The sequence below is a fragment of the Aethina tumida genome, chromosome 7 (assembly GCF_024364675.1).
Source record: "Aethina tumida isolate Nest 87 chromosome 7, icAetTumi1.1, whole genome shotgun sequence".
In the NCBI taxonomy this organism is placed as follows: Eukaryota; Metazoa; Arthropoda; class Insecta; order Coleoptera; family Nitidulidae; genus Aethina; species Aethina tumida.
In genome coordinates this window covers 4,624,790-5,138,107 of record NC_065441.1, presented here as the reverse complement: position 1 = coordinate 5,138,107, position 513,318 = coordinate 4,624,790, and the positions used below count along the sequence as shown (strand labels likewise).

The window sequence follows — 513,318 nt, the reverse complement described above, 5'->3', positions numbered from 1 at the left end:
TACGTGGTTGAAATTTAATTAAAACGCGTAAATGTCAATTAAAGTACATCGTAACTTTTAAAAAAGATTTAATACAAAAATATCTAATAAGGAGTACAAATAATTGAAAAAGATGTTTGATTATGTTATTAAGGATAATTGTACTTAAAATATTTGTGTGACTAATTGTAAAACAAAATCTAAAACGTTTATGTTTTAAATTAATATTATTATTTAAAAATTCAAAAACTATATACAGTGACGCAATAAAATGATTTTTGGGCAATCGAATATATTCTAACAAATCAATTACCTACTTATTTAAATTTTAATTCCGTTATAAATGACAACGGTATTTTTCATAGTAATGCTACATTCCTTAAAATTATGAATTCGTTACGAATATTTTTAAATATAATATAAATTGTCCATTTTAACAAATTATTTTTATTACGAAATTCATACTAAAATTAAATAAGCCCAAAAATATTTACAATAATTGAACTTTACGGTAATTTTAGTGCTCACATAAATTTAATATTTTCTTATCTATTAACAGTTATGCTAATTACTTAAGAAACTTAATTGAGACCAAGAATTATTCAAGGAAAGTCATTTGCCTTTAAAACTAATAATTCTGTTTTATTTGACACATAAATATAAAGTCAAAAGAGCTTATAATTTATTTTAAAAAGAAAAATGGCTCATTGTTACCATAATAGATTTCAGTAAACTCATTTATTTCAGCCCAGACAATCTATTTATATACAAGACACGAAACTATCGATTTTACAAACAATTAATATTTATGTCATTTTCTGAAGTAACATTTCGTTTTAATTAAATATTTTTTTTTATAGAATTTTCATTCATTTATTACATTAATTAACGTCCACACCTTGGTACGGTCCTGCTCACTTATCGTACACTTAAGCAGCATTAATTTTGTCCTTCGCAATTTTACGACAAAAATAGATCTCAATAACTAAATTAATCTTCAACATAGGCTCTTAATCTAATTATAAAGAGGGCTTAAAACTAATGAGCAATTATATATGGTATCGATTTAAAATCGTGTATTATGTTACATTATATTATTTTCGTTAGAGTTCATTTATTGATCGTATTTTATTCAAGCATAGTTTCCATTTTTTATACAATTTTTACCAATAAACATGTAGTAGAGATATTACTTTAACTTTATCATTACATTCCTATTTTATTTAAGCTTCGATTTTTGTTTCCATAAGTATTATTATTATTATTTCTATTTGATTTGAAAAAAATAAAATAATATCTTAATTATTTACAATAACAATTGCTTTATTAATGAATTGAGTGTTACTAAATTTATTATAATTATCTAAAGACAAACTGAAGTAGACGTATTTATTTTAACTGGAGTAATTACGTATTCATTAATTATTAACAATAACAATTGCTTTATTAATTAATTGAGTTTTACTAAATTTATTATAATTATCTAAAGACAGACTGAAGTTGACGTATTTATTTTAACTGGAGTAATTACGTATTCATTGATTATAAAGCATATCAAAATTATTTTAATTAGTGCAGAAAAGTCAATGGCGAATATGCAAATATTTTACAGAATTCTGAGTAAAAAAACTATTTTAAATTTTAAATTTAGTTTTGGTTTCGAGAAATCTGAACCATCGTGCATTTACAAATACGTCTTGAATATGCATCTTAAATAAAATTTTTCTACGAATTTGTTTATTTTTAGACAATTTATTTTACTAATATTTACTCAAAACTCTTTAAAAATCCAATTTACTAATAAAAATTGCCCAGTTGTATATTTAGACTAAGCACATTATGCACCAGATCCAATTATTCACCAGTTTGTGTTTCCAGAGCGTAAATATTGCGTTGTTTGTTACGAGGAAACCTTCTGCAGGGTTATGTATTCAGGCAAGGCAGAAATGTTGTTTAATTAGGTTAAGAGGTGTGCAAATAAATTCAACTGATATTTTTACATACTAATTTTAATTTATTTTATTTCTTTAACATTCTTAGAAATGGCTCAAAAATTTAATTAAGTAATGTAATTCATTAAATATGAGCTTTTACATTTGTAACAGTATATTAAAAAAATATAGTTTATTTTACTCTACAAATTTAATTTATTAGCATATCCAACTAACATTTTTACATACGAATATAAATTTATATTCGTTATCGCAGAAAATGTTCTATAACTTAATCAATTCATTAAATATAAGCTTTTTCATTTGTAACATTACATTAAATAAATTTTAGAATTCTCTACTGAACAGATTTAATTAATTAACATATTTATATTCTATTTGTACTATAATTATTCCAGAAATTTGGAGGGAAGGAAATTTTATTAATATATTCCACGACTTTTTACTTACTAATTTTAATTTAAGTAATTCTTTTGCAATCTCAAATACACAAATTTTATAAAGTACTGTAATTAATTAAATATGAGCTTTTACTAAACAGATTGGCACATTCTACTGATTGACATATATTTATTATCTTATTTAGCAATCTCAAAAAATCACAATAATGTAATAAATTAATAATATATAATTCCTTAAATATGAGCTTTTCCATTTATTACATGATTTTAAAGAAAATTTTGGTTATTTTAGTAAAGAAATTTAATTATTTAATATATTCCACTGATTTTTTACATACAAAATTAAAATTATTTGCTTGTTTGCAATCTCAAAAATGTAAAATAATTTAATTAAATTATTCATTAAATATGAGTTTTTGCATTTGTAACATTATATTGAAGAAATTTTCGTTTAATTTGCTAAACAAATTTAATTAATTAACATGTTCCACAATTTTAGCTTATTTTATTATCTTACAGTCACAGAAAAAAAATGAGTAATCATTATTATATAATTCATTAAATTCGGGCTTTTATATATATAACACTACAACAATTTTTTGTGTATTTTATAAAACAGATTTAATTAATTAAAATACTAATTACTACTACTGTCCTTTTACTAGCTTAGAAAGTGCACAAAAATTTAATGATTATAATTAATTCGACATGAGCTTTATAAATGAAATTTAATAAATTAAACATTCAAGGCTATAATATAATTTTCCCATAAAATTAATGCAAAAATTCTACCACAAAGCTTCTCCCTTGAATCGTGGTAAAATCGGCCACATCCATAAATTTGCAATTAATCCTGACTATTAATTTAAGGTGACTAATCCATTAACTCCAATTAATGACTCATACAACTCAAGATTCAATTGCACACATGTGTAAAAAATGGCGATCCGTGTTATGCAACTATTCAGGTCAAAATTAAACACGGCTTATTTGTCGAAAACAATTGAACCTTTTTCTTTCGTCGCCGAATGTAGGTGGAAAACTTGTTGGGTGTATGAACGAATTTTTACCGTGAAAGTTATCGAGCTGAGGCAACCCACAATACCGAATTTTAATCAAACACTGATACCTGATTAACAACGGCTTTGATCTGTTAACTGCGACATATGACGTGTAACTTTAATTGGTCATTAACTTTGATGAATTAACGCCAATAATGCAAAGTCAAAGCGGTAATTACCTAACTATGTAACACGTTGTTAACTGAACTCATAACATAGTTCAGGTAAACTGATATTAAATACCACCAGGTTGAATCCCCTCGCATTTTGCCACTGAAAAATTACAGTTATGCTGCATAATATGTAAAATTTATGGAACGTCGGTTTAATTAAAATAGTTTCCTGATAAAAAATATGCGATTCCCTCTATGTGTGTGTAAAAATGTAAATATATTCATTCTACGGTTTAGTTTCGCCAAATTGAAATGCCCTGTTTTTCTCAAACATGTTGTACATTTAATTATCTTCACAATTCACGTTTATAATTACCTAATTTAAATTAGTTTAGTGTTTTTAATTATCCCGCAGTGCTTTATTGTGCTATACAGTTTGAGGTGAATAATATTAAGTTAGGAGCCCACAATTTAATTTAAAACACTGATGTTAATTAGTGGCCCGTTTTTATAAATTAACACTAATAACGTTCAAAAAATATTCTGATATAAAGTGTATTGTTTTCGGTTGGGCATTTAAAGTTAGGCGCCTCATCTAAATTGTTTGTGCTCTAATTTTGGCAACGGTTTCGTTGACTAATCGGTCATGATCATAAAAACAATTAGAACCTAATGCTGATTAGTGTGGGAAGTTCACTTAACCCACTGGAATTATATTATATTAGTTTGGTTCCTTTTTGTATTGGATTAGATTAATTTCAAGTGTGCCTTATTATTTTTCTTTAGACTTTTGGGCTTAGTAGATTCAATACCAGAATAAATTTGAGGCTGTAACTCAAATTTAATAATTATATAAGCTGTGAACAGTTTCTAAATATTTTTATTATAACAAATGATATACAAGAGTTAAACCTTTTAAATTTTAGTGAAATTACATTTTTGATTCTTTCTATTTTAATCCATATTTAAGGAAAAGTTGCATAAACTGCATCTATTTACTAAATATTTTTATGAATTTTATTAAAAGGTGTATAATAAATACAATTTTGAAGTTAAGATTTTTAAATTTTATTATAAGGTTTAGAAATCTTTGTTGAATCCAATAGAAAAAACTGCATTTTTATATTTTAATCCACTTTGCAGAAAAAAATGCACAAACTGTGACTATTTACCAAAAATAATTGACCTATTATATTTATAAATTTTAGTAATAGGTGTATAACAAATACGATTTTGAAGTTAACATTTTTAAATTTTAGTATATTATTTAAAAACATTTGCTGGTTCGACTATTTACCAAATATATTATATATTATTTTTATGAATTTTATTAAAAGATGTAAAACAATTACAATTTGGGAGTTAAGATTTTTAAATTTTAGTATACTCTTTAGAAATCTTTGCTGATTTGAATAGTAAAAGCTCCATTTTTATACCTTAATCCACAAATTGCACAAAATTTCCAACAATTCCAACAATAACTTTCTTCTAATTTCTTTTGATATACTATTTATTTACCTTAACTTAACGTAAAATTAATTTTCTACAGACCTTTGATCTCGCAAGAAGCAGCATCGAAAGAAATCGTCTTTAATGAAGCCGTCTTTCTAATTAACCTACTTCAACAGTTGCAATTACTATCGACATTTGAAAACGTTCCTTTGCGTCTTCGAATAAATTACAAACGGTTAGCAAACACGTTCACAGTACAACGACCAGAAAAATCTGAAAAGTTTTTTCATAACACAGTCATTTTTTAATGGGGCTGCAGAACAAGCCGAAAATACAGCGGAAGATAATTAGAGCACCCCCGCAAACTTATCGGCAAATTGTCCGTATTGGCAATTTATTATGTTTGCGTAAAAACGTATAAAAGATAAGATAAAACCGAGAGGCGAAAAAATTAACGAGACGTGGACGTCTTTACAGTGAAACCATTAGTCGGCGACAATTTTAACAAGATAAATTTTTATGGTGATCTTCAAAATGAAATAAAAACAAACATAAAAGTTTTTCAACATTCAATTTAGATCAAATTGTTACCTTTTCAGCTTGTCAACAAAAACCTCCTGTTCCAAATCCCAATTAAATTGTACCGGTGAAATTAATTAATAATTTCTAAGATTGAATGCAGTAAATAACGATCACGTAGAAATATGAAATTAATTAAATTTGCATTGCAATTAAATCATTCAACGGTAATTGAACCAATTTCGTATCGATATTAGAATGAAACATTGGCTTCCATTTGTGTGTGTGGTTTCCGTTTATTAATGGCGACAGATTTATTATTAAAATGATTTTATTGGAATTCTTGTCCTTAAAGGAATAAAACGGTAAACTTAGTAAACGGTAAACGTTTTAGTGCCAAAAGCAATTTTGTGTACAATGCAGTCATAATTATGTAAAGCTTTATTAGAATAAAAGCAATTTTAAGTAAGAATTAAATATGTAAAAGTTTGTCTTATATTTTAATTTAATACTCTCATATTTAATTAAAATCTTCTTGTTTTTTGTAATTTCCATAAAACTGTTTGAGGTATTAATTAGATTAAAATTTAATCAAAATGTGTTCATCCCTTAATTGATTAATAATCCACATGACATCACACATAAATCGTTTTTCAACGATGTGATTGTTGATTTGTCCTCGTGACATTTCGAATAATTAATTAACTTTATCCCCAGCAACGCAGATTTCAAAAGCAAATCACCACACAACATGCCCAAGGCTTTAAAAGCTTGCGACATAAAAATAGCAGGAAACGGTTTCAATGTACTTTTTTTAAAAAATTCATCCCCCAGCTAGAAGATTACTGGTTTATGTTTGCGTTGATTTTACCGAATGTTTATTTTTACACCTAAAAAATTATAAAAAAGATGGAGAAAAAATTCGATTAAGGAATTTTTAATCAAAACTCTGCAAAAATATCTAATTAACAATTTAAAGAAGGAGAAAACTCTCTTGATATTTCAAAAGCCGATGGAGTAGCACATACAAACACAGAATCGATTTATATTTAAATTAAAGGAAAGAGAAAATGTTTCGTTTTCGAGGGAAATTCGATACCCTTTTGTTGGAGCATAAATGCATTATTCATTGACGGAAGGGAAAGTTCACCTTAGCACGTTTTAACAAGAGTTATTTATTTGAGTTTCGGTGCCAACACAAAGAGATATGTGCAAATATGATCCAGCTCTGTTATTTAATCTTATATTTCAGGCAAATCTTGTAGAAATATTTATTTAGTATCTAAACGGATTTGTTGTGAGCTTCGTTTAGACGAGACTGATACAATAATGGAGCTGAGGTTAAATTTTATTGTGATGTTTAGATATTTTCAATAAATTTACAATAGTAATGAAAACTGAATCTTATTTATCTTAATTTTTAAGTTGTGTATAATAAACTCACAACAAATAAAGTTATAAACAAACTTTTTAAATTCATACCAAATATTTTAATTAAACTTATTGTCAAGAATAAACTGAGATTTATTAAATATATTTCAACTAATATTTTCAAAATCTTGATAGTTTCTTTTGTTTTTAATAAAATCTGAGTAGTTTTTAAATTTTAGTTTTATTTAATTTATTTTCAATTCCATTTTCAAAAATAAAACATTTAACTAATATTATAATTATAATATTATTTTTCATTTATGATTTTAATTTATTTTTTATTAAAAGTTTCTAAATATTTCAAAAATTCATTTATTTAAAATATTTCATAACAAATAAAATGTTAAAATTAACCTTGAACTGAATTGATTAATGCAAACCATTTTTAATATAATAATTAATATTTTAAATAATATTACTTTTAGTTTTAAAGTCTTTTGGGACATTTTTTAAAAATATCTGTTAGTTTTATATAATTTTAGTGGTGGGAGAAAATGATGATTTTGAAAACTTGAAAGATTTTTGGACACTCATTATCATAAATAAAAGAAAATTATGACAATGACAGTTGAAGAATTATTTTTCTAAATTTTATTTAATAATTCCTAATAATTTCAATTTTATATAAAGATTTAGTGTATTTTTTAAAAATATTTATTAGTTAGATTTATTAAAAAAAAAATAAAAATTATGTAATTTCAGTGTTATTTTTTTTATATTACTTTTTTATAGAAATTTTTGGTGATTTGAATAGTGAAAACCCATTATTCAATCTTAAGTGATAGAAAAATTATAGAAACTTTTATCAAATCTATTTATATTTGCGAGACAATTCTTGGACTCTCGTTATCATAAATATATGAAAATTATGACAATGACAATCTTCAAAATTTCTCAAATATATTTCAACTATTATTTTTCCCTGAGTTTTATTTATAATCTTTCAAGAAATTTAATTACAGAGTTAAAATTTCAATGTTTTAATACATCATTCAAAATTTTTAAAAAATAAACTTTAATTTTTAGTATATTGTTTAGAAATTTAGAATAAATTCTGTACAAGTGTAAACCAAAATTCTGATTCATTCTAATCTAAAATTATATTATACCAATATATTTCAAGCACTATTTTCCTATAAATTTAATTAATTTATTTAATAATTCAAACAAATTTCAATGTGAAAAAATAAATAAATAAATTTTTGTATTTTAAATTTTATTGAAAAGTCATTTTTCAATCCTAATATAAAGAAAAATTAATCAAACATTTATCAAATATATTTCAACTAAATATTATTTTTCCATGAGTTTCATTTATAAACTTTCAGTAATTTTAATTACAAAGTTAAAATTTCAATATTTCAGTAAACCACAATTGATAATCTAATCCACTTTCAAGCGAAAATTGCACGACTGTAAATATTGAAGTGTTTACATTTCAACTATAAATCAAATTTTATTTTAAAAACTCAACTCAACTGAACAATTTTAGAGTGATTTATTATTTAAAAATAATAATCAGTTACTTATTAATAATTCTTCACATTTTTTTTAATTTTTAATAGAACTCTTTCCGCCACTTACCTTAAAAATGTTTCAAATCCTGAAAAATTTTTAATGAAACTATTAAATAAAAGTCAAGTTTAGGCCAATTGATGTATTTAGTATTGACAGATTCGTGAATGTTGTACCCTTTCACATAGAAACATAATTTTCATATATATTTATATTTTATTCATAATTACTAACAATCTTAGATATACGAGCCTCTATTGATTCATTTAATCATAGGCAGGTTATGGCATTACAGCTATACATACATACATAATTACAATATATGATATAGATATCTGATAGATTTTTTAAAGTGACAATTGCGGTCGTATTAAGGATGTGGCTGGAGAAACCCTTAATATGAGAGCAGATCACTTCTAGACCCTGCACAAAACAATCCAGGTCGTTAATTCAATGTTGCCATATTCGAAACAATGTAATTGTTTAGTTGTGGTTAATGTTTTGTGCCGGGTCTAATCGAATAAAATGTTATTATCGTTGTCAAACACATTTCTATAAACATTTGGAACTAAATACCAGACGAAAAACATCAAATTAAATAAATTGTAAGATACAAAATAGATTGACTTGATATTTTTGTCGTTTCATCATTTATGTTACGTATTCCAAAATCAGTAAATTTAATCTAAATTCAATGAATTGTATATAATTCGACTTAGTCCGTTTTCACGCCATGTTTCGTCATAAATTTTCGAAATTTTTAAGCAGAAATTCATGGCTGACGTCTGGTGCAGCTTATAAAAATCAGTTCTTTCTCTTGAATGAATTTTCCCATGAATCTTTCCTTAATAATTTCGAAAAATGGTTTTCATCGTATCGAAAGTACTTGCAACAGAACCGTAAAACTGAAAACAATCATGCACGTCGAAGTAACAGAAAAAACCAAAACATGGTATGCCTGTTTACAATAAAGAACTGGATAAAATTGGGAACGGATGAAAACCTAAATTAGTGTCGATGCGTCCGGATCGAAATTAGCCCCATTTCTGGAATAATCCCATCCGCTGACACCTGCAGTTGGAGCCCCACAGGTTGCATCTGCACGAGCTGTTGTAGCAGCAGTCGTTCGGCCTGTGATCGCAGTTGCCACCTCTGCGTATGCAGGCCCGTCTGAAAAGGTAAATTAAGGAAGAACGTCTGGAAAGTAAATTAGAAATGACCTATAACCACGGTGCCATTCAAATTATCTTATATCAATCCAACTAAACGTCTAAACACAGACACTCAACACCGTTCGTGTGTGTATACTACTTTAGGACATTATGTTAGTGTGGAGGTTTATTATTATATTTTTGATTGTTTGGAGTAATCTGTAAAATTGTAAAACAAACTTATACAATATTTATTTCTAATAAGATAATAATAAGAAAAGGTTTCGATGAATTAATAAAATTATTATAAGAATTTTGTTGTACTCTGTTTCACGTTTTTGTTTAAATCAGGGACTAAAAATATTGGAAAATATATAAAAAAATACGTCATATTTTTTCTTTGAGCAAATTAATTGTTTGATTTAAGCATACATTCCTATAGAATTTAAAATGTTTTAAATAATATTAAATTAAATTTGCACCACTTAACTAATTTCGTTTTTATTTAAAGTTGGGAATAAAAATATTTGAAAATATATAAAAAATATTCTATATTTTTTAATTAATTATGAATTTTTTCTTTGTTAAATTTAATTGTTTTATTTAATCATAAAATAATAATGAATATTAAATAAAATTTACCTCACTTAACTTGTAACTTAATTTTTGTTTAAATTTAGGACCGAAATTATTTGAAAATATACCAAAAATATTTCTCATTAACTAGTATTATATTAATTACAAATTTATTTTCCTCAGTTAATTTAATTATTTGATTTAATCAAAAATGTAATATGTATTAAGAATATTAAATAATATTTACTTTAACATACTTTTTTTCATTTTTTTTTTGTTCAAATCTTGGAGTAAACATATTTTAAAATAAGTGTTGTTAACAAAAATGAATATTAAATGAAATTTACTTCACTTAACTTTGGGTTTTTCTTTAAATCTAGTACCGAAAATATTTGAAAATATACCAAAAATATTTCTCATTAATTATTATTTTCTTTAATTAATTTAACAGTACAAGTATTAAAAATATTAAATGATTACTTTACTTTTTTTTTTCGTCTTTGTTCAAATCTGGGATAAAAAATTATTTGAAAATATATTATTGAATTAAAATAAATTATAAATTTTCTTACATTCATTGTAAAAAATGATTCAGTATTTTTATATGAATTTTTAATCACTCTATTATCCCAAAGTGTAGAGCAACAATCAATGAAATCATATCACTGTTTTATGTGTTCTGTTTTCTATAAAATATATTAAAAATTTATTTTAGTTTATTTAAGTTATTTCCATTTATAACTAATATAAATTTTTACCTCTTTATTTAATTGAAAGCATTTAACGGAACCTTATAAAAAATTTCATTATTTCAACATTTTTCCTTGATTAAAAAATATTACAGATATGGATAGAGAAACCCTTAATGCGAAAGCAGATCACTTTTAGACTTTGCACGGAACATTTCAGGATTTCTTTAATTAAACGTTGAAATATTTGAGATGTAATTTTTTGTAATTGTTGAGTCCGGATTAATTTTCTGTGTCACGTCTAGTGGAATAAAATTTTATTATCGTTGTGTAAAGTCTTGAAATGAAATACGAGAAAAAATATTAAATTAGATGAACTTTTAAGGTTTATTCAAATTGATTACACAAAATGTTTATCTCCATTTAATTTAAAGGTAATTTAAAAAAAAATATTAATTTAATTCATTCAAAAAAGGAAGTTGACTTATATATAAATATTTTATATTTACCATGGTTTATAATTATTTCTAATTATTGGGTACTTGTATTATGTAATAAAATGAATTTTATCAATATTTCATTAAAATTTAATTTAATCCAAATTAATAAAAATACATTTTAATATTAAAAATTTTATTTTAATAATTTTTAAAATATGTTAAATATTATTAAAAATAAATTATAAAACTTATTATTTTTGTGAAAATGAACAAAATTCTTATAAACCACCAAAAAATATTTATTTCACAAAATGCTTTTCTTATGTAATTTAAGAGAATATCAAAAATATAACAATAACTTAAATGTCTTGTTTATATTTGTTCATACACAACGTTTCAACACTGTGGTTTTAAGCAATTTCTAAATAATCTCAATGTCTATTCACTACAACAAACTAAGCCACAAAACTACCAGAAAGCAAACTACAAAAAGCAAATAACAACATTACTGAACAACATCAAATAGTCTCTAAAAATTGTCAATTTTGGTCTTTTAAGATAAGCACTTTAAAGCAATTAGTAAAGTCATATCGAATTAAGTGCCCGCAAAAGGTTCAAAGCGAAACTTGTGCCTGATATTATTTTAGTGTTCGAGTTCGCTCAACTATTTGGGTTAAGTTTTGTTACTTTAAAGTTTCTTGGGAAGTTTAAGCACTTCCTTAATTAGACTTTAAATAAATTATTTATTTTTCGCTATTATCGTTGGAATAATGTTAAAAGTTCATCAATTAACATTAAATTAATTAATCAGTTTCATTCAATTTGAAATTAAAAAATGTAATGATTGGTATAAATAATTAAAAACTTAACCTTAAGCACAACTTGAAAACGACCAAAAAAAACAGGTTCTTGAACTTAAAGTTTTAATAGTCCGGGAGCGTGAAAATCCGGAAAAATTACGAGCCTCAAGACTATAAAGTTTAAAATTTAAAGTAGGGGTAAATAATCTTAAACTTCACGAGCTTAAACTTCAGTTATCAATTTAGGTTAATCGTTGTACAAGTCTAGAACAGAAAAATTTTAAATTGACATTCAATTAATTAATTCCTTTTAGATTATTTTTCTAATTTAATTGAACAAAAACTTAATTAGCCCAAAAATATGTTGTAAATAGACAACTTTGCCTACGTATTAAAGGTAAAGTAAACAAAACAAATTAACAAGACACAAAATTCATAATTCCAGACAAACATTATCGTAAACTTGATAAACAGAAGCGACAAAGTTCGCAGCAATTTTCAGACCGAGCGAAGTTATAAAACTGTAGCCACAATTACATTTAACGCCCGGGATTAGATTTCGTTCACAACAGTTTCTATATTCTCACCTGGTTTCAAACAGCGACGCAAAGAAATACGTGGATAAATGAAGAGGACAAAGCAACAACTACTAAACGAAAAAAGTGCTTTTACTCACTTCTGTGTTTGTAGCAGTTTATCGATGGCGTTCTCCGAGTATTCATCCTCGTTCGGGAAACTCTCGTCTGAAACGGATAAGAAAAAGTGCATTAGAGGAAATATTCCTTTCAGGATTTTATTAGATTATTTCCTTGCATATTTGAAAATTTATATTTTACCCAGAAATGTAAAGGAAATAATACGTAACATAATAATGAAAATACATTTTATATATTTTATTTTTTAGATTTTTAAATTTAATTAAAAGTGTTTTTATATTTCTTAAATATGCTAAAATAAGTAATTTAAAGTGTGTGTGTATGAAAAATTAATTAAAACATTCTGTTATAATTTTATATTAAAAATGCGTTTTTTATTCGTTTATTAAATTTTGCATTTATTATATTTATTATAAATTCATCAATTTGAATAATGATAAATGATAATAGAAAATAAATTGATAAAAATATTTTGTATTAGTTTTTTCTCGTGTAAAATTTAGTAAGAAATGTAAAAAAATCTTTTGAATGAAAATAATATTCATTTATTATTAAATTTTAGAGAAAATGAAAAATGAAAATTAAATTGATAAAATTTTAAGTTTTAACTGATTTATCAAGTAAAATTTAACAATATTAAAATAAAAAATGGTTTGAATTTTGAAATTTTATCAAACGTTTAATACATACAAATATCAGTTATCCATTTTTAATACTAAAGGAAGCAATAATTAATAATTTGAAGAAAATAATAATTGAAAAATAAATTAATAAAATATAATTAAAATAGCAATTTTTGTAAAAATATCTTTTATTTATGACTATCAAATTTTAAAAATTAATTTATTATTTATATTTATTTTGAAAATTTATTTTAACTACAATATTTAATTAATATTAAATTTGAAAGAAAACGACAAATGGAAATTAAATCAATAAAAATATAAAATTTAACTGTATTTTTATTTATATTTTATTATTCATATTATAATAATATATAATATATTTTTTGAAAAATAAAATTTTTATGAATTTTAAAAGAAGCAATATTTAACAATTTAAAGAAAATAGTAAATCATTTGATAAAAATATTTTGCTTTAGGATTTTATCATGTATAATCAAAATATTTGTAAAAAAACTTCTGTTTTTGACATTACTTCAATTTCATAATTAATTTATTGAAATTTTATTTTAATGTATAATATTTAATTAATATTAAATTTTAGAGAAATAAAAATAAAATTAATAAAAATATTAAATTTTAACTATTTTATCATCTATAATCAAAATTTATCAATATTTAACGAAATATATTTTTAATACTAAATAAGTAATTTAGAGAAAATGAAAAAAAATTCTTATTCTTACTTTATTTTGTATATAGATGTGTATATTATTTTTTTAATTTTTAAAATGATAAGAAAAAAAATCATTTCGATTTTTAAAAATAATTCCACCTTATCTCTTAGATGTATATTAATAAGTTACACATAGTATTATTTAAGAAACTTACAATTAAAATGTTTTATAAACCTCTCCCATTAATTTGACAACTCCCTGCATAAATTCAATGTCGTCACGTTTAATTAATTATGTTAAAGAAAGCCTTGTCAGACCATTTAAACTTCAAAACCATTTGATACTGACTTAACAACGCCTCAAACGAAACATTTCATTGACAAACTCGCAAAACGGTTGGTTTTAGCATGCACAACAAAGGTTTCCACTGTACCTGTTCAAATCATTTAAGTGGGCACAAACCCCCAACATTGAATTAGTTAATTAAATTAATAATATGAATGATCATTAAATGCTTACAAAACTAAAACAACACATAACCAATTTCCAATTAGATCAATTTATTAATTTAATCCTATTTATTCATTGTATTATTTCCTGTTTTATTTGCATTAAACAAAATGACACACGCAACATAAATAACGTTCGTTGTATTTTTGGTTGTAAAGTCTTTTTAAATATGCAATAAATTATTATTAAAATGAAAAACATGGAACGTATGGCTGAAAATTTATGTACACTAAAAGTAAACTGCACATGAAAAATATGTTTTGGTGAAAATTTTACGGCTTGATATAAAATGAGTAAATAGACGAGAAAATTCGCCTTTGCACTCTCAGTATTGCTCCGAATTCTGTTGTTTTTGATATGGAATCCACAACATTTTGATACAAAAACACCCTCGTAACTTTACACGATCCATTAATGCGGAATTTCCCTCCCCTTTATTTCAATAAAATACCAATTAAGAGTAGATTAGACAAAGAAGCATTCTAAAATTACTTTTAAATACTGATTCGTAAAACGGCATGGATGTTCCCGAAGTTCATTAGCTCCTGGCCCTTTAAACTTTTCCCAATTAATGTCGGATGTTTTTCCTTTAGAAAGTGCGTTGCAATTTAAGAAAAGATAAAACTCAATCTAAAGCTCATTAAAAGAAAAGCATTCGTTTTATTTTTTGTCGTCTTCGTTTTTTGCTGTGATTAAAAATAAAAACTTACCCATTATATATATATATGAATTAATAATGATGGTAGGCAACCCAGATTACTCTAATATATAAAAACGTGATTATTTTGCCATTTATGTATTAATTAATTAATTAATGGCACAGAACAACGGTGCTTTCAAAGACAATATCGATTCGATATAAATATCGTTAAATAAAACTCTAATGCGAATAAAACAAGCAAAAATTTAATTAATGAGCATTTCAGGTAATATTTTTATTTTATCACGCATCACTAATTACTCTCCACTCGGAATAATAGTGATAGAACAAAACAAACACGGGGTTACAAAGGGGAGGTTAGACATGCATTTTATAAATATTTTTTATGCCTCGTAGGGGAACACACACAACTCTTCAAATTAAAATTTGGTTTTCGGTTGTTTGCTGGTGACATCTGGTGTCGTTTTAAAACGTGACGCGGGAACAAATTTGGAAATTATAAAATTTCTAAAAAATTAATTGTTTATGTCAAAAAGGCTGCCATGGTACATGACAATGTTAAACTAGACAGAAATTAATGTGTGCATGGCGGTCGAACAGCTTTTTCTCTTTTACCTTTTGTATTTTCCACGCTACAATCAAATAACGTTGACACTTGTCGTTTATTTTAACACGTTTTAATTACATTTACTTGCTTTTAATAATTTTAGCATCAAAAATTGAATTAGAGTGTATTTATGAATTATTTTAAAAACTAATGGGAAATGATCACATAACTTAATTTCATTTTGAGTCTCAAAGTTATGCTAAATACAGCAAACCGGGGTGCAAATGCAATTAAAGTACACCTGTTCAAAACTCGCTTCAAAGTGGCAACATGACATCGTTTAAACTAACTTAGTTTATATGCCACAGGGCCAAAGGATCAATGATGATCAAAGTAACTTTTCCGATATAAATTTCCATTGTTATGCATTACAAAAGCTTAAATTATTCATACAATTTATTACAATTTTATAAATTACTGCAATCAATCCTTAAAACCTTTAATGTTTCCAATATGGTTTATTAAAATTAAAAAGTTTCTTTGAAAATAAAGCAATTAAGCTCATAATTCCTGAAGTAAGTTGAAATTAATGGGGCTTGTTAATTTTCACTTGTAACACCACTCTTGTATTTTGACTGGCTATTAAATGGGAAACAAATCCGATAACTTCAGGTAGATACAAATTAAGATTTACGACCCACAAACTGCTCTCAATAAAACGACTTTATCTGTTATATAAACTACCACATTAGTTTAATGTTAAAGCTCTCACAAACAACTTTATCTCTTCCCTTTAAATTTTTATTAAACAGAACTTAATGTTTTAAAAATAAGTGTTTTAATTGTGTACTTTATTATTTATTGCCTTTAACTTTTTGATCGACCATAATTTTAAAGGTGTATACATTTCTATTTATTATTTACGTATTTTGAAATTGGGTTCACTTTATGGAATAATTTTACTCGCTCACGGGGGAAATTTGTCGCAGGGAACAAAAATGAGACAGTAAGAAAAAACAGTTTTATAAGAAAATTTGCTTTCATCAACGACAAGATATAACTCATAAAAAAACATTAAAAATACATTAGTCAAATTCATTTCACTTAATTTACTTAATTGTCCATGTTCATATAATAAATACTAAATTTAAAAAATAAAGATATTAATTAACATAACTGAAAATAAAGAGATTAACAATAAGGTATGTTAATATAATTGAATAAAACACTTTGATAATCTAATTTTCTTTAGTTATTTAATTAGTTAAAGACAAAATATGTTTATATCTTTTCACCATTTTACTTGACTGAACATGCTAAACAAAAACTATAAATTTGAAAAATAGTCTTGGAAATAAAAAATATTTTTTTTAAGAAAATTTATCTTTATTATTGACAAGATGTTCAAATGTTTCATAAAAAACATGGAATATTCATAATTCTTCAACTTTTTCATTATTTTACTAATTGTACATGTTAAAATGGAACTATTAAATTTGAAACTTAGACTTATTAATAACACATAACTGAAATGAGCTTTTTAAGAACAAATTGCTTTTATAATTGACAAGACATACATTTCATAAAATATATGGAATATCCATTCTTCTTCAACTTTTTCATCATTTTACTTAATTGAACGTGGTAAAAAAAACTTAAATTTGAAAAATGAACGTTAATATAACTGTAAAAAAAGTTTTTTTAAGAATAATTATGAAAAGATGAAAATTTTGGACTATTTTATTTAATTAAGCAGACTAATGAAAACCAATTATATTTGATAAATAGGCAGTACAAATTGGAAAATTAATAAATATGAAAAATAAACTTTATTATTGAAGTCTAAAATTTGCTTTCATTGACAACGAGATTTGTTTATATAATTCATGAAAAACATTGGAAATCCATTATTCAACTTTTGGATAATTTGAGTTTAATGTTAATGGAAACATGTATTGATTTTGATAAATATACATAATACAATGTGTATACAGAATATAATAAATAATTATTATTAATATTATAGAAATATACTACCATTTATTATGACGTAGAATTCAATGTTTATTTTTATATTGAAGGGTAAAATTATGTAGCTAAAACTCTTGAAAGAATAATGCTAGGAAATCTCAGTATATATTCAAACTTATTTTTTATTAGATTAGTTTATTTATGAGGATCCAGTTAAAACTGGATGATTAGATATATTAACGCAAGTCTGCCTATTACAGATAATTAGCATCTCTTTACGCAACACAAAAGTTAATTAAATAAAATACTGGATAAAACAGTAGATATAAGAGGATTTTCGTTTACATAATGCACTCAATTTTGACCTTCATTATGGCCAAATCTGCTATGTTTCATGCAGTTGTCGTAACAAGAATTAATAAGGTATAGAAAATGACAACGAGGTATTTTTCAAATACATCACTTTCGATTTGTAACACACGCTTTCCCTCCATTAAATTGGTTTAATTTAGTTTCACACTTCGAGATGCCTTAATTTGGTGCGTGAATGCTCCAAGGATGTGAGAATCTTTCAACTTTTCTCGTTCATTTCCAGGGGATTCTTTATTTAATTACAGTATGTTATATAGAAAATTTCCGGGCGATAATTATAAGTTTTTGTCATCAACAGTTTCCATTTGGAGTAGTTCGAATAAAGACGTCTAAGCCACAAACCGACGGTTGTCGAAATTCAGCAGGTGTCCCCACGAATACAATCACGTCTAGCCGATTCTGTAAACGTCAGGACCGATTCGTATTCACGCACAGAGTTAACAACACCTTAGTCATTATCTTTAAGTTTGTTGCACGCATTCGCGTACCCCTTGTCGTTATTTATGGTCGCCGAGATTTTGAAATTGGGTTAATGCCGCCGAATGCTGTGAAAGCAAGCTGAATTTCCACCTTGTTGATTTGGATTGGATTGTGGATTATTATGTGTGAAGCAATTTTGTGGTGGAGTTTTTACGTGGCTGAAATGCTTCTTAAATTTAATTGACTGTGAACTTCAAAAAATCTAATTGAAAATAATGTTCCATCACTATTTAATAATGTTACAACATCGTTTATTTGTTGTCTGAGTATCTGTAAAGATAAAGCTTTCACATAATAACCTGATTAGCCAGGATCCTTGCCAGAATTTCCTGCAGCAATAAATTTCCATCAAATTTGTTCGCTGAGACAAAATCCACCGTGTGAAAATTAGGACGGATAATGGTTTGATTAATGGTTGTATTAAGAGTATTAACTAGCATTTAGCAGGACTAATGTCCTTGATGCACAACATACGAGTAATTTTCTATTATAACTTAACATAAAATCATGTTAAGCAAATAATGTGTATTCAGTAATGATCAAACCTTTTACTTTAAAGTCAAATAACAATACATTAAAAAATTAAGCCTTTCATCATGATTACTTTTTTATATCACACAAAAAAGAAGACAGGAAAGGAATTAATTGTGAGTCAGTTTTTTAATCCAACTCGAAAAGGATACTTGAATTTATGTGGGAATATTTCTTTGTACATTATTGCTGATTCATAAGTGAGCTCTAACCAGGAACGTCAAAAGCTTGATTGCCTTTTTCCCATGAATGAAAGTAATATGTAATAATTGGCACAAAAATGTGTGTGGGTCGAAATTTTCTAAAAATAGAAATAATTGATTAAAAAAAAAAAATAATGATAAAATCTCATTGACAATTAATAAATAATGATAGATACATTTATTTTTGTACAAATACAACATTTTTCTAGCCTAGCTCAGAAATAAGACAAGTTTTCCTGTTCACAACTTAATTTTGTTAAGGTCCGCAAATAAAATTAATGAAGTTGGGTTTTGTTGCCGTTGAAATTGGCCCGAAGAGAAGGTGGAATGTGTTTTGGTTACGAAAGGGGTCGTGATAATCCCACAATTAAATAAATTGTGTACGTTGCAATTTGTTTTACCCAATAACTTCCAGATTTTCATTTAGACTTCCGATTTAACTCAATTTGAACGGTTCTTGAATTACTAGAAGTTTCAAAGTTCTTCAAAGGCAAAACATTTTTTTGATTCTTTTCAATATTTTATTTCATTTTTTTTTATACAAATTTAGGCTTCTAGTGTAACTCAATTCGAAAACTTTGTAAACCACTAAAATTTCCAAAGTTAGTCAAAGGAAAAACATTTTTTTGATGGTTGATTCTTTTCAATACTTATTTCTATTTAACGAATTGAATTGTTATATTTCAAATTGAATAAATTACTTAAAAACTGTTATTCCAATATTTATATAATAACAAATGTTATTTATTTAAAATAAATTCAATATTATACATTATAAATTAAATATTAAATTACAATTTAAATTAAATTATTCCCAACAAATCAAAATAAAACAATGTATATTACACATTAGTAAAATAGAGTATTAAAAGTTATCCAGAGATTTAACAACTCATTTTCACACAATTATTTTGTAATGAATCTGAGGTTTTCACTTCAATGCTAGATTATTATTTCGTTAGAGAGTTTTAAACCTGGATTTGTTGTCTTTTTAAGGTTTATCACGTTTTGTACTTCCAACTCAAATAAATACTCGTTTAAAATTAACCTCATCTAACTGTCAATTAACAAAGGGTTTTAATTACGTACCAAATTTACTTTTATTATATAGAATAAATTTTCAATTTTAATAAAAAGAAAGCGTTGATTTTGAGATTTACGTATTCCAAAGATTATTGACTCACAAAACTTTTTATTAAGCTCCCATAAATTACTTTTAAACTTCGATCCCGTTCACATATTTAATTTCCATCAAGGCACACAGTTAATATACTCGGAAACTCGTTTAACTAGCAATAAAACTTTGGAACAATTGACTAAATTGAGCAGTACGCATTTAATTTGCATGAACATTAAGAGATCTGTCATAATTAAAACGAGATTTTATTATTATTAACTCCGTAACTGTGCGTGTGATTTTAAATTTTTAACATCGAAATCGCCCGTGGGTGTTAAAATCAGATTCAATCGGATGTAAAGCTGTTCTTTTATCTCCAAGTCGATTTTTAATTAATTAATGGGAAATTTAATTAAATGATGGTGCTTAATTTTATTTGAATTATAGATTATTTGAAAGCTTTTTTAAGCTCTTTCTAATTGTTTTTTTTTCTGCATATGAATTATAAATAGTGCTAATTTGCTTTAGAAGAAGATGCTTTAGGTGATGAATAATTTTTAGTGACGAGTCCAGACTTAATTTATAAAAAAATATGGTTCTGATTATGTTAAACATTCTACAGGAACAAAATGTCTATGCGTCTAAATTATAAAACATATAAAACGTTATATTCAATTCAAATAATGGAGTCCACATAAATAATCATTGTTTAGCAAGACATTATCCCCGAATAAAGATTGCAACACACGAATTGGAACAAAAAGGTTTAGGATTAAGTGAACAATGTCCGGATTATTCAGAGGTGATAAGCTTAAAGTTTTTTATCATAAATACCGGATTTATCCCTACAAAAACTTATCGAGATGATGTATGTTTATTTTAGGGCTTTGTTGAAAAAAATCCTATTCGTTCATTCAGCAACACAGTCTACGCCATTTATTATATGCTTTTCTTTTAGTTATTTTTTAATAAGAATAAAATGTTTTAAATTCCCTAATATAATTAAACAAAGTGTGTAAGTGGATATAATCTCTTAATTACTGGTAACTGAAGCTTTTCTGAAGTTATTTTTAATCAATTTACTGTAAATTTCCAATGTTAATTGATGAGGACAAACATTCAATTTGCAGCAAACCATCCGACCCCACATCGACATAAGTACAATGACGATAACACAGTGAATTATCCTTGTCTGATCCAATTACAGCGGCCGAATTCATATGAAGAAAATTGATCCGGCCTCGGTTCGTGTGTTGGTGATTCCCGGATTAATTTCGACGCACAAACATTTCCATAAAGTCGGTTCGCAGCCGGTTCGACAATTGTGTGATTTATTTTTGGATTAATAACGTCGACCTGCTGAGAAATTGATTAAATGATTTGCCTTTATGTCGGATCAATTGCGGAGTGGTGTGTGTGTGTTAATTAGATTTTGTTTATCTCGCGTTTGACTACTGTAATTTGGAAAATTTTCAATTGGTTTTTACGGTTATTGTGGTTTTCATGTTTTCATTTACGTAATACACTTGTTTTAAGAGATTTCATAATTTTTTTAAAATATTATTTTTCTAATAAGATCAAATTTGACATTTAACTTTATAAAATAATATATATTTGTTATTTACATCTTAATTCGCTGACATAATTTGCCTTATTCTTAACGTACTTTGATATAAAAATTAATTTTTAGTTTTCCTGCTGTTAATTTTGAATTTTATTTTTTACCTTTTAATTACCAATATTTAAATTATTTTAAAACAATATTTATCTTTATGTTAACACCTTCATCCCAAAAATATACATTTTATTATTTTGGTATTTCCCCTGCAATTTTTAATATGTTTTTTGTTTTTTATTTTATTTAAATAAATTCTTCTAAAAAATAATATTGTATTTGGTTTTTTAAATCGTTTTAAACTATGTATCCTTCGTAACACCTACATTACAAAAATAGTATTTTTTACTAAATATTTGCCTTAACATAAACAACATAAAATCTTTTTAAAATTTTTAATTTTCTGTTAAAATTAATTTCTGTCATATAATTATAGTAATTTAAATCGTGTTAATATAATATTCATTTTTGTTTTAACAAAATATTTATTTTTATTTAGATACCTTCACTCCCCATTTTTTTTTATATGTAATATGTTTGATAACAAAATTATGTTGATAAAAGAAAATAGTGCGTGTATTTTATTTGGTTTTTTATGTGTGTTATTATACCAAAAACAAACAATTTATGAACTTATTGTGTTAGAGTTTTTATGGTACTTGGGAGTTTGTACTTACGTTCTTTTTATCTAATTTATTTTGTGTACATAAGCAAAATAATATAAATATGTTATTCATAAAATACTTAATATCCAAAAACTTGACTTTATTTAACTCTGTCATAATATACATAATTTGAATATTAATATAATTTTTTGACTAAGTTAAATTAAATTAAAATATGCGAAAATAGAACTATTTATTCAGATAAATTAAGACATTTAATACTTTTGTTTTCTGTAGATTTAGGTTTTCTGTGTTAATATTATTAAAATCTAAATTTATCTATTCAAACAATATAAAAAACAAATTCTGATATAAAAATACTATTTTTAAAATAGGATTTGTTACTGACAGCTTACAATTTTATCTTCCAACGTAAATATTAATTAAACATTATTAATAACTACACAAAAAATAATGTGATATTTAATATTAACTGTTTTTAAATTTTAATAAACATTTTGAACCAATATATGGTTCTAAATTTTAGAAATATTAATATATCAAAATATATGGCTAAATTCTGGAAAGTGAAGTAAGTTGATACTAACTACGAAACTGATAAAAGCCCCAACACCCACATATTAATCCTGAAAACTGGAAGGATCTTGACAGCTTATGCCGGCAATATTTGCGACCCTATAAATATAACCCAATGTTTAAACTGGATCGACCGATATCGGTTTCAAAACATTTCATTATCCCTTGTTTGTGTTTGATCTAGGATGATTAAATGCAAAACGTCCGTCAACTTGCAATTGTATTTTCAACGTTAATTTATATGTAATTTACTCACCCCCGGCCACCATTACCGAAATACTTTGACCCAGTTGAGATGGAAATCAACACGTGGAGCTTATTTACAATACAATTACGGCGAGTCAATCAGCAAATTGGCCAGATCGATTGGACAACTTTCGAGGCTTATAGGAAGTACGGGAAGTTGTATTAAAAAAAATAAACTACATTATTCTAAGTACTTGAGGACCGTATCTTGCTTACTGGAGGAAAGGAGTTGGAAAACTTTATAAAGTAAATATTTAACTTATAATATTGTTAACCTAGATAAATATTTGCGTTTTCAATGTGCGTTTCCTTATTATAATCATAATGTGGAACGATGAAATTATATTTTATTTAATGGAGTTCACATATTAACAAACTTTGTTTTATTCTGTTACAAATCATATTAACATTATTGACTGCACGTATGTGGAACATTTATTTAATCTTGAACATTTAGATTAAACATACAACGTAAATTAAATATTTAATGAAACTTATGAATCCAATTTAATATAATAAAATGAGAGATTATTTGATTATAGGTAATTTAATTAATTTATAAACTGTCTATTAAAATTAAATCAAATTTATCAATTTATTTCTACATTGGATAAATAATAATTTTCTAAAAATTAAATATAGATATAACTTAATTTAAATATTTACTCTTGAATTAATCTGTTTTATATTATTTAAACATGTCACGCATTCTTTGTTTGTATTTCTACTCGGATATTTGCATTTAGTTATAATTTGTATTAAATGTTTTATTTAAACACATTTTTCTTTATAGAATTATTTAATATTTCCTTCATATAGTGAATACATGAAATTAATTATTACTATTTTGTTTATAAAATTATTGTGATTATATAAATATACATATATTATTAAAACATTTTATCTACCTACACAATTATGTCTGCTTAAAACAATAAATAATTAAAATTTTATAAATTCATTCATTAATAAATATGTTTTATTCAAATTGGTTATTATTTATAGGTTTAATTGACGTAATTTTAGATTTAATATTTCATTATAAGCAACAACGTAATATTATTATAATAAGTTTTAATTTATTGGAATAATATGTGTATTTTATTTAATATGTATTTATCAAAGATTTAAACAAACTGTAATACTTTTTAAATCCATTATACTGTTCTTTAGTAAATGAATTATTAAAAATTATAAATTGAAAAAATATAAAAAAAGTAAAAGAAGAAGCAATATTTTCAAAAATATTGGTGCATAAATTAATAATTTTTAAGTTTATAATTCAAATTTTCTAGATATTTCTAAATAAATTTTATAACTTCTAATCAATATTATCAATCTTTTTGTGAGCATTTATCAAGCAAACTTGTTTTTATTAAAAAAATATTTAAACAAATTATAATTCACAGTTTTTTTCATTTAATTATGTTTCTCTAAGTGTATTATTAAATATTATATATTGAAAAAAGAGAGAGAAGAAACAATAATTTCTAAAATATTGATTGGTATATAAATTAATAGTTTTTTAAATATTCTAATTTTTATCAAAATAATTTTGATAAATTATTTATATACAAACTATTTTTTCCTTTCTAAATATATTTTAGACATTTTTTAATTGCAATCTATCAAACAAACTTGCTTTTATTAAAAAAATGTTTAAACAAATTATAATTTTTACAGATTAATTAAACTATAATAATGTTTGTCTAAATATATTGTTAAACATTTTAAATTGAAAATGAAAAAAAAGTAAAAAAAGAAGCAATAATTTCAAAAAGATTGATTGTTAATTAAAAGTTTTTAACATATTTATTTTGTATATAAATTATTTTATATACAAATTTTCTTGATATTTCTAAAGATATTTGATTATTTATAATCAACATTAAATTTTCTTTTATTTGCATTCATCAAATAAACTTGGTTTTATTAAAAAAAATTTAAACAAACAAAACTTAATTTATAAATTTTAACAACTTAATTATGTTTGGCTTAAAGATAGGGAAGAATACAAGTAATTATTTTTAAAATATTAGTACATAAATTTCTAACTTTGATTTTATTTTGTCAAATTAATTTGATATTTCAAAGTATATGTAATCTTTTTAATCAATACTAATAATTATTTTAAAAAAATTATTAATAGTTTTGAAATATTTCAATGATAATTTATTTCTATTTATTTTTGAATTAAAAAAGTTATAAAAATAAATAAAAGTATTAATATTGGTTTTACTCAGATAAAACATCACAGTTTTCAGAAAATAATTATTTTATATTAAATTATTAATTTTCAATTTCGTTACTTAAAAATACCAATTAATTATTAACCGATTAACAATTAATTTAACATAATTATTTTAAATTTTCTTATACTAACTTTTAATTTAATAATATTTCAATTAAATCGTGATTTAAAAATTTTAATATTATTAATTAAATCATAAAAAGGATATAAAAATAATGAGAATTATTATTATAATAATAAATTTTATTTAAATATTTTTTAAAACAATTTTTAATAAACCTAAAAATTATTTTTAATCTTGATAATAAACATATAAATGTAACAATATATAAATTTCAATTTATCCAAAATAAATGACTATTTTTATTTTTTTTGTCTCGTTTAATATTTTTATATACAATAAATTTTGACAAAAGTAAAATAAAATATGAAAGTCACAAAAAAAATCACAGTTTCCACAAATAATTTATATTTTCATTGAATAATTTAATATAATTTTTTTAAGGAGTAATTTAAATTTAAAAACTTTTATTGGAGAAGTCTAGTCGTTTAATCATAAAAACTTGGAAAAATTTTTAATTTACAATACAACCATATGTTGGCTCCACCTACTTTCAACTTCGACCGCGTGGAACCTTGAACCCTTCAAATAATTTTCCCACCAACAATAAAAATTTAAAAAAAAAATAAAAACCAGAAAAAAAATTGCACTTACCGTCTTCAAAATAAGGACCGGCCTCCGAACCGGGCACCAACTCCGCCAGCACCAGCACAACGCAGGCGGCCAGCACCAGCCAAGTGTGTCTCATGTTCGCGAACCCAACGGCCAGTACCCAATGGACAGCTGAACGTCGGCACGTAAATGCGGACCCAAAGTTTACGATGTTCCGGTCTCCGGTCTCCGCTGTTGCTTCCTACGAACAGGTGGCAAGGACGTGGAATGCGAGCGTCGGTGCCGTCGCGACGCGCTTATACCGCAGGCGACGCCTCCCCGTGGTAGAGCATGCGTCCAGGTCCCGCGCCCACGTTGACCCTCTCTTCGCGACGGGCACTCGCCACGTCGCGTCCGCGTCGCACAATGCAACCGGCGTTGGGGGACGTTCGCGTGATCCCCCGGTGTCCTAGGACGGGGCTGTCGTACCTCGACGTGTTCAACAGGTCGAATTTATTCGTGTGACAGCACTAGATAATTTTTTTTAAAATATGCACATATATTTTTTATTTCCTGTTACACTTCTAACTGCACTTCCGGTTTAATCTTGTCTTACGATAAGTAGATACACTAACAGTAACATAACTGTAAACAATATTTTGTCTTAATTTGAGTTTAGATTAAATTTATTTGATAAAATATATATAGAAAAATTTCTAATTTCATATTTGAAATAATTAATAAAATCTTTAAAAATTCCATTACCTTATTAAAAAAAATCCTTTTAGTAAATTTAAATACTTCACAAATGAAATGATGTTTTTACTCTAATTTAATTTTAAGTTTAGAATAGGTTAAGTATAAGTAAGTTAGCTTAGATTAGGTTAGTTGAATTAAGTTAGCTTAGGTTAAATTAGGTTTCTGCGAGATGTGAATCTTAAACTTTTGAAATTATAATTTAAATTTAAGTTTAGAATAGGTTAAGCATAATTAAATTAGCTCAGGTTAGATTAAGTTAGGTTGTGTTAAAGTAAGTTAGCTTTGTTTAAATTAGATTAATGTGAGGTGTGACGCTTAAATTTTTCACCTTTTCAACTTGATTTTACTCTGTTTTTTACAATTGATCAATTAATTAATAATAATTATTATTAATGTTTAAATTATTAAATATTTTCAATGAAAAACGTAATAAAACATTCAATCGTTGAGTGTTTAGAAACTACTAAAGATCATTTAAAACATATCAAAAATTATCACTCGATGAAATTTAAACAATTTGTAACTATTATTTTACTTTAAAATTAGATTTAGGTTTGTTACTTTAAGTGAGAGTAAATCAGCTTAAGTTAAAATAGGTAAATTTTTTTAAACTATAACAATTTTATTTATTTTAATTGATTATTGTGATTTTTCATTTAGATCTTTGAAACTAACATCTTAAAATTTAACCAAATAAAAGTAATAATGATATTTTTTTATTATTTAGACATTAATAATCCAAAATAACTTAGTCATCCTACATAATTTTATATTTCATCTAATTTCATACTGTTTTTTTTTTTTTTTTAATTAAACCAAATATTAAATACTTTTTAATATTTTAAATGAAAAACAAAGGAAAGCACTTAAGAGTTTATTGTTTAGAAACTTTTGAAAGACATTTAAAACTTATTATGGGAAAAACACCTTACCTTAAAAAAATCTAGACAATTGCAGGGAATTTCTCTTCTATTATATTCTATTACCTATTATTACTTCGTAAAGGCACTTTAAGTTAATTTTAAGACGTTTATTTTATTATTTCTTTAAGTTACTTACTTCCATATATTATATTTTAATTTTATTCTTTAAAATTAATTCTTCTATATACTTCACGAATAGTAGTTTCGTTTTTTAAGACTTAGCTTAATTAGGTTAATTCAAATTGTTGTAGATTAGGTTAAATAATTTTAGGTTTGGTTATCTTTCGTTTCAAAGATTTACAAATTTATATTTTAATTTTATTCTTTAAAATTAATTCTTCTTTATTATAATTTATCAAAACATTCATTAAATTAAGTAAACAACTTAAACGTTAAATAAGAATATTGATTAACACTACATCACTATTTATTTACTCTCAAATCATCAATTTTCTAAAGTAACTTAATAATTAACAATTTAATCTAACAATAAACTTATTAAATAAAACAAATTGAAACTCTTATAAAAGATATTTAAAACTAATTAATTATAAATTATGTAAATTGCTTTGATTTACTTAATTATATTTGCTAAGACTGTAATAATTTGAATTTGTGTAGATAATCGAGTACTTTCATCTATATGTAGATTCTGTCGCTTTTGTCTACAGGATAATAATAATTGTGTGAGCTTTACACAAATAAAACAGTCAATTATTCTACAAAGCACTATGAATAATTTAGATCTTTCGAAATAATTAGCAAAAGCTTTTTATATAAAAAGCCTCTGTTTTATATTGAATCAGTTAACGATGTTATTGTTACATATAAAGGAGATCAGCAGATATTTTTCTTTTATTCGCATTTAATTGACATTATTTCGAGAAGACGCTTATCTTTTAGTGGAAAATATATCAACCAATTAGGTGGACTACATACACATCGCACACACGTCGTACAATTCCTTGCTTTAACCTAAATTCAGACTTCACAAAAGGATTTGTCGAACAAAGACAAATAAAATCACCTAGATTTTTTGCGTCTATTAGATTCGCTCGCTATGGCGAAGACTTATTTAACCATTTCATTACATCATTTGTCCATATTCAAGCAAAGACATGTGAATGCGGTGAAATGGAAAATTGGCTTTACAGTTTGTACAATTTTTGCGGTCGTAACAATTACGATTCAATTTCGTTACGAAATCCTTTATGCGTTGCTTGAATAAGATTCCGTTGATAATGAGAATGAAGTTATATTAAAATTGGCCTTTATCACGTTGAGGCTCAATAACATTCATTACGTGCTTCATCAGAAGATAATCATGCAGAAATAATGTAATACATTCCATCTATATGCAGATTTTGTGGCGCTGGTTTAATAACTATTGGTTATGTTCAGTTTATTTAATACAAATAGAGATGTTATTCAAAAATAAACATTGTTTAATTTAAAAGTACAACCATAAAGTATATTTTGCTACTATTTGCATTCGTATCTGGAGATTAAAAAGTAAACATGAGGCTCCAAGGACAAAATTTAACTAAAACCTCGTTTTACTTCAGTGGACGTTCCAAAGTATATACGAGTAGAACTAATTTGTTTGAACGTGATATTTAACAGTTTACAGGAAAAGCATTTTGCAAATTCATCCTTTCGAGGACATAATTTATGATTCCTTTCAGAAACTCCTTCCCAATATGCATACGTTAAAAGGAGAAATTAAACAACTTTGCTGAACTCTAGCAACTTTATTACTATTTGAATATATCAATTTAAACGGAAATTAAGATTGTCAGAATCCACAAATATTTTCTGGGGGCATGTACTGCGAAAATAAATTATAGAACGTTGTTAGAACACAAAATTCTCCACAGCCTGGGATGTTTAACAAAATTGGTTTATCTGTTAGATAATTTTGATAAAAGATCTGCAAAATAAATTTAATCATTGTAGATTGTTTTAAATTCAATATTTAGTTAATTTAGTTTACCTTAAATCCATATTCTCCGTTGATTTTGTGCAGCTCAAACGACACATATGAGCCATAATTCGGGACGACGTCATCAAACACTCCCAGAGTTAAAAGCAAGGAAGCTACATTAATCTCGTGGGCGGAGTACAGGTACAACTTTTTCTTGAATTTGCTTTTGGTGTTTTCAAGAATTTTTGCGATTGAATCTTCAAATATCTTCTTTATGAGGAAACCTACAAACTTGGGTTAACTAACAGCACTTGTAGCAAATTTTAATAGTAGTACCTGCTTGGAACTGCTTTAAGGTTTTGGTAGCAGTTGCTACGTGATAATACTTGACGGCAAGTTGGCTAATTTGGTCGGGCCAAACTTTTTTCAGCCACTTGGGCTGAGATAATCCGTTCTCAACCTGAAATTTAAGGTGTTAATGTTATTACTATAATATTATTTGCCACTTACTTCAGTGGACACTCCAAAGTACATCGCATAAATTTGTTTGAACGTGGTGATATTTAGACCAGAGTGTTCCGAAATATAGTCCATAACATCTTGATATTCTGCATATTCAGCCTGTTGTTGCAAAGAGTTGGAGAATTCCTCGTAGGCTGACTCGTAGTTGGGGCAAAGTCTTCCTGCCAAAACCTGGTCGTTTGGCACTGTAAGATAATAAGTGGGGATGGCCTGCCAGGCAAAGGCGCCATTCCAAACTTGTTCATCCTTTGGAGGAAATAGGCCGGCAAGACAATACAACAAGGAGGCTTTAGTCCTGTTCACATCCGTTGACCTGGCGTCTACCAAAGTAGGATAGACCACATCCCCGAGGAATTCGTTGTAAGTTGCTCTTAATTCACGACCGATGTTAAATTCCCTTAATTTACCAGCATTTGTGAGCTGTCCCATTCCGGTTGGGAAGTAGGTCCTGTTGTAATGAGGATCGGTCGGGTATAGTTCTTCTTGGCTGTCGGCTGTGCGGTTTCCATGTCTGAACAACTGGGGATCAAAATTATTAAAAATACAACTACAACTTATTTAAGGTTACTTACAACATGAACGAGCATGAGTGTGTCTTTGCTAACTCGTTCGATGGCTGCTCCAGATGTTCCGGAGACAAGAACAGACAGAGCCAAGATCGCAATGGTTACCCGACGACCCAACATTATAATATCGGGTTACGCTGAAAGTATACGTTAATTATTTATAGACGAAAACTTCTAGAAATGATCCAGTATTTACCTTTGGTTGCAGAGAATGACACACTAAAAGTGGTAACGAATCGCCACATCCTGTGGCATTTTATACCAAAATTTTTTCACGTGTGTAAATTAAACTAGAAATAGGCAAAATCGTGATCAGTTAATCCCTTTGTTTGGTTTTGGATTTGGTTGATGACGAGGATGTTCTTAACTGATTAAATTTGCCAACTTTTCATCCTACTCTTATCAAATCATGCAACATAACAACAATTTTCTTTTGATGTCAAAGTGGTTTAAGTGCAAATTAATTAAAAATAAATAACGTCAGAGAAAAAGTCCAATGTTCAGGATTTTTATTTATGTTTACTTAATTCTCTGTAAACCAATTAAAAACCTACATGTGTCCGTTTACATCCCAATTAGTTCCTTTTTTCCGAAAATTAAGTAATATTTAATTATAAAATCCCCAGTTTAAATAAAAATTACAGTATAACTTAATCCTGCAGTGTTTTTATCTGTGTGGCTAATTAATACACAAATGTTTATTTAATGTAAATCTCCCTAATCCTTGCAAAAGGTTAAAATATGTTTTTAACGAAACGTTATGATAAGTATTAAGGTTTGTAAATAACACTAATCTAAAGACAAAGTGAGAAATTGTTCCTATTTTCAAAAGAGTGGAGTCGTATCATCTAATAGTTTATTTTTAGATTACAATAGAATGACAAGAGGTCATTAATTAGCCTTAATAAATATCAATCTGAATAAAAAGTGATTTGTTTGTGTCCCAGACTTTTGCAATTTCATAAAGATGTTTAACAATTTTTGAAAAAGTAGTTTATTCTCTGTCTGAGGGGTTGGACATTACTGTACCAGGCCTTTAACAACCACCAAATTGTATTTTAGAGGTTCTTTCGCTACCTTTATTGAGTTTTAGTCGTTTGCACCATAATTGATACACACATGATTGAGGAAGAAGCTTTGAAACATAATCTTATCATTATGTTTTCTTTGTAGGATCACTCCAAAGAAATTTTCTCCAAAAACAAAAGGGACCAATTCTTGAGTAGCTACGTCATCATTCGAGACAGATATCTCATGATGATGTTCTTCCCCGTCATTAACAACCTCCAAATTATGAGTGTTATTTACCACTGTAATTATTTATTACAAATAATAATAATAATAATAACTTATAGTGGTGGGTTACTATTTTGCTCATCAAAAACTACGCTTATTCATTTCTACTTGTAAGAAAGGTGTCTTCTCATTATTTTTTTTTAGTGGACATAATTCTTAGTGCATGACACAAACATCGTTCCATTTAATTCTTTTGTCTTTGATTCAACTGCAATTAATTTTCATTTTGCCTGAGTACAATGAAAGTGTACCAAAACCAGAAATTTAATTCGTATGTTCTAAAAACTTATTTTTAGATTACAACAGAATGACACGAGGTCATTAATCAGTAAGTGAAGCCTTAATAAATTGTCAATCTGATCAAAAAGCGATTTGCTAAAAAAAGTTCCCTAAACGAATGAACGAGATAACTATGTCCCGACCAATAAATGTCAACGAATCCGATGAAACCGTCTTAATATACAGTTGATTATCCACAGTTCTTCAATTAACATCAAGGACCAACTGGAATAATATCAATAACCGACAAGACAGCAAATCAATACGTGCAGTTTTCAGGCCCGAACTAAATAATTTACAGTACTGAAATTTAATGGACCATATTATTAAATTATATAGTTTTGCAATGTACGAAACGAGGTGCTTTTAGCACTCTCGGGTAATAAGATACCATAACACGCATTACCAACACAAATAACTATTAATGTACCATTAACCCAGGTCCATTTATGTTTTTCCTTTATCGCAAAATTTAATTTTTAACTTGTGGTTGTGGCCACTGCACAACGGGAGAAGTTCTGTTTGAAAAACCACATAAAATACACCACTATGTTCCATCTGTCACAGGATTTCATTTCATGCGAAACTTATTGGAGTGGATCCGGAACAAAATAAAGTTTTCTTTGAAATCAGTACAATAAATTAGTGTCCTCATAACACACACGAGGGTTAATGCAGTTGGTTGGCGCGACCATAAAAGGAATGCGAAATAAACCTAATGTGGGATGGTGTGTTTTATGTCAACGGACATAAATCCAAAAGAAAATACGCCAGGACTGCTTTTCTCATAGCGTGAATGATTTCAGGTCATTTTTCCAGACGCTCGTAAAATTACTACGTTCATTGCATTGCACAGCATTTTGATAATGTTCATATTTTACCCCTAGAAACACAAGTGCATCTATTGGATTATGTTATCTAAATTACTTTGTTAATATTAGTGTGGTTTAATACCTAAAATTATCTGTCTAGATTAATTACTTACTATGAAGTTCAAAGTCTGAACATGATTAGGACTCTTAATTGGTGTTGATTGATTACAATGGTTGTTGGTGTTTGAGACATAAAGTTCCACCACTTTGCTGCCCATACTGAATTTAACTAACCGAAAAGAGTTACTGACTGATGAGCCCCAATTTACTCGTTGTCAGTGCAAAAACGCCAAGATAATCAAGGACCGCAGTCGGTAATTGCGTATTCCCTTTGAAATAACATGGAATTAGCATAATAGATACTCGGCGTGAAGATTGAAGTGTGCCCGTCATTATAATAATCATTCTTTTTCTTTCGAACTTCCACAAGGCAAAGTATAATTTTAAAATAAAACGGCAAACTTGTAATTTGCATCGAAATTAAACTTCAGGGTTTATAAAGGAGGCAAAAACGCGTGAACATCAAACAGAAGTGTACCATGCAGTTCACGTTGACGAACCTCACCTCCATGATGTTCTCATTATGTCTGTTAATGAACTGCAGGAACACGAGTTTAACGAGTTCGAAACCAATTAGGGAAACATCTAAGAATCACACGGATGAGGTTGACAATGAGCCGGTGGTGGCGAGGGTGGAGACTAAGGCCACGATAATCAAACCGGAGACGAACGAAACGAAACCAGAACCGGTGAAACTGACTGTGAAACAGGGCATTACGATGAATCAAATTTTAAGTGTGTACGCGTTAAGCGATGCGTCCGATCAACGCTGCAAAAACCACTCGTCCGAGTTTGCAAATGGATTGAGAGCGTTCCGACCGTGGGCACTTAAAAGTAATGACGCTTGAGTGTGTTGTTGGTGTGCCGTCGAACGAAATTGAGCGGCAACGAAAGAGATCCCATCATAACTCTTTTTTGTTCACATGCGACCTTTTCCGTCCATCTAATTTTGTATTGTTTGTTTTATCTGTATTTCAGTGGATTCAGCTCTGTTTATCAACTTCTTGTTGTGTTGTTTTTTGTAATATTTAAGTGGTATTCGTTTCAGTGTTCGACTCTTCTTCGAAGCTTCAGTCCGGCATCCTCCTGGGAAACTTGGTGGAGTATGGAAGCTTCCAACAATGCCTCGAAATATACGAAAACACTGACTCCGGAGTGATACGTGGAAAGCACTGCAATTTAAAAATTGTTCCCAGTCTTAAACTGATCAAAACAATTCTCTCTTACAGAAACATATCAGAACAAGTTATAACTAACACGTACGTCCTCAACCTAACATAGTACATGCTTTCTTTCAGAGATTTAAAAAGGTCTACATTTTTGTGCAAAACTCAACGTTTGACTGGTCTGTTTGTGTGCCAGACTCCTGTGACCACAAAGAAGTTTTAACACATTTTGAAAAAGTTGTTTATTCTTTATCTGAAGGGTTGGACATTACTGTAACACTTGAAGAGGAGGACTGTTACACAATATTTTCAAACAAGCCTCTAACTACCATCGAATGGGCAGTCATGTAATTTTACTTCTATATCTTTGTCTACATTAATTAACATAAGTGTAATTTTAGAGGTTCTTTCGCAGCATTTATTGGAGTTTTAGTCATTTGTACAATAATTGACACGTACATGATCGAGGAAGAAGCTTTGAAACACAATCTTATCATTATATTCTCTTTGTGGAGGAACTCCAAAGAAATTTTCTCCAAAAACAAAGGGGACCAAACATTAGATTGCGTCCATGGTATACGATTCTTGAGTACTAGCTACGTCATCATTGGACACAGATATCTCATGATGATGTTCTTTCCCGTCATTAATAGCCTCCAAATTATGACTGTAAGTTACCACCCTATTAATTGTCACAAATAATAATAATAATAACTTGTAGTGGGTTCTGTACTACAGAAGTACCGTAATCACTGGAGGTACTTTGTGCGTAGACAGCTTTTTTATGATAAGTGGCATGTTGGTCAGCTTGGGTTACTTTAAACTACTGGAAAAGACTGGACGGATGAACTGGGCAATGTTTTACATTTACAGGTATCTGAGGATCACTCCTCCTTTAGCTGTTGTGGTGTTGTGGTACTCCACACTGATTCAGCACTTTGGTTCTGGTCCTTTATGGAACGACATGCTGGATATTATACAAAAACCTTGCCAGGAATATTGGTGGGCTACTATTTTGCACATCCAGAACTACGTTCATCCATTTCCACTTGTAAGAAAGATCTCCTTGGGTTGTTCTTTTGGTGAATATAATTTTTAGTGCATGACTCAAACGTGGTACTTGACCTGCGACATGCAGTACTATTTCCTGTCACCGTTCCTTTTAATTGCTTTATCCAAAGGAACGGTTATTGGAGGAATGGTTTGTTTTGCAGCATTTGTCGGTTCAATCGCAATTAACTTTTATCTAGCCTGGATACACGAGTACAGTGGTGGCGTGCCAGTAACGTAAGTTATCATCTGAGATGTCAGTTAAACTTTAATGAAATTCCAACCTGTAATTACTCGCATCAAGAGTCATTCAATATTTTGTTAATGTTGTGACCCAGTTTCCCATACTTGTCTCAAACGCCGAACATAATTAATGACAAGCAATAACCCTGCTCAAAGTTTCGCATCACACAACAGAAAAACTATTAATTACTCAATCTCGTTTACAAAATGTGATGGACAATTACAACACCAAGTACAATATACGAAGGCATTTGGACAATTCCATTACTTTACCGCATTCCGGCAAGTTTCGGGGATAGCTCAAATTATGACGGTAATACAAAATGAATTTTACGGCCAACATGCACACATGTATGCGAGTGGGGATCGTAATAATCGCGAAGCATGTTGCTTTAATAATTCCTGTTTTAGAACTTTGGGTGTTTAATTGTAGTTATTCGTGAGGAAAATTAGAATATCCGTATATTAACTTTTATTTCAGTAACTCATTGTTTAGCACCAAGTATTTCCAATACCACTACATAACGCCACATACCAGAGCTTCGACTTATATCATTGGACTTGTGCTTGGCTACGTGATCCACAAGACCAGAAACATCAAAGTGGAAATGTCCTATTTAACAGTCATACTGGGGTGGATTTTGTGCGTGGTTGTAATGTTAGCATCACTTGTTGGTTGTCATTCTTTTCACGCAGAAGAAAGCGTTTATAATCGCTTTGAATCCAGCATCTTCTTGTCGTTTTCGAGGTCGGCTTGGACCTTCGGAGTTGTATGGGTCGTCTGGGCCTGCATCAAGGGACACGGAGGTAAAAGAATAACGACTTTAATAGTAGTGAACTTCGTCTTGAGTGGCGTTTAATAATTTTCCAACATGACCACATTCCCCGAGAGATTAGGGGCGATGACACTTAAAAATTTAATTTGACGGATATGAGCGGGCCCATTCGGAAGGGGGATATTTATAAGCCAATATCATGGACCGCCAAGCAGATACCCTTTCCCAGGGGTATTTGCTGTAAATCAGGATTTGTTTTTTGCTCGAAACCCAATATAGATTCAATGGAATTTTATGATTGCAGGTCCCATAAACGTGATTTTATCTCATCACACGTTCCGGGTTCTGGGCAAGATTAGTTACGGGATGTATCTGCTGCACATGCAGATGCAGTACATGATGAGCGGAGCAAGGAAACAGCCAGGATATTTTTCCGACTTCGATGCGGTAATTTGTTTTATACAACAAGCTTATTGAATAATACATTATTGATGGATGTTTTCTAGTTGTACTCTTCGTTTGCTGATTTATTTATAATGGTTATAATCGGATTTATTTTCACCGTATGTTTCGAATCTCCGCTAATTAAACTGCTCTCCATTTTTATATTAGGAGGTGAGTGCCCCATCTGTTATTACAAATTCACGCTGGGGAAGCTTTTAGGAATAATTAGGGGTATTATATGTTTCCTGATTTGAAAATATTTTCTCGTTTACATTTTCCTGCAATTTGTATCATGTATAGGAAGATAAATTTTCCAAATGTATCGAGAAATTGGAGCTTACAGAAATAATTAATGTGGGATGTAATAAATTACCACTTTAATCCGAAATATTTGTTGCCAAATAAATCGTTAAATTGTAGACAACCAAATGTGAATCCCACATTTGTTCAAACCGTAAAACAACAGTAAACATTTACTCCATGCTTAAATATTAATTTTGACGAGGATTACATTCCCTTAGTTTATACAGTAGTGGTCATTATTATTAATTAAAATTAATTTATTCCTATTATTATAAAAAGTACTACATTCTTATTCTATAAAATGTATATATATATATATATATATATATATATATATATATATATTTCTGAATTGAGTAGGAAAAAAAATAGAAATTAACCTAACCTAACCTATTTTTATATTTTTTTCATGATTTCTAATATATATTTTTTAAGTAATCCATTATTAATTTTCAATAATTTACGAAAAATTGTTATTGAAAAAGAAATCAAGTTTTTAATATTCCATTTGAAATAATTTCTATTTTACCATCAATAGATAAAATTAAATTTATTATCGACTGAATTTACTCAAAGTTTTCGAGATATATGTTGGGTTAGTAAGTTTTTCTATTTATATCTAATATTTTTAGAATGTCAGGCGTTGAAAGTTATTAAATTTGTAAAATTACGTTTTTTTTTTGAAAATATTCTATTTTTGATGAACTCCATACATACACTATAAAAAAATTGTTCATAAAAATCTCAAAAATAAGTAATTTTCAAATACATAATTATTAATTATTCTGGTCCAAGACAAGTTCTCCATCATCCATATATATATATATATATCAGATATTCAGTGTATCATGTATATATATATATATATATATATATATATATATATATATATATGAAAAAACATTGATTATCTGATTTTCTATAATTGTTAAATTTTCAAAAATTCATAAAAATTATTATTATTATTAAATTATTTTTGATGAACTTTTTGAAAAAAAAAGTATATAGTAAAAAAAAAAATGTTCATAAAAATTTCAAGCAAAAATCAGCATTTTTTCAAACTTAAAATCAATTTTTCTTTAAGAAATCTTAATTTTTTTATTGTTCGATCAAAACATATTCTTTAATTTGCCAAAGAGAATTGAAGTTTCAAGTAGAATATTTTGAAAAAAATATTGTTTTTTGACAGTCTAATTATCCAGTTATCCATTTTCATTCAAATTTTTCAAACTCAAACAACTTTTTTCGTAGCTACCACTTGACTAGTTCCTCAAAATTTTTTTAAAATACGGCTAACGATTACATTATTTAATCGTAAACACTTCTCTTCATGTTTCTCTCGATCTTGATAAAGCTGAATTATTATTTTTCTTAAAGTTTCACTTTCAATCAATGGTTAAATAACTAGCAATTGATTGCTAGTAAATTAACGATATAAATTCTCAGAGAGCCATAAAAAGACCAAAAAGTAAAAAGTTGTTATAATTTTGTCCACTGAAAAATAAAAAAGTATCCAATTTTTTAAAGAATAAAATTAGTTTCATCAATTGCTTAGTAGACATCCAATTCAAGTAGAACAGTTAATGTTTTTAATGTATTTTAATAAGTTGGTGTAATTATGGCCACCACTGTATGCTATATCCTAATATGTTACATTTTTAGGGGCTGCCAAAAAGAAAATAAATCCCAATGTAAACACAAAAGTTATTGATGTGAAAGAACAACAATTAAAAGAAAAAAATAAAGAGAAACTATTTACTGTAACTTAGTTAACTAAGTAAAATCTGTAGTAAAAAATATTTGTATAGTAATAAAAGGGTTAATTTCGGTTCTGGCCTAAAATTTACTTTAATAAAATTGGAAACATGTTGAATAGTTTCACTGAATCATCATCCTATTTCATATGCATAGAAACTGACATCAGTATAATAATCTCCATCACATATCCCCTAGTGAGTTTTATACTATACTTAAAATTATCAAATTACAGACCAAGATAAAAATACGCTGATTAGATCCCCTGACATTCTATAAATATGAGCAAACCTTTAAAAATGACAGACCCTAGTTCTAAATTGCAGGCTTAAACATCGGGAAAGTCCCCTTTCGTTTTATGTTTGACTTTAAGGAACTTTTACCGAAGGACAAAATAAATTTGTGAATTACCGTTTTTACATAACCGCAATCTGTTTGACAAAAGTGTATAATTACCTTGAAAGGGACCGCCACATTTTAATTATTCCAGACAGGACTGTTTAAATTCACTTTGAAAACTTATCTTGGATGGTTTTTTAAAAAGCCACTTTATTGTGGCACATCAACTTGCTCCTTTGTCGCTTATCGTGTTTTGCCAAGTTGGACGTCTAGTATGAACACATTTCTATACGTCAAGGAAATTATGTGAGGACTTGATAGGTTCAAGTTCTGGGAATGCGGAGGCGAGATAGAATTATACAAGTATAATTAGCATATGTATGGAACGTAATTTAAAGCACTGAAATTATTCCTGGTGTTTATACTGGGAGTCCACATGCTTTGAAATGAAAAGCGGATTGATTTAGGCAATTCTTTATTAATCTATTGCAATTGACATCTGGGTTTATTCTTGTATTTAAGCAGAAACGTGTTTAAGGTTTTGTTATATTGTCTTTTATTTTCTGCTTCGAACTTACTCCTCCACGTCTCGTAATAAGTTTTAACCTTCTTAATACCTGGCCAGTGGACCAGGAAAGCACCATCTAGGATAACTAGCTTATAATCTAAAAGGCACATCTCCAACATCTGAAGCATTTTATCCTGAAGTCCCTCCCATGAAAGGGCTTCACTATACAATGGCTCAAAATGAGACCCAATATAAATGGGTTCCCACCTTTGATATGGTATCTCTCTCCTTGTTGTCATAAAGGGCTAAAACAAATCACGTTAATACTAATAAAACTCCAAATGCAACATCAGCACCGTAACTTGGGATCCGGAATCAGCCTCGATCCATCGTTCGATTCCGGGAAACTTTTGGCAATGGAAGCACATGTATCTATGAAAATATACGGAGTGTTCTGTCTTTAGTAGCGACAGCAGGGCGGCCTTATTTCTAGGAACTTCCACGTAGGACTCTACTTCGAAAACAGGCACTACGAATACTAATTTTGAGTTTGCGCTTATTGATATGCGATACTTGTCCAACATTTCGACGAATCTGCTCGCTAGTTTCTCGCTGGGCAGCAGCTGGATGTCTGCGAAAACATTTTGTTTGTACTACTCTTAAAATTATTGACTTATTGGTACCTGAGACTAAAATATGCTTGGTATCTGCGGAAACTCTGGCGGCATTCCTACAAACGTTAATGGGGTAAGCTATGTCTCGATACTCGGACCTGAAGGTGGTGATCTTTTCAACATCCGGAACGTTACAATTCGCTGGCCTGGAAAAGTCCGAGTTGTGCAAATCCGGCGGCAGGTTTTTCATGAACACCAGATGCAGCGACACTCTTGACATATCTGGAAGACAGTAACATAGTTGGTTGACCACTTGAAGTATGGATCCGGCGTCTGTATGTGGGGCGAAGGCTGCTACACTAATTGGGCCCTCCCACAACCTTAAACAAAATAATTTTTAATTAACTTGGTTAACCTGGCACTTGTTTGAGTACCTGGCAACTTCTGCGATGTAATTGGTGAATTCAGCTGATATATGAGTGGCGTAAGTGACGCCAGGCAAATCACCACCATACTTGCTTTCCACGACGTTGTACAATATTCTGTACTCGCTGTTCTTTCCAATTTCGGGGGTGGCCGTCAAGTCTGTGTCGTTATATTTAAAGTCGTGCGGAAGGCCATAGTTGAACGTGCAATAACTCTCGTTACTAGGATATGGATGTGCGTAGCCGACGAAACTACCTGGATATTTGTAATCAGTCTTATAGTTGAGTTTTTCAAGCAGGCGTTGCTTCAAGTAGAACGGATTCCGGTTGATGTACGAGATTGATAGGAAGATGCACGTGAAGATTACGGTCAGTCGGAAGATCCTCTTGCATTTGTACACGAAAGTGACCATGGCATTAGGTCAGAGTAGCTGATGAAATAATCTTGAAGAATATTAAAAGAATCTTATTACTAATTGTAAGAAATGGAATTATTATATATTATTCATATTTTTTAATACGTAAAGGTTAAACATTTTTATTTTTTAATTTGATACCCAAATTCTAGTTTTCAGTAGAAATAAAATTAATTTAAAAAACAATAAGTAACTAACTGAAGTAAGTAAATAAATGTACAGTAGTGGTCATAATTATAGCAACTTATTAAAATATCCTACAGGGACAAAACTATACAAAAATTTGATATGTCCACAGTGAAACATAGTGACGACTCAATTATGCTATGGGGTTGAACAAAAAACATAAATACAAAATTGTGAATTGGTTAAAAGTCCAAAGCATCGATGTTTTGCCCTTAAAAATTTTACAATTTTAAATGCACAGCAATTCAAGAAACTTGAAGGAATATTAGGGCATTAAACAAAATGTTAATGGTAAATAAAATAATACAGATTTAATCATAAAATATTTATAGAAAAACATTTTATAGAATAATAGTAAATATAATTTAGTATAGTAATTTTATAGAACTATAGTAAATTAATATTATTTTAATAGTCCACATTAAATAAAAAAGATATATGGGCAAAATATTTAATTTTGTGTTACTATAATAATGACCACTACTGTATATTTGTATATTTATTTATTTTTGTTTTATACATTATAAATTATTCGAATAATTCGAATATTCAATTATTTTTTTATTAAAATTCAAATTTATTTATTCTATGATATTAATTTTTTAAATTTAATAGAATTTTTGAACTATTCTGTTAAAAATTATGATGTGCGCCTGAATGTTATGCAACCCATAATACATATCAACAAAATTATTTTCAATTCAAATTCTTCACTATTAATTTGCAGTACTATTTAATATTTTTCAATTATTAACCCAGGTTGGATATAAATATACAAACATTAACACTAATTATGTAATTTTATTATTTTTTATTATAATAAAAAATTTCATTAATTAAAAATAATAATGTTTTACCCATTTATCAATATAAAATTAAGTTAAAACCAACAGAAATAAAAAAAAATGTTTCTAATATTAAAATAATATTTACGACAATTTTAGTTTGTTATTCCCCTAAGTATAAAATATTAAAATCGTGTTTCCCCAATTCCAGACAAGACAGTCACAAATTATGATAAACATTTCTTCATTAATTTAAATTGAACGAATATAATTCAATTGCCCGAAGGTAATTTAATAATATCGGTTCAATATAAATTAAACAGTAATTAAAAAAACAGTCACTCACCAGCATCTAAATCCGCTTATCAGGAAGAACGAGCCGATCCATTTTTCATCACCGGAATAGTTGAAGAGACAATTATATACAAAACAAATAAAACGAAGAGCACATGTTGAAATTACATTGTCGCAAGTTGGGGGTGGTTAGCGCCAACTGGCGGTTGGAGCGCAAGGGAACGATTGCAGAATGCGGAAAATTCACATTCCCAAACGGATCAATACTGGAAATGTTGACGGCAAGATTATGGGAGTAGTCTAACAGAAATTTGGTCGATTGATTAGAAACCGATAAATTAATAAATAAATAATAATTTGTTCAGTACTTGCTTATCAAATATTATCATTCACATCGAAGAACTCCTTCGAAAACTGACTAAAATAGGTCCCATTATTTGATCAATATTATCAGATAAGATATATAAAAATTATTGAGTAACTGTAATTATTATTAGTTATATACGAGAAATTACAGTAAAATTAAGCAAAAGTTCATTTCCTTATTAAATAATTTTACTTAAATTTTGTAATATCCATAAATGTTTATTATGGTGTGTGTAACATTTATTTTTATTATTATAATGTTAATAATTCTTTGAAATTATCACCAGTTGTAACAGGTAATTGTGAAAGGATCGAAATTACTTTACTCACTATGTTAAATATCTTCCTTCTTAAATGCCACACTTTCTATTTAGTTTACTTATTTTGAAGATAAAGTGTTTCATGTCAATTATCATAGAATATTTTGCTATAAAAAACTTTCTGTTGTGATTAATAACTTTATTAAAAAACACCAATTACATCTAAAACGTCGTTAAGAAAAAATAGAACAGTAAATCAGCATAAATATTTATTAGACAAAAAAATAACTACAATAATCCAAGAGGTTTCGGCGAATTCTTCTTGTAGCACAAGAAGGCTTCGTAGGCGGTGACCTCCGGAGTGTCCTTCTTGACCGCACAGCTCTCGTACAACTTTTCGGCGGCCTCCTTGTCGTCCAATATCTTCGTCAGCACTTTCAGTGAGTTTTCCTTTTGGAAGTCGCCCTTGTCGTCCTGGAAGCCGTTCAGTTTGTTGGCGCAGAAGATGTAATCTCTGAATTTGGCGCCGTCCTTGGCATCGCCGGATTCCGCGTTCTTTATCACGTCCTTGTCGATTCCCACTTTCGTCAGGCACTGTTTGTGGTTGTCCACGATTTTCTTGCGGTCCTCATCCGGTAATTCAGCCTGTTAAACAAGTGTTCAATGAAACGACGCCAGTTGACTGATAGTTAAAATTGTACCTGCACACTAACGATGATCAGAAGCGCCACACACAGTTTCTTCATCTCGTACGATCCTCTTCGAGCTCAACTATCATAGTGCATTAAATCGGCGACTGTCATCCAATTTATACTACATGTGTAAAAATGTACCCGTCATTATTGGGTTGAGTCGAACGGCGTGTTTTGATTTTCACTTTCTAACGGTTTATTGTAAGCAAATCAGATGTGCCTACATGTTCATGTAGTTAATTTACAATATGACAGGAGTTAGATGTAAATCAAATATTAATCCGCCATATAAATTACACGATTTTAAAGCCGTATTCGCTCAAAGAAAGCTGACTCACGTATTAGAAAACGGTATTTTAATGGGGGGCATTAGCACTGTCCACAAATTAATTATAACGACTAGATCACATGCAACTCTTTGCAAATTATTCAAATAACAGTCTGTAAAAACTGTTTTTAGCTAACTGTATTTATATATTTATCATGCAGCATCTTATTAAAAATAAATTGAAGTAAATTACTGACCACGTGTACCTTGTTGCGACTTGAAAAATGCATAATTACACCATATTGATAGTTTAATTACAAGTTGCAAAACCCCCAGGTTCGCGAGCAAAACAAGATGAATTTTTAAAAAACAATTAAAATTTGACCTGCTATAAAAGCAGCAAATAAACGATTTGCGACTCACAAACCTCCAACCATGCACGGTTACCACAAGAACTTCTTCGAAACCAACTTTTTGAGTTTCAAAATGTTCGGGATTTGGGTCCCCAACAATTTATCAGTGGTGCAAAGGTCATTGTATGATCTTTACATTGTTACCCTTTTAGCCATTGCTGGGTTATATTTTATCTCCGAAATAATCGTCATCAAAGACACACGCAAGAACTTATTTGATCTGCTCTCCAACATTGGGATGTTGGTCACCCACGTTGTGGGCGTCAGCAAGTTTGCGACCATGTTTTTGAAACGGGAAAAGATCGAGGGGATGATGAAGAAATTGCAAAGCGACAGATTCAAGTACGAGTCAGTCGGTGACTTCAAACCTTGCGAAATTTTTAATGCTAGCAAAGAAGTGTCTTCGAAGCACACTTGGAGCTTGATTTGTGTTTATGGATTCGTCGGGATTTCTGCACACTTTTCTGCGCTTATTAGCATGAGACAGGCCTCTTCTCAAGACTACATTAATTGCAATGATTATGTTCCTTACTACGGTTATGTCCCTTTCACCTTAGATACCATTGGGAAGTGCCATTTCTTGTTTTTCTTTATGGATGTTCCCCTTGTCATCTTTGCCCTTCATATTGCAGGTAAAAATAATTTTATAGGTACCATTTTTGTTTTTCATCTCAAGCACTTCCAGCATTTGATTCTTTGTTTGGAGCTATTTCAAATTGCCTTAAATGCCAACTTTTGATTGTCTCCGAAGCTTTCACTTCTATCAGAATACGTGTTCTGACAAAGTTAAAGCTACCTGAAACCTTTCAAACCTTCAGAGATGAGGAACATCCAAAATTAGAGCAAGCTATGTATGATGAAATGAAACATTGCACTCAACATTTAGAAACCCTTATAAGGTACCAATATTTACAAAATGAATCATCATTCTTTATTTATTTTTTTATTGTAGTGTCCACCAAGATATTGAAGAAATGTTCACGTATGTCATACTAGCCCAATCTCTAGTGTCACTAGTAGTATATGCTACAGGTTTATACGTTGGTTCCTACGTAATAACTAAAACTGTATATTGAATTTAAGGTTCACTTTTTAAAATTTTAGATACCACTTATGTCTCCAGAATTTTTTCCTCGAATGTTGTATTTTTTGGCTATTCTCATGCAGTTTGCGACCTATTGTTGGTATGGCAGTGAAATTATTTATGCTGTAAGTACTTAAAACCAATTTAAATATACAATTACGTGAAAATTTTAAGGGAAGTAATGTGGGCCCATCAATTTTTAACTGTGATTGGACCAGTGCCAGTCAAAGATTCAAGAAGGCAATGATATTGAATATCATAAGAATGAGATATGGGTTATATTTTTCTATTGGAAAATTTACCCCTTTGACTGTTGCAACGTTGATAGCCGTAAATTAACTCGTTGATTAAAATATTGATTAATTATCGCCATGGTTTTAGGTTTTACGAGGATCTTTTTCATACTTTGCTGTATTTAAAAGTATGGAGTAGTTCACGTCATAGATTTTTCAACAATTTGTTCATTAGCAGTCACATTATATACTATCTATTTATGATCAAAGTTACACTTTAGTTAGATTATGATAAATTAATGTAACACCATTTAGTTTAGTGTTTATCTAAAATTTACCATCTGGTTTTTACTCTAATTAACAGATGAAAACATCATAAAAGTGTCCTTGTAAAGAATTTTTGAAAACAGTTGCATTGTAAAGAAGAAATAAATAAATTATGTGTGAATTTCAATCATCTTTAAAACGTGTTCTTTGAATACTTGTTCTAAAAATGAATAAATTCTGATGAAATTGTCTCCATATTGATGGGATAATTGTTGCAAAACTGCCTGTTTAGTAACTAAAACAAGATGAATTTTTAAAAAACAATTAACCAACATTTACAGTACATTAAATAATTAAAATTCGACCTATTATAAAAGCAGCAAATGGATTATTTACTATTCAGAACCTCCAAACATGCACGGTTACCACGCGAACTTTTTCGAAACCATCGTCCTGACTCTGAAATTATTTGGGATATGGGTTCCCAACAATTTATCAAATTTTAAAGAAAAACTGTACCATTTTTACATGTGTACATTTTTGGGTATTGCATGGTTGTACTTCATCTCTGAAATAATTATCATCAAAGACACCCACAAGAGTCTATTCGATCTGATCTCCAACATAGGATTGCTGATAACTCATGTCGTGGGTGTCATCAAGTTTTCTACGTTATTTTTTAGAAGGAAGAAGATTGAAGAAATGATGCAGATTTTGCAAAGTAACCGTTTTAAATACGAATCCGTCGGTGACTTCAAACCGTCCGACATGTTCAACGAAAGCAAGGAAATATCTTCGAAACATACTTGGTGCTTGTTTGTTGTTTACGGACTGGTCGGCATATCCGCACATTTTTCTGGCCTCATTAACATGGGAGGCATATCTTCTGATGAAGTTATCAATTGTAGTGACTATGTGGCTTATTACAGTTACTTTCCTTTTAATATGGATAGTATTGGAAAGTGTCACATATTGTTTTTCTTAATGGATGTTCCCCTTATTATTTTTGCTCTTTATATTGCAGGTGAATTTTATATTATTCCATCTTATTTTTTTTTTTCAAACTTTTAACTTTTAGCTTTCGATTCTTTGTTTGGAACACTTGCAAATTGTCTTAAATGTCAACTTTTGATAGTCTGTAAAGCGTTTACTTCTATCAGAGAAAGAGTTTTAACAAAATTAAACCTACCACAGGATTTTCAAATTTTCAGAGACGAACAACACCCAATGTTAGAACAAGCTTTGTTTGAAGAGATGAAACGCTGTACCGTACATTTAAGTTACTTAATACGGTCTCTATTATACCATCTAGTAAAAAACACTTATTATTTTTATTTTTATTGTAGTGTTCATACAGGTATAGAAGAAATCTTCACATATGTCATCCTAACGCAGTCCATTGTGTCATTAATAGTATTTGCCACATGTTTATACGTGGGTTCTTCAGTAAGTACTAAACTGTTAGCTCTTTGATAGCTCACATTTTAAAATTGCAGGTACCACTTATGTCCCCAGAATTTTTCTCTCACATGGAATATTTTGTGGCAGTTTTCATGCAATTTACCACTTACTGTTGGTACGGCAGTGAAATCATTTTTGCTGTAAGTTGCCCAAAAATAATTGACACAAATAACTTGTAAATTTACAGGGACATAGTGTGGGTCCATCCATTTTCAATTCCGACTGGACCAGCACCAGCGAAAGATTCAAAAAGGCAATGATACTGAACATTATAAGGATGAGAAATGGGTTACATTTTTCCATTGGTAAATTCACACCTCTGACCGTCGCAACTTTAATAACGGTAATTTATATCACCGATTAAAAACTGGATTAATTGTGGCACGTGTTTTAGGTTTTACGAGGCTCCTTTTCATACTTTGCTGTTTTCAAAAGTATGGAATGAGTTCTTGAGTTCAATTTGGCTCATTATTTTGCACCAGGGTCAATTTTTTTCTTACTAATACACTCCTCTCGTCTTATATGTCCTTGTGTTTTTATTAATAACCTAATTATTTATAATATTGAAGACATCCTTGTGCTTGTTTGTTGTTTATGGACTAGTCGGCGTATCTGCACATTTTTCTGGCCTCATTAACATCATCTGAAGAAGTTATCAATTGTAATAGCTATGTGGATTATTACAGTTACGTTCCTTTTAATATGAATAGTATGGAAAGTGTCACATATTGTTTTTCTTAATGGATGTTCCCCTTATTATTTTTGCTTTTTATATTGAATTTTATATTAATTCCACGTCCATACTGAACATTATAAGGATGAGAAATGGATTACATTTTTCTGTTGGCAAATTTACACCTCTTACTATCGCAACTTTAATAACTTAAATAATTTATCTCACAGATTGAAATCTAGATTAATTGCGGGACGTATTTTAGGTTTTAAACTTTGCAGTTTTCAAAAGTATGGAATGAGTTTTGGAGTTCAAATGGGCTCGTTTTTCACAATGTTTTGCACCAGGGTCACATAATAATATTTATTTCTTAAGAATACACCAATAAATTAAAATATTATAAAGAGTAATTTTTTTATTTATAAACTAATTCTGTATAATCAGATTATAAATTTTAATCACATAACTTCTCTACAAACTCCTCCATCAGCTTGATGTCCTGGTGGACAATTAGGACTAACATCAACAATGTTTTTATTTTCAAGTTTAGGTAGAGGTTTACTAGAATCTTGTTTTACGGTTGTGTGTAATATTTCTGGTTGTTCTGTTTTGGCATCAACAAACATCTCGTCTATAAGTTTATCTAAAAATAATAACTAATTTAAACTTAACTGCGTTTAATTATTTTTATGCAGTTATCATATAATTTATGTTGTGTTTAATATTAAGATAATTTTCTTATTACGTACTAAAATGATCTAATAAATTAAATAACTTACCTTTCTTCTCATTTACAATGTCTTTGCAGTTATCCACCTCAATATTTATACGATGAAAACTAACCTTATTAATCACGTCATATGTACCACATTTAACCCTATGAGCAGCATTAAATATTGATTCAACAATTGCATTTGCATCTAAAACACAAACAATCAAACAACAGAACAAAACTAGTTGTGTGTGCTTCATGGTGATCTTGAAACTGCATAATTGTTTGTTTCAAATTAATTTTACTAAATGTATAAACAATTTTATTCATATCAGTAAGAAAGTCTCGACCAAATAACATTGATAACTTTTGAGAAATTTTAGTTATCGCCGTTTATCAACAAACCGTGTATTTATGGTTATTACATCGCGTTTTTTTAATTTATGAATGTTGCGTAGATAATTTTTCCATAATGGCAAAAGAGTGCCGTAACTTTATGGGATCGTAAATTATTTAAAACATTGAAAATGTTAGTTTTCGATTTCCAATTAATAAACAACAATAACCGAAACGTTCATTTGGAAACAGTCCAGATAAATGTTAAGTCGCTACGTGACAATTATTAATGAACGGATACAGAACATCAATTCGTCCGTTCTGGGTGGTGCAACCCCATATTGTATGCTATGGAGACAGCACGCCATGGCAAGGAGTGTCCCCCCATTAGGCCGGACCCAACCCCACGGCAGTTTCCATTAAGTCGCCAAACATCTACCTTCACAAGTTTATGAATGGAACGTGTCCCATTAAGTGCGTGTTCTGGTGCCATCCGTACGCATTCATCTCCTGGATAAGGCTCCTTTAGGCGAGGTAAATTTACCCTCTTTCTCATTGGCCACAAATTAAATTATTCACCTTTCTTGTATTAATGGCCAAATAAGTACTGTTAACTTCTTCATTTTTGATTGAACGTCATTGGAAGGAATTACAGGAACGACTGGTCGATTGTTGTTTTTTTTCTCTGGATTCCAGTACAGGGCGACCGGTCGTGGATGGAGCAGTTGAAACAATCGATTATTCCACCTTGCTCCCCCTTACTTACTTACAGGTATTCGGATCGAATATGTACGAAGCGGTGACCGACCATTGTGGCATTACGATAGCGGGCCGCAACGGTTGCGGAGAGTGCGAAAATTACAAGTTGAGCACCAGCTACGAGGAGGAGGAATCGGTGAGATCAGTTGCGCCGGAAAAACCGCCGAGAAGAAACCGATTGACGAGACAACGGTCCAGACACAATGCTAATGAAGGTGGGTCAACGCACCAGCACTTTACGATCCGATCAATTCACCGCATTCACCGATTTTTACTGCTCAACTTTATGCTAATGAAAATTATGAAAAATTCGTTATGTTAATTAATTTGTATTTTAGATAATTTAATTTATATTTAAATTAAAATCTGGATCATTTAGTCAACGTACCCTCAATTACAGCCAAAGATTTCAAAATTTCTAAAAAATATATTAATTTAAAAATTTAATTATTTTTCTTCAAGTAGCTTTATTTAGAACACATTAGTTAAGAATTAAAATGTTCTAATTTACAAACAATTAATGAAGATGACAGTTCATTGAATATTCATTACTGAATAAATGTTTGTTTTTTAAATTTATTATGGTAGTTTGTAATATAATTTCTTGAATTAGAGCATAATTTTCTCAACATAAATAAATGAAAGCTTCCACAAATGACTTTTAAATGGAACAAAATATATTTATAGATTCAGTTCAGTTAAAAAAAAATTCTAATTTTATTTAAAATTAAATATTCTTTAGAATCTACAAGCACTATTGAATTAATCAATTAATTGACTTCATTCTAATTTTGATTTCATTAAATTATTTATTCAAAATTTCTTAAGCAAATAATCAAAAAATAAATAATGTATTTTCAATAAATTGTTAAAAATTTTCAAATTAAAATTATAAAATTAATTATAAAATGTAAAAAAAGATTTTAATTAATATTAAATGACAGATGACAAAATAATAAAAAACATTCAAAATAATTTTAGTTATACAGAAATTTAATATTTATTCTTCTAATTTAGAAACAGTTTATTCAACATATATTTTTTTCAATTCATTTAGAATAAAATTCAATAATAATTCATAATTTTTGACTTAAAGAAGACAAGTTTGGTTACATTAAAAATTAATATTATTTCTTCAGTTTAGACTTAATTTTTAATTCACTTAGAGTAAAATTCAATTTTTATATTTATTGAGTAATAAAAAATAAATAAATAAAAGTTTTTCCTAGTTTCGTTAACAAAATTGAAACAAAAAGTGCTCAATAAAATTACTTTATAATATATTGAAATTTAAAAATAATATAGAATATACAAAGTGCATTATTGAACTATTATTTATGAGTTTAGTCTATTGAATTGTGTGTTCATTTATTCACAATCTCTTACGTAAATTAGATAACGATTTCCATTCATATTTACTGTCATTATTTAATTTTTTTAAGTGTCAATTTTCTTTCGATTTCATGCCTTTTATCACTGCTGTAATAAACCCTAATTAAATATAATAAATAATGCATTTTTAATAGATTTTCCTAGGAACATTACAACATATATAATTATTTAAACGCTTATTAACAATAATATTAAACAAATACATTGAAAAGCCTGAAGTTCAATTTGAGGAGCTACAGTAAAAAACCTACGCCACTCTTATTACGAAATGAATCTTAATAATTGACATAAAAATTACCAAATTGACGGTAATTATAGAACAATCGTTCATATGATCATTCAAGGTAACTAAGTAACTTCCTGGATCAAACAATTACCGTTCTCTTAGCATTTGAAATTAGTAGAATATCTGAACAAGAGTTATAATTAGCGAAAATGTGAAGCTCATGAAAAAAAAATTTGTGATATATTAATTAAAGCCTGATCGAAATTATGTCAGTTTGATTTATGTCAATTATGGTTGACTAAAACTAATACTTATACAATTTTATGTTATTTATGTTTAATTCAATTAGTGTATTTTTGTTAATACTCATTTGATGAAAAAGTATGCTGAAAACAATTTGATGAATCAAAATAAAAAAAGCCGTGAGTAAATAATTTTATAATGATTGTGACAGTAGTAATTTTTCTCATTTAATTTTATGACAAAGTAGTTTTCAGAAATGCATTTGAATAATTTTTGTAATTTCTCCATTTTTTCTCAATTTTTTACTTACAAGTTGGATTAGAAATGTTCCTTGTCTAAATCAATAATTATATATCAAAAGAAAAAGCAATATTATTACTTGAAAATTGGTATTATTATTTTATTAGGAGTGACTCGTATAAGCTAAAGTACATATGTTGTATTATTCTTACAGAGCTATACAAATTACTATAATTTTAGTTATCAACTTTAATATTTAATTAAGTAACAAACAATAAATTATCAATATATTTTTTATTCTATTTAAATCAAAATATTTCAGATATTTTTATTGTTTCATGTACATAAACAAAATTATTAATTTAGTTTAAGCAATTCAATAAAATCAATTATAAGAAGTTAATTGATATGTTAGTATTAATTATTTGATTAGGTATTAATTACTTTTTTGAACGAACATATTGGGGAAATATAAAATTAAACGAAGATATTATTTATAAGTTCATTAATTTAATCTTCAATAAATATTTATTAAGAGATTAATTAATACAATGTTTATTTTATTAATACCTTACTTATCTCCTTAATAAGACAGTAAGATTAATTTACAAAGTTTAATATATTACTACCTTACTTTTTATTAAGACAAGTAATTCTTTTGATTTAGGATTCTTTAGAAGCACTTTTTTAATTAATCTAGTCTAAAAATTTTCCAACATTAATCCATTTGTTTCGAAGTTACTGTGTACTTAAAAAAGATCTTTTACTGTTTTTATTTTTGAGTAATACTTTCTTAATTAATGAAAAAATAGTAAAAGTATCAAAATATTTTATTGTAATTAAAGATTTTTAGAAAGAAAGAAGAAATTTTTATCCATTCGTGTATACAAAAATTTTATTAATTTAAGTTACATTATGTGATAAAATGTATATAATATGTTATTACTAAAACATTTAATTAAAACATTATTTGATTAGTTATTAATTATTCTCTTGAAAGAACATCTTAAATAAAAAAAAATTAAACGAGGCAATTTTTTACCTTTTTAATAACACAGTAATTACTTTTTTTAATGACACTTTGTGACAAGACAAAAATGATTGAAATAAAACATAATACATATAGTAGTGTCCATAATTATAGCAACTTATTAAAATATATTAAAAATATTACCTGTATCACTTTTTGTTTTTGTCTTATTGTTATTGTTGTAGCAATCTAATTTATTTTATTTTTTTTTAAATTTATTTTTCAATGGACAAAATTATTGAAATTTTTAACATTTTGGTCTTTCATTGCTCTCTGTGAGTTTCTACTAAAAATATGAAACTAATTTTGATTTAGAATCACATTCCACAAAACAATGTGGGTGAGTAATTTTTAGTAACGAGTCTAAAGTTAATAAAATAATGATGGTTCTGCTTACGTTAAATGTCCTACAGACATAAAACTTCATAAGGGTTTGTTATACCCGCCGTGAAACATGGTGGAGGTTCAATTCTGGCGGAGGCCCTTAGACTGATATAATGAACAACAATTTGCTTCCATATATTGAAGAAATGATGCTTTTAATAAAGGTGTTTCAACATGAAAATAATCCCAAACAAATACCAAATTGTTATGGATTGGTTAAAAGACCAATGCATCCATATTTTGTCTTGACCACCACAATCTTCAGACAGGGTTGATGTAGAAATTTTTACAAATTTAAATGACTCATCACAGCAATTCAAGAAGATGAAAGAATATTGACATGTCATATTTTATTTTCCAACAGTTCACATTAATTTAAACATCAATTAATATTTTATTAAGAGGGCAATTAATTCTCATGTTATTAATTAACATTCTTACCTTTTTAAATAAGAGAATAATTACTTTTTTTATTAACACATTGATAAAACAGGAAAGAATCAAATAAAACACCATACAAAAACAATTAATTCCAGACCTTTTATTCAATCAAATTAACAAAACCATGAATACATATCACAAATCCATAACGATTGAACGATTTCACAGAATTACATTTGCAATTTATTTTTCACAAACCCGTACGATTGTTCAATGAACAATCGGCGATGCCACAGACGTGCACGGTAAAAATGACGGACTAATTAGTTTGGAAACACTGTAATTTAGTGGAGCATTATAATCACACGAGGTAATACACACAACAACATTACATAATGCCCGATCCGGTCGTCGTTTAGTCGGACGCTGTTCGTAAAGGCGGCCCCGCATACGGTCAGGTGGCCGAAATGAAAACGCCGCTTTCAGCGTGATTTTTTTTCTGTAAATTACGGGCGTAATTAATTTTTCGGTTCAGCGTCCGCACAAGGTTGACAATGTGTAGTGCAAATTTACATGCGGCACGTCGATTGTGATAAAAAAATTGTGGAAAAATGTCCTTTGTTTTTGTTGTTGTAAGTATGGAAGTTTAATGGAAGTGTTGTAAATCTGTGTAAAACTTTTGTTTCATTTAATGTGTACATGTTGGATCGATCAATCGATGATCTGAGTTAAAATTAGTCCGTTCCAAGGTGAAAATTCATTGTGGCTTACGGATTTATTTATTTTATATAGTTATAGATAAAAACTAATTTAAATTCTTTATTTAACCAAGGTCACATAAATATATTGAATTATAAAATAAAACTTTTAATATTATACTGAAAATGTTAAATTATTCACAATATTGAAATAAATGCACGATAACGAATTTATTATCTGTGAAATTTCAAAGAAAATAAAATTTCAAATACAATTACGTGTTAATTGATTGTTTAATTAATTCATATAGATAATCTGTTTAAATTTAAATATGCAAGGTATTTCTAAAATGATGCTCTTGATTAATTTTGATTAACGCAGTCGTTTTTGAGATATTTAAGTTTTAATGTTTGAGAAAAATTAAAATATACATTAAAAATTATAATAACTCAAAAACGGATGAGTTAATCAAAATTAATCAAAGAATGTAAAAAGTTGATTAGTTTTAAAAAATATTCAGTGGCACAGAAAATAGGGCGAGAAAAGAGGGGAACGCTCAATTTAATTTAATTGTCAAAAAATTAAAAGTTGGATTATTTTAAAGTCTACAAATATATAAAATAAAATATATTAGTGTGTGTAAAGTAAAAAAATACGTTTAATAGGTTCATCATTATTGAAAATTATTATTAACACTTGTCATTAAACATTTTTCACAAAAATATTAAAGCAAATATTTACCATTACCACCGTGCTGGTAATTGTTAAATAAATATACTTAACATCCTTATTAGAAAACAGTCTTTATTATGTCAGTATAGTATTTTATTATAAAAACGTGTCAGGAACATAATGAAAACACTGGAGAATATAAATAGTCCACAAAATCGATTGTACAAAAATATCAATGAAGTATTTTTGACCAAAATTTACTTTATGCATGAATTTCTTTAATTTATTTTAGATATTTTTTAATTAATATATAAAATACACTTTCTCGTCCATATTTTAAACCTGTAACATACAATTAAATACACATTTTTGCTGTTAATTAAGAAATGTATTTCTAAAACGAAGGGGATTGTTATACAATGAAATAAAATAAATTAAATAAGTTACAAAATCAGTATTAATAGAATTAATAATTAATTAAATGGCATTCAAGTTATTTAACTTAACAACTTTTTTACAAGTTACAAAAAAACGTAAAAAAGAAAGATAGCCAGAAGTTACTTATGATTAATTAATTTATGTTAATGTTATAGGGTTATTGATCTTTCTATTTCACCAAAAAACATTATTTGAATAGTAATAATTTATTTTTTTTCCACTGAACTATAAACAAGCATCATGTATGTGTTACATTCTTGTATAAATTATTCCATTAAAATATAATTTTGGCATATCATTGTATTGTGTAAGTTCTTGCTAAACGTTATTCAGCAGTACGATTTCTTATTGTTATTCCAAACAGAGACTGTTTGCAATTCATATGTACACGCAAAACGCTCACAGAAAATTAAACTTTATTAAATTTCCACAAACAAATTAACAATAAAATTGCACAAAACCACATACAGTCGGGCGTTATCGCTTAAATAAACTAATTAAAGTTAAATAAGGAAAGGCCGCAATTAAATATCCGAAGTGAGGAAAAAAATCATTAAAAATTCAATCTATTGTTGCAGTTCAAGTCGATAACCAAACACATTTATTACGACCATTAGCTAACATGCTAACGGCAATTGGATTGCCAACTGCAGTATCAATTAATAACGATAAACCATGCGGAGACCTTGACTCAAAAAATGGGTTTCATAAGACAAAATGCGGAATAAAGGGATTGTAACGAACAATTTTTTTTGCAGTCGTCGCGAAGTTTAGTATGAAAAGTTGCGGCAACGTGGCCGACAGCTGCGTTACCATTGACCAAATCAACCTGGAGAACGGATTCAGCCGCAGCAAACTGGTGGAGCGGTCGGCGCAAACCAGCCACCTCATCCCCTACAGGCTTCGATTTTGGCCCAGGCTCAAGTCGAACGTCAAGCTAGGACCGTCGGAGAGTAGCTGCACGAAACTAAGGCTAATATGCTTGTGCAGGGTGGTGAGTCAGTGGCTACTGTCGCAGGTCGGGCTCACGCTCATACTTTTCATATGGGCTCTGGTCGGGGCTTACGGATTTTTAATTACAGAAGGTAATGTGGGGAAGGACACCTGCCAATAGTTTTGCCCTACAACACTTATTGATTTGTTAGTGGTTTTTCGGTTATATTTGAACGGCTGTCCACGTAACAATGGCATTGTTCGACGAAAATAGACTTGCATACAATATTGGTTCTGTTGTAATTATGAGGCTTTAATGCAAAAAATACTTTTATCAAAATTCCTCGAAAATTATAATGGGTTTTCGCGAATGGGTTAACAATAATTACATATAATAAAATAGTAATATAAAGAATCTCTAAAGCCTACTAACATTATTCTATAATTTTTTTTAAGTTAGATCTTAAAATATTTTGGAGCATAAATATCTCAATTTTAGATTTATTTGGAGCAGTTTTTCTACAATATTTTTTATTATTATATACTCTTAAGCTAAAAAATCTTTAGTATTTTTAAAAACTTTCATAAAGTTTTTAATTTTTAGATAAACATGCATTAATGAATTAAAAATATATTCAAATATCTAAATTTTAGAATAATTTAGAGCAATTGGGTTTTTCTACAACCCTTTTTAATTTCAAAGAATCTTTTAGTTTTTATTTTTGGGTATTATTTTTAATTAAGCTTTTCTGCAGAACTTCTATAAAATACTCCAAAAAATCTCTAAAAAACATTAATATAATTCTATAAAATATTCAAAATGTTTTTTATATAAATTTTTAGAGAAATATTATAAATTTATATATTTAAAAATAAGGTTGATTGTTGAACATTTATGGACTAAAAATATATTGAAATATGTAAATTTTAAGATTATTTAGAGCAACAGTACTTTTTAATTTTCTTTATTCCAAAATATCTCTAAAATCCATTAATAATACTTCACAAAATATTTATTTATCTTTAGAAGTTGAACGCCAAAATAACAAAGTATCTTTTAATTTTTACTTTTGAGTACTATCTTCAATTAAGTTTTCTTGCAGAATCCCTAAAGAATATTAATATAATTCTATAAAATATTAAAGTTACAAAGTATCTTAGTAAGTTTTTTAAATAATATTTTTCATATCCATTTTTAGAGGAATATTCAAAATTTATAAATTTAAAATTAAGATTGATGGATTGAAAATATATTCAAATATCTAAATTTTAGGATTATGTAGAGCAATTATATTTTTCTGCAGCACTTTTTAATTTTTTTTAATCCAAAATATCTTTAAAATCCATTATTATTACTTCAGAAAATATTTATTTATCTTTTGAAGTTGAACTGTAAAAGTACAAAGTATCTTTTAGTTTTTATTTTGAGTACTATTTTTAATTAAGTTTTCCTATAGATTTCTAAAAAATACTCCAAAATATCTTTAAACCACAATCTATGTTATGTATTTTTAAAGGAATACTTAAAATTTATATATTTAAAATTATAGTTGGTTTTGAACCACAGGAATACACAAAATTTATATATTTAAAATTATAGTTGATTGTTGGACTACAATTTTAACAAAAAAATATGTTTTTGTACTGTAGTATATTCTTTAAGAAAAAAAATCAAATATTTTAGTTTCAAATTTATTTATGGTAAATAATAAATAAAAATTATACATTACTGTATAAAATGAACTTCAATATTGCATATTAATCTAAAATACAGTACCTTGGCAATATCAGAGACCTTATGCAATATAAAAATACTTCAACCCCGTTCAGATTAATCGCGGTACATTACTTCCACTTATCAGCAATATTTAAATAGGCCAGCAAAATCCGTATGCACGCATTCGACCTTTTCCTGTATTTTCTTCCAGTAAAGTTCAGTCGATTCGTGTCGGACACTTTGCAGTAACAGTATAACAAATTCACCGCATTGCAGATCGTATCTCGGAAATTGCTTGTTTTGTCATTAGAATAAGTTTATGGCATGAAAGTGGAGGCAAGGACCTGTTTTATAAGTATCGTGCTACCTTTGTAAACGGTTTTATTTTTTTGAAGAAATCTGTAGGATGTAATAAATTTGAATTCGTCGGAAAAATGCGACGTGTATCAATTAACGTGGATTTAATGGTATTCGCAAGTTTTTCTCTTTGATAATGGATGTTTTGTGCAAAAAAAAACTGTTGTTTTGCACTAATTAATCCAGTCACGCAAATATAATGAAGTACTGACGATTATATATTAGTTTTTACACTTTTACTCTATAATTTACGAAGGGGTAAACACTAAAACACCATGGTAACTTATTGTAATTTATTTCTTTTATTCATTTTATTTAGGACCAAGAGAGCAGCAACAATCCGATGACATAATACGAATCCAAGACGAAATAGCATTGGAACTGACTGACCAGCTGGAAAAATCAACGCACACAAACTGGCCTGAGGTAATGCACAAGTACATGGATAAACACAAAAAATTGCTTCTGGAAGCTGTCAGTGCTGGCTACGGCGAAGGCGGTGAGGGAAGAATATGGACCTATCCCGGCTGCATCCTATTTTCCGTCTCTCTACTCACCACTCTGGGTAAAACCCTGAAATTCCTTAGACAGCAACGTAACTTTAAATCATAATATTCAAGGCTTTGGAGCGCCAGTGCCCCGTACACCACAGGGCCGCGGAGCCGCCATACTGTTCGCCGCCGTGGGCATACCCCTTCACTTCCTGCTAATCCTCAACATGGGCAACCTCATGGCCATCAAACTCCAAAAGCTGGCGTTCAAAGGCAACCCCTCCGACCTCCCACAGCCCAACGCGCCGCTGTGGCTGAAGTGGTTCCCGGTGGTGGTCATCACCCTCTACTACTTCCTGGGCGTCATTTTCTTCGGTTTCGTGCGACAGCGTGACGCCATCGATAGCTTCATGTTCCCACTGGATTTCACGGCGGTGGGAGGCGTGGCCAGTGTGGCGGGTCATGTGAGGGTGTTGTACGCCCTATATTTGGAGGTGGCGGTCACACTGGCGGCGATAATAGTCTCCCTGATACAAGCTTCCACCACCAGAGGTATAGTCGACCTCTGTCTGAGGTTGGGCTTACTCACAAACACCTGAACACCATCACCGAGCTGACGTATTGTTAAGGTCAATTGTTTTACGGGTTGTACGCAAGATGTCTTTCTAGAAGTGATACAGTTGTGATTTATGCAAAGTTAATAAAGATTTAACTGTGTTGTATATGTTTATCATTCCTTTTTACTACTTTAGCCAACAACAACTTCAGGCATAAGAATTGAGGGTTATTTAATAAAAGAATAATAACTTTATTCGGTTATTTTATTTGAATTCAGAGAAAAATAAAACAACTCTTATCTACATTTTTTATAACAAATAAAATATAAAAACTAAAACAACTATACAGCAAAATTTGATTAACCAATGGAATTTCTTCAATTTTTCTGTTTCATTTCTGTTTCATGTTCTGTATCACTCATCTCATCATCTTTCTTGCCCTTATTTGCCTTATTGTCTACATTTTTCCTACCTTCCAATACTAGTTTGATTGCCTTTAACAGTTCCCCCTCTGTTATACTTATCTTATTACCTATAAAGAAAAAAAAACAATCAAACTAATAAACAATTTATTCACAATAAGTCTTATAAAAACGTCATGCTAACGTACTTTAGTGCTTAACCAAACAATGCGTTTTTTATTTTAGATAATAGTCCAACTTTTTCCTCAGAATGTTTCGATTGGGCTTTTTCCTCGGAACCCGCGAACGGCATGTCCTCTTTTTGCCCTGCCAAATAACAAATCATGTAACCAAAATAGAAATTTCAAAACCCAGGAGAAACATTCACATTAATCTGGTGCACCAATTAAACTGGCTTTAATTTGTACAACAGTCCGTGATGGAATAAATGAAAAGCATGTGAACGAGACCAGTAATTTTTACTAATAATAAAAAACGGTGCACAATAAAGACGTATATTGAATATACCACATAAAAAATTTCTTGGTTCAACCATTATTCCACTTTTCTTCCAAGGGAGATTTAATTTCTCAAACGTTTCCATTGTTTTCCATCACCCTTACATCACTTAATTATCCGAAATCGTTTGAAAATAAATTTTTTGAACCTACCGTCATTTTTAAGCGTAATTCCTAAAATCGTGCCCGGCGTGTCCTTCTCCAGTTCAGCGTAGGCCTGCGCCAAAGCTTTTTGTTTCTCGTTCAGGTGCTTTGGTATCACTACTTTAAACGTAACGTAATGGTCCCCGTGCCCGTGACCATTTACTTTCTTCATGCCCTTACCACTTAATCTTATCCTTGTGTGAGATGAAGTTCCTGGCATAATCTGTAAATGTGTAACGTTGCATCACCACAAATTGGGGGTGTAAAAATGTTACCTGTAGGGTGTGGTCCTCATAGAGCCCCTGTATCCGGATGGTGCCTCCCAAAAGGGCTTGGGACACGGATATGTCGGCCTCGGTATGTACGTCAGCACCATCACGCTTGAAATAGTCGGACTTGTCGACGCGGAAGGTGACGAACAGTTCCTTGTTGCCCACCGACATCCTAACGGTCTGTCCGTCCTCTATACCCGCTGGCACCGGCACCGAAATCTTTTTTCTTTGCACCGTCTGACCCTTGCCGGCACATTCAGTACACTTGTGCTTTATATACATCCTCGAACCCTGCAGGGAACGTTTACATGTTTCAACTGTATGGTAGGTAGGAGGTGTCTTACCTGACAGTAGCGGCAGGTGGAGCGCATGATGAACGGCCCTCTGGTTACGCTCTCCATTCCGGTGCCGTTGCAGAAGTTGCAACGGGTCGCGTTCGTTCCGGGCTCGCACCGCGAGCCCCTACATTTCGGACAGTTGTCCACCACGTTGATGTTGATGTCTTTATTCGTGCCGCGAGCTGCCTGACTGAATGTCACCCGTAAAACAACCTGAATAAAACAACATTCAATGTATGGAATTCTACAAATTGTTTTGCACAGAAAATTATTGTCAATCATTAATAAGACGTTAGTACAAAGGTACAAAAATTATAAATAAATTATAAGTAAAAAGAATTAAAAATCACAATGGTAATTTATAAAAAATATGTAATAACATAATCAAAGAGGATTTTATAAACTACAAAAAGATATCAAAAAATGTAGAAATAAAAAATTAAACTATTATTGTTAATAAAATGAAATTTGAAATTGTTGAAATTATAAGATTTAAGCAAACAGTGTTTGCATAATGTATTGAAAGTTTACAAAAATATGACTGATTGATTAAATCAATATAATTTAGTAATTAGAATTTCTTACATAATATAAACAACAACCTTTATCAGAATTATTGCAAATAACAAATATTGTGTTACAATATTAATATTTCATTGATAAATATTTACCTCTTGAGCCTCTCCAAACCCATAGTTGGATTCAGAGAAGTCCTCAAATGGAGACTTGTTGCCAAATCCAGCTTCCCCAAAAATCTTCCTGAACAATTCCTCAGGATCAATGGTTGACTGATACTCCCAAGACTGACTGAAGCCCTGCGGTCCGTGGGGCCCAGGACCTGGTCCCGCACCCATTCCGCCCATCTGCTCTGCTGTTGAGCCCCAGGTGTCATATTGTTTGCGTTTGGAGTCATCCCCCAAAATCTATATGTGCAAGAAATGCGTTAGCATAAAGGATTTAGTTTGTATGTATGTGGTATATTACTTCATAGGCTTCTGAGACTTCCTGGAACTTTTTCTGGGCTTCGGGCTCTTTGTTTACATCAGGATGGTACTTTTTGGCTAATTTGTAGTATGCTTTTTTGATGTCGGACGTCGACGAATTTCTGCTGACCCCCAATATGTCGTAGTAATCCTTCCGTGCGGCGTTCACTGCGTTCGTAAAATGGAAACTCCTTTTATCTACGTTGGTGACTTCTGCAAACGAAACATTAAGGTTATGCGCAATAAAATCGATTGTCACCAATCACCGAAACGTTGAACCACCCCGTCAGCTCGCACAACGTACTTTACAACAAGTCGGCACAAAGTACACGTAATTTTTATTGAACATAAATGATGTAACTCAGAACTTACTACTTTGGATGCGGTTAGTTATGTGAACGTTGACGACTCCGATGCTGTTGCACTGAACGCACTGGTGCAGGAATCGGGACGGCGTTTTGCCGACCTGCGATGACACGAACACGTTCAGGTTCTTCGTACTTAACAGTCCAATTAAATTTCTTGCAGTAGCCATTTTTTGCGTGCCGAAAAGGGCCGGTCCCACGTGCGCCAAGTTTGACAGTCACTGGTCACATGTCAAGTCGCTCCATCTGTACAATGTTCTTAAGATTATTCATAAAAATTTAAACAAACTCTTATTTAAATTTATTTATATCAATTTAGCAGTTTTGAAATTTATTCTATTATTTAAACTCTATAGTTTTAGCATATTTGAATAGGCAACATTATTTAATGAAAAAATAGAAGGTTTAATTTATAGTTTAATATTTATTCTTACAATTACAAAAGAGATGAAATGATTTGAAATTCAATTCAATTCTGTCAGTCATAAAGTTATGAACAAAAAGTAAATAATTCTGACTCTCTGACTTCTGACTGAATTTTACTGGTATATATGCAACTCACATTGCATATTTATAATATACTTTTAAATGTATATTAACATCTTATAATTGTACACACAATTAGTTAGTGAATGTACACGTTGACATTGAAACAACGAAACCATTAATAAGTAAAGTTGGAACGAGTTTGAAAACCACTGATTGTTGTTCCGATTGACAGTTCATGTGTTCGTGACTGACTGTCAGTCACAGTTATATTGATAAGTATTAAATAGAAACTGTTTTATTTTGTTTCTTACTCTCTAAAACTTTCGAAGCATACTATTAAATTATTTGTTAAATTATGGCAGCGTAAGTGTTTTCCCACATTTTTCCATAACCCTATTTCGCCAACATATGTTTTTTCCAGGTCTAAAGTTACTTTTAAAATCACACTAACTTCCGACCCGAAATTACCTTTCAAAGTGTAAGTATATTTAGATTTAATTGTGATGATTGTTGGTAGTTACTGTCAATATGACTGATTATTGTTTTTTGTTGGCAGATTGGTGGCATTTTGACGGTAGCTACCAATTGGGAAAATGAATGAAGACAGTGCAGGGGCTTTAAAACAAATCATTTCGACCGTCGACTCATTCATCCTAGTCTATGAGAACAAAGGGTTCCCTAAAAGTGCCTCACTGGAGGATGTTAAAAATGCTTTCAAACTGGGCAATTTCATAGAGAAAACAATTCTCAATTTCAAAGCAAAAAATTCTTTGCCACAATTCATGAACATATTAAACAAGTGTTGGGAAAATAATAATAGAACTAAAATGTACCCTGAAATATTTTTGGAAAAAGCTTGTGATAGTCTGTTAAAAAACTTTTTTCAATATCCTTATTTGCCTGAAAAAAATCTGGACATAGCTATAAGAATATACACAACTTTACACTCTAAAGAAAGATTGCAAAGTCTCATCAGTGAATTAATTTTACATCACAGTTCAGTAAAAGTATTAATGGACAGTTGTGGGGATTCACCTGAAAGAGAATATCATGTCTTGTTGGGCAGACTGTTAAGCTTCTGTGAAAGCAGTAAAGGCAATGAATTAAATGATGAAATAAACAAATTTTTATCAATATCAATGGTGGAGGAATTTCTATATTTATTGCTTGGAATTTTATCATTAACAGATTTAAGTGTAAGTCAAAAACATGTTCAAAAACAAATATTAGAGTGTTTAGTTCAAAAAATGTTAGACAGAAGCATCCTTTCTAAAAGCTTCTGGATTACTTTGTGTAAAATTATAGACAGAAGTGTAATATCAAAAGCTTGTGACAATCATAGAGAATTTTTAAATTCTTTACTAAATTTCCTAATATTTTTGGGCTCCACTATGGATAAAAATGAAGAAAATGTATGGACACCAAACACTACCATGAGTTATTGTCCAGAAATTGGTTTTCACGATATACTGCAAATTTTTAAGTTGATTTGCAAAGAAAATTCAGATTTAAATTATTATGTAGTCAACAGATTGTATGAGGCAAAAGACAACACTGAATGTATATTGTGGGATGAAATTAGGTTACTTTTAACAAACTGAAGATTTTAAGAATCCACTGTTTTATATAACTTTATTCGCATGTTTATTAATTATTTATATTAAGATTATTGAATGATTCCATATTTTATTGTATTATTTTTTTACATTTTATATTAAAACATTATAAGTTATTTGTGTTTCTTTCTATATTTACTGTAGCATAAATAAATATCAATCCCATTTGTTCATAGTTTAAGTGTGCCTGAAGCAACACCGTTTACGGCAGTCTTAAAATTCGCCGCTGAAGAATTCAAAGTACCTCCAGCAACTTCAGCAATTATTACTGATGATGGAATCGGAATTAACCCCCAACAAACAGCAGGTACTTTTTAATTATTTCGTAATTAAAAAGATTTTCTAACTTTTGTTTGTTTTTCAGGAACGGTATTTTTGAAACACGGCTCAGAACTGAGGTTGATACCTAGAGACAGAGTAGGATCAGTTTGATTATTATATTAATTCCATTTAATTTTATTACAATTTATATTAAAACTCATTATTAAAAGTTTATTTCTGTTATCCCCTTACTTACCATAAAAATGTAATTAATTTGTTGGCCTATAATAAAACAACTTTTTAGAAATAATTTAATACATTTTATTATGGTTAATACATATGGCTTACACTATGTCACAACACTAATACAAATAATATAAATACACATATAAAATAAATTATTAAAAAAGTAATACCATTGTCATATAGCACTTAAATGACTAAAAATATATCAAAATACATATTCAGTAAAAACGGATTGTTTTGAGCGATCACTTAAAGTTCTGGATAAAAATGAGCATGATGTTTTGGTCAGCTTGTTTTTGGCACAAAATCAAAAACAAAAATATGGCAAAAAAACACCAACTATAAACTCAAGAAAAAAATGTCATGGAAATGGGCAGTGTTCTAAGAAATTTTGGAATGTTTTGTAAATTATACCAATTCGCTAGAGTATTTAGAGATCACATATCAAGATTATTTATTTAAAGCGATTAAACCTGACTAGACGTCAAAACACAAATGTATACCTATTTTTTAACTAACCGAAAATGTTTTTACTTAATAATGTAAGATATTTTAAGAGCAATGCATCTATGAAACGGGACAAGTGGTAAAAATTTCAATATTGCACGAAACATGTAATTGAACCTACTAGAAATAAAATAAAGCCGCACTATATATTTATTTTTACGCGTCTCTTTCATAGGCGCATTGTTTTAAACATGGCACTCATTCAATACTGCAATTATTATGATGAGATGAATGAGCATGAAACGTTGCAAAACACGTAAAAATTAGGTACAATATCACTGGATAATAATTATGGCTACCTAAAATGCTTTCTCATTAAAAATGGCATCTTATTCCCTAAATGGATAAAAAATGGTGGAAAGTTTATTGATATAAAAATAAATTGATAAAAAGCTTAGAAGAGTATAAATGCATTTTATATGTACTTAACCCTAGTGGTTTTATGAACCGTAGTTAATAAAAAAAATCATAAGTGTATAAGGCGGGTTTTTAAAATTACGGGATGTTATGTTTTTTTTGTTTGTTTCTTCATATTTTGTTACTTAACTTTACCCTAAAGTGTTGCGTTTGCAACTCCCTGATCGACTCTTCAATCGTTCCACTCTTTTTCGTCTACACCTTCCATTTCGTCTTGCTCTAACTTTAAGTTGATTTCTAACTTATTACTGACTGACCTCTGAATCTAGAAGTAAATTAAAAAACGTCTGCAAGTTTCAACAACAGAGAGGAAAAGCAGGAGAAAAGGTACCAACGGAATTTAGCTATTTACAAAGCGAATATGTAAATCGAAACACTCAATTAAACATTAATTAATTAATATGACTAGTATAATAAAATTAATTTACACCCCGATCTTACTAATAACCGGTAAATGGAAGAATTGAGGATTCAATATGTGTATTATATTTAATTAGTTTAAGCACAGACTAGTATAAAAGCTTTAGTGGTATTAATGTATGAGATGAAACAATTTTGGTAAAAAACGCATGATTCAAAATGATATGATGTAAAATTTAGCCCTATCAACTAATTTTAAATTTAGCAGCCACACCACCATGAAGACACAGTGCTTAACTATACATATCCACAAAACATGAATATTTTATTATACTTATATCAACTGGACAGACATGCACAGGATCAATTTTGAAAAAGTGAGGTAATCTATCTCTGTAAGCATTTGTGTATCAAGTTCAGGCGCTTACCTCTTCCTGTTTGCTCTTCGTTTGAGTCGCCAGGTCGGCGTTCCAGCCCAGCCTGTTGTACGGCTGATTTGAACCGATGAACGGGGTCGACGCCGACTTGTTGATGGTTCTTTCGCCGGATCCCGCCTGTCCCTGAGACTCACTCACTGTAAATATAAAAATTTTTATTTATTTTTATATTGGTTGTGTTTTTTACGTACAATTATCCATTCCTTCGGGTTTTAGACTGATTCTCAATGGCAATTTGTCCTTTCCAGCGAACCATTCAGTGCTGGTCATGGTGGGTTGCCATGTCACTCTTGTGGGTGGGAATAAGTCGTCTTGGAATAAATCAGTCTGCAAATAAAACTTGTTAGAAATCTTAATTACTCCATTATTGTGAGTTTTACCTTTATTCTGGGAACGGTGAAGGAAAGCGGTTCAATGGTGTTATTGGTGAGTCTTAACGCCTTGGCGAACTCAACGTTAGACACGTCGCACACGTTTTTGCTGAGGAACGACAAACCCTGATGCAAAGAGTTACATCTGTGATGGCTAAGCGGACAAATGTACGGAGCCTCCTCCGTAATCTCGAAGGCATAGATGGTAGAGTCGCCTTTTCCCGTGACAAACAATGTAGAACTGTCGTCGTCGTAGAACGGTATTAAAATCGCCGGCGAGACGTCCAGTCCGACGGTGTTCAACGAAGACAAGTCACTGGCCTTGTACGCCGTGATCTGTCTCTCGGAAACCTTATCGAAGCCCATCGTGACGATGAAATTGCCGTCCAGAGCCCAAACGATGCGTGCGCCTCTGTTGCCCACGGGGCCCTTGCCCTCTTTTATGGGGGCGTCGCTGGCACGCGGTTTGTAGATACGGATCTTGGTGTCTTTGCTCACAGTGGCGCAGTACTGGCCGCACGGTGACCACGCGAAGCTGAACATCTGATCTGTATGGCCGGTGAGCACGATCTTCTCCGACAAGGTTGCCAGGTCCCAGATCTTTATTGTCATGTCGTACGAACCTATGAATAAAATCAAATATAGTAGGTCTCATTGAGTGTGCTACATCAATTTACCAGTGGCAAATACATCCTTGGCAGTGGGATGGAATTTAACGAAATAAATCTTGTCCGAGTGGGCGCTAATCACACTCTCTGGTTCGTTGGTTGGTTCCATCAAACCATCCTCTGGTATCCTCCAGAGTTTGACGACGCCGTCGTCGCAAGCGACGGCCAGGCGTTCATTGTCGAACGGATCCCAGGCGAAGTCCATTATATTGTTGCCATGAACCAATGCGGGAATTACGCCGTCCGGCAGCTTACCCGTCTTGCTCAGCTCAAAAATAGCAATTTTACCTCCAGGGCCACTTAATGGTACTGCCACCCTTTTAGGGTTAGCTACAAAATTAAAGAAATTATAATTTATCTTAATTAGTTCAGGTTTTTGATGTGTAATTACCATGAAAACCGTCACATTCTCCGGATATTTGGCGACTCAAATTGCGTATGTTCTCGATGTGCTGTGACTTATGAGCCGGAGTGCCCTTTAAGTGACGGAACTTGGAGACACGCCCTGAAAGAAGTTCATGATCAATGTCTTACAAATAATAAACATCACCGTCAACTTACCGAATACTGTAGAGGTTCTCTTGGGGGTAGGAACAGCTTCGCTCTTGCGCATAGCCTGTGGATCCAACGATTGTTGCTTAGGAATCGGCACACTCTTCCTGTTGTTCTCGTCTTTGACCTCCTCAGCGCTCTTCCTGTTTTTCAAGGAATCCTTCCTCCTCAACATAACTGGAGAACTGCCCGGCTTCTCCGGCACAACGCTCGGCGTCTCCTGCACCGACATCGATCTACTCTCGTACATCTTTCGCCTCTCGGCGATGCTGCTGCGCTGCAGCGACGCCCTTTCGAAATTCGTTTGGTCGGTGACGTCGAACGAGTCCTCCGGCTCTTCCTTCGAGCTACCACGCACCTCGAACATTTTTCTGCGTTCGGCAGTGCTCGGCGTTTTCGGAATATAACCCGAGTCGGAGTTTGTCTCCTCCTCGCCCGAGGAACCGGATTTTCCGTTCTCCGCTTCCGCTTTCGCTTCGATGTCGCTGGTGGGGGACTTTTCCTTTTCCTGCGAGTCAAAATCTGGTGACTTTTGTTCGTACACTCCGTTGCTGCCCGGCACTGCGGGGACGGCGAACTTGAAGTCGGTGGTGCCCAAATTGGGAGGCGTGAACGGTTTTGGACCCAAACGTGGCTGTAAAAGATAACATCGAATTACGTCTATTGTTTGTGACTTAGGCATAAAGGCTACCTTTAAAACCTACATAAACGGAACATACATAAAACACAGCAGGTCGAATGTTACGTAAAATCACTACATAAATGACTTATGTAATTGAGTTTTACATCTCCCCTTAACAATTTTAAACAATTTTTCTGAGTAATTTTGCAGTTACCAAATAATTCAAGACGTGCGCATTAAAAAGTCTATTCAACATCAACAGAAAACCTATAAAAATATAAAATCAAAGCAAAATACAAAAACAAAACAGTTTACGTCATCACTGATGATTTTAATCCATTTTTCTGACGTGCACAACAAAAACTACCATAAAATAACCAAAAACACCAACAGAAAACCTATAGGTATATAAAACCAAAGCATAATGTAAAAAAAAAAACGTAAAAACAGTGCTCAATAGTGGTTCACTCAGTAACCTTGTATCCGCCCGCGATGGGCACGTTGGGGTTGACGGAAGTGACAACGGGGGCGCAGCTGTTGGTGCGTGGCCGGGCCACCGGCTTCGGCGCCACGTCCTCCATGGTCTCGCACACTGAACTGGTCCTGGAAGCTCGGGGTAAGGGTTTGGGGGGTACGTTCTGCAAACGACGCAACATAATGTGAACGAGGCCCTTGGTGTGGGTTAAAATCACAAGTGATATTCAAAGAGGAGTGCTGAAAATGGTAAAATTTTAAGAATTAATGTTACCTTTTCGTTTTCCTCCAGGTTTAGTTTGTTGGTTTCGGAGACGAGGTTCTCTGAGCTCTTCTTGTCAAACGTGCACTTCATTTTGTTGTCCTCGTTTTTGTGGTTGTCCTCTGAGGCGTGTTTCTCTTTCTCGATGTCCTTGATTATCGACCTCACCGGATGGAACTCGGGCTTTTCGATTGCCCCGGTTATTTTCGGTGCTGTATCCGATTTTTTCATCGTATTCTTCTCCTGTTCCTCCCTTAGTGCTGCCAAACTTCCCCTGTGAATCTGTTGGAAAGTTTACATAAATTGAATGAATGAATTTTGATTTTGACATTAACTTACAATTATGGGCTCCTTTCCCAGTTCCCTCTTAGACGGATCAAGACTCATTTTAGTTATAGTGGCGTTCTTGCCTTCAATCCACTGCTGAGCAGTCAGCTCTGTTTTATATCCAGGTGTGTCCGGATAAATATCCGCATGGAAATCCCTGTAAGTTTTCCTGGGAACCTGATAAGTGATTGGAATGACAGAACTGCTGGTCAACTGTAAAATTCTGTTGACTTCAGCGTTCATCACATCCAAGGCCCGCTTGGGCACCAAACAGGCACCCTTGGTTTGTTCGCCGGAATGTCGAATACCCTCGATCAGGAACGGCTCCTTGTCGGTCACCTCCATGTAACCAATAGTGGTGTCGCCTTTTCCCGCCAGGAAAAGCATCCCAGTATCCGGATCATACAAGGGAATCAAAATCCCCGTGGAACAGTCGAGCTCCAGCGACTTTTCCGCTTCGGAGAAGTTCCTCAAGTCCCTGATAATCACCTGCCTCAAACGTTGCGAATCGAAACCGGTGGTCAGGATTTTGTTCTGGTCGCCCAGCCAAACGACCCTCGAATCTTTGATGCTCTGGTGACTGTTCGCCGTTTTGGTGCACGCGTTCTCGATCCTCGGATCGAGGATGCGGACCTGTTTGTCTTTGCACGAGGTGGCGACCAGCGTACCATCTCGTTTCCAGCTCACCGACTGGATCACCTCGGTGTGGTCGGCGTTCGAGAACAATTCACGCTCGGAGATCAGGTCCCAGAGGGTGAAGGTAGTGTAGGAGGTGGAGTGCAGAAGGAAGTCGGCGCACGGGTGGAACCCGACCGTTTCGACGCGACGCTGTTTGTGCGAGAACGTGCATTCGGCGTTGCTCAACGATTCCTGTGAGGTTCGAATATTTCACGTAATATAAAAATGTGTATATTTAAAAACAAATTTTAGACTTAATAAAAATTGAATACTTTATTATATTCTTAGTTATCACGTTATTACAATATCAAATGATAATAATCAATAAACATTTAATGTTTATATAAATATTTGTATACATCCGCGACAATTTACTCATAATATTATATAAATATTCCGTTTATCTACAGGATAATTCACCTAATTTATTCATTCGAAGTTTAAAAAGAATGGAGAAAGATATTGATTTCAAATTTGGGAGTATTAATTGGCTCCGTATTGACTTTGGTTAACATGTATGCCAAAAATATAATAATTTTCAGAATCAAAATTGTTGGCTGTAAAGACATTTTAATTAAATTATCAATTTATCAAAATTTTTGGGAAAAAATTAATAACTCAAAACTATTGGATTTAGATTTAGGATATGGTATAGTCATTTTATTTATAATTATATGAAGACTTTAAAAATCTAAAAATATACAGGGTGTCCCATTGAAAATAACAAGGTTAATGTCACTTCCGGCGAAACCGGAAATGAAATTTTGTTAAAAATAAATTAAAAAAATAATATAAATCAAGTTAAAATTTATATAAAAATTTCAAATCATTACCTTTTTCTGTTCTCCATAAACTTCTAATGAATGAGTTAAATGAATCATCCTATATTAATGAGGAATTAGGAAAACCTTGTTTTATCCATTAAAACATTTTAAAAAAATTGCTTGAACAACTAAATAAATATTTATTTGAGATTATGAATTTCAGAGAATTCAATTGAAAGTTCATCTGTTTGTGAGGAATTATCTAATCAAATGTTTCTTATTCTATATTGGAATACAAGTTAAACATTGAGCAGTCAAAGTAATAAAATCAAATAAAAGCTAATTCTACCATATTCTATTAATGTAATACATGCAAAATTATTTTGTTCATGTCAATACTCCAACTCATAAATTATTTACTAAAATACAAGGAACAAATACAATTAAATTAATTATAATAGAGCATTAATCTGATTTAATTGGACACATGTAACTGATGTTTCATTCTATAGTAATTTATGTAATTACATTAACATAATTAATTTTTTTGTTTTTATTTCATTTCTGTAACAGAAATTACAACTAAACAATTTTTAAAAATAAATTATGATCTGTTCAATCATATTCGTTTTTTGGAATAATTAATATGTACACAATATTAGCTCATTTATTGCATGAAATAATAATTCAAAAATACTTTATTAAAACCTCTTTTTGATTATGATATAGAATTTGATTATAGAATAATCATGGAGTCTTATTGATTATAATTTTACTAAATCATTGTACTTATTTTTAAATAAAGAATTTTTTGATTGACATGCATTTGATATATACCAATGATAATAATATTTGATATTTGGATAATCACATATTGATTATTATATATATTTATATATATTTGCTAATATTCAACACTTAATAAATGTGAAATAAATGTATTATATTTGTAATAATTGTTAATATTTAATATTCAAATTAATGAAGCAATAAAAATGATCATATACATGTGATACATAATAAACATTGTTTATACAAAACAAACTGTAATTGTTACACACATACAATAAATTTATCCATAACTGTATTCACTTCCTGTGCCCAATATGAACTTCCTTACCTGCAATCCCTCAGGCGGAATATGCCAGATTTTAACTAAACAATCCTGAGATCCAGTGGCCAACAGCCCATCGTGGAATGGGGAGAACTCCATATCAGTCACAGTGTCCGAATGTGCATGCAACAAAGGCATAAGCTTGCTCTTCCTCCCACAATCATCAATGGGCAGTACTGCCAGGCTCGAACCTGCATGGTCCCAATTGAAGGCCATAAACCTGGCGGAGGCAGTGATGTTATTGCCATAAGTTTGGTACGACCCCACCGTAATATCCCTTATGTACGTCTCCGGTTTCGGGACGATAGGGGTGGCGTTTTTGTACTTCGAGGCTTTGAATCTCCAAGCCATCTTGTATTCGGCGTTTTGTTTACATAAAAGTACCGGTCCGGCCTGTAAATAAATAAACCACCTCACCATACAAACATCACACCCCAACGCAACAAAAGAATTCATTAATTCGTGTACTCACTTAATTGAACTGCTACAGTGCGATGCTGAGGTAAACGGCTGATCTGTTGGCGGTTTGCGACCGTACAGCTGTGCATTTAACGCGGAAACACTTTTAAAATACGCCCACCGCACTAATTTACACCCCTAAGCATCATCGGTGTGACAGCAATCTGAAAACAATCGGGACCGGCACCGAACGTTCCGTAATAAAGCATCCACGGTTTGTGTATAAATAATTGTGCTGGTTTGTAGTTGTTAACAAGAAGGCAAATTAACGGAATTCTAAAAGGATTTATGTGAAAATATATTAAAATACGCTGAGGTCAACGTTTTGTAGTGGTTATTGATTTGCGGAACGTGCTCAAAACAACGCGTGCAAAGTTGGTTGCATAACTGAAGGTAGTTTGATTTGTGATTATTCACAAGTTGATTAGCGCTTAGATACTTCTGCAGTTTGTTTATTAATTTTCATTTATGTGTAGTGTTTTTAGGAGTAAATAAGTATATTAATATTTATATAATAATGAACACCATGTATTTACTAATGTTATATTTAATACATACACATTGTATAACTATAAAATTTCGTAAAAAAGTACAGAAATATTCTGTTTATTATTAATATTTATCTATAAGATAAACCAGTTTATTAAAAATAGTTAACTCATATTAAAAGGCGTTAGTATTCATTTAATATTAAATATTAATATATTAATTAAAGGATTGTTTAACAAAAAATAAGAGTTCAAAAAGGATAAAATAAAACACAATTCACGTATAAAAAAGCGGGTAACACATCTCTTTACTCACATAAACATGTCCCATTCTACTTTGCAGATCGTCAGTCAGAAAATAACAACAAAATTGTACATTGTGTGCCAATTCCTTTAAAGAATTAATCATTACAAAAAGATATGTAGATACAGTGTAACAAAATAAGATACAAATATACAAAAGGTCTAATTTTAATATATACAGTATTTTCAACATTTCCTCATATAAATAAATAATAAATCGCAAAACTTAAAGACTAATTCCCCTCTATACTAAGTGGATCAGGCTTGATCATGTCTTGACTAATCACATTCTAAAAGAAAACAAAATTAATCAAACCTGCATGTAATGATCAATACTCTTGACAAACCTCTAGTACAATTGGTGAACCCATATCATACAATCCTATCGTCCTCTGCTGGACATCTTGCTGGGACTGTTGTTGCTGCTGCTGCCTCTCCATCTCTTCCCGTCTCTTCTTCACCGAACCAGAATGAAACCTTCCACCTTCACCACGTATTCTGTTCATGGCGTGTCGATGGCGGGATTCGTGGAGGTACTTCGGACGTTCCTTGGGTATTTTACCGTCCGCTTCGAGTTTCGCACGAGCTTGTCGGCGTTTCAGAATCCGCCTGTATTGCTTCGCGTTTACGTATAACGGTTCCTCTTCCAAAAATTCAGTACCAGGAATTGGCACTCTTTGGAACTGTGTTGTACTTGTTGTGGGTACCACCTGTAAATATTGTAAAACAGAATATTGATCGAAAGGTACACAATTTTTTATTTAATTATAAGTACAGCTAAAACTAAAATTAAGGTAATGCTTAAATTAGTCGGCACACAGCAATGTGATCACAAAAATCACGTTTTCAAATAAATGATGAAGTTACGTTAGACGTGATTTTTTAATGAGAAATTAGTGGTATTAAAGAAAAACACATACATTACCTATAAACTTGAGTTTCTGAGTACTCATTGAATTAAAACATGTTAATATTTTAATTCAATTGAACAACTAAGAGTGAAGAAACATAATCAACATATTGGTACAAGTTGTTGATGGTATGTTTCTTCGACACCCTTCAGTTTTACGGATAAAAAGTTAATGAATGGGTTACGTACATCGGTTGTGTTTCTCACCATGACTAAGTTTCCGTTAGCCATCGCAAGTTGGTTTGGTGTTGCCGTCGTGATGGTCTGTGGTACGACTGTTTGTGTGGTGGGTGACGAAACGGTCGGCTGGACCGCCGTGGAAGCCGTCGCCGTCGTCGGTGATGCTCCCGTTATTTGTACTAAGTTGCCGTTGATGTTCAAAACTAAAAAAACCAAACGTAAGCACCAAAACAACCAATTTAATGGAGGGTAGTACCTGTTGGTGTTCCCTGTTGGAGTCCCCCTTCAATCGCCACAGGCTGATAGATGAAGGTCTGACCGTCGACCGTCTGTACGATCTGGGCCTGTTGGGGCTGCTGCACAAGGACCTGGCCTTGTTGTAGACTGCTCACTGGCACAACCTGGATCTGTTGGAGGCCCTGGGCACCCGCCGCCGCAGCCACTTGGATCTGTCCGCCCTGTGGTACGGCGTGCACCATGATCTGTTGGCCGTTCGCGCCCTGTATCACCTGCCCGTTCATCTGCATCACCTGGACCTGCTGCGGGGCGACGCCCTGGATCGGCTGGATCACCACCTGGCCGTCGGACGTCGTTATTTGCTCCATTTGTCTTGGCAAAAAACATATTGTTAGAACGATAAATCAAAAAATGAAAAATGTCATATAGTACTATTAACCATTAAATGTACTGTTGTATTTTGTTTGAAGTTTGTTGAAGTGCAGGGCAACTAGATTTTGTATACAAGTATTTGTTTGAACTATAAAATATTAAATACTCTTTTTCCTCCAACTACACTAGTAGAAATATTCATTTTACTGTAAAATTCTATTTAATTTGGTTCTAAAACCTTTAATTTTTAGTTTTATCAAAGTATTACAAATTTGTCAATAACAGAAATAGTCATAATTTCAAAATATGTTGTAATTTGTTATGCAAAGAATACCAGAAAGATAAAATATTGTATTTACATACTATAAACATATTTTGTTGAGTAAATCAATGATAATAATTATGAATATAATCAACAAATATTGTTTAAAATGTTGACTAGAAGTCTCAACAATATTTACTAAAATTACAAATTATATTATACAATAAATATAGGAGAAAACATTTAATTAACCCGGTGTAAACAAACATTGTTTATACAGTAAATTAATAGTTAAGCTCCGTGCGTAACCTAACAAGGAAAACAAGATTTTAACACAGGAAATTGGTTGTGTACTAAGGAATTTTACGAGTAATAAGAACAAGTATTGATAAAAATACACTATAACCTTGAATTAAGTTAAAACGTATGACGTGTTTTGGAATCAAACGCACAAGATAAACATAAAAACGCTAACCATTAAACAAATTCGTCATGAAATAACCGTTGATCAAGACTAAACACCTTTAAATCACAGAAGGACCCAAGCACCGAGTACTATAACCAACAAATTTTATGCAACACGCAAACGGGACGAAGTAAAGTTGGCCCGAGTACTCGGCAACGTGAAAAATGTCGGAACAACAAGGCTCCTTTGTTCGCCATGACCGTGTCCGCACCGCAGAAACGTCGTGCTACGTGCGAAAAACGCCAAAGAAAATTGTATTTTGCCGGGACAAACCCCGACGAATATGTTTGATAATGTGTGAACTTACATTGGATATTTTAGTGAGTACTTTTCCAATGATTGGTCGACGGAATGTAGACCAATGGTCGCGGGCACTAGTCACAAGTCTGAATCTGTATTGGTGGCGTGCAACACCACTCCCTAACGAGCACACCACGGTCGATGTCCCGTCAGCTTATCGACGCCGCGCTAGCGAGAAAGCGCGGGAATCGCGCGGCCAATTACAAATGTAGAAAAGGAAAAGTCGATTATTGCGAACGGTGAACGGCCAACGGTCCGTTTGATTATTTTGGGAACGCGGAACCACGCCGATTTTCGATATGTGTTACATTGTTATCGCTTTCAAATCGTTTTTCATTGAAACTTTCGCTTTTGTTCGACACAAATGGCTATTTTGAAATGCTGAGTGATTTAATAAATATTTTGAAGATTACCAATAACTTTGTGGTAAGTATAATGAATTGGAAACTATTCTGAAACAAGTTTGTGAAGCTTTTTTTACGATTTTTACACTATTTTATAACTTTTTAGATTTGTATTTCGGCCACCTATTGACAAAAATATGAACTAAACTATGTACTTACAGTCTTCTTTGTGTGACCTTGAAGTTTCTTTAAATACAAATGTTATAATATGTATGCCATAGATGTCACTAGTAAGAAATTAACGTAATACTGCTAAATTTGAATTTGAGTTTGTGACATATGATGCTTGAAACAATTACATGAGATAATCTTTCACAAATCTAAGCAACCCATGTATCATTTTTGTATTACCTAATAAATAGGTATATGTATTACCTAACTTATTTATTATGGAGAACTGAAAAATGTATTGATTTAAAATTTGTATACCATTTTTATTTAATTTTTATTTCACTTGAAATACTTTTCTAATTTATTTTGAACAAAATTTAAACTTGTGTCATAAACTTAGTTATTTTTAATGGGAGACCAAAAACTATTGAGTTTAGGTATAAGACATGGTACCTCCATTTTATTTGCAATTACATGTAGAATTTAAAAACCTACAAATATATAGGGTATTCCCCTAAAAAATTATTGGATTTATGTTTAAGATATTAGTCATTTTGTTTGCAATTATATGTAGAATTTAAAAATTCAAAAATATACGGGGTGTTTCACTGAAAATAACAAAGTTGATGTCTCTTCCAGCGAATGTGGAAATTAAATTTTGTTCAAAATAAATTAGAAAAATAATTCTAGTCAAGTTATAATTGTTATATCAATTTCGAATCAAAACCATTTTCCGTTCTCTATAAATTCTAATGATAAAGTTAGATGTATCACCTCGTATACTAATTTATGTATAAAGAAAAACTCTTTGGGTTATTTATATTTATTTGTTATTTAAAATGTGTGTTCAAATAAACCATTAAATTTATACGTTTTTTACTTATCTGTGTATTAAAATTATTGTTTTAAAATTCATATAAATATATTATATATTTATTTAGGTAAATTAAAGGTACTACTTACATCTTTTAAATTAATATAAATATGGAAGTCTGTTTTATTATTTTTAATTTCCCTTTCAATTAATGAAATATTAATAATTATATAATAAATTAAAACTCCACTGATGAAATACAATTATTTAGTCAAAATTTCGTACTTTTGATAAACTGATAAAATATATAAATGGTGAAATCTTAACGCGTAAATTTAACTGTAATTAATTTAATGAATAAATTCATCACGTTATTCGTTATTGAGAGCCACTGGTTTCAATTCGTAAAGTACTTTTGTTACGTATCGCATTAAGTCCATATTGTTTAAGATAATCCCAGGATTTTTTGTTCATTACTATGGACCAAAAAGATTTAATAGTTTTATTGTTCCTTTTGCCCTTTTTCGGTAAGTCCCTCATTGTTCGTACATTACATCCTCGTCTTCTCATTATTCTTATGTAGGTCAGTAAATTAATTACTTTCTTCCGCACGGCTCTAAACTTACCACGTCGCTTTTAACTTTTCCAAAGGCTGACAATAAAAATAATGGAACAAAACTTTTCTGATTAATTACCCCGATTACGTAACACTGAATTAGCGCAACCTTCGCACTTGGAACCACTATTAAAATTTGTTATAACGATAATTTTTAATTTATTTATTAATATATTAATATTCACGATTTATTTAAAAAATTAAACTTATATGTTATGCAACTCAGTCGACACATGTGTAAGTTTATTGCATATCAAATATATGTGTGCTTACTAATCAATTTATTAGTTCACGCTTTCTTCACGATTTTAGTGTTGTTTACTTATTTTTATACAATTTATAAGTAACGTTTGTGAATATTTTTGTAAAGTTTTATCAAGTCCTTAGAAGTCAGGTCCGTACTAGTGAATATACACAATGTATGATTTATAAGGGTCATTACTAGGAAAAGAAACATGTGTATTATATGTCATTAGTTTTTTAAAATAAACATAGAAAAGTAGTTAATTATTTTTAAGCAAATAACTGCTATTTTTGAAATTAGAATAATTATCAAAATTATTCTTTTGGCTTTTACATACTGAAACAAAATATGAACTATATTATATTTAGTCCTTATTTTATAATAAATAATAATAAAATAATTATAACAGGTAACTTTTATACAGTTTTATTTAAAAATATGTTAAGCATCTAATTTAAATAAATGGAAAAATTTATCAAATACCAAATATATATCTTATCTTTAAGTATTATTACTTAAAAATATTTTGTATCCCAACTAATAATTCGATGTTAGTTGGTCAAAATGTTGCATTTTAAAGTTTTTCTTTGTGTCCTATTTATAAGTGAGTGTCACAATAAATTACAAATCATTGGCATTAATTTAAGTATAGAGTTTACTTAAATTTAACATTTCAGTTACTTGTAATTCAGCAATGGCACAAGAGCCTCCTCAAAATCTCACCAAAATCACATGGGTTCATGCAGTTAACGACCAAGCTTATCTAGATTCGGTCTTGCAAGATGATAGTAAGTAATGTTAAATTTATTTAAATAATTAATTTGCACGCCTATAATTTAGATGCAGTCGATATGATAGAAGCGGACGTGGTTTTTGGTCACTTGATAAATCAAACCGAACAAATACCGGTCATGGGACACCCCCCTAACACCGTATCAGATTTATCACTGGAAAGTTTTCTATCGCAAGTGGATGCATTTAATAAAAAAGAAAATGTGACCGTCAAAGGTGTAAAGCTGGACTTTAAAAGCATACAAGCGTTCAAAAGTGCGGTGGAAAACGTCCAGAAATACGATAACGTATTTAATATGGCTTAGTCTCATTTTACGATGTTGTTTCATCGATTTGTTTGTAGGTGACTTATCCTTTGTGGATAAACGCTGATATAGTAAGTGGTCCAGTTCTCTCGCTCACAATACCGGTAGACGCCGACCAGTTTTTGCAAGCCTCCAACACCTTCCCGACTAAAACGGTGTTATCAATCGGCTGGACGACGAACTACGGAACCGGCGGCATCCCACCTAACATGACGTACGCCGCATACGACGAACACCAAATGAACAAAATGCTAGAGAAAATCATCACCAATAACGTGACGCATGAAATAACGTTTCCGGTACGAGCCGGAATTGTCGCCAACAGTCAGAAGCTGATCCAGGAACTGATGGACGTCGTTCCGAAATCAACGTTGACTATTTGGTCGAGCGCCGGCGATTATGTGGATGTGGAGAAGCTGAGACAATTAATTGCTGACGTGGGAGTAGATAAGATTTACGTCGATGTACCTGAGGAGCTTTTGGAGAAGCTTCATCTTGGAGACCTTCCCTAGTTACGTATTTAATTCAAGAGAAATTTGTTTTGTTGATGATGAAAATTGTTTTTTGTTGTTACAAAAATAAACTTATCAAAATGATATGTGGTATTTTATTTCCTTAACTTTGTTTTTTCCCACTTGATAAATCAAAGTGAACAAATACCGGTCATGGGACATCCCTGCATTTAATAAAAAGAAAACGTGACCGGCAAACTTTAAAAGCATACAAGCGTTCAAAAGTGCGGTGGTAAACGTCCATTTTTTTTTTTTTGGAACAAAGGGAACAAGACCAATCTAGGAAGATCGGAGATCTTTTGGAGAAGATTTATCTTGGAGACCTTCCCTAGTTACGTATTTAATTCACAAAGAATTTGTATTGTGTTGTTAAAAAAATAAACTTTCTTATATATAATGTCTCTTAGAACTGATATTAAAGATTTTGATGCCCGGTGAAGTGTGAGTGGACTTTAGATGTTGACCACCTACTAAGAAGCCAAACGATCAATTCAATAAAAATTTTGATAATGTAAGGTAACATGCCGGATTAGAAGCTCAAAGGAAGCTTCCAAATGTTCAAAACGCAATAACAAAGAAGCTTTTTCTCGTGGGATGAATTTATTTATAGAATGTTGACAAAAAATTATTGATTGTAATGTTTATTCCATTTCATTTTTTGTTGAATAAGAGTTGATGCAAAGAGAGTTTTGTTATTCTGTGTTACATTATATTCATCAATATGGTTAACCACCAGAAATTAAACCAATTGCTCTGAACAGAGGGTAAAATCACACTGACTTACACGTACAAATTTCAGAAAGACCTTTCATATTTATCGACAGATGGTAAATTATTGTGAATTAGTACACCCCCACTATTAATAAGGGATAGAATTACTGAACGCCCTTCTTGTAAACATGACACAGATTAGTAAATCAAAGGTACGGGAGCTGGCAAATTCCATACATTCTCCACAACAGTACTTTTACATTATTATACCTTTATTGTTCATTAACAATTATATCATTATTATTGATGGGATGTGGCAAACTAAAATTTTAATCGTTTAAAATTAATTATTATTCCGGAACACGTTTTGTCATATTTTACAGGGTGGTACTGAATATTCAAGTCATTGTTCATGCGTTATACAGCTATTCACAAAATCACGTTTTATTACAATTCGGAATGTTATTCATAAATAATATGCGAACATTAAAATAAGTTGATTTGGTGCATATAAATTGCTTTTAATTAATACCACCATCAACTAAGTATTAGTAGGAAGTATGTTCGGTGAAATATTACACCAATAAAAGTTTTGAGGGTGTCGTGTGAGTTCCGTGACACATTTTGAAATATTTTATGGCAACACACTTTAAACTTGGTACTATTAAACAAAATTATTCAACTTTATTACAGTTGAAAACGTAATATTTCACAATTCACGTCCTATATAATAAATATTACGGCAACAACGTGTAGGGACATTAAACAAAGTTTCAACAGAGACGATCTCCTCCTCGATTAAACATGAAAAACATTAATTAACAAGACAGATAGATATTCTCGGCAGTGTTAACGCAAAATGCAAATTAACGGCGTGTAGTTTTTTCCAGTGCATCGATTTCAATATTAACCTTTCCCAAATAAATGTCAATTAGGTAAACGAAAAGTGCAAACAACAATAAATCAGCGAGGAGCCATACCCAAAAGGTGAATATGGCAGATGCAGAATCGGAACGTGACAGCTTCTGTACGTTCGGTAATTAGTGGTGATTCACTGTTTCGTGAATCAGAGGCGTGCGTAGCGTTAATCCCATGGGAATGATGCAAAATTGTTCGGATTTGGCGCGCTATTGTTTTCAATTTACGGGTTAAATAACTCGGCCTCGACCTAATTTAGAAGTGTGGCTTTTATAGCTTCATTTGTTACAACTTAATCAAATACAAATCACTTTTTTATAAAATTAAAGTTATTTGATCAATAGAAAATGTAGATATAATCAAAATTATTGGTTTGAAAGTTTGTAAAATAGTTGATTCAATTAATATATTTGAAAAATTGATCAAATTATACTTAGTATAAGTCAAGTTATATTTAGTGCATAAATAAAAAAAATTAAAATATAATTATTGAATTCAACAAGTTAAATGTTAAAATTTTTGAGAAAAATGTATATTTTTTTATTCCAAATGTATTCCATAACAATTTTTATCTTGAAGTAATATTTATAGATCCCACTGTGATATGAAAGTATAGTGTAGTGGACCATAATCTTTGTAAAATAGTTTATTCAATATATTAACTTGAAAAATTGGTCAAATTATATTTAGTAAATGAATAAAACACATTTAAAATATAATTATTGGATTCAACAATTTAAATGTCAAAGTTTCTGAGAAAAATATATATTTTTTAGTTCAAATCTATTCCATAACAATTTTCAACTTGAAGTAATATTTATAGATCCTAATGTGACTTGAAACTATAGTATAGTGAATTATAATATTTTTAAAATAGTCGATTCAATATATTAATTTGAAAAATTAGTCAATTTAGTACATGAATAACAAAATTTAAAATATAATTATTGTATTCAACAATTTAAATGTCAAAGTTTTTGAGAAAGATATATATTTTTTAGTTCAAATTTATTCCATAACAATTTTTATTTTAAAGTAATACACTGTGGATTCTAATGTGATTAGAAACTACAGTGTGGTGGATTATAATCTTTGTAAAACAGTAAGATTTTTTATCTTAAAATAATATTTATGATTACATGTAATTTTTAGAATTTTTGGTTAATTACTGATAATTTAATTACAACAGTGTGGGTTAAATTTTAATGTTGTTAACGTTTTATTGAAAGTGATAATATCATTCTATTTATTGTCTAAAATTTAAAACTTAAAAAAAGATCATTATCCTTAATTTCTGGAATTATTTGTAATAAACAGTAATGTTGTTTTCTTTTAATATCATTTTCAATCAATTTTCACATTGAAATTAATTAAAGAAATCCTCATTAATTTAAATTTAATAAGTCAATTGATGTGTAACGAACATTCGAAATGATAGTAAATTTAATTAAGTATCAATTACTGTCGAATAAGATAAAGTTTTAAAAATAGACATTGTTGTAACTAAAGCATGGAATTATTTGTAAATTGGTGTTTAGATTGAACGTTTTAAAAACAATTTTAAATTAATATTTGTTTAATCTTGTAATAATATGGATATAAATAAATGGTATAGTGTTTTTGGTTTTTTACAACTACTTTTACTCACTTTTTTGTAGATCTATTACTCATAAATCATTGAGAAGTGGTTATCACATCTTACCGCAACAAAAGAAGAAATTCACCACAAATATTGGCAAAGTTCATTTTTGAGAATTAATTAACCATAAAAACTTCAACAATAACAATACTTTAGATGTGTAATATGTACTATTTCAAGGAATAGTACTGATAAAATTGTTATTTTTAAAAAAACTCCAACGTGATATGGTCAATCAGAAAACTAACCAACATTAAATTGCTTTACATTTAATTGTAAAACATTTACCAAATCAAGTACCAGTTAGTCTAGATAACTTATTTAACGGCGATATCTTCATTAATTCGAATTAGCACACATTAATTTAATAATATCGTTTCGATTATTTGGGGAATTCACGCGATGCACATCCTGTGAGAAGTGGCGAGCGCGGATGTGAATGGACCAGCTGGATTAAGCTCCGGTGGCTTCTCAGTCTAGTCGACACCGAACGCTGGGTTGGTTGCATTGGAGTGTCGCGTCCGCGGATAACGCATCCGAGACCACGCGGTTTCGGTGTTTCCGCGCCTTGCCAGAAAATTTTTCGATATTTCGGTGGTGGTTGTTGCTGTGAGTGACAGTGGTGGATTCTTGTTGTGGTGGTACCAGTTGATTTTTGTGTCGGGGAAGGTTCGTATATATTTTTACTCTTCTTTCAATTGAAACGGTTTCTGATTGACGTAAGTTAAATTTGCATTAATTATTATTAAAATAAAAGAAAGTTAACGAAAAACAAGGTTTCGTAAAGTTTATGAGCTTTTAAACAACTTTGAAGTCCAAGAAACAAAATACTTTTTACGGCAGAAAACAGAAATATTTCGTTCTAGATAAAAATAGAACAATTTTCTAATAAAACTACGAAAATAAATTGTTACAAAATTTTGTACAGGTGCATTAATTTGAATATAAAGCTTAAGTTGATCACTCACATTAAAACCGTCTTTTAAAAATTGTATTAAAGAAAAATATTTAATCTAAATTTTATTAATTTATTCAATATTAATATGTATTTTATTTTGCCTTATCTAATATCGGACATTTTGATATATTTTCTTGATTGAATTGCTTAACCTTTAATATTTTAAATGGGGCAAAACTTTAATGTGAATTTTCCATTTAAATTTTTTGATTTAATTCAAATATCCTAAGAATTTTTCACACTTGGCCCTGCTATTTAACTGTATAATATAATTTTAATAAGTAATTTTTGAGAAATTAATCTAATAATTTAAGCATATGATATTTTTGGGGACTATATATTTATTTTTAATTTTAGAATTCAGTATCTATTTTATAATTTATACTTAATAAATCTTGCTAGTTACTTTATACATTATTGATTTTTTTTTATTCTTTTTTTTAATTTCTTAAATTTTATTGTTTAATATAAATATTATAAATTCCTGATTTTTATTTTTTAATTTTCTTTAATTTTTTTAAAATTAATTTTATTTAATCTAATTATTTTGTTTTATTTTTTAATTAAGTGTTAATTTCTTAGTTAATTCATTATTTTTGAAATTTGTTATATACAGGGTGACATAACTTATTCATTAGAAGTTTATCAAGAAGGGAAAAAGATGTTGATTTCAAATTTTTATAGCAATTATTATTTAACTTAGATTTTTAAATTCTATATGTAATTGCGAATTAAATGGCTATACTATGTCCTATACCTACACTCAAGAGTTTTTGAGTTATTAATTGTTTTCCAAAAATTTTGACAGATTGAGGGTCCAATTAAAATGTCTGTAAAGTTACCAATTTTGATGCTGAGAATTTCATTTTTGACATACACTTTAATCAAGGATCATTCTATAAGAAGTCACTATTATTACTCCGAAATTTTATACAAGGTATTTGTTACTTACCTTTAATTATGTACATCTTAAAACATAACAATGGAACACCGTGTATGTTTCAGCATAAAAATGAATATTAACAGGCAATTTACTAAAAAAGAAATGTAATGTTGTCAGATATAAAACACCTGTCATTCATTTTACTATACTCTAAGTACAAATAGAAAAATTTGTGTTATTTAACATTTTTGGTAAAATCTACGTTAATATTCATTTTATGTATAGGGAATATTTGTACCAATCGAGAGGTTTACATACATACATGGTGTTTCATTGAAAAAACGAAATTATTGACATTTTAAGATGCACAGAATTAAACGTAAATAACGAAGACCCTGTATAAAATTTGGGAATATTGATAATGTCTTCTTAGAGGAAGGTCTTTATATCCTTAGTATGCCAAAAATAAACTTTCCAGTGTCAAAATTGGTGGTTTGACAGACATTTTAATTGGACCATCAATCTGTCAAAAATTTTATAAAAACATTAATAACTCAAAACCTCTTGAGTTTAGGTATAGGACATGGTATATTAATTTTATTGGCACTTACATGTAGAATTCTAAAATATAAACATATACAGGATGTTCTATTGAAAATAACAAAGTTGATGTCACTTCCGGAAAAACCGGAAATAAAATTCTGAAAACATAAATTAAAAAAGTGGTTCAAGTCAAGTTATAATTGTTATAAAAATTTCAAATCAATATCCGTTTTTGTTTCCCATAAATTTCTTACAAATTTACTAATTTTGTTATTTATTTTTTAAATTTAATATTATACTTGCTGTAACTATTGTTATTTTTAAAATCCATTATGTATTTTATTTATTTTATAAATTCCTGGGTTTTTTATTATTTTTTGGATGGATCTTAATTAATCTAAGTTTAATTTACTATTTTTTTAGGTTTGATATATTTTTTATACGTGTATAATTTTAAAACACAGAAGGAAGATTAAGTTACTCAAATTTTTAAATTCCTTATCCGTTTTTTCTTTGTTTTCTTTAAGTAAAGGCTTAAGTTCCACGCCGCTAATTAATCTCAGAACCTCGTCGCATCGCCTTGGCTTATCCATTTATCTTCGACAAAGAAGATTACGTCCTTGATAAGCACCAACGGCAAACAATCAAAAATTTTTTCTCCATATTTACACACGTTTAATGCACGTCCGTTAATTCAACAAAAAAGACGGGCAACCGAAAAACCGAACTAAATTTAAATTTTCTAGGTCACAACATAAAAATAGAACCCATACATACTGAATTTATTATTACAATTTCTGATTACCCACTTATATTCTAATAACCTTTGTGCGCCGCTGCATAATGGGCTAATCTCTCAAATTGGGCAACGCGTTTTTATTTTTTCGTTTCACAATGTTTAGGTGTGCGATGTGCGTTAAATAAACACAAACAATGATGCTACTTTTATCATTAGTTATATTGAATTAAGATGTTAATCGCTTTAATTTTATAATAATATGCAAATTGCATTTAGGCGTTCCCTAGTACTTTCTTTTTTTTTAATTCACGTCCGTAATTGATGTGTCTGGATGATGGGTTAATTTCAATAAAGAAGTCGTTTCGATTGTGAATTATACAAATTTTATTCTGATCGTTTTTCTGGTATTCGGGAGACAATAGGTTTGTAATTCACACCTGGCAGTTTATTCAACCTAAATTGATGTTTATTATTGATAAATATTTATATAATATGATTTGTTAAGAGATGCGATTTAAATTTCTATACGTTCATAAATTTATTCAGATGTTTATAGAGAATTGACTTGACTATTCACAAATGATTTAAGATTTATACTTTATGTTTCGTTTGTAAAAATGATTTAAATTGAAAATTTCCTGTATTAGTAACAGGATTCTTTAATAAAGGAACAGGCATGTGTGTTACAAACCTTCAAAATAGTGTTGATCATAGATATTGTTTCATCTTGATTACTGACACAATAAAAACCAAAAAACAAATAGACCCTGAGAATTGCTTATTAAATATTATTTTACAGATTTTGACATTAAAAATGTTACATAAATAAAAATATTAAAATTATTAATTATATATGTTTCAATTTTTTAAATTTTAATGTCTTGAATAAAGTCCTTCTACTTTCATAATTTTTTCTTAAATACTAACTAGAATCCAGAATAAATGTATTAATAAAAATAATAATATATACTTCTAAAAAAATCAGAAAGGTTTAACTAAATTGAGGTTAACCTAATCTATCCTGAGCTAACCTAACCTAACCTAACTTAATTTAATCTAACTAAATAACCTAACCTAATCAAACCTAAACTAATTTAATTGAATCTAATCTAACCTAATCAAACTTATCTTAATATAATAATTATGTAGAAAATAACAGAAAGATATTTTATTATCATCTTAGAAATTTCCTAAAATCAATGTTTGTCCGTTATCGAAAATGATGTATTTATTAAGTCACTATAATATTTATTGAATATTTAAAATTAAATGATTAAAAAAACTGAATTAAAAAATTTAAGAGGTTTTACTAATACAGGAAAATAAAATTATTAGTAAATTTAATCTAGTCTAAGCTAACCTAACCTAATCTGTCAAATCTTTACTAACTTAATACTATCTAACCAAACTTAACCTAACCTAACTTAATTTAATCTAACCTAACATAATCTAACCTATTTAAATATATGTTAATATAATAATTATGTTGAAAATGATAGAAATATATTTTACTATCCATCTTAGAAATTTGCTGAAATCAATATTTGTCCATGATTGAAAATGTTGTATTTATTAAATTATTACAATAACTACTGAATATCTAAAAGTAAACGATTTAAAATATCTAAATTAAAAAATTTGAAAGAATACAGGAAAAGAAAATCATTAGTAAATTGGAACTAACCTAACCTAATATATTTTAGTCAAACTAGGACATCTGACCTACCCAAACCTAAACTAATCTAATGTAATCACTTCAAACCTAACCTAATCAAATCTAACTTTTAGTCACAAATGAATTTAGTTATAATTTATTTAAATTTTAAAGTACTTTGATTTTTTCAGTAGATGTGGGTCCAAATTTCATCTCTAACACTTTACTAAACAATTTTTAATTTAGTTTAATTTGTTTTGTGCAATATAATATTCGAGTTTAAATTTTTTTAAACTTATTTTAAGACGATGTTCAGGTTATTTGGTTCAGTTGATATGAAAAAGCCAAATATTTTAAAGTAAATTGATTTTGAAATTCTAAATTCTATCATACCTAATCTAATTTAATTTAACCTAACATAACCTAACCAATTGTATATTAATTTAACATAACCTAATGTAACCTAACCTCACCTAACCTAACATCGCCTAATTCAATGTATCATGTTATTTGTTTGAAAAAAAAACAGAAGAATATTTTACTATAAGAAAAACTATCCATCGTCTCCAAAAACCACATAAACATTTACGACACATCTCCGACAATTTCCCGTTGCAAAATCTCGTTTAATTCCCATCTGCCAGTTTTAAATGTGTTTTTTCTACGTGGAATTTTAATTAAAAATGCGTGTTTGCATTTACAAACAATACAACAGAGACTTTAACGCAATCAGGCAATCCTAATGATGTCATAATTAACACTTTTTAGTATTTGTTACTGTCACTAATTAACAATGTATTAGCATAAAAAGGGATTGAGCAAGTTGTACCACGACATGAGTACACTTGACTTCCGCAATTCCAATTTTAGGTAACCGATTATTCTCATTGATAGTGTGACAATTTTATAAAAATCGTTGTCACTTCATTGCCAAGTGTTATCAAAGTGCTCTCGCTTTTTTTCAACATTTTCTCACACAAACTGTGCATTTAACGATGACTTAATAACACTCATTATCGCTTCCTGCTTTTTCACAATTCCAAAACTGACATTTTGTAAACACACAGTCCAGCAAAACGACCAGACGTTCATAATAACAGTGTGATTTCCTGTTATTATCGTTGTGAATCAATTCACGCGATGTCACTTTCTCGTTCACAAATTCGTCGTTAAACTTGTTTTAAACGCGCTGAAATTCGGCTGAAATCAATATTTTGGCCATGGTCGAAAACGATGTCATGGAATTGATTTTTTATTTTTAATTCGTGATCAGAAACTGGAGTAACAGGAACGATTTTCTTATGTAAAACCAACGTTTGGGTCACGATTTTTTTTGGTTGATATTTATTTAATCTTTATTGTTTCTAAAGTACTTATTTAGTAATAATTATGGTACATTCTCTTGTTTCAAACTTATCTTAAGTCGAGGCTCAGGTCAAACTTGGTTCAGTAGATACAGGAAAGCCAAAATTTCCACTTATTCTCCTTAACAAAACCCTGTTTAATATGTTAGATTAGTTGACATTCTTCGAAACTTGGAGTGCTAGTTAATATTAATAAAAAAATTGTTTCAGAGAACCGCAGAGAAAGCACCGAGGTGGTGCAAATTTCGAGCGTCGTCTCAAAGACTCGAATCAATCGGCGGGTAAAATGTGGCCGGGGTTCAGCCAGTTGGCGGTTTGCTTCTGTTTTTGTGTGGTGGTGGGCAACGGTTACCATCAGAGATACGATTACAAAACGTACATTGTGCAAAAGAGACCGACGACCACGACGACGGCGTCGCCGCCGAAGTATCACAGTGTCGTCAGTGATTACGGCAAACTGAGACACAGTGGCAGCCGATTTACGAAGCTGAATCGCATCAAATCGAAGATCGATGGCGTGATTAGTGATAGTGAGCATAGATTAAGGCATCGGAAATGGGACGAGGACACCACCACGACCACCACGACGACGACGACCACAACTGAGGAGAGCCTCTTCGCCAATTACGGTGACTGGGATGATGATGATGATGAGGACATTGAGTACTCCGATGACGAGGACTTGGACAGTTTGGTAAGTTAATCAATTATTAATAACGCCCATCTGAAACGGATACGTTCCACTGCAAATTGCACACTCAGGGAATGTCAGCGAGTTGAGCAATTTTTTCAGTGCCATTACAGTCGTAACTGGTTTTGCAGCGAATATTATTTGACATTTTTTCCAGCGAGGTATCGTTTGACATAAGCATCTGGAAAGGATTTAATTACTATGAACTCTGCAACATTCAATTTTTGTAATGGACTTGTTGCATTAGGCGCTAAATTGCTTCCGGGTCGGGTGAAAAACACTATAATCAACTTGCTGGACTTTCAGTCCACGTCCACATCTTTAAACTCGGATGGACAGTTTTTCTTAGTATTTATAAAAACCGCAGATGATTTATAATATAATCTAGACAGGGAAAAGATGTTAATCCATGGGATGTCGAAATAACTCATCGAGCCAATAAATCATAAACCCATATTTCCAAACAGTGGGTGTTAAGTCATCAACAGTTTAAAGACACGATTTCATATCAAATAACCACTGCCAATCAATTATAATAATGCATTTTATTTATTAGCTTCTAGGAACACTGATAAGGAAGTAATGCCAGATAAAATGCGGTGGGTCTCCCAGAAACTGAACACAAAAAATCAATTTTATAATTCCGATTGCCTCTTGATTTACTGGCACCTGTCTCATAAATATTGATTTAATTTTGTTTATCGAAAACTCAATTCGACACCAGATGCCAGTTTTAGACAGTGTTACTCATAATTAAACATGACCTATTTCGTTCAGAAATTTAACTAATTCATATTAATGAAAGAATTGGGTGTAATGTACTGTGCACGATGCGGATTATCCATGGTTTAATTATTTGAATAAATGATCCAAGCATGTGTTTCAAGATGGAATAAATGATTTAAAAAGTTGTTTTCGCAATTGTTTATATTATGAGTTTCTAATTGGAAATTAATATTTAAAGTCCAAGATTTGATTGATTTTACCTTATTATTATTTATGTTAATATTGATTTTATTTATTAAAAAATGTTAATAACTCCTTTAAAAGCTGAAAATTAATTACAGGAAAATTAATAAAGGTCTATTTTTATTACTTTTTTACTGGATGGAACTAAATTTGATTTTACCTTATTACTCTGTACATTATTGATTTTATTAATTAACAAATTAATTACTGCTTCAAAAGCTGAAAACTAATTACTAGGAAATTAAATTTGTTTTATTTTTACTACTTTTTTAATTTAGGAAAAACTTAATTTGATTTTACATTATTATTCTCTACACTTCGTTGATTTTATTAATTAAAAACCTGATTTAAAACTAAAAATAAATTTCAGGAAAGTTAAACATTCATTTTTATTTTTACTCCTTTTTGAATAGAGTGAAAACTAAATTTTTCTTATTAATTTATATATTATATTGAGTTTATTAAAAATTAAAAATAATCAATGCTCTGAAAAAGCTGAAAATTATATACAGGAATATTAAAAATGTTCTATTCTAATCACTTTTTTAATTTAATATAATTTTTTTATTATTCTATATACCATGTTGATTTTATTAATTAAAAACTAAATTAAACTGTTTGAAACCTAAAAATTAATTTCAGGAAAATAAAAATTATCGTTTTATTTAATTGTATTTTGAATATATTGAAAACTAAATTTCAGTTCATCTCATTATTCTGTATGCCATATTTATTTTGTTAATAAAAATGTGACTACTTGAAAAACTGAATTTTCTGAATAAAAATGTTTTGTTTTTAATACTTTTTTAATTCAGTGAAAATTACTATTAATACTTTACTGAGTTTATTGATTAAAGAAATAATCTCTGCTCTTCAAAATCTGAAAATTAGTTACAGGGAAATAAAAAATGTTTTATTTTTCATTTTAATAAAAACTAAATTTGATTTTATTTTGTATGCATATTGTATATCATGTTTATTTCATTGATTAAAATATAATTACTTGAAAAGCAGAAAAATAATTTCGGGATAATTAAAAATATAATTTTATTTTTGCTATTTTTTCATTATAGAGTAAACTAAATATCATTTTTATCTTAATAGTCTCCATACTTTGTTGAGCTAATTGATTAAAAAAATAATATCTGCTCTTCAAAAGCTGAAAATTAGTTACAGGGAAATGTTTTATTTTTATAAGTTTTTTAATTCTGTGAAAATTAATGTTGATTTTACATTATTATTTTGTATATCATATTCATTTCGTTAATTGAAATATAACTAGTTGAAAAACTGAAAAATAATTTAAGGAAAATTAAAAATTACATTTTATTTTTATACTTTATCAATATATTGAAATCTAAATTTGATTTTATCTTAATACTTTCCATTTTTTATTGAGTTTAATGAATAAACAAATAATATTTGTTCTTCAAAAGCTGAAAATTTAGTACAGGGAAATTAAAAATGTTTTTTATTTAGTAAAGACTAAATTTGATCTAACATTATTGTGTATATTATGACGATTTCGTTTAATTAAATTAACTACTTAAAAAATTGAACAATAAATTTAGGAAAATTTAAAATTTCATTTTATTTTTACTATTTCTTTCTTTATAGTGAAAGCTAAATTTGATTTATTCTTAATATTCTTCATACTTTATTGAGTTTATTGATTAAAAAAATAATATCTGCTCTTCAAAAGGTGAAAATTGGATACAAGGAAATTAAAAAAGTTTTATTTTCATGTTATTTAATTTAATGAAAACTAAATTTGATTTTACATAGTTACATATATTCGATGAGTTTGTAATTAAAAAATTAATATCTGCCCTTGAAGAGCTAAAAACTGATTACAGGGAAATGTTGAACTGCCTGAAAAACAGAAGACTTTTATTACCATTTCAGTACTCACCTGTTAAAACTAATATATCCAAAAAATCATACTAAGTCAAACACACTATGATTCCCGATTACAGTTACCAAACTAGTAATTTTTACACAATCAGACCGCTGTAAGTAATTTCTCAACACCGAAATCACTTTAATCTCAGCATTATATAATTGCAACCTTCCAATTCACTTGCTTTATAACATAATGTGGGCTTTAATAGCCATTAAGAAATTATTAAATCTCCATGGACCCGGTGCAATTGTCTTTATGTCGTTTTGTGAATTGTGCCGTGTTGGCTTGTTGGAAAATATGTTAACAAGAATCCAGTTATCACACTTTGTAAAACAGGACCTTGAACGTTTCAGTTTTAACCAGTCCAAGTTGATTGCATCAATTTTGTAAAATTATGTTATTTGTACTTGCTTTACTGTTTTTCTTAACGCAATTTGGCAGCAGATTTAATTGATTTAACTTGAAACTTTTGACGTATTTGAGATTAGAATAAGCATATTTGGCAAAATTCTGATGAACTTCCAATAATTCGTGGTTCGGGGAATTACCCGTTAGTGGGTTGCCAAGAAAAATAGACTACTACAATTTACGATAAAGCAACAAAGTAAATAGTTATAAATAAATATGTTTTCGCACATGTAAGTGCTTAAACTGCGACTGTGTTGTTAGACTTTTATTTATTATCTATGTTAAAGTAACCTTCGATGAAAAACAATTATTATAAGAACTGGTGGATTGTTAATGAATGAAATTTCTTGAATGAGATAACAACATAAATAATTATTTATAATTAATGGCCGTATTTTATGCTGTAACTGTAATATAAAATTATATGACTGGAACGTTTTCGCAAGGAGAAAATACTTAAATATTTAACGTTATAGTGTATTTAGAAGCAAGGATGAAGGACGATAAAACCGAAAGGCGGCATCGGAAAATAAACTTGAGAACGTACGGTTTTGATATGAGCGTGGGCATTCCGTATTCCTGCTACTGTTCCCCCGATCGGGGGATCATAAACCGACGTACATAACCTTTCCTTATCCGAGACAATCGTACATGGCCGCGTGGGCAGGAGGTCTACATGGATACATTCGAATAAGACCTACAACTGTTGTAAACACCGGATAAATTTCAAACGTTGTCGTGATGTTTTTTTCAGCAGGAATTTCAGGACCGTCGTTTTCCGATGGCACGTTTGAATTTCTTTCAATTGGACGGCATTGGAGGACTGGCGGTTGAGGTGTTAATTTGTTTAAAGTGACGTCTAGCCACAATTTTATGGTCTTTCTGGCGTGTGGTCCTTTTTAGGTCAGTAGGTTGTTTATATGCTTAGGAACAGTCTCTATTAAAACTGGTTTCCGATTACTAAGTTAATGACTCGTCAAATTTGACAAAATTCGTAAAACTCAAGTGAATTTTGGCTGAAGCGTCTGCCTGTGATGTTCTCGGTAATCCCACATGGTCAGATAAATCATCGTTTTTATTTTCGGTTTGCCGGGCATATTTTTAGATCGCTGTCCGGCCCGGTTTATCTGCAACTTTTAATTATTGATGCATTTCTAACTGAGATGCGGTCATTTATATTTATAATTAATTAAGAAGGCTAATCTGACAGCTGATGGATCCACCGCCAGTTTAGTGGATACTGAGATAAATTAATGATTGTACAAACCATTGTACTGTACAAGAGTTCAATAGTTGCCTTCACATTTTTTACCTACACCTGAAATGGGCCTTTTAATTTAAGTTTAAGTCCATTTAGAAAAAGAAAAACATTTTTGTTTCTTATTTTATTTATACTTAATGTTCCAAGAAATTAATTTTTAGGAGATGTTTAAGGGACCAAAAATTTAGGGAATGTGGAGGGTCTTCTTCTCGAAATTTGGAAGAATTTGGACCAAAATGAAATTTGAACCCAGATTTTGAGTATGAACAGAAGATGTGAAGCCCTCATTTGTAGTAGAGGTGGAAATACCCCATATTAAGTTCAAATTTGTATTTTTTATAAACATCAAATTTTGTTAAATTTAATTATATTTTTTAAAATTTTTTGTAAGTAAAATGTTATTTTTAAATAAATATACAGAGAGATTTTCAGAAAATTTTGATAAAATTAATAAATCTAGTGTGGCAAAACTTGAAAAAATAAATGATGAACATTGCGTGTACAAAACATAGACAGAAACCAATAAGGAAACACAATAATTGTATAATTGAAATGTATATCACAATAACAATTTGTTGTTTCTTGTAACGATTTGTCAATATTACGTGTACACATGCATCAACAACGAGCGTTCGAATATGTAAATTTTATGTGAAAACCTGTAAAATATATTGCATCCTGCATTTCCAACAATGCGCATTCCGTCCGTAGCCTCAATTTGTAAGTTTTAAATTCAATTGGATATCAGGTGGAATTCCCTATTTGGTATGACACATACGAAAACTGCTTTATCGCTTCTTCGTATGGCGTAACTGTTCGGTATGATCTTTATCAAATATTAATAGGATCGTGCATCCTTTGATTTATCGTACCACTTTTGCTTCGCGGCGTGTATTTTATTATTGTACGTTTGTAATTCAATTAAGGAAGTCATTCATGAAAGTGTCCAGGTTTGTTCAGTTTCCTGTTTTATCTCTATCACAACTTTAAGGAAATAATTAATATTATTTCTTGTTTTTTTTATTTGATAAATGTGTTTTTTAAGATAACTAAACATACAGGTTGTGTTATGTTGATTTGGATTACGATATAATAGATTAAATTAGATTAGATACTAATATGAAAGGAACTGCAACAATATTTGTATTAGATATTCAGTTTAATAATAAATTATTTCAGTTAGAAAATTGGTAAAATAAATTTGAAATTCAAAATTTTAAAAAATGATTCAAATATTTCAACATCAAAATTAGATTAGGTTAGGTCGAATTGATTTAAGTTAAGATATTGAAGGTTAATTTTATTCTAATATAAAAAAGTTCAACAAATGCTAAAAAATTCAGAAATAATTTAATGGTGTTTAATATTTCAAAAAATAATTATTTTTGATTTTTCATCATGACTTATTTAATTTGAAACAAAACAATATTGAAAACCAGGATAACACACTTATTCTTTACTTTTTTAATATATAAAGACACATTTGTCATTGGAAAGTTTTCTAAATAAATATTTTAATGAAATCAATTTAAGAAAAATCTTTTTTAATTTCTTTAAAATTACTGAACAGAATAGTTAAGTTAGACTAGATTAAGTTAGGTTGTGTTCCGTTTGGTCAAGTTAGAGAAATTTACGTTAGAATAAAAAAGATTAGGTTATGTTAAATTAGGTTATTCTAACATGATACAAAGTTTTATAAATGTTAAGTATCTCTGAAATTATTAAATTTTTAATTTTTAGGGATAGTAGTTTATATTTTATAAATTTGGAATTCGTCTATTGAAAATAAGAAAAAATACTTTTTATTCTTTCCAAACTTAATAAACCAATTAATATAAAAATCTGAATTTGTTTAATACATATCACTATATATAAAAGTTAAATGTATGTTTATTTATTATCAACTGAAATAACAACTAAATTTGAAATTCAAAATACTAAAATATGGTACAACTTCTTCATTACCTTCTTAATATAAAAAAATAAAACCTTATTAACACCATTTAATGGAAAAATCTGAAAATCTTTAAAATTACTAAACATAAAACTTAAATTAGATTAGATTTAATTAGGTTAGCTTAAGTTCAATTAAATTAGGTTAGATTGGGTTATTCTAATATAAATAGAAATTCTCAAAATTGCTTAGAATGTCTAAAATAGTTTAATCGTATTTAATATCTTTAAATACATTTAATAATAAAAAAGTACCAAAAAATTACTTAATAAATCTTGGAATTCCTAATATTTTGGATTATTTGGTTTGTATAAATAAATCTAATCTAATAAATTTAACAAAATATATTTACGGATAGTCACTCACTCAACTCTCAAACAACGTGATATTTGTTCATTTAAATAGGTACATAATTTATTTAATTTTATACAAAATTATAGAAACCGTAATTCAGTTTTCTCAATTTATCCGAAAATGACACAACCAACAAGTTTTATCATTTTAGTGTAAAAAATTTAATTTAAATATAAATAACATAATATTTAATATAAATTTAACCTTAAATGTTAATATAAAAAGCTAACAGAGTATTTAGGTTATAATAGGTAAGGTTGGGTTAGGTTGGGTTAAGTTGTTTTAGGTAAGGAAGTTGGGTTAGGTTAGGTTAAATCATTCTAATATGAAAAAAGTCTTATATTTGATAAGAGTTTACTTTTTAAAGTGTTTTGTTGCACATTTAATAATAAAAAGTAATGAAAATTAAATTAAATTTCATAATTCTGTAAAGAAACATGTGTTGTTAATTATTTAAATTTACATTCAAAACATTATACACACATTAAAACCTACATACCATGATTCATGTTCATCTATTAAATGAATAATTTACTACTTGTATTGAAATAATAATTCAGTTTATGCATTTCCTATCTAATTCTAAAAAAATGATTAATATAATTAAGAATTCAAAAAGTAATTATCTTTACTTGGATGAGACAAAGATTTAAATGAATGAACACTGGAGGCATTTAAGATAAAACTTTAATTAAACCAAGTGGCAGATAATATCATTCCTGCAAAATGACAGATAGCGATATCAAAAACCCATTAAAAATCTACTGTCACAGTCGAGTTAGTCGAACACGAAAACGAGAAGTCATCTCAAATTCCCGTCCATTTTAATAAACACGGATGAATCCAAAAAAAAAGGAGTAACAAAACCTTTAAAAGATCCTTTTAATGGTGGAACCGCCAAGGCATATATTACCTGACATACCGGTCACGCTGAAAAAATTTTGCGAAATAAAATATCTTGTCGCCCGATATCAATATGACTTCAGATTTGCATAGGGCCATTAGTCAGGCCGCCAATTACCGATACACACAAAGGCATATTTTTCAGTTGTGCTGTTATGACGGTTTTACGTCGGTAATGACTTGGGTTGGTCCACGGTTTTACGATGAGCCGACCGAAATGAATCACGTGTGAGCGAGTGCTAAAAAAGACGATGCGGTTCACACACACACACAATGGATACACACGGTTTAATCGAAATCTTCTAAATACATTTTATCGTGGCCCTAAAAATAGGTCGTTCCAATGTGAATAACAAAGGGTGAATTATTTCCATGTACAAGAATCCAGCGGTTTGTTTGTTCGAGACGTGAAAATAAACTTGGAAACGGTCGCATTTCCGTATTTTGAGCCAGTTCAACATTGTTAGTAAACACTTAGACTAATGAATATTACAAAACGTTCGTTCACACCACGTCTATCCCTGTTTGGTAACATATTTGTCGTGTATGACATAAATTAATTGGGTTAGATGATAAATCTAAACAATTTGTAAGTGAAATTAATTGGAATTTATGTTTAGACTTTATTCCCGATGACAATGTGATAAAATTTCAATATGTTTAATCTTATTGTGTTTATTCAACACTATTGAACCATACACACATAAATTCTTTGGTTTTAGTACCGCAACTTACCTTGAAATTGACTGAAGAATTGTAGTGTGGTGGTATTGGTATTTGCCCGTGTTAATATTTGTAAGCCTTGGAACATTACCGTATGTATAAATATACAAGGCGTTTCTAAGATACGTAATCAAAATTTAGGAGCAGTTGGAACATGTTTAATAATAAAGAAAATCTCATGTTTCTCCTCAAAAAAATACAGACTTCAAATTTAAATTTCAAAAACCCATAAACTGTTTCAAGAAATTTGTGCACCGTACCAATAATAATTGATTATTTTATAAATATTTTCTGAAAACGGGAATAATAAACGTTTACGCTCTTTGTATATTTATTTAAAAATAGGTTTTTATTTATTAATATTACAAAAAATCTGTGTTTTTATAAAAAATAAGAAATTAACAAGATTTAATGTTTTTAAAAAATAAAAATTTGAACTTAATATGAAGTATTTCCACCTCTACTACGAATGACTCCCTCACATCTTCTGTTCATACTCAAAAATCTGGATTCGAATTTCATTTTGGTCCAAACTATCCCAAATTTCAAGTAGTAAGTTTTGTTTAGATTTTCTTCATTGTTTTAAATCATCAAAACTTTATTAATGTAGAATTTAATAGTATATTAAATGAATGAGTTAATGAGTCGAAACATCTTGCAACTAATAATGTTATAGAGCTACATAGTAAGGGTTAACAAACCATTAAAAGTTTTTCATGGCTGTAATTATCGACTGTGCAGTTTTTAACTGACTAATTAATTACTTTATCTATAAAACCTGTTAAAATTAAATTCTATATGACATCATAACTTAAGTAACATTTATGAAAGCGTCGGATAATGAAAATACAAACGTGAAATAACGTCTAAAAATAGTAAAATAGCTAATTAAACAAGCTTTTAGGTCAATGCAGTATATTCACACCAATTTTTCCAAACTGAAGTGCCATTTTAACATGTGACGTTGACCTAAAAGTCCTGCACATTTAAGTGAATCACTAGTTTATAAATAATAAAAGGGATTTTTCTCCGAAGTGATTAAAATCAATACGCCAGTGCTAAAAGCTAATGTAAATTCTTAACGGCCGCAATTAAGATTTTTTTAAAAGTGTTTATTAAGTTTCGTCATTAAATTAATCACGATTAAACGTTTATTCAACATTCCACGGTTTAAGCAGCTTACACTCGGCTGCTGTGGAAGAATTTCATGAAAAAATTTGTCGTAAACTTTTGACGACATTTCGCCCGTGCATTCTTTTAGTTTTAGTCAAACAATAAAACTAGTTTTCAAATGTGTAAATTAGCGTCGCGTCAAAATAGTTTGCAAATTTAAATCGGTCTCAATGAATACGCAAATTTACTTATAAATATCATAAACGCCGTCGCCATTTGCATATTTATTTATAGACGAATTTATTTACTTCATTAATAATGCATTTTGTTGAGTGATTTTATAACATAAAAATAATAATTAGACGCGATAAATACATTGCGAGTTACAAGCGTATAATAAATGTAATTAAATTTGCATATTACACGTTATTACTATTAAAATTCTTGATTGTTCTTACAGAAGCACGAAATTGTGAAACAGTCTATGTGTAGCTTTTATTTTACAAGGTATTTAACCGGTCGTTAAATTAGAACTGACGTACAATTAATTAGTAAATGTATGTTGTAAATTAAATAATGTTGAGGTATTTTTTAAATATAAAATTAGTTAATTAAAAATTTAAATAATTGATTAATATGAAAGTCGTATTTCTATTATTTAGTGAAAAATTATAAGAATTTAATTGTTTATACAGAAATGGTAATATTATTTTCATATGACAAGAAATTCTCGTAATTAATTTTATTTAACAGTATCAGATTAAATGAAATGTATCACAAATTTTAAAAGAAACCTGTATTTTTAATTATTTCAGATCAGATAAAATCTACTTGTTAAAATATAATAAAATTTAAGAAAAAAGTTACTAATTAAGTTGTTGTAGTGGTAGAAAATCAATTTTAACATTTTTACTAAAAACTATATATTTACTAAAAACTTATATATCGAAATTTGTCTTATTTTTTAATTTAATTACAAATTTTTATTAGTTATAAAAGATTTTTACTAAAATTAATTACTGTTATATTGAAAAATGATTTTTACTTTATATAATTATTATTAATAAATAATCAAATTATAGCAGTATAAAATTTACTTAAAAAACTAAAATTTTTATATTTTTTTACAAAAAAAAGTTTGTTCATGGGAATAAAAATTACTTTTAAATAAAGCTCTATAACTCATGTAATTTTTAATTGTAAACACAACAATTTTAGTATTTTACATTTAAAAAAAAAACTTTGTGATCTACAACATATTTAATTATAAACAAATTTACTGTGTTAAATATGAAGTATATATTCTAAAAAAACGTTTAATTATATAATAATTATTAAAAAATTAAATTATAATATAAAAAAGTATTCTATTTTCTTATAAAAGCTTATATTAAAATATTTTTTATTTAATTTAAATTAAATACATTTTAATTTTAATTTAAATTATATATATTATTATTATTTGTTTAAATTTAATTTAAATATATTTATTATTTTTTTTTTAATTTAAATTAATAGTTTTATTTAATTATTATATTTTAAATTAAATATTTTATTTTAAATTTCAATTAAATGTTTCAATTTTTTTAATTTAAATTAAATATATATAAATATTTTTTTAATTTAAGTTTCACTTATTTATTATATTTTAAATTAAATATTTTATTGTTATTTTTTTTAATTTAAAGTAAATATTTTTTTAAATTAAATATTTAAAAATGTTTAAATTTAAATTTAATATATTATTATTTTTTTAAAATATTTTTACTATTATTATTTTAATGTAAATTAAAATTTTAATTTCTTAATTACATTTTAATTTAAATATTTTTTATTTTTTACAGAACAATTACATTATTTTAATTATAAATATTACAATTATAGTAAGTAATTAATTGTGGTCTATATTTTATTTTTATTTTTATATTTAAAGTAAATATTTTATTTATTTTCTTAAATTAAATATATTATTATTTTTTAAATATTATTACTATTATTATTATTTTAAATTAAATTAAAATTTTAACTTCTTTATTATATTTTAATGTAAATATTTTTTTACAGAAAAATTACTTTTTTATTTAATTATAAATACTACAATTACATTAAAAAAATCCATATTTTAACCATACACTTTTTAATTGTAGTCTATTTTTTATTCATATTTTTTTAATTTAAAATAAATATTTTATTTTATTTTTTTTTTTAAATTGAAGTAATTATTTTATATATTTTTTTAAATTAAATATTTATATTATTAATTTTTAAATATTTATATTATTTTAATTTAAATTAAAATTTTAACATCTTTATTATATTTTAATTTAAATATATTTTTTTTATTTTTTACTTTTTTATATAAATAATTATTTAATTAACCCACAATTTTTTTAATTGTAGTCTTTTAAATGTAAAAATAACAAATTTCAAATTGTTTTTCGTTTTAAATTAATTCAATATTTAATAACACATTTTCTTTATAAATTCTTATTTACCTTAACATTAAATATATTTCGAAATAAACAAACAAATTATAGCATTTAGTTTTTTGATGATAATATTACAATTTAATTTCGATTCTATTTTACATTTTTTAAAATAGTATTATTAATAAAAAGAATAAAATATATATTTATTTAAAAAAACACTAATATTATAGGTATTTAGAAAGAAGTTTGAAAAAATAAATTGATTTCATTGAAACGAATAACTGAATAATGAAGCAATTCAAATAATCATGTAAATTCGAATAAACATTCGTGTAAGTCTCCGAGCGCAATTGTAAACATAATCCAGGAAGTATCCGCGAACGAATCGTTCGACACCAACGAGAAAATTAATTGGACCATCAGTCCGAGTCAGATTAAAATTTTTCCGTTCGTACGCCGTCCACAACGGGAGAGGATCCTATAAATTCGAATCTAATCTGATTCAATGCGACGACATTCCACTAAATTCAAAACAGCACATTTCCTATTCAATGCCGCAAACTAAAAAAAAGCACGAAACGTTGTTGCCGTAAAGTTTATACGACTTTTACACTGGACATTTGGTGTATTGGTCGTGAAATATGGCAGTTAAATTTGAACCGTATGCGCCACGTTTAACTACTTTCTTTTATGGGGTATTCGTATTAATGTAATGGATGATCAAAGAGTTACTGCCCAACGCATTTTGGTTCGGGCTATTATTTTGATAATATTTTGTTACACTTTAATTTTATTAATGTTTTATCACTTTGCACTTCTTTGTTGAATGATTGGAGAAGTTCTGAGGCGGGGAAAGCAGCTCTTAGCTCACATTTACTCCTCTATTTTATAACAAGACATTTTCAATTTAATTGAGTGGGTTTTTTTAATAATATTTTGTTACACTTAATGCTATATCATTTACTTTTGTTTGTTGGATATTTGAAAGACTTTTACTCCTGTAAAATCCCTCCCTTATCTTTCAGTTCCTCACCCATTTTAAACTGAAAGCATTTCCAATAAAATCGAGTATATTATTTGGATAATAATTTATTTTTTTTTTAATTTCAACAATGTTTTATCAACTACTCTTTTGTATTGAAAGTTTGGAAGACTTTCAAAGCTAGGGAATCCACCTTTTACTTTATAATTACTCGCACATTTGTCAATGAAGAGATTCCAATAAAATCGTGTCTGTTATTTTGATAAACTTTTGCTCCTACTCAAGCTTTATCATTGACTTTTCCTTCTTGAACGTTTGGAAGTGTTTCTAAAGGGAGGAACTCTCTTAGCACACAGTTACTCATCTCATTTATAACGTAGCCATTCCCAATAAACTCGAGCCTAACTTTATGTTTCAATCAGTCCGCAGTAAGTCAAGTGGTCTTGTGCATACTTGAGATTTCCTACGATATTTCGCGCACAGCTGTTACCCGACAACAATTTGCTACATTGTCCGGACGCAAGAGCGGCACATGCAAAGACGCAATTAAATTTTTTCCTGATTATTTTCGTTTTGTTCTTCGTTTCCGTTAATAGACGGCGAGATTATTTTGGTAGCGCATTCCAATGACACTTCTTACAAGCACAAGTCGGATGGGTTTACATTGTATAGGCTGTCGACGATCCCATCCATTTTCTGGTAAATGGGACCTTTTTAACGCTCATTAATTATACTCCGGTTCCAAATTAACGACCGGATAAATATCTTCTCGTAAACGATATTTATTGCACCGCTTCCAAGTCCGGAATTGCACAAATTCGTGCCACCGTCGAGATAACCAAGAAATTTATTATTTATTTGGAATGAATTGATAAATGTTAATTTTGGTAATTTATTGTAATGTTTGTGACTCACGCGTGATATGAGTATTTCACTGATTTACGAGTAATTAATTGTGTATTTTATTTACTAAAATTGATTTACGTATATGTGATTTTATTTTTTTTTTTTTTTGTAATATAAGTAAACTGTTAATTTTTTACATTTTAATGTCACATTCATAATTATTTTTATGTATTAATAAAAAAATTAATTAATTAAAAAATGTAAATAAAAATTACAGAAATTTTGACAAAACTATCATATCATAATTCAATCAATTCATTAATTAATTACTAATAAAATTATTTTATTTTTAATAAATTTACATATTTTAAAAAAATAAAAAAGTACATATTTTGATGTTTTTGTGTAATATAATAATTTAGTTGTTTTCTTAATTAAATCAAATATTTGATAATGTATTAATTATAATTTTTTATATAATTCAGAAATTTAACAAATATTTAATTATTTTTTAAATCTTAATTTGAAGTATTATTTTATTTATACATTAAATAATAAAAAAATAATTAGTTAATTAAAAATAGTAAATATAAATATACAGAAATTTTGATAGTCCTTTATGATGAAACTAACTGATATCATAAATTAAACAATTATTAAATTATAAATTAATATATGATTTTTGTATAAAATATCAAATGTTGACAATTAATTAATAATTTTTTTAATAAATTTACATATATTAAAGAAATAAAAAAATATATATTTTGATATTTTTATGTAATAATAATTTAATCGTTTTTTAATCATAATTAAATCAAATATTTAATTATTTTTTATTAATTAAAATTAATTAAAATTTTTTGAAGTATTATTTGAATTATATATTAATTAATAAAGAAAATAATTAATTATGACAAAACTAATAGATAACATAATTAATCAATTATTATATTATAGATTAGAATATAGTTTTTGTATGAACATTCAAATATTGATAATTCATTAATTAATAAATAATAAAATTAATTTTTTGATGTAAATTTATACATTTTAAATAAATAAATATAATTATCGTTTTTTAATAATAATTAAATCAAATTTTTGATAATTATTAATTAAATAATTATAATTTTATATAATTATTCACATTTTTATCAATTTTCATGAGTTTTAAATTATTAGAATGTTTTGTTTATTAAATAAAAAACAAAATTAATCTAAACAAAATGAAAATGAGTTTTACAAGATACTATAAAATTATGATAGTTAATTAATTATTTATCGAATAATTCGAAATATTTTATTTAATCTATAAATATTTATATAGCTTATTTGTTATTATATATTATATTATTTTGAAGAATTTTAATGGGAAAATGTTTTTATTGGCAAATACAGAAAAAAATCTGATGTAAATAAAAAAAAACATATTTATATATTTATTTATGTAAAAATCATTCAAATCATTTTTTTTTAAATTTTATATAGACAATTCCTTGTTTATTTTTTATAAAAATTATATATAAATTAAAACATATTTTTCTCAGTTTATTAATTTGGGAAAACATACTTTATGTAAAAAGTAAGGTAATAATTTAATTATTTTTTAATCGTAATTTGAAATATTTAAAATTTTTGTTCATTGTACATTTAGTTAGATTAAATATAAGTATAGTTTCTGAATAATTTTTTTTAATAGAAAACAATTCAAGGAATTTTTTATATAATTTGATGCTTCTAATGATTATTATTGTTAATTCTTTGAAAAATAAATTAAAATGAAACACTTATTACAATTTATTGATTTACTTAAACATTTTTGGGAAATAAAATAATAATTAAATTTATAATTTTTATATAAAAACTAACATAATAATTAATTTTAAGGATTATAATCAAATTATATCTTCATTTTCAAATTCTTTTATTAATTTCAATTTATATTTATCTATTATATTTGATATTATTTACATTAAAAAATTAATAATATAATTTATTGTGTGAATTTTTAGTGAAAAAAAGTTTTTCTTTACATAGTTTATTTTTATTTATTATTATTATTAATCATTATTATTTTTAATAAAATATATGTTTTTAAATTATTAAAATTAATTTTTGCCAAAGTTGAATTGTATTAATAATTATAAAATATTTAATAAATTTTAAAGAATTTTTTTATTTATTTTTTTTCTGTGGCAATTCTTGCCATTTCATCCCAAACTATTACACCATCATTTCCCCATAACTTTCACAACACTCATTAAACTCTGTCTTGATTAGATCCATCATTCACTTCGATAAAGTAATTAATTTTAATTTACATTTTAAAATTAGCTCTTCCTTTCCAGATTAAACGACTGCCATTGCTCAATATCTTTGCACGACTTAGCAATTATCTCTAATGCGTTTCAAATGTTGAAATTCCCGAAATCATCGTGAAATTTGACATTTTCCAAACAGATAAAACCGCCTTCAATTCACCCTAATTACAAAATTATTCAGCAACAAAAATCTAACGCAGGTGAAAGCTTTCCAACCAAAAAACTACTTTAAAATTGTGAACGTTTCGCACTCGTCCGGATCACAATGTCCCGAGATTAAATCAGGTTAATCTTGTTTGAACTCTAATTAGAATGTCAACAAAGCTAAACTGGTTATTATAACACCCCGTCCATTTTTAATTGTAATTTATTATTATTGGCCGTAATTGCGACTATCAATTACCCGAGTTTAAACCGCATACCAGTGAAGAAAAATTTAATTACTTAATTTTCCAAACATGTAAAATATGACTATGGAAGAAGGATTTATTGTTTAGGTGCAAAAAATCCATAATTAAAAGTTCTCGTCTTACTGTGTGTCTTTCAATTACGAGTGCCGTAAATTTCTCCGACTATTTAACACATCATTTAGCTCTCGGTAAACACCGGAGGTAGAAAAGAAACAATCCATCCGTTGTTGTGCAGTTGACATAGATAAAAGTGTGCATCTTGAAAAGAATGATGTACCATAATAACAGATAATCGTTTTGGAGGAAAAGAAACTTAGTCGTGCCTCGTGTTATTTCAGTGGCTATGGTGCGACACACAAAAGACTGAAAATGCCATTATCTCTTCTAGTTGGTTTTTTTATATGCGGCCGGTGGTCTTTTATAATGTGTATAATAAAACGCATGCGGCGATATTTAGCCCTAAGCTGTTCGGTTAATGTTTGCTCTCGGTTATTAACAGTGTCTGTACCACGGCCCGTTTTAATAACCACTGTAATTTTCCACGTTTCGTGGATTAAGATGGACACATTTTATTATTAGCTTTGGAAAGCTAATGTTAGAATGGAAAGCTCGGCGAATTACTAATTACCGACGTCCATAAAGCACCGAACCGAGTTTATGCTTTTATAATTCCATTTCCAATGTTTTAGTGGTGTGTCCAATTTGGACAACGTTAAAAGCATTATTATGTTTACCCGACGCGTCCTTAAGACTGTTATATTATTTCGACCGTTTAAATTGATGGAGATTCCTTAAATTCTCTTTGGTCGAACAAATAGCAAGACGTGTTGAACTGAGCAACAGTGCCCAGACATAGATCCTCATAAAACAAGACACCAAAACCATCTGCGACTGAATTATCTCGGTAACGTCGGTAAATAATTGCGTCTATTTTCACTATCAAGTGATACACAGTAGTGGGCGACTTCCATATCGACCGGTCATGACTATGTGCTCTTGTTGTAGGTGTGCAGAATTAACAGAAAGACTCATAACAATCTTCAACATTTATAAACGTGCTTGAGATTCGTTTCCGTTCGGTCGACTCATTGAATTCCACGGCCCGAAAGCTTTATTGGTATTGGTTAATCGACGGGCAGTTTTTGGAACTCGATCCGCAACTGTGGGATGCGTTTTTAATGTTTTTGAGCCGCACTGCTCAGCTTAGATTCCTCGTGGGAACGATTCGCGTGTACGTCCCACTGAAAAATACGGAATAAAAGATTTATCAGTGCCTGGATAATTGACAGGTATTACGTTTATTTTTTGAAAGAAAAATAAAAAGACACATCACTAATGGGACGCTGCATTGACCTTTCGTGTTGGTGTCCGCGTCTCCCCCGTTGACTGACTGGAAGTCTTTAATTTCCTGACTATTCTAATGTCTCAGTTTGATGGCCGAGGTGTGTAAACTTGGCATTAGCATGTAGGTGCAACATGGAACGCGCTCCATTATCTAATAAATTGCAATTTCGCTTGGGGCGTTGACGAATTGATTTTTTTTTTCGAAGATGCGAAAGGTTAATTGACTTGACACAGCAATTATTGGGGCGTATAGAAAATAAACAATTAATTAAACAAGTCCTCCAATATTTTCATTTTTTATCGAAACTGGTTTATATTGAATTAAGCTAGGCTTGAGTTAGGTTTACTTTGGTTAGGTTACACTTTTCAAATACTTTGATAAATATAAAAATACCTATATTAGAAAAATATTTTAGTGTAAATCTTAAAATACACTATTATTTTTATATTTTCATAAGTAAAATTTACAAATTAATAAATCTACATTAAAATGTTACGTTAGGTTTGGTTAGGTTAGGCTAGATTTAGTTTGATTATATTAGGTTAGGTTTGATGTGGTTAAGTTTAAGTTAAGGTTGTAACGACTGAAAATATAATTTCAGTATAAAATCAAATTTTGATTATAAATCATTATATTTTTTGACATTTTTACAAATTAATTAAACAATAAAATATGTTAGATTGGTTTAAGTTACGTTAAGTTTGGTTGGACTAAATTTAATTTGATTATATCAGGTTAGATTTCATACGGTGAAGTTAGATAAGATAAGGTAAGTTTAAGTTAAAGTTACAAGGGTTGAAAATATCCCATTTGTACAATAGTATCAAATTGTTATTATTAGATAATTATATAATTCCCCAAGAATTTTAAATTTTTTATTAAATTATTAATATTAACCTTTTTTATATTTAAGAAATAATTATATTTTTCTCTATTTTTGTCTAATAAATAATCTAAATTAAACTTAAAAATAAATCCAAAGATACATTTTTTTAAATGTTTGTTTTTTATTTAAAATTAGAAATTAATTTAATAAAATCTCCAATGTTTTCATAAGCCAATTGGTTTATAAAAAATTAAAGAGTGTAACCATGTGAATGTAATTAGATGTTAATAATAATAACGACTGAAAATATATTTATACAAAATAATTAAATCTTAACTTTAATAAATAAAATAAAATTTCTTGAAAATTCTAAAATTTACACTAAATTGTAGTTATTATTTATGTGTTTCACCATAATACTTGCATAAAAAAATTAACACTATTTTATATATAACAAATAATAAATTTTTAGTTATTCATTAATAAATATAAAATTATAAAAAATATAAGTGAATTATAAATTACAAAGAATTCATTTAATTTTTATAAGTAAAATTAACAAAATTAACCATATTTTTAATTATAATTTGATTTATTCCCTGATATGCTATATTTATTCTCATTTTCAAAAAATACATTTTTCTGTATACAAAAAACAATTAATTTTCGATTATTAAAATTTTATTTGATTGAATATTTTTTATAATCTTAAGTTCTTCATTAATAAGTTATGTAACATAAATTACAAAAACGTTAATAATTTTTATAAACTTTTCTGCAGTGATTTATTCAGTTTTCCCAATTATAATTTGATATTTCCTCAGAAATATGTAATACATTTTTTAGGAAAATTCAATTTTACATTATTAAAATGTTTTTTATATAATGCCTAGTATTAAAAATAAATTATATTAAGTTATATTAGGTTATGTTACATTAAGCCAAATTGATTTGCATTGTTTTTGCAACGAACTATGCCTAGCATTTAAAAAAATATTATTAATTAATTATAAAATATCTGAGAATTTAAGTTTTTTATTAATTTAATAAATATTTGTGTTTTACTAGATTGCCTGCATATACAAATTAATATTACCCTTTTTTAGGTATAATAGATAATGAATTTTTAGTTTTTCTTATTATTATCTTAATGTATATTGGCTTAAATTAGGTTGGGTTTGATTAGGTTTGGGTGGAATTAGTTTAAACATATTAGGTTAAGTTTTATATGGTTAAGGTAAGGAGAGTTTAAGTTGAGGTGTTTACGACTGAAAATATTCTTTCTACAAAATAATCAAATATTGATTATTAATTAATTATAAAATCTGAAAATTTAATTTTTTTATTAAATTTAACATTGCTAGATACTATTGTATATAAATATGAATTTCCTTTTTCATATAGGAAATAATGAATTTTTAACTTTCCTTCTAAATAATTAGATATATTAAGTTAGGTTTTATGAGGTTAAATGAGGTAAGGAGACTTTAAATTAAGGTTTTAACAATTGAAAATATTTTATTTGTACAAAATAATCAAATTTTGATATACAATAGCATTAAAAATAGGTTATGTTAAGTTACATTAGGTTGGTTAGGTTAGACAACGTTTAAATTATATTATAATGACTTTAATAAATATACAGGAAGCTGATAATTAGTGTTATGAGAAATTTTAAATGTTAACAGTATAGTATTAGAATTTCTTAAGAAAGTGTTAACTTATTCAACGAAAAAACAATATTTCCCCGTTTTTTCTTATAGTTGTAAAATCCTAAAATCACGAAATCGTGCCTCAAGCATGAAATAAAACAAGTCCATAAAAAGATATTTAGTTTCCTGGTGGATTATTTAATTAAAAAGAACTTAATTACCCATTAAAAACGCCATAAATTTAATACCTAACACAAGATATTTTGCATAATCACTTATTTTTTTGAATTGTACATAAATTATCCCATTCCAATATATATATAACAAGTCACACCCTTTTATTTTAGCCTTAACTGAGTATCCATATAATTTATTCATCATGTTTATTAGTTAAGTTCGTATATGGAACGAATTATTGTCATACGTGCATACATTTGTAATAAGAACGAGTGAAAAGAATTATCGACATGTCTGAACATTAAACTTGTGAGTCAGATATGGATATTAATAAAAGTGAATAATAAATAATAAAGTCATTAATGTCTCGTGATAATTTTACCCGTACAAATCTAAATTCTTATTTTTTTGTTATGAAATTAGTAAAATTAAAATTGTATTCAGTCACATAAATTAATTGACACATCTGTTTACACTTGTTAAATGTTGTAAAAAACAATAGTATTATTGGTTTATTATCTAAAGTTCAAGACCTTTCTATGTTCATATTTATTTAAATAGTGTCGAAGTAAACATGTTATATTTATGTCATACTCTGTATCATTTTTTTATGTCAACACATTTGATTTACGCTCATTATATATTTAGTTAATTTTTTTGTCCTGAAATTTACGTTTCCAGATAACAATTAAAACAGTTTCACAATAGGAAAAGACGTTGACTAATAACGTTTAAAAATAATAATTTATCAGGTTTAACGAGGCTGGGTCTTTTTCGTGGCATTCCCGATGTTAACTGCTAAATACACGGTTATTTATAAGTCGACAAGATAATGCTTAAAGAAATTGTTTGCTTCAACATTGTTTATTTTTAAACGTGCACGTGCTTCAAGTGTCTTCCAACTGGAATTAAGAGAAAGTGATTTTTCTCTATTTTTTTCAAGCAAACACCTGATGCTACACCTGCAGAAAATTCGACGTGGGCCGACGTTACGAAAGATTAAGATTAAGAGCAATAAAGGTTTAAACAATAAAATTTAAATGGCATCCAACACTGATGAAACTTTTTTTGCGTCCACCAACAGCACTCGATTGAAGACAAAGAACGTAATCTCATTCAGCATCTTCAATAGTCAATTGCATAACGCGGAGACACCTTCCTTTCCATTTCGTAAAAGAGTCACCTCCACTTTGTCACCGACCTTGAAACGGGATGCACCGTATTGCACTCTGGACGAAAATGAAAAACTGGTTGTTATTTGAGGACCGTAAACGGACCGTTTTTAATTCCTGCTTAATTTCACGGAGATTTATTGATTTTTGTTTTGGTGGGTTTGGTTCATTGATATTGGCACGACCTGACTGTTAATTCGGACCTGTGAATTTATGAATTGGATTTGGGGGAATGAAGATGACATGTTACTGAGCTGGACTCACAAAAACTCTTTCATATTGTTTTTATAAGATATTCAATGGTGATGATGATGGTGGAATGGAAGTCTTCATACAATACCAAATCAATTCCATTTTTATTTTCTTCAATACTAATGAATTAAAGATTAATTAAATGGAACTTTAATATTGTTCTCTTCCTATTGAGTTTCTTTTGACAATAGACATTTTAGGCTAGGAGAGTTTAAGTTTTAAGGTTTTAACGACTGAAAATATTCTATTTGTACAAAATAATCAATTTTTGTTTATTAATTAATTATAAAATATTCTGATAATAATAATAATAATAATTTTTTGTTAATTTAATAAATATTTGTGTATTACTTAGATTGCCTGCATATAAAAATTAATATTACTCTTTTTGTAGATATAATAAATAATGAATTTTTAGTTTTTCTTATTATTATCTTTATATATGTTGGCTTAAGTTGGGTTAGGTTTGATTAGGTTTGGATGGAATTAGTTTAAACATAATAAGTTTAAGTTAACGACTGAAAATATTCTTTCTACTAAATAATCAAATATTATTTATTGATTATAATATCTTAAATATTAATTAATTAAATTTAATATTATTAGATACTACTGCATTTTTAGTTTTTCTTCTAAATAATTAGATATTAGGTTTTATGTGGTTAAATGACGTAAGGAGAGTTTAAGTTAAGGTTTTAACAATTGAAAATATTGTATTTGTAAAAAATAATCAAATTTTGATATGAATGATGAATTTTTTGTTCTTTTTTAATAAATAACCCAAATTACAAAAATATTTCAGTTTATATAAATTCAACAACTTATTACTCAAATCTAATTTTCGGTTAGTAAAATGTTTTATTTGATTTTTTTATAATCTTAAGTTTTTCATAAATAAGTTATGTAACATAAATTACAAAAACGTTAATAATTTTTATAAACTTTTCTGCAATAATTTATTCAGTTTTTCCAATTATAATTTGATATTTTCTCAGAAATATTTAATCCATTTTTTAGTAAAATTTAATTTTACATTATTAAAATGTTTTTTATACAATAATGCCTAATATTAAAAATAAATTATATTAAGTCATATTAGATTATGTTACATTAAACCAAATTATATTATATTAATATATGTTGGCTTAAATTAGGTTTAGTTGGATTAGGTTTGAATAGAATTAGTTTAAACATATTAGGTTAAGTTTTATGTGGTTAAAGAAAGGAGATTTTAAGATGTTAACGACTGAAAATTATGATTATTAATTAATTATAAAATCTGAAAATTTAATTTTTGTATTAAATTTAATATTACTAGATACTACTGAAATAATGAATTTTTAGTTTTCCTTCTAAATAGGTTTTATGTGGTTAAATGATGTAAGGAGAGTTTAAGTTAAGGTTTTAACACCTGAAAATATTCTATTTGTACAAAATAATCAAATTTTGATATATAAGAAATAATGAATTTTTGTTATTTTTTAATAAATAATAACCCAAATTACAAAAATATTTCAGTTTATATACATTCTTACAACTTATTACTCAAATCTTTTTACATAGACTTAAGTTGCCTTTGAATAGTTTTGATTAGGTTAGATTTGGCTTGATTAGATTAGGTTAAATAAGGACATCTTCATACAAGACCTGGTTAGTTTAACTTGTTGTTGAGTTGTTCTCTTCGTGTTTACTCATAATTTTTGTTAAGATTGATATTTTTTATGTGTTTCATTTGACTATAAATAATTAATTCTATTATTATCTTTGTGAATAAAATGTTAATTAGGCGGAACTTTATTGTTTTCAGATGTAGGAATACATAAATTCAAAACACTATAACATGACATTTGATTTTATTATGTAATACTAATTTGAAACTTCTTAATGGCCCTTAAAAGTCAATATACATTTATGATCGTTAACATATGAAAGATCTGCTTGTGTATGACATTTAAAGAGTTTCTTCCTCAATATGGGCGACAGTTTGAATAACAAATAGGAAGCAGAACACAAACACCATTATGTTGATTTAATAACATACATTAAAATAATCATCGGTAAGTCCAGTATCAATTTCACATACTAGAAAGTAGGAATAGTTTAAAGGTTTCCAATAAATACATTATTTTCATATTTTTATGTCTTTGGATAATTTGTTTGTGTTGGATGAACACATTTAACTTCAACAAGGTAAACCTTAATTACAAAAGAGCACTCAAGGTTTCAATGTCAACAAAATAATTGTTAATTAAATACATCAAAAGGAGATTGATCCTTTGACTCGTACAGACGACAAAGACCACGACCGCAATAAAAAACTCATTTCCGACCCTTTGACAGCAACCCCTTCTTCTTTTAAGAAGACCGACATAAAACCGAAACGTATAATTTTCTAATCCCAATCTAATATTTTCCTCCGCCATCACGTACAACGTAATAAACGACATATTCTTGGAAACCGTACCCCTATACAAGTCAATTAATGAATGCGTGGACATAATGCCATGCCATTATTTCATAAAACCAGAAACCTCTGTACCAAGAAGATCCCAATCTGAGTCCAATATTCCTCCGACTCCGTATCAGCACGTATCTGTGTGTGGATATATCCGCCAATTTATGAGTGCAGTATAAATAATGCTGTCGTATCTGCAATCATCTTTATATCTGGTACGGGATCGCGGGGATTTGAAGACTGGTTTCTAGTCGGTAATAGACTACCATATACAGGACGTCACTAAATCATAATCGACTTCACATCAACGTCAGCCGGACCAGGATTAGAAGCGTCGACGGAGGTTTTTTGTGACCACAGACAGCTTCGTTTAGGTTTTAATTAGCATATATCCATGTCCTCGCAATGTTGGTCAATTCACCCAATTAAATCAAAAGCGCCGTAACGTCCGCGACTAATTTATCGACCATCTGGACAGTTTACAAGTTAACAACTTAAATTTTTTGTTTTAAAAACGGGCAATTAAGATGCAGTCTGGCCAACGGGCATGTTGCGTGACAGGATTTTTTTCGTCGTCTGTGGCCCGAGTATGAAATTCGAGCGATGATTTTATTACGTTTACGGCAGGTATTCCGTGATGGGGCCACGTGGTCGGAATGTCGACAGTCCTTTCGAATTTAATATTGCGCCTCGTGGATATGTTAAAAATTTAATAAAAATCGACTGGTTTGTTTGCAGTCGTACCAGATAGGTCAGTGCTAAATGTGTAAATATACAAGTCCGGCGAGGCGGTGGCAGTCAGGCCAGTCGGTTAAACGCCAAAACAAACAAACATGTCCGCACAACTCATTCAGTCTATTTTCGATTTGTTTGTTTTAAAGATCGGAACAGTGGCGACCTTTAACACAACTATTTATTTAATACTTTTACTAGTGCTTTCACTGGTTTATTGCCCATATTCACATCGATGTTTACGTTGAACGCCACTTATGTTTATGAGGAAATTCGAGATGTGAAGTAATAGTCTAACTATATACATGGACCAACAGACTTAAAGACAGTTCAGTGAGTTATTTTGAAAATAGAGTTTCACAAGTGGAAAACTCACTTACTGTGTACTACTTTTTATGTTTAACAGCTTTAAAATGTACTTTTTTAATGAAAAAGATTTGTATGATAGGAAGTAGGGAAGTTCTGGATTAGCGACGTTCCTGCACCCACTTTTGTTACTGATGTATAATATTCTGATCATGTTCATTGAGATGGTAATCTCAGTGACAAAGAGAGCAGACGAATTTGATAAACATTCTTAGCAAACCATCGTTTATTGCATAAAAATGAGAAAAAAGCAGAAGGTAATAACATTAAGTCTTTATTTAACTTGGTTTCAGTTATAAGTCATAATAAGTAAAATTACTAAATTTATCTTAGACGAGGTTCAAAATGTTTGTAAAAGACTTCTGTACAATTGATTAGACTTTTTTTACTTTTTTCTATATTTAACTTTAGGAAAGATACAATAATATTATTAATTTAAGTAATTAAAGTATAATATAGTAATAATAACAAAGCACAAGTCAAATAACACTACCATAGTTGACCAACTATATTCTAAAAGTTCTTCATATAGTTTTAATTGCTACTTTATCTGATTCACTTGACATGTTGGAATTTATATATTTTTCTCTTCATAAAGGTTTTTTTATGTTGGATCCTGTTAATTATCCTTTGACAACTATCAAGGCATTATTTCCAGCGATACCTGAAAAAATATATTTAGCTCTAAAAACCGAAAATGTCCACAAATTATCAGGATTTTTTCTGTTGAAAACTAATGAAATTGCTCGTGGAATAACATCTCAACAAAATATAAAATCATGATCAAAATAGTCGAGTTAATTTTAATGAAATAGGTTAGTTAGATTTTCCTCTTGTTTTTATATAAAATACTACTTCTGGACATTTCTAAAGTGTATTTTGATGGTAGATAAAATTTATGTTGGATTCTGTTACAATTATCCATTGATAATTATCAATGCATTATTTTCAGCAATCTCTGAAAAAATATATTTAACTCTAAAAACCGAAAATGTTCACAAATTATCAGGATTTTTTTTCAGTTGAAAACTAATGAAATTGCTCGTGGAATAATATCTCAACAAAATATAAAATCATGATTAAAATCGTCGAGTTAATTCGAAATGAAATAGGATACTTACATTTTCCTCTTTATTTTCACTTGATTATGTTTTTTATATAAAATACTACTTCTGGACATTTCTAAAGTGTATTTTGATGGTACATAAAATTTGTTGGATTCTGTCACAATTATCCATTGATAATTATCAAGACATTATTTTCAGCGATCCCTGTAAAAATAAATATAGCTCTAAAAACCGAATATGCTAACAAATTATCAGGATTTTGTTTCAGTTTAAAAATAATGAAATTACTCGTGGAATAACATCTCAACAAAATATAAAATCCTGATTAAAATCGTCGAGTTAATTCGAAATGAAATAGGCTACTTACATTTTCCTCTTTATTTTCACTTGATTTGTTTTTTATATAAAATACTACTTCTGGACATTTCTAAAGTGTAATTTGATGGTACATAAAATTTGTTGGATTCTGTCACAATTAACCATTGATAATTATCAAGGCATTATTTTCAGCGATCCCTGAATAAATATATATATATATATATATATATATATATATATATATATATATATATATATATATATATATATCTCTAAAAACCGAATATGCTACAAATTATCAGGATTTTGTTTCAGTTTAAAAATAATGAAATTACACGTGGAATAACATCTCAACAAAATATAAAATCCTGATTAAAATCGTCGAGTTAATTCGAAATGAAATAGGCTACTTACATTTTCCTCTTTATTTTCACTTGATTTGTTTTTTATATAAAATACCACTTCTGGACATTTCTAAAGTGTATTTTGATGGTACATAAAATTTGTTGGATTCTGTCACAATTAACCATCGATAATTATCAAGGCATTATTTTCAGCGATCCCTGAATAAATATATATATATATCTCTAAAAACCGAATATGCTCACAAATTATCAGGATTTTTTCTGTTGAAAACAAATGAACTTGCTCGTGTAATAATATCTCAACAAAATATAAAATCATGATCAAAATCGTCGAGTTAATTCGAAATGAAATAGGCTACTTACATTTTCCTCTTTATTTTCACTTGATTTGTTTTTTATATAAAATACCACTTCTGGACATTTCTAAAGTGTATTTTGATGGTACATAAAATTTGTTGGATTCTGTCACAATTAACCATCGATAATTATCAAGGCATTATTTTCAGCGATCCCTGAATAAATATATATATATATATATATCTAAAAACCGAATATGCTAACAAATTATCAGGATTTTGTTTCAGTTTAAAAATAATGAAATTACTCGTGGAATAACATCTCAACAAAATATAAAATCCTGATTAAAATCGTCGAGTTAATTCGAAATGAAATAGGCTACTTACATTTTCCTCTTTATTTTCACTTGATTTGTTTTTTATATAAAATACCACTTCTGGACATTTCTAAAGTGTATTTTGATGGTACATAAAATTTGTTGGATTCTGTCACAATTAACCATCGATAATTATCAAGGCATTATTTTCAGCGATCCCTGAATAAATATATATATATATCTCTAAAAACCGAATATGCTCACAAATTATCAGGATTTTTTCTGTTGAAAACAAATGAACTTGCTCGTGTAATAATATCTCAACAAAATATAAAATCATGATCAAAATCGTCGAGTTAATTCGAAATGAAATAGGCTACTTACATTTTCCTCTTTATTTTCACTTGATTTGTTTTTTATATAAAATACCACTTCTGGACATTTCTAAAGTGTATTTTGATGGTACATAAAATTTGTTGGATTCTGTCACAATTAACCATCGATAATTATCAAGGCATTATTTTCAGCGATCCCTGAATAAATATATATATATATATATATCTAAAAACCGAATATGCTAACAAATTATCAGGATTTTGTTTCAGTTTAAAAATAATGAAATTACTCGTGGAATAACATCTCAACAAAATATAAAATCCTGATTAAAATCGTCGAGTTAATTCGAAATGAAATAGGCTACTTACATTTTCCTCTTTATTTTCACTTGATTTGTTTTTTATATAAAATACCACTTCTGGACATTTCTAAAGTGTATTTTGATGGTACATAAAATTTGTTGGATTCTGTCACAATTAACCATCGATAATTATCAAGGCATTATTTTCAGCGATCCCTGAATAAATATATATATATATCTCTAAAAACCGAATATGCTCACAAATTATCAGGATTTTTTCTGTTGAAAACAAATGAACTTGCTCGTGTAATAATATCTCAACAAAATATAAAATCATGATCAAAATCGTCGAGTTAATTCGAAATGAAATAGGCTACTTACATTTTCCTCTTTATTTTCACTTGATTTGTTTTTTATATAAAATACCACTTCTGGACATTTCTAAAGTGTATTTTGATGGTACATAAAATTTGTTGGATTCTGTCACAATTAACCATCGATAATTATCAAGGCATTATTTTCAGCGATCCCTGAATAAATATATATATATATATATATCTAAAAACCGAATATGCTAACAAATTATCAGGATTTTGTTTCAGTTTAAAAATAATGAAATTACTCGTGGAATAACATCTCAACAAAATATAAAATCCTGATTAAAATCGTCGAGTTAATTCGAAATGAAATAGGCTACTTACATTTTCCTCTTTATTTTCACTTGATTTGTTTTTTATATAAAATACTACTTCTGGACATTTCTAAAGTGTAATTTGATGGTACATAAAATTTGTTGGATTCTGTCACAATTAACCATTGATAATTATCAAGGCATTATTTTCAGCGATCCCTGAATAAATATATATATCTCTAAAAACCGAATATGCTACAAATTATCAGGATTTTGTTTCAGTTTAAAAATAATGAAATTACTCGTGGAATAACATCTCAACAAAATATAAAATCATGATCAAAATCGTCCAGTTAATTCGAAATGAAATAGGCTAGTTACATTTTCCTCTTTATTTTCACTTGATTTGTTTTTTATATAAAATACTACTTCTGGACATTTCTAAAGTGTATTTTGATGGTACATAAAATTTGTTGGATTCTGCCACAATTATCCATTGATAATTATCAAGGCATTATTTTCAGCGATCCCTGAATAAATATATATATCTCCAAAAACCGAATATGCTAACAAATTATCAGGATTTTGTTTCAGTTTAAAAATAATGAAATTACTCGTGGAATAACATCTCAACAAAATATAAAATCATGATCAAAATCGTCGAGTTAATTCGAAATGAAATAGGCTACTTACATTTTCCTCTTTATTTTCACTTGATTTATTTTTTATATAAAATACTACTTCTGGACATTTCTAATGTGTATTTTGATGGTACATAAAATTTGTTGGATTCTGTCACAATTAACCATTGATAATTATCAAGGCATTATTTTCAGCGATCCCTGAATAAATATATATATCTCTAAAAACCGAATATGCTACAAATTATCAGGATTTTGTTTCAGTTTAAAAATAATGAAATTACTCGTGGAATAACATCTCAACAAAATATAAAATCATGATCAAAATCGTCCAGTTAATTCGAAATGAAATAGGCTACTTACATTTTCCTCTTTATTTTCACTTGATTTGTTTTTTATATAAAATACTACTTCTGGACATTTCTAAAGTGTATTTTGATGGTACATAAAATTTGTTGGATTCTGTCACAATTAACCATTAATAATTATCAAGGCATTATTTTCAGCGATCCCTGAATAAATATATATATCTCCAAAAACCGAATATGCTAACAAATTATCAGGATTTTGTTTCAGTTTAAAAATAATGAAATTACTCGTGGAATAACATCTCAACAAAATATAAAATCCTGATTAAAATCGTCGAGTTAATTCGAAATGAAATAGGCTACTTACATTTACCTCTTTATTTTCACTTGATTTGTTTTTTATATAAAATACTACTTCTGGACATCTCTAAAGTGTATTTTGATGGTACATAAAATTTGTTGGATTCTGTCACAATTAACCATCGATAATTATCAAGGCATTATTTTCAGCGATCCCTGAATAAATATATATATCTCCAAAAACCGAATATGCTAACAAATTATCAGGATTTTGTTTCAGTTTAAAAATAATGAAATTACTCGTGGAATAACATCTCAACAAAATATAAAATCATGATCAAAATCGTCGAGTTAATTCGAAATGAAATAGGCTACTTACATTTTCCTCTTTATTTTCACTTGATTTATTTTTTATATAAAATACTACTTCTGGACATTTCTAAAGTGTATTTTGATGGTACATAAAATTTGTTGGATTCTGTCACAATTAACCATTGATAATTATCAAGGCATTATTTTCAGCGATCCCTGAATAAATATATATATATCTCTAAAAACCGAATATGCTACAAATTATCAGGATTTTGTTTCAGTTTAAAAATAATGAAATTACTCGTGGAATAACATCTCAACAAAATATAAAATCATGATCAAAATCGTCCAGTTAATTCGAAATGAAATAGGCTAGTTACATTTTCCTCTTTATTTTCACTTGATTTGTTTTTTATATAAAATACTACTTCTGGACATTTCTAAAGTGTATTTTGATGGTACATAAAATTTGTTGGATTCTGCCACAATTATCCATTGATAATTATCAAGGCATTATTTTCAGCGATCCCTGAATAAATATATATATCTCCAAAAACCGAATATGCTAACAAATTATCAGGATTTTGTTTCAGTTTAAAAATAATGAAATTACTCGTGGAATAACATCTCAACAAAATATAAAATCATGATCAAAATCGTCGAGTTAATTCGAAATGAAATAGGCTACTTACATTTTCCTCTTTATTTTCACTTGATTTATTTTTTATATAAAATACTACTTCTGGACATTTCTAAAGTGTATTTTGATGGTACATAAAATTTGTTGGATTCTGTCACAATTAACCATTGATAATTATCAAGGCATTATTTTCAGCGATCCCTGAATAAATATATATATCTCTAAAAACCGAATATGCTACAAATTATCAGGATTTTGTTTCAGTTTAAAAATAATGAAATTACTCGTGGAATAACATCTCAACAAAATATAAAATCATGATCAAAATCGTCCAGTTAATTCGAAATGAAATAGGCTAGTTACATTTTCCTCTTTATTTTCACTTGATTTGTTTTTTATATAAAATACTACTTCTGGACATTTCTAAAGTGTATTTTGATGGTACATAAAATTTGTTGGATTCTGCCACAATTATCCATTGATAATTATCAAGGCATTATTTTCAGCGATCCCTGAATAAATATATATATCTCCAAAAATCGAATATGCTAACAAATTATCAGGATTTTGTTTCAGTTTAAAAATAATGAAATTACTCGTGGAATAACATCTCAACAAAATATAAAATCATGATCAAAATCGTCGAGTTAATTCGAAATGAAATAGGCTACTTACATTTTCCTCTTTATTTTCACTTGATTTATTTTTTATATAAAATACTACTTCTGGACATTTCTAAAGTGTATTTTGATGGTACATAAAATTTGTTGGATTCTGTCACAATTAACCATTGATAATTATCAAGGCATTATTTTCAGCGATCCCTGAATAAATATATATATCTCTAAAAACCGAATATGCTACAAATTATCAGGATTTTGTTTCAGTTTAAAAATAATGAAATTACTCGTGGAATAACATCTCAACAAAATATAAAATCATGATCAAAATCGTCCAGTTAATTCGAAATGAAATAGGCTAGTTACATTTTCCTCTTTATTTTCACTTGATTTGTTTTTTATATAAAATACTACTTCTGGACATTTCTAAAGTGTATTTTGATGGTACATAAAATTTGTTGGATTCTGCCACAATTATCCATTGATAATTATCAAGGCATTATTTTCAGCGATCCCTGAATAAATATATATATCTCCAAAAACCGAATATGCTAACAAATTATCAGGATTTTGTTTCAGTTTAAAAATAATGAAATTACTCGTGGAATAACATCTCAACAAAATATAAAATCATGATCAAAATCGTCCAGTTAATTCGAAATGAAATAGGCTACTTACATTTTCCTCTTTATTTTCACTTGATTTATTTTTTATATAAAATACTACTTCTGGACATTTCTAAAGTGTATTTTGATGGTACATAAAATTTGTTGGATTCTGTCACAATTAACCATTAATAATTATCAAGGCATTATTTTCAGCGATCCCTGAAAAAATATATATACCTCTAAAAACCGAATATGCTAACAAATTATCAGGATTTTGTTTCAGTTTAAAAATAATGAAATTACTCGTGGAATAACATCTCAACAAAATATAAAATCATGATCAAAATCGTCGAGTTAATTCGAAATGAAATAGGCTACTTACATTTTCCTCTTTATTTTCACTTGATTGTGTTTTTTATATAAAATACTACTTCTGGACATTTCTAAAGTGTATTTTGATGGTACATAAAATTTGTTGGATTCTGTCACAATTAACCATTGATAATTATCAAGGCATTATTTTCAGCGATTCCTGAAAAAATATATATATCTTTAAAAACCGAATATGCTAACAAATTATCAGGATTTTGTTTCAGTTTAAAAATAATGAAATTACTCGTGGAATAACATCTCAACAAAATATAAAATCCTGATTAAAATCGTCGAGTTAATTCGAAATGAAATAGGCTACTTACATTTACCACTTTATTTTCACTTGATTTGTTTTTTATATAAAACACTACTTCTGGACATCTCTAAAGTGTATTTTGATGGTACATAAAATTTGTTGGATTCTGTCACAATTAACCATCGATAATTATCAAGGCATTATTTTCAGCGATCCCTGAATAAATATATATATCTCCAAAAACCGAATATGCTAACAAATTATCAGGATTTTGTTTCAGTTTAAAAATAATGAACTTGCTCGTGTAACAATATCTTAACAAAATATAAAATCCTGATTAAAATCGTCGAGTTAATTCGAAATGAAATAGGCTACTTACGTTTTCCTCTTTATTTTCACTTGATTTGTTTTTTATATAAAATACTACTTATGGACATTTCTATAGTGTATTTTAATGGTACATAAAATTTATGTTGGATCCCTGAAAAAATATATTTAGCTCCAAAAATCGAAAATGTCCACAAATTATCAAGAGTTTTTCTGTTGAAAACTAATCAAGGCATTATTTTCTGCGGTTCCTGAAAAAATATATTTAGGTCTAAAAACCGAATATGTTCGCAAATTATCAGGATTTGTTTTTCAGTTCAAAACTAATGAAACTGTTCTTGGAATAACATCTCAACAAAATATAAAATCAAAATCGTCGAGTACATAAAATTTATGTTGGATTCTGCTACAATTAACCATTGATAATTATTTTCAACGATCCCTGAAAAAATAAATTTAGCTCTAAAAACCAAAAATACCCTCAAATTGTCAGGAACTATTGGATATTAATGAAATTAATCAAAGAACACAATATCATGACCAAAATTGTCCAGGTAATTTAAAATGAAATAGGCCAGTTACATTTTCCTACTTTCTTATTTTTATTTTATTTGTTTTTTATATAAAGTACAACTTCTGGTCATTTTTAAAGCATATTTTGATATTATGTAAAATTTATGTTAATTATCAAGGCATTATTTTCAATGATCACTGAAAAAAACTTTAAAAACCAAAAATGCTGACGAGTCAATAGGTTTTTTCAATTCAAAACTATTGAAATTGTGCATGAAACAACATTCCGACAAAAAATAAAATCACGACCAGAATCGACCTGCTATTTGAAATAAAACAGACCAGTTGCATGTTGCTCTCCATTATCAAAATTCTCTACCACACACGTACAAACAGGAGACATTGTTCACCTGATTTGACTAATCCAATGTTTATTGTGGATTAGAACGGCATACGTGACATACGGTTTAATTCAAGAATTTAAACATCGGTATTGTTATTCCGTTCGTCTTGTTCTTTGATGTTTGTCAGGTCGGCGGTTTATATGAAACACCATAAATTGGGCTTTGTGCAGCATTAATTCGATCTGTTACGGATTTTTGACAAACAAAATGATCGGGACGCACGAACATTGTACTGTTTTAACAGTCGTTAAACAATGGCAGCAACGACAAAAGTGCTTTTGTAAGCGGCTTAAAAGACGCTGAAGGGTACGGGCAACTCAATTTAACTTTTACATAAAGCTTACACGCGGCTTTCGTAACGTGTTTTGCATTAAATCCGCACAGTTTCCGAATCCGTCCTGAAATTTTCACGAACGGCACTTTATAATACCATTTTTCGCTTGTTCCAACTTTTCAGATAATCACCTGCATATTTTAAAGTGCATTCCCTGTTCAGTTTAGTGAGGAGTGAAATCGGAGGAGCATGAAAAATGTAGAAAGCTTTAGACGACGACTACGAAATGTTTGCAGTTCCTTCGTCCGACGTCAAAGTCGTACCCTAGGCGAAATGCATTTAAATATTTATAAACCATTGTCGATGTTAGACGTCGTCATTTTTTCAAATCATCAACGACATATAATTTTACCTATTCGTATGGTAATTTCGCATGTAGCCGAACGGTAATAAACGGTGTCAGTGAACCGAATGGTCGATTTGAAATTTGTTGTTCTTTTTAATTGTTTCGCCTAGGTATGATTTACGCACTACAATGTGCACCGTTGTGAAAGGCACTGCTAAAAATAGACGTAGACACTTTGTCTTCTTGGTCTTAATTCCTGCATCCTTACATCATGCATGCTAATTGACATTGTTAAATGTAAATATAGATTATTATTCATTATGAGAACTGCACTTGTGCGGCTGTTTGCGCACTTGTAATAATATCAAAGGGTGTGTGAGAAAATCGGCGATGTTGTAAACAATAAGAGAAACCGTACGAGAATAATTATTTATTTAACACGCGAAAGGCACAATTGTAGTTAAACGTCTGACATGAAACGGGCACCGATCATTTATTATAATTCACGGAGAGAATGTGGAAGAAAGGATTGAATCGTGGCTGTTGGTTAATTAATTAATTAGTGTCGACGATTATGGTTAAATTAACTGTTTTTTAATTGTAATTACTTTGAAACCATTGATTCTGTTGCTTCAGACAGATTTCTGGAATTCCTTAACAATTTATCAAGCAATTATTTTAAATGCGGTAGTTTTTTATACAAAATTAATAATAATTATGGGAATAACTGTAAACGTCGATATTTATTAGGCAATATTTTATATTGTACAATATAACTTTTTGTAATTAATATGCTGATTCATCATTAATTTAATTGACTACTTTTAAATATTGCCACAGTAGGCATTTTTATTTCTAATAATAATTTGAATTGACATTGATATTATTAACGATGTAAACATCGAGATATCAGTTTTAATAAAAATATGAAGTAATAAAAAACTGATTAAATCAAATATGGTTAAATTTCATTTAGCTTCACCATAAAACATTTACGTGATTACTTCGTTTTAATATTTTTCCATTTTAAAATTTATTTAACCTAAATACACATTTATAAATGAAATTAAATTAATATTTAATATAGAAAAGCAATATAAATTTTTTAATTTCAACTTTTATCGTAATTATTTTTTTATTAGATGTAAAGAACTGGATATTTTTATATTTTATACATTTTACATACATATTAGTTTATAAATGATAATACACACTTAAATATTTAATTATTTTTTTTTAATTATACAGATTACCTTCAGATTTATCTCTATCTAAAGAAATATATCAGTTTAAAAGAGTAAATTTCATTATCACATAATTTATTTTCAAATATTTATCATTTTTTGATATATTTTTAGAAAATTTTTATATACAATTTTATTGATAATAAAAAACAATATTTTAAAAATTTTAATATATTTTAACAAAATTTTCATTTATAAGTTTTTAACAATATTAGAATAATTATAATTCTTAATATTTCTTAAAATATATCTATATATAATTTTGTTGGTAATAAAAAATAATATTTTAAACATTTTATTCTCATAAATTTAAGTATTTAAGTATAAAATATTTTAATAAAATTTTCATTTAAAAATTTATTATATGTAGAAAACAAATATTTATCGTTCTTATATATATATTTTTAGAAATATTCCATATAAAAATTTGATTAAATTAAAAAGTAATATTTTAAACAGCTTTTCCACAAATTAAACAATTTATATTGTATTATGTTTTAAACATCTGTTTTCATAAATTAAGCAATTACATATAAAATAATTTAACATTTTCATTTCCAATTTTTAAAATATGTAGAAAACTAATATTTATCGTTCTTTTATATATTTTTAGAAATATTCTATATAAAAATTTGTTTAAATTAAAAAATGTTATAAATAATTTTTCCATAAATTAAACAATTTAAATAAAATTTTTTAACAATATTTTCGAAGTAAATTTTAAAATATTTATCATTTTTTAATATTTCTTAGAAAATGTCTGTATAAAATATTGTTGGTAATTAAAAATAAACATTTTTTTCCATAAATTAAGCAATTACGTATAAAATAATTTAACAAAATTTTATTTCAAATTTTATTATATGTAGAAAACGAATATTTATACTTTTTTATATATATTTTTAGAAATATTATACAAAAAAATTGTGTGAAATAAAAAATAATATTTTAAACAATATTTTCGTATCAAATTTTTTAATATTTATATTTTTTTAATATTTTTTTTTATAAAATTTTCATACAAAATTTTGTCTATTAAAAAATAATGTTTTAAACACTTATCTCATAAATTAAGCAATTGATATTCATAAAATTTTCATTTTAAATTTTATTATTTGAAAAAATATTTATCGTTTTCTAATCTTTTTGTTTTAGAAATTTTCTATATAAATTTTTACCCAGATTAAAAATATTTTAAACATAAAATTTTTCCACCTATTAAACAATTTTTATATAATATTTTAGGACGAAAATTTAAGTGTTTTTCGAGACATTTTGTACAAAAAAGTAAGTAATGTTTTAAACGTTTTTTTTTAATTAACCATTTTCTATTTATAATAAAATCTAGGTCAATTCAATGTATTTTAACCTCAAATTGATTCAAACTTTTATCTCTAACCAATTATTTAAACTATTTGCTCCCTAAAAGAAAAATTGTGATGTACGCACCTACTTAAAGTTATCTCATACACCATCTATAAAATACCTAATGACCCAAAAATGTCTCTTAAACTGTTCGATCGCCGATAAACTCACTCCAAAAAATATTAGATTACCTTTAAAGCCGTCATGTTCCATTAGTCTCGACTTATTAAAAGACAGATAAAAGCCGTATTAATTTCGTTGTTAAAAATTGTCTTGTAAAAAGATTATCCTATCACCACCACAACGATAAAACAAAAAGAAAGTTCACAACACATAAATCTAACGATAAAACAAAAACACGATTGAATTTTCAAACCTAACATCAAAATAATTATCGTTCAAAGAAATTTTTCGAAATGCGAATTCCTGCGAAGCAGGAATGCCATTTGTGCTGCTCGTAAATCCAATTATTCCGCGTGGAAAATCAACAACACGAAAATGATCGAGACTATGTGTAAACAACTGTCGTCGTAAATAAATTTTATGTTAATGTATTATTTGGTGTTATTTCAATTTTCCCACTCGCATCCATGAGGGTTTATGACCCCCATAACGCTTATCTGTCGCACGATTTTTTAATTATTATAAATTGATAGTGGATAAAATGGGGAGTTGTGGGATTAGCGTTGTTAATTGAGATTTTAATGGGCCGACTAATTGAATACTACAAAATTGCAGGAGTTGATTACAGTATAATTTTGAACGAAGTTAATATGGATAATAATTACGTTCAAAATTGTGACATATATTATAAAATGTTTTACTTCATTACAATTTCACAAATTGTACTCGGACAAAATAAATAAAAATTATAAAGACATTAGATGGGATGGGTTAATGTACACCTGAAACATTGATTGCAAAACAATCTTATATAATTATGCTCTCAGCAGTTTTCATTCATCAATCAAAACGGTCGAACAGTTCGCAGTCGATTCATGCAATAATAAAGTGTTGAAAATTAATGAACAATCTTCAAACACACAAATAACATCCATTCACATCGGCGACCGGTTCTCCAAAGTCAGACATTCAATTTTCACCACATGTAACGTGAACCCGTCCATTTTTTCATCTCAATCTTAAATTTAAACAATTTATTTGTCACGGACAAGACGACGAGTGATCGGCGTCAAAACAGCAGTTAAAACGTAAATCCCATGTTCCATATATCACAGATGTAAAACAGTCCGAAAATGTTGTAAAATCCGACTAAATTTAGAACGTGTTATGTAATTTGTCAGGACGTGAATTTATTTATTAATGGATTGTCCGAATTTTGTTTCAACTCGCCGCCACAGATAATGAATCAAAATATTGGCAGTTGGACAGTGTTTTGGCCAGATAATCGGACTGCGGTTTATTTGATATGTCGATTTGTGTAAACTAATGTTTTCGATTAGATATTCATTCACTACCACATTTTGTGGGTTCGTGTTACAAACCTAATTTTATTTTTGACATAAAAATGTCGTAAAATTGTATACAACATTTCACTCTGAGCAGTGGGTTGATACATTTTTAAAACTCTTTTTTGTATCAAATAGCAACATTTGTATAAAATAAAAAAAAATTATGTTTTGTAATATACGAAAAAATGTAATACAGAAAGTAATTAGTGCAAAATAATGAAGCGGAGTCAACTCATAAAATATGTGGGAATAAAACTTTAAAATAAAAATGTTTATTCAGTGATTTTTCACAATATATTATTTAATACATACTGCATTATTGTAAACAATGTTTTGACACATTTTTTAACCTTTTCTGTACCAAACATCTCTTTAGAAATATTATAAAATACTCTTACTATTATTATTATTAGAAAACTATATATATATTATATTTTCAGAAAAAGTTATACTAGTTTCAAATGACAATGAAAATGTAAAACAAGAGGTGATTAGTGCAAAATAATGAGGCGGAATCACCTCATAAAATATATGAGAATAAAACATTAAAATAAAGATGTTTATTCAGTGATTTTTCACAATATATTATTCAATACACACTACATTATTATATAACACATTTTTTAACCTTTTCTGTTCCAAACGTTATTTTTAGAAATCTTATAAAATACTCTTACTATTATTATTAGAAAACACTAAAATTATATTTTCAGAAAAAGTTATACTAGTTTCAAATGACAATGACAATGTAAAACAAGCGGTAATTAGTGCAAAATAATGAGGCGGAATCACCTCATAAAATATATGAGAATAAAACATTAAAATAAAGATGTTTATTCAGTGATTTCTCACAATATATTATTCAATACACACTGCATTATTATAAATAATATTTTAACACATCTTTTAACCTTTTCTGTACCGAACACCTCTTTAGAAATTTTATAAAATACTCTTACTATTATTATTAGAAAACACTAAGATTATATTTTCAGAAAATGTTATACTAGTTTCAAATGACAATGAAAATGTAAAACAAGAGGTAATTAGTGCAAAATAATGAGGCGGAATCACCTCATAAAATATATGAGAATAAAACATTAAAATAAAGATGTTTATTCAGTGATTTCTCACAATATATTATTCAATACACACTGCATTATTATAAACAATATTTTAACACATCTTTTAACCTTTTCTGTACCGAACACCTCTTTAGAAATTTTATAAAATACTCTTACTATTATTATTAGAAAACACTAAGATTATATTTTCAGAAAATGTTATACTAGTTTCAAATGACAATGAAAATGTAAAACAAGAGGTAATTAGTGCAAAATAATGAGGAGGAGTCACCTCATAAAATATTTGAGAACAAAACATTAAAATAAAGATGTTTATTCAGTGATTTTTAACAATATACTATTCAATACACACTGCATTATTATAAACAATATTTTAACACATTTTTTAACCTTTCTGTACCAAACATCTCTTTAGAAATCTTATAAATTATAAAATACTCTTACTATTATTAATAGAAATCACTAATATTATATTTTCAGAAAATGTTATACTAGTTTCAAATGACAACGAAAATGTAAAACAAGAGGTAATTTGTGCAAAATAATGAGGAGGAGTCACTCCATAAAATATTTGAGAACAAAACATTAAAATAAAGATGTTTATTCAGTGATTTTTTACAATATATTCTTCAATACACACTGCATTATTATAAACAATATTTTAACACAATTTTTATCCTTTTCTGTTCCAAACATCTCTTTAGAAATTTTATAAAATACTCTTACTATTATTATTAGAAAACACTAAGATTACATTTTCAAAAAATGTTATACCAGTTTCAAATGACAATGAAAATGTAAAACAAGAGGTAATTAGTTCAAAATAATGAGGTGGAGCCACCTCATAAAATTTATGAGAATAAAACATTAAAATAAATGTTTATTCACTGATTTTTCACAATATATTACTCAATATACACTGCATTATTATAAACAATATTTCAACACATCTTTTATCCTTTTCTGACCCAAACATTACCAGAATTAAACATTGGAATAAAAAAATTATTTGATAAAGTAATTTTTTAAAATATATTATTAATTATACACTGCATTGTTGTAATAAATGTTTAACACATATTTAAAACTATTTTGTTCAATATTTAAGAAAACTAGGTATATTAATATATTTTCAGAATAAGTTACTAATACTTTTAAATGACAACAAAAATGCAAAACATGAGGTAACAGTGCAAAATAAACAGGTGGAGTCACCAGATAAAATATGTGAGAATAAAAGCAGCAACGTTTGTGTAATTTATTTATTTCATATCTTATCGATGGTAAACCGATTAGTTGCGGCAACATTTTCTAAAACACACTTGCATAATTATGAAATAAATCATTTAGCAGAGACATTCAGTTTTATGTTTACATAGAAAATAATAGCCCATAATTTTATTTGTTCTAACAGTTTGTTAACACAAACACATGTTTGTTGTCTGAAAATGTCACTTAGCTAAATAAAACGTTCAATTCCAAACACATGGGATTTAAATCCTTTTATCGTCACCCACTTGGCGTCATTCAAATGGGAATTAAACGGATTTGCCGGGATTAATTTAAATTGACATGAGGGTGACCATTAATCGTTAAATATGTGTCGTCCAATTACTTAAATATGTAATTCACGTCGTTCTTTCAGGAAGACGACGACGACATGCAGGATGACGACATCGAAACGGTGGAGGAAATCTTCTCCAACAACGACGACTTGGATTACGAAGAACCGGAGAAAACCGTTTCGAGACCCGTCTCTCACACCCCACAAAAGAAGCGCAACAGGTTAAGGATTGGCGACAATAACGATTTAGATGAGGAGTACCAAGATGAAGAAGCCACGGAAAAACCGTACGTGAGACCCGTCTCCCAATTCACGTTACAAAAATTTAACTCGTACGGGACGAGGGAACGATTCGAGAAGACCCGACTTGAAGGTGAGTCTCGCCATTTTAATGCGACTTGTTAATAATACGAATGACCTAATAAGAAGTAGTGAACTTTCTTCGGAATTTTTAATATGTCCTTGGTGTCTAACATGCGCAACATTAAATTCAATTACGTACGTTTTAATAAAATGCAACAACAATACGACATTGTTTTTGTTACGTGCCACAATTGTGATAATATTTATGCCGTCTTTAACTAAAAGTTCTTACTCGATTGACAATAATAAGCAACGATACAAGGTGGCACCTAATTGTATAAGTATATTTATGTCAAGTGTCAGTAATTATGTATTGATGTGACTAGAAAAACTAAATAATGCACATAATTATCCATTTTAATTTACATTTGTGGCAGATAAAACGCTTCTAAGAAGTGGAAATGCTTGTATGTAAACAGTGGATCAAAAATGACATATTTTTTATAACATGTAAATGCGCAAATTCCGCCTTTGTTGTACAATTAAGCCCGTAGAAAACAATTTTCCCAAGACGCTAAGTATCCGATGACTGACGTCCAAAGATCAAGAGCGAGGTTTATCCTCGGGATATCTAATTAAAGATTTCCTTGTTGCGAACACAACGTGTAATTTGTCTTTCATCGCTCCTTTGATTATTGTTGGTGAATAATTCGCAAAAATCAATTCGAGTAATTGCTGACATGTGCACAAACAAATAAAATGTGCCATCCTGTTTCTGAAAGAGTTTTATGGTACTCGCCCCATCCATTGCTTCCAACGGTTAACGTTGTCTTCTTTTCGCAGAAATGACCAACCAGGAGAAGGCGCAGAACCACCGAAACAGGATGTACTACGAGGAAGCCTGCAAGATTCCCAAACCGAGGATCGTCTACGTGCAAAACGAATATCCGAACGCTACCAAAATTTATCGGCCCCACTGCACGATTTTGCATCGATGCACCAGCGACACTGGATGCTGCAGGCACAGCTACCTCAAATGCGTCTCCAAGAAACGGGAGCCTGTCCAGTTGTATTTTTTCGTAAGTATTTTCGAGCCAATTTGTCGAATTACTCATGTTTCACTTGGAATAACTGACTGGTGCTTTTAGCCAAACGCATATATTGTGTCGTCACGCGGGCAAAGATAAATAGATTGAAATCTGTTAGATTGCAACTGCTACTGTCCTGTAAATGAGGTTTTCGTCCAATGATCTCCGACAATTTTAGTTTTCCGCGTCTATTTTTGGGGTCACGATTATCATTTCTGAATAAATCTGTTTGGAATGTCAAATTTTCAATTATAAATGATTACACTGGACTCAGTTCACTCATCCCTGCAACTGTATACATCTCTAATGTTTGAGAAATGCTTGAAGAAAATGCTTTTCTATTTTACCAGAAATAAAAATTTGATGTATGAAGAATTATTTTTGTCACAAAATACCTTTAAAATTAGCTAATTTGTACAGTTATCTCTGACAATTATAGTTTGTCGCTTGTATTTATGGATTCCATATTATCATTTCTACATAAATATCTTTAGTATGTCAAATTGTTGATAATAAATTATGGATTTCGAGATCAAATTTCAAATACAAATGGAGAATCACATTCCTGCAACTGTATTCATCTCTAATGTGTGAGAAATATTTGAAGAAAATGCATTTGTACTTTATCAGAAATAAAAACATAATGTGTAAAGAATTATTTCAGTTAATTGATTATTAACTTTTGTATTGTCACAAAATACCTTTAAAATTAGCTAATTTGTACAGTAATATCTGACAATTATAGTTTGTCGTTTGTATTTGTGGATTTCCGATTGTCATTTCTACATAAATATCTTTGGAATGTTAAATTGTTGATAATAAATTATTGATTTCGAGATCAAATTTCAAATACAAATGGAGTGGCACATTCTTGGAACAGTATACATCTCCAATGTTTCAGAAATTCTTGAAGAAAATGCATTTCTATTTTACCACAAAATAAAAATTTGATATATGAAGAATTATTTTTTGTAATAGTCACAAAAAATCTTTAAAATTAGCTTATTTGTGCAGCAATCTCAGACAATTATAGTTTGTAGTTTGTATTTGTAGATTCCCGTTTATCATTCATATATAAATCTCTTTGGAATGTTAAATTGTTGATAATAAATTATCAATTTCAAGATCCAATCTGAAATACAAATGGAGTGTCACATTCCTGCAACTGTATAGATCTCCAATATTTGAGAAATGCTTGAAGAAAATGCATTTCTATTTTATCAGAAATAAAAACATAATGTGTAAAGGATTATTTGAGTTAATTGATTATTAACTTTGTATAATATCACAAAATACCTTTAAAAAAGCTAATTTGTACAATAATCTCTGACAATTATAGTTTGTCGTTTGTATTTATGGATTCTCGATTGTCATTTCTACATAAATATCTTTGGAAAGTAAAATTGTTATTAATAAATTATGGATTTCGAGATCAAATTTAAAATACAAATGGAGTGACACATTCCTGCAACTGTATACATCTCTAATGCTTGAAAAAAATGCATTTCTATTTATTTTAAATGAAAATTTGATGTATGAAGAATTATTTTTTGTATTATGTCACAAAATATTATAATTAACTAATTTGTACAGTAATCTCTGGCAATTATAGTTTGTCGTTTGTATTTGTGGATCTCGATTGTCATTTCTACATAAATCTCTTTGGAATGTCAAATTGTTGATAATAAATATCGATTTCGAGATCCAATTTTAAACACAAATGAAGTGTCACATTCCTGCAACTGTATACACCTCTAATGTGTGAGAAATACTTAAAATAAATGCATTTTTATTTTATCAGAAATAAAACCTTGGTGTATGAAAAAATATTTTAGTTAATTTATGATTAACTTTTGTATTACGTGACAAAATAACATTAAATTTGTCCAATTCATTTAGCGAAATTCCAATTTTAGTTATAAACCTGTATTTTTGAATTTTCTCTTATTATTTCTTCACAAATCCTTCTGGAATGTCAAATTGTTAATAATAAATGAACAATTTCAAGACCCAACTTGAAATATAAATGGAGCGTCATATTCCTGCAACTGTATACATATTTAATGATTGAGATATGGTTGGAGTGGATGCATTTCTATTTTATCGGAAATAGAAACTTTATGTACTTCATTGTTTCAGTTATACGATTATTAACTCTTGCATTAGGCGACAAAATATCATTAAAACTATCTAATAATAGCGATCATACTCATAAATCACCGTCGACTTTAATTTCAGCACCATAAACTCGAAAGATCGTTTCCTAATGGGTCATAACTTCATCATCTGCATTAATATCCTGATTATCTTAAAAGTGCAAGTTTTATGCTGAAAGGAAGTGTATATTTAGCGGTCTTGCACGCCAGAATATGAAAACAATTATGTGTGGTACAATAATACTGTCAGAACTCATAAAGTTGTGACTAAAATTAATTTCACTAATGGCTATCTTCTTCCTCCTCCGTAATTGTTTATTTTTGTCGTTATGTCATGGACTGTTTATTTCTTGTTCTGGTTAAAATATTTATAGGTTTGTGAAATATTTTGGCCGGGTTTAAATTAGCCCCACTTTGCGCTACTATAAATACATGGTTGCACACAATTTCATTTCTCCCCCTGTGCAAAAACTTATTTTTTTATCGGGAAAGCGGAAATAGTTTTTGTATAATAAATCTCCAGGCAAACAAAGTCGTAAAATTCGATGCAAACAAACTGCACAACTTGGACAACGCAAACAGGGGAGAATGAAAGATGACAAGACTAGATAGAAGTTCAACGACTCGATGAAATTTCGTGGATTAAACACATTACGTATAATCAGTGACCCAATTGGATGTATATGCCGTTTGATTGGTAAAAAATATAAATGAAATACGATCTCGCACCTGTAATTTATTAACGTTGCATTCTATCGAAATGCCATTATTTTATTGTCTTCGAAGCTATTGGAGAAGATTAGTTAGTTTTTGCCGGACGTTTTATTGATGAAGTGCCTTGTGTAACTAATAAATCTTTCAGCAACTCGAATTCCCGCCGGAGATTCTTGGAGCGACTCTAAATGATTGTTCACTTTGTACTCTTGGTTTCGCATCGGTATGGCAAAGCTTGATTTGAAAGAAATTATTCAGTTTAATATATTTTCAATCCCTCTTTTTATACAATAATTTATTTCTTAGACAAAGCTTTATTTAAAAGAAATTATTCAGTTTAAATATGTTTTAACTCAATCTTTGTAAACTTTTGTCAGCAATAATTAATTTCTTAAAAAAAGCTTTATTCAAAAGAAATTATTCAGTTCCTAGAAAAAGTTATATTTTTAACCCACTTTTTGTACCTAATTATGTGCCAACAATTGATTATATGTCAATAGTTTATTTATTAGGCAAAGCTTTATTTAAAATAAAGTATTCAGTTTAGTATATTTTAACCACATTTTTTGTAACTAATTACATACCAACAATTAGATTTATTGTACTCTATACCTTAAAAACTATTGTCAATAAAATTTATTTCTTAGGCAAAGCTTTATTTAAAAGAAATTATTCAGTTTAATATACTTTTAACCTCAATTTTTATACCAAATTATGTGCTAATAATTAAGTTTCTTTCTTGTATTATTATTGTTTAAAAACAATTATCAATAATAATTTATTTCTTAGACAAAGCTTTATTCAAAAGAAATTATTCAGTTTAATAATTTTTAACCACACTTTTTGCTCATAATTATTTGCCAATAATTTATTTCTTAGGTAAAGCTTTATTTAAAATAAAATATTCAGTTTAATACATTTTGACCCCACTTTTTGTAACCAATTATATGCCAACAATTAAGTTTATTGTACTCTAATTCCTTAAAACCTGTTGTCAATAACAATTTATTTCTTAGGCAAAGCTTTATTCAAAAGAAATTATTCTGTTTAATATGTTAACTTCAGTTTTTGTACCTAATTATATACCAGTAATTTATTTCTTAGTTAAAGCTTTATTTAAAATATTTTTTTAGTTTTTAACCCCATATTTTGTACCTAATTATGTACTTACAATTAGGTTTCTTGTATTATTATTCTTTAATTACTGTTGTCAACAATAATTTATTTCTTAGCCTAAATAGTATATCTATGAAAATATTTACAGTTGCACAATCGTCATTAATACAAGACAAGATTTACGACAACAGGTAAACCACCTACTTGAACACGTACCATAATTGACTTTGGTTTTATTAGGTACTTTGTAGAGAATTTATACGTTTTTCTTAAATAAAACCGCTGGCAATTTATGAAATTCTATTATTTATGGTTGTGACAACGAAGGGACCGTTTCAAGTATTTTATAAAATTACTATAATGCAACGTTAAATTATGTGGTGATTACTCGTTAATTAATTTCACCAAACGACCAAATACAGAAATTGTGTTTATTCAGCTGTGGATCCAATTTGGGATTGTAAATTTGTCAAATTAATTTCGTCCATTCAATTAAAAGCGTGCAGTGCAGCAAGTTCAACATTAAAACATGACAAATTAGCTAATAAATTGGAAACTACTATTAATTAAATGCATCACTGGATGTGTTTTAATTAAATTTATAATTAATTACTAATCAATTTTTTGTGTTTTGTGCCATATTAGGCTCTAAGTGCGTTAATTTGTTATGATGGAACTCTGAATGACAGTGGAGTGTGATTTTACGAGTGTCACATTCATAAAACCAATTAAATCGTGGATCAATGAAAATAGATGGTCCCCCTAAATTTTTGGATGCACCTAATCCGACCAATAACTGGTTTAATAGGCTGTAAACATCTAAGAACTGACTCATCGTTGGCGATGCTCGCACGAATTCATTAAAATTTTGATGGAGACAGATTATAGTAATTATGACTGGCTGATAGCTAATTAACCGTTTCTAAGTGTAGTTTACACCTTACTTGTCAGACGTTAAGAAAAATGTGTAACGAATTACTTTATCTCAAACCGGCGGCGTCCACTTTTTATCTACAAACATTAAACATGTAATTATTAATAATTTTTGACGACGAGATGATTCACATTAGGACAACAAGTACAAAAAATAACTTGTTGTTTCAACTCTTCCACTTCTCACCTTATATCGTTGACTTTTGTGCACAGTTTTAAGTTATCCGTCGTCAAATCTGAAATAAACCACGGCACGATTTCATTGTTCCCCGCAACTTTGTTTGAACGAAATATGTAGGTTGATAATCTACGTTTCAAAGATGCAAATCATGTAGTTTCCGCACAACAATGAGTGACGTTATAGATCATCTCGGCGCAATGTGGGTGGCAAGTAACGCATCCATCATTGGTTTTACTATTACGGACTCTGCGCTCAACAATTTGATTCACATTAAGCAGTTGGTACGGTTCAGAGCGATAATTCGGACAATTACATTCAATTGTGGAATCAAGCGATTATTAAGGAATCTCCGATTTTTTACCATAAACAATGTTACGATGTTTATTAATTGGTTGTTTCTGTTTAGGCTAAAGAGATGCACGAGAGGACTTTCGGTGTGGAGAAACTGACGTTCTTCAACGACACAGAGTGCGAATGTAGAGATGTGACGAAAAATGAGTTTTCGCTGATCAGACACAACAATGGCATTAAATATAAGTCGGCCAATGATATCGATATTCCCGTACCTCAATCGTTAATCAAGTAAGACGATGCTGTTACACAGAGTTTATATTAATATAATAACCACCATTATTTTGCAGTTGCAGTATTTCTTGGGTCTGCCCCGTGTGGTTCAAAGCCAAAGGCTCGCCGAAGGGGAAATGCGAGTGTGACTGTGATCCGGATGACAATGTGTGTCTTAGGTTTAAGAGAGGAGAGGAACGTTTCAGTCTGGAGACCAAGACGTTAGTTTCCCAGCTAGTTATTCGAAAAACAGGCTAACATTTTTAATTTTTAGGCGCATATCACAGGGTAAATGCGGATACCCGAAGTGTGAGTACGGTACTTACAGAGAGGAAGGCAGATGTCCAACGAGAGAGGATATGGTGGTGTCGTCCCGTACAATCCCGTAGAAATGAATGTGGATGCTATTTGAAAATGTCGCGTATAATTTGTGTAATTAGTACGAATCTAGAAAAAAAAATGTATAGGCGGATGAATAGGTTAGGATGAAGAAGACTAGACAATTAAATTTGATTATGCCAATGATGTTGACTCGAAGAACTTCTACATAGTTTAGAGATGATGTTACATTTTTTTTGAAGACTAAAGCCATTCGCAACTACTATATAATGACGCTTTGGAACGATATTCTTACTTTTTAGACGCTCACCAACTAGTAGTATTTATTAAAAAAATATTTATAAATTGTATAACTGAATTTTATTCTAGATAAATGTATAAAGTTGTTAGTGTTTAGTAAGTTAACATAGACTTAGCTTTAATCAGGAACGTAAACTCTATAAAGCAAAATTGAAATGCGTTCCTGATACCTTATATTCCATTAGCAATTGTGGAAATTTTAGTCAACTTTTCTACTTATGGCCATGAACAATACCATTAAGTACCGTTGTAATATATCTACCATTACTCGAATGTTATTTTTAAGGGCATACACAATGTGATTTATAGTATCTTAAAATAATTTTTTTTCACCAAATAAATATTCGCATTATTTCCTTACGTTTTATTTAAAAAATATACAAAATAATACAAATAATCAACCACACAGATCATCTGTTTCTGGTATGATATCTCGGATGATATAAGTAAAGAGTTCCAAACGACAAAACTCTTCACAGTACTTTATTTTCAATGGTTTGGGTCTTTTTCCCTTGTAGTCCTCGTAGAAAAGCTGCAATTTACTGAGTTAGTGACTAAAAATGGTAATTTAATGAGTATTTACTTTGACACCATACTCTCCACGAACTTTATGGATTTCAACAAGTATATAAGACCCATAAGGAGGAATCTGCGGCTGAAAAACATCCAAGGAAGCCAAAAAGTTGGCAATATTGGACTCATGAGCGGAGTACAAAAATATCTTTCTTGTTTGAGGTACCAGTTTCCCTTCAATTTTATTTTTCGTGTCCAACAACATTTTCTTTAGGAGATATCCTAAAAACACACAATTTATATATGATAAAGGCTGATAATATTAAAAAAAACCTGCGGCAAGTTGTCGTAACCTTGCCGTGCCAGAAGTGATGTAATATTCCCTTATCACTAGATCCTCAAGAGGTTTCGGAAAGACTCTGCGAGTCCACTCAGGAAGTTCAAAACCCCACTCTTTCTAAAATACCACAACAGATTAGTGTGTGGTTAAACAATTCCGTTTTTCATTCATTAGTTGAATTTGAAGGTTGCTTACCTCTGATCTCAATCCCCAGTAAACATAGAAAACATCACCGTAATGTTTAATAGTCCAGCCTGTTTTCTCTGAAAGGTACTCGAACAGTTCTTTGTGTTTATCATATTCCTTCCTGAGTTTGGGTGTTTCCGTAAACTCTTTATATAATTTTAAGTAGTTCTTACAGAAAATGCCCAACAACTCCTAAAATTTATAAGCATAATAATTAACTATATATAATAGTAGTTGATAATATACTTTGTCTTCTTTTCTTGGCACGACATTATACGGGATTGGTTGCCAAAAAAGTCCTGGCTCAAAAATCTGGTCACCAATAGGAGGGAATAATCCGGCAAGTACCAATTCTAAAGACATTTTCGTCCTGTTTACGTCGGTACTTCTGGCATCCAAAAGGTCAGGGGAATAAACCCTGCCTAAAAATCTGTCGTATCTTCTCCTCAACGCCTTACCCAGACGGTACTCCGTCCTTTTTCCTTCCTGTGAAATTTTTATGACTTTAATCAGGCGTTTAATTATTTGTAACAATATCTTACAGCAGTTAGCTGGCCAACTCCATACGGGTAATAGGTTTCATTGATGTAAGGATCCGTTGGGAATAGTGTTGTGGGGTCAACCGTCCTCTCCCCATGTCTAAAGAGCTAAACTCAAGCTTATTAATTGTTAAACAAAACCATAAACTCACTTACGACATGAACCAGAACTAAACCATCGTCCGATTCCTTGGAAAAACTGGAGTCCTTGCTAATATATGTTTGTTCCTGATCCTCAAACTCCTTGTGAGTCTCCCCGAGTACGAGGAGACATAAAAATGCGCACCACCTCAACATCGAAACACTAATGATACGATCAATTTGTGTTCTAAGCAGCGCTAAATCAAACCGCAATAAAAAATGGGGATATGTTGTAAGATAACGAATATATTTGATTTGAATACCGGTTAGTTAATTCACGAGATTTTTAACACTAAATACATAGTGATTCATTTAACCGAAACTAACTGTTTTCGGGTGACACAAATTGTATTTGTGAATGTATAAATTAACCAAAATAAAAAAACAAAAGTCTTGTTTAATTTATTTTAACATAATTGTATAATTATATGTAAAAATGTTAAACCTTTTAAAAAAGTTAATCAATTATTGTTGACTAATGTTTATAACAAAACTGGTTCTCAAGGTTTCCACTAAATTTTTCACATTTTTATAGTAAAATTAATCGAAATTTAATCACTGAATTTACGAGATAATATACCAATTACTTTGCTGACGCTTAAATTATAATTAACAGGTTTTGATTTGTATTATTAGATCAAACCACTTCAAGTTTTAAGAGTGAGCCTCAATTTTGCCAAAAAAAATTACTATTTTTACTTTTAATACTAATGCAGTACGGTTTTTAGCACTATTTTTTAAAATAAATGCAAATTACTACTGATAATGTGTATTACTATCAATGAAAATTTATTTATGATTTGATAAATGACCAACCTTGGTAACCATGTAAGTCATCTTGCAGGTCTATACAATTAAGCCGGCAATCGCAAAGCTAATTAGATAATAAATCTGCACTTTAAAAAAACTACTGTAATATCAACATGATTGCATTAAACTAGAAAATGTTACATTAATAATCAAATGCGTTTTATTAATAATAATAAACCACCTTGAAATTACTGTAAAAGTACAATACAGTTAATAGGGAAACTAACTAGTTTATATATTTGATAGAATAACAGGTAGATTTTAAAATAGTACTAGGAAATTACAGGTATCGTTTGAAAAGGTGAATTGTGTACCATGTCATATATATTAGTCTCGATTTTTGTTTTGTTGGGTACGGTACGTGTCTACGAGCTCAAACCGATGTCTGATCAAGAAGCGAGTACTTTACGTTTAGTACATATTGTAAGTACTGATTTTAATGTTATCAATTGCACATTATTTTTGTTATCTAATTGTTATCACTCATCCACCGATTTGTAATGTAAATTATTAGTAAATAACACTTAAAATGTATTCCTAGTTGTTCCGACATGGAGACAGAACTAACGTGAGTCGCCATTCTTACCCCAATGATCCGTTTAAAAACGAAACCTATCACCCCTTTGGTCCCGGTGAACTGACCAAGGTAAAATCAATGTGAAAAAATCTATAACAATCATACACAAGTAATTTTTAGAAGGGTAAAATTAAGTCACTGAGATTAGGGAAAGCATTACGGGAAAGATACGACAAGTTCCTGGGTAAAGATTGGAATTCTGAGGTGGTTGAAGCTTGGTCTTCTGATACCGGAAGGTCTAAAATGACTTTGCTTCTCGTCCTGGCCAGACTTTTTCCCCCACAAGAAGAGGAGATTCTGGAAGAAGGTTTAAATTGGCAGCCTATTCCTTACAGCCACAAACCCTTATCCAAAGATAACGTAAATATGTAATTTTGTTATATAAAGTTGCATTATAAAATCTTATGTTGTACAGATGTTCTTTGGAATAATCAATCCCAACTTCAAGAAGCTTTACAGTGACTACGAACAGGGTAATGAAGTTCAGACTACGATGAATGATTACAAGGATATTATTGAATTTATCAAGTTGCATGCTGGTTATAAAAACCCCACACTATTTGATATGTTTGCTTTGTATGGAACTCTTTTGACCCAGGTAAGATAAATAAAAATAGCAATTATTAAGGTAAAGGTTAACTTGGAAATCATGGGAAATTTTATTATTTTTCCAAGGTTCTTTTCGTCATTAAATGAGATGTTTGTCAAGAGAACAATTTCGAAATTACTAACAATTTAGTAATTCCAAAATATTATTTTTTAACAGAAAGAGTGGGGGCTTCCATTGCCGGAGTGGACCAAAAAAGTGTTTCCTTACCCACTTCATAACATGGTTTTGGATTTTCTAAAACATTCGACTGGCACTCCTGAGCTCAGGAAGTATGTTTCAGGTTAGTGTTTCAACTTCCTTTTGAAATCAACGTAATGTGGTTTAGTTATGTCATGTTTTTATCTAATGTCAGTGAACTAAAACGTGTATGAAGGTTGTTGGAAGAGAGCATTGACTACCTAAATGAAAGTAACTCTTTTATTTAATTTAAACTTTGTACTATTTGAAACATTACATACACAATATTTATGGCTTATTAACTATAATTAAGTATTAATAGTTATGCATTTATTATTATTCAAGAATGTATAAATGTGTAACAAGGACTTAATTGAAATGTGGAAATGTGATAATTATATTACATTGTTTTTAAAAAATATATGTTCAAGTTTTTGTTGCTTAATAACTTACATTATTGTTAATTTTTTCTTTTTAATATCACATCGTATGATTGAACAGGTTATTTTTTGAAGAAGGTGGTTGATGAATGCAAACTAAAAATTAGTGGGAAAATGAACGAAAATCGTAAAATATATTTATATTCTGGACACGACGTCAACATAGGACATTTATTAAACACCTTAGAAGTTTACAAACCACACATTCCGCCTTACAACGCATACTTCATCTTTGAACTGCATGAAATCGAAGGAGTCTACGGAGTTAAAGTAAAATATTACGAATATCTAATGTTGTAGTTTATATAACTTTATTGTTTGCAGCTATTTTACCAAGATTACAGTAGCAGAGAGCCGCAGTTATTACAATTGCCAGGTTGCGAGGATTTTTGTCCTTTTGACCAGTTCGTCAATGCCATTAAGGAATATTTTCCAGAAAAAAATGAAAATACATGCGTAAAATGAATAGTTTTTTAATAAAAACCATCCTACATGTATAGATATAGATGACACAGACAATTTAAATGTATAAAACTTAATAATAAGACACATTAAAAGCTATCCTCCCTCCATCTCCAACTCTTCCCCGTCTTCTTCTTCACTTTTATCCTTCCCCTCGTCCTCCGCAGTGTCCTCTTGGTTTTCCTCTTCTTCTTCGTCAATACTCTCTTCTTTCTCCATATGTTTAAGAACGTACAAGTAATCCAGCCCAACGCCATAAACATTATGCAACACTGCGTTGAATATGGCACGAATATCCTTGTTAAGCAGCATCCTTTCTGTTGTGCTAATACACACGGTTTTGTCAACGGTCTTCAACGCAGCTTGCTGTTTCCTCTCGATTTTCTGCTGAATTGACAGAGCAATATTCGTAAGCGACTCTGTATGCATTAAATTCTCCACTGGGAAAGTCATGCATATTTTTTCTATAATTCCAACCATCACCTCTTCAACATCGCCTTTTTCTAATAGCATGTCGTCGATTAAGTTCTCTACCTGCTCCCTCGCAATCGCCTGACCACTTCCAGATACCTACCAAAAATCTAGAACGTACCAAGGATGTTTGAATAAAATTACAAAATACCTTGACTAAAATGGCGCTGACTACGGTTCTAATATCTTCTTTGTGATCCTTGGCAAGGGTTTCAGCCAAAGGTAGTACTTCATTCTTAATGCCCTCCACACTGAGCTTGCTGCCAAGTGTGTCAGCTAATTTTTCTATGCACTTCTGGTTTACCAAATGGATGAAGGGCACTTCTTCAACCATACGTGAAATCATCCTAGCCATTACTTCAGACGCGTTGCCCTTCACCAGCATCGTTTCATCGATGATGTTATCCATTATTTCCAGTGCAAACTCTTGCTTCTCTTCTTGGGTCTAAAACAAGTAAATGATAATCATTTCGGCTAGAGTATAAAAACGAGTTACCTCAAGTGCATATTTAATTCTCGGTTTATCATAAACAAATGAAATTTTTTCGGCAATTTCCTCGACCATTTCCAACTGTTCTTCAGTGAGATGAAGTGGCAAACTGTCTACTAATATTTTGACGATTTCGTCGCAACTTATACATTTCATTATTCTTTCAACTATATTTTTAGCCATCCTTTCAGTAGACATTTTTTCAGCCAGTATTTCTGTATCACCGAGAAGCTCTTCTAGTAAGTGGGCCACTAATTCTTCGGCATCCGACATGACACTATAAAACAGTAGATAAGTTATGTAACGTGTATTAATGTTTGTAGATTTACTAAGTATCAGGAAGTATAATCTCAGTAGGTATCCTTTCGGCTTCTTCCTTTAACTCTTTACGAGCTTGTTTGGGTGATTCAATCTTATCAACAATTTGTCTGTCTCTTTTAGGATATGGTGGATATCCTTTGGTCTTTAGCATCTTTATTTCCGCTTTTAGATCCTAAATCACACATACATATAATATATTATAAAAAAACATGGATTTTTACCTCAATCTCTTCTTCTTGTTGCCTGATGACTTGTCGTATCTTTGCCAACTCTTCGTCATCATTTTTATTTTTTACTAACACATATGCAATTTTGCTTTGACGATTGTCCTGACTATCTAAATCGTGATTTAATTCGTTCTTAGTTATCGTCAATAACCTTAACACTTCCGATCTAGCTGTATTCGATCTAAGTAGTTTAATATAATCTAAATGGAGACTTTTAAGTAGAGACTAAAAATAATACTATTGATTATGAACTATAAACTAAAAGTCAGAGAATATTTACCATTAAGGCGGCAATTTTAGGATTATAAATGGATTTCAGATCAACGTCCTGAACAAGCACAGCATGGACCATCTTCTTCATACAAATTTCCGCCATGTCAGTAATGTTAGCTCTCAAATGGCTTTTAATCACGTTACTCTCGATTTCGTTAATGTCTACGAATTTACCAAACTTTGTAAACATTTGATAAGCTATATCTTGCTTGACCAATTTTATTCTTTGTTCCATGTGACCAAAATCACGTTTCATACGAAGTAAATGCTTGATGTACACTCTGAAACAGATACATTTTATAGAATGTCAACTTGCGTGTGAATTACTTACTCGTGTTTATTTTTCTCAATCAAGGTTTCCTTCTGGAGTTCACCTACTCTTCTATACAAAGCACTTATGGTGTCTTTGGACATAATTAAACAATCCTCAATGTTTTCGACAGATGTGTTCGCGTTGTACAGCTGGATTTGATCTCTTCTCAATGCGGCCGTGCGAATAATTTGATTAAGCACTTGTTGTTTCTCACACTATAAAGTCCATATTTATTAAAAATTACTTTTATGAAGATTTTATTACCAAATAGTCTTGTAGCTGTTTTTTGCTTTCAGCCAAAACGGACTCGAGCTGTTTCAAAGTTTTGCTTTGCATATCTAATTCCTTCTTTAGCAATTCCATCTGCCTCTCATCCTCTCTAACCTTCTGCTCAATCGCATATCGTTCACTTCTCAAAGCCACCGTGTAATCGTACATGGACTGTTCGCAACCTTTCGGACAAACATTCAAGTCCAGCTTGATGATGTTGAAATCCCTGGAGTCGATACTGGCGGTATCGTCTTCTTCAGATTCCTCGGAACTGGACGAAGACGATTCGGAGCTGCTGTCTGAAATGCATTCATATTACCTTAAGTTACTACTCCAGTTAATAGTAGTTACCATCATCGGAGCGAACCCTGGGAGGCTTGTACTTCTTCTTAAACACCTTCCTCAGGAAGTCGTAGAACTTGTGGGTGTGTGTTGCCTGTGTGAAGTTGGTAGAAATGCGATCCATCTCCACCTTCGCTTCGTCGATGCTTGCCTTGATTTCCACCATGCGGTTGGTCAAGTTGTCGATCACGTCTTGTCGGTCCATCACAGCTGTGTTGTTTTCACGCAATTTCTTCTCCAACACGAACTCGTTCGCTTCGTATTTGTTCAGAATCGTCAGCTCCTGGTTGAGGAAGAGTATGTGCAGTTCCATCGTGTTCATTCTTCGGAGGACGAAGTGCAGTTCGATGTTCAATTCAGCCACGCTTTTGTCGACGGACGCAATCAGATCGTTTACGTGTTCAACCGATATATTTTGACGGACTAGTAGTCTGGAAATTGTTGTTGGGGTAAAATGAATATACAAACAATTTTAAAACGAGTTTACTTATTTAGAAGCCAGACTCTTATTTCCCTTTCGAATACGGTGTCAACATTTTCCATTTCGGACAGTGTAACGAGATGCTCGAAAGGCATGTCAGGCACACTCGTCAGCCTTTTTACAATATCACCGAGAACAAAGTGATCTTCATATCTTGGTGGATAATCGGCTCGTTTTGGCAAAATCTGCAGCCACAAGTCTATTCCAGTTACCGCCTAAAATAATATAAACTTAGTTTTTAGGCTGTGATTGATTTATGGTACACTTGTACATCCACATAGACATCTACAACCTCCTCTTCCAGTTCAATATCATCAGAAATATTGTCATCAAATTGTACCACAATGTCAAATTTCCTTTCAGGGAATTCAGATTCATCATACTTAACAATTTGAGGGCTAAATTGTTGCAAGTCTTCAGGAATTTGCCCGTGAATTGATTCTAAAATAACTTCTTCCTTCTTAATTTTGTCAATCGTTTTGTATTTAAAATCTCGCAACTTGTATACTTTTTCGGAAAACACGTGGATTTCATCAAATAACTGTAAAAATTAATTTAGTCTAATAATTTATAAATATAAATAAATATCAACCTCTTGTTGACAATTTAACAACTCCCGAAACTTGTTGGTGGTAGTTTGTTTCAAGTGAGGTGGGACACGATAGTTTTCGTCAGTTTTCAAAACGTAGTCGCCGATTGTAGCTTTAGCATATTCGTACGCTGCTTCATCATCCGGATGATTAACTCCTGGCTGGGGTTTTTTAGCATTAAAAACCTCCCACTGAAATATTAATATGATAATAGCAAACAAATTAACTCTTTACTTTCCGATTAATCAAAATAAAGTGTTTAAGATGTTCTTTTAAATTAATGTAAAGGAAAATACTTTATTTAACTTTTTTTACAAAATAGTCTTTCCTTGGTGCCCTATTTATAAAATTTATTTAAATTAATAATTACTTTACACATTATTTAATTGCAATAAATCGGTGTATTTTAATAATATATTACAATGGTGGTCACTGCAACTTTTTAAAATACTGAATATTTTAGACATAATTTTTTTATTTAATATGAACTGTTAAAATAATATTAATTTACTATTATTGTTTTATACAGTTTTATAAAAACTACTATATTCTTATTCTATATAATGTTACATATATTTTTCTTAATTGTGCAGTACATAATAGCAACTTTAATTTTAAAAGGGATTTATTTAATTATTAAATCTGTTTTATTAAATTTAACATTAAAGTTTTTAATAATATCCTTTTTTGTTTTGCTGTGAGGAATTCATTTAAATTTATATATTTATTATTAAGTTGCTATTGCTGCTAATTATAGAAACTCCTTTATCTAAAAGACAAGTGTTTTATACTAATTTCATTTATAAAATCAATGGCGATAATTTCGAATCATGCGCATAATGAACTATATATATTAAATAATGAAAAATGATTTCAATTTAAAAAAAAAGTTAGGCAACCCAGATAACAGAAAATTTTAATTATATAAAGTAATTATAGTAATATAAAACAACCCTAACTATAAAAGTTATGTCAACAATTTCAATAAAATTAAATAATATATTGTATATGTTAAGATGTTATTGAGAAATATCTATGTGCCATACATAACCTCAAACGTCAAGTAATGACACCGCTCTTTATAAACAAACTAATTCGCCTTCTGTAAAGTAACAAATTCCAGTGCACAAAGAAACCGAAAACAACAACAATGTCCAGCCTTTTCGGTTGGGATTTGTTGTACAGTTCCGTGAAGGATGACATCAATTCCAACGAAGATATTTTGGTGTGTTTGACCCATTTGGTGTTGGTCTCGAACGGCTTCAAATGCATCGGAATCGGCGAGTCCAAAGTGATCGACGGCTCTGAAACGAAATCCGAAGCCTTACCGAAAGGCTGGAACGACGATTATACCTTGCGTTACGTTCTCCAGGGTAGATTGTACAACCTTAAGGGCACAATCATCGATGACACCATCATGATCAATTTGTTTCGCGTCGACGAACGCACAGTTTCTATGATCCAGCTGGACAGGAGTGCCGTCCAGCAGAGGAACGGCAACCTCGACGAGATGATACCGGATCAGGAGAACCTGGTGGATCTGATCAAAAAGCAGCTGATCGAAAATGTGACGGTGTCGAAACGGTCGAGGGAATCGTCCAGTCAAACGGAACCGGCGGCCCCGCAGCACCCCCCTTACTTCGTGGAGAGTGTGGATCCGGTTAGGTCCATACTGGTGGACGGCAGGAGGCCGCCGAACTACGGTCGTGCAGACTTGGATCCGTTCAACGGCATGGACCCACTGCGCGGGCCCCCCGGTTTGATACGACCAAACGGCGGCGGCGGCATGTTGTTCCAGCCGCCCCCCGGCTTGCCGTACTTGCCGCCCGGGACGCCGCCGGGTGCCATTCCACCGGGCGCCAGGTACGACCCGTTCCGGCCTCCCAATGTCGGGTTTCCGCCACGCAGGGACCCCAACAGGCCCGACAACGACGAATTTCCCCCGCCTGGCTATGACGATATGTTTATGTAGGGTAGATTTTAGACATTCAAATGTTAATCTGATAAGATTATAATTTTTTTAATAATTATATTTCTGGTTTATTACACAATAAAGGTTGGAAAAGTTGTTTTGTATTAGTTAAGGCACCTTGCAGAGCATTACTCATGTTAGGCAATAAATAATAATCGTATTGGATTATCTGGTAACGTGATACTTACTGAGTTACTTTATTTTTATATGATTTCATTCAAACAATTTCTGTTACTAAAACGATTTCGATGCAATATTTAAAAAATAAGCACCGATTGGAAAATTGACGACATTCTAGAAATTTTGATTAAAAAACTAGAGTCGTCTAACTATAATAGAACCCGAGATTTTTTCAAATAACTTAATATTAAATTTGTTTTGATTGTTGCATAACTTAATTTGTCTTTACCTCTATCGCCCTATACTTCCACTTCATAATTCTCTTCCTGTAAGTAGTGAGCATTCGGTTCAGTCGAGGCCCTAGTTTTGCAATATCGCTCTCGTCCATGCCCAAAAGAAAGTATTCAGGTTCCATTTTAACTTCCCGCTTAATTTCCGTCCCTTTTTGAGCCACCACCGTCCGTTCCGGCGGTCTAGACAAATAATAATGTGGATACTTCGTTCTAAGTATTTTGAGAATGGTTTTTTTGTTCATGAATGTATAATCGTGTTACTTACTTTTCGGGCTCTGTATTTTTTGAATTAGCTGCATGTAACATTTATCAAATATTTGTCATATTTTAATTACGATAGTACATGTTCAACAAAATATGTAATGGTGTTTAAAGTTCACATTCATAAATATTAACCTGCCTTTATCGAATTCCTCCAGCAGTCTTGTTTCAATTTTCTGATGAATGTCTGCGAGATTTGATGGTAATTTATGTTGCCTTAATGAACAGACAGAGTCATTAGATAATATTCCCTTCACTCTGATGGGGAACAAATCTAAAGGATCAATTAAAAACTTCTTAATCTTCTGAAGCCTTATTGTTGATTTTTCCACTTCATAAGCCAGCTTCCTCTTAACCAAGTTTGTTTTGGCCTCCATCTGGGAATTAATATACTCTGTGATTCTGGGGTCGATTTCCAGTTCTTCTTCAGAAATTCTCTGGCTGTATAACAATTTCTCGTTGCGTTCCAAAATATTCATATAATTTTTCTGCATGGTGGCTGTAAATTATCGTCAAAAAATAATAGAGCATCCACACAGCACCACTCACCAATAGTTTGTCTGGTTTTAGTCTTGTGATTATTGGCGACTCGGTTAATTCGATCCTCTTCCGCCTTCACTATGGCCTCCTGAAGATTCAGCAACTCGTGCCCAGCCTGATCGGGCACTTCAGGCACAGGGTCGTCCCTGGGAATCGGCGTTTGGATGGTGTAGTAGTCCTTTTCTTCATAATCGGCAGGTTGAAACAGGAAGGAGAAAATGTTGCCGTCGTGTCCACAGGTGAAGAAGTATTTCTCGTCGTAGCTGAAGCACATCTTCGGCACAAAACCGTTCAGGTTATCGTGCACCGGAAACTGCCAATAATCTGTGAGGTCCGTGTAATCCAACGGGTTCACCCTGTTGATACGTATGCTTCCATCTTGCATTGCAAACACTAAATACTGTCTCTTGTAGCTGAAAATGCACAAACTGTAGGTTGATATAACTTTAGGTGGACAAGTGCACCTGTGAACGAAAGAATATATTTCTATGTCGTCCGCATCCTCAATCATTCTAAATCTTATTGGCTTCGGATCTGGAATTTCAATAAAAAATTCATAGATATAACCTGCGTCATATCTGAAATCACTCTTTGTTACGACTATGAAGTGAAATCTAAGTGATAAAGTTTACCCAGACATTGAGACCCACACGGTGTTATATTCGGTGTACATCAACCACAAAATATCGTTGGGCACTGGAGGGAAGTACAACGGGCCCAGATCCTCTTCACTTTCAGAATCAGCTGAAATTTAACAAAGTAGAATTGAATTCAACGCAAATGATTCAGTTACCCAAAAACACTTCCTCATCAATTATAATTCCTGGATTATCCTTTTTGATTCTTTCCAACTCCTTTTTCTTTCGCTCCAGTTTGGCGAACTTTTTTAATTCCAACTCACGTATTATAATATCCCTTCTGATTTGGGACTTACATGATTGAAACTGTTTTTCCTTCGGTGTAATTCTTAGGAGATACGAGGTTTTGGTGTACGATACTGGTTTTTGGGGCAAGGTTGCCTCAACCATATAACCATGTTTACAACCTAAGAGCACTTCGTAAGCTTGTTCTGGTGTCCATTCACCAACTCCAATTGACCATGTAATGTGGGTAACTATGTCAGGTGTGACCATGTATCCAATTGGTATTAATAATAGGAGTTCGTTGATATTTTGCAATTGGAAAATGAAAATGGTGAAATCTTCTCCAGCGCTTACTAAAATTGTACCTTTCCTGTTTATGGATATTTGTATAACTGGCTTGTTGTGAGGCTTTATGACCTGAAAGTTTATTATTGTATATTGATTGGAAAAGACTGAAAGTGAAACCTTACTTGTACTACTTGAAGGGTAGAATAAAATCCGTTTAGAGTTAATATGCAAACTCTTAACTGTCCATCATCAAATCCCATAATCAACTCATCCCCATATTGATGAAACTACAAGAACTCTTTCAGAACAATAATTGTATATTGTTTAAAGTTATTTACCTCAAGAGGAACCCAAATCATGCATCTTCCGTTCGCCGGAAACTGATACATGAACAATCTCTGTCTCGTCACATAGTTGTAAAGGAAGAACTTCCCCTCCGTCCCCAAACTAACAAAAAATTGATCGTAGGGACAAGCGGCGATGTCAGCGATCGGGCCACCGTGACAGTTGTACAACTGAAGTGGAGGAAGAGGTTCGATTTCCGTGTTAAGATCGATCTTCCACAACCCTCCCAAGCCGTCCTGGGCGATGTACTCGAAGTTGAGAGGATCGGAGGGATTGCGTTTCTCCAGCCACATTATCATCACTCCCGGCGCGTGGAAGTCCAAGTTCGGTTCCACCATTACCACCCTATCGTCGTCCGGCGGGTCGGCATGATCTATGGTCTCGTACCACCAGACTTTGACGTGACCGTCCATGCCCACCGTCCATATTTCTTCGCCGTTGTAGTTTATCTGGACGACCGGTTTGGTGTGGCAGGATTTCCTTTGGGTTCGCATCACTTCCAGTTTGATCAGCCCATCGTCCCAGACTAACATGTTGCCCCACGAACATCCGGATATTACTTTACCGTCCGGCATCTGGCAGATGCCCATTATGTCTGAGTATTCGGTTTTGCCGAAACGTCCCACTTCGCCTTTCAGTTTCAGTCCGGTGAAAGTACGAGCAATCTTCCAGAATTTAATGTGGGCCACACCTAAGATGTGTTTTTTAATTGTGTGTTAACAATTAGTTTAAGTAGTTTATGTACCGCAAGAAGTGAGCAATCCTTGATCATAGGGCGAAAACTTCACACGAAACACGTCGTTCACATATGACTTGCATCTGAGCAAAATCCTGCGCTTTGGCCAATTCCATACAGTAATATTATAATCTGGCTCCCCTCCTTGAGAAACCAGCAACATTCCATTGTCACTGAGGGGTAAAACTCGTGGTTAAAACTGTATAATTCAAAGCTCAATTTGTATTTATAACACCTGTAATCCAAATTAGAGTAACTTCTCTCGGTGCCTCCACGCAATACAGCAAATATGTTCATTTCCGGCCATTCGTATAAAATTATTATAGGCCTGTTACCGCTCTCCGCTATGGCCAAATGGGGGTATTCAGGATTCGGATTTTTCTACAACACACTGTTAACAAATGGCTTAGTGCATTTTAAATCCCATACCTTGAGAGCTCCAATTCCTCCACCCAAAGCGCTCCTCTTGAACCAAATCTCTTTGGATTCGATGTTGTAGAAGTGCACATAATTACCTGAACCCCAAACGGCTGTTTCAACGTCAGCGATGACGAGGTTGCAGTACTTTCTACAGTTGTAGCCATACGAAAAGCTTTATGGGTGTTAAAGAAAGTTACATAGTACTCCATGACTTAAGGCCTACTGGATACTTTCAAATTTTGTTTCCTGATATAAATGAAGGTCGGTTGCTTACAAACAAACAAACAGAAACAAATAAAATGTGTTCCTAACGTGTGCAGTAATGAAAAGGATACTCGAACTCCAAAATGTCTGGCTCAATGGTGCACTTCTTGGAGAAGAATGGTTTAGACGTGTAATCATCTGGATCATACACATCTGACTCCTCCTCCAAGCGATGGGGCGGCGCGCCCTCCTCTTCCTCCCCCCAGTCGCCGATTACCCATCGCAGTCCCTTGGCCAAATCGTCGAGGAAGTCCTGTTGCTGTTGCGGATCGACGTCGCTCTCGAGGCCCGAGAAATCGGTCTCCGTTGCCGGAGTCGCCGTGGAGTCGAACGCATCCTTTGGAATCTCGTCTGCATCGTCCTCAGTTTGCGACATGTTTTGGATTCATGGAGTAAGGTACATTGACACGAGGACGCTTCAATGTGACTTGTCTAATCGATGTTTGTTGTTATGGAGATTTAGGCCAAATTGTTTGGGAACAACCACCCGTTGTTTCCATGAAGACTGTATACCAATTTTTATACACCATATACATATTTATTTCTAATGTATTTATTAAAGCCATCATTAAATTTATAAAACCAATATTTGTTTCTTTACTATACAAAAGGAAATCGGAAATTTTTCTGTAACATCGACGGAAGTTTGATTGTTATCTTCCTCACGTTTGTTTATTTTTAGATAAGTCGTAAAATGTTGTGTCGCACAACCTAATTTATGCGTACAGATGTGACTTTCCCAAGCTATCATCACTGTAGCCACTGTGGAGCGATAAAATTGTAAAAATATCGACAAGCAAATCTTAAGTTGTGCAATATTCTTTCCCACAAACAATCATTTCTTTATTCATGCCCTTTTCTCCATCTGTTCGATTCATAATGTGTGTTGAAAATATTATTGAATGTTAATTAAATGTTAGTCATTAACGACAAATCGACATAGAAACAAATCTTTTACCTCATTGTTGTGATGAGTAATCGTTTGAAATTAGGTGACACAATACCTGTTTTACATTCCTATTCATTCCATATTGACCTTAACTTTTGTTGTTAGGAATTTCCGTCACATATTTGTAAAATGAGTGGCTTCGATGGACAATTTTTGGGACACATTATTCATTGTTTATCATATTTTTTAAACAATTCGTTTTGTACCATTTAAAAATAAAAGTTTTATTAATGTAATATACTAGTTTTAACGGGTTTCTTTCACATAAATTGCACATTTTAATGTTTTTTGATAAATAAACCTTTACAAATAAATTTTTAGTGATCCGGCAATAAAATTTCACCGTGAAACCACAAATAATTTTATTGGGTCGTTTCGAACTCGCCATACCAATAAATGAAAATGGTCTCTTAAAATTCTATTTATAACATCGATCCTAAACAAATAAAGTGACAGACAGGGAACTTGAGGAAGTCATTGTAAGATAAAGTTTTCTTACGACAAACCTTAACAGTTATCCGGTGCAGTGCGATTGTGTGGCTTATTCGGTGCGTTTCCAATTAATTCATGAGTAAGGTGAGTTTTGTGGTTTTGGAATTTGCATTTCGGCTTCCAGAAATTGTTGCATTTAGCCATAAAATTGATAAAATTTTATTTATAATTGAAAAAAATGTTGGAAACGTGCATTTTCTTACTCATTGGACTTTTATTAAACTGTACAAGGTTATTTGTGATTGTGAGTAATAATAATATGTAATAATGAATCATTAACAACTATAATCCGGGCTTTGATATTTTCACTGTTTTTTATTATATTAACGTGACGATGTTTGCAATTCATTCATTCATGGTTTGCGTCTGTAAATTTATGGAACAATTATCGTTCCTGAAAAATAAAAAGTTATTTTAAAGCCTTATCCGTTAATAATATTATTCTAACGTGCATGTTTTTATCGTACGCATAAGTTTGTTTATAGTCAATAAATAAAATCCCCAGTTTTTATAATAATATTTACCATGTGAGATTATGATATATTCATTCAAGTCCAACAAAGTTGTTCACAATTTAATAATTTAGAAAGTAACATTTGTTAGTAATACTTTATTCTACTGAAAACCACACACGATAAATGACTTGAAGTAAGTACCACATCCTTTAAACTTTATTACGACAGTGTCGAAATAGTAACCAATATTGGTTAGCGTTCCGTTTAGATTCTTGGAGAACATTATTTACTAAATAACCTGTAATAATTGGGGAAATATTATTACCGAAGTTTCTGTTTAAAAGAAAAATTGAAATAGTGTACTTTGCTTTCTTAAGATTAAATATTGAATATACCAATATTAACTGGGAATTTTTATTAATAATAATTCTGTAATTACAAAACAAAATCTTAAGCAAATCTTAAATATCTGTCGATTTCTCACAATTGTTTATAAAAAAGATGTTTTATATTAAAGAATGTAACAACAATTTAAGAAACAGTTCAAAAAATATTATTATAATATTAATAATCAGATGTTAGGGAGTACATTTATTGTTCTTTTAGCATCTTCCAGACCAGGGAGAAAAACTTAAGGAACCAGAACTCACAGTCTAACTGATAATTTATTATATTCATATTTTTTAAAACAAAAATTCATATTCACACTAATTCATTATTATTTTACTATTGTTTTAAACAGTAAACTGTTATTCTATAAAATGTTGCATATATTTTTCTGAATTGAGGTGAACATAAATATGACAACTTTTAAAGAAATGATTAAATCTGTATTATTTAATTTAATATTAACAATGTATAATATCCTTTTTATTTTATAATTTATATGACAAGTCTATATTTCTTCAAACTTCTTGAATTGCTATGATGAGTTCGTTTAAATTTGTAAAATTTTTATTTTGTATTTGGTTATAAACGTGGTTCCCCATGTTTTCTATAGGGTTGATGTGAGGAGATTGGGATGGGCAAGACAAAACATCGATGCTTTGGTCTTTTAACCAATTTGTCCAAATTTTGAAATTATATTTTGAATCGTTTTCACATTCAAGCACATTTATAAAGAGCATAATTTCTTCAATATATGGAAGCAAGTTGTTACTTAATATATCCCTGTACATAAATCAATCTAAAAAGGGCAACGCCACCAGAATTGAAGCATAATTGGACAGTCACTATATTTTAGTGTGGATATATCAAACTTTTTGTGTAGTTTTGTCCCTGTAGGGTGTTTAACATAAGCAGAACCATGATTTCTTATAAATTAAATTTAGAATGTAATCTAGTGAATGTAATCCTAAGCAAGTCAAAATTGAACTCTACATTTTTAGGGGAAAACGGGATTTTTCTTGTAGGTTTAGAGTCAAACAATAAATATGTAGAAAAACGCCTTATATCTTAGTTAAAAAAATTAAAATAAAAAAATGCACATGTTGTTTTAAAATTTTAATGAGGTAAGAAGGAAGAAGCTTATATTAAGTAAAAAAGAACGTGTAGAAAGTTTAAACCATTTGTCCAAAATAAATAGATACTTCAGAAACGGTAAAAGAGAGATTTTACTAGTTCTTATAATAATTCTTAAATAATATTTTACATCTTATATCCTCCAGAAAAGATTGACTGTCTGCTAATTTGTATATTATTAATAAATTAGTAATTTTACAATGAAAAAATGCAGTAATTATGTTAGGTAATAGCAATATAAAATGGTTTTTATCATTGTTAAAGTACATTTGTATGATATTAATAAATTAGCTGTTTTACAAGGAAATAAAATAATTAACGATGAATGTTTTCCATAATGGATTATTTTATCGTCATACAATTAAAAAACTAAACAATGATGACAAATTATAGGACACATTAATAATTTTTAAATAATATTTTTTTAATTAAAATTGTAATTACTATCAAAAGTTGACTAATTACAAATGTGTATGTAAAATATTGAAATGAAAACATTTACTATGTGGTGAATACACTAAAAAGTCTTTTTCGAATAATATTTTTAAATTGAAATGTAGTTGGCAATTTCTGAAAATAATAAATCTATCACTTTGTAAACCATTTATAAATTAGCAATTCTCACAATGGAAAAGGAAAACCATAAACTTATTCAAAGTGTTGTTAGTGCTCCTGATTTTCGTTAAGTCATAAAACTGCGACAGGTACACAGAAAATAATTACCATTATTTATTTTACATAATTCATTGTTAGACTTATTTAATCCCTGACCCTAAGAAAAATGCGTCGCGACGTCCCGACCGTGCGCCTTTTGCGCACCTCATGCCAACCCCGAAGCGGGACCGCACTTTCGAATCGAACAGTACGAACGCACAATCGAAAAACAAAAAGCAATTAGTCATTGCCGCCGGACCGCACTACATACGTAACAACCGATCGGATGGGTACAATTCCTGAAAACGAAATGATTAACCATCGAGTGACGCGATGCGGGTTTTCAGTCGGCACATCCTCGAGTTGATCATAGAACGGCGTGCGGAACGGGCACGGTAGCACCGAAGTTTAATGGTTTCAATTAAAATTAATTTTTAACCATCCTGTGTGTGTGTGTCGGCAGTGCGGCTGGCTGGGTATTCTGCCCCCACGTAGGTTTGTGCGGTGTCGACGTTTTAATTCAGTTCGGATAAACAATTCGTTTTGGTTTCGATGAATGGAACTGCAACTGCGATGGACGGGACGAAGCGTTCAGACTTTTCGGAGCTAGTCCGGTATGTATTTTAATATTATTATTTAAACCACACATGCGGTCCATATGAGTTCTTGGCGCGTACTCTTTTGTTTCTTTTAAATTGAATGATGTTGGCTTCTTGGGGAGCGACTGTTGTCGTCGTTATCTATAATTTCACAGTTCATTTGGGTTAATTCTTTAATTAGTTCCATTAGTTTTAATTTGTGGACATATTTTATTAATTGTATGATACATCTGTCTGTCCATTTCAAGTCGTGAACTTACAAAGTTGACACCACTTCTTAATCGATACCTGCACAAATTTCTAGGTAAGAATAATAGAAAACTATTATCTCTAATTGCTGTATAATCTTTATATAATGTTGCCAATATTTATTGCAAAGCAAACAATTCACTTAAGTGCACTTGTTTTTTATATTAAGTTTATGTAATCTTTAGTCACATACAAAAATAATAAAAAAATGAATCGTCTTTATATACGCATTAAAATGAGTTACATAATGATATCATTAAACAAATATTGTTTGGATCTTAAGAATAGATATCCAAAGTTTATTAGCATCTCACTTTAATATGTGACAAACTATTATTTATTAATTTATAGTAAATGAAAACGAAGCAAAATATTGATAATTTTTCTTTTGAATTAAATATTTGAATATTTTTCCATATTATATAAAAAATATTAACCACATCCAGTGAAACATCTACCCATAAATAAGCATGAACACACAAATTATTATTAATGTATTGCATATCTAATTATTGTTATTTGTGGTTTTAAACAGCAACTTCTCCTTGTTAAAATTATAAATGTATGGTTTCTCCAGCACACAACTACGTAACTATACCCGCATATCTCTTTATTAATTTAAATTTGAAAAGGGGTTCCAATAAAATATTGATTATTATTAAATTAAAGCAACACATTAAACACAACTATAGAGTTTTAAACAAATTTTTGTAACTGGCAGATTTATTTCAGCACACAACGTGACCCCTTTAAAACGACAATAAAAATTTGGGTCACCCATATTACAGGTCGTTACCGTAATCAAAAGTTGTTGACGTACCTCCCAAATCAAATTAAAATATTTAGATTAATCAGCATCATTAAACCCAATCAAAATACGCACAACTACTGATAAAATGGAATCCCATTTCGAATTGGTTACCGGAAAACGTTCCAAGATAAATCTGTGACGCCTCTAAGGAAATGTAAAGCACCTAAACCGAACGTGTTGAGATGATCGTGAGTCATAACAAGCGATGATGTTTGTTTATCGCAGTCTATTACAAAGTTAATTGGTTTAAGTTAATTGCAAATCAACGGGCAATTCGTTCTAATTATTTTTCACTTGGTTTTATATCAATTTAGTCTTTCACCTGCATTTTTTATGCGTTATACACATTGTAATGGAAGTGAAAACGGATGATTCATCCGCAAATTTGTAACAATGATGTAAAATAATAGAAATGAATAATCGACCATGTTCACAATAAAAATGTGCAAGCTCAGTTTTTTTGTATTTAGTACTTTTGCTTGGAAATATGACCCGTGTAGTTTTAAGTTGTTGAATAGACTAGAAAATATTTTTTCCTGCAAAAGTAATTTCTTAAAGATATATTAGCCAATTACCTTACTAACACGTAAACAAATAGCGTGACACTCAAATACAAACAAATAAAATATACGGCAATTTCTTACAAACTTGAAGATAAAAAGTGATAAGTTAGGCGATAAGTTCAAGTTCAAAAGCTGTATTGACAAGGGTTCAGTTTGCACTTTAATCATGTCGAATGAGACACATTACTTTTTGCGGAGGTAAAATTGAGAATTTCCTGCATGTTAAAACGTTCCAATAATTTTAATAATTGTTGCAGATTCTCTCCAGTTATGATGACCATAGCTGGAGTGTTCACCATCGTGATAATGATAGTCGGAGTTGTTGGTAACATGCTGACGGTCGCGGCCCTCCTGAGACACTCCAAAATTCGAACCGTTGCAGCAGCATTCATCGCTAGGTAAGTCATCTTCAACTAGTCCAGAATGCGGGAGCTAATTGTTACGTTTCAGCTTGTGCATATCGGATCTGCTCTTCTGCTTCATGGTACTACCCTTCTCCGCCAGTCAGTTCTTCCACGGCACATGGATCCACGGCGACATCCTCTGCACGATCATTCCCGTCCTCCGCTACGCAAGCATCGGAGTTTCCCTGCTGAGCATCGCCATCATCTCCATCAATCGCTACATCTTGATCGCCTGGCCTCATCTCTACTCCAAGATCTACACGAAAACCAAAGTGATATGTTACATAGGCTTCATCTGGCTGTTCAGCTACGGCATCCAAATACCGATACTGATGGGCAAATGGGGTTGCTATGGCTTCGACGAGAAGCTCGGAACTTGCTCCATAAAGAAAGACGAAAACGGAAACAGTGCGAAAACAGCCTTATTCGTCATCGGGTTCGCCTTTCCGTGTATTCTAATCGTCATCTCTTACGCCAACATATTCTACACCGTGCGGAAATCCCATCAGCGATTGCAACAGCACAGCACCGGCTCCAAGTACAAGCGCAGCGAAATGAAGATAACGAAAATGGTGCTGGTGATATTCATATGTTTTTTGGTGTGTTATTTACCCATTACGCTTGTGAAAATATTCGATGACGATGTGAAACATGCACCACTTCACGTGCTCGGGTATTTACTTATTTACATGTCGTCTTGCGTTAATCCAGTTGTGTACGTGACCATGAACAAGCAGTACAGACAAGCGTATTTGGACACGCTGATGTGCAAGATTAACAGTCCGTTGGACTCGCAAAATACGCCTGCGCAGCCCAACAGCAGGAGTCACATGACTGTTACCTATTTGAAGAACATGGTCAGTCCATCGCCCAAAGCGTAATTTAATTGTTTTATTCACCTTTTAGCCATTATAGTAGACTGAGATGTCTGTAAAATAAGGAATACTCCGTATTTATTGTTGTTAGATGAGGTTTTTATAATTAGATACGTCAGTATTGATCATGTACATTTTCATTGGAAGTTATAGACAGTATAATCAAACATTCCAAAGATTTGTTGATTTTGTGATATATATGTGTATGCTATGTAAATATGATTTGTTTTAAAAATTTCTTTGACTGCCAAATGCCATTCTTGCTCAATTGCCATTGAATATTATTTGTTAAAATGGTTAAAAATAGTTTATCGTGTATTGTTATATAAAAAAACTTGTTAACAGGTGCCAAATTAGTGTGCAATCATACCAAAAACTATTGCTTTTAATCAGTATTTAGCGTAGGTTACCTAAGAAGTTTACCAACTTTGTAAAAGTACAAAATTTATTTAGTTTATATCCTTACATTAAGGTATATTTGTATATATTTATATCGTTTTTCTATTAATATACTTTTATAGAAATCTTAAGAGTTTTTGTTACAAAACCTATTAAATAATAACTTATTACCTTTTGTTCCATGTTGATATTAAAATATACAGGGAAATAAAACAACACTTTTTCAGTTTATTTTGGCACATACAAAAAAGTATATTTAATACTTAACATACATAAACATAAATAATAATTTCTCAACAATATAAAACAGTAAATATAATATTTTATTATTGATTAAAAAATAAAATAAACAATTCTGCAATATAAAGAAAATAATACAAAATACCATAATCTTCATTATATTTTGGTATAGATACACAACCATTTTACTTAAAATTAGTTTTAAGGCACGTATTTAAACCCCGATTAACGATCTCTCTCAAGTAAGGACAAATATTGCTTGAGAAAACCTTCCTCCCTCACCAGAGTGAGATCCAAATGATCGTCGTCGACCATTTCCATATCTTCCTTTAATCTATTGTAAGCCTCCCGTTTTTTTTCCTGTTTTCTCTTTATATCCTCCAAGCTCTCAGTTCCAATGTTCAAGGCAGAAATGTCACCTGGTACTATACCATTGTTGGCTATCAGTTCTTCTGCCGCCTTCATAATGTCGCCCTGGTGAGACTGCAGCGCCAATCGAGCCATTCGAGGATCAAATCCGGCCTCCACAAGCTAAAAATAAATGTATGTAACATACTTAAACACTTGTACACGTTCGAACATTACTTCAGGAATTAATTCCTCAAGGTAGGACAGAAACTCCTGACTCTTTGATTCGCTGGGACCCGCAACGGGATTGTCCTGGATGTATTGGATACTATCAGAAATGACGTTGTTGTTCTTTTGCAGCGCCCTCCGGGCAATTTCCCTATTGAACCCCATATTGACAAGCATTTTCACAAAATTCGGATCGACGTACTGCGTACCGTCCTCGCATTTACCCAACTTCTTCCGTTCGTTGTCCAAAATCTGTTCGGCCAGCGCCTTTTTTCTGGCCTCCTTCCTTTTTTCGCGGTTCTCGTTTATGTAATTGGCAGCATGGTTTACGTCACCTCTCGTCACCCTCAGGCCTAATCTCGCTTCCGCTGGAGAGTACCCTAGAAATTTCGATAGTTTTGAGTCAGACTATATAACTGTTTTGTTTTCTTGTATTAGTTACTTATAAACATTTTCAAATATTTTTAACAAACACTTTAATGTTTGTCCCTTTAATGTACTTACCTTGCCTTAAACTGAGAAGCAGAAACCAACAAATCTTTAGTAATTTATTTATTCACTCTATTCAAAAACAATTAAACAGTCACAAAACTAAACAAACAACAATTTACTTGAAATTAATTATTAGTTAACCTACCTAACTCTACAAGACTCATCAGTTTGTTCTCATCAACTTTTAACACCTCCAATTCACTTTCAGCCTGTTTCAACAGTCTCAAAGCCTCAGCTCTCATGTTCTGATGATACAAAACAATTGCCTGGAGAAGGTGAAGCCTCATAAACAATGCAGCTTCATTTCCTGAAAACATTTCCAATGTGTGATCAAGTTGCCTAAAATTTAAACTCACCTGATGACCCTTTAATAGCAACAAGTCTTTCTAAATTACTGCCATAAGTGGAGTGAAACTTTTCCTCACACCTTTTCAGTCTTTCCTCAGCCTCAGGCAAATGAGTGAAACTTTGCAAGCACATGTAACACCATGCTATGTCTAAATTTAGGAGGGCATAATTGTCTACAGACTTTAAAATTTGGGAGTTGCAGTTTCTAGAAATAAACTAGGTTAAATTATTGGTTTCTTGGAAGTGGGGAGGTAATACTTGAATTCTTGCTCGGCTTCAAGGAAGAAAATCAAGGCTTTGGAGTAATCCTCGCGTTTTAGGGCGGATTTTCCTTTCTCATTTAGGGCCATGGCCACAGTCAGTGCTCTTTTCTCATGTTTGGGCATTTTGATGGGATTGCCAAACTGATCCTCAATCTAAAAGTCCAATTAGGTTTATTTTTATCAATGTAGAAAGTGTTGATATACCTCCATGTAACCACTGTCCAAAGCTAAGAGTTTGGTATCATTTTTCACATCTTCCAGAAGCTTCAGTTCTTGTTCTTTTTGCACAACTTCATTTGGATCACCCAGAGAAATTACAAGTAAATTTTGGCCATGGGTTACACCTTGTGCTCCCAATGAATCTCCATCCACAAGCACTTTTCCCCTGCTGATTATTTTAAGCCTGCAATTATACATTGTACAACCAACACACAAATAAAGGTTTGACATGTATACCGGTCACTAGAAATGTTTGTTTCTCTGGATATTAACTCCTTGAAATCCTTGGTGGTGATGCTCAACAATATTTCTTTGTTGAGTATTCTGGGCGGACTATTGGCTTGGGTTACTTTTATTTTAACAGTCGCTTTACCAGATTTTTGATACTCGTTCTTCTGTTTTAAATTTTCAATAGCGTTTTCTTGCAACTGTTGAACGCATTCCTTGCATACCTTTAGCGGTATGTTTAATGTTTTGCTATAGTCCTCAGATAAGCGCTAGAAAATGAGTTTATAAATAACACAACAAAGAAACGAAATAAATACGTACGTCGATGTCCGACGTCGAGGGGGTGCACGACACATCGTTAAAATAAGGGCTCAGCCATAACTTAACACCTTCCTTTCGTAGTTTATCCCTGATTTGGATTAAATAGTCCTCTTTTTCGATAGCTGAACTCATCGTGTACAATCAAGTTTTGAACGTCATTTGAAAATAAACAAATCATTCTGCCAACTTTCACGTTTGAAAACATGCGACCATTGATGTAATGAAAATAGATAGACACGGGATTAAATATTTATGAACAACCATAGAACTCGTTTTTACGTTTAATTTAAATTACTGGACTCATAACAGAGGCAACATCAAATAAGAAATTGGAGTTCACCGAATATTTGATTTGAAAATTGAAATCAAAGACGCTTTTGGAAAAAAAAATTGTAGTTATGGTAATTATTAGATATTGTTTTATAGCTCTGTTTATTTTTGAATACTTTTTGACATAGATCAACTAAATTCCTATTGCACATATTCATTGAAAAATTCGTAAAAAAAATAAATAGTAATGACCATAGAAGCTGAACCACGTGGAAACAATTCAGAATCTCCTATAATAATTGCTTGGAAGAACACCAAGGATAAGACTGGCGGTTATGCAAAAATAACAAAGGAAGATTATTATTCGGTGTTTCGTCTCATCAAGAAAATGTAACATATTCAAATATAACTATATGCTTTATTAATGTTGTTTATTGTTGGGTGACTAAAATTATTTGACTTTTTATTTTAGTTTTACGTTTGTAAAACATTGATGGGAAACTTTACATGACACTCTTACAAAATGTAGTTCCTATAGTAATTAAATAAACAAATTATACTATACATCATTATCAATTGACTATTTTCCCTTACTATGAAAATGTAAAATGGCAAGGGTAAGAAATGTGTATGTAACAAACGTGAACGTGGACTTCTTGTCCAGGCACAAGCTGATTGCCTGGGTGAACAAATATCTGGAAACAGACTACAAAAAGGTAGAAGAATTATGTTCGGGATCAGCTTACTGCCGACTAATGGACATACTGTTCCCTGATTCAGTCCCCATGAACAAAGTGAAGCTCTACACGGACGACAAGAAAGATTACATGCAGAACTTCAAGATTCTGCAGTCGTGTTTCTTGAAGTTGTCAGTCAATAAAACGGTGCCAATCGAACGACTGATAAGCGGAGGCTTCCGCGAGAACCACACGTTTTTGCAGTGGTTCAAGCTGTTCTTCGATCTGAATTATAACGCAATTAACCAGGTTTCCACACCGAAATCCAGTCGGGTTGAAGAAGTCGGTGGTAGATCTAAAGCAAAGTCTGCACGGCCCGCAACGTCTCGGCAAGCCAACAACATCCAAACATTGCACAAGCAAATTTCTAATCAGGAAGAGGTAATTGAAGGACTGACTGTGGAAAGAGACTTTTACTTTGAGAAACTGAAGTCGATTGAAGATTTGTGTCGTCTTAATGAAAAGGTACCTCTCACAAAGGATATTTTTAAGGTGTTGTACGCCTGCAAAGAAGGATTCGCCATTTACGACGACGTTGATAGTTACATGGAAGAAATAAACCCTTGCCGCAAAAATAAAAATGCATCTTGTAAACTGTAATTAACAGATAATTTATACACATATATTTATTAATATATAAATATATAATTAAAAATTGTGCCTTTTATTTTCTAATAAATATCCAATTAACTTTAATGACTTCTTACAAATCGTATTTAGTTGTATTTAAATAAAATCAAATCTAATAAAAATTGTGGATGTGTAATCCAAGTTGCCTACTGAACAACTGTCAAACTTTAAGTGTTTATATAAAATTATTTGAAACAACAGAATTACAATGCTGGAAGATTCATTTAATCTCCTTATTCAAATGTTAAATGCTGGAATAATAGTATTTTGGTCCATATTCCACGTATCCTTTGTAGACAGAAATTTGCATGTAGACCCACCCATTCGAACAACTGTATAACATTTCTTATTTTAACAAAGATAATAACTCTGTCCGATTTTGAATGTGACTACTTGAATGCCCGAGAATGCTGCTCCAGAATGAACTTGTTTGTGAGAATAAAACTGTTTGGGCATATTTTCCCTACTGTGATATTTCTAATAACCGGTCATACTTATTTGTGTCTGATTAACCTGCCTATAACTGTGTTTTTAATCTATGAACTATTAAAATTGCCTAGTGGGAATATGGGACTGTATGATCCCACTGAAATACATAAAAGAGAAGTCATACACAGGCACATGAAAAACAGTATTATATGTGGGGTATTTTATCTAGCAATGTTCTTTATTTATATGTATTGGTAAGTTATAAAAACATTTATGTGGTTCAAAATGATTCATCATGTATTATTGCAGCTTGATACAAATATTACTAGAAGGTGATCCAATACGAAGAAGTGAAGAGGAAGAAATGCTAAGTTAAATGTAACTTTGACTGGTAAAGTTGCAGAATCGGTCACTCTAAGGAACATTATCTAGCGCATGCGTCGTGAGGCGCTGATTTCGCGCTTCTTGAATATTTTGAAGTGCAGTGTTGTCGGTTTGCAACGGTCAAAATATTCGAATCATTTTTTATGGTTGAATTATTGTTGTGTTGTTGTGTATGTATTATACTTTTTATTTTTTTGGTAAGTATAGTATTTCTTCTATTTTGATGATTATTGCTCGTTATTAAAATATTATACTTTACAGATTATATTCTCATGGCGTTTTTAAAAACAATATATTATTCCTATTCTTCTGCTAATTACTTTCTTAATTTATTTGTATGCTCATTTAATATATTTTACTTTATAGATCTTTCTCATTTTTAAAATATTTTACTTTTATTCCTTTAGTAAGATTATTTTTAATTTGTTAGCAGTCATATTTTAAGTTATCTTACTTTATAGATTATTTGTGTGCTGCATTTATTATTTTTTTGTACAATCTTAATTTATTGATACGGGTCGTTAATTAATTAATATATTTTACTATATAGATAATTGTATTGTATTTAATTAAAAATGTTTTTAATTTTTATTATTTTTTAATTTATTCCAATTTATTAATCAATTTATACTATATTTGCATTGAACATTTTGAATTTTTTTCGAGTTACATAGACCATGACTGTTCCTCGGAAGATCTGTTTCCATCGTACCTCCACGAATTCATATGGAGAAATAAATTTAAAAATCATAATATGTTTATGAGCATTTTAAATTGTATCAGGAAGCAATATCCAGTGGAATAGATTTTTTTGTTTTAATTGATTTTGTTTTTTATTATAAAATACATAAATATATCTTTTTTGTTAATTTTATATTAATGTTGTAAATTTACCTAATTATTTAATAAAGAACTTTTAATTAGATAGTTAAACTACCAAAGAAATATAGAGTAAATAAAAAATGAATATACTAATTAATAAAGTGATTTGCCGAATTTTATCTCTTTTCGAATTCAACCACATAAATAATATAAGTCATACATGAAAAACATAATAAATTACATATATATTTTTCTAAAAATCATTTCTCTACATATTTCGTTAAAAATGAAATCTGGCAACTATGCTGTCTAAAATCTCCGAAACAGACGATTTCAAATCCAGTTGACGCATGCGCTACAAATATTCCTTAGAGTGACCGATTCTGCAACTTTACCCTTTGACTTTACAAACTATTCAATTATCAGGGTCTGTATTATCAGTGTATAACCTTAGAGATACAGTCAAATTCTCTAAAAATGTTTCTTGTTTTAAGCTCCTATTTGATAATTAAAATCACTGCCAAAAATTAGGAGAAATTCTGATTATTAACAATAGGCAACAATAAACAATTAATTCTCATAATGATCTGTGTAATGAAGAGTGTAATTTTAAGGAGTTTGTAATAATTTATTAACTGAATAATCTGTGGTAAAATTTTCTAGTCAAACTAATCTTATCATGTAAAACAAATTAGGTATATAATTTTATTTTTGAAAAGACTTGAATAATCATCATGTGACATCCTCAAATCTTCCATAAATCTGTAAATATCTCATTTTTTATAACAAGTGTATGTCGTCAAAGAACGTTTGGATGATTAAAATGAATATTAATAAATACAATTGTGTTATTTCAGATCCAAATAAAACTACATATAATATTTGTAAAATTTATTCTTTATTGAATAAAAGATCAATAACATGTTCTGTGTTATTTATTGAATTAAAAACCTAAGATAATATATTAAAATTGCATATGTATACGCACCTTTCGTAAATCCTGTAATCCTTTCCAGAAATAAAGCACTGTCTTTCTTTTGCAAATCTATAAATAAATAAACAAATAATAAGCAATAATATAATTTAGAACTACATAATCACTTAAATGACGTTATAAATCAACGATAAATAATTTAAAAACCCATTTTTTTTAAATTATAATTTAAGATCAAACAATTAAAATTATAAATAAATTAAAATGCTAATATAAATAAACTGTGAATGTATACTTATCTTACCATAAGATTTTTTGGTCCCTCCAAGGTGTAGATCTATTCAAAGGTTTACTATTAGTTTAAGTGGGAAAATACTTATTTTAAAAAAATGTAGTAAACAAAGAAACATCGTTGTAACACAAAAAATTTAAGTAAAGTTTACCTTAACATATAAACCTAAAATATACTTGCACACGAAGTATATTGGTGGAGTTTTATTATGTCTTGAATGTAAGTCTTTGTTTAATATAAATAACAAAGACTAATTTAAGTAAAAACGCACAAAACTACGCAAAACCGAAATTCGTATGAAATAAATATTAATGGAAATTTAGTGATTACTATTTATAATAGTATACAACAATTCAATATCATGTCAATAAATATACACATCCAGTTTACAATATTTATTGTATCACATAACAATATATTCCTTTATAATAAAAAATAAACAAATTAGAAAAAATTCTCACAAAAAAAAAAAAAACAATAATGCGTTATTCCTAAAGTCTAAGACAAAGTCTACATCCTCTTGTAGCGTGGTCGGTACCCGCACCCGTATGGATTCATCGACGACTGGGGCATCGGATTGAAGGTCTGAAAGGTCCTGGGCGGCGGCCCCCGCTGCGTGTCCCTCACCGGCGGATTGAAAGTGTTCGTCTCCTGTATTTTACCCAGCAGTTGGGCGGGCGTCAGTGCGGCCAGCGACTTCTTCTTCGGCATCAGATCTTCCTCGCACACCTGCGTCTCGACTGACACCATTTTTATAACTGGTTCACCACATTGCACACTGATCGCGTTAAAACTCTTGCGCTTTCTGATTTCACAGTTCTCACAGCGATAGGGGTCGGTTTGCACCATTTTCGGTAGCACGTTTCGGGCGTTGTCGATCGATTTTCTGGCGACAGCCGCCTCTTCTTTTTTTTCTTGCGGTACCGGTTCGAGGGCGACCGCCCTCGTAGACAGGCCGACGCATTGCAATAGACGCTCCATGCTGGAGGAAAACTCTTTGCCTGGCGGCACATTTGCAGGCGGCTTAGTAAATGGGAAGCGAATGCGGCTGGATCGCAGCAAAGGCGATTTGTTCTTGATTGACACTGGGACTGGTGGTTGTTCCTTTGTTGGTTTTACTGACAATCTTCCGATGTACTTCTTGCCGTTGTCCAGGAATTTTATGGCATCATGGCACATTGATATCACTGTGGACCAGCAGTACAGCATGTGAATTTTAAAACTTGCTAAATACTATTGTGACAACTTGTTGCAAACGTTGGATATTTGCTGGAATCATTCAAAATGTGTGCAGAAACCAGAATATCACGACCATATTATATGGAAGTGATCAATAAATTAGTTGGACAGGTTTTTGAAGGAAAAAGGTAGTGGTAGAGGTAATAATTATTATTAATATATTAATATTAAGATATCTTCTAATTGAAGACACAAGTTCCAGCAAACATTCATTACAATTGATTCATAATAATTTAAAAAATCCATGTGCCAGTTTAATACATTAAACTTACCTTGAACTTTTTCCTTAAGAGATTCAGGACTCGTCGATTGTACTATATAGAACAAAAACGTTTTATAATTGATAATAAATGTTATTAAATAATGCATAAACGAAACAAGAACGAAACGTTATAATTTCTAGAAATAACTCCTAGAAAATATGATCTTAGAACTGTAAATAAAATAAGTATTTATTCTTTAATGTTAAAGGTAAAATATTAAATAACACAAAATGCAAACCTTTCGTATTGGACGCCCTAGATAGATACTCTGACAACGAAATTTTCTTCTCTTCAAACAACTGCAAAAAATAACTCAGTATTATTTAAATACACCAGTTTGAACAAACGTACTTTTGCAAGCTGCTCTTGTTCGTCGATTTCTTGTTCTGGTTCGGGCTGTTTGGGCGTTTGGACTTCCTGAGGCACGGTGGGGACGGTCTGCAAATTAGGTACAGGGGGAACAACAGGTTGTTCCATCATATAGGGTTGCGTCATCGGTATGACTGGCGGAGCTTGGAGCACAGTCATTCTAGTCATTGGTTGTACTTGCTGATTAACCGAACCTAATCACAACAATTTTTATATCCACCTATTATTTTCTTATTTACTACAATTACATGGATGTGGACGATAAAAAAATAATTAAAAAAACTGACTTTTATAATTTTTAATACACTTTTTTTGAACTATATATTCAAAAAATTGTAGGCAAAAAAACAAATAAGGGGAGTTTTAAAAAACTTAATAAATTAATTGAAGACTCACATTAAAAAGATATATTTGATATTTGAAGATAATATAAGTTATTGACACATTAAATTTCTGCTTCTTTCAGATTTTCAGGGATGATTTGTTTTATAGTAACTTAACTTTTGTACTTACTTTTAGACGATCCTTTTACCAGTAAACGTGTAAAAAACAGGTTGAATTTGAATAAACCACTTAGAAAGGTTGGGAGACTTACCGGGAACGTGGGAAGTAGCAGGAAGATTCGTGTTGCCGATGAAGAACTGCTGGTCGTACGTCGGCTGGACGACAGGATACATAACAGGGGCGGGAATAGGAGCTTGTACGCCGCCCTGGTACATTGGAGCCATCGGCATCATCGGCCGCGTTTCATTCAGCTTCTCGGCTATCTCCTCCAGGAATGACTTCTCTCCGTACTTCGTCTTGCGACGTTTTGGGCTGCGAGACCTGAACAAATTAGGTGAATTCTTGATGTTTTTTAAAATTAGTTCTTACCTGCTGCGCCGGCTCCTTCGGTCGCGGTAGCCCCTGCGATCACTGCTGCGTGACCGTCGCCTAGGTGACCTAGAGTGGCTCTTCCTGCGTTCGTGACTTCTACGCCCTGACTGGGACGATCGCCCCCTTTTCAGTTCGTCGGGAGACTTGTTCGTGTAGTGGGACGAGTCCCTCCTCATTGGAGACACCCGTCGTCGCAGAGGTGACATTCTACGGTCCGGGCTTGGCCTCACGTTGCCGCGCAGCCGCGTCGGGCTGAAATAGCGTTTGCGCAGAGGGCTGGTCTTGCGCAGCGGACTAACCTTACGCAACGGGCTGGTTTTGCGCAGCGGATTTCTTTTGTGCATCGGGCTGGGATTACGTATCGGGCTATGCTTGCGCACGGGACTTTGTCTGACTTTCCGTCGTTTAGACGGCGGGTCTTCCGTATCGGATTCTGAAATGGCACACACTTAAACCCGAGAATAATAATTAAATTTAAAACTTACTGGATTGTTCCTTTTTGTCTTCCTTGAGGCTGATATTCACATCAGAGTCCACCTCCATTTCCATCCCTGGAGGAACCAGACCTGAGTCCAACCTTTCTGTCAGGAGCTTTCTCTGTTGGTCCTTCATGCATTTCATTTTGTAGTTCTGTATGTCCCTTTTGGTTTTCTCCGGATCACGACGTTTCTCCTCTGAATTTGATTTTGATGACTTGTCTCTTTCCTTGGATTTAGTTTCAGTTTTTTTGGGTGTTGTTTTAGTCTCTTTGCTTTGCTCCTTTGATTCTGTCACTAATCGATTCTTTTCATTCTCTGACACATCATCATCATCAACTATATCCAGACCTTCCATGAAGTCCTGTTTGAGGAAATCATCAAAGAAATCATCTGGCACATCATATTCAACATCTTTTTCACCATCAATTTCTTTTGCTTCACTTATAATATCGGGGTCATTAGAATTCTCTACTTTTAAGATGGAATTGATGCTTTGCTCTGATGTTGTTTTGTTGTCAGATGTGTTAGTATTATTTTTTTGATTAGTTTCCACCTTGGAACTGTCAAATTTGTTACTGTCGCGTTTATTAATCAAATCATCTGATTTTATTTCATTGTTTTGTTTAGTATTTGTCTCATCCTTCTCACACACATTTCTATCACTGTTTTGTTTAGTTTGTGTCACTGATGAGCTGTTTCCTTCTATTTCACTGATTTGCTCACTTTTTGAATTAGTATTGCCGTTATTGTTTTTAATGTTTTCGCCGGCCTGTGACATGGATTCAACAATCTTTTTATCGCACTCCTCGTTAACATTTTCTAAAGCCGGTTTTTCATCCGTTTTGCTATTCAATTCCATTTTAAAAAGAAACTACTTAAAGTGTTTGTCATTAAATAAATCCACTCCACAGAATACCAGTCCTCGGAAATGTCACTGTTGTTAACCAAAAATTATAGACTATATTTATGATCACTACGCTACCTGCCGCCAACCTAAAACGCGGTAAATTCAAATTTTACAAATACGAGGGTTAATTGATAAGTTGAAAGTGTACTTGTATAAATAATATAAGCATTTGGTTGAACTAAATTATTTATTAGTATTGTAGCAAATGCTATTAAAAAGTATAGCACAATGTCACAAATTGACTTGTCTTATCAAACATCAAATTATTGTCAAAGTTAAATTTCCAAGTGAAAAATGTCCACGAAAAAGCCCAGAAAATCGAAGAGGGAAGATGCGGGCGACGAAGGCGAGGAGGAAGAAAGAAAGAACTATCACGAGTTTTGTGTACCGAAGGATTTCGAGTTCAGCACCGAAAAACCGGAATGCTTCTCCAGGTTGGACGTTCTATCCAAACCTAAACGTCATTCGCTAATGATAACGTACCAGACCTACAACTATTTGTTTCCGCCTTGTAAAAACGCAAAAATCCGAACCCAGTTACAGGAAATGTTCGCCTTAAATCCGGAGTGAGTTAATAGTTTCGTGGAATAACTAACACTGATAAGTTTTCTGTAGAGATGCGGAGAAATATTTTCAAGAAATGAGGAGGAACGCCGAAGAGGCGGCACTGAAGCGTAAGGTGCGCGAGATGCTGCGGCTGGCTGCCTGCAAACGCAAAAAGAGGAAACTGGAACAGAAGGCTTACAGAAAAGCGAAGAGATTGATATTCGCGGGTCTGATGTACGCGGTTTACAATGAAACGCAGCCCATACATTCCATACGTTTGCGCCACTTGTCCAACATGATCCTGGAGCAGCTTTGCGATCTCCTGGACATCTCAGTGCCGGATAGAACAGCTTCTGGTACCTAAGTCGGTGCTTAAGTCCTTTCTGTTGTTGTATCATGTTATTTTTTGCAGATAAAATGGCTGTGTTGTTGTTCACTGTTTGCGACTGGATTGCGGAAGAGGTGGAACGAATATTCTTCCCCATGAGGATGCTGAACACGAAGATGTTGAACAAAATGGACTGGGATTACAGAGAGATGGTTATGAATGAGCCAATTGATTTTGATGAACCGATAGCCGCATCTTCAAGAATTGGTGGTCCTAACTATCAATACGGAGAGGATGAGAATGAACTCGAATAGAATTAATGATTAATAAAATGTTTCCGTTTAATTCCCAATTGATTAAATCAATTTTTGTCAAATTAATTAATATTATTGACCTGTTTGTGATAAAAATGTGTGGGCGGTAGCTGAACGATTATTTCACTTAAAGATATTAAGGCAATATTTATATTTACGATACCTGATGCTTTTGCTCGGACTATCGATTTTCCTCATATAATTTCATTAACATGACGCTGTGGGGATTCTTTGGGGCATATTAAATTAGCTCCGCATCAGAATCACAACATGTGAATTGCAGGTAAGTCACCATTTTTTCTGCTCTCAATTTTTTGCATTTTCCTTTATATTTCAATTTGATTAATTGATTTGGTAACGGGTCATTAATTTACAAACTACGCATCTTATTTTTGAATAAGAATAAGTTTCTTCAGAAAATTTTATAGTAAAAATAATTAATGTGTGTTTTAAATGTTGTTAGTTTTGTTGTTAATGTTGTTAATTTTTGTGGTTTTAATCTAAATACTACTATATTTTAATAAATATTTACGATTACTTTTATTTTATAACATTTTATTTTTGTATTAAAACTTTTTAAATATGAAATAATTATAATAATAAAATATATTTGTGTTTATCTTTGTAGATATTCTTCACAACTTGATTTGTAATTCATATTTGATATCAAATTCATGTTCTGAAATTCTATTAAGAATTGCTTTCCGAAAATAACTTCTCCTTAGTTTCTTATCTCTCTTGGGACAATTGCTTTGTGTTACACATTAAAGTTCTTATCAATATATTGATTATTATTCAAAGGTAAAGTGAAGTTTCTTGTGACTGTTTTCTAACATTCTGTTTAATGTTCGACCTATATAAATACAATTCTGTTTATTGAATACTTCAAATACATTGTGCATCTTTTAAATTATTTCAAAAGTAAGAATACAACTGACATTATATTGTAACATGAATTGTATCAAAATACGTTTTAATAAACAAGATCAGATGGCAAAAAATACATTCATCATCCTCCTAACAAAAGGTTGAATACCAGATACATTACAAAGTCATTGAAATACGTTGAAGTCATTAATAAAGTGGATCGTTTCGTATATAGAAACATCATGAAAGATGTAATGGAACCATTTAATTTACTAATTTACCAATTACGTGATTTTTATGCATGATAATCGTACTAAGCTTGCTTCAAAAATTGGTTAAATGATAAAAATGTTGATTCTCGATTGACCATTGTAAAGTCCGGATCTAAATATAATTAAAAACTCGTGGAAATGCATCAAATTAAGATGAATTGCCGATATTTCATAGAATCTTTGCCTCACCATTTATAGGTGGTTATAGCGATCAAAGGATACCCAACAAAGATGTATAAATTATATAACAAATATATATTTTAAGATTTAAGTAGAAATTGCTTTGATTTAGGTACAAAATGAATAATGAGAGAAAGAGAGTAGTGTAATTATTTTAAATAAAATGTAAAATATTTTGACTGATTGCTATTTTTCTGTACTTAATTACATTTTTTTACATTAAATAAAAAAAATATTGTACAATTCGGAGCGTTTATTGTTGGCTCATGGACATTCGACAATGATCTATGTCTACGTCTATCTGTGGTATTTGAATGGTTGAAAATTCGGTCCGACGAGAAAATCGTTATTATCTGACAGCCGCCTGGGACGTCACGGCGACGTCAAACGTAAATAAAGATGAAAATGCACGGCGAAAGTGTGTAAATAAACATATAGCAAGCGAAAATAACCGCACGGTGCCGTTCCACACGACATTCATACGAACGACGATGTGATTTTTCAGTGCGCCCGCACCGTTTTTTAACAGGCCGACATGACGAAGAAATTCGAATTCGACTGGAGAATACCAGTGCCCGAGCCCCTTTTGAAGGGATGCTGCTTCGATAGGTGGTTCGAGGACCGCGACAACGTCGAGCTCGAGAAGAACGCGCTGTTTAAGGTTGACGAGTACGGTTTCTTCATTTACTGGAAAAGCGAGGGACGGGTAAGTTGGCACATCGTGAATTTTTATTTGGAGGTTTTTTTGTTTAATTTTTTAATCTTATGTGGGGTGGATCTTGTTTACATGAATAAAATTGTTATAGAATACCTGGAATGCTTGAACAATTAACGCATGTTGATACTTAACATTAAAGTTTATTGACTAGATAATAATTTCATTGAATTTTATTATTCATTTTAAAATGTTACAAATGTAAATTGATTGTTGAGAAATGTAAACATAAGTAATTTTGATAGGGGAAATGGGAAATCTATTTATAGAGAGCTTTTATATTATTTACATTCACATACAAGAAGAAATATTAAATATTTTAAATGTGTTCATAAATTACACATTTTTGTTTTTATTAATATTAATTTATAGTTAAAGTTATATTTAATTAAATACAATAATCTGTAAACATTTTTAGCATAAATTATTGTTAAAACTTTGTGATTTCCTACCACATTTTTTTGATAACAAAAATCACTTATCTTGTAAGGAAGTTTATTGCATACAATTAACTGAATGTATTATAAAATTAATTATAGTTTTATTAAACTAGATATTTCAGGTATGCTTTACTGTTTACAGTATGCCTAGCTGAGCGTAGCTTGAAATAGATTGTCAGATTCTAATAAGAATATCAGCTTTACATTTTTACTTTAATTCTATAAAATATATATTTTATATTCTTGAATTATGGAAAATATTACCCAGTAATAAAACACACAATTTTATCAAGTTTAATTAGGTTTGGTACTTATTAAATTTTATTTAAGATGATGCATAAAAAATGTTAAAACTGACCATACATTAGATTATTTAAAATGCTTATCTTGTTAGGAAGCTAAATGGATAATAATGCCATTGTAATTTAATATCAATTAATATTTTATTATCTTAGATATTTAAGGTACACATAGGTTGCTTTGGAATAGGTTATCATGTTTTATTGTTGGTATCAATTAATAGCATAAATATTGCATTTGTTTGATTATTAAATCTATTTAAAACTAAATGGAATTTTTTAACATAGACTGATATTAAAACTAGCCAATTTCCTACGACTTGTACAAAGTACATGGTAAAAATTGTGAAGTGAAGAAGATAAAAAGCTCAATAGTTTTAGTTGAAATTTAAATTTCAGGAGCTTTTATATTTTTATTTTTAATTTAATAAAATATGGCAAAAATTGGTTTAAATCAGTTTTGTGGCTAATAAAAATTTAATTATTGAATTTAATTGTTACAGAACTGTAATTAATTAAAATTTTATTGATGATTTGTTAGGAGGGCGACGTGATAGAATTATGCCAGGTGAGCGACATAAGAACAGGCGGCGTGCCCAAGGACTCCAAGACTCTACAAACTCTGACAAAAATACATGGTTCGGAACTGGAAAGCAGATCGTTGACAATATGCAGCGGCACCGACTACATCAACATCAACTACCAACACATCGTGTGTCCCGACGTCGAAACGGCCAAGGTATAATTGTCACCATATTAGACTTTTACTGCATACGTTTTCCAAGTAACATTCAATTAACCGGTTTGATTATTGTCTATTATGGAGGTTTACAGTGATTTTTATTCATTAACTTCCGTTCTTAACCAAAACGTACGATTAGTTGCGGTTGGTCCAGACTTCGATTTTGTCCGCATGTCCGCAATTCGAAAGCTGGACTGTGGCCGTTTTGTTGTCCATTACATCTGTTCGATTTTCGATCGATTTATTATTTTATTGTATTTAAAAAAAACCCACCACTTTCTATACACACTAATTTCGACCTGTATTTAAAGGTTTGGTGCGAAGGGTTAAGAAAAATAACACATAATGTAAAGGCCAACAATGTCTGTCCGATGACATGTTTAAAGAAACAGTAAGTCTTGCATGCATTGCCGGGTTGTACTAAAATTTAGCTTATCGATGGGATCGTGTAACAGTTGCTTTATTTAAAAATAAAAATTGCATGGAAATTGTATGTGCATGTTTAAATGTGTTTCGTTGCATGTTATGTGATGTTTCAGACTTGGCAAAAGTGTTTAAGAACTGTTACTCATAACAATAAAATCAATAACATTTGTCCGAGAAATGCCATGTTAAAACAGTGAGTTGAATTATTGTTAAGGCTTTCCTGCAGCTTGATATAACAAATAATTTATTTATGTACATCTCCTTCCTTATATATCTTATCGTTTTTATATATTATTTATACTTTCATTTAAGTTTCTGCTACTTTTTGACAAAAATTGATAATTATTTAGTTAATTGTCACTTTTTGATATATTACTTTGCTTATTTTAAGAAAATCCTACATAATTAAAGAGGTTTCATTAAAAAAAACTGTAAATATGGAAATATACAAAAATTAACAAAGTCTGTATCAGGTAGTTAAATAAGTAAATTAAGATTTTTCGATGACTCTTCATGGAGTTGTTTCTTGATTAAAAAACAAATTATTAAGTAAAGTAGAAACCTTAACTATATTAATTTTGAACCCTCCTTTAATAAATGATATAAATAAGGATGTTCTTAAAATATTTCTTTTGTGTATAATTCCACATATTGTTTAATGAATTTTTTATGTTTAATTTATGTGTCTTTTAACAATAAACACATTTATTTTGTTAGAATTTATTTGATGAAATACTGGTCAGTTTATTCATTTATTTATTATGTCCTATTTTCAAAATGATATTTTTATTTCTTAACAGTGGGTTTGTAACAAAAACGATTGTTAACAAGTGTTAGGTACTTGTTTTTTACCCAAAACATTTCATTTTTGTTGGTCTTAAACATTTGTTGTTCTCCAACTATTGTCGCTCTTACACGCTAGGAACCTGTATGTATATGGCTAGAATAATGTGCTTTAAATAGAAAATACAGTCTATTTCGTCCGTTCGACTGTACTTTCAACAGTACATACACATAAAATTAATCGTGTCCCTCGAATATCAATAGTTGGATGCGTCTGAACTTCTCGGTGGATCCCCGAGGAAAAATTCCGGTAAAAGTGGTCGCCCGTACGTTCGCCTCCGGTCGCACCGAGAGACTGGTCTATCAGTTCCTATCCGAAATGGAGCTGCCCAGCGGCAAGAACGACTCGATCGAACCCAGCGATTTCACGTTCGACAAGTTTTACATGCTGTATCAAAAGATCTGTCCTAGAAACGACATTGAGGAACTGTTCAGGACCATGTAGGTGACGTTTTGAAATTCAGCTACTTGGGGTACTGATTTGGTGCGTTTCAGAACCGCCGGCAAGGCTGATTACATGAATCTCGAGCAGCTGATCAATTTCTTGAACGAGAAGCAACGGGACCCCCGACTGAACGAGATTTTGTATCCGTTGTACGATGAGAAACGTGGCGCCGAGATCATAGCCACGTACGAGCAGAACGAGGAATTGGTCAAGTTAAATCGGTTGACCAAAGATGGATTCACCAGGTAACATTCAGCTTAATTCCTCTTTAGTTAGTCTTGGCGTTAACACGGTTTTTGTTTTAGATATTTAATGTCAGATGAAAACGCTCCGGTTTTTCTCGATCGTCTGGAGATCTACATGGAAATGGACCAGCCTCTATGCGCTTATTATATAAATTCTAGTCACAACACCTACCTAATTGGCAGACAGTTTGGGGGTAAATCCTCGGTGGAAATGTATCGGCAAGTTTTATTAGCCGGCTGCAGATGTGTTGAGCTCGATTGTTGGGACGGTAAATTGCTCTTGATGTCACCTAATTAATTTAATACACGCTGATTTTTGTACTAGGTCGAGGGGATGACGAAGAACCAATCATAACCCATGGTAGGGCTATGTGTACCGACATCCTGTTCAAAGACGTGATCTATGCGATAAGGGACACTGCTTTCGTGACCTCCGATTATCCTGTGATTCTGTCATTCGAAAACCATTGCTGCAAAAGCCAGCAACACAAGCTTGCGAAATACTGTGATGAAATATTCGGTTAGAAACCACCTAAATATGCAGCACTTTGCATTAATTATTATTTTGTGGTTGCAGGAGATCTACTGTTGAAGGAACCTTTGCCGGATTACCCATTGGAACCAGGTTGTCCTTTGCCATCGCCTAATTTGTTGAAGCGGAAGATTTTGATTAAAAACAAACGTTTGAAACCGGAGGTGGAGAAACAGGAACTGGAACTTTTCAGACAAGGCCAGTTCGTTATCGAGGACGAGGAGAAGGAAGATGCAAATGCTTCGGCGGATCGGCCACTTCCTCCTGATGCCTCCATTGAGGTACACAAACCATAAAACGTTAAAATTGGCCTTATTTACACTAACGTTGTAGGCACCTACTGTGGAAGAGGGGGCGCCTGAGCAGATGGTCACCAACCACGTAGGTTCGACAACGAACGTTCACCCCTGGTTGAGTTCCATGGTTAACTACGCCCAACCCGTGAAATTTGCTGGATTCGACGTGGCCGAACGTAACCAAACCACACATTACCCTCGCCAACCCAAATAAACGAATGTATCGTGTCTTACAGAAAAGAACATCCACCACAACATGTCGAGCTTCTCGGAGCCCAACGGCCTGGGTTGTCTGCGTGCCTCCGCCATCGACTTCGTCAACTACAACAAGCGGCAGATGTCGCGCATCTATCCTAGTGGAGCACGCGCCAACTCCTCCAACTACATGCCGCAGGTGTTCTGGAACGCCGGCTGCCAAATGGTTTCGCTTAACTTCCAGACGTCAGATCTGCCTATGCAACTGAACCAAGGCAAGTTCGAGTACAATGGCAACTGCGGCTACCTGTTGAAGCCCGATTTCATGCGGCGGCACGATCGGACGTTCGATCCTTTCGCTGAATGTCCGGTCGATGGGGTTATTGCCGCCCAGTGTTCCGTGCAGGTTATCGCTGGACAGTTCTTGTCGGATAAGAAGGTACCACATATTTTTAAGAGCCACTTTTGAGTTGATCAGATAGATCATTTACTAAATTATTTACTCAATTCCCCTCCAGGTGGGTACGTATGTGGAAGTCGATATGTATGGATTACCAACGGACACAATCAGAAAAGAGTTCAGAACCAGATTGGTTCCATCCAACGGTTTAAACCCAGTATACAACGAGGAACCGTTTTTGTTCAGAAAAGTTGTACTGCCGGACTTGGCAGTTCTCAGATTCGGAGTCTATGATGAAAATAGTAAGTAAAAACTCTTATGTCAAGTAAATTATGGTAATTTTAATCGTAAAATTGTGCAGACAAACTTCTGGGTCAGCGCATCCTACCGTTGGACGGTCTACAAGCCGGTTATCGACACATTTCGCTCCGCACTGAGGCGAACTTTCCCATGTCGTTGCCCATGTTGTTCTGTAACATCGAATTGAAGATCTATGTGCCGGACGGCTTTGAGGACTTCATGGCGGCCCTTAGTGATCCCCGCGGCTTCATGGGGGCGCAGCAGAAGCAGAACGAGCAAATGTCGTCGATGGGTATTGAAGTTACCGACAACAAGGGTGGGGACAAAAAGGAAAAGAAGGAGGAGAAGAAAGTCGGTGAGTTAATTTTCTTATTTATTTCTTATTAGGGTATTTATTAACTATTTCATTTTGAAGAGCCCATGGTGTTTGAACCAATCACCATTGAGTCAATAAAACAAGACAAGGCGTTCCAGAAAACCACCAAAAAACAACAAAAAGAGTACGACGCCTTGAAGAAGAAACAAGCTAAGGAGAAGCAGGCAGTACAAAAAAGCCAGTGTCTGGCAATAGAGAAGCTCATCAAGGGCAAAAAGTAAATATTCTGCAGCAGCAAAATAACTTCAATAACCAGTAAATTTTTAGTAAAAATGATCTTGCCAACGATCCAGCGGTAAAGAAGTTGGTGGCTGAACAGACGCAAGAATGGAGCGAATTAATGGGTCGCCACAGGAAACAAGAGTGGGAGTTCTTGCGCAACCAGCTGGACGATCAGCGTGATCTTCTCAGGAAGCACATGGAATTGCTGCAGGCGCAGCAAGTGAAACAGCTCGAGGCGAAGCACGACAAGGATATGAAGGAATTGCAGCAGCAACAAGCTAAGATTTCAGTCGAGACCGCCAAAGAAGTAAATCGACTAAGATTAAGTTCATAGTTTTTTGTACTTACTTGTTAATTTTGTAGGTGGCTAATGATAAAACACTAAAGACTAAGAAGGATAAGGATCGCCGTTTGAAAGAAAAGTACCACAACAACACCAAGAAATTTATCGACGAGCACAAGACGGCGACTTTGAGACAGAACCGAGAAAGGGAGAAACTGAAGATCACTCACGACAAACAATTGGAAATGTTGTCGCACGACATCCAAAAGTTGATCGACATGTACAAGAACGAGGAGATGGAGTACGAGCTGAGCGGCAAGAACGAGTTCTACGCTTAAGCTCAACGAGGGACCAAGTTTTCGCGTTGTTGGAGGCTGTTATATTTGGAAACAGTAAGCGCAAGGGATGGGTGGATTTTATTATGACCCATAATTGTAATTTTGGGAGGGGGCGTTTCTCATAGGGTTAGAACAATATTCCTACTGTAATTAAGTTTTTGGGGACAGTTTCCTTTTTTCTCGAATTAGTCAATTTAATGAAACATTTATTTATATCAGTAAAGGGATCAATTACAGTTACTTATTCGAAATAGTTTCAAATTGTTCTAACATAAATGCCAAAAAATTATCAGCCAAATTAGAAGTTATGGGGTGACTTAGCCATAATAAATATATTAAGTATATTCTAGACGTTATATACGCTTAGCGTATTATATATTTTTAACAATTACTAGAATTTAATCGTGACATGTTTTAGGAAAATTTTCCTGATTACAACAAAGCTTTAAAAATTGATACTTTAATGCACGGTTTTACGCTTTTGTTATGTAAAAGAATATTGTTATATTTGTTTTATTTGTACCTGCATAAATTTAATTAATATTAAATTAGGCCAGAAAGGATTTGAATACAAACGTTGTTTTAAAAAGCCTTAAAACTAATTGGAAGTTAGGAAATTTTATTGCTACAATTTCTCAATCTTTAGAAGAACTTAGAAAACGTAAAATGGAATTGATATTTTATACAACAACATTTTATATGAATTTATTAAAGCTCAATTGAATTAAAACTAAATTGGTTAGTATCATAGAAAATCTCAATTGTCTCAGATTTGGCCTAAAAAGCTTGAAATGTAAAATTATTTGAATACATGATTCTGTAATCAATGGTTTTGTTAATTTTTAGATGTAATGGACCAATAATAACGTACCTACCTATATTACTTACATTAAAATGTCAATTCAAAGCTACTTGAATGAAGTTTATAATAAATATTAACTAATTCTGAAAGTGTGTTGACATTACAGAATTGTGGCAGTTCAAGAATTGCTCATTAAGCTTCAATGTCTTGACGAGTTGGTGATATTATTAAGGTTAAAACAAATATTTCTCTAGGGCGTTGAATTAGAGTTTTGCATCATTGTTGATGTAGGAGCAATTATTCTTTGAAAGTTAACGAATTTAGAAACATAAGTTTCATTGTTACTTTTTTCAAATATACAGCTTAATTTAGGCATACATCATTATATTTATTAAAGAGGTACTAAAATATATTTATTATATGTTATATACATATTGATAATTGAGTTTATATATGTTAATAAATGGATGTTATAGTATTCTGTAGCTCTAACTACTGTTTGGCCCAGATGCTAATAATTGATTCAGAGCTTATCTAAGTATTCTATCCATATAGTAGTTCAGAAACTTAAACAATGGTGAATGTTATCACATTTTACTATTTCATGTAGATTCACATAGAAAGTCAATAATAAATATATATGTTAATAAACAACAAACGTCTTTTACTTCAGATTTAAAATATAAAAAAAAACAACAAAACTAAAACAAATAATTTATTTTTATTTAACTGTTAAACAGTGTATTATGTACATTTTTCACGTTAGTTAAAAGATTGCTACTGTCTATTTCTACAAACTCTTTCCCCCCTTTCTTTTTCACCTTGAGTTTGATAATAGCAACGTCCGACTCCTCAGGCCACGTTGCAGATACATGTACTATTGATCCGTTGCCAATTAAGCCTTTTTCGTGGGCGGCGGCCAATTTGTTAACCACTCGTCTTTCAACCTCATATTTTATAGATCGGGCTCCGTAATGTACATCATAACCGTCCGCCAGTGCAGATTCAATACTCCTATCCCATTTTATGTCGATTTTGTGTTTGTCCTTTGCCTGCAATAATTAATTATTGTATGCTGAGATGAGCACTACTGTTATTATTGTACTCACCCTTTTTGCCCAAGTATCCAGTTCTTTGCTGACTAGTTGAATTAATTCATTTCTGGAGAATGGCAGAAAATAAACTATTTCGTTTATCCGTCCGAGAAACTCGTCTCGTTTGAAGTGCCTCTTGAGAATCGGTCGGACGACCTCGTCCTTCCATTTTCTGGATATTGTGATGTTGTCGGAAACGTCCATAAATGTTTTTTCTAAAAATTAACTTCAAATATAAAAGCTTTGGGTGTTAATTTTAATGTTACCGTTGGATAACCGTGATTCCCGTAGCCTGTCGACCTCCCGTCTCAACTCCAAACCATGCTGGGCAATCTCGTCGCTGGCCAAGTTCGAAGTCATGATAAAAATCGCATCTTTACACTCGATAGTCTTGCCCTGACCGTCAGTTAACCGTCCCTCATCGAACAGTTGTAGCAGCACAGTCAGAACGTCCGGATGAGCCTTGTCAACTTCATCGAACAGAACGACGGCCGATGGGCACTTCTTCAATTTTTTGGTCAGTTGGCCGCCGTCGTCGTGTCCTATGTAGCCAGGCGGAGCGCCGATCAGTTTTGCCACCTGCGTGACGACACACATTACACGGTCATCGCTCTAGCCAGCCTAAACTTACTCACTTCGTGCTTTTCTTGATACTCTGACATGTCCATGCGGATGAACGCTTCCTTGTTCTCTTTGTGGATGTAGGCGGCCAGTCGTTTGGCCAGTTCTGTCTTTCCTATACCCGAAGATCCGAGAAACAGGAATACTAACGGGTGATCGTCGTCACCCCAGCCGTTTTCTTTTCTTCTGATTGCTGTGGAATACAAAATAAGAATTATTCAATATATTAAAGTGCGACTTACTATCAGCGACTATTGTTATAGCTCCTTCTTGTCCAACAATGTACTGTTTTAGTCTCTCTTCAAGTGGGAATAGTCGACGTTCCTCCAGCTCCTTCTGTTTCTTTACTACTTCATGCTTGAATTTGTATAAAATTAATACAAACTAACAAACAATTTTATTATAATCAACCTTTTGTGTTTCAGTTTCTAGAAATTTTTCTACAGCCCCATCCTTCAATGCATACTGAATTGGTTTATGACCAGCATCATTTTCAACACAAGGATCAGCCCCATATTTAATCAACAACTTGCACATATCTAAGTTGTTCATCAAAGCTGCATAATGCAAGGCAGTGAACCCAAGAAATGTAGCTTTATTGTTTAAACTACCACTAAATTCTTCCTCTCTTATCATTAGTGCTGCAAGATTATGCAACTATAATAAAATATTGTGCAACATGATTCACTAATTTACTTTCAATAGGATGTAAGCCTTTTTCATTTGCAGTCCTGCTGATATTAACAAAGTTGTCTCCCAAGTTTGGATCAGCCCCATGACTTAAAATCTTTTCGGCAACAGTGTAGTGGCCATTAACCACAGCCAACATTAACACTGTCCATCCAAGTGGATGTCTTTGGTTAGCATCATGTTCTTTTAGTAATCTACAAAGAAAATATAATGATACAGTTTTAAACATTTTATTTGAAACTTACTTATCAATTTCATCAGAAAGGCCATATTGTACAGCCTTAAAAAATTTCTTATCTTTCCCTTTAAGCACTGCATCACAACTGACAACGCCTAAAAAGGTGAAGGCTAAAGACAATGGTAGGGCCGTATTGTGAGTGTAATTGGAGTGCCATTTCCCCCTGTGGTCCCGTCTCCTTGACTGAAATCTTGTTTCTAAAATGTGTTTTGTAGGAAATGCATATTGAATGAATTGTTTTCCTATGGTTTTGTTTAGTTGATACGAATTGATAAATGTGAATGTCTTGCTTAAGTTTATTAATTTTAACATTTCCTACATTTAAATCTTGACAGGTCTTGTTGTTTTATTTTTTAGGTTATGATGGTTGTCAAAATGTTGAAAGATGGAGCCACTCCGTACTTATGGACAGAGGTTCGGTAAAAAAAATCTCTTATTCAAATACAGTATACAATTAAATACAATTGATAAAAGTTATACATTAAAAAAAGAGTTAATAGAAATAGAAAGTTAATATTTTCTGTTTCCGCTTGTTTCTGCATTTCGTGCGTCATCAGATAGGACATAATTCAAAATCAGTTTTTCACAAAACTATAATTTTGAAAATCCTATGACAAGCTACATTTAAAATACAATTCCATTTAGTTACAACTAACTAAATAAAATTGTTGCTTGTCGCCGCATTTACTAGGAAAATTGAATTGAATTACACTTGCAAATATTTAAAATTTTAACCTTTGAAAGTTATCCTTATTGAAATCTAAAATGGTGAGTAAATGCAGCCCTATACTAAGTTACAATTTACTAAAATCTTAATATACTATACTAAAATATACTAAAATCTAAATATACTATGATAAAATTTAATATAATTATAACGAGTCGTTATAATTATTCTAAAATTAAACAATTTTAATTTAATTGATAAATCCCTGAAAACAATTAATGAAACAATGAAATTAATTAAATGAATAAACTGTTTGTGAACATAATTATTGGTCACTATAATAGTTAAAAATAAAATAAACAAGATCTCTTTTATTAAGCTGAAAGAAAATATTAGATTAAATTAACAAATCAACAATTTATTTAATATAAGCTGAAAGAGAAGACAATCCATAAAAACATAATATATTTGTAAATATGTCACAAATTAAATATTTTAAGGTGCAAAAGTTAACCAAATATTTCGTAGTCAATTTAATTCATAAATATGTTTAACCATAGCAGATTAGGAATAAATATGAAGGTTAAAAATGAAACGAACAAAATTCTTTTTTTTTTATTTAAGCTGAAAAGGAATGTCTCATCAAACTTACCCAAACACCTGAAATATGTTTGACAGTTTATTTCTTTTAAGCTGAAATAGTAAATCATTCCTGAAAACATAAAAACATGCTTTAATATATATCAAAAATTAATCAGTTTACTATATAAATATGTATTTAATTTATTCAAACTGAAAGGGAATTACTAATTAGCTTTCCTAAAAACTTAAAATGCGATTGTGAGTTAATTTTAAGCAAAAGATAACCAAATAAATGGCGGGGAGTTAAAAATGATCAAAACGATCAAAACAATTTTTTTATTTATTTTAACTGAAAAAGAACGTTCAATAATATTAATTAATGTTCATATAAAACAAATTTTTCTAAAAATCTGAAATGCGTATTAGAGTTTATTTTTCCTAAAAACATAACATACATTGAGTTACCTTAAGTTAAGTTTTCTTTCATTTATTTCAACTGAAAGAAATTATATATTAATTAAAGAACATATAAAATAAATATTTTTTTAAAAAAACCTGCAACTCACATTAGAGATAATTTTAAACTGAAAGAGATTCCTGAAAACATAATAACATACGTATATTGAGTTACCTCAAATCATTTTATAAATAATTATATTTTATCATAGTGGAACAGGAATAAATGGATGGTTAAAAATAAAACGAACGAAGTTTTCTTTTATTTATTTCAACTGAAAGAGAAGACTCAATGATGTTAATTAAAGATCATATAATATAAATAAATTTTTCTAAAAACCTAAAATGCACATTAGAAATAATTTTAAACTGAAAGAGATTCCTGAAAACATAATAACATACATATATGGAGTTACCTCAAATCATTTTATAAATAATTATATTTTATCATAGTGGAACAGGAATAAATGGATGGTTAAAAATAAAACGAACGAAATTTTCTTTTATTTATTTCAACTGAAAGAGAAGGCTCAATGATATTAATTAATCGTATAAAATAAATAAATTTTTCTAAAAACCTGAAATGCACATTAGAGTGAATTATAAACTGAAAGAGATTCCTAAAAACATAATAACATACGTATATTGAGTTACCTCAAATTGTTTTATAAATAATTATATTTTATCGTAGTGGAACAGGAATAAATGGATGGTTAAAAATCAAAACGATTGAAGTTTGCTTTTATTTATTGTAGCTGAAAGAGAAGTTCTACTAGATAGAATAAAGAGCATACAAAATAATCAAACAATTTCTGAAAACCTTACAAAATAATTTACTTATTCAACAATAGTGGCTAAAGATTTATGTGTTTCCTTCTCCGAATGAATTTAATCATAATTAAAATAAAATGAGATGGAACAGTAAATACCATGTCGTAATTAGTAATCAACTTATATGTGTATTCGATGGAAAATGAACCCCAAGTAATATATTGAAAAACTTACTTTGCGTTGCCAGTTGCCCAGTTAACTAGTCTCGTTCTGGACCTACCTGAAATTATTCAAAAATATTTCATTAATCATTGTTGAAAATAAAATTATTATTCATTATTACCTTTAATGCCCTTTCCCTGTTGACTTATCGTCTCTCCAATGGTTGGTTGGGTCGGTCCAGATGTCCTCACGAAAAATATTTGCTTATCACTTTTAACCATTCATTCAACGACGAAATAAACAATTTTCTCTAAATGTTTTAATGAATGAAAGAACATGTTGCATGTTGTTATGTTGCAAAAATCCACACGATTTTACTTATCCAAGTAAAATATTAATCATATTCGACAATATTGGTGAAGTTACTTTGAAATATTTCTATTCATATTTAAACTATTTAAATAATCTTATGACATATGTATATATATGCCCCAAGTAAACTACTTTTAAGGAAATGTGTTGCTGAGAAATATTCTTGCGACATTACTTATCCAAGTAACGTATTGAATTAATATTTACGAAATTTTACTTAAGTAACATTTTTGTTTATATTTATTATTGTAAAGAATTCTCGCGACATTACTTATCCAAGTAACGTATTAATCCTTTGGTGAATTTATTTTGAAATACTTCTATTTATATTTGTACATTATATAATCTTATGACTTTATTACTCCAAGTAGATTATCTAATACTTTTAAGAAAATCTGTTGATGTAAAATATTCTTGCGTTACTTATCTAAGTAACGTATTGAATCAATTTTTACGAAATTTTACTTTAGTATCATTTTTGTTTACATTTATCATTTAAAGAATTCCCACGACCTTACTTATCCAAGTAAAGTATTAAATACTTAAATTTAAATTTATTTTGAAATATTTTTAATTAGTTTCTTGCGGTAACATTTTGAATTCAAGTAAAAAATACTATTTTTAAGAAATTACTATTCTGTAGTTTTTTTTTTTCAATTGTAAGTACATTTAGAGTAAATTATTTATATATATTCCAAACGACTTCCATACGTTCTGTAATAATAAAATAATATCACAAACTAAGTACCCATGAAAACTATGAATATGTTATTATAAAAAAGTGTTTTTGAACTGTCTCTTCGGTATTTAAATATTGAATAGATTTTAACTGATTTATACTAATTAATACAATTAAATGTTATTATGTAACCCCTTTAAATTTAGATAAAGTAATTTAAAATTCCTCATTTTCCAAATTTGTATTTTTATAATATAACTAGAAAATTAAAAATATTATAAATTAAATTTAATAATTAAATGTTTAAATATCAAATAGATTTTAATTGAATTTATACCAATTAATGCGCCAAAATGTTATTATGTAACCCTTTTAACACAGCGAGTGTAAGTTTAAATAAAATTATTTAAAAATTACTTATTTTCCAAATTTACATGTATATTAAGAAAATTTAAAATATTATAAGTATTTATTTTATTTTAAATTTATAAAGAATAGCAAGAAAATTTAATATATTTCAAATGAGTTTAAATTTGATAATTAAATGTTTAAATATTGATTAGACTTTAATTGAATTTATATTAATTAAGCTGCTTAAATGTTAATGTTGTTAAATTTTTAATATTATTTTCTTTTAACAAATTGATAAATGGAAACAATTAATGAAATTCAAGACTGATCTTAAGTTAAACGAAAAAACAATTTAAAACATCCCATGCAAATGATTTATAATAAAAAGAACCCTACCTTGAAAACCAATGGCATTCCAATAAGTAATAAGCACTAATTAACCGCATACTAAAACGAACCGCACCACCGAATTAATTCAGGGGGGTGAACGCGTACCACCACCTGACGGATCGACTGATCGATACGCGGGTTGATATCGGACTAATCAGATTGTAGCACGGCATAGAGTAGGTAAACTCTGCTCACCCTCGAGATTTATGTAATTACATGTGAATCACGAATATTCTCAACTGAAACGGAATAGTTCAGTTAAAATTTGATATTATATTAATTATTAAATTAATATATTATATTAATTATTAAATATCTAATAAATGTTACATATTATTGAAATTAAATAACTATAGTATATTTTTTATATTTATTACATAGTAACAATTAATTAAACAAATTGTTCCGAATTTTTAACTCTTTATCAAAAAAGTCTGGCTTTTAATTATCTTATTTAAATAATTGGTGTTTCATAAAACAATAAATTGAGATTGGAAAAACAATTATACATTTATTTATTCAATTATTTAAATATGATAATTAAAAATTCAGACTGTTTTGATAGTGAAATATTATAAACAATTTATTTAACAAATAGATGAAGACAAAGTGCATTAGCTTTTGTTTAATAAAGTAGAGACCACAATAGCAGAAAAAACAATAAACATTGTAAGTGTTGGCATTCCAGTAGTACAGCTTATATATTTAATATATTTTTATAAACATTAACCTATGTTATTTTGAGTTTTTTTGTATTCGTTGTAAAAATGTTTAAAAAATTATTATAAAACAGTGTGGAAGATTTAATTAATATATAATGTATTTTCAGAGGAAAAATTACAATCAGCGTTGGCCAATCGGGTGATTCATACAATCATAGCATATCCCCACCCTCCTTGCGCTACCAATTAAACCTTTTTTTTTTTTTTTTGGGACAGAGAGGGGAAAGTGTAAACCCCCCTCCGGGCACCGATCCGGAGATCATAACCAATTGGAAACCATATGTGCTAGCACATATGGGGGAAAGGGCGTGTATATACATACACGGGTGAAGTTGAACCAGAAGACGGGACTGACAAAGATGCCAGCCCCCTGTCAACTGGTTCCCGGAAGAACAAGCCCAATCTGAGGAAGGTCCTAGAACCTCCCTGGGTGAGGATTGGGCTTGCAGTTGATCCGTTGGCTTCCCGCCACCACTGGCTTGTGGAGCGGTACTGCCCGAGAGATAATTAAACCAATTAATGAGTCTATTATTGATCGGCGTATCGATCAGTAGGTTGGTGGGGTGTGTTCCTCACCCTAAACTAAATTAGGTGGTGCGGTTCGGCTTAGTGCAGTGACTCTGTTAATTGATATTAATGCCCTGTTAGATATATTATGAAGTTTAAAGGTAAGTATTTTTTATTGAATTTGGGACGGATTTTTAAATTATTTTATTTTTAAATTAATTTATTTTCCTGCAGACAAAATGTACAAATATTTGTATATTATAAAATTCAAACGTCTTGATAAATTTTGGTCGTAAATGTAAGGATAAAGTTTCAAACCTGTTAATTAAAGGAAATTATGTTTTAATTATAAAAGTTTTGTGACTTCAATCATTTAAAGTTTAAAATTATTCAAATAATTATTACTTGTGCTTTCCACTAAAAGATGGCTCTGTTAACTCAATTAGTACAGTAATCTGTGATAGTATTAAAAAACCGCAATGGAACGAGTATGTTTGTATAACTAGCAGTTTCCTGCATTATCGGAAGTTTTTTGCTGTCCCGTACAATTAATAATGTTTTTATAAATGTCGTTTGTGCTGTTTGCAATAATGTTAAAAAGTGTTTTTTGTGTTTTTGTGCAGTGAAAAAAAAAGGGGAATTCGCGGTGTCCGAACAAACAGTCAGTCATGTGTAAGTCCGTCGTGCCACACAACCTAAATTAACAGCTCGGCCAAGCTCGAACACAATTTTTGTAGGTTAGACGTCAGTGCCAAAATGTTGCAGCTTTTGTTTTACGCAAAAGTGCCAAAATATTTCTTGTTTACACTTCGCACAGATAAATTTTAAATTAACCGACTAATGGATAATAACAATTATTACAGGTCTAACACCCCTTCCATGAACTTCATAAGTTCAGACATACTAGGAAAACGGATAAAGAAAGTGTCTGAAGAGAACATTTGGAATACGTTGGAAATAACGAGAAAGGACACCAATAAACTTATCCCATATTCCCGCACCGATGTGATTTGGGTTCCAAATCCTCTACACAGACTGATCAAAAAAGATATTGTTCAAGAAATGCCAGCTGCAACAATAGGTAAGACTCATTGAATCTGAGAATCTTTTAGTGTGTATTTAGGTAACTATGTGTCGGCAGGCAGTGTCCAGCATCCCAACAATGAGGAGTGTGGTATCAGAGATGTGTGGGCACACAATTTGGAGGAGGAATTCAGAACTATTCGACAGGTACAAATTTTTACCATTCTTTCATTTAATTTAATTTTATCAACCAAAATTAGATTAGTGATATGTTGTCACGTATTTTGTTAATATTCACATGAAATTATCATTGCTTTCTGTTATTATTATGTAATTTATTACATACAGATAGTGCAGAAATACCAGTATGTTGCCATGGACACTGAATTCCCAGGGGTTGTTGCTAGACCAATAGGTGAATTTCGCAGCTCTGCCGATTATCAGTATCAAATGTTGAGGTGCAATGTGGATTTACTAAGAATAATTCAATTGGGGCTCACTTTTTTGGATGATAACGGCAAAACACCCGGTGGGTCTTATACAACTTGGCAGTTCAACTTTAAATTTAACCTACAGTATGTATTAACAACTACACATTTCATGTTGAAAATCTAATTGTGAACATTTAAATTTGTAGAGAAGATATGTATGCTCAAGACAGTATTGACCTACTTACAAATTCGGGGATTCAGTTTAAGAAGCACGAGGACGAGGGTATAGAGCCGCTCGAGTTTGCCGAATTGCTAATGACCTCAGGAATTGTGCTGATGGATAACATAAAATGGCTCTCTTTTCATTCTGGATACGATTTCGGTTATTTGATCAAACTATTGACCGACAATAATCTACCTCAGGATGAAAATGATTTCTTCGAACTGCTCAAACTTTATTTTCCCACGATATACGATGTAAAAGTTAGTGCGGTACATAAACGTTTCTTGGCGGATTTTGATTGATTTGTTTTTAGTATTTGATGAAGTCATGCAAGAATTTGAAAGGAGGCCTCCAGGAAGTCGCAGAGCAGCTTGATTTAGAAAGAATAGGACCCCAACATCAGGCCGGCTCTGATTCTTTACTAACAGGGATGGCCTTCTTCAAAATGAAGGAGGTAAGGTTGTTTTCGGACGATTATAAACCCATATCAATCATTGTTGTATTGCTAAAAAAAATTTTTAAGTTACTTGTTTTAGCATATTGTTATTTCTTCCCCCATTCCGTATTATTTGTAGAGTACGTTCGACGTGTTCAGGGCTAAGGTGAAATAATGTAAATGTTCTGACATTCTGATATTTTCAGTATGCCACACCAGAGACAAAAGATCGGATTGTTATATAAGAGCAGTTCAATATTTGGTCCGTCAGAATTATTAACCAAGTCGCACTCCGATTAAAGACCGATTTTTGGAACTTTTCGTGTGGTCCTGTGTGATTTATGACATTGTCCGTCAATATTTTCATCAATATTGTGTACATGTTTGTCCGTGTTAAAAAGATTTTGACTAAAGTTCTGGCTGTTTTTACACTTTTTTAATTTATCAACTCTGTTGTTGGTCAGAGACTGGACAAGTGATTGAGGAACTCCGAGCTACAACTGAGCTGAAATTGCATTAATTTTAAAATTAAATTAAGAGACCTTCATAAAATACAATAAATGATTTGATTTAATCATGTTATTCTGTGATATAAATGTATTTGTCTTGTTCAACAAATTGATGTAAAACATTTTATTCAAATCAAATAAAATGAATTATTAAGATCTGTTCAATGCATGTTTTCTTATTGGAAAAACGAAAATTGAATATGTTTGGTGTAATATACATTTTAAAACAATGGTTTTACGGATATTCATGTTATGAACGGTGTTTTTTAGATGTTCTTCGAAGACACTATTGATGACTCCAAATTTTCTGGCCATTTATACGGTTTGGGTACGTCGTTTGCTGTTAATGGCACGTCTACCAACTATACGACGGACAACGGTGACACCACGAATTCATCATGAAAGGCATATTTGGAGTGTTTTCAGTACTTATTTGTGTTATTATGAAAGGAGAAACTTTCTACTAAGCGAGAAAATATATTAAGTAAAAGTTTCAACAGGAATGGCAGTATATTTCTTTTGTATAAAACTTTATGTATGTATATATACCATGGAGAGACTACTTGTCATTAATTATACCATGTATATATAACAGTTTGCACATAATAGTTTTCAGTTGTTTTTATCTCTTGGGTACAACCAGCTCTATAAAGTAAATGTGGTGCCACCACTCATAATCTTGTAAAATATTTGTGTATTAATTTTTATTTCGATGATCTTAAAATTAATTGTAAAATTATATGTTGACGTAGTTTTCTAGTTTATTTTATACATTTTCATAAATTGTGAAATTTTTATCTAAATAAAAATAAGTTAAATTGTTTTTTCATTTTCATTGTTCCACGATCCTCAATAACCTGTGTCTTCTGAAAAAATTCCAATGTCGTGCAAATATTTTTCTCTGTTATCTTTCATGGACTGAACTTTTTGGGAGTCGACGTTTAACTTTCCTATCAAGTTTAAGAATTTGGTTGTTTTTGTTTCAGATGGTCTTCACTCTTTTGCTTTCTATCCAGTGTCCATTTAGGGTGGTTTTTAAGTTGTACCGGGACTGGACGTGCACAGTGACCAGCTGTAACAACTCGTAGCCTTTTGATTGAACAAACTGAAATCGTAGTGTGGTATTTTATTGCACAGTTTGGCTAAAACATAAACCCAATGATGGGTAAAAACGTATTTTATGACATGATGAGAAACATCTTTTGGTACTTCGGCTTTCTCAGATCACTGTATAGATTACCCAAGTGTTGAAACAAAACCTGTTTATACAAGTCCAACGTGAATCTTATCGGTATTTGTTCTCATGTGTATAGTCACGTATGCCCAATTATTTTTTATCCCATATATTGAAGGAGTTTGCAGTCTTTTCATGACATTCTGGTAGGATTGGAAAATGGATATTAGGTGACACTTGCCCGTTAATTGGATAAATTGGGCTAAAATTTCTTTCAATGGCTCATACGCTATGTTTCATAGCTTATACTGTGGCAAAACACCAACAACGCTGGTATATTAAGGGACGATATAATTAATTATTTAGATCTGTTCACTGTAGGTTCCTTATTGGAAAAACGCGTACGTAGAATAAAAAAAATTGCTGTATATAAGTTTTAACAGACATGTTTGGAGTTGTACATATGTTAAAGTTACAGTTTCAGTGAAATTAATATTAAAAACGGTGTTTTTTAGATGTTCTTCGAAGATACAATTGATGAATCCAAATTTTCTGGTCATTTGTACGGTTTAGGTACGGCGTTTGCCGTAAATGGTTCGTCGACTAATTATATGATGGACAACGGAGACACATCGAATTCATCATGAAAGGCATAATTGGAGTGTTTTCAGTACTTATCTGTGTTATTACGGAAGGAGGAACTTTCTACTAAGCGAGAAAATATATTAGGTAAAAGTTTCAACAGGAATGGCAGTATATTTCTTTTGTACAAAACTTTATGTATGTGTATTTACCATGAAAAGACTACTTTTTATTAATTATACCATGTATATATAACAGTTTGCAACATAATAGTTTACAGTTATGTTTTTTAACTCTTGTGTACACCAGCTGTATTAAATAAATGGTGCCTGTAAAACATTGTGTATTCATTTTTAATTCGATTATCTTAAAATTAATTGTAAAATTATATGTGGACGTAGTTTTCTAGTTTATTTTATATTTTATAAATTGTAAAATTTTTATCTAAATAAAAATAGTTTTTCATTTTTTTGTCCCACAATCCTCAATAATTCTCCTAGACTACAAATAAGTTTATTTTTGCTTATTACATAATTGATTTGCTGGCTCTATACTTAAGGAACAAACAAAATTGTCTTTCTCTTCTTTATACCTAGCTTTTAATAAGTAGCATCTTGCCAATTCGTTACTAGTAAAAGAGTAACGTAACGCACCGATTTGCGTCTTCTCCAAAAACTCCAACGCCTCGTGTAAACATTGGACTCTGTTATCTTCAATAACGTACAACGGCTTGTAAAAATCATCCAAACATTTGAACGGCCGAGTTTTTTTCCTGAACGTTTTGATTTTCCTGTGCTTTTTCGATTTCTGCGTCTGCACCTTTGGGGGCTCGACGTTCAGCATCCGTATCGAGTTTAAGAATTTCGTTATCACGTTTCCGTTTTGGACGGTCTTCATTTTTTTGCTTCCTAGTGAGTTTAATGACATTGCTGCAACAAGACAAATTGTGTGTGTGTGTGTCAATTTAGGGTGGTTTTTAAGTTGTACTTGGACTGGGGGTGCACAGTGACCAGCTGCAACAACTCCTGGCTTTTTGATTGAACAAACTGAAATCGTAGTTTGGTATTTTGTTGAACAGCTTGGCTAAAACGTCTCCAATGTAGGGTAAAAACGTTGTATTTTGGGACATGATAAAAAACATCTTCTGGTACTTCGGCGTTCTGGGGTCTCTGTACAGGTTACTCAAGTGTTGAAATAGTCTAACAATAAACCTATTGGTTGGATATTCATACAAGTCTAACGAGGGTCTTACTGGTATTTGGTCGCATGTTTTTTCCTAACGTAAGCCCAAGTATTTTTTAATCGATAGATTGAAGGAGTTTGCAGTCCGTTCATTACAGTCTTGCAGGATTGGAAATTGGACATTTGATGGCACTTGTCCGCTAAATTTATAAATCGGGCTATGAGCTTAGCTCGACACTACAATTAAAATGTTATGCACACAAAATTGCAGGATTAAACCAAGCACCTTTTCCAAAGTTTCTTTCAATATCTCGTGCGCTATCAAGCAACTTATCCTGTGGGAAAACACCAACAACGCCGATATATTAGGGGATGATTTCGTGTTGCGCTTCACCAAAACCATCCCCAGTTCTTCCGCAGGAATTTTTAAAAACAATTCCTTGTCTAAAAATCATTAACCTGATAACGGTGCATAAAATTGTAGTTGTTTTACCAATCAGTGTCAATTCTTGAGCCAAAATCGTTGACGTGAAGTCCCACGTCCTTAATTCCATGTCGAGCTTCAAATTTTTCTTCATGTAGTCGGAGAACTTTTCCGGCTTGACTTCCTCTTGTAATTGAATTGACCGGGGCCAGCAACAACTGGCTGCTACTGAATTATTAACGTTGTTGAATTAAAATTGGTTAAATTTACCTGATTCCACATCTTGCGTGGGTCGTCTGGCATGCCTGGACATGGATTTTTTGCAGAGCTTTGGCACTTCGTCGTCACTGTCTTTGGAGTTTTCCTTAGTGTATAACTTTCTTAATATGCTCCTCGATTGTTTACATTTCCCTTAAAAATATAAATTTTTCATTGTTTTAATTGATATTAATTTGATACTTTTATTCGTGCGTTCGAGATATTCAGTGACTGATTGCATATGTTTCCTGACATCCAGATACAACTCCTTGGCAGGTTTTGGCATGTACCAATAGCCGGGGGTCCAAAATAACATCATGGTTTTAGTTTCGGGTGTTTTACTAAGCCCAAACGATAAATCTCATGAGTTATTGCCTGCTTATAATAAAAACACTTACATTTTGTTGCTGTTTATGTTATTAACACACGTATAATGCAAGTCTATGCAAGATGGGGAAGATATCAAATGTTGTCTACTAAATCCAAATTCGTCTGACTCGTGATTTAAATGGATTTCACTTGCGGCCCGTTTTAGTTGTAACATCAGATTTTCTCCACTTTTTACTGATCTATGTCCTAGACCGTTCATAAAATCTGACTGAGGGTTAAAGGCGTATCTTCTTTTATGCTTTACTCTAAAAATAACACTGCAATTAAAGTTTTTATTATGTTATTATAGTACTTGTATCTCATTGAATCATATTTGTTGTGCTCCCAAATGTGAACAACACTGTCCAGATAAAGTGCACAGTTTAAAACTGTGTAAAACTGACCAGCCTCTTCAGGATGTTTCAGTTCAAGTAAGCAAAAGTCAGTTCTGAAACAGACACAAATAAAATTACTATAATTGTATAATAATAGAAAAATTATTTTACTGATTTTTAACGTTTTGTCCTTCCGTCATGCCATTCAAGGGATCACAACAGGTTTTAGCTGAATTAATTGTAAACTTGTTTCTAGAAAATAACACTGAATATAAAACTATTTGTATAATTAATTGTGTATCGCACATTTAAATTTACCTCGACTTGGGGATGCAGACACAGGGTTTTTCACTAACAACATTATTGTAGTCGGGTGGATACATTATGGGCTTGTAATCGTAGGGTTTTTGGGCAAACTTTTCTCCCAAGTACAAGTATTTATCCGTCCATTTATTTACTAGTGCCTAAAATTGATATGTCACAAACTGTTCTAATGCGATTAGAACGTTAGGGGGTACAATAAACAATTTTATACAAGCTCAGTAATCGGATTAGGAAATTTAATCTTAACTTTTTTTGTAAAATTACCGAAGACTGCTGTGCGTTATTACCAAAGACAACGTTGAGGAGATTTTTGTCGATTGATCGGTCGCCGGGACCGAACTTGCACCAAAGTTGCGTCATGCCCTTGTGGTTCACCAGTTTCCTGTCCACCAGATACAAGGTGCTGCAAGTGGTGGACGTGGCCACCGACGTTTCGGACTTCGACGAGACCGTGCCTTCGGGCGAAAGAAACTTGACTTTCTCGCACCACAGGTTCCAGAACATCTAAAACATTTTCTATAACCGGGGTCGTGAAGCCATCAAACTCACCTTTCGTTTCTGGAAACCGCCCAATTCGAAGTAGAGGACTTTGTTGTTGCAGAAGCGGGCTTTCAGTGCTTGTCTGCGTTTCCTGTGGTAGACGCTCAGGTTCACGCAGGTCACCGGATATATGGCGATCAGTTCGAACGTTTCGATTTCCGGATCGATTCCTGGCACGTATGATGTTATGTTCTCGTTTACTGGCGGCAGAACGTCGGTTGCCAATATCAATTTCGACGGGGTCAATCCTTTAAAATCGAATATTTAGCATAATGTGTGTATAATTCTGTATAATCATTGATATAGACTGACATTGACAGTTGCTCATTTATATATGTAATATGATTACAATTAATAATAAATGTCTTGTAGATTTTATTACTTAACAACACTTCTCTTGTTGTGGATGAAATTAATCGACTATTTGTCTAGGTTTTATTTTTTTTTTAGTGAACCTTGATGGTAGAACATACCTAAATGAACTTGTCGAATGCCTGTTCCATCTTTTGTGGTCTGTGCAAACGGACTTTCCAATAAAACCATGTCATCGAAGTCACAGAACTCAGAGAAGAGCAGCTTTTGCACGCGACAGTCAGACATATCGACGGTAATTTATATCCGTACAAAGTAATAAGCATCACTACGTAAATGTAAAAAAAGTCTGTATATTCTGGGGGGCTGTTTGAAGCTTCAAATAATACGACAAAAATAATAATAACGTCAGTAAAAAATACTGATTATGTCATCTGGCATGTCAAAATATAATTGATTGATGAAAGATTTTAAGTAATTAGTTATAATAATAATAATTTAACATAATTTTTTAATTAACAGTTTTTATTATTCTTCAAACGAATATAAAAACAATTTGAAATCAAAAAGGAAGGAATTAAAGAGAGATAAATTAAAATTTAATTCTTTTATATTTAATTAATAAATTTAATTGATAAATGTGTTGTTTCTTTTTTAATTTTATTTCATTATTAATTAATTTTTATGATATAATAGTGTGTATAAAATCTTGTTTGAGATAAAGAGGAAGAAAATAAAACTTAATTCATTTTCTTTTAATTAATTTAATTTATCATTTTGTTATTATTCAATAATTTAATTATTGTATTTTAATTTTTTATATTGAACAACATAAGTCTTCATTGTTTTATAAGTTTTTATTAATTTATGATTTTATTTTAAATTCCTTTATTTTAATAATAGAAGCCTTCATTATTTATTTATCTTATAATAAAACATTTTATTATATTTCAATAATTTGATTAATATATTTTAATTTTTCATAAGAATAAAGAAAAGGAAATAGAACTTAATTCATTTTCTATTCATTTCATTTAAATAATTTAATTATATTTCAATAATTTGATTAATTTATTTTAATTTTTTATATGTAATAACAGAAATCTTTATTATTTTATTATATATTATTAAATTAATTATTTTATTTAAATTTCTTATATTTTAATAATAGAAGCCTCCATTATTTTATTATATTTTATTTAATAATTTTATTAATTAAAAACTTAATTTATCTCCTTTTAATTTTAATTAATAAATATTTTATCTTATTATTTTTCTTAATTTAATTATTTTATTTAATTCTTTATATGTTAATAACAGATTTCGTCATTATTTTATTAATCTTGTTTATTTATTACTGTTTATGTTTTAAAAAAAGTAATTGGTAATTTTAGGGTGGAAGAAATAAGACTTCAAAGACAATAATATACATTTATTTACGTTAAATGACAAAAGTATAAACAGGATCAAAAATATAGTAAAATAATAACTATTAAAAAAATAATAACAATTAAGTCGACATATACAAACAATACATATACATATATCACAAAAAATCGGCACACATATAAATACTTTGTTGGTAAAATTAGTATAATTATAAAAAAATATTGTTTCTAAACAGTATTCAATATGAGGTTACACATTAAATTAATACAGTTAATTCTACCTATTCCTCACGTTATTTGAGCAGATTTTTCCTTTATTAAAGTCGGCCTGAAAACACACATTATTTAATTATACAGTTCATAAACAATATGGTTAAATAAAGTGAGAAGACAGAACAGATACACAAAAGCTAAAATGCCTTACATCTCACCAAATGTGATGCTTTTCTGCTGAGACAAAGGCTTATGTTGAGCATTTGCGATATTTTGTCCCCCATTGACACTATTTTTCAGAATACCATTAGGACTGTCCGTTTTTCTGTTTTCGTTTTGGCTGGCCAACAAATTGTTGATGTTTATCGTCACCCTGTTGTTGGGATTTTTCGCCAGCAACGTTTTCTCGTACACGTTATTGTTGGACAGGTCGTTTGTGGATTTGGCCAGGTTTTTGTTTAGGTTGTTGCTCAACGATATTCGGACGGATCCGTTCGTTTGTGGCGAAATTTCTTCTTTGTTTTGAAGAAGAAGGTTTTCCTAAAACAGCAACAATGAGACAACAATACTTGTTTCGTTTCCAATGAGTTACCACAGATTCAGTGCGTTTTCTCAGGTTCGACCTTTTTAAGGTTTCGGCCAGTTCGTTCGAGAACTGTGTCGACACGGGCTGCTTCGAGTTTTCCTTCACGCCATTCACCCCCAAGAAGTCCAACTTACCGGGTTGTTGTCTTCGCATTGTCGGGTATTCTCCTATTGTCACACTTACCGGCCTCTGTTTTCTCAGTGTGCCTAAAAATATTCAATAAAACCACCGAAATTTAACAATAATTGATTGCCTCACCGTTTATTGAATTGGCAGAAGACCCATTGCTTAATGTTCCACACAAATTTTTCTTGAAGTACGTGTTGGGCGGCTTAGGAACTTCGTTGGTACCATCCAGCCTGAAACTCTCAAGCGACTCCATCTCCACCGAATCGTTGACGTGTCCGGGCCTGAAAGTACTTGTGCTTGTGGTACTAGAGGCGATGCTCAGCGTGTCATAATCAGGCGTCGGACAGTAGTACTCGGGTGTTGAATATATGTTGTTCTTCTCGTTGTTCTGGTACGTTATGTTCTTGTACACCGCCGAATCCAAGGGTTTGGGTTGTGGGGTTGTGTTGTTGGTGTAGGAGAGGGTCGAGTACTTCACCGGGACCGGGGGTGCTTTTCCCTTTGGCTTTGCTTTGGGGCACGGCGGTGGTACCGGGGTGTCGATTAAATTGTGATTTTTGACCGGGCAGTCCGGCTCATCATCAGTTGGCTAAATGAAAATTAATTTGTTAATCACTTTGCTAATTTAATGTTTCTAAGAATTTAATACATATAATACAATTTTTGTTCATTTTTATACATAAGATAATTAGAGAGATTTAAATATGGTTTAAAGATATAATATACTATATAATAAGTTTTTGACATAATAAATAGTTTTCAATTATAGAATATTTGATGTCAAGATTATAGTTCAATTTTTTAAATCATCTTTTGGAACTACACAATTTTGGGTAGAAATGGTTTCAAAATAACATAAAATTAAGGGAATCATTTTCATCAACTCGTAAGTCTGGTGTTGTAGTAAGTAGTTTCTGTTTTATAAGTTTTTGAAGAGGAGATAACATATTAGCTGATGAGATCATCTTCATCACGTCTTAAGTCTTATGTAGTAAGTAATATCAGATTTAGAAGTTTTTGAACAGGAGATAATGTATTAGCTTGTTAAAACGATTAGGGATTACACAATTCTGGGTAGAAATGATTTCAAAATGGCCTAAAACTGAAGAAATCATCTTCATCACGTCTTAAGTCTTATGATGTAATAAGTAATGTCAGTTTTAGAAGTTTTTGAAGAGGAGATACCATATTATCTTGTTAAAACGTTTGGGAATTATACAATTTTGGGTAGAAATGTCTTCAAAATGGCCTAAAACTGATGAAATCATCTTCACCAACTCGTAAGTCTGGTGGTGTAGTAAGTAACTTCAGTTTTATAACTTTTTTTGAAGGGGAGATAACATATTAGCTTGTTAAAACGTTTGGGAGTTACACAATTTTGGATAGAAATGATTTCAAAATGACCTAAAATTGATGAAACCATCTTCATCACGTCATAAATCTTATGACGTAGTAAATAATTTCAATTTTAGAAGTTTGAACAGAAGATACCATATTATTTTGTTAAAACGTTTGGGAATTACACAATTTTGGGTAGAAATGACTTCAAAATGATTTAGAACTGATGAAATCATCTTCATCACGTCACAAATTTTATGATATAGTAAGTAATTTCAGTTTTAGAAGTTTTTGAAGAGGAGATAACATATTAGCTTGTTAAAACGTTTGGGAATTACACAATTTTGAGTAGAAATGATTTTAAAATGGTCTAAAACTGATGGAATCATCATCTGATCTACTGATAGTTTTTGATGAGGAATTAACAGTATTTATAAATAAGAAGGTTACTGTTACCATAACGAAATTGAAATAATTTTCAAATAAGGTATGACTGATAAAAAATAATAGTTATTAAATTACTCATCAAGTTATTAAATTATCCAGATAAAAATATGGAATACAAAAATAAGATGAAAATATTTACCATTGGAGGTGGAGGTGGAGGAACTTTAGCAGGTTCAACGCCATTTTTGGGCTTGTTTAATGTTGCACTCAGAACTTTCTCTGACGCTTTTATTGCAGCCTCTTTATTTGCCAGACGATCCTGAAAACAAAATAAGTCGTTAATCAGTCTATTTGACTTGCATTATTTACACTAAAATGCAGTTTTTTAATCGATGACGACATTTTTGTGTAAACTGGAAATTAACTGTTAGTGACAAAAACAACGTCAGTAAATAAACAACCAAGAATGTACACGTAACTTGCATTAAACAAATATTTTTATCAATCAAGATGTGGAAGTTTTCATTGCCTGAATTCAAATTGTTTGTGTTCTTGCAACACCAACTTTCGTCGACACGAAAACCATTTAGGCGATGCATTTCCTCCCCGATACAACAATATTTGCATAATTTTTTCCAATTTAACAACGTAACATCAGACTTGTTCCACAATTTAATGCACAACCGGCCAAGTAAAGAAAAAAATTGTTTGGCAGGAAACGTTGCACAGATTAGGAAACAGAATTCTGTCTTGTCCAATTACTGTAATTAAGCGTTCTTGTCGTTTTCAATGGGGATTGTCCTTTGTCTTCGATCGATGTTTACAAATCGAAAGGAAGTGGTCGATTGAATGGTGCATGGATTTTTGCACAAGCCATACTCGTGTCATACTTGATCTGTTTCGCTATAAAAGTAAACTGATATTTTCACTCGATTATGGGGTTAATTACCGACAATATTGTTTAAAGAAAATTATACTTTTTGATTTCTATGTTTACTAATAAGTATGCTTTATTTTTTTATTTTATTAACTCTCACAATTTCTTAACGTTTATAATTATTTATATTTCTTTCCACTATAATAACTTCCTTCAGCGTTTTTTTGAATCTCTCAGCAATTTTCAGATAATTTAGATTACTATAAATTGCACTATGTGTGCCTTATTAAAATACCTCAAGTGCAGATTAAATTTAATGGCGATTTATTAGATAAGTCGTGTAAAAAGTCTCATTTAGAGCATTTAACACCAGTTTTTTTAAGGTGCCAGTCCTAAATACGACCAGTTTCAAGTATTTGAAAGTGAGTGAAAATTACAAAAAAATAAAGAACAGTTCCATGTTCACACCAAAACCTAAATGTGTGTTATTTTCGTTTTTCGCACAATTATTTACTAAATGTAAGTGAACTGGGAGCTTCGAGATATGATATGTCGTGTGCGAAAATTATATATTTCGGTTGTATGGGATCTAAACAAACTTTTCTCACGGACTGGTGTACGTTACCGTGTAATTTCTGCGGTTACATAACTATTTTGATGTTACCGACTATTAAAGTCTTTTATTTTTTATTTCGCAGTTGCACAATTAATTATTTATGTCTGCACCAAATTTAATTGCTTGTCAGGTTGTTTTCCATTTTAATGGAGGTTGGAAAACGTCATTGTTGTCGTGTTCTTTTGGCTTAAATTTTCTTCGGCCTTTAATAGAAAGTTTTACTCATTAATTTTGTTATTGTAATATGAACAACACATCGAATTATTGTGTAATATAATATACATTAGTTTTTTAATTACTAACATGCAATTATAACATTGTGTTGGAGTTTATTCAATAATCAATAAAAATTGTGTAACTCAGACTTCTGGTTTAAAAAAAACGTTGATCAATACTTTGTATCTTTGTATTATAATTTTTGAAGTAATTGGGTAATTTTAGTGCGTGTATTTGTTCCGGTTTTAATTTTATAACTATGCAGTTAACATTTATGTAACTAGATGTGTTACAGCTTCGCTTCAATTGCTCCACATTGTGCTAAAAAGATGTTTAAAATTGCACAACCAATTTTTGTAGCATGCAAATTTATTTTCACGTTTAATGAATAGGAGAGTCTTACATAGTTATACCATAATTTTTATGGGTTTGAATGGGAGCAAACCTAAATTATAATTATTATTTGTGGTAAGGAAATGATCTAATAAACAATGCAACAAGTAATTTACTCAATTGGTTCAAATATTAATGACTCATAACTTTTTAAAACTAATTAAAAATATGTGTGTAAATTGGTAGAAACCTAGTTTTAAATTTTATATAATCTGTACAAATTTTTATTGAAATAAAATATTTAAAATAAATATAGATTGTTGTTTGTTTTTTCCTTTTTATAACAGTTTATTAAAATTATTAATAATATGTGATTAACTATGTTCATTATTTTAATGATGAATAGTTTTATTTTTATCTGTTTATGATGTTTTTTAATTTTTTATACAAATATGCTTCTACAGACTTTTAAATTAAAAAACAAAATTTGATAATTAAAATGTTATAGTTAAAATGTAAATTTATTTTAGAATTAGAAAAAGTTTCTGTATGTAACACATTTAGAAAATATCAGTTAAAAAACAAATATTGAAAACATGATTTACAAATTACGAAAGAAACTTATTTTGAAATTTATATATAAATTACTTATAGAAATTTGTTATTATTGATATTAAATTAAAGAAATTAATAATAGTTATAGATTATTTACTAAAATTTTAATATTAATTAATTTAAATAATTGTGTAAACATAAGATTCATTAAATATATAAAATCAAATTTAAAAACTACCAATAAACGAAATAAAAACTTAATTTTGGGAAATTTACCATATAATTTATAACATATTTAATTAAACTGAAAAAAATATATATTAAATTTAATTTAAAAAATTAAAATTCTTAATGAAATTAAATAGAATATGCTTATACATTTTTTAAATGTGTGCTGAAAATATATAAAATATATTTTGTAATTAAAGGAAAACATTTTACCTTTTTATTACTACATTGTATTAAAAAAATAATAATGTATAAATTAGTTTGATAAATTAATAATATTTTATCACACTTAGTATCCTTTCAATTCAATGAATATTAACTATTGAACAAAATCTAATTTATTATAATTATAAAAATTATTGATAATTGTTAATGAAATTAAACGAATTAAGTTTATGGTATATTAGATGTTTTTGATTTATTCTGAAAATTTATTAAATAAATCTTATTTTAATAGATTTTTTTTTTTCATTTAGAAACTGCTTTTAAGAAAAATTAAATGTATAAATTAAAACAAAACAATGAATAAAATGTGTATATAATGATGATATGATGATATTTTACATTAATAATAAAATTGTTTGTGTGTGTTTTCAATGTTAATGAATATTAATTAATCATCGAACAATTAATTAATTTATGTAATTGCGAAAGTATATGATTCATAATTTACTAGATAAATTAAAAAATCAACATTAAAAGAAATAATTATCATAAATAATAACATTTTAATATTATATTATTTTATTAAAATTAAAGAAAAATGAAAAATTTATTATTTATTAAACTTATATTAGATTTTTTTGATTTATTTAATATTAATGTGAATAAAATTTTAATAAATTTTAATAATTCTTAAAAAAATATAAGATTTATAAATTACAAAAAATAGAATATTTTAAATTGAAAAATTTTCAAAAATTAAAAAAAGAATATATTAAAATTAATTATGTATATTAATGATAATTGTTAATTATTTTACATGTTTTCAATGTTAAAAAAGAAAAATTTATTATAATTTCAATTTTTTCAAATTCTTAAAAAAATATATATAAGTGTTATTTATAGATATTTCAAAAAATTAAAAATTTACATGTAAATTAAATTGAAAAATAAAAGAAATATTAAAATTAATTATGTATGTTAAAAATAACCTTAAATTAGAATTTTTTGATTTATTCTCAATATTTATTAAATAAATTTTATTTTAATATCAAGTACTTTTTTCATTTACAGATCACTTGTATCAATAATTTTACATTTTTATTAAAAGTATTAAATTAAAAAAAAAACAAACAAAATCTTTAACGCATATAAAATAATCACTGAACAACATTTTAATTAATTTAAGTAATTATGAAAAATTGAATCACAAATTACTAGTCAAATTTAAAAACTAATAATTAAGAAAATAATATAAAAAATTAAATAAATAAATTTAATTAAATAAAATAAAATAAGAAAATTAATAATAATTGTAATGAAATAAAAAATATTAAGCTTATATTAGAATTTTTTATTTATTCTGAAAATTTATTAAATAAATTTCAGCATATTTTGCCTAATTTAATGTAATTACTCTAATTCTCAGTAAACATACAATTTAAATTACTTTTTTCTTGTCATTCTTATTCATATTAGACAAATAAAAAGTATAAACTCGTTAACAGTTATTAAATTAAATATGTACGGATTAACTAATTAAAAACCAAAATTATCGCCTGATAATAATTCAAATTCTGTCCAAGGTGTTAGTGCACGATGAATAAGTAATAATAAACGGTAATTAATTTAAATTTATTAGGAAATTATGAAATTATTTATTGTACTAACACAAACACAATCAACTTCGAAATCTTATTGTTAATAGTTGAAGGTTTCTTATAAATTTATATAAATTAAATTTAAAAATTCTAGAAATATTTGGAAAGTGTCAAAAATACAATTAATGAAGTTTTTGCAAAACAAAATCACAGTAATCATAAGCATGTGATAAAAATGCAATTGTAATTGCATATTATTTACATATTTGCGGAGTAACGTTAAATAATTTACTTTTTATTCTAACAAGAAACAAAAGTAAACATTAACAAACAATTCTTTTTACTGATAAACGTGTATCCAAGGTATCTACTAACATACAATATCAAATATAATTAGCGTTGCTCATTATTACTGTGTATACCATATATAAATTACAACGAATAAATAATAAACCAACAATCGTGGTCACATGAGATGGACTTACTTCGTAAGTTTGCAGCACGAAAATCGGCTGGGCACTCTTCTTGTCGCACATATCCACAAACAATTGCTTTTCTATAAACAAATTGCGATAAAACAATCGATAAATCTGTCTATGACAGCAAGGATAATCCGCGTATCGATGCGCGGCAATGAACAAAACGAGCGCGACTGAAAAACAAAAAGCCCGCCGGCGAATCGTCGCCGAGATGAATCGTGGAAACGGACGAGGCAGTACTGTACGGGTACTGTCGCGACTGGCGATGGTACGTGTGCACACACGTAACGTTATCGGGGGGGTAATTAGCCGTTGTTATGGTTATTGCTTTAATTATGGATCCAACTTGAACCGTTGCTTTCAAATAATAGAAATCACGGGAATTGTGTTTGGTCGGATTTATTGCGTTTCGGCACGGCTGTTTGTTATTAAGTTATTAAATATGCGTGATGATTGAAATGCCTGTCTAACGTAAAAATAAATTGGCTGGTTTCGTTGTCCATTTACCAGACACCAATAAAAGTAAATTCAGGCACGTTTAAAAGAGTAGTTCAATAAATAAAACTTCTGCATAAATGAAAAATACTCTTTAGTAATTGAAATTTTATAAATTATTAAACAGTCGAACTTCCATAATCTTCATTTTTTGAAAATCTACAGTAAATAAATTATTTATTATTATTTACAGTATACATTTTCATAACAAAAAAATATTTTTAAATTAAACATTATGGAAATTAATAAATAAATTAAAAAAATATGCTGTAACAAATTTTATTTAGATATTCTAGAATATTTTATTATTGTTTTATAATTGTTTAAGAAATTCTCAATAAATTAGACAATTTCTATATTCAAGAATATTTTTTATAAATGGTTTATTCTGTTTTCAAGAAAATTTTAATTAATTTAAATAATTCTCAAAATATAAGATTTACAAATAAAAAAATAGGACATTTAAATAAGAGACAATAAATTTTCAATAAATTAAATTAAATGTTTGTATATTCAAAAATATTTTATTTTAGTTGCTAATTCTATATATATATATATATATTCACTTTTAATAAACATTAATAAATTATTGAACAAAATATTAATTAATTTAATTAATTTTAAAAACATAAGATAAAACAAATTATTTAAAAATAGATCTTTTAAAATAAATGATACTGGAACAAATTTTATTTGGAAAGTTTTCAATAAATTAATAAATTAAATTTAAATAAAATCGAAAAAAAAGAGAAATATTATAATTAATTATGAATATTAATGTTAATGTTTTTATTTATTCTCAAAATTTATTAAACGAATTTTATCTTTTTATTGAATGTATTAAATTAAAAAAGTACAATCCTTCAGTGTTAATGAATATTAATTAATCACTGAAAAAAAATTTAATTAATTTATGAGAACATGATTCAGAAAGTACTAGACGAAATTAAAAACTAATAGTGAATGTTATAATAAATAAAATTAAGGAAATATATTTAATTTAATTGAAAAAATAAAAATAAATAAAAAGCAACATATTTAATTTACATAAGAAAATTATTATTAATATTATATTATTAACTTGTACTAGAACAAATTTTAATTTGAAAATTTTCAATAAATTAAATTAAATATTTATATATTCGAGACTATTTTTTATAATGGTTCTCAGTGTTAAATAAACATTAATATGTAAAAAATTATTTTTAATACTTCTAAAAAAAGCATAAAATTAATTATTAAAAATATTGATGATAATTGTTAATAAAATTTAAAAAATATATAAGGTTATATTTATTAAATAAATTTTATTTTAATAGGAAATTTTGTTCATTTACAGACTACTTTTAAGGACCCATAATTCTTGAATAATTTTATCTTTTTATTAAATGTATTATATTAGAAAAATACAATCCTTCAGTGTTAATGATTACTGAAAAAAAAATTAATTAATTCATGAGAACATGATCAGAAGCTATTAGACAAATTTAAAAATTAATAGTGAGAGAAATAATAATAAAAAGCAACATATTTAATTTAAATAAGGAAATTATTATTAATATTAAATTATTCCAGACTATTGTTTATGCTGGTTTTTAGTGTTAACAAAGATTTATTAAGTACTAAAAATAAATTATGAAAAATAAATTATACTAGAACAAATTTTATTTGGAAAACTTGAATGAATTATTAAATAATATAATAATTACAATAAATTCATCATTATTTTATGTTTTCAGTGTGAATAAAAATCATAGAATAAAATTTTAATTAATTGTAATAGAAGTACTAAAATAAGCTATAACAAATTTTATTTTGAAATTTATCTATTTATTTTTTTTTTAATTTTAAAAATTTCTTTTTTCTTCAAAAGCTGAAAATGAAACAAAATATTATTTAATTTATTTTGTGTATTTGCAATATACAAAATTAATTAAATTCAAAATAAATTATATTAAGAACAAAATATCTTCTTAGAATTAATTATGAAAATTAATGATAATTGATCAATAAATTAAAAAATAATTGTTCAAGATATGTAAATATTAATAAATATTTTAAATTATTGTACAAAATTCTATTTAATTTAGGCGTCTAAAACATTAATAAATTTGTAAACAATTTAATTATGAAAATTAATACTGTACTTGTTAATTTAAATATATATGCTTCCGATGTTATTGATAAATTACTAAACAACTATTGTAAATTAGAATACACATATAAAAATATATTTTATGAAAAAAAAAACAAAATTCTTAATATTTATTAATAAAATTAAAAAAATACATATTATTACACAATTTTAAATACTCTCAATAAGTATTAATACATAATTACACAAAATTTCAATTAATTATTTAATAATAATTATTAAACAATTTAAACTTACTAATAATATACATAATATATATAGAAATCCTAATTTTTGTAAATTTACTATGTACAATAATACTATTTTTTAATCATATAAAAAATTTTTTTGAAATTAATTATGAAAATTGAAAATCATTGATGGTAAAAATTAAAGATATAAATAGATTATTTTATTAATTTGAACTCTGAATTTATAGAGAAGATTGTATTGTGCTAATTTTTGCCCCATGAAAATTTTATACTATTGACGAACAAAATATTTTTCATGGTAAAAAGTGAGATAGAAAGATTTGTGTTTTATTAGTCATTTATAGTTTAATTAAAAAATGTAAGGAATCTGTTTTATTAAAAGAAATATTAGTCATTTGTAGTTATACTCCAACATTAAAATACAAGGAATTTATTTTATTAAAAGTAATGTTTGTTGTTTAATCTTTACATTCTTTAAGCATTATTATTCATTTATTTATTTTGAATGCGTTGAAATATCTTTTTGTCGTTTAGATTTTGTAAATAAAATCATCATTATAAATATTTTTTAATACAATAATCATTGCCTCCTTTTAACGATGACCTAATCGATCCAAATGAAACAAATTCCCAATAAATAATATTTCAATAGTTCTATTGTAGTGTGAGGTGTGTAGATAGACTGCTTAGAAAAATGTGTAACTAATCTTAATGGTTTTTTGCGGTACATTTATTACAAATCTGATTGTTTCACATAATTATTTATTTGAATAATGATACACATTTACCATGTTGATTCATAACTCGAAAACAATAATTTTTATCAGCGTGACGTTCTGTTTGTTTAGTTCGATGTTTGTCACAAAGTTGATCCATATTATAATACGACTAATTCATTTAATATAAACTTACCGATGTTTCTTTGGAGATAATTCCATTTCGATTTTGTAGCATCTCGGAGTCGGAAGCTGTCCGAAACATTTTCTGGTGAGCTTTCTTGAACTCATCCATCAGTTTGGTGTGTTGGAACTGTTTGTCCTGGGAAACACCTTTTAGGATCTTCTTCATCTGCAGCTGCTCATCGATCGACGGTTTCTCCTCTGACTCTGTTGAGGTTGCCTTTTTCTGAAAAAAAAAGAAATAAAATCATCATTAGTTACCATAATTTTTACCATAACTACATAATTGATTTAACGTAGACTTTTTTCTTATAAATATTGTTCAAAAATAATTTTAAATAGTTTAAGATAATGATTTTACTATTTTCGTGGATTATCTGTATTGTTCTAAAGAATACTTTGAAAAGAAAGATGTTTCAAAGGTCTAACATAAACTAAATTATTTATTATAACAAAATCATTATTTTGTCATAAACTTTAACTACTGTTACACATTGGCTTTACCCTTTTTAGTTTTAAATAGTAGAATAATTAAATTAATGCCTAATATCTAATTAATCCCTTTCTTCAAAATATTATTCAAAATAAATAAAATGGTGCAAGATGATGATTCTATACTTCTTGTGTATTAAAATTAAGTAAATTTGTACAAAACATTTTGAAAATGAAGATATTTAACATAAACTCGATTATTTATTATAATTGCAAGATATTGAAAAGTTTTTGATATTTATTAAGTGTTGGTGCTTCATACTTGACTTCTTCGTTGTATTTCCTGACATATTGCACTTGATAGACTACTAGAAGCTGTACTAGATCTACTAGCAATACTTCCAAAACTGCTGACAGAAGCACTCTTCATCAAAATGTTGTGCTGATTATTCTCCACCTTGCTCTTCTCTTCATCACTTCTATGAACCTGAAAACGAAACACTTAGTAACACGTCTGGAGTTAAGTAAAAGTTAACAGACCTCAACAACAACGGTTTTCATTTCTGGCGGTTGAGGTTGATGTGGTTGTTCAGTAAAAGTCTTCATGTCTCTGGTGCTTTCGTAAAACTCCTCCTCAGAACCGTTGTTTTTGATTGTGGTACCGTTCTCCGATAGATTTATTATGGTTGGCTTGAAAAGGGGCTTCTCCTCTTGGTGAATCTCGTCCCATTCTATGGCATCCCATTTTGTACTATTGGACACTGAAACCAACTAATTGAGAAGAATTCAGGCATTAATTTTGTTTGGGAAACATACTTTTCTTAAATCGTTGATCCAACTGCGAGAGTCTGTCTTCTAAATCGAGGCTTTCTTCCTTGACGATGGACAGACGTTTGGAATCACTCCAGGATGGTGATTGGTCTCCCGTTACAGAACTGGCTGAACTGTTATACCCGGAGGACTCACCCGGAAATAGTTCAGAACCGGCCGATTTCCTCACCACCAAGTCCAACTGTCTGGATGTCTTCATCAAGTTTACTGCCTGAAAACCACATTAATTAACAGTTAAACTGGTATAACTTGAAGAGGAGATGTTTGGTTACCTCGTTGAAAGGGATGTCTGAAAAGTCGACGTTGTTACAAATCAAAATCTGGTCGCCAGGCCGTAGACCTGCTTCCCTGGCTATTCCACCATCTTTTGTGAACTGAATGAAGATTCCCGGTTTCCATTCCGGCCCCTTGCATATTCTAGGATAATTTAAGATTGTTTATTGGCATTTTTAACAATTATAATATAATATTTAGTTACCCGCATCCTAACTTTGATCGTGGTGCCACCATAATGCTGATCCTGACGTCGTGGATCTTCTCGTGGAGCTGTGGAGATGATCTTAACGACGAGGTGTCGTTTGTGATGATTTGCCAACTTAAACTGTCGGTTTTTTTGCTGGAAAATGTAAATTTTATTAATGTAACCAACTTGATAACTGGTAATTGTTTACTCACTCCTTTATTGGGATCATTCCAACACCTGAAACAAAATAAAACAAACTCATTAATTTTGTTAAGTTTATTAAATTCTAAATTAAATTTAGAAATGCTGCATTAACTTTACATAAAATTATTAACAACTCAGCTAACACAAGGACAATAATAAACCAATTCACGTTGAACGAATAAAATTTAATTCAAACTCAAAACGACAAGTTTAATTCAGTGCGGTCACAACGTGAGATTATGAATTGATCGTGTACCACAATTTTTCCGTCGTCCAGTTAAAATCCTAACGACACCGATAAATAAACGAGGAGTCCCAACAGAAAACGACGTCATTAACCTTCGTGCAGATTCTGCCCCCCCGTCGTCGTTGTCCCGCCACGACAGTTTATAAAATAAAGCGTTCCCGAGCTTAACTTTACTGGATGCTGCTTAGATAATTTCATACATGCTCTACTGCGTCCGGTGCTCAAGTTACGACGGTTTTTCTTTTTGCCGGATTGTGTGACGACGAATTCTTTTTGTTCGTGCGAAACATACTTAACATTTCTTCGTTTCAGCTTGTTTGAAAGTGTGCAATGGAAATTTGAGACAACGAACAAAAACATTTGTCACATGCTAATGACAATAGTCGTGATTGCACCGATTTTTTTTAGATTGTTAATAAATTATCTATTAAAGATATTTAAAGTTTCTTTGTATTGAAAGCTCCTGATCGACGAATTTCACTTTTAACTGCAGTTTATCGTTGAGGAATTAATTGAGCTGCACCGTTTGACGTGCCCCATATAAATTATATCACGTTCCTCATCCAAATTTTTTAAAAATAATTTCATAAATTCGTGTCTCGGTGCAAATGAACAACTTTCGTTTAATAACGATGTTTTTCATCTGATTTGTGGAAACTTTCTAGAACAATTCATTAATTGTGTGTCGATTGATGTAGTAAACATTATTTATATATTAAAAATTGTGTTATTGTGGTTACCGAATGGATTTTTACTTTCCTAAATGTAAACGTACACGGATGTTTTTAAATCCCGTCGGGCAATTAGAGCGTGGCAACTCCGATCCAATTTCAAACCAGCCTGGTGAACAAAACGTAAAAATGTTACCTTCAAAAGTACAACCTAATAATTTATTCTACAGAAAAATCACCAACGTTTTTTCATTCACTTTAATCTGTACAAACAAGTTCAAACCTAATATTACACGAAGGCAAGTAAAACATGAGTGAGAAAAGTCATAAAGCGGGAAACATTTTAATAGTCCACATCCTGAATGTAGACCAGTAATTTTCTGAGACCTGTATAATACACTTTTCGAAATTGCTGTAAAATTGACGACTGCCCGTTCGGCCTTTTTCAGTTTCGCTCTTCCATTTACAGTTGTCATAATGACAGCACTTTTAAGGGGAATAACCAATCAAATCTGTCACGTTTTCTTTAATTAAAGAATATTATTTGAATTAGTTTCCAATTAATATTTTAATTGTCTTAAATCTTAATAAATAATTATATATAAAAATTTTAATTATACACTTCTAATATAAATTCATTGTAACATTATTTTATTTAATTAAGACTGTTCAAAATAATCTCTTTTGATTGTTTTTTTTCTTATAAAAAATATATGTGTTCTTATATTAATAATATAATTTATTTTTTAATTTCATTCTTATTAACTCCCTTAATTACTTTATTTTGTTGTTTTTTTTTTTTAATTCTGATTTTTATAATTTCCCCGATTTAAAATATTTTTATTAAATTATATGAAATTAATATATCTTTTTATTATTTTTTGTAAATTTTATTGATTCAATTCAACAATTTATTAACAATTATAATATTACATTATATTTGATAATTTTTAATAATTATTTATTTTAATTTAATAATTTAAACTGTATTTAATTTATTTAATATTACTGTTTATTTTGGTCTATCACTTACATTTTTTTCTTTTATTAAATTTAGTATATTATTGATAATATCATTACTATATTCATTAATATTTTTATGATTATATATAAATAATTTTTAAATTTACTATAAAAATTGTCGATAAAAGTTTATATTAATTTAATATAATTTAATTTTTAGTTATAATTAAAAACGAAGAAATATAAAAATATAATTATATTTTTATTTACTTAAAAGATTTTAATTTATTTAATTTAATAAATCAGTTTATTGTTTATTTTTTATATTTTGATTTAATTTTCAGTTTTATTAACTCATTTAATTATTTTAATTTATTCTTTTGTTCATGCAATTTTTTAATTCTCATTAATATTACTTTCTCGATTTGAAATATTTTAATTAAATTATAAAATTAATACACTTTTTTTAGTATTTTTTGTAAATTTTACTGGTAATTCAATTTCACAATTTTTATAATATTCATATAATATTTTGATAATTTTTAATAAATATTTATTTTAATTTAACAATTTAATGTGTGTAATAAATGTAATCACTTAAAATTTTTTCTTTTATTAAATTTTATATATTAATATTATTGACAATATGATTTTTATATAATTATCAATATTTTTGTTATAATATTTTTTTATTTAATTTTAATTTAATATAATTTTATTTTTATTTATTTGAAATATTATTTATTTACTTGATTTATAGTTTATTTTGGTGATTATTTTTTATTTTTACTTGAATATAATTTTTACTACTAAAATTATTAGATATATTTTTTTACTTTTTTGTAATATATGGATAATATGATGATAATTGTAAATTTGTTATTATTTTCATAATCTAATATTATTTATTTTATTTAAAATTAATGTTTATTTTTATTATTTCTTATAAAACATCACATTTGTGTTAATTTTTAATAAATATTTAATTTAATTTTATACATTTTTATCATAATTGAAATGTTTTTTCATAAATTAATTAAAATATTAAATTATTTTATGAAAATGAATATTTTTTAATATTTAATTATATAATTAATATTATTTTATTAGATTAATTTTTATAATTTACTATGAAGTTTGTTTTCTATGTAATTAATTTTATTTTTGGTTGTTCATTCATTCATTATTTTATTATTTAATAACATATTTTTACTTAATTTTTTTATCTTCGTTTATAATTAATTTTGTTATTTTTTAATAATTATTTTTTTTATTCAATATAATATATTTTTTTTTATGTGACATGTTCAAATTTGTATGATTATCTTATTTAGTTGTTTTGTTTATGTAATATTTTTTAAAGTTATTTTTTTCAATTGTTTTTATTTAATATAATTATTTTTTTAATTTATTTTAATGTTATTATTTTTGATAGTTTTACTTGAAATTATTTTATTTACCTATTTATTACTTTTCACGTCAATTTGTTTTATTTTATTTTGATTTTTTTCAATATGTCAATATTAATTTAATATATGTGTTTTCAAACAAATTAAAATTATAATATATTTTTTTAACAAAACTACTAATTTGTTCTATTGAAACGTTTCTTATCTACAAAATTCACAGGTGAACATCTGTTCGTGTTTGTCGATTAAATTAGCAGTGTGACTAATCGAACAAATCGATGTGATTTACCAATAAAAAAAACAAGAAAAATAATTCTCACTCACTTCGCACTTTCAAAGTCAGATGCGTATGGTTCGAGATCAGTTGCAAGACCTCTTTGTGCACCGCGTCTTCGATCGTGAAGCCATTTATCCTGACGATCTGGTCGCCCACCTGAAAAATGCAAATCCAATCAGCACAACTGGTTTTTCACATTATTTAAAAGAACGCACATTGTTTAAATTAACGTTCGAACCTCAATAAACGTGTTACAGTTTATTGGCGTCAATTTCTGTTTATCATTAACTTTCCACATATGTGTTGTTTATGTTTGGCTGCGTAATAGTATGCCGATTTGTCATTTTTTCACGTGTAAATTCCACGTTTTAAAAGGTTACCGATGCGAACAATTGAAAACTTTCTAAACGCGCATATATTCCATATTCCCGACAAATTATTAATTAATGCCGGCCGTGCATAATTACTCGCGGTCTTTTTCTCGGCGTGATGCCTACGCATTTTTTTATTATGTTGATTAATGGTGACACCATTGTAAAACTTTCATTTGTTTCAATCGTTGTTTATTTACTACGTTTTGTAATAGTTTAACTGTTTGGTTACTAAGTTTCATTCATGTAAACATAAATAGACTTTTGGTCACGTTTTGTTTTATTTTTGTGCTTATATAGATTTTATGATATAAAAATAAATTATTAATTATAAATTTTTTAAATTTTACAGATTGTTTTCCTTTTATTTTGAATTCAGTTTTTAAAAATTTAAATTAATAATTTTATTTTAATTTTAAATCTTTTATTAAATAAATTTAAATAGTTAATTTTTTAAATTTTATGGTTAATTTTTTTAAATTCTATAAATTCAAATTAAAGATTTCGTTTGTATACATTCGTTGGAACTATTTCCAACAAACGTAGATGTATTATATTGTTAAAGTAAGTTAATTTTTTGTTTTTTCTTTTCAATAAATATTAATTTTAATTAATTTTATCTAATTAATTAATACCTTAATTAATATTAAATTTTTAATATCATATTTTCAAGAAGCTGTACGCCGCTGGAACGCGTATGCACGTGCCGCCATTGGAAAAAGAGACGTACGTTTAGAGTGGGATAGAAGAGTGGTGGGGAGTAACGCGTCTCCGAAGCAAGCGGTGCAGTTTTGTCGTATGGCGTCCCTTTGTTTTTAGGGTAATATCCGTTTACTAAAGATTTGCCCAATTATCTATGTATGTCAGTAGTTCCACAAGAAAATTACGATCAGTTTGATATAATATTCATTATCAATCATTTAATTAGAATGGTCGTAATTCACATTTTCGAGGCGGCGTCGCAAGTAGTGCAGTTTCATCGCGTGGCGTCGCTTTCGTTTTAAGGTTATATCAAATTATATCTATTATCTTTATTTATTGTTAGTTTATATCAATTGTTAAAGAAGATAATTACGGTCAGTTTGATTAATATTCATTATCTTTAATAAATCATCTAATAAGAATGGTAGTAATTCAGTTTTTACATTTTTAATAGTCGTTATTCAATGGTTTTTCCTAGAATTGTAATGGGAGGGGAGCGTCACAAAATTAGTTTAGGCTATTTAATGTTTGGAATACATTTTAATAAGCTTATAGGGACAATTACTACACGAACCCATTTATTATTTTTTTGTTTAACACAAACCAGTCCGACACATTCAAACAGTTTTTTTATAAAAAGATTTCGTTGTGCCGAATAGTGTGTGAGGAGATTAAAGTTTGTATCCAGAACCTAATGGAGATTTGATAAGGAAATATGGAAGGGCTGTAAATAGGTAGGTCCAGAAAGAGACTAGTTAACCGGGCAACTGGCAACGCAAAGTGAGTTTTTGAACAAATTACTTTCGGGTTCATCGGCGACGGTTGCGGTGTGGTGTTACTGTGTTATTAGTGAAGAATTTTTGAAGTATAAGTTAAGTATATTATATTTTCCAATTTAAGAATTTATTTTATGAATTCAAAATTAATCAGGCTTTTAAGATGTTTCTGCAATTTGCTTCCACAACACAATGGCGATTCTATAAGAAAACGCTGAAAGGGCCTACAAGGTAATACTTATCTAGTTTTTCTTATGGAAAGTTGAGACTAATTGAAGGATTTTGATTTTTATAGGTAGGCCTTGTATGAGAATACTACTAACATAAAGAAAATATTAGGAGAAACATTTCACTTTCATAACCTGGAGATTTGATAAAGAGACATGGAAAAACCATGAAAGGTAACAATTTTTCAGTTTTATGTAATTGAAGATTGACTCTAATTCAGTGATTTTTATTGTTTATTAGAAGGTCCAATATGGTGGTACCACTAAAGACATCTACAGAAAATGTTAAGTGAAACAGTTTGCATCCACAACCTAATGGAGACTTGATAAGGAAATGAGGAAGGGCTGTAAATAGGTAGGTCCAGAAAGAGACTAGTTAACCGGGCAACTGGCAACGCAAAGTGAGTTTCTGAACAAATTATTTTCGGGTTCATTGGCGACGGTTGCGGTATGGTGTTACTGTGTTATTAGTGAAGAATTTTTGAAGTATAAGTTAAGTATATTATATTTTCCAATTTAAGAATTTATTTTATAAATTCAAAATTAATCAGGCTTTTAAGATGTTTCAGCAATTTGCTTCCACAACACAATGGCGATTCTATAAGGAAACGCAGAAGGGACTTTGAAGGTAATACTTATCCAGTTTTTTGTTATTGAAAGTTGAGACTAATTGAAGGATGTTGAATTTTATTGGTAGGTCTTATATGAGACTACTACTAACATAAAGAAAATGTTAGGTGAAACATTTCACTTTCATAACCTGGAGATTTGATAAAGAGACATGGAAAAACCATGAAAGGTAACAATTTTTCAGTTTTTTGTAATTGAAGATTGACTCTAATTCAGTGATTTTTATCGTTTATTAGAAGTACGTACTACCACTAAAGACATTTATAGAAAATGTTAAATGAAACAGTTTGCATCCACAACCTAATGGAGACTTGACAAGGAAATTAGGAAGGGCTGTAAATAGGTAGGTCCAGAAAGAGACTAGTTAAACAGGACAACTGGCAACGTAAAGTGAGTTTTTGAACCATTTACTTTCGGGTTCATCGACGACGGTTGAGGTGTGGTGTTACTGTGTTATTGGTGAAGAATTTGTGAAGTATAAGTTAAGTATATTTATATTTTTCAATTTAAGAATTTATTTTACAAATTCAAAATTAATTCTGGCTTTTAAGATGTTTCAGCAATTTGCTTCCACAACACAATGGCGATTCTATAAGAAAACGCAGAAAGGGCCTTGAAGGTAATACTTATCCAGTTTTTTTTATTAAAAGTTGAGACTAATTGAAGGATTTTTGTTTTTATAGGTACGTCTTGTACGATACTACTACTAACATAAAAAAAATGTGAGGAGAAACATTTTTCTCTCACAACTTAGCGGTGATTTGATAGACAGGGAAACACCATGAAAGGTAATAATTTTTCAGTTTTTTGTAATTGAAGATTGACTCTAATTCAGTGATTTTAATTATTTATTAGAATGTCCAGTCAAACAGTATGCATCCATCACTTAATGGAGACTTGACAAGGAAATAAGAAAGGGCTGTAAATAGGTAGGTCCAGAACGAGACTAGTTAACTAGACAATTGGCAACGCAAAGTGAGTTTTTGAACCATTTTCTTTCGGGTTCATCGACGACGGTTGGGGTGTGGTATTACTGTGTTATTAGTGAAGAATTTGTAAAGTATAAGTTAAGTATATTATATTTTCCAATTTAAGAATATATTTTACATATTCAAAATTAATCAGGCCTTTAAGATGTTTCAGCAATTTGCTTCTACAATACAATGGCGATTTTATAAGAAAACGCTGAAAGGGTCTTGAAGGTAATACTTATCCAGTTTTTTGTTATTGAAAGTTGACACTAATTAAAGGATTTTTATTTTAGCTAGTTCTGTACAATACTACTACTAACCTGAAGAAAATGTTAGGAGAAACATTTCACTTGAGATTTGATAAAGAGATAAGGAAAAACTAAGAAAGGTAATAATTATTCTGTTTTTTTGTAGTTGAAGATTGACTAATTCAATGATTTTAATTATTTATTAAAGGTCTACTACCACTAAACACATTTATAGAAAATGTTAATTGAAACAGTCTGCATCCACAATCTAATGGAGACTTGACAAGGAACTAAGAAAGGGCTGCAAATAGGTAGGTCCAGAAAGAGACTAGTTAACTGGGCAACTGGAAACGCAAAGTGAGTTTTTGAACAAATTACTTTCGGGTACATTGGCAACGGTTGCGGTGTGGTGTTAGTGTGTTATTAGTGTATTATATTTTGTATATTATATTTACCAATTTAATAATTTATTTTATAAATTCAAAATTAATCAGGCTTTTAAGATGTTTCAGCAATTTGCTTCCGCAACACAATGGCCATTCTATAAGAAAACGTTGAAAGGTAATACTTATCTAGTTTTTGTTATGGAAAGTTGAGATTAATTGAAGGATTTTGATTTTTATAGGTAGATCTTGTATGACACTACTACTAACATAAAGAAAAAGTTAGGAGAAACATTTCACTTTCATAACCTGGAGATTTGATAAAGAGACGTGGAAAAACCATGAAAGGTAATAATTTTTCAGTTTTTTGTAATTGAAGATTGACTAATTCAGTGATTTTAATTACTTATTAGAAGGTCCAGTACGGTACTACCACTAAACACATCTATAGAAGACGTTAATTGAACCAGTCTGCATCCACAACCTGATGGAGACTTGATAAGGAAATAAGGAAGGGTTGTAAATAGGTAGGTCCAGAACGAGACTAGTTAATCGGACAACTGGCAACGCAAAGTGAGTTTTTGAACAAATTACTTTCGGGTTCATTGACGACGGTTGTAGTGTGGTGTTACTGTGTTATTAGTGAAGAGTTTGTGAAGTATAAGTTAAGTATATTATATTTTCCAATTTAAGAATTTATTTTATAAATTCAAAATTAATCAGGTTTTTAAGATGTTTCAGCAATTTGCTTCCACAACACAATGGCGATTCTATAAGAATACGCTGAAAGGGCCTTCAAGGTAATACTTATCTAGTTTTTGTTATAGAAAGATGAGACTAATTGAAGAATTTTGATTTTTATAGGTAGGCCTTGTATGAGACTACTACTAACATAAAGAAAATGTTAGGAGAAACATTTCACTTTCATAAGAGACATGGAAAAACCATGAAAGGTAACAATTTTTCAGTTTTTTGTAATTGAAGATTGACTCTAATTCAGTGATTTTTATTGTTTATTAGAAGGTCCAATATGGTGCTACCACAAAAAACATATATAGAAAATGTTAATAGAAACAGTTTGCATCCACAACCTAATGGAGACTTGACAAGGAACTAAGGAAGGGCTGTAAATAGGTAGGTCCAGAATGAGACTAGTTAACTGGGCAACTGGCAACGCAAAGTGAGTTTTTGAACCATTTACTTTCGGGTTCATCGACGATGGTTGCCGTGTGGTGTTAGTGTGTTATTAGAGAAGAATTTGTGAAGTATATGTTAAGTATAATATATTTTCCAATTTAAGAATTTATTTTACAAATTCAAAATTAGTTCAGGACTTTAAGATGTTTCAGCAATTTGCTTCCACAACACAATGGCGATTCTATAACAAAACACAGAAAGCGCTTTGAAGGTAATACTTATCCAGTTTTTTGTTATTTAAAGTTGAGGCTAATTGAAGGATTTTGATTTTATAGGTAGGTCCTGTACGAGACTACTACTAACATAAAGAACATGTGAGGAGAGACTAAACACATCTATAGAAAATGTTAAGTGAAAAAGTTTACATCCACAACATAATGGGGATTTGATAAGGAAGGAAGGGCTGTAAATAGGTAGGTCCAGAACGAGGCTAGTTAACTGGGCAATTGGCAACGCAAAGTGAGTTTGAATCATTTACTTTCGGGTTCATCAACGACGGTTGCGGTGTGGTGTTACTGTGTTATTAGTGAAGAATTTGAACTTTTGAAGTATAAGTTAAGTATATTATATTTTCCAATTTTTTTTTCAAATTCAAAATTAATTCAGGCTTTTGAGATGTTTTAGCAATTTACTTCCACAACTCAATGGCGGATACGTTAAGAAAACGCAAACAGGATCTTAAAGGTAATAATTATACAGTTTTTTTGCTATTGAAAGTTCAAAATAAATGAATGATTTTAATTTTATAGGTAGATCCTGTACGGGTACTACTACTAACATAGAAAATGTTTCACTTTCACAACTAGGAGATTTGATAAGAAATAAGGAAAAACCATGAAAGGTAATAATTATTCAGATTTTTGTTATTGAATATTTACTCTAATTCAGTGATTTTAATTCTTTGTAGTAAGGTCAATTACGGTATTACGAAACTTTCGATTTCTTTAATTAGTTTATTGTTTATTTCGATGTTTTGTTAAAAAGGAAAATGTATAAAAAAGAATAAATGCTAAAAAATCTATTATTTTCAAGACTTTTTCCTTATACGCAATTTAAGTACAATTAAAATTAAAAAAAAATATTTAATAAATATTGATAAATTATTGTTATACCCCGATTTGTCTAGAACTATTAAAGTAAAATAATTAATTAAAATGTTTTACACAAAGAAAAAAATTAAATTATATGTACAATGATAATTGGTAATGTTCTTGGTCACAATTAAAATTGATTGGTACACGTGTTAATTGGAAGTCTTTATTGCTTGTTTCATTTTAGATTGGAAAATAAAAGAATAACTACAACGTCGATTCTAATATGTAAGTACCTTGATTAATGTCATAAATTTAATTAAACTTAAAGATTATAATTAGATAAGGCCTCAACTAGACCAGTTTTGTAATTGATAAAAATTAAGGAAAAAATTAAGATCCACTGACAATTAGTTTAAATGGATAATTGGTTCCAGATTTTGTAATGTAATTTTGCCTCCAAATTAAAAACAGCCGAAATCAATGCCGAATGGTGATTAATTAGAATAAGAAAACAAAAACACAGTCACGACGAATCGATAATTTTCGGAATTCCGTTCTGCAATTGTGGAGATGGGCTTCCCGTTTCGCCAACATGCGAACCTTAAAACAATATTAACATTATTACATGGAAAATTGCATCGCGGCACGTCGAACGTAGCTAAAAGAAATAATTCAAATGCCAGGTGAGGAATTCCGCTTCGGCACAGCCTTGAAACATTTATATTTGCGATCGTGTCTTCTGTTCACTTTGCACGTTAAACCCGCCTCGGGTACCACCACAGTCCGGCTTTTCAACAGGGTCGGATCTAATCGAAACGATTATAATTGCAATTAACCCGAACGATTATTTTAAGTATCGGTTTTAAATTGAAAAGTTTTAATTTATGGAAATTGGACCGTTTCGTGGGATCTTCGCGGCACATCGAAAACCGGTGTGCAATCGGATTTTTTCCTTTTGCGGAACAGGAACAAGGAATGTTTTAGGTGATTGGTTTGTTCTGTTTTGCGTTTGTTTCCGAAGATGGAGTTAATCTTAAATTTCAAGATTTTAATAATATGTGTTGATAATTTTATTACTTTAGTTAATTGCTCATTATCAAATTTATTCATTATAATAAAATAATAGTTTAAATTATTCTATTAGTTTTTAATTTTTATTAATTTTTCTATTATTTATAATTCTAGATTCTAATTTAAAATATTTTGTTATTTTCCAAATTAGTTAATAGTATATATTAATAATTTCAATTATATTAAAAAAGATGACTATTAGTTTATCTTTATTTATTAAATACATATCCATACATAGAAATTTTTATGATTAATTCATTTTTGTAACAATGTCAATTTTTTTTTAATTACATCAGGATATTTTAAATGAATAATAAAAAATAAATTAATTAGATAGTTTTATTTTTTAGTTATTATTTTACTTTACTAATTTTATTAATGTTAATATTTTATTATAATTTTAAGGAATATATTTTTTAATATCTAAAAAAATTAATAACCACCAATATTTTAATATTTTATTAAATTAATATTTAATATTAAAAAAAAAATGAAAAATATGATAATTAATTTTTATAATATAGATTTTAATTAATTAATTTTTGTAACAATGTCAATTTTTTATTTAATTATATCAGTATATTTTAAATGAATAATAAAAAATGAATTAATTAAATAAAGTTTTATTAGTTTAGTTTATTTTACTAATTTTATTAATGTTAATATTCTATAATAATTTTAAGGAATATATTTTTTAATATCTAAAAAAATTAATAATACTTTAATATTTTATAAAATTATTATTTATTATTAATAAAAAAAGAGAAATATAATAATTAATTTTTATAAAATAGATTTTTCTAATTTTTGGTTTATAATTTATTATATTTAATTTTAATAATTTAAGTGATATTAGTTTTTTTAAAATCTTTTATAATAATAATAATAAAAATAATTTTAATATAAATATTTGAATTAATTTATTTTTTAATATTTTATTTATTTATTTATTTTAAAGATTAAATTCTTAAATTTTTTAACAATTTTAATAGTTTTGTTATATATAATACATAAATATTTTAAATTTGAAATAATTTATTATTTTATTATTATTTAATGAAATATCTTTTGTAATTTAAAAAAAATTTAATAGTGTAAAAAAATAATAACAATAATAACATAATTTTTTATATCAATTTTGATTTTATTATAAACATAGATATATTTTAGTCCTTTTGTAAGTTTAATTAATCTTTTGTAGGTTTAATAAACTGTAGGTGATTTTATAATTAATAAAATGATGAGTATGTTTTCATGCTCATACATTATTTTAATAATCGATTAAAAAAATTTATTATTTATTATAAAAACTTGAATTTATAATTTTAATCATTTTAATTCAATAACTTGAATTTCAGACAACACACATTAGCTTAATTATTTTAAACCTCTATTTGTTAATATCATTAAATTTATTATTTTTTTATATTTTTATATAAAATTTATATAAATTTTATATACTTGATTTTTTATAAAAATAAATTAATTATGTTGTAACAGTTTTGCCAATGTAAAGAGTTAGATAAACTCTCTCATTTTAATACATTTGATACAAATTAGTTTCTTTTTTTAATTGGGTGCTCTTGTTTGTGGTTTGTATTATAATTTACTTCCTCTAATAATTTAATAAGTTTTTGATTAGTTCTTGTACTATGGACGAAAAGTAAGACAACGAACTAATAACATCGACAAACAACATTGTGTAAATTTCCATGTAAGATACGCATCAAAAGAAACTTTCTCGTGACATTTGCCTTAAATATTCAGTAGATTTTCCATCGGGAAACACAATAGCCCGTTCATCTTTGACCCCTCGTTAGTTTTATGGGCAAAAATCCGCTGAATATTTATATGTGCCTGATATTGCCTGATAATTTGTAGTCGATAGTAAAATAATTAGCGGTTATTTGTGTTATTGGAAAGCCGTCGTTCGACGGTCGCAATCATAATAAATATCGCGGGACAAGTTCGGTATGTTTAAATCGATAATTGAGTTGTTCGGTTATGATCGTCAATCACGGATGATGCATTGCACCACTAGAATTGCAATAAGTTCAATCCTGATTTATGCCCGCTCGATTGGTTGGTTCGTTTTCGTTTTACTTTTTGTGTGTGGTTTTTTCGTTTGGTGAAGTTGGCGCATTCGCCAAAAGTCCAAGCTAATTACCGACGTTTAAAAACCCGTATTGGAAATATGTATACGTGCGGTTGTTTATTAAATCAAGAATGTAATATAAAACGCGGTAAATGCCGGTCGCGTTTATTTTTATTTTCACGGATGATTTACCGAGAGTTGATGGTAAATTGTGGACGGCAACGGTCTATCCTTATAAATTATTATTATGGCTCATTAATATTGGACTTGGACGTAATTTAAACAAAGGCATTCGTTTCGTTGTGTGATTTATAATAAACTTAACATTTCAAATAGATTGGATCTGCCCACTGGAAGGCTGTAATCATAAAACTTTATTGCAACAATTTAAAAACCAAACAGTTTATCGTTGTGTATGTGATATGAATATGTTGCAATTTTATCATAATTTACGTCTTACGAAGGGTGTGGGATTGTGTGCAATTTAAATATAAAATTTCCAAATAAATTACATGTATTTGAGCGTACATGATAAAAAACATTTGTTCAAACTTAAAATATTAAAGCAATTGTAGTAGTTCTGTACAACAATTATGGAAATAATATTTGATACTAGTTTTCACATACGTACAGGATATTAGGACCAATTTTATATAAATATTACTAATAAAACTAGAATGTTACAGAAAAAAAGAAGAAATTTTCTACAGAACAAATTATTTTAAAAATTTTAATGCTTTCTACTATTTTATTTATTAATTAATTTTTCTACTAATAATAACATTTAACTTGAATAATTATTTACATGTTACGTAATTCTGTATATTTTAATTTTAAAATTTTTGAATAAGTTACTTATTTTAATAAAAAAATTATACTAAACAATTAAAAATTTTAATAAATTTAGGAATCTTAATAATCTAGTTATTCCTTTTAATTTAATATAATTTGTTAATTACCAAAAAATGCAATGTTATTATTTAATATTAATGAAAAAAAGAGAAATATGATAATTAATTTTTATAATATAGATTTTTCTAATTTTTGTTTTATAATTTATTAGATTTAATTAATTTTAATAATTTAAGAAATTTTATTTTTTTAATATCTTTTATAATAATAATAAAAATAATTTTAATATACATAATTAATTTAATTAATTTATTTTTAATATATTATTTATTTATTTAATTATTTTAAAGATTCTTAAGTTTTTTAACAATTTCAATAATATTTTTATATATAATACATAAATATTTTAAATTTGAGATAAATTATTAATATATTATTATTTATTATTTAAAAAAATATCTTTTGTAATCTCTAAAAAATTTAAATATTTAATTAATGTCTACTATTTTTTTATTTATTAATTTTTCTACTAATAATAACATTTAACTTGAATACTTATTTACATGTTGATACGGAATTCTTTTAATTTTCAAATTTACTTATTTTAATATGTTATTATTGAATTAACTATTAATATTTTAATAATTTTCATAATTTTAATAGATTTAAGTTGTAAGATGAATTCATATATTTTATTAATAAAACATAATTTGAGATATTCAATACATAAATTGATTTATAAAATTGTAATTATTTTATATTTTTTTTAATTCAATTTTCTTATTATTCTTAAATTATTTTTATATAATTTTGTAACCATTAATAATTTTAATAAATTTGAGAATTTAGATTAATTTATATATTATATTGATAATTTTATTAATTATGTAACATATTTAATATAATTTTGACAAATTTAAAATATAAATATTATTTTAATAACGAATTATTTCGTATAATTATGAAATTATTATATTATAAACAAATTATTATTATTATAAAAAAATATTTATTTTGTTTATTTATTATATACTGCTAATTTAAGAATCTGAAAACTTAAATCGATCTTTATATTTTTGAATACTTTATAATATATTTTTTTAATTCCTAAAAATAATTTCAATTATTTTAATACTTTATTATTATTCTTCAATTATTTTATTAATTTTGAATTCATGAATAATTTTAATAATTTTATAAATCTTATTCTTATTGTATATTAAAAAAAATATTTATTTTGTTTATTTATTAAATACTTCTGATTTAAGAATCTGAAAACTTAAATCGATCTTTATATTTTCAAATATTTTATAATATATTTTTTTAGTTCCTAAAAATAATTTCAATTATTTTAATATTTTGTTATTATTCTTGAATTATTTTATTAATTTTGGATTCATGAATAATTTTAATAATTTTATAAATCTTGATATATTTTCATACATTTTAATGATAATTTTGTTATTTTAATTGTTAAACATAATGTTGATAAATTAGAAAAATGAATTTTAGTTATTATATAACAACTTTGCAATAAAACTTTATATTTGTTTGTTAATCTTCATAACAGTATAATAGTAATATAAAAATTCATTGTTCATTTTTGTCTGAAATCTTAATTTCCTGTCTGTCGTAATTTTCCAATATCGATGTCAATCAGTTGCCGTTTAAAACGGTATTAAAATATCTATTAAACGTGAAATAAAAGCCAGGCGAAAATTCGAATCATTTGCCGTGAATTAATATCTTGGCTCCCAGCAACCTTTAGATTGCTACTCCAAACCAAACTAAATAGTTAATTTTCTAGTTGACGGAACTCCAATGAGTAGTTGCAAATCCATACACCACCGGTATATTCCACTCGGTTTCTCACATTCCAACCGCCATTTTTACCATTCCTCAATATTAAATAACCCAAGATTAATTATTAATTACACGTGGAAATCGGTTTATTATCTCCTCGTCCCCGAGGCCGCGGTCTTATCCCACGTTAATATCTTTTATTGCCAATCTTGAGCCGGGAGCAATCACTAACGTGATTTTATTATGCTGCATCAAAACACACATTGGTATTTAACCGTTTAACAGCAACAACAACTAAATCGTTGATTATTATTTTAAACGTATTGTCGGTTCAATATTTAATTAAAACAGTGATTTTTGCATCTGGGGCGGAAGCAAGATGAATGCTAATTTACCTTCAATTATTGTGTTGGATGTTGCGTCCTGTGTGGAAAAAATCGTCTGTGCGGGATTCATTACAAAACGGCCGGGCATAATGAATACATAATTTATAATATGACCGAGGAAATAATTGTTCGATCGTGAACGATGCTGGAACAGTTACGATCGCGAACCGTGAATTCAAAACCATAGGTTTATCCGTGTACATAATGATAAATAATAGAATTAATTTATTTCGAGAGGTTTAATTAGATTTAATTTATACAGAGCATGCTCGCTTGTTTTTGTATTTTACTATGTAAATTTGATATGAAAGACGATTTCACCGAATGCTTCAACATCTGATTTCGTAAGGGTTTACTGAATTGAAACAAGTAGAAATAAATATAAAGTTATGTTTATTTAAATTTTTATTGAGAGGAAAGGTTTGTCAATTAATGATGAATTTATAATACAAACATTGATTTATTTTTCTAACTAATACATTTCTATTTTTTAACATAAAAGTGGTGAAATTAAAAAACATTGTGAAATACCTACACTGAATTAAAATTTAAGAATTTTAATTATTTTAGACAAATGACAAAAAATTACTATTATTACTTGAAAAAATAGATTTTGAAATATCGAATATTACATTTTTAATGATTAATGTTATTACATTAATTAAAAACACAAATAATATTAACTTTCAATAAAATTAAAAAAATCTATATATTTTTATTTTTTTAAAAGAAAAGGTTTATTTTGTTAAACTGTATTTTGATGGACTAAACTTTAAATCACAACTAAATAATGGGTATTATTAATAAAAAATATATTTCTAATTTAATATTATAAAATAAATATAAAAACAAAATAGATTAAAACTACAAATATTATTGACTTTCAATAAATTAAAAACAAACAATTATTTAAACAAAAGGATTGTTTTGTTAAAATCTATTTTAATGGCTAAAACTTTAAATTATTATTTAATAATTGGTATAATTAATACAAAATATATTAATAATATTACAAAAATGTATTTTTAAATTAATTAAAAATTCAAATAAAAGGACTTTTATTAAAATCAAAAAAAAAAAAAAAAATATTTATTTAACTTAATTTTCTAAAAAGAAAACATTTATTATGCTAAAATGCATTTTGCTGAAAAAAGTTACCATTCAATAATTGTTACATTTAATACAAAATATATTATTGATATAAATTATAAAATAAAAATAAAAACAATATTACAAAATATGATTTTTTAAATAATTAAAAATATAAATAATACTGATTTTCAATAAAATTAAAAATAAATATTTAATCTTATCTTTTAAAAGAAAATGTTTGTTTTATTAAAATGTGTTTTGATGTCAAATTACTTTTTAATAATTGTTATAATTATTACAAAATGTATTATTAAAAAAATATTGTGAAATAAAAATTTTATTAAATTATATTGATATATGATATGTATGTACTACTTCAATTAAAATTATAAATAATATGGAATTTATTGAAATTTCAAATTAAAAATAAAATATTATTTTATTTAATTTGAATTATATATTTAATTTATTTTAAGTAAAAAAATAAAATTAATATAAAATATAATATCAATAAAGTAAAAATCACAATAAATTGAAATCTTATATTTTCGACGTAAATCGAAAAATATAGAATTAAATTAATAATGAATTAAGAATTTATTTATATATTTCTAATCTGAAAATGCAAACTTTCTTAATAATTATATAATAATACTAATTTTATTAATAAAATAAAAAATGCAACACAGAACATTATTAATGAAAAAATATATGATATTAAAAATTAGAGAGTTTTCGTGTTTTGAATTCATTTAATCTTCGAGTGCAATTTAAGAATTTTAAACTAAAAAATGGCAAATTTTAAGCAATTTACTTTCACTCTTTGCATCCGCAATCGCAATTATTATACAACTGAAATTTAATAATTAATAAAAAAAGAGGCAAACGAGGAAAAACACTTTGGGTGACCTGAAACATTGTACCATTGAACTTAACACGAAAATTAATCGTCACTTTCCATTTGAATTTATGGCACGGCGGTCATTGTTGAAATATTCAAAAGAGCACCGGTGAAAATTTATATATCCATATTAATAACACCGTATGTGGCAATAACTTCGTTGTCTTTAACAATTTGAACCCGGCCATTTTGCTCTTTCCTTTTTTAAACTTGAACCGCGAAGCGGGTTTTTAACCTTTAGAAACGACCTCAGTAATGACCGCGTGTATGAAATGTCTCAATTGGTTTGGGCGACATTCTTTTTACGGAACGTTAACATTTTTGCACAGGCGAAACGTACATTAGATGTCGAAAAACTTGTGTAATTTCTTTTAATTCAGGGCTTTTTTAGTTTGTTTAAATTTTTTGCGATGGAGACAAAATAAATTCTTGAAATTAATAATCAAATTATCAATTGTATTTCATCACTAATCAGTGTTTTGACTTTTTAAAATCAAGAAAAAATGTTAATTTATACAATGTTTTCTAATTAGTTGCTGAAAATTTGTTTATATTTAAAAAATATATTTTGAAGTATAATTAGGTGAAAAGTGTAGTCATTTTTTTAGTAGACATTCAGTCAATAATTATAATGAAGTATTTCAAAGATTTGATTTATATATATTATATTATATTATATTATATTATATTATATTATATTATATTATATTATATTATATTATATTATATTATATTATATTATATTATATTATATTATATTATATTATATTATATTATATTATATTATATTATATTATATTATATTATATTATATTATATTATATTATATTATATTATATTATATTATATTATATTATATTATATTATATTATATTATATTATATTATATTATATTATATTATATTATATTATATTATATTATATTATATTATATTATATTATATTATATTATATTATATTATATTATATTATATTATATTAATTATATTATACTATATTATATTATGTTATATTATATTATATTATATTAATTTTCCTCGTAAAGTTAACTCTTAATTTAACTAATTGTCAATATTTTAAGAAAAATGTTTGATACCAGAATCTATTGTCAAGAAAAAATGTTACTATGTACAATATGTTGTTTTAATTATTATTTTTTTAATATAATTAGATGAAAATTTGATTATTTCTACTGGTTTTGATTCTCAGAATAAGAACAGTTAATATTTTTTATTATCTTTGTTTTCGTTTGATATTTTTAGTTTATTTTTTGTTGTCCAAGTTCAAGTTCAATAAAAAAAGTATGTATAGTATCGTAACTAATCAGTTTTAAGAAGATAATTAGATGAAAAAATGTTTGTTTTTTCCGGTAATCAATCCGAGAACAATAATTATAGGATATTATTTCGAAGATCCTAAAGAGCTTGTCGTCAGATCCTTTATTCGACTTTAATAAAATTATTAACAGTTAGATAACAATGATTCCTAGTAATTTAATAGTTTTTGTTCCGAGAACAACAGAATTTCGCCTTTTGTCTATGCCGAATAAGACGCGTAATTTCCTGTCCAATTAAGCGAACGTTGATGTTGACGATTTCGTGAAATTTTTTCCGCATCTCATCCCGTCCATTGAATCGCGTCCAATGTTAATATTAAAACCGAGTCGGCAATAAAAGGAAGAAGAAACACGCCGTGTACTTCTGTCACGGTTCCGTAAAAGTGAGGTTTCAATGACCCTGAAACGAGCATTAAAACGATATCAGAAAGTGTTTTGCAGATAAACAACAAAGATCACGAGGAAACAACGGTAAACTACAAACTAAACGCTCGCCATTTTAGCTCTTAAACGAACTTGATGATCACGTTTCCGCAGCCCATGCCAATCTGTTCTGATCCGGGGACTTTTACTCATTTTCGATTCGTTAATGCGAGACTTATGCAATTTGTTTTGTGTCGATTGTATGAATTTTCTCGCTGAAGATAAATTGAATGAGCAATCAAATTAACATAATACTTTGTTTGTGTTTTATTAAATTGGTTCAGAATTTGTTTTAATCACATATTGTTTAATCTGATGGAAAGTTTATTGTTGAAAGAGGCACAAATTGTTTTTAATTGTTATACAATAAATTGTGTTCTTGTGTTTAAATTTAATTGCAAGAAACTGAAAGTTTAGCAGATTTTTTAATTAACGAACAAAAAGAAATGTGAAGACAAAGAAACTAGATGTACGAAATTATAAAATTAACAATAAAATAAATAATATAGTACAACAAAATCAACAGTGTAAAACAAAGTAAACTATTATATTTTTAAATCACAAAAATTAAAAAAATATATAAGATCCTTTGAATATGATTAGAAAAGATTTCTAAAGTAAAAAACATCAGTAGCTCTAAAAAAGACAAAATATAAACAAATTTAAACAGACGATATTTTCTCTCAGTCAATAAAACACAAATAATAATACGTCCATCTTGATAACAAATAAATTGTGGATGTTTCCGCATTATTTACGAATGGAAACAGGTCCGGGCACAATGCAAACAAATTATTTATGGGGCTCGCGGTGCGATATATTTTCTGCATTGGCGTTTCGAGTTCGTGAGTGCCACTTAACGGTTAAGTATATTTTCGTGTTATCTAATGCGGAGATGGGGGCGTAGCGCACCTGTCCGTTTCATACTCGCACTCGTATTCGGTCAACGGATGATGATTTTCGCATTTGCGATTTTAATAAACGACGAAGTGGACTGTTGAGATTTTAAGCAGGATGTGGGTTGTTAATTCTTTTTATTTTTTGTTGATGGTCCGGATGGGATAATTGGTTATTAGTAATCCGGATTTGTCGTCGTAAAGTATTAACAGGTTTTGAGAGAAGCTTCAACAAATATTAGTGCCGTTAATTATTATTTAATTGTCGATATTCAAGATTTTTTTTGTTTTATTTTTAGACTTCTTGTGTTTAGATGTGTTCAGTAGTGTCTACCTGGTTTAACTAAGATTTTATTTGTTTAACGTTTTGTAATATTTTGCTAATAATAATATGTGAAATTCTGTTAAATTTTGGTTTTAACTATCAATAAATGATCATTTAAAGTTTTCTGTTACTTTTATTAAAAAATATTCCAATTTTTCATTTATAATACAATTATTTTATTTTTTGTTATAATTTTGCTGAAAAATATTTCAGATTTTTCAAATTATCCATTTCTTTAGATTCTTTTGATTCTTTCTATTCCTTAGATTCTTTAGATCCTTTAAATTCTTTAGATTCTTTAAATACTTTAGATTCTTTAGATTCTTTAGGTTATTTAGATTCTTTATATGTTCTGTTACATATGTTGAAAAATATTCCTATTTTTTAAAATCATTTGTTTGCCATACATTCAAATTTTTTATATTTAAAAAAATTCTTACAGTAAATTTATTATTAATTTACATATTTAGAATTTTGTGTAGATTCTTTAGATTCTTTAGACTCTTTAGATTCTTTAGATTAATTAGATATTTTAGATTCTTTAGACTCTTTGGACTCTTTAGACTCTTTAGATTCTTTAGATTCTTTTCTTCAAATTCTTCAGATTCTTGAGATTCTTTAGATTCTTTAGATTCTTTAGATTCTTTAGATTCTTTAGATTCTTTAGATTCTTTAGATTCTTTAGATTCTTTAGATTCTTTAGGTTCTTTAGGTTCTTTAGGTTCTTTAGGTTCTTTAGATTCTTTAGATTCTTTAGATTCTTTAGATTCTCTAGATTCTTTACACTCTTTAGATTCTTTGGACTCTTTAGATTCTTTAGATTCTTTAGATTCTTTAGATTCTTTAGATTCTTTAGATTCTTTAGATTCTTTAGATTCTTTAGATTCTTTAGATTCTTTAGATTCTTTAGATTCTTTAGATTCTTTAGATTCTTTAGATTCTTTAAATACTTCAGATTCTTTAGGTTATTTAGATGTTCTGTTACATATGTTGAAAAATATTCCTAATTTTTTTAAATTATTTGTTTGCCATACATTCAAATTTTTTATATTTAAAAAAATTCTTACAGTATATTTATTATTAATTTTACATATTTAGAATTTTGTGTAGATTCTTTAGATTCTTTAGATTCGTTAGATTCTTTAGATTCTTTAGATTCTTTAGATTCTTTAGATTCTTTAGATTCTTTAGATTCTTTAGATTCTTTAGATTCTTTAGATTCTTTAGATTCTTTAGATTCTTTAGATTCTTTAGATTCTTTAGATTCTTCAGATTCTTTAAATACTTCAGATTCTTTAGGTTATGTTCTGTTACATATGTTGAAAAATATTCCTAATTTTTTAAATTATTTGTTTGCCATACATTCAAATTTTTTATATTTAAAAAAATTCTTACAGTATATTTATTATTAATTTTACATATTTAGAATTTTGTGTAGATTCTTTAGATTCTTTAGATTCGTTAGATTCTTTAGATTCTCTAGATTCTTTAGATTCTTTAGATTCTTTAGATTCTTTAGATTCTTTAGATTCTTTAGATTCTTTAGATTCTTTAGATTCTTTAGATTCTTTAGATTCTTTAGATTCTTTAGATTCTTTAGATTCTTTAGATTCTTTAGATTCTTTAGATTCTTTAGATTCTTTAGATTCTTTAGATTCTTTAGATTCTCTAGATTCTTTAGATTCTTTAAATACTTCAGATTCTTTAGGTTATTTAGATGTTCTGTTACATATGTTGAAAAATATTCCTAATTTTTTAAATTATTTGTTTGCCATACATTCAAATTTTTTATATTTATCAAAATTAAAAAAAATTTCACATATTTAGAATTTTGTGCTATTTTTGCTTTATTTTATTTCAATTATTTAGTTTTTAAAATTTCAATTTTATAATTCTATAAATTTTTACTAATTATATTTGAAATTTTCTAAATTATTGTTGTGTATTCATGATTTAAATTATTATTTAATAACCTTTTTTAAATTTTACAGACTTACTATTATACTATTATATTGATATTATATTTGCAGAAAGACATTTTAGATTTTTCAAATTATTTACAATAATTTCACAGTAATTCGCTGAATTATTTACACCTTTGTGTTTATTAAAATTTTTAAATTAATTGAGATAATTCAATTTAACATTGAAATTATTTTTAATGTTATTCATTGTTATACTTTTTGATTTATTTATAAATTTAATAAATAAACAAATTTTTTATGTTTAAATATTAAATTTTAATGATATTTTTAAGATTAATTTAATTTAAATTTCTTTATTATTTTGCACATTAATGGAAGTTTCGATACTTCATACAGATGTTTGAAATATGCAATTTCACATTTATTTCATTAAATTAATTATATTTAACGAATTAGTCCTGATTCGCTAAGAAAGTACCATTTTTCACTTTCTACAAACAACATTAAAGCTCAACAGAACTAAATTAATTAAGAAAACTTTTAGTATAATTTTGTTTGTATGCACTTTCTTCATTGAAACTAAATTGACTTTTGTGCTCAAGAGTAAAAATAATTTGTTGAAGCCAGTTCGAAATAATAACACGTAACACTATTTGATGCTCGTTTAAAATGCTGACAACCATGACTGTAACAAATAAATAAAATTTTTATAAGTGACTTGTAAAATTGCCAAGAGAAATTATCCTGTTTGTAAATTAATATATTTTTTCTGCTCCGTGTTCACGGAATAATGGAAACAGCACAAAGGAATTTTGTAGTCAAAGCAAAATTGTAATGGCGTTTTTAAATTTTGTTTTTTGTTGACGTTTTAATGAGTCGTTTCGACCGTGATATTTGGAGATTTGTTGACTGTGAATTTCGGGGAACTGAACAATTTTACTGTTGTGTTTAAATCATTTATTCAAATATTTTTGGGAGAGCTAGAATTTTGCTAGAAATTTTTAATTGTTCTATGTGATACTTGTGAATTACGAAGAACGGTCTCAATTTTGGTTGCGGTAAAAAATTACACAATTAGTTTATTACAAACAGAAAATAACCATTGAAAACCATAACTAAATTTACATAACACACACCACAAGTCAATTCTGGTATTTCATTACACAAAATTTGATTAATTTGCTCCAGATGAAAGAAGCCATTCAACTGGACCACAACGATATAAATAAGTGGTTTGTAAACGTGAATGAGGCTTTTTCAAGGCGTTTAAAGTGTTATTGTTGCTATTTTGTTATGTAATTGAACAATATGTGAAGATGGGTTTAACATGCAAGTGCATAATAAAATACACTTAACAGACAATAGTAATTAATAAACTCACGTTGTGTAATGTGGTAATTTTTTAAGTCACAAAATTGTGAAATACCTTTCAGTCGTAAATAATGTCAAAATTGCAACATTTAATGCATTTTCTAAAACAAAAACTAGACGGCAAAGAAAAAATGTGCCACGTGAGTACGCGAGGAATTTTTTAATTATTCCGATCCTATAAATAGTTATCTGGAACAGAAGTATGGCTGTTGACATTTTTCTTATAATTTACTTTCTCGTGTCGGAGATGAAAGTGTTTCAGTGCTCTTCTATTGATCGCTCTAATATAAAATTACAGCTCGCACAGGAATTGGAACGATTCACTTTTACCTTTTGAAATTCTCCATTTGTCGACAAAAAACAACGCATATTGTAATTATGATTAATCGTGTCACGTCGAATATTTATTCTTATTAAATATTTAAATTTTTACAATAAAACTTACACAATGAATAAGATAATTAATAAATGTGATAATAGAAAAATTATTTAAGAAAATTTATAAATTAAATTTTGTTTTTAGTTAATGTATGATTAAAATTATAGAAACTTTATTCATTAATTAAAAATATATATAAAAAGGTAATAAACAATTTTAAAGATAATAATAATTTATACACATTTTTTATTAATTCTAAAAGTAAAGTATGTAGAATATTTTATTTATTTTTATTTTATTTTTTATAAACTAATTTAATAATTTTCTAAATTTATTTTTAAAATATTTTAATTTTGAAATATTAATATTAATTTATTCTCATTTTTATTTATTTTGTACTGCCACAACCATATTTTATTAAATTTTCAAATTTTTTGTACTTTTAGAAATATCGAATAAAACAGTTGGTGTGTGTAAATTGTATTGTTTTGGATTATTTCAAATTCTTTAAAATTTTAAAGAGAGTAAAAATTATTTGTATATTTAAATTCTCTTTTTTTAATATTTTTCAGATTTTATTATATTTTTCAAAATACGAATTATTCAATTATCTATTTTTTAATGTGTATTATTATTTTTATTTTTTTATATTGATGTATACCTATTAAATTATTCCAAACACGAATACAATTGAATTTTAAAAATATTTCAATAATTTTACAGATTTTCTTACACTTTCGAGGATGCTATTTTTTAAACTATTTAAAATATTAATTCTTCATTCATTTTCTACCATAAAAATATTATAAAAGTTTCAAATTAATTGTGGTCAGAAAAAAAAGAAAAGACTAAAAAAGTGTATTTTTTATTACATCAAAAAATTAATTACTTAATTAGTATATATAAATTACGATTTTTTTAAATCTATAATTTTTTCAGATTTTAGTACATTTTTCAGAATACGAAATTTTGAAATATACATTTTTCTTTATTTATTTTAATATTTTGATTTATACTATATAATTTTTTTTATTAAAATATTTTGGTCAATTAATATTTTAGTAAAATTAAGTTTATTCATTAAAAATGAGTAAACATAAACTATATAATTTTATATCGAATCTAACGTTCTATTTTCTGTTTTATCAGATTGGTTGGTGTGTAAATTTTATGCAATTTTGTGTATATACTAATACATTAAAAATAAAAGATTTAAAGGGTGTAATTCCGTGTTGAAATTTAATTAAACTTAAGTACACTTTCTTATTACGTCACAGATTAAAAATTACATAACACCCAAAAATATGACCAGTTATACAATAAAAAAAGCGTGACTTATTTTTGAGATTAACACATCAATCTGTGTTAATAATTGAATTATAAACAAAATACATTGTTGATCAATATTTGAAAGTGACTTAATCAGCGAACCTCTTTAATTAACGCATTAATTTTTCCGAAATCCCATAATTAGCCGATTTACGTCAGTCGATCACAGAAAGTGCGTTCCAATATAATTTTCCCGATAATACGAAACCTAATGATAGTGAAACATTGTTCCGATTTTGTTTAATTAATTAACCACTTAATACTGAAATTATGACGTACTTTATTACTGTAGAAAGTGATAAAATTTTGCTTTCATTGAAAATGGATATATGGTTAACTTTTCCCAGGATGTGTGTAATTTTTTTTTATATTTTCACATGGCATTCTTATTTGATAAGTGACGGCTTAAGTAGACCGTGGATTATTAAGTACTCGGACAATTATCGATCGACGATATCAAAAGTGATATTCGTTCTTGTTACTTCATTATACATGCATTTATTATTATTATGCATACGTGTGCGTATAAGAATCGAGTTCGAAGTGCCCGGAGCGCTAATCATCCACATCCACTTGAAATTTCAACAATGTTATATTGTTTTGTAATTGAAAGTAAAATTAATCTTTGTATAAGCAATATTAAGAACTATGTTGTTAGTGACAGCTATTATATTAACGTCTTTACTGCTGTGTTGTAATTTGTTAATTTGTTAAAAAATGTTCTTGATTAAAATTTATCTGCAGTTTTTAAGACTACTAGTTTTGTGCACTGTTACTGTGAGCATGTTATTTAATTTTCAATTAAAATTTATAATTATAAAACCAATATTGCTTTTTTTATTTGATAAAGTTTATTTCAATTTTTAATTACATATGGAATGGATTCTAGATTTTAGAAATTAATGATTACATATTAAACATTGTATTATATTCATGTTAAATCATTTAATTACTTTTCATAAACTGATAAAAACTTAATTATTTCTTGCAGATAAAATTTAATTAAAACTATCAAAGCAAAGAAATTATCTTTAGACAATTGTTATTTAATTAATATGAAACTAATTATTCATTTTACCGGACTTAATTAGCTAGTTAATTTTTGAACATTTTTACAAAATATACATACCTACTTTCGCAAGTTTTAATGCTTTTAAAATAATCTGTAATCTGTAAGTTATTAATGCAATTTACAAGGGAATATAAAGCTAATAATTAAAAAAAAGATTAGCATTCATTTAATAAAAACATTAAGTATCCATTATGTTTTGTTTTGTTGCTAAAATTCAGACAACTATTAAAATAATTTTTAAAATAATATAATGGTTAAATTAAAGAATTATAGAGACCTAAAAATGTTTCTTAATAAGAACATTCTAAATTTTTAATTTATATTTTGATTTCCTTTATAAATTAAGGTTATTATTTGTTTATTGTTTATTATTTTAATCATTTACTATTACATTTTATCAATTTTTTATTGTTAAAGATGTTTAATTATTCAATATTTTCTGGTTTAAAAATTTATTTTGAAATTAATTTTTTTAAACATTTTTTTTGTAGATTTTAATAATACTATTTTTAATTTTATCCTTATTCATTTATTTACCCATTATTAAACAATTTTATTAAAATAATATAATAGTCCATAACTTTTTTTATTAAAATTATTTTTATATTTTAATATTCTTCGATTAGATATTTAATTTTTAAACTTATTTTGTTTTATATTTTGTTAGAATTTTCTTAGTTTTTTAAATTTTGAATTTCTATTTAATCTTAGGTAATCAATTAATTTTTTTTTGTTAGATTTTAATAAGAAATTTTTATTTTATTTTTTTTATCTTGTAGTTTTGGTGTTATAAATGTGTTTATTATTAATATTTTTATAATTTCTTAATTTCTTTCTTTAATTTTAATCTTTCAATATACTTATTTTTTTATTATTTGAAAAATTTATAGTCCATTCTACGGCCTTATTTGATTAAGATATTTTTTAATTTTTTTATTTATTTCATTTTTTAATCAGTTCATGAGACATTCCCTTATAAAGTTTTGGCATAAGACATATAATTATGATTGTTCAAATACACGTAATTAACATAAAAACAATTTGTCTCCATATTTTCGATATCTAAATAAGGATATTAATTTCAACATCAATATTATTATTTCTGTACTCGTAAGTTTCACCATTCCGTTCACAATTTGAACTTTAAATAACCTTAACTTTGCAATTATTATTAAATGACTAGAAACCACCTGACCGATCCAATCTTTCTTTGACTTCTCACCTTGTAACAAAAAACTACTATTTCATATTCATTCATTCATTAATTTACCTGACAGCTCGCGTATTTACAACATTTAAATGGTATATAATTGTTGGATTAAATTCACCGTTTCCACACAATTGAATTTATCGTTCCCTTCAGATTTATGCACTCTCCATACTTTCAGATTTTCAGTTTTTTGTTAATTTTGACTTACCCTCAGCCCTTGTCGATGTGCCTCGCTGCCCGGCTCGACGTTGGACACGAAGAATCCGGTGCCGTGCTCCCTGCCGCCCCTCAGGCTGAAACCCAAGTTGGGGCCGTGTTTGCAGGTCAAATTCGGTGGCGGCAGAGTGCCGTTTACCGGACGCACCAGCCGGACGGTGCGGATGCGGTTGTTGCGGCTGCCGCAGCTCTCCGATATCGTTTCGGAGCTCATCGTCGACGATGCGTATTTGATTTGGGACTGCTGGTTTTGGGGGTGGCCCATGGGCAGGCAGTATTCCATCGCCAACATTGTTAATCTGAAAACAATAATTATTTACATATTATTAACATATGAGGTTGATTTTTACAGTTGTACCATTTACATTATTTTCATTCTTATTTCAAATTTACTGAATAAAAATTTATTTAATTAAACAATAATTAGATTAGATTAAATATAGGCAACAAGTGTCCATAACGTTAATTAATTTTTTAAAACTTTTAAAACGGATTGGAAGGTTCGATTTACAATTTATCATTGAAATCACCTCAGTTATTTATATTATATATATTATATTTTAGCTTTTAAATTTAAAATAATTGTTAAATTTGCTATTTTTTCTGTTAAATTTCATATTATATCAAATTATACAACTTATATATTTAATATTTTGAGTGTTAAACTTTGTTATTTTTTAAATTAATTTTTATGTTATTTAAAATTATACTAGTTATTCAAATTATAAAATTAAATAGGTAAGTTTCTTTGATTTTAAAAACATTTTATTAGATATTAGAATTTTGTAATATTCTAAGATCACAAATATGTTTATTAATATTTATTAATATATTTTTTTATTTTTTATTATTAATTAAAGATTAAAGATAAAATTTAATTTTTAATATTGTACTCAGTTAAAATATATTCGAAGGTTTATCTTATAATGTGTTTATTTTTAATAGAGATGCTCAATAATTTTATATTTTTTATTATTTTATTTTTACTTTTTTTAATATTTTAAATTTATTTCAGATTATTCATATCCTGTTATTTTTTTAATTATTTTATATTATGACATATTAATTTTATTTTAGAATACTATTTATAAAATTCCATACAATATATTGAAAAGTTCGTATTGTAATTGGTCGTTAAAATCACCAGTTCTTTATTTTATATTTAGCATTAAAATTATCTTTAAAATTTTATATATTTAATTTTTTGAGAGTTTAATTCATATTTGATAATATTTTTTATTATTTTTTAAATTATTTTAAATTATGCTATTTATTTAATTTTAAAATTTTCAGACAATATTTACAATTTTTTATCATTAATTAGTGACTTCTTTAATTCTTTCTTTTTATGTGCTTAAAGATCTTATTTTATTAATTATATAATTTATTCTAAATTATCTTTATTTTTCAACAGTATAAAATTTAATTAATTCATTTTAAAGAAAAATGAAGTGCCTACGTAACTAAAATTTGCTCTTTAAATTTTTTGAATAAAACAACTGATTTACTTATGCAAACATGACTTGAAACAATTTTGAATAGAACACATTTAATACGACAACAAAGTATTTCCTTATTCAATTCATTCTATAAAATCTATGACGTTTTGGACAACATTAAACGTGTTTGATAACAATGTAGCTTTAACGCAACAGTTTCGCCGGTAATGGCTTATTGTTCAGAAAACCATAAAGGAAAAATGGTCTAGCTGATTAATTTCCATCAAAACAATGGTCTTAAAGTTTATAATAATGCAAATTGTTTTAATCCGGGCGACAGTAAGTTTTCTAATTCTCTCACTCTCCAATAATTGGACTATTGTCTTGAAATCTTTATTTAATTGTTATGTTTTTGCACACACATATACATAAATTGTTGTTTTAGATGTTGCAATTTGTAATTTATGCCAAAAATGTGCAATGGCTTAGTGGAATTATTATCCTACTTGTATTACGACGCATCATGTTCAGTTTTATAGTAATTACTGTTTATTAAGTATGCTAGAAGTCTCTTAATTAAATTTTATGACATCCTGAAGATATTGATGGATTATTAAGGTAGTTTAATACATTGTCTATATATTGAAAATTGATATTCATATATTGATGATTTGTTTATTTGACATTGAATTAATTTTTTCAATGGTAATTAACACGATTTAAACCTAAATTTAAACTGAATTAACATAAGAAAATTAAAGACGTATACATTTACTTTATAATTTATTTAAGTTTAGTTTCAAACTAAAATAATTGAATAATAATTATGATTATAGATGTTAATTAATACACAAATGTGAAAATGTAAAGAAAAATAACTCATTTAGCAGAAATGAATTTTGATAGTTTGAATATAATACATACAGAGTACATTTATTAAAGTTGTTGGTGCGTAGTTAAAAAATCCCCAGTAAAAAAAAAATAATATTAATAATATCGAACATATAAACAATATTTCGCGATTTAAACACAGGTGTGTCTGGCTCGTTTATTATAACGTATTATGAAGCCGAGTGTGTTCAACTCAAAATTCGAGGTCGCCATTCGCCGGAGGTGATGAAAAGTAGGCTTCGAGAAAGTGCATCAATCTCATTCTTATTCGCCGATACTAGAAATTACGCGATCTTCTTTTATTTATTGATCGCGGGTCATTTTTTATGGGCGCAGTGTCAACTTTTAGTGGTCGTCGTGAAATTGTTTTACTGCTTCCTAGTTTAGCGGTACACGTTTCCCGGTTGGCGAGGTGACGGTACGACCGAAATTCAACGTTCCATTAAATTTTTACATTCATATTTTGCGCACGATTATTTTTTATTTATATTGAAAAATGATCGATCAAATTATGATTTGTCGGTTATTGTGTGAATAAATTGAAATGGATGTCCTTAAAAAATGTATTGAATAGTGAAACTTATTCGATTAAAATGGAATATTAATTTTTATTGTTATTTTGTTCAGTTTAATTTACTATTGTATAAATATAGGTTAGGTTAGGTTAGATTAGACTCGGTTAAGTTAGGGTATGTTACGTAAGGTTAGATTAAGTTAGGCTGGACAACTTATTTTATGTTAAATTTAAATAAAACGGCAGAAAACAAAAAAATAATTTAAACTTTATTGACTATTTCTATTATAAATTTAAAAATTAATTTACTTAATTTTTATTTTAATATTATGCCATATGTATTTTTTTTAGCTTTTAATCCAGATATTTAAAATATTCATTCTCAAATTTTGTATTAATTCAAATGTTTTCAGTGTTCTTCAATATTTATCTAAAGAAATTATATTTCCTTCATTTTTCATTATATATTCATAGTATTTTAATGTTTCAATTTTTAGGTTTTAGTATGTCTCTTATAAGTTTAGTTATTTTTTAAATTTAGGTCTTTTTTCTTCGTGTTTTCATATTTCCAAACAATATTTTTTATTAATTAAAACGTTTTCTTTATTTTTCATGATATAAAATTTACGAATTTTTAATTTATTTAGATTTTAACCATTCTCCTGTTTAAATTTTTTATGTTTGGGTATTTTTAAGAATATTTTTTAATTTCGGTCTTATTCTTTGTGTTTTCATAATTACAAATAATATTTTTTATTAATTAATAATTTTAATATTCTTAAATTTAATTAAAATATTTTCAGTTTTATTCAATATATATTTAACAAAAAAAAAATTATGATTCTTTCATAATATAAAATAGATGAATTGTTTATTTAACTATAAATTTTTAATTTATTTTGATATTAATTTGTATATTATTTAAAATTATATATTATTATATTATAAAATAATAATTATTCAAATTATAAAATTAAAGAAGAATTAAAATATATTGGAAAAGTTTGAGTTGTGTATTCCTAATTACAAATAATATTTTTTTATTAATCAATAATTTTAATATTCTTAAATTTAATAAAAATATTTTTTAGTTTAGTTTTGTTTTATGTTTATTTCAGTTTTCATAATATAAAATAGATGAATTTTTAATTTATTTAAATTTTAACTATTTTATTGTTTCAATTTTTAGATTTAGTCTGAGTATTTTTTAAAATTATTTTTAAATTTCTGTCTTGTTTGTGTTTTTACAATTAAAGCAATGTTTTATTAATGAAATTATTTTTAGCTTTATTTAGTATTTAACAAAAAATATATATTTTCTTCACTTTTCATAATATAAAATATATGATTTTTTAATTTTTACTAACTTTAAATTTGTAATTTATTTTGATTTTAACCATTTTATTGTCCGAGTATTTTTTAAGATTATATTTAAATTTTCTTTTTTTTGTGATTTCATATTTATAAACAAAATTTTTAATTTTTCATTAATATTTATATATTTATATTGTACAGACTTATAAATATCAAAAAATGTATCTATTAAAAGATAATATAATAACAAATGAAATAATTCATTATTCTCCACCTAAATAACCAACTTTATGCGCTGATAATTTTAACAACTAGGATGTTCTTTTATATTAGTTAATTCCATGATAATTTCACAAATTAAACATAATTATGCATAATACAGTTTCTCGTTAAATTCAGCTCAGACATGAGGCACAATTGTAGATACACCAGTATGTGTTTGGCATTGAACAATTCTTATCGATAATTTATGCGATTTTTTATCGCCCGATAATTATTCTTAAATTATTGAATCTTCTCACCAGAATCATGAATACTAACGATACATTATAAACGAAATAATTGGCTGCAAATGAAATAAGTAAAAAGCAGCCTCGCTTTGAGCAGAACATATCAGATATTTCCGGTTGGTTCGACAATTTATGCGGATAATAACACATAAAATTAGCAAATCTAGTCGTAAACGTGCACATTAAAAAAATATTAAGAAAAAAAGAAATGACGGTGCGTAAATTGACAATAACTTTCGTGTGTAATGTCAATGTCAACGCTCCGTTAATGGTTGGAGAAGTTCTTGGGTTTATTGTTCGTTCGGATTATCGAATTCGAACCGTTAAATTACTTCAATCTGCGGGTGTGTAATTTTAATATTTGCTGTGCGAGTTGTTTTAATTTGAGACGTGAGGGAAATTTGTGAATATTGCGGAATTGATGGAATGATGTCATCAGTGAATGAGAATGGTGTTTATCGATGACTTACCAAAACGATGAATATTTTAATATTAACCAGTGAAGTCAAATAAAAAAAAATGATAAACATTAAATAACCTTGAAAATAATATATAAAAAATATTCGTAAATATGGAGAAACAAGGAAAAAAACCTGGCCAGCTCACAGTCCAGGTCTTAACCCAATAGAACATATAAATCCCAGATATTCTTGAGAAACGTTTAAGGGACCATCGTAACCATCCAAATAACTCGAAATTTGGGAGAATTTGGGTCTAAATGAAAGTCGAACCCAGATTTTGAGTATGAACAGAAAATGTGGGGTTCTCATTCGTAGTTGTGGTGGAAGAACCCCATATTAAGTTTAATTTTTTATTTAGACAATATATTTTAAGACTATAACAGTTATAAATAAAATGGTGTGGTGCATTAATTTTTTGGAACAGTGTATTTTTATTTATTACTGAAAATTTTATAAATTTACATGTAATAATTAAAACTTGTCTTTTCTCATATTCATACAATTTTATTTAATTTGTTTTATTCTTTTTTTTTTTTTTGATTTTATAAATTTTAAACTTTTTCACAGAATAAATATTTCATAACTTCCACTCAAATATTTTAAATTTCAAATATGAATATTTCAATTAATGTTTAATGTGTGATATTATCATGGAATTAACTAATATAAGAGAGCATCCTAGTTGTTTAAAAAGTTATCAGCGCATAAAGCTGGTTATTTAGGTGTAGACTAATGAATTATTTCATTCGCGTCTTTCTGCTCTGAAATTCCCCTAATTGGCCCATCTTTTTTCGCTTGGAAATCGATCGAAAAATTGACGAAGAAGACGAAGATTTCAAGCAATAAAATTGAACGTTTCGCGTTGTTCGAATGCATTTTATTTTTACCCATAACGTTTTCTTTTAATTATGGACCGGCCCCGAAGGTCATTGTGTCAGGAGACGGGAAAGTTGCACGTGAAGAAGAAAATCGTCGCGGTTCCCATATGATCGTTTCGTTGCTCCTTTTGTTTCCGATCGGCCGATTGATCGATAAAATCACAATTAAGTTCTGTCGCGCTGGAATTACGGTTCCGGTAATCGGAACATGTGCGGTTGATTCATCATCCATCGGTGGGGCTTCGGCGACATCAACTATTTGGTTAGGGGGGACTACACCACATTTCCGGTATCTTATCGATAAAACACAAACACAATTGTGCGTGGGTGCAATAAACGTGTCTATTGCTACGGTCGAATGAATTTTTTTGGGCTAGTCACGAATATAAAAAAGACATTAAATCCCCTAAGAATGTATTAATCCTAATTTATATTTATTTTTCATCTAAAGTTTATGAGAATTATAATTTTTCGATTTTTATAATAACAAATCTTAAACTATAATTATTAAGAACTGAGCAAACATGTAAATAAATAAAAAAAATTATCAATATTAATTATATTTTCTGGGTTAATTAATTTTGAGTTACATTTTTATTATTATAAAATATTTCATATTACACACTTTTGTAATTTAAACTTCCAATTTTGGAAATTTTTATTTTTTCTGTCTTTTCTCATTTTTGGTTTATGTGTTCAAATTTAGTATCAAGACGATTTTGAAAAATCTCAAAATCTTAATTTATATTTATTTTTGATCTTAAATTTATAAGAATTATAATTTTTCGATTTTTATAACAACAATCTTAAATTATAATTATTAAAAACTAACAAAAAAATCTGAGCAAACATGTAAATAAATAAAAAAAATATCAATATTAACTATATTTTCTGGGTTAATTAATTTTGAGTTACATTTTTATTATTATAAAATATTTCATATTTATACACTTTTTGTAATTGTAACTTCCAATTTTTAAATTTTTTTTTTCTGTCTTTTCTCATTTTTGGTTTATGTGTTCAAATTTAATTTAATATCAAGAAGTTTTTGAAAATTAACAATAATTTAATTAATTAAAAAATAATAGTAAAATTCTCAAAATTTATATTTTATGGACGTATTAATTTTAAATTATATTTTCTGATTTTATGTTGATGTTATCATTTATCATTCTGGTATTTTGTAATAAATATTTTTGAAATTTCTTTGCCTATTTCTTTTTACTTAGAATCTTTTTGTAAATGTAATATTTATATTATTATTTTATTTTTTCTCATTTTTATACTTCAAAAATTTTAAATTGTAATAAATATGCATTATTTTTAGATAATAAATAATAGAAGAAAGCAAATAATTAAAAAATAATAGCAATAAAATTCTCGAAATTTATATTTACTGGATATATTAATTTTAAATTATATTGTCTGATTTTGTACGTTATGATAAGAATTTGAATATTTTTTCTTACTTTAAATATTTTTGTAAATGTAATATTTGTAATATTTGATTTTTTCTCATTTTTGATACTTAATTTTTTTTTATTTATAATAAATATATAAATTTTAAATTATAAATAGTAGAAGAGAGCAAATAAGTAAATAAATTAATATTAAAAAAATTCTCAAAATATATATTTTCTGCACATATTAATTTTAAATTATATTGTCTGATTTTATATGTTACAGTGAGAACTTTTCTTATTCTGGTATTTTGGAATTTCTGTGACTATTTTTTCTTATTTTAATGTTTTTATAAATGCAATATTTACATTATTTGATTTTTCTCATTTTTTATACTTAAAAATTCTTAAATTATAAAAAAACAAATAATTAAAATAAATAAATTTCTCAGAAATTTATATGTTTTGGACATATTAATTTTGAATTACGTTGTTTAATTTTATTTTATGTCTTATTAAGATTTTTAAAATGTCATTTCTTATTCTATTATTCCAGTATATTTTTTATTTAACGGTGTTTGAGGATTTTTTCTTATTTTTAATGTTATGAATTTTTTATAATTCCAACTATTTCATTTTTAAAAATTATATTTGCTAGTCTTTTGTAGTTTTGAAAAATAAGTAACAAATCATATTAATATCTTTTACAAATCTTGAATTATAATTTAAAATAAAAAAACATTCATTTGAAATTATTTTTAGATTCCTCTTGTTTTATTCAGATTTTTGGAACATGTTTTCAAATTTATATTGCTAAATTTCATATTTTTATGATCAGTTTTCAGTTTTTTTTTATTGGGGTAGGCATTTATTTAAAAACAATATGTATTCATTTAATCATTCAAATTTTATTATCTAATTATAGTTATTAAGGTAATAATAATATAATTATATAATAACAAATATTAAATACATATAATTATATAATAATAAATATGATAATAAACTTTTTAATTATCTAAATAATGTGCTGTGTACAATATACATAAATATTGTCGGGGGCCTAATAAGATCGACTCTTAAAGGTTTGTTAAAGGATTGCGAAACGGCCTCGTTTAATTTTAATCACATCCATCTATCAACAATCTTATCTTGTTTGGCTCGATCATTTTTCCAAGTTTGCAGATTATCCTCGGCAAATAAAACGAAACGTCCCATCAATTGTGACCGATGGAATGATTATGCGAGTACGTCGTGCCCACGTCGCCGATGAAACACGGTTTAGGCTATCGAAGCACTCAACAACGACTCGATATTTATAGAAATAACCTGCTGGTGGTGATTAGAAAATGAGAAAAAAACTGTTTGTTTAACCTAACCGAGTGAAAATTGCGTCGAGAGAAAGAAACACCATCGATTTATTGCCGTTTAAAATGCGAACGAAAGGCGTAAAACGGTCGGATCTGGACTTCTATATTGAGCGGCCGTTTTTAGAAAATAAACTACTCGGTTTCGACGTTTAATCGAACGGGAATCGAACGAAGTTGAGACGATTTAAACAATTATTTAGACGCCATTGTTCAACACTTTCTTCGGAAAAATTACTGGAACAAGGAACCAATTAACCGTAATTAGTGCGATGGATTTTGTTTGTATTACGCGGAAAATCTCTCTTTGCTGGAAACGTGTTTCTAGGAAAAACTGCAGTTCTGGATGTTGCAGCAAAATTAAATATCCCACATTCGGGTACAACTTTCATCCTTGTGTTTGTTATAATTGCATAAATTAATTGTCCTTTTTTATTCATTTAACTTTAGGCAGTTAATTTGAATAATTCAAGAACATAAATAATTATATGATGGAAAGGTCCCAAATAAACTAAAGAGAGATGAAAAAACAACTGAAGAAAAAAAGATACTTCATAAATTAAAAATACTTAACGGGACTGAATATGTAACTAAAAAATAATAATTTGACTATTAGACATAATTAAATTAAATTCTCAAGAATCTGCTTAAAAATAGTATAATTTAAGAAATACAAAATAAAAAAATATTATGTTTTTAAAAGAATATATAAAAAGTTATTTTTCCTATTTATGTTTTTTCAAATTAATATATGATATTTCTGAGAATTTTTGGTACGTATTTTAATTAGATTTTATTTTCATATTTCAATTTAAATTATATTTTTAACATAAGAATTTATGTTTTAATTTTTTTAATTTCTGAGAATGTTTAGAATGTATTTTGAATTTTTCATTTTAAATTATATTTTTAATATATGAATTTACCTTTTTATTCTTTTTTATTATTAAGCTTTTTTGTTTATTTAATTGGACTATATAAATTCTTTAAATTTTTAAATTGTTGTTAGAACTTTCTTGTTCAATAATTATTTATGACCTCTAAGTTATTTAAATTAACTGCCTAAAGATGAATTAACAAAAAAGGTAACTAATTAATAATTATAACAAGAATGAAAGCTATAATATATTATAAAAAATCAAATAATTTTAAACGATGGAAAATTTTATGAACACATTAAAAAATATTAAAAATCTTAAAATTTAAATAACATCAATGAATTAAAAAAAATTATAAATGAAAAATAATAAAAGTCGAAATGTCCTTAAATGAGGGAAACTTAAAATTAAATAACTTTATTTGAATCTAAAAATATTAATTAATAATTTAATGATTACTTAGAAAATTTGGAGATAAATATTTACAGTAAAATCGTATAATAGTTATAATAATAATATTAAGAAATGTGAGAGTTAAATTTCAAGAGAAATTACATGTATTATTTTCCTTGAACATTTAATAAATTTATTTGAATTTAATAGTCTATTTTAATCATAAAAGGAAAGTGAAAAGTCACACATAAACTGATTGTCCAATTTTCGTCAACAAAATAGCAATGAATAGAATAAAAATACTTTTCAAATGAGGTATCAAAAGAGCAACATTTTCATTAAAACAAATAGTTGATATTACCCATTTTGCACTGAACAGTTTGGAAATTACACAATTTTTATTGTAAGTTATTTATCTGGATGATTTACGACCTTACTTTATAATATTTTTAACATTTATTACATTTTTATTTAAAAATATTAAAATTTTAAAATAATAAAAATAAGGTATTAATAATTTTATAAAAAAAATGTCAATTTTATTTGTTTAAAAATATTAAAATTTTAAAATACTAAAAATAAGATATTAATAATTTTAACAAAAAATGTCAATTAAAAATTATTGATAAATTATTTAAACTTTTATTTAAAATATCTGCTAAATTTTAAATATTTGAACAGTAAATTAAAAAATCAATATTGTTCCCCAAAAATATATCTAAAACATAATTAATAACAATAAAAATTAAAAGTATTAGTAATTTTTAAAAAATAAAATGTATAAAAATTAGTTTTAAAATATTAAAAAGAAAAAAAAATAAATGTTAAAAATTTTCATAAAGACATAATATTTGTAATTATAAACTAAATTTAATAAACATTTAAAGTTTTTTGTAATTTAATATAATAAAATTAATTCAAATATCTAAAAATTTAAATATTAAAAAATTAGCAGTGTCCCCTAAAATATATATGTGTTTATAATTTTATAATTTAACACAATAAACATTTAGGAGGAGATTTATACAAAATAAATTACAAAATATTTCAAATTTAAACAAAATATTCAAAAGAATGTTTAATAATTTAAATATTTATTTTAAATATCTAAATTAACATAGTTCCAAAAATTCTCAAGAAGACATAATTGCAAAATTTAAAAACTAAGCATTCAAATAAAATTTAATAAATTATAAAATAATTTAAAAAAGTATTAAATAATAAGGTTAATTCTAAAATAAACTAAAAATTCAAAAGAATGTAAACTATTTAAAAAGTTTAAATATTTGAGTATTCAATTCTAAAAATTAACAGTGTAAAGTAAAAATGTAACGGTAAAATGTAATTTCATAATTACTGATAAGTATTTAAGTATTAGAAGACACTTGTCCTAATGTAATCACCACTTTAATTATTATCGATTGGCCGTTTTTACAAGGATGTAAACGAGTTCCCATCACTAGTTCCAATGATAATCACGTGCTTTTTCATCAGTCTTTAATTAAAATCTCAAATCGCGATTAAATGTGAGAAATGAAGCATCGTTCTAAGAAAAAAAAAAATAAAAACCATTTCCGGCATCGATTGATACGAACGCAATTAATGTAATTGCGCAAAAATTACATAATCCTGAATCAATGACGCGTTTTCGAATGACATACGGGCAATACGCATACTCATATGAATGTTGGTTACAAAGTAGTAATAGCTAATTAGTACAATATCTTCAGCAAGTGAAACTTCCGGTATAGCTAGCTGATCTTGTACGGTCCATTGTGGTGTAAAATCGGTTTCGTCATTTCATAATGTTGAAGGAGGGAGATAAATGTGTCAGTGGACAATGGTAATTTGACCATTTTAATGCGTTATGTAAAAATAATTTATTGTGGCGTTGTGGAAGTAATTACTGGCACATGTTCACCGAATATTGCTAATTATTACTTTCTAGCGCTTCCTTTGATTAAAATTAAACCTAGAATTACGGTTTCTGATGTTCTTTCACATTCTCCTTTCTTACCGAATTAATGCAAAAGCACTAATAATTATTTTATGCAAATCGCAGAATTTCACCGGTGTGTTTTACTCGCGGGAATCATTGAACTTTACCAATACATTATTGTAATTTTGTGTAAACAAACCGATAATTTATTCGTGAGCCACTAAAAAAACTTTCGCCACGTATTAATGTGGGATTTCGATTAGATTGATTAATTTAACGATTTACAGTGATTAATTTCCAATAAGGCCGCGATTAAAAACAATGCAAATGAATTTTTTTCGTAACAATCCACATCCTGCGTCCTTGGTTATCGATAAATTGCCACTATATCCAGCAGCGAGATCCGTGGCAATTAACGAGATGAATATTCAGTTCACATGTTTTCTGGGAAGATCACGTGTCCGGAATATCCACGGTCATGCAGAAAGGCAAAATTGCGTGCCGGCCGTAATAACTGTATGCACTGTTTGTTGGAGCTGCATCTTTCAGGAAGTGGCAGTTTAATAAGCGATAGTTTTTTAATTGGACATTCGGTTCTCGAATGCAACACGGCAGGCATTAATGTATGATGTTGGGGCGACGTCGTCCCAGGGCTCTCTGTGCATTTTCGAAACGCCCGGAATTCCAGGACAGAACGTTCGAAACGGCAATTTTAAATGTGATACGGTCAGACCAGAAACGAGCTCTCGTTACGATGAATCGAAATAAGTAAATTGAAGTTACGGTATTGCGATGTCGGAGAAAAATCTGACGATTAGATGAATTGCTCAAGAACTGTTGGACGTTGTGAATTAGTGACGGATTGGATCTGATGCAATTAATCAGATTTATGATTTACGAGGTTAATGGAAATTATTGTGATGTCGACAATTTAGATGTTATAACTGTTTTTTAACTTTCCAATCAGATTCATTGGTAATTGTTCGTGGAAAATTTAATCCTTGACTCGTAATTTGTTAAAACCGCAAATTTATGTTTTTTTTGTTTCTTATAAAAATCACACAATATTGGATTAATCTAAATAATCAAGTGAAAAAATACAATAATTTTGCTGTTCAATGACAAATTAATATTGAATAAAATTGAAGAAGTATAAATAATATTATTACTAAAAATAGTTAATAAATAATATATAATTAATATATTACTTGTTTAAAAAATATGTAACAGTAATGAGTAGAAAAAAAAATCCAAAAAATTAAAGTCTATAAAATGTATTACATATAACAATAAAATTAAAATAAAAAAGATAATAAATTTTAAAATTTAAAGATTTTATATGTAATATTTTAAAAATATAAAAATATTAGAAACATAGAATTTATTTAAAAATTGTTATTTACATATAATGAATAAAAAAATCATGTGAGTAACTTAAAAATATTCAAATATTTACAGTATATTTAAAAATATCAAAGTAATTAATAATAATTAAATATTGAATCAAAAATTTTATCCGACGTTTAAAAAACCCAAGAAATTTGTATTTTAAGAATGTATAAAAAAATAGAATATAAAATATAAAATTTCAAAAAATAATAATAATAATCTAAAATCGTACCAAACTTTTAGGAAATATGTGTTTAAAGAATATTTAAAAAATAAGAATATTAGAATCTAATATTTTCTAAAAAAATTAAAAGTTCTAACAAATTAAAAATATTGAATCATAAAAGCAGTAACTGACAAAAATTTATTGAATTTTTAAAAATATTAGAAGTAATTAGTGTATAAAAATATAATAAAAAGTAATTAAATAAAAAATTTTAAAAATATATAAATTATAAGAATATTAAAATTCAAAATTTTCTAAAAAATTAAAAAATCTGAAAAATTATTACATAAATATAGGGAATTAAAATAAATAAATAAATAATTACTAATAACTGACATATTGAGAAATAAGTATTTAAAGAATTTATAAAGTATAAGATTGACATAAACTTTTTGAAAAAAATTATGGATTTAAATATCAAATATAATTAATATATAAAAATACAATAAATAATGACAAAGTAATTAATCTAAAATATTACCAAACTTTTAAAACTTGAAAAATCCTAGAAAATAAGTATTTAAAGAATATTTAAAAAATAAAAATATTAGAATCCAAAATTTTATAAAAATTTAAGAAATTAATAATTATTAAATAAATAAATCATAAGCAGTAACTGACATAAAAATTTATGGAATTTTTAAAAATGTTAGAAGTAATCTGTGTATAATAATATAATAAAAAGTAATTAAATAATTAATCAATGTTACCAGTTTTTTGAAACTTAAAAAACTTTAAGAAATAAGTATTTAAAGAAATATAAAAATTAAGAAATGTAAAAAATTATTACAAAAATATAGGGAATTAAAATAAATAATAAAACTGACATAACAACTTTGAAAAATTTATAATTTAATTAATTTTTAGAAATATTTGAAGTAAACAATATTTGAAAATTAATAAATAGTTGTTAAATAATGAATCAAAATGTATCAGATTGTTAATTAATTAATTAATTAATTAATTAATTAATGAAAAATCTTATCAGAATTTAAAGAACCCGAAGAATAAAATATTTGACAACTATATAAAATATAAAAATATAATATAAATTATCTGAAAAACGTGGGAACAATTATTACTATATAGGGACTTAAATAGTAATTAAATAATTAATGATCAATCATTTTAGACTTTAAATACCCTAAGAATAAATAATTTAAATAATATACAAAATATTAGAATATACATTTTTTTAAAGAATTAAGATATATAAAAGATTATTTATATATATTGAATAAAAAAATCGTAAAAAGAGTAACTGACTTAACATTTAAAAAATATATAGAATAGTAGTCATTAATTCATTAATTAAAAATTTTACCAGACATTAAACATCCTCAGAAATTCCCAAATTTAAAAACTTGGTTGAATATTTATAACAAAATATTTAATTAATGAATGAAGAAACTAAAAAAAAAATTGTAAATAAATCAAAATATGCTTTAATTATTATTAATATTTTGAAACTTAAAACATTTAATCTCTTATACCTAAGGAATATAGAAAATGACATTATTAGAAATGTAAAAAGTCTGAATTACTTTAAAAAAAAAACACATAATTTATAATCTTTTACTGCCGGCAATTTTAAATTTTTGTTTTTAACTTTCCAGTCTGTTCCGTTCAGCACCGACTTCGCCAATTGAAATCCGCAAATCATATTTCAAAGCCACAAATAAAACTTTATTTTTTTGGTTTCTGAATAAAATTGCTCAATTTAAAATCGAAGCCCGCATTTTCACTGTCTATTAAATTTAGCCGCCTCTCTGATCGCACCCAAACTAGATTAAACAATCACGATCAGATCGGTAACATAAACAAAACGTTTCACTTTCAGGTGAAAGAGTTAAACTGTAACCGGTGCCACAAACAATAGAAATTTTCACATTGTTTAGGCAGTATCCAAAACCGTGTGTAATTAAATAAAATACAAAACATCAATTACTATCTAATTGTTGGCAAATCTGTGGGATAATCTCAGATGCATAACTACGTTCGTTATAATTTGCGCAACGCCCAAGACACAATGTTGGTTGTGTGTTACACGTGTTGTTTTTTACAGAAAAATCTCGCAGCACTGATTCACAGATAATGTAATTTGTTGCTTAATGGGAGATAATATTTATGCGACGTTATTATAATTTCATTTCCTGGTCTGGAAACTGAATCGGTGTTTAATCAAACTAATCGTGTCGATTTCCGCAGACTGCAAAACTAAATGCGATCGCGTATAAATCAAAGATGACATAACACAGTTTTTAACAAACAACCATAAATAATAAACCTGCAATATTTGCATTTTTCATAATTTCCAGGTAGAAAAGTGGGGCGTCCCAATTTTATGTACCAAGAAGACTTAATAATGATGATTAGTGGTAATTAAACGTTTCATGTTAAAAATTAATATGGATAATGTAAATTGTAAAGTATTCTCCATTTTGTTTTAATTAGATATTTTGAAACAAAATTGTCAAAAAAATTTTTAAAATTAATTTTATACATTTTTATTTGTATTTAATTATTGATTCTTAAAAAAAGTAGTAAAACATTTCCTTAACACTTTTAATCAATAGATTTTGAATTACTTTTTTACTTAAAATCTTATAAAAAATACATAAAAAATCTAAATATTTGCTATGAAAAACTACGAATTTAAAAAAATTATAAAAACCTTAAATTTAGATAAGTCTTATATGTATATTAAAGAGTTGAATTATGAATATTACTAAGGGCAGAAAATTGTGTACAGATTTTTAAATTCCTTAAAAATTTTGTAATTCAATTAAAGTGCAGACAAAAATTTTAAATTTTGAAAAATTTTTAATATTATAAAAGCCAGAAACAATTTAGTTTAATAAACTTAATTTCAATTACTTTTTACAGAATTTTTTTATTGTTTAATTTTAAAGAATTAAATTATAAATAATGCAAATTCAAAATTTATGTATAAGGTAGCAAAATTTAGAGAGTTAATTTTTAATTATTATATTTTAAATATTCTGGAGAATTAGAAATTTATATAATAAATACAATACAATTGTAATATTCCAAAATAATTTTAAGTTTTTAATTTGAAGATCATCAGAATTTTCAGACTTTCATTTTTACATCTTGAAAATTTTGAATTTTAAGTATTTTTGTTTGAAATCTTAAAAATGTAATTTGTAAAACAACTTAAAATTCACTACAAAAATATTTTTTCAGAAAAATCTTCCAATACTATTTTTCTTTAAATTCAAATTTGACTATGTAATACAAAACTAATCATAAGATAAAATTCAATGAACAATTAAACACCAACTTTGTCACACATATTGTTCTATAAGCTGTAACATTCCTGATAAAAAATCAATAGAGCATAAATATGCTTATCGACATTAATCACCACTGAAATGTTGTTTTAGCACAGAAAATTATACTCAGCCGATTAATCACTAATAATAGTTATCATCATATAATCACCATTTGTTTATTACAAACACGTTTCCATAAAACTAACTTCTGAATTAAAAATAACACTTGACAATCGATACATATGGCATGTACGTTTGTTGTTAGCTCATCATCTTATCCTTTGATGATGGCAATTACCCAGACAGAAAACAACAAATAAGACATTAAAACACTGATTGTTTGACCTGTAATAAAAAGTTGCTTCATAACAATTTTATAATTAATCACGGTAATATGGGATTTTTGTGTTTACAGTCGATAATTATTGTAGGCAAGTGTCAATTCTATTTTCTCTTTTTGTTCCAGTGCCACAGATTTAAAGCACACTTTGTGCTCGCCGTCCAAACACAAGAAATCGTCGACTTGCAAAATTATGTGCATAATCTTGTTGCTTATTTTTTAAATAAAATGGGTCAGGCTATGTTTAATTCTTCTCCAGTTTAACGATCCTGTTAGTTTTCTGAAAATAGTCACGCCTTTTAGTTTGAATTAGAGTGTTAACGAAATATAACAATTGGTCAAAACATCAAATAACTGTAATCGACACTTGCGGATTAGTTTCAACCCAGTTTTGACATTTCCCAACGATTTAATATCGAGATATCACAATATTAATAATTAATTAGTTTATAATTGCGACATTTTGGACGTTGCATGTGTAAGTCGAGACAAGACAATAAGTTGCAAAATTCTTCTCACAGTTTTCATTTCGATTTTACTCTAATTATACAGAGATTCACTTTTAATTTTACACACCACAATGAGAATATACAATCTGTATATATAAAAAATTAGTTACGAAATGTTCACATCGTTTCCATTCGAGAATGGTGCAAACGAATTAAAATGTGAACCTTTTAAATCTTGGTGTGCCATTTGTTTATAGTTAATCAGCGTCTGTTTTAGAGCCGGTAATAAACATTCCTGCTAATTTGAAAAGGTGACGTTTTTGCTACTGCTTGTCGCAGAAAACGTTGCTTTAAGTGACTAGAAATTTTTCTTGGAAATATGTATAGAAACAACGTTCGTAAAAAACTAATTGGAAAATTTCTTCTAAAATAATAATAATAATAAAATTTAACAATTATTTTCTCTAATAAAACAATTAATTTTACACATTTACACAGTTATAGTGAAAATTAGTTACTAATTTTCTCTAGAAATTCTTTGATTTGCATTCAAATAAACAATTTGAGGAAATAATTGACATGAAATTAAAAAATGAATTTTCAAAATTAATAATAAATTGAATTTCAATCTTGACAAATATAAATTTTTTTAAAAAAGTAATCAATTAAAGTATTTAATAATAAAACATTTAGTATTTAGTAAAATACAAAGTAAAATAAGGAATTTTTTAAATATATTCTTCTTTAACAATAAAATAAATTAAATTTATTGTTTTATAATCAATTTTTATATTTTCCTAAATCATTTTTCAATTGTACTTTAAATTACATATTCAATCTCTTTCAAAATTTAAATATACCGTACGAAAAATGCTCTTCGTGTCTGGATGTTGTAAGAGATGGATGCACGACAAAGAGAGAAAAGTTTTGCCCGGTAGTAGAATCCCCACTCTCAGAGACAATGCGCCGTGCTGGTGCGCGCCGGCGCACAATGTAAATTAATCTTTGCGAATGCATTTAGTAACTCTCCGTATGCGTAGGGATGTAGTTCGAGTTCTTCGGATGCTCCATTTAAATTCCGTAACTTTGTATAATTTTCAATCTGTAAAATGAAATATTTTTTGAGGGTATATCGAAAACAAAAATAAGTATTCTAAAAATAAACTACTTTTTTCAAAATAAAAATGTATCCCAAAAATTAAATAAAATATACTAAAAACAACGTCTGCGGAGACGAACCGCATGCTAAACGCAGCAAAACCAAATGATCCCCTCCAGTCAGTTCGGCCCGCCCACATAATTGCATGTATATCTTTCCTTTTTGTTTACAAAGGGGTATTGATGTTCCGTCTCAATATGCGAGTAGACACGCTCATCATTTTTGATACGGTATAAAATATAAATAATACTAAAATCAGGAATCTTTAAAAAATCTAAAATTTTGATATAATTAAAAAAAAACTGAAATTTAGAAAAAGATGAAAAATTTAAAATGAAATGTGGTTAAAATAAATTAATGTTTTTAAAAAATAAATCAATTTTAAATAAAAAATAAATATAAAAAATGGAATTTTTTACACTTTCTACTAAAAATTAAATAATTTAATTTAATAAATAATTAGAAAATATTTAGTTACTAGATATAGTATATAGTATATATTTTATATACCAATAATTTATATATATTTTTTCTAAATGGACGTGATATTTTTTAGATTATGAAGATCTAAAAGTTTTTAGAATTACTCAAATTCAAATTTATTTTTCTTATAGTCTCATATTTAATTACTTTTTTATATATCTGAATTTTTAAAAATTTAAAATTAGTTTATATATATATATATTAGTAGTTTTACTGTATTTTTATAATTTGTTTTTTAAACTTAATTACTTAGGTTTTTAAGTTCTACAACAATTTTTTTTATTAAAAGAATTTTTAGTTCTAATTTTAATTAATAAATTTCGTCCAAAATTAAAATTATATTTGACAAATATTTAAATAAACCATTCTTCTTTATGTATATTGTTTATTTTATAGAAGTAGAATTATTATTATTATTATTCAGTTATGTCACAAAAACACTTCAGTCATTAATTGCATATAAAACTGTTAATTTTATGAGGAAACACCGAACGAGATCATGGACGTATAAAACGCATTTAATAGAAATGTAAATAGGGTCGAGTTTATAAATCGCATAGAATCTGCACGTTACACGTATGCTTCATTATAACGACAGCATATCCTTTAGAATCTCATTACCCATTTAGATATAAATAAAATATAAAACGGGGACCCTGTCCATTAGCAATGCGTTGCGATATTTATTGATTTTATCTGCGTCTAACGTCCATTAATTATGTTTAATTGAGACGGAGAAAAATTTCAGGATCATGTGTCGGCCTAGCCTGACCTCCGATGCTACACCGTTGACCGTTTACGTCCGAATGGATTGTTTTGCAATGGAAAAAGTCGATACTGCCGGCAATTAATGCCGGCGATTTCATTTCGAACATAAAGAATGTTTTGACGTTTCAAGAAAACCCATTTTGCCAGATTCAATTGGTAAAGTTCACAAGGCCGCATTAACAATAATTTGTTCGTAATTTGAAACGTGGCTGTGGAACTGTCACGATAAAATCGTTTCTCATACTCGATTTGTCATTTTTTATTATATATAGAAGCCATTACGATATAGAAAATAATTAATAAGTTAATTAGGTGTTTTGTAGAGAAATTCCTTACAAGGACTCCGCTAACATGAGACTTATTAAAAATTAATATTTGAAATTAGTCACTAACAAGAATTCACATATTTGCAAAACTGGTTTTGTTTAAGAATTAATGGATTGTCAAGAAAGGAAAGAAACTTCTTTGAAGTGTTATTGAAACAACCAAATCCTGAATAAACTAATTATGCTGTTTAGAGATAAAAGGCACATTTTACTATTTATCAAACCAAACTAATAATAAAATTGACATGTTATTTAAACATTATTATGTTTATTATTATTATTATAAAACAATAAGATCATGCACAAATTAATTAGAACATTTTCTATTTAAAGATAGAAATTAACTCTTGTTCTACTTTAAGGCTGATTCATTAAAATTCCAACTGATTTTAATATTTCACCCTTTTGTTTTGATTTTAATATTAATTACCGATTTCATAAAACGAAAGGAAAAATCCTGAAATACGGTGTATAAATTAAAGCATTTTTCTACCCAACTTAACACAATTAAAAAGAATTCAATTAATTTGAATATTTCACACTATTGTGATTATTATTATTAATAATAAAAGGCGATTCCTTGGAATGCGTAAACAAATTTAATTGGATTTTTTGGAAGGCACAATTGCTTTCAAATTTTACCGACTTAATAACTATAATTTTTTGAATATTATTGTTCATCTTGGGGTTCCGGATACATAAAAAAGCACTACTAAAGGTAGAATTGATATAATTTCGACCAACTGACACAACATCAAATGTACCCCTGAGTTTAATTCAATTGGATTTGGTTTTGAAAGTCATCTTTTGTGGAAATAATTTCCAAGTCAAACAAACAATATTAGTTTATGGAGGTTCATAAAATGTTAACTAAATAAAATAATAACATGTCATATGGTATATTGTAGTCTGTATGTTATTTGTGCTTTTGGTTTAGTTTTATTAGTTTAGTGTGGTTAAATATGATTAAAATTTTTGGATTAAACAACATATTGTTGATAATAGATGTCGAAATTGATTTTAACATATATCAGTACTATTATTGCATTAATTAATGATTAGGATGTTTGGAAATGTTTTTATTAAATGCTATAGTTATTTTTTTTTTTCGAATAATTGTATGGAATTTTAAGTATGTTATAAACTAGAGTGAAATAATTAGTTCCGGTTTTCGGACGAATATGAACCAGTGTTGCAAAATTTGTCTTCGTTGACTTAATTTTAATAACACCTTGTGACATTTTATTGTTCTTTTGTACAATAATATTTAGCACCAATTCTGATTTGATGGTTCAAATTATATAAAGAACATAAAATCGATTTTCATGTAAAAATGCCAAAAATTCGATTAAAAATTAAAATTTTCATACAAAAAATTGAGATTTAATTTATTTGTGTAGATATCTCTAATAACATATTCCAAAGACCGCTGGCAAAATTTTAAATGTTCGATTAATCATTCAAAATATTAATTATTTACAAAGTTGAATTTATTTTATTTTTTATGTTTAATAAAATATATCTAGGACACTATTTTTAATGATCCATTTCCATTTTAAAAGGTTATAACTTATTTTAAAATGCCAGAAGCAAAATTCCTGGTTGATAATTTAAATCTTAAAATAACTTATTACGCTGTGTCAATATTTCAAAATTTATAACCAATAAAATTTAATTAACATTAAATAATAATAAAAATTTTATTTTACATTTTAATAACATGATTTTATTTGTATTAAATTGCTCAAAAATTATAATAATAAATATTATTTATATTAAACATTTTATTAATTTATTTTAGTTATTGAAAATTAATAAGTACAATACTTGAAACTGAAGATAAAGATAGTATTTTGTTTGTTGATTAAATTTCCAAAATAAAATATTCTGTAAATAAGCATCTAAAAGTTAGAAAAAAAAAATTATTATAATTTATTATAATTAAGATTAGATATTAATTACTATTTTGCATTTCATTCCATTGTTGTTATTTAAAAACTAAGTACACAATTATATTGGTGAAAAACAAACATATTGTCCCAATATAAAAAAGTAATAAAATATTTGATAAATAGTATTAATATATAGTATATTAAATTAATTTATTGCATTATTTCTTTCTGAATTATTGAAAAATACTTTTAATAATTTAAAAATATATCACAATTAAATTGTTCTAATAAAGTAATAATAAAATATTATATAAATTATATTAATTTATATTAAATTTAGATTTCTTTCTGAATTATTAAATAATTATTTAAAATAATTTTAATTAACATAAGACTTGGAGATTGTTTAGTATTTAGTGTTTCACTTCACTGTTAAAATATGTACCCAATTAAATTAGGCAATTAGTATAAGTATTAGTATTATTTATGAGTTATTCAAAAATGTTTTTTAAATAATCATCTAAAAAAATATAATTTTTTATATTTCAAAAAAAAAAAAAATACTGAAAATTGACATTGACATTTTTTTATTTGAATTATTAAAATATGTAAATAATCATTAAAAATTAGAATTTTTAATATTAGGAAAGTTTATTTATATTAATTTGTAAATTTTTTTATTAGTTATTCAAAAATATATTTTGAACAATCATCTAAAACTTATAGTTTTTGAAATTTGGAAAAATTAATTGTCTATATAATAAATTTAATTTGTATAGGAAATTGTTTTATTAAACAAGTAATATAACTTTTTATATTTAAAAAATACTGAAAATTGTCCATTTATAATATTTATTTCTCTTTGAATCATTAAAAAATATAGATAATCATCTAAAAATTAGAATTTTTAAAATTAGGAAAGTTTATTATAAATTAATTTGTAAAATTTTTAATATATACAAACAATTACTTTTTAATAATTAAATATAAGTTTAATAAATTTAAACCCTTAAAATATATTAAAATGTCATTAAAAGTAAAATAATTTTTAGTAATAATCATTAAAATAGTACGTGATCATTAGTGAAATGTTTATTACCTATATTTAAAAGCATTTCGAATTATATACACATATTAAAATATCTTTTGCGAAAAGTAAAATTATTATTTTAATGCGAGAAACTGATGTTAATAATAATATCTATTATTATTTTAGCATATTTAATACTGTCAACTAATTAATTAAATATTTTCAATGAATTTGTTTATTATAAAATCGTAAGTTTGAAAATAACTACGAAAATATTTACAATTTATTACAAACCAGTGGCACAAAGAAGTGCTTAAGTCAAGTGCTTACCAGAAACGTATCAAAAAGAAGTCGTCACAACCGAAAACCATCCAGAGGCACAATTACCAAAAAATCAAAATCAAAAGGCAAAACGTAGAAAAAGTATCTGTCGTATCCGGAAAAGCACCAAACACCAAACGTCCGAGTTTTCGTCGTTGACCACGAACCGGTTGCCGTTTCAGCCCGTTGTCGGGACGAATGTACACCGATGGCGACTGTGACAGCCGGAGTCTCACGGTTGTTCGCACTCTCGATCGCGATTCCACATTGTTACCTGGGATATTCACCTGCCGTACGGCCCGCCGCCAGACTCTGACGGACTCCGGTGGCGTTCGTGGGACCGGGTTATTCGGTTCGGTCGCGGCGAAGAAGTCGAGCGCGAGTGGCGGCGTGGCCGACCTGGTGAAAAGCACTTTCACGGTTCGGTTTGGTATTCGTCGCGTTTTTAATTGTGCCGGCTCATCTTCGCGGACCCCGTGGATTCTTTCTCTCCGAATATGTGTGCAACGATTTAGGTACTGAAGAGGGGCGAGGCGAAAATATTAAGTACGGCGTTTGACGGTGGGAATCTGAACGAAATGATCTGTTAAATTGTCCTTAAAGTTCTTAAGAATATGTAATTCTTCAATTATTAATTATTCAAAAAAATTGTAAAATTGTACGTTGCAAATTGACAATATTAAAAAAGAAAATAAATAAATAAACTATATAAATATTTTAGATTATATTTAATGTTTGTAATTTAGTTTTATAGTTGTATGCATATGTAACATTTAAATGATGTAAAAACAGTTGTTCAAAATTGTTATACTATTAAAATTCATAGAAATTTGCCATAATTTTGAATAATTGGAAAATTTAAATTATAAATTCTACTCTAAACTATTTAAAAATATGTCTGTTCTTATTTTTAAAATATGTAAGACAAATAAAGAAGAATTTTTTAAATTTGAGAAGGACCTAATGTAAAAAATAATAATAAAAAACTATATATATATATATATATATATATATATGATGATTTTTTTTTTAATTTCGCCACATAGTTGTGTTTAAAAAGGTTTACACATAATTAAATTATATAAAAACATTAAGTAATACATTTATAAGTCGTTTATTATAAATTTTAAAAATGGATAATTTACTAATATATTTAATAAAATGTCAAAATTGTAGAGACACTTGTTAAAATAAAATTAAAAAACTAATTTTATAATATTTATGAATTTTGTTCTAAAGTTGGATTTTAAAGAGGTCTACACAAATTTAAATTATATAAAAACAATTTATTATATTTTAAATTTTAACGAGTGGTTGATTTAGTGCAAAGAAAAATTCAAATCTAATCACAGAGGTGTTAAAATTAAACAAAAATACTAATTTTATATAATAATATTTCAAATTTATTAATTTCGTTTTATAGTTTATGATCTTAAAAGTCTATGTACGTTAAAATTATGTACAAAAAATTTGAAAAAATTGAAAATTTTTACTTTAAATTGTTATAAATTTTAAAAATGAATAATTTATGATATATATATATATATATATATATATATATAGATAATTTTTCAAATTTATTAATAACATAATTATGTTGTTAAATGTCTACGTATATTTAAATTATATAAAAATCATTTTTTTTAAGTATTTTTATATTTTGTTTTTTTAAATTTTAAAAATGCATTTACTGATTTATTAAATAAAAAAAATTTGAAAAGACAGTTATTAAAATAAAATGCATAAAGATTTTTTAATTTATTAATTTCGTTCTATAGCTGTGTGTTAAAAGGTACACATTTAAATTATATCAAAACAAAAATATTGTAAAAAAGTGTTTTTGAAATTATTACTATATATTTTTGTCATAAAATTTACTAATATATTTTATAAAAAACCAAATCTGGTCAGGAAGGCTTCAAATTAAAAAAGCTATTATTTTAATTTTTTTAATTTAATTTGTAAAATTTAAGTAATTATTTATAAAATTATTATTAAAAACATTTTATATAATTTGTACAAAATAGATAATTTAATGATTTATTATATAAAAATTCAAAATTCAATGAGTAGGTGTCAAAATATGAACCTATAGATTTATAAAGATACTTTTTTACTTTTCTCTATTGTGTGTTGTAAAAAGTAAATTTAAAAAAGTGAAAATTTGCTCATTTACTCTTAAAACATTTATATTTTTCAACATGCTTTAGAAACATTAAGTTATGCAGATTAAAACAGAAATACTTTATGAGTTTCATCTGATTTAAATTAAGTAAATAAATATTTGCAAATTTAATACAATAAAAAGAAGTTTATTATAATTGTAATTGTCGTATTTAAGTTTATTTATTTTATAAAACATATAGATACATTTCTACACATTTAATTTTATATATTTTTCGTAAATAATTTATTATTTTTGTTACATGGTTATTATATAAAAAAATTATGCACAGTTAAATTAAATGATTTGCACATAATTTAATGTTATTTATTAATGATATATTTATTAATTTTAAATTTGAATTTTTATTCACGATTTAGAATTAAATGGAAAGTAATTTTTGTTCTAATAGATACATTAAAAATATAAATAAATCATATATTTCAATTTTGTTCTTGTTAACCATTTCTAATAAATATTTAACATAATGCAGAATACCGTTTTACCTTTCCTGAATTTTTAAACTATTCCTTTTATTTCACTAAATACATAAATAATACACAACTAAAAATCTTTTCTCAAACTAAGAAAGGCCATCATCATTATTACATTATTACTGTTTATCATTATTATTAAGGCAACAAAAAAAAACAGGAACATGTAAAGAATACACGAAGAACAAGTTAAAATTGAGATGATAACAGCACAAATTCCTCATTTTCCTGGCTGATTATGCGCCAATTAGCACTAGGAAACCATCCTCAATCGATAAACCCGGCACTGACGAAGAACAATCAAATTATAGTTCGTTAAAGCGTAAAAATAAGTTTAATAAACAATTATTACGCAGTGAACAGTGATGACTTTCGGCCATCATCATCATTTCCGTCCATGTGTTCCTTATTTTGTTCAGGAAAGTGTTTATAATTATAGATTATACTAAAATTAATTTGTCATATTCCTTTGTGTTAATGATTATAATTTTTTGAACACAAGTAAAATGTTCAAGTGTGAACCATATACCAGGAACGACTCGTTTTGGAACGCACGCAGGCGCATTATTATTTCGGATCCATTTACGCTCCAGATCGTTTCGGATCTCGATCCGCACAGGAAATTGACAACTATATACTGCCCATATATTTTTTGTTGTTGTTTTGCGGCAATAAACTGCCTACGTTCAAAATCCCATTGAATACTAATAAATATTTAAATATTTCCATGTTGATAAATTGTTAGTTAAAACATTAAAAAATTTACATTTAAGTTAAGTAATTTCGTTTGTGTACTTTCCAGTTGAGTTTTCCGGTTAAACTAGAAAACCGGCATTTATTACGGATTCATAAGAGTTGTGGCCCGCGGTTTTGACTTCTTATGGTAGTCGTTAAGACGATGCATTAAATATTTCGATTCGAAGAACAACAGCATTGCTGGTAAAAGGCATTACATATACATATAATGCGTGACTCGGGTCATATGTTTTATTAGTTATGAGAACGTCTCCCCGAGGCTGCTTTATTATATTTGACATATCACGGTACGAACAATGCGGTATTTTTCCGGGGTGGTAATTAGAATTTGATAACACTTTCGTTTCAGGTGGAATTTTAATGGTTTAGTGGATTATATATATGGTCTGTGCATGTGTATCATTTTTTGGCAGATATTGTAGTTTTTAAATAAATTTAGAAACGTACTTTTCTTAAGAAATTATCAGCTGAAATATATTAAAAAGTGGTTCATTTATAATATACAATAAAAGAATCTTAAATTTGAAATATTAAAATAAATAAAATCAAAAGTTGGAAAAACAGAAAATTAAAAAAATTATTGATAACCTAATTCTCTATGAATTTTTGAAGTTTCACGTTTTGTCATAAAAATCAATATTTTTTCATATATTTTTTTCAAATTGTTCAAATTTCAAAATTTTTTGAGAAAAATTAATTTTCAATTTGAGCATTACTGATTTTTGAGGATTTTCTTTGAAATTTTTATGAAAACAACTTTATACTATATAAGTATTTTTTCCAGATCACCAAAAATGGAATATTTTCAACAAAAGAAAGAAAAACCTATCACAACCTAACCGAATCTATTTTTTTTTCAGCAAATTCACCAAAAGTGGAATATGTAAATTCGTAAATTATTAAAAATTATTAATAGTAGATTATTTTAAAAATAGAGTATTTAAAATAAAAATAGGAGAAATCATGAAAAAAATGTAAATATATTTTCTTTTTATTAAAATAATAAAAATTACAAAATTTTCAAAAATTCATATAAATTTGAATTGTTATTGACAATTTTTTTTTGAAAATATTCTTTTTTTGATGGACTGAAAAAAATTGGAGCATAAAAAATTTTTTTTATAAACATTTTAAAGAAAAACTTCAAAAATCATTATTGTTTAAAATTAGTTTTTAAACTTAAATTTTGATAAAAAATTGAAAAATTACTATTTACGATGATATGATTATGATTACTATTTTTGATGAGATTTTTGAAAAAAAAAATAGACATATCGTATAAACTTTTTTCTTCATCAAATTTCAAGCAAAAATCGCAAATATTCAGCATTTTTTCAATTTTAAAATTAACTTTTCTCTAAGGAATCTTATTTTTTACTAGATCCAAACATATCCTTTAATACGCCCAGGAGTAGAATAATTAGAAAAAAACTGAAAAAATATAGTTTTCTCGAATTTTTTTTTATTGAATGTTAATAAGTATAAGAATGACATCGTAGTATATATCTTAACTCTGTAGACAACGTACTAAATTGTAAATGAATGCTGTAACTTAAATATTTCCTTACGTTTCGTCTATACATTTTGTCAACTTTGTTTGATTTGAAAAGGTTTGTTAATAAACTGTATTAATAATCCATATGTTTAAATGTTTTTGAAGTATAAAAAATAAATTCAATCAAAATTTGTTTGAGTTAAAGAAGGAACGAACAAACATACAAATTAAATTACTAAATTACATGCCACCTATTTTGTAGACATGTAATAAGAGTTCCCGCACTCTCCTATCGTATTCTGTAGAAGGCGTTCCATGTACCAATTTCTTGATCATTTCACCTTGATTGTCAGTCATGCTAATATCAGCGAAGTCCACTTTATCTTCTTGTTTTGTAGTTTTCGCTTTTATAATCATCAGAGCAGCTGACCATCCAAATTTACAATATTGTTTCCACTCTTCCTTCAATATTGTAAAAGGGTACACTTCTTCCGGATTTTCACCACATTGTTGCAAAACTGCAGAAAATTTATCATAATAAACTCTAAGGAGGTCATCCAGTCTTTCGAATGTATCCAGTGAGGCACCTGAATAAAGGCAATATGATAAATCTTGAACTGGTGTACCCAGTTTAACAAGTTGCCAGTCCAAAAGTTTTAGATCTACTATGTCCCCTTTGTCCTAAATATAATACATATTATGTGTCTTGAATTTATATAATTGTATATTGTACTTACATCATATTTAAACATCATGTTATTGCTCCAACAGTCCCCGTGTGTAAGAAGGGGATATTTTCCGTCATAGGTCGACGCATGTTTCATTTGGTTAAGCCCATCTTTTACATATTTATCGTACGCAGCTATAACTTCATCATCCTCGCCAGGAATCAGTTTTTCGGAACACATTTTAAACATGTCTATCCACATCGTTCTAGAATAATCACCTTTCATAAGCTCTTCATACATATCAATTAAGCCATCAAACATCTTATCGAATTCTTCGGATTTGAATTTTCTGTACAAAAAACTGGTTGCATGTAGATAAGCGTAAGTTTTATAGATTGCTTCAATGTGTTTATAGGATAAAATTTTGGTCTTGTCGAAAAGTTCAAATCCGATTTTTTTAATATTTTCCAGCACCAAATACTCGTTGTTCTCTTCTTTGCTTGTCAATAAACATTTACACACTTTATCGAACTTTTCCAAGCCATTTTCCACTTGAAATCGCTGCAGGGACGGCAAAATGTTATCATAAAATAGAATTTCGCTCAAATATATCTGCCTTATAGGGGCTAATTCTCTAATTTGTTTATTAGTAAATGATCGTTTCACAACAATGTGTTGGCTCTTTCCATTATTCTTGTCCTTTAACTGGATAAATACAATTTCTCCAACGTACCCTTCTCCTTTGGCGTTGCCTTCATGTAAAATTATTTCTGGATTTTCGATGCCGATTTTTGAAGCAACTCTATTTGAGATGGCGATAATATCACTTGGCACTGATTGTAAGTCCGTCATCTTGAAATTTCGAAGTTAAACTGACTGTTGATTTATCATCGTTGAATTATATATCTATAATATCTATAAAAAATGATATAGTGACTTTTTATGATTATTAAGCGTGATAAACAAGTATTTTTTCTGCATTTATGATTGTAATCAATTGATTATCTAAGTGAACTTTCTTTCTTATCGTTATCTTTTACGTATATTTGTTGAGTAGTTTCTGAGTCAATATTTTGAGTTTTGAATAATTAATGTTTTGACGAAAATTTAACACCTCTGTGATTTTGAATCTTAATTAGAATTTTTTTTTGAAAAGTTTATTTATTGAATTCGGAATACAAAATCATACAAAGTTTAAAAAATGTCTGAGAAAATTTAGACAGTTGTCACAATCAACTTAATGCTTAGCACCCTTAACATATTTATCTTATCTATTTGAAAATATTTCTTCTTGGATCTCCTTTAAGGGTATATAAGCTCTATAAATTTACTAAATAAATAATAAATTAAAAATAATATAGAAATATAAATAATTCGAATCTGTTTGCCATAATTTTAAGTTAAAAATTTTATTAAAAAAGGCAAAATTTCATTTATTATACATTTAATAATTTTTTTATCTAAGAACTTATAATGGGTAAATTTTAAAGAAAAATTTAAAACAGTAGCATCTATTGATGGATAGTTGAAGTACGTTTACCTGTTAGTGACATCTATTGTCTTTTACTGAAATTACATGTAATTCAGAATTAAATTTGTTTTTAAAACATTTATTTTTAATAAATAAAAAATTGATCAAAAATATTAATATCAAATGATTTTATTTATTATTTTTATAGTTTTTTCATATATGAAAATAAAAAAAATATTATTTAAAATTGAAGCAGGATTCTGTAATGCAGTCCTTAGTACTTAATACACAATTGTCTCTGGTGTAGAATTCAGGGAGCCGGTTTAAAAGTTTTGCGCCAACTCCTACGACTGAATTCATGAAAAAAAGCGTTAGTTTTTTAACAACTACGTCAACAGTTGGTTTTTAAAACCGCACGTGTCCACTCGCAAAGGAAAATCCGTAACGTTAATTAAATCAACCCCGTGTTGGATTGTAACGTTACGAAAACGTTCGGGTTAACCTAAAAGGGCGACGCAGTTTAACGATGAATACGGTGGCCATACCCCCGGGTCTCGGCTGGTACGTCACTTCGATAGTGGCGTGCGCCCCTGACAATACCCTGGTATACGGGGCGCGCTTTGACATCGTCGTCGTCAAACAGACAGACAAAGATAAACCTCTCAATGTGAGGATCATCACTAGGGCCCACCAGTCTACGTAAGAGGCACTGTATGTTGTTGGAACGTACGTAGAATTGTTCTTGGGGTTGTTTCAGTATCCTCTCAGTGGCTGTCAACAACAAAAACTGGGGACCTGGACACAAGTATGCTGTTACAGTGTGTGACAACAAGATTATAAAGTTGTGGGACATAGAGAACATGCAGAAGGTTCTCTCCCATAATCACCACCTAAGCGTTAGTAATGTATGTATAGAGAAAAAATATATGTAATAATTATGTTTAAAAGAATGTTAAAGTATATTTTAACTGAACATCAATTAAATGTTTATGGGAGGTTCTAACTGAATCTAATAGGAAACATTATTACATTAATTATTTGAATTAAATTAATCAGATTGGCATTTGTTAATATTTTATATAGGCAAACATCACTTATATGCATTTTTAAATGTTTTAAATGAATTAAATCAATCAATTATTACTTAATAATTTTAAGAAAGTGTCAAAAACCAAAATATTTGTACTAAGACAAAAACCTATAGTAAATAAGGTGTTACTACCAAACTATACAATATTAAATAAGATAATTCTGTGCACAAATACAGTAAGATTCACTTATAATTAAAACATGCCAAATAAAAACTCAGCCAGCCTTAAGAGAATATTAAAAGACAAAAAAATATCATATTTCTGTATCATAATGAGGATTGTTTTATTGATTATAGCACTTATTTTCGTTAAGAATAAATGAGTCACTTGTGAGTTACTTTATTAGTAATACAATAACTTTTTCTTGGGCTTGTTTTGTTCAACATTTAATCATGTGTTTTAACATATCTTTATGAAACCATATAAATCATAATCGTTTTATAATTTAAATAAAATGTTCCTTTGTATATTTTTTCGCTCAGACAGAAAAAGTGGTTGGTGTTACTTTTGCTGGAGACGATCGAGTAATCAGCGTGTCCGAGACTGGAAAAATAGTAATTTGGAACATTTTATTAAACAGTTTCGATAGTTTAGATCTATTCAATGGCAAAGATACTGTGACTTGTCTATCGACATGTCCGCATGCTGCATGGCTTACAGCGTTCGGATTCAAGAACGGAATGGTTATGATTTGCGATCTCAGACGTAAGTGAAAATATTACAGTTTTGAGCATTTTTTTAAGGTATTTTTTTATTCAGGTCAGGGTAAAATTTTATATAAACTCAGAGGCCATGAGAAATCGGTTTTGGACTTGGCTTGGTGTCCAGTTCCTGTTAACGTGTTCCCCCAAAATCCTAGAAACACGGTGGGAATGAAGAAACGGTCAGGCACACCGGAGCTAGAGTCGGTGGATGGATTTGACGATCCTTTGAATGGTTTATGCGAACAGGTTGTTGCCTTAGACGTCAAAGGTGATACTCCCACAACAACGTCGCCACCTGTAGTCGAAATTGTTGGAGAACAAGGTGGATCTGGAGATCAGGAGAGACAAACGCTGCCAGAATCGATTGATGATAAGGCTCCTGAATCATCAGAAGAGGTTAAAATTGGAAATGTTGGTCAAGAGCCCCAAACACTAGAAACTCCGATGGTTGTTGATAAAATCCCTGAAATACTAAAAGGAATTAAAATTGAAAATGGTGGTCAAGACTGTCCAAAAACTGAACCAGAAACTCTCAAACAATCAGAAGAGATTAAAGTTGAAACTGTCAGTCAGGGAGAAGCGAATGTTTCCAAAGAAACAGAAGTAGAAGTTGAGAAAAGCAATCAGGAGGAACCAAAAGTAATTGAAACCGAAAAGGAACAAACACCTAAAAAAACAGAAAAGAATAAAAAAGGGAAATCAAAAACATCAACGGAAGCTGAAATAAAAAAAGAAGAAACTCCCAAGAAATCGGACAAAGTTAAAGAAGAGAAGTCAAAAACTTCCACAGAATCGGAGATAAAAAAAGACTCTCCTCCTAAAAAATCTGGGAAAGGCAAAAAGGAAAGGTCAAAAACTTCTTCAGAATCGGAGAAAAAAGAAGAAACTCCTAAAAAATCAGAAAAAGCTGAAAAGGTGAAGGCAAAAACCTCATCAGAACCAGATGTGAAAGATGAAACACCTAAAATATCAGAAGAAGTTAAAGGGAAAAAGAAGAAGAGAAAGGGTTCAAGTACAGATACTCCGGAAGAAGTGAAAAAAGAACCTGTCGTGCAAGCCCCGACACCTGGTAGTAAAAAAACCGACAAGAAGAAGAAAGAAAATCCATGGATTAATCTGAAACATGCCGACGACGATGAACAACCGAAAATCACTAAAAATGCCGCAAAAGCCAAGTCCCCCGAACGCGACTTTGCTGCCGAATGCAGAGCATTGAAGGAAAAAATTATGGGCGTGGTTGATGAGCCCAATTCCGGAAGGAAGATATGTAAAAGGAACAGGAAAAAGGGGAAACAAAATGAGGAGGAGGCCGTTAAAAATGAGCAATCGGAAGAGAAACCGCAAGTAAACGTACCTAGATATTTAGAACTTAATGAAGATGTGGACCAATCTGAACGAACTGAGAGTGCGCCAGACAGTCTCCGTGAAGTGCCGCAAGAAATTAATAATGATGAATCCGAACAGACTCAATCTGCTGACGAACAAACGGAGAGTGCACCGGAAAGTCTACTTGAAATAGCCCAACAAGACAGTCAAATGATGGAGTCTGAACAAATTCAAGTGGTAAATGATCAAACGGAGAGTGCCCCGGAAAGTTTACGTGACGTACCACAAGCAGAGGGTCAGAATGTGGAATCTGAGCAGATTGAAGTTGAAGCTGAAGAAGAACGTACGGAGAGTGCGCCAGAGAGTCTTCTTGAAATAGCACGGGAAGACAATCAAAATATGGAAACTGAATCTACAGAGGATGCTCCGGAAAGTTTACCACAAGAGCAGGTTCAAAATATGGAGGTAAACACTGAGAGTCCAGCACAAAATCCCGAAGAACAAGTTGTGGAACGAATTCAAGGAGGAGCACCAGAAGTGGCACAACAACATGACAATATCGTTCAAGAGGAGGAAGTTCAGGAAGCAGACGCAGCGCAATCACAGGCTGTTATTATAACACGGAGCCCTGTAGATTCAGTTGAAGAGGAACCTCGCCGAGAGTATCTGTTGGCTTCGTCGGCTCGGGAAGGGTGAGAAACAACTAAATTGGAGTTTTCTTTTTCATTATTTGTAATTCCAGCCATATTTACATTTGGAGAGCCGGAACCGATGGACGGATGCAAACCTTCCTGAACTTGCCCAATAAACCTTTCAAGAAAATGCGAGCGTTCAACAGCGAAAAGGTGTTTGTTACATTGGCATGGCCGACTCCGAACATGTTGTTGTGCACATCTAAGTTCGGGGAATTGTTGCAGTGGACGGTGCCGAAGCCGTGCGAGTAAGTTTTGTAATTTTCACGTTTATCTCGGTCTTACCTGTTATTTTATTAAGGAAAGAACGTCACGTCACGAACATCCACAAGGACCATGGCAGTATTATATTCAAAGTAATGACCCCCATGGTGTTAGGAGACGAGTACAACTGGAAGAATTTAAAGCCCAGCAACGTTTGGTCGGCGGGCATTGATCGCCGCATATTGAACACCAGTTTAGGGCCTTCGAAGGCAAACCTCGCTTGTATCACGACCCTTGGCGGGCAGGTGACTTGTCTTTCAGCCTCTCCCTTCGCTCCAACTAAGTACTGTTGTTGTATTTTACGTGCAGTTCGTTTTTTAAATGTGTTATTTCGTAGGGTGGCTTTGGGAACTTCCGAGGGTGTATTCAAAGTTTGGGACCTGAGCAAGCATAGTGCCAAATCTATTCAAATGACACACTTTTACAGCAAAGTTAAAAATACCGTTACTTGTTTAAGATGGGATCCTAGAAATGAAACTGGTTTGGTGTTTGGCACCACAGAAGGACGGGTAAATAATTTTAATTTGAATCTCCAATTAAGTCTTTAACTTCTCCTTGAATTCAGGAGTATGAAAGAATATTTACAACATGATTTGTCTTCCCTGGCTGGCCAATCTGTTATCTATATGTTGAGGGAGAAAAAGATTATATATTCCACTTTTCAGGTTGGTCTTGTTGATTCGTCCAATCCGAATAAAATGCCCATACTTGTGAAGCACTTCTTCAAGGACCCTATCCATCAAATTGATTTTGGACCACTGAAAGGCTACGAAAAACGCGGTCTCTATATTGTTTCTGAAGGGAGACTTGGCATTTACGACCTGCAAAACTTAAATAATGGTAAATATAATAAAGTAATGTTTGTATAAATTAAATCATTTTTGGGTTTGAAGAGCCGGAATTGCTGAAGGTACCAGAAGGTACGTACGTGTTTAATGCCGCTTGGAAGCCCCGTCATCCCATCCTCGTCGTGAGCACCAAAAACAAATCACTTCTGGTATTTGACGGCGACTTGAATTTGAAAAAGACCCATTACATTCTGGAGAAATTCAACAATATAATATGGCATCCTCAATCTGCACAAAAGGCGAACAACCTTACCAAGTACAGCAAATGTTTTGCAGCCACAAATGTTACCAAGAACTTCTTCCTTGGCACATTGCATGATGATACAGGTGAAAACCAACAAAATTCTCAACAACAAACATTACGTTGCTCTTTTTCAGTTGAATTCGAAGTATTTACTGGACATTCAGGAAACGTTTTGTCGTTGTCGTGGTGTCCATTCGATAAGGATCTGCTCTGCAGCGTTGGAGAGGAAGGCTCTGCCCAGGTGTGGAACATGGCGACCAAAACGTTGGTCGGCACCTTCAACCATCCGAGCTATGAACCACTGACGACTGTGGTCTGGAGTCCTTTATTCATTGATCAAATAATCGTCGGATCAAAAGACCACACAGTTTACATGTGGAACATCAGCGAAAACCCACCCAGAGTGGCTGAAGGTAATTTTTATTCACCTTATTTGACATTGCCCCGGATAACGTGCCCACTTTTACAGAAATATCCGAACACCGCAGAGAAGTTTTGAAGCAAGTCATTGATGAAACTTTCGATTTGGTGGGCAAAGGCTCAAAAACAGCTACCGAAAAGTCGAAGAGCGAAAAGCACGCCACACTATTCCCCGGGTTGTATACCGGAAAAAACCCCGTCAGCCACATTGCCGATTTACACAAACTCTTGGATTGGATGGAGGCTAGAAATCGCGGGGAAACCTCCAGAACTCAGGGACTTAACGCCCAACAAAACGACCTACTTAAAATGTACGGCAGCAAGGAGGAAGTGAACGATTTAATAAAGAAAGACTGTAAATATCAATTAATTAGTCTGTGTGTAAATATTTTGTTTACCGTTTTATTTTTAGTAAAAACTAACAGGGATAGAAGCAAATTCAGCAACGTCGATACAATTACCTTAATCCAAGGAGACATCAAGGCAGGAGTTCAAGCAGCAATAGAACATAAACGAGTTAATCCCTGGATCATTTCCGTAGCCCCTATGATCTCAACTGAGTAAGTATATAAAAAAGTTTAAAGCCCTCAGTTTATCGACATGTTTTTTGTATTAGTGTATGGCGTAAAGCTTGTGAAACTTACGCACATCAATTGATGGAAATCGCGGAAACAGATCCGTTGGAATTAATGACTTATTTATTGGTGCTGCATAATGTTGAGGATGCTATTAATAGTCTGTGTGAACGAGGCTTGTATCGAGAGGCATTTATTTTGGCCAAAGTTAGATTACCTGATGGACATGAAACTATCACAAAGGTTATTGAAAGTTGGAGGCATCATGCGTTCGTCACTGGACAATTTGAACTTGCTGCTCAACAGTAAGTTACTGATGATTTTTATTCATAAATGTTAATTGCTTTTCGTTTCAGTGACATCGCTTTAGGACAGTATGAAAGGGCTGCACAACTTCTGTACAGAAGATCTGATGTGCCCGCTTTAGAGTTAGCGGTTGCTCTTTCTCAAAAAACAAAAAATCAAGATCTTAAGATAGCAGTCATGCAAAGATTACAGGATCTTAAAATGGTGAATCCGAGTTAAGCATAAAATAAATGTTTAATAATTTTTTCATATTTTATGGATTTATAAGACTGAAATTTAAGTCTATGTTTAATTTTTTATTTGTTGAAAGATTTTTATTTTAAGCAACGAGTGGTGCTAACCATGTATTATTCAGAATAAATAATTTGTTGTATAATTTGCTTCATTCAATTGACATTAAACACTCTTAAAAGTGACTGTTACTTATAGTTGTATTAGTTTATTTATCTTAACATTTATTAAACATTTGAACAACAATAACAATAAAAAATGCATTAAACATTGGCCAATCCTTGATACATGATCAAGTCCTCGCTGGAAGTGATTTGTAATGAAACGTTCGCCGGCACAAATAAAACAGACCCGTTCTGAATGGTGCTTCCGCCCGATACCGACCCGGAACCGCCGATTACAATGATAATGCTGCCGCTGTCTCTTGGAATGGTTGCGTAACTTTGTCCCGCGGATATTTTGATTTGTGCGACCGCAAAGTCTGGAACTGGCGGCCTGTAAATCTGCGTGTTTCCGTCTTCTTTTGTCGGCTTGAAGAGGATGTCGGACGGGTTTTCGCCCTCGTAAATCAACATTGAAACTAGCGTTTCGACGTCGATGAATTTGGGGGTGAAGCCCGCTCTGACCACGTTGTCCGAGCACGCCATGCATTCAACGCAATCTAAAAATGTGAAAATTGTGAGTTTAGTACTTCATGTGTATGTTAAGTGAAGTATACCTCCAGATAAATAGGCGTGGGGTTTGCTGGCGCCCAAATAAATAGCTTCTCCTGGCTGTAGCTTTACATAGTTTAAAAAGTAGACAACAAAAAGACCAACGTCACTGGGAAACTGACCATTTAATACTTCTATTAATGGGGCTAATTGTGATTCTCTATCCTGTTCACCTATAAAATGATTTTCTTTTAGTTAATTGTATTTAACAATAAGTTATTTTATACTTAATGTGCTGAACCTTTCAATTAAGCTTTGAGCTTCTTTTTCCAAGGAATCTTTGCTTAATTGGAACAGGGAAGCAAACGAAAATTTAAGAAATTGGACATCATCAGGTACATTCAATATTTCAGCCCCCACAATCCTATTGAGTTCTGGAATGGCTGTAAATCACATAATTAGTAATAAGAATTATAGAACTATTTTTTGTTATTTTACTGGTGACAAAATTTCTAATTTCTTTAATGGGTCTGAAACCACACAGTGCTTCAAATGGTGTTAGAGCAATGGCAAGTTCTGGTTTGTGATTTGGGTCTTTGTAAACACTGGGAAACTTTGCATGCAATTCTTCAGCAAGTTTCTGTAACAAACATTACATGCTTACAAGTAAGTCAATTCACAAGTAATTTAGATTTTTTACCTTATCAGGGTGAGCTTGAATGGACAAAGCCTTGTTAACAGATAAAATTTTGAACAAATAGGGTAAATCATCTCCGAATATTTCTCTTACGGATTTACCAATGAATTCGGGGTTCTCTTTAATCAACTGTGACAATGGGTTACCGTTACTTTTAACCATAGAAGGTCCGTTTACGTGGGTACCCATCCATAATTCGGCATAAGGGCTAGTTTCTTCGATTTCAAGCTGGGTTTTGACCAATTTTGCAACGGTGCTCGAATTTCCGATTTTTCCCCAGTCGTATTTTTGAACTTGACACTGTAACTCCATAGTTTAATTTAGAAAATTAGAGGTATTTAAAATTGAAAAGATAAAGGGTTATGTTTTTGAAAGGACGTGTCAATGTCATCGTCAGCTGGTATATAATTTTTTAAATTAAGCTGTGCTATAGTGTCATTGTGCTGCCTGAGACTTTATTAAGAAGTAATTAATTCAACACTTAATTTATGATATTCAAATTTGTAAACAAAGTTAAATAAAATGAATTACAAAGATCTGTAGTCAAGTTAGACAATACACCGATAGATGTCAACAGCAGCAAAATGCTTTTTAGTTCTGAAGTGTGTCAATAGATGCCACTTTTCCTGCGCAATTGCCTGTGACGTCAGACATCACCCCATTTCAAATGACTTTTTGATTCGCTGATGAAATGTATGGTGATTGCAGTGAAATGAACACAAGTTTTTAGTGTAAGTGAGTTAAAATGGGTGACAATCTCGCCCAATTCGCCTCCGGCGATTTTAATCTGAACGAATTAGCTGGAATTGAAGGTATGTCATTGTCAAGTGCGCATTTGTTTATGTTGTTAAATAATCAATGGGGTTTTGCAGATATACTGAGTCACTGCGAAAGTGAACTGTTGAAGCCCGAAGGGCTGTTCGAAGATGACGCGTTGTTGTCACAGTTCGACTCGCAAATTCCCATGGATGAAATTCCATTTGATTTCATGGGTGGGATGGAAAATGGAATTGAAGGGCAATTTATGGACACACAGCCAGTGCAGGCGGTAAATCCGCAGAACGTATTTTCGACCACGCCTCAAGTCTTGCCAGCCTATGAGAACTCTCCAGTCCTTAATCAAAAATCAAACCAAGTTGTGCCTAATGTCCAGGTCAAAAATGTACAAGTGCCTCTCCCAAATCAGACTGCAGTGATAATCAGCTCTGCAAATGTGTCGACACCACAGAAGCTTGTCTATAGTTTGCCTGTGCAAACAAGCCAGCATATTATTTTGCAGCAACAGCAGAAGAAGTCAACAAGCCAGGCAAAGACTCAACCCCTTTTGGTACAAAACATTGGACATGTCCAATCAGAAAATATGCCTCAGATCATAAAACTTATCAAATCTGAGGCACCTGTCACACAACCTACAGTTATGTACACTACAAACACATCTCCACAGGCCTCTTTACACACCCTTTTAAACAACAATCAGATCTTGACCACCACAAGCATACCATTTGTGTTGGATGCTGAAAAAGTGCCTATCAACAGGATGCCTCCCCAGAAGGAAGTTAAAGTTAAAGAGGTGAAGAGAAGTGCCCACAATGCAATTGAGAGAAAGTACAGGACAAGCATAAATGATAAAATTGTTGAGCTGAAGAATATTGTTGTTGGTGTTGAAGCCAAGGTATGTTTTATTACCCAATGTTAATTAACTGTAATGATTCTTTTTTGTGGATCATTATGGAAATGTTTCCAATATTATAATTCAAGGTGATTTGTGAATTGCATTGTATAGGAAAGTTTTTACACATTTATTATTTAGTTAACAAACATAATGTAAGGTATTAATTAGTTACACTTGCATGTCTGATTAGAAACACTTCTTTCACATTTTAAATTGTACAATTATTAATATGTTAATTTTTTATTAAAGCTTAACAAATCGGCGATTTTGAAGAAAACTATAGAGTACATAAGGTTCTTACAAAACTCGAATGCCCGCCTCAAACAAGAAAATATGGCCCTTAAAATGTCTGCTAATCAAAACACATTAAAACAACTCCTTACCACCGGAAACGAAGTCAAATATTCACCCCAAGATACTCCACCGCATTCGGACGTTTCGTCCCTGTCGCCGACGCATTCGCTTCCTTCCAGTCCGGAATATTCCCAGAACATCAAAGTAAAACTGACATGATTGTTTAAGATTAAAATTATTAATGTTTCGGGTGGTTTTTAGGATGAAAGCGACGAGGAGAGTATTGGCTTGATGAAGGGAATGATGGACCAGTCCAAACTTACGTTGTGCATGTTTATGCTTGTTATGATCACGTTCAACCCCTTCGGCGCCTTGTATAATAAAGTGGCGCAGGTTACAACAGGCGAATCCTACAGTGTCAGAGGAATATTATGTAACTATTCAATGTTTTACCTGTTGATAAATGTTTAACTCTCTTTTGTACAGGGAACGAACAGAACAGCATGCCGATATCCACGTCAACGATCTTGCTTTCCTTCGTTAATTTCATAATATTAGGAAGTTGCCTGATAAAAATGTTCGTGTATGGTGATCCGGTCATACCGAGTAAGTCAAAGGAATCTCAGAAGTTCTGGCAGCACAGACGGCAGGCGGACATTTACTTAAAGGAGGGCGACAGAATGGGTGCCAAACAGGAACTGTTGAGGAGTTTACAAACTTACGGTATCGCCCTGCCGACCAGTCGTATAGAATTGTTCTTGTGCTTTGGATGGCAGCTGTTCCGGCAAATTATGCACCGGTTGTGGATTGGAAAATGGTTGTCTAGGCATACTGGAGGCTTCATGGTTGATGGGTAAATATTACGACTGGTGTCCAATTAGACAACAATCTAAATTAATTCTTTAGGGTGACAAGACACGAGGCGTTGAATTCGTGCAAAGAATTGGCTTTGGTGTTCAACGATTTGCACAAGATTCAGCTGATGGGAGGCTCGGATGAAACGTGTCACCTCTTCGGATTGACAACATCTCTCAGTGCTTTAAACATGGCCGAAGCTGCGAACGGAAGAATCAACGTTATTAACATGATCGATATTTATGTAGGCGTGGCGTTGAGAGTCAAAGCTAGTTTCCCGTCTTTTCTGTATCCAATTCAACTGTAAGCGAAGTTAATTTTATTAATTTGGAAAGTTGAACGTGGATTTTGCAGGTATTATTTGGGTTTGGCCAAATTGTCGTCCACTAATTCGTGTGATCCAATTCCGGCTAGACTACAGTGGATATTCACCCCTACCGGATATAAATTTTTCGTCCAGTACAAACATTGCAAATACGCCAGGGATTTACCGTTCACTTCTATGAGCCCAGTGGTCGATCCATTAGCGACCAAACTTCGAGTAAGTCCTTTGTATTACTACGAAACTGTTTGTTAACGTTTATCCTTTAGTATTATAGAGAATATTTGTTGGAAAGTGCGCTGAAAATCCTAGTAGCACCCGGCTCCAAAAGTGACGACAAGAAAACCGAAATCGGCGACGTTTTGAGCTACATTAAATTACTGGAAGACAGTCTCTCGGTTGACCCCAAGGAAATATTCGGCTCCAATTCAGGTCAAAGTGAGTGAAATTTTCCATTAATGCTGCAATTAACACCAAATTTTCCGACGTGCATGAATGCCGTAAAATCTTCCTATTGCATCAACAACTAGAATCAATAACATTTGTTTACTACATAATCTTTCACAACTAGACTATCGTGACCAAGTGGCCGAATGGTGGACCGCTTTCATTTCGGTGGCCTGCTATTGGTTGCTCGGCGAAGATGCGGAGGCGGAAAGGACGTATAAGAAGTTGGAAACGGTGCCGGAACCGCTGACTTCCACGGATCATCCGGTGCCGAAAACTGTCATAACGGCTTACATCGCCAGAAAGAATTATCTAACTGAGGGTGGGCATAAAAAGGCTATGCAAAAATGCGAGTTGGCCAGTCAAATGTTGGCCGACAGCATCGCCTATTCCAGCTGCAAGAAGAAAGATAAAATGGTGACGGTGAGTTTTTTCTTTGGGATTTGTTTCAGTTATTTCGGGAACTTTGGGCGTTGGGGGTGCATTGTAGTTGCATTGCATGTTTTTTAAAAGGTGCAGTGTTTCTTCAGTGCAACTCGAACGTTTGATCACCCTCCAGGTGGGTAAGTTTCATATCAGCAGCTATATACAGTAGTTACCCATATATAAGCAATTTAAAAATATAAGCTACCACTTGAACTGGATGTCAGTAAATGAGTTGAAGGACTGTGAGAAGATGGTTAGTGGCTGGTGATTCATTTGACTCTAGACTTACAAGAAAAATATTGGTTTCTAAACTAATTTCAGCAATATCTATATTTCTTCAGGTTTATTTTATAGATATGGAAACAATGGTCACAAAAGCTTTAACCTTTATATTAATTAATCAGTTCCATTTTCTGCAGGTTGACTTTAATTTCAATTGACGATAAGATTGGATTAATTGATTGACTCGTGCAAATATTTTCGTAGTTATGACCTGGTTAGTTTCTCTAAATTTTTTAATTAAAAGGGAAATTGTTGTCTTATTTAGCCGTAAACTCTTATGCATCTCATTCTTGTTTCTCTCGGTGTTGGTAAAGCTGAATTATAATTTAAATTCATTGACAGACCTTAAAGTAAAAAGTTAATTTTGGGTACAGTTGTATGTAACATTTTATAGAATAAGAACATTAAATTAAAATTTGTACACTTAAAAATTAATTATCTTAATGACAAATGTTGTACCGACAATGTTTTTCAAGATGGTACAATTGGTGATCTGCGACTGGCTCCTGGAAACCCGCACCGCAATCTGGGAGGACAGCGTGGACGCCGGCATGACCGGACCAGTTTCCAGCCACTTTTTGTCAGCCTTCCAAAAGGACCTGCACTCGCTGCGATCGCTGGCGGAATTGATGCCGGTAAGTGCCTTAACTCCGGCTTAATTCGACGCGACGAATAAATCCGGGATTGTTACCGTTTCAGTCGGCGCTCTCGCGGGTTTTCCTTTACGACGCGACGGCAAGATTAATGGCCGGAGCGGCGCCAGGTAGGACGCAGCAAATGTTGCACAGGAGTTTGAGACACCGGCATGCCAGAACGTCGATGATCTGCAAGAAGGGTATTGAAACGAAGTTTGGAGATTAATTACGGGTTTATGATGTGTCTTCGTTTCAGGGGATAAGGATGATTCTGTGAACGGCACGGAACGTCAGCATGCTGCCGCTCTTTACATGGCGTGCAAACATCTGCCGGGACAGTTGTTGTCTTCGCCGGGTGAAAGAGCTGGTATGCTTGTCGAGGCGGCGAAAACGTTGGAGCGGATTGGAGACAAGAAGAAGCTGCAGGATTGCTACAAACTGATGAAAGCGTTGGGTACTAATGCTGTTACTAATTAAGTTTGATATTAATTATAATTACGTAATTAACTTTTAATTTTATGATTGTTAAATGTTTATATTAGTTGTGATACATTGTGACGCAATATGTTTTAGTTTTGTAAGTATTTATTAATGTACAAATTTTTATATAATACAACGTATTTTTATAAAGAATAAAGTTTTGTATTCTTGAGACATTTTTGGTTTTATTTACCTCAGTCCCGACTTAAAGTAAAAATCCACATTGTCCAAATGATGTAGTTTTGAGCCAAGCCATTAAAACCCCTCGTTTTCACAGAATGCTAGATAAAAACCTGAATGAAATTTGCACAAGGCGGAGTAGTAACTTATGTTTAATTAATTAATCACCAGAATGACGGCTTCATTAAACAAAATAAAGCGCTTTGCCAGTTCCACATAATTTATTAAAGTAAAATATCTGAATAAACGAGTAAGAGTATTACTAAAATTTACGACTTTGTGAAACATATATATCCAAATTGCGAGTTTGAATTTAGGGCCATTTATTTTCCCGTTTTTTATTCGCCGGGTTATAAAATGTTGGCCCCGCAGTTAAAGATAATTGTCTTTGCACTATGAGAACCGTTATGCATTAATCAAAAGTAGCTGCATAATGGAAAAGTGAAATGGGAGCGGAGTAAACAAAGCTCGTTAACGGATCGTATTTATCTACCGCGTTTACGAGGATTTCGGACGTTCTTAATTATTATCCCTTTTATCGAATTAACCCAATTCGCGTAACTGAAAATTAATACCTGAAGCACACCGAAAATAAAATGATTGAATTAATTTTTACGACCGGAATTCGCGAATATTTATTATTTGCTTACAGATAACACAATTAAAACGGTTGCACGCAATTTTATCGTACGCGAGCCGCATTACACACAAGGGGCGTAACTCGTTTAGTCGACGGGCGAATTTGTAATGATTTCATTTTGTGCAACAGCAAATGAAGTTTGTTTTGTAATATTCCGGTGTGGAACGCTCGATCCGGCGTTACATCCGGACGAGAATAGAATCCGGCTTCGAATCCATTGTTGGTGTACACGAGAAACAATGAAAAATAATGAGCGAGGAGATTCTTGCAATAATATTCCAGTTATATACATTAATTTAATTTTGTTGGATTTGGTGCATCCCTTATGCTCATGTCTCTCTGAAAATTAATGCTGAAATTTTATGTAGCTTCATAAAATCATAAAAATCATATTTAATATTTTATGTGATTAAAAAGTTCCTTTTAAAATTAGTTTTAATTATTTAATATTGACATTTTGTGTTCAGGTATTAAATTTCATTTAAGATTAAAAATACTTTTTTAGATATAGGATATTAAAATATTATTACAATTTTATATTCAGATAAATGAAACTAAATTATATTAAAAATTATAACTCAAGTTTAATTAATGTTTAAAAATGTTCCTTTTAAAATTAGGGATTTAACAAATTAATTTTTCTGAATTTTTTTTTTCTTTATAGTTCTGTACCATATCTATTATTACACAAATTTTATTTTTTGATAAAAAAAAACTAAACATATTTCTTTTAAAATTAAGAAATTAATTATTTTTTAATTGCTTCACCCCTTATATGTTTATATGAAAATTATTACTGAAGTTTTATTTTCAGATATATAAAATTAAAAAATTAAAAATTATAGTTGAATAAGTTTATTCATTTATTTAAGATTAAAAATGTTCAATTTAAAATTGGGGAATTTATAAATTAATTTTTTTTGAATTGTTTCACCCTATATATTCCCGTAATCATAAATTATTACTGGAATTTTATTTTCAGATAAATTATATTAAAAATTAGTTCTTTCTTTAGTTCGTGCTTTAATTGAATAATTTAATTAAATATTAAAAATATTCTTTTTAACATTAAACATCACTATATATGATAATTATTACTGAAATTTTATTTTCAGGTAAATAAAATAAAATTATTTTAAAAATTATAATAAATGCGTTAATACTTAAATATTAAAAAAAACTTTCGAAATTTTTTAAGTTTTATTCTCTATATTCCTGTATGTATGAAAATTATTACAGGAATATTCAAACTAATATTTTGAGTATGTATTTTATTACTGAAATATTCAGATAAATAAATTTGAATTATATTAAAAATTATAATTCATTTTAATAAAATTAAAATTAAAAATATTCTTTTTAAAATTAGAGAATTAACAGATTAAATTTTATATATTATATATAAAAAATTTCTATATCTATAAAAATTATTACCAAAATATTATTTTTAGATAAATAAAATTAAATTATATTAAAAATTATAATAAATGCTTTAATTGCATAATTTATTTAAATATTAAAAAAATCTTTTACCCTTAATATTCGTGTATATATGAAAATTATTACTGAAATATTCAAATAAATAAATTTGAAATATATTAAAAATTATAATTCATTTTTTAATTGAATAAATATATTAAAAATTAAAAATATTCTTTTTAAAATTAGAAAATTAAATTATTTTTTTTATATTATATATAAAAAAATTATATTTCTGTAACTATAAAAATTATTACTTATGTTTGAATTGAAATTATTTTTTGTTATTGATATCCTCTATATTTCTGAAACTATAAAAATTATTACTATAATTTTATATTAAGATAAATAAAATAATATTATTCCTTTTAATATTAGAGTTTTAATAAATTTAATTATTTTATTTAATTTTTGTTTTTTAATTGTTAGATTTTAAAAATAAAATAACATTAAAGATCGTCAATTGGATGACTTAAAAAAGATTAAAAATGTGCCATTAAATAAAATTTCATATTTCAATTAATGCCTATTAATTATCTTGCGATAAAACATTTACAGCGTGACCATAAAAAAATGCTTTGATACGAACTTGGACGTGATTATTTAGAATTCCCGTTTCGTGTTCCGCTGAATCATCCATTACAATTTAATCTACGTAATTACAATTTCGACGGTATATCATGAAAATTATTTTACATTTATTGTGTTAAAATGCCATATTTTATGTCGCGTAGCGTTATATAAATTCAATCAACACCATAATCCGTCCTTTAATAATATTTGTGTGGTTACCGGTTGAATATTTTATTGCTAATTAAAATTTAATTTTATGTCGTCGAAACAACAGTTTAATTTGTTCGGTTTTATAACGTATTGGATATAAATGTATTTATCGCCCGGATTTTACTAGCTGTTTATGTTGTTATGTGAAATATTTAATACATGGTGTTTTTTTATTATTTCGATGGTTGTTTAATACAACGCGTATTTTATAAAATGGACGACGACAATAATTAATTTTTAAATACAATACAAAATTCACTAAACCATTTAGTCAAAACACAAGTGCACAATTTTATAAAATGCCCCATATCGAATTCAATTTTAACAGTTTCAGTCACCTGAACGGATCATTAATTCGAACTGAAGGACTGGGGTGAATAAAAAAAAAGAAAAAATAAGAGACCGACTATCCAAGTGTATATTTTAATTGCAAAATTCTTGCCGTCATTACTTACCGTCTAGCAGAGCGAGGCAAAAGCGAAAAACGAAACGCGAAATCGTAAATTGCACGTAGAGGGTTCACGGGTACACGAAAGCCCAACGACGAACGAGTCCGGGGTCGGTCGAAAACAAAGAAATAATCTGCTTCTGGTGAATTAATCCGTTTGATCGCCAACTTGAGATTATCATTTTCTTTGTTCAAGTTCTTTATATTCGCTCCTGTAACTAACACATGCCTGATCTTTAAAAGATCACCGTTATTAAGGAGTTTTCTGTGCAGCATATTGACACTGGCCCGGGGTGGAAGGAAAAACTTTAATCAATTAAGGGGATCAGTCGACTTATACGAATTTAATAAGTGCCAGCCAATCCTTATACTTTTTTTATTAAATCAAATTCCATCAACTCGGATAAATCGGGCGTTTCATAAATCCATTCCGTCATCCCGAAAATCGACACAATAGCGTTGTTTGTTGTGTACTTTTAAAAATTAATTAATCAACTATAATAATCTGTAAATAAATATTCAGAAGAACGACCGTAATCTAATACTACAAGGAATTTGCGTTGAATTAAACACCACACGTACGCCTGCAAAATATAAATTAATAAAACAGACGATGTTTTACAACGCAACGAAAATGTTATTTTTGTTAATTGGATGTGAAATTTTAATTATTATGACGACGCACGGAATACTTTAATCGCCCGAAATAATATAAAAATTTTAAGAAAAACAAATCGTATAGTGGTAATCTCTTGTAATTACTCATGTGCAATGAAAATATTATCCTGAGTTAATTAAATTTAAGCTGAAGCAATCATCCCACTGAAAGGTAGGTAAATAATCGAATTGTGTTTTTGCGTATTGTCACTGTTTGTTTTTAGGTGATTGAAATGAAAATAAATCAGAAACGTTCAATGGTAATCTTTGCATACAAAGCTGAAGCAGTTTTAAAAAATAACACCCCATAGAAAGGTAAGTAAATGATTTATATGTGTTATTGAGAATAATCATTGATTGCTTTTAGATGCTTGGTTTGGAATTTAGTTGGAAAACAATGCATTTCAATTTATCCATAGGAAGAACTGGAACAATCGATTCAAATACATCGGAAACAATTCATTTTTATCAAGTTATAAACAACGTAATCTGCTTTAGTCGTTTGATTCACCAACATTATTGCCAATTCTCTTTACTTCGTATGGTTTTATACTTGTCGAGTATTTTGGACTGCGAATTTTATGATAATTTTATAATTTACTTATTATAGGATCACAACAGAAGACTTAATTTGCTCAAAATAAAATAAAAATGTTAAATATTCATAAAAAATAAGCGTGTAATGGTAATCTTTGTCACTACGATTTACAATGAAAATATTATCAACTTGATATTAGGCTGAAACAGTTTTGAAAATCCCCCCATGGAGTGGTAAGTAAATGGATTGAATGTGTTTTTGAGAATTATCATTTATTGTTTTTAGGAGATTTTGATTGGATTTAGTTGGACAACAATGTATATTAATTTATCTATAGGAAAAATTAAAACCATTGATTAAAATAGATCGACAACGATTCGTTATCAACAAGTTTTGAAATATATAACCTGTTTTAGTGCTGTATTCACACTTATTTTAATTTACTCTTTGCTATGTATAATTTTATACTTGTCATGTAGTGTATTTATTAATTTTGGATTATGTATTTGTGAATAATTTTGTATATTATTTAAATGTAACAAGTCTTTAATCGTCCCAAATGAAAGAGAAAACATCTCTTTTAATTATTAATTAATAAAAAAAAAACATTCTTGTAGTATTAAAATTTATCATTATGATTTACAATGAAAATATTATCGAAAGTCATTTGAGATTAGGCTGAAACAGTTTTGAAAATATCCCCCCACGCAGTGGTAAATAAATCTTCTGAATGTGTTTTTGAGAATTATCATTGATTGTTTTTAGGAGATTTTGATTGGATTTAGGTGGACAATAAATTATATTATATATTATCTATAGGAAAAATTAAAACCATTGATTAAAATACATCGACAACGATTCGGTTTCAACAAGTTTTGAATTATATAAGCTGCTTTGGTGTTGCATTCACCATTATTTTAAATTACTCTTTGCTATGTATAATGTTATACTTGTCAGATATAGTGTATTTATTAATTTTGGACTATGTATTCGTAAATAATTTTGTATATTATTGAAATGTAACAAGTCTTTAATCGTCAAAATGAAAGAAAAGCATCCCTATTCATTATTAATTAAAAAAAATTTGTAATGTTAATATCATTACGATTTACATTGAAAATATTAAAAGTCACTTGACATAAGGCTCAAATATTATAGAAGGGTAAGTAAATGATTGGAATGTGTTTCTGAGAATAATTATTGATAATAACTCAAAATTAAAGTTTTTAATTCTGAAAAATATATGCAACATATAGAATAAGAATATGGTAGTTTTATAATACAGTACAAAACAACAATAGTAAATTAATATTATTGTTATATAAAATTTACCTAATTAAAACAAGTAAATCATAAACTTTGTGGGTATTATATTTATCTAAGTATTAATTTTTTGAACAGGTACTTAAATAAAATAAAGTCATATTTGGAATTTATGCTAATCAAATTTTAAGCATTCAGACCTAATCTTATTTTAAAATTCGTTCTGATCTACTTTATACTTAATAAAGTTGTCACGACAAAAACAACATTAACGTCCATCATTTTTTATCACGCTTAATGACACCCTCATGAATAGTAGATTTAATTAAGTAATGACAAAACTCGTAGGCTTACAACGGTAAAACACGACGAAATGACCCAAATTCTTAAATCATTTTACAGTTGCCACAGCAGTCTAATGTAAAATTTATGTAAAAACCAGAGACATCGTAAGTCGAGGCTTTTTGGCGTCCGGAAAGGTTTCTTTTGTAAACATCGAATGTGTATATTAGTTTTGAGAGTTGATATAACCACACCGAAACCGACGTTATGAAAAATAAATCCCAACGTCAAATAAAAGAAATGTTTGAGTGAAAGGAATCTTGAACCCTCATCTTTCATATAGAAAATCTTTAAGCGCCAGCCGCAAAGTTTTTTCCCCCTTCTCGATATCTTCCATACAATTTATTTATATGGTGGAAATGTTATTAGGCGTAAATAGCGATATTACTCATTTAATGCGGCCAGTAAATATGAATAAAGCGTGTAATTAGTGGTTAAAGCAGAGTGACATGTTCACACATGTTAATAATTCACATGTGTTAATTATAGATCTATCAGTGTGTTGCCGAGAGCTGCAGATAGGTCAAATTTATCTGGTGCATCATTGAAAACGTCTACCAAATGTGATATGACTGAATATTACGGATTACAAATCTAGAATCAATAAGTCCGCAAATTTACATCAAGTGTTATTGTGCTCTCGTCCGATTACGCATTGGGATGTTATCAAGTGGGGAAATGCGGAATTATCCACTAATCATTGCGTTTGGGATTATACAAGATTAAAATACACATCGTTCAAAATAAAGACACCGCATGACAAGTATAAAATTATACGATGCAAAGAGTAATTGACGATAATGTTGCCGAATCTAACAACCAAAGTAAATTACGTTGTCCTAAACTTGTTGAAAATGAATCGTTCCTGATGTATTTTAATCGTTGGTTTTAATTCTTTCTTTGTATAAATTGAAACTACTTTTTCACATTTTTATTAGAAACCCATTTCTTTCAAATTTTTCGAAGTCAGTGTCTCTAAATTTTTTAATTAAACGAGAAACTATTAACTTACTCAGCTGTAAACTCTTGTTTCCAAAATAACGCATTTTTTTATTTCAACACATCTTATATTATTAAATAAATATATGAAAAACTATTAATAAAATAAAAAATATCTGTTTTAATGCTCAGTTTATTCAAATTTTTGTGTTATATTAGATTAATTTTGTTACCTTATGTTTGGTAGAATTAGATCAGATATTCATTATTATACAAATAATTAATAGTTAAAAAAACATCAGTGGACCAAAAATATGCTTCATTAACACACACAAACTGTAATTAATAAACAGCCTCCATTTGTCGCCTTATTAAATTAGCCCAGAAACTAATAACTAAATTATTAGTGTTCGATGCACGACAAATTGAGAATTCGATAATAATGACGTCAACACTACGAATCTACATTAAAACGGAATTCCATTTATGAGAAAATTAAGTTCGTCTTTGTATATCATTATCTTTAAACAAAGTGCTTCCGTCTTTGATTATTTAGCGTGCAATTACGTTTATTAGATGTAAAGTCTGCGTGTTGACGTTCGCTTAATCTTTAAGAAACGTTCGCGTTAAAATTTGTATGCGCCCAGACAAGCCCGAATAAAATTTAATGCATGGACTAAACCGGGATGACGTATTAAAATTAATTTTGAACGGTTTCGAGTATAAATGCATTCAGTGGATCGTGTATTAACTTTATAATTTGTACGGGTAGTTAGGGATGTATTGAGGAGGGCAGGAAACGTAACAGAAGTAGCAGTAATGTGCGAGGTATAGTAATATGCAGTAAATTGTGAGCCGTTGTGAAGCCAGGTAATTTCCTCCTTGAAATAGGCGTAAGCTCACCAACTATGCACAGAATTCAACGCCACTGATTACGCTCTTCATCTTAGAAAACGACTGAGTTATTTTTATCTACTCCCCCCGTCGCGACGTCTCGCTTAAATTTACCGGTCGTCTCTTCCTTTATTATCGTTGTAACCTCAGGAGTTGCCCTGAGAAAAATTACATTATCGTCAATCACTTTTTTGCCAAGCGGGGTTTAATGAATTTCCTGGTTTTCGCCTTTGACACATTTTTAAATGAACAACAAACTATTCAGCTTGTCTCTTCTCAATAACTTAATAATAGAAATAACAAAAGGAAATTATTTAAGAAATCAGATCAGAAATATTGCAACAAATATATTATCAAAGTAAATTAAATAAAACTGAACTAAACACTAAACATCAGAACCTTTAAACCTGTAAAACAACTAATATCACCAAATAGCTTGAAAATTATAAAACAAAATTAATTAAAATGAAATATTTATTGAGGTCCAGTCTAACCTAACATAATCTAACTTTACCAAACAAATTTAATTTAACTCAAGTCAATTTAACAATTATATTAAGAATAGTATTAATATACATTTTACAAAAACTTGAAAGAACTGAATATTAAAACATATTTTTAATTTTATTAATAGTTTTTCAATACTTTTTTTAATAATATATGAATGTTTCAAGAGTTTTGTTGTAGCTCAGCCTAACCTAATACAAAATATTCTAATAAAAACAAACTAAGTTTTATACAAGCCCTTGTTCAATTTCACAATTTTATTAATTTTTAATCTATTACTAATTATATAAAAGCTTGAAAAAATGTAATATTAAAAAGGATATTTTTAATTTTATGAAGGCCTAACCTAACCTAGTATAACTTTACGAAACAAATTTAATTTAACTAGTTATTGTTCAATTTCACAATTTTATTGAACATAAATCTTGTATCTCTTAATAACATATGAATATTTCAAGTTAGCTCAACCTAACCTAACCTAATCTAATCCAATATAAACTAATTTTATGTAAAAAAATAATTTGTTTTACTAATTTTAAATCTATTATTATTATATAAAAGCTTGAAAGAATGGAGTATTAAAATGGATATTTTTAATTTTATGAAGGCCTAATCTAACCTAACCTAATATAATTTTACGAAATAAATTTAATTTAACTAGTTATTGTTAAATTTAACAATTTTATTGAACATAAATCTTGTAACTCTTAATAATATATGAAAATTTCAAGTGTAGCTCAACCTAACCTAACCTAACCTAACCTAATCCAATATAAACTAATTTAATGTAAAAAAACTAATTTGTTTTAGATAAGCCTTTGTTCAATTTCATAATCTTATTAATTTTAAATCTATTATTTATCATATAAAAGCTTGAAAGAATGGAGTATTAAAATGGATATTTTTAATTTTATGGAGGACTAGTCTAATCTAACCTAATATAATTTTACGAAACAAATTTAATTTAACCAGTTATTGTTCAATTTCACAATTTTATTGAACATAAATCTTGTATCTCTTAATAATATATGAATATTTCAAGTGTAGCTCAACCTAACCTAACATAACCTAATTCAATATAAATTAATTTAATGTAAAAAAACTAATTTGTTTTACTAATTTTAAATCTATTATTAATCTTATAAGAGCTTGAAAGAATGGAGTATTAAAATGGATATTTTTAATTTTATGAAGGCCTAATCTAACCTAATCTAATATGATTTTACAACAAACTAGTTATTGTTCAATTTCACAATTTTATTGAACATAAATCTTGTATCTCTTAATAATATATGAATATTTCAAGTATAGCTCAACCTAACCTAACCTAACCTAACCTAACCTAATCCAATATAAACTAATTTAATGTAAAAAACTAATTTGTTTTAGATAAGCCTTTGTTCAATTTCATAATCTTATTAATTTTAAATCTATTATTAATCATATAAAAGCTTGAAAGAATGGAGTATTAAAATAGACATTTCTAATTTCGGAAATAGTATTTTAGCATTATTTTAATCAAATACATATTTAAGTTTTTATTGAGGCCCGTTCTAACCTAAACTTACATAACTAACCTTACGAAACTTAATTTAATCATAAAGTTATTGTTCAATTTCACAATTGTATTAAATATAAATCTAGTTTCAATTATCCAAAAACATGAAACAACTGAATATTAAAACATATATTTTTTAATTTATTAATAGTTTTCAATACTTCAAACACAAGACAAGATAAATTAATGTAATGTAAACAAATTAATCTGTTTTACAGTCTTTGTTTAATTTCACAATTTTATTAATATAAAATCTATTACGAGATACTCTTTTAATAATATAAAATTATTTATAAGCATTTTAATGAAATCCAATCTAAATTGACCTAAAATTATATAAATATTTAGAAGTAATTTATTTACAGCCTTTATTACAATCAAACCAAGTAACGATTACATGCCTTATTTAATTCAAGTATTTGTCCAATATAAAATTTTTTATTAAACAAAAGACGTGTACGAAATGTATAAAACCTCGAAATAACAGAGTAATAAAATAAATGATAGTAACTTTTATGTTTTCATAACAATTGAGTGACGGTATGACAGACCATATTTCAGAAAATTTCCCCTGGCCATTTTTCGGGTTTATGTGAAACGGAAACGTGTTAAACTGCGATTTATTTTATATACTTGTGTACATTGTTCGGATTGAATAAAGTCAACGGAGTGATTCTTGGCAGCGAACGGACGAATTGATCCCCCCGATATCATTCCGATGATCGGGGGGTCGCTGTTTTCAACTGTTTCCCAACGAGCATCTCGCCGAGAACGTAATAAAATACAGTGTCGCTGAAGTGTGAAGCGAACGACGTGCTCTTATACCTCGGACCTGGCAAGGAAGCGGTAAATTACCGATGAACGAGGAATATTGCCAAGATTTACACACCGCCCGCCACCGCACGACCCCCACGCTTCATTTTATTTCACTGTTAATTTTTCACTACGCTATGTATTTTGTCGGGGGTACGTGCTGAAAATAAAAGTGTCCATCGTTGATTTACTGCGCCTCCGCTTAAACGGAACTAATGCACTTCAGTTCGCTCATTTTCCACACATAAACCATGTTGTTTCCTCATAATATATTAGGTGGTGTTAGTTTTAAAATAATACAATGATTCAGGTACAACGAAAATAGATCAAAATATCCTTAAATAGAGAAGCAGATTTATTTTAAAATTAAATACACAACGGTTAATAAAATAAAATAGTTACCTTTTTTACATTGTGGGTCTTAAGTGGATTAAAAATTAAATTACTAAAAGTTCAATGTAATAAAATATTCAAAATATAATACACAAATTCCACGTACTGCAAAGTGTACATTACAAATTTTAGATGGCAACACTGATTAAAACGGTTAGAAATTAATTAACCCCATGTAAAACACGTTGGTAAATAATAATCCACGTGAACTTTGTCATCAGCAGTTTCTTATGCACCTACAATGATAATTTATTAATTATGGCACAATTATAGTTCTGTTTTAGTTGCATTGTTTGAGTATATTTGTGTTAAAGTTTGCGAGGGTCTCCACTATGTTTATAATGGGTTTAGTGCCGAGTTACACTGTACACAGCGCGGTGCGGCGGGGTAACGTGCAGGGGGGGGGGTAATGTGTGTTCTATAGTTGTTTCTGATTTAGTGAAACGTTCACGTGTGTATTTAAACAAGGATTTGCTTTTAATCATTCATATAATTGTTCTATGCAAAATTAAATGCTTTAATTAAGACCTTTGCATACATACTTCTAATGTTTATTTTCATACGTTGTGGATGTTATTATTACACCCGCCGTAATTAAATTCCGCTTTATCGAAATGTAAGAGTAAATTTTCTATTGTTGGATTTCTTGTTTGTTCTGCGTTGAATGGTACAGCGGTGCTGGTAAGAGTTTTGTTATTGTTTAAGCCGTGGTTACTCTGTTTTACAAGAATGAGGTTTTGCAAATATTAATAAACACTGCCCCTTAAACAAACCGTCATGGTATATTTTATGAGCAGTGAAACCTTTTTACTAACCTAAACTAAACAAATGTTACTTTTAAAACGGTTTACAATCAAAATTTTAATAGTTCAGAGTATTTGGATTAGGTTAAGTTAGGTTACGATCATTTGGGTTAGATTAGGATGGGTTTCTGTATATGAAATTGTATATTAAGTCTATGAAAGAACTCAAAATCAAATTGTCTAATGTCATCTTACCAATTAAAATAAATCAATGAATGAACTGTGAAAATTATTGAAAATATAAAAAATGGGAACTAATATAACATTTTCAGTGTAGAAAATGTTATAATGCCCACAGAGGTTAGTTACTTCCATCTTAAATGTACACAAAGGTGGGCCAAAAAAGAACAGAAAAAGCTGAAAAATTGGTTCTAATGTGAAACTGATGAAAAAATGGAAAACTGAGATGAGGAGGACTTTCCTATTAAAATTAAGAGCTTATCTTTGGAAAACAGTCTTTAAAGTTAAAGCAAAACTAGTCCAACTTTTTGGCCCACCCTAAAATACACACTGTATGCTAAATGCATTTAGAAATTATACAAAATTGTAGATATGCAAGTAGTTGTTTACATTTATAATAAAATCAATAATAAATGAACAACAGTTAATAAAATTATCTACTAATAAAATAACTTTCTCCACTAATTAATTAATATAATAGATATAATTATCTAGCTCAACAAACCATTTTGATTAATTAAAACAGCACATCGATAATTGTCCTACAAAACGCCAGATCGAATTAAGGGTAGTTATCCCGCACAATAATCCAAATTTGAGTGGAAACGAAACTGAATTTCCATTGTTGCGATTGTTAATGATATCTGCATATATTATGCATGTACATATTTGATTTTCGACCGTTTCATAATGTCGAATTAAAATATACACGGATCATTAAATACATGTGTTATGTCAGCACTTCCCGCACAACAAACGAGGGTGGTTTTGTTTATTTTAAACCATCAATTAAATAAAATTTAAATACATCACATCTCTTTTTTAAATAATGGTGGATGCCTGTTATAAAAATGGCGAATGCGTTCAAATTTGTATTCTGCTATAAAAAACTTCCATTTTAAGTTAATTTAACTAATGACTTTTCTTCCAATTAATTTTTGTATTACAGTATTATCATTTTCATTTGTATTTCACATCTTCTATTTAAAAGTAGGAATTCACCAAAACACGACGTTCATTATTTATTTAAAAGGGTCGACGCTCGTCAAATATAAAATTCGTGTTTACTGGAATTTTAAATTATTAATTTCATCTTGATGAATATGTATTTGCGATTTTCTACTTCGAATTGACGTCGACGACAAAATCTGGTTACGGATCATTAAATATTCAGATTACAATTTTTAAGTAGTCATTACTAATTTACGAATGAAAACTTCAGGAAGCGAAATTTGATTCGAAGCTACAAATATAGAATTAATGTTTGGTATAGGACGAGAAGAAAGGAGAGAGTCTATGCTATCACTTAATTTACTAAAAAATTTTAACAACAGAAGAAAATCTCAAAAACTTTAATAATTTATCACTTAAAGAGATGTTATAAAAATAGTTTAATAGTAATTAATTCACTATTTGTGAATTAACAATCAACACTAGAAAAATGAAAGTTCTGTGAAGACAAAACACAGTCTGTCAGTTTCTGTGAGCCGTTCGAGGTGGGTATTAGTTTAATTAAGTGGCAGCTGATGCTCGATTATTCTCGAGTTTCGTTCCGACGCTCGGCGTCGCCGTCCAAGCCGGCTGGATGTAAGTGTTCTGTTTGTTCGACTTCCATTCTTCGACCGACTGATTTAACTAATATCGGAATAATTAATTCAGCCCGGATAAATGGTCCTTTCTGTCGGCGTTCTCGAGATTTTAATTGAAAGTGAGGCACCGGGTATATCACGATAGTTTTTATTTGTTGAGTGTAAATGCAGAAGATCTTGTAGTTAAAATTGCACTCGAAGTGGCGAAGTAGGAGCGGCAAACTTATAATTAGTTTGATTCATCGCGAAGTATAACATGTTGGCTCGCCTTTTGAAAACAAGTCTCTTGGAATATTATGCAGTGTCCCGTATTACTAGTTGTGGGAGTTTCAGCTTTTAGTCGTGCAGATCAAATTTGATACATTAGAAATTTCCTCCACCTCACGGGAAATGGGCCGATGTAAATTAAGATCGTGTTCCTCTATGAGTGAACGTTATATCATAACTTATTAATATTTTCTTAACTTAATTAAACGTTCAAAAAAGCATATTTTATGATGAAGTTATAAAAAATACTGTTGAAAAAATATAATAACAAAGTTTGTAATTTTATCTTTGAAGGTTTTTATATTGGTTTTTGTATATATTAATTGATTTATTAATTTTTATTTTTTAATATATCTTTTAATTTAACTCCCTTCAAGTGACCTATTTAATGTGAAGATAAACCCACTTAATTTTATTATTTGTAATTTAATTTTAATATTTTTTTATTTGAAACCTTATTATTGTCTTAATTTTATTGACTGATTTTATTATTCACTTCTCCGAAAAATTAAATTCGTTGATTTGACTTTACCATTATAAATTATATATTACAAACAAATTTACCTTAAATAAAACTTTTCTTATTCAATTAAATATTTTAACGAACTTTTTATAGTTATCAGTATCAATTTTGTGTTATTAGTTGACAACTAATTAATTCAATTTCTTTTTTATGACATGATATGTTTTGTAAAATGACATTGAATTTCTAAAAATCTATTTATTTTAAATAAATTATTTTTGTATTAAATTTAATTACATTTACTTACCTTACATAAAACTTATTTAATTGCAATTAATTTTTTGTAGTTGTGAAATTGTAGTGAAATTTTTAGATTTTTAAATATAAAAAATATAAATTTTAAATTTTAAAAATTTAAATATTAAAATTCTAAATTTTAAATATTAGAAATTTAAATTTTAAATTTCAAAAATTTAAATATTAAAAATTAAATTTTAAATTTTAATAATTTAAATTTTAAAATTTTTTAAATATTTAAATTTTAAATATTAAAAATTAAAATTTTTAAAAATTAAAAATTAAAAATTAAAATTTTAAAAATTTAAATATTAAAATTTGAATATTAAAAATTTAAATTTTAAATTTTAAAAAATTTAAATATTAAAAATTTAAATTTTAAATTTCAAAAATTTAAATATTAAAATTTTTTAAATATTTAAATTTTAAATATGAAATATTAAATTTTTAAAAATTTAAATATTAAAAATTTATATTTTAAATTTTAAATTAAATTTTAAAAATTTATATATTAAAAATTTAAATTTTATAAATTTAATATTAAAAATTTAAATATAAAAAATTTGGATTAATATTATTGAGATATTTTATTAATTTTGACATATTTCTTTTTCAGTGAACATTTAAAATGTATTTTTTACCTTTATTTAAATACTTTTATCATAAATATTTCCTAAAAGTTCATTTTACTTTTTAATTCAAATCTTATTAAATAATCATTGAAAATAAATTAATAAATTCTTGAAATATATATTTTTGTTTCATTTTGCGTTTTTTGTTTTTATCAGATTTATTTTGTTATCATTTAACTTCAATTTTAAAATATACTTTATTAAGTAAATATTTTTTAAGAGACTATTAAAGATTGCATTTAACTTTATTTATTTGAATTTTTAGGTAAGATTCATTTTTATTAAAAAATATTTCACTTGATGTAAATAAAACACAGAGTTAACTATAATAATTTTATATTTGTTTACATTAGATTATATATAAGTTATTTATGGACATATTTGACTAAAGCATAAAATTCAGAACGAAATCCATTGTAGGTATTCACCAAGACGTTTTATACAAACACTATAGAACCGAGATACAATAATAGCACTAACACTGTTTATAATTTTTTTTTCTTTGGTCATTATTGCATATATTCGTATCACAAAAATGTGTCTATACTCTCGATTTTGTTTTTCTTTAATATTTACACGATTGAAGCACATAAGAAAATGGCGCGATCGTTGAAACGTTGCCAAAAATTAGTTAATTAAACGGTTTAAAGGAAAGCGTTAGAAAAATATCATTCACTTATAAACTCGTTTTGATTTCTTAAACGTAACAATCCTCGCTGTGTATTTACAATTAGACAATTAAAAAACAAGCTGTGTCTTTTTTATATATTTTGACAACGGTTTCAACAGTTCATCGTTAGTTCTTAAGAATATTAGTTACAAAATGTTATAACAAAACCCTAACAAAATATATTTTATTCTAAGTTATCAACATAATTACACTCACCAACGGGTTCGTTTACCATCTATTAAAATTTAAGCATTTTTTACACTTTATAAACGGTCAAAGCTAATTACAGACAATTTTAACTAGCTTGTAATTTTTTTAATGCCCCCGTAGATGGGTGTATTATATTAGCATAGTGAAGCAACACTTGTAAATTTGATTTTTTATACAATATTCATAGTGCCTTATAATATTATTGCTGAATTATATACACATTGACTCTACATACATGTTTTTTTAAGGAATCTGTTGCTTAACCATGTTTCAGATGTTTATGGATGGTAGTAGTTTAGTTTACAATAAATGTTTTTTTTGGCGAAGACTCGCAATCGATTACAAACGAATGCGGTTCATGTAAAATGGAAATTATACATTTTAATGGAGCGAGTGTAGACTGTGGTAGGGATGCTGCTCCTTCAAAGTCGTGGGCCATTTGTTAGCTGCAACAAAAACACGCAATAGTGCAAAACAGTACTCGACGAATAATTTATTAATATTAGGATATCTGTTTTAATTACGGCACGCTAAATCCGCCGCAAGTTTACAATGGTAACAAAAGTTTCGGTAGAAAATGTACGTGAGCTATGTTACAGCCAAACTTTTTATATAAATATCTGTATATATGTATAATGGCTCGGTTGTTACATACTGCATATGTTAGTTTTAATGGTTCGCAAAAGTTAATATGCTGCAACTATTACCAGAACCGAGATAAATCCGACAAGGGACCGGGGTTAATGGTACAAGGAATGCTTAAATAACCAGATTCATATGTTTGACTGCTGGTGGAACGTTAAATCTGATGGACACTTAAGACAACCACCAAATTGTATTTGATACTTGGCAAATTTTAGAATGAGGCAATTTACGTTTATGTAAATGGTACAAGGGAGACAATGTATAACATAAAATTAGGCAAGGTCAAATTTAAACGTTGGGCAAGTTTTAATCCAAATTTGTTCATATTAAATATATAAATTCGCAGTTCTAATTAGGTGAAAACAGACCAATAAAATGGTTTTTCTCTTCTTGATACAGAAAATGCCAAATTTCATATATCAATTTTGGTATTTAAAAGATGAGCTAATTGAAATTAATTCTGATAAGTCATTAATGAAAGTCCTATGAATCTCATAAGTGGTCTGAACGTCTCAATTAGAGCCAATAGGAATAATAATTTTGTATATAAATTTTGTGTTGAACATTTGCAACAGTTGAGAAAGAGACAGTTCTTAAAACTTGACGTACCAATGATTTAGAGCACGAAATCATCAAAATGACTGCTAATTCAATGTGTAAAAGGTATTCATTAATAGGAACAATTGACACTAATGGTCATTCTATTCTAGATCAAACCAAAAGACTTCCACATTATTTTGGAGTAATACCTATTCCATCCTTCGGTAGTCTTCCTGAACTGCCAGAGGATGGTAGAGAAGCAACAAAGTCTGATGAAGAAAAGAACAGTGACTTTGGAGCAGGTTTAACAATTCCTCAATGTTTTAATCATCAAAGACTGACAATCTCAGAAGAGATCTGAACCTCTCAAATGAGAAAATGTATCCAAAAATTACCTAGCAACAATGAATACTTCTTATTTTTGACTATGTCTTTAAAAACAAAGACTTCTTAACAGCCATGCCACCTTTAGTGTAATCACCCTTAACTAACAAACATAAACACGTATGTAGACGAAGATTCTGCACGCCAGGGCATCGTAAATTTAATAACACCTTCAGATATTAGCGTCTATTTAAATAAATATATCTGGTAATTCGAGCGGCGAGTCCCCAGTCCATTAGCGTCCCGGTTATTGTCGTTACACAGGAGTATCGTTTACTCACCTCTGTAGTACATATCCTTTTGCATGGAGGGACAGTTGCTACCCTGGAACAGAATACGCCTTATTAGTTTGGTTTAAGATGTTTTGTTGCTGCGCCATATTATAAAAAGTTGGCGGTGTTTAGTGTTGCGGAAATTTAACCTTCTTCGTATTAAGAGTTAACGCGGACTACTTTGCAGGTTTTGTTTTATTGTTCGGCTAATTAGATGTGACTTTTTATTGTGCGTTTATAAAAAGTATGGTTATTTTTTAACAGGGGCCGAAATTACATTTTTTCTCTTCACTTCAATATTTGCACTCCTTTAATTTTTAACATTCATTTATTTATTTATTTTTGGTATAGTTAAATTTTTTAATAAAATAATTTTTACAAGTTTTGTATATTTCAGATTTAACAGGTTTTGATGTTTTATTTTAAATGTTGACATACATTTTATAATTCAATTTTATTTTTTTTCGGTGTTATGATATTTCAAAAGCAGAATTTACATAAAACAACTTTTCAATTTTTATTTTTTGTTTCAATTTCAGATTGTTAAAATATTTACGTTAATATAATAGACAATTATTTTATTCAAATATTACAAAATTATAATTATCTTCATTTATTTTAGCAATTTTCGATTGCCAGGCAAAACTGATTATTTTTAATTTTAGATAATTTTAATATAATTACAATGTTTCATTCATCATTCAATTTATTAATATACTATTATTATATAATATATTTTCATGAAGGTGAAAAAATAATTATTAAATATTTTACATATTATAATATATAATTTTAAATAAAATGAATCTATAAAATTATTTTATTAAAATAAAATAAATTTATTTTTTGAAATAGTAATATAAAAAATTTTGAAAATGTAAAAAGAAAAAAATTTAAAAATAATCTTTGTTAAATTCCAATAATTTCTAATAATTAATCAATATATAAATGAATTTATAAAATTATTTTATCAAGATGAGCTAAAAAAAAATTATTCATGAAATTTTAAAAGATTTTGAAAATACAAAATATACAATATATAATATGAATAAGTGAATCTATAAAATTATTTTATTAAAATAACACAAATAATTCTAATAAATATTATCATTTTTAGAAAATAATTAATTTAGTCTAAAATATTTTTTATGTATTATATATTTTGTTTCTTTTTTTGTTAAATTTGAATAATTTATAATAATTAATTAATCTAAGATTATTTTATTAAGATAGCGTAAAATGATAATTAAGTATTTTGAAAATATAAATTGTTAATTGAGTCAATTAACTTTTTTATATGTTCTTGTTTTATTTATTATCAAAATTATGTTAATAATTAAATTTTTATTTTTGATTTGTGTTTTATATATAAAAAATGTTGAAATGTTTTAGTACAATTTTATAATTCTAGATAGGAAATCTTAGATAATTAAAATTTTATTATTATTTTATTATTTTTAATTTTAAGATTTTCATATTTTTTATGTTATAAAATTAATATTTAGGTAATTTTGGCTAAGTAAATTTTGTAAATTTTTGTCAATTATTTATTTTTTAATAAATAAATTGTGAAATCTAGTTTAATCTAACACAACTTAGTTTATTTTAGAACATATGTAAAATTTATACAGAATTATAAATCTATAGAGTAATTTAAACCTATATTTAAATTCAAACAGGCTTCTTTTAGTAAAGTTCCAAGTTAATTGCATCACTACCATACTCCAACTAGATTATATTAACCAACATTGAATATTCGCATTCCATTACATTGTTAGCTGACTTGTCATGTAATTACAGAGCCATAACAAAGTTTTCAACGCTGTGCTACTATCAAAGTTTCGTGTTATGGATAATTGACGATGCGATAAACGTTCGGACCCGCTCAATACCGCAAATATATTCGTACGACTTCGAGGCCTTCCAAGTTTCTTTTTACGAAAGTCAAAAAAAAAAAAGCATTCGAAGATACGCCAGGAATTATGTTTTTCCATTATTTTTAATTAGCAAATTATGCTTATGAAAACGGATGAGACAAAAGGGGAAAAATGAATTATGATGAAAAATTACTATGAAAAAGCTATATAAATTATTTCAAATTAAATGGGGAGAAATTACGGAAAGTTACAACAGATGTCTCAGATTTAGTGGTGCAATATTAAAACATCAGCTTGGACGGCGAATGTATGAATGAATAAGTAATTTGACAAATATATTTTTTAACGGAGGCGCCGAGTGCACAATTAATTTTTCCAATCTATATTAAATCCTAAAAACAATCGACGACAATTTAATCAGCTTTATTGAAGACTCTGTCGGGAGTTAAGTGAATGGCAATGTGAAAATATCTTTTTAAATTAGCAACGAATTCGAATTATCACGTATATATGATGTTTATGTGCATAATGAGAAAGTTTTTTCCTTTGTCCCGTCTTAGAACATGCAATTTGTATACAGCGTCGCAGCATAAAACTTAACCGTCTCGGAGTCGACTTAATTTAAACATTAATCCCAAAAACGTTGTCGGAAATGTTCCTATAACGGGGCATAATTTAATAATAAATGCAGTCAGTATTTATGTTGTAAATCACGGCGGACGCATTAGCTGTTCAACCAGCGACGAGCACTCGTTCAAAGGTCGTTTGAAACGGGAAAATTAGCCGAAAAAAACGCGCGAATTAAGCTCATTAGCAGTAGTTTATGTAGCCATTATCTCGCGCATAATTGCCGCCATTTTAATACGTATGTGCTAATAGCAAAATGCGATACGTGTACTGAATGAAATACAAAATAAGAATGGGATTGCGCTGGTGCATCAGTGCACCATTATGCTCGTTGCCATTTGCCCTCTGGTCCGTTGCAAAAACTCCAACTGTTTTATTGATTTAATGGTCTTAATGTCTTGTAAATGATATTTTAATTTCCAAATGGAAAACGCTCATTGTTTCGCTCTATACGAATTAAATGGAACTGTAAGAACTGAGGGAATAACAGCAAAATGTTTTTATCAATCTTGATTCAATTATCTGGTAATTTGGGTCATTGTTTCATAATGTATTAAACAATTTTCTTCTGTTCTGTTAAATCACAGAAATATTTTGAATGTGCACTGATCACGTGGAAACGAATAAAAGGGTTTTTGATAAAACTTGGTAAAGCGATAGCTCATAACATGTCTCAACATTTAGAAGAATCGTTTTTATGTTGGAGATGGAATTTCTATGAAATAATAGAAAAAAATAATATTTAACCATGGGCGACATCTTGTATAGAGTAGCAAAACTTGTTTGCTAGAAGTTTTTTGATTTGATGCTAAATTGTGCTTTGCGTTGATGTTTGACTTCGTTTAATTAAGATTTTGTAATTTTGACAAGTTAATAGAAAGCAAGTTGCTATTAAGAATGGAACATACGGTCCCCTTTCGCCCGAATTATTTAATTTAATCACGGTCTTGCGGCTGCAATTTAAATCAAGTCAAAACTCAAGACACGCCGTTCCCGAAACCAAGCGGGAGTCAAAGGTCACAATATACTTTGTAAGCACTTCTTACAACTTTCCCCCCCGGTTGAAATGCAGTCACTTCCAAGACAGCGCGAACGTTTCCACGACACGTGATATTAAGCCGAAATTGCTTGATACAGGTACGAAATGTGAAAGGATGTTCCGGAATTTAAAGGGATATTATTTTAAATATAGCCGCTTAGATTTCATATCAGGAGGCTGCAGACTCCGTTTCTATTTTAATAGACGGTATGTCTGGGAACATGCTGTCTCGACTAATCTCAGACCTCGTGCAAAAACCATCGACTTTTGACTGCAGTCGAAATAAGTTCTGCTGACTTTTACCAGACTGCAACTAAATTATAAAATAAATCAAACAAAATGAGTTAATTAGCGAGATTCTCTGTTGATTTACTTTCCCGTTTTGATTGAACGTGAGCGGTTTAATCACTTGTTGATTCAGCGCAGAATTTTAATTCAAAAAAAAAAAAAAAGATCCGATTGTTTCGATCCCGTCTCACAATTTCCCAAAACGAAATTGAAGTTTCGTGTGTGCGTTCGATAAACCAGTCGACGTGAAAAATGTAATTATTTGTCCGTATCCGAAATGCCCGCGTGCATTACCGCTCGAATAACAAAGGGAAAAAAACACCTACACCACCGATACGCAGTGAGCGAATGGTTATTATTTAAAAAAAAAATATTGGTTGAATTAATTAAAATTTACATAGAAAATCCACAAATCTAACGGTAACCGGCAGGCACGAACAAACAACGCAAAATTTGCATTGTCTGGTTTCCAATTTCCTGTATTAAAATCGCGTGAATATGTCGGCGTGTTTAGCGAATGTCGGACGGCCGTTCCGGACGGGTATGTGTTTTTCTCATTTCCGACCGGCCCTTGCTACCCATACATCCCTCCCGCTCGGCCATTCACGGAACGCCACTTCTTTATTGTACCAGATACACCTGCAGTGCCTCTCACTCCACGCACGTCGATTCAAATCAAATAAAACAGTTTTTGGATAACTGTTGATTACATCTTTACTTTTGCGGGGAGGATGATTCTTACACTACCTGGAGTATCAATCAAACGTTGATGAGATTCCTTAAAACTTCTTTGAATTGTTTATTTATTTTTGGAAACTACATTAAGTATCAATCAAAGATTGACATCATATAAAGATATTATTTGAATATATATCTAAAGATATATGATGAAAGAAAAGTTTCAACCAAAATTTGATATAATCTAAAGGTTCTGTTCTGTTCTGTTTACAGATGAAAGATATGTTCAGTATAACTTCTTATTCGTTGGGGGCTCAATTATGATGTGGAGAGTCATTTCTTTAACAGCACGTACCGACTTGGTGGTGATAAATAATAGGAACCTTAATGATCAGGGTTACATTTTGGACATTCACCAACATGTTCAAATGGAACTTTATTACATACAGTAAAATATTATGTATTAAATATTAACGTATTTTAATAGAAATGCCATAGTTGATGTAGGGCTTAATTGAATGTATAGTACCACAGGGTAATATATCCAACAAGCCTAAAATGTCGCAGAAATTAACTGCGAACTTCCATATCTTAATGAACACACGCTTTTTGGTTAACTTTTTTGATTTTTTGCAGACTACTGTATCATTAACTTGTTTATTTCCCTTGTAACCAGACATTATCTGAAAATTACATATATAAGTGTTTTAATTAAGAAATTATAAAAATACTTACAGTTTCTTTAGTAAAAAGTCGGGTGTAAAAATTGACTGCCAATACTTGACTGATTTAAATAAATTTGTCAAATTCGTAACTAAGCAACAAATAAACACAACAATAAACTCTTAAATATAGATTTTGGTTTAAAACTTGGGAGAAAATTTTCTTGACCCAAACATAAAATTAAAACAAATATTTGAATCTAAAAACTTATATACATTTATTCAGTCAAAAATGTTACATTTTTACAATTTTTCAATATTGATGCCGTAATTAATATATGGCTTAATCGAATGTATTGTGCCACAAGGTAATATGTCCAGTAATCCTAACATGTCACAGAAATTGACTGTAAATTTCCATATTTTAATAAAAACATATTTCTTAGTACTTTTCCTTGATTTTTTGTATGTAATAAGTGTTGAAGCTGCCATCTCGGTTTCAAAATCTGGACGTGGCATTATCTATAAACAATTATATTAGTAGATAAATTAGATAATTATGAAACTAAACTTACTTTATTTATTATAATACAACCTGAAAAGTACGTAAGACCGCTGACTTATTTTCTTTAATGTCGAAATGACATTCGCATGACCGAATGTGACAATATCAAAAAACAATGTATCTATATAAATTTTAATTGTTTATTAAATATGACTCAAATTATTAAGAGAGGAAAATGGTATTCGCCTCATTTGCATAATGATTAAACTTTATTTATTTTAATATAACAGATAATAAAAGGCAAATTAGAAAACCAGTAAAATTCAACGTTATCATATAACAGTACCATATCTGCTAGCCACAATATTAGTAGTTACTGCAAAACGTTGATTATGTATAATATATAAAAATAAACTTTTAATATAAACAGTAAATATCAAAAAGTGACGTGTATCAGCATAAAAGTGACAGTGAATATAAAAATGCCTTAACACAATGAAACCATCAAAATTCCATCCAAAAAGCACCATCCAGTACGACTCGTACGAGGTCATAATCGCCAGTACGGCCTTCTGGTGCACATCGTACGGAATCCTGCGCCTGCTGCTCCCTAACAAACCGCAGGAGTTCACCTGCAGAATTCTAACCTTCGTCCACGGCTTGATAATGGCTTATCTCGGGGTACGCGAGTGTTTGATGCCCGGCACTCCGTTCATTTATCCGGAACTCCAAACGACTTGCAGCCACAAAAGAGTGATGGTGATGAGTCTGGGTTACTTCATTTTCGATTTACTATGGAGCGTCCTGTTTGGTTCGGAGACGAAGCTGATGCTGACCCACCACATATACAGTATTTGTGCGTTGGCGAGGATGCTGTTCAAAAATACGGCCGGACCGCAAGCGATGTGCTTAATGATCAGGGTTACATTTTGGACATTCTGGAAGAACATGAAGTGACACATATCCCTTTTTTACTAATGTAAGAAAATGCATGACTACATACAGCTCATGTTGTGCGAAAGTATCTGGCTGATATTATGGTGAATAATATTGCCATCCTAACTATCCGAATAACTTAAAGGATGTGAAGAGTCTTCGATATTTGGGAGAATTTGAACCAAAATGAAATTAGTACCAAGATTTAGAGTATGAACAGACTCCTAATGTAGGATAATGCATGACCACATACAGTTCATATTGTGCGAAAGTATCTGACTGACCTTGGGGTTAATGATTTTGCCTAGCTATCTCGCTATCTAAACAACCCAAGAGAATATATTTGGACATTGTTGGGAGACGTAAAAAGGGACCATCCTAACTATCCGAATAACTTAAAGGGGGTGGAGAGTCTTCGAAATTTGGGACAATTTGAACCAAAATGAAATTAGTACCCAGATATAGAGTATGAACACACTTTTAATGTAGGATGATGCATGACCACATACAGCTCATGTTGTGCGAAAGTATCTGGCTGACATTGGGGTTAATGATATTGCCTAGCCAGTTCGCAGTCCAGACCTTAACCCAATAGAATATATCTGGAACATTGTTGGGAGACGTTAAAAGGGACCATCTTAATTATCCGAATAACTTAAAGGATGTGGAGAGTCTTCTCTAAATTTGGGAGAATTTGAACCAAAATGAAATTAGTACCCAGATTTAGAGTATGAACAGACTCCTAATGTAGGATAATGCATGACCACATACAGTTCATGTTGTGCGAAAGTATCTGACTGACATTGGGGTTAATGATTTTGCCTAGCTATCTCGCAATCTAGACAACCCAAGAGGATATATCTGGACATTGTTGGGAGACGTTAAAAGGGACCATCCTAACTATCCGAATAACTTAAAGGAAGTGGAGAGTCTTCGAAATTTGGGAGAATTAGAACCAAAATGAAATTAGTACCAAGGTTTAGAGTATGAACAGACTTCTAATGTAGGATGATGCATGACCATATACAGCTCATGTTGTACGAAAGTATCTGGCTGACATTGGGGTTAATGATATTGCCTAGCCACCTCACAGTCCAGACCTTAACCCAATAGAATATATCTGGAACATTGTTGGGAGACGTAAAAAGGGACCATCCTAACTATCCGAATAACTTAAAGGGGGTGGAGAGTCTTCGAAATTTGGGAGAATTTGAACCAAAATGAAATTAGTACCAAGATTTAGAGTATGAACAGACTTCTAATGTAGGATGATGCATGACCACATACAGCTCATGTTGTACGAAAGTATCTGGCTGACATTGGGGTTAATGATATTGCCTAACCAGCTCACAGTCCAGACTTTAACCCAATAGAATATATCTGGAACATTGTTGGGAGACGTAAAAAGGGACCATCCTAACTATCCGAATAACTTAAAGGGGGTGGAGAGTCTTCGAAATTTGGGAGAATTTGAACCAAAATGAAATTAGTACCCAGATTTAAAGTATGAACATACTTCTAATGTAGGATAATGCATGACCACATACAGCTCATGTACGAAAGTATCAGGCTGACATTGGGGTTAATGATATTGCCTAGCCAGTTCGCAGTCCAGACCTTAACCCAATAGAATATATCTGGAACATTGTTGGGAGACGTTAAAAGGAACTATTTTAACTATCCGAATAACTTAAAGGATGTGGAGAGTCTTCGAAATTTGGGAGAATTTGAATCAAAATGAAATTAGTACCCAGATTTAAAGTATGAACATACTTCTAATGTAGGATGATGCATGACCACATACAGCTCATGTTGTACGAAAGTATCTGGCTGACATTGGGGTTATTGATATTGCCTAACCAGCTCGCAATCCAGACCTTAACCCAATAGAATATATCTGGGACATTGTTGAGAGACGTTAAAAGGAACTATTTTAACTATCCGAATAACTTAAAGGATGTGGAGTCTTTAAAATTTGGGAGAATTTGAATCAAAATGGAATTAGTACCCAGATTTAGAGTATGAACATACTTCTAATGTAGGATGATGCATGACCACATACAGCTCATGTTGTACGAAAGTATCTGGCTGACATTGGGGTTATTGATATTGCCTAACCAGCTCGCAATCCAGACCTTAACTCAATAGAATATATCTGGGTCATTGTTGGGAGACGTAAAAAGAGACCATCCTAACTATACGAATAACTTAAAGGGGGTGGAGAGTCTTCGAAATTTGGGAGAATTTGAACCAAAATGAAATTAGTATGAACAGAAGATGTGAGATCATCATTCGTAGAAATACCCCATATTAAGTTCAAATTTTTATTTTTTATAAACATCAAATTTTATTAATTTTTAATTTACAATTACAAACCTATTTTTAAATAAATATACAATGTGGTGTATTTCTAGTTTTGAGAAAATAATAATAATCAATTATTATTAATGTGGTGCGTTCTTGGAACAGTATGTCTAAAAATACTATTGTTATTAGTCCCATTAAGTCACCAGAATAACACACACAGTGAAAGAGATGTCTTTTACATGTATATTTTATTTTTTGGATGAAGAATAATTTTACAATATTTAGAGCATCAATAAAAATTTGATAAAATTCAAAGAGATTATTTTTATAAAGACTTCCTAAGATAAGTGTTTTTAGTTATCTTTGATTAAGACATCCAAATAACATACTGTAAAAGAATTGACAAAACTTGATAATATATTTTGAATTGTGACAGATAAGAGTTCAATTGGGTTAACTGTGCCAAATAAACATTCCAGAGACGAACCGTCAAGTTCAGATTAAACAGAAAATGTTTTCGCATGCACCAATCCAATTACCGCGACGACAGGAACAATATGGTGGTTAATTTAACCGCGACTGAACCATCGAATCTGCCCTTTTGATCTACGTAACACGCAGACAATTAATAAGTCGATTAATAGCTGAAGCAACCAAGACGCCGACAAACTCGACGGCATAATATTGACGATCTGCGACGCCACATAATCGTCGCAGGTTCAGATGTAACGGTTGCGGCGCCACCCCCCATTTCAATTACCTAACCCGGAAGACGGGACGACCACAATTAAGGCTCCGTTTCAGTCTAATGGTGGCCGAAAGAACCCATTCCGCCACTCCAAGAAAACTCGCAGTCAGTTATGGTGAAGGGGAATCAATCAAAAAACGCGGACGGGAAGCGCATAAAACAAAATGACAAATCGTCCTGTCAGTCCGGCCGAATGGGGCCGGTCCGAAATGGGCAACAAATTCGGTCGGAGATAAGTGCAATACCCGGTCCATGGATCTGCTTATCCATCTCAAATTGAGTAGATCTGATAAACGCGAGGAGCGGGCGCGAGGGCAGGAAGTGGCTCCGCTCCGAATACGGCACTTCCATTAACTAAGCCTTTCTCGGGAGACCGGAGTCATCTATCACCTACAGTCTTGGGGTTGCGAGCATGCAAAGTGCACATTAGCACAGCGAGACGAACATAAGGACCGATTTGCGGCCGAGATACCGCTGCTCAAAGGCGACGTCGTGCTCGCTCGCCACCCGTTTATTTCGATATTTTTATTGTTATTGTGCCCCTTTATTGTCACTCTTTATATGCAGAATTGTTTTTAAAATAAATAATATTGTATATTACAGGTGGAACGAAGGAAACTTGCTGCCAATGGATAACTGTTTAATATTTTTTTTGTAAAGAAAAATGCCGTCTGTATACACTGTTAAACTATTTTTATAAAATAAATAATATAATATATACAGTAGTGGTCATAATTATAGCTACTTATTAAAGTATATTAAAAATATGAGCTGTACTACTTGAATTTGATGTCAGTATCTATATTTATTGTTTTTTGTGTTATTAATGAATTTACTATGAAACTGGTCAATGTAATTAAATTCATTAAAAAATTGAGTACTTTTATATTTTACAATGGACAAAAGTATAGTAACACAGCAAAACCTAAATATAATTGATTTAGTCCAATTTTTTTAGAAAAATATTAACCTATTACAGATTATTAGTTGATCAAAAAATTAAACAAAAATCTTTAAGCATAAATTGTCAGAAGCTAATAATGGGCTGGACCCTTTCTTTGATTAAGACATTCATCGACGTGTCGTGGCATTCTTCTAATGAGATTATCGACGTTGTCTTGTGGGATATCTCATCCCAGATGAACTGAATCTGACGTCTTAGTTCATTAAGAGTCCGTGGAGGGGGCTGCAACTTCGTTGAGCATCGTCCCATCATGTCTCACAATGATCGATTGGGGAAAGGTCTGAACATCTGGGTGGCCTAGGCAGAAAATTCATATGGGAGGCTTTCATGTATTCCTGGCAATATGTGGACGGGCATTATTTTGCTGAAAAATTAGTTCGAGATGTCTTGTTATGTAGGGAAGAAAATAAGGCGCCAAAACGTCATCCACATACCACTCATAAGCAATAGAATCCCATACCATTAAAGATAGTGTTGTGAACGTGACTCCACAGCAAAGCGAGGATCACTTTTTTCTCGACATTACCATCTTACTAACGCATCATCATCAATAGAAAGTCATCTTTAGTTTTCGTTAGTAGCAATGTGACGTCCCAGCGATATGTGGATGACGTTTTGGAGCCTTATTTTCTTTCCTACATAAGAAGAAATCTCGGTCTAATTTTTCACCAAGATAATGCTTGTCCACACATTAAACTTCCTATAAGCCTCTCATGAGAATTTACTGCTTTGGCCACCTAGATTTTCAGAACTTTCCCTGGTCGAACTGGTGTAGAACATGATGAGACGCTTAAGGAATTTACAGCCCCCTCCACGGACTCTTAAGGAACAAAGACATCAGATTCAGTTCTTCTGGGATGAGATTGAAGAAAGTTGATAATCTTATTAGATCGATGCCACAATGCGTAAATGAATGTCTTAATCAAAAAGAGGGTCCCATTATTAGCTTCTAACAATTTCTAATAAAGCTTTTGCCTTTTTTTTGTACGAAGTACATGTTGAAATGGATTAATTTTGTTTTACTTTGTTGACTTTTTTTAAAAGTTTAAAAGTGTTTGTGAATATCATTGCATGATATTTTTCAGTGAACTTCTTCATTTTTTATTAATCAAAAACTAATTAAAACAATGAAATTATGCGACAATTAAGCGTGTGTATTATGCATATTGATATTGATAACCAACACGATTGGTCTAAATTTAAACTAGGAATAATTCATTTTTTTCAAATTTAATAATTCACGAATATTAAACAACCGGCAGCATTTACACGATGAAAAAATATGTGATCCTATTAAAACACAGTTTGGGGTAAAAATATACTCGGTCGTTGCCGTTGAAAAATTTGTTCCACTGATGCACGGTTATGGCGGAGGTCTTTATTAAAATCACGAGTTACTGCCCCTCTTGCTCCTTTTATATTAAGTCAATAAAGTTAAATAAGCAAAACCGGAAATTTTGTCACCCCCTTGTTCTCACGCTTTTCACCATCCCCCGGAGACCGTTTAGAAGGTGTGTTTCACCCAACCTAAGTAATGCAATACTATCTAAACTGTTTAAAAAAGTTTCCGGGCCGGAATTCTTTTTTTCAAGCCACAAAGGCGCGTACAATCATGCAGTGTATTACATATCGAATTGATTTTTCCATTTGGCCTGGCGCATTAACATTTAAAGGTTCTCCGGGAAAGAAAATTAAACGATTCCGCAGATTACGTTACCGAATAACAGTGAATTTAAAAGTCAATTGCCTATTTCTTTCCTCGGGCCGATGCTTGAATGACCTCGTGTTTAAACGGCATTAACAAAATACTCGGGCACCGTTGAGCGCTTGTAATTTGCTAAACTCTTAACCAAAAACTGCCGGAGTCGAACGTAGCCCCGAAGGCGTCTGGAAACCTCTCTAATGTTCTGCTAAATTTAATAAAAATCCCCCAAACTGCCAACGCCTTATACTGATTACTGAATTAATATTTCCTCGAGTACAGTTCCTAATTTCTGAGAATGACATGTTCACCATTACCGTTTAGCACCACCAACGTCGTCGACTTCATTCAGGGCGCAAACCGCGGATAAACAGTTTTTGATGCATTCAAAAGCCGGATCCGCTTCGAATTATAATTTCACGCTCGCTATGTTGGAAAAGTCGATTTTGCAAAATACACACCTAGTTTTTCATTTATAACGAGCTACAAACATCTCCGGAGGCTTTTAAATATAATGTGGCCTCACGGTAATTAGAAAGTTTTGTGTTTTCAATTGAAATGTTATGTTTACCACTATTTATTTTTAGAACATACCGCATAATTTTGAAGCTCCCAACAACTTTTAATATTAATCCACGAATTAAATTTTAAAGTACTAGTTTACGTGCTACAATAAATTACATTGTTTGTTTTTAATTTCATAGATACTCTAAAAATATCGGTATAAATCAAAACAACCGAAGTAAATCACACACATTTAGCCGGTCTATCAATATTAAATAAATCATTTTAATCAGCCGGTTGTTGGAGGCGGACATTTTTCCATCAACGAATTACTAAGTGAATGATTTAACAATGGCGGGGGCATTTAGAATGTTTTCAATTATTCCCTGGCATTTTCTAGCTTTATTAATTTACAGCAATTTCAAAGATCAAAAGCAACATTATTAAATATTCCGCTGAATCTTTCCAAGTTAGCACGTTGCCAAGGCTCTGGTTAATTATGACGTATTTACTAAATTACATATTCCCCCTTTTTGACTCTCTGATTATTATTTAATAAACGATAATAACGGTGTTCAGTGTGCAATAGTGTTTTGTAAATAAGGCAAAATTCCTAAATTGCCTCTTTAAATAATTACTTCTTACACTTGTTGACAGGTACGATGAAAACTAAATTGAAATGAAAGTGAATTTTAACAAATATTTCACTACAATATTAATGTTTTTGATGATTTTAAAATAAGTAAATTGAATGTTACTGGTAGAAAAAGGAAAGAATGTTGAATATTTTTTAAAGATACTGTGTGAAAAGCTAAAGAAAATAAAACTGATGTAGAAATGGCCTGAAAGATTTTACTGAAACTATTTAATAAATGATAATAACGGTGTTCAGTGTGCAATAGTGTTTTGTAAATAAGGCAAAGTTCCTAAATTGCCTCTTTAAATAATTACTTCTTACACTTGTTGACAGGTAAGATGAAAACTAAATTGAAATGAAAGTGAATTTTAACAAATATTTCACTACAATATTAATGTATTTGATGCTTTAAAAATAAGTAAATTGAATGTTGCTGGTAGAAAACGAATGTTGAATATCTTTTAAACATACTGAGTGAAAAGCTAAAGAAACTGAAACCGATGTAGAAATGGTCTGAAAAATTTAACTGAAACTTTATATCGTATAAATGTACAAGGTGTTTCTAAATGAGGCGTTTCAACTATTTGGCTGATATTTAGTGGTCAAAAAAAAGTCACAGAATATTTTTAACAAACAAAAATTGTAGTAACAACTGATATTAATAAGTAATCACCGTACATTAATAATAATAATAGTTACTTATAAATACTTAGTATGTTTAAATATTTAACTGAACAACAGAACCATTTTATGTGGATTTATTTATACATTGATTTAAAGGGACAAGATTATTATTCGTAATGTAATAATTGATTCACAAAAAATAAAGGTAATTTTACAGTAAAAATGTCAATCATCCGGAAGGAAATAAATAGATGATGATTAATATGATATTAGTAGTTGAAGTTTCAATATGAAGACAACTTTTTTATTTTATTTCATACTGATTGGATAGATACATTTCATGTTTTATAGACCAAGAGATTGTAAAATTGTATTTTCATAAGAAGCTTGTTAAGTATGGAGTGGTATTTGGATGCTAAAATTGACAAGAGACAGCGTAGTTCAAAATAATGATGTAGCTAATTTAATTATTTTATGTAAAACAAGTTCGTTTAAGAAGATACTTTTCAAGCATTCGTTCAGATAGTTAATATTAACAAAGTTGATTATCCCTTACGTCTTGAAAACCGACACCATTTTGGTGTTGCTTTAGATTTGGAGTTCAACAAATCCATAGATTTAATTTTCAGGGTAACTCACAAAAATATTGTTTTTTTAAGTCTGTACTTCATTAAAATTAAAATATGGTTTTTCTGAGCGGGGAATTAGTGTACTGATGCTAAATACCATTGACTGGTATTAAGTAGTCGAGAAGACGTTACAACACACAAAAATTGTAGTAACTGCTGACATCAATGTAGTCACAGTCCAGGATCTAGGGTATCTAAAAGATTCGTTTACAATCCTCTTGTATATTACAACAAAACAAACTAAACAATTTTCTACATAACAAATATTGTGGGGTATTAGAAACATAAAAATTTAACTGGGGTAAACGTTAAAAGCACTGCTGTGATAAGATATGGAGTAAATTTTGTATTAGTCCTTTCAAAAGATGTTAATAATTTCAGTTCTAGTAGCGACTTCTATTAGCGAATAGAGAAACTACAACCCTCATATGATATTTTTATATGTTTTGTCATATGTTGTAACTGAGTCAATTCAACAGCTTTTTTAACAAAGGGACATCAGTCAACTAGTAAAAAGTTGAAAATTAAAAGTGGTGTACGATATTAATTAGAATATTTTTCAATGAATTTTAACATTTATTAATTGTTAAAAAGCAATTAAATCAATAAATTGATGTGAGAATAACGAACGTTGTATTAAACACACAATCACGTACAATAAAACAGTTAATTTGCGGCGACGGGTAAAACGTTGTAAATACCATCACCATCATCGCATTAATGATATTTTGATAGACACTGTATCTGTATAGCCAGTTTATAAGCCAAAATTCAAACAACACGTAGTTACGAGAGCATGCAAAACAATTATAAGCGGATCAATAATGTAAATATTAACGTTAGACGCTCCGAGAACTGTTTTGATATTTGTGTTCGAAATCTTATTAATTAAGTTTCCGTACTAACCGAATTTATGTCACTGTTCATTTTTATTTATGCGTCGCAAAACCTAATCCTAATTAATTTGCGAAGTTTTTGATTGTTTGAACGATTAATGGCTAAGGCGGGATGTGTACAGCGACAATAAATAGTAATTCGTTGAAACGAACACACACAACGTTGCTTTAATCAGATCGAAATTAGGACGTTAGTCGTCGGGGGGATTCCCGCCCGCGCATTTAAAGCCGGTCGGTGTGTTCGCACCCCGGTTCCCAAGTTCGCCTATTCGGGCAATAAAAGTAGTGGAATGTCGGGCGCCACTTACCTCCAAGTTTCTGAAGTTAATATTTGTCCGAATAGTCCGCTGGTGCAGGGGCTGAACGGGCCTGGCGTTATTTCCCAGGGGAGCCTTAGGTGCCTCCTCAGAACCTTGCATTAATTTTCTCAATTGGTACAACTGCAACGGAAAAAATGTGCTCAGTGCCCTGGATTTGTTTGCGCCACGTAATCGTGGTGAATTAAAGTGAAGGAGTTTACGAGACTCCGACTGGAGATATGTCCCGGTTAGTGCCGCAATCTTCACGGTTTTCGCCTTGATTATTTTTGGATTCTTGTTGTTGTTTTTAATAAAATTGCGGCAATAATAAAACCGATACAGTGGATTTATTGAATTTTGTTATTTACATTATCTGACCACGTACTTTTATATTATTTTAATTGAATTAATCAATTTCCATTGTGAGCAGTGTAAATATTTGATGTTCATATTGTGGTGGATATTTTAATAAATAGGTTTTAACCGGCGCATCCTCCCAAGAGGGTTTACAATGCGGTGATTTGCACCAGAATGTTGTTTTTATCGGTTGTCACACAGGTCTGGAATGGTCACCAACAAAATTACACATCAATTATTAAACGGTTTAATTAAATATCTACTTTTACAATAAATATTTGATTTAAATAATTGGAACATCATGTTGTGCTGACCTGAAACACAAACCCACCAATGTATATTTTATTTATTTATCAAACAAGAAAATCTGAGTTAATAATTATTAATTTAATCCTTTAATATACTAAACATAATAAATTATTTTATAAATTGGTGTTTTTGTTGTAAAATATGTTCAATATATTTACTTATTGTTTTTTAAAATAATACAAGTACACAAATCTAGTACAATTCTCGATTTTACTATTAAAAAATTCAAATATCTTTCATTTAATGAAATGTATTCTCACAATCCGGTATGGTCTAGTGGCTAGGATACCTGGCTCTCACCCAGGAGGCTCGGGTTCGATTCCCGGTACCGGAATAACTTTTTTACATTTATAATAAATTCTTTTAGAAACGACAATTTAATTTTTAATTTTAATTATTAAAATTAATTAATACGTGTTTTAAACTAAGAAAATAAGTGGTTAGAGCGTCGTGCTAATAACGGTAGTATAGTGGTCAGTATCCCCGCCTGTCACCTCTGTAAATTACCGATTTTTAAGTGCATAAAACCGTCGAATTCTACCAAATGAGATTCAACGTACATATAGAGAAATAGACTCAGTTAATTGTTACTTTAGTTTAGTGTGTGCCGTTAAAATTAGTTTTAGTTCTAATGATGTGAGAAACTAGACTCATCCCCTGTGAACACTCAGTGTTTTTGTTGGACTGCATAGTGCCGCCCAAAATAAAACGAACAATTGCCGGGCGCGGCAGAAGGAATGACGCAAACCTAGGTACAGGTGTAGCAAAACGATATTACTCAAAAAATAAAACAAAATCCGTAAGTACACCCCTTAGTAAGGAAGACAATTGTACTGAAAGCGTAACACCAGACGACCCCCAACTTTCGTCCACCAATGTATCTTTATCATCCGCCACGTCCCCATGCAAAATGAATGATAGCTCAAACATAAACAAACAAACCCCAAAATTAAATATTTCCCAGTCTGACCTATATATGTCAGACTATGAGAGGGATCAAGTGGCAAAAAGAGAATACCTTATCAATGTGGTGAAAAGTAAAATTTTCCCTGAAGGGCCCCTACACAACCAACCAGAAAGCTTCCTCCTCCCAAGCCTGGGGAATAACTCCTCAGAGTCAGTATCTGTGACTACCGAGGCTGTTGACACATCTGTACAACCAAGTCTGGATTCCAACAGCAAACAAATGTCACCACCCACACCCCAGTGCCTAATGCAGGTTGAGGCTCTGGTACACCGCCCTGCAACCAGGTCGAGTCCCAGCCCCGATAACAACACACACAACAATTACGGATCACTAGAAACTAGGGAATCCCGCATCAACAATGTAAACAATAACAAAATACAAGTAATAAATGACAACACAACAATTCCACCAAAGCAAAAATCAAAATACGATGGGGAACAAAAAAGTAAAACACCTGTTACTATGGACTACGATACAATTGAAACAGTAGAAACCACCCAAACAAAGCCACTAGAACCGTCGCAAACTGAAATTAGAGAAAACACCATCAATGATAAATTCCTCAAACCGAGAAAAACAACGTCATTAAAAACGATTATGACAAAGCGCATCGCCATAGAAGAGAAACTGATGCTGAATAATCGTTTTGAGAAACTAGAATCACTGAACAAACCCGAAATTGAAACGGGAGTACTACTCAACAAAAGAAAAAGACTGTCTCCACTTTTGCACGACATAACCAAAAAACACAAAAATAGAAACTCCGATTATACTGACACAGAAGACAGTGCAACTGAGAACAACCCGCAAACCCACAAAACTAAGACAAACACAAGAAAATCATCTAAGAAGTCCACCCCGCCGCCAATAGTTCTTGATGGGAAACCCTCAAAACACGAAGCACTACAAACACAACTGAATGACTTTATTAAGAAGGGATATAATATCAAATATACCAAAAACAATACCCACATATACATCAACGACTACCTCGAATACAAATTATACTTACACGAAATACAAAAAGAGAAAGTCGCATTCCACACTTACACCCATACCAACGAAAAAACACACGCGTTCGTAGTAAGGGGGCTGGATGGTGAGCCAGACACAGACACCATAGTAAATGACATAAAAACAAACCACGACATCATAGTACACCAGGTATATCGTCTCAGGTCCACGAAAAGACCACTTTTCATGGTCGTCACAGATTCTACAGTTACCTGCGATTGGCTGAACACAACTTGCAGATATATCCTTCACACCAGAGTTTTCTGGGAGAGAAGGAAAAATGAAAAGCAAATTATACAGTGTCATCGATGCCAACTGTGGGGCCATGCCACTAGTAACTGCAATAGGGATCCTAAGTGTCTGAAGTGCGGCAACCAACATGAGACGAAGACCTGTGCCAAGCCGAGGGAAGAACCCCCCAAATGCGCTAACTGCCAGGAGGCACATACCGCAAACAGTGTCAAATGCCCTGTATATATATACAAACTACAACAATTAGAGGAGCGCCGTAAACACAACAAATTCAACCCAAAAGCTCAACGATTAACCGGCCCAAAAACATTAACTGACCTGCCCAGACGCGATAACAGGGGAACCAATGGAGTAATTAACCCAACCAACCTACAAGAATACCCACCCCTGGAACGGACAACAATCGAAGTAAACAACCCAAAACCGAAGCTATCAGCACCAGCTAGCAACATTTGGATACAGAGGGCCCAAAAAAGTATAGCTACCAGCTCCGCACACAACGCCCAACGAGCAACTGGGCACCAACAGGATGACACTGATGGCGCTGAGGACATGGGAGCTCTGTTCTCGGTGGCCAGGGACTTGCAGAACGCAGTTAACATGAAGGAGATGGTGCAAGCTCTCCGCGACCTAACCGCAAGAATGTCCAACGCTGGCACCAAGCAGGAAAGATTCCAGGCTTTCCTACAATTCTGCATCTTTGACGTAAACAACTATGACATCTAGGCTGAAGATCTGCACTTGGAACGCTAACAGTGTTAATAACAAAATACCATGTTTAATTAATTTTCTGCACACACACAAAATAGACATAATCTGCATAACAGAAACAAAACTGTCCAGCAGACATAATTTCAAAATTAAAAACTATCTAACTTACAGAGAAGACAGGCAATACAACCCGGGTCACACCCGCCACACACACGGAGGAGTTGCAATCCTTGTTAAAAACTCCATCCCACACTCCAAAATAGATAGTATACCTAGTCATATAGAGAATATATCAATCAAACTAGCCGACGGAACCGTAATAATGTGCGCATACAACCCTCCATCCAACAATTTTTCTACACCACAAATAGACCAACTCTGCAAAAAGTGTAACAAAACCATAATCTTAGGGGACCTTAACTCTCACCACACAGCCTGGAACTGCCACAGAAATAATACCAACGGAGCCACCCTGTACAATTATATACTCAACTCGGACGTTGACCTCCTTTTCCCTGAAGAAGCCACGCACTATCCCAATAACGGGGGCACTCCATCAACAATAGACCTAGTCATAAGCAATGGAGTACGCAGAGTGACTGAACCAACTGTACTCCATGAACTAGACTCCGACCATGCCCCAGTGCTAATTAATATCCAACAAAAAAGAACAAATGTCCTCCAACAAACCAAATTCTGTTTCCGAGAAACGAACTGGGACATGTACAGGCACGAGCTAAACACTCTGACGGTCCTAAGAGGTCACATCACGGATTTGGAATCACTAAAGAGAGAAGTGGATTCATTCACACTCAATCTAAAAATAGCCAGGAACAAAACTACTAAGGTAACAAAAACCAAACCACCAGCAGATGATCTTCCAGATGATATAACAGAAGCTATCAAAACAAAAAACTACCACAAAAAACGTTGGCACAAATACAAACTCGACAATGACAAACAAATAATGAACCGGCTCAAAAACGAAATTACATATAAAATCGGGCAACACAGAAATAACGTGTGGCGGGACCTTCTGGGCAGGCTCCAAGCCACGGATTGCTCCTTATGGAGATACGTAAAGAAACTAAAAGGGGAACGTCCTATATACCCGACCATCCTCTACAACAACATCGAGCACATGTCCAACAAATCTAAAGCTACAGCCATCTCCACACACTTTGCAGAAATTCATAAAACTGATACGACAAACCTCACACCGGAACAAAACTACATACAGCAAATGGCTCAGAATATACACAAAGCTCAACCAGAGGTAATTCAAAACAATGAACTTGCTAAACTACTCACAAGGCCGAGTGAAGTGCAGCAAATTCTGCGAAAGCTGCCAAATAACAAAGCTCCAGGACCAGACGGTATCCAATACATCCTTTTAAAAAACATACCAAGGAAGACACTGGTCCATCTAACCTATATTATCAATGGTATTATTAGGCTGCAATACTTCCCAGAACAATGGAAGCACGCTGTGGTTATCCCCGTACTAAAGCCCGGTAAACCGCCACATAACCCCAACTCATACAGGCCAATATCGCTACTAAGCTCTATTTCCAAGGTAGCCGAAAGAGTTATACTGCGACGCCTGGAAACAGCCGACTCACACCTACACATAACACCACACGAGCAGTTCGGATTCCGCCCCAAACATGGCACAGTCCTGCAGGTGGCGCGAATTGCTGAACACACTAAGAAGCACTGGAACTTCGGGAGAAACACAGTTGCACTCTTTTTAGATATGCAGAAAGCCTTCGATACCGTATGGTTGGATGGACTAGTGTATAAACTGGACCAGCTAAAACTGCCTAAATGTCTGGTCAAACTAATCGACTCGTATCTACGAGGAAGGACCTTCCAGGTAAAAATCAGCGGGGAATTATCCGAAACACAAAACACTTCGGCAGGAGTACCACAGGGAACGGTGCTCGCACCAAAACTCTACAACTTCTATACCTCCGACATCCCTAAGTTTTCCCACACTAACTTGGCATTATACGCTGATGACACTGCCATCTACAGCTCGTCCTTTAGCTCACAGGTCGCCACCCAACAGATTAAAATCCATCTGGGCATGCTCACTGCGTTTTTTGAGAGATGGAAAATTAAAATAAATCCTGAAAAAACAGAATTGATCAACTTTACAAAAAAATACACTAACACAAGGATAGTATCTCCACCCACTATAGACGGAACCATCATTCCATGCAAAAAAGTCGTGAAATACTTAGGCACCTATCTGGACAATCGGCTGACCCTTAGACCTCATATAGACAAAATTAGACCAAAGATATTTGGTGCAATCAAGCCACTATATCCCCTAATCTCAGCAAACAGCCCCATGAGTAGAGATAACAAAATTAACTTATACACCACAATCCTCCGACCCATCATGACATACGCATGCCCCATCTGGTGTGGAGCCTCAATAACCGCCATTAACATACTACAACGACTGCAAAACAAAATACTGAGAATGGCAATCAGCGCACCCCAGAGAAGCAGAACCCGACACATACACGACACAACTGGAGTGCCATATGTACAGGATTACATCATCCAAGAGGCTAATAAATTCTACGAAAAACAAATACACCACTCGATACTCACAAAACACATGGCTGACGTCAGAATCCACAACATTGACCCTAATCACAAACACAAACCCCTCTACCATAAACTTCCAATTTTTCACAAACTCCCACCATAATGTCTGCCGCGCACTCAAAACTTTCCACTTAAAACGCAAAACGTAAAGACGCCCACTAAACCACAAAACATTATCCGAACAACGCGAAACCTCCCCCAAAAATGCTTCAACGGGTTTTTTGACTAAGTTTTTCCCGAGCGCACTAAATTGCAAAGCTGGCCATCCAGCAACAGTTTCCGCTAATTTCATCTACAGGTTCCATTATCTAAATCATATTGAGACAAAATGCCCCCAGAAATGCAACGACCATGTGAGGGGGGTCTTGGACCCATTTTGCTTTCAACATCGTTGCTGACGCTCGGAGATGCCACGACACCGGCAATTGGCAGTGCCAATCCCCAAGAAGGTGGACAACCCCGGACTCCATTCGGTAACCCACCCCCACAAGAACGGAGCCTACTATATATAGTGCCCACAGGAGTCTCGAGCTGTACGAGCCAATGATGTGTATTTTAACAAAAAGACAAATAAAATATATTTTAGTTTAGTTAGTTTAGTGGCTCTCACCCAGGAGGCTCGGGTTCGATTCCCGGTACCGGAATAACTTTTTTACATTTATAATAAATTCTTTTAGAAACGACAATTTAATTTTTAATTTTAATTATTAAAATTAATTAATACGTGTTTTAAACTAAGAAAATAAGTGTTTATATACAGAATATGTCATAAATTGTTTTAGTACAATTAATTATTATTAATAGATAATTTTATTCAATGTAAGATATAAGAATTACTAAAATTTATAACAATAAAATGTTGATAGACTTGCAGATGTAGATGTGGAGGCATACATACAGTAGTGGCCATAAGTATAACAATTTTTTTAAATATTTTAAAAAAATAATTTATTAATTTGTTAATTGTTTTTTCTGTCCTGTCTTATTATTATAAAAAAATCAAAGAGTTAATTTAATGTTGAATTAAATAACACAGATTTAATCATTAAAAATCCCTTTCAAAATTAAAATTGCTATATTTATGTCCAGCATTATTCAGAAAAACATGTGACATTTTATAGAATAGAGCAACAATAAATTATCTAAATACTCATTATTTAGCTAATATTATGTAGTTTTAATTAGATTCAAATACTTTATTTCTTAAGATTCTTAATTATGTACTTCAAAAAAGCATATTTATCATTTCAGATTTTATATTTATGTATATTTAAACAACCAGTAAATTTTTGGAATTCTAAATTCCACATGTAATTGTAAATAAAATGGTTATACCTAAACTGTTAACTTACGTTAACCTAAGACAGTACATATAATTTTTCTTTCCAACCACACATTCCTAAATCCAGTAACCGGTTAATCTTCAATTAGATTATCAATCGAAATGTTCCCGTTCATTTGGTTTTATGAGGGCGAGACTGGATGAAGATAATGCCGGGGCTAAAGAACGGACGTGCACTCGGTGTCCGACAAGGCACTATTTCAGCAGATAGGGACGGCCGACGTCGCGACGCTCCAACGTTATACCGAACGGGACGTTGTGTGCGGTCCGGTCACATAATTTACTTCGAATGGGGATGTTTTATAAATTTGTGGTCTGGTGACCTACACACTTTATTTAAATGGCTTTCGGATTGTCCCATTATTTATATAGTACACATAGTTATTAAGATGAATAATGTTAATTTGATGTTTAATACGAAATAATTAGTCACAAAGTTTTAAACTTTTAATATTCGATATATTATTGCGGTAGAAAAACAATTAAGTATTAATGGAAGTTTTTATTATGAAGTATTATCGTTTATCGGAAGCAGGTTCATATGTAGCATGATTGATATTGATTAATGATGTTGCAATATAAACTGCACACAAAGGAGAACACGACCGAAAGAAATTCAATGACATGTCGTTTAATAAATTAAAAAGATTGATGTATTGTTCACCTCGATTAGTTTTTATCTGTCGAAAAATAAAATATATTTCTGGTATCGGTTTTCGATTGACGTTGCGGTGTTGGTATTTATTAAATTATTTCATCAACGACCAAAAATAGTTTGGTTTTTAAAAAAATATTCAATTTGTGGAAATTTCAAACGCACATTTAATCCAACCATTTGTTGTAAAGTAAGCCGCAATTTTATGTGTTCCATTTTATTGTTCCCATTCAAAAATACATTTATTGACAGTTAAAATTAATCAAGGTGTCAATAAAATGAATATTTAAATACAATGTTTTATTTTTATTATATTTATTGAATAAAAATATACATATATATGAAATAGAAAAATTAACTACTACTGTGCACAATAGTTCATTATTCGTTTTATGCCTTTGTATTGTCCTTTGATAAGAACCTTTTTAATTAACACGATCAAATCATTTGCGATTTTGAAATAAAAATTTAAAACTGCAGCTTTAAAAGTTCAAAGGCATTTTTAAATTTAATTTCGACAATCGATTCATTGCCTCCATTGTATCCAATCATTTATGTCGACAACAAAAATATAATACAGTAGGCAGGAAATTAAAGCCACATTTATATGTGTGCTTTTAATGGGTTTGAGTTAAAAGTATATCTGGTTATAGCGAATAGTTTTTGGCATTATTAAACAATGTTGCACTATTGTTTAAAAATCTGTATTTTGAAAAATATTTGCAACTTGGAGTACATTCGAAACAAAGTAACAGTAATTTTATAATGAGAATTTTTTTTTTTTTAAGTTTTATAAATTTATTTTATTATAATAATTGTGTAATGTTTAATTAATTTTTTTCTAGTTTTGATTGTTTTTCAATATATATTCAATTTTAAAAAGTAGAAAGTTGTTATTAAAAATAAATATAAAAAATTTCATTAAATGTCTAAATGTGTTACAAAAAATATATGTTTTCAGTAATAAAATTTCTACTTAGGAAGTAACATTTTTAATTTGAATAAATCATTAAATTAAAAGTTTTTAGTTAATTTTAAATATCTTAGTATTACAAAATATCCTATTTTTTCAGTTATAGAATTTCTATTTAGGAAAAGAGACTAATTTTACTAAATTTTAAATAAATTTTAAGATATAACTTAACATATTTTTAAGATATTAATTTTAATTAATTAATTTTTTATATTTTTAGATTTGATTGTTTAAAAAACAATTTCATTAAACACTTTATTTTTAATTAAATAATTATTCAAATTTAAAAATTCATTTAGTCTCTAAATTTTTATTATAAATTGAATTAATGATTTAATTATATTATTATTAAATTTTTGGCCATTTTTGATATTTTTTGATAGATTCAGTTTTTTTTTTATAAGTTTATATTAGACATTTTAAAAATTTTGAATATATGTTACAAAAAAAAAAAGTTTTCAGTAATTTTTACTTTGGAAGAAAAAACGTTTTACTAAATTTTAAATGAATTTCAAATAAACAAATAAAGTCACATATTTTTTAAAATATTTTCTTTTAAACCTTTATTTTTATCAGTGTTTTTTTTAAGTTTATATTAAAACTTTAAATATTTTGAATGTTACAAAAAAAAAAATGTTTTCAGTAATTTTTACTTTGGAAAAAAAGACATTTTATTACATTTTAAATGAATTTCAAATAAACAAATAAATTTACATATTTTTAATAATCTTTAATCTTTTGCTAGTTTCGATTATTTTTTAAAATATTTTCTTAAAACCTTTATTTTTTATCTGTTTTTAAATTTTAAAAAGCTATTAACTACTAATTTTTAAATATGTGTTAAACAACTTATTTTATCAATTATAAATGTTTCTCTGTGGTAAAAAAGATTGTTTGGTTTAGTTGTTTTTCAAAACAATTTCATTTAAACTTTTATTATTTATTTAATAAACATAAAAATTTAAACTTTAAAGAGCAATTAGTATACATAAATTAAAAAAAATCATTAATTATCTAAATTATTTTCTCTCTAATAATTAAATGTATTTTTAATATATATTAATTTAAAATTGAGGAGCCAAAATAGAAAAGTTTATAATTAAGTATATTTTAAATTGATTACATATGTTGCAATTACATTTTGTAATTAAAAAATCAATATCGCCGAAATTTTAAACAAACACCATTAATACTCATGAAAGAGTAATACTTCATCCCCAACCGAAAACAGATTCATCATAAGCAGCCACGAGACTACAAAAAAAAAACATCCGAACCGGCACACACTTACATAATTAAACACATTAATAACGCTGTCTGTTCGGCATTCGGCGTCGCGACGACGAAGATAACGACATGCATTTCTACAAGTGATTTTCTTACCTCGTGTTTGGTAATATAAATGGGCTTATTAAGTATGATCCAAACGGTTGTCTCCCAGCAGCCCGGATGCGTCGTCGAACCTTCATACGTCATGAAGTGATCTGTGTCTGGCAGCATGCTGCGCAACGACAGATGTTTTATCGGAGTCGCAGCTCCTGAAACAACGGACAAAAAGTTATTATTTTCTCAAAAACTAATTACGGACCGCTTAATTATGTGAAGTTTAAAAATCCGGACCGGACGTAGCATCAATCTTGGCCGGTTAATCCGGTCGATCGGTACGGGCCGGCATCTTGAGGACATCCATTTCACCGGAGACAAAGTCCGGGGTGGATGGGGTAGGAAAAAAACTATTCGGGCGCAGATAACGACGGGTTAGATTGAAATAGTTGTTTACATGATAGTGTGTGATTTATGGCCGGGAACGCTCTCCTCGATAATTTATGATCGGGGTAAATGCACTTAATCAAATAAAAAGCCACCCCCGAGAGGGCGATGCATTATCTATTCAATCAAGTTTCGGTCGAATCACGCAGTTAATTTTAATTGAAGTCTCTTCGTCGGAACGTGGTGAAATTTATCTAACTTGTGTGACTTTTTGAAGGCACTTAATGTTATTAATCACATTTAATCGGAACGCAAACTTTGTTTGATCACTTGCCCAGTAAACCAACAACGTAAATTGATTTTTGTAGTTATTAAATGGTCGGACTTTCATAAATTAATTTCACATTTTTGCATTATCATTTCGAAGGGCACATACAGAATCATTACTATGTAAATAAATGCACAATCTTAATGTCAATAATAGAATTCGTTCAATTTGCATTTGAATGAGGACCGTAAGTTATTTGCGAGGCCAGAATGTACTCGCTGCAGTCCATGTGCCGGAGAAACGAATTTAATGGCTCTTGTGACTCGCATGTAGCACTGAAATATCAATATTTGTCCATATATAGAATTTATTATGGGACGACGGCGAAAATCACGTTCGAGGATTTTTTTATTTTTTTTTTTATATTGAGATTAAGTCGCTGGTTTAATATTGAACGGCGAAATATGTATTTCGGAGCATTCAATCATTTTGAAACATGACATGAAAAATTAAAATGAGGACGATTTTTTGGATTTATTTAGTGAAAGTAATATGAATATTTTTATAATTTATTTATACATGTTTAATGTTGTTTCCAAAATTGTTATAATATATTTGTTTTTAATTTAATATTTTACAATTACAACAATTTTTTTCTTAAATCTGAACTATTTTTGATTTTATATATTTGTTGCGGAGATTAGAAATTATTATGGTAAATTTAGTAACTTCGAAAAACAATTTATTTTGCAATTATATATATATATATATATATATATATTACTTTTCTATTTCCTTCCATTATTAAGCCAAATTTCAATTTGGTTAATATTTGTCTTTCTTGTTTAAATAAATTAAATTAATTAATTAATTATTAAATATTATCTCAATCTTATAAAAACATTTTTATTTAATTTTATTTTAATTTAAACCTGAAAATGTCAATTATATTTTTACAGGCAAATTTAAAATTAAATATTACAAATTTAAAGCTTTTGAAATATAATAAAATAAAAAGATCAAAATTTTCTTAGATCAATTTATCAATTTTGATATTAAAAATTACATTGATCTTGAAAAAATTTAATATTAATGAATTTTTAACCTGAAAATATATATAATTTGGAACCAAATCTAATAAAAGTAATATAGGAAAAATTAAAAAAGCCAAAATTTTAGTTGATAAAAATGTCAAATTTGATTTTGAAAATTTTATATTTTGGCCTGAAAATATCGAATTAATTTTTGGAACATTATTATGTTGTAAGGAATTTTTAATAAGAGTATTGCAGGAAAAGTTTAAAAAATTCAAAATTTTTGTAGATCAATGTATTAAATTATATTGATATTAAAAATTACCTTGACCTTAAAAAAATTGCATTTTTATGAGTGAATTTTGATAAATTTTTAACAAACATTAATAATATATTTTAATTTAATCTAAAATTTAAAATAGATTAAGAAGTTTTAATAAGAGCAGCATAGAAAAAATTAAAAAATGCAAAATTCATATTCATGTCAAATTTAATATTGAAAATATTATATTTTAGTCTAAAAATATCGATTCTATTTTTGTAACATGAACTAAAACTTATGATAGATATCACAAGAGAATTAGAAATTTTAGAAGTAGGAATAATTAAAAAATTCAAAATTTCCCTGTGACATTTAAAATTACCTTGAAAATATTCCAATTTTTTTATTTAATTTTGATAAATTTTTAGTCTAAAAACATCATTATATTTTTAGAATTTAATCCAAATTATAATTTTAGATCCAGAAATTTTTAATAATAGTAGAATAAGAAAAAATTTTAGTTTATAAAAATGTCAAATGTGATACTGATAATTTTATATTTTAATCTGAAAATATTGATTCTATTTTTGGAACGTGATCTAAAATTTAAAATGGAATTAAGAAGTTTTAATAAGAGTACTTCAATATATCAAATTTGATACTGAAAATTACTGTGAAGTTAAAAGAATTGTGATTACTTGAAAGAATTTTGATGAATTTTGAGCCTGAAAGGAAAAATGATTATTTAAAATAGATTTAGGAATTTTTAATACGAATTTTGTAGGAAAAATTATAAAATATAAAAAATTTATACTTAAAATTGATCTTGACCTTGAAAATTTAGCAATTTTTGAATGAATTTTGATGAAATTTTATCCTGAAAATGATAATTATATTTTTAGAATATAAAGAACTTTAAAAATTTCAAACATTTAATTATGATAATCTGTTTTAATATACATAGTTTTAAACTAGCATTTTTATATTATTAATTGTTTTGTTTATTTATAGTTTAAAATAATAAATATTAAGAGTTCAAACATCTCAGTTTTAAACTCAAATTAAAGCACTGTCAAGTACAGCATGTTATACTTCAAATAATTTTTCCCTAAAACATAAGCATGCATCTGACACTGAAGCACCTACGAAACAGAGGCCGTCAGTGGATTAGCGACAGGTAAATCAGCGGTCGAGCCAAGTGCAGGAGTGTGTGTCGACGTGGTTCGCACGCTGGGGGAGGTTCGTGCGCGCCGGGAGGCCGCTCCCTAATCCCGCGGGATTAGCACCTGCTGCTTCGGCGCCGCTACAAAAGCCTCTTTACCGCGACAATCCGATTATTGGAGATTGCCTTTTACAGAGTTTACCTCCGCAGATCTATTATTTCGCCTTTCGAATCAATTTGTGTATGACTTACTATGCAATTTTATATTTTATGTGGGGTTGTTTTAATTGCTTGCGGTGTAATAGTATGATTTATCGATGATTGGGGCATTGTGCAAGTCTGCTGTGTGTGTATAAATGTTGTTTGCTCGTATTTCAATTGTTCATAAATAAAAGTATTAAGTTAATGTTTCATCAAAACTTTTTCAATTATTTTATCCATTTTTAAAATTTAATAAATTTTTCTAAACTTTAGGATACTAAATAATGTATAATAATAATAATAATAATAATAATAATAATAATAATAATAATGTAAATTAGGAAATTCAGTATGTTTCTTATAAAAATATATTCACGTTCAGGATAATCTTTTAAGAAATTTTTATATAAATTTTAAAATATTTAAATTTATTACCAATTTTTCCTTATTTTATTTAATATTTTCTCATTAAAAAAATGATTTATTATTATTAAATATTTTATTGAGTTTTATTAGCTGATCTTGCATAAAATAAATTCTAAATTAATTAATAAATTTTCAATTCCATTTTGCAATTAAATATGTTTGTTACATTTCTAATATAAATTAACTCAATTTTCTTCAAAAATTGTATATATTATGTAAATTCCTTTAATTTATCGATTTCCTATTTTAAAGATTTCCTTCCATGATTAAGCCAAATTTCAAGTTGATTAAAGATTTAACTTTTTTGTTTAAATAAATTAAATTAATTAATTATTAAATTAATTAATTAATTAATTATTAAATAAAAAATATATTTATTTAATTTTGATGAATTTAAACCTAAAAATGTCAATTATATTTTTATAGGCAAATTTAAAATTAAATATTAAAAATTTAAACGTTTGGAATATAATAAAATAGAAAATTTAATTTTAATGAATTTTTAACCTGAATATGTCAATTATGTTTTTGGAACCAAATCTAATAAAAGTAATATAGTAAAAATTAAAAAAGCTAAAATTTTAGTTGATAAAAATGTCAAATTTGATTTTAAAAATTTTATATTTTAACCTGAAAATATCGATTCAATTTTTGGAACATAATATAATAAGGAATTTTTAATAAGAATATTGGAGAAAAAGGTTAAAAAATTCAAAATTTTTGTAGATCAATGTATTAAATTATATTGATATTAAAAATTACCTTTTTTGAGTGAATTTTGATAAATTTTTGGCCAGCAATCATTAATTATATATTTATATTATATAACTTTCTTCAAAAATTTACCTAAACTTTAGGATACTAAATAATGTTTAATAATAATAATGTAAATTAAAAAAATCAGTATGTTTTTTAAAAAAGATTCACGTTCATGATAATCTTTTACGAAATATATATATATATATATATATATATATATATATATATATATATAATTGTTTGTAAAATTGTTTAAATTGTTTCTAAAATTATATCAACAAAAAAAGTATTATATAATATATATATAGATATATAGATATAGAGAGAATATATATATATATATATATATATATATATATAATATTTTATAAATTTAGTTTAATTTTTTTGACAATATTTTTTTTACTTAGATTCTAAGTATTATTAAAATTTAATAAAACCGTTCGAGAATTGAAAAAATATAAAATTCCACAAAGAATTAATGTCATTCATTCCTCGATTCAATTAATTCCATTCCGCAAGTAAAATAAAGCCAAATAAATATAATTAAAGATTTTTACAAAACTATTTCCGGGGCATTTTAAAACCGAAGCGGCACAACATGAAATTCATAAATTACACGAGATACACGTCTAATAAAATAAGAACGTCACGTTGAAAGGTATGCGGGAAAAGTTATTCCGTACGGTGCGTGCGGATTTCGAAATAACTCCCGTAAAAACTTTTCATTTTAACATACATTCTTGCAGATAAAACGGAATTTATTGCGAAAATATAATAATGAACTAATCTTTTGTAAATTCAAATTCGCCACGTATGTAATTTTATGAGTCGCATGCGTTTGTTTAATTCATGAGGACGATTTTGAATTGGAATTGCATCGGAACGTCACGAAATTAACTGGGAAAGAAATTGTATTAAAGATTTATTTGGGGTTGTGTTTATTAGTAGTAAATGTCTGGGAAGTGATGAATTATTCATTAGGAAATGTTGCTGGACGTTAATGTTATTTGATTTTCATTTGTAGAATATTTAATGTACTACACATTTTGTTTCAGTTATAAATTATGTAGTTATTACTGTTTATAAATTGAAAAAAATCATAAATGTAAGAAACAAATTATGTATAATATTAAAAAACAATTTTTGAAATTTAAATTTGACGGGGTATATTTTTTTGAGGAGAAATATATATAATATATGTATATATTATTATATTATATATATTATACTGTATATTAAACATTATTAATATATAAATTTGTACAATTTGTTGGTAACCTTTATTCCTTTACCACAGAGAAATATTTTTGACATGTCACAGATTTATTTTCAGCAAACACAAACAAGGCAAATACTCGAAGGAGAAATATTTTTTCCGAAAGGCAAATTGATATCGTCCCGGTAAATTGCAAACAAACATGACTGGAGCACCATAAAAATACGCCGCGAAAAAAGCTCGTCGACTTTTAAGCTATGCGGGGGTAATTGTAAAAAAAATCCGGCGCCCCATCCACTCTTTTAATATTTGTCTATATTGCGATTTCAAAGTCAGTGACTTTAATGAACATCTTTTATGCTTAGATTTCCATTATGTTTCCGACTTTGATATTCAAAAACGGTTTTGCGTCGTTTTAGTTTTTCGCGATGGAGTTTTAACGAGATTTATCTTAAAAAAACTTATTTAACTCGACAAGAATTCCAATTTTAATGTACGGTCGCCGGCTCATGAATATTCACGATCGCCATCTTAATAGTTTATTGTGAAATTTCAGTACAATATTTGATTAAATTTTTTAATTACTTTATTGTTTGACTTATAGAAAATTAATAAGTTTAAACGTTTGAATGGATTCAAACTTTACATAACCGAATGTAAACGTATAAAAGGAGTCGTGACTACCTTTAATCATCCAACTAAAAAGGAACAGGTCCAGGGAACACATTCCGAAAACATTGTCCCATTTCGTCCCGGAACATGTCCCGAATCCCGACTCCGGGACCAGACATGCATTCCACGTAATCGAAGGGACGCGATTTCGACGAAAAGGTGCAGCGTCAGGAAAATGCCTTTGTCCTGCGATCGAATCAACGTACGAATTAATACCTGGACGTTCGTGTCGTCGTCTATTATTGTCTGCATGTGTTTTTAATGGATGCAAACGAAACTATTCGGTGGGAAATGGCAGAAATTTATTTTCTTGTTTTGTTCCACTTTAATTATTAACGTGGCAAGATTTCACAAGCAAAAATTAATAATAGAGTATCAAATAATCAATAAACATTATAAGAAAACTGGAATATTTAATAATTTCCAATTTTTATGGACAAAAATCTTGAAAATTTGTTTGAAGGTATTAGTGTAGATATGGAACTTTTTAATAAACTTTAAAATGACTGAATCAAAAAGGTTTATAGGAAAATTAGGATATTCATTAATTTATAATTTTTAAAGATTTAAATTAGCAAATTTTCAATTTCTTGAGTCAAAATAGAAATTTTCAGTACGATACATTCATTATTCATTTAATATTATATAACTAAACGGAAAATCAAATTTTATATTTTAAAAAAAGATCCATAAAAATAATAAATTTTGTATTAGATTTTAAAATTTTAGATAAGATAATTGAAAAAAATATTTACCTTTAATATTGTATTATATCATTAAAATGAATTGGTCAATTATATATTAAGAGAATGGAACACTAACACTAAAATATTAATAATAATAGTAATAAAATTTAGTTTTTTCCTTTTATAGTGGAGTTTTAGCACGAAACTAATTATAAATATGTATAAGTTACATTAGCGCATGTCCGTAACATGAAATCTAATTTCTCTTGCTTGTAGAACTTTAGAAAATTAAAGTTTAAGTAAATTTTAATTAAATTCCAAAAATGAATAAGTATAATCCTTTACGTTCGTTAATACAATGAAACATATCACGGTTTATAAATTACTGACGTGAAATATACATAGTCAAGAGCTACATAGAATCACTTAATTAAAATTGCACATATAAAATATATGTAATTACGAATGACGTTAACTTTTCCTTATTATATTTAAAACGAAAAATTTAATTTATTCTGTTTTAGGATTCAAAAAAAACACCGAATGACTTCAATAACTTTGAAAATTTTTCGAATATTCAAAATTTATACAAAACATTGTACATTCAAAAATAAATAAATATTTTGTGTTGATGTTTATCAAGAAGCAATTTAAATATAAATATAAAATCAATTTCTAATCTTAAATTTATTATTAAAATTTAAAATGATCATTATAAACTTAAATAGTATAATAAAAAGTAAACATGTTAATGTAATTATTATACAATATTTTTTTGGATTAATTAATATAATAAAAAGTAAACAAGCATTATTATTATTCATTTTTTTGATTAATTAATTTATTATGTATTTTCAAAATATTCAATACTGTTAATATTTTTCTTATATTATTAATAATATTATTTTTTAATTATTATTATTATTATATATTATTATATATTATGTATATATATTAATAATATTAACAAATAATATAAGAAAAATATTATATATATGTAAATTCAGAAATAATTGAAATATATTTTTTAACAAACATTTTCTTAAAATTAATTTATACTCTTAATTTTTTAAGTTCTTTTATTAAGGAATTTAATAAAAAGTAAAAAAGGAAAAATAATTGTTATGAAAGATTTTTTTACTTAAATATATATTGAAAAGTAAATAAAGAAATAATTATTATTTTATATTGTTTATATAGAAATAGAAATTTTGAATTTTATATTCTAAAGTCATAATTATCACTTTAGATTATCTTAAATTTTTAATGTCTTCACAGATTTATATATTAAATATTTATATTAATAAAAATTTTTGAAGAAAATTTTTTTAGATAACTTTCATAATTTATAAAAAGTGTTGAAAATATTATATTAATAGTTTTCATGATATCTTTTTATTAATAGTACATCAATTTTAAATGTTTAACAAAGCATAAGTATATATTTTATAATTGTATAGTATTTTTAAATTAAATATAAAAAATAATTTTCCATTGTCGTAAATATGGAAATAATAATTTAAATGTTTTTAATATTTATCATTATTAAAAAATTATTGTGTTGCAATATTAGAAAAATTTTATTAAATTATGATATATAAAGAATTATTATTTAAATTAGAAATTAAATTTAATAATATATACTAAAGTTTTGAAAATACATTTATTGGTCTGGTCTGGTTTTTATCTGATATTTTGGAAATATTTCCTGAATTTTTATAATTTCATTCAAACCGGCTGAATATAAAATTGTTTAAACTCAATTACTGTTTCTATCTCAACAACACAGATTTTATTCCCGCCACCGTTGCATTTTCCCCGTTGAAAACGAAAAAAACAAAAAAACCCAGAACCATCAACACAAATCCAATTTTGCCTTCGGGTTGTTGACCGAATTAAAAAATTTCCCCGAACAAACCGTGTTAATCACTGCACACTTTTATTTCCGTAACAGCGTCATTTTCATCCCGTTTGAAGTGGGTTAAGGGCGGTTTCCGTGCCGCCATCGATACCACGGCACAAATCCGAAAATCCCGAACGTAAATATATATAAATAACAATCGACAGCGGTCGGATATGCAGATTTAGTCGTATTTGCTCAAGTGGTCCGGCAGGGATGTGAATGCGCCGCCGACAACTTATCATTGTCATATTTTGCGAGGATCTAAAATACGGATGCCACGCACAAACACACACAATTTTCGATACGCTAAATCAGCATTATCCCCACGACGCCACACTCTGAACACGGCTGTTATTAAGGGCATGTGTGTAAAAACTTTTTAAGTAATTTATGTTCCACGGGGATTTTCACCGGCATAATCGAAGATATTATGAAGAATCTTTAAACATTATTACTTATTAGTTGTACCAAATTTTCAGAATAATTTAAATACACTCAGTGTCGTAGAGAATAGAGCCCATAGATCCAGTGGTCTAATTATAAGACAAATTTGGACTTTATACTTGTCCAATGAGAACAACAAATGTTTTTGAAATGTTTGCTACAATTTTTTGAGTATTTCCGAAAATTCTTGTCTTTTAAACTATTTTCTTCTCCTCTTCAGTTTGAGGTTCCTCACTGGAGTGTTGTCATTTGTAGCTTTACATATGGAACACCAAAAATCTATAAAATCTGTTCACTGGATGGATATATGTAATCTATTTTCTATGTTGCGGAGTATTTTTAGTTGTTATGTGTAATGGAGCAACAAATTTCAGTCCCATCGAAATATGAAATCATGACGGATCGATTTGAAATGAAACGGATGAGGTCAGGCGTTACGAAAAAGCCAACAGGTTGAAATATGAATTAAATTTATTTCGTTTGTTATTTATATTCCACACAAACGTAATTTTTTCAAAACCCTGAATATTCATGATCACGTGTGAAAGATTAAAGTTGCCCACCCCGCCCCCACAAACAACTAAGTACCCGACACTCAATCACAACGGTAATCGTGCCAGATTTAACGCGCCCGATAATTCAAAGTAAGTCTGAAATACGCCCCCGGCTGTCGTCAATAAAATGTGCAATAACGCAACCGACAACCGGCATAACGACACTGCACCACCACCCCCCGAAACGGTCAGTGTGCGGCCCTCCTCCGAGTTGCCAGTTTTCACTTAACGTGCACCAGCAACATGGTCCCTAAATGCTTTGTCAACCGTACAAATAAATAGCGACATGTCGTCCCTTAACAAATGACGGGCCCCGTTCTGGCCCCCCTTAAAAATGACGGCCATTATCAACTAGACAGATCGCGAGCAATTTGACTAATGCAGAGCGTCGAGATTCGCCCGTATTCGTTGTACGTACATATATTTTAAAAAAATATGTTTATAAGACCGTGATTTATACATACATTAAGTATCTGCTCTCCGCATCCCAATCCCATCTCGGTTCGCTTTTATTACCGTGAAAGCGCACTAATTTTTTTTTTTTCTGTTTTCCCTCCGTCGACGACGCAACATTGCTCCAGTCATTGATTTTTTATCTTTTATAATGACTGTTCTCCAGTCACAATAATATTAACTCCTTGTGTTTCTCGTATACTTTTTTTATTTTTCGTCTTGTCGTGGAAAATGTGCCCTTAGAGGTTGTTTTGGTACGGTAATCAAAATACAAGTTATTTACTTTGTTTGTCTTTGAAGACTCCCACGTAAATAAGAAATTAAATAATAATTAAATACAGTTCAGTACTTTTAACACAGATTCGTACAAATGCTGGTAATTGTTAAATCTTCAGAATGTAAGAATTCAAATTATACACTGTTCAAAGAAATTAAGAGACGCATTAATTATGTAAATAATTTTTTCTGTTTAAGTAAAAGTACATTCTTTGTATTAAATTTGAAACATACTCGTGTGACTTTTAAAAAATGTTTAAACATTTTTATAACTCATTTATCATCCCAATCTAGAAATATAAGTCGAGATGAGTGTGTCTAAATGGTTATTTTAGTGGAAGAAGGTTGGAGTTACCGCAGAATAACCGAAAGGTTTGGTGTATCCCATTTCCTGTACGTTACAACGGTACATGAAGACTGATGACCATACTAAGAGACCAGGTCAGGGTAGAAATCATGCCACAACTCCTGCTCAAGATCGTTTTTTAGGTATTTAACTGTAAGACAACGGTTTGTGACTACAAGAAGTTTAGTCTCAACTAGAAAACGTAGACAGGGTATAATAAGTATTGAAACTATTCAACGATGACTTAGGGAAGATATGGCCTGACCAGCACGCAGTCCAGACCTTAATCCAATAGGGACATTCATAGGAGACGTTTAATGGATCATCCTAACCATCAGAATAACTTAGAGGATGTGGAGCGTCTTCTATTCGAAATTTGGGGGAGAATACGGATCAAAATGAAAGATTTTGAGTATGAACAGAGGATGTGAGGCTGACATTCGTAGTAGAAGTGGAAATATCCCATATTAAGTTGAGATGTGTTTAAGATTTTTTGTAATAATTATAAACGAAAACCTATTATTAAATATACAAGAATTGTACAAATTATTATTAGTTGAGCAGTGTAGTTAAATTGCGGTATGAAATAGTTCCACGATAAATAATTTTAGTTAACATTTAACACATATGGAAAAGCTACCAACTGTTAAACCCATTGAAATGAATTTCAAAGAATATACGCCACACGTTTATTACCCGACTAGTTAAAACGATAAAAGTGAATATGTGATATGTCATTACAATTGACACCGAGCGTGAAATATCATCTATAAAGTGCATTTTTATCACGCAACGCTTTACAATCCGCATTTCTGCATTAAAACGAGTGGATTTTTCATTTCGTTACCATTTTGTGTCGACCCATTCTTCACTGTTTTTGTTTGTCGCAATTTACTGTACTTTTAAGACGTTTTATCACGTGTAAATTATCTCAAATTTCGCATAAAAATCTTAAAAAAAGAAACATTTCAGACCGATGAAAAATAACGCAATCAAGTACAATCATTTTTCCACAATTAGATTAACAACTTCGTAACTTATTTCATAAATTATACAAATTAAAAAGATCCCGGTACAAATTTTCATGATGAATAAGTATAAAGGTTTTTCTTTTTTTATGATCTTTTATGGGGCTGTATTTAGTAACGCACCTAATATAAATTAATTTACATTCAAAGTCACGCAAAATTTACCGGAACGTGAAAAATATACCGGAAATAACTTTAACTGCTAAACGGTTCTTTACAACATGTAATTTTTGGAGTAAATTTATTCTGGTCAAAAAACCAGAATTAATGGTTAACAGCCAAAGCACAAATTATTTATTAAACAATGGAAGTTGAAAATAAAATATATTCATTCAAGTTATATTTAAATTTATCTTTTTTTTTCTATAATTTTTCAATTCGATTCAATTAAAGTAATTAACTGGAATTTGTTTTTTTTTTTCATTTTTGCTACGTTTAGTTAAAATTTTAAAAAAATATAGACAATAAATGTATTCAAGAGTTTAAATTGAATTTTTAATATTAATTTATTTCTTCTAAGGAAATAAATTTTGAATTTATTTATTAATATCAAAAATTTAATTAATCAATTTTAATTCAAAAATGTTAAAAAATATTTTATTAATTTATTTTTCTGACGAAATAAATTTTAAATAGATTTGTAGATTAATTTAATTAATCAAATAATAAATACTTCTATTAATTTTTCAAAATATTTTTGTGAGCTAAACAAGTTTTCATCAGTTAATCCAAAATTTATTAAGTTTAAGAAATATATTAATTATAAACTATTAACTATTCAAAATAATATAATTCCTAAATATATTCAAAATTAAAAAAAGGTTCAATTGATTTTTGGCGTTTTTATGCAGATTTTTCATTTATTTTTTTTTGGCTATCCTAATTTTTATGTTTTGTTGTATGAATTTTGGATTTCTTATTTTATTTCTGAATAAATAAAGTATTTTTACAAACATTTTTAACAAAAACCGTAGTGTTTATAATTTTTTTTTGGATTAACGATGGTGAAGCCGATTAAAAACCCATTTCAGGTTCCCGACAAAAATGAAAACGAATCTCCGTCCAGTCTTAAACAATTATAATTGTTGCAACGCATCGCGCACACCGGAATCCGTTTATCCGGTGGGCCGGGCCCGCAAATTAATTTCGATAATTCCCACAATCGAATCAATTACCAAAGCGATTGTTGCTACAAATTGGAAATACAAGATAAAGTTATTAAATTCGGTATTAACGTTGCGGTTAGAAGTCGGCCGTGGTGTAAATGCGGATTAGTTGCACGTCGATTGCTTGTTCACGGTTTGTTTAATAATATCTCGTTTCGGAATCATAGGAAATGCGGTGGCATCAATCCGCTTCAAGTAGTCGATTTCCATATGTAGATATGCACACAGACCGAATTCAATAATGTAAATTAATGGCGACTTTGTAATGTGGATGTTCCGGGCCCCGGCATCGCGATGCATCGTGTCGGATCACTTCTATGTCCGCATTTGATACCGATACTCGTACTCGCTAGAGCACATTTCGGTTCAGTTATGATCTGTACGTCTATTTATTGGATTATGGGTGTCAATTTTGGACCACTTCTATTGATATTTATCCTTTATCTAGGAAATTGTTTCGTTTGTTCTATGGATTGTGTTACAATAATAATAGAATTAACTACTTTTAGTAGAACTGAAACTCTTGAATATTGTTATCCTTTGCATCTAATCAGTGCAAAAATATAAAAAATAAGTTATAAGTTAAGTGATACTTAAATAATAATAAATTGAGAATCGTGTAAATTACTTTTATTGAATTGAAAAATTATAGAAATATAATAAAAGAAATTATATGATTAATTAAATTTTTTATGTTAATAACTATATTCAAAATTTATTTCCCAAAAAAGACATTGTAATACAAAACTTATTTGTTTAATGAAAATTATTTGATTTTCTTAGAAAAATAATATTCAATAAAATTTAATATTTCTTATTTAAAATGAATTCTAAATTAAAATTATATGATAAAATTAATTAAAAAAAATTTTATGTCAATAAAGAAAAGATTTATTTTCTTAAACAAAATAAATTAATTTAAATATTAGGACGTTTTTATATAACTAAATTTAATAAAATTTAATTAATAATAATTAATTTAATTAATTTATACTTTTAATATTTACATTTTTCTAAATTTTATCTAAAAGTAACAAAAATGTTAGAAAGTCATATTCCAAAAAAATAATAAAATAATAAGAATAAATTTGTAAATTATTTTAATTGAATCGAATTAAAAAAATAAAGAAAAATGTGAAAGAAAATCAAAATTTATTTATTTAAAACACAAAAATTTTTTTAAATAATTATTTTTATTCAAATTTATATTCTTAATTAAGTAAATCAAATCTATCAAAATTTTGTGTATTAAATATGTAAATACAAAATAATATACATACAAAATTGTTAAAAAAATTTTTTTTATAAATTTTATAATTGTCATGTACTTCTTTTAATTTTTTTTCTAATATTTTCACTAAAACTCATTATTTCCAAAATTTTAAAAATAATATATTATTAAATTAAATAAACATTTCAAATGAAAACTGTAAAAAAGCTGTATTAAGTTTATATTTTAAAAACTTCTGAAAACCTCGAATTTTATAATATAAAAATTTGTATCATATTGAAGAATATACATATTTTTAAATAAATTATAAATGTTAAAAGAAATTTAAATTAAGGCAAAATGAAACCACTAGAAATTATATTTAGTTTAAATTCTATAAACTTTAGAATTTCATTTAAAAAATAAACGTTTTTTTTCTAAAATTTTGATTGCATCTTATTATTTTAAAAAATATATATATTTTATAAAAAAAATCTGTATGTCTTAAGAAATTTAAATTTCCATGTAGAAATTCAATTAGAGAATAAATAGAGTAAAAAGAAGTTAATATATTTTAAAATTAAATAAATATTTTAAATTAAGGTAAAATGAAAATTGTAAAAACTATTTTAACTTTAGATTCTATAGTTATAATTTCTATATAAAGTCATATTTTTTATGTACAACTTCATATAAAAAATAAACGTTTTTTTTATTACTTTGGCGGAATTTTATTATTTTTAAATGAAATAAATATTTTAAATTAAAACAAAATGAAAACTGCATTTTTTTTTAATTTAGATTAGGTTATAAAAAGTTTCCGAAAGTTGTGTAAAAATAGTTAAGAAATTATAATCTTAAAAAGCAATAATTTGCATTATATGAAGTTATAAAAATGCATATTATATAGAAGTTTATAATTTCTATAAACACCTTCATTTAAAAAAAGTTTATTTTTATAATTATGAGAAAAAAATCTAAAGTAAAATTGTAAAAAATTATATTTAGTTAGAATATTTTATAAAATAAGTTGTAAAAATTATAAGTTTAAAAGCGTTTTTAATTACCGAATATAATTTTATTTAAAAAAGTTTCTTCTATTGTTTTGATTCAATATAATTGTTTTTAAAAGTTTAAAATTGAATAATGTTTAGAAACGGATGAAATTAAATCAGTAAAAAACTATATTGAAGAAAATTTTAAAACACAATTTGTATCACGGGGGTTTAGAAAAAAGTATTCATATTTAACAAAATAAGAAATAAAATATATGAATGTTAAAAATTTAATGTACTTAAAATTAAATAAAAAAATAATATAAGATTTATTTGAAAAGAATTCAGAAATGACATTAACATTTCATAAATTTTTAATTGCTTATCTAATTACACAATAATTAATTTATGATTATCTAATATATTTCTAATATTTGATCAAAACAATGTTTTAAAACCATAATAAAAATGTGCTATTGAAATAAAAAAGCATTTAATTGATTACAGAGAAAGAACAAGCTTCGTATCGGTGAAAAATATATCGCGGACAGACAAAACAATCCTGCTGTTAACCGTACGCGAAGTTGTTTTATTTAATTCGAGCGCCGATGATAATTAAAAGCGGGGGTTTATTTTGCTGGGCCCTCGTCCATAAATCGCGCTCCCGTTATCCGGAGTTTATGCGGCGTCGCGGCGTCTATATCGGCACACAATCACGGTAAATCATACCATTGCTGGGCGCAGATAGCGAAACGCTCTTAGCCCACCAATAAACAACCACCTCGGTCCCGGAATTCGGCACCATTTTTCATCCGCGTCCTAACGACAACGCAGAAAAAAACACACCCGTTCCCGACAATTCGCGCCGCAAACGGAATTAAAAGATATGCATGTGAGCCGTCGCGGCGCCGCATTCAAGATGTGTGCACGATACGCCGTCGGATAGAAAAAAAAACGAAACACACGATTATTTGTGTGTTCCGCTTATCCTCCCTTGGCCGCGTTCATTTTTTAGTGGGGCGTAAAACGGCACGCGTGATTAACCCACTCACGTCTTCATGTTGCCGAGATTTGGGTCTGTCGGATGAAGAAAAATTGTTGTCTGGTCGATTGGACGGAAAAGTTTCGGTTGACCTTTGCCATTTCGAATCGACCGGTCCTGTGTTGCCCTGATTTTATATTTTTATGTAATTGCGATGTGTTGTTTCAAGATTGGAAATCGTTATACGGTATTTTTTTATCCGAATTTATTAAAATTAAAATTTTATTAAAATTTAACGAATTTGAACTGTGCTTTTTTACTATTTTACTACAAAGTTTCAGTATTTTTTTGAAATCTCTTTTTAATATACAAATAAAGTTAAATGATTTTTCAAATATATATGGAAACTCATTAAAATTTTGTTATTACGTTTGTTGCATGGTGTGGGTTTATTTTGGAATTTGAAGAATTTGAAACGTAATTAAACGATTACGTTTAATTATTAAAAAAAATTGAGAAAAATCAGGTTAAATTAGACGAATAATAAATAAACATTTCTAACGGGACTGTATGTATTCACATTAAATAATTCATAAAATTGAAAGTAAAATGTCAATACCATATTTTACATATACAATACATATTTAAGTTAAAATTTTCAAATTACATACTCATTATATTTTTGTTAAAATATGCCAAATAAAAATATCAGTCAAAAACGCCCTAAAATTTTGATTTTTAGGTATAATCACATAAAATGATAATTTTTGGAAATTTAAAACAACAAATAAACAATTTTCAAAATTAAATTTCTCAAAATTACTTGCTGTTCATTTTAAATACAAAATTTTCTATTTAAATTTAATATTTTGAATAATATATTGTCAAATGAGAATTAATATAATTTCTTTCTTTTAGAGTTGAGTTCTTAAAATTAAAATGTTTTATTTTAAGAAGAGACTTATTTGTTTTTAGTGGGACAGAATACATATATTCATATAAAATAATTCTAATTTAGAAGAAAAATACCAATACAATATTCTATATCTATTGTTAACAATTTTTTCCCAAATATTTATTATAATTTTTGTTAAAATATGTCAAACACAAATGTCAGTCAAAACCACCCTAAAATTTTTTATTGTTTTGACAGGTTGAAAAAATGTTATCAAAAAATTTGAGAAAAATCAAGATAAATAATTTTTAAAGTTAAATTTCCCAAAATTATTTTTATTTATTTTAAATAAAAATTTCTCTTCTTAAATTAAATATTCTTAATAGTATTATCAAATGACATTCAATAAAATTTGTTTGGGTACCTAGTTATGTGTCTAGAATTAAAATCTGTTTTCAAACAGAATATTTTGAATAGAATTTTATTTTCGGTTTCATCGGAAGTGACACCAATTTTGTAATTTTGAAATTGAAAATGAAATGGTTATATTTAAACCCAATTATTTTTGATTCGTTAATTTGTTTCCAAATATTAGAATGAATAAGTTAGGTACATACAGAGTGGATATTGTAAAAAAATCAAACGCTCACAATTTCCCCTTATTAGATTTTTTTTATATTTTATATTTATTCTTTATTACTGAACAAAAAATATTCTTGTACTTATTGTAACAAATTTAAAACTTTACTATAAAATATAAAATTTATAATTTTCTTTTAGTGTGTTTATTTAATAACATTTTTTTCTCTCAAAATGAATAATAGGGTTGTCAAAATGTAATCAGTAACTGGGTACCTTTTCTCTGTGATTATCTTTTAGTGAGACGCATTGAAAAAACGAAGCAACCCGCAATTACGGACATTTCAGCAACGGATCGTGGTTGCAACTACGAAAACCATCATTTTTCCGGCACAACGGCACTTTTCCATTGGAAATTAATCGGCGCTCCCGGTAATGACCGTCGGCATTTAGCAAAAATCAATTTTTCATGTAACGAAAACGTATCAACAAAAATGTAAATGGTACAAACACACGCATACGTTCCGGGGGATGGCGAAATGCATTTGCAATATTTATTATGCTGCACGGGACCCGGATAACCGTTTATCCGGAATAATATATCCTCTACACGGTGAAAATGCGGTTTTTATATTTTTCTCTGCTGCTTTGTTGCCTGACACACGGAAAATAAAAGTTCTTTTAGTTTAATTGGATTTTATAGTTTTATCGCATAAAAATAAACACCAAAGCCCCCAAACTATTTTCGAAACACTATTTATTAAAACGAACACTAAAATAAAAAAGAAAATAGTAGATTTTATTAATGAAACATTAAACGAAGCGTCATATTATTGCTGTATAAATATACGGATTAGTTGAACCTTCACATTATTAAAATAATTATATAAAATAATAATTAAAATGAACATGGGCAATCATTTAACTGCATAAGCTAGATATTACAATAATTCATCTCGTTCATCTGATAATCTACACTTGAAATTTTTCAGCTGAATTTCATTTTGTTAACACGTCGAATTCGACGCTTTGAACCTATTGAAATATAAATTTAAAATTGATGTAATTAAATTAGGTCCAATTGCAATTTCCCATTACTGAATATTTTAACACTGTCAACGTTTATTATTAAAATAATACCAATATATAATAGTATTATGTGACATATTTAACATTTTATTCCATTTTAAAAATGTATTGTGTATTTTATAGCATTACTTTGAAAATGATATTAAATAACGGTAATTGTATAAGCAATTAACATATTAACTTAATGTTGTAAATATTTTTTTAATTTAAAATTCATATAAATTGTAAATAAAGTGAATGAATTAATCTGTATTTAGTAAAAATTAGTTAGATCAAGAAAAATATACATTTAAAGTTTCAATAAATTATAAATAATCTTTTGTTTGTACAATGTATTTGGTATACTAATCTGAAATAACTTGAAGTCATATTAAGTGTTAATTATTTAAAACAATGGACATATAAACTAAAGTTTTTTATAAATTATATATAAAAGTTTTGCTTTTTTATATCTTGTATTTTTTTATAAATATATATTTGGTTTAATATTGTGAGATAAATTGTAACTACATTAAGTGATAATTATTTAAAACAATAGAAATATAAACTTGATATAAAGTTGTTCTTAAATTATAAATAAATGTTTTGTTTTCTCGCAGCAAATTCTCTTCTCAAACTTTTTATTATAAATATAACAATATCTTTGGTTCAATATGAAATAATTTGTTGTTAGATTAAATGACAATTAATTTAAACAATGGATATAGAAATATAATAATATTCAGAGAGACGGATTAAAAAAAGTAAACACTCCTGGCTTCATAAAAATTCAGAAATACTTTTACAAATCTATTTAATTGTTGTTGTTTGTATCTCTCATAATAGAATGGATATAAGAGGAGGGGTAAATAATAACCGATAACCCCGTACATAAAAAGAAACAGGGTCGGTTTTCGTGCAGGCCGCGGCGTCTAAAATTTATCGGACCGGCGAGTCCCGGTGACACAATTATCATAAGTAATGGCACGTAGTGATTTATCGTTAATTAGAGTGGAGGGCGATCTTTTCGGTCACGCCACCGTCTCTCGAACGGGTCGGACGTCCCCGACACACTCACGTCACGGCATTTTGGATGCGTTCGCGTGTCGGTGCCGGCTTCGGTGCCACTTTCGACATAATGAAACCGAAATCTATTAAATATGCATCAGCATTTCCCGTTCCGGCGACGCGCCGGTTCGTCACCACCTCTCTTAATAATTTTCGCGTCGGTTTCGGACGTACTGATATCGATGCCGGATCGTTAAATCAATGAGGGGCGTCCTGAATTTGCGGCAAAATAAGGTCAACAGGTGTAATAAATTTTCAAAATAAGTTTATTTTATTTTCTACAAATTGTAATTGATAGAATATTTTTTAAATATTGGTATACAATCATTTAATTGTGGTTTCAAAACTGTAAACGTTCCAACTCTATGTAACAAAACTTTATAACAAAAGGTTTTAGGCTGTGTTTGACATTTACCATATACACTCTTCCAAGAAATTAACGCACCATCTATAGTATTGTAAATAAATTTTATTGTAAATAAATTTTACCTCAATACTGAGCGTTAGTTACATTTTGAACATTCTAGGTCAAAATTTTTTACCAACGCATGATAATGCACGACCACGTACAGTCCATGTTTTCCGATATTATCTTGCTGATGTTGGGATTAATGCTATGACCTGGCCAGCTCGCAGTCCAGACCTTATCCCTATAGAACATATCTGGGACATTCTTGGGAAACGTTTAAAGGGCCATCCTTACCATCCGAATAACTTAGAGGATGTGAAGCGACTTCTAATTTGAGTGAATTTGAACCAAAATGAAATTCAAACCCGGATTTTGAGTGTAATTAATTAATATTAAACAAATTCTAAGAGAAGTTGTTTCTATTAAACATAATTTATTTTATCCACTGATCCATTTTTAACAGGTACTATTTAAATTTTTTCAGTTAATTAGTAAACTAACCTTTAAAAAAATTTAAACAATATGATTTTGTTGTTTAAATAAATATTAAAACATTGTTTATGTTTTATGTTTTCAAATATCTTATCCTAATTCATCTGAATATTTTAATTAAGCTTTTTGTTTCTCATCCACTATTTCTGCAACTGTTGTTAAAAATGGCAAATGCGCAACCAATCCAATAATAATTAGTTACTATTAAACAAATTCTAAGAATAAGTTGATTATATTAAACATAATTTATTTTATATACTGTTAGATCCATTTTTGGCAAGTACTATTTAAATTTTTTCAATTAATCAGTAAAGTAACCTTTAAAATACTATAAACAATATGATTTTGATATTTAATAAATGTTTAAACATCGTGAATGCGCAAACATATTATATAATTACAACTACATCCAAAAGGGAATTAATTTTATGTATTGAAATATCTTATCCTAATTCGTTTGAATATTTTAATTAAGTTTTTTGTTTCGCATACACCATTTTTACAACTGCTGTTAAAAATGGCCAATAATTAGCTAGTATTAAACAAATTATAAGAATTAGTTAATTATATTAAAAGTAATTTATTTTATCCACTGTTAGAACCATTTTTAACAGGTACTATTTAATTTTTTTTAATTAATAAGTAAAGTAACCTTTAAAATACTATAAAAAATATGTTTTTAATGTTTAATAAATGTTTAAACATCGCAAAAGCGCAAATAAATTGTATAATTATAACTACATCCAAAAGGGAATTAATTTTATGTTTTCAAATATCTTAGCCTAATTCATTTGAATATTTTAATTAAGTTTTTTATTTCGCATCCACCATTTTTACAACTGTTGTAAAAAATGGTGAATGCGCGACAAATCCAATAATTAGTTACTATTAAACAAATTCTAAGAATAAGTTGATTACATTAAAAGTAATTTATTTTATTCACTGCTAGATCCATTTTTCACAGGTACTATTTAAATTTTTTTAATTAATCAGTAAAGTAACCTTTAAAATACTATAAAAAAATATGATTTTGATGTTTAATAAATGTTTAAACATCGTGAATGCGCAAACATATTGTATAATTACAACTACATCCAAAAGGCAATTAATTTTATGTTTTCAAATAACTTATCTTAATTCATTTGAATATTTTAATTAAGTATTTTGTTTCGCATCCACCATTTTTACAACCGTTGTTAAAAATGGCGAATGCGCAACCAATCCAATAATTAGTTACTATTAAACAAATTTTAAGAATAAGTTGATTATATTAATTTTTTTACAACAATTATAAATTAAAACCTATTTTTAAATAAAGAAGTATACTTTGATTTTTATCGTTTTCAGAAAATAATAAAAATTAATTATTAGAGGTTGGGTGCTTTCTTGGAGTATGATACTAAATAACTAGTCTAAAATATTATTATAAATAAGACGGCAGAAAAATAAAATATATGTTTATATAACAAGTAATACAATTAGAGACAAATCCAGGCGATTTATCTATTGACATTCGTTAAGGAACCAATTTTTTTTCGTAACAATTAAGCCATCATTAGGCGCTACCGTAATCCGTGGGATTTATGGAGTTTCACAAGTTGCCGGAGCAATTGGCAACGGTACAAGCGTGGAGATATCGATGTTCGAAAGCCGCAAGTTAAATGAATCGTTATTGTTTTGTTTGTTATTAATTATGGTTTATGGAAACGGGCGGCGGTGGCGGCGACCCGAAAATGGAATGCGCCTCGAGGACCGGCCGGAAGCTAGGGAGCCCCCTCCTACGCCGATGATAGAAATGCACTTTGATAAATGTGGGGAGGCTTCTGATAATTGTTTCGGGTGACGGTTGTTTCTGTCATGGGCCGCCTTCTTGCCGGAAACCGACCCGCTAATGGACTTTTAATAGATCATGGCGGATTCCCAACAAAACCCCGTTTCGCCGCTTTTACTTTATCTTTAATGTTCTCCGGTGGCTCTTTAAATTAAATAAAGATAAATAACGGAATCAATTCCGTTTTGTAACCCGTTTTAAATCTAAGCAACCCCCGCGTGATAAATAGTCCGTTTACATACATTAAAAAGCAATTTATCAACAAAATATCAAACTTTTTTAGTGGAAAACACTATATTACCTGTTTTGGTAATGTATCGGTTTGGGGAAATACGTGAAACCACCATTAAATCTGAATTTCAGCTCTAAATGATTTTAACAATAGCTTCATTTTGCTAATAAATCTCTAAATTCCACAGTGGAATATTCGATAATAGACCGATGCAATTCAAGTAAATTTAATTACTTTGCTGGTTGAATTAATATTCCAATATGTGCAAAATATTCGATTCATCTGCACAGAATGTATTTGGAAAATTAAAATCGTTGGAAAATAATTTAGGGAATGAGATAAATTGATCGAGCTTCAGAAGTTATTCGGGCAGCTATATAATAGTTTTTTTTAAATCCATTCAAAATATTTACACCAATTTCAATCACTCAAAACTACTTTTAACGAACCAATTCCATAATCATAAATTATTCCGAATATGTACCACAAAAGTGGAATCAATAAAAATTAATTTCCTGTAATATTTCAACAAATTGATGATCACAAATTAAATTCGTTTCGTAAATTATCCCGTATAGGATTAACATTGACCACCCGGAATAATTAAAATACCTCGCATACGTAAAATAATAAATTTTTAGCTTTTACCATTCGAAATTTGGCCGCATTAAAACGCCGAAAAGCGTACTGGGATTTAACAAAGTGTAGCATGTGAAACCGTGGAACTCAATCCACCATACATTTCACATTACTAACGAGGTTGCCCCTATGTAACAATACCCCCCCTGATTTTTTATCTTATTATAAACTCCACCGTAACACATAATGATATCCAATATTCTACTACGTAAATTATAAAGTTTTAATGATCGGAGCTTTTACAAATGCATTTGGAGTATGTCGCTTTTGATATGGTAAAGTAAAACTTTCTGGTCATTAACGAAACCGACGGTCTTATTATATTTTCATTTGGTTTTTTCCAGTTGGCCAATCGCATTTCGTAATCATCTGAAAAGTGTTTGATATGTTTCTTCTTGTTTGTAAAAGAGTCTGATTAAATTTAATTTCTTGATTTAATGCACATATTTAATAAAATTGCTGAAGCAGTGAATTTACTGAAAATACAGAATTTTACAGTAACATCAAAATTAATATTTACTTTTATAAAAAATATTCAAATTCTGTACATTTACTTTTATTTAAAATATTAAGAATTTGTAAAATATTTTTAGAACAATAGTTTTAATGTTTTTTAAATAAGAAAATATTTTAATGGGCTAAAATTCAATCCTAAATGTAAAAAATTAATTTGAATCCATATTTTAATATATTTAATGAATATATTTAATAAACTTGCTGAAATAGTGAATTTACTGAAAATATTCCATACATCAATAAACATTACACATTTTTACAAAAAATATTCCAAATTTTGTTAATTTGATTTTATTTAAAAGATTATGAAATAATAAAATATTTTTGGAGTAACAATTTTATTTTTTTAATAAAAAAATATTTTAACTACAATTCTGTCCCAAATGTAAAAAATAATTTGATTTCATATTTTAATACATATATGAAATATGTTTTTACTAAAAATATTCAAAATTTGCATATATTTAATAAAGTTGCTGAAACAGACAACATACTGAAAATATTTCAGATTAAAAAATTTCAGGAGATGAACAAAATATTTGCTTTTGACTTTATTAAAAAATAGTAAAAGGATTATTTAGAATACGGAAAATTAAATTTTGAACGGTTTTTGTTTAATAGAATGTGTAGTACGCAAATAGATAAAACAAATAAGTATAAAAAATATAAAAATCGACAACAAACAGATAATAATAATTAGAATTTTAATAATAATACAAAAATAATGTTAATTATGTTCGTCAAAAAAAAAAAGTTGAAAAAATAATTGTAAATTTTACGTAAAATGAGAAAATGTGGATAAATCGTTTTACGAAAAGTAAACAAATTAATTAAATTACAATATATAAATAATAATACAATCCCTGCTTTGATTTTAATGGTTATCGAATCAAAAGATTATTTAAATTTCCCATCACAACATGTTACATTTTCAATATTCCCCATAATTATAAAGTTTTAATGATCCGGCTTTTGCCGATGAATCTTGAGTTTGTCCCTTTTGATGTGAAACTTTTTTCTTTGCTCTAATGAAACTGGAACTTTTCAACATGGACAATGTTCCGAATTATAATAATTCCAAAGAGGAACTCAATTAGGGCCAATAATAACATCAAGAAAATCTACATGGCCCATTTCCGCATCAAATACGCAACATTAAAGACTTACCTTTGTATTGAACTTTGTTGAACACGCTCGTTATAATCCTTAATTCCGGATTTGGCGTGTCTCCAATCTGTAAATAAAAGCTTATTGTAGCAAAAGTTCTTTAAAATTTAATAAATTGAAACATTTTTTATATTGGGTTATTTCTTTGATTACATTTAAGTTCGGAATATCAGAATACTCTCCACAATAATATACAAATAATAATTTAAATGTCCTTGTACAAAAAGTTGGGTAAATATTGAAGTGTCTTTTTCTCTTTAAATTTATTTCAATCATTCACCATTCTACTTCAACAAAAGTTATTTTAAGTTTTTTAGCAAATGACAACTTTTTTAAAATTATTTTTATTTTCTATTACTTCACTCATTTTTTGTAACTATTTACAACAAATTTAATAATCATTAAATTTAATTTTTGGTGAAAACATTTTAATGATAGTAAAGAATTGAAAACTCCTAAATTATTTTTCTGTTTGTTCACTTTTAACTAGTTTAAACGTTTTTGTTACTTCAGACAGAATATTTATACTTCAAATAATTATTTTTTTTTAATGCTGGAGATGACTGACAAGTAAAAAACTGTTCGAAAGAAATAATACTCATTATTCACAAACGTGACTTTTATAATTATAAACGTTAATAAAATACCTAAGTACAGTCGTGAATGGTCACGTATGCGCAGAAGCCACTGCACAAATAGTCACGTGAGCGCAGAAACGACTGCGCAACAAAAGGGGCGTGTCCCTGATGAACCATTTTCAATTTACAATTACTTTTTATAAAACATGTTCTAGTAATCTCAAATAATATAATATTAAGTATTTTATAGCATTTTTAGTGTGTACGCAATTAGCAAGAACAAATGTCAAATAAATTTAATGAACATTTCCAAACAGACAAAAGTGATTAGGACGACCGAAAACCGACACCGGACAAAATGATATCGCCACCATCGAGGGCAATATTTTTCGACCGGTGCGACGGATATTAACTAATAATTTCGGCAAATTGCGCGCATTACACCACTACGAAAGTGTTTATTTCGAAACATTTGCTTTTTATGGGGGCGACGCTAAAAACGTTCATTCGGACCGGACGTAGTTTACGCGGTCCCAAAAACGAAATATCCGCCAGCGCACCGCAAACGTGCGCAACGCGAATTCCTCCACTTTAATATCCGCATCATCGGTGGATTTATTTAAATTGGGCCGTTTCGTAAACGGGCCGAAGAATTCGCACACACACACACAACTCGGAAGTCGAACCCTGTCAAGTTTGAAACAAAACGAAGTCGAATGGGGGATGAAGGGAAAATTCAACAACTCACTTATATTTTTTCGGACGGCGAAGTGGTTTGATGCCGTGACACGTGAGACGGCGCGAGGAATTTAGAAACGAGTGTTGTCACGCGATTAGGATGGGCCGTCGGCAACAGGGCCTGTTTTAATAATAAATCGAGGGTGAAGGGATAACGATTTACTTTTTCCTTTATCCCTGACGGGACGTCGGTTATAAAAAGGCGCGTTTTGTTTTACAATGCCGAGTGTAAAATGTAAGTCTGCGTTCTTGTTGTGTGCCCTGCCCCATTTTTTTACCCGTGTTGCGTGAATTAATCATACGGATGCGGGAGATGAAATTTTAATAATACAGTTTTTAATCATCTTTTTTATCGGGATTCCCTCATTAAATGTTATGTTACGGACAGGAACGGATTGTTGTGGTTTAAAAGGAAACATATTTTATAAACTTCGTTAATATTCCATTTCATTTAGAGACATTATTAAAATACATAAATAGAGTCAGTATAAGTCATAAATAGTAAACTGTGCGCAGAAACGACTGCGCAGTAAAAGGGGCGTGTCTGTTACTCACTTTCAATTGAGGTGAACTCTTGTTTATACAATTTACTTTTATAATAAAACTTTAAATAATAAATAATTTTTATTTTTATTTTGATAAGTCTCAGAGGCTGTACATTTTTTTTTCAAATTAAATTCAAATATTGAATTAAATCATATCTAATATTAAATTTATTATATTTCTAGCAAAAGTTATTTCATTTTAATAAATGGTAAACTCTTTCAAATTCCATTTTTGTTTGATTGTATTATTTTTACATTTCACAAAGAAACGTTATTAAAATAAGTAAGTAGTAAGTTAAGAAGTCACAAATAGTCACTTATGCGCAGGAACGAATGCGCAACAAAAGAGGCGTGGTTTAATTATACCACTTTCAACTTCGTTGTACTCTTGTTTATAAAATTGAAAGCCAAGACCAGCTATTTACATTAAATTCAAATATTAAACTAAATCATATTTAATATTAAGTTTAAGTTTTATCTGGCAAAAGATATTTCTTTTTAATAAATCTTTCAAATTCCTATCCCGTCTGATAACTTGGCTTTCTTCATTTCAAACAGAAAAATTATTAAAATATATAAGTATAGTTAATATAAGTCACAAATAGTTACGTGGGGGCAGAAACGACTGCGCAACAAAAAGGGCGTATCTTACCTGAACCATCAGTGATATCGCTACAATTCCTTGTGACTTATGTTGTGCTTCCGTCATGTTGTGATACAATTCCTTGTTAAAACCATAAAGTTGGATCTGAAAAAAAAATTCATTTATAAATTAACAACTCTGTTAATAAATATGTTAATTGAAAATATAATTTTACAAAATTATTTATTTAATTCATTAGCCACAACCTATTTGTATATTGTTGATTTATATAAAATTCAGTTAACTAAATTACACCGCATTTAATAAATTTATTACCATAATTTTAATAAAAGCAAATTATTTGTTTCAGTAAATTTATAAAAATACAAAAAGGCCTGTTTTAATTAAAGAGCTTGTTTTATTATTGAAAACATTTTCAATCATAAAATATTTGTTGTAAAAATTAAAACGTGGTTTAGAAACGTAAATTATTGATACATTTAATTATCGAATTTAAATATTATTTTCCAGCTCCGGGATTTTATGAATAAATTAATTACCTTTGATGTTTCAAAGATTAATTATATTAATGGAACAGAAAATGAAAAAAAGTACTGACACCTTAGTTAATTTTCATTCAGTGAATTATTCAAATTTTTAATGGAACGTTAAGAGATAAAATATGCACCGTTGTAAATTGTGAATGTAGACGTGAATTGTCAATATTTTTGAAAAATATTCATTTTGCACCGAGTAGTAAGTATATGAAACGTTGCAACATAAATAAGGACGCTTTATGAAAAATGATTGCTTGAGTGCCGTCAAATTGAAAATATTCCGACCAGATTTGGAGCTAAGTATAAAATGAAATTATTCTAAAATTGCTTTATAGCAGATATTCCGGGACGATTTTAATATTTATGTGTAGTTGTTCGAATGTCTCAAAGCGGTTGAACAGAATATATATGTACAGAACGACTGCGCCACGCAAAAAGGAAAACTAAATCGATGGGAATAAAGTAATAACACAGAATAGATACATATCCCAGTCCATCAGGCTGACTTTTCAAGAAATTCAATAAGTCGTATAGTATTTCGAGAGACCTCGTCAAGACGAATGGAGGCTTAGGTCCCCCTTTCAAATACATCTTCCTACCAAAAGCACGGAACATCGACTACTTCGATATTGGAAATTTAATTTGTCCTACAACAATATTTATTGCTTTAATAGTAAAATTTGTATTAGCACCCAAGTAAAATGTATTTATTTAAAATCTAATTACATTAAACCACTATTTACATTACGTTTAAAAAAAATTTAAGTTGGCAGTAGCTACAGTTGCGCAGAAATCATTGCGCAATAAAAGGGGCGTGTTTATTCAGTACGATTATCAACCTACAAAATTGCTTTATTCAACTAAATTACTTTGAAATTTCAGTTTATGCTTGATGTTAATACTCCCAATAAAATTATATTGCTCATTAAACTTGACAAAGAAAAAACCTCGCCAGCTTGTGTAAATATAGCTTGACAAAAGATCAAACAGCCTCCAAAGATTAATTATTCAACTTCGCCAGAGAGACAAATTGACGAAGGCCCCACTTTTTAATTACCAAAGTTTACGCATCTAACGAAGGTAATTTTATCAGTCCGTATATGTAATTTCAGGTTAATGAAAGCATAATTCCGCCATTGTTAAACCGCCATTCGTTTTTGCGCTAATGGAAACCGCGGGTACGAAATCTTTCTTTTGTGGCCGCGTTTTGAAAGAAACATCCGATTCACTGTTCGCCGAAAAATAGACAAGTCACTTCGCTAAATAAGTATGCGGCGGGCCGGCCCTATACAAAACTCGTGGGCGTTAATTAATCAAGAATTTTAATTTGATTATGGGAATATTTCAGAATGGGATCTCGAGTAATTAGTTTCCATTAAGCTTATTATTAAATTAATTCTTTTGTTTAAGATCGTTCCGCAATCAATCATATCTTTCGAATGGTTGTTTTCGGCCAGATAATATTTTAGGTGAATTATATCATAATTAAATGCGTTCAATTAGGTGCAATAAATGTTTACAAGAATAAATTGTTATCAGTACATTAAGCGAGGTTTATCAGGTTGTTGGTGTCGTGTGAACAAGTTTTGGTATAAATATTAACTGCAGTCCTTTGTTTTGGCAAAATGATAAGGAAGGTTAGAAGGGTCATATATACGAGCTTAATAGCTTACAGTTCATACCAGGTAAAATTTTTAAACTATTTTTATTAGATTACAAATTCCTGAAATTTATTTTAGGTATCACCATGCTTTCCATTTCAAGGAAGGCCTGGGGGCCCTCATCAACCACCTATGGAAAGCTGGATGGATTTTGTAAATCATACAAGACATCAGCTGCCATTTTTGAGACGAAACATAGGACCCAACCCGGAATGTACTATGAATCGTCGACAGATTTTCCCACATTCAAAATATGATTCAGAAACTAAAAGAGTAGATTAAATACATGATACAAGATACCAGTAAATATATGTGTTTTTATATATTGTTTGTTTTATTTGGTGTTTTGAAACTAAAAATGATTCTATTTCTACCTCCAGTTACATGTCTAGATAAAACTGAAGTTTGGTTCAGTGTGCAACATCTTTTACTTTTCCACAAGTAAAACCATTATTATTAATTACTTCGATAGGATACATTTAAGGAACAATTTATTAAATTATAAAAGTAATTCTTGTAATTAATTTTAGGTATCTTTTATTTCAAGACTTGGATAGTCTTATTAATTTCTCAAGGTAAGCTGGATCAATATGTCTTGAAAAGGTGATGATGATGATGATGATCTTCCTTCGATTCTTCATCTCATCTCCTCATTCAGTAATTATAAATGCGAGTCACTGAAATGTTACCATCCATCTATTTTTTGGCCTAATCATAATAACAATTGAAGATGGTCTTCCTCCAAATCTTCATCACATTTTCTCATTCAGTAGGAATAAATGTGAATTTAATTTTTCCACCACTAAAGTCAATAAACTGACTCACTGAAATGATATCTTCTATCTATTTCTTGACTTAATGTTTTGATTTGATCATTCCTCTGTTTCCTGTGGTCATCAACCAGATTTTGACCATCATCAATTAAAAAATTGTCTACCTTGAATTCCTGACCCCACGATTCGTTCAATTATTATTAAAGTGGAAACGTTATTGCCAATTGAACATTTAAATTTATAAATTATCCTAATTCCAAAATATTGTAGTTTTGTATGAGTTTCCTCCGGAATTAGCATTAAGCGTGATAAAGTCCGTCCAAATATTTACATGCCTGGCTATAAGTATATGCAAACACTCGATATTCCCCGTGGTCCCATAAAAGAAGGGGCATATAATTTTATGACGCATACATACACAGATTCGGAGGGATTTTATATATTAGAAAAATTGCTTAGGTCCACGCTAGAATCTGGTCCAATTGATTTTTTACTGGCTCGGATCGCACGTATAAACTGACGACCTAACCACTTTCCCTATCTTGGAATAATATACGAAACTATGTAATTTTCTTATCTATATTTAAAAAATATTTTCATTTCAGTGGAGTTATCAGTTAACTATCAAACCTTATATTTTTCCCATGCTTGTGCGACCGTAAACACGAATTGAAATTTAATAAATTCAGCAAAAAAAAAGGGTAATAATTTCAGCGTCCGTTCGGTTTATTTACAGCAGCATATTTATTTGACGCGCCATATCAAACGCGTAACAGTTCCTTTCAGAATATTACACATGTATGGTTGTAAAATCAAGCGCTTGCCAGCATAAAAGCGGCCGGAAAAAAATGTGCAGGACTTCTTAAATAAAACCCCCGTTTTTATTGTAGTTTTACTGAAAAAGGTGTCGTTTTTTTTTTTAGTGAGCCGAAAATAAAAGGTACTTTTATAGTTGCGGCAGGGAAAAAGGGATGCGTTTCATATTTTTGACGGCGCATTCACATGACTTCAGTTCAATTTACCATTGTAAACATCGATGGACAAAATCAAAGTACGTGACCCAATAATCCCGAAAGGACCGATAAGAACATTAAAGCCAAGCACTGCGCATCGACGGTTGGTTTATGGAGGGCAGCGAAACATATTTTCATAATAAAAGTAAGCTTTATTCATGGCGACAGCCATAAAGGAGTTTTAAGTATGTGGATCATTGAGATTATGTGGCGGAAGAGTGTCAAGACTCTGGGCCCCGTACATCTTCTTTACCACAATGGCCAACGACGCGACGATGAGACATAAATATTCTCGTATTAGCCTGAAAAGTGGCCCGAGTTTTATAACTTTTTGCCAGTTTTTTTTGCGCTGCTGTGTTATCGTGAGATAAGTTAATTACAGTGAAAATTGCCACGCCTTAATCATTGCCTTTATGGAATTATCACAGTAAAATATTTGGTTAATTAAATATGATTGTCAAACGCCTTTGAAGAGGTATCTGAAATTGTTCATTAAATTTGTCCTTTGAAACTAATAATTCTGGATTTACTTGAGTAGAAGTGACAATTCATAGAAACTGAGGCAAATTTTCACTTTTATGTTTTCCAAGCCTTTCAACTAAATGTCAGAATGAATTTACATTTTTATTGTTTTAATTTTCTACTAGTAACATTATACATATCTATTTAATATGTTAATTTCTTTTGTGAATAATATATTGAATATGGGAAAACCTGACGATATATTTAGATAATAAAATTATATTACAAAATTTTGAAACATGAATGATGACCACAAGGAATAAAGGAGTGTTCAAATTATAAAAGTTGTTCAATAAACAGAAAAGGCGACATTTCAATGAGTTAGTTTGTTGATTGTGATGGTGGAAGAATTAGAATTCACATTTATAAATACTGAAATAGAAGATGAGATAAAGAATTGAAGGAAGATCATCATCCTCTCTTCAATGCATATTTATATAAGCAAGTGTAGAAATTTAAATACTGGTGAAAACCAATAGAAAACATTATAAAATATTGGAATCTGAAGGAAGAAAGAAGTGTTCAAATTATAAGAGTAGATCAAGAAATAGACGGAAACTGACATTTCAGTGAGTTAGTTTATTGATTGTGATGGTGGAAGAATTAAAATCCACATTTATAAATACTGAAATAGAATATGTGACAAAGAATTGAAGGAAGATAATCATCCTCTCTTCAAGGCATATTTATATAAGCAGGTGTAGTGATTTTAATACCGGTGAAAACCAATAGAAAACATTACAAAATGTTGAAACATGAATGATGACTACATTGAACAAAGAAGTGTTCAAATTATAAAAGTAGGACAAGAAATAGAAGGAAGCTGATGTTTCAATGAGTTAGTTTATTGATTGTGATGGTGTAAGAATTAAAATTCACATTTAGAAATACTGAAATAGAAGATGAGATAATGAATTGAAGGAAGATCATCATCCTGTCTTTAAGACATATTTATATAAGTAGGTGTAATGATTTTAATACTGGTGAAAACCAATAGAAAACATTACAAAATTTTAGAATCTGAATGATGATTACATGGAACAAAGAAGGGTTCAAATTATAAGAGTAGACCCAGAAATAGATGGAAGCTGATATTTCAGTTAATTAATTAATTGTTTTTGGTAGTGGAAGAATAAAAATTCACATGATGGAAGATTATCATCATTTTTAAAAAGTAGATTTAAGAATATTGTTAAAGGATAAAATAACAAATTAATGACAGAAAATAAAACCTAACTTTCCTATTTTTTTGTCTTACGAGATCAGACACTATTAAATGAAAATTTTCTACTCGTCTAAGGTCGTTTATAAATATGAAAAAAGGTTTTTTATTCAGAATTCTAAAAAAATTTTCAAAGAAAACAGACGATAAACTTAATAATAAGTAAACTTTTAATAATAATCGGATTTAAAACTGCAACATGACATCATAAAGTAGAACAAAAACATTGGCCAAGGAATATACATTTTAGCCAGTAAGTATATTGATTTTGAAGTAGGAAGAACAAAAAATGTGGTGCTGCTGGTATGAACGATGGTCGCATCATTTGAATGAAAAAGTGCAAATGGATTGGTTTTTGGTGATCTATCGCGTACGTCTGGCGTCAAGATCGCCGCTGCATCCGTAAATGCGGACAAACCGAATCGATTGATCCTTTTTCGCTCTCCCGTTGATTTATTTAAGATGGATGGATGCGTGGCGTATAGTATAATTCGTACGTCTGGACGGATCCACCGAAAAATATAAATTCGAGGTTCGGTAACGCGTTCCTGGGAGCGTTTTACCTGCCGAGAACAGTACATCAAACTGTCTAAAACTCTGATGTGTGTTACTTAACATTCGCCGCACATACAAAAATAAAGTTTCAGTTCTGCATCCAAAAACTCCCGCCCCCCACGCCGGCACCGAACCACTTAATATATAAATTCGAAAAGAAACTTTGATAAATACGGTATAAAACGCTCCAACATGCCGATGCCGGGTAACCGAATATGCCGATGCTCCCATATAAATATAAGCACTAAAAATTGTTTTACTGCGGCCCGCCGCAGTTTCATGGGAGCCCGTCCTCCTAACGTTTTACGGGCGCGTCGCCGCTTTTAAAAACGGAATTAAAACCGTACCGCAATCAAAACTGAATTATTTACTTTTATGCGCGTTGCTCAATTAAAATTATTAACTGATGTTTTTGGTCGTAAAAGTTATAATTGTAAAACTCTTCGCTACTCACAATTAAAATCGACCTGTCCTTTGTGGTCAGGATTATATACTTCGATAAAACCGGAATCCAGTGGTTCAATTTAAACAGTTTGAGGACAAAAAATTATTCAATTTTGAAGATATTTTATTGAAGATGCATTTTTTGTAGAATTTTTGTGGATTCAGGAAGATTCTGAGGGGCAAACTGAGAGATTACTTTGTGACCACTCTTGCAAATTGCTAACCTCTGACTTACAGAAGAAAGAAGGCATTTTATCAAGTAGAAGATACTGTATAATCTTTTTTCTTAGTGTCCAAACTGAGCTTCTTCCTACATTTCCACTATGCCGTCAAAGGTAGAAGTGTTGAGGAGAACGAGAACTTTGGGATGTTAAAAGTAAGGCCCCGCAATTTTTTAGGGATAGGTCGTGGCAAACTTAACTTCGTGTGAAAACAACAACATTTATCTTTTATGTTATTAAAACATATTTTATCTATATATATATATCATATGAACTAACAACTGCTTAACTTTCCAAAGGCTAACTACTCATATCATATTTGCTAGCAATAATATCACACAGGTGAATAAATAAATAATTCAGTCGTTTTTCTTTCAGTCGTAGATGGAATCCCCGTGTCGGCAAATTTTAGTGATAGGAAATAGTTTGAGTGCTGACTCTCCTTTGAAGGACCCAAACACGTACACACTCTTGGAAATTCGATTTCAAAGTGCATGTACCGTAATATAAAAGTCATAAATGTATTCAGCACTTGTAAAAACAATTTGCAAAATCAAACGCGAAATTTTTGACTACGTGCTATTTACATACTTTTGAATGGGACCGTAGGCCCTAATTCGTGACAATCGATATTCCTGCGATGCATTTAGGATATTGGTATGGATGCGGTCGATGTTTTACCTGCACATTAAAATAATTGTTGCAGTTGCATGTTTTCATGCGGACTGCATCCATTGACAACGGACTCGGCGCAATGGCAATCGTTTATTTGGCATTGCAACAATACTGTGGATCTATGCTAATAGAAATCGCTGACAGAGTGAAAACAGCGTTAGGTAGTTTAAATGTTCCATGTTATGGCACAATTAACATGGAACTCTGTCAATAGAGTAATTTACCATCTATACCAATGGCTTTCGTATTTTATATTGTGACGCGTGACAATTTGCTAATTGACGCCGATAAACAATTTGTCCCATTGTGTTTTCTCAAATTTAATCAAAGTTTCATTTATTAGGAATCCCTCTTCAATTTATATAATTTATTGTTAAACAAGAGGGTCATTCAACTTTAAATCATCAGGTTAAATGTGGTCGTGATTTAGATAGAAATAAAAAATGTTGCTCATAACCAGAAAGTTCAGATCAATCAGTGCTTCAACCAACACAAATCTATTCAATATTTTTCAATATTAACCAGGAAATTAAACTCCATTGGATTTACCAAATCCTACTATTCAACTATTGACTTCCTACCTTATTAAGCTAGAACAATATGTGAACTACAATGGGCTTTACATAGCTCTGGGGTGCCACAAAGATCCAATCTTGGGTCTTTCCTATTCTTCTATTCATTAATCATTTACTATTGTCTATTAACTGTAATAATCTATTGTTTGTTAATGATTTCCAGAGTTTCTGTTCTGCCAATTCTGTCTTTGATTGAGAGGATTTACAATTTGTGATTATATATAGGGTGCAATAAATTTAAATATTAAAGTATTTAAGTGTAGTATTTCACTCGTAAAATCAAATCTACCATTTTTAATTAAACTACGCATAAATCTTATCTTCAACACAACTATATAATCAAAGAATTACAAGTTCTGTTTGATGATAAAGTGACATTTTATAAACACTAAGTTAAGTTTCTTTGAATAATTTATATAATATTAAACGTAATACAAATCTTCTAATTCGCTAAAAACTTTCAAATATTTAAGATGGTTTAAGTTTCTTAAAAATTTAGTGTATATTAATAATTTTAAAATGTTAAAATTAATATACAATTTTTTAGAATTTTTATAAAAGTTTTCTTTAAATTTTAACAAGTAACATTGTTAATAATTGTCAAATTATATAAATAATCATATAAAAAATGAAATAAATATTTGTTATAAAAAATTTCGAAATTAGAAATAATTTAAATTGTGACAAGCAACTTTGTAAAATATAAAATCTTATAATAACTCAATTTAATAAATGAAAACTAATGTATTTATATAATTATTTAAATTGAATTTATAGTAAAAATCTTTTAATTCGCAACAAGATTCAGAATATTTAAAATGCTAAAATTTATAGAAAATTTAATACATATTAAATTAATGTATAATTTTTATAAACGTTATATTAACGTTTGTTAAATTATATAAATTATTAATCAAAAAATTATGAAATATATAAAAGTAAAAAAAAGTAAACTATAGAAATTTACTAACAAAAAGAAAAATAAAAATTCTGAAATTAGAATTAGAAATCTTGAAAAGTATAAAGTTTTATAACTCAATGTAATAATTGAAAACTAATTTATTTATATACTTTTTCAAATTAAAAAAATTATAGAATATATTAAATAAAAAAACAAATTTTTTAATTAGTAAAAATTTTCGAAATTAGATTATAAAAAATTATACAGAATATAAATAGCTCAATGTATATATATATATATATATATATATATATATATATATATATATATATATATATATATATATATATAATTTCTGATGTGTTTTTTTTGTATTGTGAAACTAAAATTGTGCGTAGCACGCCCCTGTACTATAGAAAGACAATTTTCAGTAATGACATGCAATTTTAAATCAGACCCGTCTTGTGTCTCAAAAGTATGTAAATAAAGAAAAGTGAATTTCGAAACTTTTTCTACGTCATTTACGTCTAAAAATTGTTAAGAAAGACTATGGTGCATATAATTGAACGCTTTATAAGTTTCCAAGACTTTATACCTCGTTAAAAAGAAACAAAAATTGTATACTTTCCACGCTCTCGAAATAAAATTATAAGAAGAGGCATTCAAACACGTTTATGATAATTATTTCAGAAGAGTTCTCTTTGTTCTTGAATCAGCTTCAGTCACTTTGTCCCTTTAATAAAAATAATGATGTTCCAACTTTAAAAGTACGCATATAAGAACCGTTATCCATTCTTTTATAAGGTTCATTTTTATGGCCTGGAAATAATCAGATGTCTTGCCATTTTAGAACTTCCCTTTCAACTGAAGCAATTGTAATAAAACTACACATTTACATACGAAGAAAATAATTGCACGTACCATAAATAAGGTTGTTAACCCTAATGAATTCAAAACGAACTAACAGTAATTTAGCACCCAAGAAAGCAATTTCAATCGAAAATCAATTTTAATTAATCCCCCTCCACAAAGTTAGTTTGCATTTATGCAGCCATTGTGAAAGTTATGGACTGCTTCTTGCAGCTCCATAAAACTTAATAGTCCCTTAACCGATAACAAAATTGATTTCGATTGCGCCCCAGTCACGTGTCAAACAATCGCACACTTCCACGTCTTCCACGTGCAGCTGCATCTGAATTAACAATAACCAATTACGGTGAAATTTACCTCGGCCGGAAACGAATAACCGTGGATGTGGTGTTCGGATCCTTGTTGGTTCTCGGTGCCGTAATGTATGTATATCTCCTCGAATTGATATCTGTACGCCAGGGGGCCGCCGGAGATGTTAACGTGCTGCTTTGTCTCTTTGTCCACGCGGAAAACAAGTGATTGGCCCGTGTTGTGCAGCATCCCGCTGACCTGAAACAAAATTAAATGGATGTAGTATTTATTATTTTTGAAGTTAATAACTTGTTGAACATTTAAATTGTTGCCTGGTACTTTTATCTATATATTTATATATTTATAATAAATATAAATAAATATATAAATATAAATAAATAATATAAAGTATATTGATAAAGTAAAATTTACTTATAAAAATTAAAAATAATATAAATACTCTAGATAATGTGAATTTAATAAACATTTTAATATAAAAATGGATATTCTAAAATACTGTCAATAAAATATGTAAATTATTTAAAAATAAAACTATTATTGCGTATATATATATATATATGAAAATTCTGAAATTTGAAACATTTAGAAATGAAAAAAAAAAAAATAAAAAAAAGTATTTTAAATATAGCAGAAAGTTGACATGAAAGTTTCAAATATGGTTCAATAAAATCTATATAAAATATATAGAAAATCAAAAAATTTTCATAATTATATGATATTATTAATTATTAAAATTTTGGAAAAATTGTATGTAATAAAAATGTTACAATGTGTAAATACAAAAAGTTTTAATGTGTAAATTAATAAAAAACAATTTTTTCTAGAATGTTAAAGTTTTTAATAAATATATTAAAATTTTACTAAAATATAAAAAAATTAAGAACGTAAAAAATTCTGTAAATTATTTAAATTCAGAAAATTGGAAATTCATTGAATTTGAAAAATTTGTTTCATTATTAAAATATTTATAACTATAATTTTAAATTTAAAATAAACAAACGATAAAAATATAAAAAACCTGTAAATTAACTAAAAAATCTTCTGAAATTTGTTGTATGCTAAAATATTTATAATTAAAATTTAAAAGTTAAAAATTCTAAAATGTATAAAAATATAAAATATTAAAAATATTGAAGACTAAATATTTGAAATTTACGAAAAATGTTAAAAGTTTAAAAAATATAAATTAATTAAATTAAAAAAATCTAAAATTTGAAATAAATCAATAATATATCATTTTTTTATAAAAATATAAATGTTAATAATTGTTACATTGTTAAAATATTTATAATTAAAATTTAAAAGTTAAAAATTCTAAAAAGTATAAAAATATAAAACATTAAAAATTCTTAAAAGGATAAAAATATTGAAGATTAAATTTTTAAAATTTACGAAAATTGTTAAAAGTTTAAAAAAATATAAAAAATCTTAAATTAATTAAATTAAAAAATCTAACATTTGAAATAAATCAATAATATGTCATTTTTTTTTTATAAAAATGTAAATGTTAATAATTGTTACATTGTTAAAATATTTAAAGTTAAAAATTCTAAAAAGTATAAAAATATAGAATATTAAAAATTCCTAAAAAGATAAAAATATTGAAGATTAAATTTTTGAAATTTACGAAAAATGTTAAAAGTTTAAAAAAATATAAAAAATCTTAAATTAATTAAATTAAAAAAATCTAACATTTGAAATAAATCAATAATATGTCATTTTTTTATAAAAATGTAAATGTTAATAATTGTTACATTGTTAAAATATTTAAAGTTAAAAATATAGATTATTAAAAATTCCTAAAAAGATAAAAATATTGAAGACTAAATTTTTGAAATTTACGAAAAATGTTAAAAGTTTAAAAAATATAAAAAATCTTAAATTAATCAAATTAAAAAAATGTAACATTTGAAATAAATCAATAATATGTCATTTTTTTTATAAAAATGTAAATGTTAATAATTGTTACATTGTTAAAATATTTAAAGTTAAAAATTTTAAAAAGTATAAAAATATAGAATATTAAAAATTCCTAAAAAGATAAAAATATTGAAGACTAAATTTTTGAAATTTACGAAAAATGTTAAAAGTTTAAAAAAATATAAAAAATCTTAAATTAATTAAATTAAAAAAATCTAACATTTGAAATAAATCAATAATATATCATTTTTTTATAAAAATATAAATGTTAATAATTGTTACATTGTTAAAATATTTATAATTAAAATTTAAAAGTTAAAAATTCTAAAAAGTATAAAAATATAAAACATTAAAAATTCCTAAAAGGATAAAAATATTGAAGATTAAATTTTTGAAATTTACGAAAAATGTTAAAAGTTTAAAAAAATATAAAAAATCTTAAATTAATTAAATTAAAAAAATCTAACATTTGAAATAAATCAATAATATATCATTTTTTTTTAAATATAAATGTTAATAATTGTTACATTGTTAAAATATTTATAATAAAAATTTAAAAGTTAAAAATTCTAAAAAGTATAAAATTAGAGAATATTAAAAATACCTAAAAAGATAAAAATATTGAAGACTAAATTTCTGAAATTTAAAAAATGAAAAAAATCTAACATTTAAAATAAATCAGTAATATATCATTTTTTTTATAAAAATATAAAATCCCTTAATTGTTATATGTTTAATAAAAAACTTAAATATGCAATATTAACAAGCAAAAATTATAAAAGTAAAAGAAAACTTCTTTTGTATTTAGTAAGTTTATATTCATTAATAATAAGTTAGATGCATACCCTCATAGAAATTTTTGGGGCTAAAAGACCGGAAGTACAAAGGCGAAAAGGTGTTGTCGGACAAAGCCCGGATAGAAAGTGTCCGAAAATTATTAAGCCTCCCCTTTTCCGAGGGCAGTATTAACAGAACCATTGTTAAATATTTGATGTATGACAAATGATGATGGGAGTAAAAGTGAGTTGAAATATTGTCCGCATCGAGGTCATCTATCATTCAATCAGTGGAGCAGTGCTCTGCGGCCCGCCACTAATGATCGAAACCATTATGTACAGTTTAAACCTCAGGATACTTTTTACGGACCGACACCACGTCATTATCCCGACATTCAAAACTCCCCGCGTCCTGAGCGAAAAAATTTAATCATTTCGAAAAAACATTTAATGCCGCTGAAATTTATCGTGCGGTCTACACGAAATGAATTAAACTTGAATTACCGCTCGCGACACGATTTTTATAATTAAAGGTTGATTAAATGACTCCAGTGTGTGTTTTATTTGTTCAGACGCCATAAATACACACAACACATCCGAAATGTGTTGCGGCACAAATTAATTAAAACAACCATAAATTTCACTACTAATTATAATTGTAACGAAAATCCGGGAATGTAACATAATCGCCTTCCACCCCCCCGGTTCGGCAACTTTAATTCGGAATCTGATTAGAAACTGTCGAGAGGTGGAACCGTTTGTAAAAACGTTCCTTCTATTGATTTAAATTCATTTAAAGGTTCTTTTTTATAGCAGCCGGCGTCTACGGAGATAATTGCTTTTTTCGACAGATCTCGAATTAAACGGTCGTCCCCCTCTGTTTGAAGGAAAAAAGCCGCGATCACATAACGAGCCATAATTTATGTTCGCCATTTACTTTACGACATTAAAAAGTGTTTCGTGTTTATTTATTTCCATATATTTATTGGATAATTGGGGAATAAGATATTGAAAATTTAAGCGACAGTTACTGAAGACATTAATATATATTGCGTGCAAAAAAAAAACACCTAAAACTAAATGATTTATTTCAATTTTTTTAGAAACTAGTGCAGAATAAATTAAACAAAAATCTTTAAAGCATAAAGTGTCAGAAGCTGACAATGAGTCTCCCCATTATATCCCACACATGTTCGATTGGAGAAAGGTCTTAAGAGATGAGTGGCCAAGGCAGTAAATTCACCACATGATGGATCCATCTTGTCGTGGTCCTGGAGCTCAGTACCACTCCACTAACCAGAGGCAGTGGGTATCCAACCCCGCAAGTCCAATCCTTCCCCAGGAAGATCTCAGATCTTCCTCAGATTAGTTTTGCTCTTCAGAACACAGTTGACAGGGGGCTGGCATCTTTGCCAGTCTTGTGTCTTCTGATTCAGCAAACCCGTATATGCCCTTATGCCCTGCATATACATCCTGTTTCATCCATATATAAATTGTCATATATGTTGAGACATTTGGCTATGATCTTCAGATCGGTGCCCGGAGAGGAGTTTTTAGTCTTTTATAAGACTTTCCCCTCTTTGTTAAAAAAAAGCAGTAAATTCACATGAGAGGCTCCCAGGAGGTATTCCTGGCAATATGTGGACGGGCATTATCTAATGCAATTGTTGTATTACTATTAAATTATCTAGAAGTACTAATAATTTTAAAAAGACTTTGGCACGTCTTCGAGATACCCAATAAACTGACAAATGACATGTTAAGAAACGATATTACCTCCCTAATATTTCTAATATTTATTTTCACAATTTAATATTAAATACTTACTTTATGTTTATCCACATGGATATATCTTAGAAGAGGGTCATATAGAAGTTTGTCTGGCTCGACGTTGATTGGAGACTGCCTCCTGCCCTTTGAACACATGTTCCATTGTGGATTCATGAGTCCCCAATAACCGGGACCTGAAACAAACAAAATATTGCCTTTAAAATCCATTAATTCAACCATGAATTGTTTCGAAAAGCGGAATCGATTAAAAACAGTTCATGTTTTCAATTATTTGCTTGGAAAAATTATATCTCATTAGTTCCAAATAAATATTTGTTTCGAACATACGAAAAAAACAATGCGTGCATATTTATTTTGTGTCAGAGAAATTATTAGGAAAATTCCAATTTATGTTTCATTTGGACCGGATTAATTTCATATTCAAATGAACATTTCGGACACCCTACTATTAAATTGAATAATAGATTGCTATCGCACAATCAATTATGAAACGTTTTAATGTTTTATTGAATTTTTTCGATATAATGGAACATCAAATAATTTCTCTTTTGTTCGTCACTGATTCATTATTAAATGCAAATAATAAAAGGTGCAAAAATACTTTTTTTGATTTCACGGATTATTAAAGGAAATAAAAATATTCTTATTGAAGTTTTATAACCCAGTTTTTAAAACTTCTATCTAAAAATGCGGCTCCATTAGTTTAATTAAAAACAGCCAAGAAAATGTTCCGTTCAGTCCGTAAAGTTCTGGCGTAAAACTAAATAAGCTAATGTAATAATCCAAGTTTCAACATGTCTCCGGGTTGTTCAGTTCCAGATAACAAAAGACCGTAACAAGAAATATATGTGGTGGTTTTGAGTTCAAAGCGGGGCGATTCTTTTGATGATCGAGAAGTCGGCCTTTTTTCCTCTCAATAAATCATTTGATGATGATGCAGTCAATAAAATGTAAAATGTTTTCCCAGACATCAAAGCATTCGTACATAATAGCCAAATTGTCTATATTATATGAATAAAGTGGTCGACATCCATATCAATTTAATTTCGACATTTTTATTGAGGAAATCGTTTACTAACGATGTCTTTTTTATTTAATATTGGACGAAAAGTTAATAAGGGAGTATGCATTAAATAATAAAACAGTATTAAAAAATACTATTTTCATATTCTAAATATGTTACATAAATTTTTTTAATGGAATGAATAATAATTTTGAAAGCAATATTAAAGTCAAAGTCTATATTCCTCAAGGTTGTTAAATGATTTCATATAATTTTGTAAAATATTTAATGTCAAATTTGTTACTACTTATCCTCACTGTAGTATGGTTCAGACCAGCTTCATACTTAAAATATATCAAGTCAGTATATTTTGTCGTAAATCGGATATTATATCAGATATTTCTATGTTGTTTTATTACCCTCCAACTTTTTAAGACTCCAAATGTAGAAACAAAAATATATCTGTTAAATCCATGATATTGTCGAATGCTGTGCTCTCAAAGCGACTTCTTATTTATAAAGGACAAGTTACAATAATGAAGACATACAAATCGTCCATTACATGTATTTAAGATCAATAATAATACATGTCCTCAAATTCGATATATTGAAGAGCCTCTGATATTTCTGTTTGTAATTAATTTTGGCTTGTGTACTTCATGATTGTATTAAATTAAATAAAGATAATTATATTATTATTATTTACTATAATGTAACTAATTTAATTTGAACATTTCATTTACTTTCAATAAATAAATCCGTACAATAATTTCCAAAAATAAACGAGTTTCAAATTGTTCGTCTTCTCTTTGACACCAGTTCGTATGGTGTCAGTCTCTTCCTTTTCTTAGGGTTCTCCTCATCAATTTTCAAACTCTCCACACCCTTCGTCAGGTTTTCAGTTTCTACCTCTAATGTTCGTTTCATTTGGTGATGATACTCTCGTACTGATTTTTCAATATTATAAATCATTAGACTCTTCCACATGATACTTTGGTCCTTCCTGCTTTTCATATAAGTTTCATGGAAGGTTTGCATGTTCTTCTTTGGAATTTGCTTATTGCTTGAATCCATTTTGCTTGTGTTTGTGATTATTTCTTTATAAATAAATTGCTTATATTGATGTTACATACTACCTGGAGTTACCTGTGTTATATGCATAATGTAATTTTCTTAATCCTCAATTTAGTATGGCTTAAATGAGAGAAATCAATGATTCAATTAATTCGATTAGGATAATATTTAACCTTTACCATAAACCACTTTAAATCTACTTTCTAATATTATATAGGATATTTATATATTATAATTCAACTATTTGTACAATAATCTAATTAATAGCACACAGTGAGATGCTTAAAATTAATATATTTATTATAATAATTAAGTGACTTCAAATTTATTGTAACATTCGTAATTAAAACAGGATAAACAAACATACTAGTAGGCATTCAACCCCCGGGGTTGACTGCATACACCAATAAATTCGTAAAAAACTTCCCAAACCGAATTTTTCATATCCTTTGTGAAGTAAAACCTAATTGCAAAAACAAGCAGGAACACACAATACAATACGCATCATCGATAAGCCAGAATTTTCATATTCGGATATTAGAAGCAAAAAAGCAAGTGGAGTGGTTGTTTTTGAAATAGGTTCGACGAAATTACGAAAAACGTAATATACAAAACGGGATGCCATATCCGCAGCCAAAGGCAAACTAATATATTTATAATGCGAAGACATTTTTGCGGTTGATGTTTCGGCTTAAGCATTTACTGAAGTTTGATGAAAAATTTCCATACAAAAGTCTTTATGTATCGGTTTGTTGTGTGCGGTTTAAAAAGAAAAGTTGCCCGCGACGAAATCTCGCAAGCCGCCATTCAATGAGTCTTCAGCCGGGCGTGAGAAATCCTTTATAAATTGTTTTTTATTAAGTAAATAAATGATTTGTCTTTGTCAGTGTCACGACTCGGCTGCGATCCCCATTCATATTCTATTGTGTTTTAATAAATATAAATTAGTCGGGGTAAATTACGCGCCACGTCTACCAAACTTGACGTTAACAATAGAAAATGTCTGGCAATATTTCGATAATAACACATAAGTGATCCAATCATTATCTTCTTTTTTTTTTGCTCCGTGTAGATAATTAATTACAATTTGTAAAGCCAATATTCAGTTTCCACATTGTTGTTGAGTTCAGTTTTAACCAAAAAACCATTTTGATAGTAAAACAAAGACCCAATTTGCTTTGTGAAACTTATTCCGTGGATAAATGAGTCATTTAACATCAAGGAAGAACTAAACACAAGAGCTATAGTGTGTCTTAAATGTATTACATGGCAAACTGTAACTGATATTGTTATAAAGCACTTTCGGTTTGATACGACATTTCACACATCACAAAATGGAAATCTCTTTGATATTGGGATTTACGGGCGAAACACGTAAAACAATTGTTCCCATAGTCGGCGCTGCGACGCCTCCTGCACCGCTATTTGACTTCTAAATTAGAATTTATGTTTACACCTTGCAGGGGAGTTTAGTTAATCTTACGCGACGCACGTACCGATGTTTCGTCGACTCCCGCAATCACGATTCTTTTAATTACACCACGATTAATCGGACTATCAAATCAACAAATTGTTCTGAAACAAGTAAAACTGAACAATATTTATTAACAGGCTGAGTATGTCCATGTACAAAAACAGGTAAAACTGAACAATATTGTATTTAGTTTTTATTTTTTTACAAATACAGAAAAATATTCTTTTAATTACATCACAATTTATCAAAATTTCTAACTGAAAAATTCCTTAGTGGTAGAATTGAAGTAGAACCATGAATGGAAGTTGTTTGTTGTAATATGCTGAGTATGTCCATGTGCAAAAACAGGCAAAACTGAACAATATTTTACTTGTTTTTTAATTTTTTACAAACACAGGAAAATGTTCTTTTATTACATCACAATTTATCAAAATTTCTAACTGGCAAACACTTTCAAGAGAGATTTAAAGTGTGAAACGAATGGGGGCTGTTTATTGTAACAGGATGAGTATGTCCATGTACAAAAACAGGTAAAACTGAGGAATATTCCATTTAGTTTTTAATTTTATACAAATACAGAAAAATATTCTTTTAATTACATCACAATTCATCAAAATTTCTAACTGAAAAATTCTTCAGTGGTAGAATTGAAGTGGAACCATGAATGAAAGCTGTTTGTTGTAATATGCTAAGTATGTCCATGTACAAAAACAGGCAAAACTGAACAACATTTCACTTGTTTTTTAATTTTTTACAAACACAGGAAAATGTTCTTTTAATTACATCACAATTCATCAAAATTTCTAACTGGCAAACACTTTCAAGAGAGAATAAAAGTGTGACAACAAATGGAGGCTGTTTATTGTAACATGCTTAGTATGTCCATGTACAAAAACAGGTAAAACTGAGCAATATTCCATTTAGTTTTTAATTTTATACAAATACAGAAAAATATTCTTTTAATTACATCACAATTTATCACAATTTCCAACTAAAAAATTCTTCAATGATAGAATTGAAGTGGAACCATGAATAGAAGCTGTTTATTGTAATATGCTGCGTATGTCCATGTACAAAAACAGGCAAAACTGAACAACATTTCACTTGTTTTTTAATTTTTTACAAACACAGGAAAATGTTCTTTTAATTACATCACAATTCATCAAAATTTTTAACTGGCAAACACTTTCAAGAGAGAATTAAAGTGTGACAACAAATGGAGGCTGTTTATTGTAACATGCTTAGTATGTCCATGTACAAAAACAGGTAAAACTGAGCAATATTCCATTTAGTTTTTAATTTTATACAAATACAGAAAAATATTCTTTTAATTACATCACAATTTATCACAATTTCCAACTAAAAAATTCTTCAATGATAGATTTGACGTGGAACTATGAATGGAAGCTGTTTATTGTAATATGCTGCGTATGTCCATGTACAAAAACAGGTAAAACTGAATAATATTTCACCTGTTTTTTTATTTTTTTACAAACACAGCAAAATATTCATTTAATTACATCACAATTCATCAAAATTTCTTACTGGAAAATACTTTCAGGAAAGAAATGAAATGTGACAACAAATGTAGACTGTTTATTGTATAATATGCTGTGTACGTCCATGTCCAAAACAGGTAAAACTGAACAATATTTTATTTAGTTTTTAATTTTATACAAATACAGAAAAATATTCTTTTAATTACATCACTATTCATCAAAATTTCTAACTGGCAAATACTTTCAGGAGAGAATTGAAGTGTGACAACGAATGGAGGCTGTTTATTGTAACATGCTGAGTATGTCCATGTACAAAAACAGGTAAAACTGAGCAATATTCCATTTAATTTTTAATTTTATACAAATACAGAAAAATATTCTTTAAATTACATCACAATTTATCACAATTTCCAACTAAAAAATTCTTCAATGATAGAATTGAAGTGGAATCATGAATGGAAGCTGTTTATTGTAATATGCTGCGTATATGCATGTGCAAAAACAGGCAAAACTGAACAATATTTCACTAGTATTTTAATTCTTTACAAACAGAGGAAAATATTCTTTTAATTACGTCACAATTCATCAAAATTTCTGACTGGCAAATACTTTTAGGAGAGAATTGGAGTGTGACAACGGATAGAAGGTGTTTATTGTAACTTACTGAGTATGTTCATGTACAAAAACAGACAAAACTGAACAATATTCCATCTATTTTTTATTTTTATATGAACACATGAAAATATTCTTTTAATTGCATCACAACTCATCAAAATTTACAAGTGACAAATTCTTCAATGATTCAATTCAATTGAAGTGGAACAACGAATGGAGGCTTTTCATTGCGTATGAAACAGATAAAACTTATCCAGGCAAAACTGAATAATAATCCATTTGCATTTAAATTTTACAGAATCCCGGGAAAAATAGAAAAATAGAGAGAAGTAAATTTGTTAATTTCAACCCCGAATAAAAATGCAAACCGTCATAAAACAACAAATTACAATAAGCGTTTTCGGTTTTTGATCCCTGTACACATGCCACGGAATGATTTGCACCCGGCCGCGTTAATTGTATAATTCGAGCGCGAGCGTGCTTAACAACGTTTTAAAACTAGACATTAAAGTTTTAAATCATTTAGCACGTAACAAGTTAATTAGATAGTACATCGCGCCTTAACACGGGAGTGGGGCCGCAGTTTTGGGGGCATGGGCCGGGGGATAATTGTAAATTTTTAATGAAGACAGCAAATTGGGGTTTCAAAGGTGATAAAGAGGCCGTGAAGTGTGCTTAACCCTCTTAACTATTCCCTGTATTTATAATGTTTCGCGGAACGCGTCCTAATTTTCTTATTAAAAATGAGTTTGGCGCCTTCCCAAAAAAAGAGAGAAACGCCAACCGCGATCGTTAATTTATACGACCCTTTGAATTTGTTAATCACGGCGTTTTTACTTCGTTTAATAAACGTATTAATTTCTGATTTAAAATCTTGTAATTTGTAACATTCATTTCTTAAAAGGATTAAGTTTAGGTCGTAGGTCAATTAATTCATTTTTTATGCTTATACGTAATAAAAATTTTAAATATAATATGTTACAAAATGTAACTTATTTTTTTTAATTATTCTTTTATTAATAATAATTGGTTAAAACCTATTTATATAAAAACTGATTAAAAAATCCTTACTTTTTTAATTAAATTAAATTAAAATAAATATTAATTATTAATAACTGTTGCTTATTAATATTTATTAAATTTAGTTAAAATATTAATGTAATTAAAATTTTAATTATTCATTAATTTCATATTTTGATGGCAATTAATTTTATTTCTATACATTTAAATTAATGATAATTATTACTTTTTATAGTAATAAGTATTTTATAAGTAAGTGATTAATTTTTTATTATAGAAATTTCTAAAGATATTTTTAAATAACATTTATTTTAATTTTTTGTTGTTAATTTTTGTATTATAAAAAATTAGTTAAACAATATTCATATAAATTTATTTAAAATATTAATGTAATTAAAATTTGAATTATTTAGTTATATCATATTTTGTTGGCAATTAATTTTATTTTTATTAATTTGAAATAATATTAATTATTAGTTATAATAATAATAAAAAGTATTTTTTATAAATAATAATTATTAGTTATTAATTTTCTATTATTTTTAAAATTTTGTTTGTTAAATATATTTTTTAAAAATATATTAATAATTGTTTAAAATATAATGGAACAAATAAATAAAATATTATTTCGTACTTTGTTGGCAATTTGTTTTATTTTTATTCATTTAAAATAATTAATTATTATTTTTTATAGTAATAAATATTTTATAAATAATAATAATTAGTGATTAATTTTCTTTTATTTTTAAGATTTTCTTGCACCATTCTAATTTTTTAAAATAAAATGGAAAATAATATTTTATTAATAAATTAAATTATTTAATTATAACAATTGAATACTTATATAATACAAATAATTATATCTTTATAAAATAAATGTTTTTGTTTTTTTTTTTGAATTTATTAATAACTAATTGAAAATATATAATATAAATTTTAGTTGTTAATATTTTTATTACTAATAATTAGTTAGAAACTATTTATATAAGGTTTTAATTGAAAATTATCTACTATTTAAATTATAAGCAAATTAATATAAATATAAATTTTTTGTAATTTAATATTTATCTCAAATTCTGTTAATTAATTGTATTTTAATTCATTTAAAATATATTATTACATTTTATGGTAATAAATATTTTATAAATAATATTAAATTTTGTTTAAAATATAATGAAACGAATAATATTTTATTACCTTTATAGATAAATAAATAAATAATTAAATTAAAACAATTGAATACATATATAATATAACTAAATAGTCACTGTAAAATATAATTTTTTGTTGAATAAATTTGTTAATAATCATTGCTATTAATATTTATTAAATTTAATTAAAATATTGATTCTTGTTAATGTTAAATTTTCATTAAATTATTTCATATTTTGTTTTAATTTATTTATTTATTTATTTTTATCCATTTATATTAATATTAATCTTCACTTTTTCTATTAATATGTATTTTGCTAAATATATTTTAAAGAATAACGTTAATAATTCCATACCTATAACATTAATAATTGTTCAAAATATAATAAAACAAATATTTTACTATTTTTATAGATAAATAAATAATGTAACTAAAACAAATAAATCTATCTATATACAATATATTTTTAATGTTTTTATGTTAAATAAATTTATTAATAATAAGTAAAAATATATATTAATTTTTATTTTATATATTTTTTTATTTTTAATTTTAATTAATCAATAATTTTTTAGTAATTTCCATTATTCATAATTATATGAACTAGTAAAGTAAATAAACTGATAGTTTTAATATTATGTAAATATTTATTGATCACACAAATCAAATTTAAAATATCTAAAATATGGGTAAAGAAGTTGTAAAAATTAACAAAAAATGCTGAATTCTGCTGTAAACCTCAAGAAAATTAATTATGTAATTATGTAAAACGATGTTAAAAAAGACTGCCAAGTTAAAACACAAATTTAATATTCTCGATATACATAAAAAAGAATTTGATGACTTAAGCGAAATTCCGTATGAGAGAAGCCAATAAAGTATTTCGTTGGGGGGACGATAAGAGATCCTTACATGGGCGTAGATCTCCTTAATTAATAGACCCTGATTCGTGTAAGAAATCATCCTGTCGTATATCCATTAATCTTTATAAATCCTAGTTTACGATCTGATTTATTTAGCGGCGGCCACAAATGATTTAACATTATCTGACGGCGCAATTAAAACATTTACATGTGTGTTTTTGCCATCGGTTATTAAAATAACTTTGCATACGAACGGAAACGCACGCAGGGGTGGAAAATATGAGATATGCCACGTTCCGCATGCTTCTTTTTTATAACACGGAAAAGTAATTTTCCTTCGGCCATAAATCTGAGCGGGTCGTGACCTTTGCCAAAGTAAATTCAATTAATTCATTTCAATTGTAATTTAAACTTGGCTAAAATGCTGAGGTTTTTTTTATTTTATTTTTGGTTTATAATTTATTCGTTGTGCATTTATTTCTGCATGTTAATTTCGAACTAGGCACATATTTGCCTCGCAAATGTATAATTTGCGAATCAAACCCGCGATAAACGTGTAATTTTTAGTAAAACGGAACGCTTGCAATTTGTGAAGTGCATAACTGCAATGTTTAATACAGAGTAAATAATTTCGAATTGAACGTTTTGATATATTTTTTCTCCGCGTTCATGTAATGTTTGCGTTGGCGAAAACGTTTGAGTGTAGCTTGTGAATTAATTTGAAAAAGAACGTGTGTTTCCACGAGTCACAAACATGCGAAGGAGTCGCAAACAAAACGGAATAAAGGGACTAATTTAAATTTAATTAGAACATTAATTAGCATTTTTATCAATAACTGAACCGATCGCTGAAAAGACTCTGTGAGTTACACGTGCCGCACTTTTTACGACCTAATTATAAATTAAAATCGTGCCAATTAACTGTAACGTCATACGTGTACGTGTCACGCATATCGTGGCTAATTAAATTTCGTCGCCGTGGCACGAAGAAAATTTCTGCGGGGACGAAAATTAAAAGCGATTCCTGCATCTTAAAACGGTTCCCGGTTGAGACGGCGAATCGTCTTATTAGGACCGTAATTGTCTAATAACCTGACACATATCACACGAGCTGCGACTCTCCGAACCGTTTCGTACGTTCCGGATGTGTCCCGATGAATTTAACGTCCCCGTGACTGTTTCCCGAATTTCAACAAACACAAAACAAACCTGAAAATCTCACGTCCTCGTCAAACAAAATCCGCACACACAAAACGGATTTTTTAATCGAAATTTCTCCCTCGGTTCGGCGGAAAAAAAGAATCAGCGGTTGATCCAATTAAGGCGGTTGCGTCGGTCTGTTTGCGTTCGAATTATTTTGTAAACGATCGTAAACGCAATTAAGAGATCGAACGTAAGTTGGCCGTGCCGATCGGCGTTCAGATTATGACCAGAAAAGCGTGACGGTTGATGAGATCACGGCCGATGATGATCTGTATTACTTCCGCGGCAACACGTCCTGATTAGAATAAGGGACGGTGTGGGGGCGGTTGGGTAAACGTGCGGGTCGATTTCGCGCGACGGCACGTTGGTCAAGAGAAAAATACTTCTTTGATGTGAAATGGAATTTAAATGACTTGTGATTATGATAATTAATGGAAGTCGTATAATATTGCAATTAATTCTAGTCAAAGTTTAGATGCAGACAGGACACATAAAATAAAGAAGAGAATCTAAATAAATAAAATACAGAAAATTATATTTTCTCATATTTCAACAAATTTGTCACATTTTTATTTAAATTTGGTATGTTTTATCCTAAAATATATACTACACTGCGCCTCAAAATTATAGAAAATTTCTTATATTATTTTTTTAAATAAATTAAGGATACAGACTTAAGGAAAATCTATGAATATTTATTGAAAAATAAAAAAATGCAATACTATTAGTATTATATTAGTAAATGTAGTAAAGGTTAGAACATGAGGATCTAAGATTTCCCTTATATTTCGCTATTAAACTTCCTCCAGTAATGACAACCAGTTCCGTATGTGTCTGAAAACTAATGCCTCCCCAAACCAAACTACACCAAAAGTAAGAGTTTTAGCTATATTACATTGAGCATAACGTTCTCCTGGTCGTTTATATACTCACCTACAATAATCAAGGCTATTTAAAGAAAACCTAGACTCATCACTAAACAATACATGACTTCACTCATCTTCCCCCAATGAAGTTACTCCCGCTCGAAGTACAGTTAGAGTCATTAAGGGATCTGTAAGGGCATGATACAGGTCTTCCTTTAGTCTTCTCCATATGGTGTTCTGGCTTATTCTTACATTATAAGTCATGAAAACTGTTTCTTCAGTGAAATATTGGTTACAAGTCTTTGTCTAAGAGCTTGGAATCTTAAATATCGGTCTTGTTGTGGAATAAGGTATTCTTTTTCTCCCCTGACCAGGTCTTCTTCCATTGGTAATTGTTTCGTAAAATCGTTTAGTTTTTTTTATGGCAAAAATTTTGGGATATCATATGGCCAAAGTGTAAAAGTTAATAATTTAATATACAGGTCGTTTACAAGTTTATATTAAAAAGAGATATTTAAACTTTAGAAAGTATTTCATAATTTTCTTTTTTTCTTGCCCTATTTCCTACACTGTTAAATATTTTTTAAAACTATGAAGTTTTTGATATTCTGAGAATTGTAGGTCGTATTTTATGCTAATATAGTAAGTACCAAATTTAAACACGATTGGATCAAAAGTTACGAAAATATAAAAAAATAAACAATTTATTTTATTTCAGGAAAAAGTTTTTTTTAGATTTTCTTCATTATACTTACAACTTTGAATCGCATATTTTTGAAACACCTTGTATATTTTAATTAATTTTATGAATTATTTTTTCATTTTAAATTTAGTATGTACTTTATTTAAATAAATAAGACATAAATAGTACTATAAATTATGTAAATAAATATCTCAAAATAATAAAAAGTCTCAGCATATACAAAAATTCATCTAATTTTAATTTTCAATTTTTAATGTAAATAAGAAATAATAAGGAATGTATTAAACATTTTTTATAAAATTTCTTTTATACTAATTTTCGAAAGCTCAGTTATTCTAATATACACATACTGACAATGTTTTCTTAAATTAGAAGTACAGTAGTAGATATAATTATAGTAACTTATAAATCAGTTCCATATGGCAAAATCCATATGTTGTCATGATTGTACAGAAAATTTCTATTAATATTTCTTGTAGGAAATTAAATGCTCTACAAAAAGATATCTTACAATTTTTTCATAACTCTTACCGTTTAGAAGATATCAGAGGTAAAAGTTTGGAGAATTTAACAAAAATTTACTTCTAAGTCTTATAACTCGTAGATAAATAATTATTATAAAATGCAACACATATCTTTGTAGGATATTAAACACTCTACAAAAAAGGTCTCTTGTACTTAATCGATTACTCTAATCATTTAGATATTTGCAGATATAGTAAGTTTTTAATAAATTTTTTATTATTAGTAACAATAGTGAATTAATATTATTTAAACAATTCACATTAAATAAAGGAGTTATAGTATAGTTATAGTATAAGTTGCAATAATAGTGATCTCTCCTGTAAGTGATTTTTAATTAAAACATTTCCAAAATAATAAAAAATAAACTCCACTTTAGTTCAAACGAAATCCCGGAAACTCCACTTCCCCTAAAACGCAAACACTGACGATCTCACACCATCCCAAAAAAAAAGTTGTCAAAGTAATGAATTGCCCCGACGTGAAGAAAGGCGTAAAAATTTGGAAAAAAAGCAGGCGAATAAGCCGCGACCAAATAACGATGAACGAGACGTCGCATGCGGCTGTCACGATCGCGTCGCGACGCCTGCAAACATGTTCGGGAGGCCGTTTGCGAAAAAAAGCCGGGGCGGCAATAGACTTATTCCGGTAAGTAAATAAAGCAATTCAGGAGGCGCGGATGGTGTGATTTTCGCGGAGATAAAGCCGAGGGGCTCGAGGAGTGGGACCGGGAGGGGGTGTGTGTGGAGGAGATCCGGCCGTTGTTACACAAGATATCGCGTGCCAGTGGCGGAGTTATCAAATGAAAAGTAATGGAACGAGGGTGGGTTTCTGTTCAATTGTTCTGAAAACTTACGAAAGAGGGTTGGAAAGTTTTGCTTGAGTGTTTATTTTCTATATTTGAATAATGGAATTTTTTTGTTATTATATCTACATAAGAAGATAAAACAACTTAAATAAAAAAACATAAATATATTTTTTTCGATTTAATCTTCTTACAAGATAATGGATTCTCTATTCTCAATGCAATATTCTCTCTTTAGGAAATTTAAGTCTCTATATGAAAGTTTCTTCCATTTACAATTTTTTCTTCTTCAAACATTTAAAAAATTCTTAGATAATGTTTTTTCTATACTCTATACGTAAGTAGTTTTCTATAGATGAAATTCACTGGAAATCTGGCCAATTTTCTGTTGAGAAAACTTTGATAAGAAAATACCCGTTTTTTTCTCATTGTACTGTTTTCTTGTTAAAACTTTGATAAGCTTAAATTTCCCTGTTAAACTTTAGAGAAACGGGTAATTTTCTGTTTTTATAACCTTGAAAAAATTAAGATTTACATGAGAATAGATTTTTCTGTTTTCATGCAGCTTTGATAAGTTTAAATTTCTTTTGTTAAACTTTAGAGAAATTCAAGTTCTTTATAAAAAAATATTTCTCAACGTTCTGTATATCATTTTCGATGAAGGAAGTTCAGTTTTCTGTTGTTAAAACTTTAATAAAATTAAGTTTCTATACGAGAACAATTTTTCTATGTTCTCATCGCAACTTTCTCATGTTAAATATTTGAGATATTTAAGTTCATATAAAACAGTGGTTTCATTAAAATCCTAATTCAATTTACTTTTGTTAAAACTGAGAAATTTAGATTTCTACAAGAAAATGATGTGTCCCTAAATTCTTAATTCAATTTTCTCTTGTTGAAACTTAGGGTTACTTAAGTTCATACAAGAAAATTGTTTCCTTAATATCTCAAAGTTACTTTCGCTTCTTTAAACTATTTATTAAATTTAATTTCCTATGACAAAATGGTTTCCTTATGTTCTCAATGAAACTTTCTTTTGTTTAAATTTAAGCAATTAAACTTCTCATACAAAATTAGTTTTCTCTGTTTCATCAATATAATTTTCACTTATTAAAGCTTAGAGAAGTTTTTATGAAAAAATGTTTTGTTTTAGCTTTGAGTAATTTAACTTCTTATACAAAAATAGTTTCCCTGTGTTATTAATATAATGTTCTCTTAAAGCTTAAAGAAGTTTAAGTTCCTCTAAAAATTGTTCCTTATGTTATCATTGTAACTTTACCTCGTTAAAACTTGGGAAATTTTTAAATCCTTATTAAAAAGGAAAAAAATTAGAACGCATTAATAATTGGTATTCAGTACTAACCACATTTTCGATTCATTTTAGGGGAGTATTTTATTGTGAATTAGCCCATGGACAGGGTTAAATCACAATAAAAACCACAAAAAGTTGGGGTGCAAAAAGTCCGGCCGGATAAAAACCGGGGGTGGAGAATCTAATTAGGCAAATGGAAGCAGTAATCCGGCCTTATGAAATGATTGCCGGGCATAATGACAGGCGCACGATCGGACGGATAAACGTTGTATCTTTGTAAACTAATGCCGTCCGGGGTGTCGGAATCTATACCGTTTCGTTTGATTTAAGTTGCTTTCAGGCAGATTACTTCCGGGGAGGCAGGTCCTGGCCCTCGCGAAAAGATGATCCCGCAATAATTTAAGGAGTGGGAAACGAGTGACTTGGGTGCTTAGCCGGGGTAAAACGGTGTCTCACTTTGCGGCTTTGAAACGCTCAATCTCAGTCCGACGTGTTCAGCGGCGTACGACCGCAAATTTTCTTCGGTGAATTCGCTACGTCCTTCGATCTTGTCTAACTGGTGGTTTGGAAACAGTTGATTAAATTTTGAAATCTTAACAATGATTTTTCTAGAAACAGAAATATAAAATTTAACAGACATTTTACTCATCAATATTCCGAAAATTTAAGGTTTTTAAAATGATTAGATATCTTTAATTATTCCACTTGTCAATGTCTCGAATACTTTATAGAAAAAATAAGAAAAGGTACTGCTTAATTGATATTTAGAGCTGTTAGAAAACCTTCTTTTTGCCTGTTAACATCTCGAAAAACCCATTAAAAATGGTACTAACAAATTATTTTTTCTCTGTTGTTAGAATAGTTGATAATCTGTTAAGGTTTTTAAAGTGATTAGATACTTTTTCTTTAATTGTCAATGCCTCGAATACTTTATAGATAAAATCAGTAAAAATGATACTACTATATTATTTTTCCTCTCTAATTAAAATACCTGATAGGCTTTTCAAGATTTTTAATGTGATTATAAATTTATAGAAAAAGTCTATAAAATGGTACTGCTAAATTGATATTTATTAGTTATTTGTGACAACGTGTCAAAATTTGTAAGGTACCTAGATACTTTTCATTTAATAATTTAACTTATCTATGTCTTGAATATTGTTTAATTCTGTACCTCACTCTGTATATAGAATAAATCTTTGATACATATTTTTATAGACTTATAAATAGATTCTAGAGGATGGATTTCTATAAAAAATAGAGCCAAAACATCAGCACTAAATCCACTTTAACGACTTGGCAAGTGAACTACATCACCTCCAAATCGCCTCCAATTTTTTCCACATCCACACGTGACGCACTTGGTCCGGACAACGCCGAACTTTGTCACGTGTTACTGGTCCGAAATGCTATTTTAAGACGAATTTAATGCCCACTCCAACTCGTCCACTATTCATGAATTCATGACCCACTTTAGCCTCAATAAAAAAATAAAAAATAACTGAATAACTGAACGTTTTCACTCAGTCGAAACAAAAAGGCAATATTTGTATTGTGACAAAACCTATTAAATTTTCCTAGAAAGCAAAACTGTAATATTTATCCATTCATTGCAACGAAAATCCTTTTCAAATTTGTATTAATTCAAAAGGCCGAATCTGGCGCACGGCAGTTTGCCGCGGCCATTGTTTGATGTCATTAGCCGGCATAATGTTTATTCTCTTGCATCCGTTTATCTAAGTACGTTTTCGTGTCGGCCGGATGCCCGTTTATTTCAAGTCTGTTTTCTGGGCCGGGCGCGAAAAAACTTGCAAATTGCCACGATGCATTTTACTTACACATTGTTTGATTATTAATGCCCGCATTATTGTTCGTCGTTAAAAGGATTTTTGCATTGTGATGCGACTACAAACACCATAAAAATTGCAGGTTGTGGGGAATTGTGTCGAGTACGGTGCGGACATAATTTTTAATATGTCCGTGCGGCCACACAAGTTATGTCAGTTGTTATTCTCCGGTTATACGTAAGTAAAATTTCATTAGAAAACTTCAGGTAAATTCTCAAACAACCGCTGCTAGTTTAGTATTCGTGCGGCGTCCACCTTTACCCCTGTTTGTCTATCTACCATCCACGAACTTCTTTAGTCGGAAGGTTATCGCTCAAAATTCCCCGCTCGAACGCAACTAATTCAACTTTGAGACTATTGTTTCGTACTCTCGCAGAAACTATTGGATCTCGGCGAATCGAATTTTGCAAAGGACACTGTTTGGTCTGTCCATTGTTTCATTGCATCACTTCGAGGATTATCGAAACGACAATTTACCAGCGATAATTACTTTGTGCATTGTGCCCTTTAACTCCGATTTATAGTGCAAAAACCAACATCAATTGTGCATAAGTACATTGTATAATTTACATATTGTGTGGTAATAATATTAATTCTGCAATTGTCTATTATTAGTAAAATTAATATTTCAATTTAAAATCACCAGTTTTATAAAGTTATATTGGTGACTAATGAACGTATACACCTAAAAATATTTGTATATATATATAATTTAAAATAATGTATATATGTCAGCAAAATTATTATATCAAATTAAAAGTTTAAATGAAATTGTTTTGAAAAATAACTAAACCAAAAAATTTTTTTCATCAAAAAGAAAAATTTATAATTGATAAATAGATTTTTTAACACAAATTTAAAAATTAGTAGTCAATTTATTTTTACTAATTGCTTTTTAATGTTCAAAAATAGATTAAGAAAATATTTTAAAAAATATGTGAAATTATTTGTTTATTTGAAATTTCAAATAAATAAAATTTAGTAAAACGTCTTTTTTTGTATAATATTCAAAAGTTTTAATATAAACTTAAAAAAGACACTAAATTTATCACAATATATCAAAAATAACCAAAAATTTAATAATAATATAATTAAATAAATCATTTAATTTATAATAAAGAGACTAAATTATTTTTTCTAATTTATTTATAAGAATTGCTTTCTAATTTTTAAAATTGAATAATTATTTAATTATAAATTAAGTTTTGAATGAAATTGTTCTTTTAAACAATCAAAACTAGAAATATAAAAAATTAATTAATTAAAATTAATATATTAAAAATATGTTAAGTTATATCTTAAAATTTGTTTAAAATTTAGTAAAACTAGTCTTTTTCCTAAGTAGAAATTTTATAACTGAAAAAATAAGTTATTTTGTAATACATATTTAAAATATTTAAAATAAACTTAAAACTTTTAATTTATAATATAAATTTACAGAATTGATGATTTATTCAAATTAAAAACATGTATTAGTATGTAGTGATTTGTTTATTTAAAATTTAGTAAAACGACTCTTACTTTCTAAGTAGAAATTTTATTACTGAAAACATATAATTTTTGTAACACATATTCAAAATATTTAAAGTTTTAATATAAATATAAATAATAATATAATTAAATAATTCATATTAAAAAATACATTTAATTTATAATAAAAATTTAGACACTAGAATTTTTTCATTTTTATCTTTAATAACAACTTTCTAATTTTTAAAAAAGAATATGTATTTAATTAAAAATAAAGGTTTTGAAAAAACAATCAAAACTAGAAATATAAAAAATTAATTAATTAAAATAAATATATTAAAAACATGTTACGACTTATTTTTTATATGTATTAATTTTATAACTGATATAAATAGTTTTTTATAATATAATACATATTTAAAAATTTTAAAATAATCTAATAAAAAACAACGGCATCTATCAAGATTATTTAAATTGTAGTTAACAATTTTGTAATAATATTATATATATATATATATATATATATATATATATATATATATATATATATATATATTATTATTTATATATTATATATTTAATTAAAAAATTTTGTCTTAGTATATTTAAAGAGAATTTATAGATCTAAAAATATATAAATATAAAAATTTGTTATAAATATGTGAAATTATTTAATTATTTTAATTTTATTTGAAGACTAGTGAAAAGAATATTTTCTTCTGGAAAAAATTATAAAACATTACACAATTATTATAATAAAATAAATTGATAAAACTTAAAAATGAATTTTTCTCATTATAACTGATAAATATAATCCATATTTAATTTTAAAAATTACGTTTTATTTCTCTGTATAATGTATTTTTTATTAAATTTTAAGTAGATTATTGATTTAATTAAATTTATTACTGATAAATAAATTGTAAATAAATTCATTGACATAATTATTGGAAATACCAGTAAATTTTATAAAATTAACAGATTTTATTAAGATTTAATTTTACTATATAATGTATAATGTAAATTTTATGTACATTACTGAGCTAAGTAAATTTATTGCTGAAAAATAACTTTATTGCCTAAAAATACTTGTAAATTATATAATATTCACATTACATCACATTATTTCATAATATTTATTAAGATTTAATTTTAGTAACGTATCAAATGAAATTATTCTTAAGTTCACTGTATACTAGTAATGTAATATAAATTACTACTAGAAAATATATTCTATATCAATTTATATATAATGTATATAATTTATATACGTAATTATTTCTAATTGGAATATTAAGTTAGCAATGTCTTAGAACATTCTTATATAAACTTAAGAGTCATTTGTTTTATGTAGTAAGTAAATTTATTATTTAATTAACGTCACCCGGCTTATGTAGATTTATTGGTGATTAAAAAAAAATGCACCTAAAATATTTGAAAATCAAAAAAAAAAAAAAATATTCAGATTTAATTCTAATGTATCAAGTTCAAGTTCTATTTTTAAATAAATGTCGTAGATACAAAATATGTAAAAAATATTTATGATCAATGAAAATTTTTATATTCTACTTGTATACAGTTTTTAATAATTTATAAATAAATTATTTATGATCTTATAGAAGTCATTACTAACAGTTGCATACATAAGAGTGTAGTGAGAAAGAGAAAATTCCAATCTGCCATCAAGTATGTGTAAAGAGGGTATATACCCCGGACTTTCCAGTGGATACAAGGAATTTTAAAATTCCCATCCAGTCCAATCCTGGCGGGCATTCCGCGATAAAATCAACGGCTCGTCTTACACTCCAGCAGACGACCGTCCTCCAGTTCATTTTGCATCCCGGCCCGGTTATCTTAACGAGCTCGGGTGCATGAAGAAAAACATTCCGGAGGGGCTGCGGGTTAACTAAATCGTCGACCTTATCGCGAGAATTTACAAATAAACACCTAGGGATATGCTGACAGTTTTGCACTTTATCGATTCGACAATAATACCCGACCGCTTGCCAAGCGGAATATTCTAGTGTCCTGTTCCGAAAGGCGTTGTGACCGCGTTTTGCGTTTTTACGTTTTTCAATTTTCTTACGTCGTCGTCGTCGTCGTCGTCGTCTTTCGAACCCCTTTTTTTTATTGCCACTCGACGCCTTTCAAATCTGAATTACAAAATTCTAAACTGATAACAAAAGTCTGGTTAACTTTTTGTGTGTGTAATTCTCGACGTATTGTTTTTAGTCGCAGACTTTATTTTTACTTACATCTGTCTTATTGTGAAACGATTGTCGGAAACCTTGTCAGTTTATTTAAGGATCAAAGTTGATCAAAAGAAATAAACATTAGTTTTCCCAATAGAAATACTGAAAGACCTGAAATGAAACTGATATTGAACGTCCCTCAAATAAAACCAAAGCAGAAATTCCATAAATACACGACGGGAAAAAGTGCTGGGCATCGATTTAACGTCGATAAAGGAGCAGCCCGATTGCAAAGAAACGATACCAAATGATAATGACATATATTACGGTTAACATTATTCCCTGAAAAGCCAATTGGATATCATAAGGAGCACCTTTGTCACATAATTGTCTGAATTGAGTCGGATATTGGATATTGAAAGGGGATAAGATGAGTAACGGAGAACGAGCCGGGGATGAAGAGGGCGAGAGGGTTGGAGGATATGAAAAAGCCGGAGGCCCCCGGTGTTACCAAAGACGTACGACCGTCTCCCGCGTGTCTTAACGAGCTATTTAGCCGCCCCACTGTCAACTACCGACTGGTAAATTTACTAGTTACTTTCTACACAAGAACGACGCACCGCTCTAATTTCGTTCATTGCGAACCGTTTCAAATCATGATAAATTGAAAATGTTACCGGTTAACGTTAATTTAATGTTACTATTTTGAATTTACGGCGCAATAGAATTTTCCGGTGTTAATTCCCCAACGGTCTTAATATTTGTCCAGATAAAAATCTGGGTAAATCTCCGCAATCCCAGTGCAATAAGGAAGGTGGAAAACAGGTTAAATATTAACGATCTATTTAAGTTAAGGCCGTTGTTCAGTTTATTAGGCCGTAAAAACAAACATCAGAAGATACTTTCCTGACACAACAATTGGGTAATAAATAAAATTTTTATCCTTGCTTGGTATAACTAAATCACGTTTACAATGGAGTATATCAAAAATAAGTGTTGTGGTTTCATTTCTAGGTTTAATATGTGCTAATTTTGATTAACTGTACATTTTACTACACTCTAAAACTGTTTAATGGCTAGAAATTTTGTGATTTTACGTTAATTATGCAACTCTGGGTCTTTATTTTAGAAATATTGAATAATTTATACAATATCCATGCCATAATCTTCAAACAAACTACTATTTCATTAATAATCTGTCAAATTTATTATGCGAAAAAGTGAATATTTTTTCGTTAAGTAAATTTTATAACTATTTTTGAGTTAAATATTTTTTTTTAAATAATTATTTGTGACTAATTTATATTTACTTGAATGTCAATCTTTTCATGATTAATAAAAGTAAATATTTTAAAATAATTATAAAATTAATAAGATTTAAAGACGTTTTTCAATGTATGAAAATAAATTTTGTATCTATTTTTGAGTTAAGGCAATTTGTTTATGTTAAATAAATTATTTATAATTAATTTATATCAACATTAAAATCAACCTTTTTATGTTATTTTTTAATGATGAGTAAAAGAAAATATTTAAAAACAATTGTGATTCAAACTGATTTTTAGTAACAGATTAACTTAACTTTAACAGCCTAATTTTATTCATTTTATTCATTATCAACAAATTTTTAAAATATTTTTGAGTTAAGCAAATTTGTTGCTCTAGTAATTATTTTTAATTAATTTACATCGATTTTTTTCATAATGAATAAAAGGGAATATTTAAAAATAGTTGTAAATTTAATAAAATTTAAAGACGCCATTCATTTGTTTTTGTTAAATATTTATATTTATAATTACATTAACTTGAAAATCAACTATTTTATGTTGATTTTTTCATAATGAATAAAAGTGAATGTATAAAAATAATTGTAAATTTAATAAAATTTAAAGACGATATTAGGCAAATTTGTTGCTCTTAAATAAATTATTTATAATTAATTATTTAACATCGATTTTTCATAATAAATAAAAGTGAATGTATAAAAATAATAGTAAATTTAATAAAATTTAAAGACGTCATTCAATTCATGAAAATAAATTTTGTAATATTACGGTTTCAACATCTAAATTTATTACATGTTCAATTTGGTTAACTACATATTTTATAAGTTTTTAGAGCTGTTCCACGGCAGCAAATATTGTGTTTTTTACATTAATTATGCAACTCAGAACCTTTGCTTTAGAAAGACTGAATAATTTAGTTACTTTTTGTGCAAAAAATCCCAAAAGTAAATTAATATAAAAACTGTGGGAGGTTTCTGGATGAAAAAAAAATGGAGTGGTCATTCTGGTTTAATTCAAGGTTGCGAAGTTGTCCGTAGACAGCGTCGCAAATGAACCGCAAAGAAAAATGATCCGAAAAAAGGAAGTGCAGAAGGAACGGTATCCGACAAAACTGGACGCCGTGGCATCTTTTCAGGACGACACGACCGTGAGCCATTGTGTGTCACGCCCGTCTCTTGTTTTCAAACTCATTACGGTGTTTTCCAACTTACTGACAAATGACGTGGATGGTGAAAAATGAAGTGGGAATGTCGACAACTTGATAAAAGGCTGTTGACTATCATCAGAATTTCAACCGAGTGTTTTATAAGGTTGCGAGGCTCTTTCCGTTCGCTCTCCCCCTTTTTGTGCAGCCCCGATGCAGCCGGATTAAGTTTTAAATCAGCCCGTTTCGAGGGTGTTTTACGAGGAAACTTTTAATATATTCCCGCCGTGCAATCTTTCCACTCCGTGTACGTCTGATAACTGCTCACGGATAATAAAAATAAGTGCAACGGCGACAAACAACAGAACACATGCATAACACTTTCAACTTTAGTTACAATATAAAAACGTTTCTTTGTATGCTATTGGTGTAATTTATAATTTTAACGGTTTAGTTTTGAATTTTTATAGATTGGCGCAAGTAAATTTACTTATAAACTCGCCACTTACCGCCGGGAATTATCTAGTTTTACAGCATATTCAAAATAAAGTTTCGATGCAAAATATTGCCGGCTTTACGATGCATCAGGTTAAAGCGTAAAAATTTTACTCGATGTCAAAGATCTAAAAGTCGAGCGCGACATAAAATAGAGTAATCTCTTGTCTGCTAGCAATATTAAGGGAACATGTGGCGAGAATTATCCAAACTTCCACGTTGAATATTACCGATTATAAAGAACAATAATTAAATTGTTGGCACGTTTTTAATACTTTGGAACATCAGGGAAATTAAATATTATTATTTATGGACATAATTTGTGCCATGTCCGTGTTACACAACAACAAATAGTTTAAAAAATCAGGCTTCAATGTTTTATAACTTGGATCTAAATATAGTAAACAATTCTTAAGCTTCTAATATTTAATATAAATAAAATTAATAATGTGTATAGGTTTTACATTTTTATGTTAATATTCTGTTATATTCTAAAATGTTGTATTTATTTGTAGTACACTAACTGTTGTAGTTTTAATTAATGCTTTGTAAATGTTTAATTCACAACTACTGTATTTTATTGTAAATATTAACATTGTTGAACGTGATTATTGCAAGTCCATTAAAAATTCAGATTATAATAATAAAAAATTATTTGTTCCAAATAAATGATATCACTGTGATATGTAAAATCTACAAAACTATAAATAACTATGCATTTTGAAAGAAAGTCAATCTACTAGAGTAATTTAAATTTACTCTATTGTCACACTCAAAAATGCAGGCATATATAAATTATAAATTATAAATAATTTAAACATAATTTTTAATCATGGTGACATTTGACTTGGATAAAACTCTAATTAGAAGATAACAGAGAGATAAAAAATAATAAACCATTTAAATTTGAAAAGAAATTCTATTTTATTAGTAATTTATACAAACTTTTTTAATATGCATTTTAAACGTGAAAGATAAGTCTACTAGACTCTCCTAGGAGTGTACATTTATATATTTATTTTTACTATTTTACTTGGCAGTAAAGAGTATTGTGTTAAAATTGGTTGCAAAAAGTAATATATTGTCACGTTGAAAAATGAAGACATAAATAATTATATATTTAATAAATTTTGTAAACAAATAATTTAAAAATAACTTTAAGTCACTGTAATATTTGACTTGGTTAAACCTTCAATTAGCAGATAATAGAAACTTAATACTATTTTATTTGTTTTTTATACAAACTTTCTTACTGAGCATTTTAAAAGTGAAAGATTAGTCTACTACAGTCTCTAGTAGTATTCGATTGTCATACTAAAAATTAGTTTATAAATAATTATGTATTTAATGAATTTGACTCACAAATAATTTAAAAATCATTGTGGCATTTAGCATGAATAAAACTCTAATTAGAATGTATGGTGAATGCGTCAAATAAAATATAAATTATATTTAAAAGGAATAATAATAATGCTTGTACTAATTTTGGAAAAATGTCAATAATTGAACAAATATTTTAGGTAGGTGGATGCACCTATCTAAATATTAGTATATTTAGCATTTTAATTAAAAATTTAGTTATTAAATTAAATTAACCTATTTTTTAAGGCAAATCTATATAAATCAATAAAAATCTAAAAGTATACTTTTAATATTTGTATTACATGTTGCGAATTATAAAATAAATAATAAGTGTAAAAATGGTGGATGCGCAATATAAAATATTTGTATTTAAACTGAACTATAATAATATATATTATTAAAAAAAATTAATGGTATAATTGAAAAAATTGATGATATTATTTAAAAAATTAATATATCAATAATTATTATGTAAATAAAATATGTAACGTAAATAATTATGTATAAAATATTCTATTTTGATTCTAAAAAATTAGTTTATATATAAATATTATATATTTAATGAATTTGATGCATAAATAATTTGAAAATCGTTGTGGCATTTAGTATGAATAAAATTCTAAAATATAATTTTTGTACAAACTTTTCTGGGAGATTATTCTGTCGAATGAATTGGTCATTAAATTAACCTATTTTTTTAAGGCAAATCTATAGAAATCTATAAAAATTGAAAAGTATAATTTTAATATTTGTATTAAATGTTACGAATAATAAAATAAATGATTCTAATTTTGAATCAGTGTAAAAATTGTATATTAAAAAGAAATCTACTTTAGTTTAAAAATGGTGGATGCGTCATATAAAATATTTGTATTTTAACTGAATAATAATAATATATAATATTATTAAAAAAATTAATGATGTAATTGAAAAATAATGATATTTAAAAAATTAATATATCAATAATTATTATGTAAATAAAGCATGTAAAGTAAATAATTATGTATAAAGTATTCTATTTTGATACTAAAAAATTACTTAATATATAAATATTATATAATCGTTGTGGCATTTAGTATGAATAAAACTCTAGAATATAATTTTTTGTACAAACTTTTCTGGGAGATTAGTCTGTCAAATGAATTGGTAATTAAATTAAAATATTTTTTATAAATCTATAAAAATTTAAAAGTATACTTTGAATATTTGTATTACATGTTACAAATTATAAAATAAATAATTCTAATTTTAAATCAGTGTAAAAATTGGATATTAAAAAGTAATTTACATTAGTTTAAAAATGGTGGATGCGCCATATAAAATATTTGTATTTAAACTGAATAATAATAATAATAATATACAATACAATATACAATATTATTAAAAAAATAATGATATAATTAAAAAAATAATCATATTATTAAAAAAATTAATATGTCAATAATTATTAGTATGTAAAATAAATAATTATGTATAAAGTGTTCTATTTTGATACTAAAAAATTAGTTTATATATAAATATTATATATTTAATGATTTTGATGAATAAATAATTTGAAAATCATTGTGGCATTTAGCATAAATAAAACTCTAATTAGAATATAATTTTTTGTATAAACTTTTTTACTATTCATGAGAGATTAGTATGTCAAATGATTTAAATCTAAAAATTTCGTAGTTTTTTTTTACTATTCAGTACACAATATTTACTTCCACTGTCCTGCTTTAATCGGTTAATAAGACAACCAAAACTTAATCTCAAACGTGTTACGTAGGTATGTCGAAATCGGCTGTGCAAACCAATCGATCGCCAATTCGGCCTGGCCCATTAAAAAATGCAGATCGAGAGGGTGTAATTTCGCGAATGCACACAAGACGGAACGGGCGTCAAGTGGAGCGTGCGGAAGGGTGAAGTGGCCCCGATCTCACTTGCTCTTTGTCTCGTGCCCCTCACCCCCTCGCGCCCAACTCCGGGACGTCCCGTCTTTTTTTCTGCTCGCTTGAACAAAGACCCGGGGATAAAGGAGGTTCGCACGGCTTCATTACTGCTGTACAACCAGACAAACTTTACTCAAACTGAAGAAGGCATTTAACTGATTGACTTATTGTCCCAGTTCTCTCGACGCAGTGTTTTGGATGACAATAAGGTTTCGGGATCGATTGTTTAAAGTTCTGTGTGCGATGCGGATTTTTGTTTACGTGCGTTGTTTTTGTTTTTTCTGTGTGCTGCTGCGATTTCCGGGGGTGAACGAGTTGAAATGGAACGGAATTGTTGCTCGACGGTTTCGTGCAATTGGCCCGAGGGGCGGAGGGCGGTGGTGAGGGATGGACGTGCGGCGGGTTCTCCATTAGCGACAAACGAATATTAACTTTTTAACAGCGTAAAAGTCGGTCCGATAATTCTCCATTAAAAAGGAATTTCGCGTGCTAATTTATTTCGCCGCAGTTCCACTACAATAGAAAATCCGCAAAATCCCCAACTAATAGAGTGCATGCACATCATTCCGGCGGAAATGTTATCTTATGGTCGGGGAACAATGTGCACGTATTATAAATTGGTTGTGTGTTGTGTAACATTTTAGCATTTTCTCTAATTTAGCTTATCCCGGTGATGGCCAGTTGGACATTTTCTTAATCAACTTAATTTCAAACAACAAACCGGATTGTGTACTCCTACAACTGAGACAACCGGGGATAAAAGCGCAGTAACATAATTTAATGGAATTGCCGTTTTAATCGCCGCTACAGAAAATGCACGATATATTTCCCTTTTACAACACACACACACTGTACTTTTTACTTGATTGGATTCACTGCAAAAACATTTACGTCAAGATGATTCGGGATTTAATTTATCACTGATTTATCCTTAAATATTTAATGTCAAACGGTGATATTTATGGTCATTAAAATAGATTTAAACTAACATAAATCCTATTCAAAATAAATCTTTCTAAAACAGCATCAGTTTTTTTAATATTATTCTATAAAGCTTTAAATGTGAACCGTAAAGTTTACGTTCAGACGGCCATAAATACTGCAGTAAAATCCGAGTCCTAAATTTCAATCTATCGTTAAAAATCAATAAAACGGTATAAATCTGTTAAACAATAAGTTGTGTGTGATGCCAATAAAAATTACCTGCCCAAAATCAACGAGACTAAAAATCTATTTATTAGCTAACAACGATGTGTTGTTTTCGATTTTCGGTCGTATTTAGGGTAGATACATAAAAATGTCGTGAATTAATCAGTGCGATGGACTTTTATAGGATAATTAGTCGATATCGATTACTGCGGCGTTCCGAGAACTAACCATAACGGGCCAATTTCAATCCTTTGAGTGCATACATTTAACGAAACACGCACCCTCAACTTACCGATAGTAGAATTAATTTCGTGGAAGGCGAGAACAAAATGTATTTTAAATTTTAATCATCGAAAAAACTTTTGTATATCAAGATTTAGTTTAATTACAAAAATTATTAAACATAATTTGTGATTAAACAGGAAGTATTTGAATGTCAGTAATTAATGTATAAATTAAATTATTGACATAGAATAATAAAGTACTTATATTTTTATAGAAAAAGTTTGTTTAATATGAGTACTAAATTTTATTCGTAAAAATTGTAGATGCGCAATATAAAATAATTGTATTTAAATTGAATAAAAATGGTGAATGCGTTACATAAAATATTTATATTTAATAATAATAATAATTTATAATATTTTGTATTTGTATTTGTTTTATAAGAAAACTAAATTTAAATCATAAAGATTGTATTAAACAGATTTTAAGTTTTTAAAAAATGGTGGATGCGAGAATATAAAATATAATTAATATTAGAATCTATTATCTTATTTGAAAAATGTCAATAATTATTATATAACTAATTGTATAAGCAAATCAATATTAAAGTACTTACATTTCATATGAATACTAAATTTAAGTCGTAAAAATTTAAAAAAATGGTGAATGCGCCACATATAATATTTGTATTTAAACTGAGTAATAATAATATATAATATGTTAATGATATTATTAAAAAATAATAATAAATCAATAATTATTTATCATTAATTTTAAAGAAATGTCAATATTTGAACAAATATTTCTTTTAGTTGGTGAATGCGCATATAAAATATTTGTATTTAAACTTATTTGAAAGAATGTCAGTAACTATCACGTAAATAATTAAGTAAAAAACAACAATAAAACACTTATAATATAAGTAAAAAACATCAATAAAACACTTATAATATTTTGTATTCGTATTTGTTTTATAGGAGAACTAAATTTAAATCATAAAGATTGTATTAAACAGATTTTAAGTTTTAAAAAATGGTAGATGAGTAACATAAAATATAGTTAATATTAGAATATATTATCTTATTTAAAATATGTCAATAATTATTATATAACTAATTGTGTAAGTAAATCAATAATAAAGTACTTACATTTCATATGTCATACTAAATTTAAGTCGTAAAAATTGTATATTAAACAGATTTACTTTAATTTCAAAAATGGTGAATGCGCAACATATAATATTTGTATTTAAACTGAATAATAATAATATATAATATGTTAATGATATTATTAAAAAATTAATTAATAGGATTTATACAAACATTTTGTTTAAGTCAGTACTAAACTTAAATTGCCAATTAACCAACAATGTTATTTAATCTGTTTTAAGTACTAATTGTAGAATATAAAAATTTTAATTAAAGAATTGGTAATTAAATTAATCTATTTGTTTAAGGCAAATCTATAGTAACTGTATTACTTGTTACTAATTATAAAATAAATAAATTTAATTTTGAATCAGTGTAATAATTAGAAAATAAAAGTAGGACACAAATAAAAAATAATAAGCCATATAAATTTCAAAGGAAACTCAGAATTTTTCTCTCATTTTTCCCTTTTCTCAAGTCGCCAGTCAATTATCAAACTTCAAAAGACGTAACGGATATTCCTTCTCGCAGACGGAGTTCTTTTAAAATTAAAAACAGAGCTTAAACAAAAGTGATACCGTCAACTTATCACAATCCCAAATAATATTTTTCAAATGGGAAAAAACAGGCAAATAAAAGAATAAAAAATCATTTTTAAGCTACAACGAATAACAGAATAATTAATTGTCAAAAGTTTTATGGAAACTTTCGCAAGATTAAGAAGTAAACAGCAAAGGCGAATGAACAGTAAAACTTCTTGGCCGAAGTGAAATAATAAAAAATGCAACGGTACGTTTTTATTCGCACGGGGAATTGCACAATACACTTTGCCGACAAAATATGCAAAAGGTGCCACCTAAATAATCGTCCTATCTTATGTTAAAAAAATATTTAATCATCTAATCGATATGCTAGTTGGAAACTATCTCACACTGAATTCTTTTTCCGCCGGAACTCCCGCGTTCACTTCCTTTGTAATTAACGCAAGTCGGATTAGGACACTTTGTAGTACTTTAGGCGAAATAATATTCAACATGTTCAAACAAGGCTGCTCTAATAAAATTAATTATGCCGTTAATTCAACATAGGTTCCTCTGAAGATTATGTCCGACAATTTTCCAGATTATAATACCTTTTAAATATGCATTTTCATTTTGCGATTAACTGCACAATATTGTGCCTTTGTTGCGTTCAGTTTTTCTTGTACAATTAATTTGGCGCAATATTTCGTGCCGTTTATTGATGTTGTCGGGCTTTAAGTTTACATTAGTAACTGTCTCGGTTTGTGCAGGCTTCATAAATAATACAGACTTTTCCGAGTCGAGTTAGACGTAAAGATATTAACGGGACGGGTTCATTGCACTCAGTATTAAAAATGATTATTTATTCTTAATGTGGATCACGATTTGTTTATATATTGTATGCATCTAATTACCTACTTCTCAATTAAAACAAAACCGGTCGTATGAAAGGCTAAAGCCAAAATAAAAATGACTGATAAGTTAATATTTCCCCTGACATCCATGGACATCTGGACATAGAACGGCTCACATATGTTTACTGCTCAGTGACTAGACTCGCTAATTAGGGCCTATTGTCAGGAGAACAATATCTCCACCTGTTGGGATCTGGACGCAGTATGCTCAATTGGCCGCATTCAGTTCTCTAGGAGTAGAAAATCGTGTCGGCGCACCGCGGGAAGAAATGTTTACGTAATGTTTTATTACGTCGTGCTGTCTCTAACGGGCATGTAGTTAAAGTCGCCTTTAAAATAAAAATACAATTTTTTTTTATTTATGAAAAAGCAAACCATTTTTTAATTTATATTATTCATAATTAATTAATAATGCAGTTTTAGTGATACTAGGTTATATCAAGTTAGGTTTGGATGGATTAGATTAGGTTAGATTTACGATATTTCAATCAGGAAAATTTTCTTAAAAATCATAAAGATTTCATTTCATTTTAAAATTAAAATATAAATATTGTCCAATATTAGATTAAATAGAATTTATAAAATTATTCTTAAAATTTTGTAAAACTTGATTTAATTAATTAAAATATTATCCAAACAGTAGGTCTATCTTTGTAATTTAATTAGAACAACGATAAAACAAGACAATATAAATTTTAAATTAAGTCTGTTTGTTGTATATGACGAATAATTAATTTAATACCATTTATGAGAATAGTTATTATAACTACCTAAGTTATTAATAAAAATGAGTATTAATTGAAACCTTGACTAATACTCATCAAGTATGGTATGTTAATTTTTCTTAAATAATTTAAATGTCAAATTGTGGAAATGGCACAGATTTTAAAATGTAAAAAATTGTAAATTTTAATTTGGATTAAGTTAGGTTAGATTAGGTTAAGCTGAAAAAATGTATGATGATTTCATATAAAGAAAATATTTATAATTTAAGATTAAATAACAAAATTTATAATTTGGAATAAAAATATAATTATAATAATAAAATTAAAGTTGATTAACTTATTAGAACACTAGGAAATATGAATTGTAAAAAAATATTTAGTATAAATATTAACTTCTTTTAAATTATTCGAATATCAAATTGGAAAACAGCACAAAATTTGAATTATAGAAATTATTTCAATTAAGTTTGGTTAGGTTGGACTAGGTTATATTAGATTCGTCACAAAATTTGAATTATAAAAATAATTTTAATTAGGCTAGGTTAGGTTGGACTAGGCTAGACTAGATTAGGTTAGTTTAGATCATTTTATGTTAAGCTAAATAAAATTTTCCAAATAACTACAATAATTTTAAAAAAAGAATATTTAAATATAATTAGCAAAATTAATAATTTGGAATAAAAAATTTTTGAAGAATACCCTAATTTATGTCTATTGACTATTTAAATTTAAAATTAAAAGTTGAATTAAGTTACAAAAAATTATTTACTGTTAAACTATTCTAATATCAATAATAATAATTTCAATTAAAATAGGCTACATTGGATTAGGTTAAGTTGAAGTTAGTTATTAATAATTATAAATCAAAATTTTCTAGACCATTCATTATCCTAATTTACGTCAGTTGACTATTTAAATTTAAAATTAAAAGTTGAATTAAATTACATAAAATTATTTTCTGTTAAAGTATTCAAATTACAAATTACAAGAACAGCACAAAATCTGAATCAAAAAAATAATTCCAATAAGGACAGATTAGGTTGTACTAGACTAGATTGGATTAGGTTAAGCTAGAATAGAATAAATAGAATTTTTCAAATAATTACGACAATTTTAAACACAATCAATATTTTAAGAATATTTAAGTATATTTATCAAAATTAATAATTTGGAATAATAACCTAATTTACATAAACAAAATTTTACTAAAAAAATATTGATTCCAATTTGGTTCTGTTAGATTAAGTGGGATTAGATTAAGTTATATTTTATGCTTTTACGCAAATAACTGCCTTAAATAAAATTTTTTTTGGGGCTATTTAAGCAAAATTAAAAATTTAAAATCAAAACAATAACGTACATTAAAGTTAAGTTCAACTTTATTAAATTTGTTTGTGGTTGAACTATTCAAATATCCAATTGTGAAAACAGCACAGAATTTGAATTGTAAAAATACTCGCATAAAAACATGCAGTTTTCAATTTGCACCATCGAAATCCAGACACATTTAGACACGTAAATATTATTGTTAAACTGGTGCAAGGTAAAAAAAATCTCTCGAAAACCCAATTAACGTTAACAACGTTTAAATTTCGATGTTGTTTTTGTTCAAATATGAAATTCAATGTTAGCAAATTCGCTCCTTCATTTGAAAATTTAATTAAACGAAATAATAGTTTGACACATGGTATTTCACTGCCGCTGCAAATATATCGCGTCCAAAATAAATTGTCAAGCCCGTAAATTAACTTTGCACTCAACAGTAAAATATATTTTGCCCGTTTCATTCGGTTTATTAAAGAGTGGTGTGAACCGAGAGCTGATAATTAACAACCAGAAAAATGTTTAAATTTAATCTAAAAAGTATTTAATATTTATAGGTCGACCTATTAATATAATATACAAATAAATTGCATTAATTAACAGACAGATAATTGACCTAATTCGGTAATGAAGTATTGATCACAAACTTGTCAATTATCGACGTCTTCGAATTATAATAAATTCATGCACCAAACTGCGGTACTTATAATAATTTAGTCCCATGAAAAATACGTTTAGTTTAAGCTTAAAAGTTTGTCAGCGACATCCCAACAAAATAGTAAAGTTCCGGCTGTAAACTCGGTAAATTTTTATTGTTTACTTAAAGTTCTAATAGACAAGAAACAGTAACGACCGAAGTTATGTTCAATTACTGTGACAAAATCGTCTCGTACATTTTCCTTTAATGAAAGTTTGTTCGTTAACTATCGATGTTAACATGCAGATATTCCTAATTGGTGATTTTCCATTCATGCACACATTTATAAAAGTATCGTTTGAGCAATTAACCGGGCACAATGCGTATTAAATTGGAACCGAATCCGTCGTGATTTAGATGTTTTCGACGTTGCAGTTTGGGGCCGTGATTGCGATGTAGACTAACCTACTTATATGACAGATTTAACACGCAATGGGGTAGGCACAGATGTTCAGTTAATCAGTATGTGAAGTCACCTGTTTTAACTGATGCACGGAAATTATTCGACGACATGTAATCACGTTTCCTTCCAATTTTACACTTCAAAGACTCTTGCTTACAACAACGTCGATTTGTCGTTCAATAAGTGGAATGAAAAATTGAATGGATTCGTCCGTTGGGCCGGTAATACCGCCGGAATTGATATTAACCTCGTTTTAGTATCTACATAAAATGCACTTGAAACCGGCTAATTACGTACTAATCAGTTTATCTCTAATTATCCCAAGCTACCGGTCATTTATACACCTGCTACACCGAATTTGATTATTGGGGATTACAACGGCCGGTCGTGAACGCTAGAATGGTGGGTTTTGGTCGACGCACGTCCCATTTCATATTCCACAACCATCAACTTGTTTGTCAGTGTTTGGTGAACGATATTTTTGGTACGTTTCCTGAATCACTAATTCGTTATTATGTGGTTAATGGAGTTTTATTAATTTAAAACGGTTGGAAACTTGCAATCGTGAATATTAAATCCATGAACTGATACAGAAAATTTAGAAGGCATAACATCGTTTAGTAGTTAATCAAACTGTGCCATTAATTTTTTTCTATTTTGATTTTAAAGCATTTTAATGGTGCTGCAATCCATGTAAATTTCTCCCTGATTTAAAGCAACAAAACGCTTAAAAGTGGCACTGGATGAATATCTTCAAGATCGTCCTGAAGTCTGTACCATCGAAGATATCAAGCAAATTTTCGTGCAACACGTTTGGAAACGAGCCAGTTAGAAGTTGAGACTAGGATGAATGACCACGCCTTCTCTGATGCGCAATAGCCTATGCGCCCCAAAATTATTCCATTTCTCATTTAAATCGACTCTGTCAAGTGTTTAAATTATATTTCTGTAAACTTTAAAACGTGAGTATTATTATTATTCCACCTGTGCCATATGTAAAAAATGATTTACATAGTGTTTATGACCCATATAAATTTTACTTTATGGGCCTTAATTTTCATACTTAATTGAATCGTTTTCCATCATGATAAACAAGCCCTTATTCATACTATTTATTCATAAAAGTGACATGTTTTACGACACAATAAAAAGTAATTTGCGAATCATACTACGTCGTGTAATAAAAGTTCGGCTGGGACCTCGTAAGTAATATGGATATATCGTGTCATTAAGTGAATAATAAACATTGTTTACTGGAGTGAATAATTATATCATTTTATGTTAAACCAGTTGTGTAATAAAAAAAAATATATATGAAACAGGTCACTTGCGTGCCAAATTTCATTAGGCCGTTTTCAGATTCTAGCAATTTTCACTTGGCGAGTTTGGCGCTATTGAAATAATGACTGATCCAAGTGTGTTCGAGTTTATTTATTGATTTTACGTTTGTTTATATGCTTGCAACGTTATATGTAATTTGGTGCTCCATTGAAGCTTTTAAATTCATGTAACATAAAAACAATATTTTATATTTGTGTTTTTTTAATGTTAAGCCACATTTTATTCAAGCCAACTAATGACATTATCTTAAATCTCAGAAACAGAATAGACACATGAAATTTTGATGGTATTATTGTTATACGTTATATATTATTTAGGCCTTTTTAAAGGCATTCAGTTGAAGCTTTTAAATTTAATTATGGTCGTGTCAACATAAAAAACAACAAAAATAATTACATTACTTTTTTCTCTTATTAATTCACATAATGTCTGGACGTCTGCTGTTACTTTTCCATGACCTTCACGCATTTTATATTTGATTTTAACCGATTCAAAACAAACGGTAATAATTATAGAAAAGACGACTTTACTTAAATTATCATATTTTTAATTTTTAATCATTCAATTATTTGTCAAAATTAATTTTAAAACTTCGTCTTAATTATAAATATCAATCTAAACAACATAGAGTCTACATAAGTTGAAAATGAAAGTTACGCCCCTTTTTATGGGCACTTGGTTCTGCGCACTTACCTTGATCAAATTAGAATAACCTCTCTATAGTAAAACTTAAGCCTCATTCTACGTCTTTGAGTTATTTTATTTCTTATTTGAATTGTTCTAAATAAAAAGGAGGTAATTATAAAACGAATAGTGTTGCTCAGATTTTAAAAACTTTGTTTAAATTATCATTATTGTTATTTTTTGTACATTAATATAATAATATTAATAAATAATGTAAGTAAACATAGAGATTACATAATTTGTAAGAGAAAGTAAAACCACGCCCCTTTTTCTGCGCACTAGTTTCTGCGCACATACCTTGATTAATTCTTATTGAATATTTATTTCATATTTAAAGCCACTTCCGGTATTAATGATGATGTATAAGAATATTAATTTAAACGAGAGTTCACACAAGTTGGAAAGAGAACTTAAGACACAATTTCTATTACACTTATATTACCTCGAGTTAATAATATAATTTTCATTTGAATCGTTCTATTCTAATCATTATATACGTAAACATACAGTTGAAACATAAGTTAAAAATGGAAGTTAAGCCATTAATTTTTTTTTAAATTTATCATTATTTTTATTTTATACATTTCAATTTAAAAAATGATTTATTTAAATTAATTAATTTTAATTATAATAATATTAAAACAAAACAACAAAGTAATACTAATAATACTTTCACTAATAATATTTTCACATTATATTTAAGCCAAGTAATAACACTACTTAATTTTCAAAAATGTCATAGTTGTAATTTTTATCAATCCAACTAATTAATAATCCATTAGGCCAAAGTTAAACGTGGTTAGTTACGTCACACACACACACACACAGAGGCACAGATAGAATTATACAGACAAAGCGACGTTTTAGATCAGACTACAATACGACTATTGACCTATTCAAGTGTACAGCGGTTTGAATATCGGTTCGTAGTTCGTACAACTAGTCGAACATGGGGCTGTATTAAATGGCGATGGCATTGCTGAAATTAATATTGTGATAAATATTGTCCGTCCGATAATAAAACTTGTTTGTCGGCACGGCACTTTTGTCCCACCAACACCAATTTTATTTGCATTTGTTGTTAACCTTTTGTCGTTCTGTGCGTTCTCGCAAATCGCACAATACAACTGTTTATAATTGCAAATCCACGTTCATGTCATAATCGGATCCGTATAATGAAATGTTGCAATTATTTATCTCGGTTAAAAACGTCGGATAAAACACGTCTTACGTTTCGCTGTGATTTAATAATTAAATTATTATCATTTTATACAAATAAGTAATTTATATTTTTGTTTGTACTAATTAGTATTTACATATTAGATTATTTAATGTAGTAACTTTGTCACGCGACTGATTTAAATTTATGTATTCTATTCTTTAATACGTTTTCAGTTTGTTTTATTTACATAATACCGGAATATATATTTTTTCTTTTAGAATTGTTAATTATTATTACCATAATTAAAATACCCCGTAACATTTTTTTTCAAAGAGTAGATATTAATATTTATATCATCAGAGTGTTTTCTTCATTAATGGGAAACGAGGGGACTTAATTAATTTACACAATTTTTTCAGCTACAAAAAATTTGTAAAATATATTAAAATCAGCGTTTTAGATAACTCGATTATTTTTGTGAATAATTTTGATCATAAAAATATTATAATAAAAACCAACCAATCAATACATATTAATATTTATAAAGGAAAGTGAGATACATAATTACACACAGATTTAGGCCAAGTTGCCAATGCTCCATTTACTAAATTTGTGGTTCATAACATTCTTTTTATGAATACAGTAACAGAAAAACAGAATTGAATTTAATTAATATATATACTTTAATTATAATTATAGTTTATATAAAACAATAGTAGGACAATAAATGGGAATCGATATTTATAGTTAATGTGGTTTACAACTCGCTCATATCATCAAATTTTATGTCTTAAACCGAATTAACAAATTATAAAGACGAACCAACTAGAGTATTGATATTTTTTTACAATTTTATGGCGAAGAATTAAAATTAACTTTTTAATTTTATTTATCAATTTTATAATAAAAACATCATAATAAAATGCAAATAATATTTTCAAATATAAAAGTAAGAATATAAAATAATATATTGAGTAAACCTAAATTGTGAATAGGGCAGTTGCCATGCGTAAATAATTTGAAACTAGCCCAATTATTAAATTTCAAATGTGTAAAACATTAATTATGTTTAAAGTAACCATAAAAATAAAGTAGTAACTTTTTTTAATTTTATTTAATAATATTATAATTTTGTAATAAAAAACATCACAATAAAATCCAAATATTTTCAAATGTAAAAATGAGAATGTAAAATAACATATTGAGTTAACCTAAGATGTGAACAGGAGAGTTGCCACGCCTCTTTCAATGCGCAAGCGTATTTGAGCACACATAATTTGAAACTAGTCCTTTAAAAGTAGTGATAAAAATGAGGCAAACATTTTTTTTAACATTATTCAATAATTATATAAAAAAACAACATAGACACTTAAAAGTGAGATTATATAATAATAAATTGAGTTAACCTAAGATGTGAACGGGAGAGTTGCCACGCCTTTTTCATTGCGCAAGCGTATTTGAGCACACATAATTTGAAACTAGTCCTTTAAAAGTAATGATAAAAATGAGGCAAACATTTTTTTAAATATTATTCAATAATTATATAAAAAAACAACATAGACACTTAGAAGTGAGATTATAAAATAATAAATTGAGTTAACCTAAGTTATAAATATATAAATAGAACAGTTGCCACGCCTCCTTTAATGCGCAGGCGTATTTGAGCACAGATAATTTGAAACTAGTCCAATTATTAAATTTTAAATATGTAAACGACAAGAATAAAGCATTAATTGTTCAATTTTAATTATACTTTTTATATTAAACAATATATCACAATAAAATTTAGAAAGTATTCTACCACATAATAATTTTGAACTAAAAATATTAAATAATTCATTTCACATTTGTGTATATGACCTGGAACAAATCCAATTAAATTCTCAGTGTATAAAATATGTATGTATATATGATTATAGTAAGAACAAAAATAGACCAGCATGTTAATCGATGTATAATATCAAATATTAATGCGCTTCACAAGTTTCATACATCAGAACCCGCATTTTAAAAGCGTATTAATCATTTGATTTTATAAAGCAAATCATAAATACGTACAGAACGGAATGTTCGATTTATTTCCGCGTCTGTTACACAGGTGAGGAATTCTAAAAGCGCACCGATAAATTTTAAAGCGCACCAACAGTCATAAAAACATTTATACGCCAGTCAAGTGTCGGAACGTGGGCGGGCGTAAAAAACAAACACAATGGAAACGGCGCCCGTATTGCTCATTATTTAATCATCGTGTATATAAAGGATGCATCGCTCGCAGTCGTCTTGGAACGTGGAACGGGATCCGTGTATAAATCTCGGCAGCCTGCCGCTTTACAATTCAATCTTAACTGCTTCGCGGGCTCCCGGTATGCACCAGGAAAACGGTTTCGGCGCCGTTATCCCCCTCCGGCTTAAACGGCAATCCTCCCTATTGAAACAAATCTCGTACACTTATCCCGATGAATAACATACATACTTTTAAAGTGGGTGTAAAATATGGAGCGATTCCGATACGTTCCCGACGCGTTTTAACGTTCCCCGCTGGGAAACCTAATTTCGAACGTTTGGTTTATCGAACTGCACTTAAGCTACACAAATTACCACTTCAAACTTCACGCCGCTGGATTACAAGTTAAATAAAACGCTTACCCCTGTGTTAAATAAAAATAATTGCAAAATTCGTTCCGCCACAACTTATATTGTTGTGCCTGAGGGATGATAAGAGCATTCGGCTTTACTTTTCGAACTATCAATAAATAGAATCGTAATTTTAATTGCTTCCCGAAGCCGCAAAGGAACGAAAGTTGGGCGGGCAACTTTCGTGTTTTTAACAGATTAAAACCGCCCGAGTGTCCGTCACTTAAAAAATCAATTACAAAAGAAAATCCCGGTAGTTTCTCCGCAGACGACTACGTGGCTTTAACGAAAGCCAAGGCCTTTTCCCACAGCCACTTGCTAAGCCTCGTCCAATATCTTTTATAGCCTCTCATCGAATTATTGAATTGTCGGACGTTTTTTCCGATTTGATTCCTTCACTTCGTACGTTCAAGATAACGGACTTGTGTTCCTATTGTTTATCCACTGCTGAATCACTTCATAAATATTTATTTTATTTACGACCACTTTACAATATTAAAGGCATTGAATAACAATTTTAATTTAAACTAGTGCTTACAAATAGGAAACAAAATAAAACCACCCTTTTCTAGCTCTGCTCTACTTTGAATCATTTAATTTCTAATTGAATATCTTACAAATCAAAAATATAGACTACGAAACGAATAAAAGTTATAAATATTTAAAAACTTTGTTTCATTTATTATTTTTTAAAAAACCATAGAGTTTACGCAAGTCGAAAACCACGCCCCCTTTATATGCGCATTAATTACTGCGCACCTACCTTGAATAATTTCTTAGTTAGTAATACAAAGTGTATATCAACAATTGAATATTTGTTTTTTAAAACCACTCCTTAAAATTTAAGATAACAATAATTTAAACTAGAGACTCTTTTATGACCTTGGCATGTTTAATTTCCTATTTTAAAGTATTTAAGGCTTTTAATTAAAAAAAAAACTGTGTTTAATTTATCACAATTATTAATGTTTGCACATAATATTAATCAATATTTCTTGAAAAAAGCTGAAAACAATATTAATTAATTATAAATAATATCGTAAATAAGCATAGAGTTTACACAGGTTGAAAATGGCTTAAGCCACGCCCATTTTGTGTGCGCACTGGTTTCTGCGCACTCACCTTGACTAATCCATTAGTGTATCATATTAAAGGTCTTTTATTTTTCCCACACTAAAGCCCTTATCGAATTACCTCTCCTTCGTCCTTAATTGAAAAAGATTGCCGTAATTCCGTCGGTTGTGTGTGGCGTGTATTTCGAAGGTAATCCGCGTGGAAGTTGTAGGAACAGTGGCAGATTGGCCTTGTAAATATCTTATGGGCAATTCGCACCAGCCGCGCTTTGTCCAAGGCTTATTTTATTCGTGTTCGGATCGAGTTTGAATTTTTAACGGCGCGTTGTTATGTCGGTGCCAGAAGATTGGTGGGAGGGAGTTGAGCTAAGAGCTTCGTTTTATTTTTGGTTAATTATTTAGTATGTTGTACGTCTGTTTATTGCTTTATATTTACTGCCATGTTTTTATTTATTTTTATAATATAAAACAATTTTTAATACTTAAAATGGTTCACTAGAAAGGGAGATATTATAAAAGATATTTCTGTTTATTATAAAATATGCTTTAAATATCTTAATCTTTATTAATTTAATATACTAATTATATTTTTATTTTTAAAATTATTTCACACCTTTCCTTCCATAATTAGAATAAAATTCCAGTGTTCAAAATTATAAAATGTAAAATATAAATAGATAATTTCAAATAAAATTTTGGAAAACTCACAATATAATGTTGTCAATTTGGAAGTTTATTTTCTGTTTTAGTTTTTATAAAATTGAAAAATAATATTTTAAAAATATGTTAAATTATAAAAAAATTAATAAACACATGTCTTTAATTCAATTATAATAATAATTTGATAAAAATATGTTAAATAGTAGAAAATAAAAAAGAGACTTTAAAATTTTTATTTATTCATTGTTTTATTCTTTCATATTAATTTATGAGTTTAATATATTAAACAAAATTCTAAAAAATATATAATATGTAATTATGACGTAAATTGTAATTTTTAAATACATAGGAATTATAATAATAATTTTGTAAACATATGTAAAACAATAGAAAATAAAAAAAGAAACAAAAAATTTATCAATTTAATATATTGTACAAAATTCTAAAAAAAATAAATTATTACATTCGTAATTATGCAGTAAATTGTAATTTTTTTTAGATAAATAGGAATAATATAATATGAATATTGTAAAAAAGATGTTAAATTATAAAGAAATTAGAAAAAATATATGTGTATAAAATTCTAATTCATTCAATTATAATAATAATAGGATAAAATATGTTAAATAAACAACAAAAAAACTTTAGAAAAATTTATTTTTTAATCTTTCATATTAATTTATCAATTTAATATATTAAACAATTCTAAAAAATTAAATTATTAAAATATATGAATATGAAGTAAATTGTAACATTAAGAATGTTAAAAAGTATTATAAAAATTTATTCAAATAAATTATGAATCAAAAACTTATTTTCCTAACTGTTTCCCATAAGTAATATATAACAAATAAATTTTCAAGTACATTTGCTAGTTTTTCCCACAAAACAAAAACCCAGAACTGCATGACAAAACGCCCTTGTTTGTACAATATTAAATCCGGTGTGAGCGATACGCGAGAATCTCGACGGAATCCGTGAAATTCCGGACAAGAAGATGCTTATCACGACCGGCTCGGGCCCGTCATGCAAAACAACAAAACCACTGCGGCAAAAGGACACCCCGCACTCGCACACACACACACACGCGGTCTTCCTGCAACGAAAGACGGGTGACGCAACGGGCGGAATTCGGCCGAAACACGCGGACTATGTTGCGCCCGTCGGGGTGGGTCGACTTTTCGGTCAGCAAGTCGCCGGACGACCCGCGTCAACCGAAGACGATGCCGGGGACGCGCCCCGCTCTAGAATTTTTCACTCGCCGGTGCCCCCGTGCCGAGCGTAGGTCGGCCAACAATTTTAACTATTTTAATCAGCCCGGTTTTGTTTGTTATATATTTTGCTAATTAAATTTCGCCGCGGACCGTTGCGATGGGTGGTTTTCAGTTGTACGGTCGCACCTTGATTACACCACGCGTGTATTTTGTAGGCTGGAGTAATATGTCGGTTGGCTGGCGAAAGTTTGTTTTAATTACCCACTAATTTGGAAAATATTTTAAATTCTAACGTTTAAAACCGTCTTGAATGTGGTTGGTGTTTTTTTATTACATATAAAATTTTGTGAGAAAATTATTGACAATATGAAAAACCATTTGGTATAAACTTCAGAATTGTTAAAACCTCTTTAAAATTTTATGAAGCTTTTAAATATAAATAGAAACCTATTGTTAAAAATGGTGGATGCGCTGCGAATTAACTGAACAAAGTTTTGAAATAAAATTTTATTCTCACATTTCGAAGATAAAATTATTTTCACTTTTTTGGTAAAATTCTATTAATATTCATTTTATGTAAGAAAATACTTATTTTTTCTTACAAGGTGATCCTTGTTTAATGTGTATGGCTTAGGTACAGGACATAGTGTGCACTCACTTTTTATTAATTTTTATGACACTTTCTCTTTATTTAATTTTTTTATTCTCAAATTATTTTTATTTTATACATTCCTTTGTAATTATATATATTAACAACAAATATATTATTGGTGATTCTTTGATTTCCCTTTGTATGCGTATGTAGATAGAATAAACAATTTCTAAGAAACAAAATTGAAACGCTGAACAGACCCAATTAATAAAAACAAATATCGAGTGTGATATTATGCAGTTACAAAATTTTATGAGGGAATTATTGGCAATATGAAAAATCACCTAGTTTAAACTTCTTCAGCATTTTGGAAACATCCTTAAAGTTTTATGAAGTTTTTAAATATAAATAGAAACCTAATGTTAAAAATGCGCCGAATAAACTGAGCAGAGTTTTGAAATAAAATTTTATTTTCACATTTCAAAAATTATTTTTACTTTTTTGGTAAAATTTCTGTTAATATTCATTTTATGTAAGAAAATACTTATTTCTTCTTACAAAATGGTACTAAGTTAATGTGTATGACAAACATTTTTGGGTTTATAGGTACAAAACATTTTACAGTCATTTTATTTGCAATTACATGTAAAATTTAAAAATCCAAATATATACAGAATGAATATCCACTGAAAATAATAAAGTTGATGTCATTAAAAAAGTAGGTCAAAACAAGTTATAATTGTTATAAACATTTAAAATCAGTACTTTATTCACTCTTCTTCATAAACTAATAATGTAGTAATTTTTAATCTTCTTCTTTAATATTTTTATATCCAAAGTATTTTTATTTGATAAATTCCTTCGTCATTTTATATATTTAACAGCATATATATTATTGGTGATTATCTTATTATCTTTTGTATGCGTACGTGGACAGAATAAATAACTTCTAGGAAACAAAATTGAAACGCTGAATAAACACTATTAATAAAAACAAATATCGAGTGCGATATTATGCAGTTGCGAAGTGATAATATATAATATTTTGTTACACGCGATCATATATTACGTGCATGATCATTAAAATAATGAGAATTTATAGATATACCAATTTAATGCAAAGGTTGCCTGCTGTTCACGTGTATTTTGATGTCGATACGTGTGATACGTGTCCGTGTGTTTGTTATATTAATTATTTATTAAATAATTAATATTTTATATAATTGCTAATTAATTAAACAAATATTATTGTGTCCAAGTCATGCAATTGATATTTTGAATATACATTATATAAATCAATGCTTAAATGGTCATTGTTAATGCCCTAGATAACATAAAATTCTCATCTAAAAGCTAAATTTATTTTAAGTCTGTATACATTATCAAATTCAATTAATTATTATTTACAAATAATATTCCACATGTATTTCCACACACCATACAATAATATTTAACTAATAACTTTTTCAGTTAATGTGAGCTGTTAGAATAATGTCAATTTACTATTATTATTTTATATAATATTATAAATATTTTTGGAAGTGTTTTGTAATGATTAAATCTGTTATTTAACTTTGTATAATATCCTTTTTGTTTTATAATCTCTCTCCCACATACTCCACCATTTTTTAAAAATACTATACTATATTCCTTCAAGATTCTTGAAATGCTGTCACGAGTAAAAAAATTAAAATTTGTAAAATTTTTATGTCAAATTTGATTTATGGAGATTGGGACGGAGAAGACAAAACATCGATGCTTTGGTCTTTTAAACAATCCATCACAATTTTGGATTTGTATTTGGGATCCTTTTCATGTTGAAACACATTTATTAAGAGCAACATTTATTTAATATATGGAAGCAAATTGTTCTTTAATATATCTCTTTACGCTCTAAGGGCGCCTAAGCCAAAAGAATTTAATCATCCCTATAGCATAATTGAACAACCATATTTCATTGTAGCTATAACAAAATTTTTATGTAGTTTTGTTCCTGAAGAATATTTATCATCAGCATAAGCTTCATTTTTTTTTAAATTAAATTTAGATTCATCACTAAAAACTCGTCTCCATTGTTTTGTGGCCAAGTTAATCTTTCTTGTCAATATTTTGGATAGAAAACCCATCCAGTAACCATCTTCTCACAGTCCTTAAACTAATTTCAGCAAGTCCCAGATGACGATAAGATTGGCTTGTTTTTGACATTCGAATTATCTAATCTTGTAAGATATTGGAACTCAACAATTTTTTTCGTATTACCACAAGTTTCTTTATTTTTTTTTTTTTAAATACAAGAAACGATTCACTTATTTAACATTAAACTCTTAATCCACGTTAGGCCTTAAACGATTTAAATTCCAATGAGAAAATAAAGTAAAAAGTTGCCATAATTTTGAACATTGCAAAATAAGTACACAATTTTTAAAGAATAAAATTACAAATTGTTAATGATAAAATCAAGGATGTATTTTTATCTCTATTGAATGAAAATCAGTTAAAATTAACTGAAATATTTCCAGATATATTAAAAACTTCCCCCAGTTTAATAAATTCCTCATTATTTTCGAACAATAATACACGAAAGTCTTCTGAAAAACAAATTCGCCGAATGGGAAACTTTTAGGGTGAAACCTCGCATAAAAATTCATCGCGGGTAACTTCCCAGACATAAATAATAAACATTAGTAAATACAGCATCAGTGGGGGATGAAGTTTGCGAAAGGTAAACAAACATTTACAGAAGTAATATCGAAGTCAAGGACAAGAACGAGGAAAAGTTTCGCGGGAAATCTCTGATGGATTTTTTATGTAGCACGGAAATATGATTCGTTACCGGCTTTACGCCCTTTCAATAATGAACCGTCAATTTTTCACTTTAAAACATCCGCACGGCTTAACGTGAATTAATAATAAACAATTGAGTCGGTGACAATGTTCAGAATGTGGACGTGCACTTGTGTAAATCCGCGTGTGCCATCCGGACAACGTTCTGTCGTCAACACATGGCACATACGCCACGTCTAACACTAATGGATGCGGTTAGATAGTCCAAGTGGACCATCGAGACTCCGTCCCATTAGCGGGCCACCCAATATTGATATTCCCTTAGTTTAATTCGTAATATTACTTCGCTACACCAATTTACCTGTACACAATTAAAGACAATTGTGCGTTCAATTATCCGCCCTGTGCATCTGTATTAATTATTGATTTCATTGTCGACGTTTACGTGTTGTGAATTGTAATCTGTTGTTCGGTGTATCGATTGTCGAATTATACGGATACAAATGAAGCTAAATGGGTGTGTATGATAGAAGTGGAGAATTGGACCTAAATGTGCAGTTGTTCATGCGCAGTTAATTTTATTATTTTGTTTTTTATCCAAAATCAAAGTTGATTTGAAAATTATTAGTAAATTTTCTAATAATTTATAACGTACAATTGTGTAAATATTTATTGAGACCACGCCCCTTTGGATGCGCACTGGTTGGTGCGCACACGACCTTGTCCCATCCCATTTGCAACTTGCCTGAACTCTAAGGACCGAAACTGTTTGTATGACCGGTTAAACAGTGGTCAAAGCGACCGAGAAACAAATCAAATAAGCCGTCGACGCCGTCGAGCAACAGCTCATTCGCTATGCATAAACATAGGAACAGGAGAATCGGTCCGTTCGGACCGAAGGAAGACCTCATGCATTATTCCGGGAGTGGAGACGGAGGTGCACCATCTGCTCGGTCCCCCGTCCTGTGACATGTAAATTACTTGATTACAGACTAATTTAGTTTCTGGATTTGTATGCAACTTGCGAATTATTATCAAATTTAAAAGCGACTCCCCAAGCCGAACGGCACTCTCAAACAAAATCAACGGCCCTAAATAAAGCCATTTGCATATGAGCGGGTTCTCGAAGAACTCTCTATCTGCGGTCCGTTTCTCTCTTTGTGTGCGGCTGCCGGTTTTTAACAATATGGCGCGAATAACGCTGAGGAGATTTATTGTTTTAATACGGGGGTATTTTTGGATAAACGGAGCTGCGGTTCATGAAATTTTTGTAATAAAATCTTAATTCGATTTTTCGACTGGCATAAAAATTCTTAAGCTGTTGAAAAATTATTTTAATTAAAACCGTACCGAACGATTTAAATGTGTACAAATTTTTAAACAGATTTTGAATTCTAAAATTTATACAAACACATTTTGAAGAGCATTAAACTCCCTCTAATATTAAACATTTTTTAGTTAATTTCTAATGTCATTTTAATGATGTAGAATTTCTTATGCTGACAAGAATCAAACAACCAAAGTAATGAAAAATCAATAAATAAACCATTTTCATTTTATCATTAATATAATTTAAAGACAGTTCGTGTATTTTAAAATTTTCTAAGTGATTTATAATTTATAAAACAAAGCATTAAATCAAATATTTAATGATTTCGTTACTATTTTTTGTTTTGTATAATATATTTAAGCAATAATTGCTATTCTGTGTAAATTTCTATATTAATTTAATTAATTGAGAATGTTAAAAATATTATATTTTTTTCTAAAAATATTAACGAACATTGTAATTTTTTCAGTATTTTTATAAATATATTAATTCAATTTTATATAAATATATTCGCTGAAAAATATATCAATATTTAATTAAACATAAAATTATTTATAGTTATTTAAAACTAATATATAAGAATAATTTAAAATTATTAAAATTAAAATATTTTTTCGAATATTCTTAATAAATTTTAAGTTTAAATTTTTGTTATACATATTTATAATAAAAAAATAGTTAATTTCATATTACTATAATATAATTTTATATTTTCTATAATAAATAATAAATTTTATGTTATGACATATTTATTTAAAAATTAATTTAAATTATAATTTTTCAAAATATTTATAAAAATACAATAATTTAAAATTATTAAATTAGAAGAAATATATTTTTTAACACATTTTAAAGTTTAAATTTATGTTGTGCACATTTATAATAAAAAAAAAAAGTTAATTTCATATTACTTTAATATAATTTTATATTATATTTTTTATAAAAAATAATAAATTTTACGTTTCGGACATATTTATTTAAAAATTAATTTAAATTTTGATATTTTAAAATATTTATAAGAATGCAATAATTCAAAATTACAAAGAATTATTTTATATTATATTTTTTATAATAAATAATAAATTTTATGTTTATGACATATTTATATAAAAATTAATTTAAATTATAATGTTTTTAAATATTTAAGAATAGAATAATTTAAAATCATGAAGAAATATATTTTTTAAAATTCTTAATAAATTTTACACTTTAAATTTTTCTTATACATATTTATAATTAAAAATAATTAATTTCATATTAATATATAATAATTTTAATAAATTATAATATTTTAAAATATTTAAGAATAACTTAAAATTACTAAGAAATATATTTTTTAAAACTCTTAATAAATTGTACATTTTAAATTTTTGTTATACACATTTATAATTAAAAAATATTATATTTTTTAATATTTTTTAAGAATATATACTATTATATAATAATATATAATAATTTTAATATAAAGTTTTTAATTATGTATATATGTATTTATAATTAAAATTAGTTAATTTCATATTACTATAATAAAATTTATTGATATATTTTTTGTAATAAATGAACAATTTTGTTCCTGAAATACCTATTTAAAAACTAATATAAATAAAAATATTTTTGAATATTTATGAGAATATATAATAATTTTTAAAATTTAATTCTTTGATATATTCATTTATAATTTAAAAAAAATCGTTAATTTTACATTATTATAATATAATTTAACATAAGTTAAAACATATATATTACAAATATTTATAAGAATGTAACAATTTAAAATTATAAAAAATTATATATTTTTTTAAACTGTTATATTTTAAAGTTCATATAACAAATACAAAATATAAATAAAAATTTTATTTTCCGAATAATTTTTGAATGTAATAAATTAAAATTATTATGGGATTATAATAATTTTAATGAATTTAATAATTAACAAAAATATATTTATTTTTATATGGTATTTAGAAATACTTTATTAATTTATATTTGCTAAAACAGGCAAATTTTTGATAAAAGTGTTTTAAGAGCAAATTCATGAATATTTCATACAAAACTTGCATAATTATCTCAGTAATTTAGCATCCCAAGCACTAAACAACAATGTTTACGATATAATAAATCTACAAATTAATCGTCTTAATCAATTTTAACTGCTGCATAAAGACCGATATCGTGAATTTAACCAGTTTATTAACCGAACTAGTCCGATATTAATGGGCCATATATTTAGTATTCGTAATCGATTAAGTAATTTATCACCGAACCACCAACGTTTAATGCTAATTAAATATTAAAGTTCTATTTTTACCTGTGTTTAATGTAATTGGACACTGTAAATAAATAACGGAATTTATTTCGACAGTATAGCTTATTTCTGTGAACCGGATTTCATGTCGATTTCACATTCTATCTAATAGAAAGCTCTTAGCCAAATTACAACAAGACCTCTACTGAGATATTCTTATATTTTGCTGCTGCTAAAACTGCTTAATCTGCAGTGCGTTGTGAATTAGTTAATACACTCACGGTCTTGTCTTTTACATAGTTATATGTTGGCACATGTCTCAATATTGAGTTAAATGGTGGAAAAAGGAAAATAAGTTCAATTCTTTTGTTTTTGTTTTGGGCAAGTTTAATTCCCAACATACTCCAAAGTTTAAACCTCGTTCCCGTCCGAATTTAGTCACATCGCGAACAGACATGCAGGAAATTGATTTTTCTCATGGAACACGGACAAAGGTTCGGTCTACTTTCGCATTGTCCACACATACATTCTTTACTCTTATTCAATAAGACGAAGACCCGTTGAGATACGCGTTTGATGGGCGATATCTTTAAATAAATAACCGAGCTACGAGTTTGAAGCAAATATTGCGAAACCCTTTGCGACACGCCACCGAATCGTGGCTTTTTAAATATCAATTTAATTTTCTCCGATGAGATTGGATGTCAGTTATTCCCATCAGATTTTGTAAGATAAAAGGAACGAATTGAACGGAGTCGTTTTTTGAAGTGCGCTTCAGCAGGAAATAACTGAGTCAATTTTATCAATGGGTCCATCACCAGTTGGATGTAATAATCAAGATTTTTTACCTGATATTCCATCGTATGTCCACCATTCCTGCCAGTTGTCGCAGCCAACTGTAACAAAAGCAAAATATTAGAAAACACCTTCTTAAATCAATAAAGACTTTTCCCTGGCAAGTGCGTATTGAACGAATATTTATCCTTTCCACTTATCAGCGTTTGCTTCCAACTTTGTGCGGTGTCAAAGTGGATAAGTGGTGAAAAAAATCGGTGCTGATAGGGAATAATGAAAACATATTTCCATGTAAAAATAAAACGCTCCCCCGTGCACTCTTTACACTCTAACTAGATTATATTCTGTACATTTTCCTAGCGTCTCGCCGAGAAATTTCCAACTCCAATAAATAAGCTGCCGCTAGGTAAAAAGACAACTCGCTTCTTTTTGTCGTGTGTCGAAGTTAGTCATAAATATTTCAGCGCAGCCGATTGTTAAAAACACAAACATTTCCATTAATGGACGCAACATTTTAAAATGCACGTTACGACACACAATAAAACAGTTACGCCCACGCATTAGACACAATGAGGAGTCCGACATACACATTTAAACGGACGAATTAATAAATTCTGATGTATTCGAACCGAAATCGATAATTCCATTCTACTACCGCGGTTCGAAATGATTTATTGTTGCGAAACGTTCATTCTTAATATATTCGAAATACTTCATCAATTACTGGAACAGTCAGGAAGTTCCGATGTTGGTACAATGGCCAATGGAAAGTGTTCGATTCGGCTAATGAATTTTCGATTGGGGGGGAGATTTTTCGAAAGGTGCGATTCGGGCGAGGGCTTCGTCCGGAAATTTGCTGAAGTCACGTGGAATCATTTTTAATTTTAGTATCACTACGTCACCGTAAGACTTTTAATTTAATTGAAATTCAAAAAATAACTTTCTAATGTTTTCATTTCTACTTTGAAGATATTATTTTTCTTTACTAATTTTCTGATTTTAATAATTTTTTTATTTGTATGGAACTTTACATTATTTCATGTCCTAGTCATTTTTAATTTCTTGACTTCTCCCTTGTCTTTTATACTCGTCCAAGTCTTTTTGTTCCTTTAGTCTTCTTTTGATTATTTCAATTCTTTCTATATTTTCTTATGTACATCAATTTGCTTTTTTTCTCCTTCCTTTTATATTTTTTCTGTTATATGAATCAGATCTTTTTGTTCCTTCTGCTCAATCCTTTCCTTTGTGTTCTTCATATTATTTTAGTTATTCCAGTTTTCCTGTAAATCACATTTCTTTGATTTTCTATGTAATCTATCAAATAGTTTCTTAAATTATTGTGTTTATTAATTTCAGAAGATTTCTAATAACAATTATCTTTGTTATTTTCCTCTTTTTAGATTATTTTGATAAACTATGATTTTAATTTTTTCTCTTTTATTCGGGCATAGTTTTTTTATTATCTCTTGCTTTTTCAATTTTTTGAATTATTATTGTGGTGTACTAATTTTTTCCTGATTTTTGTCATTCTTTTTTTAATTTGCCCTTTTTTTTCTTTTGAAACTTTTATGATTTTCCTTGTGACTTACGATTTTCTTATCTTCCTCATGATATAGTTTCTATTCTTTTTGTTTATTCCACAGATTTTTTCTATTATTTTTCCAATTTTTCGGTTCATCATATTTGTTTGATTTTCAGTCTTCCTCGGCTTATTTTTAAAATTTATATTAATTCTCAATATTTATATTCCTACTTTCTTTCTTCTTTTTTATTTTATTTTTCTTCGTAATTTTATTTCTTTTCTTTTTCTCTTTATTTCTCCTCCTGCTTATTCTAGTTTTTATTATTTTTGTTTATTTTATATATTCTTATTTTTTGTTATTTTTGTATTCCTATCTGAACTCTTCTTATTCTTTATTCCCTTTATTTTTTCTATTCAATTCTGTTTCTTTTAGATCTTCAAGATTTTCCACCATTTCTGTTTCTACTTTTCTGATCTTTCTTTCTTTTTTTTTCGGCTCTATTTATTCCTCGAAATTTTTCTACTATTTCTATTTCTACTTTTCTAGTTCTTTTTTTAATATTCTTTATCCCTTTCTTTTTTTCTTATATCATATTCTTTAAAACCTTTCAAATCTTGTTCTTCTTTACAATCGTTTTATTTTTTCTGCTCTTTCAAGTTTTTCTACTACTCTATTTCTACTTTTCTAGTTCTCCTTTTTTATATTCTTTTTCCCTTTCTTCTTTCTTTCCTTTTTTTTTCCCGTATCCTTCCAATTCTTATTGTTCTTTACAATCTTTTCATTTTTTTTTATGATCTTTCAATTCTAATTATTCCTCAAAATCTGTAAGTTTATTTACTATTTCTTTTTCCACTTTCTAGATCTTCTTTTTTATATTATTTTTCCCTTCCTTCTTCTTTCTATTTCTTCTTCAATTTTTACTGTTCTTAACAATCTTTTATGCTCTTTCAAATCTAATTATTTCTCGAAATATGTGAGTTTTTCTACCATTTCTATATCTACGTTTTTGGTTATTCTTTTTTCCTTTCTTTTTTTGATTGTATTATATTCTTCAAAGCCGTTAAATTCTTATTGTTCTTCTAATTATTCATCGAAATCTGAAGGTTTTTCTATTACTTCTATTTCTACTTTTCTTCTTTTTTATATTCATTTTTCTTTATTTTCTTTTTCTTTTGTTATTATTCAAAATCTCCAATTTTTTACATTCTTTTTAATGTAAAGGTTAAGGCTTTTGTGACCATTGTTTTTAATACTTTCTAATTTTTCAATTCTATTTTTTTTCTAGACTTTTCCACTATTCTATTTCTATTCTTTTTTATTTTATTTTGTCTTATAATTTATGTTATTTCTTTTGTCTGTACTGTTTTGTTATAGATTAACAAGAGATAATAAATTTCCAAACAGAATATGAAAGAAGAGTCTCAAAACTTTCATAAAACAAAATTTATATCCGGAAAAACAAAGGGGACATTTCCTAGTCGTTCACAACGATCTGTAGCTACTGAATAAGGAAAATTCGAGACGAGACAATTGTATTGCTCCGAATCTCATGTTGATAGAAATATCTCCTGTCGAATTTAAATATATTAGGATGAAAATTGGAAAAGGTCCTGCCATCAAGGAGACACATCGATTTTTCTCCGCTATTTAATTTGCGTTTGATTCCATTCGAATGTATTCCTTAAACCGTAAGAACAAATTCAAAGAAAAATTCATTTAATTATTCAAGCAACTTGAACAATTGCATTTCGCAAAACAATTTCCTGCTTTGTTTTACAGTTCCATTGAATTAAATAAGCCTGATAAGCGTAAAACAAATTAGTTACAAGCACATCGCGGGGAATTGCCTCGCCGTCGATTTCCGCGTTTTTGATAATTTTCTGGATTGTTGGCTTTAATCCCGAATCCCTTTGCATCTTTCCACGCAGGAAATTCGCGACAAATCAAAAGGTTTTTCCGGTCCCGCTAAAATGACGGCACGATGAATATTCAGCTGTTGTCGACTAAAAATTCATGTTATTCGAATTGCATCGCTCCTGCTTACTGAATTGTGGCCGCTGTTTTCATTCAATTTTTAATTTTCCCGCACAGAGAATCCCGTATCGGCACGATAAATATGAATTTCTGATGCACTGTTTCCTATTCCGATGAATTTTTATTGCCCGGAATTCGGTTCGGTTGCATTAATTTGTCTTTCGAAAAATTGCCCGGAATGTTTTACTAATTTATTCCGCAAATTATTCGGTTTTAATTATGTTACAACTTTAATGGGCAACAGAAATTTTATTTATTCGACGTGCCCGCCCTTTATTCAATCATAAATTGATGCCTCCAAATATTTCCTGTCCCAATTAAAATTAATATAAGCAACGTAAAAAACGGGAGGACGTGACCCTCATTTCCGAAAAAAACTGAATTAAAATAAATATTCCATGCATCACTTTCAGAGTATTTCATCCCCTTTGTGGTGCGTGTTTGCGAGTGTTTGCGTATCCTTATTTGAATACACGGTTTTGTTGCCGGCCCGCAGCCCATATGTTTGCCGGAAGGTGTTTGTGATCAAGAGTTACAATTTATGGGTCCACATGATTAATTAGCTGATACTAATTAAAGATATAACTTACAGCGTGTTTGCATTACAAATGGCTTTGTTTTATTTACATGCGATTAAACAAATATGTACCCGTAATTAGGAATGTTGAACGTTAAACCGGGACCGATTGTTAAAACGTGAAGTGGTCAAGTCTTTTGTAGTTTTTTCAACCATGGTAAACGGAAGACTGGAATCAATTGATCGCCGATGGGCGAAAGAAATTTTATTGGTACAATAAAATAGTGGATTATGAGTGAGATACGACGAAGGGTTCCTTAACTACGTTCCTTCTGCATCAATAATCCCGGGAGCTCGGGCATTAGTTGGGGTGGAAACTTAGTTGTGTTTACAACCGAAAAATCCATTTATCAACTCTTATTATTCATATTACGATCTGGAACGCTTTCAGCAAGATTTATCGACATTCTTTTTTTTTTGCCAGGCGTTGTGTCCTGGAAGTTATTATGCTTTTCTATTATTATCGAATTTATGAACTAGATCGCGTCCCTCGGAGAAAATGGATGTTTCCATTAAAAAGTCATTTTAATTGTCTAGTTTTACCGAAAACTATCTCGAGGAGGAACATCATTAATATGAATGTAGATAAAAATATATTTTTCCTTTCTACAATTCTTATAGTTGTTCAGTATAATTTTATTTTCTTTCGGTTTTCATATTCTTGAATAATCATAAGAATTTACGTTACTTGTATTAAAATATTTCTCATTAATTTATTTATAGAATAAAATATTATTTATATATTGTTATTATATAATGTAATTTTACCTTATTTAAATATTCGTGCAAAAATATAATTTTATTCTTTATTTATACCCTAAACTAACTCTAGGAACATGTCATTAAGATAAAAAGAGAAAAAATGTCTAACTATTCTTTTATTTACTCTCGTTGTTCCAGCACACTTTTTCTTCTAGTTTTGAATCATATTTTCCAAAGAATTAAAGTTGTTTGTACTAAAAAATACCCCACTTGTGTGAGAATAAATATAAAATGGCTTTTTACTTTTTAAATTCTTAGTTTAACTATTCTTTCAGTTGTTTTTATTGTTCTAGCATGTTTTCTTGCAATTACTTACATAAAGAAGATAATTACCATGAAAGTAGTATCTTTAATTATGGCTTTTGTTGTTCTAGTTCATTTCTTCTTCTAGTTTTACATAAACTCGTATCTACGTATCAAATTAAGTTGTTTGGGCTAAAAAAAAATAGTCCAGAAATCTGATAAAAGACCTTTAATGAATAAAGGTTTTTAGGTCGTAGAACATGGATTGCCCTTTCCCTTATCTCGTTATAAATACACCCTTGGCCCTTAGTTGCCTTTCGTATAAAAACGAGTTGCATCATCTTGAATTTAAAATTATAATCATCCGAAAAACGTTAATAGACGCCGTTTCGACTGTGTCCCCTTCTGAGGAGCAAATTTGTATTGCACTAATTTACATTGTTAATATTTCGCAGTTAATTTTTCAGATAAAAACGTTCGTCATTGTTGCCGAGATTCGGTGCCGATTAGTTCGAAGGGCTAGATGAATTGTCGTGTGTTCACAAACGTGTGATTTAATTGAGTTCCGTACCGGCATTGTTGTGCCGACACCCCGCATGCATTATAATGCATACATACGTGTTAAAGGACATTTCACATGTGATCAGACGCTTTGTCGTTCGGACAAAGGGCGTTTTAATAAATAAACTAATTTTCGTCGAGCGCACGCAAAACTGTAGACAATAAAATTTGCATTCAGCGAAAGAATGACAACGAAAGAGCTGGATGGGGATGGAATAAAGCGTATGGCATGTTGGATGCGAATAAGTGCGATTGTCCTGTCCGTTATGTGCCCAAGTCGAGAATGTTATTCATGGCCTCGTCCACCACTATTGTCCCACCTGTCCGCGCCACACCATGTTCAATTAATCACTGCACGCTTGATGGATGAATTTGTTCTGCCCTCTTCATCGAATTTGACATTTTCAACTGCTAAGTGCTATGCCGCTCCTCTATCGCAATGCCCAGCTGGTAAACATCCTTCTTATTGCTCGTCGAATCACCGGAACGATGCATCGCTTCTTTCTATTTTCAGCACCGACTTTTTGTCGACAAAATCACTGGCCAATTGAACTTCTTCTGATTAAATTGTTGAGTAATTGTTATTTTTAAAGGTCCCTCCCTTCTTAAATAAATTGGAATATAAAATGGGTAAATAAAAATTGAATGTTGCAGTATACATTTTTTGTCATTCCCCATCATGCTTACCAATAAAATAATTGAGGTTCGATCAAGCGACACGAATAAACCGGATAACTAAATAAAACGAAATAAAATTGAGTGGGTAACATGGGCTTAGAAATATCGCTTGTTATGTTTGTTGATGGGCAGTCCGAATCGTGTGGGCATTATAAACGAGTAAGTTCGCCGATTTCCCGATAAAAATGCTTACTTATCCGTTTCTCCCCGGCGTTATTACAATTTTCCGTTGTTTCGTCGATGTCGCATCGTCGTCACACGGTCCTAGCGGAGATTCAATTTATAGAGTTGTATTAAGAAATATAAAGAAAAGAGACGGAGAGGGTCGGAGGGATGTGGGACGAGTGGCGGAATATCGTCGATAGGAGTGCAACGCGGGAACGTCCCCCCTTTTACTTGGTAGACAGCGGGGCAATCCAATCCGATGGAAAGCTATAACACAATCCGCACAGCCATAGGCACTTTGTCCCTCCAACACGACTATCACTGCTGATGTTTTGAGAATTTACTTTTTTTTCGGTGCAACCGCTGTTTATTTTTTGGATTGATTTCTGTTATCGCAACTAATGGATGGTTTTTTTTTCTAGAAAATTTCCATAAGTGTGATACATGTTTTTGTAAAGATTTAAATGTTGTATGGTGATCGAAAAACCTTCAAAATATTCTTTTATATTACAATAGCAGAAAAATACATTTGAAATTTCAAGAATGAAAATACAGTAAAAATATGAAAGAATTAAAAGCATAGAGTAAATTTATAATTTAAACTCTAATGAATATGTTTATTCTTCTGTTGAAAACTGTAACTAAAAAAGTATGAAACTATGAAATTTTGAAGAAATGAAATTGTTATGAAGATATGAATGTATGAAACTATTAATATATGAAAATATGAAAGAATGAAAGTAAGAAAGTATATAGATATAAAAGGATTAAGGTATGAACATATGAAATTATAAAAGTACGAAAGAATGAAAGTATGAAGGTACGAGAGCAGGAAATATAAAAATATGAAAGTATGGACATATAGAAGTATAAAAGTGTAGGAGTATGAAGGTACGAAAGTATTAAGATATAAGTATCAACTAATAAAAATATGGAAGAATGAAAGTATGAAAATACGAATATATGGAAATATAACAATATGAAAGAATATAAATATGAAGGTACGAAAGTATTAATGTATGAAAATATGAAAGAATGAAAGTAAGAAAGTATGAAGATATAAAAGGATTAAGGTATGAACATATGAAATTATAAAAGTACGAAAGAATGAAAGTATGAAGGTACGAGAGCAAGAAATATAAAAATATGAAAGTATGGACATATAGAAGTATAAAAGTGTAAGAGTATGAAGGTACGAAAGTATTAAGATATAAAAGTATCAACTTATAAAAATATGGAAGAATGAAAGTATGAAATTACGAATATATGGAAATATAACAATATGAAAGAATATAAATATGAAGGTACGAAAGTATTAATGTATGAAAATATGAAAGAATGAAAGTAAGAAAGTATGAAAATATAAAAGGGTTAAGGTATGAACATACGAATCTATGAAAGTACGAAAGAATGAAAGTATGAAAGTACGAATATATGGAAATATAAAAATATGAAAGAATATAAATATGAAGGTACGAAAGTATTAATGTATGAAAATATGAAAGAATGAAAGTAAGAAAGTATGAAGATATAAAAGGATTAAGGTATGAACATATGAAATTATAAAAGTACGAAAGAATGAAAGTATGAAGGTACGAGAGCAGGAAATATAAAAATATGAAAGTATGAACATATAGAAGTATAAAAGTGTAGGAGTATGAAGGTACGAAAGTATTAAGATATAAGTATCAACTAATAAAAATATGGAAGAATGAAAGTATGAAAATACGAATATATGGAAATATAAAAATATGAAAGAATATAAATATGAAGGTATGAAAGTATTAATGTATGAAAATATGAAAGAATGAAAGTAAGAAAGTATGAAAATATAAAAGGGTTAAGGTATGAACATACGAATCTATGAAAGTACGAAAGAATGAAAGTATGAAAGAATGAAAGTATGAAGGTACGAGAGCAGGAAATAATAAAAATATGAAAGTATTGACAATAAAAGTATAAAAGTGTAGAAGTATGAAGGTATGAAAGTTTTAAGATATAAACGTATTAAGTTATGATAATATAATAGAATCAAAATATAAAAATATGAAAGAATGAAAGCACGAAAATATGGAAATATAAAAATATGGAAAAATATAAATATGAAGGTACGAAAGTATTAAGATATAAGTATCAACTAATAAAAATATGGAAGAATGAAAGTATGAAAATACGAATATATGGAAATATAAAAATATGAAAGAATATAAATATGAAGGTATGAAAGTATTAATGTATGAAAATATGAAAGAATAAAAGTAAGAAAGTATGAAGATATAAAAGGATTAAGGTATAAACCTATGAAACTATGAAAATTCAAAAGAATAAAAGTACGAAAGAATGAAAGTATGAAGGTACGAGAGCAGGAAATAATAAAAATATGAAAGTATTGACAATAAAAGTATAAAAGTGTAGAAGTATGAAGGTATGAAAGTTTTAAGATATAAACGTATTAAGTTATGATAATATAATAGAATCAAAATATAAAAATATGAAAGAATGAAAGTACGAAAATACGAAAATATGAAAGAATATAAATATGAAGGTAAGAAAGTATTAATGTATGAAAATATGAACGAATGAAAGTATGAAACGAATGAAAGTATGAACTAAGTATGGAAACATGAAAGTAGGTTATACAAAATATAAATATAAAAATATGAACGAAAATACGAAAATATAAACGAATGAAAGTATGAAAGTAGGAAGATATTAAAGTATTAAGGTATGAACACATGAATATATGAAAGTATGGAAATGTAAAAGTATGAATGTATAAAAGTATGAAGGTATGGGAGCGGGAAAGAATAAAAATATGAAAGTATGGAAATATAAAAGTATGAAAGTATAAAGGCATCAAAGTATTAAGGAATGAAAGTATAAAAATACGACAGTATGGAAATATGAAGGTATGAAGGTAGGAAAGTCTGAATGTATGAAATTTTGGAAACACGAAAGTACGAAACTATAAAACTATGAAAGTATGAGAGCAGGAAAGAATAAAAAAATATCCTGAAAGTATGGGAATATATAAGTATGAAGGTACGCAATTATGGAATAATGAAAAAATAAAACTATATAAAAATATGAGAGTACGAAAGTATAAAAGTATGAAATAATATAAATGTTAATACAGAGAAAATGAAAGCATGAAAAAATGAAACTACGGAAGTGTAAAAGTATGAAAATATAAAAGTATGGAAGTATATGATAAAATTTAAAAGAATAAATCAATAACATTTCAATCCACGACAAGTTTCCAAATTTCAATTCACAAATATGTGTCATCATAAATAAATATCGGTGATCCATAATAAAATAAAACGATTTCATTGAATCATAAATATTAACAGGCGATGTAAATTCGCAAAAATTGCAAAATAATAAATTAAATTAGAAGCTTCCGGAGGTTACGAACATACTTCATTAGTTGCATTGATTTTTGTTTAATGCATGTATAATAGGACCAATTTAATTTGCGAAGTTGTACGTGCACTTTGTTACAGAAGTAAACTATAGTTGCACAATTTCTCAAGGGAACAAAGTCAACATTTCCATGACACGTGCCCCACAACGTGATAACTGATCAAATCTTATCCGGACTAAACGTTTCCACAAACGTTTTTAATCATTCGTTTGGCAAATTGGGGAAAAAATCGGCAAACGTGCACAATTTGTAATTAAAAACTGACCGTTACAAAGGGATCGATTCCGAATCAGTGCACAAACACCAAGTAACTAATTGGGGTGGATGTTTTCCGCGGTGCGGTCATTGTCTCCAGCAGGAACATTAGTCTCGTCCCCGCGCCGATTTGACGGCGTACGTCCCCGAATTTCGGTCCTTCGCCCACCCCGCAAAAACTATCAAACAAACGGAAACATCGCGGCGCCCGACTGGCTGGCTACCATCCCGCCGTTCCGAACTGGGAACTGAATCGATGATTTTTACAGCATCCCCCGTTCCGCATGTCGGTTACGGGCCGAATGTAAAAATGTTTATTGGCGTTAATAAAAGCATTGGGTTATGTCCGTGCTGGGTGGATTTATTGGATGCTGCGTCGGATCTAATTGAATAATTAAATTACATCAGGAATTGGCCATTCGTTCCCTGCTTGATTTAATATACACTGTTCTAAGAAATTAACGCACCATCTATAGATTTAAAAATATTTTAAGTTAATAGTACTTTGTTTAAATTAACTTTGAAACACTCTTTTATATGACTTAAAAATTGTGTTTAGTTTTTCTTTTACTAGAAATATATCTGTTTAGCAGACTATATGCATATTCAATTATTATTGGTGTGGTTAATTTTTTGGAGCAGTGTATTTGACAACACAAGATGCAGATTATTTTGTGATTATAGAAAAGTAACGGGAGCAGTTTCGCAGTCAATAGTATTTCCATTAGGATAGACCATTGTCAGATAATGTGAACCAAATCTTTAGAAGTAACTTTAAGTAGGAAAGGGAGGAATATTATGGCACAGGAATAATAAAATGGAACTTTTAAATACAATTTCCATATTAGACCGTTTTTATTAAGGGATGCGACGACATTTGGGACATTCAAGAGTCAGAAAATTCCCCCGATGTTGATATCGACTGTTTGGCAGTTTTATTTAACTGTATAACTTTTCAATTTCCCATTGCACATCCCATTGTATATGGTATACATTTTGTCACTGGCTGCATCAATTTGAATTTCAAATTGAAATCAAATATTCAGCGATCGTATATTTCTGGTTGACATTCCTGATAAAACATTTCACGGCTCTCATGATTTGATAAAGCGCATCATCGATTGATCGGGTCCAGAATCATGAAAGTTTAAATTTCCTCACTATAATGAGCAGTGCCAATTGGTAAACAAGTTTATTTTCGACAGTCCCACTGTTATTCATGTGAATATTTTATTCGCCCGTAAATTTTCCTGCACTTGCCAAAATGTCAGTTCTACAAAATTTATACACTATACAAATTATCATAATTTGTGTTGTCTATGATACTGTTTTATATATTTGTACGTATAATATACTGCACGTCTTTTGACTTGGGTAATTTGAACTTCACAGTATTCCATTACTTGTAAAATTATTTCTGGTATTTTTGTTCTACTGTATATAATATAATAATATCACGAACAACCTCAATTATTTTTTAAGTAAAATATCCGGAGATGGCATTTTGGACAAGTTTTCTACCATTAAGAAAATGTGGACATTCGACGATGCAATATAGAGTGAGTGAGGCAGTACCTCCCACCCCAATTAATTAATTTTTTCCAGTATTCCTCTTGCACAATGTGGCCTTGCAGAATAACGCCTTTTCTGTTGACAGTCTTTGGATACTTTGCGACTAAAGATTGGTTCACTCGATCTAATACACAATGAGTTGACAAATGAAAATCGAATATCAATAGTTAACAAATAGTTGGCATTAAAGTGTCTGTTAGTCCATGTTATCAAAGGGAATAAATAATAAATATGTATCAAATACAAACTTGATATAAACCACGATAATCATTTATTCAATTTAATTGATGTATTAAATGACTTAAAACACCATTTTCAACTTTATACTTCATGTGCAAATCCATAAATTTATAAATTTAAAGCGATACAAATATATTGGAGCGGTTTAATTAAATTCATCTATATGTGTACGGAATATTAATTAATATACATCAAATTGAACATTTATTATAAATTAGGCACACATCAAAGTTGCTTGTTTATTTATATCCAGTCCAGATTATACGCATTAATGTTGTATCTTAAAATTATCATTAAAATTTTGGTAACATTCATTATTTGTTAGTTTAATATAGGTGTACTAATAGTTTATTTTTTAAAAATAAAACTTTTACTGAGATTTTACTACGTCGGTTGTTATTTTAATTAAACTTTAACAAACATGAAAGAACCATGAGACGGTAAAATTACAGTTTTAATGAATGACTGAAAAATAAAGCGAAGTAAAAAAATTTCAAAATTAATAATTTCCTATTTTGTTGACGACCACGGATGGAACAGCAACTTCGAATTCAAAATTCAGTTAAACCTTGCACACGGAAATATTCATGCGGTGCAGCGGTAAAACTGGTCCGCACTTGACACGACCCGACCGTCACGTCCGACGAACTTCCCTCCCCGTTCGTGGGAGTATGCAATGTCTCGAAATTCCAGGACTACATAAAGGATGACCCTCGAGATGGCCGCACTCCGGCGGGATGTGTAAACGAGGGCGCAATCAATCCCGGAGATATTTTTCTCGGGACGTCGAAATCGGCGGGTCGGGGGTGGTTTAAATGTACTCGCGGCGTCGGGACGTAAACACGGCCAATTTCGGTTTATGGGAGGGTCGCTACTTATTCGATCTTCAATTCAATGGGGTGGAGCCGTCTAATTTACTATAAAACGCACAATAACTCTCGACGGGTTGCTGCGGTGAACTTATCCTCGGCCTCGGGGATAACGATTCAACCAACACGGAAAAAAAATGTGTATTGAATATAAGGGTTGATTAAACGCTTCGGAAAATCAGGTGGGAAAGAAATCAATCTGGTAATTTGCCACGTGGTCGTAAATTATAATCTGATGTTCGGCTATAAGCTCGCCTCGTGGATAATAACAAATATTCCAAGGGGTGAATTACGCTTAATCACATTAAGTGCTTGAACAGGATAAATAGAAATTAATGTTTTGTTTGATTCAGGTTGCGCGCGTCCTTTAAACCTTGTTACGTGTTTTGCGTGCAACGGTTTTTCACGGTGATTTATCGTTCGGGAATTATTAATAGATTTTATGTTGTCCTCTCTCAAACTACCCGTTAATGAACGGAGATTAAAACCGGCCCAAACACGGTTTCATTAATACTAATTGTTTTATTTATTTGACATATTTCTACAAAATTTAATAAAAATATTATTTTTTATATAAAAAGTGTTCATTTAAATTGAGTCAAATAAACATTCCACAATTTATTAATTTAATTTAAAAAATTAAAAGTAAAATAAATATAAATATTTTTATGCACAGACTATATAAAATCATTTTTAATAAAATTTAAAAACTATTTAATAAAAGTAAAAAGTATACAAAAACATGAATATATTTTTATTTACTATTTTATTATACAATTTTTCGCTTTTATTATATTTTCTTTATCAAAACAATTCAAATGATTAAACTTAATTGTAAAACTAATAAATACTAATAATACTTAATATGACAAAATTCTAGTAGTTCATGAAAATGAAATAAATAATTAAAATATTATTAACATTCTAATTTTTCTGTGTTCAAAATTCTATAAAAATATTAAATAAATTAAAATTATGATTATATTCATAAAGTATATAATTATTATTTTAATTTAATTTAAAAAAATAAGTATAAAAAAATGTAAAATTTTTTACTTAAAACATAATATTTATTTATTTATTTTAATTTAAATTTTATTTTAATATGGAAAATATTTTAAATTTAAATTAAATATTTTAAATTTGAATAACTATTTTTAAGCTTAATATTTTTAATATTAAAATTAAATATATTATTATTTTTTAAAATTTTTAATTGAACATTTTAATTTTTTAATTTTAAAATAAATATTTTAATTTATATAATAATAATAATAATATTAATACATTTCTTTATCCTTAAAATTATAAACTTTTTAATAATTATTTTTAATAATTAAAATATTATTAATTTTAATATTTAAAGTTATTAAAATATATTTAATTGTTTATTATATAATATATAAACTCAATCAAGTTTTTATAAAAACGGTTAACATTTGAAATATGTAAAACTCAAACAAATATATTACATAAAAAATTCTAAATACATTAAATTTTATTTCAATTAACTGAATTAAATAAAAATAAATGCAATTACTTTAATAATATTTATAATGACAAAATTCTTACAATTTATAAAAATATACAATAACATATCAAATAATTGAATCATTTGAATTTTTAAAGAGTAAAGTAAATAATTAAAAAGTTATTGTTTTAAATATTTAGCAATTAATTCAAATTTTCAAAATTTAAATTAAATAAACAGATTCAAAATAATCATTTTTATTAAATAATTTTACCCATATTTCACTCTTAAAACTTATATTAGTTATAAAGTTGTAAGAGTTTTGTTAAATTTGTCTTCATATCATTTTTAATAATTACATTTTATTTGCTTTTAGTGGATTTATCAGAATTTCTTAAAATGTTTTAAATATTTAATTATTTAACCCCGCAGAAAAATGTATGGTATATGAAATAACATTAAAAACTAAAATAGATATGTTGAGGTTATTAAAATTCTGAATATATCATTTAATTTTAATTCATTTAAATATTCAATAAATAAATATATTAAATGTGTTCTACCAATATCGAGTGTTAACAAGAAATTACAAGTTATTATATTTTTATAAATATAATATTATATTTATTATAATTAAATTATTTACCGTTTTAATTATAAAAATTAAAGCTTGATTTTGAACAAACTCAAATTAAATAACTTTAAAACATTCTTTTTAACTTTATGCTTTATGTGCAAATTTATAAATTTACTGTGATCCAAATATAGGGGAAACGAGTTAATTAATTTCATCTACGTGTATATGAAATATTAATTAATGTAGATCAAGCGGTACTTTTAATATAAAATGACACATCAATATGTTTATTCAGACACAATTTCCATTATACACATATTAATTTATCTTAAATTTCATCATCAACCTTTATATAATTTTAATAAACTAAAAAATGGAAAAAACAAATTAACAGCAAACTTTGACCATAATCGTAATGACAATTTTATTAAACATGAATGCACAAACAACATAAAAGAATAATTAAACAACAACGTTACAATTTGAACCACAGTTTTAATGAAAAAGTTACGAATTATTTTAATGAATATAATTGAGACTGTAGAAATTCCAGTTAAAACACCAACATACTTTATTTCAGATCCTTAAACGGTTTAGGTCGCACAGGAAATTCCATCAGTTCCAGATGCAATATCCTTTTGCACCGAAAGCGCCGCGATACACCTAATACGACTCGAAAATTCCGGGCATTCCGTCCGGAAACGGACTCGCGTTTCGCAAATTGTTCGAGTTAATTAGGGCTTTGCCGTTAATCCGTAAAATGAAACGGAGAAAAATTCGGGTGCGCGGCCAGGACGCGACGGACAATTCGAAAAGATTATAAGATTACGGGCACCGGAGAAACCGGACCCCGAACGTAGCCGTAATCCAACACGGCCAGTCGACTCTTCGTTCCCGTCGTTCGGTTAAGCGGGAATAAACTAATTTTGGGGGCGCGCCTGAAGGAGACCATCGGCACGTACACATAATTTTCAAGGAGATCCTGAAAACTTCCAATTTCGTTACCTAGTCCTCGTACAACGGACGCACAATTTGTTTTAACAGGATCTAATTGCCTAATTTCGGCGCCCCCTCGCCACCGTTCCAGCCCGCACACCCTCAGCTTAACAGTGTCATGCAATTTTTACACACAAAAGTCTTTTAATTTAATGTAAATAATTTTTACCTTTCAGTAAATAGTAAATTGTATGTATTAACTTTGAAACACCCTCATATATGACGTCAATATTAACCGGCAACCATATACAGCTCATGTTCTCCGAATTTATCTTATTGACGTTGAGATTAATGCTATGTCCTGGCCAACTCGCAGTCCAGACCTTAACCCAATAGAATATATATCAAAGATATTCTTAGGAGACGTTCAAGGCACTGTCCTAACCGTCTGAATAACTTGGAGGATGTGGAAAGTCTTCTACTCGAAATTTTAGAGAATTTTGACCAAAATGACATTTGAATCGAGGTTTTGAGTATGAAGAGAGGATGTGAAGTTGTCATTGGTAGTCATTCAAATTTTTGAATAAATATACAAAGAGTGTATACATTTATTTTTACCATTTCCAGAAAATTATTATTATTAATATTATACAGTCCATTTGCAATGGCTAATTCCAATAAAGAATTTACTTCGAACGAAGCTAATAAAGCGTTTCCAAATCGGATTAGACCAATTAAAGAACAGTTTCAGTTCCTGGAAAGCATTTGCATAAAATTTCACGGGGCCTTAATAAAACGGGAATATGGATATTCTCATTTGGGACGAAAGTCTGAGATTTGATTTGAGAGAGGTGGCAATATGTAAAGTCCGGTAGAAACGAACGGACACACCGTCAGTAATTACTATTTTAACGACTAAATGATGGGCTAGCGTGCCGGCCCCTCGGCTGGATTTGCATTTAATCAAGAAGCTTGTTTATTCATATAATAAAGTGACTTTAATTACATTTGAATTTTCTGTAAATGTTTCGTGGATATTACTACTTTATCGTTTGTTGGAGAACTCTCATTAATATTTTATTACTTTACATTGACTGTAGTCATAAACCCTCTAATTATGTCATTTGTAGCTATGCTACCGAATAATCTCGGGGGATTATGGTTAATTAATTTCAATAATAACTTAAACTCAACATACCAGAGATTTCGTTCTTTGTACCTTTTAAAGTTCCAATGGCGAATAACGTGACAAAAACGGTAAACTTTCAATTCATCAGTCATTTTTGATGTTCGCGTGCAAAACATGTTTTCGACAAAATACTACAAACATCAAAAACCGGCAACACACGGATTCACCGGACTCGAAACTCGGCACACACCATACTTTGATCTAATTAAGCGGATTCGTCATCAAAACCCTTTTTTGATTAATTTTTAATTAAGCTGTGAAGTTACGTTTATAATCGGCATCGTTTCAATACCGTGTATATATTTATTTTAGGTACATAAATCAGCGGTGAAATGGGAATTGCATCAAACGAAATAAATCACGTTGAAGTCTGAAAACCGAATTTATCTTAAATAAAATTCACTTATGAAATAGGGCAAAAGGAGCGGGGTTTTATCGCCGGGCCCGTCACAAGTCCCCTGGTAATTTTATGAATACTTTATGACTCAGAATGACTTCTTGCTGAATTTTTCAAATAATTCCATTATACGAAAGAATGCGTGAACATACAGTTGACAAAGCCAACGCATGTTTCCCATTATTAAAAATAATAATAATAATAAATGAAGTGAATTTATTGTAACACTTATGAATTTGAATTTTGGTGCGGGGACCCCAAAATTCGTGATTTTATTACAGGAAAACGTTGCCACACACTGCACCCTGGCAAACGAAGAAACTAATTTAAAAAGGTCTTTTAACTCATCGCGCTGGGATTAAAAGAGAGTGGAAACAAACAGGGGAAGCCGCGTTTATTTGCAGCAAATCTGACCGTAGCAGAAATATTTAATTTTTCTTTTATGGGACCGGGCTGAATGGAACGCGCCAGTTTATTTACTACAATTGAAATACACGGCTTTCATTTGGAAAACGGCTTTAGAAAACGACGGCGAATAGTCACGCCAAACTATCATGAAAAATTGAAACATTGTTCTAATGAATCGGATTTCAACCATTGAAAATGTTTGTTCGCTCTAAAAGACTGCTAATTAAACGGCTGATTGTTTTTGTACTTTACAATCTTTACTGAAAATGCACAACAATTCTTTGTTTACCTCACATTACTACTAGGTACTAATTTTTAATATTCGTACTGCAGTTGTGAAAACAGTATTTTAAAGTCCGGCTAATTCACCATTTATTTTTATATAGAGGAAATGATTGTTAGATTTAAAAGACCACAAATTAAATTAATGCTTTTATATTTCCCTATAATACTGGTGTTTTTAGGAACAATAATCTTTGTTTTACCTCAATTTATACTTTTTATAAACTAAACGATTTTTAATATTTACTCTACAATTGTGAATAATGTTATCTACTTTACCTACACTACTGTCAAACTATTTCACCATTTACATTGTTGTATTATCATATCTAAACTAACTTCATATATTTTAATTTACCCCAATTATATAAAATTTTAGAACGGTCTGACAGACTACCACGTAAATGGCTGGTTGTTTTTATACTTTTTAAACCTTTTCCTACGAAACTCGAAACAAAAAAATATATAGTAAAAGTAAAAGATATTATATAATCTTTGTTTTACATCACTTTATACTTTTTATAGACTAAACGATTTTTAATATTAATTCTACAGTTTTGATGAAAGTTATCTCCTTTTCTTACACTAATGTCAATCTATTTCACCATTTATGTTCTTGTAGTATCATTTCTAAATCAATTTTACTTTATTATATAAAATTTTTGTTCAGCCTAACATACTACCAATTAAATGGCTGGTTGTTTTTATACTTTTTAAACCTTTCCCTACGAAATTACAAACAAAAAATGTTTATAGTAAAGGTAAGATATATCAAATCATATTTTGTTTTGCCTCACTTTATACTTTTTATAAACTAAACGATTTTTAATATTTATTCTACTGTTGTGAAGAAATTTATCTACTTTACCTACACTTCTGTCAAACTATTTCACAATTTACATTGTTGTATTAACATTTCCAAACTAACTTCAAGTATTAATTTACCCTAATTATATAAAATTTTAGTATGGTCTAACAGACTACCACTTAAATGGATGGTTGTTTTTATAATTTTTAAACCTTTTCCTACGAAACTCTAAACAAAAAAATATATAGTAAAAGTAAAAGATATTATATAATCTTCGTTTTACATCACTTTATACTTTTATAGACTAAAAGATTTTTAATATTAATTTGACAGTTTTGATGAAAGTTATCTCCTTTTCTTACACTAATGTCAATCTATTTCACCATTTATGTTTTTGTAGTATCATTTCTAAATCAATTTTACTTTATTATATAAAATTTTTGTTCAGTCTAACACACCACCAATTAAATGGCTGGTTGTTTTTATATTTTTTAAACCTTTCCCTACGAAACTCGAAACAATAATTGTTTATAGTAAAGGTAAGATGTATCAAATCATATTTGTTTTTCCTCACTTTATACTTTTTTTAAACTAAACGATTTTTAATATTTATTCTACAGTTGTGAAGAAAGTTATCTCCTTTTCCCATACTACTGTCAAACTATTTCACCATTTACATTGATGGATTATCATTTCTAAACTAACTTCAAGTATTAATTTACCCTAATTATATAAAATTTTAGTACGGCGTAACAGACTACCACTTAAATGGATGGTTGTTTTTATACTTTTTAAACCTTTTCCTACGAAACTCGAAACAAAAAATATATAGTAAAAGTAAAAGATATTATATAATCTTTGTTTTACATCATTTTATACTTTTTATAGACTAAACGATTTTTAATATTAATTCTACAGTTTTGATGAAAGTTATCTCCTTTACTTACATTAATATCAATCTGTTTCACCATTTATGTTCTTGTAGTATCATTTCTAAATCAATTTTACTTTATTATATAAAATTTTTGTTCAGCCTAACATACTACCAATTAAATGGCTGGTTGTTTTTATACTTTTTAAACCTTTCCCTACGAAATTACAAACAAAAAATGTTTATAGTAAAGGTAATATATATCAAATCATATTTTGTTTTGCCTCACTTTATACTTTTTATAAACTAAACGATTTTTAATATTTATTCTACTGTTGTGAAGAAATTTATCTACTTTACCTACACTTCTGTCAAACTATTTCACAATTTACATTGTTGTATTAACATTTCCAAACTAACTTCAAGTATTAATTTACCCTAATTATATAAAATTTTAGTATGGTCTAACAGACTACCACTTAAATGGATGGTCGTTTTTATAATTTTTAAACCTTTTCCTACGAAACTCTAAACAAAAAAATATATAGTAAAAGTAAAAGATATTATATAATCTTCGTTTTACATCACTTTATACTTTTATAGACTAAAAGATTTTTAATATTAATTTTACAGTTTTGATGAAAGTTATCTCCTTTACTTACACTAATGTCAGTCTATTTCACCATTTATGTTTTTGTAGTATCATTTCTATAATCAATTTTACTTTATTATATAAAATTTTTGTTCAGCCTAACACACCACCAATTAAATGGCTGGTTGTTTTTATATTTTTTAAACCTTTCCCTACGAAACTCCAAACAATAAATGTTTATAGTAAAGGTAAGATGTATAAAATCATATTTGTTTTTCCTCACTTTATACTTTTTTTAAACTAAACGATTTTTAATATTTATTCTACAGTTGTGAAGAAAGTTATCTCCTTTTCCCACACTACTGTCAAACTATTTCACCATTTACATTGTTGGATTATCATTTCTAAACTAACTTCAAGTATTAATTTACCCTAATTATTATATATAAAATTTTAGTACGGCCTAACAGTCTACCATTTAAATGGATGATTGTTTTTATACTTTTTAAACCTTTTTCTACGAAACTCGAAACAAAAAAAAATTATAGTACATAATTCTACAGTTGTGAAGAAAGTTATCTACTTTACCTATATTAATGTCAAACTATTCCACCATTTTTTTGGACGAACAACATTACATTATTAGTTAAAACTATAAAAATTATGTATGTACAAAATTTTTCTGAAAAGATAGCTCTACTTTACATAAATAAATGTCAAATTATTCCCTCCTATTTATTTTTATTTCATCATTTGTAAATTTCCCACACACCGCAATTGCCTCATCCTAGTCAAATATTCAAACATGTGTGTGCATAAATCGAAAGGCGTCCAGATTTGCGGATTAGCAAGTTAGGCGCCCGCGTCGCCCGAGATTCGTGAAGGTGAAGGGGCGAGCAATAAGAAGGGAACGAAGGACGCGAGATCGATGCCCGTCCCGTCCCCGGCATGCTAATATCTACAGTATGCAATTCAAATTAGGACGCGAGCTAACGAGAACTTGATTAGCACGTCTGGTACACGATGCCAGCTTGCAGTGGTTCAGAACGGCACGTTTAATAAGATGTCATGTTGCCGACGCTCATCGATGAACGACTGTGTTTATTACTAACCGGTCCTAAAAACCACTAATTGCGGGAACCCGTCAAACGACACCCTTACACGTAATAACGTCCTAACTTACCCTATCAATTTTGTGTCGTTGCCTATCCAGACAATATTTGTATATTGGCATTGTATAAGGATTTAATTATCCGATGCGGATGGTGGAGCAATCTCTTACCGTGCAAGTTAATTTATATCCGAGTTGGGTAAGGGGTGGTGAAAATGATCAGGTGAAAACGTAAACCAGACGTAGTTGCAACACACAAAAGAGGAATTGCATGTGGCAACCGAGTGTACGTCTTGGAAAATAAAATAAGATCGCAACGCTTAAAGTAAACAGAGAACCGGCACAATTTCCTGTGGGAGTCATTAACGGTTAAGCGTTAAATATACATCTTTTTCTAAGCAAATCTCGGTGTCTATTGTTCTCCGAGGCCCTTGCGAAATACATTAAGACATTTAATTTCTTGCTTCCACCGTTATTACAGTCATTTCTGTAATGTTACCGCCATTATCTAGTTCTTTAGCCTCCTCACGGTTAATTTAACCCTGGCTGTATTTTATATCTGATTAGGTACGTGCCGTGAATTTGTAATCGTGCCGCAAACACACAACAACTTTATTTTCGCATGCAAATCGAATGGAAGGGTTCTTTTACGGATTGATGTGTGTCTGGATATACAGCTCTAATAGCCTGATGAATATTTAACGGGGCCGTATAATCTAAACTTTTATTCCTCAAGAACTATGCTGATTTACAATCCCACTCCTCCAACTTTTCCCTTTGGAAACTCCGCTGGCGCAAGAACGACCAATCTAACGATGGCAAGCAATTTTTAAATTATGTGCAGTAACTCAATTAAACCGAAGACGTGACTGTTCAAGGATCGGAAGCCGTTGCGGTGCAATCGGAACGTGGGGTTCGAGGATTCATAAGGCGACGGTGCACACCGCTATCAACACAGGACCGACGTAGTTGCATAATTTATCAAGGAGTAAATTGATTTGTTCAGGGAACGGGTCTTGTAGTTGCGGTCACTTGGACCAAATTAGATTCTAATCCAATTAAAAGTTTCGGTTGAGGGTTATCAGGGCTGCGAAGCTCGTCGGACTGACCAACTGTGCTCAATCCTGTCGGAACTAAAGCGACACGGCCACTCGATACGCCCGCACCATGGAAAAACCAACCCGAATTGGATAATCAAGTGGTCTCACTTAAATTGCTTCGTTGTCCATTTTTTTACCGTCCTGAAAATCTTTCCTGCTTCGAGCTTTCGATCAGTTATCTAAGCACAACGAAGTAAATTCACTCATGAAGTACTAGTTATAAACTTTCATAATCCTTTCCTCGTCTTTCGTCTAGTCGTAAGTAAAATTTGATGCAGGAACATCCCCCCATAGTTGAGATGACGTCGGCATCTTCCTGCAACCGCATGCATGTTTGATGAGCAACTGCCCACATGTACCACGGCTCACAGGGGCAAAATAAAAGGAACCCAGGCTTAGGGCATGAGGGACACGGGGTGTTTTTATTAAAGCCACTTCTTTCCGCCTGTTTTAATTGTCCTGCGGAAAACTTGTTACGTTTTATCTACGGGCGGGTAATTGTTTAATCAACCCGGAGCTTTTGTGGTTTAAAGGAGGTAATTTGATTTCTTTTGGGGAAGCTTTCACGTTGAAAACTACATAAATCTATAAGGGGGGAAAAGGTATGGATTAGTTATTTTTTAATAATATCGGAATCAACGTGTGGTAAATGATGGGGTGTGAAATCCTCTTTATTAGAAACTGTGGAAAAGTATTGGGTGCCCTTTTTCCCATCTATTTTGATAAATTGCTGGATATGTCGATAAAAAGTTAATGAATTGTCAGTGTGGATATCCATTAACAATTATCAATTTTCCACTCTGACTTATTGTTAAGACTTGAAATAGTTTGCCATTAAAGTGTATGAAAGTGCTTCCTTTACTAATGGTGGTCTGGCCGCTGCCAAGATTGATGATCAGATTACACGCGAAACGTCACAGACTACAGGATAACATTAAATATACTGAGCAACGTTTCGACTCAAATATCAAATTAATCTAAATTACATTAATATCTGATAAGTGATATCCATCAATTTTTTTCGTCGATCTTTCAAAATTGCTTATTTTTATATACCATTTCCTCTATCACTCATTTATTTTTATCAGTCCCAATCACAACCAAATTTTCATACACAATTAGATGGCGCCATCTTTTAATAAAATATAAATTTTGAAGACAGAAATTATGTTTAATATAGATATATGTATATTAGTTTAAGTATCGTAAAATTTAGCCGCCAAAAATTTAAATTATTTTAGGTACCACAAGTGCCAAATACGAAATAATAAATAAAAAAATTCACTATGGTTACATCACTTGGTAACTAACCATTTTGCATCTAGATATCGCGATATTCACTTCTTTGCAAGGTTGCTAACAACTCGTTAAACAAAACACATCGATCAACAACCAACAAATCGGGGAGCATCGAACAACTCATTCAGTTTCCTTCTGAACATCGTCCAGTAACATGGCCATGTAAGTTTAACCTGAAGGTTCATAGTTAACCATTTATATTAATGCATTGAGTTTCAGAGACGAGAATAAGATGATGGGCGGTGGAGAAGTGGTGCTCCATGTCGAACCCTCCAACGGTGTGATAACAGTCACAGCCAAAAAGACTCCAGCCGGCGTTAAACCCGTCAAAGTATTGGAGATGTTGCCCATGTCGATGGCCAACAAGGCGAAGAAGAAGGCCAAAGAACACCAACTGATGACCCCCAAAACCAAATAAATAGTGACTTGTTAATATAACATTTGTAATGTAGGGACTGTTCAACCTGTTCTTTATTAAATAGTTTGAATTTACCCGTTTGTTTTTCCATTACGACTTTATTTTTAAATCCTTATTATTAAAAGTATTAAAAATCCAGAAATAACAACGTAAGTATTTATAAACAAATTTCAATTGATGCAACTTATTTTTATTTATACGTATTAACTTCACACAATTTATTTATTTATTTTTTTTTTGAATTTAATATATAAGAAATACAGTGAAGTTATATTTATATGGGATATGAAGCAACAAAATTAGGTTCCTGTAATATGTGGTAACTACTACAAACTATTACTGTTCAACACTAGATAGCACTTCCTTGATAAGAACAATTATTAAAACATTTTAGGGTTAGGGTACGGTTATTCTTTAAAAGACCATGTTATGTGAAATATGTAAAATATTCCCATGTAAAGCACCGATAAAAAATACATATTGTTGTTACAATATTTGTGGTGTGGAGAATGTTTGAAATAAAACTTGATTTAATAGTGTAAATTTACTGTCTTTCATTTGTGATTTTTTGGCAAATTTTATTATTGATAGAAAAATTGACAGTAAAGGTTGCATTACAAGGTTGCTAACAACTCGTTAAACAAAACACATCTATCAACATCCAACAAATCCGGGAGCCTCAAACAATTCATTCAGTTTCCTTCTGAACGTCGTACAGTAAAATGGCCAAGTAAGTTTAAGCTGACGGTTCATAGTTAACCATTTATTAATGCATTGATTTTCACATTTGTGATTTTTTGGCAAATTTTATTATTGATAAAAAAATTGACAGTAAAGGTTGCATAGCAACGTTGCTAACAACTTGTTAAACAAAACACATCGATCAACAACCAACAAATCGGGGAGCATCGAACAACTCATTCAGTTTCCTTCTGAACATCGTCCAGTAACATGGCCATGTAAGTTTAACCTGAAGGTTCATAATTAACCATTTAAATTAATGCATTGAGTTTCAGAGACGAGAATAAGATGATGGGCGGTGGAGAAGTGGTGCTCCATGTCGAGCCCTCCAACGGTGTGATAACAGTCACAGCCAAGAAGACCCCAGCTGGCGTGAAACCCGTCAAAGTATTGGAGATGTTGCCCATGTCGATGGTCAACAAGGCGAAGAAGAAGGCCAAAGAACACCAACAGATGACCCCCAAAACCAAATAAATAGAGACTTGTTAATATAACATTTGTAATGTAGCGACTGTTCAACCTGTTCTTTATTAAATAGTTTGAATTTACCCGTTTGTCTTTCCATTACGACTTTATTTTTAAATCATCCTTATTATTAAAAGTATTAAAAATCCAGAAATAACAACGTAAGTATTTATAAACAAATTTCAATTGATGCAACTTATTTTTATTTATACGTATTAACTTCACACAATTTATTTATTTTTTTTTTTTTTTGAATTTAATATATAAGAAATACAGTGAAGTTATATTTATATGGGATATGAAGCAACAAAATTAGGTTCCTGTAATATGTGGTAACTACTACAAACTATTACTGTTCAACACTAGATAGCACTTCCTTGATAAGAACAATTATTAAAACATTTTAGGGTTAGGGTAAGGTTATACTTTAAAAGATCATGTTATGTGGAATATGTAAAATATTCCTATGTAAAGCACCGATAAAAAATACATTTTGTTGTTACAATATTTGTGGTGTGGAGAATGTTTGATATAAAACTTGATTTAATAGTGTAAATTTACTGTCTTTCATTTGTAATTTTTTGGCAAATTTTATTATTGATAGAAAAATTGACAGTAAAGGTTGCATAGCAACGTTGCTAACAACTTGTTAAACAAAACACATCGATCAACAACCAACAAATCCGGGAGCATCGAACAACTCATTCAGTTTCCTTCTGAACATCGTCCAGTAACATGGCCATGTAAGTTTAACCTGAAAGTTCATAGTTAACCATTTATTAATGCAATTGAGTTTCAGAGACGAGAATAAGATGATGGGCGGTGGAGAAGTGGTGCTCCATGTCGAGCCCTCCACCGGTGTGGTAACAGTCACAGCCAAGAAGACTCCAGCCGGCGTGAAACCCGTCAAAATATTGGAGATGTTGCCCATGTCGATGGTCAATAAGGCGAAGAAGAAGGCCAAAGAACACCAACAGAAGACCCCCAAAACCAAATAAATAATGACTTGTTAATATAACATTTGTAATGCAGGAATTTTTCAATTTCTTCTTTATTAAATAGTTTAAATTTAATAGTTTGTCTTTCCTTTACGACTTTATTTTTAAATCATCCTTATTATTAATAGTATTATCAATCTAGAAATAACAAGGTAAGTATTTATAAACAAATTTCAATTGATGTAACTTATTTTTTAATTATACGTATTGATTAACTTCACACAATTTATTTCTTTTTTTTTGAATTTAAAATGTAAGAAATACTGTGGGGTTATTATTTATACAGTATATGAAGCAACTAAATTAGATTTCTACAATGTGGTAACTATACTACAAACTATTACTGTGAAACACTAGATGGCACTTCCTGCATAAGAACAATTATTAAAATATTTTAAAGTTAAGATAAGGTATCCTTTAAAAGATCATCTGTAAAATATTCCCATGTAAAGCATCGATAAAAAATACATTATATTGTTATTGTTGTTACAATATTTGTAGTTTAATAGTGTAAGTTTATTGTCTTTCGTTTGTGATTTTTTGGCAATTTTATTATTGATAAAAAAAATTGACAGTGAAGGTTGCATTACAAGGTTGGTAACAATTGGTTAAACAAAACACATCTATCAAAATCCAACAAATCCGGGAGCAACAAACAATTCATTCAGTTTCCTTCTGAACGTCGTACAGTGAAATGGCCAAGTAAGTTTAATCTGACAGTTCATAGTTAACCATTCATTAATGCATTGATTTTCAGAGACGAGAATAAGATGATGGGCGGTGGAGGACTGGAGGTCTATCTCGATACCAACACTAGTGTGATAACAATCACAACCAAGAAGAATAATGCAGCCGGCGTGAAACCCAACAACAACATCAAAATGTTGCCGATCTTGCCGATGTCGCTGATCATCAAGCCGAAGAACGCCAAGGAAAACCAACAAGTGGTCAACAAAACCAAATAAAAAATGACTTGTTAATTTAACATTTTTAATGCAGGGATTGTTCAATTTCTTCTTTATTAAATAATTTGAATTTAACCGTTTGTCTTTCCTTTACTTTATTTTTAAATCATCCTTATTATTAATATATTATCAACCCAGAAAGAACTAGGTAAGTATTTATAAATATATTTTAAGTGGTGTAATTTATTTTTATTTATACTTCACATAATTTAAGTGTTTTTTTTTTTAAATTTAAAATGCAAGAAATGCTTAATTGAAATAATATTTATACATTATTGGGAAGAAAAAAAAATAGGTTTTTGTAATATAACTATATTTAACTAGTACTGTTTAATATTAGATGTCATTTTCTGCATAAGAACAATTATTAAAACGTTTTAGGATTATGTAAGGTTATGTTTTAAAAGATCATATTTTGTGAAATATGTAAAATATTCCCAAGTAAAACACCAATAAAAAATATATTATATTGTTATTGTTGCAATATCTGTGGTGTAGAGAATGTTTGATATTAAACTTAATTAATTTACTGTTTTGTCTTTGATTTGTGATTTTTCGACAAATTTTATTGATAAAAAAATTGACAGTATATTATGATCTGTCATTTCTAAAACTGTATTTGTCACTTGGTTGCTTCAAGAATCAGAAATTTTAATCCATTCAAATCATTATTAATCCAGAAATGGCAAAGTAAGTACACACAAAGCTGATTCAACTGATGTAACTTTATGTTTAAATTACAGAGATGAAGTTAAAAACAAAGTCAAGGACAAGTGTTATGTAGTCAAGAATAATGGCAAAGAGCTGGTTATAATAGATGATTGTTCTTACACTCATTATCCAAAAAATTGCAAAAAACTCATCAAATCTTTAACCAAGTTGCAGGGATTGGAAAAACTATTTGAAAATACTGATGGTGTCATTAAAACTGGTTCAAACTCAAAAAGCTTGTGATTCTGTAAAGTATGTCAACATTTCAAGATGTCAAGATTGTAACGTAATATATATCAACATAAATACTTTACAAATTTAAAAACTTTGTTTTTCTTCTTCTTGAGGTATTAATTAAATTTGAAAAATTCCTGATGGAATTTATGTTTGATTTTTTTATACTCTATCATTCTGTATTAATGTTCATTAAAAAAAAATGTAATACAAAAGAGTAATCAAAAGTATGAATCGATTAAAAGCAAAGCAAACTAAAAACTACAAATCCTCCCCGCAAGTATCGGATTTTTGCCATAAATCGGCCGCACCAAAACCCCGAGATTCATAAGAATTAATCAAACCGGGGCGCTAATTACGCGGCATTATTCATGAATCCGGCGCTAATAATGCCGGGATTCGAACAATAATTAGTTCGAAAACAGGGGGCCGATTAAGAATGGTGGTCGGGAACGAGGCCCTGGGGGACGGGTAATTACGAGACCCGGCCCCGGAATTGGGCCACTGACGTACTAATGCAAGGTGTATTACACGTGAACCGAACCATTGTGTCCCGCACAACAACTCATGACTTCGTCCGGGTGCCCGGATTCATTGAAGACGCCACTTAAGCCCGAGATGAAAATTTACGTAATTCACGCGAGGATCGGACCTGTTGACGCTCCTCCATCATTGATTCTAATGTTTCATTTGATTGTCAGACTGACAGAATAATTTATTAATACCAAAAATACTACAATTTTTTAAAACAAATCATATTATATATGTATGAATAAATAAAAACATGTCTAGCATGATTCAAAAGATAAAAAGAAAAATCAAATAAAGTTGATATTATATTATGAGGATATAACCATGAATAAAGTATAAATTATTTAACAAGGAACTCCATTAAAAGTCTCTAAATGTCATTAAATCCAATAAATAAACCTGATTTGATTGAAAACACACACCGATATATTTTTTTTAGGTATTTTCAAATTAAAATAAATGTTTTTATGTATAGTCGCATTACCGCCAACAGTTAAATTATTGACCATATTCCGGACACAATTCAAATAAAAAATGCGTGCGTCGTCACAATAAATAAAAACGTGTCATCGATTTAAAATTCGTCATTTAATTCGAATTGCCGTGGCGAATTGAAAAAATCCACCGCCTCCGACCAACAAAAATAAAAAATAAACGCACTCGATGATTTTTTTCCCATGTAGCCGCTTGATGTTTTGACAATTCGATGACGTTGTCCGATGTACCGGAAGCGCCGCTGTTTCTACGGTCAACATGTTTCCGTTTCGATCGTTAAAAGTGTCACACGCAACGTGCGACTTGCACAAATCACCGACAACGTTGGCCAAGTATCAAAAATAATTTGTTTGGTTCATTCCGACAAATCAGTCCATCGAAATGTTGTTATCGGTATTTACACCGAGTTGATCAGAGATCAGTTTACATAATTTAACTGTTTTTATTTTTAATAAAGTAGCTTAAAATAGTATGCAAAAAATATTTATGTATGTGAGAATATTTAAATAATTGCATATGAGGATGCAACAAATGTAGATTCCTGTTATGTAAGGTTATTATAATAAACTATTACTACTTAACGCTAGATGTCGTTTGCTACATAAGAACAGTTATGTAGAGACAATAAAACTCTGCAAATTAGATTCATAGTGAGAATACTGTCTCTGACATGCACGATGTCTCTCTCAAAATTCAATAAGATCAAAGGCGTTCCAATCGGTATAATGAAATATTTATTAGTTTAATTAAATTAGCATTTGAAATATACAACGTTTTGAATTATATGTAAAATATGACTATATAAAACATCAAAAAAAGAAATACATTTCAGTGTTATTACCAATCTCCGGTTATTTTTGGACAAATATCAAAAATTATTTGTGTGGTTCTTTCCCATAATTCAGTCCATCGAAATATTTTTGTCAGTATTTTCATTTTGTTGATTAAGGATCAACTCACTCAATTTATGTGCTTTTAAGTCTAACAAAGTAGATTAATTTGGTATGAAAAAACATATAAATTATTGCTTATGAAATATTTGAAATATTATATACAAGTTTTGAGTTATATGTAAAATATGACTATGTACGAAAGGAAATATGTTATTACCAACCTTCATTTACTTTTGGCTAAATTTCAAAATAATTTGTTTTGTTCATTCCGACAATTCAGTCCATTGAAATATTATTATTAATATTTATTATTAATTTAAATGTTTTTATTTTAAATGAAGTAAATAAATTTAGTATGAAAAAAATATTTGTGTAAGAAAGAACATATAAAATATTGCATATGAGGATGTAAAAAATGTAGATTTCTGTAATATGTGGCATTTATATTAAACTACTGCTATTTAACACCAGGTGTCGTGTATTACATAAAAATAATTTAAAATATTTAATGGTTAGATTAAATTAGTTATAAACTTTGGTGTAAATATGTAAAATATGTAATGTATAATAAATGTAGAACACCAACAAAAATACATTTCACTGTTATTGCTAATCTATGGGTATTGGATTTCGCCAAGTGGACATAAATGGAGTTGTCCCAGGATCGGAGTTAATGCCCAATCGGATCCGTGTTCCGTCGTAAAAAACTTTGTCGACGAAATTATTCCAATTACGGAGGCAAAGAAAAAGGGTTCTGGTTACCTTTTTGTCAATCGAAGAGGGAACGAGAGCGGGGCGTTTAATAGAGCCGTTTATTCTCACACAACGACTCAAGTTTAACCAAGTCGAACTTTTGCCAGGCTTTAGTTAATAGTTCTTTATTTTGTTAGATTTTATAGACGGACTGTGCGGTTCTGGAAGGATTGATATGTTATAAACTTTTAACAGTCGGGTTTCCAAATCTCCTTGCTCAGACATGTAAAAGATCTTATATTGGGTACAACAGTTTTATTTCGGCCCGTTTAAACGGAGCCGCTTATTTATTAAACCAGGGAGATTAGCAATCAGTGTAAAAAACTCAATTTGCCGGTACAAAAACAGGCCATTGTCGTTCGGAATATGAAAACTAATGAGGGACATTCACGGGATTGGTTGGTCCTACCGAAAATGACCGCGAAACTTGAAGATAATTGGGTCAGATAAATCCAACGGCGGCTGTTAATTAAGATTATCTGTGTCGTTTCAGTTTTGCAACATTTCGCCAGGCGAAATTTGCCAAATGTATTCACTTTATTAGGCCGCGGCAAATTGAAATGAATATGGAAATTTTGATACATGTACTTTCCGAGTTAATTTTGATTTGGTATTTAGTACACGACCGCTAATCGATACATACATTAGTGTTGAAATTTTAAACATGCCAACGAATTCCACAACAAATTTTATTTTATGGACGTATTCAACTTTTCGGTGCATGATACGCTGAAAGTGGACCTATTAATGATTTAATGGACTAATTTGGGATCAATTTCCAAGTTGGCAATTAATTATTTCACATGTACATTAACATAAATAACAAAGTTTTTGAGTGGGTCGTAATAAATATCGATCCCCACAAAGAGATTTGGTAAACTGCACATTATAAATCTCATATTCAACTCAATTGTATATTATTCCTGGCAAAATTGCGTTGGTACGAGACAGTAAACAAGACAATTTAATTGAATCGTTCTCTATAAATTATTGGAGGCCGGAAACGAGTTTCAACATATAGTTGACGATGTCCCGGGATATCGAGGACTCGACGAGATGTACTTAGTATAATGACTGTATCGATGTCAAGAAGAAAAAGAGGCGAAACGATTTTCGGGACTCACTTGGCCTAGAAAAGTGGATTTGGAACCAACGAGATTTATAGCATTTTTCCGATGCTGATAAAAAGCAAATCGTTTCTGGGACACTAATACAATTTTAACGATTTTACGAGGATTAATAAGGTTGTTTTCTTCTATTTTGAAATATCAAATGTGTTATATATATTAACCCAATTATTATCAAAATTAAAATTTTATTTTACCACAGAAATTAAACTACTGAACTGCATTATAATAGGTTATATTGATTTACATTAACTCAGGTTAAGTTAATTTAAACTAGATTAGATGAGATGAGATTTAGTTAGGTTAATATCAAATGATTATTCTCCTAGTTTTTTTTTAACAAATAATATTTCAAATAATTTTATCTCATATTCTCTGTATTTCATATCAATAATCTTATTATTTTGTATATTATATTATTTTTTCCCTAGAATAACTTTTATTCTTATCATTAATATTAAATATTTTGTCACGACGTCAATTCTTTGAATAAATTATCAAAATAGCAAAATTTTTCATATCAAATATTTCTAGGATTCTTAAACAATATTAACCAACTTAAAGGATTAAAATCGTTGTCCTTTTGTTTTTATATATTTCGCAAATATGAAGTATGTTATTTTATATTGTTATCCTAAATATTATTAAAATATCCATTTATTTTACGTAATCATAGAAATTAAATTAGATTAGGTTAAATTTCATTGAGTTAGGTTAGGTTAGGTCGGGTAAAAAGGTTTTTCAATTTTATATTCTGCAAGATTTTAAATTATTTTCTTTCAAAGATAATTTTTAATTCATAGAATTATTATTAAATAATTTATCAATATAAAATATTGTAAATATAAATAAATTATCAAAATAGTAATCAGATTCATTATGTTAACTTCAAGTATATATTGTGCCAGTTTTTTACTACAAATTAATATTTAAAATAATTTTATCTCAAATAATAGTTTCTCTATTCTATTATATTATTTTGTTTCGAAGAATTAACATTAAATAATTTATTACGACATCAAGAATTCTTTAAATAAATAATCAATCAATTATAGTATTTTTGATATAAATGTACTTATACGACCAGTCAGTCACATAAACTCGTACGTTACAACATGAACTATTCTTTAAATCAATAAATCAAAAACAATGTTTGGTGACAAATGTGTTTGTTTAACAATAATTTGACTTTAAAATTTCATTAAATATGAACAATACAACCGGTAAAATAATCCCCCATTCACATCGCGAACGTAATAGAGGTTGATACAATAAATTTGCCACAGACATAAATTTTAATGGCCTGAATAATAAACCAACAATCAACTGCATAATCCGATATTATATTTTTACGAAACGGAAATACGAACCTTGTTGCAGTTTTTAATTCACCATGAACTTTGTACGTTTTGTGTCGTGCTTACCTGAAACAGATAATAAATACGATTAGGGGTGTTTTCGTGAGTTTTTTCGACGTGCATCCGCACGATTTTTCGTGGATTAGAGTCAAGAGTTACGAAAATTATTATTTCCGCTTTCGATAATCTAAATCGAACGCCATAAAATATGATCCAATTAGTCAGAGAAATATAATAAAACGGGCAATCGATCAGCGATGTACTGAGCCAGATAGGTCGGGTAGATAAGAGCTGCACTTAATTTTTAATGCAGCCCGATCACGCCACAAACGTGTTTACATGGAATTATGCGAGAGCTGAAAAATCGTGATATGCGCCCGGATAATACGTTTCTTTAAACTGATGTAAATTATCGACACCAAATGTTGAAAATACAAATACTATTAATTATATTAACTTATTCAAAAAAGTAGTAGTTGAGGTTAACATCTAGTTTAACTTAACCTAGCATAACTTATTTCAACTTAATATATTTTAGCCTAACTTAATATTGAATAGTAGAAATCTTATGGTTAAATAATTTAAATTTATATTAAGGTTACACTAAGTAAAGTTGGTTGAAATGAATTGTACTCTTATCTTATATTTTCATATTAAATGTTAGTAAAATAGTTATTAATTTATTAAGTATGCCTTCTAAACATTGAATTTAAACTATATTTATATTAAATTATATTAGAATAATTATACTAGGTTAGGTTGGGTTAGAGAAATCATCATCAGTTCCTCGATGTTTTTTTTTTTTTCAAAAAATTAACATTTGAAATAATTTTATCACAAATAATATTTTTCAGCATTTTGTTTCAAGGAATAATTTTTATTCTTAGAATCAATAAATTTATATTAAATAATTGTCACGACTCCAAAAATTATCTTAACCTAACTTAATTTCACACAACCTAACCTAATTTTAACTAGTTTAACTTAACCTAACACAACCTAACCTAATTCTAACCTAATGCATTCTAATATAATTTAAAGAATAAAATTTTTAATTTCTATGATTACAGTGGAAAGATATTTCACTAACTTTTAAGAAAAATATAGGACAACACATTTCATATTTATAAAATAGATAAAATAACAAAGGAAAATAATTATTTTAATCCTCTTATGATCATTAAAATTATTTCTTAACTCTTAAAAGCATTTCATTAGTTTAGGCTAAGTAAGGTTGATTATGAAATGAAATGTATTATCATATACTTTTGTGTTAAATATTAGTAAATTAGTTATTATTTGTTAATGGAAATTAAACTGTTGTTTTTTCAACAAATTAACATTTGAAATAATTTTATCACAAATAATGGTGTTTCTCAGTATTTTGGTTCGAAGAATAATTTTTATGCTTAGAATCAATAAATCTATATTAAATAATTGTTACGACTCCAAAAATTACTTTAACCTAACTTAATTTCACACAACCTAACCTAATTTTAACTAGTTCAACTTCCATACTCCAACCAACTAACTTTTAAGAAAAAATATAGGACAACATATTTCACATTAAAAATAAAATTAAAATAGATAAAATAACAAATGAAAATAACGATTTTAATCCTCTTATGAATTATTTAAAAGTGTTAAAAGCATTTTATTAGTCTAGACTAAGTAAGGTTTATATTAAAATAATATGAGACATATTTATTATCTTCTATTTTTGTATTAAATATTAGTAAAATAGTTATTTTTAGTTATATATATATATATATATATATATATATATATATATATATATATATATATATATTTTAGTTATATATATAGTTATATATATATATATATATATATACATATAAATATATATATATATATATATATATATATATATATATATATATATAAATATATATACATATATATATATATATATACATATATATATATATATATATACATATATATATATATATATATATATATATTTAATATAACAAATATTCTTTATATATCTTCAAAAATTTTTCGTAAAGGTTTATAATAAAATATATAATTGAAACAAACCAAATCTTAACTTAATAAATTTTAACCTAACTTAACTTCTAGCAATTTAATTTCTGTGGTTATAATAATTTATATGAATATTTGAACATTTAAATTATTTTAATACACGTAAAACTGTCAATATTGTATAAAAATACTTTGATAGGTGACAATCACAAAAATTAAATTGTTAAGTTAGAATCGATTAAGTTGAATTCGATTAAGTAAGGTTAAGTTACTTTAAACTAAGTTTGGATAGGCTAAAATATTAGGATATAAAATTAAACAACAAGAGAATGATATCTAGAAAGAATATATTGAATCAAGAAGAAGTAAAGTGATGATTAATATCATAATAAAAAGCAAACAGTATACTAATTAACAAATTAGTATATTGGTCATATAATTAGATGTCACTGTAGACTTCTGGCAATGAGAAAATGAAAATACAATAATAAATATGGGATTTACAACATAATGCAATGTAATAAAAATTATAACAAGTTTAATTAATTGTTGCGGCGACAATGGGAAAAAATCTAATTAACTGATAAGATTGGATTAAAACGGTTTAAGTTGTCTGAGTGCTTAAGTAAGTTCTAGTGCACAACCTATTTAATTCAATGGTCGTGTCAGTCAGACAGACAAAGGCGGATGGAGAAGGGAATAAAAAAAACAAGAAAAAAAAAGTATCGTATGATGGCAATAAATGTTTATCTTGAAGAAGTTAAAACGGCAAGACGGCTTCGTCTGCAAAGGAGCAGGATGATTGGACCCCGGGTTAGCGCGATTTATATTATGAAGGATTTATCGCGTCTTTTTTTTTATTTTCAACGAGAAATAATGCCCGGATAAAGTAGTAAACCTGTCGTATTAACTCCCTGTATTTTTGATATCTTTTCTGAATTAAAATGTCCTTCACACGCGACTTCTGAAATATTTCTTATGGCGCCATAAATTATTTTTATATGTGTGTACACACTCGTCTCGAAGATTTTACTTCGGTTTTTCGATAAATGTTTTACTGTTTTTAAGGAAACTGGAGAATTTCAATGAAGCTATTTGTAAAAATATCTTTCGACTTGTTTAAGTAACATGAACTAATCGAGTTTCAAATAAAATTTTAATTAAAATCAAACTGATTAAATGGGATTCAAATGTTCAATTTGTTCAGTAAACCACTTCGTTAAAATCTATTTGTTTGGTGCAAAAGAGTCCTTGATAAATATTGATATTGCCGGTAATATTTTAATTATAAATGAACATTGAGTCACAATTAAAATCGGCCATCATAATTTGTTTGGAATAATAATTGCAATGAAATATGCGTTCATTAGCAGCGTACGAAAATTCTAATAATTATTAACGGGAATCAATTACGGCATCGATTTGTAATAAGCTTTTTGGTGCCCAATGTTGCGGCGACCTAATATGATCCAATTCTAATCGACAGTAACGCACCGAATTAGTTTTTGCCGTTGCAGTAATTTTAAACTAATATCGTTTTGGAAAATTATCCACATTCAATTTCCATTTCCAATTTGGACGGTTTTACTGCGACCGAAGGTTGCAAGACAAAAAATAAAGTTTGGAACGTTAATATTTAATGACGCCTTTCGTGTCGGACATCATAAATCAATAAGCACGATCGATTAACTCGCACTAATGGAAAATCCTTAAACTCAACGTCGTTCAGGTGAGAAGGAGTCTCATCAAATCCGTATAATTGCCAAACCCCAATTACGTATATATCCCGTATCCAATACAGTATATCAGCCAATCAATATGTGGCTCGCAGTTAATTATTATTTACCATAATAGGGAAACTACCCCGTAGGTTGTGGAGGAAACACGTAATTTCGCAGTCTCACTACGAATCCAGCAAATACATTTATGCATATTTAAATGACCTTTGTGTATTCAGTTATTTCTGCTATCAACTTAAACTATTTTTTTAATAAATAGTATCAAAATATTTGTTAAAAAATAGTTATGTAAATGTTATAATAATCTTTTTGTTTTAATTACTGAAAAAATAAACAAAAAACTATGGAAATGTAAGTAAATTAGATAACAAAACAAATGTACAGTGCTAAAACTTTAGAATAAAAAAGGCAACCCTAAAATTAAATTTCTCTTTCAAGTAGTAAAAAGTATAAATAAAAGTTAAAATTGCAACTAAAAATTAAAAAAATGTACAATGGTTTTTATAGTAACTACATATGGTATAACAAATTAATTATAAACTTTTTAAATGTTTAAGTTGTTAATCATAAATATTTTATTAATTGAAACTTATAAACTACAGTTTCACTTCTAAAACAGTACAATAAGAAAAGTCTTGTTATTACAATAATTTCAAATTAAATATTAAATTAAGTAAATGTAAGAAGTACAAGCAAAAATACTTTCTAAAAACTTTTATTTTTCAACCCCACACTGGTTATTTAAAACAAGACTTTGCTGAAGAATTTAGAAAAATAATTAATTATGTATAATTTATAAAATATAATTCAACATGTTATTTATTCAATAGTTACGTAGGAAATAAACTTGTTAATAAAGTAATTAAAGAATTTTATCAAAAACTAAAATTATCTAAATGAATGTGATTGTTCTATTTTTAAGACAACCTTAAAATTAAATTTTACTTTCAGGTAATAAAGAAGTAATTCAAAATTGTAAATACACATTAAAAAAATGTAAAATTGTTATTGTAACAACTACATATAATATAACAAATTATTTATAAATTGTATTTAATATCTGAATTTTACATCTGAAACAATAGAAAAAAGTTATTACAATTATTCACAAATAAAAAAAAAGTACATTCTGAAAACAGTTATTTACAACAAGATGTCTAAAATTATAATAATTTGTAAGTGTAATAAAATACCTCATTTGTTCAAAAATTAAAAGTTAAATTAATTAGACTTGTCAAGAACAAGGAAAAGCATATTCTGAAAACTTTTATTTTTCAACCAGAAAATAATTATATACAGCAAGACGTGGTTAAAAATTTTCGAAAAGAATTAATTATGTATAATTAATTAACAGTAAAAGTTACAACTCTTAATTAAAAAATTAAATTAACAAGTGTTTATTATAGTTAGTCAATGTGATTGGTCAGTGTAATTAATAAAAACTTATGAATTACTCTTATATCTGAAACATTACGATAAAAAGATCATTTTTATTAAAATAATTCAAAAATTAAATGGTAAAGCAAGTAGACATTGTAAGTACAAGTGAAAAGTACAATGTAGAAACTCCTTTTAGTAAAAACTTCAAAGGAATAATAAAACACGTCCTTATTGCAATAACTAAAAAACAAATGTCAAACTTGTTATAAAATGTAATTATATATTACAAAGGAAAGAAAAAACCGTACAACAAGAATACTAATATAAATTACTTCAATATGAAAACCTCTTTCTTTGTAAAAACGAATTTTCAACTTAACCCACATAGAAATAAGCGAATGAAATTATCAGTTTGGAAGAGCACCGAATGACTTAATTGTCGTTCCCAATCACGTTTTTAGATAAGAATTCATGAAGATTTAACTGCACGAAGAAAATAAAATTTATTTTTGCACTTAATCTATTTTAAAACTCCACGGCAATTCTTTAACTGCACAATAGCGTCCGTATTTAAGATGGAATTTCAGGAACAACGGACACATTTTATGTTTCGATAAATAAACCCGATACAGGGGATACGTGTTCGAAATTCGATTTTAATCAATTAAAGTATTTTATGTTTTTGTGTGCCGGACCGGAGGGTGTATTAAACACGTTGCGCACGGTGAATTTTAATTAAATATTTGCGTTCGTTGCGGTTAAGGCAGCGGGAAAAAAATGACAAGAAAAAGGCCGGATTAATTTCGTGATAAAATGATTAATCACGTGATTAAATATGTAGTACAGTAATAGGTTTGTATCGCGTTTAGTGATTTGAATAATTCGAATTATTTATTTCCGCTTAATCATGCGGATTTGTTATCGTTACGGTTGTTCCGTTTAATTTTGTAAATAGGTTTTGGGTCACAAATAACATGTATTATGTATTTTTAAATTGGGGATGGCTCAGCGGTCGCGAGTATGCATTAACCACCGGACATTTGTGTGCGAGTGAAATAAATACAAAATATTCTCTCAAATTTAATTTTTTGTAACAAATAACATATATTATAGTTATCTAAGTTGAGATTCGTTCAACGGACACGTGTGCGCAGAAGCTACTGCGCACTACAAGTACCATTGTCAACTTATATTTATTACAATCCCATCTTTTGGTGATTACAAAGGCTGTCTTTTGTCTCGAAGCATTTATAAACCATAATTCACATCCCGCACCAAGATATAGACAGAAATGCGTGCGTGTTCGACGAAATTTAATTGGGCAATTCAGCAGGAAGGGAGAATCTAAAATTGTCAGCTGATTAATGATGTGTTCCCATTAACACCTAATAGTCTGTTGAGCCTGGTGCGAAACAAGCGGGCGTAACCGTAGTTTACCGAATTTTCACCTGGTTCACAAAGACCGAAACACCGTGGATGGGCGAAAAGGCGAGGGACGATAAGGAAGGACCGGGTAACGGTTCGGTCGGCCGCAAATGGCATAGGAAACAAGGGTGCAGATTACAGATATCCGGTTGCTTTGCTTATTGCCTGCGTTAAGTATGTCGGCAATTATTTGAAAATCTCTCGCCCGTTCCACCTTATTTACATCCCCCGTCCGGGCCGTGCCGGATTAGGGGGCGCTATCAAATTCATTTGCCGTTTCGTTACATGTCCGGATCTCGCGTCTTGCGAATTCGGCGTAGCGGTTTTCAATTATCGTTTTCCGGTTCTTTTCGTCGTCGGTGTTATTGTTGCGCTGGCGGAATGTTCGGCGGCATTGTGCCCGCCAGTTCCTCGATCTTTTGTGCAACTGAAGATTTTAATGTGGCTTGTCTATTTCATTCCGAAACATTGCACTTTCCGAATGACCTATTTAAACTGTTCTTTGTAATATTTCTGGTTATTCATTGCCACTCGGCATGCATTCTATTGTGTTCCTGGTTTGTCTTACATGCTGTTTACAAGACAAATTGAAATGATTACTCTTGTAAGTTGTTGTTTTAATTAATGGCTGGGTATTATGGATAAATAACTCCATTCTTTACGTTTCTTAGTACTTTCAATGGAATTATTGAAATAATGAGGAAACATAATTCAACGTGTTCATTTTTTTCGCCAAAATTAAATCAATACATACTATTATGAAAAGGTTTTTTTCTGTTTACAAATTCAAAACAATACATATTATTATTCTTGTTTTAAATTTTATATTTTACTTTAGGTTAAAGCAAAGAAAAAATGAATTATAATAAAAATATCCTTTATAAATACCAATTTTATAAGTAAATAATAAATATATAATTTAATACTTCAAATACTTTATTTTTATTTATTAATTATTTATATTTATTATTAATTATTGTATATTAAAAATGTTTTTATTTAAATTAAACAAAATATTAAAATTTAATTATATAATTAATTAAACATATATATTTTGAAGACTATTTAAAATAAACATTTGCAAATTCCAATTTTTACAAGAAAAAAAAAAGAAAGGGAAACATTAGATTTGTTTCCCAATTCTAACCAAATACTTATTATTATAATAATACTTTATATTATTTTTTCCACAAAAGGAGTCAATATTTAAAATTATGTTTTACTAAAAACTAAAAACAAGAAAAATATTTATAAATAAATTAATTAATCTTTTCAAAATTTTTACTTTTTATTTATAAAAAACTGCATTGTATATTTATAATAAAAAATTAAAAATAAAATTAATTTTATTTCCTTTTATTAAAAAAAATGCAGAATATTAAAATTATTTTGAGATATTGTTACTAAAAAATAAAAATAGAACCAAAATACATAAAATAATAAATAAAATAAATAAATAAATAAATAAAAATCATAATTTATCTTTGCAAATTTTTTATTTTTTGTTTATGAAAAATTATATTTTATTTTATAAAAAAAATAAAAAATTATGAAACATTTTTTAAAAGGTAAAAAATCCTATAAAATTATATATGCTCTTAAAATATATTACATTATATATTTATAATATATAAAGATTTTAAAACATTATGGAATTTAATATTTTATTTTGAAAGTAATGTTTAATTGATATAATATTTAATTGAATTGCAATAACCATTTGAAAACAATTAATTTATTTATTAATTTAACTATTTATTTTATAGTTTTTGTATCAAAATCAGTAATAATCTACAAACCCAATCATTAAACATTAAACTAAGGCGGTTTGGCTTGATAGGTAATTTCAGAGATATATTTTAGACCGCTGAAAGCTAATAACGCCTCGTCCAATAATTTGTGGCAATAACTGTCGTCCCTTACACGAAAATCACCGATAACACCTTAAATATTAATTACCACAGGGTCGTTCAGTGATAACCTCCGAAAATACGAAGTATTATCGAATATGATAATTTAATAAATATAGATTCGTAAAGTGTACAGAAATCTATTCTATTTAAGTGAAAATTGAAATTCATTGTTAACTTAATAATAGCTTGCACAAATTATAAGGTAAATTTGTTTGAACTTTGAATAATGGAGTTTGTGAACTATGAAATATCTGCTGTGCTCTTTCGACAAAACAACATCATTTTCTACCTGAACTGCGATTATAATGTGTAATAGTTTGTTGCTATGTTTACTATAAAACGTGTTGCCACAAATAATGTTCCATACCTTTGATTATATACACCTGAACTGATAATTTCTTTCATAGCGTCTTACCAATGCGGCGTCACGCTTCAAAATGGCGAATTTGGCCTGCAAATATAGTTGCACACCGGTTGCATACTTTTATTGCAGTGGCGGGTCAATCATTAATAATTAAATTAATATGAGGATGAATATAAATATGTAATTTAAATTATATTTACTAATGTATTATTTAAGATATTCAAACTTGTGAAGTGGTTAAAATAAAATTATATATTAAATTAAAAAAATAATAATAATTATATATACACAATTCACATATACGGTATGGGAATAGCACACACTTCAAAAAATATATATTCATTAAATAATTGATACGTCACTTTAAAAAAATTGATACTATTTTGTTGTGTACCCTTTATTCACTATGTTATTACAACGGTAAACGGTGAAGCAAAGTTTAAATGAAATATCAGCAATGTTCGTTTAAAATTAAACGACTCTTCAATTAACAACCACAATTCATCTATATTTATACTTTGAACTGATATTGTATGGTCCAATTAATTATCAATTACCTGGAACATAATAAAGAATGTCGTTTACTATTTTTTTTTTAATTTGTCTGTTAAAAAAGCAGTTTTGTTTATTAAGAAATTTTTCAAAACATCTTAAACTTTTAGCGATGTTATCAATATTGAGACATGTTAATTATTATTTCCTTTTTGTCTGGAAGACAAAGTTAATGTCTTCCTGCTAAAATATCACACTAAGAATAAATTCTTAATGAGAAGTATTGTGGATGTGGCAAGGTATTATATTTTAAAACAGAAAAATTGTTTGTATTATCACAAATTTCTTCTTATTTGACTTCAATATAAAAATATATAAATATCTATAACTTGTTGTTGTTAAAATGCTATAATATATATAATATATATATAATGGCGTAGAATTAGGATTTATTCCTAGTCCGTTGTACCAAAAAGGGTCAGTTGTGAATCTTATACAAACCTAAAATTACAACAACTGATTAAAGAAACTGAAAATATTTATTTAAAATGAGCGGTAAAAGAATAAAGTGCGCTACTGGTTTGTTTACTTACACATGTAAATAATTAGTTATAGTATTTTATACAGGCTGAAATAGAATACGGTTTTTTAAAACCATAAAAAAAGTTTTATTTAAATAATCATAAAGAGAGTAATCATAACCAATCAAACACACTATATTAAATATAATTTTTCAAACAAATAAATAAATCTAGATTCCTAATTTACCGATTGACGACTTAACCTAATGTGTGTCATCGAAATGTTGATGGTAATTATGAATTTAAATAACTTTTAAGCCAATCTTTTTGAACAAAGTTTAATAAAATGAGTTTATGCTTTAAAAAATTAGATATACAAATCTATATGTTTGTGGACAAACAGAAGTTAATGGAAATTTAGCATTTGTACCATTCTAAATCAAATAAATAGATTTATAAAATGTTATACAGAGAAAGTGTTTATTAGAAAATAAAATTCTGGTTTTAAGACAGACGGGGAGTTTGTAAATATATATAAGTGGTCGCAAAAGAAACTGTTATTAATTTTTAAAGTATTTCTTAATTTCTTCTTATTTCAAATTTTGTCCAATCAATATAATTAATATATTTGTGTAGCCTATTTCTTTTTTACTTCTTATAAACGACATATGGTGTTGGTCAGAGAAGTAATACAAACAAAACTTCTATAAAATATTTTATAGAAGGATTTTATTCAAATTTTGTCCAGTCTGTATAGAAATATATTTCATTATTCTATACTTTTTTTCTTAAACATCTTATAAACGTCGGAGATATTATTTTAAATGCATATATTAGTCTGATTTGGTTAGCCAAAAAATTAGCACACTCAAATATATTTACTATATATATTATTGATTTAACAATACTCTTAATAGTTAGAATTTATTCTTAGTAGGATTTATATTATTTTATTAAATAAGCTCTGTTTCAGTGAAAAAAAGAAACATTTGTCTCCAAAGAAGAGGAAAATAATAATTGACATTAAACATTAAGATCTGAATATTGTTTTTATCGATAAAAACTTGTGACGCATCCGAAAAATGGTTACAAATATGAAACAGCATACTCAATTAAAAATAATAAGAAAATGTCCTAACAAAAACAACTCCTTTTATTGACAGACAAATTGAACAAATCAGTAAACGACATCCTTTCTTGTCCTCTAGGTAAATAAAAAATGAATTAATTGGATCATACAATATTAGTGTGTCTAGTAAATTAATCAGAGGTCAACTGAATGAACTTGCAAAGATATATTTCAGAAAAGAAAACATTGGAGAATGATACTTTGAAGTTAAGAAACCGTGTTCAATAGAATAGGATCAGAATGTAAAAAATACATTCATCATCCCCCTAATATAGGTTTGAACTCCAGATACACTACCAATACTTTGAAATATGGAGGAAACCTTATAATTTTATTGTTTAGTAAATTACATAAAATTATTGGTAACATGAAATATTGTATGTGGTGCCCCTTTAATCTGTTAAAACAAAACACTTTCAACAAACTTTTTTTGAAACTACTAAATTTGTAATATGACAAATTTGGACATTGATCCATCAATTATGAGATTATAGTCCAATCAATACCAATCATTGAAAGTAACCAAGCATGATAAACGTTAAATGAATACTTCAACCCCTAAAGTGCAGCGAATACGCATAAAAATGTAGTTTTTTATCGCCGTGCACACTTGAATTTCTGTTGGTGCATATCGACGTCATCAAAATCGTACATTTTCACATTTTCATTATCCCCCAGACGATGGATAACCGATCCGTGTGCAGTCATTTTTTCCGTATCCGTATCCAGTTGCGAATTGCCGGCAAGTAGATTGCAGCTCGATTTAACTTAATTTCCCATTGCCGAGTTTTACGTCCCCGTAATTTAACCGTTGTTAGCAAAAAATGCAAGGTCTGCGGTTATGCGGACGCGCGATGCGGTCATGTGCGAACACGATCTGAACCGGGACCGATAAGACCTATTAGTATTACTCATTATGCCGCCCGTTTTATGACGGAAATGTGTTTGGGTAGGATAATTCGTTTCGAAAGTGTCCCCCGGACCTGCGACCTGTGTCAGCGGATTCTACGGTCTAGAACAAATCACTTTGCGAGCAATTAACTGCCGCCACTGAAATATTTATCAAAACAATGATTAACTATCCGCCAACAAGGCCACGCAGACCTACGTGCATTATCTTTCAAAAATTCGTGATTTATGACGTGATAATTATTAACAAGATTTATTACGTTCATTTTCTACAAAAAATATGAGAAGTTGACAACTTTAAACTCGTATAACTTCAAAACACTACATAGCCAATGTCTAAAAAAATTTTAAATTTTACTTATTTGTATCTTTTATAATGTCAGAAATACTATTTTTTTATGGGAAAACTCGAATAATTTAATTTTTGTAAACAAAATAAAGAATATTTAATATTTCGACTAAAAATTAAAAAAAGCAATAAATTTCAACCTTTTCATAAACTGCGACTATTATTTAAAAGAGTCGAATTTTGCTTAAAATTTAAAGTAACTGAAAAATTTTTTTTGGAAAATATGTATATTGGAAATAGTGCTCGAAATTTACATTAAAACTTCTAAATATCTACAAATTAAAGTAATTTTAAATCTTTTAATATTATAAAAATATTCATATTTAATTTAAATTAAATAAAAGTAAATCTTATTAAAAAAAACGTGCATTGAAAGTAATTGTCGAAATTTACATTAAAACTATTTTTTTGCTTCTATAAATCTACAAATAATTTGAAAATTTGAGTATTATTTTTAATAAATCTCGATTAATATTTACGCATAATAAAGAAATTAATAAAAAAATAAGAATAATATGGTTGTTGAAAATACAAAATATATTTTTAAAATGTTATTTTTTATGGGAAAACATAAATAATAAGTTATTCTACCTATAACCAAACTGTGAAACTTATAACAGACATTTGTTCAAAGTAAAACTCAAACTTTGTGGTGACTGAAAAAACGTTTTCAAACTAGATTTTTATAAAAAAAATATGTACATTGGAAGTAATTACTGAAATTTACATTGAAACTAATTTTTTCAGTTCTATAAATCTACAAATAAATGTATATTACAAATTTAAAAAATTAATTTGAAAATTTGAGTCATTTTAAATTATGACTAGATACACAAGCAATTAATTAATATTTATATATATTAAAGAAATTAAGAAAAATGATTGATGAAAATACAAAATATAGTTTAAAATAGTGATTTTTTTATAGGCAAACATGAATATGTTTTATTTTAAGTTATTCCACGTATTTGCAAACTGCGAAATTTATAACAATTATTTAAATTTTGTTAGTTTCAAACTAGATTTCTATAAAAAAAAACTCAATATAAATAACATTGAAAAAAACAAATATGCTTTACAATCAAAATTTCTTACTTTAAACATTCATATATTAAATATTTGCTTTGATTTTGTTTGATTACTTTCAAGATTGATTTACATTACATATTCATCTAATAAGTTGTAGATCTTAACTGTTTTAACATTGTTTGAATTTAATTAAAATCACTGAGTTTGTTTATTTTAATAAGCACCCAAAAATGCACATTTGAGTTTATAATTTTCTTGTTGAAGATATTACATTTTATTTGCTATTAAGTTTATTTAGCAAGCTTATCTTCGTCAAAGCTCTGCTGAACTTTAAATTGATTTGGTACATAATTTCGTTGACACTTTAATGCATACACCTATTCCGAGATTATGTGTTGCGACAAACTGTTTTTCATTATTTAATAGTTCAAGAAAATTAAACTTAACATATTCGTGATATGAAGAGATGGTTACAGATATTATATGGTCTAATTTAAAATTTTTAATTTAATATTATTAATTTATCATCACAGTAAAAGTAAATTAATAGATACTTTAGATTTTTAAAAAAATACTATTTCTGAATTAGTAAAGAATAAAATCAATACTTAAATATACGTCGAAGACAAAGGAAAAACTAAAGAAAACAGCCTTCCATAAACTAACCAACAAGATTAACAATTATCCCCAAGAAAGGAGAGTTGCGCAGTTAGGAGGGCAGTTCGGAATAATAAATAGTGGCAAACTCGTCACTGGATTACTACGTACAGGTTAATGATAACTAGTTTCAACCCCGGTAACCTTCAGGACCAACCCCATCCGAGAAGTTCGCCTGCAACGGATTAATTCGATCCGTGCCCGTCGTCTTGTGCATCTTCCTGGACGTATGCATGAACAAAGTGGTTTTGTTGTGAATCGGTGTTGAAATTAATTAATAACTTTATTAATTAATACGGTGCAGAACATAACGAATAATAAAATTTTAATATTTAATTTTAGTTGTAAACATGATGAGGATTACTGTCGTACTGTTTTGTATTGATTTTAAATTATAAATAAAATAATACATCAAATATTCATTGTCAATTAAATGTACAATTTATGTTCTATACATAGCTGACCGAATTAGTGCATATAAGTAATGTATTCCATGTTTTGTTTGGTTCTTAAAACAATAAACTAAAATTGTTTTGTATAGATTCATTTGTTTATAATATTCGATGAGAGATCAATATTTCATTTATTCATAAAAATAAAATAAAAAGTTTTATTTTACATTGATACAAAATGTAAAATATTCAGTATATTTGAAAATGAAGCCATAAAAATCAAAAGCCTCAATATTTGTATTTTATAAACCATATTGAATTTTTTACGGATATTGAATTTCGAAACGATGAAGCATAAAATAAAATATTAATAGCCAATTTATTAAATATAAATTGTAAAGAAATGCCTTTTAGAATAATTTGAAAAAGGTTGAGTGAAATGTGTTGTATTTGTTGTTACATATTCACATTTTTATTTGTTTTTGGTTTTATCATTTTAGTGCTTTTTTTTATTTTGTTTGTATTGATTAATTTTTAAATTTAAACAACATAATATTACAAAATTAGATGATGTCCATAATAATGTAATATTTGAATTAATTCTGTAAAATATTGTTAAATCAAGTATATAATTCATGTATTTTCAAGTGGTTTAAATATTATAATAATGAAATGTTTGTAATTATTAGTTATTGTAATTGTGAATAATATGTATTATATTATAATTTTGGTTGACTATCATTCATTGGAATTAATTAGAATTATAATAAAAGTCAGTAAAATATATACGAGGTAATTCATTAGAGATTAAAAGAAAACATTATGTTCCCACTATTTCTTGTAATATGTCTGTAAATATTTATTTTAGATACAATGTTTGTTACACCATATATTTTGACTCGAATGGTGATAGAATAAATTTATTTATTGGCTTTTAAAACAGAAAAAGATATTAGATATTTTGGAAAATAATAATTTCACAATTTATTATAATAAATATTAATAATTTCACTTTGATTGAGTATCATATTTTAAGTGTTTTGGTATTTTTCAAAGTGAAAGAATCAGTGATAAAGTTAGTTAAATTACAACATTTTAAAGAATTATTTACATTATTTGGTTTAGACTAACTAGTTTCTATATAAAATTAAATAAGTACAAGTTCGAATATTTGAATTTAGAATTTTTCGAATATTATAATTAATTGATTTATTTTTTTCTTATAGATTAAATATTTTATTTTTTTAATTTAAATTTGGCGTCATAAACTTAAACAACACAATGAAATTAATATATAAGAATAATTGTACACAATCAAAACATACAGATATTTTAATTATTAATTAGTATTTAAGCAATTTAACATACAAATATTTTTAATTATTAATTAGCATTTAAAATATTAAATTTATGTATTTCCTCAATTTTATACAGAAATATATAAATCCTTAATTAAATTTGATCTATACTTCGTAAAAGATACTTTAAATATTACTGTTGTAGTTTATTATTAAATCATAAATTAAAATTGGATAAAGCATAAACGTGTTACAAAAAGTGGAATTTTTAAATATAAATTATTTATGTAATTAATATTTAAAATATATCATACCTATTTAATTCCATTAAATAATATAATAATCATTTCACATATTATTACTGAATGGAACAAATTATTCAGTAAAATAATTTAGATTAAATAAATATATCGTTAAAGTTGGTTATTTTAGCATAAATTTGACCATTGTTTTTATTAACCGATGATATCATAAATTATTAAATGAAAAAAATGTGCACACATACAAAATGACAAACCGCATATATTTGTTAATAAAAATGTATTTTTTTTAATTTTAGCTGATAAATTGTTTGTTTTGGGATTCATCCTTTGTTCAAAATCCTTTGTAAGTTGACCCTTGTTACTTGTATAAATTCACGTTCATTATAATGATATAAATAGATCCTGCGGTTTTTATGTTCAAATCATAATGGAAATAGATTCTGTGGTTATTTCGTCCATTTAGGAAATAGTTATAAATGTACATTTATTAAAAATAAAATATACGGTGCATCGATTGACGGTCAATCAAACGTCCACCGATAATGAGCGCTAATTACCTCAAACAAAACCGAGAGAAAATGCCTGTTAACGTGTTGACAGATTTCCCACCGGTCTTATTTAACGTTCTCGCCGACAAATCGGATTCGTATCGCCGTCTCGAATCGAAAACGAGTTGCGTGCGGAAAGATATAACTTGTTTAACAGCAAAAAGTGTTTCCTGTTTTTTTACTTATCAACTTTTTTTAACGGTAATCGATAGTGAAAAACCACCCCCACCCCCCACAGGCAGCACTATTCGATCGATCCAGAAGAGGCTCGGATTTTCGCCGTTTTCTCGGTTCGGACTGGCGGCAGATATGGAAATAGTCGGCAGTCCAGGATGGTGAACGTTTCGTGTTGGCTACGAGTTAATGTGTATATTATCAGTTTTAATACGGGGCTTAAACGCGATAGTCTTCGAGGGCAAATGTACCGGAAGACGGATATCTTTGTGCATGCTTAATTGCTGTTTCTAGCTTGTATTGTGGGCCTGGATGTAGATCCAGCGATAATTCCACGGTGAATAATGTTCAAACAAGAAACTTTGGTCAATTTATACCATACGAACATCACAACGTGGTACCTGGGATATTCATAAATTATCACATGTGTCTTTGGTATCGTTAACCCTTGCGTTTGCCTTCGTGCTAATTTAAATTTAATCGTGATCGGGGATTATTAACCAGCCCTTCTGACTTAGTGTTAAATTGTCTAATTATTTTGCTACCACTTGATAGAGATAACATTTAGGCACATGCTATACATTTAAAGAAGCGTGTACTTCGCTCTTTTAGTCGAAATGTAAAAACACGTTTTTTACTAGTAAATACTCTTTATAATTTACGTTATCCTTTTGTCTATTGTAATTTGAATGACAGGATATTGTGATTGTTGCTGAAATCAAATTATAATATAAATCGAGTTAAATATATAACTTTACATGTTTACATTTACTTTATTAATGTTCATATTATATTATATAGATGTGTAATAGATAGATGAGTAAAATTAAAATAACCTAATGGATTAAGCAGTAGTATAATATTTCAATATTTCAATAAAACATATAAGTACTTCTATAGTTAATTCATATTTACTGACAAGTAAATATTTGAGTGCGGCGCATCCACCATTTTTAATAATCATAATGATTAAGTTATATTGTATAGAATGGTGAATGCACTGCATATTTATTTTTAAATAAAATTTCATAATATTTTTAATACCAATTAGGTGGTTATCACAAATTAATTTATTTTATTATATTCTTGGGTAGTTACAAGATCCTTTACCCTTATTTATTTACAAACAAATTTACATTAACATTATTTTTACAAATTTTCTATATAGTTTTTGGTTTAAAATGCAAATTTATTTTCTTCTATATATTAATTCTGAATTTCTAAATCTTAATAATTATCAAATATTAATATTAGATAATATTGTTGTGCATATTAGATATCATTTTATATTATCAATTAAAAAGGAGTAGATGTTGTTATCACATGAAATGAATAAATAAAAAATATACGTATGTAATAGAAAATATATTTAAAAATAGTGGATGTTTATATATTTATCACCTTGTTAACATTATATCGTATTTATTTTAAAAGTATATTAAATTAGTTTTAAATTTATTTTTTAATTTTTATTTAGCTTAACAAAATCTTATCCTAACTGTTCAACAAAAGAATATAAATACTATACTATGATTAATTCATATCGAATTATAACATTTAAATTATTATTTTACGTTGTTTGGTTAAATGACGATTAACACAATTTTTAAATAAATTAAAATTCAATATTTTAAATATTAACAAATATTTAGTATAAATTTTAAAAAATTCAATATTATTTAATTTTGTGTAATTAATAATGTTAAATTTAGCTGTAACATCTGAAATGGAACTTTTAGATTCTTTGGATACTTTAGATTCTTTAGATTCTTTAGACTCTTTAGATTCTTTAGATTCTTTAGATTCTTTATATTCTTTATATTCTTTAGATTCTTTAGATTCTTTAGATTCTTTAGATTCTTTAGATTCTTCAGATTCTTGAGATTCTTTAGATTCTTTAGATTCTTTAGATTCTTTAGATTCTTTAGATTCTTTAGATTCTTTAGATTCTTTAGATTCTTTAGATTCTTTAGATTCTTTAGATTCTTTAGATTCTTTAGATTCTTTAGATTCTTTAGATTCTTTAGATTCTTTAGATTCTTTAGATTCTTTAGATTCTTTAGATTCTTTAGATTCTTTAGATTCTTTAGATTCTTTAGATTCTTTAGATTCTTTAGATTCTTTAGATTCTTTAGATTCTTTAGATTCTTTAGATTCTTTAGATTCTTTAGATTCTTTAGATTCTTTAGATTCTTTAGATTCTTTAGATTCTTTAGATTCTTTAGATTCTTTAGATTCTTTAGATTCTTTAGATTCTTTAGATTCTTTAGATTCTTTAGATTCTTTAGATTCTTTAGATTCTTTTCTTTAGATTCTTTAGATTATTTAAATTCTTTAGATTCTTTAGATTTTTTAGATTCTTTAGATTCTTTTAGATTTTTTAGATTCTTTAGATACTGGTTTAAAATTTATTCGAATTATAAATAGAATTTAATACTTACGTTTTACAGTTGATTTTCACCAAAGGTTTTATTTTATTATGTTTTTATTTTATACTTATATTTTATGTATAATTTTTTACACGTTAATTTTTTTTCTTCTTAATGATTCCTTAAATTGCTAATCAAATATTATTAATTAGCATATTAAACGAATAATCAACACAAATTCATGCCTCGAAAATTGGGCTCCATCGAAAAATTACAATATTAAAATGAGCCAGAAATGAAAGATTGAATACAGCACTGGTTGCCATGCTCCGTAGCACTTTAGTTTTTGCGTACGTAGACATTTAATAAAGTTTTAAAAATGAGCCAAAATCCAATTTTCATTAATCTTGCCAGACGACATTAATCCGGATACTGAAATATTAATGTCCGTTTTTTCTCTGCGCGTTAATTTTTCAAGTGCCGAGCCAATTAAATTATTATTTTACGTTTGTTTTAATATTCAAAGTACCAAAATTATGTTTTAGATGAACTGCAGGATCTATATCCGCCAAATATTTACGAAGTTAATAATAATATTAAGACTAATTAATGGTTCAATTACAGAAATAAAGGATGAAACTAAATCGGACGTTGTAGTCGAGGTGCATAATTTCGTCGACAATCGTACGTGAAGGAAATGTGAAGTCAGTGTGAGGAATATTAAATATTTTAAATAAAATTTATGAAGTGAAAATAAAGCCCTAAAATATACCGCCTGATGACCTCCGAACGTGAAAGTCCGCATAAGAGAAAAGGAAATAAAACAGATGTAACCAAGAGAATGTTTAAAATTCTTTTGCTCGTAAATTTTCATAATTTACCGACGAACGGAAACTTTTACTGTATTTCACGTCATTTTGCTATTTTCATTGAAATCATATTTTTAAGAAATTATTATCTTTGTATACGAATCGAGTTTGGAATTCATTTGGAAACGTTTAACACAACACTTTATAAAACACACATAAATAATAATCCCATGAAAAATGGAGGAGAATTTATGCATAACACGGTTTAATGTTGTTTAAATAACAGCAGCAATTCTTTATTTTAAATGAACGTTATAAAAATAATTTTATGTGATCCACGTTTTGTATTTCGTTTGCACTATATACGATATTTATTTTAACTGTGTATTATTCAAATTACATTTAAATTTATTTTTTAATCCACATTTAATTTAAAATGATAAATTTTTATTATATTAAGGAAAATTTTATATCCATAAAAAAATAAAGATTTCATACTCAGTTTTGTGTATATGCGCATTCACCATTCATTATTTTTTTTATACACACATTTTGAATTTTACATAAATTAACGTATTTTATTATTAATATTTTAAATTGACATTAAAATTATAATATTATATATACACATTTTAGATCTGCATGCATACTCTATTTAAATGTAAATTTATTTACTTCTATTCTTCAATTTTGAATTTAAAATGGTGAATGTTTATACATTTATCATCTCATTAATATCATATTGTCATAAAAATAATTTTATATGATCCACAGTCTGTATTTAATATTATGTTATATATAATATTTAAATTAATTTTAAATATATTTTTTAATTTACATTAGCTTAAAATGATAAATTTTAATTATACAATGCAAATTTTTATGTCCTACAAAATAATATAAATACTTTTATGAATAATATATATTGAAAACGACAAATTAAATAACATTGTTGTATATATAAAAAAAAACATTTATTACAAATTATTTTATTCAATTGTATTCTTGAGTATTTACCAGAACTTTTACTCTTATCTATCTTGGTTAATAACATTATATCGTATTTATTTTAAGAGTATATTAATAAATTGGTTTTAATTTATCGTTTAATTTTTATTTAGCTTAACAAAATCTTATTCTAGCTATATTGAAAAAATATTCATATTTATTTTATGATTGACAAGTAAAAATTTGAGAATAGGCGGATCCACCACTATTAATCATCATCATATTGTATAAAATGGCGAATGTGCTTGTGTCAATTAAATAAAAATCTCAATTATTTTAAAATAGACTTTCATAATATTTTTAATAAGAATTAAGTGATTGTTACTAATTAAGTTATATTTATTAAATTTTTATAGTAAAATTTTAATTTTTTTTATATGTTCTAGCTTTGGTTAAATGATCCTAAAATTAAATAATATTGTTAATTAAAATATTAATTAAAATGAACAAAAAAGTAGTCATTGCTACCATATATATTTATATAATATATTTATTTACTTATACTTACATTAACATTATCAAAAAAATCTGGACATAACCAAAATAAAACATATTACATTACTGCCACTCTTCTAATATTTCTAATAATTTATTTACGCCTCATTTGTTGGTCAATAATATGCTATCAGATATATATTTAGATAATAATATTCAATAGCGTCCAACTGAATGATTAATGTACAGGTATTCGTGTTTAAGAATTCAATGATAATCAAAACTTTAGTAAATAACAATCAATTTACCTTTTTTATTGGTATTAGTTTATTCTATGCACGTAGAGTGTAAATATGTACAAGTAATGGTTATTTTGTTTTTCAACGTGATACGTTCACACACATTTTATACCCTCAATATATATTTGTAAAATGATAATTTTTTGTAAAACACATAATTACATATTTTTTTCCTTAATTTTTTCTTAATAATTCCAACCAAAATTTAAAAATTTTCTGCTGTTTATTATTGATTTTACAATAATTAAGAAAGTAAGCATTGTTATTATTTTAATTAAAATAGATAATGCCTTAAAAAATCCAGTTAGTTATTAAATTAATTTATAAAATACGTATTGTGCTTCTCTTTAACAATGGAAGATAATTAAAACGAAATGTGTTTTGGCACATTCATCTACGTATAAATTCACAAAATTTTAAATAATATTCATATTTATATACAATTACAATTTTAATTACAAAAACAAGAATAATGTTATATTAATTGTGTAAATTTCATTAAAAATAATTACATACCTTGAAATAACCATTACATACATTGAAATAAATTAAAATTACAATTGTCTGTTGGATAAAAACATAAATAAAAATATATATTTGCTTTTTGTATCTTACAGAATTAATTAAGTATTTTTATACAAAAACTAATTTTAATTTAATTTGATACCTCATAATCAAAAAAAATATATATTCCAAACAATTCTCTTAAATTTAACAACCCCAACTTTTATAATAATATATTAATAAACTTTCTGTAAATTATTAATTGCCGATTTTAATTTATAATCAACATTAAAATTGCTTTTTAGTGATTGCACATATAATATTGATTTTTCTTTTATTTCACATCAAATTAAATATTTAATAAATAAATTTATTTAATAATGGAAAATCATATATTTCAATGCAATTATAATTTTTAATGATCACATGATTACAGAGGTTATTAAATCTGAATAAACATTGTTATATCTAAATAATGACAAAAAAAAATTAAAAAAAAAGGAATAATACTATTAGAAATACAAACAAACTAAATAACAAATTATTCTGTAATATATTACAAATAGAATAATGTAACCTAGGAATTAGTTTACATAATTAATGAGAATATCATTAAGCTTTGTAACGTGTGTATAATAATAATTTTAGTATCTGAAATTAACATCAAGGAATGTTAATATTCGTTTAACTCATATGAATTGTGCAAAATGTAAAATTATAATAATTTCAATACGTGTATAAATTATTAAATATTGTAATACCATAAATTTTGTTTAATAAACTGTGATAATGTTTAAAATATTTGTTATTTAAATGAATGAATCAATGAATAAGAACACAAGAAATAATTTACATAATGAATTTAAATATTAATGCATTGATTTAAAATTTAATTTTAATACATTTTGAATTGTTAATATAAAGTACCATATTATTAGCATTAAAGTTGTTTCACTAAGTTTAACTTATATATAGTTTAGCATCTTCAATTATGAAATGAAATTAATATAATAACCATTAATTAATTAATTTTATTTAAAATAAACTAAAATTTAAATATTATTATTATTATTATTATTTGATAATAAAACATTAGTTGTAATTGTAGAATATATTTTGAAATCTATTTGAGTAAAATATTTATTTGTGTAGAAACATTAATTTAATTTACTGGTAATGTTAAATGGCAATATTTAATTGCAGGTAATTAGTAAATAAAAAATAATTTTGTAAATTATTTATAAATTGATTATAATACAATAAAATACATTTAAGCCTTTAAATATTTAATTATTTTAAATAAAATATTTCCACCTTTTTGTGAAAATTATAATTTAATTTTTAATATTTTTTATTTAAGGCCAACTATCTATTATTTACAGTCACATCATCATCATCATCATCATCATCATCATCATGATTATCACAAGACAAAGGGTGCGATCCAAATGGCTGAACTCACCGTAAATGAACAAGGTAACCAATGGCACAAAGCAGGCCACAAGTTTCATTTCAGTTAAAACAAAAACAGTCCGATCTGAATCAATTCGAGGCGATTTGGTGCGTCATCGATGCAATTAAAACCGACAACAATCGTGGCAATCGTACGACCGCGTGTCCGTCGTGCCAGTCGTGAGCGTGGCGCAACTTCCCCCTCGGTTTCCAGACGCGAACTGAAAATCCGGAGCGCTGGCCCGCCGTTATGTTGAGTCGCGGCGAAAATCCGATTGGACGCGGAAAGCGTCGCCGTCCAATCGGACGACGGGGAACGGCGCCGCACTACACGTATCTATTTCCACTTTGGTTGATTAAATGTTGTCTGTGGCGCAAAAAAAAATATACGTCCGATGGAAATTGTGCGAACCGGCTACGGTTTTGTTGCATATTGTTCGAGATGATCGGAGATAATTAATGAACGTCTTCGATGATTTGTTGGCGTCGCGACGCTTTCGCTTATTAAGTTTGGGGGCACAGGGGTAAACTAATTGAAGAAATATTAAAGGAAATTAAGTTTTTGTGTTTTTCCGGTAATTTGAAACAACTCTAAAATACATACTTACTAAAATTAATCTAAAATATATAATATATTTGTTATATATTGCTAATTAACTTTTTGAATTTAAATTATTATTGTCATTATTCATTCATGTATAATTTTGAAAGTTCATGGAGCTGAAAATAATCAGTAAATTATTTAGTTTTAAACATGTTTAATGCGATCATAGAAATTTAGACTTAATTTTAATAAACGCTGAAAGTTTCTACGTTCTTGATTATCTTTTACATATGGAATCTAGTCTAAATTAACTGTGGGAATCATGGAGCTTCTGTAAATATTAATTACCAATCTTAATATATATTCATCACTAAAATTAGTTTGTAATTTTGTTACAATTTTGATACCTTATTAAATTTTCTTTCATTATTCATAAATACCAAATATCTAAATTTAATTTTCAAACACAATTATGAAAAGAACATTAAAATTATTAAAATATTTGTTATCAAAATTCTGTTGATTTGACATTTATAACATCAGTGGATAAATTTAAAATATGTATTACAATCAGTACGCATTAAGATTCGAAATTTTATAATATTTATTTGTCTACTAGTTATATATTTTATTGTTCAATTCTTCAAACTTTGACCTCCGATATCTTCTAAACGATAAGGGTTATGAAAAAATTCCCCTTTTGCCTTTTTTGTAGAACATTCAATTTCTTACGAGAAATGTAAATAAAAATTTTCTGTACGATCAAGTAACAGTGAGATGTGGATTTTGCCATATAGGGCTGAAGAAAAGAAGGAAAACTGAAATGAGGATATTCCTTTTAAAATTAAGAGCTCATCTTTGGAGAGCATATTTTAAAGGTGTCGGAAGTTATTCCATATTAAATAAATAACTTTTAAATAAATAAGAAAAAAAAATAAAAATTAATTAAAAACTTTGATGCTTTAGAAAATTAATAACCAAAATAAATATTTAATTTTCTTGAAAAATTGAAATACATTATAAAAATTTATGAGAAAACTTGTTTTTCAATAACGAAAATAATTTAAAAATTGAAATGAAATATTTCAAATACCTATTTGTAATAATTGAAATAAATTTAAAAATAACTATAAAAAAATTGGTATAAATTAGTATTGTTATTTTATTTTTTAATATCAATTTGATTTTTACTTCTTATACTATATCCCAATAATATAAAAATTATATTACTTATATTTTTCAACACACATTAATACATATTTGTTATAATTAAGATATTTCTATGATAATATGGACATTATTTTTAATAACTTATTTATACTAATAAATACAATAAAAATTAAATATAAACTTTTAAGCTTTATTTACCAATAAAAATATATAATATTTTCTGAGATAATATAGAAAATATTTGTAGTAATTTTAAAATAACTAAAACAATAAAATTTAATTATAAATTTTTATGCTTTAATTTATTTACTACTTATTTTAAAATATTGATAATAAATATTTAATAATGGAAATTTGAATATTAAAAATTAATATTAAATTGTTTAACTTATAAAAATAAGACAAATATCTCAGTTATTACAAGAAATTTTAAATTATTTTTATGATAAAAAATATATAATATTGATACTAAATTATTAAAAAATAAAATGATGACGAAAAATAATAATTATGTTCATTATAATCTGTATTAATTTTTAACTTTTTCAAAATAACGAAATGAAAGTTTAAATATTGAAAGGTTGTTTCTATTCACAAAAAAAAAAATTAATTTTGAATTGACAATAAAATTCTTATTTAAAAAATATATATATTATAACATAGTTATGGAGGTTTATTTATGTTTTCTTGGAAATATTGTTATGTAAATTAATTTTTCTCTATTTCTACACACTCAATCTTAATTTAAAATATTACTTATATTAAATTGATGGCCTATGAAAATAAATAAATAAATAAAATTGTAATTTAAGTGTTTATCGTCATATTACTTATGTATGAAAACATGTGCATTAAAATATCCATTATGGGTAAGGTAAATCCAATAGTCGAACAATTTAAATGCGCAACAATTACATCAGATAATATAAAATATATGTAAATATTAAATAGTCAGAATAGTAATAAATCAACGAAAACAAACAATATTATTGTTCATTGAAATACAACGTGAGGTAATTTTATTATTGTTTACCTTAAATACACACATAGAATAACGAAAACCAAATTAAGTATTGTGAAAACAAATACTTTTATTGTTTTTTGCGTTTAATTATAAAAGTTGTCAACATATTGAAGTCCTAGGACTTGTCTTATATAGAAAACCGTCGGTGCAAAAATTCCGGGGGCAATCTGAGGCGTGGGCGATAAATTCCCATTCTTAATTATCTCAACTATCTAATAGAGCAGAGACAAAGAGAGTATAAGGGCTCCATTTCGTCGGATCCCGCTGAACACTGATTTAGAAAAGGCGCGTTTTTCACTTTTAGTGTCGGCCAGAAGGTCTCGGAGCTCTCCACCAGATATTTATGGTTCGGAAGTTGAGTCGGTGACAAAGCCTCTCCCACCCAGTTCTCATCGTGTCCGACCGTTCATAAACCCGATCATATTTTCCTACTAGCGCCATTGTTCTTTGTTCTTTTTATTGGCACGACAACTTCACCTAACACTCGCCGGCGAAACGCCGGACGGGAAAACAAACGGAAAATTTCGTTTTTATTAAAGGGAATAGACCTGTGCGGGCCGACAACCAATATCTGTCGGTTCGATTTAAACTAAACACGTGTTGATGCAATAAAAAAGTCACTGATACCTTTTTTGAAGGCCCGGGGGATAATATCAAAAAACGCCGGAAACACTCACTTAACGCGTGGAATTTATTACGATTTCTATTGAACTTTCAGTCAATTATATTACTAGGTGTATCAGCAGTTATGTAATATATTGGTCAGGGCATATTGGAATTATTCTCACCCACATGAATCTTATTATTTTATGGTTGCTCGTTTCAGTGACCCCTACAAGGGTTTCAACCTGCAATATACATACACATAACACTTTCAGTCTAAGAAGTTAGATTATAAATTATTATTAATGAGTGTTTAATTTTAAACAGTGGTAATAGTGTACCAGAGAAGTATTCCCATCATGAGTATTATTAATTAATAGAAATTTTTTTTGTTATTACAATATTATTTAATTATTAATGTAAAATTGTATGTGCTCAAAAATATTGAGTGACTTTTGTAATTTTATTTTCATAAATTGTTTAATATTTTTGAGTTACACTTTCATTTTTGAGTTTTACTATTAATTAAAATTAAATTACAAGATCTAAGTCAATAAACATTGTCAAAAAAAAACTATTTTACAACAAGCTCAAAAATGATGAAAGTGACTTTTTTAATTATATTTCTATAAATTGAATGAATTGTTTAATGTTTTTGAGTTATATTGTCAATTAAATATTATTAGAAATGTCTTTTATTATTGAAAGTGACTGTTTTAATTATATTTTTATATGTTTTTGAGTTATATTGTCAATTAAATATTATTACAAGATCACTCTCAATTATTATTGCCAATAAAGCTATTTTACAACATTCTCAAAAATGTTGAAAGTGACTTTTTTAATTATATTTTCATAAATTAAATAAATTGTTTAATGTTTTTAAGTTATAGTGTCAATTAAATTTTATTAGAAAAGTCTTATATTATTAAAAGGTCATTGTCAATAATTATTGCCAATAAATATTTTACAACGTGCTCAAAAATGTTGAAGGAGTCTTTTTAAATTATATTTTTAAAAATTGAATAAATTAATTAATATTTTTGAGTTATACTGATAATTAAAATTTATTAGAAATATCTTTTATTATTACTAGATCATTGTTAATTATTATTGCCAAAAAAACTATTTTACAACCTGATCATAAATGTTGTAGCTGACTTTTTTAATTATATTTTTATAAATTGATTAAATTATTTAATATTTTTGAAATTATCCTGACAATTAATATATTATTATTGCCAAAAAAAGGATTTTACAACATGTTTAAAAATGTTGAAAGTGACTTTTTAAATTATATTTTCATAAATTAAATGAATTGTTTAATGTTTTTGAGTTATATTGTCAATTAAATATTATTACAAATGTCTTTTATTATTGAAAGTGACTTTTTTAATTATATTTTTATAAATTTAATAAATTGTTTAATGTTTTTGAGTTATATCGTCAATTAAATTTTATTAGAAATGTCTTTTATTATTGAAAATGTTTTTTTTAAATTATATTTTTATAAATTGAATAAATTAATTAATATTTTTGAGTTATACTGACAATTAAAATTTATTAGAAATGTCTTTTATTATTACTAGATCATTGTTAAATATTATTGCCAGAAAAACTATTTTATAACCTGATCAAAAATATTGAAGCTGACTTCTTTAATTATATTTTTATAAATTGAATAAATCATTTAGTATTTTTGGGATTATACAGACAATTCATATTTATTAGAAATGTCTTTTATTAATATTAGATGATTGTCAATTATTATTGCCAAAAAAAGGATTTTACAACATGCTTAAAAATATTGAAAGTAACTTTTTAAATTATATTTTCATAAATTAAATATATTGTTTAATGTTTTTAAGTTATACTGTCAATTATTATTGTCAAAAGAACTATTTTACAACATGCTAAAAATGTTGAAAGTGACTTGTAATTATATTTGTATAAATTTAATAAATGGTTTAATATTTTTGAGATATACAGTCAATTAAAATTTATTGTCAATTATTATTGTCAAAAAAACTATATTACAACAAGCTCAAAAATATTGAAACTGATTAATAATTTTGGGTTATACCGTCAATTAAACTCATTAAAAATGTTTTTTGTTATTGTAAGATGGTTGTCAAATTATCAACGTTATTAGCAGCTTTTTTGTAACAACAAAATATTGGTACCTTTTTTAAGTATATTTTGAGAAATTAAATAAAATGATTAAAATATTTGAATATATATGGTTTAGGCGATATTTGAATCATTTTCAGCCTCTGAATTTTTGCTTATTGATTGACGCAAATTTGAGTTACCCCCACAAAAGTTTTAACACGAAACTATTATTAAAACGTGTATACACAAGAACTTCCATGCTAAGAAGTTAAATTATAAATTTATAAAAGAGTTCACAGTCTATAATCATTGCAGTTAAAACGTAGTGTTTAATTTTAAACAGTGGAAGCAGCATTCCAGAGAAGCATTCTCATCCCCGTCATTAAAAATGCATATTAAATGAGTGCAGACGGTGCAAGTTCAGCGAAAACGGCAATCCATCAAACGAGATGAAAATTTACATATTCGCCAACTAACTGGAGCACTTCACATCTAACTGCGGACTAATGAGGGTGAAATTACCGGATTTCCCCGACAAATTGTGTTTTAGACAATTAAGATTCTATTTCGCGTGTAAGACAGAAGGTGAATGTCTCTCGCATAAATATATTTCTTACCGCATCCTCTCTTTGTGTTAATGCTACAGAAGCAGATTTCCGTGTTTTGCGTTTGTCTGACTAACTAAAGACGTTTAGTTTGCTTTGTGCCATTTGTAATTGCTACCGTTATTTATACTTATCGCGTTTTAAAAAGCTCTTATAAAGAATCGTTTGCGAACTGCGGAAGCGTTTATTAAAAAATCTCTTTTTAACAGTTCGTACAAACAAAACAAATTTCTTATTTAATATATTAGGGGTGTAGTGAGTGAAATTTATTGAAACTAATTGGGTTGCATTTAAAATTATTCCAAATAGGATATATATTTTTCAGAATATTGAAAAATCCATTATAGAAATGATACTGCATACAACATGAACTTTGAGGCCACAAATGAACTACGAATATCATTAAAAACCAATTATAACTGTAATTACCAAATAGAGAATAAATTTGAACAAACCGCAAATGTTTATATTGAGGAATCGATTAAAAAGTGGAGTTTGATAAAACATTGTAAATAAAACATAATTACCGTTCATTCATTACCATACATAAAAATAATTAAAAATTAATCTTATTTAATTTTACTTTTGATTTTAATACATATAAAAATAAATTAGACAGACCACTTTTAATTAACGAAATTTATTAAAGTATTATTAACCAAATTTTTAACATTAAGCCTTCTTTATTTTCACATTCCTTAATTTAGGTTGAAATTATTATTACTTCCGAGTACTGATGATTATTAGTAAGTTATAAGTTCAAAAAATTTTGAACGTGATTTTTTAACACTATCAATTAAATATAAAATTTATTAGAAATATATTTTGTTACTGCAAGATGATTGTCAAATTATCAAACTTTTGATATTTTTTAAATAATATCATTTATGTAACTTATTAGAAAAGTATTTTTTACTGCAAACTCGTTGTCAAATTATCAATACTATTAATAAATAGGCTTTTTATATAACAAGTTCAAATAGTTTTTAAGTGACTTTTTAAATTAATTTTCAGAAATTAAATAAATTGGTTGACAGTTATGCTGTCAGTTAAAATTTAAGTTAAGTTAAAGTTTACTAGAAATATATTTTATTACTACATGTTTATTGTCAAATTATCAACTTTATCAAAAAATTTTTTTTGGAATAGTTTAAAAATAATATTAGATAATGATATTTTTAATTACTTTTTAGTAATTAAATAAACAAGTTTATAAAACTTATTAGAAAAGTATTTTGTTACTGCAAGTTCGCTTTCAAATTATCAACACTATTAATAAAAAGCTTTTTTATATAACATCTTTAAAAAGTATAAAAGTGACTTTTCAAATTATATTTTCATAATTAAATCAATTGATTAACATTTTGAGTTATACTGTCAATTAAAATTAAGTTTTTTTGTCAAATTATTAACAAAAGTCTTTTTTTAAAACAACTTCAAACTAACTTTTTAATTATACTTTTATTAATTAAATAATTTGTGTCTTTAAGTTATATGAGGAAAAATTGTTATGATAAATGTTTTCATTGAAAAATCGATTATCAAGTTTAGTCTTAAGTTGGGATTTGTAATTATATATAAAATCAATTTACGCAATTAAATTTATGACATAATAAGAATCGAATAATTTTAAAGTAATTACTGTTTCGCAATTGGACACAAACTATTACGCCAACAATGGGCAATTGGGGGTTCGAAATCGTGAACCTGGCAAGATTGCAGAGATACAGCTGGTGGCAATGTTTTTGTCGTCGCGACGGCGGCTTTATCATTTCAGGGGCGATGATTAATGAGCACGGGAAGCCGATTCGAAAACAGTTATTATTTATTGGATGGCAAACTTGATAAGGAACGCATAGAAGAGGGTATAATGAGCAAAACTCTATGATATTATTGGATGATCCGGGTCCCAAGTGGCCGATAAGCCGAGCGGAGCAAGAGATTTCACGGCGTTCCCGTCGACAATTTCATTAATTTAAACGCGGCCAACGACGAAACTTTTCAAGAAAGACGAGATATTATTACACACAGAATGCAATTAAATGAATACTTTCCTTAATTAGTTTCGAGTTTTACACGCAATTTTAAATATTAATATTAAATTGCGGCTTCGCACCCCATCCACTTGAAGACGCATCGCTCATTTTTCAATCCTTGTGTTCGAATGCGGCACACTAAAAAGGTATGTATTAAATTCGTATCAATATTACGCTGCTGAAAAATAAATAAACCGTGAACTGAGGAAATGCGGAAGCTCCCGATACAAGTATACAAAATTTAATATAAATACCCCAAGACGGAACGTTTTTTGTTGCCTCAGGTCACAAAACGCAGTTATTCATCGTTATTTATGGAGTTCGGAGTTATCATGGCGGTTTACGGTTTTCTTATCGGGGGTCTCCAACATTCCTATCATAGATACATCTGAAATTTATGGGAAAAATTAATTTTGCGGAAAAAAAACGTCCAATAAAAAAACGTGCCCGGTGAAATATTAACGACGTATATACTCGAATGTTGAACAGGAAGTGCATTCCATCACATTTTTACTAAATTGATTTATTAGTATTGCTTCCGCACGAACTTCCAAACTAAAACGTGTTCATCGCCGTTCATTAAACTACATTTGGAGCCATCGAAACCATTATTGGAACTCTTGATATATCAATTTTGTTGGCCTGTCAATTCGGCTGATTCATCATCTCATTTAATTAAAAACTTATTCAATGTTTCGATGAAATACGACCTGGCTACCCAATCAATAACGGGATCTTATTATTTTTCCCTTAAGTCCGATGATATTAAATAACATTTCATCAGCTTCAATTCGCAATTATACCTTGCAGTATTCGTCCACATTGTGAAAGCTACATTCGTGCGGAAACTCCAGTTCTTTATGCCAACTTAAAGCGTTGTTAATCCGGGGCCTCGCATAAATTCTGGAGTGGATACAGTGCAACGTACATACACCACCGGTGACTTATTTGAATAATAATCTACCCAATCACACCTCTAACTTGATATGCATGTTTATTCATAGCGCCAGTATTGACTGGGAGTCAGTATCGCGGTGCCAGTACATTGTCCACTTGTAATTTGTTGCGAATTTCCTACAAGATTATTCCATTATCCCATCATTCAGCTTCTCACGATTTCTGCATTAATGAGCACCAAGATATTTGATTTTCGACTCTGTCGCTTTCAATTTGGTGCATACAGGAGTTTAAACGATAGTAACGGCATAATGTTATTCGTCTGACCAAAACATGCACGTATTTCCTTCGTACTGTCGCTTCTTATTGACTCGCATCTTTGCAGGATAACGGAGAAAACAAAAACGAAATATATATCCAACGTCTCGTGTTATCTGCGTGGAAGAGTGACAAAAAAAACACAGGATAACCGAATCAAGTAAAAATTCCGTGACAGCTAAAATTCAATAATCCAATCTGAGGAAATTCAGTAAACGTTTCAGGACAAACTTGTCCTTTCCAAAAATACCCCTGAGTCCCATACAATAAAAATAAACTCTCCCGGTTTTGCTAAGAGCGTTAACTTACTAACATTCAACTTCTATATATCATATTTAGCAATCGGGAAAAGATATATATCCCCCGGGACGTTTGAAACAACGCATTTTTATTCAGGGAATATATTGATTTACTTAGTATAAAACGGAGGAATATTCTGAAAGCTAGGGATGAAATTTCATATTATTACTCGTTATGTTTCAGTGTTTCTTTTCCAGTTAATGTGTCCATTAATGAACGTAATTTCAGCTTTTTATCACTCACAAAAGGCGTCTTTTTGTGGGTGGAAATACAAAAATCATCACAAGCAAAGTGTTTATTGATTATTGGAAACGTTCACAAAACTAATTCATGTCATCTTCACTGTCGCCCTCGCCGCTGAGTGAAGTCATAGGTCCTCTCAAATCCACCAACCCCTTCTCCCAAAGAACAGCAACCAGGTTAATCTTGTCATCGAGATGACTGGCGGGCAAATACAACAGTTCTATGTAATCCGGATGAGTGACTGATATCAATGTCTGCAAGGCCGGAATCTGGTTGTTGTTGATCACAATGTAATTTTGCTCGTCGCCATCCCGTTCTTTACCCGACTTCGTGATCGAGTAGAAAACCTTCGAATAATCATCTTCTATCACTAAACGCAGCTTGCAGTGCAAAGATATGCGGAGCCTTGTGCCCATGTTTAATTCAACTCTACAAATTATTAAAGATACAATGGAGAAGTTTCTCTAACAGCCTGACTTACATTTTCATCTTGACGTCTTAACTGAACAGATTCGAAAGCAAGAATCAAGCTATAAAGTGAACAAACGTTAAAATTGCACAACACTTATGACAATGTTACCGAGTTGTTACAACAAGTATCAGCTTTTATAGTTTTCATCACTTTAATTTCGTGTAAGATCTCAATCTGACGGAAACAGTTGTCAAGAAAATTTATAGATTATAAACTAAAGAAAAAATAGAAACACTATACGTCACAATTGATTTTATTTAAGAAATTAGTCCAAATTTTACAATATTTATGAGATATTTACGTAAATTCAAACACCAGTTTGTGTGTCAGTGCTATTATTAGAGGAGTAATTCCCCTCTCAGTTTCCTTTGAGGAGAATCAGAAGCCTAACGTGATGTCGGTGGCGTCTGAAATGTCATGTCTGAAACTTCCACCGTGTAGTTGCCGCATGGGATAGACTTTTTTACCATTCCCACCACATCCAGAATAGAATACACTATATTTATGATGTATTTATTGAATGTTACAAGTCAGAATTAATTCATATCATCTTCACTATCGTCCTCGATACTGAGATCAACTATAGGCTCTTTCAAATCTACCAACCACTTCTCCCAAAGATCACCAACCAATTTAATATTATCGTTCTCCTGACTGGCGGGCAAATACAACAATTCTATGTAATCCGGATAAGTGACTGATAACAATTTCTGCACAGCTGGAATCTGGCTGTTGTCGATAACAATGTAATTCTGCTTGTCGGTACCCCGTTCTTTATCCAACTTTGTGATCGAGTAGAAAATCTTCGCAGACTCATCATCTTCTACCAAACGCAGCTTGCAGTGCAAAGATATGCGGAGTAGTTTGTCCATACTTATTTCAACTCTACAAATTATTAATGAAACTAAAGAAGTTTTGAGTTAGTTGACCTACATTTTCATCTTGTGATTTTATGTTGAATAGATTCGAAAGCAAGAGTTAAGGTATAAAATGAACAAACGTCAAATTTACATTGTTAGTTTTTTTCACTTCAATTTCGTATAAGATCACAATCTGACGGATAAAGTTGTCAAAAAATGTATAGGTATAACTAAAAAATATAGAAACACTATTGCCACAATTGATTTTATTTAAGTAATTAGTCCAAATTTTAAACATAAATTCAAACACCAGTTTGGGTGTCAATTGTATAATTAGAAGAGTAATGCTTCAACCATTTTCCTTTGAGGATTTCAGCGAGTCTGAACCCTAACATGATGTCAGTGGCGACTGAACTGCCGATAGTAATGTTGGGTAAAATGCTGGAGTCACCAACCCTCACACATCTAATGCCTCTAACTTCCAAAACCTTGTTCACCACCATGTTGTTGTCGCATGGCATAGACATTTTTGCCGTGCCCGCCACATCCGGTATGGGATACGCCATATTTATAATGTAACATCTGGCATATTTAACAGAACCTGGGGCTAGATGTCTGCAGTTGGGAATGTCGATGTTAAGTACAGATGCATTTAATGTGTTGATTTCATTGTTTTCTATCATGTTTTTTACTAGTTTGAAGGCGGTTGTTAGTGTATCCATGTCTTCTCCTGCTGTCAAAAAATGGGGAGTGATTTTGGGGTTGGCATAAATATCTTTGTCGTTCAAGGAAACTTCTCCTTTGCTGTCAGGTCTTAACAAAGATATAGAGAACAACACAACAGAGCGACCTCTGTTCAAATAACGTAAGCAACGATCTATAGAAGGGGTGAACTGAAATGTGTTCAGGACATTTTGAAACTTGGTGTCGTTTATCTTGAAATAATTATGGTATATCCCCACATTGGGAAAAATGCCACCACCTCGTTTAGTGTACATATAAACAACAATGTCGTTTATATCAATGTTAGCCAAATTGCCTTCTCTATGAATGACATAGTAAAAAATGTCCCGAAAGAAATCGTGCTGTTTGTAAGCGTCCAACTCGCAATCCTCTATGTTGTCCTCCTGCCCATCCTTACATTTCTTAATCCCTACGAACACAGGGACGTTGAGATGCATCTGCAGGTTCTTCCCAACGCCTGGTAAGTGCTTAACAACTGTGACGTTCCTCCTCGCCAGCTCACATTTAGGTCCAATTCCGCTCAATAGTAGTATTTTGGCATTGTTAATAGCACCAGCAGTTAAAATCACCTCTTTCCTCACTCTAATGTCCATGACCTTTCCACGAACGTTCACGGTAACAGTCTTCACCCTATTTGGGTCTCGAGGATTCATGTTCAACTTTATGACCTCCGACTTCAAGGATAAGTAGAAGTTGGGGTTGTCTTTTATTGGTGCCAGAAATGCTTCAGCCATATTGAATCTACGGATAATCTCTGATGAGGGGGTGACACTGAAAGTAATGTTTTATACCTTTCCCCGTCTTTCACATAAACCAAGTTGCGGGTCAAACGAATGTACTTCCTTTTCTCTGATTCCTCAATGCCAGCCTCTTTGTAAGTGCCAATTAAAATATTTTTGAGCACATCCTGGTAGTTGAAATATTTAAGATTCACTTCTCCTTCACTGCCCATTTCTGTTACATTCTCTAAATCCTTCAACACAATAAAGGAGTATTTTAATTCGACCTGTGAATACAAACCTTCAGAAATACCTCAGCACCTTCTAAGGTGTGCATTATTTCATGTACTACTGAACCATTCCATTCTGGAAGATTCCACTGGTTCACGTGTTCAGGAATGCCCCTAACATATATCATATTGTTGATACTGCTTGTTCCTCCAAGTACTTTCCCCCTTGTCAAAGTGCAATACTTGCACTTCTTCCCCATACATGCCGTGTTTTCTTTTTCGAATTTGAATGCCCAATCTTCAGTACTAAACGGTATGGTGTCATAAAAACCTGGAACCTAAGTTTGAGGTTATTTAGGTTTTGAAGCTGGCGAGTTCGTTGATTTACTTCAGAAGTTGTACTGGGATAATCCCCAGCCTCCAGTAGTAAAACACTCCAACTCTGAATTTTTGAAAGCTTATTGGCTAAAGCACAACCTGCAGCCCCTCCTCCAACAATTATGAAGTCGAAGCCGTTTGTGTCATTTGATGTGGCCTGAAATTATTTACGGATCAATTTAATGTAATTTCAAAATATCAGCTCACATTTAAAATTGTGTAACTGGAATCTTCAGGATATTGTTCAATGCGTCCCATAAATTTAACAAAATATAACAATGCGTTAATTAACACAAGGAACGTGTTGGCAACTGGTCCAGATATGGGACTAATATCCATGCGAAAGGCCTCCATGTTTCTTAATTTACATTAAGTATTACATTCAACTTTAAATTTAGATTGACAACTGGAACTGTCATTTTTATCACAATCAAAATGTTCGTCCCAATTAAGCTGCCAAACTGTCCCCAGTTATTAAAAAATGCCTCAAGAACTTTCAAATTGTCGTTCGAAAGATTCGAAACACGAATCATTAAGGCCCCAGAAATGGCTGAATCGATCACCGAAGGAGACGTTAGACTTGCTAAAAAAGTAGGAGACTTGGTTATGCAAGATGAAGTCGTATTGGAAATAGAAACGGACAAGACTTCCGTGTATGTAACCGCACCAGCTAAAGGTATCATCACTGAAATCCTTGTCAAAGATGGTGACTCCATTAAGCCTGGACAAGACGCTTTCAAAATAAAACTGGAAGGTATGATGATTGTTTTGATTTAATTTCAGAGAAGTTGTTAATTTTTTGATTGTTGCATTAGATGATGCGCCGTTGAAGCCGAAGGAGATTGAAGCTCCTGCCCCTTAAGAAATAAAATATTTTACCCTGTTAAAATTATTTTGTGTATGAACTGCAACCTTTAGATTTCCTTGTTGATATTACTACTAAATAAATGTGCAAAATGTAATTCTCCTTCTTTTTGTTAGTGAATTGAAGTGATGAAAGAGGATATAATTCCCAAGTAATAAATCTGAGAAGTAAAAGAGTTTTATTTCATTTCTACGCGGTCCATTCATCAGTGATAACAGTCACATCGCAAATGACCCCGAGGTTCATATAACGGAGAAAATAAATCGCGCAATTGAACATCAAGAATGTATAAGAATATAAAATCAGATTGATATAAAATCCGACTGGATATAATACAGAGTTGAAGACATAAGCGGAATCCCGGGGCTGTGGCGAAATTGCGAGTGAGAAAGGGAGCTGGAAAGGAGATCGGGCCATTGACTTATTGTTATTATTCTCATCACATGCCATATTACACCGCGAGAAAGGCTAATCCGGTGTGTTGGACTTGCTGAGCCAGCGGTTTGTCACATCAGAGATATAAGAGCCCCGGCTCCTCGTGAAGACCACAAGAAATATTATCTCCCATCCGAACGTTTGAATTATATGCGCCAGATGTGAATCAACCCCCATTTGTTGAAATTTTACAGGTCCGTTGTAGCGGAAATGCCGCGTCCTTTTCAATTATCAGCCGCGACATGTCGTCCGAATGGTTAATGTTTTCCAACTTGGGTCTTGTATTGATTTACGCAACAACGGTGATTTATTCGCCCGATACATCAACCTGTTATGGTTTAGGTTAGGGACGTTGGAAATTATCATTTACATCAAGTTTAACAACACGCCACAACGACAACATTAGCAATAAATTATATTTATATTCTATAAAACAGGGTGTTTTACACTAATCTATATAAATATAAATTTAACAGCTTCTTAATTGATTTCTACCCAACCCACACTTATAGTCCGGCTAACATCATTCTGGGATCTTCAACACAACTCTTTATCTTCTTTAAGAAGTACACAGCTTCTCGTCCATCCACAATTCTGTGGTCGTAACTCAAGGCAATATACATCATAGGTCTTATTTCTACTTTTTTATTAATAGCCATTGGTCTATCAAAAGTGGCATGCATTCCCAAAATAGCTGACTGAGGCATATTGATGATAGGAGTGCTCATCATTGAACCGAACACTCCTCCATTGCTGACAGTAAAAGTTCCCCCTTCCATGTCCTTGTTCTCGATCAAACCTTTCCTAGCCTTATCTCCCATAAGTGCCAGAGCAATTTCAATCTCAGCAAAATTCATGACGTGGACGTTCTTCACAACAGGAACAACCAAACCTTTCGGAGTAGCAACCGCCACCGAAATATCAACGTAATCCCTGTAAACGACTTCATTGCCTTCGATAACCGCATTAACAGAGGGCAAATCTAACAGTGCATAAGCTGACGCCTTCATAAACGCAGACATGAACCCAAGTTTGATCTTGTACTTCTTCTGAAACTCGTCCTGAACCTCCTTCCTAAACTGTATGATGTTCGTCATGTCGAGCTCGTTGAACGTGGTAAGCATGGCGGTCGTGTTCTGCGACTCCTTAAGCCTCTGCGCAATTTTCTGCCTCATCTTGCTCATCTTCACCCTTTGGTCGTTCCTGGCTCCGGTCGGAATGGAAGGCGTAGGCATGGCGGGAAGAGGAGCCGCAGGTTTCGTTTGCGGAGCGGGTGCTGCGGCCGCAGGAGCGGGGGCACCGGGCGACGGTGCTTGTTGGTCTTTCGCTGGTGGCACTCCCGTTATGTCGATTGTGAAGACTTCAGCTCCCGGTTTGATGGTCTGGCCGTCTGTGACGAGAAGTTCTTTGATTATGCCGTGGCCCGGTGCCGGCACCTGCACCGACGTTTTGTCCGTTTCGATTTCCATCACCACTTCGTCTTGGGCCACGTGGTCGCCCACTTTCTTTATCAGTTTCACGTCCCCTTCTGCGACGGATTCGGCCATCTCCGGGACCTTGACTGTTTTTATTTCACTGCGGGTTGCTGTTGTTAGAATTGTTCTGGTTGTGGGTCTCAGGTGGGCTGATATTATGGGCTGTAGTCTTGTGAAAATTTTAGAAAACATTTCAATTAAATAAAAAGTTTTGTATAAATTGACAGTACATGTAATGACAGATTGTAGAACTGTTGTAGGTTAGGAATGTATTATGACAACAGGGAAGGTAGAGAACTATTATATATTAAAAAATAACGAGTCACGGTCCTGTGTTCCGCAGATGTCGTGAAAATAGTGCCATATTCCTTTTTGCATATATCTAATGGCCGGCCTTTTCATGCATTACCTTCTCCTCCTACTCTCTTTGTCCGTCTCCCGTCTTTTCAATATGCTGTTTTACACGGATCCAGTTTGTATGTTATTCTCGCCGGAAATTTATTATCAGATGTGTATATAATGGCAAATAATATATCTTCCTGTTCGGCTACACTTGCTGAAAAAATCTGCTAATGGTCCAATTCAAATAAGTATATTCCCACAAGTTATTTTTATTCTTCGATGTCAATACATTGTTAATAATCACAATGAGAATGTAATAAAAGGAACGTATTCAGACTTATTATTCTTGTTATTGAATTTTTCAATGTTGGTAATAAAATACTGATGAGAAACAGTAATACTTTCACCAGAAATACATTCATTATAAGGGGAACGAGAAAAAGTTATTAAGGGAAATAACTCGAATATCAGGTTGCTGTACTCTTTAAATGTACCAGTGTTGTCACTAATGAAGTCGTTATAAAAGAAAATTGCAAGGAAGAACTCATTATTCCTCTTAACTTGCATGCGAACCATTGATGATCGAATTTCCTTTAAAAGAATTCGATGTTCCCAGGGATTTTCAGGTATTCGTCTAGATTTAACTGAACATCAATTATTCTTTGTACAAAAGAAGTTTTGTTTATCATTTTTTCCAAGCCGAATAAATTGAGCTGAAACTTCTTAATAGCCTTTAACGAACATTTTGCTTTTTATAAGTTTATTATAGTCTAATGAACGTGCTACTGCAGTTCTACCTACAAACATAATTAACTATTTCATGTTCTTTGAATTATTAGTAGTTTCCTTAATTAATAATAGTAGAAAACTTTTAAAACAGTTTGCCTTCTATGTGTTTTATGTGTTTTACTGAAATTCTATGACAGTGTAATGTGTTAATTAACAAATTTTTGAACAGCATAATTTTCTTGATCCTGTTTGTTATTTAACTTGTTGTGAATTTTTATCTCCATAACCAACATAATCAAACTTAAGGCTATTCCAATTGCAAGAGACATAAAAGCGGGATATAAATCATCAAGTCCAACTTTAAATGTTTTGGTGTTTGCAGACTCAATACAAGACAATTTTCTAGCACACCAGTATGAAAGTTCTCTGTACTTTATTCCGGTTTCGCTAAATTTTTGCAAGCTAAAATAAATTTTGTCATTTTTGGAAGATGAAAATGAAGAAATTTACCATGTTTCTAGGATATCCCTATAAGGATACTTCCTTACCATTGGAGTGTGCAGTGTAACAGTGGTAAATAATTGTACCTTCCTTAATTCACATATTTCTTTTAACTCAAACGTTTGTTCTATTATTGGAGATGCAGAATCTAAATCCACATGAAAGGCATACGATCCTCCTTTTACTAATTTTACTCCAACTGGTACTGGTAAGTAATGTGTTTTATTATTAGGTCTGTAAATCTTCTTTTTAAACAACTTTATGGATACTTCGTCTTTAGTTAACTAAAACCGTAGCACTTTAGTAAATGTAAATTAATCAAAAATGTTAACCTTAAAATAGTCCCTGTTGTAGACTATATCTTCGATTCCTACTTCCAAATCTGAATTCAATATGTCAGCAACTGTTTTAATGGTATCTGTATCTTTTAGTAACAAATATGACACTAAACTGGCTGAATAAAACTGGTAAACCAAAAGGAAAAGCAAGAAAACAAAGATTGTTATAATCCTCCCCGACAATAACCTAGGAGTACTTTCAAATCCTTGTTGAGTCAACGCTCCAACAATAGATATTATCAAATAGCTCCATGTATAATCCAAATTTCTATCACGAAGCGTGATTTTTTCCTCGTACAAGCTAATCCTCAGTAAAACAATACAAATCACAGCAGCCAGTAATGTAAAAAACCAAATAGAAGAGGACAAAGGTTTCAGGAAAACTTCAATGGAGCTTTTGGTTTTGGGATTCCGAAATAGAAAGACCACTTTCAAAACCCAAGTTTGTGAACCGTATCTTAAAACTTCCATTCTATCTGGCCTTACGACCACAGGTGATAGCCCAATGTCCGTGTCATTTCTTTGCAATGCTCCGCACAGGCCATCCCAACTGCCATTGCCTAATGGGTAACCCCAGCTGTTCACTACAGCCACATCCAGCCTATTTGATGGGAAATTGGTTAATTACTGGTGGATGTTATTAATTGACACTTACGTGTAATTAAGTCGTTGAGCACAGGCTAAGTACAGTTTACTTTGGTATCTCGAAAATGTGTTGTAGTTTCTATTTTCGTACGTTTTAATGTATTCTGCAGGGTCACCTTCATACGGATCAAACAACTGAAATTGGTAACACTCATTGAATGGGCTAATACAAAATTTACTCCATATCTTACCACAGCTGTACTTCTAACGTGTACCCCAGTTAAATCTCTACGTTTCCAGTACTTCGACCCCACAGAATTGGTTTTGTAGCCAGTTGTTTTGTTATAATATCCAAGAGGATCATACACAAATCTTTTAGTCTCTCTAGATCCTGGACTGTAGAAATCTGTGATCTTAAACTTTGTTGCTTCTTTGGATAATGGAGTAACTACATTGATATCAGCAGTTACTACAAATTTTGCATGTTGGAAATATTCTGTGACGTTTTCTTGACTACTTAGTACCAGCCAATGGTGTTTAATATCAAAATAACCTAATTCCCCGCTCTGGAAAACAATACTTTTATTTTAAAGAGAACAGACTTCTATGAGTTACCTTGAAAATTAAATCTTTGGATTGTTTGCATTCCAAGTCTAAAGCAACACCAAGATGGTGTCGGTTTTCTAGAAGTAAGGGATAATGAGCTTTGTTAATGTTAACTATTTGAATGATGCGATTGCTTGAAAGATATCTTGTTAAACCAACTTGTTCTAGATAAAATAATTAAATTAGCTACATCATTATTTTGAACTACGTTGTCTCATACCAATTTTACTGAAGCATCCAAATACCACTCCATACTTAACAAGCTTCTTATCAAAATACGATTTTACAATCTCTTGGTCCATAAAACATGAAATGTGTCCAATCAGTATGGAACAAAATAAAAAAGTTGTCTTCATATTGAAACTTCAACTACTAACATCATATTAAAAACTGTGCAACCGACAATGTCTCCACTCTATTTATTTCCTCCCGGATGATTGACATTTTAACAGTAAAATTGCTTCGTAAATTTTCTATTAGGTAAATTGTGAATATAAAAAACCGAAACATCTATTTTTTTGTGAATCAATTATTGCATTACGAACATGAATCTTGTCCCTTCACATCAGTGTATAAATAAATCTACATGAATCAGTTCAGTTGGTCAATGTTAAATATTTAAACTTAGTATGATTAAATATTTAACATTTTCACTTTAAATAAGTAATGACTATATCCTGTTTTTGTTTAAAATAAAATTATATATTTATATTCAATTCAATCTCAATCTATTTTGGATTCTGGTGAAATGAAGTGAAAACATTTAACACAAATAATCTCAAATATATTGCAGTGTGAAATTCAGATACAATTATAATTAACACAGACGCACATCGACGTGAATAAATTAATAACGAAAGGGCTCCCGCCCATTATCGGGCGAATTTATTGAATTTGTTACTTTGGCGCTTTTCAGCAAATTGCGGTTGCCTCAAGGAATTTGAGTCGTAAAAAATTCAGTGACCTGATTATCCGTAGAACTGGCAATTGTCTCATCTCGGTGACATGAAATCGTTTAAAAATTAAGCATCGAGTCGCTGCTCTGTCAAATAACGTTTTTCTCACTGCTTCTCAAGTTTCTCGGTTCGTGTTGTTTTTGTTTTTGAAGTTTTATCGCCATTAATATTATGGGAAATGACTTTTTTTAATAAAAACTTTTAATTATAGGATTATGTTACCAGTTTATTTATAATTTGTTAGTTTTATTGGTAATTTTATTATTATTATTATTATTTTCGTTTTGGTGTTGGAAAGAACTGACTTAAAATATTTTATATGTTGGTTCATAATTTGATAAAAATGTATAGACAAATTTCTGTATGTACACTTATCACGTGAAAACTAAAAAAGAGTTCTTGATAAAACTTGGTATAGTGGTAGCTTATGTTATGTCTCAACATTTAAGATACATTTATCCTAGAAATGAATGGAATTTCTACAAAATAATAAAAAAACCTAATAATTAATCAGTGGCGACATCTATTATCGATTAGAAAAACTTCTAGTTAAGGAAGTTTTTTTATCGAGGATAAATTTTGTATTCCGTTGATATTTGATTGAAATTTTATAAAACTAATATTAAATATTTTTAATATTATAATTAATATAAAAAATAATTGATATTGGGATTTGTTTAATTAAGTTAAAAGATTCATAATTTAAAAAAATCTAATATAATAAATCATAAAACAAATTTCTCTATGAAAAGTTAAGTATCAAATCAGTTTTTATTGTTCTTTGTCATGGTTTGCAATACGAAAAAAAAGTATTTTATAGTTGTTTATATTAGTTGATAAGAATTTTAATTTTACAAGTTTCATTCGATAGCCTATTTATTTTATATTTACTACGTGCACGTTTCCAGATTACCATAAGTTGTTTTAAACGCAACACGAATCAATCTGATCCGTACGGTACCATAAACATAATAAAATGCACCGCAAATCTTGAATATTTAATCCATGAATTTATGAATAAACAATGCGAACAGATCGATGTCGAAGTGGAGTTATTTGCCGGGCAAAAAGTTATCAATTTATTTCAGAAACTGGCGGGGTGGGTGTTTATGGGGGATGGGGGGTTGCATTACCAGCCCCATCGGAATGAATATAAATTATCAGATCCATCGACTTAATGCGGAGCCAAAACCGTCGGGCTTTGACAGACGTTTATAAATATCACTCCGAAATATCTGATACAAGACGCTTATCCATTTATTTCGGTGCGGCGAAATAAAGTGCGGGAGTGTTTCGCCGAAGACAAAACTCTCCGCGCGAAAATAGATTATTAGCTTCTTTATTTTGTTATGGAGACAATAATGGACAGACGAATAAATAAAATTAAATTATATTTAAAGAGACGGTTTCATTTTGGGGGCTCTCTTACAAAACAAATTTATATTCGTGGCGTCGTGGCTGAATTTAAAAATTAGATGGGCATGGTTTAATTTAAGAATAATATTTATCAAAATTGAATGTGACAAATAAATAAATTATTAATGATATTTATATTTGTATTTTTTGTAAATATTCGTTGAAAATTAATAAAAAAATAAAGAAATTCTACGTAATGTTTATTTAAAAATATTAAAACTTTTTTAAAATTAAGTAAAATACAATTATGTAAGCGTGACAAGACTCAATGTACTTTTAATAATAGATTATCCAAAAATATCAGATACTCAGATTCTCTGTTTTCATAATTTGTCTAATAGAAAATTTACGAGACAATTTTACTGTTAAAATGTCAATAATCATCCACAGTGAAATAAATAGAGTGGATATTTGTTGCACACTTATTAATATGATGTATGTCCCTAAACGTTCGATATGAAGTTAAAATTTTTATATTTTGTTAATACTGAAACATGTGTTTTTTGACATTCTAGATTATATTGATTGTGTCAGTTTTTAGGTAGAAATTAAATTACGGAATAATATATGGACATAAAAAGAACAAACATGAATTATTTGAAAAATCTGAATACCAGTGGAATTTATTGTAACAAATATGTTATGTATTATAAGTTGTACATTGTAATCTCCATTAATTTAATAAAATTTCAATCAAATATTAACCAGATACAAAATTTATCCTCAAATAAATAAATTCCATAATGTAGAAGTTGTGCTATTCGATAATAGATGTCGCCACTGATTTCTTATTAGGTTTTTCTATTATTTTGTAGAAATTCCATTCATTTCTAAGATAAAAAGTATCCTAAATGTTCAGGCTTAACATAATCTATGGCTATACCAAGTTTTATCAAGAATATTTTTTTAGTTCCCACGTGATAAGTGTACATAAAGAAATTTGTCTATAGATCATTATATCAGACTTTTATCAGATTATAAATCTTCAAATTTAATTAAACAAATCCAAATATTAATTATTATTTCTAATGATTCCAACATTAAAAATATTTTAAATCAGTTCTTTACAACATAAAAACAATAAAAAAATTAAAAATTAAATAATTATAAAGTTACGATAACTACAGAATATTTATTATAAATATCTGATTTTTGGGATTTCTGATAAACACTGAACCAATTAAAAGAAAATGTAAATTACAACAAAACTTCCACTTTCTTAAAATAATTCGCGTAATTTTAATTGTTCATCACAGCGGAAACTTTGAAGTGAAACCATCGACTGTTGACGAACTTTCAACCTCATTACCTCAATTTCAGCTAAAACATGAATCGTCATTAGAGAACACAATAACATCATTTCTCTCCGCTTTACGAAGCTAATTGACCTGTGTGTCAAAACCTACTTGTAATTATTGAAAACCATCGTTTTCACGGTTAATGACCGTTTCGGTTTGCCTTAATCATGTTTGCAATAATTGCGATTTTTGGTCGATTTTATTGGTCTAATAAGTGCAATCATTAGCGCCGCACACAATGAAAGGACGAATTAGCATTGTTAATTGTCATCAACCGTGAATCCGATTGTGATGCGAAGACGATCGTACGCGTAATGGACCAGCGGAGCAATCGGGCCGTAAAACAATTTTTGACGGTGTAACTTTTTTGCCGAATATTGCAGATGTCATTAGGTCATCAACGGGTGAACGGTGGAAACGGTGGAAACGGTGAACGGCGGCGGAAAACAGGAGGAAAGACATCGTGAAACCGCAGTCACCACATTCCATTAGACAATGTCGAACGCAATTCCTCCTGAATATTGATGGGCTTTCCAGACGCCGAACTCCCGTCATGAATACTAACGGCTGACGGGACTTCTTTATTTTATTTATGGCCCTGTGACTTCTTCTCGATGTCGCCGAGGAAATTATATCATTGGGAGCCGCGGCCCGGCTGCCAGGGGGAAATTTAAATTTCACGCCACTCGTCGAATTAATTTCTTAATATTATTTCGCGTTGCACTCATCTGAATTTTCGATTGGTCATAATTAATTGACGGCGACGAGGACAAACGGCAAATGGGATTAAAACTTAAACGACTGAATGTTTTATTAGCCTCAATTATATGTTAAATATATCCATAGACATAGAAAAGTGAAGACATACAGTTTAGAATAATATGAAGGAGTTAATAAAAGAACATTTCAGTAAAAAATATTGAACATATTGACCAATGTCACTTTTTTAACATAATTATGAATTAAACCTCCTCTATGATTCAGACTCGAAATCTATTTTTTATGATGTCCCACGTGACTTTAATCGACGATAAGTCCGGAAATCTTTCAATTTGATTTTTAATTAAAAGAAATTTAAAAATGTCCTATTAGACGAAAAGCTAATATTACAATTAATTTAAACTTAAAGATCCGGATTTTAGTTATACAAGTATTAAAAATTAATTAGTTAAAAACTACTGCAATAACTAGAAACTCAAAGAAAGAAATACAGAAAGGTTCAAAATTTAAGAAAAAATGCTAAAGTTACAACGATTTAAGAATTCTCAAGAGTTGAAGTTTTTGGAATAATACAGGAATTAAAAATTATTTAGTTAAAAACTGCTGAAAAAACTGGATTTTCTAAGAAAGAAATTCGGAAATGTCTAAAATATTAGATAAAAAGCTAAAGTTATACAGGAATTAAAAATTAATTAGTTAAAAACAACTGAAATAACTGAAAATTCAAAGAAAGACATTGAAATATTAGATAAAAATCTAAAGTTGCAATCGATTCGAGCTTTCTCAAGATTTAGACATTTTGAAATTATACAAGATTTAAAAATTAATTAATTAAAAACAATTGAAATAATTGAAAATTCAAAGAAAGACATTAAGAAATGTGAAATCTATTAGACGAAAATATAATGTTACAATCAATTTAAACTTTTTCAAGATCCAGATTTTTTGTTACACAAGAATTAAACATTAATTAGTTAAAAACTATTAAAATAACTTGAAATTCAAAGAAAGAAATTCAGAAAGGTTCAAAATTTAAGAAAAAAGCTAAAGTTACAACGATTTAAGAATTCTCAAGAGTTGAAATTTTTGGAATTATACAGGAATTAAAAATTAATTAGTAAAAAAATGCTGAAATAACTGGAAATTCTAAGAAAGAAATTCGGAAATGTCTAAAATATTAGATAAAAAGTTTAAGTTACATTCGATTTGGGCTTTCTCAAGATTTAGAGATTTTGAAGTTATACAGGAATTAAAAATTAATTAGTAAAAAACAACTGAAATAATTGAAAATTCAAAGAAAGACATTAAAATATTAGATAAAAAGCTAAAGTTGCAATTGATTTAAGCTTTCTCAACATTTAGACATTTTGAAATTATACAGGAATTAAAAATTAATTAGTTAAAAACAACTGAAATAACTGAAAATTCAAAGAAAGACATTAAGAAATGTGAAATCTATTAGACGAAAAGATAATGTTGCAATCAATATAAACTTTTTCAAGATCCAGATTTTTTGTTATACATGAATTAAACATTAATTAGTTAAAAACTATTAAAATAACTTGAAATTCAAAGAAAGAAATTCAGAAAGGTTCAAAATTTAAGAAAAAAAACTAAAGTTACAACGATTTAAGAATTCTCAAGAGTTGAAATTTTTGGAATTATACAGGAATTAAAAATTAATTAGTTAAAAAATACTGAAATAACTGGAAATTCTAAGAAAGAAATTCGGAAATGTCTAAAATATTAGATAAAAAGTTTAAGTTACATTCGATTTGAGCTTTCCCAAGATTTAGAGATTTTGAAGTTATACAGGAATTAAAAATTAATTAGTGAAAAACAACTGAAATAATTGAAAATTCAAAGAAAGACATTAAAATATTAGATAAAAAGCTAAAGTTGCAATCGATTTAAGCTTTCTCAACATTTAGACATTTTGAAATTATACAGGAATTAAAAATTAACTAGTTAAAAACAACTGAAATAACTGAAAATTCAAAGAAAAACATTAAGAAATGTGAAATCTATTAGACGAAAAGATAATGTTGCAATCAATATAAACTTTTTCAAGATCCAGATTTTTTGTTATACATGAATTAAACATTAATTAGTTAAAAACTATTAAAATAACTTGAAATTTAAAGAAAGAAATTCAAAAAGGTTCAGAATTTAAGAAAAAAAGCTAAAGTTACAACGATTTAAGAATTCTCAAGAGTTGAAATTTTTGGAATTATACAGGAATTAAAAATTAATTAGTTAAAAAATACTGAAATAACTGGAAATTCTAAGAAAAAAATTCGGAAATGTCTAAAATATTAGATAAAAAGTCGATTTAAGTTTTGTTAAGATTTAAATTTTTTGAAATTATACAAGAATTAATAATTAATTGGTAATTAACCACTGAAATAATAAAATTTTTTTAATTATTAAAAAATTAATTAGTTAATTAATGACTATAATACTTGAATACATTATTATGGGACAAGATAGTTACAACCAATTTAAACTTTTTTATGGTTTAGAATTTCTACAAAAATTACAAATTGATGGTTAAAAAATTAGAGTTTATCAGTGAAGACGATCTCGTTCCATTCCACATCCCAAAATTGCACCACTAAATATTCGTATTCCACTTTCTTTAACATTAAGTTTATATGAAACACAATGATTAAATTAAATTTAATAATTAAACGAAATTAAAAGACTAAGATAAAAAATATATGGTGATTAATGGGCTATTAACTTAATATGAATTTAATAGTTGATTGACGTGGCTAAATCATCGGTATTAAGTGGCTAGAAGGCTCGTGTTGCGCAAATAATTTATACCTAATAACTTTCTGAAAATAGAAAGATTGATTGCTCGGCATCGCTCTCTATTAGTCAACAGTGTCATAATTAATATTGATTGGTTCGAATTTAAATTTAAATTTATGCTAATTTTTAAATTGTCTACCTTAAATGATGTAAAACGAGTTGTTATTAATTTCCTGTCTTGTCTTCCTGTGTATAATATATTGGAAAACAATAAATTCGAGTTTGGGCATAAAAAGAAGTATTTATATCAATTTTAAACATTTAATGTTTCATTTTAATTGTCTGTAATATTTGTTATTTTAAAAACGCTAAATTTTGTTAATCCACAAATATATATGTTTTAATAGGAAGTTATTAATAAATTTTAAATCTGATTTTAATTTATTAACGAGCAATATTGACTCCATTGTTTATTCATTCAAGTTTTAATGAAATCCATTAGTATGCATTTCATTAATTTGTTAATTATATTGCAAATTATAAACCTAATGGGTGAAAAACATCTGCAGTTACTAAAACATTAACAACTCGTTTTTAATAAATTCCAACATATGTAAATATTATCTGACATTAATAAAAGCGGTTGCGTAACCAAAAATTCATGTTTCACCGAAAGCACAAAGCGCTTCCCAGCGTTATTTTCATCAGAAACCCTTTGATTTCGGCGTTCGCAAATAGAGTGGAAAATAAATTAAGACCGAGGGGAAATGTGGAAAATGTAAATTGTTTAAACTACACATAAAGAGAATGGAACAAATGCAGATAAGACCAAATAGCTTACAACTTACTTACTGCAAAACGTTCATGTTCAGTCCTCGTTACTGAGCTGAGTTATCCCCCTTTTTAGAATGTATAGACCGCCGCAAAAATAAGTATAAATAAGGCACATATTTAACCGTTTAGCTTGTACAGTTTACAGTTGCATTCGTATAAATGGAGGGAACGGTTTTAAAGTCTGGAAGTGGAGCAATTTACACAAGTAATTAGCGAGGATTATTCTTAATTCTATTCAAATATTATTGTGCAGGTTCAAGTGTGCATTATTTATATTGTTAAACACGATTTACGGGCTGCAACTCGTTGCTTCAACGAGTGTCGAAATTAAAAATCACCGGGCCAAAAAAAAAATTGAATTAGCCGGCGGTATTCGAGGTCGGTGGCAATCTGGACGTTGTCAACTGAGAAGATTCCGGACGCAACGACTCGGTATTTCAGCGTCGGTGATGCCATAAATGTCACATTCAGGCAGTGGCAGGAAAATAAAAATTAAATAAAAATTTAATATTTCAAAGTTTACGTTTGTAACCTCTCCACACGTGCGGCCCGACGGCGGGCACTCTTTTAATAATGCCACGCTTACCGGAACGGCGTTTAATTATTATGAGGCTTGCGAATTATTTTGGCCACGGTTCGCGGCGCTAACGCGGTTTTTAAAATGTTTGCGTTTGCTTTGGTGCTTGCGAAAAATTAGGGAACTCGTCTCGTTAATTTGTAGTTAAAGTTTTGCGTTAAATGCGTAACAATTCTTTACCACTGAACATTTATTTAATACTTTAATATTTACATAATAATTTTAGAGTATTTCAAATCGATTGGTTATCATTTTTGAGTTTGATGGAACTAAACTGAAACAAATGAGACAAATTACTAAACAATTTTTTACACAACAAATTGTTGAAATAGTATTATTTTATTTGAAATCGTTCCTCTCTGGTAATGATTTAATATTTTGATAGAACTGAACTGAAAAATATGAGACAAGTTAATAAAAACTAGACAAAAACAACTAAAATAATTCAAAGAAAGAAATTCGGAAATATCTAAAATATTAGATAAAAAGCTAAAGTTTAAGCTTTCTTAAGATTTAGATTTTTTGAAATTATACAGGAATTAAAAATTAATTAGTTTAAAAACAACTGAAATAACTAGAAATTCAAAGAAAGATACTCAGAACGACTCAAAATATAAAATAAAAAGTTAAAGTTACAATCGATTTAAGCTTTCTCAAGATTTAGTTTTTGAAATTATACAGGAATTAAAAATTAACTTATTAAAAACAACTGAAATAACTAGAAATTCAAAGAAATAAATTCATAAAGGCTCAAAATGTAAGATAAAAAGTTTAAATTACAATCGATTTAAGCTTTCTCAAGTTTTAGAGTTTTCGAAACTATATAGGAATTCAAAATTAATTAGTTGAAAACTACTGAAATAACTAGAAATTCAAAGAAAGAACATTTATTTAATTTATTTTAACATTTACATAATAATTTTTAAAAATTTTAGAGTATTTCAAATCGATTGGTTATCATTTGAGAGTTTGATGGAACTGAACTGAAACATATGAGACAAATTACTAAAAAGTTTTGACACAACAAATTATTTATAATTGTTTGAATAGTATTATTTTATTTGAAATCGTTCCCCTCTGGTAATGATTTAATATTTTGATAGAATTGAACTGAAAAATGTGAGACAAGTTAATGAAAATTAGATAAAAACAACTGAAATAATTCAAAGAAAGAAATTCGGAAATGTCTAAAATATTAGATAAAAAGCTAAAGTTTAAGCTTTTTTAAGATTTAGATTTTTTGAAATTATACAGGAATTAAAAATTAATTAGTTTAAAAACAACTGAAATAACTAGAAATTCAAAGAAAGATACTCAGAACGACTCAAAATATAAAATAAAAAGTTAAAGTTAGAATCGATTTAAGCTTTCTCAAGATTTAGTTTTTTTGAAATTATACAGGAATTAAAAATTAATTAGCTTAAAAACAACTGAAATAACGAGAAATTCAAAGAAAGATACTCAGAACGACTCAAAATATAAAATAAAAAGTTAAAGTTACAATCGATTTAAGCTTTCTCAAGATTTAGTTTTTGAAATTATACAGGAATTAAAAATTAACTTATTAAAAACAACTGAAATAAATTCATAAAGGCTCAAAATGTAAGAAAAAAGTTTAAATTACAATCGATTTAAGCTTTCTCAAGTTTTAGAGATTTTGAAACTATATAGGAATTCAAAATTAATTAGTTGAAAACTACTGAAATAACCAGAAATTCAAAGAAAGAAGGAACATTTATTTAATTTACTTTAACATTTACATAACATTTTTTTAAAATTTTAAAGTATTTTAAATCGATTAGTTATCATTTTAGAGTTTGATGGAACTGAACTGAAACATATGAGACTAACTACTAAAAAGTTTTGACACGACAAATTGTTTATAATTTTTTAATAGTTTTAAGTAATATTATTTCATTCAAATCGATTGTTTCCCTCTGGTCATGATTTAATATTGTGATGAAGCTAAACTGAAAAATGTGAGACAAGTTACTAAAAATATCCCACACAACAAATTATTTATAATTTTTAATTTAATAATGAATAACAATTTTCCAAAATTAAATTTATAAAAATATGTTAGTGTTTTTTATAAATATAATTTCTCTTAAATTAGATAATTTAATATACCAAAAGTATGTTGTTTCTAATTATAATTTTTTAAGATTAAAATGAGTTTTTTATCGAAAATGGCATTAACTTAAATATTCAATAAAACAAATTGTTTATAATTTTTAATTTAACAATAATAACAAATTTTCAAAATTAAATTTATAAAAATATTTTCTCTTACATTAGTTAATTAGATTAGATAAATATAAATGTGGCCAAATGGCAAGTATCAAAAATATGTTGTTT

At 29.0% G+C, this 513,318-nt stretch overlaps 40 protein-coding genes, 6 long non-coding RNA genes and 1 other non-coding gene across 81 annotated transcripts; 23 read left to right on the top strand and 24 right to left on the bottom strand.

The window, feature by feature from the left end:
- Positions 1 to 8,556: 8,556 nt before the first annotated feature.
- LOC109598997 (putative neurotoxin) lies at positions 8,557 to 26,670 on the bottom strand. 2 transcript variants are annotated; one of them, XM_020014910.2, is made up of 3 exons: positions 26,457 to 26,670; positions 12,756 to 12,822; positions 8,557 to 9,620 (listed from the first exon to the last, which is right to left on the bottom strand). In XM_020014910.2, exons 1-3 carry the CDS (start codon positions 26,548 to 26,550, stop codon positions 9,458 to 9,460), a joined length of 324 nt encoding a protein of 107 aa, XP_019870469.1. In that variant the 5' UTR covers positions 26,551 to 26,670; the 3' UTR covers positions 8,557 to 9,457. The 2 variants fall into 2 exon arrangements, with proteins under 2 accessions (XP_019870469.1, XP_019870470.1); XM_020014911.2 differs by having other exon boundaries at positions 8,557 to 9,593; positions 26,457 to 26,668.
- A 3,136-nt stretch (positions 26,671 to 29,806) lies between these two features.
- On the bottom strand, positions 29,807 to 31,385 carry LOC109598996 (venom acid phosphatase Acph-1). Its single transcript, XM_020014909.2, has 6 exons — positions 31,284 to 31,385; positions 31,094 to 31,224; positions 30,510 to 31,040; positions 30,336 to 30,459; positions 30,069 to 30,283; positions 29,807 to 30,005 (listed from the first exon to the last, which is right to left on the bottom strand). Exons 2-6 carry the CDS (start codon positions 31,205 to 31,207, stop codon positions 29,871 to 29,873), a joined length of 1,119 nt encoding a protein of 372 aa, XP_019870468.2. The 5' UTR covers positions 31,208 to 31,224; positions 31,284 to 31,385; the 3' UTR covers positions 29,807 to 29,870.
- A 2,710-nt stretch (positions 31,386 to 34,095) lies between these two features.
- On the top strand, positions 34,096 to 39,444 carry LOC109598979 (nose resistant to fluoxetine protein 6-like). Its single transcript, XM_049969839.1, has 10 exons — positions 34,096 to 34,428; positions 34,643 to 34,839; positions 34,893 to 35,107; positions 35,162 to 35,429; positions 35,482 to 35,811; positions 35,860 to 36,047; positions 36,535 to 36,860; positions 37,134 to 37,276; positions 37,336 to 37,444; positions 39,239 to 39,444. Exons 1-10 carry the CDS (start codon positions 34,104 to 34,106, stop codon positions 39,343 to 39,345), a joined length of 2,208 nt encoding a protein of 735 aa, XP_049825796.1. The 5' UTR covers positions 34,096 to 34,103; the 3' UTR covers positions 39,346 to 39,444.
- A 684-nt stretch (positions 39,445 to 40,128) lies between these two features.
- On the bottom strand, positions 40,129 to 43,302 carry LOC109599008 (beta-1,4-glucuronyltransferase 1-like). Of its 2 annotated transcripts, XM_020014925.2 has the most exons (5): positions 42,951 to 43,302; positions 41,227 to 41,661; positions 40,862 to 41,172; positions 40,535 to 40,809; positions 40,129 to 40,483 (listed from the first exon to the last, which is right to left on the bottom strand). In XM_020014925.2, exons 2-5 carry the CDS (start codon positions 41,628 to 41,630, stop codon positions 40,154 to 40,156), a joined length of 1,320 nt encoding a protein of 439 aa, XP_019870484.2. In that variant the 5' UTR covers positions 41,631 to 41,661; positions 42,951 to 43,302; the 3' UTR covers positions 40,129 to 40,153. The 2 variants fall into 2 exon arrangements, with proteins under 2 accessions (XP_019870484.2, XP_049825793.1); XM_049969836.1 differs by lacking the exon at positions 42,951 to 43,302 and having other exon boundaries at positions 41,227 to 42,063.
- A 478-nt stretch (positions 43,303 to 43,780) lies between these two features.
- Positions 43,781 to 44,549, bottom strand: LOC109599009 (uncharacterized). The gene is made up of 2 exons (XM_020014926.2): positions 44,226 to 44,549; positions 43,781 to 44,169 (listed from the first exon to the last, which is right to left on the bottom strand). The coding sequence occupies exons 1-2, from the start codon at positions 44,268 to 44,270 to the stop codon at positions 43,813 to 43,815; spliced, it is 402 nt and encodes a 133-aa protein (XP_019870485.1). The 5' UTR covers positions 44,271 to 44,549; the 3' UTR covers positions 43,781 to 43,812.
- A 181-nt stretch (positions 44,550 to 44,730) lies between these two features.
- On the top strand, positions 44,731 to 46,668 carry LOC109598977 (odorant receptor 4). The gene is made up of 6 exons (XM_049969838.1): positions 44,731 to 45,529; positions 45,583 to 45,796; positions 45,850 to 45,949; positions 46,002 to 46,106; positions 46,156 to 46,311; positions 46,363 to 46,668. Exons 1-6 carry the CDS (start codon positions 44,920 to 44,922, stop codon positions 46,411 to 46,413), a joined length of 1,236 nt encoding a protein of 411 aa, XP_049825795.1. The 5' UTR covers positions 44,731 to 44,919; the 3' UTR covers positions 46,414 to 46,668.
- A 128-nt stretch (positions 46,669 to 46,796) lies between these two features.
- On the top strand, positions 46,797 to 48,884 carry LOC109598976 (odorant receptor 4-like). 2 transcript variants are annotated; one of them, XM_020014888.2, is made up of 6 exons: positions 46,797 to 47,505; positions 47,560 to 47,773; positions 47,828 to 47,927; positions 47,978 to 48,082; positions 48,130 to 48,285; positions 48,337 to 48,884. In XM_020014888.2, the coding sequence occupies exons 1-6, from the start codon at positions 46,896 to 46,898 to the stop codon at positions 48,385 to 48,387; spliced, it is 1,236 nt and encodes a 411-aa protein (XP_019870447.2). In that variant the 5' UTR covers positions 46,797 to 46,895; the 3' UTR covers positions 48,388 to 48,884. The 2 variants fall into 2 exon arrangements, with proteins under 2 accessions (XP_019870447.2, XP_049825794.1); XM_049969837.1 differs by having other exon boundaries at positions 47,560 to 47,927.
- A 139-nt stretch (positions 48,885 to 49,023) lies between these two features.
- LOC109599010 (uncharacterized) lies at positions 49,024 to 49,612 on the bottom strand. The gene is made up of 2 exons (XM_020014928.2): positions 49,395 to 49,612; positions 49,024 to 49,258 (listed from the first exon to the last, which is right to left on the bottom strand). The coding sequence occupies exons 1-2, from the start codon at positions 49,585 to 49,587 to the stop codon at positions 49,074 to 49,076; spliced, it is 378 nt and encodes a 125-aa protein (XP_019870487.1). The 5' UTR covers positions 49,588 to 49,612; the 3' UTR covers positions 49,024 to 49,073.
- Positions 49,613 to 50,398: 786 nt separating this feature from the next.
- LOC109599014 (potassium channel subfamily K member 2) lies at positions 50,399 to 60,345 on the top strand. Of its 3 annotated transcripts, none has more exons than XM_049970213.1 (4): positions 50,399 to 50,637; positions 56,886 to 57,212; positions 59,454 to 59,699; positions 59,755 to 60,345. In XM_049970213.1, the coding sequence occupies exons 1-4, from the start codon at positions 50,451 to 50,453 to the stop codon at positions 60,222 to 60,224; spliced, it is 1,230 nt and encodes a 409-aa protein (XP_049826170.1). In that variant the 5' UTR covers positions 50,399 to 50,450; the 3' UTR covers positions 60,225 to 60,345. The 3 variants fall into 3 exon arrangements, with proteins under 3 accessions (XP_049826170.1, XP_019870502.2, XP_019870503.2); XM_020014943.2 differs by lacking the exon at positions 50,399 to 50,637 and adding an exon at positions 52,359 to 52,462; XM_020014944.2 differs by lacking the exon at positions 50,399 to 50,637 and adding an exon at positions 54,627 to 54,950.
- An 83-nt stretch (positions 60,346 to 60,428) lies between these two features.
- On the bottom strand, positions 60,429 to 63,430 carry LOC109599013 (protein tumorous imaginal discs, mitochondrial-like). Of its 2 annotated transcripts, XM_049970212.1 has the most exons (8): positions 63,211 to 63,430; positions 62,840 to 63,051; positions 62,527 to 62,778; positions 61,862 to 62,068; positions 61,521 to 61,808; positions 61,255 to 61,468; positions 60,793 to 60,910; positions 60,576 to 60,714 (listed from the first exon to the last, which is right to left on the bottom strand). In XM_049970212.1, exons 1-7 carry the CDS (start codon positions 63,371 to 63,373, stop codon positions 60,801 to 60,803), a joined length of 1,446 nt encoding a protein of 481 aa, XP_049826169.1. In that variant the 5' UTR covers positions 63,374 to 63,430; the 3' UTR covers positions 60,576 to 60,714; positions 60,793 to 60,800. The 2 variants fall into 2 exon arrangements, with proteins under 2 accessions (XP_019870500.2, XP_049826169.1); XM_020014941.2 differs by lacking the exon at positions 60,793 to 60,910 and having other exon boundaries at positions 60,429 to 60,714; positions 63,211 to 63,429.
- A 419-nt stretch (positions 63,431 to 63,849) lies between these two features.
- On the top strand, positions 63,850 to 65,803 carry LOC109598994 (ubiquitin-fold modifier 1). 2 transcript variants are annotated; one of them, XM_020014905.2, is made up of 4 exons: positions 63,898 to 64,055; positions 64,114 to 64,170; positions 65,485 to 65,615; positions 65,673 to 65,803. In XM_020014905.2, exons 1-4 carry the CDS (start codon positions 64,048 to 64,050, stop codon positions 65,738 to 65,740), a joined length of 264 nt encoding a protein of 87 aa, XP_019870464.1. In that variant the 5' UTR covers positions 63,898 to 64,047; the 3' UTR covers positions 65,741 to 65,803. The 2 variants fall into 2 exon arrangements, with proteins under 2 accessions (XP_019870463.2, XP_019870464.1); XM_020014904.2 differs by lacking the exons at positions 65,485 to 65,615; positions 65,673 to 65,803 and adding an exon at positions 64,249 to 65,425 and having other exon boundaries at positions 63,850 to 64,055.
- Positions 65,804 to 65,868: 65 nt separating this feature from the next.
- On the bottom strand, positions 65,869 to 73,977 carry LOC109599007 (coronin-7). Of its 2 annotated transcripts, XM_020014924.2 has the most exons (12): positions 73,841 to 73,977; positions 73,375 to 73,761; positions 70,825 to 71,682; positions 70,498 to 70,767; positions 70,226 to 70,387; positions 69,137 to 69,761; positions 68,967 to 69,080; positions 68,585 to 68,905; positions 67,917 to 68,530; positions 67,728 to 67,863; positions 67,528 to 67,673; positions 65,869 to 67,004 (listed from the first exon to the last, which is right to left on the bottom strand). In XM_020014924.2, exons 2-12 carry the CDS (start codon positions 73,717 to 73,719, stop codon positions 66,912 to 66,914), a joined length of 3,684 nt encoding a protein of 1,227 aa, XP_019870483.1. In that variant the 5' UTR covers positions 73,720 to 73,761; positions 73,841 to 73,977; the 3' UTR covers positions 65,869 to 66,911. The 2 variants fall into 2 exon arrangements, with proteins under 2 accessions (XP_019870483.1, XP_049826168.1); XM_049970211.1 differs by lacking the exon at positions 70,226 to 70,387.
- A 614-nt stretch (positions 73,978 to 74,591) lies between these two features.
- Positions 74,592 to 77,464, bottom strand: LOC109598995 (nuclear transcription factor Y subunit alpha). Of its 4 annotated transcripts, none has more exons than XM_020014906.2 (5): positions 77,353 to 77,464; positions 75,965 to 76,317; positions 75,718 to 75,911; positions 74,966 to 75,328; positions 74,592 to 74,908 (listed from the first exon to the last, which is right to left on the bottom strand). In XM_020014906.2, exons 2-5 carry the CDS (start codon positions 76,311 to 76,313, stop codon positions 74,852 to 74,854), a joined length of 963 nt encoding a protein of 320 aa, XP_019870465.1. In that variant the 5' UTR covers positions 76,314 to 76,317; positions 77,353 to 77,464; the 3' UTR covers positions 74,592 to 74,851. The 4 variants fall into 4 exon arrangements, with proteins under 4 accessions (XP_019870465.1, XP_049825499.1, XP_019870466.1 ...); XM_049969542.1 differs by having other exon boundaries at positions 75,736 to 75,911; XM_020014907.2 differs by lacking the exon at positions 77,353 to 77,464 and adding an exon at positions 77,055 to 77,291.
- A 218-nt stretch (positions 77,465 to 77,682) lies between these two features.
- LOC109598999 (protein FAM151A) lies at positions 77,683 to 81,227 on the top strand. Of its 4 annotated transcripts, none has more exons than XM_020014914.2 (4): positions 77,683 to 77,771; positions 80,212 to 80,322; positions 80,375 to 80,613; positions 80,670 to 81,227. In XM_020014914.2, the coding sequence occupies exons 2-4, from the start codon at positions 80,229 to 80,231 to the stop codon at positions 81,141 to 81,143; spliced, it is 807 nt and encodes a 268-aa protein (XP_019870473.2). In that variant the 5' UTR covers positions 77,683 to 77,771; positions 80,212 to 80,228; the 3' UTR covers positions 81,144 to 81,227. The 4 variants fall into 4 exon arrangements, with proteins under 4 accessions (XP_019870473.2, XP_019870471.2, XP_019870472.2 ...); XM_020014912.2 differs by lacking the exon at positions 77,683 to 77,771 and adding an exon at positions 79,088 to 79,201; XM_020014913.2 differs by lacking the exon at positions 77,683 to 77,771 and adding an exon at positions 79,563 to 79,684.
- Positions 81,228 to 84,898: 3,671 nt separating this feature from the next.
- On the top strand, positions 84,899 to 141,129 carry LOC109598986 (MATH and LRR domain-containing protein PFE0570w). Its single transcript, XM_020014897.2, has 7 exons — positions 84,899 to 85,080; positions 90,763 to 91,246; positions 133,163 to 133,454; positions 134,228 to 134,463; positions 139,979 to 140,154; positions 140,214 to 140,357; positions 140,411 to 141,129. The coding sequence occupies exons 2-7, from the start codon at positions 90,839 to 90,841 to the stop codon at positions 140,523 to 140,525; spliced, it is 1,371 nt and encodes a 456-aa protein (XP_019870456.1). The 5' UTR covers positions 84,899 to 85,080; positions 90,763 to 90,838; the 3' UTR covers positions 140,526 to 141,129.
- Position 141,130: 1 nt separating this feature from the next.
- On the bottom strand, positions 141,131 to 142,650 carry LOC109598975 (venom acid phosphatase Acph-1-like). The gene is made up of 6 exons (XM_049969909.1): positions 142,506 to 142,650; positions 142,061 to 142,317; positions 141,824 to 142,006; positions 141,622 to 141,745; positions 141,359 to 141,570; positions 141,131 to 141,307 (listed from the first exon to the last, which is right to left on the bottom strand). Exons 1-6 carry the CDS (start codon positions 142,648 to 142,650, stop codon positions 141,173 to 141,175), a joined length of 1,056 nt encoding a protein of 351 aa, XP_049825866.1. The 3' UTR covers positions 141,131 to 141,172.
- A 935-nt stretch (positions 142,651 to 143,585) lies between these two features.
- Positions 143,586 to 145,574, top strand: LOC109598974 (venom acid phosphatase Acph-1). Of its 2 annotated transcripts, XM_049969665.1 has the most exons (7): positions 143,586 to 143,727; positions 143,846 to 143,950; positions 144,002 to 144,241; positions 144,297 to 144,479; positions 144,648 to 144,771; positions 145,170 to 145,378; positions 145,433 to 145,574. In XM_049969665.1, the coding sequence occupies exons 1-7, from the start codon at positions 143,620 to 143,622 to the stop codon at positions 145,571 to 145,573; spliced, it is 1,110 nt and encodes a 369-aa protein (XP_049825622.1). In that variant the 5' UTR covers positions 143,586 to 143,619; the 3' UTR covers position 145,574. The 2 variants fall into 2 exon arrangements, with proteins under 2 accessions (XP_049825622.1, XP_019870445.1); XM_020014886.2 differs by lacking the exon at positions 144,648 to 144,771 and having other exon boundaries at positions 145,184 to 145,378.
- Positions 145,566 to 156,039, bottom strand: LOC109607738 (cilia- and flagella-associated protein 44). 2 transcript variants are annotated; one of them, XM_049969663.1, is made up of 25 exons: positions 155,522 to 156,039; positions 155,196 to 155,358; positions 155,002 to 155,147; positions 154,776 to 154,939; positions 154,024 to 154,721; positions 153,868 to 153,972; positions 153,328 to 153,814; positions 153,167 to 153,278; positions 152,999 to 153,112; positions 152,544 to 152,947; positions 152,134 to 152,493; positions 151,999 to 152,026; positions 151,730 to 151,913; positions 149,351 to 149,539; positions 149,030 to 149,299; positions 148,765 to 148,973; positions 148,287 to 148,708; positions 147,930 to 148,234; positions 147,684 to 147,880; positions 147,360 to 147,633; positions 147,074 to 147,304; positions 146,861 to 147,024; positions 146,538 to 146,808; positions 146,193 to 146,486; positions 145,566 to 146,140 (listed from the first exon to the last, which is right to left on the bottom strand). In XM_049969663.1, exons 1-25 carry the CDS (start codon positions 155,824 to 155,826, stop codon positions 145,667 to 145,669), a joined length of 6,570 nt encoding a protein of 2,189 aa, XP_049825620.1. In that variant the 5' UTR covers positions 155,827 to 156,039; the 3' UTR covers positions 145,566 to 145,666. The 2 variants fall into 2 exon arrangements, with proteins under 2 accessions (XP_049825620.1, XP_049825621.1); XM_049969664.1 differs by lacking the exon at positions 151,999 to 152,026 and having other exon boundaries at positions 152,130 to 152,493.
- On the top strand, positions 150,394 to 151,416 carry LOC109599003 (proteasome inhibitor PI31 subunit). Its single transcript, XM_020014921.2, has one exon. It carries the CDS (start codon positions 150,499 to 150,501, stop codon positions 151,318 to 151,320), a length of 822 nt encoding a protein of 273 aa, XP_019870480.2. The 5' UTR covers positions 150,394 to 150,498; the 3' UTR covers positions 151,321 to 151,416.
- Positions 156,040 to 156,948: 909 nt separating the features above from the next.
- LOC109598991 (G-protein coupled receptor moody) lies at positions 156,949 to 163,547 on the top strand. 4 transcript variants are annotated; one of them, XM_049969553.1, is made up of 3 exons: positions 156,949 to 156,975; positions 162,001 to 162,141; positions 162,194 to 163,547. In XM_049969553.1, the coding sequence occupies exons 2-3, from the start codon at positions 162,014 to 162,016 to the stop codon at positions 163,026 to 163,028; spliced, it is 963 nt and encodes a 320-aa protein (XP_049825510.1). In that variant the 5' UTR covers positions 156,949 to 156,975; positions 162,001 to 162,013; the 3' UTR covers positions 163,029 to 163,547. The 4 variants fall into 4 exon arrangements, with proteins under 4 accessions (XP_049825510.1, XP_019870458.1, XP_019870459.1 ...); XM_020014899.2 differs by lacking the exon at positions 156,949 to 156,975 and adding an exon at positions 159,893 to 160,135; XM_020014900.2 differs by lacking the exon at positions 156,949 to 156,975 and adding an exon at positions 160,384 to 160,424.
- An 82-nt stretch (positions 163,548 to 163,629) lies between these two features.
- LOC109598990 (NEDD8 ultimate buster 1-like) lies at positions 163,630 to 166,286 on the bottom strand. Its single transcript, XM_020014898.2, has 8 exons — positions 166,109 to 166,286; positions 165,797 to 166,056; positions 165,545 to 165,743; positions 165,336 to 165,493; positions 165,086 to 165,282; positions 164,875 to 165,036; positions 164,247 to 164,617; positions 163,630 to 164,192 (listed from the first exon to the last, which is right to left on the bottom strand). Exons 1-8 carry the CDS (start codon positions 166,238 to 166,240, stop codon positions 163,887 to 163,889), a joined length of 1,785 nt encoding a protein of 594 aa, XP_019870457.2. The 5' UTR covers positions 166,241 to 166,286; the 3' UTR covers positions 163,630 to 163,886.
- Positions 166,287 to 166,406: 120 nt separating this feature from the next.
- On the top strand, positions 166,407 to 167,770 carry LOC109599002 (microtubule-associated protein RP/EB family member 1). Its single transcript, XM_049969700.1, has 2 exons — positions 166,407 to 166,509; positions 166,567 to 167,770. The coding sequence occupies exon 2, from the start codon at positions 166,987 to 166,989 to the stop codon at positions 167,713 to 167,715; it is 729 nt and encodes a 242-aa protein (XP_049825657.1). The 5' UTR covers positions 166,407 to 166,509; positions 166,567 to 166,986; the 3' UTR covers positions 167,716 to 167,770.
- A 137-nt stretch (positions 167,771 to 167,907) lies between these two features.
- LOC109599001 (protein cornichon homolog 4) lies at positions 167,908 to 170,870 on the top strand. The gene is made up of 4 exons (XM_020014919.2): positions 167,908 to 168,028; positions 168,106 to 168,428; positions 168,484 to 168,564; positions 169,785 to 170,870. The coding sequence occupies exons 1-3, from the start codon at positions 167,954 to 167,956 to the stop codon at positions 168,548 to 168,550; spliced, it is 465 nt and encodes a 154-aa protein (XP_019870478.1). The 5' UTR covers positions 167,908 to 167,953; the 3' UTR covers positions 168,551 to 168,564; positions 169,785 to 170,870.
- A 116-nt stretch (positions 170,871 to 170,986) lies between these two features.
- Positions 170,987 to 174,844, bottom strand: LOC109599015 (serine/arginine repetitive matrix protein 2). 2 transcript variants are annotated; one of them, XM_020014945.2, is made up of 7 exons: positions 173,839 to 174,844; positions 173,351 to 173,786; positions 173,073 to 173,302; positions 172,460 to 172,671; positions 172,347 to 172,407; positions 172,118 to 172,159; positions 170,987 to 171,793 (listed from the first exon to the last, which is right to left on the bottom strand). In XM_020014945.2, exons 1-7 carry the CDS (start codon positions 174,689 to 174,691, stop codon positions 171,117 to 171,119), a joined length of 2,511 nt encoding a protein of 836 aa, XP_019870504.2. In that variant the 5' UTR covers positions 174,692 to 174,844; the 3' UTR covers positions 170,987 to 171,116. The 2 variants fall into 2 exon arrangements, with proteins under 2 accessions (XP_019870504.2, XP_019870505.2); XM_020014946.2 differs by having other exon boundaries at positions 173,073 to 173,293.
- Positions 174,845 to 174,892: 48 nt separating this feature from the next.
- Positions 174,893 to 175,958, top strand: LOC109604232 (uncharacterized). The gene is made up of 3 exons (XM_020020762.2): positions 174,893 to 175,305; positions 175,355 to 175,641; positions 175,698 to 175,958. The coding sequence occupies exons 1-3, from the start codon at positions 175,034 to 175,036 to the stop codon at positions 175,925 to 175,927; spliced, it is 789 nt and encodes a 262-aa protein (XP_019876321.1). The 5' UTR covers positions 174,893 to 175,033; the 3' UTR covers positions 175,928 to 175,958.
- Positions 175,959 to 177,627: 1,669 nt separating this feature from the next.
- On the top strand, positions 177,628 to 185,803 carry LOC109599005 (1-phosphatidylinositol 4,5-bisphosphate phosphodiesterase). 3 transcript variants are annotated; one of them, XM_049969366.1, is made up of 15 exons: positions 177,628 to 177,952; positions 179,242 to 179,439; positions 179,982 to 180,061; positions 180,916 to 181,152; positions 181,207 to 181,401; positions 181,462 to 181,670; positions 181,727 to 181,921; positions 181,979 to 182,214; positions 182,267 to 182,405; positions 182,466 to 182,863; positions 182,943 to 183,126; positions 183,186 to 183,479; positions 183,540 to 183,717; positions 183,768 to 184,029; positions 184,086 to 185,803. In XM_049969366.1, the coding sequence occupies exons 1-15, from the start codon at positions 177,782 to 177,784 to the stop codon at positions 184,341 to 184,343; spliced, it is 3,234 nt and encodes a 1,077-aa protein (XP_049825323.1). In that variant the 5' UTR covers positions 177,628 to 177,781; the 3' UTR covers positions 184,344 to 185,803. The 3 variants fall into 3 exon arrangements, with proteins under 3 accessions (XP_049825323.1, XP_019870482.2, XP_049825324.1); XM_020014923.2 differs by lacking the exon at positions 179,982 to 180,061 and adding an exon at positions 179,754 to 179,833; XM_049969367.1 differs by lacking the exons at positions 177,628 to 177,952; positions 179,982 to 180,061 and having other exon boundaries at positions 179,329 to 179,439.
- Positions 185,804 to 185,847: 44 nt separating this feature from the next.
- On the bottom strand, positions 185,848 to 188,147 carry LOC109598992 (caseinolytic peptidase B protein homolog). The gene is made up of 8 exons (XM_020014901.2): positions 187,796 to 188,147; positions 187,557 to 187,744; positions 187,272 to 187,501; positions 187,103 to 187,217; positions 186,875 to 187,053; positions 186,506 to 186,818; positions 186,255 to 186,454; positions 185,848 to 186,197 (listed from the first exon to the last, which is right to left on the bottom strand). Exons 1-8 carry the CDS (start codon positions 188,098 to 188,100, stop codon positions 185,871 to 185,873), a joined length of 1,857 nt encoding a protein of 618 aa, XP_019870460.2. The 5' UTR covers positions 188,101 to 188,147; the 3' UTR covers positions 185,848 to 185,870.
- A 5,822-nt stretch (positions 188,148 to 193,969) lies between these two features.
- On the top strand, positions 193,970 to 198,080 carry LOC109604230 (CCR4-NOT transcription complex subunit 7). 7 transcript variants are annotated; one of them, XM_049969657.1, is made up of 7 exons: positions 193,970 to 194,119; positions 194,311 to 194,528; positions 194,571 to 194,677; positions 194,819 to 195,045; positions 195,108 to 195,384; positions 195,438 to 195,578; positions 196,340 to 196,892. In XM_049969657.1, the coding sequence occupies exons 2-7, from the start codon at positions 194,327 to 194,329 to the stop codon at positions 196,469 to 196,471; spliced, it is 1,086 nt and encodes a 361-aa protein (XP_049825614.1). In that variant the 5' UTR covers positions 193,970 to 194,119; positions 194,311 to 194,326; the 3' UTR covers positions 196,472 to 196,892. The 7 variants fall into 7 exon arrangements, with proteins under 7 accessions (XP_049825614.1, XP_049825613.1, XP_049825617.1 ...); XM_049969656.1 differs by lacking the exon at positions 196,340 to 196,892 and adding an exon at positions 197,759 to 198,080 and having other exon boundaries at positions 194,014 to 194,184; XM_049969660.1 differs by lacking the exon at positions 196,340 to 196,892 and adding an exon at positions 195,767 to 195,986 and having other exon boundaries at positions 194,019 to 194,184.
- Positions 198,081 to 198,316: 236 nt separating this feature from the next.
- On the bottom strand, positions 198,317 to 201,951 carry LOC109604231 (uncharacterized). 2 transcript variants are annotated; one of them, XM_020020758.2, is made up of 14 exons: positions 201,731 to 201,951; positions 201,267 to 201,505; positions 200,982 to 201,221; positions 200,712 to 200,857; positions 200,565 to 200,645; positions 200,372 to 200,506; positions 200,088 to 200,324; positions 199,891 to 200,030; positions 199,702 to 199,842; positions 199,501 to 199,656; positions 199,294 to 199,451; positions 199,078 to 199,244; positions 198,813 to 199,024; positions 198,317 to 198,754 (listed from the first exon to the last, which is right to left on the bottom strand). In XM_020020758.2, the coding sequence occupies exons 1-14, from the start codon at positions 201,855 to 201,857 to the stop codon at positions 198,339 to 198,341; spliced, it is 2,595 nt and encodes an 864-aa protein (XP_019876317.2). In that variant the 5' UTR covers positions 201,858 to 201,951; the 3' UTR covers positions 198,317 to 198,338. The 2 variants fall into 2 exon arrangements, with proteins under 2 accessions (XP_019876317.2, XP_019876319.2); XM_020020760.2 differs by having other exon boundaries at positions 199,501 to 199,653.
- A 1,035-nt stretch (positions 201,952 to 202,986) lies between these two features.
- LOC109604234 (harmonin) lies at positions 202,987 to 269,046 on the bottom strand. 3 transcript variants are annotated; one of them, XM_020020764.2, is made up of 15 exons: positions 268,807 to 269,046; positions 245,128 to 245,434; positions 219,962 to 220,070; positions 216,356 to 216,380; positions 216,159 to 216,296; positions 215,953 to 216,097; positions 215,666 to 215,891; positions 215,390 to 215,610; positions 215,172 to 215,336; positions 214,431 to 214,643; positions 205,810 to 205,929; positions 204,015 to 204,474; positions 203,763 to 203,962; positions 203,382 to 203,710; positions 202,987 to 203,285 (listed from the first exon to the last, which is right to left on the bottom strand). In XM_020020764.2, the coding sequence occupies exons 2-15, from the start codon at positions 245,425 to 245,427 to the stop codon at positions 203,246 to 203,248; spliced, it is 2,691 nt and encodes an 896-aa protein (XP_019876323.2). In that variant the 5' UTR covers positions 245,428 to 245,434; positions 268,807 to 269,046; the 3' UTR covers positions 202,987 to 203,245. The 3 variants fall into 3 exon arrangements, with proteins under 3 accessions (XP_019876323.2, XP_019876324.2, XP_019876325.2); XM_020020765.2 differs by having other exon boundaries at positions 203,389 to 203,710; XM_020020766.2 differs by having other exon boundaries at positions 203,476 to 203,710.
- Positions 269,047 to 273,674: 4,628 nt separating this feature from the next.
- LOC109604226 (uncharacterized) lies at positions 273,675 to 275,226 on the bottom strand. Its single transcript, XM_049969908.1, has 2 exons — positions 274,444 to 275,226; positions 273,675 to 274,387 (listed from the first exon to the last, which is right to left on the bottom strand). Exons 1-2 carry the CDS (start codon positions 275,224 to 275,226, stop codon positions 273,947 to 273,949), a joined length of 1,224 nt encoding a protein of 407 aa, XP_049825865.1. The 3' UTR covers positions 273,675 to 273,946.
- Positions 275,227 to 276,208: 982 nt separating this feature from the next.
- On the top strand, positions 276,209 to 282,691 carry LOC109606851 (gem-associated protein 5-like). Its single transcript, XM_020023383.2, has 14 exons — positions 276,209 to 276,544; positions 276,603 to 276,750; positions 277,419 to 277,641; positions 277,696 to 279,658; positions 279,709 to 279,906; positions 279,960 to 280,205; positions 280,260 to 280,431; positions 280,588 to 280,762; positions 280,816 to 281,097; positions 281,149 to 281,427; positions 281,484 to 281,789; positions 281,847 to 281,994; positions 282,051 to 282,314; positions 282,366 to 282,691. The coding sequence occupies exons 1-14, from the start codon at positions 276,372 to 276,374 to the stop codon at positions 282,532 to 282,534; spliced, it is 4,746 nt and encodes a 1,581-aa protein (XP_019878942.2). The 5' UTR covers positions 276,209 to 276,371; the 3' UTR covers positions 282,535 to 282,691.
- Positions 282,692 to 282,730: 39 nt separating this feature from the next.
- Positions 282,731 to 284,276, bottom strand: LOC109606852 (mannose-6-phosphate isomerase). Its single transcript, XM_020022593.2, has 5 exons — positions 283,900 to 284,276; positions 283,698 to 283,839; positions 283,487 to 283,642; positions 283,265 to 283,432; positions 282,731 to 283,207 (listed from the first exon to the last, which is right to left on the bottom strand). The coding sequence occupies exons 1-5, from the start codon at positions 284,206 to 284,208 to the stop codon at positions 282,810 to 282,812; spliced, it is 1,173 nt and encodes a 390-aa protein (XP_019878152.1). The 5' UTR covers positions 284,209 to 284,276; the 3' UTR covers positions 282,731 to 282,809.
- A 277-nt stretch (positions 284,277 to 284,553) lies between these two features.
- LOC109606017 (sterol regulatory element-binding protein 1) lies at positions 284,554 to 289,483 on the top strand. The gene is made up of 12 exons (XM_020022594.2): positions 284,554 to 284,708; positions 284,769 to 285,568; positions 285,818 to 286,066; positions 286,124 to 286,295; positions 286,349 to 286,715; positions 286,769 to 287,020; positions 287,072 to 287,258; positions 287,309 to 287,477; positions 287,611 to 287,909; positions 288,671 to 288,829; positions 288,894 to 289,029; positions 289,086 to 289,483. The coding sequence occupies exons 1-12, from the start codon at positions 284,642 to 284,644 to the stop codon at positions 289,304 to 289,306; spliced, it is 3,078 nt and encodes a 1,025-aa protein (XP_019878153.1). The 5' UTR covers positions 284,554 to 284,641; the 3' UTR covers positions 289,307 to 289,483.
- Positions 289,484 to 305,293: 15,810 nt separating this feature from the next.
- Positions 305,294 to 483,467, bottom strand: LOC109605236 (carbonic anhydrase-related protein 10). Its single transcript, XM_049970166.1, has 10 exons — positions 483,282 to 483,467; positions 426,221 to 426,268; positions 376,740 to 376,876; positions 372,262 to 372,453; positions 361,985 to 362,080; positions 359,472 to 359,538; positions 334,203 to 334,357; positions 323,627 to 323,758; positions 307,705 to 307,747; positions 305,294 to 306,300 (listed from the first exon to the last, which is right to left on the bottom strand). Exons 1-10 carry the CDS (start codon positions 483,328 to 483,330, stop codon positions 306,236 to 306,238), a joined length of 984 nt encoding a protein of 327 aa, XP_049826123.1. The 5' UTR covers positions 483,331 to 483,467; the 3' UTR covers positions 305,294 to 306,235.
- LOC126266317 (uncharacterized) lies at positions 312,628 to 313,017 on the bottom strand. The gene is made up of 2 exons (XR_007548736.1): positions 312,940 to 313,017; positions 312,628 to 312,887 (listed from the first exon to the last, which is right to left on the bottom strand). It is a non-coding gene; the product is annotated as an uncharacterized LOC126266317 (long non-coding RNA).
- LOC126266315 (uncharacterized) lies at positions 313,120 to 314,266 on the bottom strand. The gene is made up of 2 exons (XR_007548733.1): positions 313,442 to 314,266; positions 313,120 to 313,388 (listed from the first exon to the last, which is right to left on the bottom strand). It is a non-coding gene; the product is annotated as an uncharacterized LOC126266315 (long non-coding RNA).
- Positions 324,546 to 324,617, top strand: Trnae-cuc (transfer RNA glutamic acid (anticodon CUC)). Its single transcript has one exon. It is a non-coding gene; the product is annotated as a tRNA-Glu (tRNA).
- Positions 445,666 to 450,606, top strand: LOC126266313 (uncharacterized). Its single transcript, XR_007548731.1, has 3 exons — positions 445,666 to 445,680; positions 450,141 to 450,276; positions 450,334 to 450,606. It is a non-coding gene; the product is annotated as an uncharacterized LOC126266313 (long non-coding RNA).
- Positions 450,773 to 451,821, top strand: LOC126266312 (uncharacterized). Its single transcript, XR_007548730.1, has 2 exons — positions 450,773 to 451,491; positions 451,549 to 451,821. It is a non-coding gene; the product is annotated as an uncharacterized LOC126266312 (long non-coding RNA).
- LOC126266316 (uncharacterized) lies at positions 453,046 to 453,776 on the top strand. Of its 2 annotated transcripts, XR_007548735.1 has the most exons (3): positions 453,067 to 453,246; positions 453,312 to 453,438; positions 453,494 to 453,776. It is a non-coding gene; the product is annotated as an uncharacterized LOC126266316 (long non-coding RNA). The 2 variants fall into 2 exon arrangements; XR_007548734.1 differs by having other exon boundaries at positions 453,046 to 453,438.
- Positions 454,108 to 454,737, top strand: LOC126266314 (uncharacterized). Its single transcript, XR_007548732.1, has 2 exons — positions 454,108 to 454,391; positions 454,445 to 454,737. It is a non-coding gene; the product is annotated as an uncharacterized LOC126266314 (long non-coding RNA).
- A 9,690-nt stretch (positions 483,468 to 493,157) lies between the features above and the next one.
- Positions 493,158 to 494,653, bottom strand: LOC109602371 (uncharacterized). 3 transcript variants are annotated; one of them, XM_049970167.1, is made up of 4 exons: positions 494,529 to 494,653; positions 493,715 to 494,480; positions 493,605 to 493,653; positions 493,158 to 493,552 (listed from the first exon to the last, which is right to left on the bottom strand). In XM_049970167.1, exons 3-4 carry the CDS (start codon positions 493,610 to 493,612, stop codon positions 493,204 to 493,206), a joined length of 357 nt encoding a protein of 118 aa, XP_049826124.1. In that variant the 5' UTR covers positions 493,613 to 493,653; positions 493,715 to 494,480; positions 494,529 to 494,653; the 3' UTR covers positions 493,158 to 493,203. The 3 variants fall into 3 exon arrangements, with proteins under 3 accessions (XP_049826124.1, XP_019874292.2, XP_049826125.1); XM_020018733.2 differs by having other exon boundaries at positions 493,605 to 494,480; XM_049970168.1 differs by lacking the exon at positions 494,529 to 494,653 and having other exon boundaries at positions 493,704 to 493,735.
- Positions 494,654 to 494,706: 53 nt separating this feature from the next.
- Positions 494,707 to 496,880, bottom strand: LOC109602372 (glucose dehydrogenase [FAD, quinone]). Its single transcript, XM_020018734.2, has 5 exons — positions 496,734 to 496,880; positions 496,537 to 496,683; positions 496,232 to 496,486; positions 495,991 to 496,172; positions 494,707 to 495,940 (listed from the first exon to the last, which is right to left on the bottom strand). Exons 1-5 carry the CDS (start codon positions 496,878 to 496,880, stop codon positions 494,758 to 494,760), a joined length of 1,914 nt encoding a protein of 637 aa, XP_019874293.2. The 3' UTR covers positions 494,707 to 494,757.
- A 48-nt stretch (positions 496,881 to 496,928) lies between these two features.
- Positions 496,929 to 497,488, top strand: LOC109602373 (dihydrolipoyllysine-residue succinyltransferase component of 2-oxoglutarate dehydrogenase complex, mitochondrial-like). Its single transcript, XM_020018735.2, has 2 exons — positions 496,929 to 497,280; positions 497,342 to 497,488. Exons 1-2 carry the CDS (start codon positions 496,962 to 496,964, stop codon positions 497,386 to 497,388), a joined length of 366 nt encoding a protein of 121 aa, XP_019874294.1. The 5' UTR covers positions 496,929 to 496,961; the 3' UTR covers positions 497,389 to 497,488.
- A 736-nt stretch (positions 497,489 to 498,224) lies between these two features.
- On the bottom strand, positions 498,225 to 499,547 carry LOC109602374 (dihydrolipoyllysine-residue succinyltransferase component of 2-oxoglutarate dehydrogenase complex, mitochondrial-like). Its single transcript, XM_020018736.2, has one exon. It carries the CDS (start codon positions 499,491 to 499,493, stop codon positions 498,333 to 498,335), a length of 1,161 nt encoding a protein of 386 aa, XP_019874295.1. The 5' UTR covers positions 499,494 to 499,547; the 3' UTR covers positions 498,225 to 498,332.
- A 915-nt stretch (positions 499,548 to 500,462) lies between these two features.
- LOC109602369 (ionotropic receptor 75a-like) lies at positions 500,463 to 502,704 on the bottom strand. Its single transcript, XM_049969907.1, has 7 exons — positions 502,623 to 502,704; positions 502,412 to 502,566; positions 502,048 to 502,362; positions 501,867 to 501,991; positions 501,206 to 501,812; positions 500,883 to 501,157; positions 500,463 to 500,834 (listed from the first exon to the last, which is right to left on the bottom strand). Exons 1-7 carry the CDS (start codon positions 502,702 to 502,704, stop codon positions 500,579 to 500,581), a joined length of 1,815 nt encoding a protein of 604 aa, XP_049825864.1. The 3' UTR covers positions 500,463 to 500,578.
- Between the last annotated feature and the right edge of the window lie 10,614 nt (positions 502,705 to 513,318).

What these genes read in the sequence shown, in the direction of transcription:
- LOC109598997 (XM_020014910.2), bottom strand. Translation starts at nt 26,550, where the DNA reads ATGAGACACACTTGGCTGGTGCTGGCCGCCTGCGTTGTGCTGGTGCTG. An exon ending in CGGTCCTTATTTTGAAGACG is followed by an intron (nt 12,823 to 26,456) that starts GTAAGTGCAATT and finishes TATCCGTTTCAG; the next exon opens with ACGAGAGTTTCCCGAACGAG. An exon ending in AAACTGCTACAAACACAGAA is followed by an intron (nt 9,621 to 12,755) that starts GTGAGTAAAAGC and finishes TTTACTTTCCAG; the next exon opens with ACGTTCTTCCTTAATTTACC.
- LOC109598996 (XM_020014909.2), bottom strand. Translation starts at nt 31,207, where the DNA reads ATGTTGGGTCGTCGGGTAACCATTGCGATCTTGGCTCTGTCTGTTCTT. An exon ending in CACTCATGCTCGTTCATGTT is followed by an intron (nt 31,041 to 31,093) that starts GTAAGTAACCTT and finishes TTTGATCCCCAG; the next exon opens with TTGTTCAGACATGGAAACCG. An exon ending in ACGGAGAATATGGATTTAAG is followed by an intron (nt 30,006 to 30,068) that starts GTAAACTAAATT and finishes TTTATTTTGCAG; the next exon opens with ATCTTTTATCAAAATTATCT.
- LOC109598979 (XM_049969839.1), top strand. Translation starts at nt 34,104, where the DNA reads ATGATGTTCTCATTATGTCTGTTAATGAACTGCAGGAACACGAGTTTA. An exon ending in ATAGCCTCCAAATTATGACT is followed by an intron (nt 35,430 to 35,481) that starts GTAAGTTACCAC and finishes AATAACTTGTAG; the next exon opens with TGGGTTCTGTACTACAGAAG. An exon ending in ACGTTCATCCATTTCCACTT is followed by an intron (nt 35,812 to 35,859) that starts GTAAGAAAGATC and finishes TATAATTTTTAG; the next exon opens with TGCATGACTCAAACGTGGTA.
- LOC109599008 (XM_020014925.2), bottom strand. Translation starts at nt 41,630, where the DNA reads ATGGTCACTTTCGTGTACAAATGCAAGAGGATCTTCCGACTGACCGTA. An exon ending in TACATCGCAGAAGTTGCCAG is followed by an intron (nt 41,173 to 41,226) that starts GTACTCAAACAA and finishes ATTTTGTTTAAG; the next exon opens with GTTGTGGGAGGGCCCAATTA. An exon ending in CAAGCATATTTTAGTCTCAG is followed by an intron (nt 40,810 to 40,861) that starts GTACCAATAAGT and finishes ATGTTTTCGCAG; the next exon opens with ACATCCAGCTGCTGCCCAGC.
- LOC109599009 (XM_020014926.2), bottom strand. Translation starts at nt 44,270, where the DNA reads ATGAAGAAACTGTGTGTGGCGCTTCTGATCATCGTTAGTGTGCAG. An exon ending in TGATCATCGTTAGTGTGCAG is followed by an intron (nt 44,170 to 44,225) that starts GTACAATTTTAA and finishes CTTGTTTAACAG; the next exon opens with GCTGAATTACCGGATGAGGA.
- LOC109598977 (XM_049969838.1), top strand. Translation starts at nt 44,920, where the DNA reads ATGCACGGTTACCACAAGAACTTCTTCGAAACCAACTTTTTGAGTTTC. An exon ending in GTTTATACGTTGGTTCCTAC is followed by an intron (nt 45,950 to 46,001) that starts GTAATAACTAAA and finishes TTAAAATTTTAG; the next exon opens with ATACCACTTATGTCTCCAGA. An exon ending in GCAGTGAAATTATTTATGCT is followed by an intron (nt 46,107 to 46,155) that starts GTAAGTACTTAA and finishes GAAAATTTTAAG; the next exon opens with GGAAGTAATGTGGGCCCATC.
- LOC109598976 (XM_049969837.1), top strand. Translation starts at nt 46,896, where the DNA reads ATGCACGGTTACCACGCGAACTTTTTCGAAACCATCGTCCTGACTCTG. An exon ending in GTTTATACGTGGGTTCTTCA is followed by an intron (nt 47,928 to 47,977) that starts GTAAGTACTAAA and finishes TTAAAATTGCAG; the next exon opens with GTACCACTTATGTCCCCAGA. An exon ending in GCAGTGAAATCATTTTTGCT is followed by an intron (nt 48,083 to 48,129) that starts GTAAGTTGCCCA and finishes GTAAATTTACAG; the next exon opens with GGACATAGTGTGGGTCCATC.
- LOC109599010 (XM_020014928.2), bottom strand. Translation starts at nt 49,587, where the DNA reads ATGAAGCACACACAACTAGTTTTGTTCTGTTGTTTGATTGTTTGTGTT. An exon ending in CATTGTAAATGAGAAGAAAG is followed by an intron (nt 49,259 to 49,394) that starts GTAAGTTATTTA and finishes TATTATTTTTAG; the next exon opens with ATAAACTTATAGACGAGATG.
- LOC109599014 (XM_049970213.1), top strand. Translation starts at nt 50,451, where the DNA reads ATGTACGAAGCGGTGACCGACCATTGTGGCATTACGATAGCGGGCCGC. An exon ending in CGGATTTTTAATTACAGAAG is followed by an intron (nt 57,213 to 59,453) that starts GTAATGTGGGGA and finishes CATTTTATTTAG; the next exon opens with GACCAAGAGAGCAGCAACAA. An exon ending in CTCTCTACTCACCACTCTGG is followed by an intron (nt 59,700 to 59,754) that starts GTAAAACCCTGA and finishes ATAATATTCAAG; the next exon opens with GCTTTGGAGCGCCAGTGCCC.
- LOC109599013 (XM_020014941.2), bottom strand. Translation starts at nt 63,373, where the DNA reads ATGGCTACTGCAAGAAATTTAATTGGACTGTTAAGTACGAAGAACCTG. An exon ending in AACTAACCGCATCCAAAGTA is followed by an intron (nt 63,052 to 63,210) that starts GTAAGTTCTGAG and finishes TTTCGTTTGCAG; the next exon opens with AAGTCACCAACGTAGATAAA. An exon ending in AATTACGCTTAAAAATGACG is followed by an intron (nt 60,715 to 61,254) that starts GTAGGTTCAAAA and finishes TTTTCTTTATAG; the next exon opens with GTAATAAGATAAGTATAACA.
- LOC109598994 (XM_020014904.2), top strand. Translation starts at nt 64,286, where the DNA reads ATGAATGAAGACAGTGCAGGGGCTTTAAAACAAATCATTTCGACCGTC.
- LOC109599007 (XM_020014924.2), bottom strand. Translation starts at nt 73,719, where the DNA reads ATGGCTTGGAGATTCAAAGCCTCGAAGTACAAAAACGCCACCCCTATC. An exon ending in CCATCGCGGGCGGATACAAG is followed by an intron (nt 69,762 to 70,225) that starts GTTACTGAGTGA and finishes TATCTTTTACAG; the next exon opens with CCACGTTTGGGTCCAAAACC. An exon ending in AGAATGTGACGGTTTTCATG is followed by an intron (nt 68,906 to 68,966) that starts GTAATTACACAT and finishes TTAATTTTGTAG; the next exon opens with CTAACCCTAAAAGGGTGGCA.
- LOC109598995 (XM_020014906.2), bottom strand. Translation starts at nt 76,313, where the DNA reads ATGGAGCAAATAACGACGTCCGACGGCCAGGTGGTGATCCAGCCGATC. An exon ending in CCAACAGGGAACACCAACAG is followed by an intron (nt 75,912 to 75,964) that starts GTACTACCCTCC and finishes TGGTTTTTTTAG; the next exon opens with TTTTGAACATCAACGGCAAC. An exon ending in GTTCACCAATTGTACTAGAG is followed by an intron (nt 74,909 to 74,965) that starts GTTTGTCAAGAG and finishes GTTTTCTTTTAG; the next exon opens with AATGTGATTAGTCAAGACAT.
- LOC109598999 (XM_020014912.2), top strand. Translation starts at nt 79,153, where the DNA reads ATGGACCAAAAAGATTTAATAGTTTTATTGTTCCTTTTGCCCTTTTTC. An exon ending in TTCGGTCTTGCAAGATGATA is followed by an intron (nt 80,323 to 80,374) that starts GTAAGTAATGTT and finishes CCTATAATTTAG; the next exon opens with ATGCAGTCGATATGATAGAA. An exon ending in ACGTCCAGAAATACGATAAC is followed by an intron (nt 80,614 to 80,669) that starts GTATTTAATATG and finishes ATTTGTTTGTAG; the next exon opens with GTGACTTATCCTTTGTGGAT.
- LOC109598986 (XM_020014897.2), top strand. Translation starts at nt 90,839, where the DNA reads ATGTGGCCGGGGTTCAGCCAGTTGGCGGTTTGCTTCTGTTTTTGTGTG. An exon ending in CGAGAAGACCCGACTTGAAG is followed by an intron (nt 133,455 to 134,227) that starts GTGAGTCTCGCC and finishes TTCTTTTCGCAG; the next exon opens with AAATGACCAACCAGGAGAAG. An exon ending in TTCAGTCTGGAGACCAAGAC is followed by an intron (nt 140,358 to 140,410) that starts GTTAGTTTCCCA and finishes TTTAATTTTTAG; the next exon opens with GCGCATATCACAGGGTAAAT.
- LOC109598975 (XM_049969909.1), bottom strand. Translation starts at nt 142,650, where the DNA reads ATGTTGAGGTGGTGCGCATTTTTATGTCTCCTCGTACTCGGGGAGACT. An exon ending in ACTGGGGATTGAGATCAGAG is followed by an intron (nt 141,746 to 141,823) that starts GTAAGCAACCTT and finishes GTGGTATTTTAG; the next exon opens with AAAGAGTGGGGTTTTGAACT. An exon ending in GTTACGACAACTTGCCGCAG is followed by an intron (nt 141,571 to 141,621) that starts GTTTTTTTTAAT and finishes GTGTGTTTTTAG; the next exon opens with GATATCTCCTAAAGAAAATG.
- LOC109598974 (XM_049969665.1), top strand. Translation starts at nt 143,620, where the DNA reads ATGTCATATATATTAGTCTCGATTTTTGTTTTGTTGGGTACGGTACGT. An exon ending in ATGGAACTCTTTTGACCCAG is followed by an intron (nt 144,480 to 144,647) that starts GTAAGATAAATA and finishes ATTTTTTAACAG; the next exon opens with AAAGAGTGGGGGCTTCCATT. An exon ending in AAGGAGTCTACGGAGTTAAA is followed by an intron (nt 145,379 to 145,432) that starts GTAAAATATTAC and finishes TATTGTTTGCAG; the next exon opens with CTATTTTACCAAGATTACAG.
- LOC109599003 (XM_020014921.2), top strand. Translation starts at nt 150,499, where the DNA reads ATGTCCAGCCTTTTCGGTTGGGATTTGTTGTACAGTTCCGTGAAGGAT.
- LOC109607738 (XM_049969663.1), bottom strand. Translation starts at nt 155,826, where the DNA reads ATGTCGCAAACTGAGGACGATGCAGACGAGATTCCAAAGGATGCGTTC. An exon ending in ATATATTCTTTCGTTCACAG is followed by an intron (nt 152,948 to 152,998) that starts GTGCACTTGTCC and finishes GTGCATTTTCAG; the next exon opens with CTACAAGAGACAGTATTTAG. An exon ending in GGAAGTATAGGGCGATAGAG is followed by an intron (nt 149,540 to 151,729) that starts GTAAAGACAAAT and finishes TTAATATTTCAG; the next exon opens with TGGGAGGTTTTTAATGCTAA.
- LOC109598991 (XM_020014899.2), top strand. Translation starts at nt 160,074, where the DNA reads ATGAATGGAACTGCAACTGCGATGGACGGGACGAAGCGTTCAGACTTT. An exon ending in GACTTTTCGGAGCTAGTCCG is followed by an intron (nt 160,136 to 162,000) that starts GTATGTATTTTA and finishes TAATTGTTGCAG; the next exon opens with ATTCTCTCCAGTTATGATGA. An exon ending in GCAGCAGCATTCATCGCTAG is followed by an intron (nt 162,142 to 162,193) that starts GTAAGTCATCTT and finishes GTTACGTTTCAG; the next exon opens with CTTGTGCATATCGGATCTGC.
- LOC109598990 (XM_020014898.2), bottom strand. Translation starts at nt 166,240, where the DNA reads ATGAGTTCAGCTATCGAAAAAGAGGACTATTTAATCCAAATCAGGGAT. An exon ending in CCTCGACGTCGGACATCGAC is followed by an intron (nt 166,057 to 166,108) that starts GTACGTATTTAT and finishes CTCATTTTCTAG; the next exon opens with CGCTTATCTGAGGACTATAG. An exon ending in TTGAGGAATTAATTCCTGAA is followed by an intron (nt 164,193 to 164,246) that starts GTAATGTTCGAA and finishes ATTTATTTTTAG; the next exon opens with CTTGTGGAGGCCGGATTTGA.
- LOC109599002 (XM_049969700.1), top strand. Translation starts at nt 166,987, where the DNA reads ATGGCAAGGGTAAGAAATGTGTATGTAACAAACGTGAACGTGGACTTC.
- LOC109599001 (XM_020014919.2), top strand. Translation starts at nt 167,954, where the DNA reads ATGCTGGAAGATTCATTTAATCTCCTTATTCAAATGTTAAATGCTGGA. An exon ending in TATTTTGGTCCATATTCCAC is followed by an intron (nt 168,029 to 168,105) that starts GTATCCTTTGTA and finishes ATTTTAACAAAG; the next exon opens with ATAATAACTCTGTCCGATTT. An exon ending in TTCTTTATTTATATGTATTG is followed by an intron (nt 168,429 to 168,483) that starts GTAAGTTATAAA and finishes GTATTATTGCAG; the next exon opens with CTTGATACAAATATTACTAG.
- LOC109599015 (XM_020014945.2), bottom strand. Translation starts at nt 174,691, where the DNA reads ATGGAATTGAATAGCAAAACGGATGAAAAACCGGCTTTAGAAAATGTT. An exon ending in TAGGGCGTCCAATACGAAAG is followed by an intron (nt 172,160 to 172,346) that starts GTTTGCATTTTG and finishes TGTTCTATATAG; the next exon opens with TACAATCGACGAGTCCTGAA. An exon ending in TCTTAAGGAAAAAGTTCAAG is followed by an intron (nt 171,794 to 172,117) that starts GTAAGTTTAATG and finishes GCTGGTCCACAG; the next exon opens with TGATATCAATGTGCCATGAT.
- LOC109604232 (XM_020020762.2), top strand. Translation starts at nt 175,034, where the DNA reads ATGTCCACGAAAAAGCCCAGAAAATCGAAGAGGGAAGATGCGGGCGAC. An exon ending in ATGTTCGCCTTAAATCCGGA is followed by an intron (nt 175,306 to 175,354) that starts GTGAGTTAATAG and finishes AGTTTTCTGTAG; the next exon opens with AGATGCGGAGAAATATTTTC. An exon ending in GCCGGATAGAACAGCTTCTG is followed by an intron (nt 175,642 to 175,697) that starts GTACCTAAGTCG and finishes TATTTTTTGCAG; the next exon opens with ATAAAATGGCTGTGTTGTTG.
- LOC109599005 (XM_049969366.1), top strand. Translation starts at nt 177,782, where the DNA reads ATGACGAAGAAATTCGAATTCGACTGGAGAATACCAGTGCCCGAGCCC. An exon ending in TGAGCTCGATTGTTGGGACG is followed by an intron (nt 181,671 to 181,726) that starts GTAAATTGCTCT and finishes TTTTTGTACTAG; the next exon opens with GTCGAGGGGATGACGAAGAA. An exon ending in CAGTCGAGACCGCCAAAGAA is followed by an intron (nt 184,030 to 184,085) that starts GTAAATCGACTA and finishes TTAATTTTGTAG; the next exon opens with GTGGCTAATGATAAAACACT.
- LOC109598992 (XM_020014901.2), bottom strand. Translation starts at nt 188,100, where the DNA reads ATGTTAAAATTAATAAACTTAAGCAAGACATTCACATTTATCAATTCG. An exon ending in TAGAAACTGAAACACAAAAG is followed by an intron (nt 187,218 to 187,271) that starts GTTGATTATAAT and finishes TACAAATTCAAG; the next exon opens with CATGAAGTAGTAAAGAAACA. An exon ending in TGGATACTTGGGCAAAAAGG is followed by an intron (nt 186,198 to 186,254) that starts GTGAGTACAATA and finishes TAATTATTGCAG; the next exon opens with GCAAAGGACAAACACAAAAT.
- LOC109604230 (XM_049969656.1), top strand. Translation starts at nt 194,327, where the DNA reads ATGAACTTCATAAGTTCAGACATACTAGGAAAACGGATAAAGAAAGTG. An exon ending in AATGCCAGCTGCAACAATAG is followed by an intron (nt 194,529 to 194,570) that starts GTAAGACTCATT and finishes GTGTGTATTTAG; the next exon opens with GTAACTATGTGTCGGCAGGC. An exon ending in AACTTTAAATTTAACCTACA is followed by an intron (nt 195,046 to 195,107) that starts GTATGTATTAAC and finishes TTAAATTTGTAG; the next exon opens with AGAAGATATGTATGCTCAAG.
- LOC109604231 (XM_020020758.2), bottom strand. Translation starts at nt 201,857, where the DNA reads ATGTCTGACTGTCGCGTGCAAAAGCTGCTCTTCTCTGAGTTCTGTGAC. An exon ending in GTCTGCATCCCCAAGTCGAG is followed by an intron (nt 200,646 to 200,711) that starts GTAAATTTAAAT and finishes GTTATTTTCTAG; the next exon opens with AAACAAGTTTACAATTAATT. An exon ending in ACTGTGCACCCCCAGTCCAA is followed by an intron (nt 198,755 to 198,812) that starts GTACAACTTAAA and finishes GTCTTGTTGCAG; the next exon opens with CAATGTCATTAAACTCACTA.
- LOC109604234 (XM_020020764.2), bottom strand. Translation starts at nt 245,427, where the DNA reads ATGTTGGCGATGGAATACTGCCTGCCCATGGGCCACCCCCAAAACCAG. An exon ending in CAGACATCCCTTTCAACGAG is followed by an intron (nt 215,892 to 215,952) that starts GTAACCAAACAT and finishes TGTGGTTTTCAG; the next exon opens with GCAGTAAACTTGATGAAGAC. An exon ending in AAATACAACGAAGAAGTCAA is followed by an intron (nt 214,644 to 215,171) that starts GTATGAAGCACC and finishes TTTTTTTTTCAG; the next exon opens with AAAAAGGCAACCTCAACAGA.
- LOC109604226 (XM_049969908.1), bottom strand. Translation starts at nt 275,226, where the DNA reads ATGACGGACTTACAATCAGTGCCAAGTGATATTATCGCCATCTCAAAT. An exon ending in ACATGATGTTTAAATATGAT is followed by an intron (nt 274,388 to 274,443) that starts GTAAGTACAATA and finishes TATTATATTTAG; the next exon opens with GACAAAGGGGACATAGTAGA.
- LOC109606851 (XM_020023383.2), top strand. Translation starts at nt 276,372, where the DNA reads ATGAATACGGTGGCCATACCCCCGGGTCTCGGCTGGTACGTCACTTCG. An exon ending in ACCACCTAAGCGTTAGTAAT is followed by an intron (nt 276,751 to 277,418) that starts GTATGTATAGAG and finishes TTTTTCGCTCAG; the next exon opens with ACAGAAAAAGTGGTTGGTGT. An exon ending in CACATTGCATGATGATACAG is followed by an intron (nt 281,098 to 281,148) that starts GTGAAAACCAAC and finishes GCTCTTTTTCAG; the next exon opens with TTGAATTCGAAGTATTTACT.
- LOC109606852 (XM_020022593.2), bottom strand. Translation starts at nt 284,208, where the DNA reads ATGGAGTTACAGTGTCAAGTTCAAAAATACGACTGGGGAAAAATCGGA. An exon ending in TTCAAGCTCACCCTGATAAG is followed by an intron (nt 283,840 to 283,899) that starts GTAAAAAATCTA and finishes TGTTTGTTACAG; the next exon opens with AAACTTGCTGAAGAATTGCA. An exon ending in AATTAGAAATTTTGTCACCA is followed by an intron (nt 283,643 to 283,697) that starts GTAAAATAACAA and finishes TGTGATTTACAG; the next exon opens with CCATTCCAGAACTCAATAGG.
- LOC109606017 (XM_020022594.2), top strand. Translation starts at nt 284,642, where the DNA reads ATGGGTGACAATCTCGCCCAATTCGCCTCCGGCGATTTTAATCTGAAC. An exon ending in GGAGGCTTCATGGTTGATGG is followed by an intron (nt 286,716 to 286,768) that starts GTAAATATTACG and finishes TTAATTCTTTAG; the next exon opens with GGTGACAAGACACGAGGCGT. An exon ending in CGCTGGCGGAATTGATGCCG is followed by an intron (nt 288,830 to 288,893) that starts GTAAGTGCCTTA and finishes TTACCGTTTCAG; the next exon opens with TCGGCGCTCTCGCGGGTTTT.
- LOC109605236 (XM_049970166.1), bottom strand. Translation starts at nt 483,330, where the DNA reads ATGAAACTTGTGGCCTGCTTTGTGCCATTGGTTACCTTGTTCATTTAC. An exon ending in TCCATGTGGATAAACATAAA is followed by an intron (nt 372,454 to 376,739) that starts GTAAGTATTTAA and finishes ATTTTGTTTCAG; the next exon opens with GTCAGCGGGATGCTGCACAA. An exon ending in TTTATATTACCAAACACGAG is followed by an intron (nt 323,759 to 334,202) that starts GTAAGAAAATCA and finishes TTTCCGTTGCAG; the next exon opens with TTGTACCAATTGAGAAAATT.
- LOC109602372 (XM_020018734.2), bottom strand. Translation starts at nt 496,880, where the DNA reads ATGGAGGCCTTTCGCATGGATATTAGTCCCATATCTGGACCAGTTGCC. An exon ending in ACACCTTAGAAGGTGCTGAG is followed by an intron (nt 496,173 to 496,231) that starts GTATTTCTGAAG and finishes ATTGTGTTGAAG; the next exon opens with GATTTAGAGAATGTAACAGA. An exon ending in TATGTGAAAGACGGGGAAAG is followed by an intron (nt 495,941 to 495,990) that starts GTATAAAACATT and finishes GATTATCCGTAG; the next exon opens with ATTCAATATGGCTGAAGCAT.
- LOC109602373 (XM_020018735.2), top strand. Translation starts at nt 496,962, where the DNA reads ATGTTCGTCCCAATTAAGCTGCCAAACTGTCCCCAGTTATTAAAAAAT. An exon ending in TTTCAAAATAAAACTGGAAG is followed by an intron (nt 497,281 to 497,341) that starts GTATGATGATTG and finishes TTGTTGCATTAG; the next exon opens with ATGATGCGCCGTTGAAGCCG.
- LOC109602374 (XM_020018736.2), bottom strand. Translation starts at nt 499,493, where the DNA reads ATGTTTTCTAAAATTTTCACAAGACTACAGCCCATAATATCAGCCCAC.
- LOC109602369 (XM_049969907.1), bottom strand. Translation starts at nt 502,704, where the DNA reads ATGGACCAAGAGATTGTAAAATCGTATTTTGATAAGAAGCTTGTTAAG. An exon ending in GCTCAACGACTTAATTACAC is followed by an intron (nt 501,813 to 501,866) that starts GTAAGTGTCAAT and finishes CCCATCAAATAG; the next exon opens with GCTGGATGTGGCTGTAGTGA. An exon ending in AGGGATATCCTAGAAACATG is followed by an intron (nt 500,835 to 500,882) that starts GTAAATTTCTTC and finishes AATTTATTTTAG; the next exon opens with CTTGCAAAAATTTAGCGAAA.